This window comes from Meriones unguiculatus, chromosome 3 (assembly GCF_030254825.1).
Source record: "Meriones unguiculatus strain TT.TT164.6M chromosome 3, Bangor_MerUng_6.1, whole genome shotgun sequence".
Taxonomy (NCBI): domain Eukaryota; kingdom Metazoa; phylum Chordata; class Mammalia; order Rodentia; family Muridae; genus Meriones; species Meriones unguiculatus.
The window spans coordinates 39,184,464-39,761,179 of NC_083351.1; the positions used below are offsets into that span (position 1 = coordinate 39,184,464).

The window sequence follows — 576,716 nt, forward strand, 5'->3', positions numbered from 1 at the left end:
AAACATATACACATAAGTAACACCATGCTTATGGCACAGGTCATGTTCATGCAGTTAGGAAACAACTATATGTAGTAACAACAATTAATGAGAAAAGAGTTTATGGGTTTGAAAGAGCAAGGAGAGGTTTATGGGAGAGTTTATGGGAGGGAGGAAAGGGAAAGGGGAGAAAATGTAATTATGCTATCTCAAAAATAAAAGAAATAATAAAAAAAGGCAACCGGCCATGACTGATCTGATAAGACCACAATAGGTATTTACATCACATCGCCACATTGTGCCACACCCAATATACAGTTGTTAGCTAATAAACAACTAAAGATGTAAAGAAAAGATGAATATCATTGTAAAGGTGAGTGAGACCATACATTGTCTTAACTTCAAATACATTTTGTTGAGCTACCATATGTGGAACCACTTTTCAGGGGAAAAGTAGCAACTAATGATATTTATATAGAGAGAGAGCTCAAGATGGCTGCGCTGACCACGCAGGGTATCTGAACAGCAGCTGAGCAGTGGGAGCACGGTGACCGGCAGGTCATACTGTGGACCCCCAAACCCTGACATCTATGTTTCTCAGGGGATTGGAGAATCCATGGGGATACTTGAAGGTCCATCTTCAGGCCACCCGGCTAATGCCCAGAAAAATTCCCAGGCTCCCGCCGAGCACTGCCACAGACTTAGGCTCCCCGCCCAATCCCACCATCTGCTGGAAACTTTCCTGAGACAGGCAGCAGCTCTCTGGGCTCTGACCCTGCAGCCCTAGGCCACTCGCCCAATCCCACTGTATGTGGATATATTCCTAGGACCGGCAGCAGTGGCGCATAAGGAAGGGAGGCTTCTACCCTGCAGCCTTAGACCACCCGCTAGAACCCACCGGCACTAGTGCTGGCAGCTAGCTGGGTTCTGACCCCGCAGTACTAGGCCACCTATCGGAACCCACTAGCAGTGGGTACTTTCCTGGGACCTGGAGTGTGCACGCGGGGCTCCTCCCCTACAGCCTTAGGCCACCCACCCACCCAAACACACCATCTGCGGATAGCTTCCAGGGACAGGCAGCAGCGGGGCATGTGTAGTTCTGACCCCTCAGCCTTAGGCCACCCACTGCCCAAGCCTACTTATCGTGGTTTTCTTCCTGGAACCAGAGCCAGGCAGCCCTGACCTTGGACGCTCACTCTCACGGCCTGAGGAGTGAATACCTTCCTGTACTGTGGGTGAGACTCCAAACCTGGGCGCCCACTCTCACAGTCCCGTGGACACCTTCTGGGTACTAGAGGCTCCTGTTTCCAAATCCGGGAGACCACACTCAACATCCTGATCCCACCTCCCTGGTCCCAGTGGCTAGTGGCGCTCACTCTCACTGCCCAGTGGAGGGGATACATTCTGGTACTGTAGGGGAGGAGCGGCTCCATTCTGCATGCTCGCCTCCTGCCTGGTTCATCCAGGTCAGAATCAGCCAGCACAGACAGTGAACACAGCAGAGCTGAGCTAGGCTTGGGTCCCAGGTTTCATTCTCCACCATCTAAAGGAAACCTGTGGGACACTGGAGCAGCTCTAGGCAAAAAGATCTATCTGCCAGCGCCCCAACAGCCTGGCTCACATAGGCCAGAAACCGTGAGCCCAGCACAGACAGAGAACCCAGTGGAGCTGAGCTAAGTACCTGACCCAAGCTCCATTGTTCTCCTCCCAAGGAGGCCTGTGGGGCACTGGAGCAGCTCTAGGCTCAGAGATCTTTCTGCCTGCTCCTCAGCACCCTAGCCCACCTGGGTTGGAAACAACTCAGCCAGTGCAACCAGAGAAGCCAGCGTAGCTGAGCCAGGCCTGGGACCCAAATCCCATCCTCCACCTTCTTCTTCTTCTTCTTCTTCTTCTTCTTCTTCTTCTTCTTCTTCTTCTTCTTCTTCTTCTTCTTCTTCTTCTTCTTCTTTTTTTCCTTAAAATACTTTTTATATAATACTTTTTCTTACATAATATTTTTATAGTGAACAATTATAAGGACATTTTCCTTAGGGTATAAAAGTTAAATCATGCCAGTGTCATAGCTCAAATCTAAGCAATTTGCATAAAAATGTGTATCTTTAAAAATTTAACAATTTAATAATTTCAACTGCTGTACTTAAATATTTATATAAATGTGACAATAATTGATCATATTTACAAGATATTTTTTAAAACTTATTCATGCTACATTGCTACAGATATCATTATAAAGTTAATAAAACATTCTAAAATCATCAGAGGAAACACCTTTTAGGAGGACTAAATGGCATGACATTTTCAATACATGTACTATTAACATTTCTATTCATCATTGCAGTTCAGTATCACTTTTAAAACTAATGGTAAAAAACAAGGACATGCTAAGAGATAAAATACAAGTTATATTATAGAGCAGCAGTAATAAAAACAGCATACTACTGGCATAGAAACAGAATGATGGACCAATGGAATCAAATCAAAGACCCAGAAATAAACCCAGAATATATAAAGAACTCAAGAAATCTATGGTCATGAAGAAGCTAAACAGCAAGGAGGACCCTAGGGAAGATGCTTAATCCTCATTCAGAAGGGCAAACAGGATAGACATCAGAAGTAGAAGATGACAAGAAGCAGTACAGGAGCCTTCCACAGAGGGCCTCTGAAAGACTCTACCCCCAGAGAAGCAAAAGAGATGCTAAGACTCATACCAAACTTTGGGCAGAGTGCCGGAATCCTTATGGAAGAAGAGGGAGATAGAAAGGCTTGGAGGGGACAGGAACTCCACAAGGAGAACAATAGAGCCAAAATATCTGGGCCCAGGGGGGCCTTCACAGATCAATAGTCCAACTGAGGACCATGCATGGAGAGGACCTAGACCCCCTGTTCAAAGGAAGCCCATTGGCTGCTTAGTTTCCAAGTGGGCTCCCTAGTAAGGGGAACAGGGGCTGTCTCTGACATGAACTCAGTGGCCGGCTCTTTGATCATCTCCCCTGGGGGTGTGCAGTCTTGCCAGGCCACAGAAGAAGATGATGCAGCCAGCGTTGATGAGACCTGATAAGCTAGTGTCAGATAGAAGGGGAGGAGGCCCTCCTCTATCAGGGGACTAGGGAAAAGGCATAGGGGGAGGAGAGGGAGGGTGGGTGGGCCTGGGAGGAGATGAGCGAGGGGGCTGCAACACTGATACAAAGTGAATAAATTGTAACAAATAAATATATAAATAAATTTTTAAAAAGTATAACAAATCTTTTAAGTATTATCTCAGGGCCTCAATGTTTTAATATAGATATTTGAAATTAGCAGCAGGATCCGTGAAATGAGAAGGTGGCAAGTAGAAGCAGGTGCAGACTCGTGGAGACTCTAGTTTTTCACCCAACTATAGTATCTAGCAATATGGGAGGCTCCTAAGCAGAACATGAGATCTGTTTCTGTGTGGCTAAAGTAATGATGGTCCTTCTTATTTCCTTGAAATACGTTGTATATGGAGTCAAGCCAAAGTCTGAGAATCAGTCGGTAGGTGTGTAAGCTCTGAAATAAGACATGCCAGCCAAAGCCTATCAACCTGCTGTCCCAGTCCAGCTGGATATGAACTTTTATATAGTATAGGCTCATGTGTTTGAATGCTTGGGTGTTAGGGAGTGGCACTACTTGAGGAGGATGAGGAGGTGTGGCCTTGTTGAAGGAAGTGTTTTACTGGGGGTGGGCTTGGAGGTTTCAAAAAGCCCATTCCAAGCCTAGAGTCTCTCTCCTCCTGATGCCGGAAGAGCTGGATGTAGAACTCTCTGCTCTTTCTCCAGCAGCATGTCAGCCTGCATGCCACCATGCTTCCTGCCATGCGGATAATGGACTAAATCTCTGAAACTGTAGGCTAGCCCCAGTTAAATGCTTTTCTTTATATGAGTTGCTGTGGTCATGGTGTTTCTTCACAGAAATTGAACATTGACTAAGATAACTCTCCATTCCCTAGCATGAGCATTTGAAGATAAGCCCACTTTTTTGAATGGCATAAAAGGTCTTCCTAGCTTCTTCTGTGGCTTCTTATTTTATTTGAGACAGAAAGGATGGTTTTCATTTTGTCATAATTTCATCTTTATTCTTCAAATATTTTATTAGCATGTATTTATTAAATAATAGGTATATTTTAAAAGACATTTTCATTCAAGTATATTGGGTGTTTTAATTAGGGGAGAGAATTTATCTGTAAATATCAGGACTTGAATGAATTTAGAAAATTGCTTTAACATACTGCTGGCCTTGGCTGTAGCTTTTAAAAATACATATATCATATGTTACAAAACTATATTAGAGACCTCAAGTGATTTTTAAGCTGTGATATAAAAGATAATAGCACAAATAAGTATAATATTGAAACACACACAGGTAAAAGTAAAAATACCATGCTTCATTGCAGCTTTTCCAACGTATTGAAAAATACACTGGATACCAGAAAAAGATTATGTCCTACAAACTCTGCTTTATGATACTGAATTATATTTTTTGCCTTAAGTATATTTTGGTATCTAGAGTTTTTGCTTTTTTGGCCCAAATCCCACATGAGTAATTTGACAACACTCATGGCTCTTTTCCTGTCCATTCATTTATTTTCTTTAGAAATATATATACAGTATTTTAGATCCATGTCCAACTACCTCTAAACGTCATGCCCCTGCTTTTTTTCTAATAATAATCTACTGAATTAAATTTCTGCTGCCCATATGCTATTGCTGAAGAGCCGTCCACTACAGCATAGTCTACTTACCAGAGACCACCCTGATAAGAAAACTGACTCTCTCTCCTCTTACTGTTATCCATTGTCTATAGCTCCTCAACTAGGGTGAGGACTTATGAGACCCCTATCCCAAACATGTACGGGAAAGTCTACTGGTTATGTCTTGTGCAGACAAGCACAGCTCCTGTTAGTTCATGCACATGGAAGTCCTATGACTCCTGAAGATATAGTCTTCCTGGATCTCTGGCACATCTTCCTAGAGGTACCCTGAACCTTGGGGAGGGGGGATGTAATATAGACGTTCTCCTCATGGCCGGGCATCCCACAGACACTTGTTCTTTTCACTGTGTCCAGTTGTGGCTTTCTGCTTTAATTGCCACCTACTGCACAAAGAAACTTTTGAATAAGTTATCATAAATGTTTTTTCTCAGCTTTGGCATTTGGGATGGGTGGTTGTTTGTAGTTGGGTTATGCCTTTTTTTTTTTAATCTTTTTACCTTTCCAACACCTCCCTAATCTAGAAAAAAAAATGACATCATATCATGGAATTCCAGTTATGAAAGTAGGCTTCTCAGTTCTATGAGGCTGAGGAAGAGCACACTGTTCAAGGACATTATGACTATCCATTGTTTTTGGTTTTGGTTTTTTTCCTCCTCTCTCATGCCCTCCCAATCCTGCCCTCCCAATCCTACCCTCCCTCATCTCTTCCCATGCCCCTCCCCTAGTTCACTGATAGGGCAGGTCCTCCTCTCCTTTCCTCTGACCCTAACCTATCTGGTCTCATTAGGACTGGCTGCATTGTCTTCTTCTGTGGCCTGTTAAGGCTGCTCTGCCATTGGGAGAGGTGATCAAAGAGTCAGCTGTTGGGTTCATGTCAGAGATAGTCCTTGTTTCCTTTACTAGGGAACCCACTTGGAGACTGAGCTGCTATGGGCTACATCTGAGAAGGGATTCTAGGTTATCCCCATGCATCATCCTTGGTTGGAGTATCAGTCTCAGAAAAGACCCCTGGGCCCAGATTTTTTGGTTCTGTTGCTCTCCTTGTGGAGGTCCTGTCCCATCCCGGTCTTTCTATCTCCCCCTTCTTTCATAAGATTCCCTGCACTCTGCCCAAAGTTTGGTTAAGAGTTTTAGCATCTGTTTTGATACACTTCTGGGTAGAGTCTTTTAGAGGCCCTCTGTGGTAGGCTCCTGTCCAGTTTCCTGTTTTCTCCCTCTTCTGATTTCTGTCCTGTTTGCCTTTCTGAATGAGGATTGTTCATATTACCCATTGTCTTCCTTCTTGCTTTGCTTCTTTAGGTACACAGATTTTAGTATGTTTATCCTATATTGTATTTCTAATATCCACTTATAAGTGAGGATATACTCTGTGTGTCTTTCTGCTTCTGAGTCTTTTTTTTCCTTTTTTTTAAATTTAATTTTATTTATTTTTATTATTAGTTACATTTTATTAACTCTGTATCCCAGCTGTATCCCGCTCCCTTATTCTCTCCCAACCCCACCCTCCTTCTCTCATCTCGTCCCTGCCCCTTTCCAAGTCCACGGATTGTGGAGGACCTCCTCCCCTTTCATCTGACCCTGTTTTATCAGGTATCTTCAGGACTGGAGTGCAGGGAATCCTATGAAAGAAGGAGAGTTGGTATGACATGGAAAGGATAGGTGCTCCACAAGGACCAAATATAGCTGGGCACAGGGTTTTTTTCTGAGACTGACACTCCACCAAGGACCATGTATGGCTATAACCTAGAACCTCTGCTCGGATGTAGCCCGTGGTAGCTCAGTAACCAATGGTAAGGGGAACAGGGACTATTTCTGACAGGAACTCAGTGGCAGGTTCTTTGACTTCCCCACCCCCCAAGGGAGGAGCAGTCCTGCTAGGCCACGGAGGAGGACTTTGTATCCATTGGTTGTTAACTTCGATTTTGCTATGACCTTGGCTGAGTGCTTAGCCTTTAGGTACTCCAGTATAGATGTCTGTCATACAGGTGATGTCTAAAATCACTTCCAGAGAGTTGAATTGTTGGCCTTTATATCTTCAGTGCCTCCTCACATGCCATCTGGAACATGATAGGCAGTAGATAAACTTTGTTGAGTACATGAATATTCTGAGTGCTCTATGAGAATAGCTTTGCTTTTCACTTAGCATCCAACATTTCATTATATACTTGTATTATTCAATACTGCATCACCTGGACCTACCACTCTGAGAGGAGCATTTTAATCAGTCCTTATCTAATAGAAGCCTGAACAAAAGCAATCACATCCTTAGACAGTATCAGTAGTAATGAATTCTAAAGCTGTATAAGGTCACTTTTACCAAAACGCTGTCTCATTTGGAGAATACTTGTTAGTGGGCTCCTTCCCATGTCATAGGATTATAACATACATTCCTCCCCAAGACAAGCAGTTCGTGTATTGAAGTAGCGCTTCTTCTGGAGACATTCCACCTACCACCCTCCTACAACAAGCTGCATTTGATCAAAAACATTTCCTTGGCTTTAAAGAGCCTTGTGGTACAGAGAGCTGTAAATGAGGCGTTTACGTATGAAAGCTAATTTAATCGATAATCTTCATATAAACTGTGCATATGTACAAGAAATGTAAAAACTTCTAACTCACTTCTGAAGTGCCTTTTAGATGTTCCACATTCTATAAAGTTGTTTTTGCATGCATAGTATATACAATTAAATGTTATTGAAATATTAAAAAAAAGAAAAGAGTGGACTTTCTTAGAAACTAGTCAAATTCTGGTTACTTTCAAGTCCAGTCAACACAGAAATCTACACCCAGGCTTTAGCATGACAATGACTTAGGGTTCAGAACAGTCCTGTTACATACTAACTATGTGTGTTTTAAGATGCTTGATACGTTGTGAGCTCCAGCGTTTTCACCTATCCCCTAGGGACCAATAACACTTGCCTCAATGACTTGTTAAGGATGAAGGAAAGATGACTGCAGATGTCCTCATGCAGTTCTCTGGACCAAGTTTTACTTTATGTACAGATAAGACTTGTCATTAATTGTTACATACAACCAATATTTTCAAACCATATTTAATCTGACATAAAGCATATCAGCTTTCCTTATAAGGAATGCTGCTAACCCATTTGAAATAGGTGCAGGATGTTTGGTCTTATTACAGATTTGAGGTTGCATTCAGCAACAATTCTGTGTTTTCCCTGATTAAAATAGTCACTTTAAATTTGAGTTCATTTTAAATGGAGGTAAGTGCGACCTCTTGGCATCTCAGTGATTTTTGTCTTCCTCAGTCTTTTATTTGCTCATGTCAAAGTCAGTAGATCATGGTGTTGAATATCACTGGAAACAAACTAAGTGGGATCTTGCCCAAGCCTTGTAATTCCTTACCATGTGGCTTCAGGATTCTCCTACTCTTCACGCATTGTACTTTATTTCTTTTTAAAAATAATTTATTTAATTTCATTTTATGTGCATTAGTGTGAAGTTGTCAGATCCCTTGGAATTGGCATTACAGACAGTTGTGAGCTACCACGTGGGTGCTGGGAATTGAACCCACATCTTTTGGAAGAGCAGACAATGATTTTAATCACTGAGTCATCTCTCCAGACCCTGTGCTTTCCTAATATTGAAAATGGAGGTAAAAGCAGTACCTACCTCATCCTGTTACAGTGATAACTGAAAGACCCAGATCTGTGCTTATCTTGCATATGATAAATAGTAAAGAAAATTCATTTATTTTTGGAATTTACTCTGGAATTTTTGCTTACATATTGCAGCAGCAGGACTGGCAGAGGGCATGCAGAATCCTGGGTTTTGGAAATTACTACCCCTTTATTTTTTCGCTTTTTCTCAGAACACTCTTCACAAAACAGTTGTTTAAATACGGCTCTCTGTGGTGTTTTGAATTCTCTGGTGTGTATTTTATTCTATTGCTCATCTTAAGTACTTGTAATGCTCTTAGATAGCGTCACAGTTGAATTTTTCTCTCATCTGTTGTGGAGTTCACTAAAGATAGTGTATAGCTATAAATAATCCTAACCGTGTAGCTGTAGCCATGGCAACCACCAGCCTTCAAAAGGGAAGAGTGGGGCTTCACAAGGCTAGTCTCAACTTTACAATAGCCCAATATGTCCGCTTTCAACTTTGACAGCTCTAAATTGTGCTTTGCACACAACCCACCCATTCATTGCTCTCCACAAAGTGCCTATCATTGATTTCAGTCTCACAGAATTCATTACTGACTTCCTCATGTCCTTTGAAGGTACTGTTCTAGATTCTGTGGAGGATTTGAAAGAGTTACTTAAACCCCATCCTTCTGTAATTAACACACACTGGGGCCTTCCTAACATCTCTATTTCTCAGGTTACTTACTCCCTGCTCAGAATCCTTCCATAGCTCCCCAGTGGATATAGATCCCGACTCTTGCTTATCTTAAGATTTGTTTCTTACCGTCCTTTCATGATATCCGAAATTCAAAGCTACTAATATTTTTCAAAGTTTCTGTTACATTCCTTCCCTCTTTCTGCAATTCTTTCCATGCTCTTTTGTCTGCCTTCTAAGCTCCCCCCTCCCCTTTGGTCTCAGGTTAAGTGCTTCTCCTGTGAGTTTTTCTGTTATGGTGTGGCTTTGAGACTAATTTAACTTACTTAGAAGCCAATCATTTCTGTCCATTGTTTCATGAATGACTACATAAAATTAAGAATTTGCCTCACCAGGTAATAGAAGATAAAGGACACAACACAAAGCAAAACATAAAATGACAGCAACCCACAAGACTTCTTATCTGAAAGAATAGATGTGACGAATGACATTTAGCTCAGCATCCCAAGGATTTAATTTTCTCCCCTGAATGAACCAGGTTCCTGAGGATAATGAGTGCAGATATTTGGCAAAGGATAACATTGTGGATGGTGACATCCCTGGGCTGGTGGTGCTGCATTCTATACAAAAACAGGCTGAGCAAAACATGAAGAGCAAGCCGGTAAGCGGCACCCCTCCATGGCCTCTGCATCAGCCCCTGTTTCCAGGTTTCTGCCCTGTTTGAGTTCCTGTGCTGATTTCCTTTGATGATGAACAGTGTTTTGGTAGTGTAATCAAAATACATTTTTTTTTTCTCCCCAACTTGTCATGGTGCTTAATTGCAGCAACAGAAACCCTAACTAAGACAGTGGGAGATAAATAGATATAGAAACCATAAGGCCCAGATGATTGGAAGAATGTGACATCATCATTCCCTACAGGAAGCAGAGAATGAATACATTTGGAAGGTGGAATTAGGCTTAATTTTCTTATGCTGTGTATTTAATGTATGGCTGTAACACACACATGCTTACAACCTGGCTGGAAACTCCCACTTAGACAACAGAAGCTGGGGAGTGGGGGGGGGTCCTTTCTAAGAATGATGTAAGGGAGAGTATTATTAGGTCAGTTCTGGACGTCATGGCTGAGCCATACATCTCAAAATGTGTCCATCCCTGCATTTAGGCATTTCCTTCAGCAGGAGTTAATATTTCAGAGCAAGGAAGAAATGAGTTTCCATTACCTTTTATGCTTCTTGCTCTATCCCAGTCACCATGTCCTCTGTCCTCCTTGAACATATCTCAAATACTAGCTCTCAAGTACATCTTGACTTGCTTCTGCAGGTGTTCTCTTCCTCCTACGTGGCTGGCTTCCCATCTTGCTCATACCTGGTGTCTGGCTTTTTCAATGCTGTTTACCTTCCCAGTCCTTTTCAGCACTATAACATCAGCCCTCTGCATTGATGATTTCTCATGTTTCATTTGTCCTGGCACTTACTTCATGATATTAAATAACTTGCTCATTTATAGTATTTATTGTTAATTTCCCTTGCCTGAGGTACAACTTCAAGGAGGATGAGGGTCTGTGTTTTATTTTCTATTTCTCTCTCTTATGAACCTAGCCTCCCTTTGAACACATGGTCCTCTTGCCTCAGAGTCCCAAGTGCTGAGATTAGAAGTCTATGCCACAGCGCTCAGATCTTTATTCTGTTATGACATGTCCTCAATTACCCTGATGGTACATGTATATAGTTCATAGTTATCGAGTAAGATCAAGGCAATTAAAGACGTGGGTAGGAGGGAAGAATGTACATGATTAGTTTTTGCCAAACCAGGAACAGAAGACCCATAGGAAAACTGCACTTTTCATAGTTACTTTTCTGATTTAATTTGAAAAAATTGGGTTTATAAATTAAAATTATCCCCTTCCTCTTCATACACCCACTTCTTCATATCTCCATAGAAAGATGTAGTTATAACCTACTCTGCTCCATCACTCACTCATGTCTAAGAATAAAATCATCTCCACGTAATTAGGTCTCATATTTAGAATTTTGGATTCCAAAATTTCATCTATCTATCTATCTATCTATCTATCTATCTATCTATCTATCTATCATCTATATAACTAATCATCTATTATCTATCATCTGTCTATCATCTTATCTATAAATGTTATTTATCGTCTAAATTTTTTTAACTATTTTCTATCTATAAATTTATCTATTTATTATCTATATATAATGTATCTCTGTTATCTAACACCTATCATCTGTCATCTATCTATTATCTATTTATCTATCTATCATCTATCTACTGTCTATCATCTATCTATCCATCTATCTATCTATCTATCTATCTATCTATCTATCTATCTATCTGTCTGTCTGTCTGTATGCCTGTCTAATGTCTGTCTGCTGGAGCTTGTTCTCCAGAAGTGTTAGTTTTTGTTGTCCAAGAGTTTTGGAAATTGGAGGCATGTATTTATTTTATTTTTGGTGTGGTGCTAGCCCAAGAGACCAGGCTATTGTATAACTAAGTCTCTCTGACTATTTACAGGTGAAATTACTGATTGCTATGTCACTTCTCCATAGAGTTCTGATACTTAACAGAGAAATGGACTCTTGTTTTTGTCCAACAAATTCTATTTACTCAGGTAGCTGGATTCATTTGTAAGAATCAGTGCCCTAGTTTAACGTTTCTGAAAGGTACTGTGCACATTTGCTGAAAGACCTTTGAGTGGTTTAGGAGCTGTTATTTGGTTCCTATTATGTTTAAATATAGTAACAGTGATAAAAATAGTTTTAAAGTAAACCATGTTTCATTATTATCATTGTGTCTATATGAGTGTGTGTGTGTGTGTGTGTGTGCCTGAGTACACACAGGCATGGACACCGTACAGCACATGCAGGGAAGTCAGAAGACAGCTTTGGGGGGCAGGCAGGCACTATCTTTTCATCTTGTTGAAGCTTGGCCTCTCCTACTGTTTCTGCCACTCTGTGGATCTGAGACTAGCGGTCCCCCAAGCTCCTGCGATTGGGATTATCTTGCATCTGCTCTTCATCTGGCTATAGGAATGCTGGGGTTACAGCTGTGCATCATTGCATCAGCTATATATTCGGTCTACGGGGACAAAGTCAGGTCTCCAGGCTCGTACAGAAAGTGATTTTCTGCACAGGGTCTTTTCTTCCTACCCATAAGGCAAAGGGAGCAATGACCTTGAGTCATATTGAGAGGCCGGGGCCTCTGCTCAAAGAAATAAAGCTGAGTTTCTGCCAGCTTCTAGGCACAGGAGACTATTCCTTCTTAAACCAGGTCTGGTGTGTGCATTCTCCTGGCCAGCTTCAGTTTTGCCCTGCTTGTCTTTGCCACCGAGACTCTCAGTTCTTTCCTGCCCGCAGCCTTCTTCACAAATACTCAGTAGAGATCACTGGAAAAGATCCTGTGAATGTGTAGAGACACCTCTTGTTTCGAGGATGCCAGGCATTCTGAACTGCCTCACAGAACAAAATATTTAGTATGTTACTTAACTCTCAGGTGTTTTCTTTTGCCTACACCTGTCATGGCTACCTCATTTCTTCTGCCCCCTGCCAAACACTGAACAGTTTGGGAGCCATTTCTCTTTGAATACATTGGGATTTCAGTTTGCTAAGTCCATTAGGTATTTTGCATCATGGTGACAGAATGCTAGGCAGAACAACTCAAAAGGAAGAAATATGTTGGCCATAGTTCCAAGAAGAGTTGAGTCCACCATTGCCTTGTCACATGCGCTTGAACAGAACATCATGGCAGCAGGAGAGGGAAGATAGGGAAACTGTTCAGACCAGGCAGAACTGTAATGGAGGTTTTGGTTTCTTTGTATGTTATGTAAATGTAAATATGCTTTTGTTTTAATCCCAACTGTTTAGGCTCTAGTTTGTCCACACCTGCTAATTGTCACATGAGGGGGACGTGATCTTTACCAGCTGGTAATGGCCTTCCATGTGTGACACAGAGAGGCACATGGCCTAGGGCTCAGCACATAAATAATGAGGCTGAGAAAGAGACTGGTGGTTGCGTTCTGTGTGACATTCGGTGTCCGCATGTGGCTGTAGCAATTTGGAGAGACCAGAAAGCACAGACGGTGTGGTGGTTTGGAGCAGATAGATGGAGAGAAATGCTTCAGGGGAGAGCAACATGGAGGAGCCTGCTAGCTGCATCTGCGGTTGATGGAGATCATTATAGAACCCTAAAAGAACCCCCCGACCCTAAATAGCCAGGAGAAGTGAAAGGGTCTGGACCCTACCTTACTAACCCTTTCTTTCTCTACTTAAGTTTGGGGAGTTTGTGGAAGGGAGATAGAGATTTAAACACCCCAAATAAAGTGGAGTTAAGAAAAGGACTGCTTCTTCCCTAGGGTCCTCCTTATTGCTTAGCTTCTTTAGGACTATAGATCTTAGTATGTTTATTCTATATTGTATGTCTAGTAGTCATTTACAAGTGAGTATATACGATATGCGTTTTTCTGCTTCTGGGATACCTCACTCAGAATGATCTTTTCTAGTTCCCACCGTTTGCCTGCAAATTTCATAATTTCCTTGTTTTTACTTGCTGAGTAGTATTCCATTGTGTAAATGTACCACACTCTCTGCATCCATTCCTTCATTGAGGGATATCTAGGTTGTTTCCAGATTTTGGCTATTATGAATAAAACTGCTATGAAAATAGTTGAGCAAATGTCCTTATTGAATGGTGGGGCATCTTTTGAATATATGCCCAGGAGTGGTATAGCTGGATCTTGAGGTAGCACTTTTCCTAATTTTCTGAGAAAGAGCCAGATTGATTTCCAAAGTGGTTGTGCAAGGTTACATTCCTGCCAGCAATGGAGGAGGGTCCCCCTTTCTTCACAGCCTCAATGAACAAACAAGAAAGACATGGGAAGTAGGAGAAGACAAGGACAGGAGCCTTCCACAGGGGGCCTCTGAAAGACTCTACCCAGCAGGGTATTGAAGGAGATGCTAAGACTCATACCCAAACTTTGGGCAGGGTGCCAGAATCCTTATGGAAGAAGAGGGAGATAGAAAGACCTGGAAGGGACAGGAACTCCACAAGGAGAACAACAGAGCCAAAATACCTGAGCCCAGGGCGGCCTGCAGAGACTGATACTCCAACTAAGGACCAAGTTTGGAGAGGACTTAGAATCCCTGTTCAAAGGAAGCCAATGCAGCTCAGTGTCCACCAAGTGGGTTCCCTAATAAGGGGCACAGTGGTTGTCTCTGACATGAACTCAGTGGTCAGCTCTTTGATCATTTCTGCCAAGCCACAGAGGAAGATAATTCAGCCAGCCCTGATGAGAACTGATAGGCTAGGGTCGGAGAGAAGGGGAGGAAGTCCTCCTCTATCAGGGGACTAGGAAAAGGGCAAGGAAAGAGAAGAGGGATGGTGGGTGGGACTGGAAGAAGATGAGGAAGGGGGCTGCAGTGGGGATACAAAGTGAATAAATTGTAACAAATAAATTAAATAAATTAAGTTAAAAAATAGAGAGACTGCTACAGGTGGCTTTCGGCTACAAAGAACCAAGAAGTAGAGGGCAGGGACATATTAGAGGTCCAGGAAGTGGCCACAAGTAATATGTTCCTGAGGGCCTATCCAGTTAGTGCCCACATTTCAAGGTTTTCAGAATTTTCCAAAAAAGCACCACCAATTCATGGAAACAAGAGCCAATGGGGGACATTCACTATCCAAATTGTAACAGTGTGTTAGTTTTGACCCTTGAGGGATTTTAAACCTTTGTATAGGCTCCCTGGAGTGTTTTTATTGTTAGAGTAGGAGTGACTTTCTGTATTACTTTCTCTATTCTTAGCGGGACATATTTTCATTATCTGTTCAATTATTTCTAGAACCCTTGGTTTTCTCCCCACATTTAAAAGCCATTCCTTTTTTTCTTTATGTAAATAAACTAGTTTTTTTAAAATCTTCTGTGTCTAGCAATGTCATTACCTAGAATTTTGCATATCCAATTCTGCTGGTTACTGCATTTAAGTTTTCCCAGTGATTGGTTTTGCTGTCTAATGTGTTAATGAGATTTGTCTATGAATTTACATTCTTCTAAACTTTATCTATGGGAAATCTTTGAACCTGAATTGAAATTGCATTCCTTTCGAGAGAATTTGTGTGCAATTATTTAACATCACTCTCATAGTCCTGTCTATTTATTTTGTTTTCTGACCCACTGAGTCAAATGACCCAGGGTTGTCTTTGTGGCTGTGGGTTTGGAGCTGTGCCCTGAAGACTAGTGAACTCAGCAGAGATTTTTTGTTTTTTGTCTTCCAGAGTATATCCCAAACCTTTTATTCTGACTAATGTCATGTAGCTTTCCCTTTGTGCTTTTTCTAATAGTTTAATAGTTTTTGATCTTTTAAAAGCACTTATTTTGTTGCTTGAGAATTTCAGACACAAGAACTATATTTACACTTCCACCCATCCTCTCTCCCTTCAACTCCTCTCATGTCCTCTTTTGGTTCCCTCTCAAATTGATGACATTTTCTCTTTAAATTATTGCTGAGTCTGTAGAGTGTTGCTCACATCTATGTATGTTTAGAGCTAAACTCTTGGGACTGGCTAACCTATGGGCAATGAACTCAACCATATAGGCAAGCAATTCTTTGCATCTGTTGATTGCCTGTAGTTTTTTTTTAACTGCAGGGTGGTAACTTGTGAAGTTTCCCCATCCACATTGGTGATTCAACTGGTGTTACCATTGTGCAGGTTTTGTTTAGGCAACTGTTTGTTGACATTTCAAGGATAAAATTTCTCATATAGAAAATACAGTCTCACAGTTGATGTCCTGATGCTCTGAGCTTACAGTCTTACAGTCCGCCCTTCACTGTTCTCTGGGCCTTATGTGTAAAGGTTGCATTGTAAATGTACCAGTTATAACAATATTAATTCTTCCAACTGGCAATTATATACTCTCTGCATTTATTTGTGTCTTCATATTTTCCATCAGTGTTGTGTGGTTTTCAGGATAGATGTCTTTCATCGTCTTAGTTACATTTATTCCTAAGTATCTTATTCCTATCATAGCTATAGTGAATAGGTGTTTTCTTGATTTATTCTTACACATGTGTTGCAAGAACACAATCATGCTATGATTTCTGTATTTTAGTTTTGTATCCTGCAACTGTATTTATTCTTATAAATTCACTTACTAGTTATAAAAATTTGGGGGTGGTTGGTAGACTTTTTATAGAATTTACAATTTGTAGAATCATTAATTTGAAAATAGGGACAGCTTATCTTATTCCTTTTAACTTGGATGCCTTACATTTCTTTTTTTTTATTAATTACACTCTATTCACTTTGTATCCCCCCATAAATCCCTCCCTCCTCCCCTCCCGATCCTGCCCTCCCTCCCCCTTCTTCACTCACGCCCCTCCCCAAGTCCACTGATAGGGGAGGTCCTCCTCTCCTTCCTTCTGATCTTAGTCTATCAGGTCTCATCAGGAGTGGCTGCATTGTCATCTTCTGTGGCCTGGTAAGGCTGCTCCCCCCTCAGGGGGAGGTGACCAAAGAGCAGGCCAATCAGATTATGTCAGAGGCAGTCCCTCTTCCCATTACTATGGAACCCACGTGGACACTAAACTGCCATGGGCTACATCTGTGCAGATGTTCTAGGTTATCTCCATGCATGGTACTTGGTTGGAGTATGAGTCTCTGGGAAGACCCCTGTGTTCAAATTTTCTGGTTCTGTTGCTCTCCTTGTGGAGTTCCTGTCCTCTCCAGATATTACTATTTCCCACTTCTTAAATAAGATTCCATGCACTCTGCCCAACAGTTGGCCATAAGTCTCAGCATCTGCTTTGATGGTCTGCAGTGCAGAGCCTTTCAGAGGCCCTCTGTGGCAGGTTCCTAGGTTGTTTCCTGTTTTCTTCTTCTTCTGAATTCTCTGTAGAGGAATATCGAATGGCAGAGAAACACTTAAAGAAATGTTCAACGTCATTAGCCAATAGGGAAATGCAAATCAAAATGACCCTGAGTTTTCACCTTACACCCATCAGAATGGTCAAGATGAAAAACTCAAGTGACAACACATGCTGAAGAGGCTGTGGAGAAAGGGGAACCCTCCTCCACTGCTGGTGGGAATGTAAACTTGTACAACCACTCTGGAAATCAATCTGGCACTTTCTCAGACAACTAGGAACTAGTGCTTCCTCAAGATCCAGCCATACCACTCCTAGGCATATATCCAAAAGAGGGTCAAGTACACAATAAGGACATTTGCTCAACCATGTTTGTAGCAGCTTTATTTGTAATAGCCAGAACCCGGAAACAGCCCAGATGCCCCTCAACTGAAGAATGGATGCAGAAATTGTGTAGAAATATTCCATCTACCAATGGAATATTACTCAGCAATGAAAAATAAGAAAATCATGAAATTTGCAGGTAAATGGTGGGACCTGGAAAGGATCATCCCGAGTGAGCTGTCCCAGAAGCAGAATGACACACACGGTATATACTCACTCATATAGACATGTAATATAGGATAAACCTACTAAAATCTGTACATCTAAAGAAACTAATCAAGAGAGAGGACCCTGACTAAAATTCCCAGTCCCCATCCTGAAAGGCAAAGAGGAAAGCCTTACATTTCTTTCTTCTACTGTACTGCCCTGGCTGAGACTTTCAATTCTCTTTTGAACAGATGTGTTGAGAGTGAGCATCCTTATTTTGTTCCAGACCAGAGTAGAAAAGTTTTGAACTTTTCACCATGGAGGATGATATCATCACCTGTTTTCCTGTTTGTATTTATTTATTTATTTATTTATTTATTTTGGTGGGGAGAGGTTTCAAGTCAGGGTTTCTCTGTATAGCCTTGGCTGTCCTGTACTTGCTTTGTAGACCAGGTTGGCCTTGAATTTACAGAGATCCACTTGCTTCTGCTTCCCTGAATGCTGGGATTACAGGTGTGCACCACTGTGCCTCGCTTGCTGTTTGTATTTTTATATGCAGTAAGTTAGCTAAAAGTCACTCTGTTAGCTTTTAATCATGAGGGGCCTTTTAGTGTTTCACATGTTCATAAACAGACTTGTTATTTTAAAAGTTCGGCTACTTCATTAATGAAGTCTCAGAAGAAAGAAGAAATAGTTTTGCATTTTTGGGTCATACTGTTTAACTTCAGAAATTAAAGAGTTCTTTTCAAGAATATAAAGAATATAAAGTCATTCAAATGACTACTTAAAGAATTATTTAGGATCAAATAATGTTATTTACAGTAACTCCTTAATTGCTTCTTCTTAAGATATCTCTCCCTTTGGACTCATGTTTTGTTTCTAATTGTAAGTATGTGACTAATTAGTGTATCCTGGGCCTTTCATCACTCAACTTGACTGTTTTCATGAAACAGAACAATTAATAAAGAGAAAGTCAACCCAATATGTGTGTTACCTAAATTCCAACCTCATGATTATACAGATCGGTAATAGTTTATCCTTAAAACAAACAAACATAAAAAGACATTAACATTCTTATTCCCTCTTCCTTGACTGACCCCTAGATTTCTCCACCCAACTAACTTGTCACTTGGATTACACCAGAGAACTTAGCTCTACAGGAAGTGGTCTGGGTGACACCTTTCTGAATATTCACCATGCTGATGTAAGTTAGTACCAGCCTAGATGCCTAAGAAGTTAATTTTGAGTGAACAGGTTGATTTTATAGCTTAATTCTCTTGTGTAATCTCTCATGAGAAGAGCTCTGTTCCACATGTCATTTCTGAGGGGACTCTTAAGCTGTCTATACTTGGAAAAGAAGGAGCAAGGCTGGCTTATTATTGCAGGATTACAACAAAGGGAAGTCCCTTTATTGTTACCTCTGCGGCATTCCAAGCCCTATGTATCCCATCTTTCGTAGGATGATTGAAAACAGGCAAAAGTTTAATGAAGAGGATGCAATTTGTGAGATAAGCTGAGGTGATAAAAATATGTCATTAGTTGCCAGGGCTCAAGTGGAATTTTCTTGATTAAAGAAAATAATTGAGCTTAATTTCAAAATATAAGTTCTCACTTCTGCCGTCACCTTTTCCATCTGTTGTTACTGACACTGAAGGGCAGTAAATAACTATGGTTCTACTCATAGATAAATGATTACTACATCTGTCCTAAATGTTTCATGTTCGCGTACGCCAGAAGAGCAACTTTGGTGTATGAGTACTTAGGAGAATCATCTCAGAATTAAATTAACAGTGAATCAAATGTTAATTTTCTGGGAGAAAATGTGAGTTCCTCAGATCACTTTAGTGGACCCTACACTATTACTACGTTTTTGTATCTATCATCCCAGAACCTTGGCTTTTCTAAAATATAAATCAGATTCCCTTTCATGTCCATACTTAAAAAGTTTAAAGACTTTCTATTATATGATGGAATAAGTGAGGGATTTTCTTTTGCATGTGTACATGGGTGTGGCTGCCAGGCATGTATATGTGTAATCACTGTGTACCTCCATCTCCGTGTGAGCGTGTGTGGAAGCCCAAAGTTGACACTGAGAGGCTTGCCCAATCTGTTGTTGAACCTATAGACCTTGCTGATTTGAGGTTTTGTAGGGGAGGGGGTGTTCTGGGATTACAGGAGGCTACTACGCTTTGCCTGGCTTTTGTGTACACGCCAAGGATCCAGATTCTGATCTCATGCTTGCTCAGCAAACACCTCATGCACAGACGTCTCTGTCTCTGCAGACCCGTTAGATTGTGAGGTAATGCAAGGCCTTGAAAAATGGCTCTAAACAGTCTCTCTTACTTTTCCCTTCCTCGTCTCACAGAGCTTTTTGTCTAAGCACTCTGCCCATCCTTTTCCTAACACATAGAGTTTTCCACTGAAGATGCCTTCTTAGTCCTGCTATGATCAACCTAAATCATCTTACTTTCAAGAATAAATAGTGGAATTGTTCTTTCATTAATTGTACCTAGATAATGTAAAGAAGAGAAACAGCAATTTCTAGGTTTTCTGCTCAGAGATTGTGATTTATTTAGTCTGACATGGGACATGGATATTTTAATAATAAGTAAATTTAACAAAGAGTTCAGTAGAATTGTTTACACTTTGGTTAAGAGCTCAAACCTAGTCAGACAGTGAGTGAATCATGAGCATCGCTGGGTTTTGCTTTTTGTTCTTGGCTTTGTTATCATAATTCTTTCATCAGTGAATTTAAGGAAGTGATCTAAGCTAAACATTAGCTTAGAATGTGTAGGTAAAGACTTAAATATAAAACATGGCAAAATAAATATAAATATAAAAAATTTTCATTCCCAAGAGAATTAGTTATTTTTTCTGAGTTCTGTCGATTATGATGATTTTCCTAATTAAAACTTATCTCACTTATAATCTACATCACATTGTACTGTGATTCTTAAAGTTTCCTAGTTCAAAGATGTCAGAATATATAGAAACAGCACGTTGTTCTTATAATGTGTACATTGTGCTTTTTCTACAGGAAATAGACACCAATTCTTGTTTGCTAGCTTTGGGTATTGGTATTTATGCTCCAAAGTGTTCTAGTGTTTGTTATTTGTGAAATTAATTCAATGTTAGATTTCTCTTTTTGTTGTTTGCTATCAACATTCTCCAGATAGTGTTACCTGCCTGTGACTTCATATACTGAAATTATTTCTATAAAAATTTTTAATCTTCATTGCTTGCTTCACATGTATCATCCTTGCATTGTCTTATCCTTAAATCTTCTACAATAGTTTTGAACAGAGGAGCTGAATATGAGAAGGAACAAATCCAACCACCGAATGAAAGGTGGGAATGTATGTGAAGAGGTCAAGGTTGTTTATCTAGGCAGAATCAGGACTGGAAAAAAGCCAATAATTTGAAACAGCCAGGCTAGAGAGGTAGAGCGTGGGCAGGTGACTGAGCCTGAGGAGTCATAACCCTTCCTCCTATCCTGTTTTATATTATGTCTTGTAGAGATCGCACACAGTCATTGTTCTGCTGGAGAGACGGTAGTGTCCACAGTACCTACATACATACAGCTGCTCCTCATCCCTACAGTATCTCATTTCTGAAGGCACTCTCCACTGTTTTGTCCCTTGGGGAAATCAGAGATTTAGATAAGCAAGGGAGAAACTCCAAGTGAATATTGGGTAGAGGTGCAGGCCCCAACAACTCACAGGCTGACTGCCGCATGTTTTATGTTTTATAAGATCTTAGTTGGCAGACTAAAACTCTCTGAGATGCTGTGAATTTTACATCCTCGAGGAAATTCAGAGAAGTTGCAACCTTCACTTCGAGCTCTTACTAAAAGTTCACTTCTATTGGCCATGAGGGATGATGCCTGCTTTTAAGAACTTTTTGATATCCTTGAAATGAACTCCAGGACATTGAAATCACAGGGACTCAATAAGCAGTAAAGGTTTGAACTAAATCCAATAACAGAGAAAAAGGGGGAAAAAAAAACAACTTCAAATAATGCTCATGGAACTCATTTCCACGAGGCTGTGTGCCATCTAAGAAGAGATATGTATTCAGGAATTAGTGTATGGAAGAACTTCTCAAGTTCTAAAGCTTTATTCTTTCTTTCTCTCACACAAAGATGTACTCATTGACAAAATAACTTTAAGGTGAAACCATAAATGTAGGCTTTAAAGATAAACAAGGTTCAAAATTTCTGTTGTCCCACGAGTTAGGTGTGGGATTGGACCCACTGTTTAGTCTTTTTGGACATACTTGAATTTTGACAACTACACAAGACGGTAATAATTCCTCTCTCCTAAAAGCGTTTTGCTGAGAAACTGAGATTAAGGATTGTGAAAAGGCTGTTTAGAAATGTTGGCTGTTGTTAGACAACTCCTATCACCCAGCGGAAAATGTCATTCTTCCAAAACACTCCAGGTGTGATTCTTGGTTGTGTTTCAAAGACCATTCAATGTATCACATCCTTCGTGTGATTGCTTTATAAGCCAGGTGTGAAAAGGAAGTACTTTCCCAGGAAATTTCAATAGTGCTGTCAGCCAGTTCACAAAATTTTATATCAACCCAAGCACCCATGAGGACCTGGCATCTACCCGCTGTTTGAGTACATCATGACTCCATTCCTCTTTGAGGTTAAAGAAAATAGGCGAGGGTACCCGCCGTTGCTGCTCACTGCCAAGCTGAGTGCTGCTTCCACAGCGAAGAGCACCTCCCTTGATTTTCTCTGCACTTAAACGTGAAGCAGCCTGGAAGGAATTTCCAAGCTTTCTATTTTATTATTTAAAAAATTAAAATAATTCGTCTTTATTTTACTCTCTCTCTCTCTCTGTCTCTCTCTGAGTGTGCGCACATGCACGTGTGAGCGTACGTGAGTGGCACAGCGTGCTTGTGAAGATCAGAGAACAGAGCACGGAAGAATTGCCCCCGCCAGTGCTCCTTCTGGGCATCTGACTCGGGCTGTGAAGCCGGCACAGCAAATGCCTTACCTGCCATGTTCCCATACTCTCCCATCTCCAAACAGCGACAACCCTCCAGTGGCTTCTCTGAATCCCTCGCTGCCCCCTTTCTTCCTGTCCTCTTATGTTAGCACCCGCTGGACGTCACTCTGCATTCTCAGATGTAGATGAACACCAGTTCTCAGGGTGAGATCTGAACCCAGGAGTGGAGCTTGACCAGTGGAAAAGCTGGCAGAGAAACTGTCGTGCTTGTGGAAGATGAGTCTTCACTAGAGCTATGTCCTAAGCAAACATACTTCTTATTGGCATGCCAGGTCTCTGCAAAGCTGTCACCATCATAATGATGATAGCACCATCGAGTCCATCTTCCCTTGCTCCTGAATCTCTCAAGCTTAAAGTGGAAACTTAAGCTTCACTCTGCTTTTTACCACGTCCACGCTGAACACCACAGTCAACTACGCTTCTCTATCCCATGCTTAAACTGACCTTCCACTCTCCATTGCTTTTCTTTTATTGTACTGTCTCAAGGACCGAACGTAGGGCCTTGTACCAACTAGTCAAGCACTCAACGACTAAGCTTTATCTACCTCCCTCCCAACTGCTTTTAATAAACAAGTTTAATTGAAGACATGTCTGCTACCACAGTAGGGTAGCATTTACTACTGTTGAAGCATGTTACTCTATTTTGCATATGTGTAACAGTGAGCCGATCTTTTTTTAAATGGACTAGAATCTACTTGAATACAGAAAAGTACTTAAGATGGTGCCTACCGCTTCCACAGTGGTCTCTGAAGTTTCTTAAGGAATAACTAGGACCAGAATTTAGTGCTTTTGTATGTTTCTGTTGACAGTAACGACCTAATGCTGGATATTTTTGAACTATTTGCTACTGTTGCAGAGTTATCTTTCTAACATAAAGACCCTGGAAGCAAGTGGAAAAACATTGTTGGAGTAATGCTTTGCCATCCAGTGTGTGTTACAGGATATTCAGGATGTGTTCGGATTAGTAACATGCATTTGTTATCTACGCAATTGTTCTTGTGTTTATTCATGTAGTATTTCCACAATCAACATTGTGTTGTTAGTACAGTATTGCCATTTTACATATAATGAAGCCAAGAAACCAGAAGGTCAAATAAATTATTGACCATCATACAACCAGGAAGAGGCTGGACAGTTACAAGTGCCATCCATATAACTTTGGCATCACCTCTCCTTGCTTTGATAAAATCTTCCATACAAAAGCAACCTTGGAGGTGAGCGAGGGTTTGTTTGGTTTACTATAGCAGGTCAGAGTCCATAAATAAGAGAAGTCAATGAGGGAACTCAAGGTAGAAAGAAACCTGAAGCAAGGCCTGCCTGATATTCCACACAGCATTATCTTTGACCAAGGCACTCATTTCACACCGAGAGGAGCACACCTGGAGTGATGGAGGATGGGGATTGTTGGCTAGAAGGCAGGCTTATGCTTAGAAAGCTTTCTGATACAGTTCAGGGCCACCTGTGTTAGGACGGTGCTGCCCACAGTGGAGGCTGGGCTCTCCCTGTGTCAACTGATCGAGACAATCCTCCACAGACATGCACTCAAGCCAATATGAATGAAGTAATTCATCATCTGAAATTGTCTTCCCAGAAAACTCTAGGGTGTAGCATGTTGACAGTTAAAGCTATACAAGTTATATCTTCCTGATATGGCTTGTGGAGGCTTCTCCAGGAAGACAATACTTTGGGTTACTTCTCACTTTTGTCTCCATCCACTCTCACTCTTGTCGAAACACTTATGAATGTAACATCATTTCTGGCACCCCGGTGCTTTTTGAAAGGGAGTCGTTTGTCAAGTGACTCTTCTGACTGTGGTGGTAAGGGTTCAGTAGGTAACAGTGGCGTAAAACATCCTGTAGTGTGAATTTAAACATGTTAGATTTGGTCAGACGGAAGATAAGTGTGCCTTCTCAAACAGGAAGGCATCTCATTTTTTTTGGACCTCAGCTGAAAAGATTAGAGGCTATCTCACACTTGCCTAGTCTGTTCACTCACAGGGATAATGCCGCATCATTTCTGGGGAGAACAGAAACATTTTTGTCATATATTTTGAATTTGGAAACTCAGGCACACACTCTTTTAATTTGAACAGTTCAGCGGAGTGTTCAGAAAAAAAGGCCATGAAAGCTTTCCTCTCCTGGTTGTCTCCTTTAGCTATTACTGCATGAAGCCACATTCCAGGGAAGACAGTTCTGTTCTCTTTTCAAGATAAAGACTCAAACCCCACGAATCTGCCAAAACAAGCTATTTCATAAAACAGCTGATTTAGAAAAGAAATACATGTGGAGATTTCCTAATCTTCCTTCCACACTGTGCCTCCCTTACACAAAGACATCATTAAAATGTAATAATAAGCACATGGTGCCAACACATTGCGGATGCTTTGAGCAACAAGTGAAAACAAGTTAGATTTCACAGCATCCTCTTGAACAATAGCTTTTCATGGTGACTCTATTCATGAGATGCCCTTTCACTCCATCGTTAGTCAGGCTGCTATGTCTTGCTTTCTTTTTTTAAATGTGATATGTGTTAAATTGGATGTGTCCATCTCCTCTGAAAGTACCGTATTATTCTTGGTCCCTGCATCTCTTTAGAGGGATCGTGTAATTCTCACCCACTGTACTCAAGGACCTAGCTTGAAACTCTCTGTTCTAGGTGTTTTGATGATCCATTCGCCGAACCACTGTGCCCTTTTAGGCTGCCCTTACTTCACTCATGAATCACTGCAGTCTCTTAATTGACTTTCTTTAATATGCTTCGAACTTCATTGCTTCGTAAGTGTAGTAGTTGGGGGGTGGGCGTGTAAAACTCCCATATTTGGTAACCATCCCTATCCCACTGCCTATGCAATTTCATGATCCTTTATTTCTGGCCAAGCAGTCCTCTTCTTAGTAAGTCTAACCCATGGTGATATTCCAAGCACAGCTTTAAGCATTTCGTAGCTCAGTCATCACGATGGTGCAATAAACTGCATGGATGCCGAATTCGGTTGGGTAATGGGATACATTGTACAGATTCAGACAGGTGAGAAAACTGAGGTCTGTCATAGTTTCCTCACAGGACTATTTTCCACATCACTGAGGTGCCGTGAAGCCTTAATGACAGCAAGCGCTAACAGTGCCTGATCCCTAGGGTACACACAGTATGTATCGACTATTAGCATCACAGCCCACAGAAAGAAACAGGTTAAACAACTGTCAAGGTTCCGGGACAGTGAGGGAATTGGAGTTTGGATTATAGGACTATAGAATTCACTTAAATATTTTGTTTCACAGCTTCTCTTCACAGCATGCACAGCTACCGTTTCTCTTTGATCTCTGTATTACAGATGCCATATATCGCAAGGACTGTTAGTAGCTGGCCTAGTTAGCTTTGTCAACTTGACACAGGGAATCTGAGCAGATTGGCCTGTGGGCATCTCTGTGGGAAACTGTTTAAGAATTAATTGATTTAGGAGGGCTCATCCCACTGTAGGTGGTGCCGTTCCCTGGTTAGGTGCATCCTGGACTTGTTAAGAAAGCTAACTATACATAAGCCAGCAAGCAGCATCCCCCGCGGGCGGTTTCTGCTTCAGGCTCTTGCTTGAGCTCCTGTCCTGACTTCCCTCAGTGATGTGGGCTGTGACCTGGAAGTGGAAGCCAAGTAAATCCCTTCTTTTCTTAGATGGTTTGGACCAGAGTGTTTCATCACAGCAGTAGAATGAAACAGAACAGCAACGGCCCTCACTTCTTGCTTTTGGGATGCCAGACAAGCCACATAGAGGTAACAGAAGTCCCTGCTTTGCACCTCTGGATGGTTCATTTGCTTCTCAGCCAGGAGGCTCTGCTCATCCGATGCTGAGCACCAGAATTCCTGGTGTGGTATCTCCTGCTCAAACACTGGGCACATTAGCACAGTTACTTTGGAACAACAGCCTCTTCAAAGGTATATTATTTTTATTTAAAAAAAAAACTATTTCCACTTTTAATCCTTCTCCACTAGGGCTCAGAGAGAAGAGCCCATTGAAATTTCCAGAGTTATAAAAGTGGATATGAACTTCATACACTGGAAACTAGAAAAGGAAGGATGTTCCTGAGAGCAGGCCTGTTTGAGCTTCACAGACCAATAACTGCATGTCTTAGGCTGTCACCACAGAGCTGTGCTCCGAAAGCCTTTCTCATTCTGGCTGGAATTGTGCCTTTCTTCTGAGATTTCACAGGCAAGCTTGCCTTCTTCCATTAATGCTACAGCTATCTTTTCCTGTTTTCCCCCATAGCTCTCACCTGACTTCTGAACTATTTTTATTATTATTTTTTATTGTCAGCCTCCTTGAGTGTAACCTTTCTGAAGGAAAATAGTTTTTCTTTCATTTTGTGTGATTGTGTTTGTGTATGTCTGTGTGTGTATATGTGTGTATGTGTTTGTGTGTATGCGTGTGTCTGTGTATTTGTGTGTATGTATGTATGCACACACATGTATGCTTTTGTGCTTGTGAGACCATAGGTCAAGTTGGATGCCTTCTTTCATCACTTTTACCAAATTTTTTGAGGTGGAGTTCCTCACTGAACTTGGAGCTCAGGGATCGGCTATGCTGGGTAAACAGCAAGCCTCAGCGATGCTCCCTTTAGCTCCCCAGCTCTGTGGTTATAGGAGTGTTTGGTCATAGCTGATGTTTTACGTGGGCTCTGGGCTCTGAATTCAGGTCCTCATGTTTGTGCAACGAAAGCATCCCTACCAGCCATCTACCCAGAGGACTCACTCTCAGCTTTCAGTGTTCTATCCGTATTTATCCTGAAAATAGGTCTTGGTGCAGAGCTGCCACTCTGTTGAGATCTCTTGAAGTGGGAAGTTCTTGTGTGATTGATGAGGAAACTGAGGTTGAAGGGTCTTGAGTGTGCTGTTTTGCCTTTATCATAGTTACCTTTTAGCCTGTTAAGTTTCTAAGATATCTCCACGTTATTATACACAGATCTAAATGATTCCTCTTGGAATTAAAATTTTAATAATCTTAATATTATATCTATATATTTTTGTTAGCATTAATTAATATTATTGGTACTTTATAATGTTATTAATAATCATTACACTATTAATAATTTGAGTATGTCAATTTTGTTTTCTAGTTTCCTATAGTTTGGCATTTAGGCTGTTTTCTATAGCCACGTAAGAGATTGGTGCTGGCTATGAGTGAGGTGCTTTCAGTCGCATCTGAAATGCAAAGGTCCTTAAAGCCTGAAGGTTAAGAACAAAAGGCGCTGAGACCCTCATTTTCTCTGTTCATGGACCATAACTCTGGGGTGTTACTGGTCACTCTTGGGGTGACCAGTTGTCCTCTCTCAACTGGATGTAAGGACAGGCCTGAGAGAGGACAAGGAAGGGCTTCTTAGGAAATGCTGTGCTGATAAAGGGAGGTTCTATTTTTCCTAAAGTCTCTCTCTGTCTCTCTCTGTGTGTATCTCTTTCTCTCTTTCTCTCTCTCTCTCTCTCTGTGTGTGTGTGTGTGTGTGTGTATGCATGCATGTACATACATGTGAAAAGGTGGAGTGGCAAGAGTCCTTGTCCTATATCTAGGAAAGGAACCCGAAAGTAGCTCCTTTATAAAGTCCCATGGAACCCTGACCTCCCACCCATAGTACATTTTAAGCTATAGAGCCTCTATTGTGAAAGTTGGGGGTCCTCTGGGATGCTAAAGGGAGAGAGGGAGGGGGCCAGGTTTGAAGGAGGACAAAGGAATTCTTATGCTCAGTGTGGAGAAGCTGCACTCTCCTGCTTTGAGATGAAGTATGGTTTAGATACAGTCTATTTAAAAATTCAGGTGAGATTTTGTGTACTCCCTGCTGGCCTTTCATCATTGACTTGAAGGCTGTTTTCTTCTTATTATTTTAACAATTTTTTTTAAAGTCCAAAAGTTTCAAATAAAATGGCTGACTGACTACCAGGGCAACAATGCTTTTAAAAATGTAAGATGATGAAAATTATGCTGTATTCAGGAGTTCTAGCAGGATGAAAACAGTTTTGATCACTTTTTAAACAAAATAGTTCTACTTGAGGGTTTGAATAAGGCACTCAGAATAAATTTTAGATACATTAAGAAGCCTCCAAGCTGCTTTTATGAAGTCTTGCATGAGATTAAAAAAAATTCATTTAAAAATCAAACTACAAATAAGTTTGAAGATTAAAAACACCCAAGTCGTCAGGCAGTATTAAGGCCTCACTTGTCTGCTCAGTTGATAAACTGTTTCCTGCTGGACTGTATTACTCGCCTCCTCTGATACTGCCACATCACATTTGATCATCTGGTCTACCCCAGAGTGTCTCCATCTAAAATGCCGGGTGCACTACTACACTTTCTTCTAGGGACCGCTGGAACAAGTAACGCTAGTGAGTATTGTCAGAAGACACAGCATGTCAATCATGGCTATAAGGACTTTTAAGCCAGACATTTAGGTTTCTGAGTACTCTCCCACTCTTTCCCAAATCTGCTCCTTGAATACAGTGTTTGAATTAGCTCTCATTGCCAAAGTTTTGATTAAGTAAATGTCACAGCTAAAAATTTAATTAGACGCACTTATCAAATTGCAGCCAAGGGATATTGATCTCTAAGTGCAACCTATATATTCACTGCAGCAGGCAGGGTGTGTGGGCTTGCTATCTCCGAAATGAAATGTAGTAATAAATTGAGCATGCTGCATTTCTCAGCACGCTTTTAACTTCCATTAAACGGATTACTGAGGTGGGGGCAGGTTGGTAGAGAACAGCCGGGGATGCTGCAGACTTTTAAATGTAGAATATTATCAATGAGCAGAGCATGTCACACTCATGTTTTCGGAAGGGGTTTCTCTACTGCCCACCATCAGGCTTTATATACGGCATGGCAGGCTGGTTCTTCTCCAGGGAAATGCAGGGTAGGCAGAATGTCTTCTGTATCACAGAGCCATGCGACTTTCATTCAATCACAAGACATGTCCACTGCCCTTGGCCATCACCTTCAATTAGAGAGAACAGGTGTCCCACCAGACAGTTATAACAGCTCAGGAGGAGTGTGCAGCTGCCAGATTAGTGCCAAGACACACAAATGAGTGGCCATATCACTGCCCCAGGGCACAGAGGCTCAGAATTCCCCATACAGGGGCAATTACCTCTAGCGCGGAACTGTTAAGGCTTTCTCCCATGGCTGTCCTTGCCAGGGAATTAATTGGATGCCAGTCTTGACTTTCCAGTTAAGAGGACTATGGTAACTGGGTCATTCTTATTTTAATCCCAGAAAAGGAAATTTGGAGGATTAAAATAAGTGCCTGGGTATTTCAGGGCAAACTACGGTGGATACTGAGGGATAGAAGAGATCTGTTAGTTACATCTTGAATTTTTCTCCCTTTGTCATGTTTCTCTCTCTCTCCCCTGCTCCTGTTCTTACTGAAAACATGGCATAGGATTGAAATGAGTTCCGGAATGATGGAGATCAATTTGCCTCCAGTTTCTACCTACTCTCTGGCAGGATGGGGTAAATCGCTTTGTTGTATCTCTGTCTTCTCAGCTAACAAATGGGTTGTTAGGGTTGATGAGTTAAGAAATGAAAGTAGTCCTGTGCGCAGGGCAGCACCGGCACATCACTAAGGACCAACACCTTTATCTTTTCCAGTATCAGTTATCCATCTGATTCGTACCGCTGGTCTGGTCAAGCTTAATCTGATGTTCTTTGACGGTCATAAATTGTTAAAGTAATGACCATTAAACACTGTTCAACCTTGAGTTGAGCTCTGTAACTGTTTTTTTTTCTTTTTTATTTTTTTTATCAGTTACATTTTATTAACTCTGTATCCCAGCCGTGTCCCGATCCCTCATTCCCTCCCAGTCCCTCCCTCCCTCCCTCATCTCCACCGTGCCCCTTTCCAAGTCCACTGATAGGGGGGACCTCCTCCCCATTCATCTGATCCTGTTTTATCAGGTATCTTCAGGACTGGCTGCAAAGCCCTCCTCTGTGGCCTAACAGGACTGCTCCTCCCTTCGGGGGTGGGGAGACCAAAGAGCCAGTCATTGAGTTCCTGTTAGAAATAGTCCCTGTTCCCCTCACTTTGGGAGACCAATTGGTTACTGAGCTACCACAGGCTACATCTGAGTGGAGGTTCTAGGTTATATCCATACATGGTCCTTGGTTGAATGTCAGTTTCAGAAAAGACCCTGTGCCCAGATATATTTGGTCCTTGTGGAGCTCCTATCCTTTCCCCATCAGACTAACTCCCCTTTTTTCTTATGATTCCCTGTACTCTGCCAAAGGTTTGGTCATGAGTCTTTGCTTTGAAAACACTGCTAGTTAGAGTCTTTCAGATGCGCTCAGTAGACTCCTGTCATACGTTCAATGCACATCCCATCTGTCTTTCTAAACGAGGATTGATCATCTTACCCCATGTCCGCTCAATTGATTATCTTTTTTAGGTGTATAGATTCATCAAAACAAAACGACTGCCTACAGTTTGGGAAAGAATCTTCACTAACCCTTTATCTGACAGAGGACTAATATCCAGTATATACAAAGAGCTAAAGAAGCTGAAAAGCAGCAATCCAAGTAATCCAATTAAAAAATGGGGAACAGAGCTAAACAGAGAATTCTCGACAGAGGAATATCGAATGGCAGAAAAACACTTAAAGAAATGCTCATCCTCATTAGCCATCAGGGAAATGCAAATCAAAATGACCCTGAGATATCACCTTACACCCATCAGAATGGCCAAGATGAAAAACTCAAGCGATAACACATGCTGGAGAGGTTGTAGAGAAAGGGGAACCCTCCTCCACTGCTGGTGGGAATGTAAACTGGTACAACCACTCTGGAAAGCTATCTGGCGCTTTCTAAGACAAATAGGAATAGTGCTTCCTCCAGACCCAGCTATACCACTGCTAGGTATATACCCAAAGTTTGTTCAAGTACACAAAAAGGACACTTGCTCAACCATGTTTATAGCAGCTCTATTTGTAATAGCCAGAACCTGGAAACAACCCAGATGTCCATCAATGGTGGAATGGGTACAGAAATTGTGGTATTTTTATACAATGGAATACTACTCAGCAATCAAAAAGGAGGAAATCATGAAATTTGCAGGCAAATGGTGGGATCTAGAAAAGATCATTCTGAGTGAAATATCCCAGAAGGAGAAAGACAAACATGGGATATACTCACTTATATAGACCTATAAGATATGATAAACATAATGAAATCTATACACCTAAAAAAGAGCTCTGTAACTGTTACGTCGTTTAATGTCGAGCTACATGACTGGTGAATTCGCTCATCTAAAATTATTCCATAACCCACACAGTATTCTCTGCATTGATGCTTTTAAGAGGTAGAGTAGAGAAAGTCTTTTCCAAGAGAAAAATAAGAATCCCGAGAAGGCACAAATATTTCTTAAAGAAAAAGAAATGCGATGCATTTATATGGTGTTTTGTGTACTTGGCCTTCTGTGAAATACTAGTGATGTTTTCAAAAGCAGTTTTTCCTTTTGCTTTCTCTGCAGGCAGACGTCTGTTCATGTGTGCAGGTGCATGTGGTGTACGCATACGTGTGGAAGCCAGAGGACAATGTCTGGTATTGATACTTTCTAATACAGTCACAAACTGACAGGCTGGCTGGCCAGTGAGCGCTAGCAATCCGCCCCTTTCCCCTCCCCCAGCAGTGGGCTCACAAGCGCACACACCTAGGCTTCAGGTGTCAAACTCAGATCCTCATCCTTTCAAGGCAGATGTTTTACATACGGTGTTATCTCTCCATACTCACCGCAGGTATCTGGATATTCCTGGCAGTGGGTAAATAAGTTACATGGACAGGCACAGAGACTCTGGTTTACACTTAGACCCAATCACTCAGCTACTCAGCCTCAGTCTTCTCGTGTGAATGGGGTCTATTCTCTTGACAGTGTGATGAGATTCAATGCACATACTAATCTGGGAAGCACTCATAACAGCGTTGAACAGCATCAGTAGCTTCCGGATATTACCAGACAGTGCTTTAAAGCTGTATCTTCAACCTTCCCCGGCATTGTGTAGTCTCTGTATTTAGTGTTCACCAAGATTTCATTCAGGTTTCTTTTAATTTGCGTCATTATAAAAGGGTGGTATGCATATGCCACTGTGCATATGACCATAAGATTCCCACATGCCATTTCCATCCTTCTCTCTGGATCTTATTCACTGAAGAGTATCAGATGGAAACTCACCAGTAGAAACTAAAACGTTGGCTATTCGGAAGGTTACGAAGGTTCTCAATGATGTATCTGAAAGCTGAAATGATGAGATAAAATTGGCTGCCTGATTCCTGTAAAGCTTCCCTCACACTAATGAAATTCAGTGGACCCATTTCTCCCTCACAGATCACATCTGGTGCAATTTCCCTTTTGGCCATAAATTTATGCAGCCATTGACAACTGAGCAATAAATTCTTTGTCTAATTTCACATAGTTCTCCACTGGGAAAAAGGTTCACGTGTTATACCTGATGCGAAAAAAATGACACAGCTTCTATTCAGTTATGATCAGTTTGTTTCTCTGTGTTATATATAATCCTTGGGTTGTTTTCATGCAAACAATAAGAATTAAATCGGGTTCTAATCGTTTCAGTTTTCCCTCTCTTTATGAAAATATTTTTATTTTGATTTGATGTATATGTGTGTATGTCTGAATGTATGTATGTACTTCTGAACAGGTGCCTTCAGAGGCCAGAAGAAGGAGTCAGATCCTCCTGGAACTGGGGTTAAGGAGCTGCCCAATGCGGGTGCTAGGAACCACACTTGTTCCTTTGCAAGAACAGCAAGAGCTGCTCACCTTTCCTCCTTCCCCCCAAATGTGGTTCTTTTACTAGAACTCACACTGAGGAGACAAAGGCATATGGTTGGCATGTTTGTTTTTTTATGAATTGTGCTCTGGGATTAAGCACAACTGACCACAATACATGCTGAAATGATGAGATAAAACATGAAGACTTCCCCTACCAGTGGACTTGAGGAAGGGCATGCTTGGAGAAGGAGGAGGAAGGGAGGAATTGGGAGAGGAGGAGGGAGGGAACTACGGGGGGGGGATATAAAGTAAATAAAGTGAAATTAATAAAAAATTAAAAAATTAATTTTTTAAAAAATTAAAAAAGTGAAATTAATTAAAAAATAATTAAGAAAAATAAACAACTTAATTAATTTTAAAAAGTGGCTTCCTGATTCCTGTAAAGCTTTAACACTAATGTGAGGAAAATACAGGCCCACGCTTACTGACTGCATTTTCAGGGTAAAGGTAAGCTACCTCATGCCGTCCGTCCTAGAGAGTGGTCCCACCTCATTTGTCACTGATGGAGTTAAACATCATGCTCCCACTTTCTCTCTTCTGTTGTGTGGAGTGAAAACTCCTAACATTCTTATTCATCTTTGTTTTAATAGTTAAGCTGATAATTACTTAATGTTCATAATTTCTCAGTTTTGAAAACTCCTGACAGAGCTGGAGCAATGACTCAGTTAAAAAAGTTTGAACCTCAAGAATCCCCAGGTGCAGTAGTGAACACCTGTAATCCCAAGGCTTCTTTCCTGAGATGTGAAACAGAGACTTAGGTGGTCATGGCATAACAAGGTGGTAGGTGTGGACCAACACTTGAATTTGTGCTCTCACCTCCACATATGCAGTACTGTGTGTGTGCACATCTCTTTATAGTAAGTGCTATAGTGAAGTATGCTGCATTTAGGTCTCAAAGGAAAGCTTGAAATGGCTCACAGCATGTATCCTACATGTCATTGCCATTGCTTTCAGGTGTGATTTCAAGGCACTGACATGACATCACTGACTGGGAAGACATGGAAACATGGACATTCTGATCCTGATAGCCTGTGAGTCAGATTCAGTGTGCCACTGTTCTTTTTGCTAACTGCATATTTTAACAGCAAAAAAATGTTGACTATTCCAAAATTGCTTTACAGAGATATTAATTGTCTGCATTATATATGTATGTATGTATGCATGCATGTATGTATGTATGTATGTATATGTGTGTGTATATATGTATGTATGTGCACACAACAGAGACTTGCACAATTCTGTAGCTAGAATTTTAGGCACATCGATATTTTTGGCAACCGAGTATCACATGGTTGTTAGTTGAATCCAGTATTTCCTCCTTCAGATAAAATCTAAATGAACACAGAGATTAGGTATTAAGAACTCTCCACAAAAGAAGAGATGCCTTCCTCTCCGGTTGCTTTTCTAGCAACTCTATATTCTTGTTCTAAAAAGGTGAAAAGAAAAACAAGCCCAGAGCATTATTCTGGTAACCTGTCTTTCCATTTCATTTTGCTTAAGTGAATAAATGTCTAACAAAAATGGCATCTCTCTTTACACTTCCTGAAAACAGACTCCGATCGCCACAAGTTGTGATTTGTTTTTTTTTTTTCTTTCTTTCTTTCTTTTCTTTATTATAAAACCACTCTCTCTCTGGAGCTTCCCTGGCCTGTTCTACCCTGAGACTAGGCATGGCTGTGAGGAAAGCTCAAAGCTTTAGCAACTGCTTTTATATCCCTAATGATGCAGACTTTGGCAAGGAACTTGACCACAAGGTGTTTCTGGTATTTGGGTGTTGGGTGCAATTGTGCTCCTGGCTGTGTTTCCCTAGTTTCTCTGGATTTTGAAATCCATTCTAGCAGCCCTGCAGCTGTAAGATCAGTGTCAAGAGTATAGCTTTTCCTGCCACGAGCAAACCAAGGTGACCTTTCAGTGTCAAGAGGTTCTCTACCTAATTTAGAGGCCTCGGGGAAAAGTGAATATGTAGGGCTCCTTGTTAAAAATTAATGATTTCGTGCCAGAGCAGTAAGCCAAGTGTGGTTGATGTGCAGATCCCAAGTGACTTCTGTCATATACCTATGAAGGATTTCATGTTCGACCTGATGAAAGCACTGAGCAGCTTCAGTATACACAAGATGTATCTGAGAACCTCTCACCATCACAGATGGAAGAGTTTAGTCCACAGATGAAAGATGAGAGTTAATATTTCCTTCTAGAAAATGCCTTGGGTGAAGATGTGGGCTATGTGGCTGATCAGGAGTCCAGTGGAAAAGAAATTGCTGGCAAAAGCCATAGCAGCAAAGTTGGGATTTCCTTGGCCAAAGGAATACCAAATTTAAGTTGAAAATGTTTGCTGAGAAAAATTGATGGAATGTTCCCTAAGTAAGGACAGCTAAACAGAAAGAAACCACAGGGTCATTTCCCACTGGGCTTTCTATAAAGGCAGTGTGGAAACAAGAGGCTATAAAGTCTATGATATTGCCACCAAGTCTGTTCCTGACGTGGTGGCAAATGTTAAAGTATAAATATGCTGGACTTGCAATACAGTTTAAAGTCTGTTTTTAAACATTAGTATAGTGTTGTATTAGAGAGGCTTACTAAGGATGCATATTCCATCTCTAGAAGGATTCTCCGGGGTAGAACTGGGTCTAAAGTCATGCTGCCAACTCAAAAGCACAAAGCAGTGACACTGTCATATGAATAAAACTTGGGTATGGCGTTAGGGCATGTTGAAATGGAGATGGTATCTGAGTGACAGAGGGAGACATTAGCGAGAATCAAGGGAGATAGTGAAGTTTGTTGTTTACATGTGAACAGAGAGTGAGGAAGGAATCAGATTATGGAAGGTTGTGGTTCCTCATCCTCATTTCTCACTCTGTACTCTATAGGGAATCTGATCCATTTCCATGTCTTCTGCAAGCTCTTAAGGATGAAGACTTGCAAGGCTCTAGCCTGATTTTGTATTGTGTCCTCAGAAATCATCTTCCTCCACATTCCTAATCATCCATCCTGAGCTACGTGTGAGAGCTAGGCCACACTGTGCCTCTCTTGGTGTTCCCTCTGCCTAACGTGCCGTCTCTGGTGTTGATAACACGTACTTCCACCTCACTCACTGCTTTATTTATTTATTTTTTTTAGCTTGTTAGCTCCTCCAGCTTCTCCTAGACTCAGCTCTGACAGAGTCCTCTGTGGAAGCCTTCCTGGTTCCTCTTCCAGATTTTTATGTCTTTTTTAGATGTCCTTTGCTGTGCCCCCTTTCCTTCATTAATTATCAAAGTGTGTTATAAATGTGGCTTATCTTGTTTTATCTATTACAAGAGTTTTTTCTTGAGTGACAGGACAGAGTTAGGTCATGTCCTCACTATAATTCTACCTCTCAGCTGAGACATAGTGTATCCTCAGTCACAACATGTTGAATGGATCTAAAACATAAACTGTTATCTGGAGGGATAGGTGGGGAAGTGGTTGCCCATGGGCCTACTTCATAACCAAGAAATGTTATTTGAAGTGGCAAATGGAGTGGTGGGGAAAGTAACTGTTACTTTTTATTTTTAATTTAAACTTATATATTTTTAAATTTATTCATGTTACATCCTGACCATAGCCCGCTCCTTTGTCTCTTCACAATACCACCTTCTCTCCCTCGTTCTTCAACCCTTTTTTCTAGTCCTCAAAAAGGAGGAGCCCTCCTCCCCTCCCAGCTGACCCCAGGCTATCAAGTATCATCAGGACTACTTGTATCCTCTTCCCCTGTTTCATGACAAGACCACCCACCAGAGGGAAGTGATTGAAGAAAAGGCAACAGAGTTCATATCAGAGATAGCCCCTGGTCCCCTTACTAGGTGACTCCCAAAGAGACTGAACTGCCTATTGGCTACATTTGAGCAGGGGGCCTAGGTTCTCTCTCCATGTGTGGTCCTTTGCTGGTGCATCAGTCTCTCATAGAGCTCCTTTCCCCTCTGGGTCCTTCTAGCCCCACACTCTTTTGTAAGACTTACTGCACTCTGCCCAAGGTTTGGTTGTGAGTCTTGGCATCTGCTTCCATCCCCTGCCAGATGGAGTCTTCAGAGGACATGTATGGCAGGCTTCCTTTCTATTCCCTCTCTTCAACCGCTTCCAGTGTCTACTCTGTTTGCCCTTCTGAATGAGAACTAAGCATCCTCCCTGAAGTCTGCCTTGGTACTTAACACAATTTAAAAATGAGGCACTGAGCTAAAGGGAATTCTCAACATAGGAATATCAAATGACAAAGAAATACTTAAAAATTTATCAATGTCCTTAGTCTTTTGTATCAGGGACATGCAAATCAAAATGACTCTGAGATTCCATCTTACACCTATCAAAATGCCTAAGATCAAAAACTCAAGTGACAATATATGCTGGCAAGGGTGTGGAGAAAGGGAAACCCTCCTCCATTGTTGGTGAGAGTCCAAACTTGTACAATCAAGTTGTACAATCAAACTTTGGAAATCAATCTTTCTCAGACATCCCTTAACCAAAGAATAGATAAAGAAACTGTGGTACATCTACACAATGGAATTCTATTCCGCTATTGAAAACAAGGACATCAAGAAATTTGCTGGCAAATAAATGGATCTAGAAAAGATCATCCCGAGTGAGGTAACCCACACCCAGAAAGACACTCATGGTATATACTCACTTATAAGCAGATATTACCCATATGATACAGGAAAACTATAATATAATCCACAGACATAAAGAAGCTAAGTGACCATTATTTATGTATAGCTTAAGTAGCTCAGTGTATTCAGTTATTTATATTCAGATGGAGTAAACTTGCAGCTTGTTTCTTCATTTACATTCTACAAGGTCATGGCACAATTGTTTGTGTTCCTATGCTGGCAGTATATCATAATTTCTTTTAACCAGCGACTTTATTTTGGCCAAGAATTCACAGTATCTATATTGTGACCTTTTCATTCATTTATTCCCTTATTTCTCTAGTATTTTGGTTGAAGTGGGGAAATTAGCATCCCCTGGCTGTGTATATGCTTGCTTTTCCCACATCCATAGCTGGGGTTCTAGGAAGCAATGTGGCTGGTGCTGGGTAAGTGCCTTACTCCTCTCCTCTGACTGTCACTGGCTTTGGCCTCATGTTTCCTTGTGATAGCCAGATGCTAGATGCTGAGCTTCCTCTGCCAAAATGGTTTCAGACAATGGAATTACCATCTGCAGCTCTCTGCCAGGTAAGTCCACAAGACCAGGTGGTTAATCTGAATTATTCATGAAGTCCATAGAATGAGGGTCACCCCTTGCGGTAACTCCTGACTCTGAACTTTAGCTACTCATGGGACTTGGACAGCCAGCATGCACAACTGACAGCTAAGAATTTCTAATTTTCTGACATTTCAGCTGCAATGTGCCAGGCAGATATTAACTTAAGAGGAACTAACATTTGGAAATCCCATCAGTTCTGAAGAAGATAAATGACAAAAGTCCTATATTATAGAACCACTCTATATAAACACTATTACAATAAGAATAATATTAAGAAAAAACCACCCTTTGACTTCTTGGATGAATATAATAATTATGATTCATATGAGTTTCACAAAAGCAATTATTTATGCCTAAATTACTGATTTCCTGGTCCAAGAATGCCATCAATCTCAAACTTGGTCCTCAATAAATATACACCAAATAAACATTGCCCCTGATCATGGCTGAGGATGCTCACTGTGTATATAGGACCCTGAGCAGGCTCTTAGAAGTCAGTCATGAGGATCTCATTTGCTGCGTTCCAGAGCATACTCTTGCCTATTTGTTCTCATCTGTAGGCTCATCTGTTGTAGGTAAGTGATCTACTGTTCCATAAGAAGTCTAGATGGAGCTATCAGAAAAAGAAGTAGAAGAAGAAAGAGCAGGAGGAGGAAGAAAAGGGGAAGGGGAAGAAGAAGAAGAAGAAGAAGAAGAAGAAGAAGAAGAAGAAGAAGAAGAAGAAGAAGAAGAAGAACAACAACAACAACAACAACAACAACAACAACAACAACCATCATTCTACATCCACAGGGATTCCCACACTGTCCATCATTTGTAAAATCTTTGTCATTAGGAGCCAGTAATGTGTCAAAGGGTAGGCAGTCGGGCTGTCAGCCTCAGTGGAGAGGTGTTGCCTAGCATTATTTAGAATTTGCTAGTGCACTGTGTGACTAGTGAATGAAAATTAGAGTTTATTTATGTTTTTTAAGTGCTGTTCAGAAAATGTGCTCCTTTATCAAAGCTCTTACAGGAAGTAAAAGCCCTGTGCTTCCAATACTATAACAATACAATAGTCACTGAGGCCCTCAAGATAACCTCTGAACAATATGATCATAAAGAGTGTAACCTTATTGTGCTGCAATTCCACCAGTGAGACCACTGTTGGTTTATAAGGAAGTATGTGAGCACTTGCTATAGAACTTGGATTTGGTCGTTGGGTCTACTGAGCTCTTTATAAGTGTTTGGGGTATTAGTGAGGGGAATAAAGAGACATCAGGGTTCCTACCAAGATACCCCACATTCTCAATAGCGTAACTTCCCTCTACTAGGCCTCACCTCTTACAGGTTCCAGTACTCCTCAAAAGTCTTATAAACTGGCAACCAGCCTTCAATACATAGTTCCTAAGTGACCTTTCTGAGGTCTTGTTTACATATAGAACCTGCCATTTCATTTATCGTGGAAGAGTTTAATAAATATAAGTTTTGAGAGATTATTTTCTCCTTACAATATGACTGACACTAATTCACTGGCTTCTCTCATTCCTGTGGTTAAGCTGGCAGCAGCAGCAGCAGCAGCAGCAGCAGCAGGTGTGGCTGTCTTTGTTGAAGGGAAGCTACAAGTTAAATACATCACTGTCAGTAGATGCCCTTAGTGCCCTCCTGCATGCCTTAGTCATTCACTGCTGTAGCCTACGTCCATGGACTACTGCCAAGATCATCTGTGGCTGTCTGTCTGAGGACTACTCTCAGCACATGGCTGATGGCTTGAGCTACAGAGTTCATATCACTTTGCCCTATTTTAGCCAGAGATAAACAATTCAGGATAATTTCTGTTTGCTCATTTTCTGGGTGGGATAAGGCTGAACTGTGTGCTTTGTTTTCCTACATTTATCTAAAGTAACTGAGGCTCAGTTGCTCATACTATGACCAGCTTGGCAAAGATGGCTTTAATGATCACCTACTCTTCTTGTTTCATGTTACTATTTTCTGTCTTGTGCTCCCTGAGACCAGTAAACATTTACCACAGAATCTTCTTTCAGAGAAACACACCTGGAGGTCATTCTTTATAAAATGTGATTGGTCCTCAGCTCTTAACACTCTTTTAAGAAGTGGTGGGGACTTCCAGCGGTGGATCTTAATAGGAGGCAGGTCACTGGAGGTGTTCCTTTGAAGAGTATATTTTCTCTGGTCCCCTAGCCTTTTTCTGTCTCTTTTCTCATGCACCAAAAGGTCTCCATTGCACACTCTATGATCACAAGCTCTCTTGCTTCAGACCTAAAGAGATAGGGCCATATGAGCTGAAGGCACTGAAATACTGAAACAGAAGAAATGATTCTTCTTTGAAATAGTTTCTTTCAACCACTAGCTAGTAATGAAAAGCTAACTGGCACAATCATTTAATTTAGGTAGTGATCAACTTACTCAGAAGTTTGTAAGACTTGATTTCCATTTATCCTAATTACTCAAGGCTTCATTGAGGTTTTTTGAGGAGAAAAGGTAATATACTTATCTTTTCTCAACTCAAGAACTTTACTAAAATTGTCGCTTTGATATTTTTCTTTTGAAATTTTATTCTGTTTTCTTCCCCATGATTTTTTGTTTTAGGTTCTCCTTTAATGTCACATGTTCTACTTTCTTGTTGCTGTTATGAAATGGCCATGCAGAAAACACAGCTTAGGGAAAATAGGGTTTATTTGACTCACACTTACCGGTTGTTTTCCATCAATGTGCACAAGTCAAGGTGGACAGGGGTTACATTCACAGTCAAGAGCAGAGGGAATGAATGCATGAAACGATAATGCTCACCTCAGGTTCTCCACCGTTACACAGGCCCAGACCCGAATCCAGAAAACAGTGTGGTCCTCAGTGGATACGGTCTTCCCACCTAACCCAGTTGAATTAAACTCCCTCCATCCAGAATGCCCGTGGGCCAATCTGAACTAGACAGCCTCTCTAGTTGTCACTCCAGGTGGTTCTATCAAGTTGACAGTAAAAGCTAAGCACAGAGTCTCTAAACATCACTGGCAGTCTAAATATCCCTTGTCTGTTCCCTTCCTTTCTTAGCTACAGTCATATTTTTATTGCCTAAATCTGTGTAGCCTCCTCCAATCAAAGATGGCATTTTATCTTTTCGAGTCACTGTCCTCATTGCTCCTTGAATTTGCTGCAGTGCCAGTCTGTTCTTTATTCCTTTAATGTGGTTTAAGTTCTGTTATTGTATTTCTCCAAATCTCCATTATCTCATCAATTTCCCCCTTTTAGTGCATCTAAGATTTTACGATGACTGCTGGCTTTGTTTTTATTTGTCTGCATCTTTCACGTTTTATTGGTAGTTTCTTTTTGACCTTGTGATCAATATTAAGCCTGTTGGTATAAAATTTTATAGTTTGCTTTTTCATATTTACATTTCTTCTTTGTGATTAAAGAAGAAATGTTAAATGGTTAAATCAAACATTTATATAAACTGTATCAGTCAAGATTGCTCTAGAGAAGCAGAAACAAATGGGTAGTGATAGGACTTCTTGTATGTTGTTCATGTGACTTTGGACTCTGAGAAGTTCCATGATCTACCATCAGCAAGTTGATTTTCCTGGGAAATCTAGTTCTAGAGATGGTAAATGTCTCATCTAAGCCTAAAGACATGAAACAATGGCATAAGCCTGAGACGAAAGGGCCATAGAATAAGGAGTATTGATGTCTAAGAGTAGGAAAGGTCCTATCTCAAGCAAAGAAAACAAACCAAGTGTTCAGTGGGTTGAATGATGCCCACTCAAAATGCCTAGGAGCAGGGCTTCATTCTACTGATTCAAAACACCCTCTTCCACACCTAGAAATGTTTTACCAACTCTAAATACTCCAAAGTCCAGTTACTTTGACACATAAAATTATCTGGGGTGTAAACTTGATTTTTAGTGCTGATTAAGGTGGCTTATGGACTTCATTATATTTGGATCAAATCTCTGCCTAAAATCTCTTGTTGAAACAGAGAAATTAAAAAAAAAATGAAATTCTACATAAATTCTCATTTTTAGTAGCTAAGAACCTGAGAGTACCTCCCCGTCATTACTTACTTTAGAGGACATGGAAATCTATGATTAAATTTACTAAGAATCTTTGCTTTTTTCACTTTCCTGTTGTGATGAAATATGATGACCAAAAGCAACCTAGAGAAGAAATGGCTCATTTTACTTTCTGATTATAGAAGGATAGAGTCTATAATGGTGTGGACAGCATGGTGACAGACAGGCATGGTCTAAGGAACCAGAAGCTGGCTAATCACATTTTCTTCTACACATGAGGAGTTGGGGGAGGGGTGGGGCAATGCTCTAAACTTTCAAGGTCAACCCCAGTCATGTTCCTTTTCTAGAAGGCTCCACCTCCCAAACAGAGCCACCAACGGAGAACCAGGTATGAAAGTACCTAAGTCTATAGGGGGTGTTTCTCATTCAGACCACAGCGGATACAGTATGATAGGTCTAATTATTCCTGCCATTAACTACATTCTTGTACTTCCTACCCAGTTTGGTGGTTGATGTTGTTGAGATTTACTTACCATGAAAGGACATAGAAAGATGCTAGTAAACATAAGAGGGAGAGATTTGAGCTCAGAGGTCTCCACCTTCCAGAAAGGTTCCAAACATTAGAGTAGAGATAATAGCATATGTGTCTAAGAGATATTCATGTTTCAAAAATAGTTCTTTTTTTTTTCTACCTTACTGTTCTTGGCTAGCATGAAGAACTGATACCAAAGTCCATGTTCTTAAGTCATGTCCAACATCTTTCTAGCTGTCTTCATAGTATCTTTATATCAGTACTCTCTCTCAGTCCTTGGCCTTAGGTTTTATGGAAGCCTTGACTGCCTGTGATATTGTCTTACTTTATTGTGTTATTACTAATATATCTTTGAAGTCTTAGGAGATGCCATGTAAGTAAATGTTAATGAGATGCTGCTTTAAATGAGAAACCTAACTTTCATGTCTGTTGTACTAACTGCATGGTATATTTTGTTATGAGACTTGAACACAATGTGTGGTTCTCGGGATTTAAGATTTCTGGCACTTTAAACTTTACTCATAAGTAACAGTAGTTTCTATGAGGGGATTAAAATGATAAATAAGTTTAAAACTTGCTTTGTGTATGGTATAAATGTCAGTTTAAAATTATTTTTGAGGAAACCACTTCAACTTTAATCTATATGCCAATCTCAAGGAGCATTGCTGCCAAGATCATGACGAAGTGCCTCAAATGCACATATCCATGGCCAGTGCTGCATTTCTCTCCTCAGAATTCATGACTGCATCAACTCTGCTGACAAAAACTTGGGTGGAAGATATACAAGAAAGCAAAACATATGTAGAGTATTCTCTATCTTTAACAGGCAATAAAAGCCTAAGCAGAAGATTGATAGTTAAGAGTATATCATAAATATAGGATATTGAAGGGTCTTGTGATATGCTAAAAATGAAAAAAAAGGAAGCTAGACTTCAAAATTCTTGTACTTACTCATCCAAAGCTTGAACTTTTCCCTGCCCATCTTTGATGATGAATAATAGTAAAACCACTAGACTCTTTATGTTATAAATAAAGTTGTTGTTAAGTTTGTTGGTAGGTAGAAAGGTCTATACAGGCACTCTTTTGCAAGGCTGTCCTGGAATGGCTTTTATACTTTTATAGTCTCCGTAGAACCAACTTCACATATTTTTTTCAAGCTATGTTTAATTGATATCAGGATGGTAGCTTAAAAGTCTACCACATTTTGATCACTTATTGCATGCCAGTTGCCAATCTTACAAGTGCTGCCCTCCCCCACAAAAACAAGTTGTTAAACACTTATCACCATACCATATTTTTAGAGTCCTTCTAAGTGTTTTCCTGATGTTTACATGATTATATATATTAAGTTATCCACACCTCATCATAGATCGTCAGACAGTGACATTGGATTGGAATTTCAATGTATCTATTAGAAGATAAAGGCTTCCAGTTTTATTAATAATAGACTTAGTCTCAATTGCCCTACAAAACGTTTCTAAGTATATCTCTAGTCCAGGTCCCTTCTTCTATCCCTGCCAAATCACAGGGAGCCTAGCTGCAGACTACTCATTAGCATTGCCCGAGAGCTAAGTGTGAAAACCGAATTCCAAACAACTATAGCCTATGATGCCCATCCAGCTTATGTTCTTGGAGTCTGTGCATTGTAGTAAGTCTATCCTGTACTGAATGACTAAAATCTACTTATAAGTGACTAATTACTATGTGTGTCTTTCTGGGTTTGTATTACCTCACTCAGGATGATCTTTTCTAGTTCCATGTCTTTGCTTTCAAATTTCATGATTTCCTTTTAATGGCTGAGTAATATTCCATTGTGTACATGTACCACAGCTTCTTTTTTCATTCTTCCATTGAGGGACATCTAGGTTGTTTCCAGATTCTGATTATTATGAATAATGCTGCTATGAACATTGTTGAGCAAATGTCCTTGTTCTATGACAGAGCATTTTTCAGGTGTATGCCCAAGAGTAGTATAGCTGGGTCTTGAGATATGGCAATTGGCATTTTTCTGAGAAAGCACCAGATTGATTTTCAAAGTAGTTGTACAAGGTTACATTCCCACCAGCAATGGAAAAGTGTTTCTCTTTCTCTACATTTTTTCCAGCATGTATTGTCACTTGAGTTTTTTATCTTGGCCATTCTGACTGACGTAAGATGGAATTTCAGAGTCGTTTTGATTTGTATTTCCCTGATGACTAAAGAAGTTGAGCATTTCTTTAAGTGCTTCTCCACCATTTGCGATTCCTCTATTGAGAATTCTCTGTTTAGCTCTGTTCCCCATTTTTAAATTGGATTATTTGGTTCTTCGGTGCTTAAATTCTTGGGTTCTTTATATATTCTGGATATTTTTCAGATGTAGGATTGGTGAAGATCTTTTCCCAATCTGGAGACTGCCCTTTCATTCTATTGATAGTGTCCTTTGCTTCACAGAAGATTTTCAGTTTCAGGAAATCCCACTTATTTATTGTAGATCTTAGAGCCTGACCTGTTGGTGTTCTGTTCAGAAAGTTGTCTCCTATGCCAATGAGCTCAAGAGTTTTGCCTGCTTTCTGCTCTAGGATATTTAGTGTATCTGCTTTTATGTTGAGGTCTTTGATCCACTTGGACTTGAGTTTTGTGCAAGGTGATAAATATGGATCTATTTGCATTTTCCTACATGTAGACATCCAGTCAGACCAGCACCATTTGTTGAAGATAGTAGATTTTTCCCCCCATTGTATGGTTTTAGCTCCTTTAGAAAAAATCAGGTGTACATAGGTGTGTGGGATTATTTCTGGACCTTGGATTCAATTCCATTAATCAACCAGCATATTTCTATGCCAGTACTATGCAGTTTTTATTACTATTGCTCTGAGGTCAGGTATGGAGATACCTCCAGAAGTTCTGTTATTGTATCGGATTGTTTTAGCTATTCTGGTTTATTTGTTTTTTCATTTTGAAGTTTAAAATTATTCTTTCAAAATCTGTGAAAAATTGTCTTGGTATTTTGATTGGGATTGCATTGAATCTGATTTGGTAAGATGGCCATTTTTAATATGTTAATCCTACTGATCCATGAGCATGGGAGATCTTTTCATCTTCTGGAATCTTCTTCATTTTATTTCTTCAGAGTTTTGAAGTTCTTATCATACAGGTCTTTGACTTCCTTGGTTAGAGTTACCCCTAGGTACTTTATATTATTTGTGACTATTTTGAAGTGTATAGATGCTCCAATTTCTTTCTCAGCCTGTTTGCCATTTGTATACAGGATGGCTACTGATTTTTTTAATTAATCTTGTATCTAGGCACTTTGCTGATGAAGTTTATCAGCTGTAGAAGTTCTCTGGTGGAATTTTTGAGGTTGCTTTTGTATACTATCATATCATCTGTGAATAGCAACACTTTAACTTCTTTCTTCCCAATTTGTATCCCTCTGATCTCCTTTAGTTGTCTTATTGCTCTAGCTAGAACTTCTAGTACTATATTGAAGAGATATGGATAGAGTGGGCAACCTTGTCTTATTCTTGATTTTACTGTGATTGCTTTGAGTTTCTCTCCATTTAGTTTGATGTTGGCTATCAGCTTGCTGTATATAGCCTTTATTATGTTTAGGTATGGGTTTTGTATCCTTGATCTCTCCAAGAATTTTATCATGAAGGGAATGTTGTATTTTGTCAAAGGTTTTTTTTCTGCATCTAATGAGATGATCATGTGGTTTATTTCCAGTTTGTTTATATGTTGGATTACATTTTCATATGTTGAATTTTCATATGTTGAATCATTCATGCATCCCTGGAATGAAGAAAGCCTACTTGATCACGGAAGAGGATGTGTTTGATATGTTCTTGAATTTGGGTTTCAAGCATCATATTGAACATTTTTATATCAATATTCATAAAGAAGATTGGTTTGAAATTTTCTTTCTTCGTTGAGTATTTGTGTGGTTTAGGTACCACGATGACTGGGCTTCATAGAGTGAGTTGGTAGTTTTCCTTTGTTTTTATTTTGTGGAATAATTTGAGGAGTATTGCTGTTACCTCTTCTTTGAAAGTCTGATAGAATTTCATGCTAAAACCCTTAGGCCCTGTGTTTTTGTTGTTGTTGTTTTTGTTTTGTTTTTGTTTTTATTTTTAATTTAGCTGGGAGACTTTTGATGGCTGTTTCTGTTTCCTTAGGGTTTATAGGGATGTTTAAAATGTTTACCTGCTCTTGACTTAGGTTTGGTAAGTGAAATTTATAAAGAAAATCTACCATTTCCTTTAGATTTTCCAATTTTGTGTAATACAAGCCTTTGGATTTCCTCACTGTCTGTTGTTAGGTGTCCCTTTTCATTTCTTACTTTGTTAATCTGGGTACTGTCTCTCTGTCTTTTAGTTAGTTTGGTTAGGAGTTTCTGTATCTTGTTGATTTTCTCAAAGAACCAACTTTTGGTTTTGTTGATTCTTTATATTGCTCTTTGTTTCTAGTTTATTTATTTCAGCCCTGAGTTTGATTATTTCCTTCCCTCTACACCTCCACCTCTTGTGTGTATTTTCTTGTTTTTTTTTTTTTTTTTTTTTACTAAAGCTTTCAGTAGCCATCTGTTAAGCTGCTAATATGGGATCTCTCCAACTTTTTACAAAGGCACATAGTACTATGGACTTTCTTCTTAGCACTGCTTTTATGGTGTCCCATAAGTTTGGATAAGTTGTACCCTCATTGTCATTGAATTCCAGGAAGTCTTTAATTTGTTTCTTTATTTCTTCCCTCACCAGTGATCACTGAGCAGGGAGTTGTTCAGTTTCCATGATTGTGGAGGCTTTTGGTTGTTTCTGTTGTTGAAGTCTAGCTTTAATCCATGGTGATCTCATTTAAAAAACAATGGATTAATTTAATTTTTGTGTATTGGTTGATGTTTGTTTGCTTTGTGACCAACTATATGGTCAGTTTTGGAGAAGGTTCAATGTGGTGCTGAGAAGAAGGTAAATTTTTTGGTGTTTTGGTGAAAGGTTCTGTAGATGTCTGTTAGGTCTATTTGATTCATGACATCTGTTAGCTTCATTATTTCTCTATTTAGCTTCTGACTCAATGATCTATCCATTGGTGAGAGTAGTGTGTTGAAGTCTCCCACTTTTAATGTGTTGGAATCAATGTGTGATTTAAGCTTTAGTAATGTTTGTTTTATGAATGCAAGGGCCCTTGTTTAGAATTGTATGTCCTCTTGGTGGAGTTTTCCTTTGATGGGAATAAAGTGTTCTTCTTCATCTCTTTTGATTAATTTTGGTTGAAAGTCTATTTTATTATATATTAGGATGGCTACTACAGATTGCTTCTTGGGTCTGTTTGTTTGGAAAACTTTTTTCCAACCCTTTTCTCTGAGGTAGTGTCTATCTTTGTTGCTGAGGCATGTTTCTTGAATGTAGCAAAATGGATTTTGTTTCCACAACCAACCTGTTAGCCTGTGTCTTTTTATTGGGGAGTTGAGTGCATTAATATTAATAGATATAAGTGACCAATGATCATTAGTTCCTTTTATTGTGGTGTTGGTGGTTTGTGTGCTTGTTTTCATTTGGTTTTGCTATTGTGACGTTATCTATATCCTGTGTTGTCTTGGTTTAGTTGACTGTGTTGAGTTGGAGTTTTCTTTCTAGTATCTTCTATAGGGCTGGGTTGGTGCATAGATATTGTTTAAATCTGGTTTTGTCATGAAAGACCTTGTTTTTTCTGTCTATGGTGATTTAAATTTTACTGTGTATAGTAGTCTGGGCTGTCATCTGTGGTATTTTAGTGTCTGTGTGAGATCTGTCCCGGCCCTTCTGGCTTTCACATTCTCTGTTGAAAAGTCAGGTGTGATTCTAATAGGTCTACCTTTTTATGTTACTTGGCCTTTTCCCCTTGCTGCTTTTACTATTTTTTTTCTTTGTTCTGTAGATTTAGTGTTTTGATTATTATGTGGCAGGAAGAATTTCTTTTCTGGTCTAGTCTATTTGGTGTTCTGTAAGCCTTTTGTATGTTTATATATATATTTAATTAATTACACTTTATTCACTTTGTATCCCCCCATAAGCCCCTCCCTCCTCTCCTTGTGATTCTACCCTCCCACCCCCTTCTTCACTCATGCCCCTCCCCAAGTCCACTGATAGGGGAGGTCCTCCTCTCCTTCCTTCTGATCTTAGTCTATCAAATCTCATCAGGAGTGGCTGCATTGTCATCTTCTGTGGTCTGGTAAGGCTGCTCCCCCCTCAGGGGGAGGTGATCAAAGAGCAGGCCAATCAAATTATGTCAGAGGTAGTCCCTCTTCCCATTACTATGTAACCCACTTGGACACTAAACTGCCATGGGCTACATCTGTGCAGGTGTTCTAGGTTATCTCCATGAATAGTCCTTGGTTGGAGTATGAGTCTCTGGGAAGACCCCTGTGTTCAAATATCTGGTTTTGTTGCTCTCCTTGTGGAGTTCCTGTCCTCTCCAGATATTACTATTTCTCTTTCTTTAGGTTGGGGAAATTTTTTTTTTTCCATGATTTTCTTGAAAATATGTTCTGGATCTTCTTCTTCTTCTTCTTCTTCTTCTTCTTCTTCTTCTTCTTCTTCTTCTTCTTCTTCTTGGATCTTCTTCTTCTTCTTCTTCTTCTTCTTCTTCTTCTTCTTCTTCTTCTTCTTCTTCTTTTTGTCTATTCATATTATTATTAGGCTTTGTCTTTTCATGGTGTCCTTGATTTCTTGGATGTTTTGTGTCAGGAAATTTTCTGTCTTAATGTTTTCTTTGAGAGATGTATCAATTTCTTCAATTGTATTTTCAATGCCTGAGCTTCTCAGCTCCATCTCTTGTATTCTGTTGATGATGCTAACCTCTATGGGTTCCTGATGTCTTCTCTAAGTTTTCCATCTCCAGGGTTGTCTTTTCTTTATTGATTCTAATTCCACTTTCAAGTCTTGAACAGTTTATTAATTTCCTCCAAACCATCTGTTTGATGATGTTTTCCCATGTATCCTTGATGAACTCTATTTGTTTGGTTGTGTTTTACTGTATTTCTTTGAGAGATTTATTTGTTTCTTTTTTTATATGCCTCTACTAACTGCATAAGCATAGATTTAAGGTCATTTACCTGTGTTTCAGATGCATTAGAGTATCCACTGTTTTGGGGGGCTTCTGGGGGAACCATGATGTCCTGGTTTTTGTTGACTGTGTTTTTATGTTGGCCTTTAGCCATCTGGTTGTCTGTAGCCTTGGCTGTTTGTTCCTGGAACCTGCACTGAGAACTAGATCCTCCCATCTCTGGAGTTTGAAGTCTGGAGTAGTCTTCAGGATGAGGAAAGAGGTTCAGGGGAATGCAAGTGGGTGTTGGCCTTTGGGATGCAGCCGCATTGGGGTGGTGTGTTTTGGAAGGCAAAGTGCAGGCGCTGGTGCCTTGAAGGGAAGGGGCATGGGTATGTGTGCCTTGAAGGGTAGGAGTGCTGGTGCGATGCCTTGAGGTGCAGGGGCACCAGCATGGATACCTTCGATGGAAAGTGGTGGCAGTGCCTTGAAGGGCAGGGTACAGGCACCTCAGGTGGCAGGTGTGGGTGATGAGGTGGTAGGCATCTGCCTCAGGTAGCAGGCACAGGGGATCAGGTGCTTCAGAAGGCAGATGAGTTGTGGCTTATAGGCCTACTAGACACTGTGCTCCAGGGACTCAGATTCATCTGGGATCCGCTATCTTGGATCCAGGATTCCACATGATTTTATTCTCTTCCCGGACTCCACAGGGAAACCTGTACAACTGTGGTTTGGAGGTTGGGATGCTGTCCCAGGAATCTAGACACTTCCCTGATTCCTGGTCTCTGATCTGCCCCTTAGATACAACACACATTGGTTAGAACCTCGTGAAATTCTTAAAAACGAGGACAATTCCACATTGTGTTTTTGTATTCTACAATAATTAGCACAGAACTAGATTCAGAAACTATTTAAATAAGCCTTATAAAATGATTTGATCCTTTGACAAGTGGTTGTTGACTGGGCTTTATACAAGTTAAAACCTCTCCTTACTAGTGTTTTTCATCCATATTCTATGCCTTCTTATTCCCATAGCATTTCTTATCTTAGTTGAACGTAAACTCCTAGGCTATATACAATTACAAAAAGGCCCTAACATTGTAGACCTCTGTAAATTTCTTTAACTTTAGTATATGCAATAGAATTGTTTGCCAAAAAACCCTTACAGATACCCCACAACCTTTACTTCAGTATTTATTATTGCTGCAACTTAACACTAGCATTCACTCTTTGAATTCCCATAGCAATATCTCCATCCCCTAATTAATCTAAACTTAGGTATTGTATTTATTTTAGCCCTATCAAGTCTCTCTGACTAGTCAGTTCTATGATCAGGTTGAACATCAAATTCAAAATTCTCTCTTTTTTTCTGTTATTTTACTTACTTACTTACTTAATTTTAGACAAGATTTCTCTGTGTATCCTGGCTGTTCTGGAACTTCTTCTATAGAACAGGCTGCCCTCAAACTCAGAGATCACATGAATCTGCCTGGAATTAAAGGCATGAGCCATTATTTCGTGGCTCAAAATAACCTCTAATAAGGCCTTCTGAGAACTTGCCCAAACAATCTCCTATGAAGTTGTCCAGTCTATTATTTGCCTGTTATCTTCTTTTTTTCTTTATTAATTACACTTCATTCACTTTGTATCCCCCCTGTGGTCCCCTCTTTCCTCCTGTCCCAATCCCTCCCTTCCTCTACCCTCTGCATGCATGCATGCATGCCCCTCCCCAAGTCCACTGATGGGGGAGGACTTCTTTTCCTTCCGTCAGATCCTACTCAATTAGGTCTCATCAGGAGTGGCTGCATTGTCTTCTTCTATGGCCTGGTAATGCTGCTTCCCCCTCAGGGGGAGGTAATTAAAGAGGAGGCCAATCAGTTCATGTCAGAGACAGTCCTTGTTCCTACTACAATGGAACCCACTTGGACACTGAACAGACATGGGCTACATCTGTGCAGGGGTTTTAGGTTATCTCCATGCATAGTCCTTGGTTGGAATATCAGTCTCAGGAAAGACCCCTGTGCTCAGATTTTTTGGTTCTGTTGATCTCCTTGTGGAGTCTTCTTAAATTGTTTCTTTTCCCTTTTATCCTTAATTTTTACCAAAAAAAAAAAAAAAAAAAAAAGACTTCTTATTCCAACCTGGTCCCTAGCCAAAATATGGTTTATTTACACCTTGGCAGAAGCTAACTGAGCTCCTTTGCTTTAACATATACATACATATTTGTAGTCATTTCTACAATGTCATAAGGACAAAGAAAATGTAAAGCTATGAATAAGACAAACTTCATGTGCCTCAAAGTTATGCTGTTTAAATAGCCACATGAGACTATTTAAATTGATTCCAGTTAAGTAAAATTAAAGTCTGGGCTCTCAGCCACACCTACTTCAAATACTCAATAGCCACACGTGGCCTATGGCCACCTTACGAGACAGCACGATGCATATGTCCACATCCCATCTCTACTTGACAGTCCTGCATTAGCAGCTGTGCCCAAGGGAGACCTACTGGGTGGCTTCTTTTCTTTTGAATGATTTCCTATGATAGGTTTGGAAGTTATTGAGGGAAAATTTTGAGCAAAGTAAATGAGCACTGAAGAGCTAGATTAGAAAGGAAGATTCCCATGTCCTAGGCCAACTGGAGCTAGGATGAGGATTTTATTACACATCATTGGGCTATGCTGTAGAACAACTGTGATGAGGAAGAAGCCCTGCGTCTTATTTTTAGGGGGTAGAACATATCAGTCATCTTATGGTTAAGGACTAAATCGAGAAAGGGGGAAGAGCCAAGGTCTCCACACCTCCTTCAGGGGCAGACCCCCCAGTCACTTCACTTTTTTGTCACAAGACTTCATCTCTTACTTGTTTCACTAGCTCCCACAGAACCATCATATGGGACCAAGTATTTAGCACATGGGTCTTGGGGGATCATTTGAGATGCCAACTGTGGCAGAAGCCACTAATTTTAATGCTAAGTGGTTGTATTAGTCAGGGTTCACTAGAGGAAAAGAACTGCCAGAATTAATACATCATTAGATTGGCTTACAGAACATGGGATCGGGTAGTCCAAAACAGCTGTCTGCATGATGGAGAAGCTGGGAAACCACTATATGCTCTGTCCACCCTTCTGGATCCCTAAGCAGTCCCAACCTGGCGCTGAAGGCCTGAAGGATTCTTGGAGAGCCACTCACAGTCTACATTTGAAGGCCAAAGATGCTGGGTTCTGACACTATCTGAAGGATGATATCAGCTGTAAGAAAAATGGTGTAGACACCATTCAACAGCAAGAAGGGAAGCCAGGCAGGCAAGCAACATAGCGTTTTCCTCAAACTGTCCAGGCAACAATGGAAAGGTGTCTCCCACTCTAGGGAAATGAGCTCCTCTCATTGGCTGACTCTTCCAAGAAATAGCATCATAGACCCATCCAGAGGTATGCCTCTTACATGTTTTCTGATTTGGTAGCTTTCTGATGATTTGATATATACTGGCTGACCTCTTGGTGCAGACTGACCATCTCAGATATCCAGGCCAACCCAGATATAATAGAAATGAATCAACAACAACAACCATGGCTCACATGTAATACACCCTAGAGACTATATCCAAGAGATAAACATAAATATAGTCATTATTTATATATTATGTATAGGACTAAATGTTCACAATCTTATGATGTAGATGTTATTATTATTATCATTTCATGTTACACATGGGAAAACTTAGGCCTAGTGACTGATCATGAAGCTGTGGACCACAGGGTGGGACAGAGCCCAGGCAGTGCAGGCCCTTTATCCACATTCTTAACCACAACAGCGAGCTGCTTTGCTTTCCCAGCTTGATGCCACTTCAACTTGCAGTTTTCTCTGCTTTCTTTCTCTATAAACACTCACTGGGTGTTCATGCTGGCATGGTTTTGCATGATTACTTTAGCCTGGGCAAGTATTCACTGAGCTTCTAGAGAATGCTTATCTTGATTGACAGATACCTCCATGGTGACAAACTTGTAGCTAGCTAGCAATTGGGATAAACTTCATCTTTTCTTTTTTGCATATAGAATTTTTAATCTGCCCTATGATAAATATTTGTTTCATTTTTTTTTAAATGAAGTAAGCAAGTTTACCCTTGTGAAGTTGAGGGGCAGACACTTGATTTCAGTTGCTTATCGTTTACGATAATCTGTTGTCTGTCACAAACGAGATTCTATTCTCTTAAGAGTACGGTCATTAAGTTAGAAATCACCGTCTGGGAATAATAAAAGTAGTGATTAAACACATATATACATACAAGCAACAGTTTATACTCTACTAATTGTCACTAGTGTATGCCCTGTTAGACTGCTAGAAGAGAACATGGAAATTTGAGTTAGCTAAATTGCATAAACTGGAAAAACATTCCCAGAGAGGCTGTTACCTGCACTCTGTAGAGAGGTCCTAACAGCAGAAATCTGCTGGACAGTTCTGCTACATTAGAACACTCTTGCCAGAAACTTGTGGAGAACCAAAGAATTTGATTCTAAAGTGATAAAAGTCTTCTGAGACTTTTGAAGGTGTGACATCAGATTCAACACTAAACACAAGTATGTTATGTAATGGCAATATCTTCTACAGAATTAAGAGCCGAGATCAGCCATTCTCAACCTGTGGGTTGTGACCTCTTTAGGAGTTGAATGACCCTTTCACAGGGGTTTCCTAAGACCATCAGAAAACACAGATATTTACATTATGATTCATAACAGTAGCAAAATTACAGTTACGAAGTAGCATCAAAATAATTTTATGGTTGGGTCATCACATCAGGAGGAGCTGTATAAAAGTATCATGGCATTGAGAAGATTGACAACCACTGCCCTAGATCTATTTCAAGATGTTACATTGGATGCTGGGAGAGTTACCATCAACTTACATGTTAAGCCACCACTAAACTCTGGTCAGTTATTAGGGTTTTAGGGATAGGGCATAATTGTTCAAGCCATATGTGCAGGATAAATCCAAAGAGGACAAACCATCTTGTCTTAGAGGAGCTAAAATATGGGTCTAACTCAAGAATGAGGAAGAGAAATGATCATTCAATAAGACCACTGTGGGTAAACATGACTAGAGTAATGCAAAAAGACAGAAAGAAGGCTCAGATACATATATGAGCCACAAAATAAACTGATTCCACAGTGCCACTAACTCATAACTAGTACACACCCACTTGTACCCTTGGTCTCATTTCTCCAAGAGAAGAAATTATATAAAGATATATAATATTCCACTTCAGTCTTACATATCACTCCTAAAGAGACCAACGGGGCTCCTGGTTTCAGAACATGGCCTTCTACATGCCTTTTATGCTGTAAGAAAAATAAATATTTTTCAGGTTAGGTTTGTTGGGTATGTGATTATTAAGACTATGAAGAACCTCAAGACAAGAATAAATAAATAATGGCGGAATTTAAATAAAGAATTTTTATAGGCTGTCATGAAGAGGCAGGAGCGGGATTTTCTGTAGGTGAAATTTTGTTTGTAGTGTCTGTAATCCTCTCCTGTATCAGTAAAGTGTTTGATAAGTGACAAAGGGTGGCTAGGATGAACAGTTGGTATGCAGGCAGCAGCTGGTTTGAAAGAACTTTAGAGAAGGCTGTCACGCCTCCCAGGAGCCAAACACTGGGCTACCATGCTTACTTCTCTATTTATTAAGTGTATTTACTACACAGTACAGGAAAGCAGTGTGCCTCATTTTGTGTATGGGGGAAGAAGTATCCTCTGAGCCAGAATTTAATATCTATGTATTATAAAGGTTTGAACAAAATAACAATAATTAAAAATAAAACCAGTTACCTTTTTATTGACTCAATCTTGAGGCCAACTCCTTTTTTCCATTCAAAGGCAATCAAAAATCTCATAAACAGTAATTCCATAAATCCAAGTTAAGCCAATTATTTTTCAAGTGAAGACTTTTAAATCCAATAAAAGTTTTCATGAATAAAGTCAAGATGGAAACTATCTTCCTATTAAATTATAAGAGCATCTATTCTACATTCACTACTAGGCTGTAAGGAAACATAGGAAGACTTTGTCTATGTACTTTCTTGGCATTTCTTAGGGCATTCCCACCTGAATTTCCTACCAGCAATGAAACTAGCTGAAGACTTTTTCACAGACTACAGCTGGGCAGATAATGGTTCTCAAAGCAGAAGGCTAGTGGAGGACTTCCAGAAGTTGACAGATGAAATTCCACTAAAAACAACAACAACAACAACAACAACACTCAGTTTGAGTTCTGTAAATACTCCAGCTCATTGAATTAAGTTTATTTACTTAATTACTTAGCTTTTAAGAAATGAAGGATTTTCTTTTTTCATTCCCACATTTTAGCTGTAGAAATCAAGGACTGGATACATTTAGCTTTTTGGAAAGTGGTGGACAGTATCACCTATGCTGTTTTTAAAACTGAGTTTCTTTTTCTTTCATTTCTTTTATCTCCTATTCTTATTTTTCTTCATTCTTTTGTATGAAGGTAGATTTTTTTCCTATTTTTCATCAATTGGTGAATTCATTTTTATCATATACAACCTGATATCTTGAAATAAATTTGTATCTATATATGTCTAATATCTTCACAGAGATACTTATGCATCATCATAAAGAGTTGTTATTTTGTAATGGGAACCTCTAGAATATACTTTATTGGTATTTTTCAGACATACATTCTTATTAATTATAGTTAACCTGCCACATAAAGGATCTTTTGAACATACGTGTTTAATCTTATTAAAGCTTTTGTTTTAATCAGCATGCTGCCAGACACTGAACTCACCCTTTTACTCTGTCCTTTACAGGGTCAGTTCTGTACCTTCCACACGCTTGAGGCCATGTGGCCTTGTTCTTTCCATGCCTGGTTTATTTCTAGACACAGTGACCTCCAAGTTCATCTACCTGACTGCGCTTGAAAATGTTCTCTCTACTGAGTGAGTTCCTTGTAAATTGTGTTGATTAACTCCTTATCAGATTAGATCACAGTTGGTAGAATACTCTTTGCATCTACAGGATGCATTCTGATATGATATTTATTTTCTTGGTGTGCAGAAGCTTTTGATTTGGCTTAAATGTATTAGTTTAACTTCCTTTTCTTATCTGTGCTTTTGCAATTATACCTAAGAATGCTTTGCTCTGGTAAATGCTTTTTTTCCTGTATATTTTGTTTTAGTTATTTTATAGTTTCAGATTTTTATGTTGAGCACTTTATTATGTCTCCAATAGATGTTTGTATAGAGTGTGAGAGGGGAGTCTAATTTCAGTCTTTGAAAGTTTTATTAATTCTTTGATCATACGCAACCTATTCATCCACTATAACAGGTCCACTCCACCTGCCACCTTTGTGTTCTTTTTCTGTAGACATTCAAGTCCAGCTTGTGCTGCTCAAATATTCATGTATTGAAAACCAGTTTCAGCATCAACTGGTGGAAACTGAAGTGGGTCTTACAATTGGCTGATGACCCAACAGACTTTCTCTGAGGGGAGCTTTCCAGGCTGGAACGGATAGTTGCCAACCGCGGCTTCCACTGACAGTGGCAAACTGAGGGGTGGAGTTAAATGGCAGGTGGTGTGCCATTGCTGGTAACTTCCTGGCATGGGCTCCCACCTACGACAGGAAGCAGAGGCGAGGCTGTTAGTTCCAGCAGGGGCTTTCCACTCTAAGTAGCATAGCGTCTGAAAAAGAAAGAAATTAGGGAGAGAAAAGACCAAACACACACACACACACACACACACACACACACACACACACACTTACATTTTTGATGAAGTAAAACAGACTCCAGCAGGTAGGCTCCAACATGCTTCTTCTTTCAAGGTTCTCTTGAGTTACACATACATACATACATACATACATATATATATACATACATAAATACATAGTCACATATTGGGTGGATGGAACAAACTCCAAAGAGCAAGTTCCAACAACCTCCTATTGCACATATATATATCTATATGTGTGTATACATATATACTATATACAATGTATTATATAATATGATATATACTATATAATATTATTATGTAATATATATGCACATATATAACCATATACATTGATGGATGGAACAAACTCCGAAGAGCGATTTCCAGCTCATATTTTTATTCTTTTTTCCGCAGCTTGAAGGTCCCAGCAAGATCTTTCAAGCATTACAAAAACACAATGTGGTTATATTCTATTTTTCCTTAGGTAAACAACTGCAATGAGTATACATAAGAAAAACATGTCCCCAAAACCTTCTTTACATAATTAAATGTTTTAGGTATAATGAGTGAAAAACAAATATGAAAAACAAGTTATTCCTAAGAACCCATACACACTTGTAGCTAAGCAATTTGTTATATTTAACAGTATGAGCCAACAAGGTAACTTCTCAGTCATTTTTTCTTGGACTGGCACTTTGTGGCTGCAAAGAATCAATTATCTTACAAGGCAATCTTATAAACATCTTAAAAGAATCACAGATCTAAACTTTTATATAAAAAGAATCAGCCATTCTCACTTTAAATTTTCAAGGTGTGCATCTACTCAGTAATAATTTTTATGAAATCATATTAGGAGTCTGAAGGCAAAAAGCAGGTATAAGGAAATTGTCATCTCAGTCACTGCCCAACTTGCGAGTGGCATGTCAGCCAGTGCTACTCTAGGCTACTGTTTCTGTTCAGCAACCTTCCAAAGTCCCTGGCTTCATTATTAAGAGTATACTTTTCTTAACTTCAAATTGTTCTCTAAGATTTTCTGCATCAGAGCCAATATCTTTACCTAACCTCACCAAACAATCTATATTTTCAAATTCTTTCTAAGTAGAGTGGTCATTGCTAACAATCAACACCTATAGATTCTTTTCAAGGTGGCGGTTGAATCATCAATCTGCTCAAGCAGCAACGCCTGAAAGAGATCAACATTATTATTGTGAGCATCAGTGAGACTGCTCAGGGGGCTGAAAGGCCCCCTAGAGTTCTCATACAACTAGCATGTCATGAGGGATGTGGTGACCACAAGGGCAATGAGCAGGCCATGCTCCATCACAGCGTCAAGTCCTTGGAAATGCAGTCTTTGGAGTTATGCCTCCTCAAGATAAACTCACTATGCTGACCAGTGAACCAAACTCCATGAGTTCTAGACCTTCCTGGGTGGGCTGTCTTCAACTGGAGCACAGTAAACTCACCAGGGCTCATAACAAACAAACAAAAACAAATGACTCTAACTTTCTCCTCCCTTAAAAGACTCTACCCATGTCCTCTCAATAATTTCCTGACTTTTTTAGGTATTCCGAATGAAACATTCTGACGATTCAAAGGCAGCATCCACAACTGAGAGAAAACACTGGTATTTGTCTTTCTCAGCTGGGTTACCTCGCTCAGCACAATTACCTACAAGTTTAATAACTTCATTTTTATTAGTAGCTAAAATTCCACTGTATAAATAAAGCATATTTTTATTGTCCATTCTTCAGTTGATGGACACCTATGCTGTTTCCATTTCCTGGTTATTATGAATAAAGCAATGATGAGCAGGATGAGCAGGTATCTATCTCTACAGGAGGATAAGGCATCCAGGAGTAAGATGGCAGATCGTGTGCTCAAGATTACACTAGCTACATGAAGATATTTTGCAGTTTCGTATAAATTTTTCTTCCTCCCGTCTCACTTTCCTCTTTCTTCCTCTCTTTTTTCTCTATTGTAGTTCTAGAGATTGATCTTAGCCTCTTATATGACAGGCAAGCACGTTACCATTAAGCAGCACACACCCTAGCTCGTGGATTTCTTTTGCTGTGAAGGACATCATTGTTGTTTTGATGGAGTTGCATTGAATCGTAGATGACTTTGTGTAGCATTTTAACATCACTAATTCCTCCAATTCATGAGCACAAAGTTTCTTTTTACTCATTTATAACTCATCAAGCTCACTGTAGAATATTACACTTAGTTAAATTTAATCCTGAACATTTTATGCTATTATAAGTGGAATGGATTTCTTGATTTCATTTTCAGAGGGTTTGCTATTAGTACATAGGAACACTGCTGATTTTTGTATGTTGATATTGTATTCTGCAGCTTTTCTGAAATTATTAGTTCTCTCTGTGTGTATTTGTATGTGTGTGATTGCAGAATATCTAGCATTTTTCTATACATAAGATCATATAATTAGCAAATAGGACCAATTCATCGTTTTTATTTTTAATGTATACATTTATTTTTCTCAGATGCTTAATTGCTCTGACTAAGACTTCTCATATATGTGTTGACTAGAGATTGAGAGGGTGGACATTCTTGTATTGTTTTGCATCTTAGAAGGAAAGCTTTGACTTTTCTCTAATGAGCATGGTATATGCTGTGTGTTTGTCGTATGTGAGCTTTACTGTTGAGGTACATTTGCTCCACACCAAGATTATTGAAAATTTTTATCACGAGGTTATTGAATTTTGTCAAATGCTTTTTCTGCAGCTTGCTGGAGTGACAATAGGATTTTCACCATTCATTCTGTTAATGTGATGCTCCATACTTACAGCTTTATGTATGTGGAATTATTATTGGATCTGTAGGATGACTTCCATTTGATCCTAGTACATTATCCTTTTAATGTGCTTCTGAATTCAGTCTGCGAGTATTTTGCTGGAGATTTTTGCCTCTCTGTTCATCAGAGATAGTGGCCATGCAAGGTTAGTGTTTCTCCCCTACTACTTTTTTCTCACTTCTTCCTTCATCTCTCCTTCCCTTCCTCCTGCCTGCATTCTATACATTTTTTGGCCTTGATATTAAGGCTTAAAATAAGCTCAGAAGTATTTCCTCTTCCTCTTCTTTTTCTTCTTTCTTCATTTTTTCTTGAAATATAATTTTGTTGTCCTTTTGAACAATTCCTCTTCTCCGTTCTCCTTTTATGCCAGGCTTTTGCATATTAGGGAAGGATGCTAACACTTAACAATGTCTTTGGCTCTTTGGTTTTCTCTGTGAGGCTCACGTCTATTCCCTCTTAGAGATCCCTCTTCTGCATCTCATACATTTTTGTGTGTTGTGTTTCCTGTTTACTCTTTGTTGTTGTTGTTTGTCTTAAGATATTTTTTTCAGTATCCTTTTCAATTTCTTGATTATTACTTTTAAAGCATGTGGATTATTTTCCGTATGAAATTTTGAACTTCTTCCTATTAAATTCCTTTTAAAATTTTATAACTATAAAAAATCTAAGGTGAAATAAGCTATTGGCTTAGTATTCTCCTTTCTGTCTGGGGTCACACAGTAGCACAAAGCTGCAGTGATAGATTAATAGAGAACTTCATTCTCCTCTTATTTTGCTTGAAATAAATGTTTCTTGCCTGCTCTTTTTTATTCTTAAATTTACCTCTTGTTGATTGAATAGTGTAATGAAAATATGTGGAAAGATGTATATATTACATGTTTTCTCACCATAATTAAATGCCTATTTGCTGTTTCCAACACAAGTCTGGCGATTTGAGCCTGATAACTGGATGGAGTTGTTGTCAGCAGCAAGTCTTTGTGTTTTGTCTTTTTTTAGATTGATAAGAGAAAACTTTTGCCTGTTTAGCACTGGCTCTCAGGATCATTGTGTATCCACAAATGAAAGAAGGTTGATGGAGTGACAAAAATCAGTGATTAATTAAATACACAGACATTCACAAGTATATATGAAAACGCATGCATGAGTGCACACACATGCACAGGCACACAAGCATTTTATTCTACTCATTGTCACAGAAGCTATGTACTGAAAGAAGCCTGCTTAAATAGGTCCATGTTCTGTACATGATTGAAGAACAACCTTAGGAATTGATGCTTTAGTGTGCATCTTTCCAGGGATTTTCACTTGTCTGCTTTGACCTCTGTGTGCTCTCTTGGATGTGGTTCAATGTGTCAGTGATGTATGTGGGACACGTTTTAGAACTACCAAATTGTGTCCTTGCTATTTAGGTTTTCATACATGTCCCTTTGACTCTGTTGTCAATTATGCTTCTTAAACATGGAGCTTTCAGACAAGCATCCCTACCTTAGGGCAGCAGGAGCATCCACACAGCACCACATCAGCAGTGTGCAGCGTACAGCAGTGTTTTAAAAGTCTAACCTGCCCAGATCTACTTGCAGCTGTACTGAAGTACAGTACAGCTTCAGTTTTGATCCAGGACTCAACCACAAACCCTCTTCACCACCCATTGGGGCTGTCTCTGGAAACAGAGCTGAAGGTCCACAACAAGAGTCAAGGAAGCTTTCTCCCCAGGTCACAGAACCAAAGGAAGCTGCTATTTACTGAGTAATATGCCGTGCGTAACTTTTATGCATTCAGTCCTCAACTCAGCTTTCTTTAGTTTGGAGAGTAAAAGAGAGCCATCCCACAGCAAGGCTGGCTGGCTGAGCTTACACTTGCTTAATGCCTGCACTTATCCTTTTGAACAAATGTTGTATTCAGACAAGATCCAACATGTCTCAAGACCAAAAACCAAATGTAGTTACGATTCTTTTGGCCTGGAATTAAAAAGGCTGCATTTCCTTGTTCTCAGCCACTTTCTAACTAAAATAATAATAATAATAATAATAATAATAATAATAATAATCCCAAATAAAGATGATCAGGTTTAGCATCCAACCTTAAACAGCTGATGAAAATTAGAAATCCTGGATTCAACCATATTGGCTAATAGGAATCCAAATGATAAGCGAGCAGGTCTCGGTGAGGGCTCCTCAGGGAGTGTAGTGAGATCTCGTACATGCTCAAGTCCTTGAGTCTGCAGTCTCAGGATTAGAAATGCTATTCTTCATCTGCTCAGTAGCTTCAGCTAGACAGTTCATGGCTAATTCCAAGACTTCCACTCACACACAAAAATATGTGTCAAGAGAAGATTCTGAGGATTACTGAAGTGTTGCGTTTTAGGTAGCTTTCCTTCTCTGGCAAATAGAAGTGTTTGACGTTCTTAATTGCAAGGCTTTCTAACCCCTTCAAGGGAGAGACAAGTGAGGGAGCAGGTGTTCTTTGCCCAGAGAAGTGATAGGCTGGGGTAAAACATAGAAACAAAGGAGTTCCTGTCTTAGGTTTCTAAACTTTTAAAGTGAGTTTATTCCTTCTCCCAAGTCTGGAGTCTCCTCCTGAGCATTGAAGACTGCTCAGCTAAGCGTTAATTTCCATACCATCACGGGAACATCGTTGTCTCCACTTGACAAATTAGAAAGCCAAGGCTCACAATTGTTGCCCAGAGTGGTGGAAAAGGATTTGGATATGGTTCATCAAATTTAAGCTGTGGGCTGGCTTTCCCCGGGGTCCGAGGATTGTTCAATGTTCCTGAATAAACTGCATTGAAAAAAAAAAAGTTAAAAAACTATCTGTCTTATCATAAAACAACCATAGATTATCTTACCTCAAAGCTAATTTCATGTAACTTTAGATTGCCAGCCAGCTTTGAGATTAATCATCTTCTTATGTATACTCTTTTATTGTCTAAGGTATACATTTTAGTTGTATGAAGTGTCTTTATATTTATCAGTGTTATGCAGATATGTATTCACACTAGTTTCTGAGGATTAAGACAGCATGTGGTTGAATGTAATAATTTTCTTCAAATTGTCTTTTTTTAGTCTTAAACTCTAAATCAAACTTAGGGTTGTTAGTACTTTTATTTCACTGCTATTGGCTGAAAAAAAAAAGGTAAAATTTGGTGGCTATTAGCTATTTTCAATGTACTTTGCATTGTTTTGATCCTGTCAATCCTTGACACAAAAATGCAGGGCCCTACTCATGTTAGAATGTTTCTGGGTTCATGTGATGCTCAAAGCAATGCTGTTCCAACAAGCTGAATTTTGATTGTACAATAAAGATTGATTAACACACACACACAAAAAAACCCAAAGCCTACAATTTTCTCTTTTTTATATCTTTTTAGATCCCCGTGGTGAGGCCCTAGGTCACTTGCAGATATTTCACTAAACCTTGTGTTCAGCATTTCTCATGTGTCTGCTGACTTACCCCGGGACGCATGTTCACCCGCTGACATTATTTGGCATACAGGCCTCTCAGTGGATAATGCTCACTTTTTCTCTACTGAATCTGTTGGTGGATTTGGGGGTACACAAATCAAAGCTCTAATATAGGAGTGGAATGCATCTGGAAATGGATCCAGGTATTTAAGAGGCAGAACCGAATAGACTGCATTTCAGGCCTGCATTAAAATGGAAGCAGAAAATAGCACAAAGCTGCAGATTTTGGAGTTTGGTGGATGGGGGAAAATCCTGACTGTAGGACACTGGGATTGTTACCATGCCAAATAGATAAATCCTGAAAATCCAACAGGAACAGGAAAGCTTAAGGTAACCACGGCAGTGGCAATGAAAGAGGGGAGTGTAGTTTAGAGTCTGTCCTGACGTTTCATTGAATGACTGGGAGGCATTTTTATAGACAATGTGTGTTCCACCTAACAGGGTCCCTCTAGGGCTGAACAAAAACTCTAGCCAAGTCCCTCTACCCCCTGTTTAACTTAGGATGATGAAAGTCACACAGTCAGAAGATCCCAGAACTGTTTTGCGTTGTGGGTGAAGTGCTCTTAAAGTCACATTCAGAGAAAGAATTTCCTTTTCCTCCTTTTTGACAGTGACACATATGGCCGCTCAACAATGAATCTTCTATCCATGAAGTAAATAAAGTGTTAAGGAACAAACTCCACAGGAGGGAAAGGTTCTTGAGAACAAGTGCAGTGCGCGATACCACGAGAGACATGCTTGTGCTAAGGGATATTCAGTCAGCCAAAGAAATGAAACGTGGGGTGGAGACAGGTGAGACATTGATATTGAAGACAGAGAGAAATGACTAGACAGAAGAAAGGATGATCTATCTTTATGCTGTTGGTTCCTCACTGGATAAATGTTCGCTGGGAATCACAATGAGGCTGTGCCCTCCCTTCTCTTGAACAACGAAAGGAAAAATGATGGTATTGAGAAAGAGTTCTGAGGAGGGACACATGTTGGACTTGGCTGAAATGATGAAAAGGTAAGAACTAAACCCCAACAAATCGAAAAAAAACCAAACCACAGGAAGCAATTTGAAAGAAGGATTCACGAGGGGAGAATGCTCGGCAGATGGGTTGAGCCTGGTGAAACACTTACCACGTTTTTCCCCCTGTGCTTCTCTGTTCTCTAAACTCCCCACACCTACCCATCCACATTGCCAGGAGGCTTTGTTGTCTCCCATCAGGGCAGGAATGGGGCAGAATAAAGTCGGAAACATGAAGGAGTTTATTAACTCTGTTTCCAAAAGCCTAGGTCCTTAGGGGATGGGAGCTAAAAGCTGTGGCTTTTTAGGGTGAAGGAGAACGAGGTCTGACTAGAAAGAAAACTGGAGGATGAGGCATGGATTTGTTCCAGGAAACTCAGCCCTGAGTTCTGCCTTCTAGAGAAAGCGTGGAGCCCAGAGAGAATAACTCTTATTTTGGTAAAGGCACTCCCAGAACAAAGGGAAGGTAATATGGCATAATGAGTATCTATGTGCACACATAACATAAACCTTGTAACATAAACTGTCCAATCACAATAGATGAGCCATTCAAGGAAGACTGAAACAAAGGAGATAAAGTGTAAAGGGGAACTAAAGAAGGGTGGATTAGGCTGTGCCCTCCAGCATTCAGGGTTCAGCCTTTGGATGTGAATCTCCTGAATCCACATCAGCATGAATAAACACTGCTTTCCGGCAGACAACCTTAGTGTTCTGCTTCTCTGCACAAGAATCTCACAGCATAGCAGAGACTCTGTTGTCCCGTTACAGCCTGGAAGGATTAGAGTGTATTTTATGCCCATAAAATGGGAGGATGGGTGCTGAGATGGCTCAGTTGGCAAAGCTAGTTGCTGCCAAACCTGATGACCTGAGTTTCAGCCCTGGGGGTCCACACTGGAGAAGAGAGAGTCCTGCAGATTGTTTTCTGACCTCCTTCTATGCACCATGACAACCACTACTAAAACTAAATAAATGTAATAAAAAATATTTTTTTTAATGAAAGAAGAGAGAGCTCTCAGACTCAATGGTAAGCAGGTGGAAGCTGGTGATAGGTCTTTTGGTAGTGATCCTCAAGAGCTGTGAACATCACTGAAAGGACATAGCGTTCTCCGAGGAGTGTCATGCAGAGCACCAGATGCCCTGGAACCCTATGAGTCACTCCAAGCTTGGGCAAGTTGAGGGATCCCCAATTTTTTAAAGATTAAGTGTATGCCATATTGACAGAATGGAAACTCAAGGTACGACAATTGCTAAAAGATTATATTTATTTGCACATCAGGGATATAGTCTGAGATTAATAATTTTGGCTTTGAATAACATTATAAAGTTACACAAACATGTACAATCAGAAACTAGGCGTTAAATCCACTGCTTACACGTATAGATCATATGAAGAGCTATAAAGTCAAATCTATTAACAATTAAATAGAAGCAAAACAAAACCATCAACCATGTTAAGCTAATCTGGGCATGCAATGTGTATTTCTTTCTTAGAATTTATTATTAATCATAAACTTAACTTTGTACTTCAGCTAGATGCCAAATAGTCTTTGGGAAGGTGAGAGATGGACGCTTGGAAGACATAAAGAACTTTGGGGCTGAGGATGGCAAGACCAGCACCATCACTGTGGTGAGCATAAACTACTCAATACATGTGACTTTACCTTTGCATCTCCGCTTGTACTGTCCTGCAGACGTGGTGTCCTTGTACATCTTTGGGTTTCAAATTTTCTTATTTCTCTTTAAGCCAAGTGAGATTAGCATTAACTGCATTGACTATAATGATGATCACTTTCTTGAAACAGCCCTCATTTACATTTTCTCTTTGCTCACTCAGGGGCAGACTTTAAAAAGGAGTGAAAGTAAATTTTGTTCATAACTTTACAACACATTCTGAGGTAACTAGAGAGTCCATCAAAAACGGAAATCTGCTACCTTAAGGAATTTAAACTTACTCCAGAGATTTAATTCAGGTCCTTCAATAGGTTGGTTATATAGTCCCAAGAGTCAGTTACCCTCTACAACTTGATGGTAAGACCCTATTATTGAAGACGGGCGTACTTATGGCAGAGAACATGGAGAAATCTAGCTGGTACTCAACTGAAAGCTTTACCCCTAATAGTTAGCATTCATAGTACTAGAAAGTACACTACATGCTACTGAAGGAGAAAGGCAATAATTAATCTTACCCAACCAAGAACCCTGCAAGCTATAATAGTGACTTGCCTGTAATATGTGCACATAGGTGCAGTAAAGTAATAACCAATTACTTTTTAAAAATTGGATTTAATGTCTACTCCATGAAATGAAACCCATACTTGATTTTGTTAATAAGGCCAAGAGCCTGAGACTAGATATAGGTCATGAGTTCTAGAGGAAAACCTACTATTATTCTGCTAAATGAACACAGCAATAAAACAATTACTAGTGATGTATTGCTGTGCTCATGGAGAAGTTCAGCCTCATCAGGGAAAGTGTCTTCTTGCAGTGGATGGAAATTAACACAGAGACTCCCAACTGGACAATGTCGAGACTTTGGAGTCCTCAGTACCACAGTCGTTCAGAGATTTTCACAGAAGAAAAGGTGGAAATATTGTAAAAGCCAAGGGTAGTGGATGATTTAACGAAACAGCATTTTCCAGACACAACAGGGCAGTTACACATATGAACTCAGAGAGCCTGTGACAACATGCACAAGACCTCTGCAAGCTCAAGCAAGACAAAATCTCAGCATGAAGGAGGGAAGTGAGCACAAAGTCCCACCCTCGTCAAGGTGCTCTTCACAAATAATAGCTCTGTGAGAGGGGAAATTAATTTTTGCCAACAAAATGACAATAAGTTTATCAACCACATATTGGCACAGTCCGAATACTCAGGAGTAGTTGGCCAACATAAATTAGACTCCATGTTTCTCAGTGTACCTTTTTATTTTTGTCAATGTTTTTCTTTTCTTTCTTTTTTTTTTTTTGAGAGAGAGAGAGAAAGGACAAATGTGAAGGTAAGTGGGTAGTAAGAGGGAAGGATCTGTTTTCTTTTTCTTCTGATGTCCAGAAGAAAAAAAAGAAAACAGGAAGCAACCTAGGAACCTGCTACAGAGGGCCTCTGAAAGCCAGAAGAAGAAAACAGGAAACAACCTCGGAACCTGCCACAGAGGGCCTCTGAAAGCCTCTACCATGCAGACTGTGAAAGCAGACACTGAGCCTGGTGGCCAACTGACGGGCAGAGTGAATGGCATTTTATGTAAGAAGTGCTGCAAATCTGTCTAAACAATTGTCTAGCTATATTTTAGGTAATTGGACTGGAGAATTCGATACTACGATGGAGCAGCTGAGAGTGGCCATTGTCACAGTAAATTCTACCAGAGTGGACTCAGGACTAGCCACAGGATTATCATCATGGATTGCTGCAGCCATGAATCATCTGAAGGAATGGGCGGGCATGGGAGTGTTAGCAGGCCTTCTGGTGTTGGTCTCCTTGGTTTGCCTGTGGTATATATGCAAGATTAGAGTCTCACAACAGCATAATACAGCCATGACCACTCAGGCCTTTACAGCCATTGAAGCAGGACAGTCTCCCCAAGCATGGTTGACTACCATAAAAAGCTAAAATGTTATGCTCGGGATGCGAGGCTAAGCACTGCACTCAGGGTCAGCCATTTTCGACCCAGAGAAGAGCATGTCTGATTGCATGTGGGTTGATGCCCCAGGTCCCGCCTCTGAGAAAAAGGTATCAGACGGGTCTGATGCTCTTTGGGTGGATGACACCTAAATGAACATCAGTACAAAGTCCCAATTTATTTCTAATATCAGAGATCAGACCTCTACTCTTGCCTGATGCGTCTAAAACAAAAAGGGGGAACTGCAGAGAGCTGCGTAATGCCGCGCCTTAAAGATGGAGCTGGTTTCTGCCTTCCACCTTCCCAATGGTGAGTGCTCTCTGTCACAAACAACTCCACATTTGGCTAAGGCCAAGGATCTGGCTTGCTTCCATGTATGTGGACCTATCTGCATTGTCCACATGGCACGCTGGGGTTGGCTACCCAGAGGCTATTTAAGCTGTGGGTTGGCTTTCCCCAGGGTCAGATGATTGTTCAAGGTTCCTGAATAAACTGCATTGAAAAAAAAAAAAAAGAAGTGGGAAATAGTAAGAGCTTGAGAGGACAGGAACTCCACAAGGAGAGCAACAGAACAAGAAAATTTGAACACAGGGAACTTCCCAGAGACTCATACTCCAACCAAGGACTATTCATGGAGATAACCTAGAAGCCTGACAATGCAGCCACTTCTGATGAGAACTGATAGATTAAGATCAGAAAGAAGGAGAGGAGGACCTCCCCAATCAGTGGACATGGGGAGGGGCATGCATGTAGAAAGGGGGGATGAGGCCGGGAGGGGAGGAGGGAGGGGCTTATGGGGGGATACAAAATGAATAAAGTGTAATTAATAAAAGTGAAATAAAAAAATTAAAAAAAGAGGGAAGGATCTGGAAAGAGTTGGGGGACAGAAAAGAATGATAAAATACACTGCATGAAATTCTAAAAAGAAAATAAAGAAAACTTAATATTATACAAATATCTAGATGCAAACCTGCTTCACCCTTTTCTCATCCCTGTGAGAGAGGCATACCCAGTGACGGAAAGCTTGTGTTCCTTTTAATGAAGTGTACTTGTAAGCTCATTCTGTTCCCTGACCTTGGGACTGGCTAGGCCAATAGGAAAATTAGTTTTGAAAGTGAAAGCCATCTCTAAAAGCAAACAGCTTTTACACTGACTTTAGATCAAAGAGGGAGGGGGTTGGAAAGAAGCTGCTTAAGGGCCCATAGAACACTTTGATGGGCACTGTTTTCTCCTTGAGATCAGCAAGCCTGCACATAGCATCCCTTCTGTTTAACTTGCAGGTCAGGTCTACAATAACCTTGTGAGACAAATAATTCAAACAACTATGTGTGACATTTTATTACTCCTTTCCAAAAATAAATGACATAGGAGATCATTTCCTGCCATAATTTCCAGATGACATTAAAAAGCATCTATCACTGATTTCTATTCCATTGTGTTAGAGTCTTCAGAAGATGTGCCTTTGCTTTTTCCACTTGTATAAAATATCACCTTGTAAGTTATAGATACATTTTCATTCCGTTTTTATTTATAAATCCCCACAGGTATTTGCCTTGGAAATCTTTTATTCGCATAGTTTGCTTGTGTAATGCTTAATGCGTCCAGTGTACAGAGTACTGTGGCGCCTGCTGTCCTTATGGAAGCAATGAAAACAGCATCAGCTCCTCCAGGGAGCTTCAAAACCCTCTTCAGAAAAACAATGAGATTGCCAACAATTACAGTGCCATGGTGCTACAGGATTACACATCATGAATAAGGCTTGGAGTCTCAGTCTGCACACACTGTGGAATGGTTCTCTGGGAAAACCTTGAGCTCCCAACGGTGAGAAGTCAGCTGACATTACCTGGCTTCTGTTTGAAGCTCTGATGTCACATCAGCATTACTCTGTTCTCCAAAGAGGAGTGCTTTTCTGATTCCCCCGCCCCAATGTTGCTGGTCTCAATGTGGGAAATATTCCTAAGGGCAGAATTCAGGACCCAGAAACCTCAACTTAGGGGAAAAAAAGGTGGAGTCTTAGAAGGGCAGGAGTCCTTGAATGAGAGGGAATAATTGTAATTTTAAACCAATGGGGGAGGAGCAGAGGGACATCGGGGAAATTACTCTGTGTTTTGTTTTTGTTGCTGTGGACTCCATAAGAATTCAAAAGTATGTGGATTCCCCACTGAAGGATTCAATGAATGCATAGTAGTCATCAGGCCTTGAATTTTTTTCCCCCTCCAGAAAAGGAATAACAACAACAACAAAAAGGAAAAAAAAATCCTCCTGGTTAGTTTTAGACTCCGGAATGTCTAAAGAAAATCAGGAGCTATTGTGGGAAAATGGGAGGAATTTCTGGAATTTTAGATCAATGGTTCCATGTGGTCACAAAGAACAAAGTCAGGTGTCCATACATGGACAGTTGAGTTTGCTACCCCACATAAACATCACAGGGGTCTCTTTATAGCCTTGCAGACCCCAGAGGAGAAGAGAGAGAAGGAAACATGTGCAAGAGAGTGCTCAGGTCGCTGATGAATATAGGATTTCTCATATGTTTTGACTGCTCTCTGGGTTGGTTCTAAGCCATGCTTTCTCAGCCTTAGCAGCACTGATGTGTGGGTAATAAATTACCCATAAGGACTCTGTGTATGGCTGGTTGCTCACCACCATCTCCTACTGCGTGTGTGCAACATCCAGCTTCTGAGATATGATGACCAAATTTTCTGCAGATATTGCCTGGTTTTCCCTGGAGTTCTCCTGTTGAAAATCAGTGTTCCAAGTAATAACAAAAATGATGCTAAAGCAATAGAAAAAGACATTAATTGAACGTGGGCTTCATGGAACAGCTCAGGCTTTTAATCCCAGGTAAAATGCACTTCCCTGAAGGCATTTTGTGGACTTAAATAGCTTGAAAGAACTTCTTAAGTAATGAGAGAAGACAGGTAGAGAGAAGACAGAGAGAAGAGGCCCAGTAAAAAAAGAAACATTCCTCTGTAGCCTGGTAAGGCTACCCCCCCTTTAGGGTGAGGTGATCAAAGAGCTGGCCACTGAATTCATGTTAGAGGTAGCCCCTGTCCCCCTCACTATGGAACCCACTTGGACACTGAGCTGCCGTGGGCTACATCTGTGCAGGGTTTCTAGGTTATCTCCATGCATGGTCCTTGGTTGGAGGATCAGTCTCAGAAAAGACACCTGGGCCCAGATTTTTTTGTTCTGTTGTTCCTGTGGAGCTCCTGTCCTCTCCAGGTCGTTCTATCTCCCCCTTCTTTCATAAGATTCCCTGCACTCTGCCCAATGTTTGGCTGTGAGTCTGAGCACCTGCTTTGATACCCTGCTGGGTAGAGTCTTTCAGAGGCTCTCTGTGGTAGGCTCCTATCCTGTTCCCCATTTTCTCCCTCTTCAGAAGTCAATCCCGTTTGCCTTTCTATGAGGATTGAGCATTTTACTGATGAGACCTGAAAGGCTAGGGTCAGATGGAAGGGAAGGAGGACCTCTCCTATCAGTGGAGTGGGGAAGGGGCATGGGAGGAGAAGAGGGAGGGAGGGCAGAATTGGGAGAGGATGAGGGAGGGGGGCTATAGCTGGGATACAAAATGAATAAATTGTGATAAATAAAAAAGAGACATTCCAGCAAGAGCACGTGAGCCCTAGGGAATGGGGACCCATGTGTCTTGTCTAGGGTTTGAAGAACCAACTGAGAGCTGAAGCAACAAGCACCAGGCCCCCCACACAGTGAGCTGCCTCCCAGAGTGCGGCTTTTACCAGGATCCTCCTGAATTCAGTAAGGAAAGGAATCGACACACCAACGCCCTCATCCAGCACCTCATGCATTGGTAGCTTGCTTCCCTCTTGCAAGGCACCTTGGGTACTTATTAGAGAATCTCACTGGAGGCGTGGTGTCTGAAAGGATGACTCGGGGATAAGAGCATCTGCTACAGAAAGCCAAGTTCTGAGTTGGATCCCGAGCGCCTAGGTGAAGTCTGGGTGGGGCTGCATGTGTTGTAACCCCTACGTTGAAGAGGGCAGATATAGGTGGAGGCCTGGTGCTTGCTGACCATACGGCCTAGCTCAAAATGGCAAGCTCTGAGTTTAGCGAGAGACCCTGTCTCAAAAGTTTATGGCAGAGAGTGAACAGGGCCCCAAGGCACATGGAATGAAGAAAAAAAGTAAAACAAAACAAAAACAAACAAATAACCCCCCCCAAAAACAAACAAACTCACTTCACTAAAATACTGAATTCTAGGCATTTAGAACCAGAATACAAAATCTCTACTTGTTTCTAACTCAGATGGTAGCTCCTCCAAATTCAGGTTGTGAAGTGTGACAATTTGCACGATGTTTCTGATGTTTCTTATACTGCTAAGTGGCAAGCGTCAGTTAGAGTGTCATCTCCGATGTTCTTGTGGGACAGAGTTCTTATCCATTACAAGTAACCTGAGCTCTGTAGTTCCTGGCCTGAGAGAATGGGGTCACTTACTTCCGTCTCCACGTCTGTCTCTTTAATTTATTCTACCTTCAAGTGAGCCTCATTTTGCCCATTCATGTTTCCTATATAGATTATTTTTCTCATTGGAAGGCCTTCAGCGAGAGTGGGAACTCCATAAAGTGGGGAGGGGGGGCGGGTAGCAATGGGCCTGGAAGACTTTGATAGCTCGGCAGGGTCTAAACTCGTCACAAACTTCAAAGCTTAGTAGCCATCTCAGCTTTTCACGTTATCTTGCACATTCCGAATTGAATTTCATGTAGCTAAAAACCATGTACTTTTAACCCCAGATACTTTTTTTATTTTCTCTGCTATGTATTTATCCCCTAGGACATAACTGGCAGATGCTTGGCATTCATTAAATAGTCTGTGAACACAAAAATGGAGGATAGTTTTACAACCCCAAAGAAATACATATATTCAAAGATTCATACCTCTGTGGTTCTAGTCTATGTAACTGATTTGTCACTTTTGCACACATTTCTTTTTTTATTTTACTTTTTAATTTTTTTATTTTTACCATTTATTCACTTTATATCCCAACTGTAGCCCCCTTCCTCATCTCCCTGGTCCCACCCTGCCTCCCTCTTCCCCCCATCTCCTTTCCCTAGTCCACTGAAAGGGGGAGTAGCCCTCCCCTACTATCTGACTCTAGCCTATCAGGTCTCATCAGGACTGCTGGAACCTCTTCCTTTGTGGTCTGGCAAGGCTGCCTCACCAGAGGGAAGTGACCACAGAGCAGGCAACAGAGTTCATGTCAGAGACAGTCCTTGCTCCCTTTACTAGGGAACCCACCTGGAGACTGAGCTGTCAAGGGCTACATCTGAACAGGGGGTCTATGTACTCTCCCTACATGGTCCTTGGTTTACGCATTAGTCTCTGCAGGAACCCCTGGGCCCAGATATTTTGGCTTTGTTGGTCTCCTTGTGGAGCTCCTGTCCCCTCTGGGTCCTTCTACCTCCCCTTCTTCCATAAAACTTTCTGTACTCTACCCAAAGTTTGCGTGTGAGTCTCTGCATTTGCTTCAATCCCATGCTGGGTAGAGTCATTCAGAGGACATCTATGGTAGGCTCCCATCCTGTTCCTTCTCTTCAGGTATATATCCTGTTTGCCTTCTGAATGAGAACTAAGTGTCCTCTCTAGGGTCCTCCTTGTTTAGCTTCTTTAGGTCTGTAGATTTTAGGATGTTTATCCTATATTATATGGCTAATATCCACTTATAAGTGAGCACATACCATGAGTGTTTTTCTGCTTCTGGATTACCTCTCAGGATGATCTTTTCTAGTTCTATCCATTTGCCTGCAAATTTCATGATTTTCTTTTTTTTTAATTGCTGAGTAATATTCCATTATATAAATGTACCACAATTTCTGTATCCATTCTTAGGTTGAGGAGCATCTATGCTGTTTCCAGATTCTGGCTATTATGAATAAAGCTGCTGTGATCATAGTTGAGCAAATGTCCTTGCTGTATGATGGAGCATCTTTCGTGTATATGCCCAGGAGTGGTATAGCTGGGTCTTGAGGTTGCACTATTCCCAATTTCCTGAGAAAGTTTTGCACACATTTCAAAACCAAAAATTCCATTAATCTTAATTTGGTGAGATAAATATGGGAACAATACATGAATGATAGAAGCTCAAAGATAAGAGTATGGATGTGGGTACAGGTTGGTGCCAATCTTCTTATTGCCGAGCAGTATTGTCAAGTGATGCCTAGAATACCAGATGCCAAAGACAATCAACTGACTTTTTCTAAGAGTTTCAGGGTCTTGTGTTATCACACACCAGGTTTCAGCTGGACAAAGCAAAGGATGCCTCCCTGGCAGGTCTATTACATGTTCAAGCAGATGGCATCCGTAGTGACAACCAAGCGATTTTTATTTAAAATTTCTTCTGACCTAAATATAACATGATACAGATATTGACCGTAGTATTTATCCTTCTACAACTCTTCCAAGACTCTCTCCACTTCTCTACCTACGCAAATTCACCCCCTTTCAAAACACACACGCTTCAACATCAAAGCAAAGATATAAAGCATGACAAAAAGTAGCCAAACAAAACAAAAATTACATAAAAAATATGAAGCCCATTTTGGGTTGGTCAAGTACTCCTGAGCGTGAGGTCTTCCCTGAGCATGGCAGACATACTACCCGGTGCCATTCCACTTATTAAAGCTGATTATCCCTTTTCCAGCAGGTGTGGGTTGACCATATCTTCTTAGTTATGGATAAGAAGTTGTGTCTATTTTCATTCTCTGTGCTGGGATTTAGTCTGGTTTTAACTTGTATAGGTCTTGTGGATGCTGTCACCATCTCTGTGCGTTCATCTTATCTGTTCTGTTTTTTCTAGAAGACAGTTTCCTTGGAGTCATCAACCCTTGACCCCATTTCAATTTCTAAACCTCAGTTACTGTCTTTTCTTTTGTAATAGAGAACTAAGGGAAAATTATACATATATATTTATATAAATATATATATTAATAGAACACTAAGGGAAAGTTAAATATATATATATTCATACATATATATAAAACTTTTTTTGCTTAGGCTAAAACTACAGCATAGACTACACAGCAACAGATATTCATTCTCATAAGTCTGACAAGGTATGAGTCTCTGCAGTAAATACTGCTCAATGTTAAAGAACTTTCCTTTGGCTCCTACTCAGAGTGGTTCTATGGTAATATTAGAGGCACATATCACCATTAGAACCAGCCTTCCAAATCACCTCTTGTGAAGAGCCAATGATGTAACATTCTCGGAACAATGGGACAGGTAATCAGAAGACTAAATCTTAGTGGATATATTTTGGTTTCATATCACAGTAGACAAATAATACCAAGAACATTGTTTCCCCGAGTTATCAATGGACGCGATGCCTGAGTTGTCAGTGAGCATTCAATATAACCTTGCAATCGATAGGCAGCATGCTGTGATGTGAAGATGCCGCTTTGTACTATCTAAAAATTTCAGTTTAAATTCTGACTCAAGAACTAAGTCAAACGTCTAGAAGGGGGCTGTGCTACTGGCTGTACCGGGCAGATTTGGTACTACTGCACTGTGCAGAGCTACTGTGGAGACGCAGTCACCTAAGGAGGTCTGTGTGTAGAGCTCAGCTCAGTGGCAGATCTGATTTTCATGTTCTGGCAGCCTCTTGTTAGCCATAAGGGAAGGTCAGTAGTGGAACTGAGGCAGTAGAGTAGATTGCATTGCATCGGAGCCTCTTGGGCCACAGTGGGCAGCCTGAGGCAGGTGTCCTCTGCCTGGTTTATTCACGATCTTACCCCAACTCTTACACACCAATGCGTTTAGAGTTGTTACATATATGTGCACTATGCAATTATTGGATTAATAAAGTTAGAGGAAAAATTGATATCGGGGAAAATGTAGAAAGGAAGACAGAAGATAATTTTCCTAAATAAGCCAATTTTTTAAAACATCAGAGTCATCAAATCTTTTGATCTTGAAATTCTCTTTTAAAATTTTTTATTTTTTTATTGATTCATGGTGAATTTCATATCATACACTCCAATCCCACTCATATCTCCCTCCCCTCATACCCACCCTCTACTCGTGCAAACCTCCCCAACAGAAAAAAAGAATCTCACTGTGGAAGCTGTCATGTGTCACAGTATGTTCCGCACTAGTCCCTTTTGTCTACACTTCTTTGCTTACAAATGTTCATTGCAGAGTCGCTGATCTGGTACGAGGCCTCTGGCTTCTGCTACACCGTCAATAAACACTAGAACCTCACTGGGACTCCTCTTGGTTATTCTGTTACTGCTCTGTGTCATGGAGATCTTGTAGTTTTGGAACTGTAGACCCGCCCTTTCAACACACTCTAGCAGTTCATCAATGGGGTAGCTGCAACAAATCAAAGCAAGGTGCATGATTGTGGGGTACTGGCCTTGTCTCTCACAAGCTGCAACACTCGGGAGAGCAGGCCATGCACCTCACCTGGACAGCACAGTAGGGCAGTGACGAGACAGCACTGAAGGCATGAGGGCAGGAGACCTGGCTCTGCCCCTGTCTGGCTGCAGCATTGAATGGGCCAGTCAGGGCAGGGCAGGAGGGCTAGCCCCAGAGATGTGGGTCCAGGAGAGCTGGTGGGCTGCCCAGCTCAGACACCTCTCAGACCCAGATTGAGGGCTTTGAAGCTCACAGAGAACCAGTAAAAGGTTAAAAAATTAATATGATGTAATACATAAATAGTACGCTTAAATTAATATTTGTTTGTTACTTTAAGGGTTGAACTCTGTGGGTGAGGCTGTCATTATAATAAAACTCCGACAATTTCTACTGCATCTCGATTACCCATAATCTATTCTGACAATGATGGCAATAATAAATTATCCTGTCAGTCTTGGAAGAACACATAGCTCAGTCCTTCATCTGTCAAATAGTTACAAAAACAAATTATGTCATGCTGAAGAACATATGGGCATGAAAGACTGGAGTTTAGGTGTGGACTATAGCTAACAATGGGGAGGGTGCTTTTTTGGTCATTAAATATATATGATCAAGCCCCATGCTCCCTCCAGAGTTTCTAGAGAAAGACCAAGAAAGCTCGGGAGTCTGACCCAAAAGCATCCACAGTGAAGAGGAAGTCGATGGAATGCAGTATGTATAACAGACAATATCACAACGAATCATCACTCTGGTCAAGTGCATCGACTTCCAAATCCAGGACTTCCATTTATTGTTAACACATGAGTTTTAAGTACCTATTTGTGCTGTGGCTTCGGAACAGGTCATAGAGCCCTCAGATTAGTAGGCAGAGATTTGTGCCCTTATTGGACACTAGCAGCTGCTCATCGGAAAGCATGGGGAAGGTAGAATTCGGATGTTGCTTTGGGGCTCATTTTTATTGGTTGTAATCTTTCTGCATCAGCAAAAGACTGATTTTTTTTCGGACTGACTTGGAAGCTGCAGGAAGAATGAGCAGGGAACAGAATACATCTATACAAGGAGGTGGGATGTCTCTCTTCAGATAGGGCTATCTCACATCTGTCAAACTGACAAATAGGAAGAATATGTGGTATGATAAATAAACATGACTGGTAATGTGGACTCTGGACCCAAGGTATTTTGACTCTACTTATTGATAGCTATGAATTTTTTAGCAAGCCGTTTAAATCCTCTGAGCTACAATTTTTTTCTTTTCTTTTCTTTTCTCAAATAAGAGTATATAGACTAGATAGGGTTTTTTTGAGGTCTAAATGAAATTATTTAAAACTTTGTAGTCCTATAGCCAGTATAGGTGAAGCACATAAATATGAGAAATTGTATTCAATGGCAGTAGCTTCTAGTTTCTACAAGATCGTATTTGCTACATTGACTCACTTAAGTGACTATTAGTACTACAAGTTAAACTCATGTAATTTTGCATGGAGGAGAGCTCTGGAAATTAACAAGCTTGGAATTGAACATGAGTCTTATCCTTTAGTTTCAAAAGCCGCGTTAACTTTGGTAAGTAGAACCGTATGAATCTGTTCCTCACCTGTAAATATAAGATAAAATACCAAAGGATGAATTGTGTTTATCGTCACAGTCATCAATTTTGAGATGCAGAAGCATTTGGTCCTTACTGGGCTTGAGGGAATATTTCCTGCATCATCCTAAAGACCAAGTCATTGAGCTGAGTTACTGATAAGACCTCTTTCTTTGCAGTAGGAGTGAGGTTTCTGACTCAGAACCCTCTGGAGTTCCAGAACACATCTGGACCAGGGGATGAGTAGGAAGAGCAGACAGGCATGATTTGAAGGTGGGGCATCCTAGTCCTAGGTGGTGAATTCAGACATTAAGAGGAACAGCATATTGTCAAGACCTAGTGAGGGAAATAAATGTCCCCTTTGGGTCCTTTTATCCCCTGACTCTTCCATAAGACTCTCTGCACTCTGCCCAAACTTTAACTTGGAGTCTCAGCATCTGCTTCAATCCCCTGCTGTGTGGAGTCTTTCTGAGGACATCTATGGTAGGCACCAGTCCTGTTCCCTCTTTAACTGCTTCTGGTGTCTATTCTGTTTGCCCTTCTGAATGAGAATTAAGCATCTTTCCTAGAATCCTCCTTGTTATTTGGCTTCTTTAGGTCTATGGATTTTAGTATGGTTGTCCTGTATTATATGGTTAATATCTGCCTATAAGTGAGTATGTATTATGTGTGTCTTCCTGGGTCTGAGTTACCCCATTCAAGATGATGTTTTTTAGTTCCATCCATTTGCCTGCAAGTTTCGTGATGTCCTTGTTTTTAATAGCTGAGTAGTATTCCGTTGGGTAAATGTACCTCAATTTCTTTATGTATTCTTTGGTTGAGGGACATCTAGGTTGTTTCCAGATTATGGGTATTTTGATGTCTAGGAGCATTTTGAAACTTTAATATTTTCTGTGTCTATTTTGTTTTATAAAAAAATGATAAAGATCTTTAAGAATAAAACAGGAAAGAATATCCCGTGCTTTTCTAAATTTACCTCTAGTTTGAGGTAAATTGTGTTAAAACTTAGTTCCTGTATGAAAACAGTTTTGGATCCCAGTGAACTTGGGTGAGCATTTGCTGTATAAAGTCTGACTGTTGTGTTGCTGTGGGGTACTATGATAGTGAGAAGATTTGTGTTACAAGCAAGAAACCTAAATGAGAAGGCATTGCTACAAATCTCATCATTGTTCCTTAGTTTTCAGGGGGAGAAATCACAGAGCAGTTTAGGAATAAATTCAGTGTGGTTAGAGGACCGTATCATATTACAGCATCTTTTGCAAACATCAACATATTTCAAAACCTGCAATTTCCTTACGCAGAGATTTCTTTTCTCTTAATTGACATGAGCAGTTGGCTGCAGAAGTTTAACCCTTGACAAACCGGACCCTTGAAGGCAGAGTATGATGAGCGGCATTTGCTGCTTGGGGTGCACTGGGATGGAAAGTGAGGACTGAGGCTGTGGTGTGCAGTCAGAATGGGCGGACATCTTACTGCAACACGTGAGGACTCAGAAGTGACTAACAAGCCATCGTGTTACACTCAGAGTTATCATCTCGGTTTCCTTTTTTAGGCCTGCAGTTTTTAGCTTTTCTACATCTCAGAATGACATCACTCCAGCCTCCTATTTGCTGAAAGCATAATCTGCTTGGTCTTCAGCTGTTTGTTTCTCCTTTCCATAGGGATGGGTGCTGTCATTCGCTGAATCTGTTCTGCAGTCAGACTCTGCTACCTCATCTTTTGTTCTGCTCTCCTTTGCTGTTGACTGCAATAATCAATTTGAAAAAAATAATCAAAGTGCTCATCTATGGCACATTTATTCTATTCTAGACATGACAGCCTAAAAACGTTAAAGTCTCTTGTTATTATTTTTTTTTAATTTTGAGGGGCAAGCCCACACAAATTTGATTTAAGAACTAGAAACATATTTTCTGCTTCTACTATAAAATATCTCAATAACAAGTAAAACAATTGGGAAAGTCCACATAAGAGTTTTATCTATGGCTAGCATGGACATAAGTCAACTAGAAATTAGCTGTAAGAATTCTGTGTGTGTGTGTGTGTGTGTGTGTGTGTTCATGTGTACATGTGTGTGCAGATCCAGGAACAGACATTAGGTACATTGCCATCACTTGTTCTTGACCTTATCTTTTGAGACAATTTCTCACTGAACCTATAAGAAACTCACCAAGTAGGCTAAACTAGCTGGCCAGCAAGCTCTAGGGATCCTCCTGGGTCTGCTTCTTCCTGTAATGGGATTGCAAAAGCAGGCTTGTGTGCCTGACTTTTCACATGAGTGGTGGGGATCTGAACTCAAATTTGATTTGAACTGAAGTTCAAATGCTTGCACGAAAATCACTTTACAAACTATGCCGTCTCCAAACCCCTCTACTTTATTATTATTATTTTTTTGAAATGGGATATCTCATTGAACCTGGAGCTTGCTGATAGCCTAGATTGTCTGGCTTTCAGGCCCCAGCATCCTTCTGTTTGTACCTTTTTTGCACATGCATGCACTTCTGTGCAAAGCTTTTATGTGTGTGCTAGAGATGGGATTAGGCTCCTCATGCTTGCACAGTAAGAACTTTAGAGATGGAACACATGCACACGCACACGCACACACACACCTTCCTAAATTTCTAGTGAGCTCCTAATTCTATAACTTTCCTATGAGTTAAAGCATCCTGCTGTGGAAAGAGGCATCCCTTCTATATTCTAGGAAGGTCACTTTGACACCAAAACCTGATGGAGAAAGGAAAAAAGAAATCTTGCTGATTTTTGTCTTTTCCTTAATCAACAGAATATTTTCATTAACTCCATTTTTGTAATGTGATTGTCCATTGCTGGGAATGGAACTCAGAAGAGTCCACTACAGAGCGGATGTCCCTGTCTAAATGTGATAGCTGTACCCTTAGGTACACATGGCAAAGAAGAACAAAAAGGAGAGAAAAATAGATTGCCATCTCTAGCCAGAGGTTGGGTTTACTTTTTATTTACTGATGTAAAGTAGAACCCCAGGTTCTCAGAGGCTAGCTCTGGGGTAAGAGTGCTTGCTCTGCAAGAATGAAGACCTGAGTTCAAATCCCCAGCATTCGTGCAAAATGCCAGGCACGATACACATCCCTGTAACTCCTACATTGGGGAAAAGAAACAGATGCACGGTTAAAGCTTGCTTCACTGCCAGCCTAGCAAAAATGATGAGTTTAGTGAGTTTGTCTTAGGGCAGTAAGATAAGATTGTCATAGGAAGACACCTGATGACCTTCTCTGGCCTATGTATTCACATGCACAGGAGTGCACACCTTCATACTCCTGTGCATGCACACACACCACAACATTCAACACACTCAAATAAATAAATAATAAACACAGCCCCAAGGGAGACATTTTTTCAGCACATACATACACACCCAGTACACCAATCAACCGCATGCCCACAGCACACCTAAAACCTAATTTTCTATTTGCTTTACGTGGTTCTTTCTGGTACAATTCTTTGTATTGGTCCTCAGGGTCTGGCTCATCACTATCACAAAGAGCCTTTCAGGGATGTATTTTTTCATTAGCTATTCAGATATGCTTTCACTCTAAGCCTTTCCAAGCTTTTGCATCTCCCATTTGTTTTCCACGGATGCTGTTCTTTCTCAGAAACTTATTTTAATCTTCCATGGGCTCCGGTCGTTTGGATCATTTAACACATTTTTCTCAGGGGCCCATGCCTGATTTCTGATGTGGGTGTCTTATCTGTACATCTTGCTGGCAATTTGGTGTCAGAGTAACTCTTGCCCTCAACTCATCTGAAATTACCTCTAAAGCATTAACTTGATGTTCCTGGACCTTTTAGTAAAATTGATTCTAAATTGTTAGGAGAAACCCTCTTACCATGAAAATGAGGACATATGTTTTGTGCTTTTGTGGTAAAAGCAATTTGTTGGCTTTAGTTAGAATTTCCTTCTTACAGAATAGAAAATAAAGGAAAATATATTTCCGATGTTTCCCGCACATATGCCTGATGCTGCCATTGTCTATTTTTCTCTCATTTTACACCCATGTGGAGCACAGTTGTCTCTGCGCAGTTTTTCTGTCTCCTGTATAAAGAATCAACAACAGCTCCCATGCACTGTTAAAATGTATTTCTTATCTCTTCTACCACATTACCCTTTCATAAGCAAGTCTAACTGCAAATCTATAATGAATTATTTCATGGGAAATTTCTTCTTCCCCCAAAGTCTCTGTATAATTTTTTTTCTATTGCCCCTATGTGACAAGTGCTCTAACTTATAATTGTCCCAGGGATTCCTTTAATGTCCAACGTGTCTGATAAAATACACATGGGATCCCAAGCTTCCATTTGCTCCAGTACATTTTCAATTATAGATAGTGAAGTACTCGGGCCCTGGGAGCTCCCATGACATATATAACTCCCCCCCCAACTATGGTGGCTCCAGCTGCTTCTATCATCACTCAAACTCAGGGTGTCAGGTGAATCTGTGTGCAAGATATTCCATATGGGAGCTTTAAACGGTGTTTGTTTAGAATTACAGATTGATGCTTGCTACTACTGGCTCTTGAATACCTTTAAAAAATAGCTCTTACAGCCTGGCTTATTTCCCTTTGAACCCAACATGACTATTAGGGAAGAAAATATGGTGAAGTGGGAATATGATAGACTGATGTTGAATAGATCTGGATGTGAATATAATTGAATCACTCATTACTTGGTAACATGAAGTTGGGATTAGAAGCCACTTCAGAGCCAAGGCTATTCTGAGATTGATAGGAAAGATGGGAGGTTTCAAAAACAGGGAAATTTTAAGATGGAGTGAAGTGTCACAGTGCTCTGACTGGCACCAACATTTATCAGCCAGGATATTAAATGATAGGGACGAGGTTGCCTTCTCTGCCAACCTCTCCCTCTCTGAAGTCCCTGTTGCTTTCCCTTGCCTGCAGTTTTCTAGCCTGTGCTCGGGGAATACCCTTTCTTATTTTTTATTAATTGTAATTTATTGACTTTGTATCCCAGATGTAGCCCCCTCCCATATCCTCTCCCAATCCCAGTTGCCCTCCTTCTTTCCTCCCATGCTCCTTCCCCAGTCCACTGATAGGTGAGGTCCTCCTACCCTTCCATCTGACCCTAGCCTATCAGGTCTCATCATGACTGGCTGCATTGTCTTCCTCTGTGGCTTGGTAACTACCTTCCCCCTCTGGGGAGGGGTGTCAAAAAGCCAGCCACTGAGTTCAGAGACAAGCCCTGTTCCCCTTACTAGGGTACCCAATTGGACACAGAGCTGCCATGGGCTACATCTGAGCAGGTGTTCTAGGTTATATCCGTGAATGGTGCTTGGTTGGAGTATCAGTCTCAGAAAAGACTGGGCCCAGATTTTTTTGTTCTGTTGCTCTCCTTGTGAAGCTCCTGTCTCCTCCATGTCTTTCTATCTCCCCCTTCTTTAACAAGATTCCCTTCTCAGCATCTACATTGATAGTCTGCAGGGCAGAGCTTTTCAGAGGTCCTCTGCCCAAAGTTTGGTTATGAGTCTCAGCATCTGCTTTTATACACTGCTGGGTAGTCTTTCAGAGGCCTTCTGTGGTAGGCTCCTGTCAAAACCATAGTTCTGAGAAAACAATCAAATAAAGAATAAACCTTTGTACAGTGATATATAATATTCTATACAAATATTTTTGGGTGTTTCTCTCAACATTCTTTGTTTTTCTTTTTTAATTATACTTTATTCACTTTGTATCCCCCTGTGGTTCTCTCCCTCCTCCAGTCCCAATTCCTCCCTTCCTCCACCCTCTGCATGCATGCCCCTCCCCAAGTCCACTGATAGGGGAGGTCTTCTTTTCCTTTCTTCTGATCCTAGTCAATTAGGTCTCATCAGGAGTGGCTGCATTGTCTTCTTCTGTGGCCTGGTAATGCTGCTTTCCCCCTCAGGGGGAGGTAATTAAAGAGCAGGCCAATCAGTTCATGTCAGAGACAGTCCCTGTTCCTATTACAATGGAACCCACTTGGATACTGAACTGCCATGGGCTACATCTGTGCAGGGGTCTTAGGTTATCTCCATCCGTAGTCCTTGGTTGGAATATCGGTCTCAGGAAAGACCCCTGTGCTCAGATTTTTTGGTTCTGTTGCTCTCCTTGTGGAGTTCCTGTCCTCTCTCAGATCTTACTGTTTCTCACTTCTTTCCTAAGATTCTCTGCACTCTGCCCAAAGGTTGCCCATAAGTCTCAGCATCTACATTGATAGTCTGCAGGGCAGAGCTTTTCAGAGGTCCTCTGTGTCAGGCTCCTGACTTGTTCCCTCTTTTCTCCTTCTTCTGATATCTAACATCATTGCCTTTCTGGATAGGAATTGAACATTTTAGCAAGAGTCCTCCTTCTTGATTAGTTTCTTTAGGTGTACAGATTTTAGTAGGTTTATCCTATATTATATGTCTATATGAGTGAGTATATACCATGTGCATCTTTCTGCTTCTGGGACAGCTCACTCAGGATGATCTTTTACAGATCCCACCATTTACCTGCAAATTTCATGATTTCCTTGTTTTTTATTGCTGAGTAATATTCCATTGTGTAGATATACCACAATTTGTGCATCCATTCCTCCACTGAGGGGCATCTGGGCTGTTTCCAGCTTCTGGTTATTACAAATAAGGCTGCTACAAACATGGTTGAGCAAATGTCCTTATTGTGTACTTGAGAATCTTTTGGATATATGCCTAGGAGTGGTATGGCTGGATCTTGAGCAAGCGCTATTCCTAGTTGCCTGAGAAAGTGCCAGATTGCTTTCCAGAGTGGCTGTACAAGTTTACATTCCCACCAGCAGTGGAGGATGGTTCCCCTTTCTCCACAACCTCTCCAGCATGTGTTGTCACTTGAGTTTTTGATCTTAGCCATTCTGATGGGTGTAAGGTGAAATCTCAGGGTCGTTTTGATTTGTATTTCCCTGATGGCTAATGAGGTTGAGCATTTCTTTAAGTGTTTCTCTGCTATCCGATATTCCTCTGCAGAGAGTTATCTGTTTACCTCTGTACCCCATTTTTTAATTGTATTACTTGATTTTTTGCTGTTTAACTTCTTTAGTTGTTTATATATACTGGATATTATCCCTCTGTCAGATATAGGGTTGGTGAAGATCCTTTCCCAATCTGTAGGCTGTCGTTTTGTTCTGAGGACAGTGTCCTTTGCTTTACAGAAGCTTTTCAGTTCCATGAGGTCCCATTTATTGATTGTTGCTCTTAGAACATCTCCAAGTATTCATCAATAAGAGAATTAGAAATTCATTTGATGGGGATTTTCAAAATTTTAATAGTTATATTTACAGATAATTTATGGGAATCCAGAACAGGTTTAGGTTTTAAATTATATTTTACCTATTGTGTGTATGTGTATACAGTGGGGACACATGTGCATCACAGCACACATGTGGAGGTCAGAAGACAACTTATGCGAGTCCGTTCCCTCCTTCCACCATGTAGGTATCAAGGATTAAAAACACAGGTCATCAAGCTTAGCAGCAGATGTCTTTACATGCTGAGTCATCCTGATAGCCCAATATTTAGGTTTTCCTTTTAGCTGTATTTTTTCAAAGGATGTATTTTTAATTATGTGTATATGTATGTGTGTACACCTGGGTATATGCACTGACGTGCAGGTCGGAAGCTTCAGACCCCTCTGGAGCTGGGGGGTTATGGTTATGAGCCATGGTTATGAGCCACCTATTGTGGGCACTGGAAACCAAACCTGGGCCTTGTGTTAAAGTATGCACTGGTTTAACTGCTGAGCCATCTTTCATGTCCAATGTTCAGGTTCTTAATATTTAATAAAAGATAAGAGTTGAATGTATAAAACAGGAAAAATAACAATCAGCCTTTTGGAAAATCTGACATTGTTTCAGTTGAGAAATACTTTGTAGAATTTTGATCAATGTTGTAAGTTTTTTATATTACCTTGATTTATTGAGACAATATTAAAAATTATTTCAGTCTTCTGAGAGCTATGTTAATGCTTACACATAAAACAAATGTTACTTACATCTTCGTATTTTTTTCTGACGTATACGTGTGTGTGTGTGTGTGTGTGTGTGTAACAACAATGAAAAGAAAAGAAACTATGCATCTCCCTGGGGTTTTATGAAGAGCTTTGTAAGGTGGCATTCTCTTGAACACAGGGTCAGCCCTCAGCTTGTCACCTTTCAGTGTTCTCAGAAAGTCATCTACCTTACCTGTAGTCAAAGTGGGTGAGTGTGGCTAGTGTGGAGAGATATTGTATCACAGCTAAGGGTGAATCATGGCTGCACAGCAGGAATCACCTTTGTGAGGACAGGAGGCTGTGTCATTGGCCTGAACAGCACTGAACAAAATGTGGCCCACTTCTGGTCCTTTATTCCTCCCTCTTCCTCACCTGCAATTAATTACCCTTGCTCTTCCCACAAAATCACCACCACTCAGCTCTATGTCTCCAAGCTTATTCAAATCACATCTCATAGGCATTCATTCTTCTGCTTCACTTTGAGCCATCGGGTGAGAGTCATATTGTCTAAGTTCTTGGAAACACTCTTGGAAACAGAATCCTAATGCACTGACAAGGGCATGCATTTATTTTCATGATTTGAAAAAGCGCAAAGACCTCTTTGTTGGTTTGTAAACATATTTGTGGAGGTACATACACTGTCTTACTTAGGGTTTTAATGTTGCTGTGAAGACATGCCATGATCATGGCAACACTTAAAAAAGAAAGCAATTAATTCAGGCTTGCTTACATGTAGAGTCATTTAGAGCTTACATTAGTCCATTATCATGACAGGAAACACAGTGGCATGGAGGCAGACATGGTGATGAAGAAGTCGCTAAGACATCGACATCTGGATCCATAGGCAGCAGGGAAAAGACAGAGAGAGAGAGAGAGAGAGAGAGGGAGGGTCTGGCTTGACCTTAGGATACCTCAAAGCCTACCCCCAGGCACACTTCCTCCAAAAATGCCACACCAAGTCCAAGAAGGCCACATGTCCCAATCCTTGTAAATACTACCACTCCCTGTGAGTCTATGGGGGCCATTTTTATGCAAACTATCGCATGCACACCTGGAATGCAATCCTATTCAATTTCCCAAAAACATGCCTTGAATTTGTTACTCTGATTTAATATTATCACCTGCCTTTTTGATAAGATTTGAAATGATTAAGGGCTATAATATGACTTGAATCCCAGAGGGCCATTCTGAAACCAGCCTCAGAAATTCACAATAGGCAAGATCCCTAGAGAGGACTCAGAAATCATGTATACTGGGTAGCTGTAGTTTGGAAAAACTATGGAATACACAAACCTTAAATGTCAGCAAAAACATCAGTTGGTGACATAGAGACATAGCTCCACACGACACCGACCTTGAGGTAACCCCAGTTTTAAAACTGAAAGTCAGCGAATCCTGGTTCTTTTCCTATTATACATCAAATAAAACCTAGCAACCTGTAAATTCAACATTGTCTTCAGCCCTGGAGTGTCAAGATATTTAAATAAGAGGAAAAATATTTTATAAACGCCTTTAATAGATACCTGCCACATACCAACAAGATACAAGAAGATAAATTTATTAAATGTATGGCACTATAGTTAATTTTTACAAAACTATAAATGTATTAATGCTCTAACTTTACAGAAGGGAAGACTAAATACCAAAGAGATTAACTTGGCCAAAGGTTGCTTGCTTTCTTACTGGGGCGTCACCCAACAAGACCATGATGTTCTTGGGTCGGAAAAGGGTGCAGAGATGAGCCACTAGGAGACATCTTCAGGCAACAGCATCTGTTTACTGCATGTGAGCAAACACATAGAGTGAAAGCCTATTGACCGTGACTGGCTAGCACATTACTTTGCATTGGATAGTGAGCATTCACACTACCGGGGTCCTATGCAGAAGAAGCGCACTGAAGGAGATGTGGAGAGAGCAGACTCCTCCACTGGCCAGCTACTGGCTACCTACACTACTTAGCATTCAGTGTTCTGACCCCAGGACCCCAGGACCCCAGGACCCCAGAACACCAGGACCCCAGGACTCCAGAACACCAGGACCCCAGGACCTCAGGACCCCAGGACCGTGCTTCTTATTAAGAAAGCTAGCCCCCACGTCTTGTTTGCATCTTCTCCTCCTGTTGCTCCCATTTCCCTCCATCCAAGCCTGTTTGGCTACTAAAGCGCAATTCTCTCAAGATTCACTCTTGCTCTGGGAGAGACGGCTTTATGTTTTCTATGTAAGGAGTCTGTGAATCACACAAAAGGAAATTTGTCAGAGTGAAATTGGTCCTTTCCTCCCACGGGGAGTTATAGTCCTGCAACACCCAAGAGATAATCTGGTGTTAATCGGTGACCTTTATGACACAGCTGGGACTGCAAGGACATGGGTCCTCCCAAGTGTCATTTTTTATTCATACTTTCATAAATGTACAGTCTCACATCCAAAACAACAACAGGTTACGCTGACGGAAGATGTGTGCTTTGCCAGGACCAGAGCTCAGAACTTTCCGCGCAGTCAATGGAGGCTAAATATAGGCTTAATCTGAATAGTTTAACAGAAATATGCTTTCCCAGGGGACAAATTAGTAAATGTTTTTTTAGAGGGGTGAGCTAAAGAGTACATTAATTATGAAAAATGGCACCACATTATAAATATTCCATATATTTTACACAGAGGCATGTATAGAGACCAGAGGGCATCGCCATCTTTCAAACAGCTTCTCTAAGCGCCTTCGGCTGCTCTTTTAGTGAGTACAGTCCAAGAAATGAATGACAGAAGCTGCAGTGTTCGAATCATATCACTTCAGCCCTCTTGCAGCAATGAGCATAATGGATCTGGCAATACAATGTGAAAATCGCATGGTAATAATTTACATGATAGGAATTTGAAAATAATGAAGGGCCTTGAAGCCTCCTCACCCCACTCCCTCTGTTGTGCATGTAATATTTTTCCTTTTTGAGATAAGGATAGAGTTTCCCAAAGTATGCCGGCTCTCAAATGTTCCCTTTCCATGTCTGAAACATACAGCGTTAGCGCCAGCTGCATGCACACGTGGGCTGCATAAACACGAGATGGCCCCTTCTCCGCTAAGAGCTGCCAGCCACTCACTGTGCTGTCATTCCGGATTTATTGGTGAAGCTCTCCTGGAATTTGAAGAGAGGAGTCTCTTCCCAGAGTGCCCTGTGTTTTCTGAGTGCGGATCCTTTGAACGAAAGCAGCAATTTCTATTCTGTCTGCGGAAGATTGCGACACATCTTTTCCCCTGGGCAAATGGTTTCTCGACCCTCCTCAGGGACTACTCTATTGGGAAGGCCAGACTAGACACACAGAGTCTCATGTGCTCACACCGTGCAGGTTATCGTGATCCCGTCACGTCATCGCTTTAGAGTCTGTCTGTCTGTCTGTCTGTAAAGCATACTGGTTAGAAAACAGTTGCTATATATACAAAGAAATCGGGGCATATTTACTTAGTATTAATGTTAAATGTAATTATCTTTATATATCTATAACTTAAATAGCAGCAGCACTTCATAATTCCACAGATTTTACAAAGTTTTTCTTTTTGTACAGAGTCTTATTTAATTTTTTCATCCACATGAGCTAGGTATTGAGGTATTGTGATGCCCAATTTGCCAGCCAAAAAAGGTTACAAGGTTGAAATATTTATTTATTTATTTATTTATTCATTTATTTATTTATTTATTGTAGAGCCACTAAAACCTGCAGTAAAACCTGGTCTTGTTCTCCTAAACGCTATGTTCTCCCTCTAAAAGAACTCCAACTGCTTGCAAAAGACTCTGAAGGAGAACTGCAGCAATAATACAGTTTATCGGGAGTAAGATAATCAAACAAATTTAGAATCTGTAATACAGACTGCCAAAAAGAAAGGAAAAGCTACTGTGATACATTCAGTGAAGTTTACCAACTGTGACTCATAGGTCCCCAAGAGATCAGCTCTTAACAGGCCTGCGGAACAGAAACACTGAATGTCTTAAGAAAATATGGCAAAGCTTTAACCTTGTGCATTGTTTATTATAAAGAGGTGCTTCCTTTGAATGTCACTGAGTGAGTGGCCTGTACAGGCAACAAATAAGGGCTGCCTTGACCCTCATCCACTCAGTGTTGACATAACTGAACATTTCCTCTTCACTGGCCTTCTGGCTGGTATCAAGATTACCCACCGCAGGACACTGCTTTCTGCATTTTGCCTTCTCCTCACTTTTCTCTAACCCAGTCTTTGATTTTGACAGACTCCACAGAGAGTCAGAACAATCTTTCTAAAATGAGGTTTTAAGCATGTCTAATCACTACAACTGGCTGTAGGTTTCAGAGGCTGGAGATTGGGTCTGATTTCCCATTTTATCTCTGTGGACAGTAAAGCCCAAACCTCATAGGAAATGCAAGGAAATGCAAGTCTCCCTGGCATGACACTGTTTGCTTCACCCCTGCTAAATTCCTCCATGTACATTTAGGTGTCATCCACCCAAAGAGCATCAGACCCGTCCAATACCTTTTTCTCAGAGGCGGGACCTGGGGCATCAACCCGCATGCAATCAGACATGCTCTTCTCTGGGTCCAAAGCAGCTGACCCTGAGTGCAGTGCTTAGCCTCGCATCCTGAGCGTATCATTTTAGCTTTTTATGGTATCCAACCATGCTTGGGGAGAATGTCCTGCTTCAATGGCTGTAAAGGCCTGAATGATCATGGCTGCATCACACTGTTGTGAGACTCTAATCTTGCATATATACCACAGGCAAACCAAGGAGACCAACACCAGAAGGCCTGCTAACACTCCCATGCCCGCCCATTCCTTCAGATGATTCATGGCTGCAGCAATCCATGTTGATAATCCTGTGGCTAGTCCTGCGTCCACTCCGGTAGAATTTACTGTGACAATGGCCACTCTCAGCTGCTCCATCGTAGTATCGAATTCTCCAGTCCACTTACCTAAAATATAGCTCGACAATTGTTTAGACAGATTTGCAGCACAGGAAAAATTCTCATGTTGTATGCTAGTGACACAAAGTCCAGCATACTTTCATTAACAGCCAGGTTGAGCGATTTGCCATAGGGTATCTATTTGCTCCTGCAAGAGGTCAATCCTCTGATTGAACACCATCAAGCTTCCTTTTAGTTGAGCATTAATTCCTTTATGTACAACTAAGGCATGAGCTACATTGGCTAAATGATTATTCAGGGTCTGAGCAGTCTGCCCAGTATGACTCATGGCTAATGCCCTGGTGGTAGCTCCAACAGCCGTCAATGAGATGGTAGTAACAATGGTGGCTGTAGTTCCAAGATCCATTTTCTGTCTGAAGAGAGTCATAGCGTGAGGGGCATCAATGGGCACAGGCACCCAGTGAGGCATGCGAGTAACCAAGGCATACCTAAATTTACAATTTATTTCTAATATCAGAGATCAGACCTCTACTCTTGCCTGATGCGTCTAAAACAAAAAGGGGGAACTGTAGAGAGCTGCGGAATGCTATGCCTTAAAGATGGAGCTGGTTTCCGCCTTCCACCTTCCCGATGGTGAGTGCTCTCTGTCACGAACAACTCCACATTTGGCTAAGGCCGAGGATCTGGCTTGCTTCCATGTATGTGGACCTATCTGCATTGCCCCCGTGGCACGCCTGGGTTGGCTACCCAGAGGCTATTTAAGCTGTGGGCTGGCTTTCCCCGGGGTCCGAGGATTGTTCAATGTTCCTGAATAAACAGCATAGAAAAAAAAAAATTCCTCCATGTAGACCAAAGGATACATCAAACTCACTCCCTTCTCAAATATAAAACAGCACTAGTCCCACACCAATTAAATAACAATTGAATTTCAACATGAATTTTCTGAGAGGATGGACATTCAAGACATAAAGGAATTTTTGAGTAAATAAATTATACAATGTTGAGTAGTATCCCATTAGTGATTTTGTTTATTTTCCCTTCTGCCCCTAGAATCTATTATAGTATATAGTTCATAGTGACTTTACGTTGAAAAATTTTCAATTAGTACATTAACTCAAATGTGAGACCTAGGCAGATCTTTCACACACATGCGTGCACACCTAAGTATCTGTAGTAGGGTAATTGGACGTGATAGTAGGACAATTTGACCAAGAGCCACTTTCACTTGGTTAATTGGCAGTGTTGTGTGTTCACCGAGGAAGCATTCTGCGTGGTTTCCAGTGCTAGGGAATTATAGCGATCATATATTCTCATCCGGGAGTGGCGGCCACAGTAATAAGCTTAAAGCAAATCTGTCGCTTTCCTGCTCAATACTCTTAGCTGACTCTCAAGACCCGCCCCCTCGATGACATGCAACCCACCCAACCCGATTCGTAAGGACAAGCCCATGTAATCTCTTCTTTCTTCCAACCACTATTCCTTCTATACCAGCGGTTCTCTGCCTTTCTAATGGTGGGGATTAATACAGTTCCTCATGCTGTGCTGACCCCAACTGTAAAATTATTTTGTTGTTGCTTTTTTAAACTAATGACTTAATTAATTTTACATCCTGGTGGCAGTTTATCCTCCCTCCTCCACTCCCAGTTGCCCCCTCTCTCCTCATCGTCCAGTCATCCTCCCTTGATACTGGTAATGAATTATAATGTAAATCTCTATATGCAGGGTATCTGATAAGAAACCCCTACACGGGGTTGAGACCCGCAGGTTGGGGAGCACTGCTTTATTCCCTCTACAGCCACTATGACAAGCTTGGGGACCCTCTGCAGTGCTGCTTTACCGTCTCTCTTTTCAGCCATGCTTCTGATTTCCATCTTTCTGAAGTACTCCTCCATCTTGTGCTTTGTAGTCATTCTTCAAACCCATGTCTAAAATGTCACCTCTTGTAGGATGCTATTCCTAGGAGCTCACCTTGCATTTTCCTCATACCCACAGTAGCTTATAACAGACATATAGTAATATTTACATGTATAACTTGGTGACTGGATGGTGAGAATTTTAATGTTTATAAATTTCCTTCCTACTCACCTTTTTTTTTTTTTTTTTTGGAAACACCCATTCATTTGCAGGCTCATAGACAACCCAATAAATATTGATGTACAAAAATCAGTTTTGTTATCATACATATGTTCTTCTATAATAACTACATTTGTAATGTTTCATTGGCTTTGATCTGATGTTTTTCAATTCATGTTTCAAATATTATAGCTGCATATTATAATAATGTTTGCAATACTGTATCAATATTTTTATGATGTTGTTCTAGTTAGCATTAACAGTCGATTTGAAACAGTACAGAATCACCTGAATGGAAAAAAAAAGAGCTTTGGTGAGTAATTGTTTTTATCTAGTTGGTCTGTGACATGTCCATGAAGGACTGTCTTCATTCTTAATTAATGGTCCTACTGTGGGCAGTGCAATACCCTAGACAGGTGGTCCTGAGCTGTACAAAAAAGCTAGCTGTGAGCGAGCCAGCAAACTGTATTTCTTCCTGGTTTGTGTTTTGAGTTCTTCTCCTGACGTAACTCAGTGATGGACCTGTCAGGTATAGTAAGTTCTGAGTTGCTTTTGGTCAGAGCATTTGATCACAGCAACAGGATGAGGTTAGAACAGCATAAAGTACCTTTGGCCAAGCCCCCTCTTGCTGTTTTGGAGTGTGTGCAATTTATGTTACCTGGCACATAAGCTATAAAAATCAAATATCAAAAATGAAACACAAATTTTAACATGTGATGCAGGAATGAGAGGAATGTTTCCTAAATGTGGAGGATTTGTTTGTTTCCATGTTGTTTACTGAGTTCTAAGACCGTCAGTTGATAAAAACTATCTTGGACCAGGAATGTTAACTGGGAATTGTTGGCAAGCACAGTATTTTCCATCATGATTTCCATTTTTACATTTCCTTTCCCTTATCTGGATGCTTTATTTCTTACCAGATGATGACTATGGTACATTAGAGACATAAAATGGAGACTTTGAAAAGCACCGGGATTTATTTGTAGCTATAATATTATCACTGAATCAAGACCTGAATGATTGAACTAAAAACAGAACACAAACATAATTAGTACCAGAGTGGTTATTTTTACCTAATAAAAATAAAATTATTTATTTTAAAATATTTGGTATAGAAATATTAATTCTAATTAATTTATACAGGTTGTGACTGTATAAATGCACTCAACACGAAAAGCTGAAAAGTTCAAATGAAGTTTAAATGTCTCATATGTGAATCTAAAAAGAAAACAGCTCAGTTATAGCATATTAAATTATCAGAGCTATACGTTATTATTTTAGAAATACGCTAATTTTATGGGGTTATAAAATTGAGTTGAGAGGACAGAGAGATGGCTCTGCAGGCGAAGATGCTGCTTCCCAAGCCTGACAAGGTAAATTCATTCATTGGAAGCCTCATCATAAGGAAGCAAGGATCAAGTTTCACAAATTGTCTGCTGACCTCCACCAATATGCCATGCGTGGTATGTGTTCCCTACTACCAAATAAATAAATCTAAAAAAAATTTTTTTAATAGCGAAATGTAGCAACAGTTGGTGCTTTTGTGATTTGCCTGATCTTGGCATTTTGCAGAGTGTTGCTGTCAATTTTGTTCCATAAGGATTGGATGAGACAAACACTGTAAGTCATTTAAGAGTTTTAGTCAGTATCTCTGACATGACCTTCAATAAAAAGAGCTTCAGACAAAACTAACTAGGAGGGTTTTTTTCCACATATGATTTTTTTTCTAAATCACAACTGAACACCTTTTACTGACACTAAGCTATGTTTGTGTGCCTGGGCTGCTCTTCACGGGAGACCATTTTGACTGCCTGGATGTATCAATGTTTCCTCATATAACCAGTAACCTGCTCCTGAATTTATAATTTGAAAAAAAAAATAGTGGCTGCCTGCTGGAAACGTGCATAAGACTTAAAGTTGAGCATGTCTGATGTAATAAATAGTTAAACAACTGTTTTATTTCTTCCATTTGACTGGAAAAGTTGTTCATCCACAAGCTGCTACTCCACCACACAGCATGACATGTATTCCTCGGCCTCCAAAGGCTACTTCAAGCGATTATTTTTATATCAAATTTGAGGCTTACCAAAAGCAAAAAAAATGCTGTGCAATTTGTAAACGTGATTAGGCGCTTATTCCCATAAACTAAAGTCCCAGCACCGAAATGGTACCTTGCAGAAATAATCTTCCTGGTTTGACCTCCTGGAAAAACGGAGGATCTGATCAGGGGAGCATGCGGTCAGTGTACCCAGTCAAGACGTCCTTCTACGTGGCTTGTACTGACTCAGTTCTCAGAACAACCATCTTAGGAAGACACTGTTAAAACCCTTCCCAGCTCTACTTAAAAACAGAAAACCGAGTGGGAGTGTGTAAGCACAAAAGGGTTATGAACCGGAGTAGCCCCGCACCTGGGAGCTGAGCCCACTGTAGGCTGCTCCTAGAACCCCCGTTACCAGGGGCCGCTGGAGGGGAACACTTGGCTCCGACGCACCGTTTTGAGTAACATCAATTATAGAGGTTGAGCGCTGGCTGCCATATTTATTACGTGACGGTGGGAAAATGATTCAACCTAACATTTAATTTCTTCTTTGATAAAATGTGAAAATATTTATCACGTTAGAGTTGTCATTTATATGTACACTCACACCGAAGCACTGGTCCAGAGGTTATATTCAGAAAGGAGGTATTTATTGCTATTGTCATTGTGGAGACTAAAATTACTGTATGCTTAAATAACTATTCAAGAAGCAGTGTGCGTGTGTGTGTGTGTGTGTGTGTGTGTGTGTGTGGTGTGTGGCATTTTGATTCTGGACTCATTTGGAATTGTGCCTTCTCATTAATTCTAGAAGAAACACTTATATGGTGCATGTTTTATGACAACTTCCAATAGTACATTGACTTTATTTCAGAAAACCTCTTACAACAGTTCTTCACAGCAATATATTATTCAAGCTGACATTATGTAATGGAGGAAGTGGCCCTCTGCCAGTGGCGGTCCTTTATGACTAGGCAGAGGCAGCTTAGTGGTTGAGCAAGTTTCAGAAGAGAAGAGATGGAAAGCAGAGTATCAGTTCATCTGGGTCTCTGCCTGCTAGAAGGCTCTGAGCACCCTGGCCAGTGCAGAGGGACAGTATGTGGAGTATGGCCGTGTACTCAAATCCGTTAACTGCTCTCTCCATCTCAGCCAGTTACTATGAGCCTGGTGGGATTGATACAAGAGATCGCTTGTTTAATTTTTGATTTCTAAATTTGGTTCTTATGATCCAATAGCAAAAACAAACAAACAAACAAAAAGACTGTTAAAGACAAAGCTTCTGTTATATATTTTATTATCATGGCCTAGGCTACTTGAAAACAAAAACAAAACAATCCTTTTGGAAATCCAAAGAGTGCATGGAGTTAACCCAAATGCACAGAAATTCAAGAGGATGGGTGATCAGCATGATGACTCCAACCTGGCAGGTAGAGGATGGGAAGATGATGGAAAGTCTAGTGTGTTCTGTGTTCTGGGGTCTTCACAAGGGAGATGCCGGGAGCCAAGGCCAGCTAGTGGAAAGTTACAGACAGCTGCAACAAGGTCATAGGGGAGAGATTTACGTTTCTGGAACCTATGAGACATCTGTATGCCAGGCTAGACATTTTGAGATACCTTAGCTGACGTTCTTGTAGTATCTTTTTAGTAAACATTCTTGCGGTGTTCTGCATCATCATTAATCACCCTGTTACGTTTTGTAAACTATATTGCCGACTCATTTTCCCTTCCTGCCTTCTCCCTATAAAGTTGTGTGAAAATTTTCAAATAAACAAGAGCGAGATCAGACTATAGACTTGCTCTCATTCTTTGTGTCTCTTGTCGCCCCCATTCTTTTTGCCCCTCCTTAGAAACCCGTTGAACTCCCACTGGACGAGACAGGGAGACACCAACAAGTCTCTGCAAGAATAGGTTTTCTCCAACCAAGATTCTGATGGGCAAAGGCCTTATCAGCGACTATCTGCCACAGTGCGGTGATGGGAACTACTGGGGTAGAATGTCATCTTCGCCCTGTCTGTAAGACTTTCTACATCAAAGCTATTGACTCACCCCCAGGAGTGACAAAGCCTTTGCCTTAATGTGTGACTAGGCCTATATCACGTAATTTGTGAAGACATTCTGCCACCTCACCCCAAACACAGGAAACTCAGAATTCTTTTGAACAAAAGGAATGGCACCCCAAATTTAGCTCTGGGAATGATGTTCAGTCTGGACCCAGCTGCTGAGCAGAAGCAGCTTGATTATCCCAGGTGGGAGAACAGCCAACCACACTGGCCATTGTTGACAGTTCAGCTTACAGCTGAGAGCAAATTAAAACACTTTGTAATGACATACGTCCTGTTTCTCCACACTGAAGTTGCTCACCTTATTAGTTTATGAGTCATTAATGTGAAAACTGTTTAACAGGGGCCATGATTCAGAAGCTACAGACTCTTAGCTGCAAGAAAAAGCAATGACAATTTAAAAGGGGATCTATTTAATTTCCTTTACATTAATCATTTCAGAAAAAAATGTTACTTGCAGGGAATCTTTTCTATTTAATTTATAAGAGGTAATTTTTAATGGTTTGTTCGAAGACTGGAGGTATAGCTCAGCAGCAGTACACTTGCCTAGTAAACACAGGGCAGGGTTTGAACCCCAGCATTGAAAAACTAAGTTTGCACCCCTGCACAGATGTAGCCCATGGCAGTTCAGTGTCCAAGTGGGCTACATAGTAATGGGAATAGGGACTGCCTCTGACATAATCTGATTGGCCTGCTCTTTGATCACCTCCCCTGAGGGGGGAGCAACCTTACCAGGCCACAGTAGAGGACAATGCAGCCACTTTTGATGTGAACTGATAGACTAAGATCAGAAAGGAGAGGAGGACCTCCCCTATCAGTGGACTTGGGGAGTGGCATGCATGCAGAAAGAGGAGGGAGGGTGGGATGGGGAGGGGAGGAGGGAGAGGCCTATGGAGGGATACAAAATGAATAAACTGTAATTAATAAAAAATTAAAAAAAAAAGAAAGAAAAACTGAGTTTGCTGTACCTGACTGTGGCTCCTTGAACTTCAAAGCATTATGTAAGTCTTGTTTCATTTGTTTGTTTCTTTTTGACACATTATGCAAAGAAGTAAGGATATTTGTAAATCTTTCCAAAAGTAGGATATGTAGAATAGGGAAAGTAGAAGAAAGACCTTATGTGACCTTGGTGGAAGCTACAGCCATGGGTCCTCATGACAGAAAAAAAATTGTATGTGCCATTGTTGTGGATGTTTTGGTTTATAATATGTTTTTGTTATAACCCCAAGTGGGGGAACTTTAGTTTGTCCACACCAGTTAATTGTCTTGTAAAGAGTGTGGTCTTTGCCAGCTGGAATTTGTTGAATTCCAAGGATTTTGAGGCGTTTAAATATGATAGCATAGAGTAAGAAGGAACAGTGGCTTGGAGGAGACAGAAGAGGACTGTTTGCTGTGCTTGCTGGTTTGCTGGTTTGCTGATTACATGGACTTCTGGATTTCCTGACAACAGATATTTGGTATTTCCCCCAAAAGTATCCTATATCCCTACCCAGCAGGTAGAAGTAAAAAGGGCTACGCCCCCCTTCCCTTACAACCTTCTTTTTCCCCTACCTGTGACTAGGGGTTGGATGGGAGGTATAAGCTTTAAGGAACACCCAAAAAAGTAACATTTGAAAAACTAGCACCTACATGCCATCATCTCATAAATGCACATAGATGAAAATATAAAGCATTCTGAAATGGATGTTTTAAAAATTCTTTGGGAATAGTACCAAGTCTGAATTTGTCTAAGAAATAAATATAATCTCATCCAATTCAGGAACTTCAAAACCAGAACAATAGCTTTGATTTTCTCATAACACTATGGGTTACTAAATTTTCTTAAAAAAAAAAAAAAGACCAATTGAAAAAAAAAACCAATTGGAATGCCAAGAGTGCTTCTGCCCATGTCAAAGCCATTATGATAACTAATTCTTACCAACAGCTTCCCAGAAATAGTCACAAATTCAGTTCTGCATGTCTTAGAATAATTTATAGTCACCTATCTTGGCATAGACACACAGGGTTTAAGTAACTTTACATTTATCTGATTTGCTGATGTTAGATACTTGGAAAGGTCCTTGAGGGGAAAAAAAGCAATGAAATCTAGAATTCATCTGTAAATTTTCTTTTACATGTTGTCACAAAAGACAGAAGACTAAGAACCAGGACACTCCTTAGCACAAATGAATGATTTGGGAGTGAACGCTGCATTAGAACACTTATGTCTCTAGTATAAACTGCAAGATTTTTCAGGATGTGATTACAGTGACATGGGAAGGGTTACTTACTAGCAATGATAAAAGGAGGGTGAAAAGAATTTTAATGGATAATGTGCTTTTGTGACACATATAAATCTTTGTAAAAAAAAGAGGGGAAAGAAAAGTAAATGGTCTCCATTGAGTCTTATATCACCGTATGGAGTCAGTAGGTAGATAAGAAAATAAGGCTTAGAAGAAAAATGATTTTCCTGATATCACATACTCTACTGTCCATATTTGTCCATATTTAAGGAAGCACTGACGGCAATTTGAGGGTTCTCCTGCAGAGAGTAGAACATTCCAGTATTGCTTGCCTGTAACCTACTGTGTGGTAGATACTGAGACAGCATTCTAGGGTTACTCTCAGAGTCACCAAATACCTTTGGATGATAATAAGCATTAAAAATGGAAGCATTGAAAAACTTAAGTTAAGAGCGAGTAAGCTGGCTCAGCCTAAAAGAGCAACGGCAGTATGAGTGTGAGGATCCAGGCTCAATCTTAGGATCCAACAGTGGAAGTTGAGAACAAACACCTGAAATTTGTACTCTGACCTCCAGCATGCCACAGTATGCTCACATCCATACTCTCTCTCACACATCAATCAGTAAATACAACTTTAAAGACAGAAGACTTCCTTTGAAAAATCACCAATCCCATCTACTGGCCTGCCACAGCTGGCAACAATAGTGAGGTCTGCTCCGGGGACCTCTGAGCCTCACCTCCCCCTGTGCATCCCATAACCCAGTTCCAGGGCCTGCACCATTTCCAAGGACCCACCCTGATCTGCAGCCCAGGAGACCATCGTGGATCAAAGAGCACCAAGAGAGAGCCCTTTCCCATCTACTGGCCTGCCACTGCCTGCCAGCAACACTGGCAAGGTCTGCCCAGGGCCCTCAAATCTCTACTTCCCCTTCTCACCCTATACCCCAGTTCCTGGGCCTGAGCCATTTCCCAGGACCCACCCCTATCTACATCCTGGAGATGTGCATGGATCAGGGAGCAACAGTTCCAGAGCCTGTGTCATTTCCTGGTATATTCCCAGATCTGCAACCCCAGAGACCAGCACCAGTCAAGGAGCAGCAGTTCCTGGGCCTACACTATTTCATAGTACCCAACACAATCTGAGGCCCCAGAGACCAGCACAGATCAGGGAACAGCAGAAAACCAGAGGACTCCTGCCATCTGGAACCACAAGGTCTACCCACAATCCCAGAGACCTACTACCATCAGAGAACACCAAACCTGATAATAACAGAGTCAACCCAATGGCTAGAGGTCAGCACAATAACACCAGCAACAAAACCCAGGGCCATATGACACCACCAAACCCCAACTATCATACCACAGAAAGCCCTGAGGATACTATCACACCAGAAGCACAAGAAAATGAACTTAAATCTGAGATTATGAAAATGATAGCAGCCTTAAAAGAAGAAAATAAGTCCCTCAAAGAAATGCAAGAAAATACAATCAAACAGGTGAAGAAATTGAATCAATCCCTTAAAGAAATACAGGAAAATACAACCAAATGGGATAAGGAAATGAATAAAACTGTCCAGGACCTTAAAATGGAAATAGAAGCAATAAAGAAAACATAATCTGAGGCAATCCTGGAGATAGAAAACCTAGGGAAGAGAACAGGAACTACAGGCACAAGCATCACAAACAGAATACAAGAGATGGAAGAGAGAATCTCAGGTGTAGAAGATATGATTGAAGAAATCAATGCATCACTCAAAGAAAATGTTAATTCTAAAATGTTTCTGACACAAAACATCCAAGAAATATGGGGCAATATGAAAAAAAAACATACCAAATAATAATAGAAATAGAAGAAAGAGAAGACTCCAAGCTCCAAGTTCTAGAAAATATTTTCAACAAAATCATAGAATAAAAATTCCCCTCCCTAAAGAAATGCCTATAAACATACAAGAAGCTTACAGAACTCCAAACAGATTGGACCAGAAAAGAAAATCCTCCTATCACATAATCAAAACACTAAATGTACAGAACAAAGAAAGAAAGAATATTAAAAGCTGCAAGGGGAAAAGGCCAACTCACATATAAAGACAGACCTATCAGAATTAGAGTTGACTTCTCACCAGAAAATCTAAAATCAGAAAGAACTGGGGCAAAGACCAGAGATGTCAGTCGTGTTTTCTGTACCCAGCAAACTTTTAGTCACCATAGAAGGAGGAAACGAGATTTTCTCATGACAAAAACAAATTTAAACAACACCTCACTACAAACCCAGCCCTACAAGAACATACTAGAGGAAAAATTCCAACCCCAGGAGGCTAATCATACCCAGGAAAACATAGGAAATAACTCCACAACAGCAGAACCAACCGAAAGAGGGGAGACACCACACACACACACACACACACACACACACACACACACCATCACCATCACCATCACCATCACCATCAAAATAACAGGAATTAACAACCACTGGTTATTAATATCTCTCAACACCAATGGCCTCAACTCCCCAACAAAAAGACACAGGCAAAGAGAATGGACTTTTCATTCTGTTGTATACAAGAAACACACCTCAGCAATGATGACAGACATGACCTCAGAATAAAGGGATGGAAAAAGGTTTTCCAAGAAACTGTTTTCTTGCTTCACAAGAAGCAAGCTGGAGTAGCTATTCTAATATCTAATAAAATTTTAACTGAAATTATTCAAAAGAGATGAGAAAAGGCACTTCATACTCATCAAATGAAAAATCAACCAAGATGACATCTCAGTTTTGAACATAAATGCCTTGAATGCAAGGTCACCCATATCTGTAAAAGAAACATCACTAAAGCTTAAATCACATATTGAACCCCACATGTTAATAGTAGAAGACTTCAACACACCTCTCTCACCAATGGACAGGTCATTGAGATGGAAACTAAACAGATAAATAACTAACTGATGTTTTGAGTCAATCAGACCTAAATGATATCTACAGAACATTCCATCCCAACACAAAAGAAAATACCTTCCACTCAGCACCTCATGGAACCTTCTCCAAAACTGACCACATACTCAGACAAAAAGCAAGCCTCAACAAATACAAGAAAATTGAAATAACACCTTGTATTCAACAACAACAGAAACAATATAATGCCAAAAACTCATGGAAACTGAAAACTCTCTGTTTAATGACAGCTGGGTCAGGGAAGAAATAAAGAAATTAAGGACTTTTTAGAATTGAATGAAAATGAAGGCACAATATACACAAACTTATGGGACACAATGAAAATCGTGCTAAGAGTAAAGTTTATAGGGCTAAGTGCCTTCATAAAGGAAGTGAAGAGAGATCATACTAGCAACTTAACAGCTCCCCTGAAAGCTCTAGAAAAAAGGAAACAAATACACCAAGAGGAGTCAATAGCAATAAATAATCAAACTCAGGGCTAAAATCAATAACCTAGAAACAAAGAGAACAATACAAAGACTCAACAAAACCAAGAGCTGTTTTTTTTTTTTTTTCCTTTTTGGTGAAATCAACAAGATAGACAAACCCTTAGCCAAACTAACTAAAAGACAGAGGGAGAGTATCCTAATTAATAAAATCAGAAATGAAAAAGGAGCTATAATGACAGAAACCGAGGAAATCTAAAGAATCATTAGATAGTACTTCAAAAACCTGTATGCCACAAAATTGGATGATTTTCTTGTTAGATACCACTTACAAAACTTAAATCAAGATCAGGTTAACATTTAAATAAACCTATAACCACTAAGGAAATAGAAGCAGTCATCAAAGTCCTCTCAACCAAAAAGATTCCTGGGCCATATGGTTTTAACACAGAATTCTACCAGACTTTCAAAAAAGAACTAATACCAATATACCTTAATCTATTTCACAAAGCAGAAACAGGAGGAACATTGCCAAACTCATTCTATGAGGCCACAGTCACCCTAATACCTAAATCACACAAAGACCCAACAAAGAAAGAATTTCAGACCAATCTCTATTATAAACATTGATGCAAAAATACTCAATAAAATGCTTGCAAACCAAATCTAGGAACACATAAAAAATATCATCCACCATGATCAAGTAAGCTTCATTCCAGGAATGCAGGGATGGTTCAACATACGAAAATCCATCAATGTGGATCTTGCCAAAAGCCATCTACAGATTCGATGCAATTCCCATCAAAAGTCCAACACAATTCTTTACAGACCTGGAAAGAGCAACCATTAACTTCATATGGAAAAATAAAAGACCCAGGATAGCCAAAAAAAAAAATCTGTACAATAAAAGAACTTCTGGAAGTATCAGTTTCCCTGATTTCAAGCTATAAAACAGAGCAATAGTCATAATAATAAAAAAAAAACCTGCATGTTATTGGCATAGAAACACACAGATCGATCAATGAAACCAAGTTGAAGACCCAGAAATAAACCCACATTCCTTCAGGCACTTGATTTTTGACAAAGAAACCAAAACCATACAATGGAAAAAAGAAAGCATCTTCAACAAATGGTGCTGGTCTAACTGGTTGTTTGCATGTAGAAAATGCAAATAGACACGTATTTATCACCTTGCATAAAACTCAAATCCAAGTGGATCAAAGACCTTGACATAAAACCAGAGACTCTAAATCTATTAGAAAACAAAGTGGGGAACTCATTGGCACAGGGGACAACTTTCTGAACAGAACATGAACAGCACAGGCTCTGAGATCAACAATTAATAAATGGGGTCTCATAAAACTGAGAAGCTTCTGTAAGTCAAATAACACTGTCAATAGAACAAAACAGCAGACTACAGATTGGGAAAAGATCTTCACCAGCCCTACATCAGACATAGAGCTAATAACCAAAATATCCAAAGAACTCAAGAAATTAAACATCAACAAATCAAATAATCCAATTAAAAAATGGGATACACAGCTAAACAGAGAATTCTCAGCAGAGGAATCTCGAATGGCTGAGAAGCGCTTAAAGAAATGTTCAATGACCTTAGTCATCAGAGAAATGCAAATCAAAATGACTCTAAGATTCCATCTTATACCAGTCAGAATGGCTAAGATAAAAAACTAAAATGACAGCACATGCTGGTGAGGATGTGGAGAAAGGGGAACAATCCTCCATTGCTGGTGGGAATGTAAACATACAACCTTTCTGGAAATCCACTTAGAAATCCATATTTGTGCTTTCTTAGAAAATTGGGAATAGTTCTACCTGAAGACCAAGTTATACTACTCCTGGGCATATACTCAAAAGATGCTCCACCATATAACAAAGACATTTGCTCAACTATGTTCATAGCATCTTTATTCATAATAGCCAGAAACTGAAAACAACTTAGATGTCCCTCAAATGAAGACTAGATAAAGAAAATATGGTACATTTACACAATGAAATATTACTCAACTATTAAAAATAAGGAAATCATGAAATTTGCAGCCAAATGGATGGAACTAGAAAAGATCATCCTGAGTGAAATAACTCAGATCCAGAAAGACCCACTTGGTATGTACTCACTTATAAGGAGCGGTAGGACAGGATAGCCATATTACAATCCACAGACCCAAAGACGCTAAGTAATAAGGAGAGCCCAAGGGACAGTGCTGGAATGTCACTCAGAAGGGGAAATAAAAAGAGATAGCAGAAGCAGAGGGAACTGGGCAGAAGATGGAATGGGGAGAACAATGGTAACAATCAATGTAGGGGAATGGAGGTGGGAGGTGAGCAGGTGGGAATAAGAAGGGAAACTGACAGGGGCATCTTTTTGTCAAGATGGAGGCTTGTAATCAGGTAGGCTCCTGGGAAGATATGGGTGTGACTATAGCTGAGACTCTTATCAAGGGTGGGAGGGCATTAAGACCGATGTGACCACCTCCTAGGCAGGAAGGACTAGTAGAAGGAGGAAAACAACAACTCATGGATAAAACCTTTGACTCAAAATTAACCCTGCATACAAGAAGTACAGGGATAAAGCGGGAACAGAGATTGAGGGAAGGGCCAACCAATGATTGACCTAACTTGAGACCCACATCAGGGTAGAGAGCCAGCCCATGACACTATTAATGATGCTCAGCTATGCTTGCAGACAGGAGCCTAACATGACTGTCCTCTGGGAGGCTCCACCTAACAGTGGATTGAGACAGAGACTGGGACTTGCAGCCAAGCATGGGGCAGAGCTCTTGGAGAAAGGTAGAAAGACCTGGAGGGGGCAGGAACCTCACAAGAAGACCAACAGAAACAACTAACCCAGACCCATGGGGGCTTACAGAGACTAAAACATCAACTAAGGAGCATGCATGGTCTGGATCTAGGCCCCCTCCACAAATGTATCTGATGGCCTGGTTGGTCTTCATGTGGGTTACCTGGCGAGTGGAAGGGGGCTGTGCTGTTTCCAACATGGATTCTACTGTCTGTTTTTGGATCACTTCTTCCTGGCAGGGGTGCCTGGCCTGGTCTCAGTGGTTGAGGATTTGCTCAGTCCTGATGTGACGTGATGGGCTGGGGAGAGTTGATATAGTGGAGGTGAAGGTGACTCCCCTTTTCTGGGGGGAAAGGGCGAGGGGAAGAAGGAAGGAGGTGGAGGGGTGACTGGAAGGAGAGGAGGAATGGGCCACCCTTGGGATGTAAAGTAAATAATGTGGAACAAAATAAAAGTTAAAAAGAAATAAATAATAAATAAATAAAAACATCAAATACTTCAAGTCTAAAGTCAGTACTGCAGTTATAAATCTCATGTAATTTAGCTCTTGCTGAGTCTCCACAGGAGCCATGCCGTGGAAGGTGAGCAACGCCAGAGATGACTGCTTTATCGGCAGAGCGTGCACACCTGACCTTCAGAGGCCAGAAGAGGGTATACGATCTTCTGCAATGGGAGGTACAAAGAGTTGTGAGCCGCTCTGTGGGTGCTGGGATCTAAACACAGGTCTTCTGCAAGAGCAACCAATGATCTTCACAGCCAAGACATCTCTCCAAACTCAACTTTTCTTCTATAGCCTTCTGTCGATCACCCAGTGATCAATCGCACAATTATTACATACACTCATTTCTTACCTCTTTCTAGCTCAACGTTCATCATAAGGCAATGAACACCTTTCAAACAGAAAAAAATATTTTAGCAACTTGATCTCTCAAGGGAAATAACCAGAAGTAGGCATAGTTTGTTTTATTAATGGGAAATTCACACACACACACACACACACACACACACACACACACACGTCGAGTTGTGAAATATTCCAGATGCCCTGCTTTGCTCAGAAAAGTGCACAGATTTGGTTAATGGGGCAGGAGTCATCTCTTCATAACCTAGTAGGTAAAGTACAAGAACTTTCTTTCAGTTTCTCAGGTGACATCACCTTGATGCTGGATTCTCAGCATCAGGACTTGGTTGATCTCTGTGTGAGATTTATTTATCTCTTTAGGAAAAACATCAAAGATCAACGTTCTATTTGCTGGGTGCAGTTTCACATGCCCATAATCCCAATGCTCCAGAGACTGAGGCAAAAAGATGCTAGGTTCTGGACCAGCCTGGGCTACTCAATGGGTTCCATACCAGTAGCTCTTTGGGGGTCAGGGAGAGACTTTGTGAGTTTTCCCCGTTTATATTGGCCTGCTAACTGGTGCTGTCATGGAGCAGGTCTTGTTTAGGTAACCATGTTGTTAAGATTTTATGGCTGCTGTTGAGCAATAATAGGCTGTGCATACAGATGAGGAAATTCAAACATCATCATTGTTTTTATGTCATTAGAGTCTATCACTCCAACAAACATGAAAGGACCAGAGTATGAAGCAATTTCCATTTTATATGCACACAATTTTCATGTAAGGACAGCTTGAGAATCTCTAATCTGAAAGCACCAAATGCTTCAAAACACGTCTTTCCTAAGCACAGATAAATAGAAAATTGCAAACCTGACCTCATTTAAAACCCAGATGCTCTAAAGACATTGTATTAAACTGTCTTCAGGTTACATGAATAGTGCATATATGCAACAAAAACAAATCTGAGGTATGGAGTTTGTGTTTAGATCTGGGACTCATCTCCAAGGTGTCTCATGCATATGAAATTATTTATGTAAACACCCTCAAATTCAAAAAGTGTCAAAATCTGAAATGCTTCTGGCCTCAAGCACTTTTGAGTAAAAGGTATTTAGCCTATATTGTGAAGGACATACAACGACCAGGAGGTTGGGTGGCTGTGCTGTAGACTGTTGGTGAGAAAGCACTCACTAAAGGGGTGATGTTTAAATGACAATCAGAAGCGTAGAGAACAAGGATGGTAGCTACCTCCCCATTCTGTGGTGGTCACACTAGCCCTTGAGTTCAGAGATTTGGTCTGCTATTGTCCCACAGTGCCTCCTGTAACAGACTTTGAATCTATAGCAATGCAATGTAAGAAGAAATAGTTATACTTGGAAGGAGATACAGTATTATTATGTGAAGATGGTAAGTCTACATATGTACGTACATAGAAGGAAACTTTGGGTATTAGAAATAACCAATGCAATCCAGTCAAAGGATAGGCCATAAAATGATTAAAATATCAGTGACTTGAAAACACATCTAAAATAAGCAATTCAAATATGGATAAAAAACTACACTATCAATAGTAGCAGTGATCATAAAACATTTCATGAGTTTTATGAGCTAACTTGAAAAGAACTTCAATTTTTTATTTGATAATATAAAGTAATGGCATTACATCAGAATAAGAGAACAAAAAATTGTGTCTTACACTCATCAGCCCTTCCTCAATTCGTTTGTAGATTTGTAGCATTCTAACATCGCCACAACTTGAAAAAATAATTTAACAATCTAATAAAAAATGTGTGCTAGGAAAACCACTTACTTTAATCAATGCTAGATCATGTTATAAAATTACAGAGGTTGTAGAAATAGGGTTTGTGTAAGAAATGATTAGCTCTTTAAAGAAATCAGAGTGTGTCTTGAAATAAATTTTAATAATTATATATTTTATATATTTAAGAATAATATGTGTGTCTATGTGTAGGAATGAGCACGTGACTTCATGGGTCCACAAAGGCAAAAAGAAGGCATCAGACTTCCTGGAACTGGAGTTAAAGGTGGTTGCAAGCCACCTAATGTAGATGCTGGGATCTAAACTCAAGCCCTCTGCCAGGGCATCAAGCATTCTTAACTGCTCAGCCCAGAAATTTTATTATACTCATAAATATAATGCATTACCTAATACTGTAAGTGAAGAAAAATAAAGATCGGACAAAGGATACTGAAAATTTTGATTTTAATTTTATACTATACAGATTTAAGCAATTAAAAGTACAATTGTAGGGCTGGGGGATATCTAAGTGGTAGAAAATTTTTACTTTAGATTCATATTATAGATTGAAGCAATTAAAAAAATGCAACGTCAGGATTGGGAGAATCTGAGCTGTTATCACCAGCACCAGCATCAAAGCTGGGTAGAGTGCACGCCTCTGTAATCCCACAGCTGTGAGGGCAGAGGCAGGCAGGCTTCGGGGTTCTCCAGCCAGCCAGTCTACATAAAATACGCAGCCCTGGCTAGGAAACCTTGCCTGAAAAAACAAGGTGAACATCAGAAGCCAGCTTCTTTCATCCCCAAAGTGCACATGCATGCACACAAACATAACCAAATCGATTAACAAACTTGAAACAACGGGTCTGTTTTATAGAAAAGTCAGTAACTGCTGTTAAATTAGGAATTTATCTTCTAAATACAGAAGTGTAGAAAATATTTTAAATTATTTCTGAGATTATAATTTAATATCAATATTTCTCTTTTTCTCTTCCTCCCTACAAGCCCTCCCATATAGCCCTCTTCACTCTCCTTCAAATTTATGGCCTATCTTTTCACTAATTGTTACTGCATTCATATGTATATACATGTATATTCCTAAATATAACCTGTTTAGTCCATATAATGCAACCCGTATATATGTTTCCAGGGATAACCATTTGTCCCTGAACATCCAATTAATGTATTCTGCCATAGGAAATGACACATTTCCTGTGTGTGTGTGTGTGTGTGTGTGTGTGTAGGGTTGTAGACCTCATGGGGTTTTCACAAAACAGTAGAAACTTCTTTTTTTACTGTTCTTTTTATATTTTTTTAATTAATTACACTTTATTTACTTTGTATCCCCCCCTGTAGTTCCCTCCCTCCTCCCCTCCCAACCCCTTTCTTCCTCTTCCTTCTCCACACATGGCCCTCCCCAAGTCCACTGGTAGGGAAGGTCTTCTTTTCCTTCCTTCTGATCCTAGTCTGTTAGGTTTCATCAGGAGTGGCTGCATTGTCTTCCTCTTTGGCCTGGTAAGGCTGCTCCCCGCAAAGAGGGAGGTGATCAAAGAGCAGGCCAATCAGTTCATGTCAGAGACAGTCCCTGTTCCCATTACTATGGAACCCCTTAGGAGACTGAACTGTCATGGGCTACATCTGTGCAGGGGTTCTGGGTTATCTCCATGCATGCTACTTGGTTGGACTATCAGTCTCAGGGAAGACCCCTGTGCTCAGATTTTTTGGATCTTTTGCTCTCCTGTGGAGTTCCTGTCCTCTCCAGGTCTTACTAACTCCCACTTCTTTCATAAGATTCCCTGCAATCTCCTCAAAGGTTGGCCATAAATCTCAGCATCTGCTTTGATAGTCTGCAGGGCAGAGCCTTTCAGAGGTCCTCTGTGGCAGGCTCCTAACTTGTTCCCTGTTTTCTTCTTCTTCTGATGTCCATCCTCTTTGCCTTTCTGGATGGGGATTGAGCATTTTAGCTGGAGTTTTCCCTCTTGATTAGTTTCTTTAGGTGTATAGATTTTAGTAGGTTTATCCTATATAATATGTCTATATGAGTGAGTATATCCCGTGTGTGTCTTTCTGCTTCTGGGATAGCTCACTCAGGACTCACTCAGGATGATCTTTTCCAGTTCCCACCATTTACCTGCAAATTTCATGATTTCCTTGTTTTTTATTGCTGTGTAGTATTCCATTGTGTAGATGTACCATACTTTCTGTATCCATTTCTCAGTTGAGGGGCATCTTGGTTGTTTCCAGCTTCTGGCTATTACAAATAAAGCTGCTACAAACATGGTTGAGCAACTATCCTTATTATGTACTTGATCCTCTTTTGGATATATGCCTAGAAGTGGTATGGCTGGATCTTGAGGAAGAGCTATTCCTAATCGTCTGAGAAAGTGCCAGATTGATTTCCAGAGTGGTTGTACAAGTTTACATTCCCACCAGCAATGGAGAAGGGTTCCCCTTTCTCCACAACCTCTCCAGCATGTGTTGTCACTTGAGTTTTTGATCTTGGCCATTCTCATGGGTGTAAGGTGAAATCTCAGGGTTGTTTTGATTTGCATTTTCCTGATGACTAATGACGTTGAGTATTTAAGTGTTTCTCTGCCATTCGATATTCCTCTAATGAGAATTCTCTGTTTATCTCTGTACCCCATTTTTTATTGGATTACTTAATTTGTTGCTTTTTAACTTCTTTAGATATTATCCCTCTGTCAGATATAGGGTTGGTGAAGATCCTTTCCCAATCTGTAGGTAGTCATTTTGTTCTGATGACAGTGTCCTTTGCTTTACAGAAGCTTTTCAGTTTCATCGGGTCCCATTTATTGATTCTTAGAGCCTGTGCTGTTGGTGTTCTGTTCAGGAAGTTGTCTCCTGTGCCAATGAGTTCCAGGCTGTTCCCCACTTTTTCTTCTAACAGGTTTAGAGTCTCTGGTTTTATGTCAAGGTCTTTGATCCACTTGGACTTTAGTTTTGTGCAGGATAGTCATCTTACTAAAAACAATCTATAGATTCAATGCAATTCTCATCAAATCACCAGCACAATTCTTTACAGACCTTGAAAGAAAAATTCTCGACTTCATATGGAATAACAAGAAACCCAGAATTTCTAAAAACAATCCTGTACAATAACAGATCATCTGGAGATCATCTGGAGGCATCTCCATCCCTGATATAAAGCTGTACAATAGAGCAACAATAATAAAAACTGCATGGTACTGGCATAGAAACAGAATTGTGTATCAATGGAACCGAATAGAAGAGCCAGAAATAAACCCACACACTTATGGACACCTGATTTTTGACAAAGATGCCAAAACCATGCAATGGAAAAAAAGATAGCATCTTCAACAAATGGTGCTAGTCTAACTGGATGGCTACATGTAGAAAAATGAAAATATATCCATACTTATTAGTAGAAACTCTTAATTATTTAAAAAAATATATGGGCTTAGCCAAGAGAGGTGTAAGACATTTTAAGGGCGATATGACAGAGGAATGAAAGAGAAGGCAATGGAAAACATGATATACAAACAGAGGAGAACTGTTTAGGTAGATGGAGGGGGCTGGACGGTGGAGGCATAGGGGTTGAGGAAGATGGTGGGGGAGAGGATTGAATTAGAACAAACTATAAAAGAACATGTTATAACAAAGGCATTATTTATGTGCTAACTTAAAAATATCAATAAAAACTTAAAGGCTGAAAGTCAATTAAAATAAAATATAAAACAAATTTGGAGATGATATTTGGGGAACTATACCAACATGCTTAAGGTTTACATCTCTGTGGTGTCCAAAAAAAGAACATGAAACCAATCATGGGATGGGCAAGAAACCTGTACAGAGATCTTGAAGAAAGTACTTACCCATATTAATAATTCAGGGAAAAATAACATGTCATTTTCATCTGTCAATTATATGTTAAAAATTCTGGACTGACTATAATGGTGAAACCAGCTTGAAAGATGCAGTAATGTGCAGCTTCTGTAGATGTGCTCGTATATGGGCCTGCAGCAGGGGAAGGCAGCTCTACCTACATGCAGAAGAGCTTATTCATGTGGGTCATGGTTTTTATAAAGTGTTCATGTTTGTCTCTGACGATTATAGTTCAAAGAAACAACAGGATAATCCATTTAAAGGGCTAACCAAGATTTAGGTGCAAATCTGTTACTCATACATTTATTTGCAATCAGAACAAAAAAAAAGATTGAGAGAAAACAGCTAAACGTGAAACAATAGAGGGTTGATTAGGTACTATATTTATGTGATAATGTTCTTCCTCATGAGTAAATATTTTTGAAGAATATTTAACTATGTGGATAATGTTCACAAATTTTAAGTTAAAAGCACTGAGTCTCTAAGTAAGATTACATGCACAATACAAAACTTGGACAGTGTAGTGAATCTTTTAGGGTATGTGTCACATATATGTGACTGCATGAATGCATTCCCTGCGTGCACGTATAAGGCTGGAGGAAGGGGGAAAGCATTTTCCTTTATTGCTTTCTTTTTTATTACCTTGAGACTGGCTCTCTTACTGAACAGCAAGCTTGCTGTTTCAACAGGGCTGATGAGCCAGAGAGCTCCAGCTGCTTGCCTGGATCAGCCACAAACTCAGCTCTAGAATTACAGGCAATGCCTACACAGCCATGCTACACTTTAATGTAGGTGCTGGGGTTTTATTGATGTCCTCATGCTTGTGTTCCTTTCACTGAGCCATTTCTGCAGTCTCCATGTTACATACTGTATAGTTGAGTATATGTATAGGAAAAATTAAAAGTAGCAATTAATACTTACTTCTGAATATTATGACCAGGAATGTTATATTAGACTCTGCTTTCTACTTATTTAAATGTACATGTCCAAAAAAGCCTTCTAATTAAAATTTAAAATTATGCCTGGAAAGCGTCAAGGACTTTGTAATAATATTCGTTTTATCCGAATACTTTAGGTGCACATGATCAACTTCAACGTGAAATATAAGAATAATTTTTATTTCTCATTTTTATAATAGGAAGACTCCAGTTGAATGAGTTTACAGCCACCTCTACAAGTAAAAACTCAGAAAAGGGTTATAAATCATTTCTAATTGAAGAGTGTATCTCACAGTTTTGACATAATGGTATTACATCATGTAACGTAAAAGTATATGATATTTATAGTTCTGAGTCTAGCCTTTAAAGTTAGGTTGAGCCATAAACTGGGAATGAAAACCTTAGGACCTTGAACAAGAAACTCAGAGATAATTCTCATCAATGGAATACAAGTGATGGAAGAGGGACTCAAACATTGAACACAAGATAGAGAAATGGACACCTCAGTTAAAAAAAAATGTTTCATCTAAAATCTCCAGGCACAAAACATCCAGAAAAGATGGCACACTATGAAAATACCAACTCTATGAATAACCAGACTAGAGAAAAGAGAAGAAATCCAGAGCAAGTGCACAGAAAAATATTTTCAGCAAAGTCAAAGAAGAAAAATTTCCTAACCTAAATAAGGAAATGCCCTGTCTAGCAAGGTAGAAAAAACATACAGAACACCAGATAGACTAAAAGAAATTCTCCAGACACATAGTAATCAAAACATTAAGTATGCAGAACATAGAAAGAATATTAAAAGCTACAAGGAAAAAAGATCAATTAATATGTGAAGGCAGAGCTATTAGAATAATAACCGACTTCTCAATCAAGACTCTAAAAGCCAGAAGGGCCTGGATAGATGTTCTACAAACTCTAAGCGATGACAGATGCCAGCCCAGACTTCTGTACCCAGCAAAACTTTCAATCACAAAAGATGGAGAAAGCTATTACACAATAAAACCAAATTTAAGCAGTATCTATTTAAAATCCATCTCTACAGAAGACAAGAGAAGGAAAACTTCAACCTGAAGAGGTTAACTACACACAAGAAAAACACAAGAAATAAATAATGTTAGACCAGCAAATCAAAAGAGAGAGGGAAAAACCAACACCACCACAACAAAGGAATTCACAAACACTGCTCATTGATAAATCAATAACTCTCAACATCTGTGATCTCAAGTCTCTAATGAAAAAAATATAAACTAATAAATTAGGTATGAAAATAGGATTTATCCTTCTGCTGCATCCAAGAACACAAATACAACTCCAAATGACTCAATTATCTCAACATAAGGTCAGATACAACGAATCAGACAGAAGAGAAGATTATAAATTGTTTATATCATTGGCCCAAGAAAAGACTTGGAAAAGAACCTGAAAGCACAGGTACTAAAAACATAGAATATATAAAGAACTGAAGAAATTAAATCTCAACAAACCGAGTAATCCAATTAAAAAATGGGGTACAGAGCTAAACAGAAAATTCTCAACAGAGGAATATCAAAAGGGAGAGTAACACTTAATGAAATACTCAACATTCTTAGTCATTTGGGAAATGTAAATCAAAATGACCCTGAGATTCTACCTCACACCCTTCAAAACGGCTGAGATAAAAAACTCAAGGGATGAAGTATGCTGGAGAGGTTGTGGAGAAGGGAGAAGCCTCCTACATTGCTAGTGGAAATGTAAACTTGTACAACCACTTTGGAAATCAATTTGGCACTTTCTCAGAAAATTAGGAATAGTGCTACTTCAAGATCCAGTTATACCACTCCTAGGCATATACCCAAAAGATGCCTCACCATTCAATAAGGACATTTGCTCAACTATGTTCATAGCAGCTTTATTTGTAATAGCCAGAATCTGGAACAATGTAGATGTCCCTCAATGGAAGAATGGATGCAGTAAGTATGGTACATTTACACGATGGAATATTACTCATCAATTAAAAACAAAGAAATAATGAAATTTGTTGGCAAATGGTAGGAACTAGAAAAGATCATCCTGAGTGAGGTAACCCAGAAACAAAAAAAGACACGTATGGTATACCCTCACTTATAAGTGGATATTAGCCATAAAATATAGGATAAACATACTAAAATCTATAGCCTTAAAGAAGCTAAACAACAAGGAGGATACTAGGGAAGAGACTGAAACCTCATTCAGAAAGGCAACAGGATAGACATTGGAAGTAGAAGACAAGGAACAGGACAGGAGCCTTCCACAGGGGACCTCTGAAATAATCTACCCACCAGGGTATCAAAGGAGATACTGAGACTCATAGCCAAACTTTGGGCAGAGTGCAGTAAACCTTATAGAAGAAGAGGAAGATAGAAAGACCCAGAGGGGACAGGGACTCCACAAGGAGAACAATAGAGCCAAAATACCTGGGCCCAGGGGGCCCTGCAGAAACCAAAACTCTAACCAAGGACCATGCATGGAAAAGACCTAGACTCCCTGCTCAGAGGAGGCCCATAGGCTGTTCAGTTTTCAAATGGGTTCTCTAGTAAGGGGTACAGGGGCTGTCTCTGACATGAACTCAGTGGCTGGCTCTGAGGGAGGGGGGTGCAGCCTTGCCAGGCCACAGAAGAAGATGATGCAGCCAGTGTTGATGAGACCTGATAAACTAGGGTCAGATAGAAGGGGAGGAGGTCCTCGCCTATGAGGGGACTAGGGAAAGGGTATAGGGGGAGAAGATGGACGGTGAGTGGGTCTAGGAAGAGACAAGAGAGAAGGCTACAGTGGGGGTACAAAGTGAATAAATTGTAATAAATAAATAAATAAATAAACAATTAATAAATGTGACGTCATGAAACTGAAGACCTTCTATATGGCAAAGACACCACTATTTGGACAAAGTGGCAAGCTACAGAATGGCAAAGCATTTCTTTTACCAACTACACAACCACAACAGTGTAGCTGTTCCTCACAAAATTAGGAATAGATCTCTCTCCAGATTGAGCTACACTACTTTTGAGCACATTCCCAAAAGATGCTTCATCCTACTTCAGAGACACTTGCTCGGCCATGTTTATTGCTGTTTTGTTTATGATAGCTGTGAGTTGAAACAGCTTAAATGGGTGTCCATGCAAGACTGGATAAAGAAAACGTGTTCACAGCAGAATATTATCCTACTGTTAAAAAGTGAAATCATCAAATTTGTAGGTAAATGGATGGAGCTAGAAAAAAAACATCCTGAGAGAAATAATCCAGACCCAGAAACATAAGCATGGTATGTATTTGCATATATTTGGATGCATATATAGCTGTCGAATCTTCAATAGCAGGGATAAGTACAGAAGTTAGGTTACAGAGTAAGGGACCAGGTGCAGGGATGGGCCTCCCTAGGAAGAACTAATAGAAAATATAGATATGATTGGACAAGGAGAGGGGGACTGCAAAGGGAGGATCAAATGGGTAGGGAGGGGTAAAAAGAGGTGATGGGAGGATACGGGAAGGAACAGATAAAAGGGTCATTTGAGAGATAATATAGAAAGCTAATACAGTAGATGCTTCTTAAAATGTATACATATGAAGGTGAGCTAAATGAAATAGCAAAATAAAGGGTAGACAGAGCCTCAATGGACATCTCTCTCACCAAATAAAGCTTTTAGTACCAGAAATGGGTTATATATAATTGAGCTGTTGGGCAAAGGTGTCCCATAGGAACCCCGAGAAACTCAGTCTGTTGTCAAGGCCTTGATTAATGTCCAGAAACTGACAGTAAGACCCCATTGCCGAAGACAACACCTACATTATTCATCAAACATAGAGAAGTTCAGCTGGTGCCTACATAGAGCTTTCACCTCTACTAACTAGTGTTCATGATGCTGGTAGATGCTCTACACACTGACAAAGGAGAAAAGTAAACATCAACCCAGCTACAAGCACTTTGATCTACCATGATGACCTGCCTGATGGATTCACTGGTGAAATAGTGGCACAAATTCTGTGGGAATAACCAGCTATGATATGATTCGATTTAAATCCCACCCCATGAGATGGAACCTATCTGCAGCACTGGTTGAGTGGCCAAGAACCCAAGACTAAGCTACTGACCTACGGGAAAACCGAAAACTACTGTTCTGCTAAAGAGACACGGCAATTAAATGACTCTTAACAACATTCTGCTCATTGATGGATGAGTTCCTTGCCTAACTATCATCAGAGATGTTTCATCCTGCAGTAGACTGGAGCAAATTCAGAGATCCATGGCCAAACAATATTCAGAGAATAAGAGAGCTTAGAATACTCAGCCCTTAATGGTCTGTCTCTCTTTTCCCCAGGGGTAGGGGACTTCGCAGAAGAGGAAGTAGAAAGACTCTAAGAGCCAAAGTGAATGAAAATACAAAGGAAACAAAGTTTTTTGAACACTGTGCTACAGATGTACATATCAACTTACAGAGACTGTGGCAGCATGCACAGGGCCTGCACAGATCTGTGCCAGATGGGGCCCCAGAGCTGAAAGAAGTGAACACAAGACTCCATCTCCAACACAGGAACTATCTTCAATGGATAGTCACTTGCAAATGAAAAGTTAGTTTTCTGCAATGGAATTTCACTGGGGATACAAGCCGCTCCTAAGGGCAGGCGCCACCCCTAGCAGTAGACGGCAACACAAAATGAACTCAATAGCATCCTTGAAAGTTTTTGTCTCGTAACGTTTAGTCAGGACATTTATTTATTTTAAATTTTATTTTATATTTTAAAATTTTTGTTCTTTTATTTATTTATTATTCCTTACAGGTCTTTTGTTTATATATTATGGCTTTCAGGATTGATCTTTAAAGAGATTTCTGTGTGTGTGAATGTGTGTATCTTTGGTCTATACTTATTTCTTATGCTTTTTCTTCTGTTGTTTTGTCCTATTCTTATTTGTTTGGTTGGTTTTTATTTTACTTTGCTATTATTCTTTAGATGCTTATTTGTATTCTAAAGACAGAAAGGGTGGATTTGAATGGGAGGGAAGGTGGAAAATGTCAGGAGAGTTGAGGGAGGGGAACCATCATCAGAATATAGTGTATAAAAAAAATCTGTTTTCAACTTAAGTGACAACACATGCTGGAGAGGATATAAAGAAAGGGAAACACTCCTCTCTTGCTAGTGAGAGTGCAAACTTCTAAAACTTCTTTAGAAATCAATCTGGTGCTTTTTCAGAAAACTGGGAATAGCACTATCTTAAGATCCAGCTATACCAAAAAAGATGCTTCACCATTCAACAAGGACATTTGCTCAACTGTGTTCATAGCAGCTTTGTTTGTAATAGCCAGAGTCTGGAAACAATCCAGATGTCCCTCAACACCTCAATGGAAGAATGGATACAGAAATTGTGGCATATTTACACAGTGGAATATTACTCAGCTATTAAAAACAAGAGAACAATGAAATTTGCATGCAAATGGATGGACCTAGAAAAGATCATCCATAGTGAGGTAATCCAGAAGCAGAAAGACATTCATGGTATATATTCACTCATAAGCATGTATTAGCCATATAATAGAACTATATTTCAATCTACAGACCTAAAGAGGCTAAATACCAAGGAGGACCCTAAGGAGGATGCTTAATTCTCATTCAGAATGGCAAACAAGATAGACACCAGAAGTGGTAGAAGAGAAGGAACAGGATGGGAGCCTACCATAGATGTCCTCTGAAAGGCTCTACCCAACAGGGTAGTGAAGCAGATGCAGAGACTCACAGCCAAACTTTGAGCAGAGTGCAGGAAGTCTTATGGAAGAGTAGGGAGATAGAAAGACCTGAAGGAACAGGAGCTCCACAAGAAGAACAACAAAGCCAAAAAATCTGGGCTTAGTGGGGCCTACAGAGACTGATGCACTAGCCAAAAACCATGCATGGAGAGGACTTAGACCCCCTGCTTTGATGTAGTCCTAGGCAGCTCAGTTTCCATGTGGGTACCTGAGTAAGAGGAGCAGGGGCAGTCTCTGACATGAACTCTGTTGCCTGCTCTTCTATCACTTCTCCCTGGCAGTTTGGCCTTGACAGGACACAGAGGAAGGGGATCCAGGAAGTCCTGATAAGACTTGTTAAGCTAGAGTCAGATGGCAGGGAAGAGGACTCCACCTCTCAGTGGACTAGGGGAAGAGGATCAGGGGGAGAGGAGGGACGGGGCTACAATTGGGATAAAAAATGAATGAATTGTAAAAAAAAATGTTTCAAAAACTCTAGGTATTAAAAAATATTTAAATTCTATCCACTTAAAAATCTGTTTTCAATAAAAGAAAAATTTCTTTTTTTTTTTTTTTTTTTTTTTTTTCAATGCAGTTTATTCAGGAACATTGAACAATCCTCGGACCCCGGGGAAAGCCAGCCCACAGCTTAAATAGCCTCTGGGTAGCCAACCCAGGCGTGCCACGGGGGCAATGCAGATAGGTCCACATACATGGAAGCAAGCCAGATCCTCGGCCTTAGCCAAATGTGGAGTTGTTCGTGACAGAGAGCACTCACCATCGGGAAGGTGGAAGGCGGAAACCAGCTCCATCTTTAAGGCATAGCATTCCGCAGCTCTCTACAGTTCCCCCTTTTTGTTTTAGATGCATCAGGCAAGAGTAGAGGTCTGATCTCTGATATTAGAAATAAATTGGGACTTTGTACAGATGTTCATTTAGGTGTCATCCACCCAAAGAGCATCAGATCCGTCCGATACCTTTTTCTCAGAGGCGGGACCTGGGGCATCAACCCACATGCAATCAGACATGCTCTTCTCTGGGTCCAAAGCGGCTGACCCTGAGTGCAGTGCTTAGCCTCGCATCCTGAGCGTATCATTTTAGCTTTTTATGGTATCCAACCATGCTTGGGGAGAATGTCCTGCTTCAATGGCTGTAAAGGCCTGAATGATCATGGCTGCATCACACTGTTGTGAGACTCTAATCTTGCATATATACCACAGGCAAACCAAGGAGACCATCACCAGAAGGCCTGCTAACACTCCCATGCCCGCCCATTCCTTCAGATGATTCATGGCTGCAGCAATCCATGTTGATAATCCTGTGGCTAGTCCTGCGTCCACTCCGGTAGAATTTACTGTGACAATGGCCACTCTCAGCTGCTCCATCGTAGTATCGAATTCTCCAGTCCAATTACCTAACCTTAAATGACTTTCAAAATTGGAGGAAAACATGGAGTTAGTCAATTGGCATGGAGCACGTCTCGCCCCTGGGGGCAATGGTCTCCTGAACCTACTCAGACCTCGGACACCACCACTGCTAGTTCTAGAACTGACGCAAGATGTTCCAACGAGGGTTTAAGGCTTCTCATAATATTTCCTATAAGCCCACACCTGTTTGTCTATATCCCCCATTTTTATTCATTATTAGCCAGATAGAGCCAAGTAATTGTGGTAATGATACTTGCTTTTTTGCCCAATGCTGGAATGCTAGTAAAGTTAGGTATGCCCTAGTTACTCGCATGCCTCACTGGGTGCCTATGCCCATTGATGCCCCTCATGCTATGACTCTCTTCAGACAGAAAAGGGATCTTGGAACTACAGCCACCATTGTTACTACCATCTCATTGACGGCTGTTGGAGCTACCACCAGGGCATTAGCCATGAGTCATACTGGGCAGACTGCTCAGACCCTGAATAACCATTTAGCCAATGTAGCTCATGCCTTAGTTGTACATAAAGGAATTAATGCTCAACTAAAAGAAAACTTGATGGTGTTCAATCAGAGGATTGACCTCTTGCAGGAGCAAATTGATACCCTATGGCAAATCGCTCAACCTGGCTGTCAATGAAAGTATGCTGGACTTTGTGTCACTAGCATACAACATGAGAATTTTTCCTGTGCTGCAAATCTGTCTAAACAAGAAAAATTTCTAGTTAAAAAAAAAGCATTTTATAAATGAATCCTTGTTGATAAATGAGAATCCACATGCTACATCTTTCACAGTGCTGCTGGCAGGAATCAGCAGACAATCTCCCTAACCTTTGATTCCCTCAGGGCAAGAGCAACTCTTTCTCTTCTTTTCTCTCTATGCAAACTACTCTAATCTTTTACCCCAGACACTGAGATTTCCTTCTGGAAGACACAGAGAACATGTGAGGTTTCCGCTCTCCTTGAATTCTATTCTCAGTATTGACTCCTTTGGCTTGTAGGATGTCCACGTTTCTAGCTCTCTCTTAAGGAAAAACAACCCATAATATTACAAGCCTAGCAGGGACTCCTTTAACCATAACCTAAAATGTAAATTGGAAGTTGATTTCAGATTCATTCTACTCTATTTTTGTTCTTTGCTTTTGACCTTTGTCTGAGCTTCCTCAGACTTATCTGTTTGGGGACTGGAGAGATGCAGTATGGAGAAGGCCGAGATGGGTACCAGTGGTTCTTGTCTGACAAGTTCTTAGGGAATGACAAGATGCATGTACCTGCCTGAAAAAAATACCTTCAGGACATAACTAGCTTCATCCTTCACAAGCCGTTCCTCTTTGAACAGACACTGTAGTCATCATTTAGAGAATAAGTAGTTTTGTTTTTCTGTGTTGACTCTGAAATGAATGAATGTTTGGAGAGTGACAGGAGAACAGTCACTCTCCAAATTAAATGGCAATCATCTCTGGCAATCATCTGTTCTCTTTAAATAATATTTTCTTTTTTTTTTTAATAAGCATAACTTACTGGGCTTACAACTTACTGGGCTTGTCCATCTTCTTTATCAATAATCTCAGTCAATGAAGAAGTGTAGGGTGCTGTTTGATCATTATTGTCATCTACATTTTAAAGAAGACAGGCAAGTTCAGAGATAAGTGTTTTGATCAGAGCCATGGACTAACAGATCAAAAAGTCTCCAAACTAAGGTCTTGTGATTTTTTTTTTCTGCTCTACAGAATAATGACAGCGTATCTACATGACAGCTAAACAGTCAAGGTTGGTTGCTTAAAATTGCAATGCCCTATGTGCAATGTCCTCTGCTGCTTGTTTTGTGACTCATTATCACTTCTTATAAAACAGGCAAACTTCTGCAGCACCAAATCCCTGGATAGTAAATCACCAATCAATAATTCTTAAGAAAATTGAGTTTAATGGGTACCAACTGCCTCTTTTCATATCAATTTGCATTGTTTTTGTGACTCAGTGCACAAGCCCTGTCATCCCTTTGCATCTGGAAAGCCTGCCTGCATATTTATGAATAGCATTTAGCTTTGAGGAATCAACACAATGACCTGACTCCTAGATAATTGCAGGTTCAAATCTATAGGACTGTGGCCTCCAGTTGATGCTGACCTTTAATTCATAGTTCCCAGATAGATTTCTAAGCGGGAGTATAATTACATGAAATAAGTCTCAAGGCAGTATGAAAAACTAAGATGGTTGGGAAATATCTTTGGCAATTTATATTTTTTTCTAGGAATAGAGAGTGGAGTTGCCAAAGGCAGAGTCAGGCTTCTGGTCTTAGAACAGGCACAATTAAAGAAAAAACTATACCTGTGATTCCATCCCGCTTAAACCAGAGAGCTGAAACCGGATCAGTGAACAACAACAAAAACCTTGATTACCAGTGTTTTTTTCTCCCTGAGACGCCCCAAACACTCTACTGTATTTTTGTACAATTTGTTTATAAATGACAATTGGGAAAAAAAAGTGACAGTAATGAAAGTTGCGGGAGGTTTTTTGTTTTTCCTTTTTTTTTTTTTTCCTGTGATTGTTACTGTAAAGGGGAATCTTAGAGGATCTCTTCTAGTTCAGAATCAGACAGAACATACATTGGGACTACTTCAAAGAAAAAGAATTAGGGAGATGAAAGAAAGTGCTGGGAATCTTGAGATTTTAGTGTAAAGAGCACATCCATATGTGCGATAGTTGAGGTCAAGTCTGGTAAGTCTACTTGTATATCTAGGAATGGGGACTAAGAGCGATCAATTTATTGTTAAATCTGGTCCAATTTAATTTAGTGGAGGACAGATAAAGAGATAAAAACAAACATAAATGAGGACAGGGCAACCCCAAAGAATCAAAGATAAAATTGAAAAAAAAATCTGTAAATTTTAGAAAAAATATTAAGCTACAAAATCTGGCTTCTTCATTATAGTGCACAGAGCCTAAGAGATAGCATAAAAACTACAATGAGATCATAGGCTGAACACAAAAGACAACAGAATGAGACAAAGAGGAAGATGAATCATATAATAAGGAACTGGATGCAACAAGGATACTTAAAAAATCCTCTGGTGACAGTGGACCATGCCGCATGGACCAATTAAAAAGCCCCGTAAAATATCAATATGTGTTTGAAGGCACTTACTAATACATAAGAGCAACAATGTCTAGGACAGAAGGAAATCTTGCTTTTGGCACTGCTTCTCTGATTCTGAGTGTCAGCATGGAGACTGAAAAACAGATCACAAGCCTGTGACGAGTTAGCAGGGTATGAAAAATAGAGTTCAGAATCCAAAGCGGTTTGCCTTAAACTGGATTTCAGGCAGGATCAGAAATAGCATTTTGCAATAGCTTAACTCAGAAAGATAGAATCTAGGTGGTAGCAAAATCCCACAGATAACATGAATGCAGAGGACTATGGATGAGTGTACCAACATTAAATCAAAAAACAGGCCTGGAATTCTTTTCTTCATTAGAACCAGGAATTTTTCAGTAGAGGTTGGACACCATGACAAGGTCCAGACAAGGCACTAGATTAATGGGCACCTGTTCCCTGAGTAGCAGTAGAGGTGAGAATAAGAAGATTTGGTGAAAATCTGGTACATCACAGAATTATTACTCTCTGTGTGGTAGGCAGAATAAAGGACATCTTTGGGGTCACAGATGTCCAACTTCTCTTTCCTGGAACCTGTGAAAATGCTGTTATATGGCAAAGGGAAAATAATATTTCTAATTAGCTGGCCTGAAAATAAGATAAGCATGAATTATCTGGGTGAATTCAATGAATCACAGGAGTGTTTGAACATTGAACAAAGGGGAAAGAAGTCCAGAAGGAGCTGTTACTATGAGATTCTGACTAGAACAACATTATGCCATGTGAGAAAAAGTTTTCTTGGATGTTGCTGATCAAATGAGATAAAGAAAGCCCCATGAGAAAGCACGCAAGAATCTTTTCCAAATTGAAACGTGAGAATGATTAGCTCCCAAAATCTCCAAAGAAGAACACAGCCTAGATCCACTCCATGGGAGCCATTTTGGACTCTGGCCTTCAGATTTGTAAGAATAAATCTTGTCATTGAAAGTCATAAATTTATGACAATTTGTTTTAGCAGCTGTAGTAAACTAATATTTCTCTCATACTTGGGGGTGAGGGCATTGAACGTGAAGAGAATGCAAGGAGGCCTCTGGTATGTGGGGGAGGAGGAATGTCAAGCTGGAGAATGAAGCTGAGACCTATACTAGGTTCTGGCTTATCACCCTAATTATACAAACTGTCATAGTATCAGTGTTCAAAGTTCCATATTCTAGGAACTAGGAGCAGATACTCTGACCCTCATAGCCCTTTGTGAGTGAATGTTTCTACATAATTAGCACGTTGATAATTAATTCATTTATCTACCCAACCCCAATTATTTCCATCCTGCTGTTCCCATGGAATCATAAAATTTACAAATGAATATTGTTCCTTAAGCCAGAAGTTTATCTGTATGACCTGAAGCTGATTAAGGCTCATTACTTATGTGTTCCTAAAGTAGCAACTGTGACAGAATCTTACCTTTGAGGGCACAGTGGGCTACATGAAGGGCAGGAGAAAGAAACAAGTTATTGACTGTAGCAAAGAACCATTTCTGGCTCACAAGGGGGCCTTGAAGGCTACCACTTAATTCAAGGGGCAGTTGGCCTAGAAAAGCAGTGTATTAAAATGGGATGCATTCTCGGACCTTTGAATGACTGTGTAAAGACCATATACACATGCATATGCACGGAACGATAATAACTAAAGAAGAGAACATGTATTGGAAGAGCAGACAAGGGAGGAGTTAGAGGATGGAAAAGAAGTGATGCAGATGTAGTATTCGTGTACGAAGTTCTAAAAGAGAAAAAGGTTAAAAACAAACAAACAAAGAGAAAAAAGACAGTGTGCTCAAAATTAAACAACTCAGACAAATAAAGGCTGAATGTGGGTATACTTATTGGACTCTAGGAAGGACTTTGTGAAAATGTCTTTGTAGACCCATGATTTCTAATCCTCCTGGGAGAGTAAGGAGAATGGGAAAAATGTATTTTTGTAACATACAGCTTAGGGAGGAGCCAAGATTCTTCCCGGTGTTTGGTGAACACTGTGCACTTGTCTTTGACCAGCATCAGAGAATACCAAACCTCTTTGATAGTCTAAAACTGTTAGTAGAACAGAGAAGAGGATGAACCTAGAAAGCAACGTGTTCCTCTCTAAAAGTTAGAAAAGGTCCAGAGACCCCAGGGGACCGGCAGAGGATCTATGTCCAGTATTTGGCCTGGCATCACTTAAAGACTTCTACCCAAATGGCCACCAGCATGCTAGAATCCATTGCATCTACATAGACAGAAGCAAAGGGTGGTCTACTGGGTCCAGAACCTGAAGGCTATTTGTGCAGGTCAGGAGAATACCTGCACTCTCAAGAGAATTTTAGTCAGGGCAACCCAGCAGATCATAGCACACTCTAGGAATAAGAACCATTTGAAGATGCCCTCCAGGCCCAAGGGCAGTGTGTGCTCATGTCCAAGTGAAAGCACTGCCACTTTTACCCTGCTCTAAACCCATAGGGTCAGAAAAAGGAGGAGTGGCTGCTACTTACCTCTGATGGGAGCCTCCAAAACACCTCCAGAGAGCCTGAGTGGCTCTTTGCTACAGTTACTGAAAGGCTATGGGTTATGTCTACTCACTAAAGTCCAAAAGAGAAAGAGAAGAGGATGAAAGGCTGAGGTGGTGGGAGTTATATATTTGAAGTTCAAAGAACATGGCTGAAGGCATGGGCCTGTGCAATCTTTCCTATGAAACTTCCCATTCTGCCCTTTCAGGAGGCATTACAGAGAACAAATCTGAGAGAAACACCACCAGCTAAGTGTTGGAAATTAGAGTCCAGGTTTGTCTTAAACACCATAACAACTTCTCCTCAAGCCTTCCTTCTAGTTAAAGGCTACCATCAATGATGCCAGGTACCGGACTTGTGGGTTTCAGCTTGTGTTCCTGGTATGGGCTGTTTGGGAAAGGCTACATAATAATTTGATCCATTACCTGGTTATTACCAGCAAGCAGAGCTAAAGAATGGAGTCATTTAGGCAGAGACCTAAAAGACAGTGGAAATACTGTAGAATAAACTTAAGGTTATTGATGAGTCCTTTGAACCTTATCCTCACTTACGCTTATATATGAATAGTAATTCTGCCAGCAATGTCTTCTAGAATGCAAGTAGATGATAAAGATCTTAGTAGCAATAACTACAATTTACCAGTCTACTTTCCCAGACCCTGACATTTTTCTTTTTCAGCACAGTGTTTTTAATCATCCCTACAATGAACGTGGAAGCATGTATTGACCAAGGACGTGAATTAGGTCACAACTGAGAATTCTTGTTTCCCATGCATAGGATCCATGGACTTTTCCAGTCTATTAATTATTTAAATAGTTATTATCTCTGTTTGTCCTTCTTGCTTGAAATGAAAACTGCTGATCGAAGCTTATCTGAACAGAATCTTGTATGAGGCTGGGAGTGCGTAGAAAAATATTTTGTAAAGCGGGAACAAAGAGAAGGACAGCGTGCCAATATTATCAGAGTTATCTCATTTAATGATGAAACAAATTGTAAGCTAAGGATCCTACCTTTGCTTGATGATGAAAAGACCAAGGTCAAGAAAAGCCTTGACTATCATTCTTTGATTCATTCCAGAGCTTAGGCTGATCACCATAAACTCAGTATTCTTTCCATAATGCCATTTGGAAGGTGCTCTACATAGCATAACTCATTTTATTTCTCCATATGCCCATGAAATCAGTAATAACTCACTGTTGCGGTGCTGTTCTTACTGACTAAGCATTTGTAGATCTGAACATAAGAACTAGCCTAGATAATTCAGTGAGCCAATGAATTTTTAACCCCAATTAAAACAAGTCTGTGGTCTCCTGTGGATGCCATTTTCAGCTATGAGAGCCTAGTTTTGTCAGGATGAAACTTTAGAATCTATGAATAATAACTTATTAGGCAGCATTTTTAATTATACCCAATGTGGTAAAGGATGTGGTTAAGTTTAGGACCTTTAGAGGCAGAGTTCATCTTGGAGTACCTATCTGGACCCTAAAGACAGCTCTGTGTGTGTGTTTGTGTGTGTGTGTGTGTGTGTGTGTTGTAATTCATGTATACATGTGTATTCACACAAGTAGGAACACATGTTTGTATGAGTGTGTATGTGTTTGCATGTGTGTGTATGTGTTCATGCATGTATGTGGGCCAGAGGTTTAAATCAGGTACCTTCATCCGTTGTTCTCCCCTTTACATACTGAGACAGATTCTCTCATTTTAACCCAGGGCTTATTGATTTGGCTAGTGGTAACCTGTCTGTTCTGGGCCTCCACCTCCTGAGCACTGGGATTGTAGGCAGGCTGCCACAGCTGTCTGGTATTGGTGCTGTGGACTTGAACTCTGCTCTTTTTTATCCTTGAGCAGGAAATACCTTATCTCCTGAGCCTTCTCTCCACGTCCAGGTCTGTTCCTAGAAAAAAAGAAGCAGAAGGAAGTTTTGAACAGATGGTGGCAAAAGAACATTATAGTAAGAACAATATCAGAATGAGACAACAGGGAAAATGGGGCACGGCAGTTAGTAAAAGAAAAAAAGCATTTGTGTGTTTGAAGACAATGTATTAACTTTAAATAGCTGTCATTAAGAAACAGGCATGATTAATAAGAATTACTATATAAAGCTTATACAATCTCACACAAAGTCTAGACAAATAGAAACAAATGCAAATTATTTCCTAAACTATTACAATAACTAATAAACGTTTACCAGGAAACAAATATTAAAACAAGAATTTATTAAATGGTTTAGTCTGAGCAGTGATGGATTTGTCAAGCATTAGTTTCTGTTAGTACGTGTCACTACATCCAAAGGTTTTATAAAGGAGAATATCTATTTCCATCTTAAGAGATTCCCATGAAATATTTAGTATGATCAAAAAATTTGTAGAAAACTAGAATGGGAGAAATTTTTGGAACTACATGAGTATCTTTGTGAGAAAACAAAAGAAAGTGAAAAAATCACATCAATCTATGTTTTAGAAAATTTTACAATAAAGCAATAAAATATTTAATATCTAATAAAAAGGAATATACTTTTACCTATACTGTGAAATTACATGATATTTCCTAATGACACGTTATTCTTTCCATGGGGGACCTGGATCTTGGCTGGAGGCTGGAGCTCGGTTTCTGGATAGAGAATGGGGTTCCATTTCTCTCAGGGGCAGCTAGAGCGCATTAGGGTGAGGCCTAAGTGTGTTAAGGTCGGCTGTGGAAAAGGTTTTCCTAGAGTGTTAAGAGATTAGCTTTTTTAGCATGAGATTGCTGGAGGCAGTGGAAGCTCCAGGCGTTCCAAAGGCTATGGCGATACCAAAGTGTTACAACTCTTGGTCAAGCTGCCCTGTACGGCAGAAGTGCTGGCCAAAGCACATGCCTGATCAGCTTACAGCCAAGACACAGGCCTGGTAAGGCTTAGATACCTGGGCAAAGAGAGGGATTTTAAGGATAAATGTGTTTGATTCGCTAGGGTCAGAGATATTTAATGGCCCGATCACAAGAAGGAAAATGCAGTACTTTATTATCTTATAAAGGGGAGAAGGCTCACCAAGTAAAATTGAAGGTCACTGCTGGACTAAGATCCTTAGTAGGGTGGGATGTTTGGTAGGAATTCCTAGTTGGTTGATAGAGCAGTTTCCTTATCAGGGACGGGGTCTGGCCTGTAAAATGCCCTGAGGGCTATGTGAACCTCTTTAGCTCCTTACAAGACATGGGGTCACCCAGATCATGGGAAACTTTTAGAACCCCACTGAGAAAAGGGAGCCTATCGTCATAGACCAAATGGAAATAATTGGCTATCTGGAGACTTTAACCTTATTCAACAGTGCCCCACAATGACATAAGAACTATAGTAATTATCTGGCTTGTTGGTTGTATCCACTGGTACAATAGTGGCATGACTGTTATGGTGGTAACCAACTTCCCAACTTCTTTCGACCCTACTTTATAAGAGGGAATGCAAGCTTTGTTTGACAAACACACTCAAAATTCTTAGGCCTTACTGTGGGGGAACAGTTGTTTGACATTTTGCCAAACTGCCTTCTAAATATATATTTCTGTTTCCACAGACAAATGCTGTTCTTGACTTTAAGCAAAGAAACTACTCTTTGCCTTGAACACAGTAGTGAATCCAGATTCATCTCTGCTTATGATGCTAAGAGCATTTGCACGTTGAGCACTTATCCTTACAGAAGACATTTGTATCACCCACTCCAAGGTTCAGGAGATATCAGGGAAGAGAACACAGAAAGCCAAAAGATGAAGAATATGGCTATGAAATGCTATCTTCTGGAAATGGCATAGTAAGTGCCATCATAATCTCAGCAGCTACAGCTTCCTCCAACAGGCCTACTTGTTGGGGCTTGGCATCAGTCAGTCATGGAGTGGAGAGGGGCTCATGGATTCATGCTTCATCCTGTGGAACTATTAACTACTGATGGATCCTGGGCAAGAGGTTCTCATTGTCTTTACTTGTGTAACCACAGATAATTTAGTCAGAGCCCGATAGGTAGTAGTTTTGCTTGTGTTCAGTTTTTGGCCCTCGTAAAAAGCTAGTGAATCCAAAGAAAAACAGTGAACACTTGAAAGTCAGAAAAGTAGTCAATAAGAAGAGGGGGCTCACAGGAGTGAAAAGGAATGTTGGGAGGGTGAATGTAACCTAAATTTATTATATACATACATGTAATTGTCAAAGAAGATAACTTGAGATACACGCACATTTATCCATGTACAGGAGGAGGCATATGAAATGATGTTCATTGTAACACTATCTAAAATAGAGGAAAAAGTACATTTTGATCTTAAATATTTATTAATTCAGTAAGAGATAAATAAATGATAGCATATTCATTTTATAGCATTCTTTGGAGGAATGAAAAAGAATGGGTTGATCCAGATGGATTGACAGACACAAAATTCAATGTAATTGGGTAGGTTTGCTGCCATTTGTTGAAAACAGATCACAAAATATATGTGCCTACATAATTATAAAGAAAGTAGAATATGCAGAATTGTCTCCTCTGGGAAGATGAGTGGAAGAGTGAGGGAGAGAAATGGAGCCACTTACTTTCCATATAGATACATCACTTTATCCTAAAGTTTTCATAACAATCATTTTAGAGTGAGAAAACCACGAAAGCCATTTATGCAATACTCTTTATAAATAAAGGGATGCATGCTCATGCCTACAGCTATCTTTCCCAGTAGATAATACAAAAGAGGAAATGTGCCAATTTCCTTTCCGAGGACAACTAGAAAATCTGCACAAAATCCGTATTCTTTAATCTATTCAACAGTAACAGAAAGTCCATCTATTATTGAAATTTTACTAGTCTATTGTTCAAGGAAGAAAGAATTAAATTTATCTTTTTCTCTTGGAGAATTTATGTTTTGCAGAATGCTGGAAGTTTACAGATCTGACAAACAGTTTGAAAATTTTATGAGAGTAAGGGGATATGGAGTTGGAGTACAGAGGCTATCCAAATAGTAGTGATGCTAGTGAGGTTCTGGAGGTTGTCTTGGGGCCTCTAAGTGCTATAGCACTGAAATAAGGGTGATAAAGAAGTAAAAAACATCCAGACCAGATGCTAGAGTACCTGAGAGGCATCTTAGTCATTCCTTGTTGTGGCCTGATTTGTGTTCCTTGAAATTCATATACTGAAGTTCTGAACTGTAATACTATAGGATGTAACAATATTTAGAGATGAAAAGTTGGTGTATTTATCTCATAAAAATAGGCGGAAAGTCCGCTAAATTAAAGTCTAGCAACACAGCAATCAGGATGCTTTAGTGATAAAAAACAAAGAGAATTCAAAAAGGAAAATGGTTTCTTTTTTTAAAAATGAAGCTAATAGAATGAAAAAGTCCTTGATAAATTTCTTTTCAAGGGAGGGAAATACAAATCAAAATGTCAAAAAACAAACAAACAAACAAACAAAAAACAACAAACAAACAGGGACCTCACTATATATCCTATAGATATTAAAGTTCAGTTAAGATGGCATTATGGATAACTTTATGTGAATAAAAATTGAAATAGTATAATAAACATACAAGTAAAAACGAATTCATCCCAAGTGACACAACATGCAATATGCAACATGATCTGTCCTTTGATTGCTTTATTTAGTAGTCTGTGTGTGTGTTAAATACGGGATCTTTGCGGTTATCCCTTTGTCTTTGCACACAGCAACTCCATGGAAGGACAGTCTTTTTTGAATTAATTTATTAAATTAATCACTTTACAGCCTGGTCACAGCCCCCACCCTCCCGGGCCCACCCCTCCATTTCCCAGGAAGACTAAGGTTATCCTCTCCCTCTCCCACTGAGGCCAGACAAGGCAGCTTAACTAGGGGAAAGGGATCCAATGGCAAGCAACAGAGTCAGAGCAGCCCCTACTCCCATTGTTAGGGGACCCACATGTTTACTAGTCTGCACATCTGCTACATATGTGTATGGGGCCAATGTCCAGCACATGCATGCTTTTTGGTTGGTCAGTCAATCTATGTGAGCCCCCATGGACCCCATTCTCAAGTTGGGCTAGTCATCTCTGCTCCATCTTCATCCCTACACTTCTCATATGCAGGACAAATTTTGGGTCCAAAGTTTTGTGGGTGGATTGGTGGTCCCGCCCTCCACTGGAAGTTACATTTGGCTATAGAAGGTGGCAACTTCAGACTCCATATCCCCTGCTGCTAGGAGTCTCAGCTAGGGTCACCCCCATAGACTCTGGGGAGGGGATTAAATGTAAGGAGGGGGGAGGACTGGGAGAAAGAATAGAAATTGGGGAAGGACAGTCTTGTGTGGTAAAGAAAGAAAGATATTTTCCCTTCCAGGCTAACTTAAGAAGTAAGACATGTGCCCACAATTCCTGCATAGATGCATGCTGTGTGTAAGCAGAGTTCAGGCAAAGACAAGTATTAGGTGGAACAAAGGAGCAGAAATATTCATTCAAATAAATTCTTGGATATATGTCATATTCTTGCAATTTTCCATCAAGCTTAGCTAAGCAAAGGAAATACTTTTCAAACACTACCACAGAAGGAAATTGTGATGACACTCTTTACACAGTTGTAAACTAAATTTTGCCTACATTTTCATTCTTTTATAAAATATTTTATTAAATTAACCATAACTTAATACTGCCAAAGCAAAAATTTACATACCAAATAAAAGTGTGATTTTATAAATGTCCACTGACAAATAACTAAATTGTAAAAAAAAAAAAAAAAAAAAAAAAAAAGGATTCCAGGGTGTCTAGAACTCTGGGTTATTCTCATGAGTTATGGTGGAGATTGCCCTTAGGAAAGGGTAGGCATCCTATCTCTGCTATGCAATGCTCTCTGTGTTTTGCTTTATGTTCAGGCAAACAGCATGGAGGGAAATTTGACACTTGGTTTCAGAAATTTCATTAATCCTTGCAGCTAGAACAATCCTTCTTTCTACCATCTGTGACATCAGTAATCTTTTACCATTTGCATATGATTGACTATATTATATAAACAAACAAAGCCTAGAAAAGCTATGCTTTGCTGGAAGGCCCTCCAGTCTGAAGATATCAGGTATATATACATTGTGGCGCTATGACGGAGACTTTGCAGCATACCTTTTGCTTATTTACAATCCCTATTGTATTTACTTTGACAAGATTTAATTCACTGGTTTGTAGGTATACGTCTATTACCCCAGAGAAACCCTCTAGCAAAAGATAAATTGTAAAGTCTAGTCTCTTATATATAAAGTAAGACATTCAATAGTTATCAAAATGTGAAAAGAAAGAAATCTGTCTTTTCTCTCCACATAGTAGCTGTGTCTTATCATTAGCAATTTGCAGAGACATCCAAACGTTCAAGGGAGACACTGCAAAACATGAGCCTTTATAACATGTTGCCTATTAGGCTGGATAAGGAGATGCCATAAGACATAAGCCTTTATCATGAGTTACCTATCGGGCTGATTGCCTCACCTGGCTGCCAGCCAGAAAGGAACATTAAGAAACTCTACAGCATTTTATTTTTTAATTTGCAGGCGTTTGTATTAGTTGCTTACTTGCCAGTCATGCGAGTAGCATCCACTTTAGACTGACAAGAGCATGACTATGTGCAAATGGAAATGGACAGATGGGAATGGACAAATCCAAAGTTGTAGCCATTGTAACCTTCAGCTCTACAGTTGGAGTTGGAGACCAGACCCCAGATATATCCTGCACACCTCCGAAAACGTCATCAGGCATTTGTTTCTCCTTTCTTAAGTGATCTCCCTTAGATAGGGGTAAAGTGAAATATGTCAGCTATAATAAAAATAGTAATAGGCTATTTTCTTCTGCGGAATTTCTCATTGTGAAAAAAAAAAAAAACTTTCTTAGTGCCAGGACTCTGCAATTTTCTGACATCCAAGGTGACGTTATTGGCCTTCCACTCCCACACCAGTAGATCATGGGAATGATTGGAGCCACAGATGGCAACGGAGCAATTGATTCTGTAAACTATTCTCTCAAGAGAATCCCCATAGCCTTTCCTCACCTTTCCCAATATCCTTTCCAACACTGTGTAAAACCCTGGAACCAATCCTGCCATAAATGATATTTATTAGGCTCTAACACTATGAATGTTTTAGTACATGGAAGTCTATGCTTGCATGGAGCTCTGTTCTTTGGATCATGGTGACAGAAATAGCTTGCTAGATACCATGGCAAATACACAATTTTAATGATTCCAGTAATGTATCTTACAAGGAGAACAGTTATTTGTCAGTATCACTTAGAAAGAAAACAAGCTATGTGATGAAGTTCTTAAGGAGTCTGTTTTCTACTATTTCCTAGCACAGTTCCTTTGCTGTTCATTTCTAGTACTCCTTCCTTTTAGAATTTGCTGCATGTATTTCTATACATATGATACCATTGATAAGGTTCAGTTTCTCTCTCTCTCTCTCTCTCTCTCTCTCTCTCTCTCTCTCTACCTTTCTGTGAGAGAGAGAAAGAAAGAGAAAAGGAGGAGAATAAAAGGAGAAAGAGACAGAGAGAGAAGGACAGTATGTTCAGTCAGCTGCATATAAAAATCTTTGTCCTTATTCACTTCACCAGACTGCCTCTGCATCACAAGAAATTGTGCTCTACAACATCAGTTGTTTGTTTGTTGTGGTTTTATTGTGGCCCTTGTGTACATCCTAGTGACATCACAGTGACTACAGCAGTGCTGGAAACATAGCGCAGTCATCTACATGCATTAGGAGCTGACTGTGTGGCCTGTGCCCTGGATCAAAGCAACAGCTCTCTTAGGAGTGACAAAGCTCTGAGTCAGAAGATGTACACTGGACACAACTTTGATCCTGCTTAGTAATGTGTGTTCTTGTTCAGTAAAAGCTACCTTTGTTTCTCTTTCTAAAACTTTTCAGTTTTTATAAAGACTGAAGATTTAATGTTCAATCTGACTTACAGCTTCTCTTGAAGGAAAAAATAATTGATAACACAATCCATCTTTTTTTTATGCCAAATGTTAACATTCTCCTTTGAGGACATGTCCTTTCTCTGGAGCCTTATATATACTCATACATCTGTATCAACATTTACCTTTCCTTATGAATCTCACTGCTCAGTCATTGTGCTGATTATGACTCTGCTGGAATCATGCTAATCCTCACTTGAGCACTGTTAGCAACGCAGCTGTTGAGAGCCAGTTAGCTGGGACCCAGAATTGTTTACTTTGTTCTGATTGGTTGGTGGAGTTGTGTGTAGCTTTATGGTTTACATCCAATACCCACCACCACTTGAACTCTATCCTACTAAGTAGTCAGGAAAGAACACGCTTAATATGCCAGTAGTTTGGTCACCCTCAAACTCTCTTGGAATCCATGGAGCAGTGCTTTGTGGGACTGTGTAATGCTGTTAGCATTCTTCTACTCTAATACACAAGAAAGATAACAACATGAGACAGAGAAGAATCTCTAATGATGTGCAGGGAATGTAATTTTTTGCTGTGGAAACCAGGAGGCATCTTTTCACTGAAATAAAGACTAGGTGTATGTATGTATCTATGTATATGTGTGTGTGTGTGTGTGTGTGTGTGTGTATGTATATAATTTTTGTCGATCTGGAGAATGTCAGTTCTTTCCCTTGACTGAGGAGAATGATGTGAAGCATAGAGAATAAGGATCTATTGATTTATCCTGGCAGCACTTTAGCAGTGTTGAGTGATGGCTTACTTGTGTTTAAACTTAACATAATTCTGAAGACTTTCTATGTCCTGCAAGTGCTTGCTGATCACACTCAGCAAAGCACCATCAGAGACATTACCTTTTAGTGATGTATGTTTTATAGATGATGGACCTAAAGCTGCAAAGGCTCTTAACCACCATCAATATGGGAAATAAATACAGTGCTCAAACTAAATGATTTGTGTCTGTATTTCAGTGTTGTGCTTTTAGAGTTTATATATCATCTTAGGTCATATTAGAGAAAATGTCACCATCATTAAGAAAAAAATACAATCCTCTAATATTTTCCAGTTTGTTGTGGTATATCAAATTGAGATCAGAGCCTCTCTCTATTTTACTACTTTATTTTTTGATGCTGAAAGGAAAAAAAAAACAGTTAATTGAGAAAGGAAACCTGTATATTGCAAGGGATGGTGATCTCCGCCATTATCAACATAGAGGCTTAGCTGTGTGACAAACCCAATGTACTGAACCAGCATTGCAGGTGCCACTGAAGTCCCAGGGCCCTCAGTACTGCTGACAATCATTATCATAGACATGAGGGGTCACAGTTGCTTATGAGTATCTGTGCCAGAGACTTGGACTGTGTGGGGCCCTGGTGCCACTGATGTGCCAAAGCAGGCCTTTGATCCCTGGAGCTCTAATGGTACCAGAATGGGCTGACTTAGAGGATGAGCACAGAGGTAAAGTGATTTAGCTGAACGAAAATCATAATAGGATGCTCAAGAGACAAGATTTCTCTTGCATTAGATGCTGTAAATGGAGAGAAACAATGGTGAAAGACCTCTTGCTTCTCAATGTTTAATCTGGCAACCTTCATTTTTTTTCCTTCTCTTCCTTTTGTTCCCTCTCTATTATTATTATTATTGTTGTTGTGGTGCTGTTACTATTGTTATTATTATTATTGTGTGTATGTATGTGAATGTGCACACTGGGGATAGAATCCAGGACCTCATATATTCTAAGCATGTAATTTGCAGATGAGCGGCACCTCCAGATCCTCCATGTTCACTTTGAGTCAGACACACCTGTGGGTAAGCACAAGCTAACACTAACATTTTTCTAGAAGTGAAATACTTTGAGTTATTCTCTTAATTCTAGTATGAAAACATGACTACGAATTTATTTAATAAGCATAAGCTAAGACTCTATTAGACATGAGAGAGAAGATAGCCCGCATCTTCAATTTGTTCAAAGTCTGTAAGTAGAGTTACATACTGTCTTAGTGCTGCCGGGACACAATAGCCATGGCTGGGTCATGTGAGAGAACAGAAAGGTATCTTCTCGCTTTTCTCGAGGTCTGGAAGCCCAACATCAAGGTACCAGCATCAAGTGTAGGTCTTCCTGCTGCGTCCTCCATTGGAAGAGGGGAAGAAAATGAACTCACTCCTAATGCCACCTGTAAGTACTCCACCCTCAAGACTTAAATCACTTCTTAAAGGCCTCAACACTTAATAGTATCACAGGGGCCATTGAGCTGTGGCAGGGGAGAAGGATTGAAACATTTCAAGTACAACACATATAAATGTGTAACTTACATACAGTTGTTATACATATATCAGTAGGCTAGAGGTAAAATCAGGAGAGCCTTGGTAACACAGAAACACAGAGGCAGGCAGGGTTCTTTCTTTCTTCTCCCTACCTTAGGGCATTCAGGGAAGTCTTCCTGGATGAAGTGGTATCTGAACTGACAATTGAAGGAAAAATAAGATTTAGGCAGACATGTTGAGGGGAACAAAACCAGCCTCCAGGGTTAAAGGGAACTTGGCATGCTTGGCATAGCAGGGCGGAGACAAGAAGATGGATTGTAAATAGTGAGGTCTGGGGCCAACATAGTCCTAACCAAGCCCATAGAGAACTTTGTTCAGCAGGCTGGGAAAATCCATTGGTTGGTAAAGGCAGTGAGTGACATGGTCAGATTATACTTTAGATCTACAATTGGTATGTATAAAAAGATGGACCTCATAATGGAGATGAACCAAGACAATTAGTTACTCTTCCTCAAAGTACTGCTTGTGAAGTGAAAACCTTGAAGAGCTGCAGGGAAGGAAGGAGTGCCCAGCAAGCCAATCACAGCGGCCTGGCAATGGGAGGCTGACAGCTGTTCCAGGCACTCTCCTGACACCTGCTGTGGACATGGGACGGGGCAGCTGGCTGCCTCTTGCCTAGGGACACCTTACCAACCACATAAAGCTGAAACTGACAGGTATCTGAATGCCAGGAAGGAGGAAGGAGTTCCCTGTCTGCTGTCATCTTCAAGAGCCTAGAGAATCTGACAGTAAAGAACATTGAAACCAGCCCTCACTGGATAATGACGGTGTCAGTGATTGTGCAGTTAGGCTGGGCCTTTGGCCAAATTAGTTGGCAGAATAAGCCTGGGCTTGGCCTTGGCCCTCTCACTTCCATCTGTCTAGCAGTAGGTGTCAGCCTTGAAGGGCACCAGCTTTCCTATGCTGGCAATCGGAAAAAGGGGAAAGGGCCACACATGAAGTGTGCCTATGGGTGAGACAGTCTAAAATATTCAAATCTAGAAAACAGGCACAAAGAGACCAGAGGAATGGGTCCTTTAGGCACTGTGGAGGTCCTTGGCTTGTTTTTATTTTTTCTTTGCCTCTATTACTCTTAAAGAGATGTCAAAACAGCACTATCTGTGAAGACAATTCCAATAGGGTATAGGGAAGAAAACCAAATCAAAATGCCCTTAATCCAGAATACAAGTAACTTCTTAGGTAACTGAATATCTAGTAGTTTTTTAAGGCATGTTAAATTCAGAATCATTGTTACGATATAATCCCATGGCATTCCTAGTCTCACAGTGTGTCAATGGCTTAGTATTCTAGTAAGGAAAAAAAAAATTTTTCTTTTCATGGCAGGCAGAGTTCTGGATTTTGACCTAATTTTCTAGGTTTGGATCATTTACCATCTGTTAGAAAGCACAATAGCTACCAGGGCAGTGGAAAGCCTCATCCACTATGTTTCTAGGCTCACGCTTAGATGTGAAAGAACAGTGGGTTTTGTTTCTTGTTTTATTTTGTTGTTGTTTTGGAGGATGTTGACTGCTTAGTTGGATGCCATTCTCTGTTGGAGGGTGGAAAGAACAAGCCAGAAGAGCAGATGCACCCAGCCTCACTGACCAGCTTACTGAGCTGCGCAGACTAATGGTGATGATCTTCAGGGAAACCTTCCCACCATGGTAATAGCGAGGAGGCAAACTGCCGACGGTGTTTGCATCATTTGGCATAGGGGGTCCCTGAAGGTTTTCCTCAGTTACCGGATCTTTTGTTAGACGTGATGGACATGGAGTCATCAAGGAACTAGAAGTCATACTCTTTAAAGATTTCAGCCAGTTCCTGTAATTTACAGCTCACATCTCTGTTGAAGGTAGAGAGAACAAAACTTTCAAGGCTGAGGAGATGGCTCAGTAGGTAAGAACACCTGCTGTGTAAGCCTGAAGGTCTGAGTTCACATCCCCAGCACCTGTGTAGAAGATCTTCGCTTGACTCAGCATAACTGCAACCTCAGCAGTGGGGGTGGGAGGAGGCAGATACAGGGAAAGCAACGGGGCTAGCTCACCAGCCAACTGAGCTGAAAAGAGCTGTAAGCTCCAAGTTCTGTGAGAGACCCCGTCTTAAGGGAGAAAGGGCGACTGACAGCTGGATACCAGGCGTCCTCATTTGGCCTCCTTTAATATACACACCTACACACACACACACACACACACACACACACACACACACACCATATGACTGTGCTGTGTTCCAATAACACTGCTGTTATTTTAAAAACTCTTTCCTCAAGGTTTTTCTCATACGTGTCTTGAAACTGTTATTTCAGCAAATGCAGCTGTAAATTAAAAGAACATAAACACACAAAGTCACACTCTCAGGGAGATTTCCTCAGAGTTCTTGGGCTCAGGTGCTGTGATTATGTTGGCCCCAGCCATCTGCTACACATTTGTTAAGTAAAAGAGGAGCAGATACAAGGCTATCTCAGTCTAATCCTCTGTGGGAAAGTAAAATGATGCAGCTATCAAACTCCGACAGAACCAACTGAGGTTGGGTCATGAGGGTCTTACCTGAAATGCTAGCCTTGAGAATCAGAAGAAAATGTCATGGAAAAGCTGAGAAATAAATATGGTGATTAGCTATGAAAGGGGTCAGGGATTCCTTCACCTTTTCAAGATGACTTTTACGTGGGAACAGAGATGATAGTTGCTGTTTGTTTACTTTTATGTTAAACAAATGAATAAATGAAATTGTAATAAAATATATACCATCAATTTACCATTTTAACCCTTTAAAAGTGCAATCACCATTACCCACCTTTGGGATTTTTTTTTTCCATCTTCCTTAACTAGAAATTTGCACCCTCCACCCTGTTCCTGAAGCCGCCATTCTGTTATCCTTGTTTTTATGGACTTGTCTGCTCTAGGCATGTCATGTAGCTGAACTTTTGTGACTAGTTTATTTTACTTAATCTGAACAGTTGAAATATCTTATATTATCTGTAAAAAAAAAAAATCCCTCCTTTGTATAACATTCTCCCCGCTTTTTACTCACCCATTCATCCATGAATGGAAAGTTGAGCTGCTTGCACTTTTGATTCTTGTGAATGAATGCTGTTAAATACACAAGTGTACAGGTATGTATCCATGCTCGTTCTTTTAAGCCTTGAGGGTGTATACCAAGAAACGGCATTGCTACATCATGTAGCAGGTCTACGCTTCATTTTTAAAAGAACTGGCATATGCATTCAAATTCCCATCAGAATCCCAGATCCTTCATGTCCTTTCCAATGCTTGATGTTTCCTTTTTCTTCCTAGTTTCCGTGTGGATGGATACACATTGATATCAGATTTCATGACTGGTTGTCCTCTGTTCATTTCCCTTTTGAGAAATGTCTCCCCAACTGCGATGGTTTGAATAAGAGGCATCCACGGGCTCGTATATTTGAATGCTTAGTCATCAGGGAGTGACACTACTTAGAAAGATTAGGAGGTGTGGCCTTGTCAGGGTAAGTGTGGCCTTGTCTGAGGAAGGGCTCCCCACTGAGGAGGGCTTTGAGGTTTCGGAAGCCTAAGTGAGGCCTAGCACCTTTTTTTTTTTCCTGATGCCTGTAGAACTGTGTGTAGAACTCTCAGTTACTTCTCTAGCACCATGTACCTGCATGTCACCATGCTTCCAGCCATGATGACCATGGATTAAATGTCTGAAACTGTAAGCCCGAATCAAATTTCCTTTATAAGAGTTGCCATGGTCATGGTGTCTCCTTAGAGCATAGGATACTGACTAAAAGTCAGTTCACTTTTGTTCTTGTTAGAGTATAGATATTCTTTTTAAAAAGTATCATTTATTTTTAGTTTATGTATGAAAGGTTTGCTTGCATGTACGTCTGTGTACCATGCATATGTCTGGTACAGAGGTCAGAATAGAGCATCAGAGTCCCCCAAACTGGAGTTACAGGCAGCAGTGACTCCATATGGATGACTGGGAAATTTGAAGAGAGAACAGAACTGGGTCCTCTGGAAGAACAGAAATTGCTCTCCATCACTGAGCCAATGATCCATCTCCAGTGTTCTGTATGCTTTCTGGAGTGTAACATCTTTTCTTCCTAACTTTTATTTTATGTGTATGGGTATTTTGATTGCATGTGCATTTAAGGATCACATGCATTTCTGGTGCCCATGGAGGTAGAAGAAAGCATTGGATCCCCTAAAACTCCAGTTATAGGCAATTTTGAATTATAATGTAGGTGCTAGGCATCAAACTCAGGTTCTTAGGATGAGCATCCAATTCTCTTCATTGAGGAGCTATTTCTCCAGACCTGATATTAACATCTTACCACTTACATGATGCCTGTCATTTATGAAAAATACTTTTTTTTCAGTTTAATAGTAATAAGCATGTATCTAGAAGAAGAAATTCATCCTAAGAAAACAATGTATTCTGTTATTATCTTTGGTTCATGCTTCTCTTTCTTGCTTTGCTTCCATCATTAGGAAAGTGAGTTTATACAGTATAAAGTTATGATAATCCAATATCCAAATACACAGTTTAAGGACTTACTTGCAGGAATGCAAGAAAAAAGCAGAATTCTATTTTAAATGGCACAGCACTAACACACTTTAAATGTATGTTATAACAGCCAGACATGATCAAAAGCTGCACCCTTCCCTAATGCTTTGAAGAAATGCAGTCTCCCCTACAGTAACTGAAGGTGGTGATGCCTGACTTCTGTGTAGGAATCTTGCTCATATTGTTGTGTTTGCTCAGAGATGAGAAGAGAAGTGTCTTAAATGAATAAATGCTGAAATTTTCAAAAAAAAAAATAGTGACTTTTGATACACAAAATAGTGTCTTTTAGTTTTGATGCAAACAAATCTATCATTTTTTTCTTCTGTCACTTGTGGTTTTTTATCACATGAGCTAAGGAAATGATTATCAAAAATTATCAATAAATTTCTCACTTTTGTTTTCTCCTAAGAGTTTTAAAGCTTTCATTCTCATGTATGGTATGTGGTCAATTTGTTAATGTTCGTGCTGTAAAGTAGAAGATCCTTGTCATTATTTGGCATATGGGCAAGCAGTTCTCCCCTGACTGTCTGTTGAAAAGTCTCTTTCCTCCATGGAACCATTTTGGCATACTTGTCAAAAATCATCTTGACCATATATGAGGTTCATTTCTGGGCTCTCCATTCTATTTCAGTAGCTATATGCCTGTCTTTGTCCCAGTACCACATTATTTTGATAAGATTTGGTTTGATTGAAATCAAGGAAAGTAAGACCTCCAATTTTGTTCTTAAAAAAAAAAAAACTGTTTTGTTTTGTTTTTTTGGTTATATGGAGTACCACGTAGAGTCCATATGAATTTTAGAATTGCAGAAATGTTGTATTTTACCAGGGCATTATTGAATCTGTAGATCATTTTGGGTTAGAGATATTTCTCAGATGGGGTGAATTTCATAAGTTGGGTTAAGGGTGAAGAAGTGCTTAGCCAGCAGCTGAAACCATATGAGTTCGACTCAGCAGAGGGGTTGCCACTGCATGAGGACTTACATACGGGTAGATTTTTATTGGTTGAGTTTATTTGGGGAGGTAATTTTTGAAGGTGCTGGTCAGAATAAGATATATTTACTTGCTCTATTTTGGAAGGAAAGAATGTCATGCTTGCGTTTTTTCATTCTTTAAAATAATTTCTCTCTTCAAATTTCTAAGACTGCATAATTTGCTTTTAGGCTAAAAATACTAGATTTGCTATTGCTTACACTGTTAAATGCACAAAGCAGGCAGATGAACTAGTAGAAAAAAATTGTCTTGACTGTGTTTTTAAGATAGTGAGAAGGCCATGCTTGCTGACAAAAAGCTGCTAAACTGACATGACCTGGTGTCATGATTTTTATTATATTCCTACAAGCAGGACAAAAAGCAAGTTTAAAGTCTCTTATACCCAACACATTGCTTATGATAGATGTGAAGGTTAGAAAGGCAAAGGTTGAAAGGTTGAGACTTGGCAAACTATACCTTGTGGGACAAACCCATTGCACCCCTGTTTTTATAAAAAGGAAATTATGAAACACAGCCATTCCTATTCTTTTATGCATTGTCAGTGGCTACAGAGCTGAGTACTTCTGACAGATGCCATATGGCCTACAGGGCATAAAATGTATACTTATCGGCCTGTTATAGAGTAAGTCTGTTAACCTTTGGACTAGACTACTATAAAGTGATGCTTGAGCAATTTAGTTCAGCCCTTTAAATTTAAAAATGATAAAAACCAAAGACAGCAAGGCCATTGAGAATAAACCAATCCAGGCTGGCCGCATGGGCCAAAGAAAAAAAGATAGATGGACTTTCTATCTGGCCATTCTGCAACACCGAGCAAGTGCTAGCAGCGGGCAGACCTGGAGACCTTGGTGGGAGCTTTGGGTCATGAAACACAGAATATGGAGAAACCAAGAAATCAGAGCACAGACATGAGAAGACATGTCTTGGCTTATTTTTTTTAATTGCCATGACCAAGGAGGCTTATAGAAGGAAGAGTTTATTTGGAGCTTATGGTTTCTGAGGGCTAGAGTCAATATCATCATATCACGGAGCATGGCAGCAGACAAACAAGCATAGCTCTAGAGCAGCAGCTGAGGCATCTCCAGCCAGAAACAGGAAGAAAGGGGAGATGTGCACTGTAGGTAGCAAGAGGCTTTAGGAACCTCAAATACTGCCCCATGACACACCTTCTCTAACAAACGTCACACCTCCATATCATTCCCAGCAGTTCCACCAACTGGGGACCAAGTATTCAAACATATGAATCTATGAGGGTCATTGTCATTCAGACCACCACGAGGACCAAGATGGGAGAGAAAAATCTACAGATCATAGAAAGGTTCTGGAGATTTAGGTCAGTCAGTGTCTTAGTAACAAACACGGTCGTTCTAAGACTAAATTAAGAACCGAGTGAGGTGGCACACACCTGTAGTCCCAGCAGTCAGGGAGACAGAGGACAGCCTGGTATAGAAAGCGAGTCCATGACAGGCTACCTTTGTCTCTGAAAAAAAAAAAAGACTAAATTAAGATAATAATCTGAGGAGAGACCAGGCTTGTTGTGTGAATGATAGAATGTGAATTTATGTGAGAGAATTTATGGTCTGCTCCTTCTGATAGTAGGATACAAAGGACCTAAGCTGCTGTCTTTGGATCTCTTTAATTTTTTCAGACCAGTCTCAATAAATTCTTACTAGATGTGTGGGAGGGAGGAGACAAACATAGCATCACTCACCTTATTCTCTCATTGACTTTTCCATGACTTATATAGTGACCAGAGCTGAGACCTCTCCCATGGTTTCAAATCCCCATCACCCCAACACTTATCCATGAAAATAAAAGCAATTTCTTACTTTCATGCACATCAGAAAGCCATGGGTGAGATCCCGGGAACCATCCTTCTCTTTGGTTATTTATTTTTTAAGACAAAAAATTCTAACACAACCTCATTCTTCCTAGTGGAGACATTTTGGTGCGCTGGGAAAGTAATTCTGGTGGACTCGTTGTCTAGCATCTATCTGTCTCTTGAACTGTTAGACACTTTGAGCCCACATTTATTCTCTTTCTGAACTAGAAAAAGAAACTTAGCATGGGCTTGATTTATCTGTTTCCAAGGGAATAGAAAGTATCTTCCGAAGCCTGATTTGCCTTTCTCATTTCAACTTCCATTTTTAGACAATTGCATACAATATCTATAAAAAGTGCCAAGTATTAACGTTCTCAGAAGTCTGTTTCAAAGTCAACATTTACCAGCGTAAGTTAATTTGTGGGCATATATTTATCACTCACCCTTTAAACATTTTCTAAACATATACCACTTGCTTACTTCTTGAGGTACCAGAAGCACAAAACTCCTTGTTCGAGGAGCTCATAACTGACCTGCGTGAAGGAGAGATAAACAAAAGCAGATGTGGTGTGCTAAGTTGCTTATAGCATCTTCCAAGAGCCATGGGGATAGTTATGTCATCATCTGACAGCAAAACTGCTATCATTAATACAGATCTAATAGTCAGGAGTAACACTTATGGTAGGTAAACTTAGAAGGGAGGGAAAATATGTTGCCTAGGAACAGGCGAATGGATAATGGAAATGTACACATACACAACATGCTTTTCTGCAACTGTAAAGGAAAGGGAATTCATGAAATTTTCAGGAAAATGGATGCGACTGGAAAACGTTATTTGAGGTAACACAGGCTCAGAAAGACCAATACCATATGTTCTCTCCCATGCGAATCCTAGCCTCAGGCTACTGAGTATGTGTTTCCAGGTGGGAGGAAATATAGGAAAAGGCCAGGAAACTAGACAGGGACCCAATGGACTGGGTGAAGGACACTTTAAAGGAGGTAGGGTGGGGAGGGCAACAGAAAAAGGTGAAGGGGGAAACGCTGGGGGTGAGAGGGTACAGTGGGAAAAGAGAAGGGTGAGAGGAGGGGTGAGTAAGTGTTTGGGAGTAATCATCCAAAATTAAAATGTGTGTGACGACCTTATAAGAAACCTTACTTTACCAAGCAAAAGTAAATATTTTTCCAAGTTGATTGCCAATGAGAGAGTGGACTCTCATGGGTGACCCTGCTGACAGAGGGGGTCTTTATTCATACTATGACAAATAAGGGATGAACATATGGCTGTGTAAGGACAAGGCTGTCTCGTGGTTATATCTATACACGAGTAGAGAAAGGTGAGCGTCAGAATTCGTTACTACTTACACTGCCAAATGTCTTTATAGTACTCTTGTTACTACATGGATTTAAACACATTAGTGTGCTGGGTGAGTAGGCGATGGAAGGAACCAGAAGGGAAGTTGAGAGGCTGGTGGTTTTCAACTGTTTTGCTTGCCTACTCTTAGGAAAGAAAAATCTCCTCAGCTTAAAACAAAATTCACAGCAATGAAAATGTTAACGCAAACACCAATAGCTACAACTTGGAGAGTAGGCATACTAGGAGCTGTTGCATGCTTTTTGTTCACTCTCACATCTAATGCTCCTGAATTTTCCACAGTCCCAAGATAGGAAAAGCTTATTCTAGAACTCCGCATTCAGAGCCCTCGAGTAGAAGCAGTCCAGAAAGATCCCATTTGATTTGCAATTTCAAACAGAAAAGATTTGACCCTGAAGCTACTTGATATTCGTAGATAGTGAAGTGGGGCCAGAGAGATGGCTCAGCAATTGGCATCCACGCCAAACCACGTGACCTTAGTTTGGTCCTCAGGATCTATATATCCTGAAGGGAAAGAACTGACGCCCAAAAGTTGTTCTCTGACTTCCACATAGGATGTGGCAGGTGTGCCCACACACACGAACACCCCCCCCCACGCTAAATAAATAAAATAGAAAAAAAAAAAGCTGGTGAACAGGCTATCCCTAACAGCAGGTTTAAACATCATCCGTTCCTTCCCAGACAAAGCTGGGAACACAGGACTCACTTTCTTCCGATATTTACTGCTACAACTGGCCCATTTTGCCGTTACAGATAGAGCTGAACAGTTGAAGCCGTTCCTTCCCTACCCCAGTCTCTCCTCTCTTGTGGGTCTCACCCAGCTCGTGTACTCATTCAGAAGTCCCACTTACCTCTTACACAGCACACATGTGGTACCTGTGCTACCCCGCCCCATGGAAGCTCAGTGGTGCCCTGCTTACGAGCACCTTGAATTCCTGTTCATATTGTTCACTGTTTTAAGGAGAACTTTGGGGCAGGGGAGGCAGATCTGCCTTAGACGTTTCTGAATAGTGCAATAGCAAAAAATGAAGAGTTAATAAGAGCAGACACAGGCGGGAGCCCCAGATACATCACAGAGGTTTTGTTGGAGACCCTGACGCCCCTCCCGGGTGGACGGAAACTCAGAGGAGCCGTCCTTTAAGCAAAGAGCTCAGCTGTATTCTGTGGGAAGGCACCTGCCACCCGCGACACTTCGTGGACACGTTGTCTTTCTAAGAACCTTCTATCCTGGTGTCCTTCCTCTAGCTTTTTCCTCCTGAACTTTGCTTTTGTTTGTGGTACTTAGACATGCTGTTTTCTCTCCTCTGTGTGTGTCCTAGGACTTGATCTAATTGTCCTGCTGTTCAAGTGTCACTTGGCATTATTACTGGAAAGATGAATGGGATATGGGTCAGAGTTCAGCAAGAAGGCATCTGCTTGCTTGCCGTGCAGAGTGGAAGCACTCCGAAGTGGTCTTTAATGAAAGCTTGGAGAGCGTTCGCCAGAGGAGGCTGTCCCTTGCGCTTCTTCCTCAGAGGGGTAGAAAATGAGCAAGCAAATGGAGGAGTAGCTTTCCAGAAAGCTCCCTGTTAGCGGTGTCTTTTTCTAAAGTAGGGGAGAAAATGGAGGTGGGGGGTGGGGGTGGCTGTGTGACTAAACAGTGAGAAGAAAAATGGAAGCTTTTGAATGGATACTAACCATTTGCCTATTTGGTACACAGAACATCACTGAAAAAGTTTCCACTCCGCTTGCAACGCCTCTCACCCTCTGGTGTCCTGTGGCCTCATGTTACTGTGCTTTCTCAAGCTCAAATTCTCTTACTGGAGTCTCTTAAGCTGACAGTTCTTCCACTTAGCATAGGGCCAGAAGCCCCAACAGATGAGAACCTACAGTTGCTTTAGCCCTTTAGTAGGATAATGGCTGCATTGTTCTTGCAAGTGTCTTCTCCATCGAATTTTGACACCAAAGGAGGCGATCCAGGGCCCTTGGCGAGTCATCTTCCTACCTTTCCTACCTGCTAGTCACAGAGTGGAAGTTGGTAGGAGGAAATCCAACTGAGGAAGCTCATTTTAGTCCAGGTGCCACCTGCAGCCCGGGTTTCCTTGTGGACCTCTGGGCAGATGTCATGCGCTGGCCCCTGGGATTGCTTGAGCAAGCACTAAAAATACCCAAGGCAAGAAGAACCCAAGACTGGCTGCAGAAGCGGCTCCGAGGTGGGTGGGGATCCCTCCACTGCCTTCCAGGCGCGGGAGTCCGGGAGTCCCCGCTCAGGCAGCACCTAGGCAGCGGGATTCCCCAGCCGCCTTCCAGGAACCCCGCGGAGCCCAGGCTGCTCCCCAGGGCACAACCTGCAAGCTTCACGCCCCAGCCCTTGAGAGGGAGCGCGGTGCCCCTCTCTGAGCATGCGCGGTTCTCTCCCCGCCTCTCCGCACCCCCTCACGCCCCCTGCCCGCCGGCCTTTTGCTCCTTCCCTTTCATTAAACAAACGGGAGGTCCCAAAACCCGGACCCAACGGCGAGAGGTGGCAGCAGAGTAGGCTGAGCTCGGGGTAGTCGCCGAGAGGGATCTGCGATCCCTCGCATCCCCGCCTCTCACCCCCACCCCCGCCCTCGCGCGCACCACACACATACACACACACACACACACACACACACACACACACACACCGCACAAACACACACTCGCACACGCCCGCGCCGCGCGCTGAACTGCTCTCTCTCCCACGCAGGCGGAATGCAGCAGCGCCCGGGGAGCTCGTCTGCAGCCGCTGCCTGAATGCACCTCGCTGCCCGGAGCCAGGCCGCCCAATAGGGCGCAAGGCAGGAAGCTTGGCCGCCAAAGGTGAGTGTGGCGCCCGCCCGCAGCTCGGGGGACAGCTAAGCCTGCACAGACGGGGGGCGCGGGGAGGCCAGGTTCCCGACCCAACTGCTGGACGCAGGTGGCCCGCGCCTGGTTTGCGGCTGCAAGGTGCAGATGAAGGTAGTGCCTTGGTTGCTCCGGGGAGGAGAGGGCGATCCCAGGGAGAATCTGCACCTTCGAGGTGCCAGATGGACCCACAAGAAAGCTATCCCTTCCAGGCTCGTAAACTTTCCTCTTCTGTCATTTGGCAAACGTGGAGACAAAGGGGGCGTGGAGGCGCTCTCTCTGTCCGGTTCCGCCCTTCAGACTGCATTCTGGGCTGGAACGCCCAGAGGAATTGCAGGGGTGGGAGCGGTGGTTCCGAGACCTGCAGGTAGCTGATGCCAAACCCGCCCACCTAACCCGGGTTGGGATTTCTCAGCCCCTAGCCGAAAGCGGTGCCATGGATTTCGCCTCAGGCGTGGGCACCTGAGGTTCTCTTTCCTGAGCTCCAGAACTGGCATAGCCAAGGGCTTTCTCGTCGACACCAGGGACTGAGTTTCTAGGGTGAGGCTCGGGTCAGTGCCGGATGAATGATGAGTTACTGAAAGGGTTGGCATAATCACATCCTAGAAACGCAGGGCCCCGGGGTCCCTGCTCCCAGGGGAAGGCGCTGTCTTCACACACACCACTGCGGAGGCTCTGGGAGCTGAACTGAGACAGCTGTGGTGGCAGCGGTGTCGAGTGAATCTGGGGATTTATTTTGGCCCTGGGTTTTGTGGCACACACGTGTAGAAAATGTGTGGGATTCTGGGCCGTGATTTGTCTTTGTGGAGCTATCCTTTTTTGCTTTCAACCTTTTCGGTGGAGGTGCTTTGCCACCTGGTTATCTAGTTGGTGGGCTGGCACGGCTGTATTTCTCTTCTGCACCAGGGTAAGGGTCCTGAGAACAGAATTTCCTTTCGAAAAGCCAGTCCTGCTTGGGCGAACTCTCAGAGAGCAAAGGGCAGGCCTGCGCGGAGGGTGGGGTGGGGGTAGGAAGGGGAGCCTGGAACCTCATGGTCCTTTGAGGTAGCCAACACTGGGTCAGCAGGTGAGGCTAGGACAAAGAGGAGTAAAAGCGGGACAAGCCACAGACATTTAAGAGAGGTGTGAACAGAAGCCAATTAAGGCAGGATGAGGGCCAGTGCCAGGCACTGTAAAGCCTTCGCTGAATTCATTCTCATTTCTGGGGCTGTGGTTGGCAGTTCCTGCTCATGGAACGGGATCCCGTTTGGAGGCGCCTGGGTTGTCATATCTGGAACACGGAAGACTTGGTGGTTTCTAGGCTTGCCTTTACCACTAATAACAAGTTTGATGTTTTAGGTATAGGAAGCGTATGTGTTGAGGTTTCTCTGTCCTGCCGTGTTTGAACTGAAGGTGGGACAGATGCGTGTGGGTACAGTTTTGTTTCTTCTGTCCGGTGTTTGTAAGGGAAGCCAAGCTAGAGCTGACAGGGGAAATGCTGGGAGCCGGCATCCATTATCAGTGACTGGGTGATAGTCAAGGGGTTTTTCCTCACTTCTAGGTGGCAGGTGGAGACCATCTCTCTCTGCTGCTGCAAACAGGGAAAGGTTTTGCTTTGAGAACTTGGCAACTTTGAAATTCGAGAAACTCTGACATATATGAGCTTTAACTGAGAAAGTTCACACATAAGAGCTTGCTTCATAAGCATAGCCAGAGGAGGTGAGGTTTGGAAGAAGAAAGGAAAAATGAAAGGAGAGGGGATCGAGCAAGGGGAACAGGATTAAAACAGGCTTCATGAGTCTATTAAAGTGTTCAGCAAGAGAGAAATCTGAAAGTGTTTTTGTTTTGTCTTTTTCAAATAACTAGGGAAAGAAAGATCTTCCCCCAAATACTTTCCAGTTTGAAAATAATTGTCAAATTATTTTGTTTTGTTTTCTTTTTTACTTCAGGGTGACAGTGTTATCATTATTCTCACAAATTGTGGCAAGAAAAGATGGAGGGCTTTTTTTTTTTTTTTTCATCTGCTCTGCTTTGGAGCATTTTCTTTCTTCATTTGCAAGATCACTCCTTTTTATAGCACACAGATTCTGATGCTCATTGACCACGTGCCCTGTATTTAGTACCAGAAGCCGTATAAAAACATATAACAGAGCTCTGCCCCTCAGAGTGCTTGTGGTGCTGTGGCAAGTCTGAGGTTAACACATGAAGCTGTGGGAGTGCAGAGTGTCTGCACTGTACTGAGTTCCTGATGTATCACCTGTACACACCACTCCCTCCCTCTGGCTTTTCTCAACATTAGAAAACACGCCAAAGTACTTGTTACTGAAGGAACAAATAAAACAAAAGGCAAAATGCAGGAAAGCAAAAGATTCTTTGAACCTTCAAGAAGGAGGAATCTGACTTATGATCGTAGAGTAAGCAACAGGCTAGCATGCAGGTCGTGGGCTGCTTTTCTTCCCCTGGAGCATCTATGCAATCCTTGGAATACTTTTAAAAACAAAACAAAACAAACAAACAAAAAACCACTAGTCATTGCAGGAAGTGGAGGACTGAAAGGTCATTCCAGGCTGAGGAAATGTGTGATGCTTGATATAAGTTGGGTAACTGTAAGTCATCCCATATGCCTACAGCCATACAGGGAGGAGTAGCACCTGGGTGGCACCAATTAACAGCCAAGGCTGTGGAGTGAGTGCTTGTACAGAGAGATGGCCAGGATGCAATGAAAGCACAAAGGGAGAGCTTCCAGCAAAAGAAGAGTGGGAAGATCAAAAGGTTATTTAGAGAGTTTGACGTGAGGGGAGTCTTGAGCAGTGACAACGAGAGACTTTCCAGACAGAAAGAGTATTTGAGTCCCAGAAGGAGTCTTGTGCAGCCACAGCAAGGGATGCAGGCTCTTATCTCCTTGGAGTGGAATAACAACATGTCAGAGAAATAAGCAGGAATCCCCACCCCACCCTGGCAAAAGAGCTTCAGTTTTATGTAAAGGCTAGGAGCCTTTGAAGGTGGAGAATGTCTGAGAGGCTGATGACCATGACCACAGCGTGGAGGATGAATTGGAGATGGTGAGGCTGCGGGCCTGGAGCTTACTGTGGGAAAATATAAACGTGAAATGACAGGGATGGTGGGGAGGGTGGGGTAGCGGTGGGGAAGAGGAGGAGATATATCTGGGAAACAAGAGATAGCAGTAAAACCTGCTCTGCTCTTTCTTAGGCCCTACATCACCCTCCCCTCCCTCAGCATGCATTTCTGGGTTTGGTTTTCTGCTTCTTGAAAACCAAGAAGGGCTCTCACTACTATGTCTTCAACATTTAGCCCAGGGATGATAGAGTCAACACATGTTCATTGGACTGATAGCTAAATCAGTGAATGAGAAGTTCAGCCACAAGGTAAGGACTCTACATTAGGATAAAAGAGTCATGTTCTCTGCTTCTCTAAGGGACCCACTTTTGGAGGCCAGTCACAACAAAAATTTTGAGCTAGAGACTCCAGATTAAAGCAAGAACACGTTTTCTCAGCCTTATCCGTGAAGAAATGCTGCTTCTTCACAGAGCCACTGTGAACAGCACTGAGCCATCATTTAAAAACATATGCTGAAGAAACCAGGTTTAGGAGCAAATCTTGGACATAGAGGCAGGAACACACAATTATTTCCTGACATGTAGTAGATTACAGTGAATGTGACTCTTTCCCCATTCTTCATCCTTGTCAAAATATCCTTATTTACTGAACTGAGTGAAAAGTTTTTAAATAAGTTGAGATCCAAGGTTCGTAAGCTCTAGGGTCTCATTTGAAGCGCTCATGGCATCTTGGCATCCCTGTATCTTGGTCAGGTACCCGTGATTGAGACACCCATAATAGAACTTGTGGATCTGTACATATACCACATGACCAAGTTCACATATCTGGAGTTACAATATGAAAATCCCAATATGAGACATCAGCATGGAGCAAAGCAGAATTTGTTTTCAGACTCCCCACAGTGGTGAGGAAAAGGAGCATTCCAGAAAGCATGGTGTGTTTGGTAATTTGGTGGCTGGTGATTGCAAAGGAAAGAAAAAGAGGTTAGCCCAGGAAAGTGAATGGCATTTTGTTTTGCAGAAGTGGATTTGGGGATATCTCTGGAACATCTTTGAAAGTATTGGGACATATCTCAGTGTACTGTGTTGTCACAGTAAATATCACCTCTTGTTTGCATTAAGATAGAGGATGGGAAGGAGATCATCAACCCAGAGATAAAATCTCAGCACTTAGCTACAGGTATGGATTAAAAAGCGAATCAAATAAGGAATGTAGGAATGGGCCTTTCAGACAAGTAGGGGAGAATTGACATGAAAGCAGAAAGCCTAGGGGATCTGTGAGAGGGCTAGTCAAACTCCAGAGAGGCACCCTGAGTTAGACATTGCATCAGGACCCAGACATGGAATCTGATTTACAGCATGCAGAATCCTTTTGCCTCAGCACGGAGATGGGCCTTAACAGCTTTCCTGTGAGGTACCAAGCTCTTGAGTACTAGGACCAAAGCTACCGTGCTTATCCTGTAGTCTGTGACCCCTCATTGAATGTGTCAATGGCTTTGAGTGACGATGGATGGAAGGATCAAAAGTAGAGAACTGCAAATAGACAATGAACAGACTTCCCTGGTGACAGTCAGAAAAGCGGCTTCGCACAACTGTGTGTGCAGAAGCCGTATTTCAGATTCCGGGGGGCGGGGGGTGAAGGGAAGAGTGCCCAGTCTGTGCATCCATCCATCATTCATGAAGCCAGGCGGGGGAAGAGTTATGGGACCATCGGGACAAGGTGTAGTGAGCTTGTAGCAAGTTCTTATCAAGGAGGAGCAGATGGAAAGAGGTAGTGCTTAAGAACAAAAGGTGCAGGGGATGAGAGCAGGAACGCTGAAGAAAGAAAGGATGTCTGTTCCCAAGAGCGAGAGAAGAACTGGGGGCACACCCAGGAGCCTCCCCACTACTAAATCATAGGTGTTTCCTGAAGCCCGGAGAGTTATAGTCTTGAGTGTCCAACCGAATCTGTCGCTAGACCTGCAAGCTAATGATGAACCCTGTTGATGCAGCAACATGGCTGAAAGCACAGAAGCCAGCCTGTGACAGGCTGCTGCCTGTCCTCATTCAGAATTCACTCAAAAACCGAATTAACTGAATTATTTGTTTTTGTTTTTAAGAAATAAGGGGAGGCCAGTTTCTTAAAAATTTAAAAATTTTGAATTATTATTATTGTTGCTGTTTTCATTATCATTGTTAGAGAGTGCTTGTGTTAGAGAGAGTGGAAGAGAGGCAGAATAAAGCGAGGAAGAGAGGGAGGGAGAGAGCTGACTTGCCAGTGCCCATATAAAGGGATCAGAGGGCAGCTTTCAGGGGTCAGTTCTCTTCTTCCACTGTTGTAAGGATCAAAGTCAGGCTGTCGGGACAGGTGGCAGCACTTTTCCCTGCTGAGACACATCACCAGCCCTCAGCTGAATCCTGAATTCTGGCTCTGCCATTTTTAAGCTGTGTGGGTTTGGGCACATAATCTCTGTGCTCTTAGTTCCTGCTGTACTTAAGAATCACAGTTGAACCTATCGTGAAAGACTTTGGGGATAAGTTATTTGTTCATCTTACATGGAGGGGAATGGAAGGTCTTATGTGTAGCCCATGTATGCATTGATGTTCATCACAAATCCTTATGTCAGTTATAAGTAGCTGATTGTAATCCCAACTTTCTGCGTGCAGGAATGAAATCAATAGACCAAAACAGGACAGGAGCAGGCCAGCAAGGAGGCCTGCCAGTCACTTTTACTAGGTGCCTGCTGCCCACACCTAGGAGAAGATGGAAGTTTGCTTGTCTAGTCTGGTCATTGCTTGCTTCAACCTTGCAAGCATTTCACAATGAGAACTTAGCTGTTCAACAAAATACTCTCAGAGACATAATTGCATGTCTTAATTACAGCCCTGCCTGGCTACTGAGAAACACAGACTTCAGACAGCTCACATGTGAGGTTTACAACATTCTCTAGCAAATTGTCTGCTCTCTTCATGGGGAAGTTTGTGTTGTGCCCTATGGCAGAATCCCAGTGGATAAGGTGGCCCCATGATTTATCCAGTTAGTAGCAGGGCAGTGAGTGGAACTCTGGTTAGATGGATAATCCCCCTCCATATAATGAATATGTAGATACATGCAAATATGTGTATGTATCCACCCATCGTATTTACATTTTACATACACTAAATTCCTCCCAGTCCTCCCCATGAGAGCTTTCTGTTTCACCTTCAAGTTTCTGCCTCTGATGCTCCTTCTTTCTAAAATTCCATTCTTAGGTTGTCCTGACCTCTTCTATTTCTGTGCTGTTTCATTGCCTAGGTTAGCTCTTGGGTCATAGATATTGCTCAATAAATATTTTGCATTGCAGACATAAATGAACAAATCTTATTCTTTGAGTCATCGATGATGTCTTAAACAATGCAGCTTTTTTTCTTTGTTTTGGTTTTTGTTGTTTTTATTTTTTTAAATAGCCATAGAATTTTCCAGTGTAGTGAGTCTTACAGTGAGTTATCTCACCAAGCTTCCACTTGAAATGTGATTAGGAACAAGGAACGAAATAAGGGCGACAGTTTTCCTAAGGGCGACAGTTTTACTGTAGCTGAAAGATGTCCAAGTGTAGGCTGAGGTCCTCCCTTGATTTCTGACTCAGCCCTACCCAATGTGGAAATTAGATGAGGTGAGGAAAGCACCATTGTGCAAGCACCGTGTTGGCTTCTGTTCTTTCTTCAGTTTTAAATTTCTTGATCATTATGGGGTTTTTGTATTAAATATTAATTTTAAAATATTTTACCAAGATACTATTTACATTGGTTGTTGAATGGTTTGAGGAAACAGATTTTTTTTTTGGCCTGATACCAATGCTTCATCACTTTTATTCATGAACTTTTTGTATGCTTTTATAATTCTGAGGTTTTTAAACACTCAATCTAGGAAATGCGAGAAAATTACCACACCTGTCAACTTGGCTGGCGATGGATTGTAGCGCCGTGGCTTGTATGTGAATTGAGGTCAGCAAGTACAATGATAGAAACTGACCATTTCTGAAATTAGAAGAGGGAGAAAGAGCATGAATGGAAAAAAACAAAAGACAAAGGAGGGGAAGGTGGAGTGAGTTCCTTGCAATACCTTACAGATGCCCCTACAGCTACCTGAAGGACTTTCTCTGTATTATCACCAGAGCTTTATAGCACACTGGTGGGTAGTTACCAGCATCTCCGCTTGACAGCTGAGCAAATCAAGCTGCAGAAAGTTGAGCTGGCTTACTCAGCTGCCTGAGACGGAGTTAGATTCATAGTCAAGAGCACATCCAAAGTCAGTGCACATGCCATCGTTCCTTCTGATGCCAGAGACTTGGGATTCCAGGTCATCGGTAACCTTTTGCTCTCTGAAACACCTTAGGGGACAAGCGTCTGTGGCTTGTCCGTGTTAACTGAGTGTCTGCATCCTTGCAGGTGCGCAATCATTTATGGCAAATTTATCTTTTTCATCCATCAGTAACAACCTGGAGCAGAGTCACATGCACATAGGAAATATCGTCTTTGAGTGATTATCATAAATACCTGAACATTAGATTTCCCCAGTTACATTAGAAATAGCCATTTGATAGCGGCATCAGTGTTCTGAACATGCTCACAGACTGTGAAAAGGTGACTGTGGTGATGGTAGCAACCCTGCTGTAAAGAGATGTACTCTCTTTGCAAGGCTGACGGGTGAGGGTTTCTGGGGTGCCCTTTTATTGAGATTTCTGATAAGAGGCGTGGAGCAATGGCCTCCCATCAACGTATGAATTTAATAAAATAAGACACAATTAACAAGAACAGTCTGGTGGAGAGAGCTGACACTCAGGTCAGCATCTCTACAAGCCACATTGTCATCGTATCCATCTCCTACCCTTGCTGGCTATTTCTTCCAGGCAAGCCCATACATTCCCTTGCTTTGACAACCAGCCCATAGCATACTGTCCTGGGGTCCCAGGAAATAAATAAGTAAAAGACTTTATTGATATAAATAAATAACAAATAAATAAATAAATAAATAAATAAATAAAAGACTTTCTATTGATGGGAAGTCATCATATCTGCAAATATCTCTAGATTTGTTTTTTCCTGAACTTTAAAAGCAAGGCAGTGAGTGCCTCTAAATCTTGAGAAAAATCTTTTAGGTTTAGTTTAGTAGTTTTCTTTCTTTCTTTCCTTCCTTCCTTCCTTCCTTCCTTCCTTCCTTCCTTCTTTCCTTCTTTCCTTTCTTTCTTTCTTTTGTAGAATGACATATGACATATAACATATGATACAGTTTTTTGCAAGGCTAGTTTGAAACAGTAGTACTGCACCTCATCAATTTAAAAATTAATTAAGTCAGTTTTGTGTGTATCTGTGTGCTACACAAACTGCATGTATAATATATGAAGAAAGTAAACATATTTAAAATTCCAGTCCCAGTCCCCCAGAAAACCCATGTAAACTCATTGTTGCATGTCCTGCCAACACTTTGTCTATTATCATTTAGGTATTTTATCTTTTTCTTTTTTCTTAAATCATGGGACTTTACTTTGTATATTATTTCATCCTTTGGTTTTAGCTGACATTTCTTGTCTAGTAAACATTTACTGAATGTTAGCAATTGTTTGAGCAGGCTAAAGGCTGCTTTCTATTTCGGGAGAGATGAAGACTAGCTAATGCATGTCTCCTGTGCATCCTGTAAAAGCCACCCATTAAACCATGTGCTTCCCAAGAGTTTACATGCTAACAACAGATACAATAATGTGGGCACTAAATTTGAATTTAATCCATGGCAATAGCCGTCAGCATTCCTTGATTCACAGAATTAAGGGATGGTCCATTTCAATTATTGTAGCTTCCCAAATAAAAAAGCTGAGGTCCTTTGAGGTTAAGTGATTTGTCCAGGGTCCCACAACTGGTGATTGGCAAGGCAAAGATGACGAACTGTTTTCTAGTCTGCTAAGCCAGTGCTGATTCCACTACATTAGACTGCAAAATAACTCCCCTCGCCAAGAAGGGGAGCTAGGATCTCAAATCACAAAAACTAGCTTGTGCAATGAATTGCTACCAAACTGAAACTCATGCTTCATGTAAATGTCACCCAGGAGCCTTTGCAAAGATCACTCCTCATTTTCAGTCCCAACCTGCCCATCTAGTCCCTGATCCCCACTCTCCTCCTCAAAGGCCCCAGGGTCCCACATTTGCATAATACTTTGAAGCCAGGCAACATTCTTGATGTGAAATGAGATGTTACCCAAGTTTCCTAGGGAAGGTATTCATCTGTGAATGTATTACTAGGGATTTAGCTTTCAATTTGGCATCTTGCCAACTTGAACCTTAAGAAATGAATCCCAAAATGAATGTATTTGACATGTCATCTTTAATCACACAATTACTCTTCCTTATGCTTATCCAGAAAGGTTTGCTCATGATATGGTATAAATAAAACTATGATTTCTAAACATGCTAATTCTATTTCCCTGCTCTGCTAGGTTAAGGGCCTCAGCTGCGCCGTTCATTAGCTTTGTGGTGCTGGGCCAATCTCCCTGCCTTTCTAAATCTCAGATCTCTCACATGTAGAATTCAGAAGCCTTGAAAGGGATGGGAAGATGGAGGGAATGACTAATACATGAAGGCTGTGCTTTAAATATTAAAGTCTAGTTCTCCGTCTGTATTATTCTACTTTCGTGGAAATTGATGTAAATACATGGCTTTCTTAAACATAAGGTTGACACTGTTCATCTCTACTAGTTAAATACATGTAGTCTGTCTCAATTTCCTTGGTTGTATTGGTGCATTGCTCGGAGATGCGCAAATGCATGTGCTTGCAGGGACTCATAGAATCAGAAGGCTGGGTGAGAAGAACCAGGAGACCACCCAGTTCCATCTTCTTTCACAGCACGTAAGTAGGGTAGCCTCTTCTTCCCCCGCCATAGCTCTACTCTTCCCCATATTAGTGTCCATACGTATGTATGTAAGACAGGAGCCATTTGAGTCTAGACCATGGTTGTCTAGGATCTCGGTAGTTATAGCAGAGAAGGTTCATCAAATATGCCAACCATATTTACATGCAGGGCCTTGGCACCCATGGTTAGATCCATCTGTAATGTCTGCTTTAAAAAAAAAAAAAAAACCAAAACATCTGCATGTCTTTTAATTCCCACATCACACATTTGTGTACTCACAGGCCATCAAGTAGGCCTTCTCTGTAAGGTCAAAATATGCAGTCCACTACTCTTTAATTTACATTGTTATATATTTCCTCATCAGCACTGAGGACTACATTAACTTTCCACTCACCAATTTACTCATTCATCTATTTGTGACCTGTCTCTTTTTCTACAATATAAACATTATTAAATGAGGGATTCCTCTACACATACTCCAAAACCCAATGACTGCCTGGATAAATGAATTAGAAAAAAAAAAAATTCAGGAGTATTTTGAAAGTCGATGTAAGATGCCAATAGCAATGGCCACATCCAGAAGACAGAACGCAGGAACATATCTCAAAATGTGCGGAAACTCCAGAGAGCCTCAGTGGGAGAGTCAGTGCTGGGCAGTGGTTCTGCACGACTAATCTGAATGATGCTGGTGGGCTTTGCTTTTCTTTGTCTACTCTTGCCATGTTAGGCATCCTTTCCTGCTGACCCCTAATGCATGTCAGCTCCCATACAAAGAGCCAATGGGGAAGCCTATATCTTCCCACTTCCAGGGGAACAGAATTTTCCAGTTTGCTTTGCTTTGGGTCTCTTTTATCTCTCTTATTCTTACAAAATCCATTAAAACCTTTTCCTCCTCTAACGTATTTGTGAACCCTAGGTCATTCTTGCTGTTAGCAACCTAATGAGTTATAGTACTTATTTTGATACATTTCCCTTAATTATTTGTCTCTTTTAGAATACCGTCTTAAAAATGGGACTTATTGGAAGCTCTCTCCCATTAACACTGTGATCTCTAGCTAAGGCATCCCTCCAACAGAATCACTTACTGTCTTCTCATCAGAACGCTTTTCTGAGAAAACCCTCCTCCCCCATACATATACTTAACCCTTCAAATTATTTCAGCACTCTTAGATTCAGGCATTTTGGCCCTCTCTTCCTATGAAGTCCTTGAAGAATTCCTCCCTGGCTACCGTCAGCTCTCGTGGTCCTACCGTGAAGTATCCCCCTGAATGTCCACATCACTTTTGTTCAGAATTAGTCACAGGTGAAAAGTCCACCTGAGCCTTCACCTCCCCGCTGAGACATGAGAGTGCATAAGGGATGGCAATGGTGTCTATAAGCATCTTGTTAAGTAGCTCGACCAGTCACCACTGTTGTGAGTATCTGCCTTCCCTATTCTGCCTCACTGTGGTGACCCTTCTATGCTTAGTCCCAGGAATGCATCATCTTCCCATTGGTGTCATTTCAGTTTTTCTTCTCTCCATAGTAGTTCCCAGAATCTACCCTCAGGTTTTAATCATGTGAGTCCTCAGTACTTGTGCTTCTAAATAGCACGTCCTCTTTGGAGCTGTAGCAATACGTCAGTGGCTACGATCGATCATGGTTGCTCATTCAGAGGACTCGAGTTTGATTCCCAGCACCCTGTCAGCTGGCTCACAGCACTCTGTAACTCCAGCACCAGATCATCAGAGAACCTGTTTAGACTAGGCTGATATCCGCATATATGTGCATACGTGTAGACATAGACACATACAAATAAATAAAAATAAACTTAATCTTTAAAATGGTTTTAAAGCACTTTTTATAATGTTCATGCTGTAGATGAATATTGTCCGCAAATATGTCTGTGGGTGGAGTTTGTCTTGCATATCCCTCCTTATCCTGAAGAGAGGTTCAATTCCTCCTTCTTTATCTGAGTGTCCCAGTCATGAATATTAGTAGAATCTTCAGGAATTGAACATTTGTTATTGAAGGGAGAGCATCAGCATAGGTGAGCCTTCGTACTTGTCCTCAAATTTCACTATAATGGTAGGTGGAACCATTTTAACATGCATAATTGGCTTGAACAAGTAATGGAGCATGGAGAAAATGCATTGAAATCTCATGCTGTATTCTAGACATCTATACAACTATTGGCAATTAAAAACAAGACTTTTTTTTTTTGACTAAGAGCATCATCTACTTCTTCAGCCCGTTTGCAATGCTCGGATGCCATGTGACCTAACTTTGCTTATTTTTTTCCCCTGTGCCTGGAGAACTATGTCAGCAGAAATATGCCAGAGAAACAGGTCCATAAATAGATCATTACTCACAGGGAGAGATGCCAAATGGCCTTGTTTTGTGTCCAAGAAAACACTGGAACTTCCTGAAAAGCAAAATAGAAGATGACAAGTGAACTTATCATTTCATTGGGAAAACAAAAGGCACAGAAATCAGACGACAAGATATTTGATGCAGGGAACATTTGATGGATGAAGTAGCAGGGTTAGCCTAAGCTAATTCAAAGCTGCCAGAATCCTGGAACCCTTGACTTTCGAAAAACCTCTTACTGAATCTCTTCTGCCTTGCTTCACGGTTTTCAATATTTCATCACTTTGCTGTCTGAGGCTGATCTGTAAACATGGGGCTCACAACAAGATAGAAAATCAAAAGAACCAGAGATTTCTGTTAAGGAAAATGTTTCTTTTTGTTTTCTGTAAAACATAAAGGGAAATGTGGTGCTGTAACATTGCGAGGAGAGTCACAGAAGCATTGATTTTTATAATAGAGCGCACGCACATCTCCTAATGTATTGGCATTGAATGCTCAGACTTTAATTGCCACTAACCCTAAGGGGCCAGGAGAAAGCTTCGTTCAGAGCCACTATCCAGGAAATGACCATTCAAAAGTGCAGCCTTAAATGATAGGAATAGTGTAGCTGTGAATACCTAAAAAGGGCTTAATATAGTGCTACCAGAGAGCACTAACCAGAAGAAATACACGCTAGTGAGAGTCAAGTATGCAAATGCATACACTATATAATGTATATGGTCAATAACTTGAAATTTGGGGCAATTTCACAGTGGATAGATGAGCTAAAAACTCAAGATATCATTTTGCAGTTACTTGGTTAGTACAATGTGAAAAAAAAAATCCTCATTGGCTACAGATACAAGCATGTACCCAAGAGCTTATGAAAAAGACAGACTGACCAGATAATCTCATAAGTTACTCTAACTGGAAAATATTCTCAGAATTGGAAATGCATACACCTTTTCGTTCAGCAATCTGACTGTGGAGAGAGAAAAAAACAACATGAGTATGTGGGTGCATAAAGGTTTACTATGCTTTGACTTAGCCACTATTTGACTTTACGTTGCCTTTAATATTTTCAACTCATAGCACGTTTGTTAGATGAGGATGGTGCACCTAATTGTATGGAATTTAGCAGATAAAATCTGGAAAAAAATATTCCAATTCTTTAGAGTAATATGCTCAGTAAATTTCAGGGTATTAAATTGGAATAATGTGTAACTTTGAACAATGTGATTCTCCATCTACTTAGCAGGATGTTTGTTATATTATGATGACTATAGAAAGAAATATAATGACAGCTGAATGGAATATTTTCCATGCCATGTGTTGGTACCATTCTCAGTCCTTTACATATATTACTTTGTTTATTTCTCACATTATTATCTAACAGCTGAGAAAAAAAATAGATGTAAGTCAATGACTTGTCTTAAGAGTTAAACTGCCTTCAGAATGAACTAAGGTATGAACTCTGATGAGATGGTTCCAATATTGACAATGATGGTGGGGGACTTTTTACTTAAGGGATGAGATAATGGCTAATGGCAAATTCTAATTTTTGTATAAAAATAACACACACATGAATATATATGTATATTTGTAGAGACAGATGCTAAAAACAAGATTATTATTGCTTTTATAAAAATGGTACATGAAAGGATTTCTTCTATGAGTTGATTCAAATCACATCATCAGAACAGCAGTTTTCTTAGAGTCCAAGAAATAGTAGGATTCATGATTCCATCATCTCTAAATTGGCTTGGATCATCATGGTCTTTTCATCAATAATGTGGACCGAGAGCATTTCCTGTCAACACTGAAAGGTGGAAGGGAATCCTGAAGCAGGTTGTGTGTTAACATGAATTCTCTGGGGCTTGACTGATGGCTCAAAAGTATAGTACTTACATCTCTTGTGGAGGACTCAAGTTGGGTTCTCAGTCCCCAGGCCCAGGAGCTCATAACCATTTGTAACTTCAGCTCCAGAGGAATCCAGGACCTGCCTGTGCACATTCCACTTCCCCATAATAAAAAAAAATCATTTAAATATTGACATGAAACATCTCTGAAGGTTCCCCCAAATGTATAGATACTGTGGTCTCACTATCTGCTTGTAATTGGCAAAGCAAAGTGTGAAAGGGTAATATGTAGGAAGCGGTGGTTGGAAAAGTGTACTTGAGAATTGTAGAGTAGAAGGAAGGATGTGGAAGAGAGAGGGGCTTGAGAAGGAGGTACTCAGTAGAGTCAGTCTCTTTATTGCTCTCTTTAGTGATGACAAGTGTCTAAAAACAATTATGTGCAAATTTGGCCCTCACTGATACCTATTAATAGCAGTATTAATTGACCCTAACAAGCTAGAACAGTTTTTTTTCCTAAAACTAGAAATTCAGAAACCCCATGTGTCACAACTTCTCAGTCTTCACCTCCCTTTTCTGTACTTCTCCTCCCATCCCCTCTCTCCTGGCCTCTGTATCCTTCTCTTTGTCACCGGAGTGTTTCATCAACACTTCTGTCACACAGGTTCACTTTGTCTCTTCCCATGACATCTTTGTACTATCCTTTCATGGTTTCCTTTTATCTCCATGGCTTCTCATCTTCAATCTACTTTTCCTTTTCTGTTAGTCTTAGACCATCTTCTCTTAAATGTGGGCGCAGAAAAGCCCATGTTCTGTGGTGCCCACATTGTATCTATCTGAATCATTTTAGTTTTGGCTGGTGTCATAATTTTGCTTGTTCCCCTCATGTCCTAGTCTTTTATGTTCATTCCCTTCAATTCTTTGTAACTACTGAATGTCTGCCTAAAACACATCTTCAGTCATTATCCCTTCTTTCCTTGGAGATGCTCAGGAATTGCTGTGAAGTCTAATGTTCTCTTCTAACACTCTTTCTCCTCCCATAGGAAGCGCCAGACTCTCTTCCTCATCTCATCTCTTCTCTGTTCCAGCTGTTCTTGCCTTTCCTCAAGCATTCCCTGGACATCTCTGATCCCTTTTCTTGGAGCTTCTTCTCTCACCCTCAGGCCTCCTAACTTCCTATCATTCTAGTTAGAAGTAACTATTCTCCATTTTTGTGTCATAGTCTGGACTTGTACAGAGCACCTTTTGTTTTAGTTCATGGTTTGTAGCTATTTTATGTGTGTCAATCTCTCCTACTTTGTACCACCCACCTCGAAGGAATGTAAATATTTGTTTTTAAATTTAGAGATGTAGAGGTAATGCAAGAAATTCCAACATCAATAGATTATAACCACTCTTACTATTTTAATGTGTATCCTTGGAGGACTGTTTTGGCTACAATAAGTCTCCTTATTTAAAGAAGAAGAAGGAGAAGGAGGAAGAGAGGGAGGAGGGGAGAGGAGGAGGAGGAGGAGGAGGAGGAGGAGGAGGAGGAGGAGAAGAAGAAGAAGAAGAAGAAGAAGAAGAAGAAGAAGAAGAAGAAGAAGAAGAAGAAGAAGAAGAAGCCTCCATCAAATCCTTCTCTGCCAACTGTCGGGCAGAGTGAATGGAATTTTATGTAAGAAGTGGGAAATAGTAAGAGCTGGAGAAGACAGGAACTCCACAAGGAGAGTAACAGAACAAGAAAATTTGAACACAGGGAACTTCCCAGAGACTCATACTCCAACCAAGGACTATTCATGGAGATAACCTAGAACCCTGACAATGCAGCCACTTCTGATGAGAACTGATAGACTAACATCAGAAAGAAGGAGAGGAGGACCTCCCCTCTCAGTGGACTTGGGGATGGGAATGCATGCAGAAAGGGGGGGGGGGAGGTGGGACTGGGAGGGGAGGAGGGAGGGGCTTATGGGGGATACAAAATGAATAAAGTGCAATTAATAAAAGTTAAATAAAAAAATTAAAAAAAAATCCCTCTCCTCAGAGCTCAGGAAGCTCTGTGGAAAAGGTAGAAAGAGGGTAAAAGCCAGAGGGCAAGGATACCAAGAAAACAAGACCCTTTAAATCAACATGAGCAAAGCTCATATGAACTCACCAACACTGAAATAGCATACACAGGGCCTGCACAGGTCTGCACTGGATCCTCTGCATATATATTATGGCTTCAGATTTAGTGTTTTTATGGGATTCCTGTGTGAGCCAATGAGTGGGTCTCTGAATCTTGTGCATTTTCTTGGGTTCTTTCCCTTCTGTTGTCTTACAGTTTTTAGTTTATCTTGCTAGTTTTTATTTTGGTATATTTTTTTAAATGAATGAATGAATAAAAACTTAGCTACTTGGGTAAAGGTTAACAACTGATCTGTCACTTATACCTACTGGAGGAGTGAAAAATCAGTTTCTCCAATAGAGTGACACTGGGTGTATCAACTACTCCAGGACAGGCCTCATGTTCAGGAGTGATTGAAAGGAAAGAGAGATGCCATGTGGCAGACTAAGCCTATTTTCTACAAAAGGCTAAAACTACCAAGAAGATTATGCTGAGGCCTGAATGTTGAGCCTAACTTCAGACTTAGCTGCTATTAAGGATGCAAGCATTTCTGAACTGTTGGGTGAGAAGACAATGGCCAGGTTGATCCAATAAAGAGAACAAAGTCATGAGGTTATGCTAAAAATAAATTAAAAAATGAAAACCTGCTATACTGAAAGACATATTTTAAGCTAAGACTCCTTCTGTTGAACTACCCTCCATGAAGGATGTACCAATTTACTCAATTCCCTCCACACTTTTCTGTATTTATTATCTCACAGTTCCTTCCAAATTGGTGCTGAAAAGCTATTAGCACTTTACATCCTTTGATGAGACAGGTGAATGTGAAAGGGCAGGATGGAAATGGAATAAATAGAAACTTTATATTAATTCATTTTTTGATGTTTCCACACCATTTGCTCAGATTCGGATGCTGAGTGCCTGGCAGCATCCCACCCCAATGGCATACAACACCTAAGACAAAACACACATAGCTGCTTCCTTCCCCCACACACCTGCCCCTCCCAGAGTTCCCATTTCAGCTAATTGCACCACTGTTACTATCAGGAGAACTAGAAAGCCTGATCCCCTCTCGGAGCCTTCTTCTCCCTTTCTAAATTAGTCCCTAAACCCTCCATTCCTTCACCTTCACAAAGCCTGCCAAATTGATTTCATAGTCCCCAGCCCCACAGTCCCATCACCACAGGATTCATTTAGATTCTTACAGTTCCTTCTTGGATCGTTACCATGTCCTCGGTGTCTTTCATCATTTCCCTCCTGAACCTTCCCTCCCGTAATGCCTACAGAGCCATCCTTCTAAACTGAAACCAAGAACACATCAACTCCAATACGAAAGCCTTTTGGATTTTCATATCTTCTGTGGAGTCTCCATTCTTTGTAAGAGTCTGATTCGAATGCCTTAGTGGAACACTGTGCCCCTCTTCTGGGAATCAGATGCTCAAGCTAGGTAGGTTACAAGGTCATTTAGGTAAATAAATGATATTCTGCCCTCTGTTGAATAAATGAGTGTGAATAAGTAATTACTTCTTTAGAAGTGCTTCTGTGTGGCCGAAGGAAAGGGTTGAAAGTCATAAAGAACTGGTGCAGCATCAACAGTGTGCTATGCATGGTTGGAAATGACTGTGTGTCACAGGGAGAAGCAAAGCTTCCGTTCTGCCGAGCACCAGGAGCTAGTCATGGACTCCCCCGCTTCCACTGACCCCTAGAAAGGGAAGTAACAAACTCCATATACCCTTCAATGTCAAAAATCACAAGCATGAATGTTTTTGTCTATGGTGAAAATCATTTCTTGGTGAAGCTAAATCTACATAATTAATTGCCTGCATCCTGTTACCTAAACGTTTCCCATTCACAAGATAATCCTCCCAAGCCTCTTTCATGCATTTATTTCTTTAGCCATAACCTTTGATCCATATCAGAATACAATTCCATCATATCTGAAAGGCATAGATGACAACATGGATTGGACAACATGGATGGATACCAGGGTGCTAGAGCCAAGGTGTGTTACTTCTCTTAGGCCATCCTACCCATCTGGTGCTGAGCTTTATATAATTCCACTAGCTCACTCTCAGGATCTGTCCTTCACGAAGACTTATTAGCGATTATCCACAGTCCCAGAGGATGCTGTAAATGGATTTGTTTCAGTGGCCATCCCAGGTCCTGGTCACTGAAATCCTTGACCACCGGAGGGAGAGAATTGGAAATAAATAAATAATCAACGACCCTCCTTTGTTTCAAGGCTGTGACTCCCACTCTGCTGTATGGCTCTTCCGAGTGCATTTGCTGTGTCAGCCAAAAGTGGAGCAGACAGAATGGGAATTGGGGAAGGCTGTTAGGAGCTGAACAAGCAGGAATCAGAGGAGGAGAGCCCCCGGCCCTGCTGTGAGCAGAAAGGTTGTGGGGATGGCCTGGGAAGGAGTGGAGCAAATGCAGTTTTTGTTCATAACAACATGGCAATTTCATAAACAAAGACAGTCTGTGGGCTCCCAAGAGCCTTAGTTCAGTTTCTAGGATTCTGAACCCTTGAGCTAAACTGCTGCTGCTTGGGTAAAGAGGTTGTCACTGGTAGGGGATTTTCCCACTTTGAATGGGATGAAATTCTATTATCCTTGTAGGTCTTTTGTATCCTGTGTAGTCATCTGTAACAATGACTTGTGTTTGAGTTTATAATTTAACAGTGAAAAATTCTAAATGTATAGTTTTTGTAGCCTTTTTTTGCTACCTGCCTAACAAAGACAATCTTTAAAAGCAAATTGCAGGCTGTGAGAGGTGTTGTGTATTCTTATTTCTTTAGAGCCACAGCTTACCTGTAAGTCTTCAGTAGAGACAGTTATATTTATTTTTCTAAGAGCCGTTTGGCTAACTGTTTCAAGTAAATCAAAAGATTAGCCAACCCATTCCGTATAGAATTGGATTGGATGCACTCATTGTAATGACAGCTTTATACTTCATCATTGTCTTGAGTAATCTTAAATACTATGTGCTGTCTTCCTGCTCCATTATTTATGTAATCACTGGCTCTTGGTACTCTGCTTTAGGTCATATAAAATCACTTACAGATATTTTCAACACTCACACAGAGGCCCTTCATGTCATAATCCAATTTGATGGGCTTTTCTTCCCCTACATCATATCCTTTGGGAATTCTTGTTTTAACTTTATTGATCTGTCTGTTTATTGTGTTGGGCAATGTGGCTCCACATCACAGAAGTAGGATGAAGTGGCACGATGAACGATAGGCATGTTTTGAGATTCTCTAGCCCATAGACACCATTAACCTCATCTTTTTGCAGCTGTCAGGTTTAAAGCCATTGACTGCTTAGAATACATTTGGATTTTACATCGTGTTTCAAAGGTTATCTTTTCTAAATGTAATTGACAGCCTCTGCTTTAATGTTAATAATATCAAAGTCACACTAAAAACACCTTCTGTTTATCAGTGCTTTGCAAGGGGGTACTCTGTAAATACTTGAGATGCATTATCTTGTTAATCCTTCAGGATTCTGGAGAAATGCACTCTCTCAGTGCCCATGCGGGATGAAGTCTATGATTCCTGTTGCCATGATTAGTCACATCTGCATATGCTTGAGCCCCATGTAAAATGACTTAGAATTAGCATATAGCCAGCACACACTGGTGCACTTTGTATCATCTTTAGACTACTTATAAAGCACCTAGTAAGACATAAATACTATTTAAATAATAGCCATACTACCTTGTGAAGGAATGTTGACAGAAAGTCTGTATGTGTTCAGAACAGTTTCTTCCCTGGATCCTTTTGATGGGTGTTTGGTTGAATCCCTGAATGTGGACTCTGTAAATGCAGTGGGGTGTACAATTGTCCAGTTTTCTTATGTGATGGGAGAGGCTGAGAAGTTGAGTAATGCAGTTGAAGTTCAGCACTGAACTTATAGGTTTGACTCACATGGTGGTGCCTTTCAACTTGTCGTTACCTATGCTGTCAGGGCGGCCCATTTCATCTGTCAGCTGTTAACGGATTTTATCTAAGGTGCCGCTGACATCTCTTTTCCTGAAACTTATACTTATTGGTTCTGTTTTGACTATTCAGGTTTTTAGCTACCCCTGTGGATTATTATCTGTAATGTTTTGTTTGTTTGTTTGTTTTTTCTGATTTCTAGATGAGACACACCTAATTCCTTCTAGGAATATGTACTAAGCATTTGACTCGTAGGATTATATAGTCCCATAGAAGTGCTTTTTAGTCCTCAAATTTACACGTAAATTAAACATTATGTGCATGGATGTTTTGCGCTGTATGTATGTTCGTGTGCCATATGTATACCATCCACTGGCCCGTGAAGGCCAGAAAAGGGCACCAGATCACCTGAGACAGTGACTACAGATGTAAGCCACCATGAGGGTGTTGGAAATTGAATGAGGTCCTCTGGAAGAGTAACTAATATGCTTAACTGCCGAGCCACCTCTCTAGCTCCCATACGTAACTTTTATAGAGCTTGTTTTTCACTCTTTCTGACATTCTAATGTTTCATTAGCACTTGGGTCTTATCTGTCCCCTAGTTCTTTTTTTCTGGTCCTCTGAATCCACTCTACTCTGGGACGGGCCAGACTAAGAAAATCTTCCACTTATTGTAGGAGCCAGAGTGATTGAGGACACCATGAGAAGGGAGCTCACAGAGTCAACTAAGCAGGAGTCATAGGGGCTCACAGAAAATGAAGAGGCAATTGGCAATCATGGAACCTGCATGGGTCTGTATTAAGTCCTCTACATACATGCTGGTTGTTTAGCTTGGGATGTTTGCCTGCTCTTGAGACCATCTTCCTCCTTCTAGGTTGCCTTGTCCAGCTGTGCTATATGGTTTTGTGCCAGTCTTATTTGTAACTTATTCCAATGTTTGGTGATATCCCTGGGAGACCTGCTCTTTTCTGAAGGGAAATGGAGGAGGAGTGGATCTGGGGAGAGAGGGAAGAGAGAAACTGAAAGGAGAGGAGGGAAGAAAAACTCCTGTTGGGATGTGATGTATGAGAGAAGAATGAATAAAAAGAAAAAGAAAGGGAAAAAAAACCTACTTTCCACTTCCAGCCATTGTCAGGCCTTTTGAAGGACTAAGTCACTGTTCCTAAGCACACAGGGACTTAGTAGAGGGACAGGGGCTCCCTTGTGAAGGGGGAAGTGAAGTCTTTCCTCCTCCTGCTGCTTGGCCAGTGGAGCCAAGATGCCTCAGCTGGCAAAATGTTTGCTCTGCACGCACAATGGCCCATGTGAAAAAGCTGGGCATGATAGTGTGTCCCTGTAATCCCAGCACTGGAAAGGTGAAAGGAGGACCCCTGATCTTGTTGGACAGTCAGGAAAGCTGAGTTGATGAATTCCAGGATCAGTGAGAGACCTGGTCTCAAAAAATATAAGTAATATACAGAGTATGATAGAAGACATTTGACCTATGAGTTTTAAATGCATGCACACACACATGCATCTGCATATACATGTGTGTGAGTACATACCGTATACATATATGTGCATACACACATGCGTGCTTGTGGGCATGTGTATGAAGCATAATTTGATAGTTGTTATTTGTTCTGAGTTTTTAAACTTTGAATATTTGAAAGGCTGAGGTAAGGTTTACTTGGCCTTGTGCTTGTGTCACTCAAAATGCTTTAGGCTTGTCATTGAGTATTTGTTCAGCTCCTGGCTGTGTGACTCAGTGCTCAGCTGCAGAAGATGCTGACACTGGTAGTGACCCCTATTACTGTCTGAGCTCAGTTACCTCCAGTGCCTGGTCATCAGTTAAGAGCAAGCAGATTCTGGTAAATGTCATTGGATCACAGGTCTTTTCTATTCAGTCTCTTATGTCACATTTCCTTCAAAAGAAATGTTCAGTTTAATCCATTTCTCCTTTTTTCTCTCTCTCTCTCTCTCTGATAGCTTGTGAGGGGTATTTAGAAAGTAATAGCCTAGATTTTCAAGTTCATTCTTTTTCTCCTTTGTGCCCCACACTCCTCAGAATCTATCTGGGGTAAAACACAATGAAAAGAGGAATTTCTGCAATGGCAAGAATAAAAAAGAAAGATTTCTGATAAATTAAAATTTTTCTGCAAAGCATTCTCTGCAAAGTATGTAATGGTTGATCCCACCATTATGTACAAAGCCTCTCTAACATGTGTCTCTTTTCCTTTGTCTAGCTAGAGTCTAGTCTCTGGTGGGAGAAAAGAAAGCCATATTTTTTAATGAACATTGCTTTTGCTTTACATTTTGCAGATGTCTTATGATGGGCAGTTCTGAAGGGAATAGAATAAAGACAGCTTAGTTGAGGATTGGATCTGATGAAAGGCTTTATGTCTTCTTTCATTCAGTAGGCAAGGATGACAAAGCAAAGATGAATCTGGACATATTAGAGCAGAGGGACCCACTCTGTTATGGTTTCTTCAGTAGATATAACAAAGTGTTTACTCACCCTAGAGAGGGAACTAATGACAGACCACTGAAAGGATACTATCAAAGCCCAAAGCTTGGTTAGACAATGAGTTCTACTCCTATTACTAACCTCTCACTCATACTCTTGAGTCACAAACCCAGTGACTCCAAGAGCTTACTGTATGACTTTCAGGCAGCTCAACAGATTGGAGAGTGTCTCTTGCAGGCAGTTCAGTTGGTGTAAACCTCTTCCAGGCAGCTGTACTTGTATGAGTATATCTCTCAGTATTCCTAACTTTTGTACAAGCTTGGGGAGAGAAGGATCTAGTGCTTTTGGTCAGTTTCAGGGATTTTCTGAACCTTCTGAATTGCTTTCTTCCTGAATAGTAAAGAGACTTCCTTCAGAATATCCTGAGTCTTAAAGAGCTTCTCTGCAGGATGCAATGTTTCACCTACCTTTAGAACATTTAAAGTCTTGCTGAGCTTTCTAGAAGGGCTTCCCTTAGCAAGGGTGGGTTGATTTTTATATTCAGCACAGTGGAGATCCTGGCCCCCTTCAAAACCATCAATCCTAGTAATTCTTATGCCTATCCACCTACTGCACCATCAAGCCATCAAACTGCCTGTCAGGGAAAGGAAGAGAGGAGACAGAGGGGGCTGAGCAGCATCCTGTATTTTCTTCACTATGAGAAGGAAAGAAGTTGTTTCCAAAGCAACAAATATGCTACAGATATGATACAGAGAGCCAAAGAGTTCTGTGGCTGGAAATACAGGCCAGTTATCAATAAGGCAAGTGGGCCAATATGGAGAGCAAAGCTGAAATGAACATCTGTCATCTATTATTGCCTGTCTATCTATAAGCATCTCTACACCATGATCTTCCCCAACTGCACTGGCACCGTAGAAACCCATGGGAACTTGCAAAGCCCCATGGGAAAGGAGGACTCTGAATTGAGAAAGTTAAGTTTTTCCCCTTTCAGAATAGGGTGTGGTGACAGAAATTAAATTCAGTTTTAGAAATACAAAGCAAATTATAATTTTTTTCTCTTAAAAGCCTTTTATTTTCAAGTATTTTTAGATTTAAAGAAGAGTTTCAGAAATAACACTGAGAATTTTTAGTCTTCACCCAGCCTCTCCTAAAGTCATCTTGTTATGTAACATCAGTACAATTATTAAAGCTGAGAAATGAACCTTGGTGGCAGCTTACTGACTAAACTACAGACCTTATCCAGAAATTTTTTTTAGCTTTTCCACCTACTCTAGAATCAGATAGAGGATAACCACTGTGATGTCAAGTCTCATTGGCCTCATGGCTTTTATTCTTTGTGATCTTGACACTTCTGAAGTATGTCAGTTGTCTCTTTTGTAGAGTGATCTGTAATTTGGCTCTGCTTGATATTTTTATCATGTGTAGATTAGCTGTGTTTTGGAAAGAATACACAGAAGTAATATATCTCTTTGAGCACATCATCCAGGAATTATGTGACATGCTTTGACCTGATGTTGTGAACCTGGACTGCATTGTTAAAGTTACTATTTTCCCTTTTTAATTAAGGAAGTATAAGAGTTCCACATGGTTTCAAAATATCACCTCTTTTTATTTTTCTCAAAATGTATAATTCTAAAAATGAATATTTACTTTTATGTATTGATGGACATTATAGTAAATGTATAGTAAAGAAAGATAAGGCATTCCAATAAAGTTACCACATTTTATATTTAATGACATTTTTAGTGCTTACTGTGAGCCAAGAACTATAGTTATTGAGTATTTTATATGCTATCACTCACTTTCTGAGGAGTCTTTCAATAGCCCACTGTGGAACATAAAATGATATTGAATTTTATTTTACTTATCTGTGTGTGTGTATGTGCATGCACACACACATTTGTGCACACACACATGTGTGAGTCAGTTCTCTCCTTTGATTTTTTTGTCAAGTGCCTTTACTTGTGGATCCATTTAGCTGGCCCAAGGCATTGAAATTTAGAGATTACTTGTCAATAAACAAGAAAAGTAGATGTTGACTTTTTTACTTAGCTCTGCAGAACATTGAGTAGACAATTCTTTCTCATTGGAAGGAGTCACTGAGTCTGTGTTGCATCTTGTGTAAGCCTGAGACATTGCTTTTTTGTCACGAGTCAACTTGGAGGGAGGAAGAAGAGAAAATGGATTATAGAGGCACAACATGATAGCTTTTGTGAAACATTTGACTTCACAGTCTGCCCATCTGAACCCAATGAAGGGCAAAATCTCTGTGCATTGCTGTGGCAGGTGAGTGGAAAGGACAGAACCACAGTTCTTATTCCTGGAGACAGAGAAATGTTTGTGGCTTGATGAATAGAAGCACACTATATTTAGAGGAATATACTAGCAATAGCATTGATAGCAGTGATTCTCCTCAAATGGCTGGGTTTTTTTAATTTTCTTTCTTTCTTTTTTAGCATATCATGGTAGTTTGATTGAGACTGGCCCCCATAACCTCTCTATATTTCAATTCTTGATCCCCAGCAGAACTGTTTTGGAAGGATTAGAAGTTGTGGAAAAAGTGTGCCACTAATGATGAGCTATATGGTTTCAAAAGCCTATACTGGGCCCATTCTGGCTCTTTCTCTCTTTGCCTCCTGCCTGTGGGTCAAGATGTGAGCTCTCAGCAATGCTCCAATACCATGCCTGCCTGCTACTATGCTTCACAGCATAATGATCATAAACTAGCTGTTGGTATAATGTTCTTTTGGAATGTATATACTTTACCCTTGTTCATTCAAATGCTGATTTCTCTCCCCCACTCTCTGGTTTCAATCTGGACATTGCATTGTGATACTTATTCTAAGCATCACCTGTCTCATCTTTGTGTAAACACGCCAAAATAAAACAACCAGACACAATGTTGAGCAATGGAGAGAAAGGAGTAGGAGGGAGAGGAGAGGAGCCAGAGAACAGGAAGGAGTGGGAGGCAGAGGAGGAGAAGGGCAGGAGAGAGCTGGGAGAGCAGAGCTGGGAGAGAGGTCTTGGAACAACGTGGAGAATGAACCCAACCAAATATTTCAGAAAAAGCAAGTATAATGTGGGAAATCTGAATGGTAGAAACTATGAGGGCCTGGAGGTTTAAGATGGAGTAACTACTGCCCATCATTGTGGGCTAGGTTAACTAAATAAATCCCAGTCTCTGTGTGGTGATTTGGTTATACAGCTGTTTAGGATTAACAGCAGCTTTAATAAAAGATAAACCAATAGTAAATATTAATCGACACCTACAACAACTAGTCCTCTGAAATTGTAAGCAAACCCTCTCAATTAAATGCTTTGTTTTCTAAGTTGCCTTAGTCATGGTGTCTCTTCATAGGAATAGAACAGTAATCAAGAGTCACACTGACAAAGAGAAAAACCTGGCAGCTGCTATATGATGAACAGAACTGAGAGATGCTGGTGAACACACACACACACACACACACACACACACACACACACACACCGCTTGACCAGGCATCACACTGAGACTCCTAGAAAGTGGTGTTGCCTTCAGGTTTGCCTAAACAGATGGGATAGGAAACACTGTGTCTGGACTTGTTGCAGAAACTACGATACCATTTGTTTGGGGAAGGGGACAGGAGCTTAACCACTTCAGGCTATAGTTGTTCACCTTGTATTGATACAGATGACCCAAAAACTGAAGAACGTTTCTTCAGTCTGAAGTAATTAGATGATACTCATCCTGGAGGATGTATGGCCAGTAGGAAGCAGCATGGGAGAAAAGGCATTTGATTATTCTATGTGATACAGGAAAAAAGAACATTTCCGTTTTGTGGCAATACTCAGCATCACATAGCATTTAAAAAGCTCTTCCATCTCGCTCATTTATCATTGATCAATTAGGTAGCTGCTCCTTTCGATAAGAGGGAAAACTGCTGGACAGAAAAAAAGACAGAGCTGGTTAACTTCATATTAGTGTTAATGACAATAAAACAATTAATTAAATCCCAAGGCACTATGTTAAGTATATGCTATTAATCAGTTCTTAAAATTAAACTGTGAAATGAGTGTTACTATTACTTTCATGTTACTGATGAATAAATTAAGCCTCAAAAATGAATCAACTAGTCCAGGGCCACAGCTAACCTGGTTTTGTGGTTACTGTGAAATAATTTGTCTATTTTAGCTTTCAGGGGAGTTTTTCATTGCTTCTGAGGTTGTATTTTCTCAAATAACGAATGTGTGAGAGAGATTTTTCATTAATAGGTATTCAGGAGAAGCATATGATTTTCAGATGGATTCAGCTCTCATTTCCACTGCCTTCATTAATTTGAATATCAAAGCATTGGGTTGTTTATACTGAAGAATGAGCACTCCAAATGAAACAAAAGCAATTCCGTGAAAAGGTTTTGCCATGTTTTTGTGAGTGAAAAAAAAAATGTTTGTATGAATCATCCAGGGCTTATGCATACTCCACACAATAAACCAAATGAGTGCAACAAGCTAAATTTATGAATTAAAGATCTGGTAATTCATCAGCCACCTGCCTGTAAAAGACTTTTGAATTCTGTTTATATTAAATGCTTCCAATAATCACACGGAAGGACAGGCAGTCTGGCTCTATAATAATGAAGTTTTAAATACAAGAATTTAAATATTTGTAAACTGTTCATCTGATAAGGGCTTAATACCCCAAATATATGGAACCTCACCTCAGTCATCAGTCAACTGGTAACTGTATGAAAATTAGACAAAGGACATAAAAGACATTTCTCAGCAGAGATCTACAAATGGCCAACAAGTGTGCAAAAAACATGTTCAGCACCACTAATCATTAGTGAATGTGAATTAAAATCATAAAAAGTATTAGTTTATAATGATTAGTGTCATCCAAAATATGGATGCACTTTATATAGAACTTCTGTATATCTACTACTGGGATGTACCTATGTGTGTGTCTGTGTGTATTTGTGTGTATATACGTACATATATCTGCATATATGTATGCACATATATAAAGGAAATAAATATATACTCATGTGTATATGTACACATATATGTATACATAAAGGAAACAAAATTTTGTGCTCATTGTAGCACTGTTCACAATAGCCAAGGAACAGAAAGATCTCAAGTACTGTCAGCTAATAAAAAAATGTTAGACATACATTCATATATGTATATATGACACAATGTTTTTCAGCACCCAGAATGAACACATGCCCATCATTTGTGGCAACATGGATGAATCTGAAAGACATTACGTTAAGTGAAATAAGCCAGGAACAGAAAGTGAATTGTTGCATAATGCCACTTACAAATAAGAGGATGAAGTGTTGAACTCAGAATAAAGTAGTGTTTACAGAGGATTGGAGGGACATTGCTCAAATAACCTTAGCAAAACAGAGGGAATTAATTGGAGAGAGCTATTATACAGCACAGAGAAAATAGATAATATATACATTTTTTAAAAGAACTGTGTGTTTTATTTTATGTGTGTGTCTTTTGCCCACATGTAAGTATGTACACTATGTGCATTCCTGGTAGAAGGGGGCATCAGATCTCTTGGAACTGGAGTTACAGATGATTATGAAAGGCCATGTGGATGTTGAGAAAGGAAATCAAGTCCTCTGTGAGAGAACTAGTGCTCTTCACTTTTGAGCGATCTCTCCAGCCTCATTTATATATTTTTTAAAATTGCCACAAGACTGAGTGGCTTTAAGAGTTTCATCACCAAAGAATGGATGTTGCTTAAGGTTATGCTAATCAACTTTGTCTTTCTACAATGTGAAAAAAAAAATGTCATACACCTTTCATAGAGATGTAAGGCAAACTTCCAAGCCCATTGATGGAAACATGTATATTAAATTAAAATATGTAAGAATTTAGGTAATGCTTACGAATGTAAGTTTCTTTGTGCATTAAAACACTATATGGAGTATGCACTTTCCACTGTATAGAAAGCTGCGGGGATTTCATTCTTCTTTGGGTATCTCTCTGTGTAGTACAGTCACGTTCACATCTGTGTTCTTTTGTTCCAATAATACTGACATATTCTAAAGCATTTTCAAAGTTTCCCTGTGTGAAATTTTTTTTTTCTCAGAGACAATTTATACGCTATAGAAGATTGGTTTTGTGGATTTATCATCACTCCTTTATGAAAGAAAATGTAGTGATTCTTCATCTAATAATGTACCTTATTTACCAAACCCAGTTGTGAATTGGCTTTCCTGGCTACCTAAAGCCAAACTCACCGTCTCAGCATGAAGACTCGTCATCACAGACAGATCTAGGAGCCTGTGGCAGCAGTACCCACGGTGCTTTGAATCATTAACTTCCCAATGTGGATAACACCCCAACAGGGATGAGTGCCTCTGAGCGGAGAGAATTTGGTCAGTCTTAAAACAGCAGCTGTCCTCTGTGGTCATGTTCTCCAGGAGCTCATTTTACATCTCTAGTGTCTTTATTCATTTGTGAGACCAAAAGCAAATTTCCAGATAATGCAAGGTGATCTTGTGAGCATTTCATCTCACTAGGTCTCAGTAGTGACAACTTAAAAAAAGAAAAGAAAAGAAAAAAGAATATTCTAATTGAAATACAGTTTGTGATGGGGGGCAGCTCAGTTGGTAAAGCATTCACTGTGTAAGAGCAAGGTGATATGTAAATAGAATGTGTTTTGCATGACAGGAAGTGTTTCATGCTAGAGTTCCAGGGCCAGCAAGATGGCTTAGCAGCTAAAGATGCTTGCCATCAGGCCTGAGGACCTGAACACAATCCCTTAGGCCCTAGAGTGGAAGGAAAATTCACTTTTGCAATTTGCAATTTGTCCTCTGACCTCCACATGTGTGCATGACACACAGTTCCCATCCACCACAAATAAATAAATATTGAGAAACTTTTGTAAGAAGTTATGGCAGGTATAAAAGCTGCTAGACAATGTAAAAGCCATTGCATGCTACAAAGTGTTGCTTTGTATTACTGTTATAATTATTTGTTATTATTATTATTGTTATTATTATTATTTTCAAGACAGGGTTTCTCTGTGTAGCCTTAGCTGTCCTAGAACTCACTCTGTAGACCAGGCTGGCCTCAAACTCAGAGATCCATCTGCCTTTGCCTCCCTAGTGTTGCAAATAAAGGCGTGTGCCACCACTTCCCGGCTGGCTTCATATTATTTTTAAAAATACGATTTTTGCTGTCTTCGACAAGGCTGAGAATTCCCAGACAGTGGGGAGGTTTCTTGAAGCTCACAGTTTCTGAGGTAAAGGAGGTATGGCGGAGGGGTGCTTCAGCTGCAGGAAGCACCCTCACAGCTTAGCAGGTGAGCACACATAGAGCTGGCCCGGAACCCAGGCAGAGCCATAACCTAAGTCCTGCTACATATTCTATTCACAACAGCCAGGCCTCATCCTGGGCGGTTAGCTGTCCAAACACCTGAGGCTAGGGGGTACATTCTAGATTCAAATGTTAACACCTTCTACACCAATTGCCAGAGAGAGGAGTGATTGTCAGCCAGATCACACTACCTTCATGTATATAGTAATGGGTTTTCAGTGCTTTTAAATTAAATGTCAAGTTCCTTGGCATTCTGGAGGGCTTCTTATGGTTTCTGGTAAATATCGTATCCCTGTCTTTTGTTTCAGTTAAAGCACTAGTAACCATTCTACTAGGCAATGCCTGAGATCTTGTAGCTGAACAACAGTGGGTTATTTCTTACACTAGTGGGTCTCAGTGCTAGGGAGAGGGTTAGGATGGGCCTCTCTGCTCCACAAAGTTATTGAAGACTCATTGAGAGATGACATCTTCACATCTAGCATTTAAGAAATCCCTGGGTGTTAAAGTCTAGCTGTCACTTGAGCGTAGGGAGTTGAGGCAATGCGTGCCCTCTCCAGGGTTAGTGCTCCCACCTGTGCCACACTTGCCAAAACTTAATCACGTGATGTGATGCTTCCTTCCTTGCTGGGCAGGTTAGGCTGGGGAGTGGAAAGCCACATTCCCAAGTCAACTCCATGATGCAGAACAGGGAGGCCTTTGCTGGTGGAACACTAGCTGTCTCTTCCGTATTCCTCTTCCACATTAAGCCACAGCCACACAGACACTTATCCCCATCCTGGAATCTTTCTACCTCTGAACTTTGCCTGGTCTGTCCCTCCTCCAGGAAACTTTTTTCCTAACACAACTCATTGTTTTCTTTCTTCAAGGTTTAACTTAAATGCCTTTTCCTAAGGCTTTAAAGACCATTTTCAGTCACCTGTTGAAAGTAAGACTTTTTCCTTGATGGTCTCCTTTAGAACACTTATTGCAACTGGTAAAATCATTTGATTTGAGGAAAACAGATTAAAAATAAAAAGTAAATTAATCCCACTAAGTTCCTTATGCCAATCATAGTGCCCATATATAGGAGATGTCTAACAAATGAAATAATTGCAGTATTAAACTAAAACAGCACTACTTGCCATTAATATAAATCGATGTGTTTCTGTGTCAATAACCAGGTTAGACGCAGCACAGACTGGATCATTATATGTCACACTGACACTTTGTATTTGCCTCTCTCTGGGAGAATTATAAAATTAATAGTCCAATTAGTGATTGCTGGGTTGTGCACCACCTCAGAACTTGGGGCTGAAAGCAGGCACAGCTATTTCAGGAACTGTTTAGCTAATGTGCCCCACTTCAGAGACACTCCAATGATGGCTGCTTGGGGCTGGCGCTGCAGAAATATTGAGTCCAGAGCAGACAGCATTGGCGCATTTCAAGAGCAGGTGTCCCTGAGAGCCAGACATCAGGAGTGATTTTCCTGACTGGTTTCCATGGCACTGTGCCACACTGCTCTGTCCTATTGGTCAAAACACACATGAAGGACCTCCAGGTTTCAGTCATAGGGGTGTCGACCCCAACTTTGGGCAGAAGGCATGGCACAGAGTTTATGGTTCCATATGGAGACCAACAGCAACCAAGAGAGAAATTGGTAGATTTTGTAAAGTGTTTAAAAGAATTGTTATTATCAGCCTTTCCATCTCAGCCTACTGATTTTTTTAGGCCAACAAGAAATTCCATAGCACCTAACATCCTCCAGGTTTAGATTTTAAAAGAAGCCCAAATATGGATATATTGTGGACTTTCTCACAAATACCTCTCCATGTTACAAGTGACACCGACATTTTTAACCTTTATTATCTGGCTGCAGTGATTCTTCTTGTTTCGATGCATTTTTGGGGAAGGAACATCCTCAGAATAATTGCTCTTGGATTATCAGTCCTAATATCCTACATAACAAATTCTATGTTTCCAGTAAAACATGTTTTCAGTGATGGTGCATATGTCCTTTTCTCCTGGCTAGAATCTCAAAGGAAATAATTAACATGAGTTCTAGGATGTGACTTTATCATCCTACCAAACTAATGAGATGCTGTAAAAAGCAATTTTCAATACAAAAATTCACAAACATCCTTAATTACATCTGTGATACAATCCTTACCTTCCTCCCCCCCCCTTTTTTTTTGCTTACTTTAGTTTTAGCTCAAGAACATCATACTGTTTCAAGTATGACCTTTGAGAGGATTCATTGTCTTTTCAAACAATAATTTTATTTTAGATAAGTTTTTTATATTGAAAGAAAAATTACAAAATACTGAAGTATGTACCCTAGTCTTTCCCAACTTAAGCTGCTGTAATGCCACGAGAATACATTAGTTTCTCATAGTTGAGGAATCTTTACCCTTTCTTTATTTCCACCTGGTCTGTGGTTTATGCAGATTCATACATTTTTACCTAATGCTGTTTTTCAGTCCCAGCATACCTCTCACTTGTCATGTGTCCTTAAACTTAACTCTAGACTTAGATTTCTTTAGACTGTTCATAATTTTGTTGAGTGTTTGACAGTTTTGATGAGTACTGATCTGATAACGAGGGTTCCTCGCTGGACACTTTTAAATTAGACTTTGATGTTTTTCTCATGAGTGGAGGTTGGGTACGAGTGCTGGGGCATCTGTTGAGACAGGAAGGCCTCTTAAAAGACAAGACACTTAACAATAAAAAGCAGGAGAGATGAGTCTCTTTTTATTCCCCTGAAAGGTCACATCCTACCTGCCAAAACTGCCTACGGTGGAGATGAAGACTTCCGCCCCTGGCTTTTGCAGAAACACTTTGGTACTATTAAAGTCCTCAGCTTCTTGGGCAGACTCTGAGAGTGGCAAAGATGAACAGGGTAGACCCCACCGCTGTTCTATTAGAAGGCTGTGTGTCATGGCTCAGAACAGGCTTTAGGACAGAACAGTCATGTGCTTAACTCCTAGATCTCATGCTTCCTAAGTGTTTAACCTTCCTGGGTCTCAGTGTTCTCACTATGTAAGTGAGAACTAGCAACATTTCCTTGTAGGGTAGTTGTGACAATCATCTAAGGGAAAGACTGTGCTTCACCTAATGCTTAGAAAGTATATAATTTTCTGAGAAAGCGCCAGATTGATTTCCAAAGTGGCTGTACAAGTTTGCCCTTACTTCACATCCTTTCCAGCATGTGATGTCACTTGGGGTTTGATCTTAGCCATTCTGATGAGTGTAAGATGGAATCTCGAAGTTCTTTTGATTTGCAAAAGGATATTTTTTAAGTGTTAAGTGTTTCTCAGCCATTTGAGATTCCTTTTTTGAGAATCCTCTTTTGAGAATTAGTTAGTTCTGCACCCTATTTTTAATTAGATTATTTGGTTTGTTGGAATTTAATTTCTTGATTTCTTTATATGTCTTGGGTATTAGCCCTCTTTTAGATGTAGGATTGGTGAAGATCTTTTTCCAGTCTGTAGGATCCAGAGGACACAGGCGCTCCATAAGAAGACCAGCAGAGCTAACAAAACTGGGCCCAGGGGAGCCTACAGAAACTGATGCACCAGACAAGGACCATGCATTGAAAGAACCTAGACCCCCTGCCCAGATGTAGCCCATAGACAGCTCAGTTTCCATGTGGGTTCCCTAGTAAGGAGAACTGGGGTTGTCTCTGATATGGACTCTGTTACTAGCTTTTTGATCCCTTCCCTCTGGTTGGGGTTAGGGAAGGCGCTTGCCAGGCCACAGAGGAAGAGGATGCAGGGAGTCCTAAGGAGTCTTGATAGGCTAGGGTCAGATGGTAGGAGAGGAGGGCTTCCCTTTCTGAGGGCTAGGGAGGAGGGAGGGGAAACAGAGAGGAAGGGTGGGACCGGGAAGAAGAAGGGGGAGGGGACTACAATAATTATGCAAAGTAAATAAATTTAAAATTTTTTTAAATTCAAGAAGTATGTAATTAGAAGCCAAAACTGTAAGTTGGCTTGTATAGCCAGCCCGTTGAGAGGACAGTGTTGCTAGTTTTTAGTAACTAATGGCGGCAATAATGGTTATGTTAACCATGAAAATTTATTTAGTGCCTCCTACATACAAGTTAAGTGATCCCTGATTTAATGATTGTTTGACTTAGATATTACTGATGTTATACGAAAGTGAAATGTATCCAGTATAATCTGTACATCAAACTTTAAATTTTGATCTTTTCCTGAGCCAGCAATGTGCCTATAATATTCTCTTGCCATTCTGATCAGTGATCATGAGCTATAGTTCTGTAAGCCCCATGATTGTGAGACAAGCAGCCCCACGCTGTAACATTCGGCGGCACTAAATTAAATTCACGTTTGATGTGTTGTGTTTTCAGCTGATGGCGGGCTTGTCAGGCTAACGCTGTGCTCAGTTCAGGAGCATCTGAATCCTAAGCAGTTTTATTAATTAGCTTGCTAATATTTCTGAAGCCAGCAGATCTTTCTCATACTGTTTGCAGGGAGAGCACCACTCAGATTCTTCTGATTCAAATGTGAGGGGAACAAAATGAACTTCCAGTATGTGAAGCTATAGGAGCAAAATGAATAGGGAGGTCAGCTGAGAGAGCTCTGACGAGAGAACTCTGAGCGTTGGTTTGAACAGAGCAATATAGGACTTTACGTATCTTTGAAAGTTTTGACAGATCTGAGTTGGTTCAAAGTTCTCTATGTGTGGGTCAAGTCTTACTAGCCAGGCCTTGTGGGTAGGAAGGGGTGAAAACTAAAGCCTACACTAATAAATGAATTCAGCCTGACTGAAGAGTCATAAGAAAAAGGAGTGTGTGTGTGTGTGTGTGTGTGTGTGTGTGTGTGTGTGTGTGTGTTGGGGGGGTGCTGTTCCTTCTGTAGCCCAGGGCTTAGCAGAAGTGGAAACCTGAGCTCCTCCCTGGCTCCCTGATTCCTTCCCCAAGTGCCAAGAGACAAACATGCTTACAGCTCACTAACTAGCTGGAATCATGTAATGATTTCACTGCTGTGGCAGCTTCCACCAGGAGAGTATGGGGTTCACGTAAGACAGTCTTAACTGTAGTCCAGTGCAAGCAAATGAAGACAGGCAGGAGTGTTACCCCTACTGAACCTATCAATGTTGCCCGTTATGCACAGGATGATGAAGCAGTAAAGGGGCTCTGTCTCCTGAAACACCACTTAGAACTACTATTTGTTATCTTGAGCAAACATTTCATAAAGGAACGAAGTAGCTTCCACCAGAGTAGCTCCGGGAGCAGAGGGCAGAGAAGGAAATTAAGTATTGGAAATAGTTCCCCTGGTGGCGCTTAAGTTGATGCAGGCTTCCCTGGTGGCTGTTGTTATTTTCCATGTGAATGCTGTTGAGAGGAAGGCAAGAGAAAAGTACGTTTTTTTATGTGATGCTGCAAATTATCGTATTTAATATCCACAATGCCCTCAAACTATTGGCTGCTGCTACTAGTGAGATGCAGGGTAAAGTCACCTTTCAAAAATCTTTCATTAAATAACACCCAAAATGTCAAGTTGATGGCTCTTGTTTTAGAGGTGAAGAAATTTAGGCATGGATAGGTAAAATGACTCACCCAAGATGAGGCATCGGAGCTGGGTCTGACCTGTTGTGTCTGGAGCTGTGCTAGAACTCCTGTGCTGCCTGCCTGTATCATGTCCAGGTCGCTTTACTTATGCTCTCTCTTGAAAGGTTCAGCTGCCTCAATGGTAGCTTTCCATGCTAAGAAGGATCAGAGAAGGAGGAGCTCTCCTCTCAGTGGACTAGAGGAGGGACATGGGGGGAAAAGGGAAAGAGAGTGGGACCCTGAGGAGATTATGAAGGAGATTATATCCAATATACAACATGAATAAATTATAATTAATAATGATGATGATAATGAAAAATTTAAAAAGTAATAAATAAAAAAAGAGGGATCATAGAGGTTCTCAACATGTCTGTCCATTGTGATTACCTGGAGAGCATGAAAGCTTGTTCTCAGAGCTTTGAATTTGACTGGGCTGTGTGCCATTGACATTGAAAGAAAGAGGTAGATATGTTTTCCTGGAGCTCTTATAATCCATTTCAGGACCACACACCAGCCCTTTCTGATTGGATGTTTATCTCTGTGGTCCAGTGGCTGTTGGCATTAGCATCAGTGTGACCTGGGAGTTTATGGGGAAGGAGCAGCCAGATTCTACTCAGGTGGTTTACATGTGCACCATTTGGAGAGGATGCTTTTCTCAGCTGACAGAAGATGAGAGGATAGGGAAGTGAGCAGCACTGTACCCAGCAAGTAATAATGCAGTGTCCCAGAAAGGAAAGAGAGACACTTACTAGAAATACAGGCCATGAGAGCAATCATGTTATGTAGGCTGGATGGATCTGCCTAGAGCTTAGCACTGGCTCTTTCTCCTGTCCATACCCGCCTCAAGCAGTACCTTCGAGGAAGCATGCTCAGATCTCCTCATGTGAATTGTTACCTTCCCCCATTCCCAATGCCGTCATTAGCTCTGCTGTTTCCCTAACACTTGTAACCTTCTAACAAGCTGGGCAATGCAGTTATTCTTGTGCTTTTTACAGACCAGCACACCACACTGGAAACATGTTGCGTACACGGACCTTGTACGTCTTGTTCATCAGTGTATCCTTCATGACTGAGAATAATACCCACCATTTAGAAGCAGGAACTTCCACATATGGGGGTTTGTTTTGTTTTGTTTTGTTTTTAAGACAAAGTATCACTGTGTGCCTTAGGATAGCCTCAGGCTTGTGATCTTTCTGCCTCAGCCTGCTGACAGCTGGAGTTAAACACATGTCTCCTGCCACCAGACTCCTGGATGTTTGTTGAGTTAAAAGTAAGAGATGAAAAGATTAGCTGAAGTAATAGAGAACAAACACATTTACGATGTAGAGAACAACTTAAAGGAAGTAGTACTTACTTTGACTTAATTTTCAGGAGTTTTCATAATAACTCAGATGCAACGTTTCTGGGCAATGTGAGGCAAGGCAGAATGTCACGATGGGAGAGGGTGGTGGAGAAAGGCAGTTCATCTCTTAGTGGTCAGGAGACTGGGAGAACAGAGAAGAGAGATGGAGCAGTCCCCCAGTCATCTGCTTCGTCCAAATCAGCTCTGCCTCCCTGCAGAGCTTTCACCACCTCCCTGCAGTTCCATTAACTGGCAACCAAACCTTTGCACGTGGCCTCTGGGAAGCACTGATATCTAAATTATGACACAATAGATATTCAGCAAGTTGGATTGACAGTAAAATTGTTATTGATTGGGCCTGAGATAGAGCTAGGGAAACATTATTTCCAACTGTAATTGCCACCAGCAAAAAGCTATTTCCAGCACATGTCATTGAAATCATACATTAATAATTCCCAGATCTTCGGTTGTCATAATAGGTTTGCATAATATCTGCAGAGGACACAAGAGGCAATGTTGAAGTAATTTGTTGAGAAACACAGAGTTTCAGAAGCTCTTACACTAACAGGAGAGTGTTTGATTCTCCCATATTGTATTAAAAATAATATCACAGGACTGGAGAGATGGCTCAGCCGTTAAGAGCACTTGTTGCTCTTGCAGGGGACCCATGTTCAGTTCCCAGCACCCATACAGAAACTCTCAAACATCTACAACTCTAGTTCCAGGGAATCTGATTCTCTCTTCTGACCTCCGTGGACACCAAGCACACACATTATACACGTATTTGCATGTAGACAAAACCACCCATACACACAAAATAAAAGTATCACCATTCATGAAACAAGGCAATTTCATCTGTGTTATTAATAAAACCTTTAAAGAAGCAAGTGTTTGGCTGAGGTTTAGACAGTTCTTGTTGGTATTAGTTTACTAAGGTCGATAATGCATGTACGCAATGGGAAAGGTCTTGTCTTTTGCTTTTATGTATCTTCCTTGAAGAGTCGGGAAAATAGAGCAAGCTACTACGATTATATAGCGATGACAACAACAGCTACGGAGGAAAGGGCCTAGGTCAGGTGAGCTGAGCACAGAGTAATAAATCATGACATGTTTGCATAGCTTGGCAATACGTTAAAACCCCCCTTTTCTGTTGGGTTATTTCTCAGAGGGTCTTCCAATTCAATTGTCGCCTACCAATACGGGATTTGTGGTTGGATTTTCTTTTGCAGCCTGTTCTATTGCACAAATTGAAGCAGCTGTGCACAGCATGCATTTCATTTTGGTGACTACATAGTGAGGGGGTGAGGCATAGGGCCACTAATCAGGGAAAAGGTTCTCTTCAATTGACAACTTCTCAGGGCCACATGTAAAGGAAAATTTGCATCTTTCATTAAGAAAGAATGAACTAATTGGTTTGTGAACAACCTGAATCATTTATATTTTCTAGTTTTTTTTAAAAAAAAAAAAAACTCATATGTTATTTCTAGTCCCTTATCTTCCCATAGTGCATTAGGCTGAATAAACTAAGTTCCCCCACTGAAAAATTGATTGAAGAATGGTAGGTTTCTTGGAGCTGGCTGTTGCTGCCTATCCTGATAATCGTAATAAGATTAGCCTTGTATTTTCCTCTGGGCTTTGATGATGACAATCTACCACTGCCTCCAATTAAAATCCCCATCACACTTGATTTTTGTTTTGCTTAATTTTTTACAGTGTGTTAGCTTGAAGCCTAAAAATGGATTGATCTGTTTCACCCATTCTGAATTGTGTTGTTTCTTACATGGGTTTCCATGCCTGCCCTGGCTCCTTTTTTTGTAGCTGTACTACAGCAGCTGGTGCTAATCTATAAGAATCTATTTTACCGGGAGAGAAGAAAGAAAATGAATCCATGAATATTAATATCTGATTATCATGTGATGATATTCCAAACACATACACCATAAAAGCCACAAGATAAGAAAGGAAAGGACTATGGGGTCAGCTGTCCCATAGAACTAGCACCAGGGCAGAACATAAAACAAATGACATTCCCAAGCTTGGCCGCTGAAATAAACTGTGTGGCCCTAGGGTCTCAATTCTGAGTTCATCTGTTAGGCACAAGAGCTGCGGTCATAGATCAGGAAAAGCGTGCATGGCACCCAGTTTCTGTGGATCAATAAAATGCAAGACATTAATAGAGTGGTGTGTGAGTGCTCACACACATTTGGGCCAAAGAGGTCAGCCATTTCAATAATCAAGTATGGGTTGCCTCACGGCCCGTTTCCTGGAAGGAATTATTAGAAATGGATATAATTGTTGCCATGGAATTGCATATGTCTTCATTGAACTCCTTAACTTTTCCCTCAAAGGAAGATGTCTCCATTGAGAGAGAACAGCTTTTCCAAATGAACTTCATTAATTAATAACTGGGTTTTTGCCACATTGTACGGTGGCCCATTTGTAACAACGGGTCCATAAATGTTCCTCTCTTTGAATAAGCACCAGAGATAGTCTTTTTCTTACATCTGTTTGTTTGTTTATGTACTGTGTGTTTGTCTATACCTGGGGACCTACTCATGACATAATGTATAGGTGGAGGTCAGAGGGCAAATTTTGAGAATGAGTTCTTTCATTTTACCATATGGATTCCAGGGATAGAATTCACGTCAGGCTTGGTAGCAAGTGCCTCTGCCCACTGAGCCATCTTGCTAACCTGTGATCTGGCTGTTCTCAAAGAAAATATGTTCCCTGAGAAATGGGGCAGTGTGGGCTATGCTAGAAACATGTTTCCTGTCCACAACTGTGCCTCTGTGTTCCTGTTCTCTTTGCCGTATTAGTTATTTGGTACCCTTTGACTATCCTTCCATGTTAGGTTTTCTGTGAACGTTAGCAGGGTCGGGAGAGAAGGTGTACGTAGATGCTTGTATACTGATTAGGCGGGGATTACACTAATTACCCAGAAGAAAGTTCACAATGCTCATGCAGAGAGAACACAGTTTCAAGTTTGTGAAGAGCCTTTAAAGCCCCTCAGCAGGATCCGGTTATAAAATGCAAGTGTTTCCCTTCTCTTTTCAAGCAAAGAAAAATTAAGAGCGCTTACTTGGTGTGAGCCACAGAATTTGAAACAAGCATTAGAAGTCTCATGGAGAGAAATTCTCATAGCCTGCAGTTGTGAGAAACAATTCAAATGAGAGTTATAAAAACTGACTTTTTATCCTAAGGGCTGGAGAACAGGCAGCCATTAAATAATGTAGTGTCTGGAAGATGGGGTGTTTTATGTTTTACCAGAGAACTGGCTAAAGTGGAAAATCTATGTTTTAGCCAATTCTCTGGTAAAAGATCCATATCCAGGTCCTAACTGCTGGTCTAGAGCTTTGCTTGCCTCAATAAGGATTCTGCATTTTACCTCCAATTGGAGGGTTTCTAAGCAAGAGAATGAAATAAGGTAACTTAGACTTTGAGAAGATAACTTTGGCCTTTGTAAGAATGGACAGATTGGTACTTACTCTTTTATGGTTCTCCTCTGATTAAAAATTGTAGCCCAGCAGGAAAGAACAATTAGAAGATTCATGCCGAGCTCTGTTTGCTTTTATTGTGAGGGATAATTGTGTTCAGTCTCATGCCTGAGTTCCAGATGCTGGGTACCTGAAAATGCAAATAGCAGTTCCCTGCTGTGGCATGCCAGATAACTGAAACCCAAACCAGCTTGTGGAAATGCAAACCCATCATCTGTTGTCTTCAGGTACTCTTGTCTTAAGTGGGAGCAGATTTTCCCTTTGAAAGTAACAATTGCTGTTGGGAATGGAATGTAATTAGGACAGTTATAAGTTAATATTCACTGTCTCTTCTGGATATCAGATCAGATTCTGGAGGATGTTCCCATGTGCATAAAAATCAGCTTTATCCTGGGAACTTACTCTCACCAACTATAAACTTACTTAGTTCTTGTAGAGTCTCCAAGGAATGAACGAGAAATGTTCTAGTCCAGAACAAGCTTTCTCAGATACCACTAACATCTGCCATTTTTTTCTTGTCTTCTTGTCCATTTTCCTTTCCTATATGATATGTTGGGTAAAGTTCTACAAGGCTGTATTGTCTGTGCTACAACTGCCTTGGGTGATATCAGAAGGCACACTGTCCCTACTGCTGACTTGTAATTCTGACACCTCAAGTTTAGCAAGTGAGTCCCCCCACCCCGTGCACACTCCCCCCCATCCATTCACTCTCTGGCCATCTACATTTGAGCTTATTTTGTCTCCTCCTAATTTCTGTAAGTTAATACATTATAAAAAGACTTTATTTGGGAGTTAATGGGGCGTGGGAGGGAGCAAAACTCAAGGCATGCATTTAATTCGCCATTTCAAATCGCCTTTAATGACCAGGTTTGTATTATGCTCCTGCTGCTTTGTGTCAGAATCATCCAGAAGCGCTGAGGTTGCTTTCCTGGAAGGGCTAACTCCTTACATGCTGTGGGTGCCATGCAATGATCAGATAGGCTGCATCTCAAAACAAAAATGTGTTATCTTTAGCTCTACTTGTCACAGACATTGTGAGAGAAAGCCATTTCTGTGCTAGACTCCATGAGGTGCGCTGAGAGAGGAATTCTCTAAGACTGGCCTCCTCGTCCCTTCTTTCTATGTGTTTTCTTTCATTATCAGCAGTATCATCTCCCCCACTCACTCAAGGCTTCAGGTTGGTTGGGTAGACAGGGCTACCACTGAGGCTGAAAGCTGGAAGATGACTACAGAGAAAGTGATTGCATAGAGATTACACTGAACTTTCTAAAAATTAATTAATTTACTCACTTAACATCCTGATCATTGCCCCCTCCCAGTCCCACTCTCCCTCCTCCTCCTTCCTCTCTTCTCCCCTATTTCTCAGAAAAGGGAGCTCTACCCACACACCCACACACCACAGCTCATCAAGTCGAATCGGGACTGAGCACATCCTCTTTCCCTGTGGACCTTCAAGGCAGCCCCACGGCGGGTGGGGGAGTGATCAAAAAGCAGACAGTTGAGGCCATGATAGAGACAGACCTGCTCACCTTACTAGGAAACCCACATGAAGTCTGAGCTGCCCATCTGCTACATCTGTGTCTTGAAAGCAAGGTTTTCAGAATTTTTTTTCTTGAGTGGTTCTGTCACTTAGAGTAGTCCTGTGTACTCATGGCTGCCAACACACATCTGGGAAGTGTATGTGTGTGTGTGTGTGTGTGTGTGTGTGTCTGTGTGTGTCTGTGTGTGTTCATCCAATGCTGGGGTCACAGGTACTCACAGCCATGCCATCTTTTTTACTTGGTAGCTGAGGAATCAAACTCATGCTTTCAGAGTATCCTTAGTCACGGAACCAATGTCAAGGCTCAGTTCTCATCAGTACCAGGCCCAATCCAGAGGTCCTTTCTCCTCTTTCCTAAGAACAATGCTCCAGACTTGGCTGAGATGGAGGAAGAGAGATAGGAGAAAAGACAAGAGCCACTTGTTTTCTAAACCTTTCTGGAAGATAGCTTCCTCTTAGGGGACGTGATTTAGTTCTTCTGTCAGAAGTATCTGGTACTGTGGGCACAGAGCCTCCTTCAAGTCCTGCATCCTGAAGCAGGTTGCTCCTTTTTTTTTTTTTTTCCTGCTGCAGATTGACAGCTCTGCCTTCTTAAGTCTAGAGACTCAGGTACCACCCACCCATCCATCCGCTCTTCAGCTGCCAAAATCGTAGTTTATTCTCCCCCTTTTCATTTCCCTTTGTAAGTTAATGGATTAAAATACTTTCCTTGGGAGTTAATGGGGCTTGGGAGGAAGCAGAACTCGGCACTCATGTTCAGGTCCCCATTTCGAATCAGAGGGGCCTTGGGCCTTTGAACGATTTTCCTCTCCTTTGGTCTCAAACTATTATAGCATTCTCTGTCCTTACACTTCTCCATCAGAAATCAGAGCTGGCTACAGTTAAGTTTAGACTCAATTCCTTTTTCCCCTGTGGCAGATATCGAAGGATTCCGTTCTGTTGCTGCTTACCATAAGATGAGCAGGGATGTATTTAAATCTCAGGTGGAAGAATGGAGATTAGGTGATAGAAAAAAACCTCCTGTGTGGGATGTTGAAATGTGCTACCAGGGGATTCCGCCTGTGAGTAGCTGAACTGACAAAGATTCAGGAACAGGAGCCTGGGTGTTCACGTGGCTGGCACTGCCTTGGTGAGGCACAGCAATTAGTGCAGGGAAAGGCACACTGTCCCATTTGTCTGGATTAAGAAATATCTGCCATGTTAAGCAAATACATGTTTAATCCGTGTTTAGACATTCAGTGTTGTCTCTGAGACTAAGTCACATATGTCTAATTAGTGCCTGAGCTTAATTTCTGAGAGTGGTGGGTGGGGTAACTTGGGATTGTGGAGGGGAGCAGAGCCGAACCATCCACAGTAACAAATACTTATCCCACACAACAAGTAATGAGGGCCTCCCAGGTTTTATGCTGGAAAAGTGAAAAGTGATAGTTAATCACTATTTTCAGAGTCCTTCAGGTGTCTACTCACCATTTTGCTTTCCCTCTCAGCTCTCCTTTATATTATTTATAATACAGTTGCACCTGGTTTTTTTTTTTTTTTTTGTTTGTTTGTTTGTTTTGTTTTGGTTTGTTGTTTTGTTTTTTTTTTTTTCTTTTTCTGGTGATGAAAATGGGGTATCGGGAATAAATAGGAAAGCTTCTGTGTTTTCATATAGAGGAGTGCAGTTTTCTAAAACAGCATTTTTTATTCTTTGAAATTTTCATACACTGTGTTTTGCTCATATTCCTCTTCTTGGCCCCTAGCTCCTCCAAGATCCTCCCCCACCTTCTTACCTATCCCATGTTATCACATTTCCTGTTCTCTTTTCTTAAAGGTATGCAGTCAAATTTCTCTTACCCAAAAACCCTTGGTTGTGGGGCATGCCCTGGAGTGTGACTGACTTAGCAGGGTTCACACCCTTAGAGAAAACTCTTTCTTCCTTTCCTGGAAGCTATCAAATGCCAATAGCTCTTCAGCTAGGGTAGACATCATGCCTACCAAGAGTTCATTTTGTAAGCACAGTTTTCCCATATACCTTCCCCCTAGGCATCTGTGTGTTTATGTTTCTACACTTTGTGAAGTCAGTACTGCCGGGAGGAAGCCTTCCTGCCATGCATGAAATTAGGTTGGATTTATATTTACCTGAGGAGTCAAACCCACAAACCTAAAGTTGTCATTTTCTGAATGTGGAGAGCTTGAACACTCCACTCCAGGCCTAGCCTGTGTTTTGAATGTGAAAGGAGGGCCTTAGTACAGACTACTTGTTTCGATAGGTTTTCTAACCCCCTGTTTCTGGCAGCGTTGTTGCCTAAGAGAATAAGATTTGTGAGTGAGACAGATTTGTGCCCAAGGGTGTGTGACTTTAGTCAAGCTAATTAATTTCTCTAATTCTCATCCTCTTTACTTATAAAACAAGGAAAGTGTTTGTTCCCCTTAGGGTGGCTCTGACCATTAAGAGCAAATGGAGATAAGCTGCTCAGTACATGGGACTAAGAGGCTCCCTGAATCAGCATGATTATTATGTTATCATCAGCGTTCAGACAGAGGGCTTTTCAGAAAGAAGAGGTGAAAGGACTTTAGCATAGTCCTGGACACAAGCACAGGGCCTTCATCACTTGTGGAGTCTAGTAAGAGGCCTGTATGAACTTGGTTCCACAGCTCATATGAGCTAGGGAATCCTGTGTCGTGTAATGTTCAAGAACCCACCTGGAATTTGTCTGATCACCCCACAGGCATCTTTGATGCCAGGAAACAGCTTGGTGAAGCATCACTGACGACTACAGAGCCCCCTTCATAAGAGCAGGTTAACAGGCAAGCCATGCTGCTACTCTTGAGAGAATCCCAGTAGAGCAAAGAATGTTGTGAACACATGGTTTTTAACAAGGATATTTTGAAATATCTAACATAGTCAGAAATGATTGTTGTGCAGGATGATCAGCATGTGGATAAATCGTGCGAATTGCCAACCTTCTAACTAATATTTTTTTTTCTGATTTGAAGAGAATTTGTTTCTTAACTTGAACTGGCAAAACAAGCCAGTGTCAAAGGGCCTGTGATTTAGAGCTGTATTTCCAGAATTAAAAAAAAAAAAAAAAAAAAAAAAAAAAAAAATTGGCCTGGGGGGAAAAATAGCATTTGCTCTGTGAAGACTTTCCCTTTCCTTGTTTAGCACATCAAATGCTCTTTATACAGAGGCAGGAGCCCCTTAAATACGCACAAGAGTCTCCTTTTTGCATTTACTCCTGGGACGAACAAAAATCAATTGGCTACTCAAGGTAAACCTTTAATAAAAGATTGAATCAAAACAGTATTGAAACCTCCATCCGTGCCACAGGAAGTGGGCACTTAAGAAGTGGGCTCACCACTAGGCATCCTCCGTACAGGCTCCATCATCCCTCTTAAAAGAGAATATTCAGTTGAGGCTTGCCACACGGAATACGAACGTCTAATATTTCTTTCATTTACTTCGTAATGGTCAGATTCTTTATCTTAGATAACGAAGAAATGCTAAGAGTGTTTCCAAGCGCTGTAATAACAAGAGTCAGAGTATTCATATGTAATTCTCAAGAGAACTCCACTTGGCTGATACTGACTAGTTAATCTTTACCATTCAGCTGTGAGGGAGACACGATCTTAACGTGCCCAGATGGGTAGATCTAATAACAGGCACAGAGAAGATAAATTATGTTTGCTCTAAATGGCTGGTTTTAGAAGAGATATCTATAGTTGAAATACTGGCGCCTTTTCTAGCTTTTGTGCACAGAGAACTTTGATGCCCAGCTTCTTGGATAGAATTCCTCAGAGGCTTTTGTTGTTGTTGTTGTTCTTGTTGAAAATATTTTTTTAATTTAATAGAGTTGGGTTATGATTTCCCCAACTCCTCCCACATCCTTCCCACCTTCTTCCCCATTATACTCCTACTCTCTTCCTCTTTCTCCCTCTTTCACTCTCTCCCTCTCCAACCCCCACCCCCACATACATATGAAACTGCACAAAAACATAGAATCAGGAACTAAAATATACAGGTAAAAGATCATTAAGACAGAAAAAAACCCCAAACAAAGCAACATGAGACAACAATAAAAATAGCTTCAGGTCTAAGTCTGATCCTTATGGCTCTGTCCTTATTAGAGAGAGAAAAAAAGAAAAAGAAAAAATAAAATAAAAAGTGCCCTTCTCAGATTTCTTCCTGAAAATATACATTTTATCCTCCACCAGCTTCTTGGGAGCTTGTCTTGGGAGGTGAGAGTTCTGAGCCCTTCCATGGGTACAACCGAAGTTTGCACCTCACAGCTACCCGGAGCCACCTCCACGTGGCTCACCTGTAGGAAGCAGCCCTCCACTTTTATGACCGGGTTCTAGCTCCTGGAGCCTATGCCTAGTGTTCCCTGACAATGCACACAGCTGGGATAGGGAGCTTGGCTGACGGGAAGTCTCTGAAAGGTGCTTTCTCCAAGGTCCCCCCGACTTGCTCTTAATCCCAGCTGCTTTTGTGGGGTTCATTTCCTGCTCTCTGGTGAGCATATACTGTATGAGGAAGGAGATTATCACCTCTTGCGGCCCTTGGTCCAGCACCTGTGCCCCAACCCCTTTCACACCAGGATCTTATGTAGCCCAGTCTGACCGCAAGCCCACGGGGACAGTGTCTGAGCCTCGGGCCTCCACCTCCCGAGTGCTAGGATTACAGATGCATGCCCCAGGCCTGATGTATGCCGTGCTAGGGGTCAAACACCAGGCTCTCAGGTGTGTTAGGCAAGCATTGTGTCAAACGAGCGCACCCCTCACACGGCATAGCTGATAGACTCTGCTGCTGCTCCACCAAGTCTGAAGACTCCCTCAACCACAGCCGCTGCAGAACAGCTAAGTAATACGTGTGCGAGGCCCAGGAAAAACTAAGAAATTGTAGCTTGTTCCCAGTGATTATCTCAAGCAGCAGGACTACCTTCTTTTTTAGCAAATTTAAGTATATTTTAATTGGTTTTTGTTTGTTTGGGGTGGGGTGCACTTAAATGAGTGCCCATGTGTAACTCAGAGGACAGCTTGCTGGAGTTGGTTCTCTCCTTCCATTCTGTGGGTCCTGGGAATTGAACTCAGTTATCATCTGGCTTGGCAGTGAGCTCTTTTACCTGAGGAGCTATTTCACCAGCCCTAGGCCCCGGCAGTGGTGTGGTTCTCAGTCTGAAGAGGCAACAGGCCATTGCATGGAAAAAAACAAAGCCTGCTGAAAGCAAAACCCTACAACAATGCCTACCATTGAATTCTTTTTGTGTTGGCCATCTGCTCCTGGGTATCAGACCTACCCAGAAGTGTGGTTAATATACCCAGTGAGACTTCATTTGAGAAGACTACTTTTTCCTTTAAAAATTAATATTAATTGCAAATTCCTTCTTCAATAGAGGTGCCAGCCCCTGTGTAAGTCTCTTCTCTCAGTGCTGGGCCTTGCCTTGAACCCATGCAGGCCCTGTGCATGCTGCCACAGTCTCTGAGTTCATATGTACATCAGTTCTTTGGGCCTGGAAAACATTGCTTGCTTGGAGTCACCCATCACCCCTGGCGCTTACAATCTTTCCACCTCCTCTTATGCATAGTTCCCTGAGCTCCAAGGGGAGGGGTTTGATGATTACATTCCAGTTAAGACTGCTCCAGTATCTCTCACTCTCTGCACATTGTCGAGTGTGGGTCTCTGTGTATCTACTGCAAGAAGAAGCTTCTCTGGTGGTGGCTGAGTGAGGCAATAATTTAAGTCCCAGCCGTGTATGGCCACTGGTGATCACTTGTAGAAAGTGTTTCTGGATATCTGTGGCTAACACAAAGGAATGGAGATGGGATAGAAGGGAAGAACGAGAAGGTCCAAAGCAAAGAACTAGGCTGGGTCTGCCCCCAAGAGGCTTCGGAAACAAGGCAAAGCTGTTGGAAATGTTCCAGTGATCTCAGCTCTTGAGGAAGCGATCTGCTCTTTGCGATTCCCTGGGATCTGCTAGAGTCCACTTGTCTCAGTTGCTTTTCTATTGCTGTGAGGAGACACCATGACCAAGGCAACTTGTAAGAGAAAATAATTTAATTGGGGGCTTGTTTACAGTTCCAGAGGATCATCATGGCATGGAGTGTGATGACAGGCAGGGCATGCGCTGGAGCCTCAGCAGAGAGCTTCACATCCTGATCATCATCATCATCGTGGTGGGGAGGGTGGTGACAGGCAGGACATGCACTGGAGCATCAGTGGAGAGCTTCATATCCTGATCTGCAGAGGGCAAGCAGAGAGAGATACACGGGGCCTGCCTCTGGCTTTTCAAACCTCCAAGCCCAGTGCAACTCCAGACCGCTTAATCCTTTCCAAACAGTCCCAGTAGCTGGGGACCAAGATTTGAAACATGTGAGCTTATGGGAGTCATTCTTATTCAAACTACCACACCACTCAGCCAGTGTTTGAGTAAACTGGGGATTCTGTGTCTATTAAGGTACATGGTGACAATTCTTATCAAAGGGGAAAGTAAGGAGTAAAACTCTGCTGGGTATCACTAAATATCTATGGACTGACTGGACATATTAAGGTTGAAAGCAGTGTGTGTGTGTGTGTGTGTGTGTGTGTGTGTGTGTGTGTGGTGTTTCCTAGGTCCTACATATGAGAGGAAACATAATATTTGTCTTTGGAAGATCAGACTTAAATTTTCAATTCTAAGTATTTTCCTATAAATGCCAGAATTTCTTTCTTTCTTTCTTTCTTTCTTTCTTTCTTTCTTTCTTTCTTTCTTTCTTTCTTTCTTTCTTTCTTCTTTTTTTTTTTGTGGTACTGAGCATAGAAAAGCAAAAATGCCTGGTGCTAATCAAGATCAGGCTACAAACCCACATTGTTTCCATCAAGGCCATGCAGAATAACTGATTATGAGAGAGCCTGATGTTGTGGATGTTTTGGTTTATGATATGTAAATATGTTTTTGTTAAAATTCCAAGTTGGGGATTTTAGTTTCTCCACACCTGTTAAGTGTCTTGTGCATGGTCTTTGCCAGGTGGAATTAGTTCAATTCTGAGGACTTTGAGGGTTATAAATATAACAGCCCAGAGAAAGAAGGCGCAGCTGCTTGGAGGAGGACTGCTTGCTGCTGGCTCGTCCTGCTGCTGCATTTTCTGTTTGCTGATTTGCTGCTTACCTGGACTTCTGGATTTCTGGATGACTGATATTGGTGTTGCCCCCAAAAGAATCCTACACCCCTACCCAGTGGGAAGTAACAGAGAGAACTCTGCCCCCGTCCGCACTAACCTTTTTTCCTCCTACCCAGTGTTGGGGGGTTGGAAGGGAGGTAGAAGGGTTTAAGAACCCTAAATAAAATAGGTTTGTTTAAAAATCAAGGTTAACAGCCTGTGGCTGACTGGAAGGCATGTAGAGTATCTAAAGGAAAAACAAAACAAAACAAAACAATGGGAACAGAAAATATCCCTGCCCACACAGCATATTTGCCAGGGGTAGATTAGGTAAGGCCATTACTTTGAAACTCCTGGGATAGATGTGTTCTAATTCCTTGGCCAGTAGGCTACTTTCACTGTGATTTTTTTTTTCCTTTTAAGATCTGGGCATTTAGAAACTATTGATGGTCCTAGTCTTCAGTTTTGGAGGATGCTGGTGTCATGTGGGTGAAGCAGGCTCACAGACAGATGCAGAAAGAGGCAGATGGATGAGTCGTTTGTCTTTAGGCCCAGGAACATACGTCCCACAATTTGTTTGTTTCTTTATTTTCAAAAAACATCCTTCAGAATACCTTTCCAAGATATTTCTCCTTTGGCCATTGGTGGTTAAAGTTGTATCTCTCTACTTGTATATAAGAGTGGCAATTAACTCAAAGTTCTGCCTGCAAAAACAGGGAGTAGGTGAAGGAAATGGAGGAGAACCAGGGCCAAGAGTTTGTATCCATCCACAGCATCTCTGGGGGAGGGAGGGACTAATGCGTATGCCCTAAACAGAGAGGAGGGGAGGGGGAGGCTCAGAAAAGAACAGCGGTGGTAAACATCCAAACAGAAAAGAGAATATTGGAGTAAGGGATAGAGATAACAAGATAAAATTGATGTCTATTTGGAATAGAAGCAATAATTGATAAACCTTTTCTTTTTAAACATTTTTCTTTATTATTCTTTATTACAATTTATTTGCTTTGTATCCCAGCTGTAGCCTCCTCCTTCATCTCCTCCTAGTCCCATCCTCCCTCCCTCTTCCCTTCCTATGTCCCTCCCCTAGTCCACTGATAGGGGAGGTCCTCCTCCCCTACTGTCTGACCAGAGCCTGTCAAGTCTCATCAGGACTATCTGGATCCTTTTTCTCTGTGGCCTACTAAGGTCACCTTGCCAGGGGGAGGTAATCAAACAACAGACAACAAAGTTCATGCCAGTGACTGCCCCTGCTCTCCTTACTGTGTTACTCATGTGGAGAGTGAGCTTCCCATGGGCTACATCTGAGGAGAGAGTCTAGGTCCTCTCCATGCATGGTCCTTGGTTGATTCATCAGTCTCTGCAAGACTTCCTGAGCCCCTTTTTTGTTTGTGTTTTTTTGTTTTTGTTTTTGTTTTTTCCTATGTTGGTCTCCTTGTGGAGCTCCTGTTCCCTGCAGGTCTTTCTGTCTCCCCCTTCTTTCATAAGAGTCCCTGCATTCTGCCGAAAGTTTTGCTATGAGTCTCAGCATCTGCTTCGATGCCCTGATGTGTAGTCTTTCAGAGGCTTGCTGTGGAAGACTCCTGTCCTGATAAACCTTTTCTAAAGAGTGGTTGAAAGGTTAATTGTGGTATGATCAGTAGGAATAAGCCAGGGCCTTTAAAGGAGGGCGGCTGGAATTTTCAGGATGTTTTCATCCTGTTTTCAGGATGAGGAAGAGGTCTGGAGGCCAGAGGCTCTCTGTAAAGTAGCTCTGATTTTTAGATTTCACAGTGTTTCTATGGGGAGCTCCTATTCCTTCCCTAAAAGTGGACTAAGAGTGATTCATCTTTACCTGGACCTAGCAGCTAGAAGTTTCTTCACCTTGTACTGGATCATTGTCATCATTGTAATTGCAGGAATGAACTAGCTGGTGTCATTACAAGTCCTCTGAAAGTAGATGGTGAGATAGAATTTGGGGTTTATCAATCATGCTTACCAGGTGTCAAATCCTATGAAGTAAGTGCTAAAAAGCAAGACTGGGCAAAGAACGAAGTTGAAATGCAAACCCCCAAAATTGCAGCCAGCACTAAAATAGATATTTTCATCCTTTTCTCCTATAAGGGGGTCAGCACACAAGCCTTTCCACTGTGTTTCTCGAGAAGCAAATATGCTCCAAGCTGTGATAAGTGTACTCCAACACTGGGTAGCTCTCTCCAGCCAAAGCTCCTGAAGCCTGTCTTGAGATAACTTAGGTGGTACATCCTTCCCCGAGAGATGATCAGGGCCATACATTACTGTGTCTTCAGGGATGTGCTGAGTGAGTCACAGAAATCATAGACCCTGATAACTGGAGCTCTGCTCTAGCATCGGATGTTCCAGGATGGCACAAGTCCACAGTCGGTGGCTACTCTCCTTCTCGTACCTCACAGCAGCACACAACAGTCAGCCCTTACAGTATCCTAAGACTTTCAGGATGAATTTAGTTTATTTTGTGGGTTACAATTTGTGTCAAAGCATAGCCAGGAACAGCTTCCCAGTACTATTACAGATAGTCTTTTAAGCAGCTTTTAAATTTTCAGTCATTTTATTTACTCCTGTGTATGTGTATGTATGTATGTGTATGTTTACAGGTGTGCACTTGCCTCAGTACACATGTGAAGGTCGAAAGAAAATATGCAAAAGTTGGTTCTCTCCATTATTTTATTCCCTGGGATGTAATTCGCCGGTCAGGTTTGATAGGAAGTGTTTTTACCTGTGGTGCCATCTCTCCACAAATCTTTATAAAACTGAGCAGTTAAGTGCACTGATATGATGCATCGGTCATTTGAAAAAATGAAGTTTAATTGCAAATGTGCTCTCACATGCCTGCTTTCTTTGGTTTATCCATTCTTTGGCATTTTCCTAACATATCTTCATTTTTTTCTCACTAAAAATCTCTATATGACACGCAAATTCGTGAAGCGTTCCATATTTTTTTGCGTCTCCAGGACTTCTATAGAATGTGTTGTTGAATAACAGACACCTAACAGAAAATAAAATGTAAATTTTATTTTTAATAAAATTATTTTTTTTAAAATAAAAAAAATCTCTATATGGATCATTCAGATGCCCACAGAAACCATGAGAGGCTATATCTATCAAAATAAGTTTATAAGCCTAGAGTAAATATCTGGATTTAGATTTAGTGTCTTAATTACTTTGGTCTAGTCTCTAGATCATTGTTATAGTCTCACTTTGCTGCCCCCTCCTAGGAGGAAAAATCCAGTTAGACAGGATTGAATTTACATGATTTTTGTGCTCAGAAAATGTGCTACAATGAGCAGGGAGCCACCTACAGCACTGTGAAGAGGGGCATGCGCAGGGAGCCACATGATCATGCTGTGATGAGGGGCCAGCTTTTGTGATAGTTTTCCAAGGCCATGCATTCTAGATTACCTGGGAACTGGAGTGGAAGAAGTTAACTCATTTGGTATCTTAAAAGTGAGCTGATGTTTATAACATTGGTCCAATTTGCTTTCAACAGCTAGAGTAATTATTTCATATTAATGCTCTCAGAACTGTCTCCTTGTCTTTGGAATCAAATCATTTTTTATGAGTTAAGTAACTGATCTCTCTCTCTGTCTCTGTCTTGCTGTGTCTCTTTCTGTCTCTCTGTCTGTCCTGTGTGTGTGTGTGTGTGCACGCGCGCGCGTGTGTGTTACATGCAAGTGCTTGTAGGTGTGTTTACTTATATGCATGTGCCTATGGCAGCCAAAGGTCAATGTCTGTTGCCTTCATCAATCATTCTCTAGGTTCATTTTGGCACAGGGGCTTTTTCTAGATGTTGAGTCTATTGATTCCATTTAGCTAGGGTGGCTGGACAGTGAGCTCCAGAGATCCCATGATTCCACCTCTTTAGTGCCAAGATTTCAGGCATGTGCTACCATGTCTTGCTTTTATGTGGGTACTGTGGATCTGACTTTTGGTCCTCATGCTTGCATAGGACCAATGGAGCCATCTCTTGGTCCTCGTCATTCTTTTAACATAAAATTAGACTGGTAAGTAACAAAGCCTAATCATTCCTGTCACTTATGAGTGAAAAATTAAGGGGAGAGAGAAAAGGCATATAACACAGATGTGTTTACTCCGAGTGAAGAAATATGCTTAAGCTTTTTTATTCATGTTGTAGAAGACCCTGAATGTCTACCAGATGAGCCGAAACACATAATGATGACCACTTAAATTTAGAGAAAGCAGAGCACCTCAAGATATTTATGTAAGAAAATATAGGTACATCCAGGTAAAGAAGGTAACTTAGATGAACAGTTAAAACTTGGGGTAAGAGGATCTAAAATCTGTTTTCCAGCTGCATGCGATGATGGTGTCCATTTACCTGACTGTGGCAATGATTTGCCTGTGTGGGTATATCAAACGAAGAATAAAACAATATAAATACTAACAATTGAAAAAAGGAAGGATTTTAATATCAATATATTTCCTAGTAAAATTACTGTCAGGTCCTCAGGAGTTACATAGGACAATATGGTAATCAAATGTATTAGTCACACAGGGAGAATAAATGTTGAAAGTAATTTAAGTGTCTTCATTTCCTTTCCCTTTCCAAAGAAAGAATGCTTTTTGCTCTATAATTTCTAGCAAGCACTGGTTTTTGTGATATCTGACCATCTTAAGTAACCAGCAATACTGGTTGCTGAGCTCCCTTGAGTGAAAGACTACTTCGTTTTCATTGCTCTCATTCTGTAAAATACATTGACAAAAATCACAGTAAGGGTTACACTAGGAAATGGTTAGCAATGATATTTCAGCTGTCATTTATCTTTCAGTAATCAAACATTTTTAACCTGTTTAGCCATTTATTCTTCCCTTTCTAGAAATTTTCTTTATACTAAAATTATAACTTTTCACAGGCAATCATAGCATGAACACAAAGAACTGCTCAGATTTGCTGAGGTAGATTAGTGTTCTCTGAGTGTTAGGGCTCAGCTAATGAAACAAATATTTTGACACCTGGAGCAAATCCAAATGGCGAGTGCTGAAAGCTTCTGGAGATCCATCTTTCCTATAGGAGCTACATGGATTTCTGGCTACCTTGGATTTTTGACTCCTGGTAAACTAATTGTAGGAGATAAGGTGCAATGATGGTTAACACTTACTGACTACTCACTGTCTACCAGGCACTGTGCTGATCTTCACTATATCCATCATCCTCTATGCAACCAAATAAGAAATGTCTTGACATTTTACAGATGAAGTGAAATTTTGAAAGTTAAAGGAATTGTCCAAGAACACCCAGAGTAAAGAATATGAGATAAAGTACAAAATTGGAATAATATTAGGTCAAATGTAACATCTTCACGTAAAATATAGGATGGAAAAAAATTTCATATCACTAACTTAATAGTTTTGATATATAGTATCATGTTTTAGGTTATGAACTTGAGATTTAGTGAAATAGCTTATTTTCCATTGTTTTTATTTTGCCATCATTGTGAGTTTGTAACAGTGAACCTTCCTGCTGATCTCATTATTTTATTGGTATACAAGTGAGGATAAATAGAGTCAAGTTATTCTTTCAAAAGTATCCAATACATATTAATAAGCTGGTCTGGGCAGGTGAAGTCAAGATAAATGTTTTGGATTGTACCACAAACTGGGTAGTTGAGACTAACATAGATTTATTTTTCCTTAATTCTAGAGGTTATAAATTCAGAAACAAGGTATTTTCTGGGCTGCACTCATTGTGAAATCCTTAAAGGAAACATCTTCCTGTGGATCTTCAGTGCTGGCAGCCCCATGCACTTCTGAATTGTAGCAGCATCCCTTTAACCTTCATATGGCGTTCTGTCTCTGTCTCTTTAAATTGCCTCCTCTCTGTGTCTATCTGTGTCTTTGTGTCTAAATTTCTTAACTGTCAGTTGCTGGATCTAATGGTTCCTATCCCTAAATATGTCTCAAATATCCCCAAATATGTTTCCTTTTCCTCTGTTGTCCAGATGCAGGTCTTACCAGTTCTTATGTGCATTATTCTCTCAAATGAACTCTCAGCTTTTGGCTTTTCCCTTTTGAATACATCCTGTTTCACCACTTCCCCTCAGGAGCAAGACTGTCCCTAACAAGGAGTCCTGGTCTCTGGTGAAGTATATCTATTACCCACATCCCCAACATTTTTTTTTGTAGATCTCCTTGTACGCTGTATTTTAGCTTCTTCTGAATTGTCTTCATTCAACACAGTGTGTCCCCTTCCCTTCTCTCACCTCTGCACCAGCATACCTACACTTCCACACTAGAATTCCCTTTATTTTGACCTTTACCTTGCCATGGTCTACTGTTCTGTCTGGTCTCATTTTAAATGTCATTTCCTTTAAGATGTCTCCACTGATTCCCATCTTTCAACATCTTTTAGAATATGTTAAATTTCCTCACTTCCTTAAATCATCACTTTCATACTCCTGCACTGCGATTTTGTTGTAGTCTTCCGCTCTCTGGTTTTGACTCTCTGTTCTACAAAGAATAGAAAGGAGTTATATCTATCTTGTTTACACTCCCTGGTGTAACCCCTGCTCTATTTTTAGTCCCTAGGTGGTAACGGACCAAGTAACTTCTCAATACAGATTGGTGAACAAGGATAGTTTAAAATCTGTCAGTCAGGTGAAATGACTTTGCTTGGTCCAGCCCTGCCTACTTCCTGAGCCTCATCTGTCCTTGCTGTGCTCACGTACACTGGACTCAGTGTATGGCTGTGTTTCTTCATGTCAAATCTCTCTCTTCCTGTCTCTCTTTCTCTCCTCTTTTTCTCCCTCTCTCTCCTCTCTTTCTTTTCCTCCCTCTTTCCCTTTCTTTTTCCTTTCTTCTTCTCCTCTGTCCTCCACATCTCCCACTTCTCTTTGTCCTTTCTAAAATCAGTTCCTGTGCCTATACTTATCCTACAGATCTCAGCTCAAGGCTAATTCCTCCAGGGAAATCTCATTTGACTTTGATCTTCAACCTACTATGGACGTAATCATTGTATGTCTCCCTTCTAGGCCAGTCTCCATGCCAGGCTCAAGTTTATGCTACAGTCCCAAGGCTTGGTTAATATACTGATTACTTTTCTGTTGCTGTGACTAAAAAAGATTTATTTGGGTTCCTGGTTGCAGTCCATTATCAGTGTGTCAGCACTGCCCAGTTCATGGTTGCAAAAAGGTTGGGGTGGTTTTTCACAACATGGCAGATGGGGAAAGCACGAGTGGCTATATGCAACAGGAAATAGAAACTGTAGTGGTTTGAATATGAATGGCCCCATAGACTCATGTGTTGAATGTTTGGCCCATAGGGAGTAGCATTATTAGGAAGTATGGCTTTGCTGGAGTAGTTGTGGCCTTATTGGAGGAAGTATGTCACTGTGTAGGAAGGCTTTGAGTCTCATAAGTGCTCAAGCTTGCCCTAGTGTGATAGTCTCTTCTTTGCTGCCTGCTGACCAAGATGTAGCACTCTCAGCTACCTCTCTAACACCATGTCTGCCTGAGTGACAGCATGCTTCCTTGCCATGGTGATAATGGTATAATCCTTTGAACTGTAAGTCAGCCCCAATTAAATGTTTTTTTTTATTTTTATTTTTATTAGTTTTTTTTTTTAATAAAAAGTTGCCATGGTCATGGTGTGTCTTCACAGCAATAGAAACCCTAAGACAGAGACTGAGTATAACTTTCAAAGACTTGCTATTGGTGACCTCTGCCAGCTATACCCTCCTTCTAGAGGTCCCCCAGCCTTTATACCTAAATAAAACAAAACAAAACAAAACAAAACAAAACAGGGAGCAAGCATTCAACATGTAAGCCTGTGGGGAACATTTCAGATTTAAGCTCTAACAGATGGATAACTTCCTATGAATACTTTAGTCACTGACAGTTCTTAACATGTCGATTAATTTCAGTGGTCCTGATTGTTTTGCAAATGAGAAGCTGTCCCCTTATGATTTGCTCCATTTTCCCCAGTTTGGGTCTTGTAACACTACAGGATAGAGTTTATTCTCTTTCTTCGTGCCTATTTATAATCATGAGTTTTTAGGGACTGTTCCTAAGGGAGTAAGCCCAACAGTCTTTTTGAGGTGTCTTCCCCTTTAATTGTTGCCATTCAGCTTGTATTCAGTTTGTCCCCACCTCTCTCGTTCCGGGGCTGCTACCTTTTTCTTCTTTTTCTCTTTTCCTTCTCCTCCCATTTTTCTCTCTTTTTTTCACCCTTCTTCCCCTTTTCTGTTTCCTTCACCTGCCTTACTTCCTTTTACCTTAATCTTTTCTCCTTGCCTTCTCTGTCCTTCTACTATAAATCAGCTAGATGACCTATGATTCCCACTTTCCTCATAAAGGACATATTTTTAAGACCCCTATGACCACAAAGGACAAGGCAGGAAGAAGGCAGGAAAACCACCATTTATGAATGATTTTCTAATTTGGAGAGGATCACAATTGTGCTTCCATTAACATTATAGACAGAAATGTGGAACAGAATTGCAATAAGTAAGGAAGCCTGGTGATGTCTAAAATATTGTGCGGAGTTAACAATGATCCATTAATCAACACAGCAGCTATTAATATGCCATCACCATGCCTGTGTGGAAAATGTGTACAGTCAGGTACTCACTGGGGGATCTTGGAACCTAGATTTAATATTTCAGGTAGATCTGTTCATTTATTTACCCAATTGACTGGTTACTTAATATGTAAACCTGATTTTTCTTTCACTGAATATTTTGGTTGTGGCATCTGTAATGGAGCTTTGAAATTTTAGAATGTCAGCCCTCTGCCCACTCATAAGGCAGTAATTAGCTTCCTGTCTCTTCTGATGCAACTGGCAAACATTCCATCACCACCAACCAATTTTGCACTTGACCCCAGGTCTATGTGCTTTAGCTTTAGAATTCCTATTCATCAACTTCTCTGACAGCTATGTGCATCACCATGGCAGCTGCTTCATCTTCATTGCTTGAATGAAGTGAAGCCAGTGAATCTCTCCTCACTAGATTATCCGTGTTACTTTATCATCTCAGAAGAGGCAGTAAGGCTCCAGCCCAGACAACCAACTAGGAATATGTAAGTCCTTCCTGCTGTTTCTTCTCTGCTTCCTCGAGAGAACTGTTTACTATTCCTAGGTCCACTATAAGGGCTCACATAAGATCTGAGTTTTATGTAGAGCAGGAAGGATGGGTCAGTTGATAAAACATTTGCTGTGCCTGCAGGACGGCCTGGGTTTGATCCCTGACACACATGTAAAAATCTGGGCGTGCTGGAAGGTGTTTATAACCACAGAGATATGGAGGTGGACATATGCAGATCCCCGGGGCTTGCTAGCTGGACAGAGTAGCCAAATCAGTGGGTCTCAGGCCAATGGTAGACTCCGTTTCTAAAAAGATAGTGTGAAGCATCCGAAGATGGACATCTGAGGTTGCCCTCTGGCCTCTACACACGTGTGCACATGCACCCCTCTCCTCCAACACAGACAGAAAAACCGAACCTGGAATTTTTCTGAGAGTGTATTAGGGTTCACCTCAGTCACTCTCTCCCAACTCTGTCCGTGTGACCACCAAATCCTGTCATTTTTACACACTGAATCCCATCTCCATCTTTCCTGCTCTCTTTTATCCAGATCATCTTTCATCTAAACTGTAACAGAATGACCTAGCCAACTCCTTTCTCTTGCTCAGCCTTCTGTCTAAGAATGCTCATCCTGTAGCCACAGTTTATTACATTCTACATTACAGATGAGCTCAGGCCACAGTGACCTCCACTGACTCACTATTTCCTACAGTCTTTGATTTAACCAAAACAGTTGAGGCCTTTTGTGATTTGATTCCAGCCCTCTCCTGTACTTTGTGCCCTGATTCTCTGTGGTACCTTCTGTCCCACTCATGCTCCAACTGTATGCTTTTGTATTTGCTGGTGTTCACTCATTACTCAGCTTCCTCCCAAATATTCAAAGGTTTCTTTAAATATGCCATTCTTCTGAGACACAACCCCTGCACCAAATTCACCCAGAATTGGCCAGTCTTTTTCTTATGTCTTTATGTCTTAGAAAGGTGCATTAGATTATTAAATTGTGGATCCTATGTCAAACTCTGTTCTAATTATTTCATGTATGTCATCTCATTTAAGAGCAACTATGTACAATGAGGAAATCATTTTGGTCCATACACCCTGAGTTGTGTCACAAAAATTTGAAATCTACTCTACAGGCCTCTCCTTCACTAAACCACATCCCCGTTTCTATTTTCTTCTAACTTCACCTCACTAATGACTTCCCAAGAATCTTCAGTCTTTCTTAGTTCCCAAGACAAAAGCCCACCCTCTCTCCTAGTGAGTGGTAGCAGCAAGCTTGTTGGACACCAGTCTTGCTGTGTGTGATCTTGTAGCTAACCTGACTCTATCTGACTCTGAGGTATCTCGAGAGGGATCCAATCATCAGTGTTTGTGTAGCTCTTTATCCTTTTCATAGACCTTGTAATTATCTATCCTGAGATTGTTTCCTTGTGCTCAGTTCTTCAAGATCAATATCTCCTCTTTTATCAAGTGCCTCAATCAATAGGATGGAACTTCTGACTTAATTTCTTTTCCTAGATTTTATGTTAGCAACACCTGAGCTGATTGGGATTCTCACACTGCCCCTATGCTACTTCTGGGAGCTTTTCAATACCTATAGATAGAATCACCAGAACTATTTACTTATTACTTGCTTGGATAATAGAATTCTGACCACTGTCCTGAGTACTCCCTCTGAAGCCCCTGGCTTGGATGTCCCCTAAGACTTGTTAAGTTTTCTTGTGTGTGTGTGTGTGTGTGTGTGTGTGTGTGTGACGATTTAGCTTCTCAGTCCTGACCTTCTCTGGCATTGACACAATGGTTTCATCATGAACAAGAATAATTCATGCACTTATTTGACTTATAATCTTTTTTAAAAGCTAGCTTTGCTTTAATTGCATACTGTATAGCCTTCACATAGAAACTGCAACTTCTGCAGATGAGGACTACCTCTGAAATATTAAATAAGGTTCTCAAGTTCACAAGGTCAGTAAAATGGTGGAAACAAGATGCAAGTTGGTGTCAGCATGATTCCCAATACTAAGCTCTGTCTCTGAGTGTTAGAGTAGAGAAGGGAACTCTTGAGATGAACCAAGAATTTCTGGGCCACAAAGTTTAAGTTCATAATAAGTACTTAATCGATATTTTTTGCTTTTGATGTTAACTTGGTATTAGTATGGAAGACTTTGCTATTGATTGTAGTCTAGACAATTGTAGAATTATGAGGCAGAACCAATCAAATATTTCCCTGAAATATTTGGAATACCTCACATTTTTATGCCCGTGTGTTGCCAAAGATGACAGATGCACAAAATTTATTTTTAATCTCAGAGAAAGGCTAATGCTTGTTGTAACAGCTTTTATCAAGTAGATGAGAGTACTTGAATGTAGAAAACTGGCATAGATGCTATGAGAACACTGGTATACTTGAGCTAACCTAGATGTCATAACAAGCAATCAGGCAGCAAATGGGCTATCATATTCTGTAAAGGAAATAGCATGCTTCCAGTATCAGGAGAGAGGCTGGTGTCAGAGAGGACCAAGCTGGCTTTCTGAAGAACAATATCACAGTCTCTATGGGGGAATGGCCAACACAGTAGTTATTCAATAATCTCTTCTCTGGGTTGGATAGTAATGTGTGGTGCATGTAGAAGTTGGTGGTGAACAATGATCCCATATACTCGAAGAAGTTTGGTCTGATTTGGTACATAGATAATCAGAGTGCTGTGGTAAAATATTTCTATGTACACGTGCATCCTGCAAAAACAAAACAAAACAAAACTATGTTTACCAGCTGAACAAGGACACAATTGAAGTACACATTGTTAGCAACACAGTAAATATTAGCATGTTTTCTAGTAAGGGTTTGTTATATCTGAAGTATAACATCCTAATAAGCACATGTACATTCATGCATAATGGAACCCTTTGCCATCTTAGTGAATATGACTTTTAAAAAGCTAATATATAACATTTCAATGAATATATCGGCTTTTTTTTTTCTGTTGCTTCGATTTAAAAAATCAACAAAAGCAACTCAGGGGAGAAAAGGGTTTCTTTTCGTCCATAGTTCTGTTTTTAAATTTTGTTTTCATTTTATGTGGTGTTTTGCTTGCATGTATGTCTGTGTTAAATTGTTGGAACTGGATTTACAGAAAATTATGAGCTACCATGAGGGTGCTAGGTATTGAACTTGGGTCCTTGGGAAAAGCAACCAGTGCTCCTAACCACTGAGCCATCTCTCCATTTTATTATCAATCATATCAGAGAGGCCCCTATGGCAGAGAATTGAGAGAGTTTTACATATCACATCTATACTCTGGAACAGAGAGCAGTGAATGCGCGCCTGCCTACTTTTAGGTCACTTTCTCTGCGACCCCTTGTTTACAGAATGGTGGCACGTATAGTGGGTTAGTATTCCCACTTCAAACCAACATAAAGATGTGCAATACTGATATAGATTTACAGAGACTCTCCAAGGTGACTCTAGATTGTGTTAAGTTTACAGTAAAACCCAGTAATTCCATGTATCACCTACATGAGTAAATGACATGGTGGGAGAGAGAGAGCATCCGAATGAGGGCGTATAGGCATACATGGGACAGGCTTACATTTGGGCTCCTATCGGACATACCCATAGTACTTTGACATCATAGAGTGATGGCATCACGCCCCTCCAGAGTTTCTTACTTAGTACATCAGGGATCTTAAGAAGTGACAGTTCTAACAAGCTTGCAGGTAAGGCTTCTGCTGTTGGTTCAAGGACAGCTGCTTGAAGTGACACTCCACCTACATGTGACGTCTGAATGAGCTGGTAAATATTTAAATGAATGTAAATAAGATGTAAGGGGGCTGACATGACATTTAAGGGTCGTGTGTATCCTCTCAACAAGCATCATGCCATCCACACAAGCACGTGCTACAGATACATGCATCATCTAAAGGATGTTATGCAGAATACAGATGGATTTGAATTTTATCTCAATGTGTTTATAAAACAGAAGAAATAACATACGAAGTTGTGTGGAACAAACGAGCGTTACTATCACTTGAGTACTTTCAAGAAAGGGTTATGCATTTTATACTTAACGGCACTTGCTGTCTGTGTATAAACAGGCATATGTGTATATGAATAATCCTCATACATTGTAAAAATTATAGGCATTAGAACCCCAGAACAAAGGTGTACTGGGAATTACAGCTATTTTAGGAACAAAAGCCACCCAGAGTAGGGTGTGTGTGTGTGTGTGTGTGTGTGTGTGTGTGTGTGTGTGTGTGTGTTGGGGTGACATGTGAGGCTTGTTTTAAAAGCTGATAAGGAATTCTGCAATATGACAGGAAGAGGTATGTGAGAGAGGTGTTTTTTAAAGAGAAACTAGCATAGGCAAAAGTTTAGCATATAAGCTAGCTTAGCACAATAGGGAAACTCAATATAGTTGGGAATTAAAAGAATGGAAAAATAGTAAAAGATGGAAGCTAGAATGTTCACGAAGGATCAGGTCATGGAGGTCCTGTGGGTCATGAGAGAGACAACGTGGGGATTTTTTCCCTTCCTCATTTCTTCCCCATAAATTAAAAATGTACCAAAGATTTTAAATACGGAAGGAGTGTAATTGTTTATGCTTAGAAATACCACTCTGGAGGCTAAGGAAATCCACTACCACAGCCCTGCACCTCAGGTGACAGAGCCATGGAGACTGAGACCAAAAGGAGCTTTTCAGGAGATGGGTCAAAGTCTGTGAGATTTGTGTGTTAATGCACTGGTGGGTTATGGACATCAGGCAGAACAAGGGTGAGGAGAGGAGGGAGGGATGAGTGGAAGGGATGATGCATTTAGTATTAGTTAATTAAGGATTGTGTGACTTTAAGAGGGGGATTCTTGGGCCTGAACTTGGAAGAACGCTCATGTTAAAGAAGAAAGGAGGAGCATTGTTTTCTAATTGATAGCTAATTAATTCATAGCTATTAATTGATAGCTATACTCATGGGCTGGTACTTGCTGCTGAGACAAATAAAGAGAGCAATGAGGTTGAAGCTGCTAAATCATAACGCAATTTAAAGGTTGAACAAAGGAAGAAACTCAGAAAAGGGATATGAGGTAGAGATGTGGAAAAGGTAGAAAAAGATACATAGACATGTGCCTCTCCTGAAATAGTGGGTCCCTTTAACAGTGGGAAAAGCCCATTTGGTTTAAATGACTTGAAATCACAGAGTCCTGTGACCTACCCAGCTCATGCTACTGGGTAAGTTTGTGGCCCTTTTCCACTAAATTGAGTCTCTAATTGAAAGCTAGAAAAAAATCAAAAGCAAGAAGGCAGGGAGAAGGTGAACAAACAAGAGCTTATTTGTCTGTGGCTGCCTGACAGTTGTAGCCTGTCCTTGGAATGCTTGCTGTGCTGTATTCCCAGGCTCTGCCATTGCTTGGTCCTAGGTTAAAATCCCCATGGTATCACTAACTAGTTCTTTGACCCTGGGAATAACTACCCTAAATCTTGCCTTCCTAGGAAAGAGTCTGATACTGGATGTGTAGAATTGTTTTTTTGCCATGTAGATAAGGCACAGGAAATGCTTCCAATACCCAGTGTAGAGTAGGTGGTAAAACTAACCAACCAACCCAGTTATTAACTCAAAAAATACTAGGAAAATTATAAGAAGAGACATTGAATTATTGAATTAAACTGTCTGTAAATTCTCTCCCTGCCCAGGATCCTTTCTCTCTCTCTCTCTCTCTCTCTCTCTCTCTCTCTCTCTCTCTCTCTCTCTCCCTTTCCTCATCCCTCTCCCTTCTTCCCTCTCTCCTCTCCCCTGTCTTATGATCCTGCAATGAGCTATTCATTAGGTACTTATGATCTAGATATTGACCGGGAAAGAGGTTTTGTTTTCTCATTTACAGTGTACAATCAACAGGAAATGATTCCATTGAAAATATTATGTGACATAAAATGCAAACACACTGAAAATATGCAAGGGTCCCATTTCCCCTGGCGGCAGTGAGGGAATCAAATGAAAGCATCCTCTAATGATTTGCCATTAATAGTTTCCTACATTCAGTAGCTGGAATTGAGGGTTATTTTCTTTCTCCGCATATCGCAGTAAAAATGAGGGAAAAGGTACATATTTGGGTTGATTTTTGCCTCTTACTTTTATCAGATCTGGTCAGAGAGACTTCTTGCATCCTTTTCAAGAGCCATTTGTATGAGATTTTTTTCATGTGTTCAGTATCTAAAAACATGGAATTGACCAAAAGTGGGTTATTAATATGATCCCTCATTAACTTTATAAGGCAGCTGAATGGAAAGGAGGTCTGACTCAAAGCATATGTGAGAGGTGAGAAGGTGAACGGAGCTCACCTTTGGGGATGACATGACTGTTTTGCAATGCAAAGCCATCTTTATCTCCATTGCAGGCAGTCTAATGAGACCAAGTGGATTAAAGGCCAGACAAGGGAAAGAATAAAAAATAGGTTTTACCCCTAATCATTTTTTTACTGTTTCTGAGAAAATTCTGAGTTTTATTTAAACTAGGTACCTCTCTAGAAGTCTGTAATACATGAGATAAACTTAAAGACTGTCTCAGCAAGTATTTACTTTTAGTTGTGTGCATGTGTTTGTGTGTGTGTACGTGTGAGAATTCACATTTATTGTTCACTTTTGGCAGCCATATATTTTCCCAGGCACCTTATCATTTTGTCTTCATAGTTGGGAGATCATATTTAAGACAATTACAATACAGTTAGAACACTTAATTAGGGTCATCACTTTCCCATCCTGTAGCTAATAGCAGTTAGTAGTAATGTAAAACAATTCACCCAAAGTCAGATAATTAAACAGTGACAGGACCAAATTTGAATGCGGGTTTGCCTCATCTCCAAACGCAAGCTTGGATCACTGTACATTATTTGCATGAAAAAAGGTTATGCAAGTAAAATGAACTATAAGAAATGCATATCCATTGCCTCTTGTATTCAAGCTTGCTGACGGAGCTTTGTGCATTCCTTTGTAACATGTTGCCTTGTGCTGTGATTTGCCATATTATCAATTATGGTTCTGAGTAACGCAGGCACTGAGCGAGAAGTGTATGCTTCTTAAACGGAAGGTCTGAGTGTCAAGAGTCTCTGGGAGGAAAAAAATGAAGCATGGCCTCCCGAGTTCCCTTCCCTCAGGAACACTGGGCTCTGGACGGAAAAGGGTGGTGCACAGAACAAGGTCCATGCTGCCACTTTAGTGGCAATTGGTGCCGTTCATCTGGGCCTGACCCTGTTACAGCCGAAATGCAGAGCTGAGCCAAACAGTGGATGGCAGAAGCTCAGGGCTCCCAGACTGAGTCAGGTGTCAACAGGGGCCCGACCACAACGGTCCCAATGGTCTTGAGGCAACAGTCTGGCTGGAAGTCAAGTCTGGGAGTCCAGCGATGAATTCTGGGGAGAGAACGGGGGTCCTTCTTTATCCAGTGCTGCAGCTCAGAATAAACTCCGGATTCAGATGATTTGTCAGGAAGCAGATGGTACGCTCGAGGTTGTGTGTTTTATTTCTTGTGAAATAGGGATGTATAGACCTTGGGCAATGGGAGAGGTTTTGAGGATGAATGTGTGTCTTTGGCTGGGACTAGGATGTTGGCAATGCTCTGTTTACATGGGGAAAGATAACAGGTGGCAAGCTCACATGACTGGCCACCTGTAAGCACCTTGGGGTTGTGTCACGTGCTCCTTTGGCAGGCACAGAAACAGGGAAAGAGCTTTGTCCCACGCCTTCTGTTCTCAGGATGAGATTTTAAGTCTCCGCTTTGAGATTTCTGGTGTTAGAACATGCTCCTTCTCTGCAGTTCCGTGTCAGTTTCCCCGGAGACGTGGTCCACAAGTCCCCCAATCAATGACTCTTAATTTCTGTGTGATAAGGGATTTCGGTAGCAGCCCTGGAAGCTTTTGAGGATGTGCAAAACTTAGGAAATCACTTAAGAGAAAAAGACAAAGTGAGGGCCTGGAGAGATGGCTTAGCAGTTAAGAGCCTTCAGAGGGCCAGGGTTTGAGTCTCAGCACACACATAACTGCTCAAAACTTTCCATAACTCTTTCTCTAGCTCTAAGAGATTCAACAGCCTCTTCTGGCCTCCATGGGCACTGTGCATACACACACACCACACACAGTGCACTTACATACATGGAGACAAAACATAAATAAAAATAAATACAATCTTAAAAATATTAAGAAAAATGGAGCAAGACATACTGGTGCATGCCTTTTATCCCAGCGTCTGGGACTCTGGGGCAGATGGATTGCTGTGAGTTCAAGGCCAGCTTGGTCTACATAGTATAACCCTGCCTCAGCCCCACCCCTAAAAAAATAAATAAATAATGGACAGGAAATAGCTAGTCCTGGAGACCTATATTCCTGGCACTTAGGAGGCTACATGTTTGAGGCCATCCCAGGCTATGAAAGTACCATCAGCCTAGGAGCTACCATCTGAAACACTGTAATGGGATGCAGGGAGGAATGTTTCAGAGATGGTTAAACAGATAAGAGTTCATATTTCTCTTGCAGGGGACCAAAACTTTGTTCCTACTATCACACTGGGTGGCTCACAACTGCCTGTAACTCCAGCTCCTGTGACCTCTTCTGTTTTCCATGGGCACCTCAAATCACATGCGCAGATACACACACACACACACATATATTTAAAACAAAATGAATATTATTCTGAAAAAAAAAAGAACAGACATTAAGACAAGGTACTTCTTCATCAATTATTTATTTATATAACATCATGTATTTCCCCATTGAAATATAATTTGAGTGTCCTTGGGTTTTTCTGCCTCATGAACACACTCATTATTTAGTAATTTAACACTAAGTACTTCGTGAGAAAATCACTCTGCTCCTGAAAATGTCAGTGTGTCTGCTGTAAGTGGTTCTGAGTCTTTGAGGCCATCTGTCAATTTTTGGTTTAGCTGGTTCCTGAACCAGCTCTGAACTGTGCTTGACACATGCAGTGAGATTTTAGAATAAGATTATTGAAAAGAAAAAAGGAAAAGGAAAACAAAACCATAAGGTAATACACAGAAGAACTATTTGTTGATGACATGACACAGATCTTTTAAAGGGCAACCCTACTGTCAAGATTTCATGGGTGCAGCATCCCTATCCTGTCTAGAAGACATTATCTATCAGCAGGTGTAATGGTCCTCTGGCTGTTACAGTCTTTCTGCGCTTTCTTCTGCAATGACCCTTAAGCATTGCGTATAGAGGTTGCATAGTGTATGTACTGGTTTGGATTGAACGCTGCATGTTTGAAGGTGCTATTTTTAAACTCTATTTTATTTGGGGTTCCTTATGCCTCTACCTCCCTTCCAACCTTCTGCCTTAGGGAAAAAAGAGAGAAGGGTAGTGGTGAGGGGAGACTGAGTTCTCTTTGGCTACTTCCAGCTGGTTAGGGTAGTTAGGTGCTTTAGGGCAATACCAATCTCAGTCCTCAGGATATCTAGCAGTTCAGGTACCCAGGAAACCAGCAAATAGCAAACACAGCAGCAGGATGACCCAGCAGCCTTGTTCCTCCTCCAACTATCTCCTCTAAGTGTCCTTCTCTTCCTCTCTGTGCTCTGGTATTTATATTCTCTCACAGTCCTTAGAGTTAAACTATCTGCAGCTGGCAAAGATGATGCCCCCTTTCTGAGCTGCACAAGGCAATTATCAGCTGTGGACACAGAAAAAGCAGCCCCATATCTCACACTTGGGGTTAACACAAAAACAACATAACTGGGTTTTGTTTTTTTTTTTTTTTTTCCAATGCAGTTTATTCAGGAACATTGAACAATCCTCGGACCCCGGGGAAAGCCAGCCCACAGCTTAAATAGCCTCTGGGTAGCCAACCCAGGCATGCCACGGGGGCAATGCAGATAGGTCCACATACATGGAAGCAAGCCAGATCCTCGGCCTTAGCCAAATGTGGAGTTGTTCCTGACAGAGAGCACTCACCATCGGGAAGGTGGAAGGCGGAAACCAGCTCCATCTTTAAGGCATAGCATTCTGCAGCTCTCTACAGTTCCCCCTTTTTGTTTTAGACGCCTCAGGCAAGAGTAGAGGTCTGATCTCTGATATTAGAAATAAATTGGGACTTTGTACAGATGTTCATTTAGGTGTCATCCACCCAAAGAGCATCGGACCCGTCCGATACCTTTTTCTCAGAGGCGGGACCTGGGGCATCAACCCACATGCAATCAGACATGCTCTTCTCAGAAAAGGGATCTTGGAACTACAGCCACCATTGTTACTACCATCTCATTGACGGCTGTTGGAGCTACCACCAGGGCATTAGCCATGAGTCATACTGGGCAGACTGCTCAGACCCTGAATAATCATTTAGCCAATGTAGCTCATGCCTTAGTTGTACATAAAGGAATTAATGCTCAACTAAAAGGAAGCTTGATGGTGTTCAATCAGAGGATTGACCTCTTGCAGGAGCAAATTGATACCCTATGGCAAATCGCTCAACCTGGCTGTCAATGAAAGTATGCTGGATTTTGTGTCACTAGCATACAACATGAGAATTTTTCCTGCACTGCAAATCTGTCTAAACAATTGTCGAGCTATATTTTAGGTAATTGGACTGGAGAATTCGATACTACGATGGAGCAGCTGAGAGTGGCCATTGTCACAGTAAATTCTACCGGAGTGGACGCAGGACTAGCCACAGGATTATCAACATGGATTGCTGCAGCCATGAATCATCTGAAGGAATGGGTGGGCATGGGAGTGTTAGCAGGCCTTCTGGTGTTGGTCTCCTTGGTTTGCCTGTGGTATATATGCAAGATTAGAGTCTCACAACAGTGTGATGCAGCCATGATCATTCAGGCCTTTACAGCCATTGAAGCAAGACATTCTCCCCAAGCATGGTTGGATACCATAAAAAGCTAAAATGATACGCTCAGGATGCGAGGCTAAGCACTGCACTCAGGGTCAGCCGCTTTGGACCCAGAGAAGAGCATGTCTGATAACTGGGTTTTTAAAGAAACCCAAACTTCCACAACACATGGTCATTACTCTTCGTGACTTGAATAATTAGAGATCTCTGTAATATACTTTCTGCTGTAAGAGAAAAGCTTTTTGATGAGGGATGAAATCTCATTTATCTGTGGTTATAAGGACAAGCATTTAGAATACAGCTAGAAATTATATTGTTTTAAGAAAATGGTGGTAGGTTCCTCAACAGACCAATTCGGTAGGGAAATTTTCCAAGACCCCACCCTTAGATGATAGAAATACAGTGTTTGTATTTTGAAAGAAAATCAGTCTTCTTGGGTTCAAGACCTCTGGTAAACTATCCAGTCCCAAGTGGTAAGTCCTAAACATGCGTATACTAAATTGCCTCAGTAGGTCATGGTACCTATGTGTGTGTGCATATGCCCATGCATGGTTACATGAATGCACATATATGTTTTATGTTAGAGGGGCTTTTCTTTTATGGTGATAGAATTTAATGACTCCTTTTAATAGTTAGGCCTTTTTGTGGTGTATAAAAGAAAATATCCTACCTTGGGTTCTTGAAGCATTTCTTATTTATATTCTAAAAATGGTAAAATGTGGTTGGTTTGTATTTAAGTCTTTATTTTATCTTGATTTAATTTTGGTGTATGATATATGACACAATGTAGCAGAAAGTTTTGGTATCTTTAAAAACTCAGTTATGTTATATAAACAAGTTTTTGTTTTAGTCCCAGGTGTGGGATATGGGGCTGATTTGGACTGTCCACAGCAGCAAATTATTTGCCTTGTGCAGGCTCTGAAAGGGGCTCTTTGCCAGCTGCTGAGTTTGATTCTGAGGATTAGGAGAGGGAATAAATGCCAGAGCCAGAAGGGTGGGGGGCTCTGAGAAAGAAGGCTGATGCTTCTCCACTGCTGCTCCTGGTTGCTGCTGTTGCAGTTTGATGAAACAAAGTTAAAAATATCCTTGAAATAAAGATTGGACTTGCCCCAACGAACTACATCCCTAAATATCAGAAAGTAGCTAAAAAGAATGACACCTTCTCTGCCTACTAACCTTCTTTCTCTCATACCTGGTGTTGAAAGAGAAGGGAAAAGAAGCTTATGAAATCAAAATAAAAGTTAAAAAGTAGCGCTAACACCACATCTGATTTTAATATTCCTGTGGTTGACCAGTTGTCCAAAATTGCCTTTTGGAAAAGATATTGCTGGAGAGACCAGTTTTCATTGCATTGCCAGTTCACCCATGCTCAGATGTCTTTATACCTGTGTGTCCATGTTTTCAAGAAAAATTTTAGAAAGAAAAGCTTTATTGTCATCTCTGCAGCTCTCATTTGCTGACTACTTAGCTTGAGCTAAGTGCTATGATGAAATCTTTTTATGCTTTTATTAGGCCTCAGCAGGGTTGAATTTAGTGGTTACTATTCACTCCATCGCAATTTCACTGATGGGTAAATCAAACCGCAAGTGAATCATGATTATTATTTCTATGCAGATTATTCCTCCTAAGGTATAGGGACAGTAAATGAACTTTATAGTCAAGATGTATTTATTTTGCAAGGCATAGTTTGGGTTTTAGAGACCACAATGTATCCATAGATCAGAATTTTAAAAATATTTTTTATCCTTTGACATTTATTTCAAATGTTTTTTTTTTCAGCTGAAAAAGATACTAGCATATTTTCTACTGCTCTCGGTTCTTCTGCACTGCCTAGGAAACCCTATTAGGGAGTATTTTAGTAAAAATGTACACCACTCACCAGGATTAATGAGTTCATTGACCTGTGTAAACAGAAGCAGTTCTCGGATATAAACTCATGTACTGAATAAAGCAAAAGTACTTGTGATTAATCATAGATATGTTACCTGGATATGATTCTTTATCCTATGTGAAGGCTTATGTAGTTGGTATTCTACCCTTTTCTATAGTTTCTGGTTTAAGTTGTGATAGAAATAAAGTGGGATGTGTTTTACTTTTAACTTATAGATGAAGATTCCACTGAACAACCCAGAATTCCTCTGATCACTTTATATATTAATTCATCTCTATAGAAAATAGTTTACCATTAGGCTGGTTTCCTAGTCAGAAATCTCAATTTTCAATGAGAAAAATATGCGCTCTAAATAAATCTTAACATAGTAATACTTTTGCACACAAAATCCACATCACTTAGTCACTTAGTAGGCTAATTTAAAATTTCTTCTACTTTTAACACACTCCAACATATATATGCATAATATAATGACAATATATATATACATATATATACATACAGATTAGGGATTTGTAATATATTTAAAATATAAAATAATATCGGTCTGATAAAACTAAATTAAAAGTTATCTGGGGAAGTCATGAGTCCCAAATGACTCACAGTTTAGTTATCTCTAGAATCTAATTAATGATAGAAGAGTATAATACTTTTGGCTAAAATTATTTCAGAGTGTTTAAAGTTAGGCTTAATTTTTCATTCCTTTCTGGATAGTCTGAATTGGGGAAATGGCAAATTCCCAAAGACTAAAACAGAGAAAGGTTCTTTTTTGTGGTGTTCTTGTCAGGCCTTGTTTGCTTTGTTCCCTTAAATGCCATCCTTAGTGGGAAATACCCGTATTGGCTGAGCTATCTTGTTGGCCCCTCGAATATATTTTAGAGTATTTCTTTGGGTTTTAAAGATTTTTTTTTAATCAAAATTAACCAGCCACATAGAGTATCCACCGGTAAGTAGGTTATTTGTGCCTCATTGCTTTCAAAGTTGCTTTGACTTTTTGGCGAAAACCAGTGAGCACATATACCAGATTGATTGCCTTGGGGTAGGAAAGAAGTGTTTAACAATTATCAGTTACGTTCAACAGTTCTTCCAGCAACCTGTCACAGATACGCAAACAGTCTTATTTGTTGTAACACTGCTAAAACAAAGCAGGTCTTATTCAAGTTTTAAAATATTGTATACAAGAAAAATGAAATATGAAAATTCAGTGTATAAGTCACAAAAAATTTTTAGGAAACATTACTTTCTTGGAAAATAGGAATGCCAAGATTTTCCCCTGGCTTTACCATCAGGAAGTGATTCAACTGGTTTTTAAAATTTTGATGTATAAGTTGAATAAGTCGTTTATTCATTCACAGTTAAATAAGAATGAAAACAACAAAATAATAGATTTCCTTAGCTTTTGGTGTGTCAAGGGCTAAACACTGGTATAAAATGCATTGTACTAAGAATTGTTAGAAACGTAAACAACTATTAGAAGAGAACATGGTAATAGCTAAGAAAATTAAAAGGCTTTTATCACATTACTTGGAAAATTCTTTCTCTAATTACACACTTCTAAAACTTTTCAAAACACACACTAGAGTGTTATATTGTTGCAATTCCAAAAGTTGAATATCCCTTTGCATCATGACTAGACTGTTTCATTGGCTGTGTCCTAACTAGATAATTAAATCTAAGAAGGCCGTTAAAGCAATTGACGTGAAGATGTACACACTGATACTAAACATTCTCAGGGACATGCAAATAAGTTGCAGCGTGCTTCCTGGACCTACTGTGCCTCAGTAATTTCTGAAAGATAAGCAAGAAGTTGTCACCACTGTTTACATCAGAAGTAGAGGGCTATAAGTTGGAGTGAGGGAAGAAGAGGAAACAGACTTCCTTTAGAGAAACATGATCATATGTTGCTTCTATAATTTAAAATGTTTTAACACAGGGTCAAAATATGCATAATTTTGATCTAGTGATTCAGCCTTTTGGACATAATCCTGTGAAGACAGATATGCATACAAAGCTTTGTTTTTTTTTTTACCATTATTATACATATAATATAAATTGTAAAGAGGTAGGGGTGGTATAAATGATCAATCACAGAAGACAGATCAAATGAATTATATAAAATTCAGTATTTAAAATAATGTTGTGACAGAATATTCCCAATAAATTATTACATGATGGCTCTTAAAGGCCTATGATTCAACTATCTGGAATGAAAATATGTTGAAACATGACAGGAAGAGGTTAGTAAGTGGTTGGTCCTACCCATCCCTGATGAACTACTGGCTATTGATGGATTCTGGGGGAGGAGAAGAGCACTCATCTTCTTCAGTTGTGTTCTTAGTGAGGAGTCCACCAGGACCCAGTAACTAATTCCAAAACTAAAGTCACACAGATGATCCCACTTCAACTCAGTGGCTCGCCAATCAACAATAAAATAGTGACTGTGGAAGGAGACAGCAGGGAGGAAGGGGATGGCAAAAGTAGGAGAAAGATCCCTGAGTGACTAAAACAATCAAAATGCATTTTATATGTGTATGAAATTATCAAAGAATAAACTCAACACGTGTTTTAAAATTTTTTGTTTCCTAATTGATCTCCAAATAGCAATATTTATTGATATTGAAAGAAAAAAATAGTTCAGGTTATTGAGATGGCTCAGATCTATATGGTGGAAAAAGAAAACCAAACCAATTCCAGCAAGTTCTCCTCTGACTTCTACACATGGTGGTGCCGTGTACACACACACACACACACACACACATAAACACACTCACATATACACCATAATAAATGTTACTTAAAATTAACGCCTAAGAAGCTATGTTGGGGCTGATGTAGAGCTACTATGTATTTAAATGCCAATTGCTTGCCCCCAAGATCCTCACTGTCCAATGAAAAAGTTCTCACATATCCAAAATGACGTTGTGTGAACTTTGCCTCCCAATCTACCCCTTACTGGCTAGGTAAAATCACCTAGAACCTGGACTGGGCAAAAGAGGTAGGCAGAGTCAAGGTTTGCAGGCTTGAGGGTGGCAGAGAGGACCTCGAGAAAGGAGGAAGAAGAAACAGACCACCGTGTGTTAGTGTAAACTAGAAGCACGTGGCCAGGAGAAGCTTGCTTTGAGAATTGGCGTGATGGGGAGTCGCAGCCCAGATGGCAAACATGTGCAAGTGTTTATGGGGATTTTTGGATGGGAAGTAGACACAACAGAGAGTTATTATCTCCCCAGGTCTAGAGTTTTAAGGCCTATCATAAATCTAACAAGTTTCTGTGTTTTTTTAGTTATAAAATATTAGGTTAAGGAATAATTGCCACTATATTAATAACCAGCTTTGATTAATAGTAATAAAATAATTCCTTTTATATATGCTTTAATTATATGAATAAATATTAAATGTTAATAATTCTACAATAAAGATATTCCTGCTTAAGATAATCAGTTTCCTCTTAACCTAATTACAGTATTCCTTTCTGCATGTCTTTGGTGAAATTCTGCTTCAGAATTTTATATTTTATATTTTTATATTTTATATTTTAATAAAATTTTGAAGGTATGCGATAGAACCCTATATAACTTATGCACTCAGGAGACTTGTCTATCAATCAATTTCTTTCTTAAAAAAATAGTTTAATGAAGTATTTGAAGGTATTTTTAATACTCACACTTGTCTACCTAAACAACAATAAACAATGCAACACTTTCTATTATTTACAAACATTTTCTTGGGATTATAGCCAGGTATTTTGTGTTTGTTTGGGTCAAACTCTGAAGTACTTGTGGTCTGTTGCTGTGTGAAAATGTCAGCTACCATGTGGTGAAATCATAATGGTATTGGTATCACGTAAAATACATTATTGCCTGAGTCTCTCTGGCCACAGAGCAATGACTGAATTCCTCTCTGCTTGACCTGAAAGAACAGTATCAATTTGAGTGGTAGCTCATCCCACCACTGAGAGATGATAAGGCAAAGTGCAACAAACATGAGAATGTCTTTGCAGTAGAATGACTAAAATTCATTCTCTCAAATGCCAATATTTTAAAATAAATACTTTACTTCATTCTTACCACCTCCTTCTCCAACCCCAAAATGTGCTTTATTTAAACAAATTAAAGCTCTGACAGGCAACATTTCATATATATACATATACATGTGTATATATATATATATATATATATATATATATACCTAAACATATATATACATACCCCTTCATATCAGATATGCCCAACAACTGATAAAGTTATTTAAAGACAATACAATTTGAGGCTAAGGAGATGGCTCAATAGTGAGAGATCTGGCTGTGCAGGAGGAGCCTCTGAAGTAGAACTGTAGCACCCATATAAAAGCCTGGCATGACTCTCTATATCCAACTCCAGTCTTGGAGAATAGAGACAGGCAGATCTTGGGAGCTCCCAACCAGCCAGTCTAGCATAAATAGAGAGTGTTTGTTTAGTTATAAATCCTGTCATTAAGAAATAAGGTGGGGAAGATACTCAGCATCCCCCTCTGGCTTTTACATCCACATATTCATGTGTATGCACCTCCCTACTCACACACACACACACACACACACACACACACACACAGAGAGAGAGAGAGAGAGAGAGAGAGAGAGAGAGAGAGAGGAAAAGAAAAGATGAAAGTGACAATGCAATTTGGGAATTCTAAATACCCAATCCACATATTGCTTTAGTATCTAATGCTACCACTCAAATGATTTTGTGGCACAGAGCATCTTTAACACAATTTTTTCAGATTCTGCATTATCTATATAGTTTTCTAAACCACATGCATATATACATATGCATAAGCAATAGCTACTGAATATATAGAAGTTAAACACTGAATAGAGGAGGAAATAAAAATCCACTTTCATAAATAATATTCAGTTGGTATTGTCCACATAGTCCGTCCTTATCCATTGAGTCTTGGATTTGTACTCTAATAAGCAATTTAAGGTTTTCAGAGTTTGGCTGTTATTTCTATCTAAAAATATCCTAGATTCACAGCTTCAAATGCAAACAATGCTGTTCGGCAATTTTGTGCTTCCGCACTGAAGCTTTCTCTTCTGCATTTAATCATTGTCTGGCATGGTATGCAGCACCCCTGCATGGTTCCTCAGTTACTCCAAGCCCCGAGGAGTTGAGTTTGACAGTTTCTGTATGGCGCTTCACACTTTGGAGGACACGTGGCAAGGAGCAATGCCTAGTGTGCACTTTTCCTCCTCCAAATTGAAAGAGGAAGTGGAGCTAGCAGCTGGCTAGCTATGCAACATCTGTTCAGGTGTGTTAAGACTTCATCTCTACACTGTCGAGTGTTGGGATGGTGCTTGTGTGGCCTCGTATCATTTATGTTGAAATAAACTGACAGGAAAAGGCCAGTGTTGATCCAGCTGGGATGAAGACAGCACAGGCTTCACTTTTCAGATGTCTGCCTCAATGTGTGGGTATTTGTTGTACACATCATTTGGGTTTTGAAAGATGAGTATGCTTTCTCTAAGGGTTTGTTTTGACTCTTCATTGTGGTATCTGAGAAATCCTAAGAGAAGTAGCTATTTGCTGACAATTGTAAATGCTTAGAGTCCTATTCATTGCTGTCTTGTTTTTTAATTGTAGATATTGAAGTTCATGAAGGTGATAGAGATGAGTAGCAAAGTCATAAAAGTAATTCTAGTCATATGATGGGCCATGCTGGTTAGTTTTTATGTCAAGTTGATATAAGCCAGAGTTATTTGTGAAGAGAGGATCTCAATTGATAAAATATCTCTGTTGTGTTGTTCTGTTGGCAAGCTTGTGGTGTATTTTCTTGTTTGATGCTGGGTGGGGTCGGGTGGGGAGGTAAAAGCCCACTTTGGTGGTGCCATCCTTTGGGTGGTGATCCTGGAAACTGTAAGACAGCAGGCTGAGTAAGCCGCTGAGAGCAAGCCAGAAAGAACAAGGCACCAGCTCCTGTTTCCAGGTTCCCGCCTTGCATTCCTGGCCTGGCTTCTCTGGATTGTGCAGTCAAAGCTATAAGATGAGATAAACCCTTTCCTTCCCAAGTTCCTTTTGGCCATTGTGATTTATCACAGTGATAGAAACCTGAACTAAGACATGATCCCTTCCATATTTTAACCTCTCTTTGCTATGGAAAGTACTAACACACCTTCCTGAATGAACACTGTGTACTGATTGTGACTCAAACAAACCCAAACAAAACACTAAGGAATGAATCAGTGAGGTACCTTCATGTCCTCGTAGTGTGAAATGCTCCTTATTGGAATGAAAAAGTGCTAAGAGTAAGGAATATATAACTGTAATTTATATTTTTAATTTGCTGCAGGAAATGGATCTCACACAGTATGAGCTAGAAAATGTATCATCTCAAAATCTTTACAATCGAAATTCAAATGTACCCACAAAACTGCAATTTGCCTTTGTAATGTGAATTTTTACAACTCCTTAAGTATTACATATTTAATCTGCTTGGGGGAAATGTAGTGATGGCAAGAAAATGCAGAGAATATTAGGCTTTATTTTATGCTGTGACTGAAGTTTTGTATTATTTTTTAACAACAACAACAACAAAAAACCCAGAAAATTTGTTCTCATAGTGTTGATAAATAAATCAAAAGGAAAAGTTTATTTAAAAAATACATATTTCTGCAGAAATGTATGCCCTTCTTTAATAAATTTGTTGTTTTTTGTCTTGTTTCTCTGTTCTTGTTTTGGTTAAAGGGTAAAACAAACAAAAAAACTCTATGTACAGCTGTAAAGGAAGAAAGGCTTGACAGTTTTTAGCTACAGAGACAACGAAAGAGAGGGAGGCCTGTAAGCCAGAAGCAGATCTTCCGGGAGGGGATGCAGGGAAGGCAATGACATGAAAGACAGCAGGGAAGTGTAGGTGTCCTCACGGGAGATGAGATAAGGAGCAATGGAGGTATCCTGAATAGCAGGTAGCAATCTGAGATTACACACCACTGAAAAGCTGGGAAAGAATCAAGATGGGGTTTGAGGTGTGGGGTAAGGCAAGTGTTCAGCGGATACAGTCTGTCTCCCGAGCATGAGAACCTGAGTTCAGTACCAAGAACCCACATCAAAGCTAGACATGGAGACAACATGCCTGTAACCCCAGCAACGGGGATAGCATGAGTAGACAGGAGGACCCGAGGGGTTCACTGACCAGCCAGTCTAGCCAATTTGGTGAGTTCCAGTTTCAGTGAAGGATTCTGTCTCAGAAAAAAAGGTGGAGTATAATAAAGATACCTAAATCCATTTCTGCCTTCACTCACATCAGTAACTGTACCAGTGCATTCCACCATACATAAACATGCACAAGGGCATGTGAATGTTCTCTCTCTCTCCCCCCTCCCTCCTTCTCTCTGACACACACACACACACACACACACACACACACACACACACACACACGAGTGATTTACGGGCTGTGATCTGGATAGAATGGCTGTTTCTTAGCAGAAAGACCAAGAATCCAATGGGGCCAAACCAGTGCTGGAGCCCTGAGGGATTCCTAGAGCTTCTGGCCTTCAGTCTACTTTGGAATCCTGAATAAATATGTACTAATACCAGCAGAGAAAGGCTTAGCAGCAGGATAGGTGAACCTGCTAGAGTGAGGGCAGCGGGCAAAAAACAAAAGCTGCCTTCTCCCATGTTGTTTTATGCAGGCTGCCATCAGAAGATTTAGGGTGGTTCTTCACACCTCGAATGAGGCAATCTAGACATCCCTCACTGGAATTTCCAGCTGCATGGTTTTAGTTGATTGCGGAGATGGTCAAGTTGACAACCAAGATTAGCCATCACAATACCTACATGATTAGGGAAGCAACTTTACTACTTGCAGTAGGGCACATAATCTATAACTGGATTGGGGCCTAATTATTGGATAATCATTTGGATTCAATGTGTCAGAAATCTTTAATTAAAGTATTCAGTCTCAGCATAAATTCACCAAACAAACTTGATATTCAGTGGTTAAGTGATGAGAATAGACATGACTGGTCTCAGAGGCTAAGGACGGTGGGGGGGGGGAGGACCCACATGACCTACTCTACCCTGTGGACAGAAGTATGTTAAGAACTCTGAGCTCTCAGGCAGTCCTTTTCAGCAGGACTTATCTCTCACCTCATTCTGAAGCTGAACGTGAATTCACCTCCCTCTTATCGAACTTCTGAAAACTTTTGTCCTATGTGGTATCTTTTCCCCTGCTTTGTAGTTTTTCCATACCAACACAGATGCGTTGTTTTCGGATCTCCAGTGCTTGCCAAAACACTGGTGAACAAAAGAAACAGCAATCTCTCCCATGTTTCCATCACTATTGAGTTAATAGGAGTGTCACTCTCTCCTTTGCTTTGTCTCTCTGCCGAGATTATAAACCACCAGGGGCAAAAATGGAGTAGGTCCAAAGGGCCATCATGGCTTCCATCTTGTCCTATGAAGTCCACAGAGAAGTTGTTTTATCAATATCTGCTAAATTGGGGAGGAAGGTGGAATCCAAATTTACTTCTTTGAAAAGGTAGAGTGGACCACTAAAGAAAGAATGAGGCCACTGATGTTATCACTCCAACTTATGTACACTTGGTAGACCTCAGTCATCAATCATGGCACTCCTCCTTAGTCATTATTTCTGAACCTGGTGTTCTATAGTGATGACCAATCCATCAATGCTGTCACACAAGATGGAAACGATGGTGACTTCTCTATATTAAAATTCTTGCAACCCTGATTGATTTTACACTGGGCTCTGACCCTGACCTCCCTGTGGCTTTGGGTTAGACAAGACCACTTTAGTACAATTTCTTATAGGACCCTCAAAAAATAGCTGACTTATTTTAGGTAATGTGTTAAAAGATAAATAAGAAACTGCATTACAGAGTAACTGCATAGTTATTTTCCTTTATCATAAAAGAATGGGAATGGGAGAGTAAGGTCAAATCTGAGGCTAAAAAGAGGAATCTCGACAAACGGAGCTTCTGTAATAACAGTAATTAATATTTCATTGATCCCTGTTCTAGCTGCTCTAAATGTGTTATTTTGTTCTCACATTACCCATGTGACCTGGGTACTGCTGTCATTCCCAGCATAAGTAAGCAGCCTGAGACCCAGAGAGGTTAAATATTAGCCTGCCAAATCACATACCAGAAAAATGGTGCATCAGGCAGGAGAACAGCCAAAGAGAGCAGGCCTGGATGTACCTAAACTAGGGAGGTCTGAAACTTGGTGGTGCACACACAAAGCTGCGCGGAGAGCGTTACTGACAGATCTTTGGGCAAGGACTGTGATTGGCATCAGGTGACCCTGTGGAGGGACAGACAGGGAGTGGGGATACTGGAGCCAGGCCTCACTCTGCCTTTTCCATGGTAGAGCCCACTAGGAAGCAGGAAGGTAAGGGAGTCCTCTGCTGCCATGCACATAGGTCAGCCCAAGGGTAAGAACAGGGTGAAAAAGGTTGATCTGGAGGCAAAAAGAAGTGGAACTGGAGTTGAAATTGACCTGGTTCCAGGATGGAATCTATCAGCTTCTGCCCATGTCTGACTGAGTACCTGGTATTTAACTGTGCTGGCCCCAATTTACGAAGGACAAAAATGGCCAGCTAGGGGTTACTCTCTCTCTCCTGAACTCATTGCAAAGCACAGCAGGTGGAAGATGGTTAAACACAAGTTTCTACAGGGAGAGACCTGAGGGTTGTTTTCAGTGGTCTGCCTTGATTAACTACTCAGTACTTCTGAGAAGTGGTGGAAAGGTTCTCCTTTTATGTTGCTAACTCATTATGTAGTTCATTATATTTCCCAACCAGGCTGAGCCCCGAGGCTGCTGGGGATGGCTCTCCAGGTACCTTCAGCATTGCACCCCGGGGCCAGCCTGCCTGTGCTGGACTCTGCTGCCTGGTCACATTCTGCCCAATCTGCAGCACGTTAAAATAAAAGGCTTTCATTTATAACCTCATTTCCACAGCACAGCCAAGATTCCTGCTCACTTCTGGGGGATAAAGTACAGGAAAGAGGTATCCTAATGTTTACATCTATCTGCATTCACAGGCCTAGTCACACAGCGCTTCATCAGCTTGCCTAAGTTTAGTCTAAGAGGGCAGCTGTGATCCTTGTGGAAATGGCACCTGATCTGAATCACACAATTATTTACTGAGTGTCTACCAGGGGCCAAACACTAGGGTTACAGTGATGAATGCAACAGATGTGGGCACATGATGCTTTTTAGAAATTACTTTCAGAAGTGCAAATTGCCAGCTGAGACTAAAAGAGATGTATGTGTTTTCCCCTGTCGTTGTGTATGAGAGGACAAGGAACTGAAAGTAAAAAATCCATAGATGTGAGAGACACGAAAAACCACATTGTATAATAGCCTTTTTTAGCAGCCGCTGCTTACAACCTGCTGGTGAAATGTGTGCGTAGACCATATGGCTTATGTGTGTTATGCTTTTTGCCATACAACTTGAATGTACACTTAACTACTTCCTGTCTTAATGAAAAGGACTTCGTGCTTTCTTTCTAATCATAGAATTCTCTTACATTCAGCCAGGAGTGACAATAATAGCAACAATAATAGTAAGTCACTCTAGTAAGGATGATCACTTAATGCTGAGTTCTGAATCATTCTCACTACTTAACCATGGCTCTTAGGCTCTGTTCGAGGCCCTCATAATTCTCCCAAAGAATATTAAAGGAGATCTTATAGAATCACAAATCTTTGAATATTCTCTTGAAGTCACTATAAACCCAAAAGTGACCCTTTAGGCAGAAATCAGTATTATCTAGAATCTGGATTTAGACAGGACCATACATAGTCACACCACCATTACTATCTTTAAAGAGGGTGTGCTGGCTAGTTTTTATATCAGTATGACACAAACTGTAGTCATCAGAGAGAGGAGGGATCCTCATTTGAGAAAATGCCTCCATAAGACTAGGTTGTAGACAAGCCTGGAGGGCATTTCTGACTTAGTGATTGATGTGAGAAGGTCCAGTCCATTATGATGGTGCCATCCTTGGGCAGGTGGTCCTGGGTTCTATAAGAAAGCAGGGTGAGCAAACCATGAGAATCAAGGCAGCAAGCAGTACTCTTCCAAGGCCTCTGCATCAGCTCCTGCCTCCGGTTCCTACTCCATTTCAGCTCTTGCCCTGATTGCCTCTGATAATGAACTGTGATGTGGAAATACAAGCTAAATAAACCCTCCCAACACCCCCCCCAAGTTTCTTTTGATTATAATGTTTCATCATAGCAATAGAAACCCAACAAATGCATGTTTCCAAGTGCAGGCTCTGATCTCAGATGAGTGAAAATGACAAGCATATTCTTTCATCTCCAAACTCTACTTTTTTCCAACTTTTAATGGAGACAAAACTATCAAAAAGTAGTTGTAAAGATCCAGTGACATGCAGCATATAGCAGAGAACCTGGCACACTAATCGACCAGTAGTCTCATAACCATTATAGTGTCTTCTGACTCCTCAAATTGAGTGGGACCTCCCGATTCTGAGGCTAACTCTTCTAAAGAGCTGCCTTACTAGGATTGTCAATGGAGACAAAATTTATGAGTCTAGCAATGGCCACAGCATACATAAAGGAACAATCCACATGGTAGCCCATGGGTGAAAGAAAATAAACCCAATGCTCAGAGGAGACTTCGGCTACTTCAGGGAACTTTCTTAAGATACACTATTGCTGTGATAGCTTTGATTGCTACTAGCATCTTAGAACACAGGCAGGCAGGGAGATGATAAAGGCAAGCAGTGACTGTTATGGGCCATGACACCCAGGGCTCGTAAGTAAAACTTCATAGATGGGACATAGGTGTTACCTGCTCAGGTTCTAAGGGTCAAGATTTAGAGATGCTGAGCTGGGGAAGACAGAATGAGCACAACTGCTCATGAGCAAATAAATGTCTCTGGAGGGACACACTAGACACCAAGCTTGCCTTTCTAGAAAACATGACTAAGACACAAAAATTGGATAAATGCAACAAGAGATGGAGAGAAATTAAGGAGGAAGTGAAGCACACTGTGCCTGAATGGGAAATGAGTGCCTGGGACTTTCTTCTGGGGTCCCAGGTGAACACTGTTTGAGACAGCTGCATGTCAGCTGCGCTGGCAGGCGTTAGCTAAAGAGCAATGTGAGAAGCTGGTACAGGAAGGGTGTGAAGCCGAGGGCTCAGGAGATGGCTCAGCTAATAAAGTGCTTCCCTTGCAAGTGTGAGCACCTGAGTTTGGACCTCTAGCATACAGAATTGACCTTGGCGTTCTCCGTTTGTCATCCCAGTGCTGGGGAGACAGACACAGGAGAGCTCTGGGTGCTCATTGACTAGCTAGTCCACCCAAAGTGGTGAGCTCTGGATTTAGGGAGAGGACCTGTCTCAGAAAAATAAGGTGGAGAGTGATCAAGGAAGACAACCAAAATTGACCCTCTACTTCGCAAGCTCATACATACACATGTGAACACATACATGCACATACTGCACACACATTGATCATGCTATAGTTTCTGCTAAAGGAGACCTATTTGAACATATAGAAATTGGGGATCCATTGAACTCCCTCTCTCCCTCCCTTCCTCCTTCCTTCCTTCTTTCCTTCCTTCCTTTTTAAACATATGAGTGATATGATTGTAAGTGAGATTGTTCTTACTGCTTCTGCTTAGTCTAATTAGTCCTAATTAATTGCCTTTTGTTCTTACTTCCCCACAGCGTGGCTCTTACCACATGATGACTTGACTGGTTTCCTTCAACAGCTCTTTTTTTTTTCCAGTTATGAAAGACATTGAAAACAAGTCTTGTATTTTAACTTTGCTACCTTCAAAACAAGGACATCACATATACAATAGAGATTTGCATGAAATGTTTATTTCTGGAAATTCTTGGGTTTAGACGATACGTTACTTTTCTTCTGGATTGGAGTACTTTTCTTCTTGATTGAAGTTCAATGCCTTGGTATGGGTCAGACATAGTTGGTCATGGAAGGTTTTCTTCGAAATATTTTTTTTCAAAAATCAAACTACACTTAAATCATTTTCCATTTTCTTCTTCCAAGCCTTCCCATACACTCACTTGCTCTATCTCAAATTGTGTGTGCATGTGTATAAATATATAAGCACAACCTGATTCATCCATATATATGTATGATTTCAATGCTGACCACTCGAAGTTTTTTTAGAGCGCCCCCCCCCCCTTCATACCTCTACAATGATGCCATATTTGGGACCACAGTACTGGACAAGTATTTAGGAAATGAAAGGCAAGCATCCTTTCTGTGAAGGATAATTTTGAGTAGAGTCTTCAGAATGGAACTTTGCCTGTATTACTATGTCCTTGTGTTCCAGGGAGTAAACTGCTTTTCAGGACAGAGTACAAGTACATGTAACCTCCTGAGAGATGATTAGAGTAATCCATTTTACACTGCACTTGCCCAGAGCTGAATAACAAACACTGGCCACCGTATGTAGCCGGTGGAGGGCAGCAGAGGGCTTCAGTGAGTGGTCTGGTTTTCCCCTGGAGGCCATTAACTGCCTGGAGTTGTCTGTCTCTGTAGAAAGGTACAGCATATTAGAGAAATGCCCACATGCCAATAACCAACGCCAATGGAGAGAGATTAGGCTGTGGAGAGCCTGGGGAGCTCTCACTTCGAAGATCCTAATACAGCTTAGCAAATGCCCTCTAGAAACTGACCTTGATCTTGTACAGAAAGGACCAGCTAGCTCCTAGCAACCCTTCTGCCTTCTACAGACTACCTGAGGCATTGGTGACCTGGATGAAACCCATTTTAGAGGCTATTAGTTGGTCCCTAAGATCTTTATCTTATTTAGAAAACTCAGTGGCACTGGGGTCTGTAATAATACCTTGTCAGCATTTTTTTTCTCTCCCTTTCTCCATCCAAACTAACCATTCCCATCCTATCTGTTGTTCTGTAGCATTGGAGGCTGCTCCTATATTTAGGAGAGCATGCTCCTCCTGGCTACTCAGCAGATTCTCTAGAGGACTTGTAACCTCTGCTCATCAATATGGCTTCCCTACATGGAGTGATCACACACACACACACACACACACACACACACACACACTTAGCACATTTAGCCTGTTGTTGAATTTTTGCTTATTGACTAAAAAAAAAAAAAAAAATCTCTGAGTTTCTTCTGGTAGTTAAGACTCACACCTTCACACTTAAGGTGATTTCCCAACTACTTCTTACTATGTTTGTCCAAGAAAAAAAAAGTGTCTATAAGAATGCAGTAGTAAAACTCAGCATCTGTCAAGTGAGAACAAGAATGCAAAATTTCTTACAGTTTCCCCTTCGTTTTTTTCATCTCTCTTGGTGCCTTCACTTTTTCTGTGACCATTGAAAGAACCAATTGTTGTGAGTTGCTGTTTTGATCTTGCCTATTAAAGTTACTGATATTAGGATTTATGACTTTTAAAAACAGAAACAGCATTCAAATGTTCACATTTGTCATTTCTTGTGTTCATTCGCCAATGACACCAATGGCAGAATATTTTATTATTCCTCAAGGAAATATCATAGATGTCATTGCTATCAGTCAGGCACCAACACTGGGCCACATCGCCAGCCTTAGACATACCCTTATTGCTCAGAGCCTCACTGCTGGGCAAGGAATCTTTCTAAATCGCTTGTCCTCACCCTTCTTTCCGTAGTCAGTTATCGACAGATCCTTGTGAATGAATGGAAAGATAAACACCTGTTATAATTGCTGTCTGCCATTTAACCCAACCTGTCCATTTCTTTACCCGAGTGAACAAAATTGTAGCATATTCTTCCCGCCTTTCAAAGCTGGAAGTGTGGGTTCACCCTCACTATTTATAAACACTCAATTAAGCCTTTTCCCATTTGCGTTTAAAAATCTCTTTACCCCAGAAGAGTGCTGTTTGGTATTTTTGTTTGCTTTGTCCAGATGACACAAAATAGTCTCATCTGAGGAGGGGGAACAGCAATTGGGAAAATGTCTTCATTAGCCTGGAGACAACTCTGTGGGGCATTTTGTTAAGTAGTGATTGATGAGTATGGGCCCAGCCCATTGTGGCAGTTCAATACCTGGGCAGGTGGTCCTCGGTGTTATAAGAGCAGGCTGAAAAAAAAAAAAAAAAAACACAAGGAACAAGCCAGAAAACAGCCTTCCTCCATGGCCTCTGCTTCAGTTCCTGCTTTCAGGTTCCTGCACAAATTATACCCTGAATTCCCTCAGTAATGGTTTGAGCAAAATAAACTGTCCTCAAGTTGGTTTTAGCTGCAGTGTTTTATGACCACAGTAGACACCCCAACTAAGGCAAGTGATATGGCCATTCCTCTGAGGCCCTGCCTATTCTGACATAGTCGAGATAAATGACTTTTTCATCTTTCTTCCACCTTTTGCATTGAGTATATTGGCATCATTTTTGTTGATTTAGTAGACAGAATTAGAACCCATCAGTGGGTAGTTGGCACAAAGAAACAGATTTCGGCTCAATTTTAGGAAGCATTTTCTGGAAGTTAAACTTCCCAAAGAAAAATGGGGTTGAATCACCAGTCTCTGGGGATCAGGCACAGGGGAAGGCTAAGCACTCCCTAGAAAGCGCTCTTTCTGATGACCATAGCCTTTGCATTCAGAGGCTCCTTTATCATTCAGGACACATAATAATTACAGGCTTCTAGGATAGGTTTCTAACAAATTCCTGTTGGTCCATGGGCACTTAGCCAGCAGAATAGTGCAATGCATTTGAAATGTGCTCTCTAACTTTATACAACACAAAGGATCAATTAGCATTTATTGATCTTGTATGTGCCAGGTACTCTGCCAAGCCCTTATATGCATTAATGCTCACAGTCACTTTGCTAAGGGTCTATTTCTTTCACTCCTCACATGGAAAACCTGAGACTCACTCACCCCAAAGCCAAGCTGCAGCAGAGCCCACATCTGCAGCCAGATTTGTATGGGTATGTGTCTCTTCACACACCCAAGCAATGCTCTCTAAGACAAAGAGGCTCTGCTTACCAATGCTCCAGCCATGTACTCAGACTGCCCTGCATTTTAGTCACAGGAAACAACATTTACACTGGCAATGCCTCATCAGATGCAATTCGTAATTTTTTATCCATGGCTGCAGGGTAAACCTTGCTCACTTGAAATTCACATTTGCCGTGGAGCATGTGTTGTCGGTCCATTCTCATACTAGGTGTCAGCAAATGGGGTATCTGTGCTGCTCGGAGAAGGTGAATTGGCCATCTTCGGTTTATAAGAATCACAGGGATTTTATAGCCGCCTTTGCTGAGAGACTCGAGCAAGCAGGAACAATGAGTTCTTCAGAAAGGAAGTGATTTACCCCTGAGATGCTACTGACACAGTCTCTGTCCTCTTCTTTAGGCATGGTTAGGTAAGACATTCGAGGATGTGGTTATGTGACCCCATCAATTTGTAGTTTGAAAAACTAATGGCTAAGAGGCACCCAGAGGAATATGAAAGGAGCATTGCCCACTGCTCTCTGGGAATCTGAGACCAAGCAACCTCTGGGTATGTTTCTTCTGTGTGAGACAGACATTGAAGCCTGCCTTGTAGTCACTTGTTTTTCTGGTTAGTCCTTGCAATTTTCTTTGAATGTGTATATAGAGACTCTTTGGAACAGAATCTGAGCCATAACAAGGAAGCAATCCTGGCCCTCTTCCCTGATCTGTCACTATAGGCTAATCTCACCCAGGAACACTGCCATACATCATAAAGATATATGCCTTTTCCAGGCATTAAAATACCCATTCATTTTTCTTTTCTTTTGCAGAAACTGACGTCTACAAATATTGTCTTTAATAATATCACTAGCAAACAATTAATTGCACTGCTATGCGTCTGGATTTTTATCTCACGAGACCTCTATGATGAGTCTCATTTTCCAAAGATGGAAACTACCTCAAGCTTGTTTTTTTGTTTTTTTTAATAAATGAGGAAAAATAAGTAAATAATTCTTGCAAGAATCATAGCAGATATTTAATTTAAAACAAATACACCAAAAAACAGTTTCAAAGAATTTTATTTGAGAAGCTGTTTGTAGAGTCATGTCTCTATTCACCTTAGGGTTCAATCTAGCAGGTCAGCAAAATTTTTTAAAATCCACTTAATTTATGGTTGAAAAGGAGCTCTATGAAAACTGAACACTGTTGTGATATAGATCCAGGCGCTCTGAAAATAGCCTTCCTCTCCATCAACACATACCTTTTCTACTAGCTAGTACCTAGTACCAGGTTACCCTAAACCCTGCTGCCTTTCAGTTCCACACAGAGGAGTTAGAGCTGTGATCCTTCTACATCTATTTTCAGAGTTGTGAGTTATTGTCTTATAATGCATTTTCCCCTTATCCTAAATTTAGTCTCAATATGGAAGATTCATCTGCCAAGGAATCAATAATAATCCTGAAGCTTTGGAAGGAGTTTACTGTATATGCTTCAATATCTCTAAAGGGCAATCAATATCTCTCTTCATTTTCCAAATACAAAGTAGGTTTAATGCTCTATGATTGAGACAAAACATTGTGAGTATTAAAGTCATCCCAAATTGAAAGCTTTGAAGTGCTTGCATTAGGCAGCTTTTTGCAACACTAATGAAATACCCAAAACAGGCTAATAAGGAAGAGTTTTACTTAGCTCATAGTTTGTAAGGTGCAAGTTGAAAGAACATGGCATTGTTGATGGTGAAGGTCCCTCTCTGTATCACCTTGTGATCATTGCCACAGTGGGAACCTATACAGAGGTGAGTGGTCTATCACATTGTCAGGTGGATGACAGAGAGAGTCTTAGAATCCAGTCTATTTTGAAGGCATTACCCCCATTTCCCTAAGGACCTTATACTAAGCCCTACCTGTCAAAGTTTTCTATCCCTTCCTAATACTTACTTGGAGAATATGTTTTGCAAATTGAAACCTTTGTGGGAGAGAGGCACAAAGCACATTCAAACCATAGCATGTCTCTGTCTTAGAGCTCAGTGTCAAGGCTCAAACACCAAGAAATAGAACATCTTAATGGTTGGTCTTCACAGCTTTAAAATCAAATAGGCTGGGTCTGATTTAATCTGATTTCACTTCTGGTATGGAAGGGAGCCCATGGAGAGCTCACCAGAAGAGGGCAAGATACAAGTCAGTGAAGACTCATTTCAAGGAGATGAGGAATGAGAAGTGGACAAGAAGTGGGAAAATTAGAGCACATCACATGTAGTGAAGGGGCTGTTGGGCTGGGATGCAGGTGGGAATTAAGACCAGCAGAGTTTCTAGAAAAAAAAAAATTCAGAGTTTAGTGAAATATAATAAAAGGAGCAAATACTTTTCAATGTCAGAAAGGTTTTTGTTGTTGTTGACTTAGAGGATCTTGGTTTGTATCTAGAGAGATATATCAAAGAAAAGCTGGGACCTATTGCAATAAACTCCAATATCTGTGGCTTACGTTGCAACACCAGCTGCCGCATTCTATTGTAATAAAATTCAAAGGAGGAAAGATGGCGCTGGGTTTATGATCTTTCCAAGATAACCTTGCAGTGCTTTGTTTACATATAGAGATGTTCTCCCCTTAAAAGGATGAATTCTAGGGCTGAATAGATAGCTCAGCAGTTAAGAGCATTTGTTGCCCTAGTGGACCTGGGATGTAGTTCCAGTACCTGGCACCCTCTTTGGGTCTCCTGATGCACTGAGTTCAAGTGATACACAGACGTATATGCAGACAAAGCACCCATACACATAAAACAGGAATAAAAACAATGTTAAGAAAACTGATGAAATAAATTGTTTTTCCTTTAAGAGATAATGATATTTTTATCTGCTTCTGCCATCGTAGCATTTGAATCAATCCATGGCAGACAGTATAGTATATTGAGTGCCAAACACAGTTTTTAATTGATGCTTCAAAGGTATGGTAAACCAGACTCCTTTCTAAACAGTGATTGGCTACTGCACCTTTGGGAAGAAGTGACCATACAGAACTCTTGCACTGGACACACCCTTCTACTCCTAGAAGTTTGTCTGAGAAAATGAGGCCATAAGTGCACACAGGACTTGCATTTGCATGTTCATAGTGGCTTTATTTTTCAGAGCTCCCAACTTAAAGCAATCAAAATAATGTTTATCAATTCAAGGGTAGATGGTTAAACAAATTGTCATGTAGCCTTATGGTAGAGTACCACTGAAATAACAACAAAAAGAAAAATACTAGCCATAAAATGACATGATAGATTTCAAAATAAGTATATTGATCATAGAAATTGGACAACAAGGAATATGTACTGTATGATTCCATTTTTATAGGACACCAAAACTAATGTTTATACATATGATGTTTTTGTCTGGAGATGCTAAAGCAGATAACATGCGATAATAAAAGACACTGATGAAATTTGAATGGGTGATAGATCTGCTCTTTTATGGTAATGGTTTCCGTGTGTGTGTGTGTGTGTAGATATGTCAAATGTTATCAAATTTACACTTTACATATATTCTGTTGTTCACTTTTCTATATCCAGTATTCTTCATCACTTCCATCAGCTTCCATATATCCACAATAGGATACTTCTCTGAGACCAGCCCACAGGATGACACTGAGGACCCACAGATCTCAAAGATTCAAGCATGCCTTTTATTAGCTACACAACAATATGAAACCAACTCATTGCTCTCATATCTCCATCTTTCCCTTTATAAAATGGAGTTAATAACATACCAACCCCAAATATAAAAAATGTTTTACATATCTGGGTATTTTGCATCTATGTTTATGCACCATATGCACATCTGGTACATGTGGAGGCCAAAAGTAGCTGTTTGAACTCCCGGGAGTGGAGTTACAGATGGTTGTTAGCTGCCATGTGGATGCAAGGAGTCAAATGCTAGTTCTCTAGAAGGCAAGCAAGTTCTTTTAACCTCTGATCCATTTCTCTAGCTCCTAACTTTAAATGTTTCAAAATTTGAATTAAATAAAAGTTAAATTAAATAAAAATCTGATATTTCATAAATAGTAGCTTTTATTTTACATGAGACTGAGATGCATTTGTTGAGAATTTTCTTTGCTTGATTCTAACTTTTACTGACATACAACCAATTGCTAAGGCTAAGAAAAGCGGGATCTTCGGATGTAGCTTTGTTTGTAGAGTGCTTGCCTAACATGGACAAAAGTCCGGGGTCTGATCCTTAGTGACGCATAAACTGGGCAAGATATCGCTCTTCTAAAACCCAGCTCGGGTCGTAGAGGCAGGAGGATTAGGAGGTCAACATCCATTGGACCACCTGGTGAGTGTGAGGCTGGCCTGGGCTACATGAATAATACAACATTCCTACTGGCCTGCTCAATTGCTTTGTTCTCTACCAGTTGTACTAAGCTGAGGTGACAGCACGTAAGTGTATTCAGGTGCTCAGAGGAGATTAGGATAATGCAGGGAGGGAATCAGGAGCAAAGCCGGAATTGATACATTGAGTGGGCAAGAAGTAGCTAAAAGAATATATGTTTTGAGGTTGACAGGCTTGACATTAAACATGAGCTTAACCTCTTCCTATTTGTGCTTGAATCCCTTTACTCGGACAGGTTATTAAGTTGCTGTGCACCTGACTTTACTCAGTGCTTACTATAATACACAGATTGTGAATTGGTTGTGAAAATAAATTACGCACCTTCACCAGTAGCCTCTACTGTCCTCTCGTGGTACCAAGCCTCAACTTCTCCCTATGATTCCTTCGGTCCTCCAGCTTTCATGCCACATAAGCAAGTTCCACCTGGGTGGTTCTGTGTATTAGTGTTTTGTCTGCATGTGTATCTGTGCACCTCATGCACACCTGGAGCCTGAGGAGGTCAGAAGAGGATGTCAGATCCCCTGGAACTGGAGTTATCAGTGGTTATGATACAAATTGAAGCAGTTTCCTCTGAAAAAGCCACAAGTGCTTTTAACAGCCGAGCCATCTCTTCAGCCTTTAAGAACTTACTGTAAAAGAAATATCAGAGACAGTCCCTGTTCCCATTACTATGGGACCCACTTGGATACTGAACTGCCATGGGCTACATCTGTGCAGGGGTTCTAGGTTATCTCTGTGCATGGTACCTGATTGGAGTATCAGTCTCAGGAAAGACCCCTGTGCTCAGATTTTTTGGTTCTGTTGCTCTCCTTGTGGAGTTCCTGTCCTCTCCAGATTTTACTATTTCCTTCTTCTTTCATAAGATTCCATGCACTCTGCCCAACAGTTGTCCAGAAGTCTCAGCATCTGCTTTGATAGTCTGCAGGGCAGAGCCTGTCAGAGGCCCTCTGTGGCAGGTTCCTAACTTGTTTCCTGCTTCCTTCTTCTTCTGATGTCCATTCTCTTTGCCTTCCTGGATGGGGATTGAGCATTTTAGCAAGAGTCCTTCCTTTTGATTAGTTTCTTTAGGTATATACAGATTTTAGTAGGTTTATCCTATATCGGATGTTTATATGAGTGAGTATATACCATGTGTATCTTTCTGCTTCTGGGATAGCTCACTCAGGATGATCTTTTCCTGCTCTTTGATCACCTCCCCCTGAGCGGGGAGCAGCCTTACTAGGCCACAGAAGAAGACAATGCAGCCACTCCTGATGAGACCTAATTGACTAGGATCAGAAGGAAGGAAAAGAAGACCTCCCCTATCAGGAGACTTGGAGAGGGACATGCATGGAGAAGGGGAAGGAAGGGAAGGATTGGGAGGGGGGAGGGAGGGAACTACAGGGGGAATACAAAGTGAATAAAGTATAATTAATAAAAAAATTTAAAAAAAAGAAATGTAGCAAGGGGATTTAAAAGTCAAACTGTAGTCTCAGATTACTTGGATTCAATTCTTATCTTTTGAATGTGAGATTTGTGATCTAGTACAAGTTACTTAAGCTTTCTTGTCTTGGTTTAAGATGCTAATGAGCAGTATGTGCTTCATAGGTCTCTCCGGGCGTAGCATGCATTAACCTAGAGTGCTAGGAATGGTGCAGGCTTACAGTAAGTGCTGTATTCGTGTAGGTTATTTTTTATTGTTGTTGTTTCTTTTCATTTTTATCTCCGTCTTAGGGAGTTTTACAAGAAATTTTGTGTGGCAAGATTATTCCAGCTTTCTGTAACTACATCTTTCCTAAAACATGTGGCTAGTAGACTGTAATGACATTGTGATAGACTTTGCAACACTTTGGAAACTCTGGTGGGTATTTGCAGAGAATTCCAGACAGCCTAATGAAAACATAAGATGGATTAAGGCTACTCAGCCTCTGCAAGGGAGCAGGGTGTTAGTGCCTAAGAACTCATTGGGACCAAACGCCAAGACAGTGGCCCAAGTCTCAAACCCTGACCACTCCCAGCACTGCTATGGATAAGGAACAGCTGCCCCTGACACATTCCTGGTGGGAGATACATGAGGGTACTGTAAGTGTCTGGCCACTCCTGAGGAAATAAATTAACTTTTTCTGATGATCTAGCCTTACAAACCTTGTATTTAACCAAAAGATTCATAAATTTAAGGCTGTGCACACACACACACACACACACACACACACACACACACACCACACAAAATCCCTCCAAGTAGCTTTTGAATAGCTCCTTATCAATTATTGCTGGAAATTGAAACCCACTCTCATGCTCCTCAGTAAATGAATAGTTGAATAAATCATGGTACATTCAGAAAATGAAATATTATTCAATACTTAACAAAGGAGTTTTCAAATCATGAAAATATTTGGGGAACACTTAAATGCGTATGACTATTGTGGGGAAAAAAAAGAAACAATGTGAAAAGTCTGTACACGATTCCTAAGATGCACATTCTGGAAAGACCACAATAGAGATAATTTTTAGATGTATTGTATTTTTAATTGTGTTCATATGTGCATGTCTCTGTATGTGCAGTTGCCTGTGGAGGGAGGAAGACTCTGTCAAAGTCCCTTAAGCTGGGTTTACAGGTGAGTGCTAGGAGCAGAACTCTGGCCTTCTAGAAGCGCAGTCTGTGCTCTTAATCTTTGAGTCATCTCCCCAGGGGCCCAAGGCAATTATTTAGAGAGCAAAAAAGGACAGTGGTTACGTAGTGATTTTTTTTCCCCCACTTCTAAACCATGACATAGAACAGAGGGTGTTGAGATAGTGAAACTCTGGTAAGGTCACATTATAGATGCATCATTATAGCTATATCTCAATAACCCAATGAAAACAATGGCTGTGGGTGGTTAATTCTGTTAATTCTGTGAATTAACAGAAATGTGTCAATTGTAGAAAGCACTCTATTTTGTGGAGCAATGTTAATAATGAGAAAAACTATGCATTTGGCTTACAGGAAGCCACAAGAAATCTCAGTTCCATCCTTGCAATTTTCTATGAACCTGAACCTGCTTTACAAGATAATTTTTAAGAAAAACCAAAGAGAATATGGAAGGGGATTCCAGTCCATATGTGGATCTGACACCTCTTCATTTTTTCAGTCTCTGAAACTAGGTTGATTTGTAAGCCTTTCAGAAATTTGTGCACATGCCCCCCTCAATGTCTAAACCACCTCTGTGTCTTGAATGTTGAAGCAAAGATTATAGATTGTGTTCTCATGTCTAAATTTGCCCCCCAGGTCTATTCAACCATGCTACCAAACTGCACTGGGTTAGTGTTGAGCCGTGATAGAAATCCAGGAGAAATCAGCTCCAAGCAGGAAATGGTGATACAGAAAGATAAGCTTGAGAAGCAGCCTGGGAAATTATATCTATCTGTATCTGTATCTATACCTGTATCTATATCTACATCTATATCTATATTATCTATATCTATATCTATAATCTATATGTCTATATATCCTTGTCACTACTCACTTTGTTTAACCCTGTACTCCCTTTACTATACATTACTTCTGTCTCCTTATATAAAACATGCAAATTTTTTATTCTTTGAAAGTTCCATACATTTATACAATGACTCTTGGTCACCACCACCTCCTTCTTCCTCTTGAACTCTCTGACCTCCCTAGCATACTTCCCTCCTAACTTCAGGCCCCCCTCTTTTTATAATTCATTGAAACCACTTCCTGCCCACATACAGATGGAGTAAACAGGTTTTTATTTTAGTTTATTTTTCAGTATCAATTTTTTCTTTAGCAAGCATACTACTTTACTTACGAGACAAACACAGATTTAATTCTTTCCTTCCGATTTAATGTCCATAATAAAATAAAAATTTATATAACTACAACAGCTAAGCATTATAATTTACAGTAGTAACCCGAGAAAGCAAGGAAGCAAACAGTTGAAAGAAATAGAACTAAATTTGAGCTCTGGCTTCAAGGTCTTTGTGTCCGTCCTTAGATACGTCCCAACTGCCTTACCTGTTAAACAGGAGTGATAGCTGCACCTACCATACAGGGTAATCGCAGGGCTAGCCCTAGTTTGGTGTGGTACCTGGTACAGTGTGAGCATAGCGCTCAGGAAGGAGTAGATAGCACTGCTGGTTCACATTCTTAGCTTGATGACACAGCTCCATAGGAGGATGGATGGCTTTATGGCTGCCGTTCTCCCAGCAAGAAAACGGAAATAAAAATGCATGTTAACAAGTTGTTGCTGTAGTGGGGAGTTATAAACGCCAGCTCAGAGCTGACTCACCTGATTCAAGTCGCAGCTCTACTCTTTTACCATGTGGTGAGCATAAGAAAGCTTTTTAGCTTCTTCATGCCACAGCTCCCCACCTATACGCAGGCATGGCACGGTGGCTGAGAGCACATGCTGCCTTTTCAGAAGATCCAGGTTCAGTTCCTGGCACCCTTGTCAGGTGCTAAAATGCCTACAACACCATCTCCAGATATGCAACGCCCTCTTCTGTCCTCTGTGGGCACCTGCATACAAGTGGCAGGCACTACACACGCACACACACACACACACACGCACACACACACACATACACACACACGCACACGCACACACATACACACACACACACACACACACACACACCACTTTTTTCACAGTGCTGAAAAATGTTTATTTTATCCAAATATGAAACCATTTGTTAAGAGCACAGCATAAGCATAGCTGGAGAGTCATTAGCCAGAATATTAAATAAATAAATAAATAATAAATAGGAGAATGAAACCCATTCTATCAGGAGGATTATGCCCCTTTTCTCTCACTTTCATTATAACAGAATTTTGTCATGTATTTTTTTTAATGACCTGGGAATCTTGAACAAAAAATCAAATACAAAAAAAAAAATGCAGTTTACATGTAGCTTTAAAGAGTCTGTTAGATACTCATAGGTAGATAGATATAAAATAAACTGACAATCAAAGATCTTGTGCCCAGGAGGAAAGGGCAAAACTAGAAATAAAAATTGGAGAGTTAAGCACAGTGTTTAAAATTAAGCATAGTGTTTAAAATTATTGGTAAAGAGTGAGATGTCCATGAGAATATACACAGAAGTAAGATAACTGAGGACCAAGCCCTGTAACTCTCTACCAGTAAATACATCTTCAAATAAAAATAATAATGAACTGGACCAGTAATTGTCATGTCTCAGTAGCTCTGAGAATTTGTGATCTGGTACCCAGGAGGCATCTGAGTCAGAGCTAGTTTTAGAGCCATCCCATGAGCACTGCCTCTAGTGGACTTCCAACTGTGTTACCCTATGGGGTTAGAGTACAAAGAACGCAGAGGAGGCAAGCTCTCACCACTCAATGGTCATGCTTCCAGGTGTATAGACGAATTGCCTTCCTTTCTCTCGGTCCACCAAAGTGAAAGAAGAATATACTGATTAATAAGCCACCCAAACAAAGGCCTCACTGGTGTCCACCGGGAACACCTCACTCTATGAAGGTCATCTCTTTCCCTGATTTCTGGTTTAGAAGCAGCTTCTGCCTCTCAGGGTGAAGTGCTTTCCCTGAGGCCACACCACTTGCACTCATTTGCTCTGATTTCAAGCTCTCGAGTTAAGGAGCTCTTTACTTCTATCACTGCCAAGATAAATGTCCAATTTGTTTTGTTCCTACGGACTATGCTTCTTTTCCTGTCTCACTTTTACCAAGCACTTCAAGATCAATGAAGTGTTATCTTCTGCTTCAATGCCTTCTCCACAATTGAGCTCCCCTGAGCTCCTAAGATCTGTTGATTCCTAGTTTGTATTGTTGGGCTGTGTTCCTAAACCATACAGGCCATTGGATTAGAAAGACATTAGCTTTGAAAGACTCCTACTCTGGCTTGAAGGTTTCTGGTCTCACTGCAGTAGAGATCCCTGGATAAAAGACGGGCACTGACATCCTGTGGAGGCTCTGTTTACCACTGTTTATCCTTGTGTAGTTGTTTACTTCTTCACTCCGTTCTCCTGCTTCTGTCTACTTCCCGGGATCTTGACATGAAAAGGAGCAGTGGTGAGGGGTAGGGGTGGGGGTTGGGAAAGAGGGGTAAATCCCCTGTGTTAATGCAACCCATGCTTTAATTTAGATAAGCCAGATGGCTCTGCCGGGAAGAGGAGGCAGCCAAAACTCTGCAGACAAAATGCAAAAACAGATAGTGAGCACCATGATTGAAGTGACAGAGATAAAGGCAAGCTTTCTCTACTGTACACGCTGATTTTGTTTTTGTGTTTTCTTGGACTTAACTCTTCTTCTTTGCCTGAGTGGCATGAATGATTTCTGGGTTCTTTCCTGAGCTTTCCTTTCCCCTTTCTTTCCTTTCATTTATCTTCATATCTCTTAATGGAAAGTGAATCAGAATCGGTATGGAACAATTATTCCAGTCTCTGTATCTCTTATCCTTTGTACCTAATCCCCTTGATTTTAGAAGCTTTCATGTTGCAGTTGCTCTGGAATATTCTAGGAAACACTGAATGTAGGCATACATTCACACACACACACACACACACACACACACACACACACACGGATGTCAGAATTAGAGTTGTAGATTATGTGCATGCATATCATTAATTAGCATCAGCTTCTTCAGTGGGCACGTTAGATTTTGGAGTAAAAGTGTCCTGTGAGTGTGCCTCTGTTCTGCCTGTTTGATGATATTCAACACATGGTTTGTACGATGATGTCATCTTTTCCCCTGACTTCAAGCTGTTTTCATAACCCGGCATCTGATTTCCCTGCTTTTATCACTTGGTTCCTTTGGAGTCTTCCATGCATCCCCATTATTTAATTTTTGGCTAACAACTTACATGTGTATTTCTTTGTTAATTTTAGCAATTCTGTTTTGTTGTCTTTTAAGCATTTTTGTACTTGTAGGCATGAACATGCATTTTGTGTGGTGCAGAGGAACACAAAGCCTAATGATAGGCACTGTTGGCCTATACTCTGCCTTTGAGAAAGTTTGAAAAGAGGTATGGCAGTGCTTCTGGGTGAGGGTCTGCCTCAGGATGCATACCATGGAGATCAGAGAGCGTGCTGTACTTAGGCCCTTGGTTGAATTCCCTCGTGCAGCATATAGTCTAATATCATAACTGGTAGCAGTGGTTGTACTGATGAAGAAAAATACCCTAAAGGGCAGAGCTCTATCCTTTATCATGTGCTACTTCTTGGGCTCAGATACAATGAGAGAAAGCTGTCTGCCTCTGAATAGTCTCGTGATAACATTCTTTTTTATAACATTTCATGTTTTACCAAGTATCTGAACTTTCACTCTTCATAATCTCCTTAAAGTGGCCCTGTGTATATGCACCATTTCCCCATGGTGTAAATGAAATCAAGTTACCTGTAGGCACTGATATACAGTATCAGCTAAGTGGAAAAGTCAGAAGTTGAATCCAGTTCCCTTAACTGTAATTCCTGAACCTTTCTGCTGACTAGAATACACAGTAAAGAGACAGAATGAATGAGGCTTTATGCATACATTTATCATGATTGCTCTTATGCATCTACATAACTAGGCTATGAATATACATTTGTTAGAACAACTCTGTTATTTGTCCATCTTGTTTTAACTAGTATTATAAAAAACAACCTATGCCACTGAGACAATTTTATGAAAGGGATTCCCACTCACTCTCTTCATTTGTAAACTGAGGCCAGCAATAATTATTTCATAACTCACTGGTTTGCCAAAGATTATAATCATGTCTGAATGTTACATTCTATGTGGCAGAAGTTCTTATTCACTTACTGGTTTATTACAAAAATTGTAACAATATATGATGCAAATATAGTTTTCCATTTTCCTCTGGCTCTTTTCATAGAAGGCAGATACAGGTCATAGATGATAGGAAGATTTGAAAATGTACTGCCTGGTGGGTACCTGGGAAATGGGTTAGACATATCATTTCACTTACTTCTTGCCTCAGAATTGCAAGCTAGATATGATAACCTAACATGCACTGTACAAATGAGACTAAATACAGAGAAGTAGGTCAGCAGAGGTCACATAGAAAGAGAAGGGCTTGGAGTCCAATACAAGATGTCTGGCCCAAAGCTTGTCTTCTTAGCTACTGAGGTTTGTTGTTAAGGTTCAAGTACACCTAGCATTGAAAAATCACACCAAAATACTCATTTGCTAAGAATTTTCTTCCAGTCTAAACTTTAAAAGTCATGATTGCTTTTTGAGCACCTCTACAATAAATAAATATTAAGGCTTTATATTCATAAAGACCTTTAAGTTCAGTTTTTGAAGACTCACTAGGCAGATTCTCTCTCTCCATCTTGTGCTGGGTGATAGCAGTTTTTTGGGTTTCCAAGTGATGACATTTTTTGCCTTAAGCCCACCATCCTCATTGGCTCCAGCAGTGTGTGCTCTTGCAGGTCGCACAGCACTGTAGACAGTGGAGCTGGCTTCTCTCCAGGCAAGCAGAGGAGCAGCCTAAAGTGACTCAGATCCTACATGGCAGTGGACTTAGTTCTCTCATTAGAAAGCATTTATCAAATGAGGCCTCTTGGCAAAACATTAATTTTGTAATTGGTAAGTGCTTTAAAAATTAATTTGTTGCAAAATAACCAATAGATCAGTAATCTTCACTTTTGGGAACAGAAAAAAAATGTGCTTATTAAAATATTAAGTAAACAGTATTGTAATGAATTCTAATGATTTAAAACAGAGTTGCTAGAGCCCATCCTCCTCCTAACACGGAAAGAAGGCATCTACTCCCCAGATAGATTGAATAGACACACAGAAATGGACACAGTTTAGAGACGGAGTCAGCTCTGACCCTGCTGACCCACATACACCATCTACGTACATAGTCTGGGATCGTGAACATTAGAGGAGAAATCACCGCAGGAGTTCGAGTCTCTCATGATGGGAGGTTCTCTCTGAAAGCAGGTTCCTTTCCCCTGAGAGCTGTCTGGTGAGGAGACAGCTGTAAGTGGTGACAATAGTCAGCAGGTGGCATTCGGGTTGAGAGTGCCCTTATTGTGTTAATTTTTATAAGCGTGGAAAACAATTTATGTATAATTACACTTAGCCAATCATATGACCACCTTGTAGAAAAGAGTAGGCAATTTTTAAGGAAAAAAATTGTGTCATTAGCAAAGCCAAGCTGGAAGTACGTAGAGGGAGAGCCCTGTGAGCCTCAGTTTTCACATACCCAGTCTTCCTAGAACGGTTACTTTGAAGTAGAAGATAAGAGTGAATGCCAATCAAGCCTGGGACTGAGGAGCTCAGATCTGGTTCAATAGATCTGAGGCCAGAATAGATCCAATAGGCCAGAAGGTCTCGTCTTTCCCCTCTGCCTCCACTACTCACCTGGACTTCTCCCAGTCTGCCATTTGCAGACTCCATAGGGTAAATTTCCTGAATCTGCTGCCTCAGATGGGAAAGTGTGAATCCCAAAGGAGCCACACAGGTGAGACTTCTCACTTACCGGCCTCCCCTCTCTAGCCCTTCATTTTATCAACAGAAAGACTAAGGTTTCATGCATTTTCATTAGAAATTTACTTCTGAAGGATGGATTTATTTTTTTCCCCTCAGAGAAACAAAACTAGGTTAGTGAGTACATAAAATAAGTTCCTTAAAAGAAACAGGAGCTAGGTTCAAGTTACTCAGTACTTGCTGAAATCTGCATTGGTTGTTGACAGATGTAAGAACGAGATATTTGAAAGGCCAGCACTGGAAGTCTGAGGATAGAAATTGGTGTGTAAAGGTCTTGCATGTATGCATGAATATACAAGCAGCTAGGAGACAGAGGTGGTGTTGTGTATACTTATAAGTGGCTGCTCCCCAGGTACTTTGCCTGCTTAAAGTCCTCCTTATCATCTCACCTGTTGTAAAATGGCAAATGGTAATGTGATGGTTAGTTCTGACTGGGAACTTGACTAGGTCAAATATCTAGGAGATCCGATTCCTTCCTGGGTGTCTCTGTAAGGCCATTATCCCAAAGACTTCACCTAAGAGGACTCCCAGACACATGAACGTGAGTAGAGCTTTCTATTGAGCTGGGGTCCTGGATGTGAAAAAAAAAATTAAAAGGTAAAAGAAGCCAGTAAGTACAGTCTCTTCCCCCTTTCTCTTCCCTCCACTCTCCTCTCTTGGACTACATTGTGAGTTACTCTCCTCCATACCCTCCACCATGCCAGGCTAAAACCTCTGGAACCCCCTTGCTTAGAGAAATAATTCCTCCCTTAAGCTGTTTTACTTTGGTATCTTAGAACCATGACAAGAAAGAAAGAAAGAAAGAAAGAAAGAAAGAAAGAAAGAAAGAAAGAAAGAAGTAGAACAGAGGCAGCCACTTAATAACACAGAATAAGCTAACCCAGCAGAGAAGAAGAAACTAACAAGAGTGCTAAGTGTTTAGATTTAGCGTGGGCGAGTGAGAGTAAAAGGCAGCAACCAATCATATTTCTTATAATTTAGCCAGCGTGTTGCAGGGGAACTCTTCTCGTAGACTGTATAAGACCCCCTGCCCTCAGCCATTTGACACGAGCACGTTGTGTGTAGCCAGATAGGTGCGAGTCAATGCTAGACTAAAATCAGTAGTGACAAGACAGAAGGCATGTGTGAGAAAGGGTGGACACTGAGCTCCATGAGACCATGACCCTAAGGTCTGTCGGTAGGTAACACTCACTCTGCCTAGAGACACCACGATGGTGATACCTGGCAAGAATCCCAGGAGAAGGATCCAGATACGGAAGTTTCTGTCTGAAAGAAAATGAAACGCATTTATGTGAGTTAGCCCTGACTAGGCAAAGCGTGTTCATTTAGTGGGAATTCTTTGCACAGAAAATGAGCACTAATGAATAGCTACAGAGAGCATGTCATTGTTTCAGTCATTGTGAGGAGGGATGAGCATCCTACAATAATTTATATTTAGCTCTGTCGCAGAGGGACGGTTGTAGGTGTGAAAGCATTGGTTATATTTCATGTTATTGATTCACTACCATTACAAGTTCTTGTGGAGTGCAAGGGTCAAAACAACAAAATATCCTTAATTTGTGTCTACTTCAGGCTGTTTGCTGAGGCAATCCTTTTCTATTAATTACTTGATCTCACTCTTACTCTGCATAAGCTATAAAGTCGACATGAGACACATGTCAGGTAGACTTGAACTTAGGTCAGAGCCCAAATCACTGGATGCAAAAGAAACTGTATCTCTTTTAGGAAACTCTGCTGCCCAGTCCAACTTACGAGAGCTTATTTATATGAGAATGTTTCAAAGTCACGTATCCCACATTGTCTTGAATTGCCAGGTATTTTGCAAACCAGCACAGCATCACAGCTGAATGTTCACCTGAAGACCTGGCTAAGCAAGCAAGGTTCAAGAAGAAGGAGCAGGAAAAAATGACTCCCCTTACTGCCCAACAGAGGTTGTAAAATAATTAGCAAAAAGCTCTTGTTTTCATCTTTCTCTACTGGAAACCAGAACAGAGCCTGTTGCCTGAGTCCTCAGGGATGAAAGGCTGTTATCCTGGGTTCAAAGGGAAGGATTCTGCTGTAAGAAACTTACAATGCCACTAGAGGCACATGCCACTGTCATATGCAGAATTCAGAGATGCTTTGTTTCATGATGATGATATTTTAGAACTCCATATTAAGAATCTTAAAGTATATGCTTCTGGCTTATATTGCTTAATTTAAAAAAATGACTTAGGTGCTGCTAGACCATAAAATTTGGTAAAACCATCACTTTGGCAGTTCTAACACAGCCTAGCCACTTGTTAACAGTAGAACTAAAGAAGAATTGCCTTTGTGGCCTAAGAATGACTTCAGTCCTCACCTTATAAAAGAGGCTCTGTACATATATCTGGCATGGACTATGTTGCCTGCTCTTTGATCACAGGGGAAGAAGATAAACTCAGTCCTCATGTGAATAGATGAACTGGGGTGTGTGTATAGGAGGACTCCCCTATACTGTGGAATAGGGGAGGGGGATATGGGAGGAAAGGTGGGACTGGGAAGAGAGGAGGGAGGGGCCTACAACTGAGATGTAAATTGAATTAAATAATAAAATAATAAAAATATATAATTGCTTAAAGAAACAAAAACAAAAAACCAGGAGACTCTGTGTTTATAAAAATATATATAATTGCTTAAAAAAAAAGTGCCTGTTTACAAGTGCCTGTTGGCTGCTTTGATGGTCTCCTATGAGCTTCACACACAAGCTGCTCTCTGTGGCTCCCCAGTGCCGTTCATGTTGTTTGCTTATATTCCATAGAGAAGTTAGTGGTCAACGTATGTTTATTCTCCTTGCCTTTTATGAGTAATATCTATAGTTGTTTTTAAAACCTCCCCTATCAGTGGACTTGGGGAGTGGCATGCATGCAGAAGGAGGAGGGAGGGTGGGTTCGGGAGGGGAGGAGGGAGGGGCTTATGGGGGGATGCAGAATGAATAAAGTGTAATTGATGAAAAATTAAAAAAAAAAGAAAAGATAAAAAAAAAGCCTCACCAGTACCACACCAGGCTTTCTTAGGGAAAGGATAGTTTCTCTAGCTCCCCTTTCTTATTTCCATAAAGTCACATGTAATTTTTATCCTCAGTTTTAAATCTTTACCTCAGGACTGTTTTCTTTTTCTGTATCTTTGACTTTTTATTCTGTTTTTAACTTGCTCTGTTTTGTTCACACAAACTATATGTACTTCAGGTTTCTGTTGCCTTTCCCACCTCTCTTCTTCTTTATAATCATACCAACATCTTTTTTCTTTGTTTCATGCCTTTTCCACAATACTTTCCATGACATCCCTTGACTGTTTTTGTTTTTGTATATGCTTTTAATGGGATTTTACTTGTCATATATTTATTCTTCTTTCCACTTTTTTTTCACTCTGCTAAACCATTCTTTTTGCCACCTTCTTGTAATAATCACCCATCTGAAGTACCACGTTCCTTCTTAGGACTTTTTCTACAGCTATCTGTAGCAGTGCCATGTCTAATGAGATTTGTTTGTAAAACTCTATCTTTCATGTAGGTTAATTTTTCTTAATATAATTTCCATGATGGGTGTGGAAATTCAGTTCTTCTGTTTAGTTTGTAGCTTTCGCATAGAGATGTCAGACTTGATTTCCTTTCCTGATTATTAGTGTTGGAGGATTCTGTCACAACAGAGTGTGGTAAAACAATGAAGTTGGAGTTTTCCATAAGTTTCGCTGAACCATCCTGTCGCAAATGCCTATCTTAAAACATGTTATTTTGTGGTTGTTTATTTTATTCTTAGACAGTTGGTTTTAACTTTGCCACTCAAAAATCTGATATAGTTTTCAGTATACTTCTATATGTGTAATCTAGGGACTGCTGCCTCCTCTCCATTCCTCGCTGTGTTTTCCTCTGAGAGACTCTACGAAACAGAAAGTTATATTTTGGCTATGGTTCCTCTTCAGACCCACTGCCCCAATACAGCATCAGAACACAACCTATTGCTGTTTTGATATCTCATGTACTCATGGTTCATATACATATTTTTAAAAGTACCTTTTCGCCTCAAACAAAATGACATGTCAACAGGCCCTGGAGGGTCGTGGCTGAAGCTCAGTGCGCGCTCCTTCCTGTATGAGCGCAGAGGAGCACACATTGCCCTCAGTACCCAAATGCTCTGTGTTGCTGGTCTGCCGTACTGCATGGTGGAGCAGCATTGCTCTTTCCAATGAAAGGAACCTTTTTTCCTTCAGCAGTTATTTTACAATATGGTATTTGAGGGAACAAAATGGAAATACGTTTATATCATTAATCAATGCTATGGCATTGATTAAAATCAGCTTAAAAAGCCATATGTGGCTAATAGATAAATAGTCTGTAAACTAGATAATATGAAACTACCAATATTTATTATCGTTTGACCTGGTTGTGGGATGCTTTGGAGACTTTCCAGAAGCACAAACTTTCAAAACTATGATAATATTTAAATATAAGATGGCAGTATTTGCCATGGAGCACAGTTTTTATAAATCTAGGTCATCCTAGACTGACTTGCTGTAATACCCAACAGCCTGTTTGTTTATTTAATTTCAAATATGCACTCTTGTTTTCAAAGGAAGATAAAAGAAGATGCCTTTCTCAGAAAGGAAGGCATTGGCTATTGCCGACATGAGAGATGAGGGCTTGTTGCTTTAAAATAGTGCAGAGAGTGGGAGGAAAGTGGAACAGCATCCTATTAAGAAGGAGCTAACTGCCAGAATCTTGGCATTCTGGGTGAATGCTTGAGCCACACAGGGAACCTTGTGTGAGGCAGCATTGCCTCCCCTCCTCCTTTTGCCAACCTAAAGGGTTGGCAGTTATGTATGCAGCTGCTTCCTTCTTGCTGAGCTACAGGTGAGTGCTAATTCATCAATGTTTATGTTATACTGAGATCAAACATAGCCTCAGACCTCATTCATATAAAGCTCAAAGAATTTAATACAACCCCATTCAATTAAAGAATAACAAAAGCAACCCATTTCTCATTCTTCCTAAGCTTGTTCTGATTTACCATCAGACTCCTTGATTAATCAAATCCTCAAAGTAAAAGCAAAAAGGTAGGAATTTGCAAAATTAGGCAAGGATGAAATTTCTTGCCCCTACACATTCACTTTGCTAGTTCCCCATGTTATTTGGGCATGGCAACTGCCATTCAGTTTGAACATTTACGAATGCCTTGTAGGAGCTATTAGTATTAAACCTGAGTAACTGCAAGTTGGTAACTAACCATTCAACAAACATTGACTAAAAGCATCTTTTGATAAACAAAATATGTGGCCTCTGGATTAGAGTTAAAAAAAAAAATAATGGGCATTGGCATTCCCCTCTTAGGACAGAGAGCTTACTAGGGAAAATAAGAATTCTGTATATAAAATGGTTAACTGCTAAGTACACAGAGTGCTTCAAGAAAGTTGGTACACACATTATACCAGCATTTGACAGAAGGTGTTCATTTCTGTGGGTGGAGGAGTTTGCCCTCTAATATGAGCAACATTCTCAGACATCAAAAATAGAACTTGATATGATAAACATAATAAAAGAGCAATGTACATGGATCAGAAGAGGTAAAGGCGTGATTAAGTCTGTCTAGTAGGGTCAGGGAAGAACGGAGAGGAAAGGCTCAAGGGAGATTTTAATGGAAGAATCAATGTCAATGGACAGTTAAAGATAAGAGAAAGGCTCCAGACAGACAAAGTCGCTGGAATTGAGATGCTAAGGAATGCTTTTGCTAAGCATTTGCTGGAAACTGTACATGACTCTGAATAACAAGCAGCAGGCATGTTTAAGGTACTAAATGTCCCTACATGACATACAAAGAAGCTTAAACTTTACCTATTACGTGTCAAAGAGCCTGACATTGACATTGGCCCACTTACCATTTAGTGGCCTGATTGAGACTGTATTTGTAGGCGTGAGAAAGCTTGGAGATAAACATCTCAAGTAAGAGTCTATCGTGCTGTGTGAGTATTGCAAATAGGATTCCATACAGTATTGTATACAGAAGAATTGCAAAAATCTATTACAATGGCAAACTTGAAATACCAAGTTCTAAAAAGCTACTGTAACTTATGCATTTTGTTCTGCTTCAGATGGTTTCCTTATGATAACAAAGGTGGAAAGGAGAGGGAATGTTTTGGATATATTTAGAAGGAGCAATCCACCTGTAAGATGACTAGCCTTGATCTTGAGGGAGAGAATGGTAACAAGAGAGTTGGAGTTTTTGCTAAGGTACAGAGTCTGGGAGACTTGAGCTAAATGAGTGGGTCAGGTTTGGATATATGAACTTCAGGTTCCTGTGCACATCCCGTAGTACAGCTCTTTGTGGTGGGAAGTCTACGTGTTTAACTTCAGAAAAAGTGTCAAGTCTGGGCATGTGAATTTGAGCACTGTTAATATAATCTGATGGTTAAAACAACAGGACATCCAGACACGGCACAGTAGCGCACGCACGCACACACACACACACACACACACACACACACACACACACACACACACACCTGTAATCCCAGCCCTGGAGAAGCTGAGGCAGAAGGATGGAGATGTCCATGCCAGCCTGGGATTTAAAGACAAACTATGGCAATAACAAAAACGAAAAACCAATAGGGCTAAGTGAAATTGGCTGGGAAAGAGGCAACTTTGGAGATAACCATTGGTGACATCAATATTTAGATAATTTGTAGAATACAACCAGGAAAGCATGTTACAAAAGGCAATCAGAAACATCAGAAGAAAATAAAGAGAGCAGTGTCACAAAAGTCAAATTTAGTTAGGCTTGAATTTAGTTTTTCTCGCATATTGCAGAGAACTCTGGAAAAGTAGGGTCAGGAGCGTTTGGCTGGAGTTAGCATTTACAAGATCATTGTTGACTGTTAGTCAAAAGGACTTCAATAAAGAATTGGGTAAAAAAGCCTTACTGCAACTATTAGAGATGGGGAAAGCCCTCTTTGGATTGGCTGAAAAGGAAAAGAGGAGAGGTTTGGAAGGAAGCTCTGGAAGCAGGTGCAAAGGAGCATTTCCATAGAATGAGACAAGATTGGCTTCCTGGAAAAAGAGAGCAACAGAGGAGAAAGTGAGATGAAAGATGGTAGGGTCAGGATTTCAATAATGGTTCTGGGCTTTGTCTTAGCTTGGATCTTCAGAGATACATGCCTTAAGACAATAAAGCAAGCACAAGCACTTTCTTTGAGAAAACCAGGAAGTATGGGCAGAAGGGTAGAAAAGGGAGGTGAGGAAGCAAGGAAGCCAATGAGGGATTGAATCAAGACAGCTAACTCTGAGAATTACTGCAGCTGAACCCCATAAGAAAGTTAATGGGCTGGAGAGATGGCTCAGTGATTAAGATCACTGGCTGTTCTTCCAAAGGTCCTGAGTTCAATTCCCAGCAAGAGAAAGAAAGAGAGAGAGAGAGAAAGAGAGAGAAAACAGAGAGAGAGAGAGAGAGAAAGATTTGTGGGTTAGGCATCAACAGTCTCTCCTGTAATAAATTTATGTATGTCAAGTTTAGTTTACATCTTTGTCACACAGTCAATTTTAATTAAAATAAATGTATCTAAATAGGACTGTATACCAGAGAAAAACTTTCTTCATACATACAAATGATAATAATTACACGTAACTCTTGATACCTAATTCTACTTTCAATAGAAGTGCTCTTATTTGATTTCTCATTCTTGGTGTTAGGATATCTTAAATTGGAATTTGACTCAGAAAATCAAGTTTATATGACATACAAAATATAAAACTACTCATTAAAATTATTCTCGGTATATAGGAATTCTGTTAAAGTAGGAAACAAACCTAACCCAAGACAGAATTCATATCCATAAGACATATGCACTGTTCTTGTTATTATAGATACTTAAATAGGACACTGGCTTCAATGGTGTCTGATTTTTGTTTGAAAAATAGTTTGGGCTATATAAATATAGTTTCTATAAGGATTTTTTTCTATTTCGGTGTTAACAAGATTTTTTATGTATGTTGATAATACATAGAAGAATTTTAATCCAGCAACATGGCTACTCTGGCAAGGGATCACATTTAAAGACATAGGTCTGTGTGGAATACAGACATGTCCTTGGTACACCTTTAATCCCTCTGACTGGAATACACACCCTTACTTCCTCTGGCTGGAATTTGGTGGATATATTTATCTCAAACAATGACTAATTGAGGGGCAGACAAAGTGATGAATCAAAGAAAGATTTGACAGAATGAGTCAGAGATAGGATATGCCCAACTCTCACAAGAACAGACAGGAAAGAAAAGCTACTTAAGAGCAACAGGGAGAGAAAAAGAGAGAGGGAGACAAAAATTCAACCAGAGAACTCCTTCAGCTGATAAACACCTTCAGCAAAGTGGCTGGATACAAAATCAACTCAAAAAAATCAGAAGCCCTCCTGTACACAAAAGACAAAAGGGCTGAGAAAGAAATTAGGGAAACAACACCCTTCACAATAGCCACTAATAACATAAAGTACCTTGGGGTGACATTAACCAAACAAGTGAAAGACCTTTTTTGAGAAAAACTTCAAGTCTCTGAAGAAAGAAATTGAACATCTCAGAAGATGGAAAGATCTCCCGTGCTCATGGATTGGTAGGATTAACATTGTGAAAATGGCCATCCTGCCAAAAGCAATCTACAGATTCAACGCAATTCCCATCAAAATACCAACTCAATTCTTTTCAGACTTTGAAAAAAAGATTCTCAGCTTCATATGGAGAAACAAAAACCAAGACTCTCCAAAACAACCCTGTACAACAACAGATCATCTGGAGGTATCTCCATCCCTGATCTCAAGCTGTACTACAGAGCAATAGTAATAAAAACTGCATGGTATTGGCATAGAAACAGAAAGGAGGATCAATGAAACCGAATAGAAGAGACCCAGAAATAAACCCACATACCTATGAATACTCAATTTTTGACAATGCAGCCAAAACCATTCAATGGAAAAAAGATAGCATCTTCAACAGATGGTCTAATTGGATGTCTACATGCAGAAAAATGAAAATAGATCCACATTTATCACCCTGCACAAAACTAAAGTCTAAGTGGATCAAAGACCTCAACATAAAACCAGATACGCTAAATCTGTTAGAAGAAAAAGTGGGGAACAGCCTAGAACTCATTGGCACAGGAGACAACTTCCTGAACAGTACTCCAACAGCACAGGCTTTAGGAGCAACAATCAATAAATGGGACCTCATGAAACTGAAAAGCTTCTGTAAAGCAAAACAAAATGACTGCCTACAGATTATGAAAGAATCTTCACCAACCCTTTATCTGACAGAGGGCTAATATCCAGTATATATAAAGAACTAAAGAAGCTGAAAAGCAACAAACCAAGTAATCCAATTAAAAAATGGGGAACAGAGCTAAACAGAGAATTCTCTGTAGAGGAATATAGAATGGCAGAGAAACACATAAAGAAATGCTCAGCATCATTAGCCATTAGGGAAATGCAAATCAAAACGACCCTGAGATTTCACCTTATACCCATCAGAATGGTCAAGATGAAAATCTCAAGTAACAACACATGTTGGAGAGGTTGTGGAGAAAGGGGAACCCTCCTCCATTGCTGGTGGCAATGTAAACTGTACAACCACTTTGGAAGTCAATCTGGCGCTTTCTCAGACAATTAGGAATAGTGCTTCCTCAAGACCCAGCTATACCACTGCTAGGTATATACCCAAAATTTGCTCAAGTACACAATAAGAACATTTGCTCAACCATGTTTGTAGCAGCTTTATTTGTAATAGCCAGAACCTGGAAACAACCCAGATGTCCATCAACGGAGGAATGGGTACAGTAGTTGTGGTATTTTTACACAATGGAATACTACTCAGCAATCAAAAAAGAGGAAATCATGAAATTTGCAGGAAAATGGTGGAATCTAGAAAAGATCATTCTGAGTGAAGTATCCCAGAAGGAGAAATACAAACATGGAATATACTCGCTTATATAGACCTAAAAGATATGATAAACATAATGAAATCTATACACCTAAAGAAGATAATCAAAAAATCGGACACGGGGTATGATGATCAATCCTCATTTAGAAAGACAAATGGGATATGCATTGAACGTATGACAGGAGTCTACTGCAGAAAGCATCTGAAAGACTCTACCTAGCAGTGTTCCAAAGTAGATAGTAAGACTCATAACCAAACCTTCGGCAGAGTGCAGGGAATCATATGAAAGAAGGGGAATTTGATGTGGAAAGGATAGGAGCTCCACAAGGACCAAACATATCTGGGCACAGGGTCTTTTCTGAGATGGACACTCCACCAAAGACCATGAGAGGATAAAACCTAGAACCTCTGCTCAGATGAGACCCGTGATAGCTCAGTAATCAATTGGTTTCCCATAGTAAGGGGAACAAGGACTATTTCTAACAGGAACTCAATGACTGGCTCTTTGACCTCCCCACCTCCCAAGGGAGGAGCAGTCCTGTTAGGCCACAGAGGAGGACTTTGCAGCCAGTCCTGAAAATACCTGACAAAACGGGGTCATATGAAAGGGGAGGAGGTCCTCCCCTATCAGTGGACTTGGAAAGGGGCAGGGAGGAGATGAGGGAGGGAGGGTTGGATTGGGGAGGGAATGAGGGATACAGCTGGGATACAGAATTAACAAAATGTAACTAATGAGAAAAATAAAATAAAATAAAATAAAAAATAAAATAAAATTATATGCAAAAATACTAATAAAGCAGAAAGCAAAAATGTAAAAAAAAAGAGAGAGGGAGAAAAAGAGGGAGAGGGAGAATTCATGGAGTCAGTAGAGCACAGTGGAAAAGAGTACAGTACAGGAATACAGTAGAGCTTGTACGATCAGTACAGTGCAGTTCCGTGCAGTTCGGTTGAGTTCAGTGTAGGCAGTTCAGTGCAGTTTAGTTTGTGGAATTCAGACGCAGTTTTTCCAAGCAGACCAGTTAAGTGAAAAGCAGAGAGAAGCCAATTTGATTTAGTCAGTCTGAACAGGAATTTTGAGCCAGAACAACTAAGTTGAACCAGCCAGTCAGAGGTCAGAAAGCATTTATTCAGCAGTAAATCTGACAGTTTGGAAACATTCAAGGCCTAGAGGCTGGCAGCTGAAGCCTTCAAGGTCTGAGCCTGCAGAAGACTAGATTATACAGTGGCTAGAAGTTTCCAGGCCTAGGCCCTAGGGATGTTTAGCTAGAAAAACCCTAGGTTCAGCTGTGTATTAATAAAGCTTTGGTTCAGATCTCATCTCATCCCATCATCTGAGGAAATAAATATAACACTTACAATACTAATCACAGTACATTACTTTCTCGAGTTATTCTAGTTACTGAAAAGCAGAGAAAAGAATGGAAACGTTTCAGCACAATTATCTGAAGAGTAGGGCAAGGAGCTAGGCAGAGGTAGAATAGGAGACTGTTACTGGCATTATAAACTTCATAGTTTGGCCTCTTAAACTCAGTGCATGAAATGTAAGTTTTTAAAGCTTCTTTGACGATATGGTTGTTTGTGGAGCAAAGAGAAAAGATAAATGAGAGTAGAATAGGAAGGGCTGTGATTCAGAGATGTAGTGCAAAAGAAGGGAGGCCAATAAAGCAGACAGTCGTGTAAGCAGGCATGAAGAAGCAGCGTGAGGAGGAACCATCAAGCAAGCTGACGGACCCCAAATCATCTGAAACCTTGAGTTTGATGGAAAGCAGAAAACTGGTCAAATTATCATATAAAAGCTTGTAATCTGTACATCAAGATTGCATAAATATGTATACAAAAAAAAAAACATAATGCTGGAAAAACTTCCAAGCAAATGCACATTTGGTTAAGAAAAATTATTCACTTGCTCATTCATTCCAGCCATTTGTTTGCATTCAAAATGTTGTTGAAAAAATGTTTAAATTGTAGCTGCATTAGTATGACGAGTTGTCTGTGGTCAAATGCTCAACGGGATATAAAATATTAGATTCCTTCAGCTATTAAGATTGTTCTTCAGCTGGGAGTGGTGGCACATGCCTGTAATCCCAGCACTCCAGGAGGCAGAGGCAAGTGGACCTCTGTGAGTTAGGCCAGCCTGATCTACAAAGTGAGTCCAGGACAGTCAAGACTACACAAAGAAACCCTGTCTCAAAGCAAAACAAAACAAAAGATTGTCCTTGAAAAAAAGTATTTCTTGATTTTTTTCAAGATCATTTGCACTTCAGTGAATAGCACTAAACCTCTTTGCTGCTTGCAATGTCATTTTGTCAGAGTGGTGTTCTGCCCTGCACCTACAAGAGATACAAGTGGGAGGTTTCTAAATGAATGGCCTTGTCAGATGGATACAAGTGTGAGAACATCAGAATGGATTAAAAATAGAACAAGCTGTAAGACTGCTTCCATTCCCTACAGATGTTCAAATAAATCTGAACTTATTTCATGGGGTTAGCATGTGGCCCTGGTCACTATAGAAGTAACCTCTAAGACGGCAAAGAAGAGGAATTTGTGTTTGGGTTATCTTAAGAAAGCACTGGGTTATGAGAAACCTTTTTATAGATTCACTAAAATAAAGCTGAAGAAAATGGGAACTCATTTGTTTCCTTGCTATAGTCTCACTGCATGTCTCCTTAGGAGACATGTCTTAGTTAGGGTTCTTTTACTGTGAGGAAATACCCTACTAAAACTCAAGTTGGGCAGGAAAAGGTTTATTTGCTTTATCCTCCATGTTGTAGCCCATCACTGAAAGAAGTCAGGACAGGGACTCAAACAGAGCAGGAACCTGGAGGCAGGACCTGACACAGAGTCCATGGCAGCATGCTGCTTACTGGCTTGCTCCATGGCTTTCTCAGCCTGCTTTCTTATAAAACCCAAGACCAAGAGTCAGGGGATGGCCCCACCCACAATGGGCTGAGTCCTCCCACGTCTCTAATTAAGAAAATGCTGTGCACAGTTGGCTGCAGCCTGACCTTGGAGGCATTTTCTCAATTGGAGTTGTGTGCTGTTTTGAAAATGTGGTTCATTAAGGGCTTCAGGCAGAAACCACAAGGGCTCTTTGAGTTTTTCCTGCTGGTTGGTTCTGCTCTCTCCTTATCTCATTATCTAAATTTCTCTTCCAGTCTCAGGAATGAATTCCTTTCATATGACATCCTGCGTCCCGCCACTTGCTTGACTGCCTTGTGGATTCTAAAGGAGAAAATTGTGAAATTACTTTACATTCTAACATGAGGCTTTCTTCACATTAGAAAACAGATGTTAACAAATTAGGGGCCCTGGGAATTAGACAGTGATAACTAACTGATAATCTTTTTATCTGCTTGAATAATGAGAACATTTAATAAGTCTTGCTAACGTCCTCTAAGACCAGTTCCTTCAGATTAAGCAGAATTGTATCACAGCTTTTTCTTCATGACTCCCGCACGTTCAAGGACAACAAGAAAACAACAACAACAACAACAACAACAAAGTGCTGGATGGCACTTTGATTCACCAGTGCTTGCAGAAGAGCTGGCAGAAGCAGAACACCACATGCATCTGAGTTCAACCTCCCATGACACAAAGGAATAGACAGAACCCAGCCAGTGTGTGTTCAAGAGTGTGATCTGGGTTCAGGTCTACACTCTTCAGACTATGCTAGTGCTCAAGTCCATTGTCACCTAGGTTCAGAGATCTATACACCTACCTATGTCATATGGTTTATGCTCATGCTCACCTGCCTGAAGAAATCCTGCCATTTGAGTTGTTTTTTGGTGACACTGTGCTGAGGCATAGTCTGTGAGTGAAACTGCCCATGTTTCATTTCAGGTTGCAAGCCAACAACATACAAAGACAGAGGATGGCTTGGTGGAGGAATAGTGGAAAAGGTGTTCTCTTAATCCCAAAGTTCATATCTGTGTGTGTGTGTATGCGTGTTCCATCAACTCTTTGTTTTTAGGAGTCTAATTTACACAGCTGTATAAATAAATAAATGTTTTATTCATTTTGTTATCCCTGTAATTATTCTGTCTTAACATCTTTGAAAGTTCCCTCTAAAAATCAAAACAAATTAAATTAAACCTAATTTAATTATTTATTTATTGGGTTTTTTTTTTTTTTAGTAATTTTAGCAAAAGAAAGGTGAAGTAGTTGACCCCAAACGCTAGTTTGACCTCATGCATTTTCTTTTAATATAAACGTCTTTGATTGACTGTGCATTAACCACCGTGTGCCAGCTGCCCACTTGAGGTTAATGTTGTGAGGAGAAAGGGAGTCAGTAGTTTCAACCGTCTTTTTCACAGATGTAGTTGTAACAAGCATAGATATTCATGATGTGCTATTCACTTAGCCAACATTCAAAATGGAGATACAAAGAACTTAAAAAATTAAATCAGCTTAAGCTGGACTCAGTGGCGCACGCCTGTAATTCCAGCACTCAGGGAGGCAGAGGTAGGTGGATCTCTGTAAGTTCGCAGTCAGCCTGGTCTACAAAGTGCATCCAAGACTGCTAAGACTACACAGAAAAACCCTCTCTTGAAAAAAAAATTAGTAAAAGTTAGATCTGTCTTGTAGGTTTGAATAGTGGTGAAACAGTGATATAAGTGCCTGTGGAAAATCAGGTGATATCCTTGTCTAATTTCAAGATAAACTGAGTACACACAAGGCAAATCATGGACAGGACAGAGTTTATGAGTTGCCTCTTCCCACCCTGCTGTTGGAGTTACAGTGTGGCCTGTACCTTAGCTCCAAACCGACGGCTTAAATAGCACATGCACATGGCTTGCTAGTACATTAAAGCATCACTGTTAGGAATGATGAAGTTAAACATAGTCCCCTCAGATGGCATCACGGCAGAAGTGGAAGCTGAGCTGGAATTTCTTTCAGCTAGTGTAGACTCATGCATGCTCTATGTATGCTGCCTCAGTTTCTGTGTGTTGTAGGATATTTGATCCCACTGTGAATCCTGAGACTGTGAACTGTAAAACCCTGTTTCTTGTTTGGTGTGGTTGAGCCCCCAACACACATCTTTAATTTAAGAGCTTTCTGTACACTGGATTTAATAAAGTTAACCTTAGGTCAAGAGGCAGAGCAAGAAACCAGCTGACAGAGATTAAAGGGTAGGAGGGATTTTGAGTTAAGGGGCATCGAGGACACTGTAGAGAAGTAGAAGGAGTTTTAGCTCTGGCTTTGGGGGCTTTTTGAGCTTTGAGATAGTAAGCCTTTGGCCATTAGATTTTTCGGCCTTTTCCTACTGGACTGTCAGCTGAGCTAGTGAGATTTTTGGTTTTTTTCCTCTGAGATGCAAACTGAGTAGGAAGGTCAGCTGGGTGCTTTCTCTGCCTCTCTGAGCGGGCAGGTTTTTACCCCAGCATTTGGCTCCTGAGTCTTTATTGGTAAAATAGAACAGCTGAGACTTTCATTCTTTAATAACAACATTTGGGAGTTTATTTATGATACAATACTGTTGATTTAAAATACCTTGTTTCCTTGATGTTCTCTCTCCCCTCTGACTGTAACACTCTTTCTGCTCCTCTTCCACTGAGTTTCATGAGCTCTGAAGGAAGGTATTTGATGGAGACAACCCATTTAAGGCTGAATATTCCAAGGTCTCTCACTCTCTGCATATTGTCTGGTTGTGGGTCTGTTCCCCTCTGGTTCAGGCGGAAGCACTGATCTATGATTTTGTCTTTGTACAATGAAGCTGAAAACAGTCCTTTCAAGATCTCTGAAAAAATTGTTTTGGGATTTTGATGGTTGTGTTTTCTCCATTGATTCTACTTCCACTTTCAAGTCTTAAATTGTTTTATGAGTTTCCTTCCACTGCTTGTGCTTTAAAAAATTTCTTTAAATGAGTTATTCATTTCCTCTTTAAGTGCCTCTATCATATTTTAAAAGGCTATTTTAAGGTCTTTGTCTTGTGCTTCAGCTGTGTTGCCATTCTCAGCTCCTACTGTAATAGGGTTGCCAGACTCTAGAGTAGCTGATAGCTAGGCATCTGGGTTTGGAATGATTGTAATTCTAGGTGCTGATTATAGTCTGATCTTTGTTAAGTGTCTTTTCTCCCTTGTTTCACATTGCCCTACTTGGTTTCCTACAAGAATTTCCTGGGATCCTGTAGATGTGGCTATTGGGTTTCTGGGTAAATGTGCTCCTAGGTATTAGGAACTGACACTTAGGAATGGAATGGTGATGGGCTGGTCAGGGGTTCTTGAGGGGTCCACGGGAAGGAGGAAACTCGAATGTTCCACCAGGATCTGCTCAGTCTCCTGGGAATGGGGTCAGAAGTGAGGAGAGTCCACAACAGGTAATCTGCTACAGAGCTGGGGATTCGAGAATTGGATTTGTAGGAGAGGAGAGAGAGTGTGTGAAGATCTGAAGCATGCTTACCTAATTTACTGGCCTACTTTCTTCCCTGGCAGACTTGGTTAATGGGCTCCCAGGGAATTCCTGCTGGAGTTTGAGGATGGGATAGAGTCATGAGTGTGTGGGGAGCAGAGGTTGAAAAGAAGGAAATATCTGTGTAATTCACTGGAGATTGGGCAGAGAGCAAGTGCACAGTTGCCTGTAGGAGACACGGTTTACCTAGCACTAGGATTTTTGTAGACGAACGAGAGGGAGAGGGAGAGAAACCATGCCAGTAGAGGGAAAATCTTACCCAAGGAAGAAGGAGGTCCTAGATAAAGGGTTTGGATGTAGGTTGGCAAGAGTGGTAGGAATCACTCTTCAGAAGTGAAGACTCACTGCTGATGTTGGGTGTACAGATGTAGCAATCAAGTAGCCAGGAAAGGGAAGTCCCAAAACCAGGGACAAGCAGAGGGATAGGTGTTCACAGCAAGGACAGGGTAGTTGAGAGAAAGTGTAGGTTTTTAACACATATGGTTGAGTGGTTGTTAGGAATAGGTAGAGCAGAAAAAAAAATCTGTTGCAGGCATCATGGTCTGATTTTAAAGGGGTCCTGGTATGACCAGACCAGGTGCTAGCAGGAGAGCCCTTCCCAGCTGCCAAGGACCAGCCCAGTCAGGCTCCCTGCGTCTGACGAAGAACCAGGGTATTTGGATATCAGGAAGGCACAGTTTCAGGCGAGTTGACAGACAGAGACCACACTGAGATGGTTTTGATCCTGCAGTAATTTTACTGAAGTCAGGCTAACAATTTTATAGTGATTTCATAAGGAAGTACCTTAAAGTTGGCATGCTTTCCAAAACATTCAAACTTTTACCAAGGGTACAAAGTTTATATTTTAACTGGAAAGTGTAGCCAAGCGTAAAGCAGTGCCCACAAGAAAGCTCAGCCTAGAAACTTTCTGATCAATGCAAACAAAAAACAAAAACCTCAAACTGTGGTTTTAATATCACTGACTAGTGAAGGGGAAAGTCAGGAGCTGCAATAGTCCTCTAAGCCAAGTCAAATACCTGCCAAAGTCTTTTTCTACATTAAAGTCTAAATACACCTTGGTCAACCATCCTCCCATATGTCTTGCTAAAGATTTATAACTTTCCTTAGAAACAAGATGCTAAAGGGAGGTAAGCCTGCTGTACTTGCTTATGCTATTTTTTTCCTAAGAAGAAGCCCATTATTATTTCACTATTCTTGTAATGCTTTCTAATATTAAATCTGATTCATTGCTTATTTTTCTTTTACTCTATTCTTGCTAAAACTTTTAATAATCTATCAAAAATATATTTCCTTGAATAGTTAGTTGTGCTGTGCCAGGAATCGTAGAGAAAAATCAAAAGGCTCATTCAATCCTTCATCTGAAAAAGCAGGATTTTCAGAGTACATCTTTTTGGCGTAGATGGCCAGGGGGAACATCCAAGGACTTCCAGTGAGCAGATTCCCGTAGGAAACGTGTCTCCTTGTCTTAGCAGCATAATTTTATGCTTATATAGCACATTTTTATGCTCATATAGATTCTGGAGTTAGTGTGGCACCCAGCCAATGCACCAATGATAGGACCAATGAAAAATGTGCACAACCAATTTTATATGAAAGAGGTTTATTGGATGGAGATGAAGAGAGAGAGGGAGAGAGAGAAGGAGAGAGTGAGAATGATGGGAAAGGGAGGGGTGCCCTGACAGAGAAATGGGAGAGAGCAAGAGAGTAAGAGACAAGAGGGCGAGAGACGAGAGGGCAAGAGAATGACAAAGTGTTGGGTTGGTCCTTTTAAGGAGAACTTAACCACAGGTGACACATGATGACATCATAGGTTGCTAGGCAACCCAGAAGCAGGCTGCCTAAATACTAATAGAATTTTTATTGATTTTACTTTTTAATTTAGAGAGAGAGAATGTACATGCACCCTACTGCATGAGTGGGAGTACTACTTTCCCTCTGTTGCCTGAGGTTGAACTTAGGTCATCAGGTTTGTCAGCAAGAGCCTTTACCAACTGAGCCAACTCATCGCGCACAAGCACCCTGCTTCCTTCTTTGTCTTTTTCCAAAAGTGAGTGTTATGGAGTCTAGGGAGATAGCTCAGTTGGTAAAGTGCTTCCTTAGCAAGAATAAGGAATTGAGTTTAATCCTGAAATCCTGCCCTCCATTAAAAAAGCTATGCAAGATGGCCTCCATTTGCCACTCTTGTGCTGGGGAGAAGGAGACAGGCAGGACATGCAGGCTTAGCCACCTCAGTGATTCCAGGCCACTGGGAGACCCTGCCTCAAAGACTGAAGTGGACAGTACCTGATGAACAACACCCAAGATTAACCTCTAGCCTCAACATGGAAGCACAGCCATGTACACACACTTGCACAAACATGTGTATACTCTACATATACATAAAAGGATTAGAGATTGAGAGATGGTGCAGTGATTTCTAGACAAACCTGTTTCATGCAGTGCTTAATTCTGAACCAAATGAAGGCCTCAAGGAAATGCCTGGGATTTACATGGCAGAGTGAAGTGAAGGCTACAGGTATTTTACTAGGAAGCGATGCAGAAAGCTGACCATTACTTGCCCATCACAAATGGAAACAATCCGGAAAACAGATGTATGTCTTGATATTTTCTGTGTTGAGGGATTTAAATGGACAGAGGAGAGCACCCAGTGCAATTGAACCCTTGTCAACTTGACACACAAACAAATCACTGTTAAGCTACAAACTTTCCTTTCTTGTTCATCCCCAACATTACACATTAATAAAGACACCACAATATAAAACTTATTACAAACTTGAGAAGTCCCACAGCCTTACAAATTTAAACCTCTAAAAGTTGCCTCTTTAAAAATATCCAATCTCTTTTAAAATCCAAAATCTCCGTAAGACCCCCAAACCCTTTTTTAGAAAACATTTAAAGTCTCTCAATCATGGGTTCCTATAAAATCAAAAATAAATTAAGTACTTTTTTTTAATTTCAAGACAGAAGAAAGATAATCAGTCACAATCTGAACAAAGAAAAGCCAGACTCCAAAAGTGTAAATAACTCAATGTCCGATATATGAGATTCATTCACAATCTACTGGGTTCCTCAAAAGGGGCTTGGGTCACTTCTCCAGCTCTTCTGTCTGCAACACACACACACACACACACACACACACACACACACACACACCTTGTCTTCTAGGCTCTGGCTGCTTCCATACCAAGGCTGCTGCTGTTCTTAGTGGTCATCCCATTGTACTGGCATCCCCAAAATGTTGGGCAACTGGGCTGCAATAGCTGTTCCTAGGCTCTCTTCATGATACTAGGTTTTCAACTGGTGCTGAGGCATCACCTTCAGAATGGCCTTTCCTGGCCTCTCGCAGTGCCAAACTTCAGCTGCTTTTCATGACTCCTTCATTCCTTCAAATCCAGTACCACCTGGGTGACTCTTACACTACCTTGTTCAGCTGCTCGCACAAGGTAAAACCTTGGTCATGTCTAGAATACAGCTTTTGTGTACTGAGTCTCAGGAAACACTTCCCAGAAGATTTCACCCCAATGATGCCGGTTTCTTCTTAATCACTACTTATGCCTCGGCCCCCAGCTGACCACCACTGAGTAGCCCATCAATGCAAAGATTTTACTTTAAATAGTTCTGGTATTTTGTTAATCATAGCTGATTCTTCAGCCCCAGCTTACCAGAACCAGACTCTTAATTCAAAACAACAAATAGCCTCCGAGAGAGTCCTTAAACTTCTCTCTGAAACTTCACAAGCCAAGACTCCATCATCGGCATCACCCCCAACATTCTTATCTTTCAAGCTTCTACAGAACATCTCACTGAGATCCCAACACTCATTGGTTTTTCTAGCTCAGAGTTCCAAAGTCCTTCCACAGCCCTCCCCAAAACAGCATGGCTGGGGCTGTTACAGCAGTTTCCCACTAGGCTGGTGCCAAGTTGTCTTAGAATTACCGTTGCTAGTATCATGACCAAAACAACTTGGGGAGGAAAGAGTTTATTCAGCTTATGCTTCCACATTACCAACCATCGAAGAAAGTCAGGACAGGAACTCAAACAGGACAGGAACCTAGAGGAAGGAGCTGATGCAGAGGCCATGGAAGAGTGCTGCTTACTGGCTTGTTCATCACAGCTTGGTCAGTCTGCTTTCTTATAGAACTCAGGTTCCCTGGCCTGGCCGTAGTGCCACTCCCACATTCATGACTAATTAAGAAAGTGCCCTAAAGTGCCCACAGCCTGATGTCAAGGAAGCATTTTCTCAATTGAGGTTCCTTCCTTTCTGATAACTACAGCTTGTGTCAAGTTGGCATACAACTATCTAGCACACTAAGTATTCTCTCTTTAATAAATTACTAAATCCAAACTAGTTGGCCATTTATTTTTAGAATTTATTTACATTGGTTTTGTTTTGTTTTGTTTTGTTTTGTTTTTCAATAACCCAGAACACCATCTCCTGCTGTCTAGATGATCCCAGGAAACTCCAACTGATCACACAGCACAGGCATTCGTACCTCCCTCTGTTAGAGCCACTCTCTGCCTCCTGTACAATCTTCTAAAACAGATCGGGTTGTGAGTGTTTCTTCCTTGAATTTTTTTCATAAGCTACTGCCTTTCTTAGAGATATTCTTTGGAGTATGGCGCTAACCCTGTGTCATCTGGCAATGTGTCTCTTGCTCCAACCTGCTTTTATGTCCTCTTACTGATGCGCGCTTTCTGTGTTACAGATGTTCTGTCCCATAGCATCTGATGTCAGCAGCTCCCGACAAGGAATGCATTCCATCCCCTGCCCCTAATTCCTATGCATCCAAACATCGTTTCTTCAATTGAGACTTTCTCGGCCCCTTACACAAAGTTATACCCATTGCAGATCTAGAAGAGATGGTGTTTGAATCTCATTTTAATTATGAGTTTGTGGCACCTTTCCTAGCAGTACTTGTGGTGAGTATAACTGACTGCTGAGCAAAATAGGCAGTGGAGAAAGACAATAAACATACCCGATAAACTGCACAATGTGTCAACCGATGTGTAGCACAGGTGAAAAGAAGGGAGCTGATACAGGGGCAGAAGGCCTGGAATGCTGGGGAAAGGCAGCAGGTTGCAATTTTAAAAAGAATGCTCCGCCTATTTCTGTACCAGACAAAATTAAAACAACAAATATTAAAATGTTAAATATAAAACTTAAAACTGTAAGCCTATACTCATCCCACTTCAGGTGCTCAGAATAATGAACAATGTTACCATTTATTATGCTCATTCAAAATCCTCAGGCTGGTTCACCACAGAGCACATCCAAGTATGCACCAATGTGGGGAAACCGTGACTCACCGCAGTTTTATCTGAATTCCCCCAAATCTCCTGTGATGAAAGGAATTCCTCTCACCTCCTTTTCCTGGTCCTTGTCAAATCTCAACAGGGTCCAACAGGGCTGATGAATTAGCCTGTCTGAGGGTTCAGGGACTCTGGCAGGGATTTTTCTGGGGATGGCAGTGTATCTCACAAACACAGCCGCTCTGTTCCATGGGGTAAACTGGAGAGATCCGGTGTCTCAGCTCATGGAGTGTAGCCTCAGGGTCTCACCCTCCCGAGACACACAAAGATTCCTAAACTTTTACTTCCTGTCTCCCCTTCTGAAAAACAAACAGCTTAGCTCCTGGGCAGCTTAGCTTTAAATTGGAAAGTGCAGCCTTGCTTGACAGAACAACAGAATCACAACCTCCCCACTGCTCACAGCAGTTTGTAATGTACATCCCTGTCTGCAAGACTGCAGAGGGTTGTAACAATCTGGAGCACAGCATTCAAGAGGACTCTGCACGGAATCTTTAGATCCTAGGCTTTGGGGGCAGTTCCTGTCTTTCCAGAATCTTCTGAGCCAGATCCTTTGATTCTTTTCTCTCTAAATACTTAATGGCTCCTGTGTCTTACATCTTTGGACAAAGGTGTAGCCCTAGACATTGTTAGGGGAAATTTTAGGGTTTGATCCTGGGCTCCAGCAACTTTAATAGGCCAGGCTCGGCCACTTATCTCACCACTTAAAGAGACAACTAACAATGAAACAGGTTTTTGTTGTTTTGTTTTTTAAATGTTTCTATGTTTAGAAGAACAGCAAATAAAAAAGCCCAATGATTTCCCAATGCACCTTCAGGGTCCCCATAAGGGGTTTGGTGGCCCAGAGCCTTAGTATGGCATGGACTATTTTAGAATAGACTTTAACATAATACAATTAATGTTTTTTTAATTTTTTAATCTTTATAATAATATTTTAATCTATAGTAATCTTTAAAATAATTTATTAACTATTACAACTCAAAAATCATAAATTTATACAACTGAAAACAAAGCTTCAATGTGAATGACACAAAGGCTGATGGAGAAGGAGACAAAGAAACACACACACATATACACACACATACACACACATATGCACACACAATGACTTTTCTAGACTACATTCCATAACTGCAGAATAGACTGCAAGCCATGCTCTCCTATAAAGTGTTCATAAAATAAGATTCAGTAAGTTTCAAAAATGCATAAGATTACAATATTAGAATTCACTGAGATATCTATTTCTCAGTAAATAAAAAAATCCAGAATATTTGGTACTAAGCAAAGGCAAAGTTAGAGACATTTCACAAAAAAAAGAAAAATAAATGAAAACAAAGCATATCAATATACATGTTGTGGAGTTAAAACAGATTTTGGAGGAAAATTTGTATCAATAAGTGCTTAGAAAATGAAAAGCTTCAAAATAATGATTGAAGCATACAAATTCAAAAACATAAAAAAGAGGAAATTAATTCAAAGCGAATAAGCTCTAGGTTGAGTACGTTTCCATGTGTACATTGGAAACAGAGCAAGGGTTTGTTCAAATGGCATGTGAGAATACTGTGTGATCCGGTAACAGAAGCAAGCCGACTGTGGTCTCCCCTCTTCCACCTGGCACCACTGGCTCCTTTCAGAACTGCTATCTTTTTAAATTTAATTTTGTTTATATGTTTATTTGTTACAATTTATTCACTTTGTATCACCTCTGCAGCCCCCTCCTTTGTCTCCTCCCAGTCCCCGCCCATCTTCCCTTTTCTCCCCCTATGTCCTTTCCCTAGTCCCCTGATAGAGGAGGTTCTCCTCCACTTCTATCTGACCCTAGCTTATCAGGTCTCATCAGGTCTAGCTGCATCATCTTCCTCCATGGCCTGGTAAGGCTGCACCCCTCTCCCCAAGAAGGAGGTGATCAAAGAGCCTGCCACTGAGTTCATGTCAGAGGTGGTCTCGGTACCCCTTACCAGGGAACCCACGTGGAAACTGAGCTGCCAATAGGCTTCCTTTGAACAGGGGTCTAGGTCGTCTCCATGCTTGGACTTTATCTGGAGTATCTGTCTCTGCAGGTCCCCCTGGGCCCAGATATTTTGGTTCTGTTTCTCTCCTTGTGGAGCTCCTGTCTCCTCCAGGTCTTTCTATCTCCCTCTTCTTCCATAAGGATTCTAGCACTCTACCCAAAGTTTGACCATGAGTCTCAGTATCTAATTTGATACCCTTGTGGGTAGAATCTTTCAGAGGTACTCTGTGTAAGGCTCCTGTCCTGTTCCCTGTCCTTTCCTACTTCTGATGTCCATCCTATTTGCCCTTTTGAATGAGGATTAAGGATCTTCCTAGGGTCCTCCTTGTTTTTTAGCTTCTTTAGGGCTATAGATTTTAGTATGTTTATCCTACATTATATGTCTAATATCTACTTATGAGTGAGTATATACCATGTGTGTCTTTCTGCTTCTGGGATATGTCACTCAGGATGATCTTTTCCAGTTCCCACCATTTGCCTGCAAATTTCATGATTTCCTTGTTTTTACTTGCTGAGTAGTTTTCCATTGTGTACCACAATTTCTGTATCCATTCCACCATTGAGGGACATCTGGATTGTTTCCAGATTCTGGCTATTATGAATAAAGCTGCTATGTACATGGTTGAACAAATGTCCTTATAGAATGGTGGGGCATCTTTCGGGTACATGCCTAGGAGTTTTATAGCTGGATCTACAATTCATGTTTAAGCTTACCAGTGGACAATTTTGTGGGAAGGATTCGAGAGACCACAAAATAACAGTTCTTTTCCCCTAACATAATCATTTTTACAATATAGACTGTGATGACAACACTATTTAATTATAAATTTTGTTATTGAGAACTACAGTGAGATTTTCATATTTGACTTGTTATAACCAGAGAAAGAGATAAAAGGCCACAGTAACTTTAGCATACTGTAGAGTAACATTTATTACTTTTTAGTTAAGATAAATAGTAACATTATCTGCCTCTTTTCTCCCCATACTATGCTAAGCACAATTTGTCCTGTGACTTTCCCAATGTCTAGCTCTTCTGGGAGTTTGTGAGCAAGGGATTTTGTGTGTGTGTGGTCTCCACATCCCTGGCTCAAGTGCTTCAGGGTTTCCATTTAGTAGAGCATCAAAACCTCATTTTCTCCCAGCATCTAGTTTGATTGAAGGAAATGTGCACTCTCCGCTTTATAATTAAGAAAACCTCTCTCTGCATTTCTACATTCTGCAGCTATTGTCTTCCTAATGGAAAGTTACAGATAAACAAAATCGGTAATTTGAAAAAGAAATTGGAGCAAAGACCTTCTGTGTGAGGCTTGTTTTCCTATTTAGCAGTTGTGGTGATAAAGCAGAAGGTGGGCCTGGGTTCTCTGCTTAGCCATCCAGGCATTCCTATGAGCTTTCTTCCTAGGTGCTCTGGCTCAGAGGCTGAGTCTTCTGATTGGCAACCTATTTGATGATTTGAAACACTAACAGGCATAGTCTCAGACTTTTTAGAAAATGTTTTTTTGTGACATTTAATCAAGACATACACTTTTTAAGTTATATTTTTTAAGATTTATTCATTTTATGTGTATGAATGTTCTGACTGCATGTACACCTGCATGCCAGGAGAGGACATCAGACCCCAGTATAGATGGTTGTGAGCCACCATATGGTTGTTGGGAATTGAACTCAGGACAGTGCTCTTAAACACTGAATCAGCTCTCCGATGGAGTAATCTAGGGTTTTTTGTTTGTTTCTTTGTTTTTGCGTAATGAAAAGACCCAGGTAAAGTGTCATGGAATAATCCTTCCTATCAACTTTACACTTTACAAATGTATTTTCAACTTTTTTTTTTTTTAATTTGAGGACTCCCAAACACCTTATTTCTTCATTCTCTTTGGTTCTATGGTATAATGAATCTTAACTACATGGAGCAGGCAGAAATGAATTACCCAAGACCTAGATATTAGCATCACATTCTTGAGTTCATTTGAGACTTAAAGTAGATTGACCCCAAACCTAAGACTATGTCAGGGACCCAAGGAGTGACTTGGGGTAAGTATGGAATAATGCATTAAGACTGAATAGCCAAGGCACAGCGTGTGTCAACGTTTACTGTGTGCTGTGTGCCAGGAACCGCATATGGTGCTGAGCAACATAAACACGGTCCTGGCCACATGAAGCCAAACTGACAACCATAGAAAAAGCAGATTAAACGTATGTGCAATAAATAATGATGACAGTATGATAAAAGTATGTAATAGATCTGAATAAGTCTAGCAGGCAAATAAGCCTTTCCTGCTGGCATTTAATAGTAAGTCTACAGAATGAGAAGACATATTTTTAGGCAAATATTGAGGAAGAGAAGGTGTTCTCGGCAGTCAGAACAGGTTGTGAGAGGGCCCAGAGGTGAGAAAGATGTTGACATATTGAAAACAATGAGTGGCTAAAATGCAAAGAGACTGGGTGGCCAAAGGATGAGGAGTGCTGCAAAATAGGACTGCAGAAATTGACAGTCTGAGAGAGTTAAAGCAAGCTGAGATATTAGCCAGGCAACTTTCTGGCTTGCAAGAGCCCCTCAGTTGGGAGGATCCCAGCAGTGTAAACGCAAGACGCCATTTCATGTCAATAAATACTCTGTTAGTCAAGGACAGTGGTTATCTTGCAGACTGTCTGCTATCTTTTGGGATATAGGACTAAAAAACAAACCAGATATGCTGGTAAATTCACAGGATAAAGCTAGACAAATAGAAGAGCTAGGTAGTACTCACTTTGAGGAATCTGCTTTAGAGAGACTGAGGTACTATGAAATGATTCATATTTAAGCAATTGAGGCAAGTCCCACTGAATAGACCAATGAACAATGGTACCCTGAAAAATCCTGGAACTATCCCTTGGCCTGAAAACTCATCAAAGAGCCCATGAGGACTCTGGGAACCTCACAGGACTCTGAATCTAGTTATTCTCTAAAGAGACAGCCTAATTCAGTTTCACAAAATTATGAATTTTATATTTCTTTGTTTCATTTCTGCCTTGACTTGAGCTGGATCAGGAGGTGGGCCATGGGTCTACCTGGAGAATAGAGTATCATTGCTACCTCCCATTGTACACTGTCATGCTGGACAAGCTTTGAAAAGCATCTCTAACACTCAACAGTGTTTCTCTTAAAAGCCTAAGTATTTTACATTCACCTGAAATTTTGTTCCTATCCCTTAATGGATTTGTTGCTTTAAAAAACATGACTGTATTTTTTCCAGCATTGCAGATGCGATCTGTGATCTTGGCTGGAGATCATGGACTGAATAGAGGTGATCCGGAATAGGGAGAGGCAGTTCATGCCACCCAGGCAGATAATGCACCTTTAGCATGTATTCAGGATGCGCTGCATCTGAGGATTATGCTTCACCCTGGGAACTGAAAAACAAAATGAAACATTCCTCCTACAAGTCATTTTTCATACCTTTCCATTGTCTCCTTTTCACTCGGACCACCTCCTCCTCCTTGCCAATTAGTGTTTGACATCATGTAGAAATAAGCTCTGATTTCTCCCCATTTAATGCTAGCCACGATCTCATTTTATTCTCAAACTAACCTAACTTTTGGAAGTCTAAAAGCATCAAGCTAATTGTAGAATACATCAGGAGATGCTGTTGTTAAGAGCTGGGTTCTGCTGTCACACACACATTTGTTTTCACAAGAAGGTATGACAAGGAAGAGCCATTCCTCGGCCCAAATATTATCCATGATATGATAAATCAAGGGAGTATCTATAAATATTTAGAATTGTAAGTTAGAAAAATGAAAGAATGACAACACCAAAAAAAATTAAGCGTGCTGCAAGGCTTATTATCCATTCCCATTTGTGGCTTCTGGATGAGAAATGTTTTCGTGCTGAAGTTAAATCTGAAAACCGTGCACTCTGGCAGACAGCTAGAGAGTTGGGAGGCTTTTCTACTTACTTTGAGGGAAAGACTTAGCTGTTTGTGAGCTTTAAGAGTTATTTGTACATATCCTTTCTCATGGTAAGTTCCTGTCTCGCACATCCGTGTCAGTGTTCTTTTGAAGCCTCAAGAAATCACATTCTCTCCAAAGCTCAGCTTGTAGAACCTCGGTTATTTCAGCCTACCCACAAGCTAGCCCCACCCAGATCTGGAAGAATGCCAACTACATGTCTGCATTCTCCTCGCCACACAGGGTGTCGTAACTCTTCCCAGGAACTAAGACAGACTCACCTCTGTGATCATCTCTGCTCCATCTTCTGTGATCACTGCTAGACTTGGTCTGCTGTCTAATTGTCTTTAAAGCCATCACCCCATTTATTCTGTTTTTTTTAAATATTTTTATTAATTATTTGAGAATTTCATTTAGCCTAAATGTTCGTCAACTGATAATGAAAATGTGGTACCTTTATATAATGGAATCTGACTCAGCAGTAGAGCAAATGGAATTATGAAAGGTGCAGATAAATGATTGGATCTGGAAAATATTATACTGGATGAGGTTAACTCAGACCAAGAAAGACAAATGTCAAGTGTTCTCATTCACGTGGATCTTAGCACTGAATCTTTTAGATGTATGTGCTTAACTTGTAGTTCCTGTAGAACCAGGGGAGTGTAAAAGTGCAACTGTTATGGAGAGGAAAGAGAAATCTCAGGGAAAGGACTGCCTGTATTTTTATTCTTTTATTGTTTCAAGCAAAAAATCATATTCCAGATCCTTTGACATTGATGAACACAAAATCCCCCAAGGATATTTTAAGCAGCTATATACATTGAAAACAATGTCCCCACTTGAAGGGAACATTTGGGGTTAGTTTTGATCATCACTCCTTTGGTGAGAGAATGCCTGCCTTGTTTGGCATCTTGTATGCAGAGGCTGTCCATAGGGCTAAGCACCCAGAAATGCTCGGGATAACCCACCACAACTCCCTAGACTAAAGAGTCAACAGTGATAGGTCTGAGAAACTTTTCTAAATCAGTGTGGTTTCAAAGTAGAGGCTGTTGGGCTTACTCAAAAAGTTAAGACTTTTGGTATCTTTCTTGTTAGCACCAGGGCCATCTTGGCAAAATCAGTTTAATGTACATTCTGTCTAAGAACAATTTAACTCACATCAAAGTTAGACAGAAAAGTTGCTAAGTTGTGGACCCTCACTTCCAAGGCCATATTTGTTCCCAAAAGCTTTCCCAGACTGGTCAGCTAGTTTCATTTCAAACAGCTTGTAAACGAGAGTAATAACAGCTTGTTATTCCCAAGAATGCCCTCATCCATTTTTAGCATCACTAACATGGGTATTTGATCTTGTATAGTTGTTTTTAATTTGTCTTAAGTTTAGAACAAATTGGAATACTTCTCGTGAACAAGAGGAAATGACATGAAAATTTCAGCGGAAACACATCAGAGGACACTGAAATGAGATTCTACTGGGGTATGATTTGTAATATAGTAATACTTACCTAGAGATGAAATGCTTCATCTGAGCTAATTAACAAGATAGGGTGCTACCTGTTGACATTAATTCTCCTCCTTTCCTACTGTGTTTCCATTTGATATGTAAATACCCAATCCTGAGGTTGTGGCCTTGAGGTATTCTAGCGTGGAGACTTTATGTGTCATGAACAGCAAGTACATCTGGTGACAGCATCCATGTCTCCTTCTTGAATATCCTGTATTGGGCCCGTGTTCTTCTTAAGCATTGGTAGCTCTAAAAGCTTTGCTGAAATTCTTCCCTCTGTTGCCTGACAGGAGAATGCCTGCCTTCTTTTTCGCCAATCAGAACAACCATCTCATTTAACACATCTTTCTCCACATTTATTCCAACTAGGGCTGCCTTATTATTATAAGAGCCCAAAGCCATTTTGCATCTTTAAGCTACCTTCTTCATGAAAAGAAAAAATATATATATTTTATAATTGATTTGGTATAAACGTGAACATATTATATACAAAAATATTTTCCTCTTGCTTCTCAGAGACTCTCAGATGATGCCTAATTGGAAAGTGTCCAGTTTCAGTGAAGTCTAGTTTCAGTGGGTAGGGGATGGGGGATGTGTTGGGAAGCCCGGACTTTATATTGTCCCCAGAGAACCTGCACTTCCCATTCATAAGACAGTATTGCTGGCATCCTCCACCTACTGGAGTATCAGAAAATGTATAAGACACAGGACTCAATAAAAAACCTGAACCTTATAATAACCCAGACTTTAGGGAATGCCAACATGATGTATTATTTAGAATTGCATTTTTAAATAGAAAATGGAAGATGCCTTTGAAATTTTGATAGGAATTGGACTATTTTCGGTAGCCTGGACTTTCTTTTTGAGGCAGAGTATCTCTGTATAATAGTCATGGCTATCCTGGAACTAGTTTTGTAGACCGGGCTAGCTTCAAACTCTCAGAGATCCACGTGCCTCTGCTGGGATTAAAAGTGAGTGCCACCACATCCAGCTACTCTGGACATTTTAAATATATTTATTCTTTGCATCCATTAACATTTCCCTTTGTGGGTATCTTCTTCAATTTCCTTCATGAGGGTTTTGTCATTTTTAGCATGGAGTTATTTCACTTATTCCTAAGTGTAAGGATGTTATTATGAATAGAACTGTTTTTCTCACTTGTTTTTCATATCTCTCATTGCAAGTGTAATAGAAATGCAACATGGTTTGTGATGGGAGACTCTTCTGAGGGTTGTGTTTTGTGGTGAAGCATGGAGCATATTTTACTTTAATGCCATTGATTCACTCTTCAAAGGCTATTCCTACCAGCTGTGAGAACAGCATCCGCTGCTCCGTTAGGCACTATCAAACTTGCCCCTTTATTCTGCTCTTAGAGATGTGAAGTGTTTCCATGTTATTTGCTTTCATTTTCATAACCTGAATTAGTAAGTAAGTTTGTAGATATTTTCATTTCATTGGTGATGTGAATTCCTTCTACAGCTTATTTATTTACTATACTTCAACTAAGTTGCTAGTCTTCTCTAAAAATTTCTTACACTTATTTTATCTCAGCATTGATTTATATCTCCCACATTTTAAAATTGCAGTTGAAAATCTGGATGAGTATAATAAGGTAATAAATTTCTGTATTTAATGGTCTTTGAAATTAAGTTCTCTAATTAAAATTGTTATATTAGCAAAACGTGCATATAAAATGTATCATTAGGAGCTGAAAATCAAGCAAGAGTTGGGAAGAAAATAATTATGAAACATATATTTAATAAATGACAAGTGTCCAAAATATACAAAGAGAAATTACTCCCTGAAAATAATACAGTGAACAAGCCAGCCACAAAGGTTGCAAGATTTGAACAGACATTTTACAAAAGGAGTTGTAGTATACACACAGAAAGATGATCAGAGCTATCTATTATCAGTAAAGTAAAAGTTTAAAACCACAGTGAGATATTTTTTCATACTAGAATCACTATAATTAAAAAGGTTGACCAGAAAAATGCTATATTGAGGATGTGTAGAAATGAGACTATTGATATATTCATAGTACAAATTTGGAAGGGCATAATTACAATTACAAGACAGTGTCTCAAAAAAAGAATAAAAAAAGAATACAGTGTCTCTTTTTTCATTTTGTTGCTATTTATTAATTCTATGTAAAAATTACTTAAAATACTATGTATCTCATACCTTTGCTTCCCCTGGTAACCTTTATTACTTGGACATGAACAGTTCTTAAATGTTTTATATTTATGCCATTACAGTTAGTCAATGCTATCAGAAGATCACATCTGCATTATAAAGAATTATGAGTGAATTTTAAGATATTTGAAGAAAGTAAAATTGAACAAAACAAGATGTTACTATTAATTCAATGTGTAAAAGAAGATGTGTGTTCCTTTCTTAGTAAAGACAATATTAGTTATTCCTCAATTCCAATGATGAATGAAAAAGTAATAGCTATATTATGGACATTATTTCAAAGCAAATAATGTTCATTTAAATTCTTAAAAGATGCCAGAGATTTAAAATTGTATATTTTGATGAATAAAGATTCCAAAGAACATAAATTATGTTTGATCAAAGAAAAATTTAATTAACAATTGAGAATATGGCATCTTAAAATGAGAACAAAATCTATTTTAAAACTTTACTTTGCAAACAGGTAAGGTATGGGACAACTTGAAAAAGAGAAATTAGCTAAATGAAGACAGTAGTAGATGCAGTTGGCTATTCAAGCAGTCCTGCAGTTCCCATATAACTTCATATCAAAATTTCCAAGAACTGACAGTCTTAATGACCTAGAAACAGAGTAAGTGAAGAGCAACAAGTAGCCGGCTTAGAGCATTCGTGACCTACGTGCAGCATTGTTTGGGAAAGAGAATAAAATATATCGTGGAATGCTTCTTTTTAATCTGGAAAGTCTCATAAAAGTCTAAAATCTCAATCTAAAAATCTTCTATTTCCTAATAGAAGAAAAATTTCAGTTCAGAGCAGGACAGAGATGACCTAATAAAATATTTAAGAGTGATCTGCTACTGCCTGGTTCCTCCATTCTTGTAAGTATAGAGAATGGATTATTGCTTTAATGTTTCATGTTGGGGTCGTATACACAGGTCAGGGGGCACCTGGAAAGATAAGTCAGTGCTATATTAACCCGAAGCACTGAAGACTGTGTAGTCCAGAGCAAGAGCAAATAATTACAACTCGGGAAAGAACAGAAAGATTATTGTCTGTAGAGGAAAGGGCAGAGGCAATAAACAGACCAAACAAGGTTGTAAACCAGGATTAGATACAGGTGGGAGAATTCCTGGCAGGATGACAAGAAAAGTTTGATGCCAGAAACCGTGTTTTGTGGCAAGACAGCAGTCTACTGGGTTGAGAAAGACACAGTGCAGTGCCCCAAGTGAGAATCCTGTTTGCTGCAGCTGTTTGCATGAGTTCTGTGTGTGGTCAGTTTTCCTCTAAGACTATCTGTCCACAGCTGGGCATGTATTTGGTTCTAGCTTACTTATGTTGTAGATCAACGTTTTTGCCTTGTTTGCACTGAGCCTGCACATCTAGAAAGTAGCTGGCATTTTTGTGTACCTGCTCACGGGACTTCTCGACACAGAGTTCTTACACCTTGCAATCTATTTCCGTTTCAGCCTGGACAGTCTCAGACGGAGTAGTGTCAGCACATGGTTTGAGACATGGCTGTCGGAAACAACACTCAACGCAGTTACTCCATCATTCCGTGTTTTATATTTGTTGAGGTAAGTATATTTTTAAAGCTATGAACAAGTTGTAATAACAGATGTCATGCTGGGAACATGTATTCTCTTATGAAGTTACTTATGATTGGATCAAATTTTGATGGCACAAGGAGACTTAGATAATTTTAAAAGGACATTTAGTGAATAAGAAACCAGAAGTAATAAGAAGGTTTTGAGACTGTGTCTTTGGAACAGAGTACATTTTTATTCTGTTTCTTTTGTTTTCAATGTTCTTGTGAATATATTAGTTATAAAAGTGAATGCAGCACTTTAATTAAGTTCTTCTTTAAAAATCAATATCCTTTTCCAGAAATTCAATAAGGCAGTTTACCAATGTTGCTAGTTGGTGGTCTTTTGCCTCTGGAGTTTATGGATAGATAGAACAGAATTGGCCATTTCCACTATGCATTTTTCCCTGTGGTGTTAGGAAAGTTTGGATGATATATTTCTTGTCATGCATTTCTGAATTGCTTCACTTTTCTCCTGCATCTGTTCTGCTAGCTTCCAACATCTTACCCCACAGCCCTTCTCTCTATGGAGTATTTGCTATGGAGAAGACAAAAACGTTGACATTTGAGAAAATTGGGGGTCATTTCCAAACTTATCCAAGAGTAAAATGTAGATTTTCCTTCTATATCATTGCTTTGGTATTCTTGAGATAAGTCATATGAGGGATTATTTTATCTTAAATATAAGGCTTAAAATATGAACTGGAAAGCGCTGGAAAAGTGCCTGGGTATCCATCTAGTCTCGATAACTGTGTGAATAGTTGTCTCATTTCAAGGGCCAGCTGTAGCATCTTCTATGTTGTACATTTTGGGGTCTGACTAGGGATTATTGTGTTGAAATGCGTGAAACGAGCTCTTAGGCTAAACTATGACCTACGGTAACAACATCAGACTTTCAGTAACTGTGAGGGTCCCCCACCCTTTAGTTTGCTTGCTTTTCTTTTGCTTTGGACACAGAATCTCCCTTCTCAGTATAGACTGCTTTGACGTCATGGCAATCCTCCTGCTTTAGCCTCGTGAGTACTATTATGGGCAAGTATGACCACACCTAGCTGGTAACTTTTTATGTGCAGCCTATGAATCATAGTGGCTTTTTAAGTTTAAAGCCATTCTGATCTGTGTGTTTTCTCTGGTGATCATTTTGGGGCAGTTTAGTGTTACCTGGCAGTTTGTTCCCTGGTTGATATTTGTGAATGTGCATGCTGGTGTTACAGAATCTAGTGGGGAAAAGGTCAAGTTCATATAGAATTAGTTAGGCTAAAACTCTGGACACATAGGCAAAGAATGTATCTCTCCAACATGCACACATTACCTTTAACTTACAATGTTATGGACAGCACCGGTCAGATAGTCCAACAGAGTGTATGAGTTGTGGGTTCTAGCTCTTCTTGTTGAAATTGTCATTGATGAAAGGAGCTCTTCTTTTTTCCTTGCTGCTTATGCAAAACACGTAAAGAGAATATTGTTTTCTTTTTCAATGTTTTCTTTTTTGTTGTTAAAAATAAAATTTATAGTATTCCTAGAGGATGCTGGAAAATAGGTCACAGGTCATCATGTTTATTCTCCCAGCACACTTTTATTTCAGATTCACCCTCAAATCCAACAGGAACCAAGTCTCAAAGTAAAGGATACTTTATTCCTGAAAACTTTACCTTCCAAAGGCTTTTATCTCTCTAATGTGTGAATGATGAGCTTGGCTGGTGAAGCCGAAGCTAGAGAGAGATAAATTAATCCTTCTATGGTTCCCCTTGGTGCTGTCATAAATCTGAGTTTAGAAACCTGGAAAAGAAAAAAATGGTTTATTCTTTTCTCTTTTTTCCCCCCTGTATCCATTCTTATTTTGTACAGGAGTTCACGGTGTATCAGTAGTCTCTTCTGAATAGGAAGGGTGGGTGGGGATTAGGGACAGAACTTAGTTGAAAATAAAAGTTGAAAATAAAAAAAATAAAAGTTGAAAATAAAAAGTTGAAATAAAAGTTGAAAATAAAAAAAAAAAAAGAAAGAGAACCTTAAGGTGGCTCCCCTGAGTCTCATCTATTTCATTCATTAAAAAATAGATTTTTTTAAAATTCTTCCAGGCACTGCAACAAGAGTATCAGAAAACACAGCACAAATCACTAGGTTAAAATGTCAATTACATCAATGACTATTGCTTTTTAATTAGGAAAGACATTAAGCATAAGAAAACAAATCCCCAAATTTACCTCAAGAGCAAAACTTATAATTTTGCCATATTTTCTTCAAATGTTTTTTGGGTTTTTTTTGTTTGTTTGTTTTGCTGAAAGAAAGTAAAATGTTGCAGATGTGGCCAAAGTCTTAAATCATAGAATATGATCCACGTGTACCTTTTACTTTTATACATTATTAATTAAAAATATAATTCCCTTTCCTCCATCCACCTCTTTCCTCCAACTCCTTCCATGCCCCTCATTCTCAAATTGATAGCCATTTCTTCCATGATTATTTTTGTTACTTATACACATACACTTTTACAAATATATAAATTCAACCTAAAGAGTTTATTTTTGTTTTTTGTGTATGGATGGCTTCAACTGACTACGTTGTAGTGAACAAGCAGTTGGGGGTTCACTCTGGAGAGAGACCAGCTCTCCTCTGTAGGTACACTGCCTTTCAAAGCAAAGAAAAATTACTCTGACAGAGGCTGAGGGCAGCATTTGCCTTTGTGTATAAAGTTAAATATTTAGAGGGTAGTTTGATGCCATGTCAATTTAGCTAAACAACAGTAGTAAGTTTTCTCTTTTCAGCCATAGGATTTTTGTTGGATTTACAGTGAATTCTCTCCTGTGGAATGAGCCTCTAAGCCAGACAGAGACAGTTGCTTACTCTCATAACAGGCGTGCCACTGTTGCATGTGAGGACATCTTGTCTGGCAGGTTGGTGTTGTAGATTAAAAGTTTCGCTTCTAGTTAAGTCCGTTAGTGTCTTTTCTCCACTGGCAGCCTGTAGAGCACAGTCTGGTACTACGAAAGCTAACCAGCAGAGAGGAAGCTTTCAGCTCAAGTCATCCAGGGTGTGCTGCATCTTCAGCAAAATGGTTTTACAAATTATTTCTGGCGAATAACCAAGACAAGTGACAAGAGTACTGTTTTGTAGACCCGAAGGCCTCCCTGATCAACAGTTGCTGAGGAGATATCCAACACGTAGTACTGGGGCAGCATTGCCAGATATCCGTGATTTCACCTTCTAGCACGTTTCTCTGCACCTATACTTTTTAATTGAATTGCGAATAGGTTTCCTTTTGTCTATTTCACACACCCTTCATTTCAGCTAACCCTACCTCTATGGTTACCTCCCATTCCAATTTAAACCTTTCTGTTGCAGTATTCCTCTCTCTAGTTTCATATCACATGCATTCTACTATCTACCTCTGTTGGTATAAAGTTCTTGTGGAATGTATACAATTTACCTTGTTCATTCAAATGCTGATTTCTCTCCCCTACTATCTGGTTTCAATCCGGACATTGCCTTGTGATGCTTATTCTACCTCAAGTTTGTGTAAACATGCCACCATTTGTTCTCTGTATTTCAATAAAACAACCAGCCAAAGCTGAGCGATAAGAGAATAGGGTGAGACATCGTGGTCCGGAGGGGAGGAGAAAGAAGCAGGTGGGAAGGAATCTGGGAGGAAAGATCGGCAGGAGAGGACTTGGAACCACTAAGAGAGACTAACAGGACCTTAGATATGATTAAAAGCAAGTATAATGTGGTAAATCTGAATGGTAGGAAACTATGCAGGCCTGAAGGATTAGGATGGAGTAATCATTGCCCAGCATTGTGCTCTAGGTTAGGTAAATACATCCTACTCTCTATGTGGTGATTTGGGTATACAGCTGGTTTATGAATAACCACTGTTTAACTAAAAGATAAATCAACATTAAATATTAATAATCAACAACATACTTCCATGATGGCATTCTCTATCCCAATGGACCTTTTCTGGTTTCTTGGCTTCTACAGGTACTCCAGGCTAAATACACACATATGAAGACTGAAACAAGGGTCTGGATCTGAGAAAGGACATGTGATATTTGTCTTTCTATACCTGGGTTACCTCAGCATATTTTTTTCTAGGTCTATCTATTTACCTGCAAAATCCATATTTCTGTGTTTCTGTACAGCTTGATAAAAAATCCACTGTGTATGTGTAACACATTTTAATTATCGGCTTATGGAAATCTAGACTTTTATTTTCTAGATATTATTCAGTGGTGAACATGGAGGCTACTGAGTCGTTTGGGTATATGCCCAAGAGAGGTGTAGCCTGGGCATGCAGTAGTTCCATTGCTACCTCTGTGAGAAACCTCCACACTGAATTTATACTGACACATTGAGATAGTGAACAAGAGTTCCTCTTTCCTCACTTCCGTGCTGCTATTTGTTGGTATTTGGTCCACAGATGATTCCATTCTGACTGGGGTGAACTGACGTCTCAAATAGTTTTAATCTTTAGTTTATCCTTTAGCAGGTTTTTCAGAAGTCATAAATCATAAAGATTCTTAATACTTGCCTGACGTTGGCTTTTATTGTGATAACTAAGGGACTGTCACTTTACTTGGCATTGGGTCTCCATGGCTGGGGCAATCAACACTATTCTGCTCCCTGACTTTATTAGTGCTGTTACAAACTCCTCCAGCATTACTCTTTTCAACGGGTGATCTACTTTTTCTTTTCAGTTGATTGTAATATTTGCCCCCTTTGCCTGGGTGTGCTCCAGTTTCTAAGTGTGAATTTCCACTATGATTTGTTTTGTGTTTTCACTATGAATGACATATAGCTATATCATCATGATTAAAATGTTCTCTTGTTGAAGGAGAGGAGGGCTCATAAGACTCAAAAAAAAAAAAAAAAAAGCAAAAGTTACAACAGTTAGAAAGTTCTTGGAACTTAACAAGGTTCACAAGGTCGCTCTTCAAGATTATAAAAGCAGTGAAACAATTTCTGGGGACTATCCCGCTGGCTGATATAGACGGTGAAGAAAGCTGCAAGGATACAGCTCTCATGAGTCATCACCCAGACCTGACTGGGCTTTCCAGTGATTTAGCTGCCTTTGCATCACCCATGCTCTTGTAAGTCACCCCAATAAAGTCACTGGCTCACTCAGTTAGAATAGAGAGAAACCATTTTTTTTTCCATCTGGCATTAATGCCCTCTCTGGGTGAATAGATGTTTGTTCATGCCCTCCCCCAGGAAAGGTCACGCAACAGCGAACACTTAAGCAGTGTTCCATTTTCTTTTCACTCTAACAACTTTCTGTATCCTATGTCTTTCTACTTCTTTCTACACTTCTCCTCTTTGCTCATCTTGCTTCTATTTAATTTATATAAATTCTCTGTTTGTTTTTTTTTAAACTTCCTACTTCATAGTGTTATTTCATAGCTTTGGCTTTCTTTAATTTCACATACTCTCAGAATTATGTGCTGAAATTAGTCCTGTTATTTGTTGTCTCTGCTGCCACAGCTCACGTAGATAGATTCTTTTAGGATTCATGGGGTATTATGTTTGGGTATTATGTTCATTTCAGGAGATCTCCAACTTCTCGTCTCACAACAGCAACCAGGGGCAAGGGGGAAGCAGGAGCAGCATTGTTCTTTCTCTGAGCTCCACACTGTGGGCTCTGGCATTTATTCTCTCTCCAGAGTCCTCAGATTTAAACTATCTGCAGCTGGCAAAGAACTCCTCTCAGAGCCCAAACAAAGCAAATAATCAGCTGCTGTGGACTATCTGAATCAGTTCCACATCCCACACCTGGGACCAAAACATAAACATGTTTATATCCACAACAGGGTATGTTTGGTTTATTTCCGGTAGTTGGTGAGGAGAATAGATGTGACTCGAAGTCTAGAATTCAAATTTCCTGGTGAAGGAGGAACTTGCTTGGAATTTGCTTGGGGTGCTGCCTGATGGTGTAGTAAGCAGCATTAAAGGTCTCATGGCAGTAACAGCATTGCCCTTAGCAGTTCTGAAATTGTACAAAAAAAAAAAATGAGAGGGGATAGTGTTTACAGATCACAAGGGCACATGTAGAAGGTAAGAACAGAGTGAAAGGAGAAGAAGCAAAGCATTACGCAGAAAGTAGGGTGAGTTAAGGCACATGACGAGAGTCGACAAGTCAAGGTATTCTGGAACCCAAGGCCTGGAAGGTTGGGCATCCAGAGTGAATCCTTGTGATCTCTCAGGGCCAGTGAGTTTGTCTCTGACCACAGGCTGTGACACTGAAAGCTTGGCCGGTGGATACTGACCTGAGAGTCTAGAACGTAAAGGTTTTAGCACCACTGAAAGAGAAATCCAGAATCTCTAAAATCCCAAGATGATCCATTGTGCTGTTTCTGACCAATAGACCTTAGCTCTTCACTGATTTGATTACAGTAGAATAAACAAAAAAAAGTAGAAAGTGCTGGACGGAACAAAAGCTGGAGAAATCAGATGGAGTAGGAGAAAGAAAATTCATTTTGACAGGAGACAAAGGCTTTCTCGGCTTTGTTTCTGTGCTCTATAGTCAATGATATTTTGGGGGCTCAAGACACAGGACTTAGAACACAATAGGTAAAAAATAAAAAAAGATAAAATTGTGACAAAGGAGTAGGAGTTTTTCTGTGTTCTAAATTATTATTCTTTGTGTTCTCATTGTACCTTCCCCCTTTTCTGCATCCTGCCTTATCTTGCCTTTTCTTTCTTTATCTGTTATTTCAGCCACACATTTCAGACTTGAGAATCTATAGAAAGACTCTCAACTTCCCTAATGGAAGTGCCTCAAATTGATGTCTCAAGAGTCTAAACAATAACAGTGTGTGCTGTTTTTGCTCTTCCATGCTCCCTTGCAGAAAATAGACATCCGTTTTAGACAAATTTATCCACATACAAATGGATTTCTCTAAGGACAATTTTATTGTATTCTCTGTAAAAATCATTAAACTGTACCATCAAATTCTTTTCAAATATATTTGTGCTAAGACCAAAAGTTTATATAGACCCAAGTTCTCTCAGAAGATATTACTGGGCCTACAAACCTTCACATGATGCATGCAGTCAAGGCTTGATATATATGCATGAAAAAGGGTTTGTTGTTTTTTTGTTTTTCAATTTTGATGGTTGGTTTTATGTGAAACTTTTATTGCCTGTGTCTGACAATTCATTTCTCTCAAATTGAACCTACCAGATGATAATGACAATTCACATCCTGGGGATAAATAATATGATGTTCGGCAAGAACTTGACGATTCTGAGATATTTCTGAGATATTCTGAGATATTTCTCTTCACCCACCTTTCTAGCCTAAGCTTGCAGCTTCTTAGCTTTAGCCATGTTAACTATCTGTGTTAACAGGTCACATTCTAGCTCTTAAATTTTTAAAATTTATTTATTTTTATTACATTTATTCACTTTGTATCCTGCTGTAGCACCCTCCCTCTTCTCCTCACAGTCGCACCCTCGCACCCTCCCTCCCTCTTCTCCCCCTATGCTCCTCCCCTAGTCCACTGATAGAGGAGGTCCTTCTCCCCTTCTGTCTGAGCCTAGCCTATCAGGTCTCACCAGGAGACTAGCTGCACTGTCTTCCTCTGTGGCCTGGCAAGGTTGCACCCCCCAAGCAGAGGTGATCAAAGAGCCAGCCACTGAGTTCATGTCAGAGAGAACCCCTGCTCTTCTTACTAGAGAACCCACATGGAAACTGAGCTGCCATGGGCTATAACTGTGCAGGGGTTCTAGGTTATCTCCATGCATGGTTCTTCATTGTAGTACCAATCTGTGCAGGGCCCCTTAGGCCCAGATTTTTTGGCTCTGTTGCTTTCCTTGTGGAGCTCCTGTCCCCTCCAGGTCTTTCTAGCTCCCCCTTCTTTCATAAGATTCCCTTCACTCTGCTAAAGTTTGGCTATGAGTCTCAGCAGCTGCTTTGATACCCTGCTGGGTAGAGTCTTTCAGAGAGCCTCTAAAAAGGCTCTGAATAAAGACTCTATTCCCTGTTTTTCCTGCTTCAGATGTCTATCCTATTTGTGATGACTCTTAAATTTTTAAACCTAATTTATATTGAAAATATTGTGTAAAATTTTTAATCAAATTTTACTAGTTCCTCATCTACAATGTAATGGAAAAAATGTAAGTTGTTCTGAAGCTTTCTATCTCCAAGTCCTAGCTCTATCATTTGTTGCTGATATAAACTTGAGTTTGTCCTTTAAGATTTCATTTACTTTGTTAAATAGAAAGAAATAGAACTGCATCATGGGAGCTTTTGAAAAATTAATGAGTTGAGGCACCTGAGCATTCTTGCTAAGAAATATGTGCTTGATAAGAATAATTTTAAAGTAACAGTGCTGACACAAAGATAAAAGTAATCCAACTATACAGGTGTGCCTGTGTGCACATGTACACATGCCCATGGACACACACACAAACACACACATGAACACCAAACATTGACAGAGAAGACAACCTCTGAGTAATTTCCTACCCTGATATATGAGCCTTTGGGGCTTAAACAGTTTTGGTGAGAAACTTCAAGAGTGTGCTAGAATAACGGAACAATAAAAATTGTATGACTTTTAAGCTACATTGATATTAATGATAGTAAAAATATTAATGATAACGTTTTTGGACTGTATTTTTGTGTGTAAACATCATTTGAGTAATGATTTCAGTGCAATCAATATTCAGTTGTCTGTTTTTGTAAGTATCAAGGTTTGCAGACTAGTATTAAAGATAGGATGCCATCCTTGTCTTCACATCTTCTTCCGGGCGAGTGAAGCCTCCTCTGCTACTCAGCACTTTGTTTCTAGGAGCAGGATGTTCGGGGTCTAGGACCCACTTAAAATCAGTTCTCACAAAGTAAAAGAAGTGAGGACTGGCGAGACGATCTTGTCTTGAGTGCCAAGGGACCATGAGAGAAGGAAACAGTCTTGGAGTGTGTCGATTAACTTGACCCTAAATCAAAGGTGTGGGGTTGAAAATCTGGCCACCCTCTCCTCCTGATTTCCTCAATGGTCAGTTCTCCTTCCTGCACTTGCAGGAAGAGAATAAGAACCCAGTGCAGCTCCTGGGGAAGGTAGATATTTGTACAAACTATATAAATAATGGATTCAACCTCACAAGTAATATAGAGGAGGATAGGAAAGGAGTGAGCAGTGGCAGAGCACCTGTGCTCTCATCAGCATGTTAATAAAATGCATAATTCCCTTCAGACATCTCAGCAATTTCCACTCTACAGATACTATATTCCATTACCAAATAGATCATAATGGAAAATCTGATATGACTTTAAAGCTGGATGTTTAAAATATCAGTAGGACAATATTGGTCCTTGTAACAGAAATTTGTCTTCGTATTTTAAGTTCAGATGAAAAATCTAAAGTACAAAGAAGCCAATTCACTTTCCCAAGGCAACAAAAATCACGATATTAAAGTTCAGAGTTTTGTAACATAAACTAAAATATTATTTTCCTTCACTGTATATGTATATGCATCACTATTACATGGAATAGGTGAACTTGCTCAAGTAAAGAACTAGTTAAAACAGTGGTACTCAACCTATGGGTTGAGACAACACGTGGGTTACATATCAGATATCCTGCATATCAGCAATTACATTACAATTCATAACAGTAGTGACATTATAGTTATGAAGTAGCAATGACATAATTTTTGGATGGGGCACCACAACATGAGCCATATTAAAGGGCCACAGCATTAGGAATCATTGCATTAGAGAAAGGAAGTCCTTGTTCATGTCTTCAGAGGCCGGAAATGAAGACACACAGCACTGTGGAAATGTGAACTTCTCTTCCTAGAATCTACCATCCTTGAAGAGCCTAAAGAACACTTTTATATTTTGATCCAGATAGATTTTAACTACCTAGAGACCTGTGGGAAATCATTTGTTTTGATGGCGATTTATATTGACTGATGAGACTCAGAAAACATTTTGAGCTCCGATTAGTTAAATGACATTCTTTCTAAAAAGATTTACTTTTATTTTTATGTGTCTGAGTGCTTTGCCCGCATGGATGCTTGTGCACCGTAGGCAGGCTTGCTGCCTGCAGAGGTTAGAAGAGGGCACCGTATCCTCTGAACTGGGATTACAAACAGTTGTGAGCTGCCATGCGGGTGCTAAGATCTGAGCTGGGTCCTCTGAGAGAACAGCAGCATTCTTAACCACTGAGCTGTCTCTCCAGCCCCAGTATAACATTGTTGTTGTTTCTTAAGGTATTTTGAGTGACTTCTACTAGGTTCTATATAGTAGAAAAATAATCACTAACATCTTTCAGTCATATAGAATTTCAGCATTTTGGCATTACTTGGTTTGGAGTTAAAATATAATACTAATAAGACTTATCTGATTCAGCCAAAACTCCCATGTATTCTCTTTTTTTCATTAATTATTTACTTTGCACCTCCATTGAAATTTCTCCTCCTTCCTCTCCTCTCAGGCCCTCCCTCTCGCTTCCCTTCCTCCTATGTCCACTGCCTTTCTCCTCAGAGAAGAGGAGACCCCCTGTGGATATCAACCCGCCATGGCTCATCAAGTTGTAGTAGGACTGGGCATAACTTCTTCTATTGAGGAGACGAGGCAGTTAGGGGAAAGGATCCAAAGGCACACAACAGAGCCAAAGACAGCCCCTGTTCCTGATATTAGAGGTCCCACATGAGGACCAAGCTGTACAACTGTTCCATATGTGTAGAGGGCCTAGGTCTGTCCCATGCATGCCCTCTGGTTGGTGGTTCAGTCTCTGTGAGCCCCTATGGGTTCAGATTAGTTGATTCTGTAGGTTTTCTTGTGGTGTCTTTGACTTCCTTTTAATCCTCCCCCTCCCCTTCCATAAGATTCCATGAGCTCTGCCTAATGTTTGACTGCGGATCTCTGTTATCTGTCTTCATCTGCTGCTGGGTGAAGCCACTCAGATGACAGTTATGCTAGCTCCTGTCTGCAAGTACAGCAGAACATTAGTAATAATGACTGGGGTTGGCTCTCTCTATCATGGCATGGGACTCAAGTTGGAAGAGTCACTGGTTGTCCGTTCCCTCATTTTCTGCACCCTCTCTATCCCTGAACCTTTTACAGGCAGGAAAAATTGTGGGTCAAAAGTTTTGTGGCTGGGTTAGTATCCCCATCCCTCCACTGGAAATCTTTCCTGGTTACAGGAGGTGACCATTGCATGTTCCATATCCCCTACTGGGGTCACCCTCATAGATTCCTGGGAGTTTCCATGGTCCTAGATTTCTAGCTTGTTCCTGTATTCTTTCCTACATGATCCTACATGATCTCATTTTCTCTTTTGTATCTTTAGAGATAACTACCAAGTTAATTTCGGAGCATCCAGTTCTGCAAGATGTAAATAATTTTGTAAATACACATTAGTTTGTATTGTGCCTTAATATGTCAAAATAATGGAAGCAATTATATTTGCACTGTTAAGGCACCTAACACATTTGTACACATAGTTATAACTTTATAAAAGATTAGGCGATGTATAAAAATCAGCCCAAGCTATTGGCCCTCACTGTATGGGATAGATTCTGCCCTGGAACTCACTGTGTTAGCAGCGTGACTGACACACAGGCTGCTTTCTTAAACTCCAGTCCAGGCATGCTGTTGATAGTTCTCTGTTCATCTCATTCTCTTCGGAGCCAAACCGTTGGAGCCTCCATCACAGTGTGGTTCCATGACTAATTCAGTAAAGGGAACAAGCCTGCAGACTCATAGAACTGACCTTTAAAGCTAATATTTAGTCAGGTATGTCGTTTCCACTAACATTAGCCAGAGTCACAAACTTGTAGCCATTTCCCTCTTCTAAGGGAGTGTAGATTTACATCCTACATACAAATGAATGGGGGAAAGAGAGAAGGTCTTTCACAGCCCAAGTGGCTTATCACTACGTGTCCTCGTGGGTTCTTTTCCCACTACAAATGGCACTCTGCATTATTTGGAGGATACAGGTTTACTTGGCCATGTTCTAGTTAATAAGACACCGAAAAATGTTTGCAGAGATTTGTTTTCCATTAAAATTATTTATGTAGGAGATCCCTTTGCTCAAGCAGAAACAAATTTCCATGAAGTAGTAGGTTAAAGAGGTGACTCTAAATTAGCACGCCCTTCAGACTCCAAGCACCCCTCAGCTCAGAGATGACTGTCTGCGTAAGAATCAAACATATCCAAGAAGTACCCATAATACATCTACTAGATCTCCCAGCCATAAAAATAGACAACAGAAATACTCACTTTTTAAAAGAGTTGTTAAAATATTAGTTTGCGAACAAAGAAGTTTGTTGGTGTGCTGCAAATCCCAAAGTATATAAATCTGTCTTCCTGAAATAATCATAAATGTGAACAGACTTTGCTACAAGATGACTTATTATTTTACTGTAGTCCGTAATGCTGAAAATCAAAAGTCCTATTATTAATGCACAAAGGGTGTATTTGAAGATTCTTGTCCAACATCTAGTGAAACAGTGTGAATCTATCAAAATTGTACTGTAAGAAATAGGTAATCCCATGAGGAAATAGTAGGATCACATACTTCAGGGAATGAGGAAGGGAATGAATTCAGAATAGTTGAGATTTGACTTTCCCACACTATGCCAGCCTGTGAGTATGAATGGCAGACACCACAGTATCAACATGAACCAACATTGCTACCCATTGCTGACATCTGATAGCACAGGATTCCAACAGTCCCCCGGGTGTTCCTGAGATTTCTGTCTGCATACATGAAGGATTCTTCTCAATCCCTCCCCGATTTTTGAGACATGCTCTTCCCAAGTGGCCTAAAACTCTTTATGTGGATCAGTCCTCAAACTCACAGAGATCCACCTGCCTCTGCCTCCTGAGTGCGAGGATTAAAGGCGTGCACCACCCATCCAGCCTGGGCATTGTATCTTGAACTTCTGCATATAGACCTCCTTTTCATAGGACACAGGCGTAAAACTGTGTACTTGTTGGAGAACCAAAACTGAAAATGGATGTGTCTTGTCTCTCCTTGTGTTCAATTCTCCTTGTGTTTGTCATGTACATTCACTCACAGAAACTGAGTTTTGAGGCTGATAGGCCATATTAACCTCTCAGACACCCTCTGTCTATTAGATTAGTGGCACCAAACACTACACTCTTAGCCAAATAATCATTCATGCAGATAGAGTAGCACAGATTTAAATTTTTATACCATTTTGGAAATATGCATGTGTGCTTATAAAGAAGCAATGCACAGAAGTTACTGTTTTTTTCTGGATATTGGGATTTAAAGCATATGTTTTTCTTGACTGTATATTACTTTTTGCCAGAAAAAAATGATTACTTTTTGAGATTACATTATTATTGATGTTTCCCAATGAAACTCTTTATTTAAAAAATGGTTATGTTTCCTGAAAGTTGAAAATTAATTATATTTACAAAAATCCACAAAGTCTTATATCATTTCTCCTGGAAGAGCTGACAGAAGCAATAGTGGGGATTATTCTAACACTTGATTTTTTTTTTTATAACATATTCTACATGTCCTTCATCAATGCTAATCCCTGGTGGGTATTGTTATAAATAATTATAATCCTGCTTCCTTTGTTGGTCTTGTTTTTTAAAGTCTATTTGAGTATTTTAGATTCTTCTTTGATTATAGGTTAATATGTTAAATTGTTCATTATGTAAAGTAAGCAATTGTTCTTATTTTCAGTTTTAGAACCACATTTCCTACACACATGTGTAATTATCATTTTCTACCCAACTAGCAGCTCTGGCTAAGGTACCCACTACGATCCTCAGTCTCTGCTGCATATTACAGTGTTAGAAACATCCCTTTCTACAGTTAATGATGAAAGCATTAACTTACATCTTTAACAAGTCACTGGCCCAAATATTTTTGAGATAAGGTAACGGAAATTCAGAGATTAAGTAACATCACACAACTAAGTACATGCAAGGTTGACGGCCAAATTTGTAACCCTTGACCCTGCCATAATCAATGGCACCTTACTCAAAGCACAGAGACTTCATTTTCTGCCCCAGAGTCAACTTTCCTGCAGTCTTTCAAAGCTTGCTCCTTTATCAGAACTTGTGTTGTTCAGTATAATGTGAGAGTATCTGATCATTTTTGTACTGATGTATCAGCCTTTGGATGAATAAATGATTATCTATTTAAGTGAGTTTTCAGAATTAGACCTGCAATGTTAATTCACCCACACACTCATTGTATTATCTTTAAGAAGAGCAGCTTACATTTTCAGAATAGAGCATATAAAATGATATATGTCTGTTGTCTTCTCCCTAAGACATTGATTGTCCTGTATGGGGTTAAATTGAGTCTCACTAGAACAGGATTTTCACACTTGGTCTAGAGACATCTCTACTTTGGAGTGACTGGTAAACTAGCTAAAATTTGGGTTCCTGCACCCAAACACTGTGCTTCATCAGAATGGAAAGGAGAGAAGTTATATTAACAGTTTCTAAATTGTTTCTGTAGGTCATTCTTTTGCAAAGTTTAAGAACTAAATAAAGTCATTTTGAATTAGTATAACAGTGTATGTAGTAGGTTCAGACAGTACCCCTGCCTGTTTTCCTGAACCCATCCTAAGGATGCTCACAGTGTCTACAACTATCATGCAGAATGGGTCTTCATTCTAAGGCTGCTCTGGCTGTAAAACCACATTAGGCCTATGGTTGAGTAAGTGGTTTGGGGCTGAGGCCTGAGCACTATTTTACCAAAGAAGAAAGCATGATGGTGGATCAGTTTCTTGGTAGGACAATCTGCTACAGCCTCTTACAAGGTCCCAAGCAAGATAGAATGACAATTGCTCATATACAATCTGCTCATTGATCATCTTATTAGCATTTCTTCCCTTCCCATCCTTCATGTGTTTCTGAGGATAATTTCATAAAGTACTTGTATCCATACCTCTGTTTCAAAATTCGCTTTAGAGGTCTTCCAAAATAATAAGAGAATATAGCTGGAGCTGGAAAATTTTCCAGCTGAATTAGTGATAAGGTTTGGACAATGGAAGGCTAAAAAGACGTTTAAGATACGTGATTAAGGTGACTTTGTTAAATTCAAGATCCCTGTGCTTTATAGCATCCTTAAAACTGAGTCAGTTTAGGTGGGTTTTTTTTTTATGTGTGTTATCATTTCTGTACATTCACTGACATTTATATAAAGTCTAATGTGTACAACATTCTTTCCAACCAATGTATCTCTGTGTTTTAGCATTTAATCCTGTAATTCTCCTTAAGAAGATCTTCAGACCTTCTAGGAATATATATTGTATACACTGCACAGAATTTAGATAACTCAGAAGTGGATTAATTTTCTTTGATAGACAAAAGAATGCTGGGACCAAAAAAATAAAATAAAATCCCACATTTTAATGACTTATTTTCCCCTAAACCATGTGATATTTGACCCAGTATCTTAGTCCATTTGTGCTACTGAAACGGAATATTTGATACTGAGTAACTTATAAAGGTCATAAATTTATTGCCTTACAATTATGAAAACTAGAAAGTCTGATATCAAAGCCCTGGAAAGTTCATGGTCAATGAGAAATGGTCTGACTGCTTTCAAATGATGTCCTCTAGAGGAGAAGAATATGTTGTCATAATGCAAAAACTTCCTTAATATAAGCTTTAATCTGATTGATAAGAAAAGTACTGTCCTACATACCTAAATTCCACTTATAAGTGAGTATATACCATGTCTGTCTCTCTGGGTCTGTGTTACCTCACTCAGGATGATCTTTTCTAGTTCCATCTATTTGCCTGCAAATTTCATGATTTCCTTGTTTTTAATGGCTACGTAGTATTCCATTGTGTAAATGTACCACAGTTTCTTTTTTATTGATTTATTTGTTAATCACTATTTATTTACTTTATATCCCAGCTGTAGCCTCCTCCCTCATCTCCTCCCAATCCCACCTTCCCTCCCTTTTCTCCTCCCTTACTTCTCCCCCAATCCACCAATAAGGGAGGTCCTCCTCCCCTTCCATATGACCCTAGCCTATCAGGTCTCATCAGGACTGGCTGCATTGTATTCCTCTGTGGCCTGGTAAGGCTGATCCCCCCCTCAGGGGGAGGTGATCAAAGAACCAGCCACTGAGTTTATGTCAGAGACAGTTCCTGTTCCCATTACTAGGGAAGGTACTTGAACACTGAGCTGCCATGGGCTACATCTGAGCAGGGGTTCTAGGTCATCTCCATGCATGGTCCTTGGTTGAAGTATCCATCTCAGAAATGACCCCTGTGCCCAGACTTTTTGGTTCTGTTGCTTTCCTTGTGGAGCTCCTATATCCTTCAGGTCTTTCTATCTCCCCCTTCTATCATAAGATTCCCTGCTCTCTGCCCAAAGTTTGGCTATGAGTCTCTCAGCATCTACTTTAATACTCTGCTGGGTAGAGCCTCTCAGAGGCCCTCTGTGGTGGGCTCCTGTCCTGTTCCCTGTTTTTCCCCCTTCTGATGTCTATCCTGTTTTCCTTTCTGAAGGAGGATTGAGCATCTTACCCAGAGTCCTTCTTCCTGATTAGCTTCCTTAGGTGTACAGATTTTAGTATGATTATCCTATATTATAGGTCTAATATCCACTTAAAAGTGAGGATATACCATTTGTGCCTTTCTGCTTCTGGGATACCTCACTCAGGATGATCTTTTCTAGTTGCCACCATTTTCCTGCAAATTTCATGATTTTTTTTTAATTGCTGAGTGGTATTCCATTAGTACCAGAGTTTCTGTATCCATTGTTTGGTTGAGGGACATCTGGGTTATTTCCAGTTTCTGGTTATTATGCATAAACCTGCTATGAATATGGTTAAGCAAATGTCTTTGCTGTATGTTGAAGTATTTTTCAGGTGTATGCCCAGGGGTGGTATAGCTGGGTTTTGAGATATGGCTATTCCCAGATTTCTGAGAAAGTACTGAATTGCAAAGTGGTTGTACAAGTTTGCAATGCACAGGCCTCAAGAAAATAAATACAGTGGACATCTCAGTACTGTCAGCCCACTAGTTAGGGGAGTCTGACATGGACTACATTGCCTGCCTTCTGATCACTTCCCCCTGCTAGGACTTCCATAGGGGAGGAAGATGAACTCAGTCCTCATGTGACTAGATGAGCTGGAGTGTCAGGGTAGGGAGGCTCCCCTAGTCTGAGGAATATGGGAGAGGGGATCCAGGAGGAAGGGTGGGTCTGGGAGGAGAGGACGGAGAGGCCTATGACAAAGATATAAATTGAATTAATTAATTAAGAAGAAGAAGAAGAAGAAGAAGAAGAAGAAGAAGAAGAAGAAGAAGAAGAAGAAGAAGAAGAAGAAAAAGCACTGTCATTGTCTAATTGTCCCTTGAAGGTCTCACTTCTCAGTGCTGTCAAATTGGCCGTTAAGTTTTAACTTCTGAATGGTATTGTATGACTTTACAATTGAGGAAACTTGAATAAACATCACTTCACCCAACATTGTACCATGAAACAGCCCAAATAAGTGATTTTACCCATTTACTGGAGTTACTTATAGCTTCCTTTCATCTCTCTCTCTCTCTCTCTCTCTCTCTCTCTCTCTCTCTCTCTCTCTGTGTGTGTGTGTGTGTGTGTATTTTTATTCAGTTTACATCCTGATTGTAGCCCCCTCCCTCCTCTCCTTCTGATCTCATCCTCCCTTCCTCTTCCTCCTATCCCTCCTCCCCTACTCCTTAGAAAAGGGGAAGCCCCCCATACCCACCTTCCCCAGCTCATGTAGTTGCATCAGGCCTGAGCAAGACCTTTTGGCCTGTGGCCTGGCCAGACAGCCCTACCAGGAGGAAGTGACTGAAAAACAGGCAACAGAATCCATGTCAGAGACAGCATCCCTGCTTTTCTTACTAAAGATCCCATGTGAAACCAAACTGCCCATTGACTACATATGTGTATGGGGCCTAGATCCAGCCCATGGATGGTCCTTGGTTGGTGCTTCAGTCTCTGCAAGCCACCCAGAGCCCAGCTTAGTTGACTCTATTGGTCTTCTTGTGGAGCTTCTGTTCCTTCTGGGTCCTTTTGTCCTTCCTTCCACTCTTCCACAAGACTCCCTGTGCTCTGCCCAATGTTTGGCTGTGGATCTCAGCATCTGTTTAGATCCACTTCTGGGTAGAGCCTCTCAGAGGACAGCTATGCTAGTCTCATGTCTGCAAGCATAGAAGAATATCATTAGTAGTGTCAGGGGTTGGCTCTTTCTGTGGGTGGGTCTAAGGTTGGGCCAGGCATTGGTTGGACAATCCCTCGATCTCTGCTCTGCACATCTTGTAAGCAGGGTAAACTTTGGGTTGAAGTATTTTTGGGTGGAAATTAATCATGAACAAACCAAATAATCCAATTTAAAAATGGGGTACAGAGCTAAAAAGAGAATTTTCAACAGAGGAATCTCTAATAGCTAAAAGCATTTAAAGAAATGTTCAATGTCATTAGTCATCAGGGAAATGAAAATCAAAACAACTGTGAGATTCCATATTATACCTGTCAGATTTGTAAGATCAAAAACACAAATGACAGCACATGCTGGCAAGGATGTGGAGGAAGGGGAACACTTCTCCATTACTGGTGGGAGTGCAAACTTGTACAACCACTTTGGAAATCAATCTGGTGCTATCTCAGAAAAATGTGAATAGCTCCTCCTCAAGAACCAGCTATACCACTTGTAGGAATATATCAGAAAGTGCTCTACCATACAACAAGGACATTTGCTCAATTATGTTCATAGGTGCTTCATTCATAACAGCAAGAAACTGGAAACAACCCAGATATCACTCAACCGAAGAACATATAAAGAAAAAGTAGTACATTTACACATGGAATACTACTCACCTATTAAAAACAAGGAAATGAGGGTGTGGCTCAGATTTGGGGAGACTGGGGGCAGGGGGACAAAAGGCTTGCAGAGGAGAAACCATGGGCAGGAGCATCTCTGAGACCAGCTGGAGTCAGGGTAGGCTTCTGGAATGATATGGGGATGACTCTAGCTGATACTTCTAGTAGCAGGGTCAGGGAGACTGAAGAGGCCACCATCTAACCAGCTATGACTTCTAGTGGAGGGAGGAGTTCTTAGCAGGAGATAACGTTTCAGGAGCAATAACTACAAAATAAGTGGACACATTGAAATTGCATATCTAAGAAAAATTCCAACGCTTCATTGTTAAATTGTAAGTTCTTTTCAGCAGACATTTCTTCAGTCTGCATCATTGTGTAAGACAAACCATCTTGAAACTGAAATCTTGTTATGCTCAATATTCAACCCTGAAGGAGAACAGCATGGGCCATGTTTGGTTTTAGCATCTGGCAGAATAGCTTTGCGATCTTTAGTAGGCCCTAGTTTTCTCATCTATAAAAGGGCAATAAGATGTGTTTTTCTGGATTGTTTTGAGGGTTAAAAATATTTAATCCATGGCCAGCGGAGTGTCAGAAACCACTGGTCCACAACCAGTCTAACAAGAAGCATATGGTGTGAGGACCCAGCATTTATCAGCTTGGCAAAGCCCCAGAGACATTTAATCACACAGTTCAATTCAGCTTGTTCTTTTCTTGTAATCCCCACCCCCTCCCCAGTCACCCAGTTTGGTCCAAGGAAACATTGTTTATAGGATTCTGTGTAGTAAGCCACTGACGCCTGTAGAGCTGATTTATCAGCCTGATAACACACACAGAATCTACCTACATGATTTGTTGCCATTCTACAGAAATTAGTCTATTTTGACACAACTGAATGTAAACATAGATAGTTCTAACCCACTCCTCAAGCAAAAGATGCAAAGTCGCCCATTCATCCTGTCCAATGTGTTTGGAGGTTGTATGTGGACTCTTTCTATTGGAAAACAAGTACCAGGTACATGAAATTTTTTACCTTTGGATTGATCATTAAACCTGCATTCTATAAGAAGTGACAAGTTCTATGAAATAATCCCAAGGGAAATAAGAACTTCAGTTCTTCTCTAACATAAATAATGTATAGGATGTGGTGTCTTAGCATCATCATATGCCTCCAAAATAGCAACTTAAATGTAAGGAGTTCACCTGGGTGGCGATCCCAGAAACTTAGACCAAGCAGAGGAGTGGAAAATGAATGAGGTGAACATAAAGCACATTAAAATCAGATCCTCACACTGGAGACTTCCGGATGGAGACTTCCTGAAGGCCTAAAATAAGAGGTATCCCAACAGAGTGCCAGGAATACTGATGTGTTCCTATAAGGTTCTGCATTATTTCAGCTTTACTCCTGGGACATTGACTTATAGCCACTTCAGTCCACCCTGCACGCAGCCTGTGTTACAACTTGAGCCTCTGAAAAGCCTCCTGGGACATTGACTTATAGCCACTTCAGTCCACCCTGCACGCAGCCTGTGTTACAACTTGAGCCTCTGAAAAGCCTCAGGCAGAGTCACTCTTGCAAAGAAACAGCCAGTGCCAAGTGACTACGGCCCAGAGTTAACCACCTCCCCGATGCTGTGCGATAAACTCTTACTGTACAGATTGAATGGAACTTGCCAAGAGCTAGAAGAAATGTCAAATGACCCGAAGTCTCTGTTTTTCTTACTTACCTCCTGCAGCACATACATGTTTTAAAGAGCATCAACTCTGTCAGAACTGAATAATGTGGGGGCAGCATCACTGCTGAAAGCTGCTGTGCAAGGTGTTTTTTCCCTCTAACACAGTCGGGCTGTGTCTTCCATTCCCACTGGGTGACGGAGCACGCAGAGCACATTTCCTTCCTTCTCTTTAAACTGCCTGGGATTCGGCAGAGATCCTAAGGCAGTTATTCTCATCCCGTGGGTCACAATCCATTTTGGAATCCAAATGACCCTTTCACAGGGGTCATCTAAGACCATTAGAAGACAAATACTTATATTATTATTCATAACGGTAGCAAAATTACAGTTATGAGGTAGCAACAAAAGAATTTTATGTTGGGGGTGTCACCACACGTAAGGAACCGTGTTAAAGGGTTGCAGTATTAGGAAGGTTGAGAACTTTTAAAGTTGTAAAGTAAGAGATTTTAGCCTTTGAAAGTTGTACTGTTTCAGAAATCAGGAGGCACGTGTTCTCGTCATCATTCTTGCATGATGGTAAGGCCTTGAAGAAATCACTTTGAATCTTCTAGATTTCATTTGGCTCATCTTTAAACATCAAGGAAAAAAATTTCATCAAACATAATAGCCTACAAAATAAGGCAGAGAAATTTGTATTCTATGGATCAAGGAAGACTTAGAAGAAAAACAGAGACTTGCATGTGTGGGGAGTATGCACATCTATTTCTGCAGTATGGATGTTCATATGAATCTTTTCTGCAGTCATTTCTAGTCCAAAAATAAGGGAAATCCCAGCATTGAGAATATATCTTTTTCAAATATTTTTTTTTTCTGATTACAAATGTTCTTTGCTAGTTACAAACCAAAATGCATTTCCCTTGTTAGGACGAGACTAGAGAAAGGAAATTGGGAGGGAGGGGTATATGTTTGATTTGACTTATGATTGGCATGGATAGTAGTATGTAAGTATGAATATAATTTGAAACTTGGTCCAAAAATAACCTTGAATTGATTGCCCTAGAAATGCATTTCTTTTAATATCTCTTTTGTCTTGAGAAGGGCAAGTCAAATTATACTAGAAAAATATGATTTCCTATTTCCTAGCATTAAGAAAGTTTGCAGTTTGCAAATTTAGTCTGTGTTGCTCTTATTTCCTAATAAATATGTCCTCTTTTATACTGTTTGTTCTGTGTTGAGGAAGGGTCTATTAGGGACACAACCGCTGCACTCTCATGGGATTTATACCACACTGTGAATAGAGGAAATTAAATATTTCACAGACAGGATGATACCACACTGTGGAGGCAGAGCCAAAGAGAGAGGAAGTTCACATTCTGTGCTAGGACTCCCACTATTCTTCTCCAGCACTGACCTTCCTGCCTGAGTCCTTTAAGGATTGCCTCTGCTTGGCTTATGCTCAGCTGAAGATATTGTTAACTCTGAATTTGAGTTCCAACCAGGTTGATTATCACCCTGCAGCTGTAATCATGCATCGAGAAAGCAGAGTCACAGGTAGGCCCTTCTGTTAGGCCTTCGCAACTGTGGCAACCTATAAACCTTCTTAGTGAACAACCCGCCCCCAAAGAGTCAGCGCTCTGGAGGTATTGAGTGTCTAAGCTTTTCTAGTGAACCGAGATTTTAAATATTGAGACTACAGAAGACCTTCTAGTCAGATTCACCTTTGGACTGTTCTGATACCTGGGAACGTCCTCATAGAGGAGATTGGTTCACTTCAGTCCACGCAGATGCACCAAACATAAAGTAGGCACTTAATGCCCAGGTTGAGCAGCTTCTCTGAAGATTAGGCTATGTATTTTAGAAAGTGTGTGTGTGTGTGTGTGTGTGTGTGTGTGTGTGTGTGACTGTGAGGATGTATGAGTGTGAGTGTGAGTACATGTGTGTATGTCACTGACAAGAAGTGTTCTAACCAGTTCACAGCTGATTTTGTAAGCTTTAGTTTAGAGCTCTCCACAGTGTGAGTTCCTGTTGTAAGAAAATATGAATTCTTAAAGCTTGTATGATCTATACGCTGTATGTGTGTTGAACAAGGAGGGCTCCTAATCCAGTTTGTGGTTTTGTTTCTTTTATTGACTGATATTTTAAAATGTTTCTCCCAGATATGCGTAGTAATGAAAGTGCTCACTTAACGGGCTGTTGAATGTCCTCTGGGAAGTTTAGAGACAGGAATAGAAAAGGGTGTCCAGAATGTTCTAGAACAGTGGCTTTTCTAATTCTTCAGTGGACTTGGGGAGGGGCATGCATGCAGAAAGGGGAGGGAGGGTGGGATCGGGAGGGGAGGAGGGAGGGGCTTATGGGGGGATACAAAATGAATAAAGTGTAATTAATAAAAAAATACATTTTATATCAGACTACGCATAACATATATACTATATGTATGCTATGAAACTAAGCTTATTTTAAAATATTCTAATCAAAAAAGTAAAATACCCTAATTATTTTTTGTGCTTTATTAATTTGGAGGCAAGGGAAGGTAAGACATCTTGAAGCCCAGGCTCGCCTGAAGGTCACTATTTAGCTGTGGTTTGCTTTGAACTCTTGATTTTCCTGGCTCTACCTCTCAAGCTCTGGGTTAACAAATGAGCTTTTGGGAGAGCCACTTTTTCCCATTCTGAGAGCCCAGAACGGACTTTCTTATATGTGTGAGGATCTGTAGAAGGTATCACAATGTAGATAGCAGCCTCTCTTCTGGAAGACTGCATTCAGGGAGAGTAATTCACTAGAAGTCTACATTTTAAATGCATGTCTGAAGCTAAGTGTAGTTGACAAGTGCACCTGAGTTTGAGAAAAAAATAATTTAGCGAAGCTCATGATAAAAGCTTTTGAAAAAAATCGTCAGGAGATCTTGATACAAATATTAAGCTCTTTAAAGAACAGGCCACAGATAAGTAATGTTTTGACATCTGCAGGATGAGATGAAGACACAGGAAATATGAGCTATTTATCTGAAAGTCGTTGTTATTTGGGAACAAGTATACATTAAAGTATTTTGTTTCATCTTTCTTTTAACATTTATTCTTAGTTCACATCAACGGTCTCTTTTGGACATGATAAATGTCATGACCAGGCCTGTGACCTTAAAAAATGTTTAACTAGATATTCTACTAAATCAACATATATTAAATACATATTTATTGAAAATTTTCTGGTGCTATGTCAAACATGGGTATGATGTCACATTTGATCAGTGATATATGAGTGTCCTCTATGTATAGGCTTTTATAAGATATAGACTCAGACAAAAACAACTTCCTAAATGAAGGACATACACAGACTCCTCATAGAGGATTTCAACCAATCATTTGATAAGGAAAGGCAATCATGCATGGCAGGCAGGTGTTCCTAAGATCCAGCACATTTCTCTGAAGATTCTCACATGTGTGCATTAAACACAGGATTTACAGAAATGAAACTATTCTTCGAAGGTGGTGATATTGACAATAGCTAAAACCTACGGTTCCTAATGATTTCTGAATCTCTCCGTCTCTGTTTCTCTGTCTCTGTCGCTCTCTACTAGGACATTTCCTGTCTCAGTAAATGCATGTTATTAGTTCAGATTCGTTTTACTAAATCACCAAATATAATGCCCTCAGGGTAGAATAAATTAATACATTTGCAAAGGTAATTTCACTAAGTATTATTTCCTTACTACTAAGGAAATGGGAGATTAGAAATTCTAACAGAATCCTTGGAGAGGTTTTCTAAATGCCCACACAAGTTCTAACTGGTTGTAATGTGCTCATCACATTAACAAAGACAAAGCCACCCCTTAAAGGCTCTGTCCTTGGCCAAACCAGAGGAGAAGCCTATAATGAAGGTATGCCATTTGTTCCTTTTTTACCTCATTTTCTTCTTTTACACAACTGTTTATCAAATAGTCTAGGATACGTTTTGCTTCAGAGAGGTGAGCAGATCTAGCTTTGGTAATGTGAGACCTGGCAGATTCCCAGGGCATGAGACCAGCAGCTCCAGGCACTCTTGTTCTGAGTGATGAGTTACCCAGCCTGCCAGTGCCTCTTGCACCCAGGGTGTTGGACTGAAGAGGGGGGAGACCATTTGCAGGCTACACAGAAGCTAGTAATGGCGAAGGGATTATAGGTGTGGTTCTCAAAGAAGCATCTGTAGCCAGCAGCAGCTGAGAACTTTCTGGAAAAGATTCTCAATACCCACTTCAGACGTTAGAGCATCAAGTCTGAGGATGGTACAGTGGCCAGTGTTTTAGCAAAAATCTCCAGGTGACTCAGACATACCTAAGTGTTTGAGAACTCCAATCTTCTGTATTCAGTTTACAGAAATTATGTTCCAAGTTTTTCAACAATGTTTCATTTGAAGAAAAGTAAGTAAATACACGATTCATGATTCATGGTATTCAAGGAGGCAAATTTTTTTCCTTTGTGAATGTTTCCTGACTGGTGGACAGGTGTGATATGCAGGTATTTTAAGACACTCATATTAGAGACAGGACTAACCTTTAATATAACGATGGACTAACTAATATTAAAGGACTAACCTTTAATATAACCTTTAATATAATTATTATGTAATATAATAATATAATATAATGGGTGGATGAAACATTTTACTTCTTGTTTATCTTTGTTTAGGGTCCTTTCTCAGCACTAGTCCACAGATATCCATACAGCCTAAATGGCTGGATGTCTTTGTTTTAATTTTTTTGTGTGCATGTGTAGGTCCATGTAAGCATTCGTGTGTATGGGTGCATGTGTGCATTGGGAGCTGAGTGACTCAGTATGTGCATGTGTATGTGCATATAGAAGCCAGACTGGACAATCCTGTGTATCATTCCTTAGGTTCCATCTGCCTTGTTTTTGGCGACCAAATCTTTTCTCAGGCCTGAAACTAACCAAGGGCACAAGGCTGGCTGGCCAGGCAGTTTCAGAGATCTGTCTATTTCTACCTCCCCTGTGCTGGGATTATAAATGTGTGCCATTATGCCTAGTGTTTTTCCTGTGAATCCCAAGAATTGAATTTGATCCCTCATGTGTAGCAGGTACTTTACAGACTGAGCTATTGTCCAGTCTATATTTTCTCTCTAAACAATCTCTTCTCCACTGCCTATACAACAAGAAGATAGGATCAACCCCTTTATCCAGAGCATCTATTTGGTCTATACCATGGAGATACATGTGACAAAAAGTGTTATATACTTTGAGCAATTGGCAATGCTCAATACTTAGTAGTCAGAGTATTTGACTTCACACATTAAATGAATGTATTGTGTCATTTATTTTAGATTGTTGTTGTTGTTGTTGTTGTTTGGTGGGAGAGGGACAAGCTAGTCATTCCGAAGAATTTATTGAAGCATGAGTAATTTTTCTATTGAGAAATCTTTAAAATAGCCTCTCGACTATTACCCAGGATATAGCCTTGCTCATCTAATCATTTTCTCTGATTTTAAGAGTGATATTGATTCCTGCAGACAATTTGATTGTGAAGTGATTGTTAATTGAGAACTTAGTCAGGTAGCAGTGGTGTTCTAGATGTAAATAATGAACAATATAACCAAGAAATATAGGGATTACTTTTATAACCTCTTTGATTAGTTGGAGAATCAGTCAGGTTGTTCTTTTGTAACAACCCGGTTTTGATAGATAGCCCTCATTGCCCTGGAACTCTGTATGTAGACAAGGCTGGCCTCAGACTTGTAGTGATCCTCCTACCTCTGTCCCTTGAGTGCTGGGATTATAGGCAAGCACCATCCTGCCCACCTTTAAGTTTCCTTAAGGTGTAGAATTATTCTTAGAATTATAAAACCAAACTTTTAATACATTTGTCATTAATAATTGCTTTAAATTGGTATCATCAATTAAACTTCCTGATACCACACACAATAGCAAATAATTCAGTCAAATATACAATGCTATTTCATCATGAACAAAAAATATTTTGTTTTAAAGGCAGTGATGTATAATTTGTATATACCTCACAAGAATTAACATAATCTTGGCTACTGCTTCAGAGCACTCTAAGGAACACATAGTAGAATCATGGGCATGTCCTGAAAATGTCAGAAGCAACATGGAGATTCCCAAACCCTTAATTCCAGGAGGCCCAGCAGCCACAGGGCTTAGGCAGCCCTGACCCTTGTACCTGACTTAGCACTTTCACCTAGTTCACTGGTGTCTGGGAAGTAAACAGCCACTATGCATTTATTCATTTCTTAATTTGTTTCTATGTTTGTAGTTCTAGGGATTAAACCAGGGTCTGCTGCATGTTAGCCAAACCCTCTACCACTAGGCTCTAGGCTCAGCCCATAACCATTGTGAGAAACCTAGAAAAGTAAGTCTTTATATATCCTTCCCTAGTACACTCTTCCTGAGTCCTCCTAGAGGGGTGCTTGCTTATAAAAGACTTCGTACTCTGCAATCAAAATTTTCTCCAGATGTGTTATATCATGAATATGATGAAATACATCCACTTCTGTGGGTCAGTTTTGTTCACAACGTTATCCAGCCAGGTGTGGTGGCTCATGCTCATAATCTAAGCACTCAGCAGGTTGAGGCTGGAAGATTTGAACTAGTGAGCAGCCTAGGCTACACAGTGAGTTCAAAACCAGCCTGGAGTACAATGTGAGAACCTGCCTCAAACAAAAACAAGCAAACATAAAAAAAAAAAAAAGATAGTTAAGTAGGTATTTAAAATCCAAATTGTGAATTAAGAATGCAGTCTACATTTTACCCCTGTGGAAGTTGGACATCTTTCCATTTTTATTTAAATCAAGTTTAATTGTATATTCCTGCCAGAATTATAATAACGGTTTTATGGGACTCTGGTTAGTTTTAGAATTCAAAGGATGATGTTGAAAGCAATATTCAAAAAAGGCAGGACTGGACATTTTACAGGAAATCACTTACCCAATCAAGAGGGAGAATTAACATGCAAAGGGAAGGGCAGCCATCCCTGGCCCTGATCCTGGAACTACCACAGGGCCTGTCATCCTGCTAACCACCCAGTTTTGTAAATACCATCATGCAAAAGGCCTTTTTGTGACTGTGATAGCTGCAAACAAAAGCCAAGACCATCCTGAGTGCTCATCTGAGTACACACAAAATATGAACAGTGTCCAAGCCACAAATAGCAAACGTTCTCACTTTGTACACTGCCTTACCAGCCACAGTTTCAGTCGTGCCCAGCCCTCCCTGCACATGAGATTGCTTGATCCCTGCTTCCCACTCCAGGGCGAAGCCTGCTTCTTTGGATTTCTTTCAGGTGCCTGTGTCAATGCCCAAGCCTGTAAGTTCTTTCTCACACCCTCCTTCTGCAACACTGCACAGCGGTGCTCACTATCCCCATCACAGGTTCAAACACAGAGTATTCATAGGGTCTTTGGCCAAAGAACATTCTATAAATGTGCTGGTTACTTAGTGATATCCATTCTGGACTAGAAATCTAAGTTTTATTAGTTTGCTTTACCTCCTAACGGTGGATCTGGCTTGCTGTCGTGGAAGCTCTGTTATTAGTAGGCTCATTTGTAGAAAACATTTTCTCCTTTGGAAAAAAAACTTATTTCCTATCCAAACTGGAATCCAAACTTCCATTTATAAAGAAGATACCAGCTTTACCGGTATTATACTGTTTTATATGACTTAATTTGTTTAATCCTTACTATAGTCCTATGAGATAGATACTATTATTGCCTCTATTTTATAGGTGAATGCTCTGAAGTACAAGTGATTTATGTTGCCCAAGATCATCACTAAAGGTGAAGGTCAGGTTCAAGTTGTCTTCCATCTCATCATTGCATTCTACTGTTTTGAAATGTCTCCTTTATTGGCTTAGAGCCCAATAGTAAAATCAGAATGCTAAAACATCCAAAGAGGCATTCATAATCCTGGGAAGACATAATAGTAATGTTCAATAATAGTTCAAAATGCTTGCACATATTCTTTCATTTTATGGCAAACATAACTGCCAGCCTCATTCTTCCTAGTTAATTCTTAACCAAGTTAACAGTTAGTCAATTAAAAACAGGGTCAATTAGTCGATTATAGTTAAATCACTCTTAAGAACATGTGCCATTTTAAGGATCTAACTACAAGTTTCTGGTTGTGTAAGCAGATACTGACAAAAGTGTATCCCTCTGTACTATCAAGGATCACTGTTAACTGTGTTCACTGAATGGGTCAGGCCTCTCTGCAGCAGAGAGAATGAAAGATAGATAACACGAAGATCAGGTACAGATGTGTCATGGTGTTGGCCATTTCAGCATTTTCCCATCTAGTTCTCTTCCTCATTAATAAGGGCTGTGGAAGTACTATTTGCTTTGCCAGAGAGTGACGCATTCCTTTTCCTTTTTGCAATAATTTATCTCGTTTTCACTGTTCATCATCAGTTTCTGGCACAGTGGATTTTGTGTTTGTGTTTGTTTGGTATACCTGTACCTCTGTCTCTGTCTCTGTCTCTGTCTCTCTCTCTCTCTCATGTGCACGTGTTTGTGTGTTTGTGTGTGTGTGTGTGAAGCCCCAGAAATCCTCTTGTCTCCAGCTCCCCAGCATTGGATCATAGACATAGTGGACACATCCAGCCTTTAACTTAGGTTCTCATGCTTCTGCTGCAAGTACTTTACCAACTGACCCATCTCCCAAGCCCCTGGCACCAGACATTTTGTCACTCTATTTGACCACTCCTTGAATAAATAACATTCTACTCTTCTACAAAATGCCAGGATTTTTATAATGTTTAGCCATTTCATGCATCTCTAAAACTTTTAAGGCTTTGATCAATATGAGTGAATTAAGAGATTACTTAACACATAAAAATATGTCAAATATTCTGAAAGAGGTGTGGTCTTATCAACTTTTAACAGGCATGTAGTAAATCCAATACAAGGGTGTTTGAATTATACACATATGAATACTGGAAATTCTAAGGTTGATGTGAAACTAATACATATGCAAGGACATAAGATTCATAAGCAGACACCATCTTCCAGTCATTTCAGCACCGAACTCCTCGATAGAAAGGCATGGTTTATGCATGAGTATTCGTAAGGCTTTATGCCTATTATTTAAACCAATACTTCCTGAATCTTAGTGATGTACTTAGCATTTTGCACAGGGAACACTCTGTATCCATTCATACCTAATAGTATTTAGGTTGCAATTTGTTTTCTCAATTCTTCTGTTGCTTCACCCTTCCAATCAAATTCTAAAGCCAACACTCAGTTGAACAGAAATGCACTGAAAAAAAAGAGAGAGAGAGAGAAAATGAATTGTAAGCACTTCAAATGCAAATGTGCTATTGTTTCAGGTTTACCCACAGGGTAAATGCTGAAAGAGAAAGGGATGTGATAATTTTTATTAAATAGGTTATTCCATCTGTATTATCTCAGACTGCAATCTTCCGACTCCCCATGCTCACAGAATAAAAAATGTGTCCCAGGTTGTAGAGAAGTGTTTATCTACAGTTCTGATCTCTGGAAAAAAAATGTAGTTTGTTCACTCTTGACCGTCCTGTGAGGATTCCAGGAAAGAAAAAAGTGAGTAAAGAGATGGATGGGGTGACAAAGCAGATCCTGGTGAAAAGGGGCTTAGGGATTGCTGTCACTGAAGCCAAAGGATTAGATTAGAAATATTTTTGTTCAAGTCCATTCAGAAATCAATCATGCTATTCTGTAGGGATGCTGAGGAAAATTACATTTTGACCTGTGATGGAGAAAACTTTCATCCTGGGGCGCTTGTGAATAGCTCCTTGTAGTTCAAGGGGCGTGAGCACGTCCTTAAACTGCCGGTGTGCCCTGACCCATCTAGTACATGCAGGCGTTGCCGTGTTTCAGAAATATTTTAGAGGTCTACTCTCACACCTATCTGTCTGTACCGTGTAATGAAACCAAAATACTAGTAATAGATACTTTAACACTGATCCGAAGCTCAAATTTTGATATAACGTATTTTTAATTGAAAATAATCAATAAAAAATAGTCTAGGTCAACATTTTTGCTTGGTTAGGTTTTAAGTCTAATTAGGTGGTTATTGGTCACCCCCAGGACACAAATGCAACTACTGCTGGCAGATTTCATAACTCCTTCCAAAACTATGACAGCTAGTTAGTCCTTAGTAAGGAGGCTCCGAGGCCAGACACAGAGCACTCAGATCCAGTGTCTGAGGTGGGTGCTGTCCACAGGAATAGGGCATTTCCTTCTTTTACTGGAAGGCACCAAGGGCAGCAGCCATAGCCTGTATTGTTTGGAGACTGTGTCTCTTGGACACCCCTGACTAACAATTTGAAAGGAGTATTTCCATGCCGAGCACTGAGGGGTTGTTAGTTTGTGGGGGGTGGGGGAGCAATGACACCTCAGTTGGTATCGTTTCAATTAATTATATATATAATGTAAACTTAAGCATATATATGTGTGTGTATGAACACTATACAGTATAGAAGGTAAAGTTGAATATCTATAATATAATGTGATATATATATAATATAATATGTATGTATGTGTATATACCAGCTTTTAAGGTAAAATTGCAAACAATAAATGTTTTGTTGTGTGAATGTGGATTTCTGGTTTAATGCTGAGCTAAACTATGCTAATTTTCTTTTTTATTGATTTTTGGAGAATTGTATACAATGTATTTTGAGTATCTATTTCACTCCCCCAACTCCTTCCAGATCCACCCCATTTCCCTAACCACCCAACTTCTTATTTTTTTATGTAAAATTTTTTTCCTTTCCACTTTTTTTTTAATTTTTATTAATTATACTTTATTCACTTTGTATCCCCCTGTGGCCCCCTCCCACCTCCCCTCCCAATCCCACCCTCCCTCTTCTTTCTCCACACATGTCCCTCCCAAGTCCAATGATAGGGGAGGTCTTCTTTTCCTTCCTTCTGATCCTAGTCTATCAGGTCTCATCAGGAATGGCTGCATTGTCTTCCTCTGTGGCCTAGTAAGGCTGCTCCCCCTCAGGGGGAGGTGATTAAACAGCAGGCCAATCAGTTCATGTCAGAGACAGTCCCTGTTCCCATTACTATGGAACACACTTGGACACTGAACTGCCATGGGCAACATCTGTGCAGGGGTTCTAGGTTATCTCCATCAATGGTCCTTGGAGTGTTCTTATTTTTTAAAAATCTTGATTGAGCCACATTTATGCTGCCATATACTCTTGGATATATGGCCTTCATTGGAGTGTGGTTGACTTAGCAGACTACATTCTTTTAAAATCTGACTCTCCATCTTCCAGTAGCTGCCACTTGCCAATAGATCCTCAGCGAGGTGGGGCTTCATGCCCTCCTCTTCTCCTCATGCTGAGATTTTGTCTGGCTTGAGCTTTCAAAGGTCTGGTGTGTGCTATCACAACTACTATGAATTCACATGTTCAAATACCCTGCTATGACCCAAAAATAGTTTTCTTGACGTCCTCCCAACCTCCAGCTCTTAGCATCTTTCTGCTCCTCTTTTTCAATGATCCCTGAGCCTTGGGAAGACAGGATGTGATGTAGAAGGCCAATAAGGCTGACCATCCCACCAATATCTTACTCTCTGCACCTTCACCAGTTGCGGGTCTCTTTTGACTAGCATCTAGTGCAGATAGAAGTTTCTCTGATGAGGACTGACAAATGCATTAATCTTCAGAAAAAGGCTAGAGGAAGTCTGTGCTAAAATTCTTAATAATTATTTAACAAATCGCTTTGAATATTCATTTTATTTGACTGCAAATTCTGTATTTGGTTATTCTGATTGGCCATATAATATAAATTAAGTTTATGAATTGAGTAAATATGGCTATGATAACACAAGCTTTGAGTTTAAAAGCTGTTGGTATAGAGAAATATCCCTTTGTCCTCACTAATATATATTTATTTATTTTGCTTTTTTAATGGTAACCATTCTAATAAGGTTAAGTGATAGTTATGGTGGTTTTTATATGCACTCTCTGGTGGTTAATCATTTTATTTCTTCATGTAAGACATGTGTGTTTCTTTGGGGGTTTATGTATTCAGATCTCTAGCTTATTTTCTTTTTCATATATATGTATATATATAATTTTAATATTTTGAAGGAGTAGTAATTTTTATTGAGAATAAAGTTTACTTCCCTTATCTAATCGCATATCCTCCCCATGTCTCTACACATCTAACTCCAAATAACAAAATAAAGAAAGCAAAAAAAAAGAAAGACACAAGAAGCATATATACATGCACCTACACATACATACACACAAAAATCCCACAGAACAAAGCAAAAAACCCTCAAAACAAAACAACACCTCCAACACCATAAACTCACAAAACAAGAAAATATAATATATGCACACACACACATAGTTTATTTTGTAATTGGATTATTTGATATTTTGTTATTGAGTTACTTAGGTGTTGGTTTTGGTAAAATAAGTCAGATGCAGGAAATTGCATACATTAATTACATTTTATCACCGTGGCTAAAATATCTGCATCAACAACTTAAGGGAAGGATTTATCTTTTTGACTCACACTTTCAGAGGGCTCAATTCATGGTCACCTGGCTGTGTGTGCTTCGGCAAATATGGTGATGAATACTGACAGGAACCAAAGAGGCAACAGCCGAAATGTATTCTGGGTTTCAATTCTGGACCTTTGTCACAACCTGGACACGTCACCACCTCTCTCCAAGGCTCTTACGTTTGCTGCTGCTCTGTTTGGCTCTGTGAACCTGGAAGAGAGGAGCCTAAAAATATGATCCGGGCTGAAGTCTCATGCATTAGCCAACTTTATTCAAGGCATCAGAAAACTACTCTGAGGGCCTTCTGAGGGTTAAGCAAGGTCATGAGAGCAAAGTTCACTTGAGTTCAGTTTGTGTGCAGTTACAAGGGCATATGTTTAGGTTGTATAAAGTCGCAAGGGCAACTTGTGCTGGGAAACATCATTTAAATAGCAATTATAAATGATAGATAATCTGAAGTAAAACCACCCCTATTTATTACACCTGGGAGGAGCATGAAAGCACATCCCAAGAACCACCCATGCTATGAAGAAATACATTACAAGTCTTTTGTCTTGTTTCTTTGGAGTTTTCTCACAGGTTCTCAAAAATTCTCCTCACACGGGTTTACTCGTGGACCATTTTCTGACAGACATCCTTTTGTAGAAAGAGATGTAAACAGAGCTGTGCTATCTGTCTAACAAGTACGTGAGAGTGCAATGAAAGCATATTCCGCACGGCACACCACAGTGCTTTCGGATTTTAAATGTATCTCCTGTTCGTGTGATTACTATTTTATTAGAGAGCCATGAAAAATTAAGTTTGTTTTTAGTTCAGATGTTATTTTATTTACACAGCTGAAGCTTTTCACAGCTGCCATTTAAAATGGCATGGCGAAGATGACGGCAACTTCGACAAGTAGAAAGTCAAAACTTTTAAAGCAGAGGTAACAAAAACACTGTTTCAAGGGTTTCACCAATAGATAAAAGGAATGCTGAGATGCCTTAAAATAAGTTGCTAAGCAGAGTCGCAGAGACAGTTGGAATGAACACAGCGAATGCTAATGAGCAGCAATAACTAAAACTGCCACCAGATCTACACACACCCACAGAACTCCTTGCGGGGAGTTAGTGAAGTCAGCCAGGAGCAGAAGGAAGGACAGTTACTAAGCCACTCTGTGGAAGTCCTTCTTTGTACAGTTTCTCCCCGGTGCAGGAATGACAAGTTTTGTTGTTAAAGCTCTTCCTTGATCCAGGTCTTGGCTCTCACAGTGTGGCCCATTCCCCTGCAGTGAGAGCCAAGACCTGGATCTGTGGGGCTTCCCTAAGCAGGAGCCCAGGTAGGGGACGTAGGCACATAATGCCAAATGCACTGCCCTCGTGTGTGGCCAGGAAAGCTTATGAGAAAAAAAATCATTTAACATCCAAATGTAAAAGCATTCTGAAATTTTTTGATAGTTATCACTGTCCCCAAAAGCCGGATGGTGATTGGTAGGGCCGTCCGACCTAGCCTCACTGTGCTGGGATGCGCCAACACCCTCAACACAGAGCGGTAGATGCAGCGGGTTTAAGGAGTTTAGAGCTGTGTATAACCTTCAGAAGACAGAAGCTGGGTAACGGGATCAATCTGTTCTGCTCCTTGCGACAGAAGCTCAGCTGTTGCCTCCCTTCACAGTAGTTAAAGATACAGAAAGAAAAAATAAAGATGCAGGGGGCATTTCAGACCAGGGGCACTGCCATGCTCCATCCCCTTCTAAGCAGCACTGTATGTCCAGCTGCTGTCAGTCCTGATGAGTACCCAAGTGTGTGCTTGATAGAGCTCCAAACCTTCAGGTTTCCCAGGCAGGGCCATTATCTTCATTTACTTTAAATCAACAGATGAAGTGCAAAACTCTCCTAGCTCCTGAAAAAGGCAGAAAATCCTTCCACCTTGCCTACAGTTCATTTGGCGGGCTTATCCATTGTGCCCTTTTCCCTTCTCCACTTCTTTGTGGTGTTTTGGCAGAAATAATATGGCCCCAGATCCAGTTTAAATATCCTACTGACATCAGCGGGCATGCCTCATGATCTGGACTTCTTGGCAGTTTGAACTGGGTAGTTCTTGGGGCGGTTGGAAGGGGTACACCATGCATCGCAGGACGCGTAGCAGCTTCCTCGATTTCCTCTAGATGTCATTAACAGCTCTCCTCCATGTGTGACCACCAAAAATATCTCCTGCCATTGCCAGATGGTCACTGAGTGGCAACGTTGGTCTCAGTTTCTTCATGGTATTATTGTCTAAACACTATAAATGAATCATCTGGGTGTTCATCGCCTCGGATATAAGAGGGTTGTATTATTGAGCCCCTTTGTTCACTGAGGAAATTTAAGCTATGTCAAATATTACATTCTTAATTAGTGGTAATATCAGGAAAATAGACTGATTGGTTCACATAACTAAAAAGTCCAGACATAGGCAGAGTTTACATGAAGCTGACGTCAGACGTTCTGAGCATTTGGTTAAGGGTCTTTCACTCCTTCACCACTACTCCTGACCTCTTAGCTCCCTTTCTTACTTCTCAGCTTGTCTACTGAGACAATAGATCCAGGCTCTTCCTTCACTGTAGAAGTAGCTCAGGTCTTACGGCGTCATATTTCATCACTATATAAAAGAAACACTTGCAATAGCTCCAGAAGAGAAAGTCAACTCTGTTTCTCTGATACTCCAAAAAAATATTTCATTGGCTCTCACTGCAACATATGACCATCTCTAAACTAGCCATTGCAGACAGAAGGTCAAACATGAATGGCTTAGCTGATCAAGGTTCAAGCATGGGGCTTTGGATAGAAAGAATGCCTCTTAATTATAGAGCCCAAAACAAAGAGAAGTGGTTTGTCAAAGGAAACTGAGGGAAAGATGGAAGAAGGTGCAGGGATGGGTGCTGGAGGGCGGGGCTCATATGCTTTGGTATCAGTGCACGTGCGTCCTCTGCCTACTCAGCACTAGCAGTACCCTCTCCCCACTCACCGAGAGCTTCCATAGACCAGCCTGTGTCCTTTGCTTGGATGCTGTGGAAATTCCTTAGTAGACAATTACACAGTAGACAAATGTGGTGGACCAAGATCCATAGCCTAGCCAATGTTCTCACAGAGTCCTCCCCAACTGCCCCGTGAAAAAGCCAGAGCAACTCTGGATCTCAGTGACGCCCCCTGAGGGGCAGAGTCAGCCTGAACCCATACCAGTGGCTTGGGGACTTCTTTCTTCAAGTGCGTGGTGGGGAACTTATTTGGTTTGAGCATCGTTTTTCTCCTGGGCTAGTTATAGATAGCTTATTCCATCATATCACATTGTGATGATGAAATGGGAGCTCAGAGCAGTGCAATGATGTGCCAGTGTCAAATTGCCTGTAAGAAGCAGAATATGAATTCAAACTGATGGCTCTTTTACTCTAAAGCCTATGTTTTTGGTGTTACCTAAAGTGAACACCTCGGGAGCATATGTACTTACCATAAATGTACATTTACTGAAAATCTATTATCAAGGAATGTGCTCAGTACTATTCAGATAACAAAGAGTATGAACCCTTTTCTCCAGGAGTAAGTGAATGGAAAGAGGAAGAGATAGAAAAAGATAAAACCTTTGTGTAATGTGAGGTGCCCTAGCTGTGCTGTAGCATGGAAAGCCTGTAAGAAGCCAGCTTCAACAGCACTAACAACAGCATCTATTTGCAATGTGAAAGAGTTTCTTAAGCTGCATACAGTATGTGACTTATTTAGGTAGTGACATCAAGTCCCCAGAGAAACTAACCGCAGCCTGGGCAGCCCTGCAGCAACTTGGGAAGTGATGTAACACCTGAGAAATCAGGCACTTGGCAGTGTGCGTGACAATCCCATGTAAGGTACGTCAGTTTTGCCCCAGGCTGCCGAACCCTGGGGAAATTCCTGTTGGAGAATGGTGTGTATCAATATGCAAGAGCATGGCTTTTGCTAAAATTCAAACAAAACAAAAGATGGGAACATTTCCTCATTCCTGTGTTATCTAGAGAAGATAAAATATTTCTGTGTGTTCTTCACACCATAGATACTATGATCTCTCTCTTCTTTGGCAAAATAGATGGCTTTTAGCTATGCTCACATGCAACAACAAAATACCCCAGCCAAATCAATGTCTGCATATAGTGCCATTCAAACTTATATAACCTTTAGAAGGGCTATGACAGAGGAGTCAAGTCGTTTCTTTGCCATTATCCATAGTATGTAGATAGGGTATCACATAGAAAATGGGCAGGTGTGTATAACTGTTCTGTTTGGCAGACAGCCTGTTCTCAGCTGAGTTTCTCAGGAGGGGCAGACTTCTGTGACTGAGGCTTGCTTCTTCCTCCACCAGCATACTGAGGCTCCTTCACTTGAGTCTATTTCTAACATGCGAGCTCTGAAATCGTGCTGCAGACCACATTCCATGTATTACAAGGGCTTACAATGTGGTCCTGGAGGGAAGAGTGCCTCTGCCTCTCTGGCCATTGAGCTAGCCTCAGTACAGCAGGTCCTAAAAAAAAGTCATCAGGTGGGGGAGGGGCTGTGTAGAGGTGATGAACTGGTGTGGCAGGATTCCCCTGAATTGATGTGGGAGCATATTGGTTGTTGTACAATAATAATGTGTAATAATAATAATAACAATAACAACAATGTGTTATCTGAGACCCCACCTCACAGGAGAACAAAATCTTCCACTATCATACCTACAGGTAACAGTGGTTCTCAACTTATGAGTCGTGACCCCCACAAGGGTCACATATGGGATATCCCTCATATCCAATATTTCTATTGTGATCTATTAACAGTAGACAATTACAGTTATGAAGTCCGGACAAGGTAATTTTATGGCTGGGGGTCACCGCAACATGAGGAACTCTATTAAAGGGTTACAGCACTAGGAAGGTTGAGAACCACTGCCAGATGATAAATTCCAGATAAATCACCAGTGCCTCGCGTCTTCACACGATCTAGTTTGACTCGCAGCAGGAAGAGGCATCTGAAGACTTCTGCCTGAGAGTATGAAGGCATGAATTTAAGAGGGGGATTAGGGAAAGTATTCTGTATTCTGAGATAACATGAGCCTCCTGAGAAGTGATGACATGATACTTTTGGTATCAACTGCAACAATTTTGTCATGTCAATATAAACAAAATTACGCATGGATATATTCACATGAAGTATTTATGCATGATAGTGGATTTAACCAAACCAGTGTTTGTTCAGAGACAACTACTCAGTGTTGAGATTATAATGCCCAAATTTTCGACAAAACATTTCACGAGATCAGATATCTGCCCATGCCTTTCCTGTTTCTATCAACGATGCTGTGGCTTTGTGTCCAGGGCTAAAATCGTCCTCATCTTGAAAAGCTGAAGTATCCAGCCCTTTCAGCCTCCCACTGTTGTGAGAAATAAATAAGAGAATCCCATTATGCTATAGCCTCCGGCAGTTGACCATGTAAGAAGCTGAATCCAAGAGATTTTACAAAAGGGATTTTCTTTATAAGTCAGGCAGTGAAGGTCTTTGCATTTGTTAATGGTTATATACCAACAACACTTAAAAATGATCTGGCAGCGAGAAAAAGAGGGTGTATTCCAGGCCCATATCAACAAAGATAGAATCAACAATTCCATTCTAAGCATCTGAGAAGTTCAGTGAAGAATGTAATTAAAATCTTCCCTTTTGGTGATTTTCAGTTTGTTTTCCTTCTCATTGAATCCAGAGTTGCTGTCCCTCAGGTTTCTTTCAGCCTTTGAAGGAACGTATTATTTCTTCCCTACACAGACAGCATCCTGGGAAAGACAACACAGCAGACCCTTTTGAGAGCACATAGAAGCCACTCTTGGGGTTCCGTGACAGAATGGGGAAGAATGTAGGGGGTGAGAAGTCAGAGTTAGCTTGTCTGGCCTGAACATATGCCAGGAATCTGTCATTTGGGTTTTTTTTTTTTTTTTTTTTTTTTTAAGGAATGAATTTTATGCCACTCCTAAGTGAAAAAAAAAGAAGAAAAAAGTCAATTCCTTTAGAGCACACGATATCTTTAAAGTTTCTTAAGGGCCATTTGTAGATTGGAATGTTGTCCCTGCTCACACTGCATCATGCATGCATAGAGGTCAGATTTAACAAAGTTCATACCTCACCTTGGTAGCGGGGCTATCTCAGTCTGGTCCCACACAGCTAACTCAAATGTTTTCCAGGCTACCATTGTTCAAGGATTTACCCACAAACTCCTGATTCCCAAAACTTCATATCCTGATTACTGAAATTGCCTGTGCAGCTAAATGCAGTATTGAAACATGCCGAGAAGTCATGGAGCAGGACCCACAGCAGCATGTAGGGGTCCAGTGTTCTGGATAGAGCCTGTCTGTCACTCCTAGCTTAAACACAGCATTCACTTGAAGCTCTACATCTTTACCCCTCACATGTACCTGCCTAGCCAAGCAACGTAATGCGACTATGCCAAATGACTTGGTAACTATTAAAGCGTCTTATAGATATATAGATCCTTTTGTGTTTTCTGTTAAGGTTTAAGTCTGGCATTTCTGGATAGCCTCTGAGCTCCATATATTATGAAGGATTCCATTTCCCAGCTGGGTTCCCCCTTCATCTGATCTGGGGAACCCCAGATCCTCTAAGGAGCATCACATAGCCCTTAGGGAAGATTAAAGGCCAGACCCTTCTCTGATAAGAAAGCTATTCTGTAAGCACCTGGGGGTTCCTGAAAACACCCCACCCTATGCTAATGAGATGGCTTGGCGTCATGACTTTCAACCAATGACTTTTAACCATCCCTATAGCTCTTTCCCCACCCATAGGACAGTTAAGTATTACTCTCCCCCTTTTATGATAGGACCGTGTTACTACATATAAATCAAGTATCCCTGGTACCTCTAGCCCCAGCAAATCAAACACATTCACCCTCAAAACTCCTCCCACTGCCCAAGGTTTGTAAGTCCCTGATTTCACATGAAACAAAAATGCCGTGTGCTGTGAGCTACCATCAGCTTTTCACCACTACCGTCTGAGATTTGTCATTTGCTCGGGGGAAGGAAGGGTTCTCCTCCTTCCTGAAATTTCATAGCTGAACTCACCCAGGCTTGGCTGCCAGTCAAACTGGCCATAGCTGTCTCTGTCACCACTGGAGCCTGACCAGCCACCTCAAATTCAGTGCTTACTACTGTTGAAGCTCTCCCTGGGCCTGGGCCTGCCTTCCAGCCCACTGAGCCAACAAAGCATGGGCTTTTGCCTGCACCCCTGCCATTAATGCAGGTGTTTAACCAAAGGGCTGTAACACAGCAGTATCACCAAAGACTGTTGCAAGTTTCCGTTGCTGTCTAATACTATCAATCTCATTTAAGGGAGCTAAAGGTAACACCCAGTGGAAAATTCATTTCCATTTTCCCCAGTGAGACCAGGAGCCTTTCCTAGCACACAGATCTCACCCTGAGCGCTCTAACAGTTCCTGAAAGAAACAGAACCTTTGATCTCACAGTTCCTCTGTTCCTGCCCGGAAGCCAACATTGACTGGACCGTCCTGACAAAGAAGTGAGCTTCTGCTGAGAAAGGGTGAGAATTAAAAGATGATGACCCCATGTGTCCCCCAAAGAGACAGGACTATGGTGCTGGACGATCCCAGCTTCAGTAGCTGTCTGTGTCGCTATCCTGGCATGGAAGTAGCAAAGCCTCTGGAACTTGAAGGAAATGCATACGTAACACAGCAGGGATGGGACTGCCACGGTAGCCAGCATCTGAAGGCAGCTAGTTTCCAGCAAGCTCTTATGGCCAAGTGTGACTGTAGTTCAACCACAGAGATAAATGGATTTAAATATAAAGAAGCGGGATTTTAAAAAATACTAGTTTGTAATCGAGGTTTGCACCTGCTATATTTGTATTTTTAAAGCACAGGTGTGAGGATTACATTTGCCTTAGTAAATGAAAAGCAACAACTCTTTCTGCAAGTGCAGAAAAAGACCCAGCTTCAAAATTAATCATTTGCTGGTGATGATTTGTGATGAGATGGAGTTCTGTCTGTCCTCTGAGGCCTTTCCTGACCAGACATGCCCTCGGGGCTATTTCTGTCTCTTGTAAATGCATGTCAAATTGCACTTGACTCTCTGCTGTGATACAACTGCCATCTCTATTAGACTTGGACAGATCATTACAAATGGAGCCCGTGCCTCATTCTACAGTGTATTTCAGGAGCCAGCCCAGGTACAGACATGTAAGACGTCAGTAAATGCATGAACACCACCAACTGAGCTGAAGCTTTTCTTGTAACGTTTTCTTTTGGAAGATGCTCAGAGCTGCTTGTACTTCAGCAGTTCTACACCTTCTCATTCTGAGCTTAGATCAGCCATCCTCTGAAAACCTCTTCACTCTGACCTTGACCTGATAAAAAGCACGAGCACAAAATTATTGTCTTGATTTTCCACATTGTTGCTATTTACACTTTTAACTCACATCAATTTAACAAAGTCAAGCTGATTTTCTAGTACCTTTTAAGCACTTGGCTCTGTGAGGAAACACACACACACACACACACACATACATATTGTGAGAGAAGGCAAAACAAATCAAGATAAGAGAAAAATTATTCTGTAAATGTCTTTGCCAGATCTTCGGGTCCATTTTTAGATAACTGACCACGCCTGTCACACATACAGCGGGGGAAACAGAGCCCCAACACTGAACTTTGAAATGAAGGTGATAGGTTCAATTTCTCTGTCTATTTTTTTTATTTCTCTTTATATGTGCATATGTATGCAATTCCTGTGCATGTGTGTGGCCAGAGGATAACATCATATGTCATGCTTAGTATACCAGCCACACTTCTTTTGATACGAAATTTCGCATTGATCTGGAACCCATCAGTTAAGCTAGACTAGTAGGACGTGAGCAATGAGGATGCCCTTATTCCTGCCTCCCCAGTGCTGCATACCACCATGCATGCCATCTTTATGTGGGTCCAGGGCCTTGAACTCAGGGGTTGGCATATTTAGGGGGCTACTTTATTGGGTTCTTATATCTACAACCCTCCCAACTCTTATTCCACCCTAATCCTTTCCAATGTTCCGATAGTAGATAGGAGAGAAAGAAGGCTAGAGTGAAAAGGGGGCACGGACCTCTTTAGACTACTTCCTTCTGATGAAGGGCATCAGGCTCCTAGGAGCAAGTCTAATCTTCCTCATCAGAATATCTCCAAACAGCAGCAGGAGCCAGCAGCAGCAGTCCAACAGCAGCTACAGAGGCAGCAGCTGCCACACGCCCTCTTGGGACACTCCCATTACTACCCTCTCCAAAGTCCCCAAAATTAAACTATCTGCAACTGGCAAAAAAAAAAAAAAAAAAAAAAAAAAAAAGCACACCCCTTCTAGAGCATGAGACAATCATAGTTAATTGCTGTGGACAATCTGAAGCAGCCCATATCCCATAACTGGAATTAAAACAAAAACATATTTGCATAACATAACTGGCTTTTTTTTGTTATTATTATTATCATTAATTACAATTATTCCATTTGTATCCCAGCTGTGGCTCCCTCCCTTGTCTCCTCCCAATCCCACCCTCCTTCTCTCTTCTCCCCCTATGCACCTCCCCCAGTCCACTGATAGGGGAGGTCCTCCTTCCCTTCTTTCTGACCCTAGCCTATCAGGCCTCATCAGGACTGGTTGCATTGTCTTCCTCTGTGGCCTGGCAAAACTTCACCCCCCAGGGAGGAAGTGATTAGAGAGCCTGCCACTGAGTTCAAAATCAGCTTGACTTTGTTAAATTGATGTGAGTTAAAAGTGTAAATAGCAACAATGTGGAAAATCAAGACAATAAGGGGAAGCCTGTTCCCCTTAATAGAGAACCCACTTGGAGACTGAGTCTATGGGCTACATCTGAGCTGGGGTTTTGGGTCCTCTCCATGCATGGTCCTTGGTTGGGGTATCATTCTCTTCAGGGACCCCAGGGCTCAGATTTTTTTGGCTCTGTTTGTCTCCTTCTGAAGCTCCTCTCCCTTGCAGGTCTTTCTATCTCCCTCTTCTTTCATAATAGTCAATGCATTCTGCCCAAAGTTTGGTAGGTAGCTTCTGCTTTGATACCTCAATCAGTAGAGTCTTTCAGAGGCCCTTTGTGGTAGGCTCCTGTCCTGTTCCCTGTCTTCTCCTGATTTCTGATGTCTATCATGTTTGCCTTTCTGAATGAAGATTGAACATCTTCCCTGGGGTCTTCTTTGTTCATAGCAGCTCTATTTGTAATAGTCAGAATCTGGAAACACCCCAGATGTCTCTCAATGAATGAATGGATACATATATTGTGGTACATTTACACAATGGAATTCTACTCAGCAATTAAAAACAAGGAAATCATGAAATTTGCAGACAAATGGTGAGAACTAGAAAAGATCATCCTGAGTGAGGTATCCCAGAAACAGAAAGACACACATGGTGTATACTCACTCATAAGTGGATATTAGACATATAATATAGGATAAACATATTAAAATATATACTACTAAAGAGGCTAAACAACGTAACTGGGTTTTTAAGAAACCAAAATTCTCACTGTACTCAGGACCTGTGTTTACAAGGCGAGCACTTTACTGACTATGTTCGCTATGTTACACTTCTTGATTTTTAGTTTCCTTCATTCTTTGATCTGTTATTTGCATCTGAAGACTAATAAGAATACATCATTCCTTATTTTTTTTTAATCAACCCAATTGAGCAATTTCTTTGTTAGGATCCTGTGTGGTAAGACTTACACATAGATACAGACTTGTGGTAACCCCTATGATTTTACGGTGAATAAATGTCATTGAGCAATCAATAGGTAATGTTTTTCCAGGTTTCAAACAGACCCAATTCAGCAAGAAGAAAAATGTGTCTCTTCTGAAAAGCTCTTCTGTTTTTCAATTTTTTGAGAATTTTATACATGAGTTTTGTATTTAAGGAATTTCTCCCTGTGCCCCTTGCAGCTCTTCCAATGTCCGTACCATATTCCCTCTCAAATTTATGAGCTTGTCTTAATTATTATTGTTACTTATATACATGATACATAAATATATATCTATACCACATGTGGAACCTACTGGATCTATTTAGTGCTGCTCATATGTATGTGTGTTTCAAGCTGACCACTTCATATTGGATAACCTATTAAAGAACTCATTCTGAGAGAAGCCTTATTCTCTCTCTCTCTCTCTCTCTCTCTCTCTCTCTCTCTCTGTAGCCATTGTTTGGCTCTAGCTTTTCATCTAAGGTTGGGGCCTTCTCTCATCTATGATGGCATGTCAACAAGAGTCATCATGCAAGTCTTGTTTAAGCAGCCATATTGTTCAGATTCCATCTAGAAGACACTGTTTAACTGCAGGTCCCCTCGGGCTTCTGATGCTCACAGTTGTTCTGCCTTGTCTTCCGAGATGTTCCCTGAGCCTTAGGTGTAGGGGTTGTGTATGTTGTCATAGGCTTCATTAAAATGTGATTTTTAAAAATTTGAAAAACTGCAGAATCAATAATATGAAATAAACAATATGGAGTTAAAGGCAGAGGAAATAAAAAGTAGTAGGAAGGATAACGTGTAATTACTAAATGTAAACACAAAAGAACATTTGGACAGAGATTGAAATTATCAGTGAATTCCAATGAAATTCTGGAGATGGGATAAACTGAAGAAAAGAGATTTAAGAGCAGGACCAACTGAGCTCAAAGTAAGTGCTGGGCAGAAAAGGGGCTGACACGTTATAAAAGAATAAAGTAGGAAATTTATGCGAACGTTGAAAGTTACTGGACAGGTGGCAACTAAATTCCATGGATAGTGAGTAGGCTGAGTCAGAACAACAGGAAAGTGATGCAAACCCAAAGGGGAGAATGTCAAAATCAATGAGCCAGAGTAAACCCACTAAGTGACCACCCTAAGTCATAAACAAAATAAAGTCAAAACAAAACAAGCACCTTAGCTCACTCTATCGTTTACTTCGGGGGAGTAGTTATAGCCCCCGAGGAGATTCAACTACCAAATTGGGCACTTCTCTCACCAGGCTGTCAAAACCATCCAGTGGGAAGTTCAGAATGAATAAGCTACCAGATCTGTTCTGAGAAGTCTTTTTTGTCTTTGGATCAACCCTCAGTGGCTTTGTGTTGAAATGAAAATAGAGATCGTATACAGATAATACCAGATACATTTCAAAATCAGGAGTCAAAGAGGTTCACATGCATAATCCCAACATTTGGAAAACGGATGCAGGAGGATTGAAAGTGTCAGCCTTGGTTGCCTACCAAAATTGCCCCCAGATGTTCTCTGGAAAATTTTCATGGGAGCTATGCTTGATAATTTCCCTTTCATTAAGTTTTCCAAACTCTAGGGTTTCAGAAACAGAATCAGAATGGTGCAGCCCTAAGTAGTGACAACTTCGTGACACTTATTATTTTTTCATGAAAATACACAGCATTTTGGATATTAAAACTTACTTTATTTTTTCCTGTTTATGAACTGAAGGCACATAGAATGCAGAAAAGTCATCCAATATTTTTTTAAATGATTTACAATAACCTTATACATTTCTTTCAGCATCCTCCCTGTACATTTTGTTTCATAATTGGGATCATGCTATATTTCATAGAAGTATCCCTTTACTGTTCTGTCACAAAAAGGATATTTAAATAAAACACCTTATTGTAAAATATTTGCATTTAAAAGCCTTCAACTCTGGATTTCTGCAGCAAGACCTAATGAAGGTCTTTAAAGGGAAGTAAAATTGGACATGGAAACTGCCTGCAAATTAGAAGAACCCATTTGGAGGGTCACAGTCAGCAAGCAATGTCAGCAGATTTCTACGGACTCCAATTTCTGTGACTTGCCAAGTGACCGAAGTCCAGAGACAATTTCACTGCTGCCTTCTGACTTTAATTAATGTTTAATAGTCAGTGGCAAAAATGTTCTTCCTCTCATAAGTTCTCATTAAGTCCCTCTTGAATCAGTGAACACTGTTTATGAAGATGTAGATATTCTCTCTAATTACTGAAATTTTGACGACTGCTGTAAAAAACCATTGCCCCACATCATGCTGTCAGAGATCATCACAGATGTGTTCACATTTCTCCCCTCTGTCTCCTGGAACCAATCCAGTCATGTCTGCAAATTAAATGCACTAAAAGATTTAAGGAGGAGAAGGGAAAGCCAAATCTATCATCATATCTCATTCAGTCAATTCCAGAATAAAAGCAGAAATGTATTCATCAAGATGCAGTGTTTAAACATTAAACACTATTGATACAGAATTCTGTTTCTTTTAATAAATTTAATTATTGTTAAACCCCATTCATTCTGTACAGCAAGAGTGAATTAAGACAATGGATTTCCACATTTTCTGTGCTTGCTATTTCTGAGCCTGCCGAGAAAAACCAATAAGAGGGGAAGCGTCTCTCTTGAGATGGACTAATTTATGTGACAGGCAAGAAAGAAAGAGCTGGGCACATGTGGCTCAGCTCCTTTTTCCTACTTTCATCTTGGGAAGCAGATACCACAGAAAATTTGTGTCTTAGTCTGTTCTTTCTATGTGGGAACAATTGTGGTTTCCAGTGGTTGAGAGGGTAAGGCCATCCAATTATGTGGTTCAATCCTTAGGAGGCCCATCTTAGCCACATGCTATAAACCTGTATTTAGAAGTAACAAGGGTTTTTTGTTTGTTTGTTTGTTTTGTTTTGCTTTGTTTTGTTTGGGGGGGGGCTTTTTTGAGACAGGATTTCTCTGTGTAGCCGTCACTGTCTTGGACTACTTTGTACACCAGGCTGGCCTCGAATAACAAGGAGTATTTTAATGCGCCCCCATACCATTCTAAAACCTTTAGTAGGCCAAATGTGTTCCATGTCTAGATCTCTTTGAAGTCAATGCTACCAAGCAAAAGGTGAAAATTAAAAAATAAAATGCCGCACCTTTTTTAGGAGTGTTTTAAAGGATGTTTTATTGTTTTTCTTTCGTGTCTCTGTTCTGGATTTTTACTTAGTTTCATTGTAAATGCTGCTGTACTCTCTGTCCTTTTCTGTTCTATTCTGTATCTATTGAATAAAAAAAAAAAGGTGGAAGTGTCTGTGGCTGGAGTGGTTCTTAGCAGGAGGTCTCACTGATAGCATCAGTATTTACCCTTTGATATTTTTTCCTTCCCCTGTTAGGAATTCCCCTCCTTATTTTACTGAGTTTTTATGAGGCTCGAGGACTTTCCCCCACTCACACAGCTGCCATAGAAGAGCAAGGATTTGCACTGGCCAGCTCCTACGCCAGAAACTCCACAACTGTCACAAGCATCATCCTTTTATTGCCATGACCACGGAAAAATGGAAAGGATCAGGTGGAAAAAAGTGCTCTTCATTAAAAACAAAACAAAACAACAAACAGAAAAATATTGTGCTTCAGGGGCCTAATAGCTTGACCAAACACCAGGCCACACGTGTTTAGTTTTGCTTTCTTTGCATGCCCAAAAGAAGGTTAAGCCATATATAGGAAACAGGGAGTTGACTAAATTTCTCAATTGCAAGAGTTTACTTTTCCTGGGTTCTTCAGAAACAACCTTGAAAGCAATTACACAGCGCTTTAGTAAAATTTCTTAAGTCTGTTATTGAATTGTTTTAGTCTTACCACAACTTTTTTCTGTTGTGGAACAATAGTGTTGACATTTTTCTCCCAGATCTGTCCAGTGCTTTGCAGCTTTGCAGATGTGACTACAAAAGGCAACTGAAGAATTCTTACCCCTGAGAAGGCATATTATAAAGCCAGTGTTGGCAACACACGCTGTGATTCCTGCACTCAGGAAGATGAGACAGAAGCATTTTGAGTTCAAGGTCACCCTGAGTTGTATAATGAGACCCTGTTGTAGTCAAACAAATACAAAGAAAAAAAAGTAAGGTTAATGAAGAAATAATTGGACCCCAGCACACACACACACACACACACACACACACACACACACACCGAAGCATTGATTCATTTGGGTTACCACAATAAAGCAATTACTTCAGAGAAACACGTGGGTGTCCCCTATTCTGTTTTCAGTGCTCATGACTCTGTTGATCTACTTGTGAGTGGAGCAGTGTATCTTTCCCTTCCTGTTACTCTAGGAGAGATGCCAGGTTTCTTCTGACTCATGACTCATCATCCTCTGATTTCTCTCATTCTCTTTCTTACAGTTTTACACACTTAATCTTCTGCTTCCAGGTTTCTATTTTTGATCATCAAACTGTGCCATAGTTAAAACATGCTCTTCAAAGCATTACACTTTCAAAAGTAAATAAAAAGATCATATACGATGCAGATTTCATCATCTCCCTGTTTGCAGAAGCATACTGACCTGGGGAAAGGTCTAAGTGGAGCCACAAGTTAAAAAACAAAACTTTTGTGGACAGTTAGTGATTTTTATGACACTACTTTGTTTCTTAAAGTCTTTGGAAATAAATAACTTGTTTTTCAAAGCTTCCTGTATGAGCCTATAAGTATTACCAAGAGGCAGCTTGTCTGTCCTAGGTGAACCAAAACATCCCAGAACACCAGTGTCTCGGCCTGCAGGAAGCTCAGAGAGGACTCTGATCCTAAAATTCTGTTCTTGCTGCTTTCTCTGAGATGTGTACCTTCCCACTCTTTTTCTTTACTTTTGTTTTGTTTTGTTTTCATTTTTATTTTTTATAATTTATTCACTTTATATCCCGATTTCAGCTCCCTCCCTCATCTCCTCCCAGTCCCATCACCCTCCCTCTTTCCCTTCTGTCCCCCTCCCTTAGGCCACAGAAAGGGGTAGGCTTTCTCCCCTACAATCTGACCCTAGTCTATCAGGTCTCATCAGGACTGCATGGATCCTCTTCTTCTGTGGCCTGGCCACTCTTTTTCTTTTCTGGTTTTTTTATTAATTTTAATTTTTATTTTTCATAATTTATTCATTATATATACATATTGAAGACACCTCCCTCAACTCCCTCTAGTTCCACCCTTGCCCCCTACTTTCCTCCATCCTTTTCCCCTAGTCCACTGAAAGGAGGAGTTCTCCACCATTGCCATCTGCCCCTAGCTTGTCAAGTCTTATCAGGACTGCCTGGATCCTATTCTTCCTTGGCCTGGCAAGGCCTCATCACCAGAAGCAAGTGATCAAAGAGCAGGCAATCGAGTTCATGATAGAGGCAGCCCTGCTCCCCTCACTGGCAGATCCACAAGAAGACTGAGCTGCAAGGGGTCTCGGTCCTCTCCATGCATGGTCCTCAGTTGGTGCATCAGTCTCTGCAAGTCCCCCTGGGCTCAGATTCTTTAGCTTTGCTGGTCTCATTGTGGGGCTCCTGTCCCCTCCATGTCCCTCTCATCCCACTCCTTTCTTCTTCCATTAGACTCCCTTCACTCTGCCCAAAGTTTGGTCTTGAGTCTCAGCATCTGCTTTGATGCCCTGTTAGGTGTTTCCTTTAGAGGACCCTCTATAGTAGGCCACCATTCTGTTTCCTCTCTTCTACTGCTTCTGTTGTCTATCCTGTTTGCCATTCTGAATGAAATTTAAGCATCCTCCTTAGGGTCCTCCTTAGAGTTTAGCATCATTAAGCCTGTAGATGATCAGAAGAAGTCAGATCTCCTGGGATTGGAGTTACAGAGCATTAGGAGCCAACATGTGGATTGAACCTCTTGAAGAAGAGCCAACACTTTTTTTTGAAATTTGATTTGAAATCAGATCTCCACTGATAGGGGAGGTCCTCCTCCCCTTCTATTTGACCCTAGCCTAACAGGTCTCATCAGAACTGGCTGAATTGTCTTCCTCTGTGACCTGGCAAGGCTGCACCCCCAGCAGGAGGTGATCAGAGATCCTGACACTGAGTTCATGCCAGAGACAGCCCCTGCTCCCCTTACTAGGGAACCCACTTGCAGACTGAGTCTATGGGTTACATCTGAGCTGGGGTTTTAGGTCCTCTCCATGCATTGTTCTTGGATGGGGTATCATTATCTTCAGGGTCCCCAGGACTCAGGTATTTCTTGGCTCTGTTTGTCTCCTTTTGAAGCTCCTGTCCCCTCCAGGGCTTTCTCTAACCCCCCCCCCCCCCGCTACCTTCTTTCATAAGATTCCCTGAACTCTGCCCAAAGTTTGGCTATGAATTTCAGCCTTTGCTTCAATACCTCAATCAGTAGAGTCTTTTAGAGGCCCTCTGTGTTAGGCTTCTGTCCTGTTCTCTGTCTTCTTCTGCTTCCAATGTCTATCATGTTTGTCTTTCTGAATGAGGATTAAGCATCTTCCCTGGGGTCTTCCTTGTTGTTTAGCTTTTTTAAGAGCATAGATTTTAGTATGTTTATCCTATATTATATGGCTAATATCCACTTATGACTGAGTATATACATGTGTGTCTTTCTGATTCTGGGTTATCTCACTCAAGATGTTCTTTTCTAGTTCCATTTGCCTGCAAATTTCATGATTTCCTTGTTTTTAATTGCTGAGTAGAATTCCATTGTGTAAATATACCACAATTTCTGTATCCATTCCTCAGTTGAGGGACGTCTGGGTTGTTTCTAGATTCTGGCGATTATGAAAAAAGCTGTTATGAACATGGTTGAACAAATGTCCTTGTTGTATACTTGAGCATGTCTTGGATATATGCCTAGGAGTAGAATAGCTGGATCTTGAAGTAGCACTATTCCTAATTGTCTGAGAAAGCACCAGGTTGATTTCCAAAATGGTTGTACAAGTTTATACTCCCACCATCAATAGAGGAGTGCTCCCCTTTCTCCACAACCTCTCAAGCATGTGTTGTCATTTGAGTTTTTTATTTTAGCCATTTTGATGGGTGTAAGGTGAAATCTCAGGGTCGTTGTGATTTGCATCTCTCTAATGGCTAAGGACTTTGAGAATCTCTTTAAGTATTTCTGTGCCATTTTATATTCCTCTTCAGAGAATTCTCTGTTTAGCTCTGTATCCCATTTTTTAATTGGATTACTTGGTTCATTAGTGTTTAACATCTTATGTTCTTTATATATTCTGGATATTAGCCCTCTGTCAGATATAGGGTTGGTGAAGATCCTTTCCCAATCTGTAGGCTGTTGTTTTATTCTGATGACAGTGCCCTTTGCTTTACAGAAGTTTTCAGTTTCATGAGGTCCCATTTATTGAATGTTGCTCTTAGAGTCTGTGCTGTTGGTGTTCTGTTCAGGAAGTTGTCTCATGTGTCAATGAGTTCAAGGTACTTCCCCACTTTTTCTTCTAACACGTTTAGCTGTCTGGTTTTATGTTGAGGTCTTTGATCCACTTGGACTTTAGTTTTGTGCAGGGTGATAAGTATGGATCTATTTGCAGTTTTTTACATGTAGACATCCATTTAGACCAGCACCATTTGTTGAAGATGCTGTCTTTTTTCCAGTATATTGTTTTGGCTTCTTTGTCAAATGTTAAGTATCTGTAGGTATGTGGGTTTATTTCTGGATCCTCTATTAAATTCCATTGATGCACCATTCTGTTTCTATCCCAGACCATGCAGTTTTCATTACTGTTGCTCTATAGTACAGCTTGAGATCAGGGATGGAGATACCTCCAGAAGATCTGTTATTGTACAGGATTGTTTTAGCAATTCTGGGTTTTTTTGGTTTTCTTTCTTTTTTTTTTTTTTCAACATTTATTTATTTATTTATTTATTTTAAATTTATTTATTTTTTATATTAATCACAGGTTATTTACTTTGTATCCCAGCCATAGCCCCCTCCTTCATTCCCTCTGAATCCCACCCTCCCTCCCTCACCTTCTCCCTGCCCCTTTCCAAGTCCACTAACAGGAAAGGCCCTCCTCCCCCTCCATCTGACCCTAGCTTATCAAGTCTCTTCAGGACTGGCTGCAATGTCCTCTTCTGTGGCCTAGCAAGCCTGCTCCTCCCTCGTGGGAGGAGACTGGAAGATCTCGCCATTGAGTTCATGTCAGAAATAGTTCTTGTTCCCCTTATTAGAGAACCCATTTGGACACTGAGCTACCATGGGCTATATCTGAGCAGGGGTTCCATATGAAACGGAGAATTGTTCTTTCAAGTTTATAAAGAATTGTATTGGTATTTTGATGGGAATTGCACTGAATCTGTAGATTGCTTTTAGTAGGATTGTCATTTTTACTATGTTAATCCTACTGATCCATGGGCATGGGAGATCTTTCCATCTTCTGATGTCTTCTTCAATTTCTCTCTTCAGAGACTTGAAGTTTTTTTCATACTGGTCTTTCGTTTGCTTGGGTAGAGTCAAAACAAGGTACTTTATATTATTTGTCAGCCAGCACTCTTAACTGCTGGGCCATCTCTCCAGCCCTGGAATGGTATCCGTTTTATCATTACTTTCCTAGTTCCCTGGTTACCAAATTGCATCTATGACTTTACAGAGAGGTTCAGAGTCTACTAACATTTCAATGTCACCACTACTTTTAGGAGGTAAATAGGCCTAAGTGCTCTAGAGGTGGGACTGGTGTTGTAAAGAAATAATTTGACCTTTTTAGCCTAGTGCTAGTTGAACTCCCCAGCCTCCAAGGCTGAGGGCCAATTAATCTCTGCTGACTATAAAGTACCTGATCTCAGGTTATTTTTTTGTAGCAAAATAGATTAAGGGAGGCATCAAGACCAGAATCTCAGGAACCCATTATTTGGGAATGTACCAGAACAACTTTGTTGTGGCTACAATAAGGAAGGCAAGACCATGTATTTAAAGAGGTCTTAAAAAACTATTTTTAGGACAGCATCATCTAATTACAATCTTGGTTAAGTCTGTTTGACCCCTTAAATCATTGTAATATTGACTCACCCTTCATTGCAGACCTTCAGAAGTCCAAAGTCCTGCTCAACATTTGGATTCTAGTGAGAGAAGCAGTTGGCAGAGAATAAATAGAAGGCCTTATGCTCTCGCCATTTGGTCTATTTTGATTCTCCTGGTTCTGTGTATTTAGGTTAGTTCTATGTTATCTCTCTGTGCTTCCTTGATATTGAAATTTCCATTCTTGTCCTGTAATGTCAACATGGAACTTGCTTTTCTCTTATTGTTCTGCGCACTATTTTATCCATAAATTAACCTATTCACAAAACTTCAGTTACTTTTAGAAAACATGAAGCAAAGGGAATTCCTCCTTACAATCTGTTAAATAACTTAAAGTTTTGTAATTAGATATTTCAGTTCTAAAAAGTCTTGTATCTGGAAAGTTGCCTGCCTTTTTTCACTGCAAGGAACCATCTCACTGATTTCCCTCTTTTCTTCCTCACTCGCTGTATCCAAATTCATAGTATTTAAAATACAGAGCAGACGGCCACCCTTCATTATTGTCCCCACTATTCTGTGTCCTCAGGGATTTACTTTCCATCTGTGTATCTTAAAGTGTATTTTTCTTTAAAAAATAAAATAAAATTTTACCCCTTAGATGAATTCTGTAAGAACTTATTAAGCTGGAATATGAATGTGTGTCTGAAATATGAAATATGTGAATGTGTGTCTGTTTCCATGAACTAGAAACACATATGCCAAAAGTTCAGATGATAGTACCAAAGGTCAAAACAAATTTACTTTACTTAGAAAGACTTCACCTAGTACATGCCAAATCAATGATGCATCTTATAGAGCTGAATCAGAGAAATCCATAATGGGTATATTTTAATGGATCTTTCTATTTTGTTGTTTCTTCAGCTCTCATATTTTATTGACTGAAAGTATAACTTTTTTGATATGAAGTAAAATATTCTTGAGGGAAGAGAGCAGAGAATCTGGAAAATCAAGGTTTTCTATAAAATGTAATAACCCATCCATAATTGTATCTACATGTCACACTGTCATGATGGACTCGGGAAATGGTGTGTGTGCTTTGTTTTAGTGCTGAAGTGTCTTTCTATTCATGGAGATGGCAGGAGAAAGGTGACACTCGGGTTCTGCGTATTACAAGCTGAAAATTTTTAGTTTTGCCTCATGCATTTCATACCTGTATGACTTTGCTTACCCAGGTAAAGGGGGAACTAGACAAACAGAGCAGAATTTTGTTCCACTGGGGACTTTCCTAACAGAGACAACTGCTGATTGTCCTCTTTACGTGGAAACCCTCAGCATTACAGACACTAGCTTACTGCCATGCAAACTCAGCTCTGTACTTGATTCATGGGATGAAAAATGCTGAATCTGCAGTCACTATGATATTAGTCTCACTCTCAAAAAATGTAAGCCTCTAGCATCTTTCATTTATCTTGAAAAACAAACATGCACATGCTTTGTTTTCAGTTTCTAAAATTTCACTGTAAACAGATGACATTTCTATGTGCATTTTTTCTAAGAAAAAGTTTCCCTATCTGCTTGGCATCATCGATAGTTTTAAAGTGCTCAAAATTACCAAGCACACTTAGTGCCTGAGGTGGATTCTCCTGTTGATAGTGTACCAATGCCCCCTGATGATAAATTCCCCTAAAACTTTCCTACAAAAAGAAGAGTTTAATCCCTTCATTTAGCAACTCAGCATCCACCAACTTCATCTCCGGTCATCTTGTCTGCCTTATTAGCCTCTCATTAGTGTAATTTCCCATATTAGTCTTTACTAAAATAGCCATGAACTTGTTTTAAGCTTGGCTGGTTTTATTAGAGAAGCAATAAAGGTATGAGCTCAGCTTTCTACCTGACAACCCGGAAACCAGGGCTAGTATCTGGTTGCATGTAATTCCTGTCATATTTGTATTGGAAGGGAGAAGGGCTCTTGAAATGTCTTCACATCTGTCTACATGTTTCTTTTATATTTATACTTTTTTTGTTTGTTTGTTTTTTGCACGGCTTCTTTAAAGAATTACTTGGATCCCTCTAATGCCTTCTCTAATATGTCAGGTTTGGGCTTGGCTTTCCTCGATGGCACAGGGTACACTACCCATCAAAGCAGCCCACTGCATCTTTGAACAGTTCTTCAGAAAGTTAATGTTGGTACAGGCAATCCCGCTAGCCTGCCCTTAGGGACCTAGCAATTGCTTACATCATCTCCTGCCAGGCCAGGTGTGGGCGGAGATACAAGCACCTGCCCCCACCCCATCTCTCTCCTCTTTCTCTCCAGATGGTCTCTTCCACTTCCTGTCCTTTTATTACATACTCTTGTTCTCTGCCCCCATGACTCTGCTCCAGTCTGTCTGCCTGTTTTTATGTCCACTCGTCTGCATCTACTGTTATAATAATGATTAAGATGCAACAGGTCTTGTATGAGGTGGATTTATTGTGAGAAAGGGGGAAGTGGGGAGAGAGAGAGCAGCACAGGGAGCAGAGAGATGGGAGAGTGGGAGAGCATAAAAGAGGAAGAGAAAGAGGGAGCGGTTCCTTTTGATCTGGCAGTGGTGGCGGGTGATGGTGTCAGAGGTTGCTAGGTCCCTGAAAGATTAATACCTACCCCATCTCCAGGCCCTCACTCACTCTTTTCCCTTCCCCCAATAAACCTCCTTATACCAGATCTGCTGCATGGCATAATTTCTCAGGGGCACACCTTGGCGTGGGCCTGCCATGGAACCCCCTCACCATATTAGATTTCGTAACAGTTAATGCACATATTTTAGTGTCCAGCTTCTAGTCATTGAGCTGTCTCTACCCTGTAGCTGCTATAAGAATTTTCACTGTAATGAATCTCATTCCTCTTAATTCTTCAAATATTTAAACGCAGGAGTTCTGCCCTTCTCGTGACAGTCTTCACTCCCCCAGGAGTGGTAATGTCAACTATCAGAGAAATGGCAAATAATTCTATGTGAGACCAAAGGACAGAACACAATAGGTTATTAAATTTCTATTTTAAAATGATGAACTAACTGATATTCTCTCCTGCCTTTCCCGTTTTCTTCATTTTCACCATAGCCCACTTTAAATTTTATCAACTTTTACCTATAAAGGAAACAGGAGGCAAAGTCAGTTTCTATGGTTGTATCATTTCAATGTACCCAAAAGATCCAATATCAGGACTCCCTTCATTAATGACTATAAATTCTTACTGACTGCCAGCCTAATAACTAATTATTATTATTTTATTCACAATTTTTGAGACTTTCATAGCTAAGAACACTGTCTTTACATCATTGCCATCCCTCCATTTCTACCTTTCAACTCCTATCTCCCTTTCTACCATACCCTCCTCTCAAATTTGTACCCTCTTTTTTATAATTATTGCTTATATATGTGTGTGTGTGTGTATCTGTATATCTATCCTCTATCTATCTATTCACACACACAATCTACTGAGTCCAGTCTGTGCTGTTTGTATGTACATGGGTTTAAGGCTAACCGCTTTATAGAGAATTGACTCTCTCCCTTAGCAACCATTGACTTTCCGTAGCTCTTCAACTAGAGGTGGTGTCTATGGAAGCATCACGTTGGCGTGTCTATGGAAGCATCACGTTGGCATGTCAATGGATGTGGTCCTGTGGGGTAGCCATATTGGTGAGAGTTCAGAGATATCACATTCTGTTATGTCCAGAAGACACTATCTTGCAACAATCTTCCCAGTCCTCTGCCTCTTACAACCTTTCTGGCCCACTTCAGTGATGTTCCCGGAGCCTTAGGTGTAGATATTCTGATATAGCGGTCCCATTTGTAGCTGGATGTTTGACAGTCCCTTATACTTTTCATTTTGACTAGTTGTGGATCTCTAAAATACCCTCCATCTGACAGGGAAAAAAGGCTCTTTGATTAGAGGTGGCAGCTGTACTTATCCTGGGTATAAGGATGTCTACTTGGAGGGCAATTCCAAGTATTTTATGTCAATAACGTGGTGGTTGTAGATTCTCCTCTACAATAGGTTCTTGACTATGTTTACATGACAAGAAAGGCCTCCTAATGAGCAGGCCTTAAGTCCAATTAAATAGTTCTTGGCCACCCAGGACATTACTGACATTATTGTACCACCAGCCGTATCTTCCTAGGTGTGCTCTCATTGTAATAGGCAAGATTTACAACTGGGCAGGACTGCTGCTAACTTTTCTCCCCCGAAAGTTTGCGTAGCACCTCCTGTACTGGATAGCTTGATTTCTTCACGTCTTCTGACCAAAATGTGAGGTGTCTCAGCAGTAAGGTTTTATCCTTAAGTTATGCCAGCCACCTGAAACAGTGGCAATACCAACTGTATTGTTTTGAGAATTTCTTTCCTCCTCTTCCAACAGCTAGAAAGGGTAGCCCTTGCCTGACACTTGGCTTTTAGTTAGTCTATGCTTCATGGGGGGGGGGGGCATTATTATTATGTATGGGGGAACTCTCTTCCTGTGTCTGTGTGTGTTTGTGACATGTATTTTCTCTAAAGATTATAAAATAATGGGTTTCTTTGTAGCATTTAAAAACATTATTTGTGTTTATCTCTCTTCTTTCCCTTTCTTTCTGTGTTACCCTCTTTATCTTTTCCCCCAAGAAGTTTCCCACATCTCTGTTTTTTCCATTCCTTCTGTCCTTTATAGCACCTGTGTTCTGCTCTGCTCTCTCTAAGCAATCTCAGAATTGGTCAACTTGGCCTGAGGATTTTGTAAAACAACAAATGTCTTCCAGGACCAATGTCATCTCTGTGAGATGCTTATTGTTCCACTGGGACTTCCTAGAACTATCTGTAGCCCACTCATCCCATCCTTTAATTAACAGTCCTGGATTGTGAAGTGTATATATAGCTGCTAAGGAAGCCCACTGCTGCATTTTATTTTAGCAATCATAAATCAGTCATAAATCCTTACGCCACCAGTAGCCAGGACTGTGTTAATGATAACCATATTAGTATTTATAGGCTTGTTTTACAGGTTTAAAAAATTGTAAGGTACCTTGCTATCATTTTCCTACAATAATGCAAGGCTGTGTACATGCCATGCTCCAGAGGAAGCAGACACTGAAATGAAGGAGGCATGAAGCAAATGGGTTGGGGAGTAGCACCTCTTTCGAGGTGAAAGCACTGGAAGACATCAGCCCCTACAGGCAGATGAAGTCTCTGCCTTAGAGGAGGATGTACTCATTAAAAGATTCACAGAACTGTCTACTGTATTTACTCCATCTGCTTTACCCTTTGACTGGGACACTGCAAGAATGTGATGTTAGCTGTCATGCTTTACCCATTGACTGGGACACTGCAAGAATGTGATGTTAGCTATCATGCCCTTACTTGGCCACTAAAACAAACGTAAGTAAAAAGTAAGCTCACATGTATAAATGAGAGAGACCCTGGACAGAGGGAGGCTACCAACTAATAGCTATACCCTTAGCAAATGGAAATCAGGTCCTTTTTTGAAGCATGATATGAGCATCACAGCCCACTTTTTGCTGGAACGATTTCTTCTTATCTGGTCACTTGTCTATGTATGTGTATGATTATTACTCTATTCTATATTTCTGTATAGCAAATATATCATTTAATTATTTAAAAATTATCATTTAAAAATCATTACATTCTATTTTGTGGTTCCGGAATTTAAAACCCTGTCCAGTTGGCTGTTATTTACATTTTTATTATCATACAAATGCAGGTTTATTGGGAGCAGTAAGGGAAGGGGAAGAGGAGTGTGTGCTGAGGTGGGAAAGGGAGGGCAAGGGCAGGAAGGAGGAAAGGGGGGAGAAAGGGCAGAAAAAGAGGCATTGGAACCAAGATGTCTAGTTATACAGTAAAGGGCCTCTGGGAGAGAAGCCCTGCCCCTAGGAGGAAGGCAGGTATGGCAGCCACACCCTGTTCAGGTAGGGACTTTAATATCCCAGCCTTTTGTTGATAATAAATGGATAAGGGGAAAGAATCTTTCTGGCTGCTTCCAGCTGACATTGGGGGCATTGATTTTGTGGGGTGGGGCAAAAACCTGACATGTTGGCTAAGTCACAAAAGCAGGCTGTTGTATTTGCTGTCCAGGACCTGTGAGACCATCTGCACCTAGGAATCTGCAGGTCCAGCTGATGCAGTCTGTGAGGTTTAGGCCAGAGCACCTGAGTTCTGGATGCAGCTCTTGAGGAAACAGGATGCTGGAGCATATATATATTAAGGACAGAAGATAACAGTTAAGGAGTTTAACTTTTAGGCCCATGGACTTTTAGGCCCCTGGTCTTGGTAGTTTTGGGAGGGGAGTCCCAAAACCAGAGCAGAGGAGGAATCCCACCCTCTGGAATAGGCAGGCAGGGAAACAGGTTGCTGATTGGCAGTGCTTACCTGGAGTGTGACCTGTGGATTCTAGAGGATTTCCTGAAGCTTACAAGAATCTTTGTAAGTTTACAAAAGCAGACAAATTGGCTTGGGAGACAATTTGAAATCTGATTAATGTTAAAATTCTGAACAGCCTTAATACAAAAACAATAGCATAGTGGGGGGAGAGTTTTTATATACCTGAAATTACTTTCTTATCACCAACCTTAAAACACTTTCTCAGACACTTTTTTAGAAGCTCAGACCTTACATAAACTGTACATTTTTCAGAGGGCTGCTGAAGCCTTGGTTAAACTGCTATTAAACTGATCTTCAAACCCATCAGAGACCTGAGAAGAGTAAATTACCACAGGAAGCATAATCTGGTTGGCCTATATACTGATTAATATGACAGAGGCTCACCCATTATCCAGAGAGCTTTCCCGATAGGCTCCTGTGGCGCTTGTGGGCACAAGTCCTAGGGCAGCAGCGTCATAGCATCAGTCTCTGTGTGCAGAACCCAGCAAATCTGAAAGGCCTTGATGTAGAAGAGGAGTTTGGGAGAATGGAAGACCTTACTCTGTCTAGGCAAAAGGGGACAGTTAGCTCTCTGTGTGTCACGTTTGTCCACAGTTCAGGCAGGGCTTTAGCAGCATACAAGTTAGGGCAGGCTTCCCCAGTAGCTCAATGGTTGTGGAGTCATCTGTCATTGTGACCAAATCTTCTTGGAGGCCTTGGAGACACTGCTGGAAGCTGGGATCTCTGTCACTTTAAGGTTTTCTTATTAAGCATTTAAATGTACTATTCTGCAGATTTTCTGACAGGTTTGAGGACCATGACCTATTAAGTATAGCTGAGCCAAACAAACGTTGATTGTATAGTTACCCATCCTAGGCTTAACCTTGAAAACATAAAACAAGAGACTAGGTAAAGCTTAAACAGTTTTTTTAGCATGACTATAAATATATTTCTGAATTAGAATCAAAGGAAAACTTTACATCATAGAAACAGTTCATAGACTGGTGATCCTGCTGATCCTCTCGCACTGCCTCATTTACAGACTGAACAGCAAAAGCTTAAAAGATGGCTACAAAGCCATAGCTCCACCCCCTTTACACCAAAACCAACATGGCGATCAGCCTTGTTTTAAGCTGCTCAGCTTGCAGCTGGAAATTTAAAACTGGATCAGTGTTGCCGCAGCACCGGATCCAGCCACTGCCTGTCGCCATCTTCACCTTTGCATGTGTCGTGGGATAGAGTCAGGATTTGGTGGTGGTGGTGGGGAGCTGGAGCTGTGTCTGTGTGCAGACACAGCCGAAGGAAGTGGAGGAGGGGGAGGGGTAAAAGCCCGCCTTCCAGAAAACCTGGAAATTTTGGGAAATTCCCAAAACCTGGAAAGCTTGGGAAATTCCCAAAGGCACCCAAGAGTTACCTGGGGATCAATAGACCCAGAAGCACCCATTTTCTCAGCCTTTGCCGGAATCCCAAGATTATGGAAGTGGCATCCCGAATCAATATTCTGGGATCGGTAGGTTCAGTGAGGATAATTTATGAACAGACGTCTCTGAAACATGAGATTACCTCGGAACAAAGGCCTGGCTCTGTTCCTGACAACTCCTCTCTCATGGCCACATCTTCACAGAAGAGTGGGGGGAAGAGTCGTGAACACTGGAAGAGTCACCTGGTACCTGTTGGCAGCAGCTGGGGGACAGGGCACTTACTGAATCCCAAGTTGCTTCAGGTGGAGAGGGAGGTAGGGGGAGTGAAGCAGTTGATCCCCACATTGCTGCCACTGAGTCACCAGGCTGGGTACTGAACTTCTCTCGGGTTTGAAGACAATAGGCAGAGAACTTCGTGGGAGTGGCCTCACGAAGTCCAGTTTGTGAGGCTCAGCTTCCCCCGAGTCACAGGCACCAGATGATTGATTAAATAAAACAGAATGAGCTAATGGAGAAATGAAACTATATTACATAAATGCACGTTTATTGGGTGCAGTGAGGGAGGGGGGAAGGAGAGTGCGAGCCATGGGGTGAGGGGTGGGGAAGGGAGAGAGAGGGCAGAAAGGGAGAACGGGAGAGAAAGGGCAGGAAAAGGTTGCTATTTATGTATTTGTGCGATTGCAATTAGAAGTCAGTTGTGACCACAGTTGTCTGAAAGCTCTCTGAGGCTAAGTAAATGTCCAGGAGGCTTTGCTTCTCACTGAGGTTGATGATGTCAAGAAGACATTGCTGGCACTAGTAGAGCATCTACTTGCATCTCTTTATGCCTTGGGTTTCTCATAGCTGGGTTTGGGGTGTAGGCATCCCAAGAAGAGGCGTTCCAAGAGGCCAAGGCAGAAGCTGGAAGGTATCTGCCAATTTGGTCCTGAAAGCCTGGCAGTGTGCCTTTTGCTCTATGCCATTGGACAAGCATGTGACTTTTAATCAGACTCCAGATTTCATTGGGAGAAGCAGCAAAGAACTTATTTTCTCTGACTTATCATCATTCAATATTGTTAGAGGAAGACTTACACTGTATTATTGGAATAGATACTATTGATTTTGTTTTTAACTCACCTCATGATGCCTTACATAAGCAATTTCTATTTCATCATTGTTCCTGGGCATAATGTTAGTTTCCTTCTTCTTTTTTTTTAAACTGTTATTAATTATACTTTATTCACTTTGTATCCCCCCATATACCCCTCCCTCCTCCTCTCCCAATCCCACCTTCCCTCCTCCTTCTTCACACCTGCCCTTGCCCAAGTCCACTGATAGGGGAGGTCCCTCTCTCCTTCCCTCTGATCTTAGTCTATCAGATCTCATCAGGAGTGGCTGCATTGTCATCCTCTGTGGCCTGGTAAGGCTGCTCCTTCTTCTGGGGGAGGTGATCAAAGAGCAAGCCAATCAGTTCATCTCAGAGGCAGTCCCTCTTCCCATTGCTATGGAAGCCACATGGACACTGAACTGCCATGGGCTACATCTGTGCAGGGGTTCTAGGTTATCTACATGCATGGTACTTGGTTGGAGTATGAGACTCTGGAAAGACCCCTGTGTTCAAAATTTCTGGTTCTGTTGCTCTCCTTGTGGAGTTCCTGTCCTCTCCAGATTTTACTATTTCCCTTTTCTTTCATAAGATTCCATGCACTCTGCCCAACAGTTGGCCATAAGTGTCAGCATCTGCTTTGATAGTCTGCAGGGCAGAGCCTTTCAGAGGCCCTCTGTGGTAGGTTCCTAACTTGTTTCCTGTTTTCTTCTTCTTCTGATATCCATCTTCTTTGCCTTTCAGGATGGGGATTGAGCATTTACGTCAGGGTTCTTCCTCTTAATTAGTTTCTTTAGATGTACAGATTTTAGTAGGTTTATCCTATATTATATGTCTATATGAGTGAGTATATACCATGTGTGTCTTTCTGCTTCTGGGACAATCCAATTAAAATATGGGGAACAGAGCTAAACAGAGAATTCTTGGTAGAGGAATATCGAATAGCAGAGAAACAAAGAAATGCTCAACCTCATTAGCCATCAAGGAAATGCAAATCAAAATGACCCTAAGATTTCACCTTTACACTCATCAGAATGGCCAAGATCAAAACCTCAAGTGACAACACATGCTGGAGTGGTTGGGAGAAAAAGGAACCCTACTTCACTGCTGGTGGGAATGTAAACTTGTACAACCACTTTGGAAATCAATCTGGCGCTTTCTCAGACAACTAGGAATAGCGCTTCCTCAAGATCCAGCCATACCACTTCTAGGCATATATTCAAAAGAGGCTCAAGTACAAAATAAGGACATTTGCTCAACCATGTTTATAGCAGCTTTATTTGTAATAGCCAGAAACTGGAAACAACCCAGATGCCCCTCAACTGAAGAATGGATACAGAAATGATGGTACATCTACACAATGGAATATTACTCAGCAATGAAAAATGAGGAAATCATGAAATTTTCAGGTAAATGGTGGGAACTGGAAAGGATCATCCTGAGTGAGCCGTCCCAGAAGCAGAAAGACACCCTCGGTATATATTCACTTATTATTCTTCTTTTAGGGTTTTTCCCTTTGTACCTTTAGCACTGGGCAGTATCACATTGAATACTCAATATCAGCTCAGCATCCTCGGTGCAAGCATAAAATCACTGTATAGGGTCTACAACAGTTGCTAGGGCCAGGGAAGCCCATGCTTCTCAGAAGAGACTCTCAGGCAGGCATGCACCTTGATCTACTCATAGACCTTGATTAAGTGTTCACTGTGCGTGGCGGGATTACTAAGATACATGGAACTTGCTCATATTTCTTGAGGTACTAGCAGCTCAGCAGTAATGATGACTCATATAAGCAGTGAAAAATGAGGCTCTAAAGGAATGCCGCCTAGAGAAAACAAAGGTTTCCCAGAACCTGCAAACACCTGCCTTGTGCCTTACAGACACTGAGCAACGAAAGAGGAAAAAGAAAAATTGAAGCAGAAGGAAAAATATGCAAATTTTCACAGAGCAAGACATATGTAGATAAACATTGCCTTCAATGGAAATGTGTGACTTGTCACTAGTTGGGAAGAGAACCAGCATGTGAGAAGTTGGGGTGGTATGGCTAGAGTGTGGGTTGTTCGTATCCTCTAGAGTGTGGTTCTTGGTATGCTTTGGCTTAAAAGTGCTTCAGAGGCACATGCTCTAAACACATGAGAGACTGAAAGGGAGTAATCTGAACAAAAGGCCTGATAGTGTTGTAGGGAAGTGATGACGCCTTGAAGTAAAGAGCAGCCGGTAGGAGGAGAAACAGCCTAGAGACAATGCAGAGAACCCAAGCAGTGCATGCGCCCTACGCTCAGGATGCAAAGACAAGGGCTGCCTAGAGGGGGCGGGAAGCAGAAAGATGGATTCTTCTCAGACCCTGGCTGAATGTGGAGTCAGGGGAAGAGGACAAGAAGACTCAAGGATGATGTTCCACTTTCTGGCTTAAAAAATTTGTATTTATAGTAATGTGATTTTTCAGAGGAAATGCTGCATGAGAAGCACTTTCAGTAGGTAGAAGGAAGAGACAAGTTGATTCAGAATGGAAGATCGTGAGTATACACTGCTTAAGGAACCTCTGGGACAGGTGTTGCATATGGATTCAGAAATAAAAGTCTAGACTCTAGACTTATACTTTTGCATATTCTAGTCTTTAGAGTATGGAAGAAGGCTTTGGGTTACAGTGTAGATCCTCCAATTGTCAAGATGCAGCTGGCACTTGAAACTACTGGAGAAGCTCCATATAAAGTCAGCCCCAGAGCCTAGGAAAGGTCTTCATGTACAAAATAAGGATTTCACCACCCAACAGACAATTGAATTTCTCAGAGAATGTGTGTTCCCCTTGAACAAACATCAGGAAACGAACACAAAGTTAATGGTAAACTCCTGTAAATGCCACCACTATTTGAAGTCTGCACCTGAGGACAACTGGCAGAAGAGGTTTGTCTTAGCTGGGGTTTTATTGCTGTGAAGAAACACCATGGCAACATCAGCTCTTATAAAGGAAAGCATTTAACTGGGGCTTGATTACAGGTCAGAGGTTTAGTCTAGTATCGTCATGGTGGGAGGCATGGCAGCATGTAGGCAGACATGGTACTGGAGAGGTAGCTGAGAGTTCTACAGTTCAGACAGCAGGAAGAGAGTGACACTGGGCCTGACTTGAACATCTGAAACCTCATAGCCCACCCTCAGGGATACACTGTCTCCAACAATGCCAACCTACTAATAGTGCCAGTCCCTATGATCCTATGGGGGCCATTTTTATTTAAACCATCACAAGGTTTGAGGGTGAATTCTGAGAAATGGAAAAAGGAGCACACAGGAGAGAATCAGGAGCAGAGATGAATCCTGACTAGAACTGTTGACTGTTGCAGCCATGTCAAATAAGCTTAGTATGGGAAAGTAACAAGAACTCTTCATCGAGGTCACTGATGACCTTAATGAAAGGAATCTCAGAGGACCAGAGAGCCCAACTAAAGCATCTCCTGGGTAGATCTGCAGGGAAGAAAGATCAAACTGGGTGATACCCTTAGAAACAAAAATAATGACAGCAAGGCTTTATTTCTGTATTATGTGTTGTTTGCTTTCAGTATTTGAGATATTTGCAGAAGCAGTAATGGTAAAACTGCTTACGATTCAAGAGGAGAAAAATACACTAAGTGGAAAGGCTCCCCAAGAAGGGAAAGTAGTTCACAGCTGGCACTTTCATGACTTTTTCTGTGTCTGGTGGCTTGAAGCATTCCCGTCTGTCAACTGTTCCCAGTGTTTGAGCAATGGATTATTTTATACACATGTTAGGGATTCTTTTTTTTTTTGTAGTTTTAAATTAATTAATCAATTAATTTTTTTAATTGATTAATTAATTTTTACCTTACATCCTAAACATAGCCCCATCCTCTCCTACTGGTCCCACCCTCCCTCCCTCTTCCCCCTATCTCCCCTCCTCTACCCCTCACAAAAGGGGAGATCACCACTACCCCTTCCAGCACCTCAAGATGCATCAGGACTGAGCACATCCTCTTTCACCGTGGCCTGGCAAGGGGAAGTGATCAAAAATCATACAACAGAATCCTTGTCAGAGACAATCCCAGCTCCTCTTAATAGTGTACCCACACGAAGACCAAGCTGCCCATAGGGGACATACATGTAGGCAGCATGGTCCTTAGTAGGTGCTTCAGTATCCACAAGCCCCCTGGGCCCAGGTTAGTTGGCTCTGTTGGTCTTCTTGTGGCTCTCCTGTCCAGCCTGGGTCCTTCTGTCTTTCCCCCCACTCTTCCACCCAGTGTTTGACTGTATGTCTCAGCATCTGTTTCCATCCTTTGCCGCTGGAGCCTCTCAGAGGGCAGCTCCAGTCTGCAAGCATAACAGAGCATCTTTAATAGTGTCAGGGACTGGCTCTCTCTCATGGTGTGCCCAGGGATTAACTGGACCTTCCCTCAATCTCTGCCCTGCACATCTTGTAGTCAGAGTAAATTTTGGGTCGATGTTTTTGTGGGTGGGTTAGTGTTTCCCTCCCTCCACTAGGTGTTCTGTCTGGTTAGAGGAGAGCCTCAGCTGACATGATAGAGGTTACTTATAGCATTTTATCTCTACAAATGAAAACACTAAGAAAGAAAGACTTCAACATGAACAATAAAAGATGAATAAACCTCAGTTAAATGTGAAAATGTAGGTGAATGTTAGAAAACATATTGAGTGAAAAAAAAAACTGTGATACAAAATTTTTGATATAGGTTTCCATGGGCAAACTTCTAGCTGTGCAATCATGAGGACCTAAGTTCAAATTTCCAGTACCCAGTATGGATGTGAAAGTTTGCCAGTATTCCCTTTACTCAGTACACACTAGCGTGCGGCAGCCTCTCTATAATTCCTGAGCAATTGAGGTAGAGTCAGAGAGCAAGCTGGCTAACTAGACTAGCCAGATTAGTGAGTTCTGAATTCAACTGAGAGACCCTACTTCAATATATATGCAGAAGGGTGATTGATGAAGCGTGCATGCATACACACACACACACACACACACACAAGCACAGTCATGAATACACGTATAAAAGTTTCTGTATTTTTATGTATGTGTGCATGTGTGTGTGTGTGTAATTATATGATCTTTACCCTCAGCCCCAAGCAAGCCAGGTGTACAATGCACTTGTAGTACCAGCATGTGGAAGGTAATGGCATAAGGATCAGAAGTTCAAGGTCATTTTAGACCACATATCATTTGGGGCCTGGCATGGAATATATAAAACACTGTCTTTATCCCTGTCTCTCTACCTCTGTCTTTCAATCTCTCTCTTGTGTGCTTATAGATAGATAGAGGTATGCATGTACATTAGTATATATATGTATGTATATGTATACGTATACATGCTCATACATCTATATGTCAATCTAAAGAGACATATAATGTGAAAATAAATGATGTGCATAAAATTCAGAAAAATGATGACATCTTGAGGAGATATGAAAGATGCAGTAGACAAAGATTAGTGATACATATGCATATCTGTCGTTACATATGCAAATACACATACATACACATACACATCAACATTAAATCATGCTTATATGTAATAAACACATACATCATATACATATAAAGATGCCTCTAATTCTTTGATGATGTTCTGTTCTGAAACTGGGTGTTATGTCCAGATTCATTTTATTGTGTGTCTAACATATACCACATATATATTCCTGTATGCATATCAAGTCTTAGATCCCAAGAGATCTGTCTCTAATTGGTCTGGTACCTCAAACTAGCCATTTAACGGGCTGAACTCTTGTTCCCTTCTCTGTAACAAGAGAAGAGGCTGGGTCTCTCAAGTGCCTTCCATTACTGAGGCTTTAACCGCTTATGTAAGGGACTCACAGCACAGTTAACAACTTTCCAGTTAGCTTTCTAACAAGGTTGGGAAGTTCTAATAGTTCTCTAAATATGAGGAAAGGAACTGTGAATTGTCAACTTTCATCATAATAAAAAAATGGAAAATAAAAAATAAGAACAATATTGTATTTGACCACTTGAAGCTACAAATTATTATTGGACTGTAAGCTTTGTACATGCCTTCCTTATTTAAAAATAATATACAAGTGAAAATAACTCAATGAATACTGAAATCTAGGGAGAAATAACCTTCAGATGACAGAAATTGCAATAGATGTCTGCATACAGAGAATAGATTATTCCATAGCATGAGGAAGACATTGAGGCAAACTTAAAAGCTTCTTGCCCACCCTGGCTAGCAGGAATCACAGGTAAATGAAAACAGAGTCCTCAGAAGAATGACTCAAATGCTTTACCCTCCTGTGGTTAGGAGGATAGACGTAGAAAGCATCAACCTCTGACTTTTCACTGGCGCAAACCACGAGGATGCTAAGCGCTAAGAGCATATTGACAGTGCTTACTCCATGACAGGACAGCTAAGCTTTCAAGAGGTAAACAGCTTAGTGTCCACATTAGCCCTTGATGGTATGTGCTAATGTCACCATTTTGCAGATGAAGAAAATAGGTAGAGAGAGCTTTAGGTGCTTGTTCCTGTGACAGGTAGTGAGTGGGAGAGAAGTGGGGAGAGCAAGCTGTCAGGTGTAGTCACTGGAGCTCAGACCAAGGCCCTCACTGCATTTTCTAGGACAGTTTTGATGGGAAGATGTAAGAAAATACAAAGACACTCTGAAATGGTTTGACATACTCAGTTCCTGACCCTCTGATGCCCTTAAGAAAGATCACAAGGCAGGAGCAGCAGGTTTGGGGTGAAGCTCAGCACGGAAGTGCTTGCCTGGCATGCATAAGGCTGTAACGGTGCAAAGACAGGGAGCCCTGTGAAATGAACATTATCAATTATCTGAAAATGCTCATGACTTCCTGAACTTCCTCTGCTTGGCATGCTTGGCCTATGTTGGATGCTCTAAATGTGCCTTCTAAAGTAATTTCACATTCCATCGAATACATTTCCATGGACGAGGCACGAATCCTAGCAGAATGACAGAATGTTTAGTGTGCCAAATAAAACAGATTATGCGTTGGGCCATGCTCAGAAAGTTTCAAAGTGGAACAATCATTCTTAAAAGGAACACACATCAATCCTCAAGGATAACAGAGAAGCTCAGAACACTTTTTTCATGGCCTCCAATCAAGCATAGCCATCCTTAGAGTGACAGTTTTTTTCATAAGAATAGGGAGATTATGGGCTCTGTCGCAGAGAGCTTTTCCCTATCATGTGTATTAGGATAATTGTTTGTCTAATTCAGATTGCTAAGCAGCTTAATGCCTGTTTTCATCTTATTTCAACTTAGAAAGAATATTAAGAAATTGCCATATGTGTCCAGAGAGTGCTAAACCATTCAATGATGCCAAGCTCTGTGTTTCTGTGGCAGACCCGGCATCTTTTCAAAACACGAGGAAGTGAAAAGGGCCTCTCTCTGACCAAATCTTAATCTGAAAGTGGTGTTAAGGAATCTTAGGAAGGCATAACGTCTTCCTAACCAAGGGCCTTGGGGGACAGTATAACCTAGATAAAGTTAACTGGAAAACCTTTGCTTCGTTCAGCGCTTCCAACTTGGTAAAGTCACATTGAGTGCACCAAATTTTACAATACAGCACCTGTGCTAACTCAAGAGACTTGCAGAGTTACTTGTGGCAAAAGATAGCCAAAGATGGCTTCTGCTGAAGTCATCTGGCCCTTTCAAAATTAGAGTAGCCATTGGTTCAAAATTAGAGTAGACAGTGTTCATGCTAGCTTGCCTTTTAAATGTCTCTCCATTTAAGAAGATACTGGGGAATCAGAGCTTCCTTATCTTGGGAAATTGGGTACCTTAATGAGTGCAGGAATTATTTTAAAGCCCCATGATAGTCTATCTCACATGTTTGTGAATTTTAATATGTGGGTAGTGTGTGTCTTCAGGGGTGGCCAATTCTAATCACCTGGCGATGATTGGAGTAGCAGATGTCAGATGATCAGGAAGAGTCCCAAGAAGTATCTGCATGCTCTTTGGAATAGTAGAGGGAGGGTGGTGTCATAACCTGCTTTATCATCTCTACTTCTGTTGATTCCAAACTATTGCTATTTTTCTGTGAGGAGCATCTCGAAATTTAGATTTGTAATTAAGCTTATTCTCCTCACCTAGCCTCAGATCTACTAGTACAGTGTCTCCCGCATTGCACAGACACCACTTTGTGCATTACTAAAAACCTAATAATTGCTATGTAGTAAATCCTTGAGAAAAAACTTAATGATGATTCACTTCATATTTTCACAACAGTAAAAAACATCATAAAACAGGATCTTTTGCTTACACATGTTTGTATATGAGAGACCTAAATAGGTTAATGAGAGCTTGTTCTCATGGGAAAGAACACAGATGTATGAAGACCCAAAAGCAACCTTTGCTCCACATCTGAGTTCTCTACCCCAGGACTCTGTTGCAGTTCTTTACATGTTTCTACAAGGTTTGGCCTTCGTCAGTGACACAGCTCATCTATCTATTTCCCTGATCAAAATCTTTTGGTGGTTTCCTTAGAAATATAGATTAAAATTTGACCTATGTCTTCCAAAAAAATCCTCTTTTGAATTCCCATTTGCTTCTCACCCTTTATCTTCAGTCAGGAACATAATCTATGTAACACAGTGATCCTACAGGCTTCTGTGGCCCTTAGCACACCCCCATATTAATCTGGACTCCATAGCTAGATATGGCAAAGGTAAGTTTGGGTGGACAACGCAAAGAAATGTGCATATGTGTAGCTATATAAAAAGCTCAGTGTACTGACATAAACAAATAGTCATAGGGCATTGTTAACAAAACACTCCGTAGAACTGTCTGGGTGGTAAAGAAGCTAAGCAAGAAGGAGGACCCTGGGTAAGACGCGCAATCTTCATTCAGAAAGGCAAGTGGGACAGACATCAGAAGAAGGTCAAACTAAGGAACAAGACAGGAGCTTACCACAGAGGGCCTCTGAAAGACTCTACCCAGCAGCGTATTAAAGCAGCTGCTGAGACTCATAGCCATACTTTGGGCAGAGTGCAGGGAATATTATGAAAGAAGGGGTAGATAGAAAGACCTGGAAGGGTCTGGAGCTCCACAAGGAGAGCAACAGAACCAAAAAATCTGTTCCTAGGAGTATTTTTCTGAGACTGATACTCCAACCAAGGACCATGCATGGAGATAACCTAGAATCCCTGCACAGAGGTAGCCCATGGCAGCTCAGTCTCCAAATGGCCTCCCAGTAAGGGGAACAGGGGCTGTCTCTGACATGAACTCAGTGGCTGGCTTTTTGATCACCTCCCCCTGATGGGGGAGCAGCCTAACCAGGCCACAGAGGAAGACTATGAAAGACAGTCCTGATGAGACCTGATAGGCTAGGGTCATATGAAAGGGGAGGAGGTCCTCCATTATCAGTGGACTGGGGAAGGGGCATGGAGGAGATGAGGGAAGGAGGGTGGGTGGGGACAAGGGAGGGGGCTACAGCTGGGATACAAAGTGAATAAACTGTAACTAATAAAATAAATATATTGAAAAGAACTGTCTGGTGATATAATTTCAATATATATGTACATATATGCTAAAGCTAGCATGGGTTGTGTGTATTTACATGCATGGAGAAAATAGAAAGTCTGGCAAAATAAATATGCAGCAACCGATAATGATTTGTGGTCACTGAGTAAAATTCTGATGGTTTCTTTCAATTTTATGTATTGGGATATTTTATAATTTAAAAAAATAGTCAAATATGTACTTGGTTCATAAGACAAAGCCATCATACTTTGTCTTAGCTTCCATGTACTTACGAAGATTTAAATAAATTAAGATGAAATGTGGCTAGCACAACGCTGTGGGATGAAATTTTTATTTCAAGTCTTCACTTAATTGCTTTCTGTGGATAATTGGCTTCATTTAGATGCAACCTAAAAGAAGCAGGTGCAGACTAGCACCTGAGATCTGCCAGCTAGCCCCAGAGATGTGAGAGTCTCATTTATAGAAGATCTTCTGTGTTTGGATGTGACAGTACCTAAGACACAACCTAGTGACTAATTTTAAATGGAAATAAGAAAACTCCTTCCCTATACTCATTTAAAAAAGAAAATGGGAACATCTAAGTCTCTGAAATGTGGAGATTTACCTGTTTTAATTAGAAAGAAAAGCAAACTAGTTGATCTGGAGAGAAGAATTTTTTCCTTTTCTTCTTATTTGCCTAATTTCCAAGTAAGATAGCAATGAATGCATGGGGAGAGAAGAGAATCTTGCTCCTTTCTGCAGGGAAATTAAAATGGTAGCAATGCTTCTGTTTAAAGCTGGTTTAAAGCAAGCACGGGAAGATGCAAGCCCTTAATTGTCTTCTTCGCATTGTCGTCTTTAACATTTGGCTCCACACAGCATGCCAGATATTGAGAGTTAGATTTGCTTTCTCTGCAATGTGGAAATCACTTTTCAGAGCAATGTTTTCTAAATAGCTCTCAGACTTAAAAGCTCATGATGAGAAAAGAATTCCTATTATGAATGACAAACATGAATTCGTATAAGTTTGATTAAAGGAATAAATGAGATTTTTTTTATTTTTGTTTTGTTTTGAGATAGAGTTTTCTGTGTATCATCCCATTTTCCAAACATTTCTATAAATATTCTGGAAGTTGATAATAATTGCACCTTGTGAAAGAATAAATAAATGGAAAAGTTGTATGCAAAAATACACTTCTGGGAATTTCCCAATGCCAGTAAGCCCTGAGAGTATTCCAATAGGAATACTTGTCAAATTCAATCTTTAGACTAAAGGGATTCATCCACATTTAAATCCGTAAGTAAGTTATCTTTTCTTGCAACATCACACATTAAAATTTTGTTGTATTTATTATTGCAACATGAACCAGCCATAAGAAGTAATAACGTAGTTCCCACTTGATTTGTTAGGGCAAGTGAGAGGCCAGGAAGCTACACATGAGGCCAGAATTCTACTGGTCTTCCCAAAGTCAATTAGGAACTCAGAAAGCAAAGGCTGCATGGATGATTCAGTGCTAGGCTGTAGAACCTCTGTAAAGTCAGGTTTTGCTTGTGTACTGGCTGTGCCTGCTGATTAAGCCCATAGCTCTCTTACTGAAAACCTCGTTCAATTATGAATGAGGGAAAGTTTTAAGATGGCAAGAAAATTACATGTCCTTTAGAAATTATATCTGTGGTGTCTTCAACTGGTTCTTTAAAAATTGAGAAGGCTTCATCTGCATGGATTAATGAGACTTCTTTATGCTCACTCAAACCCCCTTGAACTACTTATTCACTCAAAAACTCTGATTCAGATGTCTCAGCTATCAGAAATGGCATGGATCTTTTGTAGTTTCAATGGGGATTGATGTCTGAATAATTTAACTGTGCTAGTTTTTAAAGTTCATCATTGTTTTCAACATTTTTGGTTGGAGTTAATGATGTATCAAAGGCTCTTCTGTCTCTTCTCAAGAACAGTGTCACCTGTGGCATTACCATCAGAAGGCCAACAATAAAGCCTCCTTGTAGCTCCTCTGTTGTCCTTATAGCTTACTCACTCGTTCTCCTTCCTACAAAGTAAGAACCCAAGCATCAAAACCCAAGAATATATGTGGATTTACAGCAGGTCCCAAGCTAGATCCCTCTGCTCCTAGATCCTTCGTGCACAGAATGGTTGTTTTCTCCATAGCTCTTTGTATTGGTGTACTAGATAACCAGCCGTGCCAATATGAAGTCACCATACACTTCAGATGCAGGATGCGGAGGAATCAAGCTGAAACTCACTTCCATGAGGAGTGGCTTTCATAGTATAAGAAGATGCAATGCAAGCTGCCAAGGCAGATGAGCAATCAGTAGTCCTCCTCAGCTGTAAAGTCTGTGAACTGGACTAGGGCTACAGACTGTACCAGCAAGACAGCCATGAAAGTGCAATTACAGAACTCTTATCAGGGGTAACCAACAACTATTTAGCTGGACTTAATTGCTCAATGGGATGGAATTCATGCCTGATACCATAAACCTAGCTAAAAATGATTTTTTAAGAGCAGAAATAACTACTATGAAATCTGAAGAGTATGAACAGACCTCACCATAAACTGCAGCAAGCAAATGAACAACCATCATAATTATGCTTTCTCTCCAGGCATCATAGTCTATTCCCTTTGTGTGCATGTTTCATTCTTCCCCATGTGCGCAATCTATTAGCTTTCATCGTGTTGTTTAGGTGGCAGCCACATGGTGCAGCTCTATAATCCTGAACTTTCTATGTCCTGAATTCAAGTTGTCTGTAAGATACATGGTCTGTGAATTGTACTTCAGAGTTTGGGAAGAACTTTATGGACGTATTTTTTTTTTCTGGAATTGACCTTTAATTGAGTCAGCTATAGGCCGAGAAGTCGGTTTTGCAAGATAACATGTGACTATGAGTTTCAATATATAATTTTCAAATATGTAAGATCATGATCTTGATGAAAATCTCAAGTGATGTTAACCACTAGGCTTATGGGATTCAATTCTATCTTTCAAAAAGCTTGCAAAGTGAAATGTGCATTTATTCAAAGCAAGCCTATAAGAAATAGGGCTTGCTGAATAAGCTAGGCCTACAACAGCTAGGGATTCACCTCTCTGAGTCTTTTCAGTATCTGGCTTATAAACTGAAGCTACTATGGCAGCATTTATTTATGTATTTTTAATAGTATATGTATGACTACATATAATATTGCCTACATCTATGTATTTGCACTACATATGAGAAGTGCCTGTTAAGACTATAAGAAAGCATCAGATCTCCTGAAACTAGAGTTACAAATGGCTGAGAGCCACTATGTGAGGGCTGGGAACCAAACCCAGGTCCTATGCAAAAGCAGAAAGAGATCTTAATGGCTGCGCCATTTCTCCAACCCCATGCGAAATATCTTTCTGTGGGTCCTCAGGTTTGAACTTGGGTCCTTATGCTTCATGGCATGTTTGTTATTGATCATGCTATCCCCTGGGATCCAGGTCAAATTTCTTTCATTTTAAGTAAAAAGAGTCATTGATTAGCATTGTTATTCTGCTTATCTTATATCAGTCAAATTCTCTGCAGCTATAAGTAATTTTAAAGTCACTAATCAGAACAGAAATAAAAGTAATTATTTCACACTAAATAGATGCTGCTTGTTAAGAAAGTGATAGATATTGTGTGATAAGCCAGACAACTTCTGCAGAAGAAGACAAATATAAACCCGACTATATGGGAAAGTCAATAAAATAATAAAACCTGGCATTTTCTGCTGACCAGAGGAGCTGTGCGAGGCTATTCATCAATACCATTGAAGTTTCTCCCCTTATAGAGAATGAGAGACCAAGAGGCTGGGCCTGGTGTGAGCTTTTGAAATCTCAAATCCCACTCCTGTGGCACACCTCCTCCAAGGACACACCTCTTAATCTTTCCCAAACAATCTACCAACTGATGACTAAACATTAAAATATATGAACTTATGGAGGCCATTCTTCCAAACCACCACCCCACCTTTACCAAAAAAAATAGGCAAAATGAACATTTATCATCTAGGACTGTATTTTCCAAGACCTCTCTTTCTGCCAACTCTCATTGCTCTCACTTTCTCATGCATGTAATGCATGTTGAGCTCTGCCCTTTCTAAGTTCTGAGACTGCCCATAGGGCAACCATGGTCCCTGAGCATCTCAGACCATAGCCTGCCCAAGCCCTGAATTATTCACTGTCATGACCTTGCTGTTGGGCCTTGCTTTAATGTATGATGAGTATTCCCAAAGGTTAACAGTCTTTCCAATTTTCTTGCTGCTTGTTTTATCTCAACAGCCATGTATTAGCTTATATTGTATAAAAAATTACTATATAAAAGATGACATTAGCAGCAACTATTTCTTCATCCTGATTTGGAAGGCTGGAAAGTCTTAGACCAAAGTCCAGTTTCTCACGGTGGTTTATAAGGAATCACTACTTGTATGTTTACATGGGTGGTGGGTCAGAGAGAGAATGAATATGCTTGTCTCTTTTCATAAATATGCTGATCAACTGGAGCGTTAGAATCCTGCCAGTGGCCACATCCTCCAAAAAGATTTATTCTTCCTCCCGCAGCAGCTACCAACTACCCCTAGCTCAACATTGATGCCTTTCCTCCACCAGCAGGGAGGAAATTGCCCAGTCAGTTTGAGATTGATTCCTCTATGTCCCGGGGCCAAAGTATGAGATATCTTTGATGATAGAGCCTTAGCACGTAGTTATGGCGACCAACCAAGACCAATGGTAATATCTCATGTTGCTTTGCAGACCTGTGGTGGCTCCCTGGCCCTAGATCATATGGAAATAGCCCATGCCTTGCACTTTAGCTTTTCTTTAATAACCAATATCTTCTGAGAATGACATTGTCCACCCATGCAGGTTAATTATGTTCAAATGTATTTATTAAGACAGGTACTCACTCTGTAGCCAAGCAGTACTTCAGACTGACTATATAGCTTAAGCTGGCCTTGAACTCATGGTGAAATCCTTGCCTCAGCCTCTTAGGGTTAGGCATGATGGTTAGGCAAGATAGGATGATAACTCTTTTTTCCCCACTTGTTTGTTTATTTAATCACTTTGCAGCCTAATCCCAGGACCTTCCCTCCTCTCCTCCCAGTCCCGCTCTCATGTCCTCCTTCCTCCACTTACCATTATCCTTCTTCTCAGAGAAGGGGAGGTCCACCCTGGCACCTAAAGTTGTAATAGAACTAAGCACTGGCCTCTCCCACTGAGGCCAGACAAGGCAGCCCAGCTAGGGGAAATGGATCCAAATGCAGGTGCCAGAGACAGCCCCTACTACCATTATTAGCATACCCACTTGATGACCAAGCTGCACATCTGCTACATATGTGTAAGGGTCTAGGTCCAACCTGTTTAGACTCTTCAGTTGGTGGCTCAATCTCTGTGAGCCCCCATAGGCTCAGATTAGTTTACTCTGTAGGTCTTTGTGTGTTGTTCTTGACCCATCCACCTCCCACAATCATTCCTATGGAATACTACTCTGCTTTTAGAAACAAAGACAATGCAATTTTCAGGCAGATGGAACTAGAAAAGATCATCCTGAGTGAGGTGACCCAAACCCAGAAAGACATGCATGGTATATACTCACTTATAAGTGGATATCAGCCATAAAGTACAGCATAACCATACTACAATCTATGAACCCAAAGAAGCTACATAAAAAGGAGAGCTCAAGAGAGGATGCTTGAATCTCATTCAAAAGGGGAAATAATAGATATCTTGAGTATATGGAAGGAGGGAACCAGATGGGAGAGAGGGTAACGAGGGTAAGGCTCAGGTGTAGGGAGAGTGGAGGTGGGATGGGTGGAAGGTCCAAGAGAGAGAAACTGGCTGGGTGGTGCATCTCTGGGAGGACAGGGGAGCCTCCCAGGAGGCTATGGGGGTGACCATAGCTGAGACTCCTAGCAGCAAGGGATATGGAGATTGAAGTGCCCAACTCCTATAGCCAGGAAGGATTTCCAGTGGAGGAAAGGGGGTCACCAACTCACCCATAAAACCTTCGACCCAAAATTTGTCCTGCCTACAAGAAATGTAGGGATAAAGATAGAGCAGACATTGAGGGAATGGCCAACCAATGACTGGCCCAACTTGAGACCCACCCCATGGGAGAGAGCTAACCCCTGACCCTATTAATAATACTCTGTTATGCTTGTAGACAGTAGCCTAGCATAATTGTCTTCTGAGAGGCTTCATCCAGTGGCTGATATAAACAAATGCAGAGACCCACAGCCAAACAATAGGCTGAGGATGTTAATTCTTAACAGCAAATGGTATAGAGGGCCCGAAATCCCAAAGATTGCAAGAACAGACAGGGCAAATTTCAGTGATGATGATAAGATCACATGAGTCATGAGTAAGGCAGGGGCAAGTGATGAAAGAAAATGGGATAAATAAAAGGGGACCTGAAATCATAAAAGTTGGCTACCAGCTGGATATGGTATGAATTGAAGGAAGGAGGATCCTAAGATAATATTGATATTGCTAAGTGATTCAGGCAGTAGTGGATGGATGTAGAAAGAGAGAGAACAAAAGAGAAAAGAAAAATGTTGCTTCAACATCTTCAGTATCTCTGAACACTGTTTTTCCAGGATGGCAATCACCAAGAGGCAACAGCGGAGATGTGAGGGTATTTGGAGTTGGCGTAAGAATTGAAGTGACAGAAAGAACTGAAACCTCCAAAAGATAAAGAAGAGAAAGATAATTACAGGGTTGTGGAGGAAAGAGCTTTGGAGGGCACCATCATTTATGACTTAGGCTGAGGGAAAAGAAGAAAACAAAGCCCTTGAAAGAAGTGTCAGGAGAAGGAACTCAGTAGCTTTTAAAAGGAGAATGGAGTCAACCTCTACTCTCACACTAAAGTCACATGCAGGAAAAATAGATATTTAAAAGCAAGAAAAAGAACTGAACCTCTACCAAGTTCAGGGCATTGTGCTAAGCATTTTCTACGTGTCATCTCACTTTGCTAATTACAAGTGTTAAAGTATAAAAGGGTAGTAAAATGGCACTAGAGGTTCAGCTCCTGCAAGGCTCTACCATTCACTGGTTCTGAGAGCTCAGGAAAGAAACCCCCCTTCTCTATGTGACAATAGCTCATTATACTCATAGGGTGAGTGTGTCATAAAGATGGTGCATTTAAAGTTATGTCATCATGTTACCTGGTTGATGATTGTACATCATTGTCTTTCTTTTGGCTTATTTTTAAAAATTATTTATTTTTATTAATTATAATTTATTCACTTTGTATCCAAGCTGTAGTCCCCTCTCTCATCCTCTCCCAAACCCATCATCCCTCCCTCTTCCCTCCATGCCCCTTCCCTAGTCCACTGATAAAGGAGGTCCTCCTCCCCTTCCATCTGACCCTAGTCTATCAGGTCTCATCAGGACTGGCTACACTGTCTTCCTCTGTAGCCTGGTAAAGCTGCTCCCTGCTCAGGGGGAGGTGATCAAAGAACCAGCCACTGAGTTCATGTCAGAGACAACTCCTGTTCCCCTTATAGTATGTGAACAGTAGCAGTTTCATTCCATCATGTGTTCATACCTGAAAAGCTTTCTTGGTAATTCTGAAAGAAAAGGGGCTGAACTCACGTATGCCAGATTTCTCATTTCATGTTCCACGCTTATCTCAGGAGGTTGCCTTTCCCAACCACATCTTAATTCCCTGCTACTTCAAAGACGCAGGTCTGCATTACTTAGCCATAGGCTTGCTAAAGGACATCTTCCAACTCATCGTTGCCCAGTGTTTCTGAAAAACTAACCTGAGAGAAACTAGTTTTGGAGAAATATTGAAACACATTCATTCCATTCATGATGCTAGAAAATGGTGTTTTCTCGGGACAAGATACACACTTTTCATTAATCCTCATTATAACCTAAAGAAATAGGTATGACCATTAGGAATTCCTTTTACAAATGAAGAAACTGAGGCATAAAAACATAGGTCCTAGTAAAAGCAGGGAGCCTAAACTCTTAACCCCACGAACAATCTCCTAAGCAGACACTGTGCTGTCTTCTCCATTCTCTTTGCACCTACTTTTCCCCCACCAGCAGCTCCTTCCCTGCTCTTCTGTTAAGACCTTCCCTTCCACTTCATTGGCCACCTGCATGAATTCTACTTAGGATAAGATGACACTCTGTGACAGTTCACATGATCTGCTCCTAGTGTGGACAAGGGCTACCAGAATTGTATGGAAAGTCTTGAAGAGCTTGTCTGAGTTCAGAGGGAGAGTTGTCAGTTTTTTATCATTAGTAGTCCATGACCACATTAGAACCCCAAAACCTCATTAGAAATGGAAATGTTTATTGACTTGAGTAAGGTTACGATGGAATTCTTCTGTGCTTCAGGATCCCTAAATTTTGCTCCCCAAAATTGGGAAGGTTGGCACAGAACACTAAAGTTGTCAACTATATACACCCTTACACTTGACACCAGATAGACCAGATACTAGTCCTTTCATCCTAGCTTTACTCCTTGCTTCTTCACACACACACACACACACACACACACACACACACACACACACACCACTGTCACTACTTGCAGCCCTGATATCCCAGCTTGCGCCACATCTATAAATCAGTGATCTACAATCACTCTAAACTTTTAAACTTCTTTGTTTACTTTGTTCAGCTTTGTGACTCTCTTGTTACAATCCTTTGTGACATTTACTTTAATCAGCAGAGATCTGGGTAGAAAAATTGCACTATCAACCATTAGAGGCTGGGTTTCTGGTTTTCCTGACATCTGCCTCCCAAATCCTTGTGGTACAATTATCATGCTATGCACTTTCTTGTATGAGACTGTTATTCAGAGGGAAGAAGGACTGAAATAAAGTCTCTGGTATGTGGTCTCCCTCCTCTTATTGTCATTCTTCATCCATAATTGCCTCTGTCACAGTGACATCTTCACCTCTTCCTCCAGTGCCCAGCCTGGAACTGTCACACCATCTGCTTGTGTGACAACAACATTATGGGCTCCCTCCATGCATCCCAAAATGGGCACAGGAAGGAATCAGAGTTGGCAAGAATGCCAGCTGGCACTGGTTGCACAAACCTAGACAGTGATGAATCATGACCCAGGACAGGGAGGATGGCTAACGGCTAATTGTAGATCACATCAGTGTAGTGGGGCCAGCCTCTCTGTTCCTGGGCACAGCTTATTCTGCATGGTTTCTGCTCCTATAAAACAGCATTGGCTTCTTTTTATTATGTTGACACAGAAGAATGTTCAGTGGGGAAGAAGAGTACAGAGTTCTGAATTGTTCTACTTTTCCCTTCTCCAAAGGAACATTGAGGAACATTTTAGGGAGTTTAAGAACTGCTTGGAAATAATGGGAATGTGTTTCTAGCTGTTTCGGTGGGGAAAAAGCAAAGGCAAATGATCTCAGTCTGGTGGGTCAGTCTGTAGAAGCTGCTGGAGTTCCTCCCTACACCCATCCATCAAGTCTCAACCATTTTTTCTTCTTTGTGTCTTGTAAATGATTGATTAATTGATTCATTCATTCATTCATTCATTTATTCATTCACATCTCTCTGAGTGCTACTTCCAGGATTATATCCATCAGGCAGCTGTTCAAGATTTACCCTAGTGCTCACTTCTGCAGCACATACACTAAAATTGGAACGTTACAGAGAAGATTAGCATGGCCCCTGTGCAAGGATGACACACAAATTCATGAAACGTTCCATATTTTTTTCCAAAACAATCCTGTAAAACAACAGATCATCTGGAGGTATGTCCATCCCTGATCTCAAGCTGTACTACAGAGCAATCATAACAAAAACTGCATGGTATTGGCATAGAAACAGAATGGTGGATCATGAAACCAAATAGAAGAGCCAGAAATAAGCCCACACACCTATGAATACTTGATTTTTGACAAAGAAGCCAAACCAATACAATGAAAAAAAGACAGCATCTTCAACAAATGGTACTGGTCCAACTGGAGGTCTACATGCAGAAGAATGAAAATAGATCCATATTTATCACCCTGCACAAAACTAAAGTCCAAGTGGATCAAAGACCTCAACATAAAACCAGACACACTAAATCAGTTAGAAAAAAAAAAAGTGGGGAAGAGCCTTGAACTCATTGGTACAGGAGACAACTTTCTGAACAGAAAACCAAGAGCACAGGCTGTAAGAACAACAATCAATAAATGCGACCACATAAAACTGAAAAGCTTCTGTAAAGCAAAGGACACTGTTGTCAGAACCCTGAGATTCACCTTACACCCATCAGAATGGCTAAGATCAAAAACTCAAGTGACAACACATGCTGGAGAGGTTGTGGAAAAAGGGGAATCCTCCTCCGTTACTGGTGGGAATGTAAACTTGTACAACCACTATGGAAATCAATCTGGCACTTTCTCAGACTATTAGGAATAGTGCTTCTCCAAGATCCATCTATACCACTCCTAGGCATATATTCAAAAGATGCTCAAGTACACAACAAGGACATTTGCTCAACCATGTTCAAAGCAGCTTTATTCGTAATAGCCAGAACCTGGAAACAACCCAGATGTCTCTCAATTGAGGAATGGATACAGAAATTGTGGTACTTTCACACAATGGAATACTACTCAGCAATTAAAAACAAGGAAATCATGAAATTTGCAGGCAAATGGTGAGATCTAGAAAAGATCATCCTGAGTGAGGTATCTCAGAAGCAGAAAGAAACACACGGTATATACTCACTTATAAGTGGATAGTAGACCTATAAGATAGGATAAACATACTAAAATCTGTACACCTAAAGAAGATAAACAAGAAAGAGTACCCAAGGTAAGATGATCAATCTTCACTTAGAAGACAAATGGGATGGACATGGGAAGTAGGAGAAGACAAGTAACAGGACAAGAGCCTATCACAGAGGGCCTCTGAAAGACTCGACCTAGCAGTGTATCAAAACAGATGCTGAGACTCATACCCAAACCTTGGGCAGAGTGCAGGGGGAGTTAGTATGACCCAGAGAGAACAGGAGCTCCACGAGGACCAAATATATGTGGGCACAGGAGTCTTTTCTGAGACTGTTTCTAAAGTCCAAGTAGATCAAAGACCTCAACATTAAACCAAGAACCATGCATGGATATAACCTAGAACCCCTGCTCAGATGTAGCCCATCACAGCTCAGTATCCAAGTGGGTTCTCTAGTAAGGGGAACAGGGACTGCTCTGACATGAACTCAATGGCTGGCTCTTTAACCTCCTCCTCCCCCACTCCCCCGAGCGAGGAGCAGCCTTGCTAGGCCACAGAGGAGGACATTACAGCCAGTCCTGAAGAGACCTGATAAGCTAGGGTCAGATGGAGGGGGAAGAGGACCTCCCCTATCAGTGGACTTAGAGAGGGGCAGGGAGGATATGAGGGAGGGAGGGTGGGGTTGGGAGGGAATGAGGGAGGGGCTACAGCTGAGATACAAAATAAATAAATTGTAACTAATATAAAAAATAAAAACTTAATTTAAAAAAGGATAACAAAAGGAAGATTTATCCTATAGATTCAAATTTAGGTACATAATGTTAGAGTGTTCTGGGTAATGGTACAATTTGTTGGTTTTGACATTAAAATTAAGACACTTCTATACTGTTTTTCTTCTATGCCTTTGTACTGGTTCTTCGTGTGTGTGTCTGTGTGTGTGCTTGTGTGTGTGTGTGTCTCTGTGTGTGTGTATTTCACTTTCAGTTTTTGCCAAAGGAATTGGGGCACAAACATTCCTACTAAAATAAAATGTTCTTTCCCAGTAGAGGAACTTAGATGCCCCTTTTACTTTTGACTCTGAAATGCCTCCTGCAGATCCTATCTATTCTCCAACCGGGTGTCTCCTAAGAGCTGATAAAGATAAAAAATAGAGGACTGTGCTTCTAGCAATGTGGAAGAAATACACAAAGATAAGTCTTGTGCATAGTTGGAATTTAGACGCTAGCTGTAGGTAAGAGTTCTATCTCGCAGGGGCTGCTTTCGATTGCCTATCTCTCAGCCATATGGTAAATATGCTCATTGAAGATTTTTCCCTGCTGCTATATAATAATCCAAATAATTGAGTCAACAGAGAAGACCAGAAGAAAAGTTGGTGATTTGCAAATAGTGCCAATAAACAACTTCACGTCTAGAGAGACACAGAAGGCCTTCTGGAGATTATTGAATTGGTCATGAATTGTAATCAAAGGGCCAGTGGACAGAAAATATCAGACATTAGAAAACTAAATCCTCTAGAGTCAGAAACTAGTCATACATACAAACTAGACAATGAATGGAGTGTGATGTGGCCTTCGGAGTAAGAGGAAAAGTGGTGACTGAGGTGGCCAAAAGAAAGACATACATATTGGATGATGGGGAGTCTGTACTTGAAACACACTACAGCTGGGAGATACAAAAAGCCTCTGAGTCAAAGAGGAAAGGCACAGAGAAAGAAGTGAAATTAGAAGAACTGAGGTATTCTTAACCCAAGAACTCCTGAGAAAAATGGTCCTTCCTGCTGTGGTGAGGTAGACCCACAGAGGGATTTCCCCAGAAGGAGAAGCTGTGATGGCTCCATGAGGATGGGCAGGTGTGAGGCTGTGTCAACATTGATGTTAAAGGATCAGAAAAGGATATGACAAATAGTGCCTCTCTCTGCCAGGACTGACCTATTTTTCTCTTCCCTGTTTCCCTGCCTTTCTGGATAGGATACAGTTTTAATGCTGCATTACAGATCATTTTTGGTTTAATGGTGTTTTTTAGGGTTGTTTGTTTGTTTGTTTGTTTTTGTTTTTGTTTTGTCTGTTTAAGGAAGTGGGTATTGCTGTTGTTTATGTGGAGATAAAGTGTACGTATTCTAGTCCTGACTTTAACACTAATTGGCTGTGTGACTCTGAATTAGTCATTCTGGGGATGGAATGAGAAATTCAAGGGTAGAGCATGTGATATGGTAGAATGCTTGCTTAGTATGCACCAAGCCTCGAGTTCTTGGCTTCAGCACTCAGCGCTGCACAAGTGGATCATGGCAGCATATGACTATAATCCCAGAACCTGATAGATAGAATCAAGTGGAATAGCAGTTAAAGAGCATCTTTGGCCATATGGTGAGTTCAAAGCTAGCCTGGGCTACATGAGACTGTGGCTCAACAAAAGTTCAGTGTTCCTGAACCCTTAAAACATTATGGCTTCCCTTTCAAAGCCTTACACATACTTGTGAACAAAAACAAGTTTCAATTGAAGCTATGTAAAGACATCTGACTATACTGTTTTCCTATAATGATTGGTTTAGCTTGATACCGTTAAACCAATGAACACTTGAAAGCAGTTTTCTTCACTTTAGTTTCCCCATTTCGTCCATGAACTATCTCAGCACATGCTCAGTTACATGTAGCTAATCCAGCCATAGGCAGCTCTGTTCTCTGGACCTCAGCTCTTGTATCTCTGAGGTGGAGCATGGGAACCAAAGAGTCTACCTTCTCTCCTGACTTCTGCTTCCACAATCTCATAACCATAAAGCCCTGTTTTCTACCCTTTTTCTCTTTCTTTTTCTATTTTTAGATTGCTTTGGTTGTTGTTTGTTTTTGAATTTTGTATTTTTTAGAATTTATTCATTGTGGCTCTGTCTCCATGTGGCCTCCTAAGTAAGAGGATCAGGGACTGCCTCTGTCATGAACTTGGTTGCCTGCTCTTTGATCACTTGCCTCTGGCAATGCGGCCTTGCCAGGCCACAGAGGAAGAGGATCCAGGCAGTCCTACTCACCGTTTTCATTGCTATCTTATCTTGATATTTTGATGTCTTTCAAATACAATGGGAAAAATAATGTTGAACAACTATATCCCATCGATTCCTCATTCTTCTTACAACTACATACACCAAGGAGTATCTAAGAAATTCATAAGTCAAAAATGAAATTGTGTCCCATTATGTCTAAATCTTTTGAAGGCTCTAAGATAGGATCAGCAGCAACGTCCTTGGTTTTCTAGTGGGAAGCATTTTGTAAAAATTTAAAAGCCATTCCTGATGTCAAATACCTGCCAATAGTATAGGGCATAATTCTGAAAAAGTTTCCTAGCCCTGCTACCTTTTCTTTCTTTCTTCCTTCCTTTCTTCCTTCCTTCCTTCATTTCTTTCTTTCTTTCTTTCTTTCTTTCTTTCTTTTTCTCTTTGTTTCTTTGTTCTTTCTTCCTTCTTTCTTTATCATCCTTTCATTCATTCAGTCATTCACTCCTGACCAACATTTTGTATGGTAAGTCTACTTTTAATAATTTCTAAAACTTCTCACACCAACATCCTTCCAACTCTGAAGCCACTGCCCTTTGACCCTTCACCTCCAGCCTGAATGCACATTTCCATCTTGGTTTCCACAGATACTCAAGGACATAGTGGTAGAAGCTCAAGCCGTGCTGGGGTCTGCCCTTCAGATGGGGTCTGCACATTATTTGCTGAAAGGTTTCTACAGCAGGTGTCAGCAGGCAGACAAGCTAGCACACAAACCCAATGCCCAGAGCATGCTGCGCCAGGCTCGTTCACACTCGCCAACACCAACCCCAGAAGTGCTGCAGGGTGATGGGAGGGGGGTGTGCTCTGAGGGGCAAGCCCTGCTCTGAGGCCCTGCTAATGTCGCTGTGTGGCCATGCTCTATTTTCAGCTTGTCATCATGGCCGGGACAGTGCTGCTCGCCTACTACTTCGAATGCACTGACACTTTTCAGGTGCATATCCAAGGGTTCTTCTGTCAGGATGGAGACTTGATGAAGCCTTACCCCGGGACGGAGGAGGAGAGCTTCATCACCCCTCTGGTGCTCTATTGCGTCCTGGCTGCCACCCCAACTGCTATTGTAAGTACAGAAACAGTTCTTTGTTGTCAGGCACCTGGAAGTATTTCCCCATCTGCCTTTTCTCCTTTTTCCTGTCCTCCTGGGGTCTCCCCAGCAAGTAGCCTTATCAACAGTTTCCTGTTTCAGCTGAGACAGACTAAGTGGAAGTTTGAAAAAAAAAAAAAACAAACTTAAAAATAGATCTTGCCCTTTATAAACAGAAGGGTAATTTTTGCTTTTAAGTATCTGGGGCTTTGAAGCTATTTTTTTTAAAGCATGTGTAGATGTCAGAAATCAACAGATACAGTTAGCTTGGCATGTTAAGAATAGCTACTCTCAAAAAAAAATGCTGTGTTTATTCAGAAAGCAGCCTGACTGCTAGTGATGGCTTTGACAAAGACTCAGATCAGAGAAGGGCAGACCCCTCCAGCTGGTACCTCCTGCTGCTGCCACTGAACTGCAGAGGCCAGAGATGAGCAAAATTACTTGACCCAAAATTTGATGTCTCTGCCCCTGTCCAAGTCACATCACACTGAGCTCAGTTGCAACCATACCTTCATTTATTTTATTTTCTCTCTATTGAGGTCAAAAATCAGACAGACAGCCCTGCAGGGAGACTGCTTCAAGGGCACAAAGCCTGCAGATCCATGTTAGCCAGTCAAGTGATTTAACACTTAGACATTATTATTTTACGAGTGTGCTGAAATAAACATATCCGTGTCCAAACACATTGCTGTTACCAGGACAGATTATCCTGAGTATAATTTCTGTTCTCACTCTGTCCTTTCCTTTTCAATAGTTGCTCCACAACTCTCTACCTCACCTCTAACATGTCCTCTGCTCTCTTCAGTCAGGGCCTTAATAAAAGTGCTGGCTGGAATACTGAAGAATGCAGTGATTGCTCAGGCATTCAATTCAAATGCCATTCTGAGTGGCAATGTTTCCCTTACCGTATGATGAAAAGTGATGTTAATTTTGAGGCTCCAGAAGTAGTGAGTCATCATTTTTTATGTTTATTCAAACCATTGATCCAGCCTCAGCAGAGCTTCCTTCACTACCAGGGCTTCAGGAGGAGTGAGAGTAATGTGACGAGGTGCAACCTTATGTATGTGGTGGTTAAAAACATTAGAGCTATAGAGCAGCTTAAGAGAAAGAGAGAGAGAGAGAGAGAGGGAGAGAGAGAGAAGGAGGGAGAGAAGGAGGGAGGAAGAACGCCTCACTGATATCTTCTAGACAAGACAGGGCTGTCACTGGATTTAGAAATGACTTTCTAAAGTTCCTGGCATACCCTTCAGGTCTGGGAATACACAATCTGGTAGGCAACTACCCTCCACCCACCTCATATGTCCTCATCTAAGAATTACAATGTTCCATTGAGAATCCCTGCTATGACCTCTTCTAGAGATGTTGGAACTAGACATAGCGTCTACATCTCCCTTCCCTTATCCTTGCCCACCAGCCCTGAGAAGAGGAGAAAGCATAGATAGAGGACTCACCAATGTGCCTCAGGCAGAAGACTCTAATCCTCAGATAACACAGGAAGAAAGTTTTATCTAGCCTAGTAAGCTCAGTCTAAAATGGGCTGGTGGTGGTTCGACCACTGGACATTTTAGTCTGGTTTTGGATTGTGTTCCTTCATGCTTCATAAGCATATCATTTTCTCACGTGTTCAGACATTGCTGAATGACCCATTGAGTTACTAATACACTTTATTCTTTTCATCCTAGTTCTAAAGAATATTATCATCCTCCATATTTTCACATAACTATTTATAGAGATTTTGCCCATTAAAAAAAGCCAAGATCAATAGAAACATTAATAAAGATGAGAAGAAAGTGAGAATAAAAAAATATGTAATTACTGAATAAAATCAAAAGCAACTTCTTCAAATTATTAAGTGCACATAAAAGCAGAAGAGGAAATGGGGGAAGCTACTTAGAGGGAGGACCCGGCCCAGGGTAAGGAGAGCAGTGGAGGATCAATGTAACCAAGGCACCATAACATGTATGCATGAAAATTTCACAATGGAAAACACTATCTGCATAACTAAAAAAATAAACCATTTTGTAATTGATGTATATTCTACAGGCGTTGCCTAGGTGATCCTCACAGAGGTCCAACGAGGTGGAACAGGCATATTCCAAAGAACACAGAAAGCATGGCCTACAGCTCCCTTCACCTTTCAGTTGAGAACACTGAGGCACAGTTTGTCTACATGATGCCCTGAAGGTTCCATTTTTCTGTAAACAGATGGACAGCAATTCCTATTGGGTCCCATTTTCGTCTTCCCTCTCATATTAGGGGCGTTGCTGGGAACCAAGCATGATCACAGCCAGTGGGTTAATGGCAGAGAAAGGTATCATCCTCAGCCCTGCTAACCACCAGTGATCTTCCCTCAAGACTTCAAAATAAGTGAGCATCAGCAAGCCAGGACTCCTCTGAGCTCTGGGGTGGAGCTGTGTTCACTTTCACCCTCAGTGAGATAGACTCACCCAACAGCAGCCAGCATGGGATCTCAGGGTCTCTGAGGCCCTAGTGCCTCCTTCGGCACACACTCAGAGACCCCAGCTTTTACTGTCTCCACTATGCAGTCACACACCCCAGACTGTGCCCCCAATAACTGTATGACTTCTAGGTGCTTATGTTCTTGTGGGTTCAGTTTTCTCATCTCTACACTTTAAAGGGGGATCAGGCCCAATGATTTCTGAGACCCCTATTGTTCTCAGATGAGAATACAAAAGTGAACATTTGACGGAAATTTCCACACGTTAGAGTCTCAGCAAGTCAAAGCTTCCTTTCTGGATCCACTTCTGTATTTCCATGCATTTACATGGCTCACAGAACTGTACAACTTACTTGTTTCTCCTTGAAAGAATTTCCTGTGCTCCCTGGAGTAGAATGAGGGCAGGACCCCCTTTTGACTGTTGTGCATAGTAGCTATCAGTGAGTTTCAAAAAAAAATAGCTCTACCTGGGTTGTCCTTGGCTTTTTTGTGCACTGGCAACAGTGGCTGAACTGAGTGTCACACTCCTGTGTCTTTACAGATGGACATGAGAAACCCCACTCACAGCTGCAGAGACCCAGGGGAGGAAGGAGGGTAAAGACTGTGCAGTTTGACCTGCCATCTTCCTGTTGTCCCTTTTATGCTTTCCTGTCAGAAAATATCGACCTCATATTGAGATAAGGCCACTTGGGGTGAACTGTGCAAGGCCAAATGCCTCTGCTGTCTCAGATCTTTAGGAAAAGTTAAAGCTTGGAGAATTTATTGTATCCAGAACTGTTTGTCCCATGATGGTAACCCATACTTGAAAGAAACCTCGGGGTGTGGTCCAACTACGTGGGCCGCTTGGATAACTAAGTACTGTCTTGGGCCTTCTGAATAAACTCAAGACTCAGAGGCAAAGGAAGGAAGCCAGAGAGCCTGCTTGGATAAGAGGATTTACTGGGCAGAGAATCTGATTTACCCTTATTTTAGCTCGGTCCCAGTGGCACAAGGCATGAGAAGATAGCTATTAAACCTTTCTCTTGGCCTCACAATGAAGTGACTGGGGAGTATTTAGCATTGGAGAAACAGAACATTTGACTCCCTGCCCAAGAGAATTAAAATTGCCTGCAGCTTAAACACACACACACACACACACACAGCTCAGTAGCAATTTCATCAGAAAGGAAAAGCCAAATACAACTTGACAGCAAGCCACCACTTAGCTGGACTTGCAAATCTTCCTTTTGGCATTTGTACAGGCTCTTTGCATCAAATGTAAAACTATAGTGCAGATCAAAGTGGCCTCCTGGTACTGTGGCCTGTTGGCTGGCTGACGAGGACCACAGCTGCTGAAGTAAAGGAGACATTGTTGGCCCCGCACGTCTTTTGCCTCTTCCGGGCTCTGAACAGTCTCCTCTGTTGAAACTCTCTGACATTTCCTGAGTCACATCCTTTCCCTCTGCATCACACGTGACTTTTTTAAATAATAATAAAAAAAAATCCCTTTACCACTGTTGCTATTATACTTCATCTTTACAGTTTACACTCTGACGGACACACAATCAATTAAGTTTTATGAATTGAAAAAAAAAACTTAAATCAACTTCCACCTTGTCTGTCCATATTACAGATTAATGATCCAGATTTCCCTTGGTGGTGTTTGTTTATTTGTTTGTTGCACTATTTCCAGCTACAACTGGTGACTGGTGACATGTTGAAAAGATTGACCATTTGGTTATTTGGGGATTTTGCTTTGATTTTATTTTTCATTTTTGTCTTAGTTTTAAGAATATTGTTTGCCTAAAAATATGGGCTGGTTAAATTACCTAAAGAGTACAAACGGCTTCACTTTTTTGTTGAGAACAGGATTTTAGTGAAATTATTTTAAGTTTCCGTTTCTCTTGTTCAGCGAAACAAAGGGTGTCAGAGAACTGTGTGTTTTTCAAAAGATACGGTCCTATGTTTCTACAATGTCATATATAGTCTCAACCAGGATGGCCCTCTGAGTGGGTGGATGTGGCTGCTGGATCAAATCAGATGGCGATCTCTAGTATTCAATCGCAGACATGGAATGGTTTACAAAAAACGCTATCATACAGTGTTTCCCACTAAAGCTGAAAAAGGCACTGGAAGTGCCCAGTGATGATGTCTGTTGTTCTTATCTATGTATGATAAAGCAACAGTCAACAATTTTCTGGCAGACGAAAGTTCTGCAAGTAAAGGAAGCAGAGCCTCCTGGCAGATCTGGAGTGGTGTGTAGCACTCATTGTGAAAAAGAAAAGCCCAGGATTAAGGATACTCTCATAATGCCGGCAGGAGAATCTGTACTTTTTTTCTCATTTCCTGAGTCACCTTTAAAGTCTACAAAAATTTTGGATGCTCCTGACGATGGATGTCTCCCAGGCAATACTGAGCATTAGATACATAGTAGCTGAAGGTGCTGTGCAAGCTGCCGAGGAAGAATAGAAGTCAGTAGTTATACCCAGCTGTAAGCCCATGAACCACAACAATAACCCACATGGAAAGATGTACTGAAGGGTGAAATAGTGGCACTTATGTCTTGGAGATAACCAACAACCATCTAATTGGACTTAAGGCCTGCTCCATAGTGGAAATTATGCCTGGTGTGTAAACTTAGCCAACTTATCTTAGCTGGCAAAGCCATGGACCATCGAGGAGAATCTGTTACTGCCATTCTTCTAACCAGTATGTTCTCTAACTGCATTCTATGCCCACAGATAAGTCTAATTCTCAGACAGGAATTTACGACTGGCCAAATGCAGAAAACAACTCACTGTGGGTTGCCTGGTCCCAGCTGGTCCATCTACAATAAAGCCCATACTTCTAAAGCTCAGAAAATGGCATGCAAAAGGAAGAAGAAAGATTGTAAGAGCCAGAGTACCAGGATGCCTGCCACTTGATAGTATCTTTGATATACGACAGGGAAACTGTACCTTTGAAATCCCAACAATATGGCTGCCTAAACAAGACCTGAAAAGCAATACAAGTTTTCATGCCAGTGTGAATGGGGGAAATCTCACAAGGCCTCATTACCTATATGAAGAGCCTCAAGCAATTTGATGACTGATAAGAGAGGGAGAATCATTCTTCCCTAGAGAGGATCTCCTTAATCGATTATCTAATGCCAAATGGTCAGCCCTAAGTATTTATACATATCAGCAAAACTAAATACTCAGAAGACTCACTTCACAGGAAGTACAGCTATAGTGGGAAGTGAAAGCATAAAAAAAGATACTACATGCAAATAAAAGTTGAAATGGAACAGGTGCACTGGGAAAACATTATACCCAAAACTGAGAGCTTGGGAATATTTTTGTACAGTTTTACAATTGTAATCTGAAAAGTCTGAAATCCCCACCCCCAAATCTTGTGAAAACCGATATTCTAAAAGTTTCAAGTTTTAGAGCATTTCAAAATTTTGGATACTCAGTTTGTGACCATACTTGAACAAAATTATCTTTAAGCCACAATATGTAAGCAGGAACAAAGGAGATCATTATACAACAGCAAAAGGGGCTCGTTCAGCAAGAGGATACAACATTTGCAAACACTACACACTGGCTCACATAAATGCATGAAACAAATAAACAGCAAGAGATCTTAGTACCCCACTTCTTTCCTTGAACAGATACTGTAGAAATAAGACCAATAAGGAAACATATGGCTTTATGCTAGACCTGATAGACCTGTCAGGCTGATATAGGAGATCCTGTTTTATAGCTGATATAGGAGATCCTGTTTTATAGCCACAAAATGCAAATTTTGTAACATGCATGGAACATTGTCCAGGAGAGATCATATTAGGCCACAAAACGATTCTTCACATTTAAGACTAAATCATGTCTGTTTGTTGTTTTTTTTTCCTGAGCACAGTCATATAAATCCACATGAGAAAAATCAGAAAACTAACAAAATCAGAAAATTCACAAGTACATGTAAACTAAGCAAAATGCTTCACAACAACAAATTTGTCAAAGAAGAAATTAAAGGCTTTTTTTTTTTAAATTTCCTGAGGCCTGGGGAGACTGTTTGGTGGGTAACATGATGACCTAACTTTGGATCACCAGCACCTGTCTCAAAACTTTCTGTGCGTCTGTAAGCCCTGCTGCCATGGCAGGCAGAGACAGTTGGATCACCAGAGGTCACTGGATAGCTAATCCAGCCAATCTCTGAGCTCCAGGCTCAGTGAAAAACACCACTTAAAATAAGAGAGACAGTGATGAGGAAGACGCCTGAGGATGGGCTCTGGCTTTCACTTGCACATGTACATACAGACAAAAGACAGAAATGCTGGAAAACAACATACCATAATTCGTAGAACGAAACCATTACAATTCTAGGAGTGAATTTTACAGCTACATACCTTAGTCAACAGAGAGGAAAGATATCAAATAAAACATAATGTTATGGCTCAAAAAATTAGAAAAAATATACATAAAGGATATGTCATAGAAAAATAAATGAAAAAAACATTAGAAAAATTCAATAAAGCCTAAGAGTTAGTTTGTTTGCAGATATAAAGAAGATTTGCAGGGCTTTATCTCTTTTTGAAAGGAGAAAAGAGACAAGACCCCAAAAATCAGAAAAGGAGACACTAAAAATGATACAAAAGAAAGACAAAGAACAATTAGAAGACTATTATAAACAACTATAAATTGTATAATCTAAAAGAAATGTATATATTTGTTAATACATATAACACACCCAAATGGAATCATAAAAAAATAAAAATATAAATAGACAATAAAAAAGAAGAGTGAATCAGGAACAAAAAGTCCAACCAACAAAGAAAAAAAGATCAAAAACTGAGTGCCTTCTCTACTGAATTCCACCAAATGTTAAAAGAAGAGTGAGTATCAGTTGTTCAGACTCTCCCAAGAAATTAAAGAGAACATACATGCAATCCTATTTTATGAGGCCAGAATTACCCTAGTATTAAACCCAACAAGCACAGAAAGAGATCTTCAGGTCACTATTGCTGATGAAAAGAGATGTGAAAGTCCCCAACAAGATGTTACCAAATTGAACTCAGCAGCACTTAGCTTCAAATCTTCAGATAACCTGGAAAAACTACATATGCCAGGAGGGAGGGGTCGTGTAACACTAAATATGTTTGAAAAAGTCTTAGGGACTCATATTATTTATATTTATAAATATATTTATTTATATTTATTTATATAAACTCATATTTATTTATATACCTAAAACTACATGTAATATATAAAAGTGTGCAGTGTGCCATTTGTGCTGACAGTGATCCCATCTAACAAAATCCTAAGTACCAGGAATGAGAAAGTTTCTTTCAAGTTGTTGGTCAGGGTAGTCCAAGAATCTTCCAACAGAATATAGGCTTAATATTTCCCTTGGTTCCATCTTAGAAGTTGAAAGTAAGTCCCTGTTACTAAAGATGGCATACACTTTGGACATAAGAGTTGAAAGATTCAAGCTTGGTCTAGCCTGAAAACCTCCTTCCAGAGGTTTAGCTTTCAAAGTACCAGAAGGTCTTGTGCAAGCTGCAAAGAGAGAAAAGCAATTAATAATCCTACTAGCTGTGGCATCTATGAACCACAATAAAAGCCATCATGGCAAGATACCCCTAACGGTAAAATAGTGGCATTCGTATCCTGGTAATAACCAACGGCTGTCTAATTGGGCTTAAGTCCAACTCTACTCGAGGGAAATCATTCCTGGTACTAAAAGTTTACCTAGAGCCAGTGAGATCATGGATCTTAGGGAAGAACCTATTACTCTCATTTTAGTAGAATATCATAATCCCTAGCTGCATTTTAAAATTATCCTTTAAAAAGTATTTTATTCTTCTCTCTTACAGTACATTTCTATGCTGTGGCAGTTTCCCCTCCCTTCACTCTTTCCAGTCCCTTGCCTCACCTCCCCTCTTCTGCAGATCCACTCCTGCTCTGTTTCCCTTAAAAGAGAGAGAGAGAGAGAGAGAGAGAGAGAGAGAGAGAGAGAGAGAGAGAGAGAAGAAAAAGAGCTGGCCTCCCAGGGATATCCACTGAACTTGGCCTAACAAGATACAGTAAGACTGGGCACAAACGTTCATATCAAGGTTGGATGACATAACTCAACAGGAGGAAAAGTGTCACAAGCACAGGAAAAAGAGTCAGAGATACTCCCTCCTCCCACTGTTGGGAGTCCCACAAGAACATCAAGATACACAACCACAAGATATACACAGAGGACCTAGCTCAGACCCTATAAGATCCACGTTGCTTCAGCCTCAGTGAACCCCAATGAGCCCTGCTTAGTTGATTTTGTGGGCCTTGTTCTTGTGGTATTCTCGATCCCTCTGGCTCCTACAATCCTTCCTCCCCCTCTTCTGTGTGGTTCTCCTGGTTTCCACTTGGTGTTTGCCTGTGGATTTCTGCATCTGCTCCCATCAGTTGCTAGATGATGTCCTTCTAATGACAACTGGACTAGGCGCTGATCTATGAGTATAGCAGAATATCGTTAGGAATCATTTCTAATGATTTTTTGCCAGTTATGTTTAGTTCTATCCTGGATCTCAGGGCTTTCCTGCCTCTGACTTCTGGCTCTCCAGACAGTGTTAGACATGGGCTTCCTCTCATGACATGGGCCTCAAGTTGGACCAGTCATTGGTTGACCACTCCAACAAGTTCTGCACTGCCATTACCTGAGCAGATCTTGCAGACAGACAGACTGTAGGTCAAAGATCTTGTGGCTGTCTTGATGTTGCAGTGTCCCTGACTGGAGTCTTGCCTGGTTATAGAATATGGCAGTTGGGTTTCATATCCCCATTACTAGGAGACTGCAATAGAGTCACCTTCAGAGATACCAGGGAGTTTTCACTGTGCTAGGTTTGAACATCGTACCCCGAATGTCCCCAATTAAACTTATCCTTATACCCACAGATGAGTGTAGCTTTCAAGCCTCCATCAAACAGCTTCTCTTTGCTGCAGACAATGACCGTTGTCAGAATTGATTGATAATTGACCAGAATTGACCCAGCTTCATTGGATACGACACAACTCTTGCAGCTAATGTCCCTCAGGGCATATCATGGAAGTAAGGACAGAAAGAGTATAAGAATCAGAGGACCAGGATGTCTGCTGTGAGAATGTGTCCTCTAGAAAAGACAGGGAAGCTACACCCAGGATATCTCAACCACATGGCTGCCTAAGCAATGTCTAAACAAGAACAGTAGCAACAGACATGCTAGCACAGAGAGGGGAAATCACATCACAGAAGGCTACATCCATGAACAACTAATGAGAGGAAGAGGATCAGCCCTCTAACCAGTTATCCACTTCCAAGCAGTCAGTCCTGAAATCATTTATACACAAGTGACACCAAATAGACACAGCAAACTCTGTTTGTATATTTATACTGATATACGCAATAATAATCAAAGAAAATGGGTCATGAATTTGAGAGGTAATAACTATATAGGGATGTGAGAGGGATTGGAGGGAAGAAGGGGATGGGAGAAATGATATTATTACATTTTATTTATTTTTATTTTACTCTTTTTTGTGATATAGCAAAATCCAAGGATGTAAGGATGGTTCAACATATGCAAATCAATACACATAATAACATCACATTAATAGAATAAGAGACAAAAATACGATTGTTTTAAAAGATAAAAGTGTTTAACAATATTAATATTTAATATTCTTTCATTATAAAATGCCCAGTAAGTTGCCTGAGTACAATAAAAATTATATATATAATTATATATTATAATTTTTTTATATATATATATATATATATATATATATATACTTTAACTGAACAGGGTTCTCAGGTCTCATCACTTCTACTTAGCAAGTAATTAAGTAACAAAAAAAATAAAAGGTATCTAAACTGGAAATGAAGAAAGTATGTTGTGCCTCTTTGTAAACAACAAGGTCTTCTATTTCAAAGATTCAAATTATGCCACCCAAAATTGTGACAATAAGCCAATTCAGTAAAGCTAAGGTATGTAAATTTAGCATATAAAAGTCACTAGCATTTCTATATACCGAAAGCTCTCTGAAAAAATGAATCAAGAAAGCTATGTACAATAGATACAGAATTTAAATAATATTAAATCTAAGAAGGTCAGAACAGTGTCTTCAGGACATGACCACTGAACATTCATGAACTCAGAGCAGCTTCGGTCTCCTGTGAACAGGCAAGCATGGGTGGGAGAAGAATTGATGAGGAGAGAAGAATCGATGAGGACCCAGCCCTAGCTGAGGAGCTGTTGGCAACTGACTGCCAGGAGAGTCAGTTCAAAGTATTATAAGAAGCTGAGGAGGGTAAAATGCACTTGGAAGTGCTGGATGAGGTTGACCAGGCTCCAGTAGATGGCCACACAGCCGTGTACATGTGGGCATCACTAGCTGAATTCAGTAGGTTATTTCAGAAATAAAAGGATGACTGAGGAAGTGGCACAGAGGTTAAGGGCACTTGCATTTGCTGCTCTTCCAGAGGACCCACTTTCAATTTCCAGCCCACAATTATCTGTAACTCCAGTTCCAGGGGAGCTGATCTTCAAAGGCTCTGCATGCACCATCATGCATAGACATACACAGGAGTAAATGGTGTTGGGGAAGCTGGAAATCCACAGAGGAATTAAATTGGACTCTAAGCTCATACTTTATAGAATGATAAACTCAAAACAGATTAAGGATTTAATGCAAACTCTGTAAGTGTTAAACTGCTAGAGGAACAAAAGTAAATTTGATGGCAGAGAACTTATTGATGGTTTCTTAGGTGTGACCCCAAAATCACAACCAATGAAAGAAATAGAGAGAAATAGAATTGTAAACTAAAATCTTTCTGTCTAACCAAGCAAACAATTGCTATAAAAAAAATCATACAGAAAATGGAAGAAAATTATATACAACTATATATGTTGCAAGTGATCTATATCTAAAATACAAAAGAACTCAATAATTCTTCAATTAAAAGTTGTCAGACGACTTGAACAAAACACATGCAGAGTTTTCAACATCATTACTCACTATGGGAGTGCAAACTAAAGTAGCAATGAGATATTGACTCAATTCCTATTAGGCAGGCATTCCAAAAGACATAGATAGATAGATAGATAGATAGATAGATAGATAGATAGATAGATAGATAGATAGATAGATAGATAGATAGATAGATAGATAATGAGGTGATGGTGTGAAGATTTAGCAAACGGGGGACCTTATAACAAGGGTCTGTAAAGGTGTGAACTATGAAAGTCTATGGAAAAACAATATGGATACTCCTTGAAAACGAAAACATGAAACTGCCATGTGGTCCATCAGTTCCAAAGGAAATGAAGTCAGTATATTGACACATCTGTACTCACACACCTATTACAGCCCCATTCATAATAGCCAAAACGTCAAATCATTCCAAACATCCATCGACAGACAAATGCATAAATAAATGTGCTGTGCTCAATGGAATACAGTTAACTATAAACACTTAGGGAGTCATTTGTGACGTGGATGAGCCTGCAGGACACCATTATGTGGCACAAACTAGACACAGAAAGAATTATCGCATCATCTCACTCATATGTGGAATATAAAAGTTTACCTCACCAAAACAGAGAATAGAATGGTGATGACTCTGGACCAAGGTGGTCGGGGAGAGAGCTCAAGGAGATATTGTTCAAAAGATTCAAAGTTTCAGCTAACTAGATACATCCAATAAACCTGCAACAGTCAACAACATGACTACCAAGACACTGGGATCTTGAAAAATGCTGAGGGGATGCTAAATGCTCACACTCCAAAGTGATGACAGTGCTTGATAAGAAACATGTTAACTAGAGTCAGAGATTATAATTATAAATACATGTTAGAGCATCCTGCCGAACATGTTAAATGCATATAATTTTATCTGTTAAAAATAGTTTTGATTCTGTGAGTAAATGCAACAAGACATAGAGCACACACAAAAAGTATCACCATGTTTCAGTATGGTTTATAGATTTGCACTTGAGTTTTTGTATGTGAAAAATGACGAACCAAGTGTGGCAGTTGCCCTCATGACTTACAGTGTGCTTACCACTGTATAAAAGGTTATGTATCATTTAGTATTGTGGCTAGCATACCTGGAAAATAAAAATGCACTGATGGAATTTATCTACAGTTCGTTCTTGCCAGAGCTAGTTTGGCCTTGACCACTTCTCACTGGAGGACACTCCAATTTGCCATGATTGATACAGAGTTTGTTGGCCAACAATCAGAGAGGCCCAAATAAGTAAGGCAGCCAAAACTGAACACATGGAGACTCCCATGTGCTCCAGATGCTCTTTGTACAGATGATGGATTGAGACAGAATGGTCCAGCAGAAGTACAGATGGAGGGGCCAAGGCACTGCCAAAACCAGAGCTGTAAATCTGCCATCGTGAGCAAAATGGCATCCATTGTGGACTGCAAGCTTGGCAGAGAGCAAAGCTATCCTTTACCTTTACAGGCCTGCATCCTGAAGCAAAATCATCCCCTACAAGAACAGAAGATCCCGTGAGTGGAGAAATAAGAAAGGCATGTGTAGTTAGGAAGATCTGTCCATAAAGCCCGCATACACACCGTAATAAGGGGCTGGATTGCTCCATCAGAGTTTTACAAAAAGTCAGGCTTATGACTATAAAATGACTCTTGATCCGTTCTTTCTCCATCTCCTTCTTTTAGTATTTAGGCAGTCAGCATATTCCAGGTATTGCCAGTATCTGGATATACATATTGAATCTATGTTATCTTTTTTATTAATTTTTATTGAGCATACAAAATAATGAGGTTCATTATAAATATATAAATTAAAATATGTTCCTGGTCCACTTTTTCTCTTTTATGTTCCATACTTCCTTTGTGATTTGAATGTTGGCTGGCAAGATTATCTTTTTATTAATTTTCACATATATATGTGTAGATTTATAAGAATTAGCAGAGTCTCCCAGCTACAAGATACATTTTACACTAAGGATGAAGACTGACATGCAAATCTGGGTTTTCTAGAGTTGGGTAATCCCTTCTTCCGTCTTGGGTTTCCCATTTCTTAGTACTTTCAGAGTTGACTATGCTCATCTGCCTCTCCAGTGATTTACACAATTATCATTGGCACTGTTGTCACACTCTGTGATAATAGTATAATACAATAATGATGACTACAGTGGGAATGCTATCTATCAAGCAACAACTTCACTTACTTCTAGGGTGCATATAAAGATTCAGACGGTGTTCTAAACAATTTGTATACATGTACACACACCTATACACATATATACATATACAGTGTATATTTGTGCATAAATATATATTAGCTTAACTATATGAATTGGTGACTTAACAATATATGTATATAATTCAGCGAATAATACATACACATATATATGAATGACTATTTGGAGGGAGAAAGGGGGAAGTTATATAATTATACTATAATCTTAAAAAAATAGAGAAAAAAATTAAAGGTCAGATAGTGAGCCCAAAGGGTATCAGGACCACCTTTCAAAGTAGGAAAAGCTGGCTTCAGAGTTCACCTCTTAACTGCTACAATTTTACAAACATTTGAATTTGTAACTAATACTAAAAACACCAAGAGCCAAATAGATTAAGTACAGGATTCTTTAGCTACGGAAAAGATTCCTGTCATGTTACACTGTGAGACTTAGGGGGATAGTGAAAACAGAGTCATGTGCCATATTCTAAAACTGCTTCAGACACAATCTGGCTGTGCATGGCCAAGTCTCTCAAACAGTGACCCCCACCACTTAATAGAAGAAACGAACACATAAATGATCTTGGTTCTGAAATTTTAGATTTTTAACGCCTAGTATGGTCTTTGACGTTCTGTATTGACAGCATATAATGTACGGGGAGGGAGAGGCTGGAGAGTTTGCTTAGTGTTTCCGAGCACTTCTGCTCTGGCAGAGGTCATGGATTTTATTACCAGCGCACACGTGTTGTCTTACAATCATGTCAAACTCCAGTTCCAAGGGGGTCTGGTGCCCTCTTCTGGCCTCCACAGGGACTGGGCAAGCATGTGGTACACATATATATGCAGGCAAAACATTCATGCACATAAATACGTACAAATTTAAGAATATAAAACATGGGGATTCTTAAAATACTGATAAAACTTTTTCAATGTCACAAGTTATATGAAGGCAAAGAAAAGCACTTTTAAATTTTGATCTTCTGATGCTTATTTGGAAATAGAATTAAGTATAAGTTTGAATCTAGTTGACCCAAATTCAGTGCCCCCCTCCAAGTGCCACTTGTGTGCTTTAGAGAACCTTTGTGGGTCTCCGGGAAAGAAAGTGTATTTAAGCCTCGTATATAGATCTTCTGAGCGTATCAACATACTAGAGTGCCACACACTTCGTATTTAATGGCTGGTGGTGATCATTAACTTTTACTCCTTGTTGCTAACTTCCGTCTTCGGTTGTGGCAGTACCAGTGATTATTAAAACTTGTCCGTGCTGATTTCTTATTTTAAACATCAGTCTACTGTGCTCGGTGCTATGGGGATAATTTTTAAGTGTCAGGTAGATGCTGATATCAAAGAGTTTACACCCCATGCTAGGGTGTAATGCTGTAAAAGGATATTAGTTCAAAAAGCAAGAGATGGGTGTAGTAGTGAAGTAACAGCCAAACCGCTTCAGTGTGGGAGGAACACACCCCCAAGATGATCAAATAAGCGCTTGTAATACAAATAATAATGTAATGTGAGATATAAAAGTTTGCTTTCTTGAACCATTAGCCATCCAAATCCTTCCTCATCATTGCAACTTGTAAAGTTTTAATCCTGACACAAGCTTTATAAACTCCACTACACACTACACTATTATTTCAATTTAAGTTTTATATGGCCTTAGAGTTTGTAATATTTTGCCCTGAGTTGTATCTTTTTTTTTCTTTTTTTATATTTTATTAATTACACTTTATTCACTTTGTATCCCCCATAAGACCCTCCCTCCTCCCCTCCCAATCCCACCTTCCTTCCCCCTTCTTTTTTTTTTTTTTTTTTCAATGCAGTTTATTCAGGAACATTGAACCATCCTCGGACCCCGGGGAAAGCCAGCCCACAGCTTAAATAGCCTCTGGGTAGCCAACCCAGGCGTGCCACGGGGGCAATGCAGATAGGTCCACATACATGGAAGCAAGCCAGATCCGCGGCCTTAGCCAAATGTGGAGTTGTTCGTGACAGAGAGCACTCACCATCGGGAAGGTGGAAGGCGGAAACCAGCTCCATCTTTAAGGCATAGCATTCCGCAGCTCTCTACAGTTCCCCCTTTTTGTTTTAGACGCATCAGGCAAGAGTAGAGGTCTGATCTCTGATATTAGAAATAAATTGGGACTTTGTACCGATGTTCATTTAGGTGTCATCCACCCAAAGAGCATCAGACCGTCCGATACCTTTTTCTCAGAGGCGGGACCTGGGGCATCAACCCGCATGCAATCAGACATGCTCTTCTCTGGGTCCAAAGCGGCTGACCCTGAGCTGAGTTGTATCTTAAATGATCAAATATTGGTTTCTCCAATTCTTTCAAAGAATTTAATTACAAGGTACTAATTCACCATCTTCCCAACGGCATGCTATCTTTTAAAAGTACTGTAGTTCCTTACAAGTTATTTTATGTGCCTCTGCTCTATCTCAAATCAAACAGGAGTTTGAAATACTTCTTCAATATTCCTTCCCCAGATTTTTATTGGTGAAATATCCATGTATTTCATAAAGTCAACAAGGGAATCCCTGATTGCTGAGGAGAAAACAATCCTAACAGGAGAATGCTGCTACCTGAACCCCTTACTCCGAAGGATCATTAGATTCATAGGTAAGTATAAGAGCCTGGTGAGCCACACCCCCATGGATAGTGAGGCTTACTAAACTTGGTGGATGTTCTTGATCCAATAAACCAAGATACAGCATACTAGCATTAAAAAAGCAAGGGCTGCTTGGGAATTTTCAACTAAGGATAAAGATAGTCCTATTCCCGGTGCCGTGTCAAATATTTGATCCTTGAGGAAAGATGTGGTTTGTAAAGTGCTACACAGAGTCAAATATTTGATCCTTGAAGTAATATAGTGCTTATTAAATTGTTGTGCAGAATGATTTCAACCAATTCTCCCCCACTGGTTATTTCTCTGACATTATTCCTAGATGTGTATCTTAACATTGATTGGGTGTCAACATAAACTAAAGGGTAAAAAGCAGATAAGGGTTGGGGGACAAATGGGAACATTGCTAAAATGAAATAATCAAATTTCCTGGCAAAGTTTTCCTGGCCTGTAGCTCTATTATTTGGGAAATTTAACAAAGTATAAGACATCTAATTCATCAGATTCTTGAAAACCATGTCTTTCAAGCTTGGAAAAGAAATGTTTACTTTTGTATTCATTACATAGAATAATAAAGCCATCTTCTATGTCCTTCCTAAAAATGCCTAGAGAGATACAGATAATGATTTTAATATGGAAATGTGTATATTAGTGCAGATAGAAACAAATCTTGCAGAATTCCTACATTATAAGGACTCAACAAATGATCATTAGGTCAGTAGTGTAACAAAACTGTGTAAATGTCTGCTGACAAGATCTTCATTGGATCCCCAATAAAATTTCCAAATTATGAACATAGCTATTACTAAAACAAGTTATGGTGCTTGTTAGAAGATAGGGAACTGGCTACATCATGCTCACGTTCATTCATTAAATAATTAATACCTTTTTCCCGTTACAGTAAAGAATGCATGTTAGGAACATATGACCTTCTCAAAGTCTAATCAATAACGTCTCTGATTGGATGAGGAATGAAAAATGTACCAGAACAGGAAGCCTAAGAAATGCTACATCAGTATTGCAATTTAAAATTTAGCACTTAAATACTCTTAGGAATGAACGCATGTCTGCAGAATTAACATTTTTCTGGACTTCAGAAGACCGCAGTTGGATCACTTGGGTATAGCCTCATCAATATGATGTTACTACTGTTCAAGTTACCATGCCCAAACTCAGACAAGTTCCCACCAGAATGACTACCAAATCATGGGGAAAAAAAGAGAAAGGAAAATATATATCCCACTGACCACTGAACTAGATAGTTCATTACATAACTCCTCCATTTAATCCATCTCCATTACATGACGTGTTTTATTGTTTGAAGTGTACAGATGAAGAGTCTAACAGAACACAGAATCAAAATATAATTTGATTCAAGATTGTATGGTCTCTCATAATTAACCGTAGATATCTTTCAAAGTCGCTGTTACTGGTTCTTTGCAAAGAGAAGCCATGTCTATCTGTGATTTACCCTACCTAGGACAAGGTCCAAAGAAATTTTAACTGATGTTTGTCCCTTATGTAGAAGTCTGTAGCTTATATAAGGCTTGCAAAGAGATGTCAGGAGATCCCAATCTCCCAAGGGGAACCCTCCACACAGCATGCTGTGGCCCGTGAAATTATCACATGCGACACAGCATGGAGCCAAGGCATGGTTTCAAGATCAATCAAGGATCACCAAGTTTCCACTGTTAAGTGATGACACATTTTTCCATCTGAATTTTGTATTCAAAAAGGAAATGATAAAAAAATATATACTTCCAATATGACCACCCATGGTATGGTTGTGGGGAAGTTCTTCCATTGTATATATGAGAGAGCAAACAGTTGGAGGCAGCTGGAAGAGTCCAAGGCAGAGAGAAAAATGTAGACTGAACATGGTCAGCAGACTGGACATGGCCAGGGCTGTGTTTGAAGGAAGGGAGAATAGCAGTAGAGAATCAAGAAAGCAAAGCGAGAATAGCAGGGATATAAGGAGGGTGAGTAGTTGTGGGGAAGGAGGGAGACTGGCATGGGGCCTTTGAAATATATAACTAAATGTATATTGAGGGAGCTTGGGGGCCGCACTGGAAGGAGATCTGATATGCAGCCACCGGCATGTGACAATGGAGACCCATACAATCATCCTGCCAGAAGGAAGGGAAATGACTCCTTTCGGCAAATGGAGACCAGTTTCACACGTTCCTGAGGAATGCTGGCTTTTATCTAACCACCAGAAATCCTTCTACAGTGCAGCTCATATCTGGATATTTGAACTGCCTTTTAGAGTTTGAGGAATTAGACTTTCCTTGGACCTAACAAGTTTATCATAAGGTAATAGAAATCTGGATGCTAAGATCATATGGTGGAGATATTTAAAAAAAAAATTAGCTCAAGTTCGACATTATAATATAGCCAGTGGGTAACAGGTAAAGCTTGAGGAACATGGTCACAGTGTCCTTGTTTTTTGTTTTTTTTTTATTTTATTTTATTTATTTATTTATTTATTTCATCAATTACACTTTATTCATTCTGCATCCCCCCATAAGCCCCTCCCTCCCTCCTCCCCTCCCAGTCCCACCCTCCCTCCCCCCTCTGCTTGCATGCCACTCCCCAAGTCCACTAATAGGGGAGGTTCTAGAAGGATCTGCCCTCAAATAGAAAAGCCGGGAGACTCTCACTATTTGGGAACTCATTAGCACTGCAGATGTGTGGAATTCACCCCAAGCCTACTCAGGATTAAGCCTGATGATCAGTGTTAAAATCTGAAAACCACTGGCTTAGGCAACTAAAATTTGTATTCCCCTTGAAAGACTTCTCCACATTACATCATAATTCAGTTGTATCCACCTTCAGTACTATATTGCAGCCATTGACTGTGTGTGTGTGTGTGTGTGTGTGTGTGTGTGTGTGTGTGTGTACACATATACACATTCATGTGTGTATCCATACAGCTGTACCCATGTGGAGACTGGAGAACAGTGTAGCAAGTCCTGCTCTATGACTCTCCACCTTACTCCCTAGTCACTGTGTTGCTCTGAACCTAGAGCTAGGCTAACAGCCTGAACACCCCCCCCCCCCCGTGATCCTCCTGTCTCCACCCTCCACAGCACTGGAGTTACAGGCACATGTGGCCACACCTGGTATTGTGCATGGGTGCTGGCGAGTCAACCTCAAGTGCTCATGCTTACATTACAAGCACTCTTACTCCATGAGCCATCACTCTGAACCATTTTCTTGTGAGCCTTGCACAGCCTACAGAGCCCTTCGTGATCTGAGACCCTGTCCTGTCTGCAGTCTCATGTCTCAGGCTAACCTGCTTTACCGGCCCCCAGAAAGACTATAGTATTCCCGTATCAGTTCTTGTTCATGTTGTGTTCCTGCCATCTAGAGTGCCCTTTTACCATAGCATCTGGCACATCCTTTTGGATCCGTTTAAACATTACCTGTTTATATCTAAACAAGTAGCCACTGGACCTTGTGCTTTCATCTTTTATAGGCATATTGGTACTATTGCTTAAGTCAGTTACTCCTCATAATTTCTGATCCTTCCAGAGTGGGGAATTTATGTGACCAGAGTATTGGAGCAAATGCCTCAGACATAGACTTTGAATAAAGTAGAACTTGTCTCTTTATTTTCGTGTTTGTTTGTTTCTTTGTCCGATAAATGAAGAGCAAAGAGAAATCTTAATAAATAATATATTTTCCTAAAACCATCTTTGCAAAAGCTGATTCTCACATTTTCATTTGTCTTTTTTTTAAAGATTGCCACTCCAGCTTGGTTCTAGGACTTTAGTGTACACAAATGAGGCGATTTGGAAGAGAGAGCCTGAGAGGTCCATTATGACTCTTCATATAGCAGTGTCAGAAACAGGAGAGTAAAGAGGCGTATTTTCCAGAAAAGATTAATATAGGAGAATATAGATTATTTTGTTTATAAAAAGGTGGCAAATGTATTCATTGAAATAGAAACCTTTTAAATGGAAATATTTCCTTTGACAAAAATTAAAGTAAAATAAGGCAGTTACCAAACTCTATTAGAAACATTACTGTAAAGAGCTTAATAGTCTTTTTTTCTAAGCCAGTAGTCAGCAAGATACATACTCTGCAATTGGCATTGGAAAATGATAACTGTTTTAAATGACTGTTCTAATTAAGCATAAATGTCATGATTTCCCCTTGCAGTTTATGTAAATTGTTTTCAAAACCATTATAAATAGTATTTCCTAGTAAATACAATCAGCTTTGTGTTACAGAAAAAGCCAATGGATCAGCAAATTATTTTAGGGAAATATGCTTTTATACTAGGAGGCTCAGGAACAGCGGCATTCTGATAGCAATATATGGATATGTCCTTTCGGCAATTCTAATTTATAGTGTGTGTCCAAAGATTTAGAAATAAATATCCACTTAACACTTTTTGTTTAAGATTTATTCATTTATTATGTATACAGTGTTCTGCCTGCATGTACACCTGCACGCCAGAAGAAGGCAACAGATCTCATTCTAAATGGTTGTGGGCCACCATGTGGTTGCTGGGAATTGAACTCAGGACCTTTGGAAAAGCAGCCAGTGCTCTTAACCTCTGAGCCATCTCTCCAGTCCTTAAATGTCCTTTTAAATCCCACATTTCTTTTCATGTCAAGTCATGTATTCTAAGAAAGTAGACATGTAGATTAATTTTATGAACTAAATTAATTTTCCATAATATAAATTAAAATACCAAGGCAATAATAGTGGGGCTGGAAAAATGGCTCAGCAACTAACGACATATACTGTTCTTGCAGAGGATGAAAGTTTGGGTCCCAGCATGTCAATCAGGTGGCTCACAGCAGCCTCTAAATCCAGTTCTAAGGGCATCTAACACCCCTGACTTCCACAAGCATCTTCACACACATGCATACACCCACACACATACACATACACATAATTAAAAATATTTCTTTTTAAAAATACAATTATGCTATGATCTCCACTATAATCTCAAAAATACTATTAAAGGTGTGTAATGACGGGAAACGATTCGTGATAAAATGTTATTCAAAAATATTGAAATATTCTCTATTTCCAAATGTATAACTGGATCTATGCAATACCTGGAATTCTAGCACTGAGAAGTACAGATGAGGATGAGGTAGGAATATTAAGAATTCAAGTCCAGCCTCGGCTACATAGTAAGACTCTGTCTCAAGTTTAAAAAGATACATTACAGAAGTATACGTTATCTTTGTGTGCCCTTAAAATGAGAACAGATGGCAATTAATAAAAGAGACTGAATTTGAAAGATTGCAAGGAAGGTATATGGGAGGGTTCGGAAGGTGGGAAAAGAAGAGAGAAATGATACAATTATACAATAATCTCAAAATAAAAAAGAAAAACATGGATTAAAATGGAAGTTCACTCTTGTCATTTCTGAATATAGTGAATTGTTTTGCTGTCTACTGTTCTATAACCTCAATTCATTTAATTATAAATATGTATAATTTTGGAGTAAAAAAGAACTAAAGATTTAAGAGATTTTTTTAAAAAGGTACATGACTTCTCTTATTTTTCCCTCTCTATGCCTTTTCATTTTCATTCCAGCACATTGCATGCATAGTAATCTACAATATTAGGTTCTCAAAAAGATGAAATTGGCTTCCTTTCAGCAGCAAGAACTTAAATACAGAAAATACACATTCCCCCAAAATATAAGAGGACAAACACCCCCCTCAATTTATCGGAACCTAACATAAAGTAGGTTCTCAATAAATTATTAGTTGAAGATTCTTAATAAATTATTAGGTGAACGTTGAATGAACATGAATGGCCCCTTACGTTTAAATTATAATTAATGAAAGTAGAAATAAAATGATTACGTGAAATTTCTTTCTAGAATTATTACATTTAAATGACTTTCAAAATTGAGACCAATTTCCTAGTTCTTAAAAGGCTGATGCCAACCTTGTCTCTGCGTATCAATTTTTACAACCATAAAACACTATGACCCTTGAAAGTTCATTTAAAATATTCATGCTTCATTCAGATCACACTTAATTTATGGAAATTAATTAGTGTTACATTCATTAACTGCTTAGCATAGCATTTTCTATTCTGTCCAGTGTTCTTAATTCTTGGACTTGACTTAAATTGCAAAAGACTTGCTTAGTATTTAATTACATTTTGATTAAATGTAATAATAGAATAGTGATGTGGTCACCAATGAAAAGCCCATAATAAATAGTTTCTGAGTGGCAGGCTGTTTGAGATGCTAACAGAGCATCTACTGTTGGCATGTCTGTAGTGTTTTTCCAGCAACCCCACAGAAGGTAGCTCTTCAGGAAAAGAAAGCTAATTTAGTCTTCTTTCTACATGGTAGCCCCAAACATTGCTAAGTCCACTTTCTAGTTATAACTTCTTAGTGTTTATTCAAAAAGTAATAATTTAAGAAGTGATTTGTCACCCTCAGCAGGGTTGACTTGTCAGGCCAGTGTTCACAACTGGCGTGGTACGGTCTTACTTCTGTTACTATTATAAAATGCCTTGACTAAAAGCTCCTCAGGAAAGCTCACAATTCCTGGTTCATGACTCTGACTGTAAGAAGGAAGTACAGTAAAGACTGGAAGCAGCTACTGGCATCACATCCACAGTCAAAAGCTGAGAGAAATGAGTGAACGCATGCTTAGTGCTCAGCTGCATTCTCTACTTTTCTACAGTCAGGGTCACCAAAGCAAAAATGGTACCACCACCCACTTTCAGGATGAAGACAGTAAAGTCAGCTCCCCTCAAAGAGGTCCACAGTCCAACCTAACTGAGACAGTCCCTCCCTCAGATTCGCTTCCCTGGTCGTATCAAGATGGCGATTAAAATCAGCTGTCACAGCCAGGTATCTCTCTTCCATATGACAGTAGAGTGGAATCCTCTTGCTGTAGGATTGTTCTCATCATCCTTGGCCTCCCCTAACCAGATACCTGCCACACCAGCTGTCTTGTATTAGCATCCATCAAAACTGCCTTCCAAAACACTGTTCCCTGGGATGAAGGATCATGCTGAGTTACAAACCACTTCTGTATTGCTTAAGAAAACAATGATTTCACCTTACACCCATCAGAATGGCTAGGATCAAAAACTCAAGTGACAACACATGCTGGAGAGGATGCATGCTAGACGGGAATGCAAACTTGTACAACCACTTTGGAAATCATTCTGGCACTTTCTCAATTAGGAATAGCACTTCCTCAAGAGCCAGCTATACCACTCCTAGGTATATATCCAAAAGATGCCCAAGTATACAAAAAGGACATTTTCTCAAGCATGTTCATAAGAGCATTATTCATAATAGCCAGAATCTGGAAACATCCCAGATGTCTCTCAACGGAGGAATGGATAGAGAAATTGTGGTACATTTACACAATGGACTATTACTCAGCAATTAAAAACAAGGAAATCATGAAATTCACAGGTAAATGGTGGGATCTGGAAAAGATCATGCTGAGTGAGGTGATCCAGAAGCAGAAAGACACACATGGTATATACTCATTATAAGTGGATATTAGTAATGTAATATAGGATAAATATACTAAAATCTATACTCCTAAAGAAGAAGCTAAACAAGAAGGAGGATCCTGGAGAAGTTGCTCAGTCCTCACTCAGAAAGGCAAACAGGACAGACATTGGAAGTGGGAGAAAACAGGGAACAGGACAGGAGCCTACCACAGAGGGCTTCTGAAATACTCTACCCAGCAGGGTATTAAAAACAGATGCTGAGACTCATAGCCAAAGTTTGGGCAGACTGCAGGGAATCTTAAAAAGTGGGGGGGACATAGAAAGACCTGGAGGGAACAGGAGCTCCACAAGGAGACCAACAGAACCAAAAAATCTGGGCCCAGGGGTTTTTATAAAGACCAGTACTCCAACCAAGGACTATGCCTGGGGATAACCTAGACCGCTTGCTCAGATGTAGCCCATGGAATCTCATTCTCCGAGTGGGTTCCCTAGTAATGGGAACAGAGACTGTCTCTCACATGAACACAGTAGATGGCTCTTTGATCACCTTACCCTGGGGGGAGTGCAGCTGTACCAGGCCACAGAGGAAGACAATGCAGCCAGTCCTGATGAGACCTGATAGGCTAGGGTCAGATGGAAGGGGAGAAGGACCTCACCTATCAGTGGACTGAGGGAGGGACATGGGAGGAGAGGAAGGAAGGCACGAGGATTGGGAGGGGCTGAGGGAGGGGGTACAGCTGGGATACAAAGTAAATAAATTGTAATAATCAAACATAAATTTAAAATATATTTTTAAAAAGAAAACAAGTATATTTTCTTTATTTTGTTGTTTTTGTTTATTCACTTTACATCCCAATCATAGCCTCTTCCCTCCTCTCCTCTTGGTCCTACCCTCCTTCCCTGTTCCCTGTATTCTCCCTTCCCCTCAGAAAAGGGAAGACAGACAGACACACACACACACACACACACACACACACACACCTACCCATCCCAGCACATCAAGTATGAGGATTGAGCGTATCCTTTACCATGGTGGCTGGCAAGGCAACCCAGCCAGGGGCAAGTGATCAAAGAGCATGCAAGCTGTCAAAGACAGCCCTTCTCCCCTTACTAGGGAAATCACATGAAGACCAAGCTGTTCATCAGGTACATATATGTAGAGGGCCTAGGTCCAGTCCATACATAGTCCTTAGTTGGTGTTTCAGTCTTGAAAGACCTGCTGGTTAGTTGGCTCTGTTGGTCTTCTTGTGGAGGACCTGTTCCCTCTGGGTCCTTCTATCCTTCCTCTTACTCTTCCACAAGGTTTCCTGAGCTCCACCCACTGTTTGGCTGTATGTATCAGCATCTGCTTTAATCCATTGCTAGGTGAAACCTCTCAGAGGACAGCTATGCTAGACTCCCATCTGCAAGTACAGCAGAGTGTCATTAAGAGAGTCAGGAGTTGGCTCTCTCTCTCTTGGTGTGTGTCTCAGATTGGGCCAGGCATTGTTTGGACATTCTGTCAATCTCTGTTCTGTCTTTATCCCTGCACATCTCCTAATCAGGCTATATTTTGGTTCAGAGTTTTTGTGGTGGGTTGGTGTGCCCTTCCCTCCACTAGGTGCCCTGACTTGTTAGAAGGTGTCCTCTTCAGTCTCCATGTCCCCTGCTACTATATGTTTCTGCTAATGGAGCCTCCACTAGAGTCAGCACTATGTCCTCCAGGAGCCTACCCTGTCATAATTCTCCTGCCTCTCTCAGACATGCCCCAGGCCACAGTTTCTCTTATCTCTGCAGGCCTCTGTCCTCCTGCCCCCTCCCCATCAGACCCCCATCCTCATTTCCCCTCAGCACTCCCTCTCCTATCCTGTTCCCTGTCTTCTAGAACTTCCTCTGTCTATTCTATTTTCCCTTCTCAGTGAGATTCATAATCCTCTCTAGGGCCCTCCTTGTTACTTTGCTTCTTTGGGTCTGTGAATTGCAGTATGGTTATCCTGTACTATAGGTCTGATATCTGCTTATAAGTGAGTCCATACCTTGTATGTCTCTCTTGGTCTAGGTTACCTCACTCAGAATGATCTTTCCTAGTTCCATCCATTTGCCTGCAAAGTTCATGATTTCCTTGTTTTTAAAAGATGAGTAGTATTACATTGTATAAATGTACCATAGTTTCTTTATCCATTCTTCAGCTGAGGGACACTGGGTTGTTTCCAGTTCCTGGCTATTACAAATAAAGCTGCTATGAACACAGTTGAGCAAATGTCCTTGTTGTATAATAGAGCATCTTTTAGGTATATGCCCAGGGGTGCTATAGGTGGGTCTTGAAGTAGAACTGTTCCCAATTTTCTGAGATAGCACCATTAGATTCCCATAGTGATTGTAAAAGTTTGCACTCCCATCAGTAATGGAGGAGTGTTCCCATTTCTCCACATCCTTGGCAGCATGTGCTGTCACTTGAGTTTTTGATCTTAGCCTTTCTGACAGGTATAAGACAGAATCTCAGAATCATTTTGATTTGCACTTCTCTGATGACTAATATTGTTGAGCACTTTTTAAGTGCTTCTAGGCCATTCAAGATCCCTCTCTTGAGATTCTCCATTAAGCTCTGTAACCCATTTGTAATTGGATTATTTGTTTTGTTGGTGTTTAATTTCTTTGAGTTCTGTATATAGTTTGGATATTAGTGCTTTGTAAGATATAGAGTTGGTGAAGATCTTTTGTCAGTCTGTAGGCTGCCATTTTGATCTGTTGACGGTGTCCTTTGCTTTACAGACTTTTCAGTTTCATGAGGTCCCATTTATTGATCGTTGATCTTAAGAGTATGAAAATGTCTCACCTATTGCATCATCTCCCCAGCCCTCGTTCTTTAATTAGCTTTCCTGATGCATTAACTTTGTATGTGGTGACAAATGGACAATTCTATTTCAATTTTTTTTATAATAAATTGAGAATGAACCCATGCTGAAGGATGAGTGAGACAATTATAGGTGGCAACGGCTGCATTCTAGACCAAGGTGCTTTCCAAAACTCAACTGGTACCATCTATGACAAGAGCATCTATGTCTTTACCCCTTTTAGGAAATAGATAAATCCACAGTTTTTATTTAATTGTACATTTATGGGAATGTTGCCTGCTCATATGTCTGTGTACCACGTATGTGCCTGGTGCCCACTGAAGCCAGAAGATGATGTCAGATCTCCTAGAACTGAGTTACGGATAGTTGTGAATGGCCATACAGGGGCTAGAAATCAAGCATGGACCCTCTGAGCCATCTCTCCAGTCCTCCCTCCCCTTTGTAAACAGAGAAGCAGAAAATGATGTCACCAACTTAAAACATTTCCATCTCTTTCTCACTATCCTTTGTTTAGAAGCTGTGTGACATTTTCTCTATTAGAAAATGTGTCAGAACAATGCTTTTATGCATCTGCGTGTTAATGTTTAAAGTGACAATCATGTGACAGCATGAGAAATGACATTTCCCTCCAAAATATGTACGTATAAATAAAACTGAACCCAATTTTCAGGTTCTTCATAATTCCTAGATTCCATGTGCAGCCAAGAAGTCTCCAATAAGCTGTGTTTCCTTTGGCCCACCATACTCCAATTTAAGGATTTTCTCCCCATTTGAAGAATGCCCTGCGGGTATATTTCTCCCCATTTGAAGAATATACCTGCGGGTATATTTCCGAGGCACCGTGCTTGCCAGGTATGCAGGAGGAGACCCTGGATTTGTTCCCCTCTCACTGTAAAAAGGTGTTTGATTCCCAAGATTCAAGAGATACTGTTAAAGTCCTAGTTTTCAGGTACTCTCTTTATTTTCTAGGTGTCCAACACTAAGCTGAATTTTGTGGTACATATAAGGAGCATATATGAGTACTCTATCCTGTGCCTCAAATGCTTTGTTGTCAGCACACAATCGGAGATGAGAGGCGCCAACATAATTAGAAAATACGGGCAGTCTCTATGCTCACTCAACTTCTTCACCGGTTAGTCATTATCCGTAAAGTTTCATCAATCACATAGTTCTGCAATTACCTATTGAACCTATCTATCGATCAATTATGGTAATACTTCCTGTGTCCCCATTTTGATACAAAATTAAATGTGTTCCCTACTCTTATTAAGAGTTATGTGTTCTATGGAGGACAGAGATGTTAACAGCCTTTTCTGCTCTTGCAAAAGATCCTGGTTTGGCTCCCAGCATTCACACGGTAGCTCACAACCATTTTTAACTCCAGTTGCAAAAGATCCAGTACCTTCTTGGTAGCTCACAACCATTTTAACTCGAGTTGCAAGAGATCCAGTGCCCTCTTCTGGCCTCTTCCACAGGCACCAGGTATTCATATGGTATGCATACAAAATGCTGGCACACAGTCACACATATAAAGTAAAAAATAAATTTTTAAAAAGAAAAAAAAAGCACATATGCCATATAGTTTTAGTAGGAGATCTAGACATTACTGAATTAATGTACAGATGTTAAATTCTTACTGGGGCAAGAACGTTGAAGATAGCTTTAATGATATCAGCCTAAAGCAGAAGTATATTCCCAAGACTTCATGGTTCACTTTTCCCCATTCACTCATAGGTGGAATAACGTCTTTAAGTACACGGAGGGTTCAGCAACAGATAGAAGTGGGATTTTCTGGTGGCCCTTCTTCTGAGCCACGACTTGCAGGCAGACTATTGCACACATCTCTAAGTCCAAATCCTTGGTAGAAGGCTTCCTGTTTGGGCTCCTCAGCCACAGCAGGCTGCAGCATTTACCCGCCTCACGCCCAGTTCTCTGTGTTCTATGGATGCATGCATGCAGCTCTGCTTCTCTCTGATGCGAGTTGCCATTGCCCTAAGTCCTCACCACTCCGGCCCTGGTTGATATCACAGTGCCCCTAAATACATTTACAGAGGGCAGGAGACGGTCTACCAGTGAATTTAAAAAGCTAATTTCACCTGACGGAGTGAAAGAAGACACATTTTCTGAGCAGTTTAAACTGCTGCCCAGATCTGAGTCGAGGCAGGAAAGTAAAGAGAAAGTTTATCTAGATTTTCTGCTGCTCTCTCACTTTTGAGGTGAACCTGAGTTTTCCATAAGGTCAAACTTCATATTCATTTATAAGTAAAATTTACACACACAAACACACACACACACACACACACACACACACACACACACCATAAAGGGCCAGAACCAGAGAAAGAGGGAGAAATTTAATTTAACCTTCCTGTCTAGGTTATTAGTAGTGAAAACCCTTTATAGAATCTCTCTCCACACTCCAACATCAGTCCTGGCTCTTGGTGCTGTTAAGAATTTCTTTGTGTTTTCAGACATCATGTATATTTTAGTGAATAACTAAGAGACAATCCATCAGAGGCCGGCATTTGGCTCAGTTTTAACTGGAAAGGAGCATATTTTTAATTTAGTTCAAAACCATTTGTTCCATAGTTTGGAGGCAGCTCTTAAGGTCCTGGGCTCTTTACGGGGAAAAGAATATAGGCCCGTCCCTCCCTCACCCTGCTCAGCCCTGCTGACCACTACCCTGCTGCCTGGCTCTGGGTCTCTGGGTGGCCTGTTGTGTGAACGGAAACAGTCCTCTCGGCACTCAGGAGTCTGGCCACCCATCTTGCCTAGTTTTGCGGGCATCGTGGCATGAGCCCTGTTGTCTTCTGCAAGCAAAAAAATTCAAAAATCTTCATTTTACATCTTTTCAGGCCATGTCTCTCTCTCTCCTACATTCTTAGAATAAATGGGGCTGGGACCATTGATCCAGTAGAAAGAAGCAGGATCAGTGTTTCATTCCCTGGAGTAAAACACTGCTGATCAAAGACCCTAACTTATCCAAAGATATCTGCCTGACATGACAGGGAAGCCAGGTGAAACCCTAAGAAAAAAAAAACAGAGGGGGTTTCAATAGCTCCACTGCACTCCTTGTTTGGCCTTGTGCTTGCCCAGCGTGTGTAAGTTACGTTCTTTCAGGCCACAGACAAAAGTGTGCTCTGGTTTCTGTAGGTAACACATGCCACTATAGGGACTCCGGGCACCCTCAGGTGCCAGCCCCTTTATCCTACTCGCAAGCCCTTCCACCTCTATGACCTCCGGGAGCTCACTTAACCATGGCTCGTGCAAGCACCTTCTGATACCAACCTACAAGTGAAACTTCTACGAGAACTCTGCAGAGTCCCAGAGCCTTATCCTGAAAGGCGTGAGACATACTTCCATCTGAATCTCCAAACCAGCAGCCTGGAGATTCCTGTTGCCCAGCCCCTGAGGACATGAGCGTGAGGCAGAAGCATCAAAGCAACCCCCTCACTCCTGCGTGGAGACCCAGCTCAGCTTCTCTCCTTGTGTGGCCATATGCCTCCACCTCTGCTTTGTGGATGGGTTAGAAACTCACTTAGCTCCTTCTCTGTGCCCTGATTCTCTACACTCTGAGCTCTTTCAGCATTTGATGTGCACAGGGCAACAATCAATGCCTCCAGCATTTGACTCTTACAAATCAAAACTGTTACGTTCTGATTTTCTGTCTAATGTAAATTCACCCTTAAAGACCCACGCTCCTGAAGCAAGAAACACTGTATCTTACAGAATTCAGCCAGAAGACAAATAGAGCAGCTACGAGACTGTCACGGAATCAAGAGGGAGAATTGTGTGATCAAAATTTGGCAAAAAAGAATGAAATCTGATGTCAGTAAACCTAATTAAAAAATAAAAAAGAGATTCAACAGAGGTGCCCTGTCCATGTGGGGTGATAAAACTGTTCCCAGAAGACTTCCATTATTAAATGAAAATCACAGTGGCAGGGGTTGGCTGCACCCCTACAGGTGGTTGGTCGTCAAGGTCCCTGGGCTCCTGAAATCCATGTACGCTATTGACACTACTGTTGGTTGCCTATACAACTACATGCTAAGACTCTGTTGCTGAAGATACCACCCACTGTGGTCACAGTGAAATCAGGCCGAGACTGAGCTGGAAACTTCCTCACTGTTGGCCACCCCCACGGTACCAAAAGGTGCTGTGGGGGCTTCTGCGGGGAATCATCATCAACAGTCCAAAGCCTTACTCAACTGTAAACCCACCATGAAACACTACCAACCAACTAGACAAGATGGTCCTTCTGGTGCAATAGCGGCAAGCCTGTTACCATGGTAACCACCCACTTTCTGATTGAATGTGAGGCCTGCTACAAAGACAATATCCAGTAGAATGCTGTCAATATCAAAAGCCTGTGGCTGAGGAGGTCATAGGCTACCGCAGGAAAACTACTGCTTTTATTTTTTGCTAAATGAACTTTATGTGTCAGCCAAATTGCCTTCTAAAATACTGTGTTTATTCTTTACACTGGTGATGATGTCATCTTTGGTCAGGGAAGCTTCTTTTCTGAGGAGTCAGTGGTAACTACAGAGGTACATAAATGAGCAAAGTGCTTAGAATAACTGCCAAATGCTCAGCCAAAAATGGAACATCTGTATAGTCCCTCCAAGGCCTACAGAATATCACAGAAGAGGGGACAGAAAGCATGTAAGAGCCCTGGGCATGCGGTGCACGCCTGTAATCCCAGCACTCAGGGAGGCAGCGGCAGCCAGAGCTCTGTGAGTCCAAGGCCAGCCTGGTCTACAAAGCCAGTCCAGGAGAGCCAAGGCTACACAAAGAAACCCTGTCTTGAAACAAAACAAAACACAAAAACAAAAACAAAGAAAAGAGCTGGCTGGGGGAGGCAGAAAACAGGGTGAACGGGAAGGAGTGCCGGCTCATTGGCATGTGATGGCTGCTGCACTCTTGGATTCATGGCAGGTGTGATTACCTACACAACATGGGGCCTGTCAGCATCCTTTTATGGAGAAGAAATGGGCTCAGGAGTCCCCACCACCACTGAGGATTTGTAAGCAGATAATGGTTGATTGGTTGGTGGGAAAGGGAAGGGCATTTTCTTCAATGGCAATTACTAGTAACCATCCAAGTTCCTGTAAACAGACTTAATGATGAAGTCAAGGAATCACACACACAAAAGCCATAAAAGTAGAAGGAAAATTAGCAGATTAGAGAAGGGGAATAAATAGGAGGAGGACAGCATCAAGAGAGGGTAATGAAGAGTGAATATGATCAAAATACATTATCTACATACTGAGCCTGTTATTACATATAATTAATATGTGTTAACAGACAAGTTTAAGAAAATGTGTCTAAATTTTCAAAAATATTATCTCACTTAAATTAATTTTAGGCATTAAGCTACACTACATAGATTTTTTTTTAACATCTTCTTAATGTCATAGCTTTCAACAGAAGAGGCCATGCAGTATATGCCAGCAAACTCTATGAATAAAACCATTTTTAGGTCCTGAGAACTGGAAAATTAATCTCAAGGAGTTCAGGGCTAGGTAACAAAGGAATAGCTAAGAGTCTTTTCCAAACGCACAGTGTAGTCTGACATCACCTGTGAGTCACGACTCTGGGTTCTACAGCCTTTGAGGTCATGGCATGTGCCAGAGAAGGGTGGGTCCCCCAGGTGGGCAGTGCCCTTCAGATCTGGATCAGACACATCGGAAACAAGTAGATGCTGTTAAGCCAGCAGGAAAAGCCTACTTGAGCAGAGAAAAGATGGGGAAGCAGTGCAAAGCATGGTAGCTGGACAGCGTGTGCAGAGCACACCATCCCAGGACCCCTCTGAGCATGCTGCTGGCTCTTCAGACACTGATCCTTCCAGCCTAGGAACCCTCGTTCTCCAAAAAGCCTGCTGCTGCCCTTGCAGAAGGCATGCCTGGCAAATAAAATGCCAGAGGGAAATGCTGTCTCTTTTCTATTTTCAAATCATAAATAACCCTTGTTTCCTGGAAAAGATTGTCTAGACAGTTATTACCCCATTGAACAAGCCACAGACCTGGGCTTTAAGAACCTTACTTGAAGATGTAAAAAATTTTCAACTACTCAGACTTCTAAGGCCTGGGGGTGAATACTGCCAGGCATGATCAATGGGTGCCTGCTCTCCTGGGTCAGAGCCCCTAAGTGTGAGTCGGCTGCAGCTATTAAAAATGCCAGTTCTCATTGTGATAAAGCACGTTCTTGCAAAGCCACAGAAAGGAAAATTATAGCAATCAATACAGATCAAAATGAAACCGGAAAGAATCACAGAAAGACTAAGTACTATATAATCTCACTCATGTATGGAATCCGAGAGCGTTGCTTCCGGCAGAACCGAATGGCCATGGAGAAAAGGATGGAGAGAGGTTGTTTAATGGGTACTAAAGATAACGGTAGCTGTGGCAAAGGGTAAGTCTCACCTTTTTGAAGGTCTATTTCATTTCTTTCAGTGTGTTTTGCCTGTATGTATATTAGTGCACTGCATGCTTGCAGTTCTCTGGAGGCCAGAAGAGGGCGTCAGAACCCCTGGAACTGATGGAGCTGAGCCACCCTGTGGGGGTGCTGGGGACTGAACCCAGATCCTCTGCAAGAGCAGCAAGTGTTTCTAACCACTGCACCTTCCCTCCACCCAGTCACTGTCAGTATCGGCAATGTACTGTAACTTCTAAAATACTAGGAAAAGGAGATTTGATTATTTTCACCACAAATGGCAAATGTTTGGGGAAATATATATAAATGATGCTTTGATGACTTAAGTCACGATACAGGTGATTTAAATGCTCTACACCATATACGTGTGTCAAAAATATCACATGGTTCCCCACAAGTACACAGTTTGCTGTTTTTATGCCAGTTAAAATTTGTTTTCAACCAAAAAGAAAAAAAAAAGGAATTCTGCTTGTCTGTGGTCAGGTTTATTGAGGCTAAAGCTGTGGAATTTACCAGAGAGCAGACTGACAATTTACCAGTAGAATGCACAGGTGTTGTTGTAATCAGTCAGTGTTGGACTATATATAATAATAATATATATATTATTATATATATATAATATAATAATAATAATGTTTATTATTATTAACCCAAAGATTATCACGGCAGTGATTTTATAATTGCCTTATTACCTTAGGCCAGGCAAATAATTTCACCTATGCTAGCTCAATATCTTCACCATCCATCTCCCAGCCCCCATCCAATGCCTTTCACCTTAATCTTCCTCATCTGGTCTGCCTTCCATACATAATCCCATGGTTACTGCTTGTGTTCTTTATCTGGGCCTTTTCACACCATGATTGGAATCCTTCCACTTGTCCCCCACGTGGTTTCTTCTCCACCTAACCCATCATGGCATCCTCCTTTCTCCTCTCTTCCCGTCCATCTGTTTCCCATGATTCTCCTGTCCTGAAAGCCTGGAAACCTTAGCCACGCCTACCCCATTCTGCCCTGCCTAGGTATAGGCCAGTTAATCAGCCATTCAGTTATGTCTTAGGCAGGTTTACAAAACAAGGATAGGGCCAGTAACTCGAATTAGACCAACCTCCAAGACACAGGCTTCCCAGCTAAACAATAGTTAGAATAAACACACACACACACATGCACATACACACATACAAACAAACACATGCGTGCACATACCCAAGCACAAACACTCACACACAGGAAACCACACACTTTTGCATGCACCCCAAAAGATGACCCTGGAAGCAGTTAACTTGTGACTTTTTGTGAAAGGCAAGATCTGAGGATGAGCTTGCAATTAGTGATCTCGAAATCAGGAGGTTGCCCTGGTTTGTCCAGCTGGATTAAATGCAATCACAAGTGTTTTTGTGAGACACATGAGAAAGTCAGAGTCAGTGGAGCAGTGGAATAAGGTGAGTGCCAGAAAGGAGACTTCTCCTCAGTGCTGGAAAGGATAACAAGTTAAGTTCTACCTTGGAAGTTTCTAGAGTTCATACAGAAACACAGCCCTTTGAGAAGACAGTACTTTGAGCTTCACCTGGTAAAAACCTACTTTGGGCTTCCAACTTCCATAACCTGGTGAAGATCTAGATTGTTTTAAGCTGTGATGTTTATGGCAGTTTGTTGTAGCAGCAGTAAGAAGCTGATACTTCTAATCTCTTTTCTACTTTCTCATTTGCTGTTTCCCAATCAAATTAAACAATGCAGTGACATTTTTTGGAAAAAAACTTTTTTGTCTGTCTTTTTTGGGAATCCCTGTAATATCCTTATTTATCATCACTAACTGTGATGTTACAGAGAACTGCTCATTTGCATTTCTAAATAAAAGCAGGGTGAATACATTTTCTTCTGTTTTTGGTTGAGAGCCTATTTTAATGGCCAACCCATCTCGCTAGCCCTAATGAATATGTTTTCCAGAGAAAGAGGAATTATTTAAGATCTTTAAAGCTAGAGATATAGCTCAGCTGGTGCAGTGTAGCACACACAAAGGCTCAGGTTCTGTTCCCAGCTCTGCATAAACCAGCTAGGGTGGCATGCTCCCAAAATACCAGCTCTTAGGAGGTGGCAACAGGAAGGTCAAGAGTTGCAAGATCACCCTGGGCTACATAAGGAGTTGGAGACCACCCTGGACTACATAAGATCCTGTCTCAAGAGCAAAACAAAGCCCAGACCCCATGCTGGGTATTCTGCACATATCTCATGCCATCCTCCCTAACTACCTGCCTTTACTTCTTATCCAAGGGCACATAAGTTCAAAGGAGTTACACTACTCATTCTGTACACTGGAAGACCAGGCCGATGAGACTCCAGACTTCCAGCTCCTTCCATTCAGAATACGTTGACAGAAAAGTTCTCACACAAAGCAATCAAACGTTAACAGTAGATGCTCTGCCAAGATTTGGGGGGAAATGTCATTCAGGAGGCAGGCCTCACTCTCTGGAAGGATAAGAGTGAAGGGACAATTTGACTCTTAAAATCTTTTTGAAGGTGTCGTCATGTCCTCTCCCAACAGCTTCTTCTCTGGGCCAAAAACCAACTGACAATGTATGTCACCGCTCTGATTTCTTTCAAATCTTCTTATAGGTGTATTTGCATTTGGACTTTTTGCTACTGACATTTTTGTAAACGCCGGGCAAGTGGTCACTGGCCACCTGACACCGTACTTCCTGACAGTGTGCCAGCCAAACTACACCAGTACAGACTGCCGGGCACACCACCAGTTCATCAGCAATGGCAACATCTGCACGGGGGACCTGGAAGTGATAGAAAAGGCTCGGAGGTCCTTCCCCTCCAAACACGCTGCCCTGAGCATTTACTCGGCCTTGTACGCCACGGTAAGTGTGTGGGTGTCTGTGTGTGTCTGTGTGTGTGTGTGTGTGTGTGTGTGTGTGTGTACCCAAGCTGAGATCTTGCCAGGATGTGCCTCTCACCCCTTCCCACCACTGTCATCCTGTGGTGAGGTGATTGTTTAAAGTCACAGAAAACACATTTCTCTCACATCACGTCACACTCCTGATAAAAATAACTCCCACCCTGACCCGAACCTTCCAGAGGGCTTAATTTGAAAAGAAATTTGATAACCCCGCATTTGTACACTCTCAGTTTATAGGTGGGGAAACTGAGGCCTCATGGATACCTAAGAACACACAATCAGCCGTGGCCAAACTCCTGGCACTTCGTCCGGGAGTCTGCCACAGCTTTGGTTGGCTCCAGAAGAGCATACCCTGCTCATGCCTACCTCTATGTTTTCAAGTGTCAACTGGGGTGTGTGATTGGCCTCACAGTGTGCAGGACAGAATCAAACATATGTCCCCCTGTGCTTCTTACAGTGTGCATTCTTGCCCCCACAAAGATGTAGCAGATGGGCAGCTGAGGCCTCGTGTGGGTCCTCTAGTAAGGGAAGTGGGGAATCGCATCAGACACAGACTCACTTGCCAGCTTTTTGATGGCTTTTTCCTGGTGAGACTGTCTTGGTAGGCCACAGGGGAAGAGGATATGCTCAGTCCTGATGCAACTTGATGAGCGGGGCTGGATGGGAAAGGGAGTTTCCCTGAGGCGGAACAGGAAGGAAGGGTGGAGCTGGGAAGGGAGGAGGATGGGGCTACAACCAGGATATAAAGTGAATTTAAAAATAAATAAAAATATAAAAATAATAAAATGAAATTATATTTTAAAAAGAGTTGGATAATTCTAGAAGAATCTAAGACCCCCAAACTTCACTTCTCCTTCTCTTTAGATCACACTGTCTTTGATTGTCCTGCTAGATTATAATGCCCTGTTTGTTTGTTTGCTTGTTTTGCTCTCAGCAAAGGAAAAGTAATAGTGTGACATATGCTTCTTTTGCACCCAGAACTCAGAAGCATAACTGTCAGCTTGAACGCACACAAGCCAATACCACAAGGTCACTCACTGTGCATATTTCAGCATGCATGTTTGACCCTGTGCATTTTACCATGTCCATTTTACCACATGCACTTTACCACGCTTACTTTATCAGTGGAAGTGGCCATTGATCAGAGATATACCTTTAGTGGGTTCCAGTGAAGCATGGATAAGGAAGACAGAGCCAAGCCTCCTTTCAAACTACTCAGATATTCTAGGATACCTCACTTTGTCAGCCCCATCTGCAGGGGCCAGCATCCCAGTCTCCTCCCAGCCACTGTAGGAGGCACATGCTGTCACCTCGCTGGACTTCTTTTTTCTTTATAAAACAGAAAGAGAACACGGGTCAAGAATCCACTGGGGCACTTGGTGTGTTTTCGATTTTCAGGCTATTGATTTGTTCCTAAACTATCTAGAGCATAATTTTTATAAAGCCACTTGCTTTTGCCTCCCCTTTTGTATTTTTATGAGATTCAAGTCACTGCTGTGTGAAATTGATTTTGATAATGCCATTATACAAATAAATTGGTAACTTAAACCAGTGTGTCATCATCAAATGAGAGCTCAACGTCAGTGGCAGCAGAAAGAATGAATGGAATATAGTGGGTGCACAGCTCACAGTGCAGGCACCGTCCGAGCATTCGGATATCAACCCTCTCAAATCGGGCCTCACGCTCAATTTGATAAACCCAGATACAGCATTCCAGCTAAGCAAACGTTTTCTGTCTAGTGTTAAATTATGCTTTCAGGATTACTCAAGACTGGTGGATACGCTAATTGCCAGGGCTTGATCATTCCATGGTGCACAGAGGTATTGAAACACTATGCCACACCCATGAATATAAGCAATTATTATGTACCAAAATAAAAAGAAAACGCTAATGAAAACATTATTCAGCAGTTACTTCCTAGGTGCCATTGAACGCTGTGAAGACTACCAACTGGTCTATATTCTCAATGATTAATATTTTACAGGAAAGGTTCAGAAAAGACGTACCTAGAAAACAATATTCAAGCACAAAAAAAAATCAAATTGAATGTATGTATTTGCATTCAGCGTTTTAAGTAACAATCCCCAGTGTCAGGAGTGCCACATTCATTACCACTCCTGGGACTTTGATCCACCAGAGTTCTGTGTGGCACTGTTATGGAAGATGACGAGGCACCTGCATCCCTCTAGGATTCACGGTAGTGTTGAAACATCTTCCTAGAAATTAGTCTCCCATTATAATACTGCCAGATGCAGCTACGTGAATGTATTGGTGCTCAGGACATCAAAGATCCTAGAGGTTATAATCTTAAATGTCAGCCTTTTCTTGTGTGTATGTGTGGTTTTGTAGGGTTACTGAACTCACCATACTTAAGCAGAAATAATGAGACAAATCTGCAGACCTCACGTAGGATGTTGATGAAGGAGGATTGTAGCAAGTTCAAGGCCAGATTGGGCTATGAAGAAGTCCATCAGGAAAAGAAAAAGGAAAATGGTGGGTCGCTAGTGCCCTCTAGTGGTGCGTCATAGCAATTATCAAAGTGACTGATTTGCTGGAAGTTACATTTTCTTAACTCTGAACTGTCGTGGATACATTTGGTAACGGCCGCCTTTCAAGCATCAGCGAGTGCAACATCTTTTATTTGGTTCAGATCCTTCACCCTTTTGTACATTGTGGTGCACAGAAAAGTTTGCTGTTTTAAAACACTGCAGTAGATGAATGGATGGAGCAGCCCACAGTTGTCCCTGACATGAGAATCCACTTCCAGCACAGTAGTGACCCATAGTCTTGATTGGGTCATTCACATTAGATCCATCAGCAAGTCAGTGAACAGTCTTATATCATGACCCCAAAGGGTAAGGCACCACTTATGGGGAGACAAAAAGTCAAGTGTGAATTCTCTTACTCTACCTAATAACCTCTGCCACAAACTCATTCACAGAGAAGATATGCCTGGCACCTAAGATTTTTATATGGGTTTTGTAGTAGTAGCACCGCACGATTATCTGGTTCTTTATGTAAAAACTGTGTCTTCTGAATCCTGCCGTTATTCTTCAGTTATTCCTACTATCAGCATAGCTTGCTCACAAACTCATTACGAAGCAAAAGTGACTACCGAAAACATGTTCATTGTCATAGCTGAACTGTTTCCTGTCTAACTAGCTTAAGGAAGTTGTCCAAGCAATGGAGTTGCTATGGTTCCCTTTGTCAAAGCCCCTGTTTACGGTCTGGGATATGTGTGCACTCATGTGGCCATACCAGGACTGCCTGGAACTCACTGATCTGTCTCCCACTGCAGATGTACGTCACAAGCACAATCAAGACAAAGAGCAGTCGGCTGGCCAAGCCAGTGCTGTGCTTGGGGACCCTCTGTACAGCCTTCCTGACAGGCCTCAACCGGGTCTCAGAATACCGCAACCACTGTTCAGATGTGATTGCTGGCTTCATCCTGGGCACCGCAGTGGCCCTGTTTCTGGTAGGTCTTTCTTTCCACTTCTTCCATGTTATGTCTTCCGTGTAAAGTCACTGTGCATTGAATTTCCTAGATTCCCTCAGGCATTGTTCCTCATGTCCCTGTTTTCTTAGCAGCAATTCTCCAAAAAGTATGCATCCCTTCTCACAAGACAGAATCCGAGTATCTTTACTTTGAGAAATATGACTGGCCATGTTTCTTGAGAGAGTTGAGAATCCTAGCCCCAAGAAAGATGGCTATGCTGTCCTCTTGCATCTGATTTCAACTAAGTGGCTTCAACATGTGGCCTCCCTGAAGAATTTTGGCAAACACAGCAGCCTCCATATTGTTACATCTCTGCTGATGTTTTAATTCTTCAAAGAGCTGGAGACATGGCTATGTGCTCTTGTGGAAAATGCCTTAATCTGACTTGGACTGGAAAAGAAGAATCTGTACTCTTTTTCTGTTTTGTTTGTTGTTTTTGTTGTTTCCAGTTTCGCTCAAGTGTGGGAGGGATATGATGGCACACACTCTCCAATTTTATAAACTTGACATCTCTCTTGCTTTTTCATTCCCTTTCACCTCAAGCAACTATTGAGGTTTAGTTTTTTTTTTTTTTCTACATTTGGATTTCATGTAAATGAAATTTCATAATATGTATATTCTGACACTTTATATCTATCATAATTTATATTTGGAGACTCATTCATGTTGTAGAAGGCAACAATGAATTATTTATTTTTAATACTCCATTACCTGGACATACCGGAGAGGTACAGGTTTGTTCTTTGGCTCTTGTTTTGATAGTAGGACACCAGGCATTTAAACTCACTTATTCTGCATAAAATAAAGCCACTGTCAATAGTAAAATCCTCCAGCAAGGAGAACAGGTCGCTAGAATCTCAACGGACCTGCCACTCATTCTGTTCTGTCCTCTCTAATCCAATCCCCTTAAGGCTGGCATACACCCAGTCCACTTACTTACAGTCACATATTCCTATCACTTAACTCATTTTCCCTTTCTGTTCTGAATATGAAAAATACACACCTGACTGCCTCAACCTTTGGCCAGTTGACCACCTGTTCTTCCTGAACATGCTCGCACATTTCTGTGGAACCCTGCCTGTGAAACTATTATCACCCAACATTGCCTCCGTCAGAGCACAGCTTCCTGTTTCTCGTGGAAGAAGAGGGGAGGGTGAAGTGTGAATTCTCTGAGAGAAGTCACAGAGAGAGCCCCGAAATGATCTCATGCAGCTGCTATCACACGACACCCTGGGAAGGGTTTTTTTTTTTTGAAAGAAAACAAGAATTATTGGTGACTTTACAAAGAACAGAGCACTTTTCAAGAGAGATCACTGGCACGTGAATAAAGACAAACTGGGAGAAAAGTCGAACAGTTTTGACAGCCAACATCACTAGAGCGTACTATGCCCTGCTAAAAAGAAGTGGCGGTGTAGACTGCCCACCCCATTGCATGGGTCTGAGAGAGGAGGTCTGTGAAAGCCTGTGGGTTGCTGGGCTGCTTATGAAAGTCTGCTCTCCGGTGAGACTTGTTTTCTCTTAGTAACTTGCAGTCTTCTTTCCTAACCCTCAGTTATTGTTTGGTCCGTTATTGCTTCCAGTGTTTTGACTGTTGTCATCAATTTTGCTTTCATCCAATGTTTTTTACTCAAAAAGCCATTGAATTGCCATCCACTCACATGCATACACGTGTCCATACCTCAGAGACACACATGAAGCTGGGAACAGAAGGGAGAGTGAAGTCAGAGAGAGAATGAGAATAGCCACAACGGAAATCTGGAGAGAAGACAGAGAGAGAAGCCAAAACCAAGAATGGCAGCTTAGTCTCTGTTCACCTTCAGCACTGCTGTACACATCTGTGTTTCTCGCGAAACAGAACACAGGGAAAGAGGAAGGAAAATGTGAGTTGAGCAGTTTCTGTGTGCCCTACGCTACAAACACCTCAGTTTTTTAGTTCCTAGGGCACCCCTAGCAATATTTTAATCTGTATTTTATTGTTCAGGAAGTTGAGCTTCAAAATATGTAACGTAGTCAGTAATCATCCAGCACTGTGTGCCTCAACTCCAAGGCTCTGACGCCTTCCTCTGCTACCACCTCCCAGGCAGCCAAAAGCTTTAAGCATAGCTGTAGTATGAGGTGGAGGTGAGTGTGGTGGCGTTTGTGTGAGTGTTCTGTATGATTTGAAAAGTTACAGAAAAGACTCAACACTAGACATGGAGACAAAGATGCAGAGTAACAAGAGAAATTAGGAAAGAGGCAGATAAATTCAACATGGGCAGAGAAGATGGTGAAACACTTATGAGTCTGGCAGGAATAAGGAAAGCAGGCATTTGTAGTGAGCTGTTTAAGCCAAGTAAGTAATAAAGACATATTAACTATGGCCATTTTAGGCAGAAGTTAAACATGACCCAATATGGGCTGAGTACTTGTTGTATTTGGAACTTAAGAGACAACACAGTTTAGTAGCGGGATTTTGAGGAATATAAACTGTCCAAGCTCAAGAGACTAATAGCACCTCACCTCTACTGTTGGGAATTGTTGGCTGTAATAACCAAAATGAGACACACCCTCAGGACACTGCCACACCCCCAGCAGCCTTCAGCACATGTTTGGTGTGATTACAAGGTGGCTTACATTTGTCATAGTGTCACAGATCTACAAGGTAGGTATTCCCACTTGACAGCTGAAGATATGAGCCTGTTGCATGTCCCCAGTCACCTGGTAATTTTTCTCTCACCAGTACCTGTAGTGTACTTTGCACACACTTCAAGCCTCCCTCACTCTTAGTTTCCCATAATTCCAAGGAAATATGTCACCTTGGTGATGCTATTCTAGGACAGTGATTTGCTACTCTCAGAGATGTCCAGGCACTGCCCACTGGAGTCTGACCTGATCTCTGTTCCCCTTCATCCTGCAGGGAATGTGTGTGGTTCATAACTTTAAAGGAACGCAAGGCTCTCCTTCCAAACCCAAACCTGAGGATCCCCGCGGAGTCCCCTTGATGGCTTTCCCAAGGATAGAAAGCCCTCTGGAAACCTTAAGTGCGCAGGTATAGTACAGCAACCGTAGCAAGCAAACCCATGACTTTTGTAAGTTGTTTATTTAATCCTGAGGAAGTACTAAGTCTTGTTCAAATTAAACCTGAGCAGCTTTAGGGCACTATGGACTCTAATGTGCGATCAACATTCATGAAATTTGAACTCCTCATATGAGAAGCCAGTTTGACAAACAACCAAGTCGTTTCTTGTACAGTTCCATTTCACTTGGTGTCCTTCATGGGTGGGAATGGGAATCCAAACTTCCAGGGCATACAAAAACCCGAAGTTCACAGGTTCCTAATGTAGTATGTCGTAATGTTTGCATGGAGCTTGCACAAAAATTCATATATGTGTTCATCTCCACTTCACTTGCAATGCCTAATACTAAGAAATACTATGCAAATACTAAGAAAATAGCGCTAAACAGGATTGTTGAGGGAATCTAACAAGGAACAATATTGCACACATTTAGTCTCCTAGATACTTTTCATATGTGATTGTATAAATGCATGGCTACAAAACCCATGAAAAACAGAAGGGCAACTGTGTTCATTCTCCTAAATATTTCTCAACTCTAATTGTACAAATGCATGGTTGCAGACCCCATGGATAATGGAAAGGCAACTTTGTTTGCAAGGACAAAGATTTTGTTCCATCTAGTGACTCAAACTAGTGGTACAGATTCTATTCTGACAACAGTCACAAATTCAACACAATACTTTTTGACTATGTGTTCTACAACAAGCCTTTTATTCCTGCATGAGATCAAAACATTAGACACAGCTTTAGCTCTCCAAAACTCCAAGAATAGGGGAGAATGGAAATAAAGCTGTCACAATGCACTAAGCTAAATGAGATGCACCATATGAACAGAAGTTAAGGTAAGTGCTCACTTTGAGAAGACAAGAAAAGCCATGGAAAAAGCTGTTAAAGAAACCTAGACATGGCACTTGGGATTTTTGCCTAGAACATTTCCAGGAGCGTCAAAAGATATTCTTATTTGAATAACCACCGTATAGAAGGGATATTTACCAATGCCCATTTCCCTGATAAGAATTAAAATACTGAAGTCAACACTGTTAAACACAGCCAGAAAGTGAGAGAGTGCAGATAAGTAAATATTCTTACAGTGAGCAAGAGAATGGCCCCTTTAAGAAGCCAGGACCTTCATTCGAACAGCCCTCTTTTCAGGCCTCTGGAATCCTATTAAAAGAAATGTTTTCTGCAATATGCTGCTCATCTTGAAATGTAAGGGATAGCACTGCACTTCCTGTATGAATTACTAGATTTTTCTCACTATTTAGATATTGACTGTCACAAGCTCTTCTGTGTCTTTTAACCTTTAGTGAAATCTAGCTTCATTGGCGAACCAGGGGGAAAGCAATGAGATTCTTGCCATCTTAAGAAACTATGTAGCTTTAGCATTAAACCCAGCACCAAGCATATTCTGCTTGTTTTTCCATATCTCTCACTTTTAGTAGTTTAATTAGAAATAAAATATGGATAAAATGTACAGTACTCTCTTCAGACATCCACAGGACCAGGCATGCACTTGGTGTACATACAAACATGCAGACAAACTCTCGCACACATAAAAATACATTTAAAAATAAGTGTTTGCTTAGTTGCTCAGATGAATCCGTCTATGTGGACTTAGTTTCCCCTGAATATCCTGGTCTAAGAATAATATCACACATCTGCCCACACCAGCCAGGCCTTAGTGTCTGTCTGTGCCTTTTCTTTTTTACTCCAAGACTATGTGTAGTTGACTAGGACAGCAAATATTTATGGCGTACTCTGAAAGTTTCACACTGAAAAGTGAAGTACCAAAACCCTTCAGATATGGTTCTTCCCCATAGAGATAAAGGATGCTTGAGTATATACACCGAGAATAGCAACAAGATTATCAGTAAATGCATTGGATGCTACAAACTCTGTCTATACTTCTTCCAAGTCTGACTCTCATCTATGTGCTTAAGTGTGCGCCTCCTTGTCAATATCTGAGGCCTCATGAATATCAAGCTTGGGCAGAAGGTCCTTCTAAGTCCATCATGTGATTGCCCTTTGCAATTAGATAGTGTTCCCTCATATTTGTGTCCCTCGTGGATCTGGGCTCTGTGATCCATGTCTTATGTGCCATGTTTCCTGACATTTACTAAGTATAATTGGCTGGATGGGAGCCAGCCAGAGCCTCAACTAGATCCTTCAGTCAAACACCAGCAGCCTCAAGTCAGACCAGAGTCACTGCCTATGCTGTCGCTGTTTCTATGACAAATGCAGACTTGAGAGGAACAAGGAGCAGAACTTCTGCGGGCGAGTCAGAACACAGTCACAGGAAGCTGCGGCAAGTGCTGGCCGCGTGGCGTAGGCCACACCAATGGTGAAAAGCTGGAGCAGGCAAGCATTGCTTTTACTAGAGAATATTTCCACAGAGACTGGAAGATACTGCCCTTTAGTTGTTCAAGAAAGAGATGTTGCAATCATCGAGAGTCCTTTTCTCTCCCTCTCACGGTACCCTGCAGTTGACATTACCCCATTTTGGAAAGCAAAATATCCTTACGTAGCATTTCCAATATTACTTCATCAAAATTGAAACAGACTCATCTAGATCTGAAGGTCCTATGTAACCCCATACTTCATTCAAGCAAACTTCCTTTTTAAAATCTACCTCTCCCACGCCTGAGTGTGAAAATGTGCTGCAGGGGATATATGCTCAACCCAAGCTATTCTCCGGAAATAAGTGTCTTCCATGATCTCTCTGGTAAGAACATCTTGTGTAGCACCTGAGGCCACAGTTCACAGTTGAAGCTGCTGCTTTGTGGTTGGGAGAGTGGAACCAGCTTCCCCTCAAGGAATGGTGGACATTTTAGAGACTGGAGCTGCCCTTTGGAGCACATACTTACACACATGAAATCCACCTGTCATTTAGAATCTCAAAAGAAGTAGCTTTCTGTGGCCAGGAACCGGACATCTCCTTTTCCTCCTCCTGGAACTTTTTTTTTCCCCTTTGCCTCACAGTGCCCTTCTCCTTAAAATATTAATCCATGCTGGATATTTGTATTCTGCAATTTCTGCTGATACTGCTGATTAACACAGGGCACAGTATAAAGAAACTAAAAAGAAAAATCACAATAGAAAATTTGAAAGAAGAGATCAGGCTTTCTAACCATCATTGTATGGGCCTATCGAATAACTAAATGCTTCCCCAAAGACCAGCTTTCAGCTGCCTAAATTCTGCAACCAAATCCTCATCTTAACCCTAACAAAGGTTAAATTAGAAATGAAGAGACTGGTTAATTATCTGGATTTGGTAGTCTCCCTATCCCTTCTGCCTGTGGGGATGAAAAAATGGTTTTCTTTAACACAAAAACAAAGAAGAATCCAATTGATAACGAGACTACAGAAACCTGGACCCCCTTCTCCAAGAGATTTCATTTCAGTAGTGCACAATGGAAACAAATTGAGGAAAGCATTCGCAGGGAATTGTGATGTACCCGTGAGTCCAAATTAGTGCTAACACAATCTTCATATTATATGAAGTGGAAGAACAAAACAAAACAGAGCTAAAGAGTTAAGAGTTAAAGAACACAGGTCAAAGTCACCTATCTGATCATCTTAAGATACTTAATGACTTCATCCTTATTACTTAGTGTTACATAGTATTATATAAACACACAGATTATCCAAGCATTGACAAAAACAAGAAAATATATTATAAAAGTAAATTGCGACTGGAAAGGTAACTCCCTAGGTAAGAGCACTTCCTGTCCTCTTGCAGAGGATCTGAGCTTGGTTCTCAGCTCCCACGTAGTGGCCTATAACCACTTGTAACTCCAGTTCCACAGGATCCAACACTGTCTTCTGGTCTCTGTAGGTACTACATACATATGATGTACCAAACATACACTCGGACAAAACATAAAGAATCAAAATAAAAAGTCTCTTGAAGGAGAATTTGTGGTCTTGGAATATGGCTCAGTAACAGGGCATTTGCCTGGTTCAACTCTGAGTAAAATTAATTGATTAATTAATTAATGTGAAATTATACAAAGAATGTAGGTTTTTTTTTTCATCTTGTAGAAATAAATCCATCAAAGTTCACTTAACACAACTTGAAACACACCAAATCCTCAGCTCCTAAAATAGATAGCTGACAGGTTAGAGAGGTGACTCAACAGTTAAAAGCACTTGCTGTTCTTGCAGAGAACTAGAGTTCTGTCCTCAGAGCCCAAGTCAAACAGCTCACAATAGCCCAGGCTGATGATGGACTTGTCAGCTGGGAGTACAGAGCAGAGGCTCTGTACTTGCTCTATAATCCTCAAAACCGCAGCTTCAGGGAGTGTGATGCCCTCTTCTGGCCTCCCGGTAAATACACACACGAACACAAATGTACACACAAACACATACATAAAAATAAAATAAACCATTTTTTAAATGTGCAGCGGCTCTCCTAACTGTGTCCCCAGTGCCCCAAAATAAGCAAAGGTCCTCTAACAATCAGATGAAAAACACAGTTTTCTTAAGTATTTACCAAGTCCATGGGCCTATAGCTTAGAATTTTAAATTTAAACAAACAACAGGACTGAAGACCACATTAGCAAGTTTTCACAAACAAAATGTGACAGAATTACAAGGAAAAACACACACATCTAAAGTAGCATTTAAAACACATCTCAGTAGTAAGCAAGCAACAGAGTACAAGGTGTGGTTATCTAATATTAATTTACATGAGATATAAAATCTTTTCCAAAAAACATGTAATATTTTCATATAAACATATAAAATGATCATGTACAAGATCAGGAAGAAACTCTTAGGAAACTTTAGAGAGCTGGCTTAGGAGGTAAAAGTCCTTATCACCAACTTGCCTGGTGAGCTGAGTTCCTGGGACCCACATGGTGGAAAAAGAAAACCATCTCCTACAAGCTGTTCTTTTGACTTCCACGTGCATGTGGTCACACATTTATGTACACACATGGACACACACACAAATAAAATTAAGTTTAAAATATAGAAAATGACGTTTTGATGGATCTGCAGCCTGTAGACCACATTCTCTATAAATTAACTACAAATGAAAGCCCCTCTGCCCACTGAAAAATAAGAATTTTAGTCCCACAGAACTCATAACTCAAAGATTAGGTCAAATGGGAAAGCTTAGTTGGTATTCAATATTTAAAACATGTCAATGGTGTGGAATTCAGCTGTGACTTCAGAATCTTGACTTGAATGCTTTCGATAAAACAGCAATGAAAAGTTTGCATGAAGAAATGATTCTACTTAGTTTGCTGAAGGAAGGGGCAACAGGAGTTTAAGGGCTTTGGGGAAAGCATAGTTTGGGTGGTTTTTGTTTGTGGGGTGTCAATATTTGTTTGAGAGATGACATGAAGTGTGCTGGGTAGGGACAGGGAGGATCTGTGTAGAATTGGGGGGAATGGAAAAATATGACTAAGACACAGTATATGAGAAGTTTAAAAATATTAAAAATTAATTTTGAAAGAGAGATCACTGGGCTTTAGTGTGGAAGACATTTCGGGAATGGATGAGAGTGTGTAGATGTCAGTCAGCCCAACTCTGAGATTCTGCCTCTTGCTTGCTCTACAGAACCACCCAGCCTCCATGACCGAAGTCACCTGAGGTGAATGAAGAGATGCAGCTGTTTTGGATTTCTCTCTCTCTCTTTTTTTTTTCCAACAACCTTCCAGTTTAATACTTCAAAACACACAGTTACTCAAGTCAAACTGTGAAGACAAGTATTACATTTATCTAGTTAGAGGCTAATGTTTTGTACATTTTTTTGTATGAAGAAGTGATGTAGCTTGCCCTGATCTTTTTTTTTTGTCAGCTTTAATATATTTATGCCAGAATTTTAAAACCAACAAAATTTTCCTCTTGTTCAAGTGTGCATTGAAGAATCACATTTATTCAATGGTTGATGTTGTTTTGTGATATTTGTACACAAATCTTTTCTCAGTTTTATAGACAAATAAAGTAAAAGATCCACTTTACACCTTTGTTACCACAGTTGCTGCCTCCTCCAGAAGTTTCGAATTTTAATGAAAGTTAAACTTTTGAGTTACAGGAAGGACCATGGTGGTTAATTGTAAATCTCAAAAATCAATTGTGAAAAAAAAAAATTTGGAGAGAATATCATGTTCTGTGCCGTGAATGGTTTTTGCACTCCGAGTTAAAGTGATGACATACTAGTGAATTTTCCGAGTTACTTAACTATTGGCACAGAAGCCTCTATTTGGGGCGTGTTTTGGTTACAAGACTCTTTCTTAGATAGGCCTCACCCACCTAAGGAACTCAAGGTCAATCTGGAATTCTGTCCTTGGGCAGGTGACACTGTAGCCTTCTATCCAAGAAAGCAGCTAGCACCAGCCTTTCCTGTCAGCTCAACAGTTTTGTATATCATATTGTACGGACTTTATATGAAAAAGAATATTTTACAGTTTGCACAGTATTATTTTACAGAAAGGATATCAGAGCATCTACAACATTGCGCCCAGAGCATCAGCTTCACTTTGGGGCTTTTAACTGTTCTTGGATTTTAACTGCATCCTGTTTTTCTAGTGTGGTAATAATGTGTCCCTCCTTTGAATGAAGGTTCTCTATCTGTATCTATCAAAATGTTTTCCTAACACATTCATGTCAGCTCTTCCTAGCTTTTTTGGTACATTTTTTTTTTTTCTAAAGAGAAGAAAAAAAAATTATCACAAAATGTATTCTGGCTCATGTCCTTTGTTCACCATTTCACTCAGTGGTATTTGAAGAACTGAAGTGTTAAAAATCATGAGGCTGGTTAACCAATATTCTCTGCAAGAAGTTTAATAGGAGGGAGGGGGGAGGAGGGGAGCAGGACATGGGGAGAGAGAGAGAAAAGGGAAGGGGCACCGAGAGAGAGAGAGAGAGAGAGAGAGAGAGAGAGAGAGAGAGAGTAAGAGAGAAGGAGTAAAAGTGTAAGAGAGAGAAAGAGAGTGTAAGAGAGAGACCACGTGTCAGGGTTAGCCCTTTAAGGGGCAAGGTAACCACGCCTTCCAGGTGTGGCCATCTGGCTGGCGACACATGATGACATCATAGGTTGCTGGATAACCCAGGAGCAGGTTGTGTTCCAAAATAAATACTAACATTCCTCCCTTTTTCTGTAATTAAAAAATGGGGAGCTTGGGCTGCTTTTTATAAGGTAAGTTAAAGTATATAAATTTAGGCTCATTGGAGGCAGCTCTTGGTTGTCATGCAAGGGGTTGAGAGAGAGAAGAATTATAGCAACAAAATGGTCAGATTGCAAGGTCAAGAGTAAGGGAAGCCTCTGCCCTGGAAAATTTACGGTAGAGGGCTGTCAATAGAGAGAGTTGCCAGCCATGCAAGGCAGCAGGTAGGAGCTGGGGAATGCTGGGAGAACCTGGAGCTGCTTGTCCTGGTCCTGAAGAACACCACTTCAGCCTTTTGTTAACAACAAGTGAATAACAGGCATAGATTTTCTTCTGGCTACTTCCTGCTGACACTGGGGACACTGTAGGGAGGTCAAAAGGCTGAAATGTTGGCCAAGTCTAGGAAGAATAGGCTGTTTTGACGATTTCTAGGGTCTGTGAGAGCATCCATGGCTGGGAGGGAAGGTGCAGGTCCAGCCTGTTGGAAGTCTGTGAGGCCAGAGTTGAATACCTGCAGCTTGTTGGAAGTCCGTGAGGTCAGAGTTGAACACCTGTAGCTGCTTTGACACTGTTGTGGCTATAGGAAACATCTGTGTCTGGCAGGACACTGAAACACATATCTAGGCAGAAGATAAAGTTGAGTAGGTTATGGAGAAAATCCTATAGGTATACACTGAAAACTTTTGGGAGAGCAAACAGAAATAGAAGGTTTGGATCAATCAGACTTGAACATGGGAACCTCTGTCTACCTGGGAAGACTGTTATTTACCCAATCACTGGCAATATTTAAAGAAGGCTTTGTTTTGGATCTGTCATTGAGGTGAGGTTTGGTTACAGAAGCATGTAAACTTAGAGGCCCTGGTGCCAGCTGGCACTAGGTGTAGAAACTTAAAATTCTCCAGAGGGCATCCTTTCTGGAGGGACCGGCATCTGGGCATCTCCCATTGGGGGCAGAGAAGTCAGCAACCTTCCAGAGGTGTCCCAATGGGAAGGTGTGACTCCGAGCAAGAGGGGTCCTACCTGGTCCAATAGCTGGTCAGCTTTTGGCCAGAGACTGGGGCACAGGTGCCCAGTGGGGCACCGCCGAGGGCCTGACGATTCGCCTAGCGCTAGGTCTTCCCACGAGCGAGCGAGAGAGGGGGAGAAGGAACCGTGTGCGAGTGAGGACCTTCCCAGGAGCAAGAGAGTGAGCAAGGGGGAGAAGGAACCGTGTGGGAGAGGGGACGTACCGCCCAAGGGAGAGTGAGGCCCTAAAATGGAGGTCAGCATAGAGGGTCAAACCTAGACAGTTAAGCCTACGGCTGGGGGGGTCCCTCCATCTCAAAAGATAGTACGAAGTTGCCGGAGCTCTGTGGTCAAGCTTCCCCTACCAAGAGAGGCGTTTATGCTGAGAAAATGGAGTGAATTCACCAATCTAGTGGCTGGTCAATAAGGAGAACTCAACAATCCAGCCAGTGGTTGCATGCAGCAAATAGCAGTCTGGTAGCCAGGAAAGAAAGTCCCAAAACCAGGGAAAGGGGAGGAGTTCCCACCTTTTGAGATAGGCAGTAAGTGCAGTACTTATCTGGAGTCCAATTGACCTGAGAGGTGGATTTAGGTGGACTTTCTGCAGCTTACAAGAATTACTTTTAAGTTTTAAGAAGGAGATAAAACTTTAGACATGTTAGTATCACAATTGTACTCTGCATTGTAGAAAAAGGCAGTAGACATACATATTTGTGTTAATAGCATAAGTATTTTTTAAGGCGGGCTCTGAAAAGGCAAAAGCCTTTTATGAAGTAAAAGGAAAACTCTCTTGATCTTAACTTTTAGTATAGCATACATATAATGGAGACTTACAATCTTGAGCTTAGAACCATAATAGTAGGTGGTATAGTGGAATGTTTTTGTATCAGAGTTAGATTAATAAATTAGAGCCCTATTGATAAAGGTTAAAACTCTGGACAGTCAATACAATAGTAACATAACAACAGGAGGAAATATTAAGCCTTTTTATCTATTTAAGATACCGTAAATCACCTTAGACCTTGTAACCTTTATAACTTGCATTTACCAACCTTAAAACATTTTTTAGACCCTCAAACATTTATAAGTTGCATTACCAACCTTAAGACATATTTTAAGACTCTCAAACGTGTATAACTTGTATTTATTAACCTTAAGACATCTCTCAAATATGTTTTTTGAGAGGGACCTTTGTATTTAGTTATTTACCATGAGACATAGTTGAAACTGCTATGAACATTTATTGTCCTTTAGCTAAAGGGATGGTAAAAGGGTTCATTTAGACCTGTTTCTTGAGTCTGGACTGTGTCTAGGCCTGAAAATAGCAGCTCCGGGACTTAGGCTTAAGGCCTGGTCTCCTGCATATGAAGAGAGCTGGGAAGGCACCTGAAGTCTCCCAACACAGAACTTGGCAATATGTCCATGGGACCTCATTCTGAGGTCCAAAACAGACCTGTGCGAGAGCTGGGGAGGTTGCAAAGTCAAGGAGCCATTCGTCCTCCACCAGGCCAACGAGCTAGAAGGCTGGAAGTGTCTGTAGCTCTTGTACTAGTTGAACTTCAATGGCTGGGCACAGAGGACAAGCCTGCTTGGGAGCATTTTGACTTCCAGAGGCCAGTTTGCCTGCAGCCAGCTTTGGCATGTCAGCAGCAGGACCAGCATCCACTTGGCTGCATTTGAACACGTCACCTGGCAGAACGGACTTTTGGCCATGCAAACATCTTGCACTTTTGCGGGAACACCAGCATCTCAGCGTAGCTAGGGTCTAGAGCCAGTTGGATGGCTCTTACTATTTTTACCAACTCCTATATGGTGACTCAATGACCATCCTTGGCTGTTCATTAAAAATTGCAGTGAGACCATGTTTGCATCTGTAGGACTATAAATATGTATCTTATGAAATGACTATTAACTTGCATTTGTTAATCATTAAATATTAGGACTTTAGGTTTTGTCCTTGCTAAGTTAGAATCTTAAAAGTCTTGAATATAATTTATTAAAGTGAGAGCATAAGAGTTTTTGTATGATTTAGTATATAAAAGTTTATAGCTTATAATAATCTAAGGTTATACTACAGATTAATAACATCATTTTAAGAGAACAAGACCAAGCTTATATTAACCTTTTGATAGCAGAGATACTATAAATTGACCCAATTTTAACATAAATAAATACCTCTAAAGTTAATAGAGCTTACTTTAGAATATTGGTAAACATCTTACATAATAACCAACCCTTGAGTTATAAGTTTAAATAATAACGAACCCTTGAGTTATAAGTTTAAAACCAACAATTTAGCAGAACAGTATAAAACAAATTTTAAAATTAACCAGCATATTTTAACCTTTTGATAGTAGAGAAACAGCTAATTGATCCAGTTTTAACATAAGTAAATACCTCTAAAATTAACAGAGCTTAATTTAGAATATTGGTAAACAATTTGTATGTAATAATGAACCCCTGAGCAGAACAGTATAAAGCAATCTTAAAATTATATTTGAGCAACACATAAACCAACTTAATTTGAATAGATATTTATAACTTTGAAATTTTATTATTATATAAAATTTATTTTGAAGCAGGGTTGAATTGTAAGACAGTAAAATGTAACTTTGAATTTTTATTAAAATCCATACCAACTTGAAATGAGGCTCATTGTTGTGGCCTAGTCTAAAAGATAAGATAAACAGTTAATTATGATTAAGACTTATAAATGCAAACCCAATGAGAAAATTATAGAAAGCATTAGATAAGGAATTTAAAATATCGGAGTAAAGAGTAAAGTGTACAGAAATTAGGGAGAAAAGATTACCTAAAACAAAGTATCATTTTGACTAGCTAGACAAAGCCTTTTTTTTTTTTTTTTTAACCTTCACTTTGATTGTTCAACTGCTTAGGGACTTGCCTAAGTTATTGTTTCTGGTTTTCAGGAAGGTTATTGAGTTACTGTATGTGGTTTCCATGGACTATAGTTCCCTGTTCCGAGAAATGGAAACTCAGGCCTGTTCAGTCCAAAGCCACTTTTGAAGCCTGTCATGCAGTCAGACTGGCTTATTATAAATCATTCCCCTCAATAGTAGGCTAGAGTGCTCACTTCAAGCATCTGAAACCCAAGTTAAAATAGTTTAAACAGAGAATGTACTGCTAGAAAGATGTTGGCAGTTTTAGAGATTTCATGTGGATTGGAAACACCTAGATCAAATGAATCCTTAATTAGGGATATGAATGTGTGTGTATGTGTGTGTGTCTATCTGTGTGTCTCTGTGTGTAGTATAGTGTTTATCAGTTTGCAAGAATATCACAATTTCTGAATACTGGTGTATTCCAATATATAAACTAAAATTTAATTTATAAAATTTCAAACTACATACAAATTTGTCAGAAACGCCTCAGATTCCCGTATGTCTCATTTATTTCCAATTTGATTAGGATGAATGGGAATGTAAGAAAGCCGGGAGAATGCTGTCCATCCTTCCTGGTCATTCCCCTCCCCTGACTAATTCCCCAAATCCCTGACTAATGCTTTTATCCTCACATTAATTCCAACCTCTCTCTAACCCACTCCCTGCCCCAGCATGGTCATGACATTTGCTTAGAGTTTGCTTCCAGAGTGAGGGAGGTGTTGCCTGAAGAACTTCCGGATCTCTCTCCAGGAGTGTTCCTGGGCCGCTGCGTGAGCAGCGGGATCTCCTCCCCAAAGCAGGGCGCTACCCAATTCGGGGTTCCAGGACGCAAAGCAAAAAGGAGAATAGGGCGGCTCTATGAGGTGACCTGCCCCAGGGTATGACAGCATCCTTCCATTGCTTCTCCTATGGCTCCGGAGTTGTTCCATGGCCCTCTGTGCATGTATCTTGCTGTCCACGCATCCGTCATTCTCTCCTACAATGAAGAGGATCTTCCCCTGAGCCTTTTCAACGGGAAGTATACTCTGTGGGTTCAGCTTACTGAACCAGAAATGGTCTGTGTCATAACGGAAGCGCACAGCCCCTGAGAAATGGACTTGGGAACGCTCTAGAGCCACTTGGGCAGGTGTCACCACCAGATCCCGGTATCTTAGTGGAATGTCAAGAATGATGCTGGACCCATTTATCCAGACTGTGGCAACCACCTGCTTCAGGTAGCAGGCCATGGCCAGCGCAATCTCTGCACCTTTGCTCACGGCGATCACACCAATTCCTGGCCGTTGGATCTTAAACGCAAACACATATACAAACACAGTTTACATGCTGTCCTAAAGGAAGAAGCTCTCCCAAAGGAAGGTAAGGCAGTCAAACAGTCAAACTCTGGCACCCAGGTTTTCCAGCTTGTGAAATCCAGAGACTATTACCCATTTAATAATGCCTTCTCTGAGCTTTATCATCTTGGGGGAAACTGTATCATGCATGTTGGAACAACCAAAATAAAACCTCATTAAAAGTAGAGTTCTAGAGATAGGGGTGGTGGCACAGTCCTATTATCTCAACACCAGGGAAACTAAGACAAAGATTTTTAATTCCGGTCCAGCCTAGTCTACATAGGGAGACCTATCTTAAACAAACACTTTCAAGTAGAGTTCTGAAAATGCAGTGAGAATCCAACAACACTGAACAACACAAGAGCAGAAACAGGCTTTGTAAAGAATCACATTCTTGTCTTCACTAGAAGAAAGGTATTTTGGGCTGGGAAGATAGCTCAGTAGTAGAATGCTTGCTATGCAAGCATGAGGACCCGAGTTCAACCCCCTGGACCTATGTTTCCAAGCACTGGAGAGGCAAAGACTTCCAAATCCCAGGGCCCTCACTGGCCAGTAAACCTAGCCTACATGGTCAGTATCAAGCCACTGAGAAGCCTTGGCAAAAAAAAAAAAGGGGGGGATGTTGAAAAAAAAAAAAGGACACCAAATTTGACTTCTGGCCTCCATGGCAACCTAATTCTCTCTCCCTCTCCCTCTTCAACCCCCCCCCCCCCCCACATACACACAGATGGAGGAGGGGCACATAGTATGCTTGCTACATTTTTTCAATATTCAATAAGTAAAATTCCCATGAAAATATTAGTGTACAGCAACAGAGCTTACACATATATATTATTGACCCCATTAATCTAAGGGATAGCTCTGGAAGCATTGAAAGCAGGCTGTTCAACAGACCAAAAGGCTGTTCTCTGTTCAACAGACCAAGGCTGAGGGTCCTAGAAGGAAGGCTTTCTCTCATTCTGGTGGACTGAACATGCAGAAAGAAGCAATTTGACAGGTGAGAATAGATGGAACATTCTGGACAGGCAACTGCAATAGAAATATTCTCTCCTTGAGAAGAATTCGGGTTAGAGTGAACAGCATGATAGAGCTAGGGAGTAAAAAACTACTTGATAGTTGGAACTAAGACACTACCAGACTGCTGTCATTTTCTGGCTTCATGCTCTGGACACATTTTATCTAAGGAAGCTTTCTCACAAGAGAAAATGAAACAATTCTGTTACAGATGGAATAGCTAGCCCTCATCTGAAAGACTTGGAGACAGAGTATTTCAGATCTGTAGTTTTCAGACTTTGAAATATTTGCATAGATCCCACTTAGAAATCTGAAATCCGCACAGTAGTCCAAAATAGCTTTTTTAAGCATTGGGTTGATGCTCAAATGTTTTAAATTTTAGACTCTGGGTTTTTTGGGGTGAGGAATGCTTAACCTTCGATATCTATGCCATGAAGCTACTGTGAATGTTAGATGAGGTGGTATATATCAAATATTGCTAGTGTGCAAAGTGCTCACTAAGCAAATTCAAGGTATGAACCATCATTATTTTACCTTTGCTAGCTTGGACATAAGTTGAGTGGACATTGTTGATCAATAAAATGATAAATTAATATAATTAAATTTAGTAACATCTCAACTCTGATCTTATGGTATCTACTCTTTATGTTTTCAGCACAAATATCAATAATTTGAGACTTCTGCAAGAAAACTAAGTCACAATTCAGCTGATATTTACTGGTTAGGAAAAGCTAGGTTTTGAGATGTACTCTTCAATCACAAATTTTAATATGTATAAGTACCTGTTTTCATGTTAACATGAAAATTCTGATCAATAATTAGGGAGTGGGATTTTGCCTTTGGACCAACTCTCAGGTGGTGCTGGTCTCTTGTCCATTGACCTCATTTTCATTGCTGCAGTGATACTTATTGATGAGTTGTAGAAGGACCCGTTCATTTCAGATTTCTCTGGCTAGCATGGCTTCTGGCTAGTTGCTTCATCCACCCACCCCCAGCTCTGAAAATAACTAAAGGGCTAATTCAGGAAGTCAGATTATTGGACCAACTCAGTTTTGCCAGTAATTGTTTGCTGGTTCTCTTGTGCTTCAAATCAATTTCTGAACTTCTGCATTGGTCTTAGTGCTTTAGTGTGAACTACGCTAGCACTATATCATGCAGCGATCATCACTGATGTATAAAAATGTATTGAGTTTAGGATTCAGGATCAGTGGCTGATAGAACAATAAAGAGCCGCTTATGAATATATTTCAAGAGCTTCAAATGTAACATGTTTTGACTTTTCCCAGTGAAGAGAATCACAACGTGCACGATATATTTATTGTCTTCTGTGTGCCAGTAAACAGTAATTACTAGCCAGCTCAACAATTCTATTATTCTTAAAATGTAAGCTGTGCCCTGCCCAAGGCTGCATAAATGAGACCAGACATATGTGATTTTTCTTTCCTATGATTTTGCAAGGTGAGATGGAAAGTATTTTAAGTACCTTGGGATGAGCTAGCAGGAAATTGGCAGCTTCCTCAAAATAATCCAAGTTCTCCTCCACTAGTTTTCCAGGCAGGTCTTCATAGGCAAAATACGCTAATGCAAGCACTGCAAAGCCGTGGGAAGCCAGAAGACCAGCACGAAATTCAATTAGACCCCCAAAACTCCCAAATAAGTCAATGATTCCTGGGAAAGGACCTTCTCCTGGGAGGTAAAAGGGCACAAGAAAAATGGGATCATAAGACAGTTAAGTGTGGCAGTCAAAGCAAAGGCACACAACATAGGCACACACTGGTACACACTCATACACACACATGCATGCACACACACAAATGTCCACAAGAGTGGGCGCATTTACTTCATCCAAATTGTTACCACTATTACAGCTTTGTAAATTGTGAGTCATGAATCCATATGGACTCACACAGTGAATGTGGAAGAGAAGTTTGACAATAAGACCAAATGATGCATGTGGCCAAAATACAATTCAAAATGAAGTGAGTAGCAGTCCCAAGCTGTTTCCGCTGATGTCCCTGGACCTCACTCACCCTGATTCTGAGCACACAGCAGGAACTCTTATCTCTGCATGTGACAGTTTAGCTCTAATCACAAAAACTTGCTACCTCGAACACCTGGGCGCAGATTCAAGTTTATCTGAGCCACAGTGTTCTTAACTGCGCGTTCAGTTTTTGTTTATATGGACTCACAATGGTTTAACTACAGAAAGCGAGGACTTCTGATATGTTCCTGCCGTAATTCTTTAGCATGTATCAAATTACAAAATCTTCATATTGTATTGTGTTAGACTGTCTGATTCTGAAATTGCTCTTTGGCTTACTGACTTGAGTTTCATAAAAACTCATTAAGTGAACTTTGACTTAGGATGAGGGTAGAATTTTCAACAAGTTTTTTAATGGCCCTAAACATACTGCAATTTGGTACTGCGTATCAGTGTGAAGCAGATTTCATACCATTGGCAGTTGTGAAACTAAAATACCAACCAACCCTGAAAAACAATGAAGATGATCTAGCCATACCCTACAATCTCAAATATTTAAACAAAGTTTAATTCCTTTTGGAAAAATAGGTAAGCCTATTCATCTCATCAGTATGCGAATTTCCTTTCTTCTTTAATAAATGGTAAAATCACGTATATAACAATGAACTATTTTAAAATCGTTTTCTCTGCCTTGTTATCAGTAACTGTTTCATCTCTATACCTACTTCATATACTTACATACGCAGAATCATGCGAAAATTTCTACAGCGAAAAGAGGTCACAAGTAGAAAAAATATTTAAGAAGCTATGCTCTGTATCAACAAAGATTCTTCTCACCTGAAGGGAGAAAAAGGGCTCCGCGCACCCGACCTTCTCGGATCTGCTCCCGTTGAACCCCAGGGCCAGCAAACCAGCGCTGTACTATCTGGCTGGCCTTGGGTAGAGTTGGGACGGAATCTACCAAGCAAACAGAGTCATACAGGTCCAGCGTGATGCAAAAGGGGCTGTTCATATCTTTCTTTATCAGCCTCTGAAAAACCTTCTTGGGCTTCAGAGACCAAAAGAGGCCCATTGGATGGACCCCTACATAGTCGCCCCCCAAAGCCGATGCCTGCTCCAGGTCCACCTCGCCAGCCTCGTTGGCCTGGTAGAAGGCTTTGGATTGGAACAGATTCTCCTTCTCATCCTTCAGTGTTGCCTTGATGGTCACTATCTGCGATGGAGGCAGGCCTGTCGCTCGGATGGACACAGGCTCGTCTGCCAGAGCGTTTGAAGGGGTGGCTATCAGCTGGAACATTGGCAGGCTGGTGAGTGGATCGAGGGGCGCTTCTTCCCTGCAACGAAAGGGAAAAGTGAACTGGAGACTTGAAGTCCAGGGAAAGGCCACGACCAGGCTGAGCAAATGAAACCTCCGAGGACTTTAGAACAGAGTGGGGAGTACTGGGAGAGGAAGGGAGAGAAGAGGAGAGTGTGGGAGGAGAGGGAGAGAGGGAGAGAGTGGGAACATTGGTCATATGTTGTAGTGCTGAAATCTGTTGAATAATGGAGAGCAAACCTGAGAATTCAAACTAAATTTGACCTCCCAGATTCCTATCTCGGCCATTCCAAAACTGTAGTTTTGTAGTTTTGAACGAATTGATCATTAATGCTATGAAAAGTATCCTCCCTGTGGGGTGTCTGTGAAGTTTTAAGGGAGGTAACACATGAGCTATGGCTCCAAGACAGCACGGCTCTCCTGCCTGTTTTAGTCTGCAGTAATCAGAGACTAGGCAATCCATTATGGTGACGGAACAAGGGGCGAAGTCCCTTTTGCAGGTTCCTGGTTTCGTTGGTAAAGGGACACAGAATGAAACATGAGCAGAATTTATTGGAGTCAGAAGAGGAAGAGTCCTTGAAAGGAGAGTGGGTATGGAGAGACAGAGAGTTACACTTTTGAAATTACACGTGTTTACCATGTGTGCATATGTCTGCATGTGCATGCCTGGGTGCATGTGATCAGAAGACATACTGCTGGAGTCAGTTTCCTCCTGCCCCTATCCAAAAATGACCATGACCTTGGACATGAAAACAGTGTTTCACACTTCAGGGCCAACTAAGGGAGAAAACAGTTAACTTTTAACACGGTTTGGGTTATGGTCAAACACAGTGAAGCACACCCGCAACCCCACTATTTGAGACGTAGAGGCAGGAGGATCAATACATGTTTGAAGCTAGCCTGGGCTACACAGGAAGTTCTAGGCTAGGCTGAGTATCCACATAGTTAGACCTTGGCTAGCTCTGCTCTCTCTGTCTCTGTGTGTGTGTGTCTGTGTCTCTTTCTCACACATACATGCATGCATTCATATGTGTGCATGTATGTGCACATAATTTGGTTTAGCCCTGTACTCAGCTGAAAGTTGCCATGTGGCATAGAACTCACGGATGTGTCAGAGACAACAAGGTATATTAACCGTATTTACCGTAATCAGCATGTCCTTTAGTTTTATGGACAGGAAGGAATAACAGTACTTTTCGTCATCTGTTTTCTTTGGTTTTGTTACCTTTAGGCCAGGATGGAACAGCTAACTGTGTTACCTTTTGGCTTGGTGGCCCAACTAGAGCCACTTGGACATGTTTAAATTCACAATTACAGATGACGGTTAGATCTTTATCACTTGTTGAAAGGCCTGCACCCAGATTTCAGGGTTTTTTGTTTGTTTGTTTGTTTGTGTTGTTGTTTGGTTTGGATTTGAAACCAAGATATCATGCAGCTCCGTCAGGTCTCAAATTGACCATGTAGCCCAGACTAGTCTTGAACTCGTGATCCTCTGCCTCCCCTATCTTACACTAACTGAGTTTATTTTTAATGTAACAGTGGAAGGGCAGTCCCTGAAAATATGAAATATGTTTCACACATACATGCACACACATACATTTACTTTCCTTAAAGAAACAGATTTTGTTATATTGTTTAGTCTAGCCTCATTTCATGAGCTGAAATAATTCTTTTTTTTTTTCAGCTTCTCAAGTAGCTGAATATTACACCTGTCTCTGAAAATTATTTTTAAAATACAAGATAGCATTTTCTCCTTGACTACTTCCTACTTTCTGTTCTCTTCAGGAGAACTGAGCATGAGCTCTTTGCTTCCTATACTGACTGAGTTTTTTCTACTCATCAAAACAAACCTGACTGCCTTTGTTTTTGCTTTTCCTGCAAAATAAAATGAAGGACCTTTGGAGAGGAGTCACTTTCTGCTACACTTTTTATGACAATGCTGCTGAATGATGATGTCAAAGTGTAAAATGATAGTGTCAAAGTCATGGACACTTCCTATTGGACAAGCTCACTTGTCCTTTTCCTTATGAACTTGTGGGAATCGCTAGGATGATCATCAACCAGACAGCCCTTTCTCCTTTGATTATCCAACTCTGCTGGGAACTTGAAGAATAAGAAATTAAGCCAGCACTTCTCCCCCGCATCTTTGGAAAGAATTGTAGCAGCTGTACTGTTTCTGCCCAGCAGAGGATAGCAGATTTTCCCTTGGCTCATTGGCTGCAGAATATGCATTTGTCCTCCCTGATTCACATCTTCCCTTTTCTTTAATCATTTTTTTTTTTGAGACAGGGTTTCTATGTGTAGCCTTGACTGCCCTGGACTCACTTCGTAGACCTGGCTGGCCTCGAACTCATAGAGCTCCACCTGCCTCTGTCTCCCTGAGTGCTGGGGTTACGGGTGTTTGCCGCAGGCTGATTTAAATTTTTCTAACTAGAGAACAGGAATGTTTTGAGTGGTCATTGATTTTGATTTTTTTTAACCTTTAATTTTGACAGCCAATGAGCCACAGAACATAGATTTCTTTTTTTTTATTTTTTTTATCAGTTACATTTTATTAACTCTGTATCCCAGCCATGTCCCGATCCCTCATTCCCTCCCAGTCCCTCCCTCCCTCCCTCATCTCCACCGTGCCGCTTTCCAAGTCCACTGATAGGGGGGACCTCCTCCCCAATCATCTGATCCTGTTTTATCAGGTATCTTCAGGACTGGCTGCAAAGCCCTCCTCTGTGGCCTAACAGGACTGCTCCTCCCTTCGGGGGTGGGGAGACCAAAGAGCCAGTCATTGAGTTCCTGTTAGAAATAGTCCCTGTTCCCCTCACTTTGGGAAACCAATTGGTTACTGAGCTATACTCACTTATATAGACCTATAAGATATAAACATAATAAAATCTATACACCTAAAAAAGATAATCAATTGAGCGGACATGGGGTAAGATGATCAATCCTCGTTTAGAAAGACAGATGGGATGTGCATTGAACGTATGACAGGAGTCTACTGAGTGCATCTGAAAGACTCTAAGTAGCAGTGTTTTCAAAGCAAAGACTCATGACCAAACCTTTGGCAGAGTACAGGGAATCATAAGAAAGAAGGGGAGTTAGTCTGATGGGGAAAGGATAGGAGCTCCACAAAGACCAAATATATCTGGGCACAGGGTCTTTTCTGAAACTGACATTCAACCAAGGACCATGTATGGATATAACCTAGAACCTCCACTCAGATGTAGCCTGTGGTAGCTCAGAACATAGGTTTCTAATTCAGGTTTTTTTTTAGGATGTCCTCAGATATCCACTGGCATACTAAACATCAGATGCACAGTATAGCTCCTGAAATGTTCACATTTCAAGTTGTTCTGACTACATTCCTCAATAAATATCAAGAGAATTTACTGAAAGAAAAAGCAATATTTTCTTTATTTTACCTTTGGTCTACCCCGGAACATTGCTTGAAAGAAAAAGCAATATTTTCTTTATTTTACCTTTGGTCTACCCCGGAACATTGCTAAATGCTTAATTTTTTTTCATCTTTGTTTTGCTTACAGTGGTGACTCTTTGCCCAATCTTTCGTCTTAAAGCACCTGAAATTACCCTATGAATAATGTATTTTATTTTCTTATCTCTCAAAGAAGACGTTTTAGAAACGTCTCATAGAGCTGAGTTACTTGAGCCTTTCTTTTATACCCTCTTGTAATTGGTATTAATCTACCATTTAAGACAATATCTGCCTTTTAAAGTCCTCTAAAATTTAACAAGAGAATTCTTTTTTCTTCTTCGATGGGAGCCTTCCAGGAAGGGGCCTTCTCCAGCACAAAATAATTGTGAGGATGAAAGAGGCAACTACAGAGGGATATGAAGTAACAATTTTCCTAGCTCTCGCGGGTATGTGAATCCATTCAAGTGGCCCATTTTGGCAGGGGCGTTCAGTGGGAGTAATGAGGATTGGATATAACAACCAAATTCCAAAGTTGTTGTGTAGTCAATTTGCTCCAATTGTTGGTTTGAAATCTCTTTTTGTGCCAATTGCAGAGCTTGTTTTGGCTCTTTGGTTAATGATCGGAGCAGGCATGGATTCTCTTCAGTATGTCAAACAAAGGCTTAAGCTCAGCAGTGGCTGTAGTTTAAAAAGGACAGGTCCAACTTATATCCCCTAAAAGATTTTGAAAATCATTTAATGATTTTTCAGTGTTGTGCTTATCTTAATTCCAAAGGTGTGTGGGTCACTGTTTGTGTCCTTAATACACGACCCAAGTAATTAAATGAAGGCCGCACCTGTACCTTTCCTGGGGCCACCTTAAACCGTAAGTGAAATCAGTTGCTGCAACACTTCTCGTAAGTAGGCTCTGTGCTTGTGGAAGATGAGGACATCGTCCATACAAGGAACCAAATAAACCTGTGAGTATTTATCTCTAATTTTTTTTTTGTAAAGCCAATATCTACAAATTTTTGACAAAGGGTGGGACTATGTTTCATACCTTGTATTTATGATGTGAGTGTGTTAAATTTGTAGAGGGAAGATTAAAGGCAAATCTTTTACAGTCTTGACTTAAAGGAATGGTAAAGAAACAACCTTGTAAATCTGTAACTATATTATCATCTCTAGGAACAGCAGAAGGAAAGGGTGACCAGGTGAAGAGCCCCCATGTCTTCCCTGTTACCATTAGTTTTTCTCAAGTCTTGAAGGAGTCTCCATTCATGACAAACAGAGGAATAATCCGGGGACTACGGGAGGCTTCTATAGGCTGAAATTGTTCATTAACTAAATCTGTGGCTACTTGTATCTCTTCTGGGGCCAATTTTCCACCCAACCAGGAGCCTCAGATTTCTAAGTAGGGGGGTCAGCAGCTATTTCAATAGTGGTCCCTAGGAAAATATTCTTATCAAAGCCTAGTCCTTCCCTGTCTATTTAGATTTTGTATAGGTTGTATGGGTTTTGTAATACCCTGACTATTTTTTCCCTAGTCGTTTATTGGGATCAGATTTCACTTGTATCATTTGAGCAGCAACTTTATCATTTAAACTTATTGAAGTAATTCCCATCTGTTCCGAAATGTCTCTTCCTCATAATGTGAAAGGTAAAGATGGAATCATATAGAGACAAAAGGAGCCAGAAGACTCATCTCACCATGTTAAAATCAGCACTTTTTGCCACATTGGCAACTTGTCCTAAGCCAATTAAAGTTGATGGAACATTTTTATTTTGTCAAGAGGAAGGCCAGTCTTTTTCCAGCAATATAAGAAACTTAAGATCCTGAATTTATAAGACCCTCAATAGCATTACCCTGTGCCTTTAAGATTTTTTGGGGGTGTGAATTTTTAACTTCCTATATCCAGAATGCTGTATCAATAGAGCCAAACCCTTGATTTCTAAGAAAAGGGTTTTTGTGTCATCCCCATTATTTGAGTGGCCTGGGATTGGCCCTGCCCACAGTTTCCTGGCTGGCAGACCTGATCTCTCACTAGCAGAGTTAGGCATTTCTCCTCGAGCTCTTTTAGGAGGGAACAGTGTTCCATCCTTTGATATTTGAAATGACACTTCTTTAATGAAAGCCCTTTTGACAGTAAGAGCATATTGTTTTGGACATATTAATGAAAGTTAATTAATGAAAGTTGTTTGTGGCATTCTACTGTCACATGTGGCTGTCCCTGTAGTGGGAATTTTTTTCTCTCCTTTCTTTAGTTTCTACTAAAATGACCTAGCTGGCCACACACACACACACACACACACACACACACACACTGCTTTCTTCCTTCCTCCTTGGGTAGTTTTTCTGACTTCTAAAAAATTGAGTGGTGGTCTGTTCCTGCAGGGCTTCTGTAATACCTACCCCTTGTAAAAGGGTGACCTCAGAACATACTCTACCAAATTTATTAAGTTCTTCTCATTTTCTAATTGGCCTTAGCAGAGTCTGGCAAGCAGATTTTGCATTTTCAAAAGCCAGCTGTTTAATAGTAATTTGTGCAGCTTCATCTTGAGGAACCATTTTAGTCACTGATTCCATCAGTCAGAATATGAAAATCAAGAGGTTCATCAGCCTTTTGCCTAAAATATTATTAATTTTGCTGTCTTAACGTCAGAGTAAGGAAGACTTCTTTTTGCTGCTTCAGCAATAGCTGGGCATTAAGTGAGAACATCTTTAGTAAAATGTAGTTGATCTTTCATCAGAATCCAGTCTCCAGTTCCCATTAACACAAGAATAGTCATTCTACTCCCTCTCCTGCCAGTGTTTGTGAGGCAGTTTCCTTTTTTGCTAATTCTTCGTATTAGAGGAATATTTGCTCTCCAGATATTTGATCAAATGAAATTTGATCCCAATAAAGGACTAGGGAAAAATAGTCATTCTAGTACAAAGCCCATACAACCTAAACAAAATCTAAATAGACAGGGAAAGACTAGGCTTTGATAAGAATATTTTCCTAGGGACCACTATTGAAATAGCTGCTGAGCCCCTACTTAGAAATCTGAGACTCCTGGATGGGTGGAAAATATTTGCTCTCCAGAGCAAAAAGTTTTTCCTCGTCAAACATGACTTAGCAACCTGAAGCCAATCATAAAGGGGTCATCCATCTACTGGTCAAACTTTCCACGAAAGTAATTGCATACAAGGAGGTGGGTCCATAATTTGTAGTTGCCTGCATAAGCTCTTTTGATTTGGAGGGTGGGGGTTCTGAGACAGGCTTTCTCTGTGTAGCCTTGGCTTTCCTGAACTGGCTTTGTAGACAAGGCTGGCCTCAAACTCACAGAGATCTGACTGCCTTTGCCTTCCTGGGTTCTGGGAGTAAAAGTGCCTACCACCACACCTGGCGTGCTTACGCTCTTTTAAAAGCTTATAGGATAAAAGTTCCTATGAAGGTTCCTCATCCCCTTCATCAACAAAAATAACTGGGAAACAGCCAATCTGTCTCCTAACTGATGGGCTTGTTTAAAAACCTCTCTAAATCTCAGTGAAGAAACAGGGATATTATCCTTTTTAGACTCATTAGTCTGGGACCGGTTTTAGGTATCAAAGAAGGACAATCTGGATTATGGTATTCTGTAGCCTCTTCCTCTAAATCTGTCTCTTCCTTAGGAGATATTGGTCACTCTCATCTTTATCCTCACCGTTATCATTCTCAATCTTAAAAGCCGTATGAGAAGCAGGGATTGTGGGGGAGGGGTGTTTTTAGGCTTATGATCTAATGATGGAATAGTTTCTCCATCATCTTACCTTGCTGAAGAGCAAGGCAAAGTATCTTTCTCTTTAGGCTTGCCAGTATCTAAAGCTTTCCTAAAAACATTCCAAAAAGAAAAAGCCTCAGCAGGCATTTTCTTAGGTCCATTCTTCTAAATATCCATTCCTAGTCTGTCTCAGGTTTCTGAATCCAAAGTCCCATGGTCTGGGAACCAAGGACTACATCGCTGTGCAAATTTTAAAAAAACAGTTGGTTGTCAAGTACTAACATTGATTTCCCCTTTCTTGAAACTATATTGTATTATATCTACAAAGAATCTTTTTCCTTTAGACTCCTTATGGCCCATGACTTATTTATAGTTCTTGTCTTTTCACCTTTCACTACGTGGTGTATTTCTTCCTAGGGGGCTCGCCCTTTGATAAAATTTGGTTCTTACTTCAAGTAGATTTACCTTTACTTTTGCTGTTCAGGGTTGTCCCTTCAGGGTTGCCAGGGGACTTCTGTGGCAAGGAGAGCCAGAGAGTCTTTGATGATGGGGAGTCCACAGAGCAGACAGGAGTCCACAAGGGGAGGGAGGGAGTCAGGAGATGGTCAGGGATCTCTAACAATCAGCCACTTCTGTGGCTCTGACTTTCTAGACTTTCCAGCAGTCAGACTGTTTTTTATCTCTGGCTTTATAGCAATCAGGCCACTTCTTTGGCTCTGACGTGTACCAATCATGTGCTTGCTTATCTGTATGGGTTTCTTAGAACAAAGACAGACTAATAATTATCCAGACCAAAACCCAAAAGTTGCAGATAGAAGAACAGTGATTATAGTAATCCATCCAGCTTTGCCAGAACTGTGTCAAGCAACTGTGCTGGCTTCATGACTCTCTTTGTTTCTAATGGATATGGCTGTTTCACTTCTTCATCTGTTTTGTACGTATGTATATACCTGTATGCACACATGTGCATATGTTTGTGTGTGAGAGACTACATGTGGGTATACCAGAAGACAACCATGGTTGTTATCTTCATGATAAACCATGAGCCTTCTTTTAAGACAAGATCTCATTGGCCTGAAGCTCACCATGAGTCCTGACTGGCTGGCCAGTGAGCATCAAGGATTTTCCCTTCTCTACCTCTGCAGTACTGAGATGGCAGACGTGTGCCACTATACACTGCCATTCTTTCATGAGCTCTGGGATATGTGCTTTACAAACTGAGATGTTCCTTTGTCTCTTTGTCTACTAAAAGCTATAATTATGGTATTTACTTTGGTTCTGAGTATGGCTTTTAATTTAATTCAGTACTTCTAAGCTATTTTGGAATGTAATCATTCCTATTTTGATAAAGTCCTAAGGTGACAATCCTTATTTAGAAGAGTATACAGATAGATACATGAGGAAAGTGATATGTGGTGATGGGTCTCAAAAAGCTATAGCCTAAAAGTGTCTACTGAGTGTTGATATTTACCTTTTAATTTTTCTGGAGTCCCTGTTAAATATTTCAGTTTATTGATTCTGACTTGCCAGAAATTGTACATAATGGTCAATGCTATCATAAGGCTAAATTCCTACCTTTTACACTGGGGTAAATAAAAAGACTTAGATTATAGTGAAACTTTATATTTGGAGTTGTTCTAAGGAGGATTATGTGGTTTCACCATAAGCAAACCTATGAGGTAAACAGAGAAGGGCTTGTTGATCAGCCAACTGAATATGCAGGTGTGTGGTATCTCAGGTTTACCAAGCAAGAATACAAAGGGCCATATGACCATGTGGCTGGTAACTCAATATTCATAACCCCCGGACCATCGGCTAAACAAAGGTGCCCTTACAAGTGGGTAAAACATAGTTTGCTTCCTTCAAGCCAAAGTTCTAGGGCTTGTCTTTCTACAAATGATTATCAGTTTGGTGGATCTAAGACATGATCAGGCCCATTTATTATTTGTTCTTTACCATTTCCTTAGAGATTCAATTAGCACACAAAAATATTCAGGCTTAAAATACAAACAAACACACACACACACACACACACACACACACATACCATATGAGACTTTATACTTACACACATCAGACTCCCAACTAAGGGTCTTTCAAAAATACCACTAGAGTTTCTGCAAGGGCTTTTAATGGGGAATGGAGGAAACAACATTCAACTGTCTTGTGGTGCTTAGACAGTGTTTAAGTAGCCCTGTTAGTGATTTCTGTGTAGGTCTCCCATTCCCATACAATAGTACATAAAAGCACAGTGTTCACTTGATTGAGTCCATTCTTAGTTTTGCATGCAAGATGGAGGGTCTTGATGGTAAGTGAGTGCTACATTCACAAAGAGGACATCAGATGGAATACCTTTGCAGGACATCAGATGGAATACCTTTGCAGGACATCAGATGATGGAATACCTTTGCAGGACATCAGATGATGGAATACCTTTGCAGGACATCAGATGGAATACCTTTGCAGGACATCAGATGATGGAATACCTTTGCAGGACATCAGATGGAATACCTTTGCGTTTCCCTCTCTAGTCACCTCCGGTAAGTTTTTTTCTTTTACTTGTTTGTTTGTTTGTTTTCAAGACAGGATTTCTTTGTGTAGCTGTGGCTCACTTTGTAGACTCAGCTGTCCTTAAATTCACAGAGACCCACCGGCCTCTGCCTCCCTGAGTGCTGGGATTTAAAGGCATGTGCTAGGCTTAGAGCAGATTTTTTTTTTTAAACTCTATGGAGTAAGCTAAGGCACTGAGCCAATATTATTTGTATAATTGAAAACCAGAGAAAAAATTGCATTCTTGAAATGAATTTGTATGCACTGGCACTTAGCTGTACATTGTCACTTTTCTATTGCTATAGACATTGAAATTTTAAATCATGTGAGGGAAAAAAAAGCACCACATTAAGTTAACAAACTGTAACTAATATTAAAAAATTTTTTTAAATCTTCAAAAAAAAAGAAATTGGTAACTCAAGGTGAGGGTTTCTTTTGGTATTTTGTAATGCTTTTAAAATATCGTATCTTGTAACATTTATATATTTTTTTAAATGACCAGTAAGATAATTTTGAAAATTAATTTAAAATGGAAGAGAATGTAGAAATTGGGGACAAGCCTCTTAAGATTAGTGAGGAGGAATTACTACCATCTTAGACGTTTCTTATAAAGTCACACAATTCTGTTCACACAGAGACGTCACTTCTGGGCATTGCAGTAGCTGTAATATAATTTGTCCTATTCCATTTTGCATAGTCTAACAAAAAGTTCTAAAAATACAACAATTTTTCAAAGAAATTATTGTTTTGCAAATTAGAAAAAAAAAATTGCATCTTAGCTCATGCCATTTGACCGTAAGTATAAACTTTATTTTCCCCAAACAGGAATAGAAATTTGAGGCAGGGAGATGGCTCAGTGCCCTCAATACTGGTGATCTGAGTTCTGTCCCCAGGACCATATGGCAGAAGGAGAGAACCAAGTTCCTCAGGTTATCTCCTGATCTCTATACATGCACAATGACATGTATATATACCTGCACTATGGCACATATATGTATATATGTACACAAAACCCTGTAATTTCAAGGTTATTAAAGGAATAGAAATACGATAGTTTATTCATCCTCTTCTTTCCACTTCTGTATGCTTTCTGATATTTAATGTATTATTTTCTTTCTCTTACTATTACTGCATTTAGTTAAATATACTCCCTGGTGGCATTTGGAAGGAGATATAATGGAAAAGAATTAAATTATAGTTCACTAACTTCTACACACACAAAAAAAAATTCATGTATGCCTTTTTTTATTTTTCTAAATTAAAATAATTTCCCTTTTGAACTTTTGTTCCTTTGGGTGGCAGAATTGTAACAACAGAATTTGAACTAGTTCGATTTTTTTTTTCTTGGACCCCAAGGAAGTTTCCCACGACTTCCCCGGTGCTTGAGAAGCCTTGTCCATATGACCTGACACCTTCTGCTAAGCTTGTTTTGTAAACTGTGCAGAGTTGAGGTACCTAATAAGGAGACATGCACGTGAGCTAAGACTGTAAATCAAGTCCAGAGTTAGGTGGAACACAGGAACTGTGTGGCGAACTAAAAGCTGCCTGTCCAGTCTGAAGGCAGTAAGTACAGTGCATTCAAAAAGAAAACCCCGCTGCTGAGCAGGCTGGTGCGCACCTGTCCTCCCAACAGCTCTGGAGACTGAAGAGAAGGATCTCATGAACTCAAGCAGCTGGTGAGGACCTGCCTCCAATAACAACACAGTGCCAGCAACAATACACCCATGGGTGACTTGGTAACGCGCAGACCCCACTAGGTTCTCTGTAACTCAAAGGCTGGGGGAAAGGTTTTGCTTTCCTATTTCTGGTGTGTCATATTTCATTGAGGCACAGACATTGACTAGTCTTCCCTGGATAAAGAAAGAGCATGAAAGAAAATTGCGAACTACCGGAGGGTGGACAGAGAAGACCGATGATTAATAGTATTAGTGTTCTATGGAAGCTGACGTTACTTTCAGCGTCAAATCCTCCTTGTGATCTCTCATTGTGATTAATCTGCACTCATTTTCCCAAGTTCCTTGGCATCGCACCTAATTTATATCTGTATGGGATACAGATATATTTGTCTATATACACAGTAATATTTGTCTAGCCTCTCTGTAAGCTTCAGCTCTTTGGATAAACTAAGCCATACAAAAAAGTGCAGTATTTTATGATGGTATGTCTGGTCTCCCAAGAAAGCCCTTTTCCCAAGGTCAGGCATTTAAACAAAAACTCCCATTCCCTAGGAGGCTTGGAGAAAGTTCCTGCTTGGAGAAAAAAGAGTCATTCTCCTTATCTCTGGCAAGAAAAACTTGTGGTCCTTCCATTAACACATAACTGTGGTGCCTATGCATACATATAGTTCATATGTATGCTATATATAGCATATATGCCTATATATACATACACATATGTATACATAGTATTAATATGTAATAGGTATATATACTATTAATACTTTGGCAGTTACAGCCAACCCATTGCATTTAACAGTTTAACCAGCCATCTCATTATAGGCTTAGCATGTAGTAGAGTAAAAATATTTCTTCCCTTTATGCTGTAAGTGCAATATTAATTCATTGAAAACATACAAAATTAAAAGTTAGTCCCTGAAAAAAGTGTAATTAATAAAAGTTAAATGAAAAAATTTTAAAAAGTTAGTTCCTCACTTACAGTAATGACATTTTAATTACTCAATAGCAAATATAGCTGGTGACTACTATATTAGTGTAAAAATAAGAAGGCATTTTCGTCCAGGGACTCTTCCATTGGACAACAGTGCCACGGGTTGTTGTCCAATGGAATAAATGCCACAAGGACAGAATTATGCCTTGTTTAACACTGTGCTCAGTGCCTGGAATAAAGTAGTTAATAAACGTTTAACCTATCACATTGAAAAATAAATAAATATTTTAAAAAGAGGAAATTTTCTCAAAGAGAATATGAATTTAAAATGGAGCCAAACTGAATTTTTATAGAATGCTTCCAGTAATGGGAGACTGATATCCAATGGGATCAATTCTCTAAGTGTTCCCAATTATTTGCTCCAGGAGGAATGACTGGATATTTCATGGAATCAACAGAAAATGGGCAGAGAGGTTAAAGGATGTGCAGCAATAATCCCCCTGCCTTGTCCAGGGTTAACCCTGAGATAAAGGGGAAGGGGAGAAGAAGCCATCCCCTGCATGAAAGCAGCTTAAGGCTGAACATGATAGCCTGGGTGTAGGGCTGGTCCCAGACCTCATGGTGAAAGCTCCTAAGGTTAAGAGGATTAAGTCTCTAATTTGAGGCCACTATAACTTGATTCAGGAGGAAGGACAGCCCAGAACTGACCCAGGAAGAGGTAGCATAGAATGTCAGAGAAAAACTTAAAGAAATGCTCAATGTCCTTAGTCATCAAAGAAATGCAAATCAAAAGGACCCTGAGATTTCACCTTACACCCATCAGAATGGCTAAGATAAAAATTCAAGTGACAACACATACTGGAGAGGATGTGGAGAAAGGGGAACCCTCCTCCATTTCTGGTGGAAATGTAAACTTGTACAACCACTTTGGATATCATTGTGGTGCTTTCTCAGACAATTAGGAACAGTGCTACCTCAAGATCCAGCTATACCTCTACTAGGCATATATCCAAAATATGTTCAAGTATACAACAAGGACATTTGTTCAACCATGTTTGTAACAGCTTTATTTGTACTAGCCAGAAGCTGGAAACAACTCAGATGTCCCTCAATTGAGGAATGGATACAGAAATTGTGGTATTTTACACAATGGAACACTACTCAGCAATTAAAATCAAGGAAATCATGAAATTTGAAGGCAAATGGTGGGAACTAGAAAAGATCATCCTAAATGAGGTATCCCAGAAGCAGAAAGGCACACATACTCACTTATAAGTGGAAATTAGACATATAATATAGGATAATCATACTAAAATCTTTACACCTAAAGAAGCTAAGCAAGAAGGAGGACCCTGGGTAAGATGATCAATCCTCATTCAGAAAGGCAAACAGGATGGACATTGGAAGAGAGAGAAAACAGGGGACAGGACAGGAGTCTACCACAGAGGGCCTCTGAAAGACCCCGCAGGGTATGAAAGCAGATGCTGAGACTTATAGCCAAACTTTGGGCAGAGTGCAGGGAATATTATGAAAGAAGGAAGAGATAGAAAAACCTGGAGGGGACAAGAGCTCCTCAAGGAGAGCAACAGAACCAAGAAATCTGGGCCCCGGTGTCTTTTCTGAGACTGATACTCCAACCAATGACCATGCATGGAGATAACCTAGAACCCCTGCACAGATGTAGCCCATGACAGCTCAGTGTCCATGTGGCTTCCATAGTAATGGGAAGAGGGACTGTCTCTGACATGAACTCTGTGGCTGGGTCTTTGATCACCTCCCCCTGACGGGGGAGCAACTTTACCAGGCCACAGAGGAAGACAATGCAGACAGTCATGATGAGTCCTGATAGACTAGGGTCAGATGAAGGGGAGGGCCACCTCCCCTATCAGTGGACTTGGGAAGCGGCTTAGAGGGGATGAAGGAGGGATGGGGGGGATTGGGAGGGAATGAGGAAAGGGACTACAGCTGGGATACAAAGTGAATAAACTGCAATTAATACAAAAAAAATAAAAAAAAACAAGAAATGAAAGAAAAAAAAGCATCTTTCACTGCAGATACAGTTACTGATAAACCATAGTGTTGTTCTCAGCAGGAGCTTTTTGCTGTTTCTTATTCACTTGGAATGAAGAACATTCCATCCTTTACCCCAAGAGTATTGCCACATCAGACTATTTCCCCAGCACTTACTCACTAAATTCCAACAATGTTTCTCAATAAGTCAACAAACAATTTCTTCATTGTTTGCACTTATTACAGTCTGACTTTTGCCTTCAAGTTGTACATTTTGTCTCTAACTGTTTCAAAGAATTCTTAGCTATATTAACTCAATGTTAGGTTTCAAATCCAGGACAAGGTGCCTATTTAACATATCAAAATAGACCTGGGTACAGGTTTTCTAAGCATTTCTCCATTGCCTTTCTTTTACAGGATATAGCTGACAAATCTTGCCCTTTATCCTGAACTTTCCAGCCCAGAGGCTTGGCTCCTCTTCTGCCAAAGGCTCTTTCTTACGTAATCCAAAGTTTTTAAATACTTGTCCGCCCCGCCCCCCTTTTTATTTTTTTTTTATTTTTTTTATTTATTTATTTATTTATTTTTGTACCTTTGGCCTCCTCACTACTATACTTGGTTCCCCTCTCTTCCTTTTCTTTCAGCTCTTCCTTCATGGCTCCCCACATGGCTGCCCCTCATGCCCTCTTGGGCTTCCCACCACATGGGCATCTCTTGCATCTTTCACAGCCCTACCACTTGAGCAATTGTGTTTACTAAGACACTTGCGCCTCGCCAGCTGCTTTCTCCTCTACCTGGCCTAACCATTTGTCTCTCCTCTTCTATGGCGTGTCACTTCAGAGCTCCCTGCTTTGTCTGCTTTTATTATGAAAGCCACACTGGTATGGTATGACAAGAAGCTTTCTTTCACCCTTCTGGGCCCTCATCACAGGGAGAAGGACACTTCTTCTCTGTGGTTTGGAACATTTGACAAGTCTCTCAGTCACTTGGGGATGCCCCAGAATGAAATTCCTGTTGCCATGATACTTACCCTTCTGCTCCCTCATGGCTCCTCTCAGTTCTTGGAACTTCCTCATCTCCACCCTAGGACATGCCTGCACACTCTAGAGCCTTGGACCTTTCTTTACCATTCCCTCAGAGCTGGCTGTTCTAGCTGCCCTAGTGCCCTCCTGAATCTCTATGTTGGCAGTTTCCTTGCCTCCCCCCTCGGAATTGCCTGCACAGTCCCACAGCTTCTCTATGCCCTTATGCTTTCTACCAGGTTGGAACTCTCCCTCGGGTGAAGTGAGAGGACCAGGCCTGAGTCACCAAATCCCCAAAAGGTATTTTTTTTATTTTTTTGTACCTTTGGCCTCCTCACTACTATACTTGGTTCTCCTCTCTTCCTTTTCCTTCAGCTCCCAAGAACTAGGCCATAGGTCACCAATTCCAGAAATAAAATTCCCTACCCAAAGAATAGCCTGGAGGTAACCACAAGAATGGGAAGGTATCTTATCTCAGTTGGGCATCTGTGCTGGGCAGCCCACTGACCTTGTAGTAGAACATTTCATGGCACAGAAAATACCTACCATTCCTGAGGTCTATAGATAGCTCACCCAATGTTAGTTATGTTAGCTAGCCAATAACTTTGTAACAAGCTTGCCCTTGCTGAATTTCATCCAATCTTGTACCTCCTAAACTGGAAATTCCCAGTTCTTGCTCAAACCCCAATAAAAACCCTTCCATGCAACTGTCCTGGGCTCTCCTCTCTGATCCTTTGTGTTGGTGCCCAAGGTTAAGCCCAAATAAAGCTCTTTGCTCTTGCATACGTGGTCTAGCTCCTGGTGGTCTTTGGGGACCTTAAGATCTGGGCATAACAATGAGTTCCTGCTTGCTCCTCCTTGTCCCTTTTGACTATACTGTTCTCTGTCTCTTAGCTAGGTTCCCCCTTTTTCTGATCCCATTTAAACCTGAAAATCTTTTTCTTGTCACTTCTTGCTTTCACGGAAGACAACCTTGGCAGTTTGGAATAAACTTTTTCCCCCTTACACCCACAAAGTGGCTATTTTTGTTTATTTATTACACCCATTTTCATTCATGGTGAAGGTTGTCAGTCTTGCTATGCGCTTGCTTGTTATTTCTTGCTAAATAAGCCTGACCAACTCCAATTCAGGCCATAAGTCATCAGTCCCCGAAACTAAGCCATAAGTCACCAGTTCCCAAAACAGACCATCAAATCCCCTACCCAAGGAACAGCCTGAAGATAACTACAAAAATAGGAAAATATCTTATCTCAGGATGGGGCGTCTTTGCTGGGCAGGCCAACATCAACCACGGAGAAACCTAGTGGGACTGTCCAGGTAGCTGGTAAGTCTCTGTCATTTTTAATATATTTGCTTGATTTTACTCTGGTGAAATTTATCCTTCTCAGGTCTCTGATGGCATTGATGTAGATTTGTCAGTTTAACAGCAGCAACCAAGTCTTCAAATGACTTCTCAGTTCTCTTTCTATGTAAAAATCAGGCCTCAAGCTGAGAAAGACTCTCACTGGTCAAATGGACTCCAGATAAGTACTATCAGTCAACAGCCTGTTTTCCCACCTGCCTATTCTTGAGAGTAGACTCTCTTCTCCTTTCCCTGGTCTTGGGACTCTCCTCCCCCAACTACCAGGACCATAGGCCCAATAGTTTAAAATTTACAGCTAAGAAAAATATTCCCCAAACTCCTTAACTTTAACTTCTGCCCCTAATATATATATAATATATATATAGATATATATATATTATATATATATATTCCAGCAGATTTCCAATCTAAGACTGCAAACTGCTCCAACTGCTGCCTTCACATCCCTAGCCCCAGATGGTCCTGCAGAGCCTGGACAGCAAGTAAAACAGCCTGTTCTTCTAGAACTTGGTCAACATTTTAGCTTTTTGGGTCACAAATAACAGCACCCACTGTCAGCAGGCAGTAGTCATAAACAATTACCTTGCCCCTTATCATTCATTTCTTATCAACAAAAGGCTGTGAGGTTAAGTTTCAAACTCATGGAAAAGTGGCTGAGGTGTCTACTTAACATAATTTAACCTGGCCTATTTAACCTATTTAACCTGGCCTCCAGGTTCTCCCAGCATCCCTCAGTCCCTACTTATTAGAGGCTACTGCTGACACACCCTAAACTTTCCAGCCCAGAGTCTGGGCTGCTGTCTCCCAGAGGCTTTTTCTATATACTCCAGACATTTTGGTTACCTGCCCCTTTTTGTACTTGGGCCTCCTGGCTACTGTATATGGTTCCCCTCTCCCTTCTCCTATTCCTCTTCCCACATGGCTCAGGATCATGACCATTCTGGACAGTCCCAGATATGTCTGCCTCTGGCTATGCCCTCCTGAATATTTATAATAAAATTTCTCCTCCACCATTCCTAGAAACAGTAATGTCCTTTATTTTCCTTTTTATTTCTTTTTTTTTTTCATTCAGTGTAGCAGATATAAATCTGAATTTGTGACCAACAAAACAGCTACTATGTTGATTTCTAAGTCCTCAGAGAATGTTACCAGGTGTAATTAGAGAAACAGGCATAGCAAAATGTAAACAGGCTTTTGTAATACCCTGAATAGAGATGTTGCCTACTAGAAAACAAAACAATAAAACCAAAGAAGTAAAACAACAACAACAGACTGACCCCCCAGATGCTCCCCATGTGTTCATATACACAGTGTAGGGAAGGATGGCTTGCCCTTAAGGAACAACTGAGAAGCTCTGCAGGCTTACCTGTAGCTTGCAAATTCCTATCATTCAGAACACTGCAACTTGTTGTTAAAAGTTACAGATGTCTCCAGGGAGACCACCAGCAGCTCCAAGCTCCTGTGTGTTGGGTCCCCGGAGTGAGAGCACAGGAGGAACTCTAAAGTGAAAGCAGAGATTCTATCTTTCTTGGCTGCCTTTCAACTGAGGTATTCCAGAATGGAGCCTAATATTTACAGAGTTTTTCCTTGACTCCTCCTCTCAAGTCCTGGCTCTGACCTCTTTGGTTTTGTTATTAATTTCCTCTTCTACAGCAATAATCGTCTAAATAGGTTTTTCTCTTTCCATCTTTGCAGTGGTTTGAGCTGGAGACAAAAGATTCCCATGAGGGGTGTATTTTTAAAATATTACTAGGGCCAATACCTGAAAGATGTGACTTGGTTGGTCTGAGCTGAAGCACTGGTAATTTTATGATACACTGTATCAGAGCATCAAAAATTTCTCAAAATTGACATCTTACAGTTTTAGGAAAGTAATGTACCTAGTTACCAATGCCAATTGCTTTAAAGAACATGGTGGGGATTTTTTTTCTCCTAATTTTTAAATATAATTTATTTATTCACCTTATGTCCTGATATTTATTCGCCCATGTCCTGATTGCAGCCTCCTTCCTCTCCTCCCAGTCCCCACCCCCCCACTACACACACCTCTCTCCATTCTCCCCTCTCCTTCTAGAGAAGATGGATGTCTACCATCAGTACCAACCTCCCTGGCACTTTAGGTTGATGCAGAACTAGGTGCATTCTCTCCACTGAGGCCAAACATGGCAGCCCAGTTAGGGGAACAGGACCCAAAGGGAGGCAAGGTATTCAGTAAGAGCCCCCATGTTGGTTGTTTGAGAAAATCAACAAGATAGACAAACCCTTATCCAAACTAACTAGAAGATAGAAAGACAATATCCAAATTAACAAAATCAGAAACAAAAGGGTTACATAGCAACAGACACTGAGGAAATCCAAAGAATCATTAGTCATACTTCAAAAATCTATATTCCACAAAATCTGAAAACCTACAAGAAATGGACAATTTTCTTACTAGATACCTCTTACCAAGGTTAAATCTGTTTAAGCCTGCCCTTGGAAACACAGCTGCAGCATATTCAGCATATTTAATTTTGTTTATAAGGTAAAACTAATTTCAAAATTTTTAAGCTTTTAACTTTGTCTCCTAGAAGTAGTTACTCACTGCTGACAGTAACAAACCCTGCCAGAGGGTTAAGTAAACCTGTACTAACAGACCCTGCCAGAGGGTTGTGCTGACCTTATATTTCACTATGATTCAAAAATGTATCATAACTGATACATTGCTGTCAACACTCTTGCTATGTTCTAGTTGCACTCTCCTTATCTGTACACTTGGTTGCACTCAGGTTGGACTTTGGACTTTGGACTAACTACCTATACACTTGGTTGCACTCTGGTTGGACTAAGTAATAACTCACTTATCTCACCTAGGATAAATCAGCTTAAAGGTTAGCTGATAATAACTTTGTCTAGTAAGCAAAAAACATATTTCTTTGAATGGTTAACCAAAATGTGTTACCCAACCCTCCCCCCACCCTTGTCTTCAGCACTTGGTTTTCCAATAAAAGACTGCCCTAAGAACAGGTCAATGTCACAGTTAGGGTGCCAAGTCCTTTCTGTGACCCTGAACAATCCACTTGGAAAAGGCAATAATTAAACCATCAATATCTTACTGAGATTGGTGTCCAAGTGGTTTTTGTGGCTATTCTTAGACTGCAACAAAAATCAAGATCAGATAAACAATTTAAATAAACCTCTATTCCCTAAGGAAATAGGCAGTTTTAGCTCAGAATTCTAACAGACTTTCAAAGAAGACCTAAAGCAACCAGCAAATTCCAACCAAGTCCACTAAAATCAAGAACAAGACAAGGCTGTCCACTCTCTCCATTTCTATCCAACATAGTATTTTGTTGGTGGTTGTTCTGATGCTAGCCCTCAAGATCTGGTTCTTCTCTAGATATGGATGCCCTTGTTGTGTAAACCTGCCTAAGACATATCTGATTGGTTAATTAAATGGCCTGTACCTGGGCAGAGCAGAGTTGGGTAGGCTAAGGTTTCCAGGCTTTGGAGGAAAGGAGAATCACGGGAGACAGGAAGAAAGAAGGAGGGAGGACCCCACGAAGAGTTAGTGTGGAGAAGAAACCATGTAGGCTGGAAGAAAGGACTCCAGGGATGGCATGAATGGAAAAACACCAAATATAAACAAGTATTTATAAGATTATGGCTGGAAGGTAGCCCAGATAAAGATGGTTAAGGGCGGTGGCATTGGATGGAGGCCAGAAGATGAATGGTGAAGTTATTGAGATAGCAGAGGTAGAAATATCTACCATGCCCAAGGTAAATAAGGCAGTTATAAAATCTAACAGGTGTCTGTGTATTATTATTTGTGATAATGGGTTAAATAATACTGTCACAATAATCATGGGGCAAAGAATAATAAACATTATATAGTCAAACACTTATTTTTATTTACTACAACAATACTTGAGGTTCTAGCTAGAGCAATAAGACAACTAAATGAGATCAAAGAGATACAATTTAGAAAGGAAGAAATTAAAGTATTGTTATTTGCAGATGATATGATAGTATACATAATCAATCCCAAAAAATTCTACCAGAGAATTCATAGAGCTAATAAACACCGTCAGCAAAGTGGCTGGGTACAAGAGTAACTTAAAAAAAAAATCAATCCTTCCTATATACAAACAAGAAATGTGCTGAGGAAGAAATCAAGGAAACAACACCATTCTCAATAGCCACAAATGATACAAAGTATCTTGGGTAACTCTAACGAAAAAAGTGAAAGACTTCATGACAAAAACTTCAAGTGAAGAATGAAATTGAGGAAGCTGTTAGAAGATGAAAGATCTCCTATACTCATGGACCAGTAGAAACCACATAGTAAAAAAGGCTATCTTACCAAAAGCAATCTCCAGATTCAATACAATTCTCATCAACATTCCAACACAATTATTTACAGACCTTGAAAAAAAGAATACTCCACTTTATATGAAAAACAAACAGACAAACAAAAACCCAAGATAACCAAAGCAATCCTATACAATAAAAGAACTTCTGGAAGAATCACTATCCCTGATTTCCAGCTGTATGTACTACAGAGCTATAGAAGAAAGAAAGAAAGAAAGAAAGAAAGAAAGAAAGAAAGAAAGAAAGAAAGAAAGAAAGAAAGAAAGAAGGAAGGAAGGAAGGAAGGAAGGAAGGAAGGAAGGAAGGAAAGGAGGGAGGGAGGGAGGGAAAGAGGGAGGGAGGGAGGGAAGGAAGAAGGAAGGGAAGGAAGAGAAAAAAAAGCATGGTATTGGCATAAACATAAACAAGTTGATTGATGGAATCTAATTGAAGACCAAGACATAAATCTACACACCTGTGGATACCTGATTTTTTGATAAAGAAGGCAGAAGTATACAATGGAAAAAAAGAAAGCATCTTCAGCAAATGGTCTAATTGGATGTTCACATGTAGAAGAATGCAAATAGATCCATATCTATCAGCCTGTACAAAACTCAAGTCCAAGCAGATCAAAGACCTCAACGTAAAACCAGACACACTAATAGGAAAGAAAGTGAGGATTAGCCTTAAAGGCATTGTCATGAGAGACAACTTCCTGAACAGAATACCAATAGAACAGGCACTAAGACTGAAAACTAATAAGTGGGACCTCATGAAACTGAAAAGCTTCTGTAAGGCAAAGGACACCATCAACAGGACAAAACAGCAGCCTACCAAATGGGAAAAAATTTTGATCACCTTCACATCTGATAGTGGGATAAAGCATAAAAAAACATTAAAAAACCTATTAAAAAACAAATAATTCAATTATAAAATTGGATACATATGGGGGGAGCCAAGATGGCGGCGCCGGGAGAGCACTGTGTCTGAGAAGCAGGACAGCACTCTCTGTGCAGCGACCAGGAGACTGAACTCTGGGCCCTGAAACTACAGCGATCATGTTTCCCAGGTGAGGGGAGGCTCCCATGGCGTGGGAATCGGTCAAGTCCACTCTTGGCTGCCCAGCCAGAACCCAGAAGAAATCCCGGGTGGCGTGGGCTTTGGGTCTCCGGGCTGGAGCTGCAAGCCTGCGTGTCCCGATCAATTTCCCAGGCTGATCCGTGGGCACAAGGGTGCCCGAGACTGGGAGTCCCAGTCACAAGAAAACCCCACGGGGAAGCAAAAGTTGCGAGTCTGAACACAGGTCACCCAGTCTTTCCCCGGAAGGTCGCTAGGATGGCAGGTACCCACCGCCATCACAACTGAGCTCCTGCCACGTGGGCGGAGAGCTTTGCGCTCAGCTCAGCAGTACAGACAAGCTGCTGGCCCCGGTACAACAGGGACTGAGAACCCCTGTCCAGAGAGGACCCCACAGGGAAGGAAGAAACCGTGCTGCTGGGGTCACCTAGGGAAAGTCTAGCAGACTGCAGATCGCAAACAGGTGAGTACGCCCAGCCATCACAGATCTGGGCCCAAACAGGGAGCACAGAGTGATTGGAAATTCAGCTCCTGCAGACTAGCAGGTGCGCGCATGCTCCGCCAGCCCAGAGGCCTGCTTCGTAACAACTATACCTTACAGGCAGAACTGTGTGCCCCAAGACACCATAGCAGTACTCACCCGCCACAGATTACCTCTTGGGTTCTGGGGCACAGAGCCCCAACCTCAGACCTACAAAACACCGGGAACCCTGAGATCAACCCCCAGATACTGCCCCAAGGGGCAACCAGTTATCCCTAATAAAACCGACCAAACCACGGGACACACAGGTTACAGCAGCTGATCACTAAATTTACAGCAAGAAACCCAGAAGGAGGGCAGCTGTCTCCAAGACTTCTCCCGGTGAGAGGAGAACCCTCTTGACTAATCAGGACCACAGTTACCACCCAGGTCTCTATGCCTGAGGTGAGCTGTAGCAACTCCTAAAAAACACCGGACATCCAGTGACTATACCCAAAAAGCTGGGAAGGCTTCCTTCAGAAAAAACCATCTTCCTGCCAAAGGGATTCTCTCCACTACAAGAGTCCAGGAACAACCAGAAACTAAATTCAAACAACTAAGATAGCCCAATGGTTAGAGGACAGCGTAAAAGCTCAACGAACAAAAGCCAGAGCAATATGGCATCTCCAGAACCCAGTTATCCAGGGGCAAATAGCCCTAGACACCCCAGCATAAATGAAATTCAAGGAGATGACCTAACATCTATGCTCATGAAGAAGATAACAGAGGAAACAAATAAAATACGAAAAGAAATAGAGGAAGCTGCAGCCAAACAGTCTGTGGCCTTTAGAGAGGAAATGCTTAAATCACTGAATGAAATAAAACAAACAGTGGATTGTTCAAACAAACAGCTGAAGGAATTGACGGAAAAACATGAAAATACAGTCAGACAGGGGAAGGAAACCAACAAAATAGCTCAAGACCTGAAGATAGAATTGGAAAAAAGAAAAAAAAAACACAAATGGAAATAATTGTGGAGAGAAAGAACTTAGGGAAGAAAGCAGGAACTACAGAGGTTAGCATAACCAATAGGCTACAAGAAATGGAGGAAAGAATCTCAGGTGTGGAAGATACAATGGAAGAAATAGATGTATCTGTCAAAGAAAATGTTAAATCTAAAAAATTCCTGACACAGACCATCCAAGAAATTCAAGACAACATAAAAAGACAAAACCTAAGAATAATAGGAATAGAGGAAAAAGAAGATTCCCTGCACCAAGGCCCAGAAAACATTTTCAACAAAATCATTGAAGAAAATTTCCCCAACTTAGAGGAGAGGCCAATAAGAATACAAGAGGCCTAGAGAACACTCAATAAATTAGACCAGAAAAGAAAATCCTCCCGCCACATAATAATCAAAACTGTAAGTATACAGAACAAAGAAAAAATACTAAAAGCTGCAAGAGAAAAAGGCCAAGTAACATATAATGGCAAACCCATTAGAATCACACCTGACTTTTCAACAGAGACTATGAAAGCCAGAAGGGCCTGGACAGATATCATGCAGACCCTAAGAGAACACAGATGTCAGCCCAGGCTACTATACCCTGCAAAACTCTCAGTCCTCATAGATGGAGAAAACAAGATATTCAGTGACAAAAACAAATTTCAACAATACCTACATACAAATCCAGCATTACAGAAGACACTGGAAGGGAAAATACAACCCAAGAAAGCTAGCTACATTCAAGAAAACACAGGAAATAAATAACCCACTACAGTAAAACAAAAAGCAACCAAGCACACAACCGTATGACCACAGCCAACATCAAATTCAAAGGATCTAAGAGCCACTGGTCATTAATCTCTCTCAATATCAATGGACTTAATTCTCCAATAAAAAGACACAGACTAACAGAATGGATGTGTAAACAAAACCAAGCAATCTGTTGTATACAAGAAACACATCTAAGTAACAAAGATAGACATTACCTGAGGGTAAAGGGATGGAAGATGGCTTTTCAAGCAAATGGACACAAGAAGCAAGCAGGAGTAGCCATTCTAATATCTGATAAAATAGACTTTCAACCAAAATTAATCAAAAGAGATGGGGAAGGACACTTCATACTCATCAAAGGAAAATTCCACCAAGAAGACATCACAATCCTGAACATCTATGCCCCAAATACAAGGGCACCCACATTTGTGAAAGAAACATTGATAAAACTTAAACCACACATAGATCCCCACACACTAATAGTGGGAGACTTCAACACCCCACTCTCAACAAAGGATAGGTCAACAAAACAGAAATTAAACAAAGAAACAATATCTCTAACAGAGGTGATGACTCAAATGGACCTAACAGACATTTACAGAACCTTACACCAAAACACAAAAGAATTTACCTTCTTCTCAGCACCTCAAGGAACCTTGTCCAAAATAGACCACATAGTTGGTCACAAAGCAAGCCTCAACAGATACAAGAATATTGAAATAATCCCTTGTATCCTGTCTGATCACCATGGAATAAAGCTGGACCTCAGTAACAACAGAAATAGCAAAAAGCCTACACATACATGGAAACTGAACAACTTGCTACTAAAAGACAGCTGGGTCAGGGAAGAAATAAAGAAAGAAATTAAAATCTTCCTAGAACTCAATGAAAATGAAGACACAACATACCCAAACTTGTGGGACACAATGAAGGCAGTGCTAAGAGGAAAGTTCATAGCACTAAGTGCCTTCAAGAAGAAATTTGAGACAGCGCATTCAAGCAACTTAATGGCTCACTTAAAAACCCTAGAAAAAGAAGGAGACACACCAAGAAGGAGCAGACAGCTGGAAATAATCAAACTCAGGGCTGAAATCAATCAATTAGAAACAAATAAAACAATTCAAAGAATCAATGAAACCAAGACCTGGTTCTTTGAGAAAATCAACAAGATAGACAAACCCTTAGCCAAGCTAACTAAAAGACAGCAAGATACCATCCAAATCAACAAAATCAGAAATGAAAAGGGGGACATAACTACAGACACTGAGGAAATCCAAGCAATCATTAGGACTTACTTCAAAAGTCTATACGAAACAAAATTTGAAAATTTAAATGAAATGGACAATTTTCTTGATCGATTCCACTTACCAAAGCTAAATCAGGACCAGGTAAATCAATTAAATAGTCCTATATCCCCCAAGGAAATAGAAGCAGTCATCGAAAGTCTCCCATCCAAACAAAGCCCAGGACCTGATGGTTTCAGTGCAGAATTCTACCAGACATTCAAAAAAGAGCTAACTCCAGTTCTCTTCAAACTATTCCACAAAATCGAAACAGAAGCAACATTACCAAACTCATTCTATGAAGCCAAAGTCACCTTGGTACCTAAACCTCACAAAGACCCAACAAAAAAAAAAGAGAACTTCAGGGCCAATCTCCCTTATGAACATTGATGCAAAAATACTCAACAAAATACTCACAAACCGAATACAAGAACACATCAAAGATATCATCCACCATGACCAAGTAGGCTTCATCCCAGGTATGCAGGGGTGGTTCAATATACGGAAATCCATCAATGTGATCCACCATATTAACAAACTGAAAGAAAAAAGCCACATGATAATCTCCCTAGATGCTGAAAAAGCATTTGACAAAATCCAACATCCATTCATATTTAAAGTGTTGGAGAGATCAGGGATACAAGGCACATATCTAAACATAGTAAAGGCGATATACAGCAAACCTATAGCCAACATCAAACTGAAAAGAGAGAAACTTAAAGCAATCCCCCTGAAATCAGGGACAAGACAAGGCTGCCCACTCTCTCCATATCTCTTCAACATAGTGCTGGAAGTCCTTGCTAGAGCAATAAGACAGTTGAAGGAGATCAAGGGGATACAAATTGGAAAGGAAGAAGTCAAATTATCACTATTTGCAGATGATATGATAGTATACGTGAGTGACCCCAAAAACTCTACCAGGGAACTCCTACAGCTGATAAACACCTTCAGCAAAGTGGCCGGATACAAAATTAACTCAAAAAAATCAGTAGCCCTCCTGTATACAAAAGACAAAAGGGCTGAGAAAGAAATTAGGGAAACAACACCCTTCACAATAGCCACAAATGACATAAGGTACATCGGAGTAACCCTAACCAAGGAAGTCAAAGACTTGTATGAAAAAAATTTCAAGTCTCTAAAGAAAGAATTAGAAGAAGATATGAGAAGATGGAAAGATCTCCCATGCTCATGGCTTGGTAGGATTAACATAGTAAAAATGGCCATCTTACCAAAAGCAATCTACAGATTCAATGCAATTCCCATCAAATTACCAACACAATTCTTTACAGACCTGGAAAGAAAAATTCTCAACTTCGTATGGAATAACAAGAAACCCAGAATTGCTAAAACAATCCTCTACAATAAAAGATCTTCTGGAGGTATCTCCATCCCTGATCTTAAGTTGTACTATAGAGCAACAGTTTTAAAAACTGCATGGTACTGGCATAATAACAGAATAGTGGATCAATGGAACCGAACAGAGGACCCAGAAATAAACCCACACACTTGTGGACACCTGATCTTTGACAAAGACGCCAAAACCATACAATGGAAAAAAGATAGCATCTTCAACAAATGGTGCTGGTCCAACTGGATTTCTACATGTAGAAAAATTCAAATAGATCCATACTTATCACCCTGCACAAAACTGAAGTCCAAGTGGATCAAAGACCTCAACATAAAGCCAGACACATTAAATCGGCTAGAAAAAAAAGTGGGGAATACCCTAGAACTCATTGGTACAGGAGAAAACTTCCTGAACAGAACACCAACAGCACAGGCTCTAAGAGCAACAATCAATAAATGGGACCTCATGAAACTGAAAAGCTTCTGCAAAGCAAAGGACACCGTCATCAAAACAAAGCGACTGCCTACAGATTGGGAAAGAATCTTCACCAACACTTTATCTGACAGAGAACTCATATCCAGTATATATAAAGAACTAAAGAAGCTGAAAAGCAGCAAACCAAGTAATCCACTTAAAAAATGTAGAACAGAGCTAAACAGAGAATTCTCCACAGAGGAATATCAAATGGCAGAGAAACACTTAAAGAAATGCTCAACCTCATTAGCCATTAGGGAAATGCAAATCAAAACAACTCTGAGATTTCACCTTACACCCATCAGAATGGCCAAGATCAAAAACTCAAGCGACAACACATGCTGGAGAGGTTGTGGAGAAAGGGGAACCCTTCTCCACTGCTGGTGGGAATGTAAACTTATACAACCACTCTGGAAATCAATCTGGCGCTTTCTCAGACAACTAGGAATAGCGCTTCCTCAAGATCCAGCCATACCACTCCTGGGCATATATCCAAAAGAGGCTCAAGTACACAAAAAGGACATTTGCTCAACCATGTTTGTAGCAGCTTTATTTGTAATAGCCAGAAGCTGGTAACAACCTACATGCCCCTCAACTGAAGAATGGATGCAGAAATTGTGGTACATCTATACAATGGAATATTACTCAGCAATGAAAAATAAGGAAATCATGAAATTTGCAGGTAAATGGTGGGAACTGGTAAGGATAATCCTAAGTGAGCTGTCCCAAAAGCAGAAAGATACACGAGGTATATACTCACTCATATAGACATACAACATAGGACAAACCCACTAAAATCTGTGCATCTAAAGAAACTAAGAAAGAGAGAGGACCCTAACTAAAACGGTCAATCCCCATCCTGAAAGGCAAAGAGGATGGACATCAGAAGAAGAAAACAGGAAACAACCTAGGAACCTACCACAGAGGGCCTCTGAAAGCCTCTGCCCTACAGACTATCAAAGCAGATGCTGAGCCTGATGGGCAACTGTTGGGCAGAGTGAATGGAATTTTATATAAGAACTAGGAAATAGCAAGAGCTGGTGAGGACAGGGTCTCCACAAAGAGAGCAACAGAACAAGAAAATTTGAACACAGGGAACTTCCCAGAGACTCATACTCCAACCAAGGACTATTCATGGAGATAACCCAGAGCCCCTGCACAGATGTAGCCCAGGGCAGTTCAGTGTCCAAGTGGGTTACATAGTAATGTGAAGAGGGACTGCTTCTGACATAATCTGATTGACCTGGTCTTTGATCACCTCCCCCTGGGGGGGGAGCAGCCTTACCAGGCCATAGTAGAGGACAATGCAGCCACTTTTGATGTGAACTGATGGACTAAGATCAGAAAGGAGAGGAGAACCTCCCCTATCAGTGGACTTGGGGAGTGGCATGCATGCAGAGGGAGGAGGGAGGGTGGGATTGGGAGGGGAGGAGGAAGGGGCTTATGGGGGATGCAGAATGAATAAAGTGTAATTGATGAAAAATTAAAAAAAGGGAAAAAAATAATTTAAGAACCTTAAATGACTTTTAAAAGTGGAGGAAAACATGGAGTTAGTCAATTTACATGGAGCACATCTCGCCCCTGGGGGCAATGGTCTCCTGAACCTACTCAGACCTCGGACACCACCACTGCTAGTTCTAGAACTGATGCAGGATGTTCCAACGAGGGGGTTAAGGCTTCTCATAATATTTCCTATAAGCCCACACCTGTTTGTTTATATCCCCCATTTATATTCATTATTAGACAGATAGAGCCAAGTAATTGTGGTAATGATACTTGCTTTTTTGCCCAATGCTGGAATGCCCCTCACGCTATGACTCTCTTCAGACAGAAAAGAGATCTTGGAATTACAGCTGCCATTGTTACTGCCATCTCATTGGCGGCTGTTGGAGCTACCACCGCGGCATTAGCTATGAGTCATACTGTGCAGACTGCTCAGACCCTGATTAATCTTTTAGCCAATGTAGCTCATGCCTTAGATGTACAAAAAGGAATTAATGCTCAACTAAAAGGAGGCTTGATGGTGTTCAATCAGAGGATTGACCTCGTGCAGGAGTAAATTGATACCCTATGGCAAATCGCTCAACTCAGCTGTTAATGAAAGTATGCTGGACTTTGTGTCACTAGCATACAACATGAGAATTTTTCCTGTGCTGCAAATCTGTCTAAACAATTGTCTAGCTATATTTTAGGTAATTGGACTCAAGAATCCGATACTACGATGGAGCAGCTGAGAGTGGCCATTGTCATGGTAAATTCTACCAGAGTGGACGCAGGACTAGCCACAGGATTATCACCATGGATTGCTGTAGCCATGAATCATCTGAAGGAATGGGTGGGCATGGGAGCGTTAGCAGGCCTTCTGGTGTTGGTCTCCTTGGTTTGCCTGTGGTATATATGCAAGATTAGAGTCTCACAACAGCGTAATGCAGCCATGACCATTCAGGCCTTTACAGCCATTGAAGCAGGATAGTCTCCCCAAGCATGGTTGGCTACCATAAAAAGCTAAAATGTTATGCTCAGGATGCAAGGCTAAGCTCTGCACTCAGGGTCAGCCGCTTTCGACCCAGAGAAGAGCATGTCTGATTGCATGCGGGTTGATACCCCAGGTCCTGCCTCTGAGAAAAAGGTAGCGGATGGGTCTGATGCTCTTTGGGTGGATGACACCTAAATGAACATCGGTACAAAGTCCCAATTTATTTCTAATATCAGAGATCAGACCTCTACTCTTGCCTGATGCGTCTAAAACAAAAAGGGGGAACTGTAGAGAGCTGCGTAATGCTGCGCCTTAAAGATGGAGCTGGTTTCCGCCTTCCACCTTCCCAATGGTGAGTGCTCTCTGTCACAAACAACTCCATATTTTGCTAAGGCTGGGGATCTGGCTTGCTTCCGTGTATGTGGACCTATCTGCATTGCCCACGTGGCATGCTGGGGTTGGCTACCCAGAAGCTATTTAAGCTGTGGGCTGGCTTTCCCCAGGGTCAGAAGATTGTTCAAGGTTCCTGAATACACTGCATTGAGAAAAAAAAAAAATTGGATACATATCTAAACAGAGAATTCCCAATAGAGAAATGTCCAATGTCTCAAAAACACTTTAAAAATGTTCAACAACCTTAGTCATCAGGTAAATACAAATCAAAATGACTCTGAATGTCCATCTTACACATGTCAGAATGGCTAAGATTAAAAACTGCAAGTGACAGCTTATGCTGCTGAGAGTGTGGAACATTCTCCACCATTGCTGGTGGTAGTAAAAATTTGTACAGAAACTTTAGAAATCCACATGGTGGTTTCTTAAATAATTTGAAATCTGTCTTTCTCAAGACCCAACTATACCACTCCTGGCCATATACCCAAAGGGCACTCCATCCTACCTCAAGGACACTTGCTCAAGTATGTTCCTCACAGCTGTATTTGTAATAGCCAGATGCTGGATGTCTCTCAACTGAAGAATGGATAAAGAAAATGTGCTGCATTTGCTCAATAGAGTATTAATCAGCCATTTTTTAAAATAACATAAAAAAATTTTAAAATTTTTAAAAATTAAAAAAAATAACATCATGAAATTTGCAGGAAACTGTGTGAAACTAGAAAAAAATTGTCCTGAGTGAGGTAATCCAGCCCCAGAAAGACAAACATAGTATGTACTCACTTATAAGTGGATTTTGGCTATAAAAGATAATCATACTACAGTCCACAGACCCAGAGAGGCTAAATAATAAGGAGGGCTCAAGGGAAACACATACATCTCCCTGAGAAGGGATAATAGAATAGATACTGCAGGGGATCTGGGGGCAGGTAACTCTGGATACAGGAGTGGGGGATGGAGAGAGAGACTGCTGGAATTGGGGTCCTTTGGGAGAGGCAGTAAAAACCCAGTGCAATGGAAACTCCCAGGAATCTGTGAGGGTGACCCTACTGAAAACTCCTAGTAATGGGAGACAAGAAGCCTGTGCCAGCCATCTTTTGTAACCAGGCAAGGCTGCCGGTGGAGGGGTTGGGACACCAACTTAGCTGTAAACCTTCAACCTACAATTTGTTCTGCCTGGAAGATGTGCTGGTATAATGGTGGAAAGTTGTGGGAGTGGAAAACCAATGATATAATACCAATGGGAGCTTATTCCCCCCAGCAAATTATGTTAAAGTGTGATTTAAAGGGTGTGGATACTTAGATTAGTTGGGTCCCATTTGTTGTGGGTTATTACTATTTATTAATGATGTATCTTTTAGTTAAGCAGTGGTTATTCCTAAACCAGCTGATACCCAGATCACCACACAGAAACTAGGATTTATTTAATTAACCTAGAGCACAGTGCTGGGCAATAGTTATTCCTCCCTAGACCTCCAAGCATGGCTTCCTTATACTGTGGCTGGCTCAGCTCAGCTCAGAGCAACAACAGCAGCCATGGCTGGAAAGAAATGAACTGGAGGCAGACAGACCTCTAGACAAAGCTTGGCCTAAAACTGCATCTAAAATTAAAAAATGCCATGGTAGACGGTGTTTTACCTTTTGGCTTTGTTTTGGTTGTCATAGTCATGCATCTGTTTGCAATATGTTTAATGGTGATGGCTCTTCTCCATGCCTTCTCCAAGAAAATTTATGGGGGAAAGCCAAGGAATGAAACACTAAGTTATAGACAATAGAAAGGCACTCTTCCTAATAAAAGATTAATTCAAAGCTCTCTGGCTACAAGATACTTGTCAGCTCTTTCTGGTAAGGGTTTGTAACAACAATTAAATTCCAAAAAATAACCAACTGGGATTTGCTTGTTGCAGCCTAAATTGGCACAACTGACCCAAAACTTAAAATTTTCTCGTCTCTTTGATTGATTCTCATTTAAAGGTTTGAATTACAATGATATGGATTTGAGAAAAAAATATTTGAACAAGTTGATGAAAGTACATGCCTTTAAGAAACAGGCAGATCTCTGAGTTCCAGATCAGGCTAACTTACATAATAAAAGCCAGGGTGGCAACTCCTGCTGTTTAGCCACTTGCAGAGATAGTCTAAGATTCAAAATAACAAAAAATTCCTTAAGGTTACTATGTAAGTTCTTTTTTCTTAATAGTAGATGTTATGTCCTTACTGATGTAAAGGTTGGATTCACATCAATTTGAGGTTTATGTAAGGAGAGATGATGTCACACTGCTCTAAAAAGGCCAGCCAATCTCAAAAACTGGTACTTCCACAGAACTGGTACAAAAAGGGCATTTTGACTTAAAAAAAAAAATGTGTTCTTTTAGTCAATGTAAGGACTCAAAATTATGCTGAAACAAACTTGCAAACTGCATGCCTCCCACATTGAAAACCTTTTAAATGCTGACTAGATAAAGTGTCACACTGCTCTGGAAGTCAGCTTATCCTTTCTAATGAGAGACATTTTCACAAGGGGGGCAAATATCTGTCATGCCTGATGCAAAAAAGACACAGGGGGCTTACAGGTGGCAAAGTACATGCCAGACTTAAATAGGCTAAAAACTCAAATATGGCAATTCATATGTTTAAAAGGCTGAACCATCCATGCCATATCAAAAAAGGAGCAAGCCAAAGAGTAGCCACAACCAATGTAAAAATCCAGGTACAAGATGCATAGGGTACACTTAAATGCTAAAGGTAAAAGAGAGTTTATATAAAGTTTGGCTGTAAAGGCATAATTGCCCATCCTGTATAAAAAAGGGGTTAAGACAAAAATAGCTACAACATATAGAAAAACCTAGGCCTAACATTCTAAACAGGTACAAGGTGGCTAGGGTATTCTTAAACTCTAAATTAAAAGTGAGTTTACATAAAGTTTACTTAAAAATGCCTTTTCTATTGCTCAAAGCAACCAGCTTGTCTCTCTAATGGGAGACCTTCTCTTGGGAGATGGGTAACAGCTTGGTCTAATACAACAGGTGCCCAAAAGCTGAAAAAAGATATTTTGATCTACACAACCTTGTTTTGATTGCAACATGATAATGATTGTATGTTCAATAATAATGGTAACTTATATTGCTGATGCCTTTACATGGAAACAACTCTGAAAATGACTGAGACATAAAAAATGTCTCTAGCCAAAACTCTAATACATGGCAAATAAATTTTTGGCTATAATAGCCTCAAAATTTATTATGCCATTCTGTTAATTGGCATAGATAGAATGTGGTTTACAGCTTAGTTTCATCATGAACATCTCATACATTTATAATTTTAGAACTGCATAATGCTTGTGAGAAATTATATGTTTGCAGAACAAAAGTACCAGGCACTGGAGACTCTGGATCAAAACTGACAGAAATTCTCCTTCCAGCATGCTGAGACATTGACATATCTGTTACAGCATCTTGAATGTTCCAGCATTCTGCTTGTTCCTGCCTCAACTGCTTCAATTGTCTCTCATCAAAGCCTGCTCCCAAGAGAGCTTTGAAGAAAGCTACTAATTTCAACTGGTCGAGCATTTTAGACTGTTCCAAACAGGACTTCTATTAAGCCTGAAATTTCTCAACATTCAAAGACTGGACCACAAATGTTAATGTTTGCTTAATTAACCATTTTTCCCAATTTCCTTTGGGCCCCCTAACAGGATTTCTGCATGTCCAAAATATCAGCTAGAAGAAATTCATGAGAACAACGTCTAATTTCCTTTAAGAGGGGTTGGGTGGGATTTTGGTTGTTTTCTATGGCCATGAATATTTATTGTCATGGTTATAAGTTATTAATGGTCTTATTCAGAGAGTAAACAAGGTTAGACTCAGGGATTTCTCTCTTTCCCTTTTTCTTTTCTCTCTTTCTTAGATAAGGAGAAAGGGGGTTGAAAGAAAGAAAGGGGAAGACAGGGATATCTTATAGGAATAAGACAAAAGGTAGATTATTGAATCTACTCAACTTAAGGTTTTATTTGTTATTCTCAAATAAGGTTATTTTTAACTCTGTATAGGATTTTGTATATTGATTCAAAAATAAGTCTGTTTTTAATACATTGGCAAATTTTAGTATATTGATACAAATTCAAGGTTACTTCCAATACTTTTAAACTGCTATTACCAATTGTTTATAGGTTTAGATAATAGTTAATTGTTAGTTAATCAACTCATGGTCCTATCAGCCACTAGTCTGATTTATCACAGGAGTATACCTCCTAGGTTTAACAGATAGATATGATTCTGTAGACAGATCGATTACATCAATTATATAAAAATAGGTAAGTCTTTAAAAACTTCAGAGACCTACAGACTACGGCATTTTAAAATGTCATTATTATTTTAAAGACTCTTTGACAATGAGATAGGTCATTTCCTGGCAGCACCCTGCCTACCTCAAAGAAGATGTTGAGCATCAAGAACCTCCATATGGAAATGGCTTCAAATATGGCAAATGAGCCACTCAAGTAAAGAAAATACCCTTGCATCATAACAGACAGAATCTGCCAAAAATGGACAAGCTTAAATGCAGGACAAGTTGACTGCTGAGCTCTTCCAAGACCGGATAAGCAAGTCCTAAACAGTTCCTGTTTCACATATATGTCTGTCAAATATTCTGAGCCAGAAGGCTGAAGATGATGCTCCAACATTATAGAGAGTTGGGTGACTGTTCAGGCAGAAAACTGTCTCTGTCAACTTTTTATTTTTTGGAAGCTAATAACATGCACTTCCTATTTAGTGGTTTTATTCCTTCTCAAGTCTCTGGTGGGTTTGAAGATGAAATAGTGATAGTTCCACAATTAAGCTTAAGTTGTTTAGAATTTAAGAAAATGTTTTCATATAGGTAATACCAATAAGGATAAAAGTTAAATTCGGTATAGACTCTAAATGTGTCCAGCTAGGATAGATAATCAAATACTTTCTCCTAAGTTGTCAAATGCACATGAACTGGATATTGTACATGTAAATCTTACCTAATAGTTTTCATAACTTTCATAATTATTATTGTATTGACAGAAAAGAAGCTTTTTATTGGACTTAAAGGGGGAAATGTTGGTCTATTGGTCTTGCGGAATGTATACAATTTAACCTTTTCATTCAAATGCTGATGTCTCTACCCCATTATATGGTTTTAATCCAGACATTGCATTGTGATGTTTATTCTAATCATCACCTGTCTCAAGTTTGTGTAAACAGCCACCATTAGTTCTCGTATTTCCATTAAACAACCAGTCAATGCTGTGTTCCATGCTGCCCCTTCAGCCATAACAAAGCCTGAGATCTATGTGGACATATGCAGTCTGTGCTGCTGACTAAATCCTTGGTGATGTCCTTTGGCTTTGCTGTCTCAGGTGTTCATATCGGTGGCTATACAGGCCCCTCACACCAATATGAGCACCTGAGGCAGCAAAGCCTGGGGCCATGCTGATATCACTGGTCTGTGCTGCTGCTTAGAGCCATATGTGGGTCAGTGATTCTTGATTCGAGTGTGGGGACAGGTTGATGTCTGTGGTCCATGATTCCACCTAAGTCTGTAGGATGTCTCTGGGCTATGTCACGGCCTGAAGCCATGTTGGTGCCAGTAAGTTGTGCTGCTGCTGGGTTGCAAGGCTGATGTGAGTGGCTAGTGCAGCCATCTGCAGCCATGTTGATGTTGGCAATCTGTGCTGCTGAGTGCTATGTCTGGGCCTGTGGTCCTGATGTGGCTGAGGGCCTGTGGGACCTGCTATTAAGGTCGAAGTCAGGCATTTCTCCATAGCCTCTGAGCTCAGTACAACATGACAGACTCCCTTTCTCAGCTGGGTTCCTTCTCTGCCTGATGTGGGCAACCCCAGATTCTCTAAGGAGAGTCACATAGCCCTCAGGGAAAAATCACAGGCCCAACCCTTTTCTGATAAGAAACCCATTCTGTGTACACCTGAAGATTCCTGGAAACACCCATAAGATGTCTTGGTGTCTTAGTTTCCAGTCAATGACCTTTAACTGTACCTGGAGTTCTTCCCCACCCAAAGAGTAATTAAGTACTGTGTTCCTCCTTTTACAATAGGGCTGCGCTTTGCGTGCCAATGAAGTATCCCTGGCATCCCTAGTCCCAGCCAATCAAACACAGGCATCCTCAAAACCCCTCCCACTCCCCAAGGTTTATAAGTTACTATTTTACACAAAATATATGAGCCAGCATCATCCTTTTCACCACCACTGGATGAGACTCCTTTACATTTCCACCAGCAATGAAGGAGATTTCCCCTTTCTCTACAAACTCTCCAGCATGTGTTGACACTTGAGTTTTTTATCTTAGCCATTCTGATGGGCATAAGGTGAAATCTCAGTGCTGTTTTAATTTGCATTTCCCTAAAGACTAAGGATATTAAGCATTTCTTTAAGTGTTTCTCTGCCATTCATTATTCTTCTATTGAGTATCCTATTTTTATCTCTGTACCCAATTTTTTAATTAGATTACTTGATTTGTTGCTGTTTAACTTCTTAAGTTCTTTATATATTCTGGTTATTAGCCCTCTGTCACATATAGGGTTGGTGAAGATCCTTTCCCAACAATAAAAAACCCAAAATCGTTAAAGCAGTCCTCTACAATAACAGATCTTTTGGATGTATCTTCGTTCCTGATCTCAAGCTGGACTACAGAGCAACAGTAATGAAAACTGCATGGTACTAGCATAGAAACAGGCTGGTGGATCAATGGAATCAAATAGAAGACCCAGAAATAAACCCACACACTTATGGACACCTGACTTTTCACAAAGATGCCAAAACCATACAGTGGAAAAAAGACTGCGTCTTCAACAAATGGTGCTGGTCTAACTGGATATCTACATGTAGAAAAATGCAAATATATCCATATTTATCACCCGAACAAAACTAAAGTCCAAGTGGATCAAAGACCTCAACATAAAATCAGGCACACTAAACCTGATAGGAGAAAAAGTGCGGAAGAGCCTTGAACTCATTGGCACAGAAGAAACTTCTTGAATAGAACACCAATAGCACAGGCTCTAAGATCAACAATCAATCATGAGACTGACTGACGACCACCCTAATCATTCTTGCATTTCAGAAATAGGCTCCATTCGATGCTGGTAGTTTCCACATGATTGGATTCTACTTCTTAGTGTCATAATGAGGTGGGCTTTTTTTTTTATTGAATCAATAGGCATTTTTCAGTAGTGTTAGTCTATAATTTGTTCCCCTTTCTGTAGTATCAACACTCCAGAACGTAGCAAGACATTATTAGCAGCCTCAATGCAAAAGTAAGTTTCACTTTTAATAAATTCCATTCATTGGGAAAAAATAACTGCATCTAATATCATTCAAAGAAGAAAAAAACAATACGTAAGGTTATGAAGACCAGAAGACAGAGGTCACTGGGAACCATTATAGAAACCAACTACCTCTATCAGTTACTTTTGCACTGTGACAATAAAAATAACTTACGGAAAGAAAAAAAAAAAGAAAAACATCCCTAAAATGGCTACAAGATTATGAAAATGCTAATTTAGTCTAAACCATGATATATTTTTGATTGAGGTTAATCCTCTTTAAGGAATAGTCAGAGGTTACAGCTGCATCTTAATCAAAGATTTTTGGGGGAAGGGTGATGTAGAGATGATCTTCATTCACATTGTATTAAGATGCATCTCTGTATAATCGATTGTTAATTGCAGAACTGACAGTGAATTAAATGCTAACAGATTCTGGTATTGTTCCCAGCCTTTTGTTGATAAGAAATGGACAACGAGTGAAGAAATCACTGATTTCTTGGCTGATTCCTGATGAACTTGGGGGCATTGAATTGTGGGGAGGGGAGGGCAAAGGCTGGAGTGCTGGGCAAGTCCAGGAAGAGCAGGCTGTTGTATCTGGTGTACTGGATCTGTGAGACCATCTACGGTTAGGAAACTGCAGGCACAACTGGAGCAGTCTGTGAAGTTGAGGCCGGAGCATCTGAGTTCTGGATGCAGCTCTTGAGGAAACACCTGAACCTGGCAGGATGATGAAACACACATGTTAGGGGCAGAAGGTAACTAAGGAGTTTAGGGAGAGAAATTTTTTTCTTAGATGTACATTTGAAACTTTTATGCCCATGGTCTTGGTGGGTGGGGTTGGGGAATCCCAAAACCAGGGAATGGAGGAAGAATCTCACCCTCTGAAATGGGAAAAAGGTGGGAAACTTAGGCTGTTGACGGACAGTGGTATTTATCTGTAGTGTGACATGTGGATTCGAGTGAACCTCCTGAAACTTTCAAGAATATTGTTAAGTTTCCAAAAAAAACAAAAAGACGACTTGGCTTGGGAGACAATTTAAAATCTGATTAGTATTAAAGCTCTGAACAGTCTTAATGTGACGGTAGTATAATGGGGGGAAGAGTTTTTATATACCTTAAATTGCTTTCTTACTACCAACCCTAAAACACCTTCTCAGATCCTCAAACTTTTTCCCAGACCTTACATAAACTTTACACTTTTTTGTGGAGGCAGCTAAAGCTTTGGTTTCAGCTGTTAAACTGGTCTTTAAGCCTATCAGAGACCTGAGAAGGATAAATTTTCACAGCATAATCCAAGTTTGTCCACCTGTGCGTTGGTACAACAGAGGCTCACGCATTACCCTGACAGACTTCCCCTATGACTTCTGTGGTGTCAGAGGCTTCATTCTGGCCACAAGTGCTATGGCATCAGTCTCTGGGTGCTGGGCCCAGCAAATCTGAGAGGACTTTTTGTGGAGGAGGAATTTGGGAGGATGACTGACCTTATTTTGTCCAGGCAGAATGGGGCAGTCAGCTCTGTGTCGTGTTTGTCCACAGTTCTGGCGGGGCCTTAACAGTGGGTCATTTGGGGCAGTCTTGCCATGCAGCACATTTGTGATGGAGTCATCTGTCATTGTGCCCCAATATTTTTGGAGGCCTTGGCTCACCACTAGAAGCTGGGGTCTTTGTCATGTTAAGCTTTTTTATTAAGCATTTAAATGTACTTACCATTCTGCACATTCTCTGACAGGTTTGAGGCCAAGATCTATTAAGTATAGCTGAGCCAAACAAAGTTTGATTGTTTTTAGTTACCCAACCTAGGCTTAACCTTGAAAACATAAAGCAAGATACTAGGTAATCTTGCAATTAGCTGCATCAGTTCCTTGTGTGACTGTAAATATATTTCTGAACTAATATCAAAGCAGAACTTTCAATCATAGATACAGTTCATTGGCAACCCTTCTGATCCTACCACATTGCATCATTACAGATAAGACAGTTCTAAAGACGGAAGTTGTACTTGGCGGTCAGCAAGGTACTGAACATGTTTGGCAGCCCTCAATAAAGATGGCAGTGAAGCTATGCCTCTCTCACGACCAAAATGGCTGCCAGTCGTGTGCCTGCCCTTAGTCAAGATGGAGACTAAGCCACAGCTCCACCCTACTTTATCCCAAAATCAACATATTGATCAGCCAAATGTTGCAAGTGGCTGGCAGTGGGCCACTGAGGTAGACACCCAAGCTGCTGGTGGCAACACCACTGAGAGCATGCATGAATGGGAGGGAGGTGGAATAGAGCAGGAAGGGGAAGGCACAACTGAAGGCACAACTGCAGAAAACAGTTGTAGGAAGTGAAGGAGGGAGAGGGTTGAGAGTGTGCTTTCTAAAAATCTGGACAGATGAGGTTTGGAAAAATTCTCACAGACACCCAGTGGCAACTACTTTCCTGCCTTTGTCAGAATCCCAAGATTATGTAGTGGCATCCCAATTTAATAATCTGCGATTAGACTGTTTTGGATGGGGAGTAACCTTTGGTGAGATGTCTCCGAACGGCAGCCCTTTCCCGCCCCAGACCAAAATTAATTTTTGTTCTGCTCAGACTAGCTCTTGGGTGGCCATGGCTTTACAAAGAGAGTCTGGGGGTTCTTGCGCCCCAGAAGAGGCACCTGGTACCTCTTGACAAAATGCAAAGTTGCATCAGGAAGAGAGAGAGGTGGGAGGAGAGAAGCAGTCCCCATGTAGCCCTAAGTCATCAACTTTTCCAAGGTTTAAAGATAATCAGATCAAAGCAGGTGAAGAATGATAAGGTATAGGGAGTGGCCCCAAAGTCTGGCCTGCTGGGCTGGGTAACATCAGTTTCCTTTTAACTCAAGGTTTTCTTCCATATAGAATGAGAGGATGTCCTCCCCTATCAGGGGTCTGCAGAAAGGGCATAGGGAGAGAAGGGAGAGGGTGGGTGAGATTAGGAGAAGATGGGGAAGGGGCTGCAGAGGGAATACAAAGTGAATAAATTGTAATAAATAAAGAAAGAAAGATTTTAAAAAGTGTTCTTTCTTATGGTTGGTATCTTAAAGCCTTGCAGTTACAACAATGCTAGATAGGATGACTCTATTTGAATTTGATTTTGTTTCAAGTTGGCATAGAATTAGTAGATCAAAAATCATTTCCCTTTACTTGATACATTAAGCTTACCTTCCTTCAAAAGTTCAATCTTTCTGACCCTTAGCTGATCCTTTCCTTTCTCTATGTTTGTCTTATATTTAAAATAAAACCATTACCCTTTACTTAGATTTTTAAGTTTTGTGCAGCATTTTTACTTAAAGGCAGCCTGTCCTTTTGTCATTCTTTAATATCAGAAAAGTCCTGGTCTGACAAGTTTGTTCAAAATGGCAGGCAGTTCACTAAGCCAAAAAGCTCATCTCTGTGACTTTTTCATGAACTTTTGTTTCAATACAATTTCTATCTTTATTACAATCCTGCTAAAAATAGAACATTGGGGTTTCTAAACTTACTTTGTCTTCAGGAAGGTACCAAGGTTTGTCAATAATGACATGATCAACATCTCTTCCTGTCCATCCTAGTTCCCTGTTTCTGAAGCTGAACATGAAAGCCTAGTGATTTAGTTACAAAGCTGAACATGAAAGCCTAGTGATTTAGTTACAACTTGTCTGCTTTCAAATTTTCCCTAAGTTTTTCTTTAGCAATTTTTCTCAAATCCTCTACACTATGTGTACTAAATATCATTTATTAATAATCTAACAGTAAATCTAAATGATTTTTATGGAAGACTCAATTTTCTGCATAGCTGTTTTTCCCAAGGAGCCACCGTTAGTTTTATTATTTTTATTAACACCAACTTTTGTTACATTATTCCAACTCTAGCCTTTGGAGAGAAACCTTTAACAGTAAGAAATATCCACCAAGTGGGTAGAGGGTCAAACCAATGGATCCGAGCACTGGAACTTTGTCAAGCAGTGCCTGCAGAACACTTGGCCTTGCCAGGAGAGGAGGAGGAGAAAGTGGGAAGGTAGTGGGAGGAACAAAAGTGTCTGGATTATATAGTGAAGGGCTTCTGGGAGAGGGGACACCCCACCCCTAGGTAGAGGGCAGGGCACGCCAGTCACGCCCTGCAGCAGGTTGGGACATAACAAATGCTAATAAGGAAACTCCTGTCTCAGTGTTGTATAAAAATTACTCCCCAATTATCTCTGATTGGTTAATAGAGAAGCTGAACAGCCTATGACTGGGCAAAAGAGACAGTAAGTAAGTCTTCCATTTCCAGTCTCAGGGTCCCAGGGAGAGAGGGAGAGGAGAGAAAAAGGTCACCTTGCCATGAAGAGATCACCATGGAGGAGTCACATGAGGACAAGAATAGAGCAGAGGAAGCTAGGGGGAGACTAGAGGAGAGGTAATGGGACACACAGCTGGGAGGTAGGCCAGGCTAACATAGTCAAGTTGGAAGAGATTGATATCTGCCCAGTTATGGTGTTTGAAGCTTATTAATAAAGGTAACAGGTCTTCATCTCATTATGTAAGAGCTAGAATGGGCATAGAAAAAAACATTAATTACAAAAGGGTGCAGAGTCCCCCACAACTCTCTTCTCCCTAATTCTCCCACCTGCTATCATGTCCTGTTTTGTATGTCTCATCCACTGTACCTAATTAGTTTTGCCTGCATAAGTATGGGTTAAGTTTATTTGCTTGAGTAAGGGCAATATAGCCTAAGCTATACCACTGAGAAACTTGAATGTCCCTTCCTCTGCGAGCATTAATTGCATAAATAACTCTTGGAGGAGTGGAACTTCATGAGTCTCCTTGTTATGATGGAGTAGTGATGGGCTAAGTCTTATTCATGTCTTGAGCAGTCAGCCACAGTTGCTGCAGGTTCATGTCTGCAACTTATACTCCGCTGTGTATCTCTACCATGATTTTATTTGTTTGCTTTTGTTTATTTATAAACACATTCAGAAATAAATCTTAAGTTTTTAATTAAGATAGTGAACATTTCAAAAATGGTAAACTATCATTATTGAGCAAATTGTTGAAGTTCAAAATATAAATTGCTACCAATAACTGTGGATTCTCCTTTCTCCACTTACGTAAGTATTGACATCACCATTCACCCTGTTTATCTATACACACAATGCTCAAACGTGAGACAGATAAATACATAATACATAATGTAATGTGCAATGTCCTTCAAATGCCAGGAAAAACTGTAACAAATATCTCTCTAATCCTGTAAAATTCGGTATTGCTGGTGTTGTTTGGATATGAAGTGTGCATCAAAAGGATCACGTATTGAAAGCTTGAGTCCCAACTGCTGACTCTGTTAACAAGTGGCTGGATCATGGAAGTGTGAACCTCATCAAAAAATTAATCCATTGATGAGATCATACTCAGTGAGCTACTAAGAAGGACCTCCTTGAAGAAAATAGGTCTGGGGACCATCCCTTTGAACTTGAAAGGGATGCTGTGTTCTTAGACACTTCTGTCTCTTATGTGCCACCAAGAAAGGCAGTTTGCTCCATCACATGTTCCCTGGCATCACGGAGCCACCAAGAACCAAGTGACACAGAGTCTAATGAATTAGAACCTCTAAACCTGTGACCCAAATAAATGTGTTATTTATTGCTTGTTTGTTTATTATGTAACACTGAAAAAAAAGCTAACTAAAACATTTATAAATCTGAACAAAGAGAGAAAATAATATGTAAAATCAATATTATTAGGAACTGTAGTGTGATTTATCCTTTTAAAGGATCCACAGTTGCTAGTCAACTGGCCCTTTATGAATTCTTAGCTGTGAGTCCAGTGTGGTGGCACATGCCTTAAATCCCAACACTCAGGGAGGCAGACAGGTGGATCTCTGTGAATTCGGGGCCAACCGGGTCTACAAAGCAAGTCCTGGACAACCAAGGGTGTCTCACAAAACAAAACAAAAGCCAGCTGAGGTTGAGAAATGGATAGAGCTAGCAGAGCAAGAAAAGGCAGTTGGTGCAGAAGACACTGTTAGGAAACAGGTGAGTCAGGAGAAGATGAGCTGAGCAGATAGGCTAGAATAGTTGTTAGAGTTTGGAGCTGCTAGTGTTGGGGAAACTGAGAAGCGACTATTTAAACAGATTGTTGGGGAACTGAAGGAGGAACGTTTGAAGGGGTTGGGCTGGAAAGGAGTTAAAAGAACTACTTCTAAAATAGCTGGCCATATTACACAGAACAACATCTTGCTATCCAAGGATCTAGTGTATTACATTCTAGTGATTCTGAAAAGAGAAAGGTATTTATTTTTTATTTAAGAGAAATTCTTTATAATATAATTTAAGAGTATATACCCCAGAATAAATGCCAACATTCTACATTGTAAGGAGAGACCTTCTTTCTATATCCCCAAACTGGAAGCAAGAAAATTATAGCTGCTTTGGAAAGTGCTGTATAACACGGTGCTGGAAGTGCATGTCGTTAAAATTACATAGTTGTTCTAATCAAGTTGTGAAAAATTCCCACTTCTACCAATGAGAGAGGAGGAGGCAATTTATTCCACCTGAACAGATAAGATTTATTTGTTTGTTTATTTACATAAACAGAAAAACTATCAAAAAAAGAAACAGAATTAAAAGCGTTCAGGCAGATACATGTCTTCATGTTGCCACTATGCTAATTCTTTACCATCATGCTTCAAAATTATCTGAAGTGTATTTCTACGCATTCATTTTAACTGTGTGAAGACGCATCACCCTCTACTTCTAGCCGTTTTGCTCAGTAGCTTGGGAATATCTGTGCCAGGAATTGTCTCTTAGAGAAGCCCGGGGGCCATGTGGAAGGCCCTGTGGCCCTGCAGCATATCTTCGTGCTGCTCACACAGCAGTGGGTTTACATTTACATGCTAGAGAAATTTTAAAGAAAGATAGCATTTTCAGCACAGAATTATTAAATGTAAATTGCAGTAGACATGATTAAAAGTTTAATTGGAGGGCAGACGTCATCTTCATTGCAAAATTCCCCTGTTATCCTAGCAGACTGCAGCAGACTGACAGAAGCCTTATGGATGACGAAGCTGAGGTCATTCACAGTGTAGTACTTCACAGAAACAGAACTGCTAACCCCTAGCCCAGAGGCCACAGTGCTCATCACGGTGAGTGCTTCCCTTAGCTGCACTCCTCAGCAATCTCAGATGGCTCCTTTCCTATTACAGATATTGCAGAAATGTTTAGAAGCAAAAGTGATTGGATTAACATTCGCTAAATGGTTGATAGTAAACTGGCTCAGTGCTTCTGTGTATATACAAGCATTCACAATGCCTTACAACAGCTGTCTTTAGATTTCCACTGACAATGAGAATGATCTAAGCATGTTTAATGTGAGTTTTAAGAAGTTAGTGACAAGATGTGATTATTTTTGTGTTTCTTTTATAAACCAAAGTATTCTATAGCCTATCACCGGTAATTTCCTTGATAATTATCATCGCAGAAAATTGCTCTGATGATGAAATTTTTAGGAAAGTCAGCCTAAGATTTTGTTTATACATATATAGGGCTCTCACTACATGACATTTCATTTCATGGAAAGCATTTCTTTTCCAAAGTCAAGGCTTCATTACTCTCAGCCGTCCTGCATTTTCTAGTGGTACCTTCCTTTTTCATTCAATAAGAGGTCAAAGACAGGCCTCTGTGGAAGGTGAGAAGTGTTGTTGGTCAGGAGAGGCTCAACTCTACTTCCCAGTAACAGAATCGACGCCACTCAGAGCTGACAGCTCATATCTGGAAGGAGATGCTTCTTGAGAAATGTCTGTATCTCCTTCCAACAATGCTCCTGTGCGGCCGCATGTGGGACAACTTCTCCTCCCCAGCTGAGGTATGGGGTCAAGAAGCGCATCCTGGAGCCTGAGCACAGTGGGGAGTAGGGCGGTTCAATCACGTGCCCAGCCCCAGGGTATGACAGCAGTGTCCAGTTCTTCTTCCCACTTCTTGTCAGCTGTGCAATGGCTTGATCAACACGCACTTTGCTGTTCTGATTCTTATCATCTTCTCCCACCACAAAAAGGAAATGTCCCTGAGCTTTTTCAATGGGAAGACAGTATTTGCTATCCTTACCTACAGTTTCCTCATGGATTCTATAGAACTCTGTAAGTCCCAAAGAATTCTTGGTTACAAATTCTATATTGTGGGGTACAGGCTGGTTGACCTGACCATGATATACATGCGGAACACTAGTTACAAAAGTAGGCCCATTTATAAGGACAGCGGCTGTTATTTGTTTTAGGTTAATAGCCATAGCGAGTCCAATCTCTGCTCCAATACATACAGAAACGAGGCCAACACCTGGGCCCAGGACCTAGAAACAATGGAAGTGAAATTATATTCTTTAATTAGGAAATCCACAACCTCAAACAAACAAGAAAAAGTAACAGGCAGGTAAAAATAAAAAAAAAAAAAGAACAAAGAAAGAAAGAAAATTAAAGAGCCCCCGGTGCTTCTGTGTCAGGTAGCTAGAGATGTAGAGTGCAGAATGTTCATGATTCAGCACTATGCTTGGGCCTGAGTTTAAAATACCTTTAAGAAATATCACAACAGGACTGGAATATAGGACTGTGGTGAAGCCCTTCCCTATCATGCAGTAGGACCTAGGTTCAGTCACCACAGAACAAACAAACAAAAAAAAAAAAACAGCCAAAAAAAAATCAGTGTAGTCAGGAAAATAAACAAACAGTGTTACTGTGAATAACAGAGTCAGGGACCAGGTGATGGGTAAACTTCATTGCAGCTGAAGTTTTCAACAGGAAGAGAAAGGATGAAGGGAAGTTAGGACAGTGCATGAAACTCAAATGAAAAGCTTCAATCTCATAAGGAGATTTCAGAATACAGTATCTCAACACTCTTTGTATTGTCAATCATCAAACATCTCCAGCAAAGTAGTAATATCGTGTCATTAGGTAACTATGTGCCAGATGAAAAGACAGGAGATGAAGAAGGCCAAGGAGATATCCCAGATAATTAGAGAACCACACATTCTACAACAATGTTTATAGATACGTCAGCTGAATCAAAGGGTCTCAGAAGAAGTGGGCTGTAAATTCAATTTTCACACATTAAAAATAGGAGGTAATAAAGAGAATAGGTTAAGCAATTGAGGTGTTCTAGTTATATAAGACACTTCTCCATACTTTTAAGGCTAATATGACCTTGATTTTGTATAGTAAAGCATTGTATCCACTCTCCGGGGATGCATGTTGATGAGGCTGAGTGTAATGTCTTTTGCTACCTATGTATTTAGTCTCTATTGTAAGACCAATATATTCTGCTCATGGATTTCTTTTCTTCTTGTGCAAAATAACACAGAATCAAGAGAAAGTCTGTGTTCTTGGCCGATTTTCCCTGTCTTAAGATGCTGCTGTGTTGACTTATTGCGTGACACACAGCTGTTTTGTACACTAAGGGATAGTACTGGAGAATTACTGATGTATCAATGTATTATTCTTAATCAGGAACCCTACATTTCCCAGAAAGGTGGCTGATGGTGGGACACCAACATTAGGCATGTGTTGCTGTTGTTTGGTTTGCTTTAATTTTTCTTGTGTTTTAGAATTCTGAAGAGTGATGGCTCAGACTCTGGTTCTGAGAAACGTGTTCACACATTCTTGATTTCCAGAGGTAGACACAGCCTAGAACTTCGGGGACTATGGTAAAAGCTCTGGCAGGAAGGTGTTTGCCAAGTATGAGGAGATAAGCTATATTCCCAGAACCTATGGGGAGAAAGTCAGGTTTGCTGGCTTGTTTGTAATCTCAGTCTTATGAAGATGGACACATGGGGACCCTTGGGGCTCCCTGGCCAGCCAGCTTATCCTGATGGGCCATCCACAGTCCCCAAGAAGAGACCCTGTTTCAGAAAACAAGGTGGATGTCTCATGAAGAACAACACCTAAGGTTGACCTCTGTCTTCTACAAGCACCTGCACTCATGTACACACACACACACACAAACTCACACACACACACACTCACACATACATACACACAAAAGGGTAGGGGGATGGGGACAGTCCTATTCACTAGTTACAAATGGAACATCGAAACCAGAAAGAGAAAAAGACTACTGTTTTGTTTGTTTGTTTGTTTGTTTTTTGTAGCACAATATATAGGCTTGGTAGACTCATACTTCAAAGTTAAGGCAAGCTACAGGATAAAATCATACCAATGAGCCTACAATTACCTTAGGATGTCTCAGGAAAAACTCTACAGCTTCTTCAAAATAATCTAGATCTACTCGCTCCAGTTGAGGGGGCAGGTCATCATAGCCCATGTAAGCCAGAGCAAAAGATGCAAAGCCACGACTGGCCAGGAGACTAGCCCGGAATTCAGTCAGTCCGCCAGTGGCCCCAAACAGGTCAATGACCCCTGGGAAAGGGCCTTCTCCTGGAAAAGAGCCACATGAAACAAGTCACATCACATATAAAAAGGAGGGGGGAAGACAACAAGAACATGAAGCCAACAGGAAGAACTGAATCTTGGAATTAATGCATAAATTCTCAAATAGAACATTCAAATGTTCATCCTTGTGTCTGTGGCAGAAGTGAAGTCTAATCAATGTATAATGGAACATAATTTCTGAGAATTTCATTAGAAACCATGTTCATTCATTGACATATTTAATTCCTGAAGCCCAGAATAGGGTTCATTTCCATAGGCTTTGAGTAAGAAAGATCATAAAAATTGTGCCAGGTTCCCAAATGAGCTTTAGGAAACCTAGGTCATAATTACATACAAAATATGTTGTATACGTGCTTTCCTGTGAGAAGTGCTACAGATTGATGCAGGATGTCTTCAAAGGCCAACTAGGAGAGGTGGAACCTTTGATAAGGGGACCTAGGTGGAGATCTTCGTGTCCCTGAGGGTGCACCCTCACAGGGACTAGTTAGACAATGATTCTCTCTTTATAAGTGAAGTTCATGGCTCAGGGGTCTCTTTAATGGCTAAGATGTCTTAGAAGAGATGCAGTTCTGTAGCTCAGTCTTGGAGCTCTTGCTTTGCATACCAAAGTCTCAGGACTATTCCAGGCACTAGGGGGGAATAAAAGCCAAACACCCTTCTCCGCTACATTGTGCCAATCACTAACAAAGCAGTTGATAAAATCTTTCATCTGAAGAACTTTTTCTTTCATTTCTATTGCTTGCAGCCTAGAGTACAGGGAAAGAAGAGGGTGTCAGAGGGTCAATCACACTTACTCTGGAGGCAGCATAATTCTAAAATAAACCAGAGCCCATCTACTCAGGGAATCCACAGTAGTTATCATAAATGTTCCTGTCTTGGAAATCTGATTTTAGAAAAGGAAGGTTAGCTATGTCGATTTAAAGACTGGCATCACATGAAGGGGCACTTGAGAGTTTTTTTAACTGGCTATGTTTCCTTTAGTTTGAGAAAAGAAATGAGATGGCACAATGTACCTTGGTTTGGATCTCGCCATGTAAGTACACTAATAAAGATGAGTTTGTATCTTCTGATGGGTGGCAAAGAAGGGAAGAGTGAAGGACCTGAAACATTTTGACACCTAATTCAACCTCTTTGTGACCAAATATTTCTTGGAATCATATGATACATACCCAGTGTCCCAGAAGATAGCAAATAACACAACTGGTGCCAGCACATCAGCCAGAGGCAGAAGGCTTGGACCAATAGACACATTTTTAAAAAGGGTGTGCTACTAAAGAAGCAAAACTTAGTGCTAACTCCTTAGTATATGTTTTATAATTTGTTCTATATTTTAACTCCTGAGTATAAAAATACTTAAATGATCTAAACTCATTGGTTATAGCAAAATCAAACTGGAGGTCAACATGAGAGAGCTCCTGATGACAGCTGTCTGAGACTCTCCAGTTAGCCAGGTTTTCATGAACTGACTTTAACCTACATCCAACTCTTCAGAAACCTCACAGTACAGGGATTCCACAAACTCTATGTAGCCATGGCCTTAAACAAGCTCCAGAATGATGGGGATGAAACTTGAATTGAAGCGGAACATCACCTATTTGCTATTCTAAGCCAGAATTAACCTGGAATCATAGCAGAATGGTGAGAGCTCCAAGCTGAATTTCTAGAAGCACAAGACATCCCAGAGGATGACAATGATGACAATACCCGCAGTGATTCTACTCACCTGGCGGCAGAAACAGCGCTCCCCGGAGGCGACCTTCCTTTACCTGGATCCTCGTGACATCAGGTGCCACATACCACCTTTCCAAAATCAGGCTGTCCAAAGGACTAATATCTACACCTGCTAGTAAAGAGTACTGATCTCGAAGTTTTAAGTGGACTCGATAGGGGCTATCTATCACATCTCTTTTTGCCAGTCTACTAAATGGCTTTTCAGGCTTTAAGGACCAGAAAAGACCCATGGGGTGGACGCCCACGTAGTCTCCTCCGAGTGAGGAATCACGATCCAGATCCACATCACCCACTTCACTGGCCCTGTAGGAGGCCTGAGAACTAAACAGGATCCCCCGCTCGTCTTTCAGTGATGCCTCGAGGAACACAACCTGAGAGGGGGCCAGGCCAGTGACCCGGATGTGCACAGGCTCATCCACAAGGGCACTGAGAGGAGTGGCTATCAGCTTGGCCATTTTTGCAGTGGGAACCTTGGACAATTCTTCAGGAATATCTTCACCAAAACCTCAAAATAGAAAGAAACAGAAATAAAATAAGTTGTAATAAGGTTAATGACTGATGGAAGGACCAAGACTCAGACCTCTTTAGGTTTCAGTTTTTAACTCTCCATTCATTTGTTGCAAATATTCTGTAATAATTTTGTAATGCAAGACACCTGAGAGATTTCAACAGATTTCTGGAAGCCAAAGAGCATGCTGGTAAATGTAAGACATTTAAGCAGCCTTCCAGCTTTGCATGAATGATGTCAGGACACTGAGGAGGGTATCTCAATTTGTCATTGTACACAACTCTGGAAAAACCAGGATTGAGACAGGAGGTTGAAAACACACTGACTGATCAGTTCCCTCTACAGAATATGTGACACCACTAATTAATCCTTCCACGGGGACGTACAAATGTGTTCTGTCTTAGAGAAAAACAGAATTCACTATGACTTTAGGATTTACACAGATTAAGACCTTCAAACACCAGAAGTCTTTCTGAAATATTAACATCGTTTTACCCTGAAATGTTAGCACTGCTCCTAGCAAATGAAACTACAACAGATTTTTATTTATTTATTTATCTGTTGTTATGTTGTCTTCATTTTAACCCAGATTGCTGAGACTGCCACAGATCTAAGTGAATCAAACTCCAGCATGTGACAAAACAGCTACTCTTAGGAGGCAGCAAAATTTCCCTCCTACACTGATACTCACTTACCCCACAGAGAGTTATGAGAATCAATGGAAAAGGAGGTATACGTTTGATGGGCACTGGCTGGTTTGACGGAGCTCTGAGAGACTCCCGCTTCAGAGCACATCGGCACCTGCCTATGACTGCAGGACAGCACCAGAAGCCCAAGTGCATTCAATACTCACTGCAGGGACACACTCTGAGAGGAAGCCATGGGAGGCTTTCCAGCTGCCCTTCTGAAGGACACAGGCGGAGGAGCAGAGAGAGGAAGCCAGGGGTATTACACTGACCCAAGCAAATTCCCCAGTGACCCTTGCTCTAGAACTGTCAGAAATCTTCCGTTTCTAAGGCCAGCACATGGCTGTTAAGCCAAAGTTACCCCCCAGGAGCTCACGGATGCTGAGAGTCCAGGCTCTGCTGATGACAAAGGACTTAATCCCACCAGCAGAAGGTCGGTCACGTCAGTGGTGCACTGAACTCAGTAAGTCTATCCAAGTCCCAGCCCCAACTCACACTTGGCTCAGGTCAGGCTGATTGCCCCAAATCCCGACAGAACACTAGCAAGCTCTTTCTGATTGTTACGTTTATTAATTGGGGGGGGGGAGCTTGTGTATGAATGTGTTTCTCTGTGTGTGAATGTGTGTATATGAGTGTGTGTATGTGAGTTTCTGTGTGTTTGCATATGTGTGAGTGTATGAGAGTTTCTGGGTGTGTGTCTAAATGTGTGTGCATATGTGTTTGTGTGAATGGGTGTGTATATATGTGTGTTTCTGTGTGTAAGAGTATGTGTGTGTGCTTATTGCTGTGTATGTGTGGGAGTGTATCTGTGACTGAGTGTGTGAGTATGTGCACATGTACATATGTCTGAGTGTGTGTACCTGTGAGTTTCTATGGGTGTGAGTGTGTGTGCATGTTGTGTATATGTGAGTATGTGTGTTTCTGAGTGTAGGGAGGGACTTGTGTGTGAGTGTGTATACATATGTGTGTATGTATGAATGTATGTGTATGTGTGAGCCTCTGTGGGTAAGAGTGTTTGGGTAGTGTGTGTGTCTGAGTGTGTGTGTGTGTGTGTGTTTCTGTGACAGATGATGGGAGTTCATTCTCTCCTTTCATCACGTGGACTCCAGAGGTGGAACTCAGCTTGTCAGGCTTGGCAGAAGTACACTTACCTGCCGAGCAATATTGCTGCCCCACCCTTGTCAGATACTGTTTTCATATGGCACACCCAAGGTCCACCGTTTCATTATGATACATACAAGTTATTTTTAAAAGTCCCGACTCCAAGAGGAAAGAATCATTAACAGAAAGAGGAGTAGTCCAGATGCTGGAATTTTCAGTCAGCAAATATAAATGAACAAATAGACATAAAAACAGCTCAAACTAATCTATGGGGAGAAAAATCACTATGAAAGACTAGAGAACTTGAGACATGGGAAAATATTCTAATATTTATGGTATAATATATAGTATAAATTCTCTAATAATTGGCACCTTAGAAAGACATGTTAGAGATAGACATAAGGAAAATGCTTGCAAAAACTAGAGCTGAATTTCCCCTCAAGTCACTGAACAGCACCATGCTACAGTCACAAGAAATGTAACACAGGGACACAAACAGTGAAATCCCAGCTGTCGTTACAGTCAAACTGTTAACAGAGCAAATTATACTGTAGCTAGAAAAAAGTGGACAGAGCCGAGAGGAAAAGAACAAACATAAAATAACCCTTGGCTCTACCACAAGGATAGTAAACAAAGCAGAATACAGCAAACCCTCACTCACATTCCTCAAAGGGAAAGAGAAAAAAACAAATTAAAAAAATGCTTGAAACTTCCTACCTAACAAATATATATATCAAAAATGAAGGCAAAAATTACCAGAGGGAATGGAGAAAATTCAACTGTAGTAAATTATTCAAGAAACGCACTATGCAAGGACTGTTATTTCAGGTAGACAACTTATGTGTCTGAGAAATGATGAAGAACCAAGAAAAAACATTTATTATTTGGGTTAAACTATAGTGAAAATATATAGTTTATCTATAGTTAAAACTCTATAGGCTGTTCAAAATAAAAGGAACTGTGTTGCAAAGTTTATATAAAAATATGGCAAATGTGATAAATATAAGATTCTTATACCACTGCTTATCAAGTAATATAAGATTTTCTGTAGGCAGATAATGCTAAAATAAAGTACTTATTAAGAGCTCATTGAGCTAAGAAATAATACATATGAGAACTGGCAGACATCGGAGCAAGCGTTAAAGGAGCAAGCTGGAAAGAAAAGGCTGCAGCCAGCAGTCACTTACAGCAGTGAAGCAGCAATCCTGTGAAGTGGAGAGAGACTGGGTGACTGGGCTTGTATGTCAGCACAGATCCACGAGACCTCTCAGCAACTCTCAATCCAAGGCTCTCACAAATTTATGGATAATGTAGGAGTTGTTAAAAAAAAAAAAAAAAAAGCAGACTATCCAGTCAGAGCTGAGGTAGCTAAGACCTTGGAACTTGGACTTTGAATAAATGCCTGAGATAAAGATACCTACAAATAAAAGGAGCAGGGCTGTGAATGTGGAAAAGCCCCAAAAGCTTGCATGTTTGACTGCTGCTCTCCTCTCCATTACTGGGATGTGGTGGTGGTGTACCCAGCACTAGGGAGACTGAGGCAGGAGTGACATTAAAGCCAGCCTGGACACCTCTTCTCAGGAAAACAGAAGAGCAAAACAACAAAAAGAAATTGTCTCTGTAGTGCAGTGTGTTTTCAAATGGAAGCCTCAAAAGCAAGGGAATGAAATCACCAGAGAAACTCCCTTACACATGTCTTGTTATCGATACTGGCTTATCGCTGGGGACACCACTTTCAGGATCCCTGAGCCTCCTTGTGGTCTTGCTGCAGGAGCCTGATTGGGTTTGCTTACATCATAGCTCGAAGGGCAAGAGATAGAGACAGCTGTAAGCTATAAGCTCAGCCACTCTATATTTGTCAGGAAGGTCTAAGCCCCCCCATTAGAATTCAAATGGAGAGATGAGAGCAGACTCCCCCTTTTGATAGTTAATAACAATAGATGAAAAGAAGGAGGGAATGGGACATATGTATGCACTTCTGTTTATATTTGTACTGCCACCTGCAATCTTCTGGAAATAAAATCTGCCACAGCAGGAGTAGGAGAGTAAGGGAGCAAATGATAAATCACATAAGTGGAAAACAGATACAAAGATGAGAAATTTCAACACGATTATATTTAAAATTGTATATGGAGTTGAAGACAAGGCTCTGTGGTCAGGAACACTGGCTCTTCCAGAGGAAGATTCCTAGCACTCATATGGTGAAACACAGCTGTCTATAACTCCAGTTCCAGAAGATCTGATGTCCTTTTGCAGCCTCTGCAGCATGAGGCACACAAGTGGTACATGGACATGGACATACAGCAGGCAAAATACCCATGTAGATAAAATAAAAACAAAAATGAAGGGAAAATAGAGGGATAGTTGAAGGGAGGTGTGAGATATAGATAGATAGATAGATAGATAGATAGATAGATAGATAGATAGATAGATAGATAGATAGATTCAATCACATATATATCAGCAATCATGTAAAATAATGCTCATTTCACATGGGAGAGAGATAGAGTCACTCAATAAGTTCTGTAACTCTAGAGAACCCTGACTAACACAGGAGGTGATCTTGCTTTATGCCTTATCTGGGATTCCCCAGAAAGCTCATTTCAACATAACAACACAACAGTACATAATTTATTTTGGGGGGTTAACAGATACACAGTGAATGTTTGACTGGGAGTGGTGCCTTACACAGACCTGTGCATACACATGTAGAGGGAGGGAGACAGATATGAACAAATGCAGATTGTCAGCCTCCAGAGAGATGTGCTGAGAATAAGAATCTGTTTGACTCATTAAAACTCCCAGAATGGGAATACTTAAGATCACATAGGAGTGAAGACTGCAGTCAGGAATGGAATCCACATCTCAAACTCTGTCAAACTGATCAGTAAGCATTTCCCAGTGAGTTACAGGAAGATTAGGTACAGCCCTGGACCAAGGTGTAGAATTCCTTCCCCACATGACTTCTATCCATTTGGCTTTTCTGAGTGCAGCTTAGAGTTCCAGACTAAATTGTTTTTATTTTTTGGTTTGTTTGTTTGTTTGTTTGTTTGTTTCCTACAATCTTCTAGAAAAGTGTTTAAAAAAGGGAGGGAGGAACTATTTACAGAGATAAGGACAGCAGGTATCTTGCAGGTGCAATATTCAAGCCATGATAGCACTCTTCCTACCTCCTGCAGCAGTAATTTAACCTTCCCCCTTTTCCTGCCTTCTCCCTATATAAGTTGGATAAAAATTTCTAATAAACGAGGCCTTGATCAGACAAACAGACTTGGCTTCATTCCTTGCGTCTCTCGTTCTACCTCATTCCTTCCACCTCCCTCTTTAGGAACCCATTGAACTCCCACAGGTCAGGACAACACATAATGGCAAACCCATAAGAATCACACCTGACTTCTCAACAGAGACTAAGAGACTATGAAAGCCAGAAGAGCCTGGACAGATAGCATGCAGACCCTAAGAGAACACAGATGTTAGCTCAGGCAACTCTACCCATCAAAACTCTCAGTCCTCATAGATGGAGAAAACAAGACATTCAACTCAACTACAAAAAAATTTAAACAATACTTACCCATAAATCCAACATTACAGAAGATACAGAAGAAAAAATACAACCCAAGAAAACTAACTACTTTCAGGACAACACAGGAAATAAATAACCTCACTATGGAAACACTAAAAGTAGCCATGCACACAAACACACTATCACAACCAACATCAAAATCATAGGATCTAACAGCCACTGGTCATTAATCTCTCTCAACATCAATGGACTCAACTCTCCAATAAAAAGACACAGACTAACAGAATGGATGCATAAACAAGACCCAACAATCTTAGAAACACATCTAAGTAACAAAGATAGACATTACCTGAGAGTAAAGGGCTGAAAGACAATTTTCCAAGCAAATGGACCCAAGAAGCAAGCAGGAGTAGCCATTCAAATATCTAATAAAATAGATTTTCAACCAAAATTAATCAAAAGAGATGGGGAAGGTCACTTCATACTCATCAAAGGAAACTTCCACCAAGAAGACATCACAGTCCTGAACATCTATGCCTCGAATACAAGGGCACCCACATTTGTAAAAAGAAACATTAATAAAACTTAAACCACACATAGATCCCCACACATTAATAGTGGGAGACTTCAACAGCCCACTCTCAACAAAGGACAGGTCAACCAAACAGAAATTAAACAAAGAAATAACAGAGTCATTACCTCTGACTCTAACAGAGGTAATGAATCAAATGGACCTAACAGACATCTATAGAACCTTTCACCCAAATACAAAGGAATTTGCCTTCTTCTCGGCACCTCATGGAACCTTCTCCAAAATAGACAGTATAACTGGTCACAAAGCAAGCCTCAACACATACAAGAAGACTGAAATAATTCCTTGTATCCTATCTGACCACCATTGACTAAAGCTAGACTTCAACAACAGAAATGGTAAAAAGCCTACACACACATGGAAACTGAACAACTCGCTACTCAATGACAGCTGGGTCAGGGAAGAAATAAAGAAAGAAATTAAAGTCTTCCTAGAATTCAATAAAAATGAAGGCACAACATTCCCAAACTTATGGGACACAATGAAATCCGTGATGAGAGGTAAGTTCATAGCAATGAGGGCCTCCAAGAAGAAATTTGAAACATGTCATTCAAGAAACGTAATGGCTCACCTGAAAGCTCTAGAAAAAAAAAAGAAGCAGACACACCCAAGAGGAATAGACAGCTGGAAATAATCAAACTCAGGGCTGAAATCAATAAATTAGAAACAAAGAAAACAATTCAAAGAATCAATGAAACCAAGAGCTGGTTCTTTGAAAAAAATCAACAAGATAGACAAACAAATAGCCAAAATAACCAAACCAATTAAAAGGCAGAAAGACACTATCCAAATCAACAAAATCAGAAATGAAAAGGGGGACATAACAACAGACACTGAGGAAATCCATACAATCGTCAGGTCTTACTTCAAAAGCCTATACACCACAAAATTTGAAAAATCTAAATGAAGTGGACAAATTTCTTGATTGATTCCACTTACCAAAGCTGAATCAAGACCAGGTAAATAAATTAAATAATCCTATGTCGCCTAAGGAAATAAAAATCAAAAGTCTCCCATCCAAAAAGAGCCCAGAGCCAGATGGTTTTGCAAGACCTGCACTCCCGATGCAGGAACTCCAAACCGCTCCCATCCCAATGAGACTCACAGACCGTGGTTTGATGCAAAAGCAAGAGGCACTAGTTTATTCCTATCGTGATGGGTGTCATCCCTCAAGGCAGGAGATGACCCCAAGTATGCAAAGCACACTTGGGTTTTTATACCTAAAAATCAGACCACATATGTTTCTTTATATTGACTAGTACGCAGAAAGACAACAGTTTTGCAGCTGGCAGCTTGTAGCTTCTTCCAAGGGCAGTCCTCCCTGTTCCAGGTTTCTTATCTAAAAATAGGCTCATCCTGACCTCTAGGGAGGGCCATCTGGTCTGGCCTCTTATCAAGGTTTAGTAGCCCTAGCTGTTTTTCTTTCTAAGCTGGCCTTTATTCAAGGTCCAGTTGTTTTTCTTTCTAGTCTGGGATGGTCCCATTTCTCAGTTTCAGCACAAAATTCTACCATAACCTTCAAAGAAGAGTTAACAGCAATACTCTTCAAATTATTCCCCAAAATAGAAGCAAAAAGAACATTACCAAACTCATTCCATGAAGCTACAGTCACCTTGATACCTAAACCTCACAAATACCCAACAAAGAAAGAGAATTTCAGGCCAATCTCCCTTATGAACGCTGATGCAAAAATACTCAACAAAATATTTGCAAACCAAATCCAAGAACACATCAAAGATATCATCCACTATGATCAAGTAGGCTTCATCCCAGGTATGCAGGGGTGGTTCAATATACAGAAATCCATCAATGTGATCCACCATATAAACAAACTGAAAGAAAAAAAAAAAACATGATAATCTCCTTAGATGCAGAAAAGGCATTTAATAAAATCCAACATTCATTTATGTTTAACGTCTTGGAGAGATAAGGGATACAAGTCACTTACCTAAACATAGTAAAGGCAAAAACAGCAAGCCTATAGCCAACATCAAACTAAATAAAGAGAAACATAAATCAATCCCACTGATATCAGGACAAGGCAAGGCTGCACACTTCATATCCCTTTAACATAGTTCTTGAAGTCCTTGCTATAGAAATAAGACAATTAAAGGAGATCAAGAGGATTCAGTTTGGAAAGGAAGAAATCAAAGTATCACTATTTGAAGATGATAGTATACATTTTACCAGGTAACTCCTACAGCTGATAAATACCTTCAGCAAAGTAGCTGGATACAAAATTGACTCCAAAAAATCAGTAGCCCTCCTGTATATGAAAGACAATGAGCTGAGAAAGAAATTAGGGAAACAATACCCTTCTTCACAATAGCCACTAATAACATAAAGTACCTTGGGGAGACTCTAACCAAGCAAGACAAAGACTTATATGAAAAAATCTTTAAGTCTGTGAAGAAAGAAATAGAAGAAGATATCAGAAGATGGAAAGATCACCCACGCTCATGGCTTGGCAGAATTAACTTAGTAAAAGTGGCCATCAATCTACAGATTCAATGCAATTCCCATGAAATTACCAACACAATTCTTTACAGACCTTGAAAGAAAAATTCTCAACTTCATGTGGAATAACAAGAAACGCAGAATCACTAAAACAATACTGTACAATAAAAGATCATCTGCTGGTATCTCCATGCCTGATGTCACTCTGTACTATAGAGCAACAGTAATGAAAACTGCATGGTACTGGCATAGACACAGATTGGTGGATCAATGGAATTGAATAGAAGACCCAGAAAAAAAACCCACATACTTATGGACACCTGATTTTTGACAAAATGCCAAAATCATACAATGGAAAAAAAGATATCTTCAACAAATGGTGCTGGTCTTGAAAGGGTTAGACTAACTTTGTAATCTATATGTCTTCTAAAGCCTATAGTTTTGAGTTTTAGGTCCAGGTTAAGCTAAAGCCTCTTAGTACCTTTCCAGAGAGTGAAGGAATGTGACCCTATCTGTGAGGACAAATATAAAAAAAAGGGCAAGCAAGCAATGACCTTCACTCAGCAAAAGACGGACCAGACCCTTGTCCTTGAGATAGCGTTTCTTAGCAACGAACCTAGACTTCTTCTGAGTAGCTTTTGACCTCCAGCCAAAAGTCTGTAGCCCCTAATCTTCAAGGATGAGCTAACCACCCCCACCTTAAATTGCAGCTGCATCCACACTTGGCAGGACTGGCCAAGCTTGAACACCTAAGACTAACCAATTATCTTACTTTATAACTTCCTCATCCAATCCTAAATTGCCAAAACTGCAACTTCAAATTTCCCGCAATTTTTCTTTTAAAAACCTAAAGGCCTTTGTCTCCCGGTGCCACTCTTTGCTGACCAGCAGGGGTGACCCCGTTGTACAATGGTTAATAAACCTCTTGCTTTTGCAACAAGTCTTGGTCTGGGGGAGTTTCTGGGAAGGGCGCGATCTTGAACTCCCGAGCTGTGAGACCCCAGGTCTTACAATCTAACTGGATAGCTACATGTAGAAAAATGAAAATAGATCCATATTTATCACCCTGCACAAAACTAAAGTCCAAGTGGAACAAAGACCTCAATATAAAACCGGACACACTAAACCTATTAGAAGAAAATGTGGGGAAGATCCTTGAACTCATTGGCACAGGAGACAACTTTCTGAACAGAATACCTACAGCACAGGCTTTAAGATCAACAGTCAATAAATGAGACCTCATGAAACTGAAAAGCTTCTGTAAAGCAAAGGACACTGTCGTCAGAACAAATCAACAGCCTACAGACTGGGAAGGGATCTTCACCAACCCTAAATCTGACAGAGGGTGTTGTAAGAAGTTATTAATATTTACTATTGGTTTATCTTCTGGTAATGCTGCTGTTAATCCTCAGCAGCTGTATAACCAAATCACCACACAGAGACTGGTTTTTTAGTTAACCTAGAACACAATGCTGGGCAATATTTACTCCCTCCTAAACCTCCAAGCCCTCAGTTTCCTAACATTTAGATTTCCCACATTATACTTGCTTTTTGTGAAATCTTAGGTCTGGTTCATGCTCCACGTCCTCCAAGCTCTCTCCTCCAGCTCTGCTCTCCTCGCTCTCTTTCTCCCCTTCTCCTCCCACTCATCTCCTGCCTTCTGGCTCCTCCCCTCTTTCCTGTCCTCTGACTCCTCCCATTGCACAACATTGTATCTAGTTGCTTTATTTTGTCCTGTTTACACAAGAGTTGAGACAGGATGCTTATAATGAGTATCACAATGCAATATCTGGATTGAAACCAGAGAGTTGGGGGTGGGGAAATCAGCATTTGAATTAACAAGGGAAAGGCCTATAAATTTTAAAAGAACATTATACCAACAAGAGGGCTAATATCCAGTATATATAAAGAACTCAAGAAGTTAAAAAGCAACAAATCAAGTAATCCAATTTAAAAATGGGATACAGAGCTAAACAGAGAATTCTCAATAGAGGAATATTGAATGGCAGAGAAACACTTAAAGAAATGTTCAGTGTCCTTAGTCATCAGGAAATGCAAATCAAAATGACCCTGAGATGTCACTCCACACCCATCAGAATGACTAAGATCAAAAACTCAACTGACAATACATGCTAGAGAGAACGTGGAGAAAGGAGAGCCCTCCTCCATTGCTGGTGGGAATGTAAACTTGTACAACCACTTTGGAAATCAATCTGGCACTTTCTCAGATAATTAGGAATAGTGCTTCTTCAAGATCCAGCTATACCACTCCTAGGCATATATCCAAAATATGCTCAAATACACAATAAGGACATTTGCACAACCATGTTTGTAGCAGCTTTATTCATAATAGCCAAAATCTGGAAACAACTTAGATGTTTCTCAATGGAGGAATGGATATAGGAATTGTGGCACATTTACACAGTGGAATACTATTCAGCTTTTAAAAACAAGGAAATCATGAAATTTGAAGGCAAAATGTGGGAACTAGAAAAGATCATCCTGAATGAGGTATCCCAGAAGCAGACCAGAAGCAGAAAGATACACATGGTATATATCACTTATAAGTGGATATTAGGCATAAAATACAGGATAAACATACTAAAATCTGTACACCTAAAGAAGCTAAGCAAGAAGGAGGACCCTGGATAAGATGCTCAATCCTCCTTCAGAAAGGCAAATGGGATGGACATCAGAAAAGGAAGAAAACCAGAAACAGGACAGGAGCCTACCACAGAGGGCCTCTGAAAGACTCTACCCCAGTGGGTATGAAAGCAGAGGCTGAGACTCAGAGCCAAACTTTGGGCAGAGTGCAGGGAATCTTATGAAAGAAGGGGGAGATAGAAAAACCTAGAGGGGACAGGAGCTCCACAAGGAGAAAAAAAAAATCTGGGCATAGAGGTCTTTCCTGAGACTGATACTCCAACCAAGGACCATGCATGGACATAACCTGAAACCCCTGCACAGATGTAGCCCATGGCAGTTCAGTGTCCAAGTGTGTTCTCTAGTAATGGGAACAGAGACTGTCTCTGACATTAACTCAGTGGCTGGCTCTTTGATCACATCCCCCCGAGTGGGGTGCAGCCTTAGCAAGCCCCACTCAGCCAGTCCTGATGAGACCTGATAGACTAGGATCAGATGGAAGGGGAAGAGGACCTTCCCTATCAGTGGACTGGGAGGAGAAGTGGGAGGGTGGGGGTTACAGCTGGGATACAAAATGAATAAAGTGTAATTAATAAAAAATAAATTAATTTTTAAAACAAACCAATATCCCGTTTCCACTAAAAGCTGCTTTTCTGGGCGGAAAGGAAAAGAACACAATCTCAGTTGCCCCAAGACCAAAGTCTCAAATGCTCCTGACATTAAATTTAACATTGGGCTACAGAGCAAACAGCTTAACCCCTGCTCTCTGTTCCCATTTCTGCTCTGGTTACCTATTAACTTACAATGTAGGGAACCTAGCACCTTTCTTTTCTTCCTTCCTTTCTGCTTTGTTTTAGGGTTTGGTTGTTTTGTTTTGTTTTTTTTTTTTTTTAGTTTTTAAATTTTTTTAAATATTATTACCATCATACATATAGATGTATGGTATGTGTGTTCATGCACACTCACACATGCACATGTGCTATAGAGTCCATATAAGAGTCAGAGGACAATGACCTAACGTTTTCAGGCTTGGTGACAAATGCCTTCACCTGCTGAGCCATCTCCCTGAGCTCTTGTTTGTTCAAAACTCTACTGCTGCTCTTTGGTCTTATCTGACTACTACTAAAAAGCAAAAAGTCAATAAAGCTACTTCAGGACTCGAACTGCAAAACATTTCTTTCCAAGCCTAAGTTCAACACTACAAAACTAAAATACTGAAAGCAAATTAAGTGCTGGAGCTCATAGATTCAATTAAGTAAAACCAGATGGCTTGTGCCTTTTACATTTCATGAAGTTTTTTAAATTATAAAGCTTTTGTATACATTCAGCTACCTCAGTAAAGAAACCTGTTCTGTTTGGAACTGCAAGGTCACTATTTTAGAACAGTGTCTTGGGCTGTGTGTAACCCAAGGATGCCCTCTAGAGTTACTGACAGATGTGCAGCTGATCTCCTTTTCACAGCCAGCTACTTCACTGCCTCTTAATGCTGCTTTTTCATGATCCTAGGGCCATGTCACTTCTAAGTATTGTAGAGATGCAGGTGCTTAAAATTATTCAGATATTAACACAATCCCCAAATAAGTTATTCACAACACTGCTCTGGGGTACAAAAAGAGTAGCTTCTACTTTAACAAGAATATAAATAGTGAATTTTGCAGCCACTTGTCCAGTTGTAGCCAAGAGTACTTCTTTACATACTGACTTTCCACCTCTTTTCTTCTAATCCATTTTTTTTGAACACTTTTACTTGTCAAGAGATTATGTAGAAGCAACCCAGTCTCCAGTAGAGTTTGGCAAAGCTGGTTGCTGTCAGTGTTTGTATATATTTTGTATTAATCACACTTTATTCATTTTGTATCCCATCTGTAGCTCCCTTCCTCATTTCTTCCAAATCCCACCCTCTCTTCCTCTTCTCCTACCATATCCCTCACCAAATCTATTGATAGGGGAGGTTCTCCTCCTCTTCCATCTGATCCTAGTCTATCAGGTCTCATCAGGACTGGCTGCATTGTCTTCCTCTGTGGTCTTGTAAGGCTGCACCTCCCCCTACCCTTCAGGGGGAGGTGATCAAAGAGCAAGCCATTGAGTTCATGTCAGAGACAGTCTCTGTTCCCATTACTAGGAAAACCACTGAACACTGAGTTGCCATGGGTTACATTTCTACAGGGGTTCTAGGTTATCTCCATGAATGTTCCTTGGTTGAAGTATCAGACTCAGAAAAGACACCTGTGCCCAGATTTTTTTTTTCCTCTCCTTGTGGAGTTCCTGTCTTTTCCAGGTCTTTCTATCTCCCTCTTCTTTCATAAGATTCCCTGCACTCTGCCCAGAGTTTGGCTATGAGTCTCAGCCTCTGCTTTGATACCCTGCAGGGTAGAGTGTTTCAGAGGCCCTCTGTGGTAGGTTCCTGTCCTGTTCCCTGTTTTCTACTTCTTCCGAATTCCATCCCATTTGCCTTTCTGAATAAGGATTGAACATCTTACCCAGGGTTCTTCTTGCTTAGCTTCTTTAGGTGTACAGATTTTAGTATGATTATCCTATATTTTATGCCCAATATCCACTTTTAAGTGATATATACCATGTGTATCTTTCTGCTTCTGGTCTGCTTCTGGGATAACTCATTCAGGATGTTCTTTTCTAGTTCCCACATTTTGCCTTCAAATTTCATGATTTCCTTGTCTTTAACTGTTGATTTTTTTTTTTTTTGTTAATTTTGTATCCAGTTTGCTGAAGATATTTATCAGCTGAAGGAGTTCTCTGGTTGAATGTTTGGGGTCACTCATGTATACTGTCATGTCATCTGCCAATAGTGATATTTTTTTTTCTTCACTTCCAATTCGTATCCCCTTGATCTCCTTTAGTTGTCTTATTGCTCTAGCTAGGACTTCAAGTACTATGTTGAAGAGATATGAAAAGAGTGGGCAGCCTTTCCTTGTCCCTGATTTCAGTGGGATTGATTTAAATTTCTCTCCATTGAATCTGATGTTGGCTATAGGCTTGCTGTATATTGTCTTTACTGTGTTTAGGTATGTGCCTTGTATCCCTGATCTCCTCGAGACTTTAAACATGAGAGGGTGTCAGATTTTGTCAAATGCTTTTTCGTCATCTAAGGAGATTATCATGTGGCTTTTTTTTCCCCTTCAGTTTGTTTATATGGTGGATTACATTGATGAATTTCTGTAAATTGAACCACCCCTGCATGCCTGGGATGAAGTCTACTTGGTCGTGGTGGATGATATCTGTTATGTGTTCTTGGATTCAATCTGCAAGTATTTTATTCAATATTTTTACATCAATGTTCGTAAGAGTGATAAGTCTGAAATTCTCTTTTTTGGGGTCTTTTTGTGGTTTAAGTATCAAGGTGATTGTGGCTTCATAGAATGAGTTTGATAATGTTCCTTCTGTTTCTATTTTTGTGGAATAGTTTGATGAGAACTGGAATTGGCTCTTCTTTGAAGGTCTGGTGGAATTCTGTGCTGAAACTGTCTGGCCCCAGGCTTTTTTTTGGCGGGGGGGGAAGGGGGGAAGACTTTTGATGACTGCTCCTTTTGCTTGGGGGATATAGGAGTATTTAATCTATTTATGTGATCTTTATTTAATTTTGGTAAATGGAATCTATCAAGAAAATTGTCCATTTCATTTAGATTTTCAAGTTTTGTGGCATAGAGGCTTTTGTAATAAGACCTAATGATTGCTTTGATTTCCTCAATGTCTGTTGTTACTGTTACACCCAGTTCACAAGCCCCCAAAAGATCTACAGGAATCGACTCCATTGCAAAACACATGAGGGTCTTTTTATTGTAAATTACAAGCTTCAGCTTGGGCCCACAACACCCACCGCCGAAGCGGTGGGAGCTGAGCGTGCTGCTCGCAGGTTAGTTGGGTGATATATAGATTCTGGTCCCTCCCAGCATGCCCAAGGCAGGGGCAATTCCTGCCTGGCAAGCATTTATTGGTCAAAATGCTACATTTTGAATTGATTGGCTATAGGAAGGTCCCCAGACCATAATGACCTGGTGTCCCTCCCTAGGGGGATGGGCCAGTTTCCTAGCAACTGTTATCTCTAGTTTGTGGGGAAAGAATGCAGTAAGGTGGTCCTTCCCCTCAGGGCATTACTAGACTTCTCCACCCACATAGTTCAGCCCTTAATAATAGCTGCTAATTTTTAATCTTTTTGGTCTCTCAGTTATGTCCCCCTTTTTGTTTCTGATTTTGCTGATTTGGTTAGTTTCTCTCTGAATTTGAGTTAGTTTGGCTATTGGTTTGTCTATCTTGTTGATTTTCTCAAAGAACCAGCTCTTGGTTTCATTGATTTTTTTGAATTGTTTTCTTTGTTTCTAATTCATTGATTTCAGCTCTGAGTTTGATTCTAATCGTCAATCCTTTTGGTTATGTCTGCTTCTTTCTTTCTAGGGTTTGTAGGAGTGCAATTAAGTTGCTTATATGAGATGTCTTAAACTTCTTTCTAGCGGCACTTAGTGCTATGAACTTTTGCCTTAGCTCTGCTTTCATTGTGTCCCTGAAGTTTGGGGTAAGTTGTGCCTTCATTTTCATTGAATTTTATGAAGTCTCTAATATCTTTTTGCATTTCTTCCCTGATAAAGCTGTTATTGAGTAGAGAATTGTTCAGTTTCCATGTGTGTGTTTTTGTTATTTCTGTTGTTGTTGAGGTCTAAGTTCAGGCCATGGTGGTCTGATAGGATACAAGGAATTATTTCAATCTTCTTGTATCTGTTGAGGCTTGCTTTGTGCCTGACTACATGGTCAATTTTGGAAAAGGTTCCATGAGGTACTGAAAAGAAGGTGTACTCTTTTGAGTTTGGGTGAAAGTTCTGTAGACATCTATTAGGTCCATTTGATTTAGGACCTCTATGTGTGCCATTATTTCTCTGTTTAGCATTTGTCTTGATGATCTGTCCCTTGGTGAGAGTGGAGTGTTGAAGTCTCCCACTATTAAAGTTTGGGAACAATGTGTGCTTTAAGCTTTAATAATGTTTCATTTACAAATGTAGGTGCTCTTATATTTGGAGCATAAATGTTCAGGATTGTGATACCCTCCTGGTGGATTTTTCCTTTGATGAGAATGAAGTGCCCTTCCTCATCTTTTTTGATTAATTTTGGTTGAAAGTCTATTTTATAAGGTATTAGGATAGCTACCCCAGCTTGTTTTCTGGGTCCATTTGCAGCCCTTTACTCTGCAGCAGTGTTTTTCTTTGTTACAGAGGTGTGTTTCTTGGATGCAGCAGAATGTTGGATCCTGTTTCCATACCCATTCTGTTAGTCTGTGTCTTTTTATTGGAGAGTTGAGTCTATTGATGTTGATAGATAATAGTGACCAATGAATGTTAGTTCTTTTTATTGTGGACTTGGTGTTACTGTGTTTCAATGCTTGTTTTCTTTTAATTTTTTGTTATTTATATCCTGTTTTGTTTTTTTTTTTTACCTTTCCAAGAGGCTCTAGTGAAAGCTAGACACCTTGCTTTATTCCTGACTCCTTTTAATCCAGAACAAAAGCCCCTCAGGACAGAGTAATTTACAAGGAAGTCAAGCAAAAGTTGTGTCCTAGACAAGGACGCCCCACCTGCTGTCTCAAACAAAAGGTGAAATAGACTTGAAAATTCTTCATTGACTCCAAATGAAGGCCGATCTTTCCACTGAGATCTAAATATCAAAGCAAGCTGGAAGACTAGTGGCTCCCAACACCCACAGCCCATGAAAAGACACCAAAGAGCCCTAGCCCATTGCTTCAGTTGGAGGAGATGCCATGTCTGTAGAGACAGAATCAGGAAGATGGATCAGGACAGAGTGGCTGCTTTACTCTGGTCCCTTAGTTACTACCACTCCTCGTGAACTAGATTATATTTGTCTCAAAGACAAGAGCTTGACCTCTGGTTCAAAGAGGAGATCCTGTCCTGAAAATAGAGCACTATCTCAGGAACTATGAGATAAGAATGATTGCAGATATTTCCAGAGCAGACAGGAGGCTGAAACCGTGCTCTAGGAGTTGTCCTGATATCCCCTGGACCATGATTTTCAGGGCCAATCAGCATTCAGGATCACAAGGGAGCTGAAAATACAGATCTCCTATCTATCAGGTGTCAACACAGTGCTTTTCCAGGGCTCCCTGGGGCCAACAGGCATGACAGGAGCCTAGACTAGGGCCCTGGGATCCATCACAGCTCCTCAGGAGAAAAGTGACCCCATGACCACAAGACTGCAGAGGCCTCCTCCTATGTTCTGGGCATTCACATCTAACATTATCATGAACACTTGATTATGCCAGAGGACTTAACTGAGACACCACAAAGGGCAGCAAGGTATTGATAAAAGCCAACGCCAGAACGATTTTTGAATGCTGCTGAGAGACCAAAAAGATTAAAAATTAACAGCTATTATTAAGGGCTGAACTATGTGGGTGGAGAAGTCTGTTGATGCCCTGAGGGGAAGGACCACCTTACTGCATTCTTTCCCCACCTACTAGAGATAACAGTTGCTAGGAAACTGGCCCATCCCCCTAGGGAGGAACACCAGGTCATTATGGTCTGGAGACCTTCCTATAGCCAATCAATTCAAAATGTAGCATTTTGACCAATAAATGCTTGCCAGGCAGGAATTGCCCCTGCCTTGGGCATGCTGGGAAGGACCAGAATCTATAAATCACCCAACTAACCTGGGGCGGCGTGCTCAGCTCCCACCGCTTTGGTGGTGGGGCTGTGTAGGTCCAAGCTGCAGCTTATAATTTTCAATAAAAAGACCCTCATGTGTTTTGCAACGGAGTCGATTCCTGGAGATCTTTTGGGGGCTCGTGAACTGGGTATAACACTGCTTTAATAACACAAATCAGAGATATCTAAGAATTGCATAGCACATTACACATCTTATGGGGAATACAACTTGGCCACAGGTATGGGCTCTGACACCTTTTCCTCCAGCGTTGGTGTCTTCTAGGCCCCAGAACTTAGCAGTTCCAGCTGGACCTCAGATGCGTCTTCTGATGACTTGATGGGCCTCGAAGCTTCTCTGCTCAGATGCGAAGGAAGCTGCAGTTGCTCAGGAGCCACCTTCCAGAGTCGGTCTGATAAGGTGGTGCTTCCAGGGCCGGTTTGTTAAGGTGGTCTGGGATTTTCAAACAGCTGGTCGGGAATTGGCTTGTTATTGGCGGTCTTGCAGCTTCCTCACCAAGAGACTAGCCTGCATAGGCTCAGGCTGCAGTTTTATACACTTTTTGGGGGCATGGCTTGGCTTATCGCTCTTTCACATGCACCAGCTGCTAACCAGCTGACATTACCTAATTTCATTACTTAATGCCTTAAGGGCGTTACCCAGTCACTGTCACCAAAAATGTCTCTTAATTTTGCTCCTGAAAGCTTTACTGTCTTACAGGCTCATTACAAATGTGCTCCTTTAATCCACACTGGAAGCAAGCCTCTAGTCCAGAAGCAGGATCAACAGGTTCAGGTACAGAAGAGCCAGAGCTCCTTGTGCTGTGGATCATTCAGCCTTTGTTCCTCCTGATCCTGAGAACAGAAGACTGTAAACACAGCTTTAGAAAAGCCCTCTGATGACTGAGGAGACCTGTGAAGGAAACTCTGCAATTAACAAGGCCAGAATAGCTGCAAATAACAAGAGGTTTATTCACACCAACGTGCATGGGGAGAAGGAGGGGAGAACTAACTCTGCATTCAGGCTAGAGTCCGCATTGACTCCAGGAAGCCTCCGGTTTTAAAGGGGTAGACGAGGGGGTTACAGGTCTGACAGCATAGAAGCGGATATAGGGTCTATTTTGGACACCAGGTCCAGTCAGCTTTGTCCCAGACGTCTGGGGGATATCTGATCTTTTTTTGATATGTGCAGATTCAGCTACTGTTAAAGGTGGAGAAAGGATTAGTACATCCTGTGGTCAGATTAGGCCATTGTCAAAGGTGGGAAAAGCAATTTGCTCATCCTGTAGTCTCTCTGAGAAGTGGGCTACATGCCTTTAGTCAAAAGGTCAGGGGCTATTTGGGAGGGGAATTAGGACCATCTGGATCCACCACTAGTCAATGTTATTTTCTTCTGCAACCAGGCGGAGGTTTTTGCTTGTTCATTTCCTTATCTCCATCTGTGTAGATGGCTAGTCAGGAGGGGCTATTACATTCTCCTGTTCTCTGAAAGAGTACTGAGAGACTTTAGTTTGACATGGGCTTATAATTAAAAAATATAGGTTATAAGGCTAGTTTGATTCTTTCAACACTGGTTCAAAATACACCTCATGCTTGAAAAACCACAAAAGGCTTGAAGTGCTCAGCATCCAGTGATGTAGGCCACTTGAAGCACTTGAAGGATGGAATTGCTGAACAAGCAGAAGCTGTCTGCTTGATCCACTGAAGCAGAGGCAGGCAGAGGCTAGTCTCAATTTCATAAGAGAAAAGCTGCCTGTGGCCCAAAGTGGAGACAGCCTATAGGCTGCTGTGGTTGGTCCCTTTCTTCTCTGACCTCACAATGAGCCACTGTGAGGGAAGAATGAGTGTCCTGCATATCAGGCTGTGCTGTGCTGTGCTGTGCTTTTATCTCTGCAGACCAGGGAGCTGTTTGTGGTGACCTGTGGGACTCCTTCACAGCTGTCTAATTTGGTAGCTGTTGTGTTGAGAACCTCTATTTCATTCATAGTTTTGTAGCTGTTGGGTTTTTGTTCCTAAGAAGCACAGTGACCAACTAGCCTCATGGACAAGAGTTCTAAAAACAAAATCCTGAAAAGCCAGTATCAGGTGTTCTCGCCCATTGGCCAAGGTGCCTTTGGCTGTGTGAGGCTCGGCTACCATAGGCTTACAAGTGCTTTGGTAGCCATAAAAACTGTTGAGAACACCAAGAAGAACTTGTGGTGGATCTTCACTGAGAAGGCGATACTGGAGATGCTAGAACATCCATACATCCAGGAAGTACAATATATAACTGAGATTGCCGTGGGAAGAAACTTATTCCAAATGGCAATAGAGAATGGCGGGCTGTAGGAGGAGAAGGCACAGAAAATATTCTGGCAGATATTGGCGGCCATGAAGTACAGCCACAACCTTGATATTGCCCATCATGACCTAAATTCCCAATACATCCTGCTAGATGCAGAGGGCAATTTGAAGGTGATTGATTTTGGGCTTGCAACCAAGACTAGATCTGGCACTAGATTGGGAAAACAATGTGGGACCAAGGCCTTTAAATGCCCCTGAGTTGGTCCTGAGAGAGGCCTACAATGGGAAGAAGGCAGACATATGGAGTCTCAGTGTGCTATTCTATTATATCAAAGGACAAAACATAAAAGAAACAAAGGCGAAGATCATCACGGGCACTAATTATGTCTCCAATCACGTTTCTCAGCCATTTGAAAACCTCCTTTTCCAAATGCTCACCATTCTCCCAGAGAAGAGGCCTTCCATTGAAGACCTTGAGAAACACCCATGGGTCTGGGAATGTGAAGTAAAGGTGCCAAGTGAGACCTACCCAGATCCCGAAATCGTGGACATGCTCTGTGACCTGGGGTTTAATTCTAACGCCATCTTGGAATCCCTACATTCCTCCGTGCTGAGCTGTGACTGCCCCATAAGTCTACTGCAGCGTGTTAGAAGAGGAACTGCCCCTGCCACCAGGGCGAGACTCTGAAAAGGAAAGTGTAATGCCCAGTTTGCGAGCCCCAAAAGACCAGGAATAAATAGACTCTGCTGTAAATACAGGAGGTTTTTTTAAATTGTATATGGGTTCGAACATGGGACACAAACCTCCTGTGGAAACAGGAGAGGAATGTGGCCTATATCCTGTTTTCTTGGGTGTATTTTCGTTGGAGTTTTTCTTCTAGTATCTTCTCTAGGGCTGGGTTGCTGTGTAGATACTGTTTAAATTTAGTTTTGTCATGGAACATTTTGTTTTCTCCATCTATGTTGACTGAAAGCTTTTGCTGGGTGAAAGTAGTCTGGGTTGGCATCTGTAGTCTCTTAGAGTCTGCATGACATCTGCTCAGGCCCTTCTGGCTTTCATAGTTTCTGTTCAGAAGTCTGGTGTGATTCTGATAGGTCTACCTTGATATGTTACTTGGACTTTTTCCCTTGCTGCTTTTAATATTTTTTTTCTTTGTTCTATAGGTTTAGTGCTTTGACTATTATATGATGTGAGGAGTTTCTTTTCTGCTCTAGTCTATTTGGTGTCGTGTAGACCTCGTGTATGCTTATGGACATCTCTCTAAGTTGGGAAAATTTTCTTCTATGATTTTCTTGAAAATATTTTCTGAACCCTAGAATCTTTTTTGTCTATTCCTATTATTCTTAGATTTCATCTTTTCATGGCATCCTTGATTTCTTCGATGTTTTGTGCTTGGAGCTTTTCTGATTTTACTTTTTCTTTGAGAGATGTATACATTTTTGCAATTGCACCTTCAGCACCTGAGAGTCTCTCTTCCATTCTTGTATTCTTCTGAATACAAGAGTCTCTCTTGTATTCTGTTGATGATGCTTACCTTTGTGGTTCCTGTTCTTTTCTCTAAGTTCTCCAGCTCCAGGGGTTTTCTTTTTCTTTATTGATTCTAATTCTGTTTTCATGTCTTGTACCATTTCTTTCATCTGCAAATTCTTCTTTTCATGATGGCATCTATTTTTTTGTGTTTCCTTTCTATATGCCACTAATTGTGCCCCTACTTGTTTGGCTGATTTGCCTATATTTCTTTGAGAGCTTTGTTCATTTCCTTTTTATGTGTTTGTAATATTTGGATTAGCATAGATAATTTTCCTGTGTTTCTGATGAATTAGCATAGCCATTGATTTTTGGGGTTGCTGGTTAAGCCATGGTGTCCTGATTTTTGTTGGATGTGCTCTTACACGGAACTCAAGCCGTCTGTTTATTTGTAACCTTCACTGTTTGAAGTTTGTTTCTGGAGTCTGTACTGCAGACTGGGTCCATCTTTCTCTGGTGCCTGGAGTATTCTTTGGGAAGATGAGAGAGGTCCACCAGTTTTAGAGTGGATGTTGGTGTTTCAGCTATAGCTAAGGTCACAGGCACAGGTGTGCAAGTGCAGGTTTGTGTGTGGAAGTGTGCCTTGAAGGACAGGGTGCTAGAGTGTGTAGACCCCCAGAATGTGATGCTTAAGGCAGGAGGGGGTGCGGGTTCTGGCACTCTTTGTGGGTGCAAAGTGCATGTGCAGGTGCCGTAAATAATGTTCTACAGGCCTGTCCTACTGTCCTCCTGCTATTCAGATCTGTCTGGGCTCCAGGAACTTTTGCCCAGACTTCACTGGTAGACCCATAAATCAGGGGCTTCTATGTTGAGAACGATGTCCCAAGGACCCTGATGTTGCCCACAGTGGGGGTGTTGGTGGGAAGGATCCACTGTCTGGCTAGTAGCATAGAGGGAGCCTGGATCTGGGCTCTGCACTCACTTGCTGGCCTAATCGGAAAGCACAGGTGTACTCCCTGTTCTCTACTCTCAGATCTGGGCCCACAGGGGCAAATGAGAGTGTAGGAGACCCATCAGCTCAGTGGTGTCCACTGTTTGTCAACTGGACAGAGAGGACCGTGTTTTAGGGTAGCCACCTCTACTATCTCAGTCACCAAGTGCAGAGGCTCCTGTTTGGGCTACACCACCCCACTGCCACTGCAGACCTAGGAGGCCCACCTCTGCCATCTCAGTCACCAAGCATGGAGGCTCGTGCTTGGGGCAACCACTGCAGCCTCCGCAGAGGAGGAAGGCCCATGCTTGGGGCAAGGGTAAGTGCAGGGGGATTGAATATTCGCCACTCTCTGTCCCTAGAGATGTCCACAAGTAACCTGGATCCAAACGGTCTCAGCTCACAGGTTGTCCCCTCACCCAGGAAGCCTCAATGTCAATGTCCTGGCCTCAGCTGCCCCTCCACTCATCAATTTCAGAGTTTCGGATCCTTTGCCCCTCAGATACCGTGTACACTGGTGGCTCCCATCTTGGACTCCCTCCTTCTAGTACATTCTTGTATGGGAAGCAAAATAATCAAATTCTGCATGTGAAGCCCAAATGTTCCCATGCTGAATCGCCTTCTCATAGAAACAGGAGCTGTTATGTCTTAACTCCAGGGATCCAAACACTGACACTTTAGCTCATAACATAATGAATGCTATTGATGCATATCTACCGACTACTAAATGGTGTGACCTTATTTTTTAAGACATTGTCCCATCAGGATTGAGTGTAGGCACACCTGTGTGCGCACGAGAGCAGGACATATTTTTCTCTACTGATCACCACCTAATTGCCTTGAGATGTTTCTCATGGAATGGGAACCTCACTTTTTTCACTAGTTGGCCACCCAGCTCTAGGTAGTCACTTGTCTCCACCCTGCAGTGCTGGAGGTACAGGCAGGTGCAGCCATGCTCAGCGTTTACATGAATACTGGGGATTTAAACCTAGGTCCTCAGGCTTACAGGTTAAGCATTCTTACCCACTAAGCCTTCTCATCTGCCTCAACTATTTTTTTTCCTAATGGATCTTAGAATTTATATGCATAACTGATTATTACATTTTTATGACTTTTTCAACAAAGTCATCCAAGGAAATACAATTCCCTGTGCTTAAAACCTTCCTACAGCTGGGTGGGGTGGTATTGGTGCTCGCCTTTAATCTCAGCACTCAGGGAGGCAGAGGCAGGGGGATCTCTGTGAGTTCAAGGCTGGCTGGGTCTACAGAGTGAGTTACAGGACACCAAGGCTATACAGAGAAACCCTGTCTCAAAAAACAAAAAAACCCACAGAAACAAAAATCCAAAAATCCCTTCCTACCACAATTTTGTTTACATAATCACCAATTTTGTCATTCGGATCTATCTGGTACTTTATTCGAATAAACTCTACAAACTAAGTACAGCAAATACAAAGATGTGTCAACCTCGGAACTAACTATACTAACTAAATAATAACTAAGGCCGTTTTCAAAACTACAGAAAAGACTGAAATATGCTTCATTTTAGGAATATGCAATTAAATGTAGAATCTGGCAACAACCTTATAACAATAATTGCTAGATATTCTTTTTTTTTTTTCAGTTCAAGTACTCATTTTAAGGAAATAATAAAGGGATACATAAAAGTGAATTTCATTCAAAAAGACAGATGCCAGACTTTAATAAATCTGCTTTAATCCCAAGAGATAAAGCCAGAAAACAGTGTACTTTCTTCCATCTTCACTCGTGGAGTAAAACTGAGAGTGGAACTTTCTACAATGTGTACCAGATGTTCTTATTTCTTTCCAATTTCTCCTACATTTCATTATTTGTATATGTATGTATAATCCCATATCTACAAGCCTTAATAAGAGTAGAACACTTTATAGCAACTACTATTTTATCCATATGAAGGGCAGAGAAAACATCTGAATTTGCCATGGCCTCCTATCTTAAACCCAAGTTAATTGGTGTCTCCGCATGATGGCTGATCTTTCTTGTCAACTTGACTCATTGGAGTCAACTACAAGACAAGCAGCTGGCCACTCCACTGAGGGACTGTCTTAATCATATTATCTCAGCAAGTGTACCCGAATCGTGGTGGGCAGAACCCGTGCAGAAGGTGCAGCTTCTGCCCGCTTGCCTTCACTCTACTGATAAGTACACCTATCCCGTTCCTGCCATTGCTGCCTTCACTAATTACAACCATAAGGCTACCATCATAGACTGAAGATCAGTAAGCTCTTCAAAGAATCCTCTAGGCCCTCTGCACCAGCCTGGTAATGCAGAGAGTCAGCCTTGTGGAGCGCACAACCGCAAGGTTCTCGGCCACACTGCTGTGAAATGGCCATTGATTGGCTACCGAGACCCTAATGTAAGCAAACCTAACAAACCCCCTTTCAATATCTATTCATACTATCACTTCTATTCCATTCAACAACCCTGACCATATTTCTCAGAATAAGAACATTTTCATAAACTATCAAAACTTGATTTTATTGGGGGAAATTAGCAAATGTGAAAAGGTTTTCCTTGTTGACTCTTCATGAGAAAAAAAGATGTGTTCTACAGGGAGAAAAAAAGTATAGGAAAGGGAAGTTTCGAGAGGAGTTCTGATGGGTAACATATCAAAAGGTTTGTCAGCCACCTTAGTGAGGAGAGTAAATGATCTCAGTGTGTTTGTTGATTGAAATGCTCAGTAACTCCAACTGATTTTCAAATTGGGAGGTAAATTACTGGCAGTGAGTTCATCAAATTTAGATCTGTCTTGAACAGGAACATTATAGAAATCAAGAACATCTCTGACCCTGCACATTTGGTGGAGCCTAGAGTTAGGTACTGCATGGCCCAAGTCATCAGCTAAATGTGCCAGGAGTCTGAACTTCACATGACCATCATCCAGGGAGATATCTTGCCAATTATTAGGAAGAGATGAACCAAGAACTTCTTTGATATGAGATTCTAAGCGACTCTGGAGATCGTCAGGTGGGGTGTACGCTCGGCTTCGTAAGGGTGGACACACCAAGACAGGTTCTTTCTTCACTTCCTCTACTGCTTCAGGCACCAGGGGCTCTTTCTCCTTTCTGGAATGATCAAAAGCAAACATGTAAATCTTTGGCTGAAGCTAATAAACACCTGACTGAATCTTGCCTTGCAATCAAAATCAAGTGTTTTGCACACCTAGGACTTTCTAAGCACAGTGGAAAGCAGAAAAGAGTAAGAAATGTGTAAGCAAATGTGTAACCAAATCATAAAGAAAAAAGCTTAGTACAAATTTTACATACTTGTGCAAATTCTAAAAATAAGTAAAGAACAAAAATAAGGTAAGTTCTGTCTGGGAGTCCTAGTTCTTCGTCTTTCAACAAATTAGTGGTTAGGCTATTCACACAGAACACTAATAAATGCTGAACTTTAATAACACTGTATACCAAATGGACACACAGAGCTTTCAACTTAACATTGTCCCTAACATGAAACACTCAAGATTTACTTCTCAAACATATAGTGAACATTTTTTAGGATAGATTATATTGTATCACAAAAGAAGCCTCATGAATTTAAAAGTTAAAAACTATACAAAATACTTATTGAACACACACACACACAGTTACCAATAGTACAAGAGAAAAACAATAACACATGTATGAAAGCTAAGCAATGTATGGTTGGATCAAAGAGGAAATAAAGTCTGAGCAGCGGGTCTAGGTCCTCTCCATGTATGGTCCCTGGTTGGTGCATCAGTTTCTGCCGTACTCCCTAGGCTCAGATTTTTTAGCTTTGTTGGTCTCCTTGTGGGGCTCCTGTCCCCTCCATGTCCTTCTACCACCCCCACCTCTTAAGACTCCCTGCATTCTGCCCAAAGTTTGGCTGTGAGTCTCAGCATCTGCTTCGATCCCCTGTTGGGTGGAGCCTTTCAGAGGACCCTCTATATTAGGCTCCCATCCTGTTTCCTCTCTACCACTTCTGGTGTCTATCCTGTTTGCCATTCTGAATGAGATTTTAAGCATCCTCCCTAGGGTCCCCCTGGTTGTTTAGCTTCTTCAGGTCTGTAGATTTTAGTATAGCTATCCTATATTATATGGCTAATATATGCTTGTAAGTGAGTGTATATCATGGCTGTCCTTCTGTTTCTGTTTCATACCTCACTCAGGATGATCTTTTCTAGTTCCATCCATTTGTCTGCAAATTTCATGATTTCCTTGTTTTTAATAGCTGAGTAGTATTCCATTGTGTAAATATGCCACAATTTCTGCATCCATTCTGCCAATGAGGGACATCTAGGAGAGGACCTAGACCCCCTGCTCAGATGTAGCCTATTGGCAACTCAGTCTCCATGTGGGTTCCCAAAAGCAGAGGCTGCCTCTGTCATGAACTTGATTGCCTGCTCTTTGATCACTTGCCCCTGGTGATACAGTCTTGCCAGGCCACAGAAGAAGAGGATCTAGGCAGTCCTGATGAGAACTAGTAAGGTATGGGCAGATGGCAGAGGAGAACTCCCCCTTTTAGTGTATTAGGGGATGGGGGAGGAAGGGAGGGTGGGGCTGGGAGGAGTTGAGGGATGAGGCTTCAATCGAGATGTATAATGAATAAATTGTGAAAAAAAATTAAAATTAAAAATAAAATAAAGACATAGGAAAAAAAGAGGAAATAAAAAAGGAATGTCCAGATTATCTTGCCATAAAGGGCTATAGTGATGGCTCAGTAGGTAAAATGCTTGCCAAGTGTGGTGGTTTGAATAGGAATGCCCCCCAGAGGCTCACAGATTTGAATGCTTGGTAGCCAGGGAATGCCACTATTAGGAGGTGTGGCCTTGTTGGAGGAAGTGTATCACTGGGGGAGGACTTTAAGGTTTCAGACACTCAAGGCAGCCCAGTGTCTCTTACTCTTCCTGCTGCCTGTAGACATGTAGAACTCTCAGCTACCTCAGCACCATGTCTGCCTGCGTGCTGCCATGCTTCCTGCCATGATAATTGTCAGGAGCTGTTGATCTGGCAGCTGCTTTGATATTTAAATCTCGGCGGAAAGACTGCTCTTACCAGGCCTTCACTGAAGTCAGGGAAGAATTTGCAAGTCCATCTCCTTTTGTTTGTGACAGCAGGTGGGCTAGCTTGTGAAGATCACACCTCTTACTTCACCTCCTTGTAAATTTAACCCATTTTTCTGAGCTGTTTTTACTCTGGCTTAAAAGCTCTCTGCAATAAAGTCAGGCTGCTGCGGCTGGCTGGTCAAGTCCAGAGCTTCTTAAAAAAAGTCCCATGTGTGTTGTGTGTTAGTTTATTAATTTTAATCCTCACTCCCAACTCAAGAACCGTTTGACTCTGCTGGCAGGATCCGGCAAATGATGATAATGGACCAAACTTCTGAAACATAAGCCAGCCCCAATTAAATGTTTTCCTTTATAAGATCTGCCATGGTCATGGTGCCTCTTCATAGCAACAAAAGACACCAAGAAAACCTGAGGATCTGAGTTCAATACTCTTCATCTAGGACAGAAAACTACCAGAGTATGCACATGTCTGTAATAAGAACACTGGGGAGCCAGAGACAGGAGATTTCAGGGGCTGGCTGGCTAGTCAGTCTAGTCAAGTCACTGGGCTCCAGGTTCAGTGAGAGGCCATGTTGCAAACTATATGGTGGAGCACGACTGAAGAAGTCACTCAGGATTGACTTCTGTCCTCCACATATATGCACACACAGACACACACAGTATCTTCAGATGAGTGAAAACATATAATATAATGAGTGAAAATATATATAATATAACTGTGCTGGCAACTTTTGTGTCATTTGGGAAAAAGGAATCTCACTTGAGAAAATGCCTCCACCATACTGGCCTATGGGCAAGCCTGTGCTTGGGGCATTTTCTTGATTAATAATTGATGTGAAAGTGAAAGGTTAGAGTTAATTCCTGGGGCTGGGGCAGAATCACAAGACCAATTCCTTTCAGAGCAGAGGGCTAGCCCAGAGGCTAGGGCAGAGTCCCACATTCCTTTCAGATAATGGGTCAGCAGCAGTCCCCACCCAGATAAACCTCAGGGTAAGACTGGAGTCACATGGCCCCTAAGAACTAGAGGTCAGATGTCTCACAGGTAGCAAGGCCCAACCATTAACAGTCTTGGCGCCTAGAAATAGACTAATCATTTTAAAGGTCAGCTTCCCTAGAGACCACCCCGCTTGCGTTTTGTTCCTCTTGCCCAATCCTGTAAAGCCAAGGCTTGTACTACCCCACTGGCATTTTTGTTCCTTTAAAAACCTTGATCTCCCGAAGCTGGGGGTCGCTTGCCCAAATGTCTTTGTAAAGGGCAGCCACCCGGGCTCGAGCTTGTAATAAAAAGACCCTCATGTGTTTTGCAACAAAGTCGATTCCTGTAGATCTTTTGGGGGCTCGTGAACTGGGTGTAACAAGAGGACCCGGGACACCATGGGTGGTACAACACTTAGTGTGGTGGTCCCGGGCGCTATAAGAAAGCAGCACTGCCCCATTGCCACTACATAGTTCCTGCCTCCAGGTTCCTGTTTTGAGCCTGACCCCAAGCTATAAGACCAGTTGTTGTAGGTCATGGTATTTTATCACAATAGAAATCCTAAGGTAACAAACCTTAAAAGAAAACCTATACTGAGACCAATTTATAATAAACGACTACATCACTCAAGAGTTTAAGCAACCTAACACTAATCACATGAAACTAAAAGAAAATATAAATTCAAAGTTAGCAAAACAAAAGATATATAAAGAGCACACACAAATCTTACAAATCTCATAGGAAGAACCAACAAAAGGGCTAATACAGAAAACCTTAAAACCTCATGTAATTAAAATCAGAAAATATATGGATATGAGAGATGTTTTGTAAAGTCACAAAAGAGAGCTATACAAGCTGCAAACCCTAAAAGCAATTAAGACCCTAGAGAGATGTAACCCTGAACCAAGAAAGAATAGAAAGCCCATGTCAGTCAACAACAATAAAAGAGAATGGAGAAAAATAAAACAGTAAAAAAAAAAAAAAAAAATCCCAACAAAGATAGGGACCAAACAGCTTCATGTGATAATTCTACCATACATTAAAAAAAAAAAAAAAAAACTAATATCAGCCCTTCTTAAGCTTTCCCAAAAGAGGAAAAGAAACATTTCCCAAATCACTTTATGAAACCAGGATATTAAAGCCAAACAAAGATCCCACAAGAAAGCTAGAAGCTTGGTGCATATAGATGCAATAATACTCAATAAAACAAAGCAAACCAAATTCAGGAGCACATCAAAAAGGTGACTATATTATGACTGAGTAGAACACTTGACTGAACTGCAAAACTTGTTCAATGTACACAAATCAATGATATGTCACATTAACAGAATGAAAGTAAAAATCATATAATCACCTTAATAGAAGCAAAACGAGCCTGCTAATAAACCGAACACTCACCAAGGATCAAAGCTCCACACAAGATAGGTACAGAATCTACCACAACCTGATGAATATAACTTAGAAAACCCCACAACTAAAACCATAAAAATCATAACAAATGGGGGAAAACTATTAACAAAACAACTTTCTGTTCAAGATCAGGTACAAGCAGAGATACTCTCACAACTGCCTCAACCTCTGTAAATCGTTTCACTACAACATCATACTAGAAGGCATTCACTTCAAGAAAAGAAAAATAAAACGCAACCCAATTAGAAAGAATTTCTCCTTTGTGTCATGTCTTTGCAGATGTCATGAACGTCTAAGAAAAAACTTCAAAGGTTGTGCAACATACACAAGAAACTGCCAGAATAAACTAATCTAGTAAAGCTGCAGAACATAAAAATTAACATTAACAGCCCCAGAAGCTCTGATAACCGCTTCTGGCCTCAAAGGGTATCAGCATACATATGTGCATACATACATACATGTACATAAATAAATTTTCAATAAAGTCAGTGGTGTCTTTACAGAAATAATAAATCATGCCAAAAGAAAATAAAGCAAGTCCGTTAACAATAGCAAAAAAAAAAAAAGAGAAATGTTTAGAGAAAAAGATAACCAAGTAGGATAAAGATCCCTATACTGAAAACTGTAAAACACTGCGAAACAGAAAACACACTTAAATGAGAAGATATGCCATATTCATGGATTGAAGAATCAATATTGTTAACATGTCTGTACTACTTAAATAACCTATAGAGTTAGCCCAATACCTATCTTTAAAAAGTGAATGGCATTTTTCCAAAGACATAAAGAACAATCTTTTTTTTTTTATAAAGAACAATCTTAAACCAAGAACAGCTGCAGCAATCTTGAGCAAGAACAATACAGATTTAAAATTCTAACACAGAGCTATGATGATCAACAATAAAAACTGGTAGAGATTTTGGTGTTTTCACATACACGAAGAAGGAAGAGGAGGAGGAGGAGGAAAAGGAGGAGGGGAGGAAGAGAGGGAAAGGAGGAGGATGTAAAGAGATGGCCTGCAGAAATCTCTTCTCTGTGTGCATATACGGCAATACATCCATTTACACCTTAAAGAACAGGTAATCGAGAAATGAGCATAATTCATTTTCAACTGCCCCCTACTCTGAGGACAAAGGTTTGGTCTATTAACCATTGTATATTTAATATCTACCATATAGTAGTCAAAAATATTTGTTGAGGGAATAAAGAAGCGAACTTGGGATATCTGACACTAACCAAAGAGAGAGATTAGTTAATACATGAGACAATGACTCAAAATTCTAGCTTACGACATCCGTGTTCCCAGCGGTTAAGCTTTCATTCCCTAAATAACATCCAGGTCATAGAGATGGATTCCACAGGATGCAGTGGGGAAAACTGTAGGTACGCAGTTAAGACACGGGGATTCCAGAGCCAGCAGGCGCACGCTTCTCTTCAGTGGGCCTCAGCTCCCTCTCGTGTCACAACACTAAAGTGTGAAAAAGACTACTGCTGGAGCTCTGTACACACTTGGAGAAACGGAAGGCATTCAGACACTATCTGATGTATGCATCAACGAAATCTCTCTCTCTACACGCACACACGAAAGCACGACGAGAGGAGGGGGAAACACACGCGGTTGAGCGGGAGCCTTTATTTCTGAGTTTGCTTAAATACCGGACAAGCCCCGCGAAGGAGTTTGGCCAATTGAGCACCCACGTTCACGTTTTAGGTTGGTCAGTCCAAACGAGTCGTTTGCTTGCAGACACCACACTGGGTGCCTCTGACACGTGGTTAACGCTGTTTACTAAGGAAGCAGGGCGAAAGAGAAAGGGCACCGTGTTGCCTTTAGCAGCGGCCCAGCAACCGCAGAAACAACAGCAGGGAAGCTGCTCCACGCTGGCTCCTGCAGGCTAAGGACCAGGGTCCCATTATAACCCTCTCAGCTCGTCCCCTCAGCTCCTGATCATTTTCCTGGAACGTAACCCATTGAGAAACATTCAGATTTACCTGGATCGAGACCAAAAGTCTCTACGTGTAGCCAAGGGAACTTTCCACAGCCAGTCTCTACTAGCAAAACGGCACACGCACAGGGCCGCCATCTTTGACAAGATTCGCGGAGCTCCCGACTCAGCCAATCAGATGCGAGCGTGCTGCGCGGTCCCTGTGCACGCCGGGAAATGTAGTCTTCTTGCCGTTTGCGGGAAAAGGCGGTGATTACCTCTCTAGGCATATTGGGGCTTGTAGTTGGAGAGGTTCTGTGAAGGTTCCGGGTAACGCCTTCTGGTCCGGGGATGGTAGGTTGTAGCGCTGCTTGACTGTGAAGTGGAGCAACTGACTACAAGGAGCACAGTGAGATCCGAAAGACTACGCAGCGGGACGGGAGACGGGCTTGGGTTTGGGGGACAGCCGGGCAGAACATCTAAAATGCCCCTGGCAACGTGACTGCTCCGAGCCCGAGGCAGGACCTCACCAGACCCATCCGGTGAACATTGACCGGACTTTATTTCCAGCAGCCATCTAGGCCTCATCCGAGCCCCAATGCTGTGTGGCTGCTATTCCTGAACGAGGAGATGGCGTCCCCAAGCCCACCGCTGGAGCCAAAGGTGAGTTTCCCATTCGAGACATCTCCGTTATTTTGCTACTCCGGAGACTGGTAGGCCGCACCATCACCTCTTCCCCAGTCCCCATCTCCTGAACATAGATAGCCCCAGCTCTAAGGACCCCAGCCCACCTTCGGTGTACCACTTGCTGCAGGGTTCACTTACAAACGACCCACAGGCTCCTTTTTCTATTTATTTTTTTCAATAGCAACTTAATAAATCGGCTACTAAATTGATAAAAATTAAGACTGCTCCAAGTTAGTTCTCATTTGTGAGTTCCCCAGGTGAGACACTATTTTTGATCATCTCTGTCTTCTGCAGCTGGCATGATGGTTGAACTCAAGGTGAGTGCTTAGCGAACCTAATGGAATTGAGTTGAATTGGGTCACAAGCTGGTGTGAGTGGAACATTGCTTGGGGAGGTGTTGAAGCTGTTAACAAAATTTAAATAGTAATGGTATTAGTGTATGATAACTAAATCAGAACAGGCCCTGGTAGGCACAGATCCAGATCAATCTGAGGTGCCTGGCTATAATTGTCAGTTCCAATAATTGGGCACATTTTGGTATGCTTATTTACCTTGTTTCTCTTAGTAATAACTTGGTAAGTAACAACTTCTACCACGTTCAGTCGTAGAATTGCCCTTGAGACAACTGGAACTGACTACAGAAATCACTATTTCAGCAGTTGCTAACATTTGAGGATATGGCTGTGTTTTTACCCAGGAGGAGTGGAATTATTTGGATCCAGCTCAGAGAAGCCTGTATAAAGATGTCGTGATGGACAGCTATGGAAACCTGGCCTCACTGGGTAAGAATGTGCTGTTTCTCTAACTAAACTATCAAATAAGGTGCTAACCCTCATACTCAGAATGCTTCGAGCAATATATCTGACAGCAGTATCGCTTTGTTCCACAACTCTGATTCTGATTCTTCAGCCATTATTTCCATGACTCTTACCTCTAGCTCCCTTGTAGCCAAGCACAAGCTTTCCTAGCTTCCTAACCTCATTCCCATGTTGCTCTCTGCTTTTCTTCCTGGTTCATCTTCCCACTGCTTTCCTCCCACCCCTTTCACTCTGCCTTCTGGAGCCTGGGTTTCTCTTCACACAGTGTTCCTTACCCCTCCTGGCCTGCACTGAAACCTGGCAAGGACACCACTTCTCTGGCAAACCTCCCAGCGGGGGCTGCTCATTCTCCCTGTCCTCCTTCCTCTTGCTTTGTCTCAAGGCTGAAAGTTAATTATTCTTCCAGCTCCTCAGTGCTGTTTCCAAAGCATTTATTTTCCGCCTTCCAATAAAATGTCCTTTTGTTGTGTCATGTATTCTTATCATCTCTGTCAACTTTCAACTTTTTCTTTTTTTTTTTCTTTTTTTTTTTTTCTTTTAGTCTTCAATGCTTAACCTAGTCTTAGGTGAGCCCCAGTGGATGTTGAGCTTGTAGACTTCAGCAACCCTGCTTTCCATACTTATTAACTACTCACATCGTTGATCATGGTCTTAATTTTGTTATAAGAAGCAAGTCTGAAAACACACTATTCTACTTTCTGACCACTATTGACTATAACTAAACAAAAAAGCCAAAACAGGTTTACGTCTTGCCCTGGTGGAGCTTATCTGAAGCTTACATTTCCATCTCCTTCACCTTTCTGCCTAAACCAGTTCATTCTTAATGTAGTTTCTTCCCCCTTGAAGGGTTCGTGTCTTCCCTCTGGTTTCAATTCCTTCCTAACTTGAGAAAATCTCTTCTAGTTGCTAGCCTGTTTTCTGGCCACTTTGACACTATGCTGTACTTACTCTGCAAATTTCAAATCTTGTGTTTGTTATAAGATCTTTTGTTCTTTGAGACAGGATTCTCACTGTATAGCACTGGGTGGCCTAGAACTCCCTATGTAGACAAGGCTGGCCTGGAGGTCACAGAGCTGCATCCACCTCTGCTTTCTAAGGGCTGAGATTAAAGGCATGTACCACCATACCACCGTGTGTGTGTGTGTGTGTGTGTGTGTTCTTTGTAATTATTCCATCACTCTGTGGGCTTCATTTCTATTTCACAGACAAAATCGAGGTCACTAACATGAATTCTTAACCCCTTTGCCTCTCATCCACATCCTTAAAACAGCTTTCATCATTTCACCAGAAACTGATGGTAGTCTCTGTTTTTTTCTCTCTTGCTACTTGATAAAATTGGGAGATTGCTGCTGGGGATCATGCAAGCCTAGGGCCCTTTTTATGCCAAGCAACCTTTCTACAGTGAGGCACACTCCCAGCTTTTTACCCTCAGTAACCTCTGTTCTAATGATGGGGTTAAACCATAGTCTTCCCAACTTGGGGTAAAAAGAAACTTAACTGGATCAGTGTCTCCCACATGCTGTTTTCTGTGATTCCCAGCCAGCCAAGGTTTGATAAGTTCATGTGTATTTTGTACAAATTTACTTTCTCCCATCTCTGTGATTTTTGTCTTGTGTCCTCAGTCTCCTTCAGTTGTTCCACAGAGATTTGAAACAAGCTGTTTGTCAGATATAGTAGGCACTTTCTGGACCTTATTATGACCTTTTTATTATTTTGTTTTGAGGCAGGTTTTTGTTTCATAGCCCAGGCTGGCTTCAAATTTACTATCTTCCTGCTACAACCACACAAACTACTGAGATGTCAGGCATTTCCTGCTAAACATGGTTTGCTTAAAACTCTTTATTGCTTCTTTCGCTTTGCTTCTGTTCCTTACTATATAAACCTTTGGAGGACCTTAGCCACACTCAGAGCATTAGCTGTCACCACTAGTCCCGTCTAAGAAAGTGATTGTGGCACCAAACTACTTCCTATATGTGATTCCCAGCTCTTCCATGAATAGTTATGTGACAGAGGGGATATCATTTTTATTTTTCTTCAGAAAATGGAAATAGTAACAGTTCTTAGGTTGTTGTTTCTGTAACTGGGTTAATATATGAATAAAGTACTTAAAAAGCCTATTAACAGGTGATGTTTCCTTCCCTGCCTTCCCCCTTCTTTTGATTTTCTTGTCATCTTTGTTGAGTTCCAAATTTGCAGCTTTCTTCTTTTGGAAACAATGTAGGTTCTATCTGACAAGATCTGAGGAGTCTTCTCTGCACAGCTAAATACCCCTCTTTACTACTCTGTCTTCACTGCCTTTCGGCATTCTGCAAATTATTCTTTATGTTCATTCTCAGTGATCATCATTGAGGACAGTAACAGTCTTTTTCGTTGGATGTTTTCAGCACTTACCATAAAGCCAAGCCTGTATTATATGCTTCTTGAGTAGTCATGTTCTGAGTAAGTACACAAGTTAGTTTTAAAACTTTTCTCTTAGTTGGATTTTTTCTTGGTGTTAAACTCCTTAGTGCTACACTAAGCTTTAGCCACCAAGGTGATATTGTACGAGCATATGTTTGAAAATTCTGATGCTTTCCGATACTTTAAGTGATAAAACAAAATCTTAATTTTTAATCACACCAGAACTTCATAAATTCAGCCTCTAGATGACCCCTGCCCCCGATATACCATGATGTGTATGGCTGTTGGCCAGCTTATTCATGTGGAGGGCTCCTGGTTGACAGAAGCAGAGCAGCCTATCCCTGGCTGTACCTCATTGGGAACACACTTCTGTCAAAGGTAGAGCAGTGAGTCCTGTGGGGATCTTGTGCCTAAAGGCTTTCTTCTTTGCTTGATCCTAAATAGAGCTCTCCACTGCTTATTATTTCTCTCTCCCCAGTCTTTGCATGCTCTTCAGTAGATCCCAATTCTGTTCCCTTGAAGAGTGCTCCCTTAACCAGAGGTCACTGTTACTCTACTGGTCCAATGGACTACTCTCCTCCATTTCATCTGACACTCCACAACATAGGTCTTTATAATATTGGCTCTTTACACTTTTTCATGTTGATTTTTCTTTAACATTTTAATAGTTACATTGATGGTACAGGTAATAGCTAATCACTCCGTTCTGTGGCTTTTATTTCAATGACTCATACCTCTTATTAGTTCTTTTTTTTTCTCTCAATTGTTGCTCTATTCATATCCCAATAATGTTTTCTCATCCTAAATTTCCTTAACTTACTAATTTCTTCACATGTTATCTTTTCTTTGATAGACCCAAGGCTGTACAAACTAACAACAATAAATAAATCAGATAACTAATATTAAATAATGCCAATAGTACCAAACCAAGTACATACCACACATATAGTCCTAACTAGCTTAAGAATGCTAAACAGAATCTCATGAGCTCAGATCTTGCCTCTTAAAAATTGTTCAATAAAATACATATTATGAGCTAGTTTTAAAACTCACGTGGTAAAAGAAAATACACAGTAGCTGTAGTAGGTTGATTTATCTTGATGACCTTGATTTCCTAATAATTTCTCTTTGGCTGATTTTTTTTTTTTTTTTTACAAATATTTCAGATGTCTTAAACAGAAATAAAGATGAAGAGGCAACTGTGAAAGAAGAAATTGAGGAAGACATTGAACCACAGGGTGTATTAGTCACGAGAATCAAAAGTGAAATGGATAAGGATCCTATAGGAAGAGAAGCCTTTGAACTTGTTGGTAGATTAGATAAACAAAGAGGGATCTTCTTATGGGAAATACCACGTGAATCCCTGAACCAGGAACAGAAAATGTTCAGAGGACATTCTAATGTTTGTAAGAGACCAAACTCAGAAGAGAAGTGTCATAAATGTGAAGAATGTGGCAAGAGTTTTGTCCGCAAGGCTCATTTCATTCAGCATCAAAGGGTCCATACTGGTGAGAAACCTTTTCAGTGCAATGAGTGTGGGAAAAGCTTTAGTCGAAGCTCATTTGTTATTGAACATCAGAGAATTCACACTGGGGAACGGCCCTATGAGTGTAATTACTGTGGGAAAACCTTCAGTGTGAGCTCCACCCTCATTAGGCATCAGAGAATCCACACTGGAGAAAGGCCTTACCAGTGTAGTCAGTGTAAGCAGAGCTTCAGCCAGAGAAGGAGCCTTGTTAAACATCAAAGAATTCACACAGGGGAGAAACCCCATAAATGTAGTGACTGTGGAAAAGCCTTCAGCTGGAAATCACACCTTATTGAGCACCAGAGAACACACACTGGTGAGAAACCCTATCACTGTACCAAATGCAAGAAAAGTTTTAGTCGAAACTCACTGCTTGTTGAACACCAGAGAATTCACACTGGAGAAAGACCTCATAAATGTGGTGAATGTGGAAAAGCTTTTAGATTAAGTACATATCTTATACAACACCAGAAAATACACACTGGTGAGAAGCCTTTTCTTTGTATCGAATGTGGGAAAAGTTTCAGTCGGAGCTCATTCCTTATTGAACATCAGAGGATTCATACTGGTGAACGTCCTTATCAGTGCAAAGAGTGCGGGAAAAGTTTCAGTCAGCTTTGCAACCTTACTCGTCATCAGAGAATTCACACAGGAGACAAACCCCACAAATGTGAGGAATGTGGAAAAGCCTTCAGTAGAAGCTCAGGTCTTATTCAGCATCAGAGAATACATATCAGGGAAAAGACTTCTCCATACAATGAAACTAAGGGAAGTTTTGATCCAAATTGCAGTCTTGTGATACAGCAGGAAGTCTGCCCTAAGGAAAAATCTTACAGATGTGATGACTGTGGGAAGACTTTCAGTGTTAGTGCTCATCTCGTACAACATCAAAGGATCCACACTGGTGAAAAGCCCTACCTGTGTACTGTCTGTGGGAAAAGCTTTAGTCGGAGCTCATTTCTTATTGAACATCAAAGAATCCACACTGGTGAGAGACCTTACTTGTGCAGACAATGTGGCAAAAGTTTTAGTCAACTTTGTAATCTTATTCGACATCAGGGTGTTCACACTGGTAATAAACCCCATAAATGTGAGGAATGTGGAAAAGCCTTTAGCAGGAACTCAGGTCTTATTCAGCACCAGAGAATACACACAGGAGAGAAACCTTATAGGTGTGAAAAATGTGACAAAAGTTTTAGTCAACAACGCAGCCTTGTCAACCATCAAAAGATGCATATAGAGGTGAAAACCCAAGAAATTTATGAATGTGATGCTTGTGGTGAGGCCTTTAATTGTCAGATTTCTTTAATTCAGCATCAAAAGTTGCATATTATGTGGATGCAGTAAAGTTATAGACACGTTAATGCTCAAATGTGAGACTAGCTACCGAAGTGCAGTTTTAGTATGGCCTAACATGGGTCAAATTTAGTGAGAAAGCAAATTCTCCTTGGTTTCTGAAGCTCCTATGAATAGTGGTCATTGTGGGAAACTGACTTGTGATTACTTGTTGCTTTCGTACCCACAGAGATATGTTGGTTTATCTAAGCCTCTAGCCTTTCAGTTAAGTTGACTGGGAAAAGCATATGGGAAATGTTCTGAAGGACAAAGTAAAATTAGGTAAGGGAGCTGGGAGCAACTGATACTGAAAAGCTAGGAATAATTTAAAAAGTCTATGTTATATCCTGTAGTTGCTGTTCAGCTCCTTGAGATTTAGCTGTTCATGTCAAACCCCAATGATTAAGCAAATGTAATTCTTGAAAGCCCAGATGTTTTCAAAGTCACCATACAGTGTTTTTCACTGTTTAAGAAAGTTGTGTGGAAAATTAGTTTGTGAAAGATGGGAGCTCCAGTGCTTCCCAGGTTGATAAAGTTATAAAGGTATTTTTAAGTAAGTAAACCAATAAACGTCTTACCAAGGAATCTTTGGGAGTGCCTTCTCCTGATCCCCAAAGTGGGCCCCAAAAGATTGAAAATTACTGGTTTGTTTTGTGCTGTCTCATCTGTGAAATCTGTAATACTATATCAACATAAGCTTATTATTTCTGCATAATCAGGAGCGTGAACCTGGACAAATTTTGATTAACAAGAATTGGAAGTTTAAAAAAAGACCTAAAGTATATGCTAGGAAGAGGAGATATTTTCATATTGCTTTAGGTTTTATGATAGATTTGCATGCAAATTTTAAGTCCTTATTTCTTGTTTCTAGGTCTTCCTTTAGTTAATACTTATATACCTAATGATTTCTCTATCTTAATCATTAAAACCTATTTGGGTTTTTGCTTTGCGTGTTATTTGTTGAGTTAAGGTAATATAAATTCTAATAGACTACTGTGTTTTAAAAATCACAATCATAGATTTAAAAGAAATTACTCCTGTTCTCCTTATGACTCAATAATGTTTTCCTGGAGTATTTCAGCATAAGATTAAGTTTGGTCTCTTCAGTATCTGAGTATAGCTTTCTAAGTCATCAGAACCCAATTCAGACCAATTAATTTGGGCAAATGGCCTTTTCCCTATATACCACCTATTCTAAAATTAATTTCCAAGCTCCCTTCTCACCTCCAACATTGTGTTTATAAATGTTGAAGATGGATATGTATGATACTTGCCTGTGCATTCTGTTGGTACATTGTCAGTATATACTTCAGACTGCGAACCATTGTTTTTTTTTTTAAGTAATTCTGGATGTTAGATGGCTTAGCAGATAAAGGCCTTGGCTTCCAAGACTTGACTTCCTGGTGGAAGGAGAAAAGAAGTGCAGTTTGTCCTCTGAATTACACATTTCCACTCGGCAGCCATGTAACCTCAAATACACAAAATAATATTAAAAACTACCCTACTTATTGAATTGTATCTGCCCTAGATCTTCTCATTTTATTTGATACCAGTGGTTCCTAGGTCAACGTCTCAACTAATGATGAGTCTTCCTAGAACTCTCAATTTTTAAAAAAAGCCTTAAAGCAAAGTGTGTTTTACTGAAAGCTTAGACACGCTAATCTTACTCTAAGAACAAGTCCATAATTCTTTGTCCTAAGGCCTTGAGACCATGTGTTTCCAAAAGCATATCTTTTCAGATTTTATGGAGAAAACATAATGCTAACAACATTTATTACATAACTCAACACCAGGCCTTGGCAGTGACCCAAACAAACATTAATATCTTTATCACACCGGTGATGACAGACAGCCACCAAATAATTTCCTGCAAACCTAGGTGGAAAAAAGAACCTTATGTTTTCAGGACATTTTTAATTTTTGAACTGTGAATAGTGGATTGTGAGTCTGTTGTTGAGATGTACTTTTTTGTTTATTCTCTCAACAAATGAAAAAACATAATCTATAGATGAAACAGCCACGGTGTGTAGTGTGTTCATGGTTCCATAACTAGGGGGTGGTAAAGTCAGCTTTTGAAGGTAGTTAGGGTTTCTACTGCTGAGACAAAGCAACATGACTAAACAACCTGAGGAGGAAAGGTTTATTTCATCTCACACTTACACTCCATCCTGACAGGAAGCAGGAATGAGGCAGAGGCCATGGCGGAATGTAGCGTATTTGTTCCCCTTAGCTTGTTCAGCCTGCTTTCTTGTAGTGCCCAGGATCACCTGCCCAGAAAGTGGCAACACCCACAGTGAGTTGGGCCCTCCCCTGCTTGCCCACAGGCCAAGCTGACATAAAACTAGCCTACACACTAAGTTAAAATCTGCTCACTTCAAAGAGGAGTGTTAAAACTATGGTAGCTAAGTCTCAACTAACTGAAATATTTAAGACATTGAATGACTGCTTGGGGCCCTGGGACTCATTTTGCTCCTCTTGCTGTGAGCCCTAAAAAGCTAAATCACATGTGCCTGCAGGCCAGATTTGGCTTGGCTTTTGGCCTTGCCTTCCCTGGATGTCTGTAAGCTTTTGAAAGCTTGTATTCTTATTGCCACATACAGTATGAATTAATAAAAAGTCTCAGTATCTCGTTTTTATAAAGCATAATGTAGGCCCATGTTTGAAATTCAGTTTTTCCTCACAAGACAAGTATCTTTAGATGGTTAATGATTCCCCTTGTCTCTGAAGGTCTTTCAGTTACCTCCCTATAATTACAACTTGCTCTAGATTTTTTTTTCTCACTTACCTTCCCATGTTTCTCTAACTCCAACATCCACACCCTGATTCTTTTGAGGGGGCAAAAAAAAAAAAAAATCAAATATCTAAGCTTATTTCTTTCACCATTTAGGAAAATCTTTTCTGGATCTTAGTATTTATGTTTTCAAATATATCCTCTAGAAACTGATCAAAGTATTTTTTGACACAAAGGCTGTGTGTGTATGTGTGTGTGTTTTAAGATTTATTTATTTTATGTATATGAGTACTGTATCTGCATGTATATCTGCCTGCCAAAAGAGACACCAGATCACATTATAGATAGTTGTGCGCCACCATGTCATTGCTGGGAATTTAACTCAGGACCTCTGGAAGAGCAGACTGCTCTTAACCACTGAGCCATCTCTCCAGCCAGCAGTGTGTTGTCAAAGTGTCCCTTTTGCTTGATTCATCTATCTCACTTAGATGCCACCTCCTGCTGTGTTACAAGCACCTAGTTAGTGTCTCCTCCCCACCTACCAACCCCCAGCCAGTGGCTTCTGTGTCCTTTTATGCTGTGTAAGCTTGTTTGGCATGAAGATATCGTATTTTCCTCCAGAGACAAAATATTCTCATAGTTATACTCTTAAGTTTATAGTCAGATTTTATTTCAATATCTATTAATATATTTATTTGGTGATCAGATAGTAGGAACTAAGTTTAAATCATGTAACAGTTCTCTTTATGTTACCCAGAATTCAGGAATTTTTTTTGTTTTTTTAATTATTAATTTTTAATTTTTTTATATTAATCACAAGTTATTTACTTCGTATCCCAGCCAGAATTCAGGAAATTAATGTAAGATTTCAGTACATGTAGCCCTTCAGTACAAAAAGGTATATAGACTGTAAGTAGCTAGGGAAAGTTCCTTATATAAGTCCTCTCCCTAGGGAAATGTAAATTAATCTTGACCAAAGATAAAAGCCTGATTATAGTAAGTTCATGCTTAACCATTAATGCATCTGACAGGTTCTTTTCTAACGTAGGATCAGATGATGTTTAGGCAGAAGAGGCCTGTCACAAGGTGGAGCTACCTACAATCTTATGGGACAGTGTGGCACGTGGAAGGAATAAAGTTCCCTCTTACTATGTTACTATCCAAAGTTCAAGTTCCAAGTTGTAGTCTGTGAAAATGATGGCAGAAACACTTGACAGTTCCAATGCATAGAAGGTGAATGTGAAGCACTCCTACCAAAAAATTTTTTTGTTGGAGTCATCAAGCTTCCTGGCATTTAAATCCAGATTCAAATAGACTACCAATACGAGTTCTACCTTCTCCCCTACCATTTAATCCGTCTTTGTCATACTTTGTCACAGATTTGATAACACCTCAGCTACCTATTTGAATATTCTTCCTGCTTTATTCTCTGGATTTTTATCTGGATACTACCACAGTGTCATTTTTCTTATTTCTTTTTTTTTTCTATCATCATCATCATCATCATTATTATTTACAATTTATTCGCTTTATATCCTAGTTGTAGCCCCTCTCTCCTGTCCTCCCAGTCTTACCCTCCCTCCTCCTTCCTATTCTATCCCACTTCCCTTGTCCACTTATAGGAGAAGTCCTCCTCCCCTACTGTCTGACCCTAGCCTATCAGGTCCCATCAGGACTGTTTGGATCCTCTTCCTCTGTGGGCTGGCTAGGTCTCCTCACCAGGGAGAAGTGATCAAGGCAACTGAGTTCATGTCAGAGACTGTCTCTTCTCCCCTTACTAGGGAACCCACATGGAGACTGAGCTGTCTATAGGCTACATCTGAGCAGGCCCTCTAGGTCGTCTTCATACATGGTGTTTGGTTGATGCATCAGTCTCATGGGCCCAGCATTTTTAGCTTTGTTGGTCTCCTTGTGAGGCTGCTGTCCCCTCCGGGTCCTTCCATATCCCCCTTCTTCCATAGAGTCTCTGCACTCTGCCCAAAGTTTGGCTGTGAGTCTCTGCATCTGCTTCCATCCCCTGCTGGGTGGAGTCTTTTAGAGAATGTCTGTGGGGAGCTCCCATCCTGCTACCTCTCTTCTACCACTTCAGTGTCTATCATGTTTTCCCTTCTGAATGAGAATTAAACATCTTCCCTAGGGTCCTCCTTGTTGTTTAGCTTCTTTAGGACAATAGATTCTGGTGTGTTTATCCTATATCATATGGCTAATATCCACTTAAAAGTGAGTGTACACCATGCATGTCCTTTTGCTTCTGGGTTACCTCACTCAGGATAATCTTTTCTAGTTCTATCCATTTGCTGGCAGCTTTCATAATTTCCTTGTTTTTAATAGCTGAGTAGTATTGCATTGTGTAAATGTGCTACGATTTCTGTATCCATTCTTTGGTTGAAGGACATCTAGGTTGTTTCTAGATTCTGGCTATTACAAATAAAGTGTCGTTTTTCAATGTGCCTTCTGGATATCCTCCAGTGAGGCCTGTCTTTGCACACCTAGAACTTCATTAGTAATTTCCTGTGTTTTCACAGACTGGAAAAGTCTAGAATCTAAGGTCTGCTCACATGTTCTACTGAGATTAACTGAAAGAGAAATCTATTCAAGGCCAGTGCTGAAGAAATTATAATCTTTGTCTCAAATCTTCATGATATCGAGCATCGTTTTTGCTTTTTGACCGAAATCTGTGCAATAGGTAATGCCAATGGACATCAATGGAAGAGTTGCTGAACACCGCCAGCAACTTTCCGATACCCTTCTCCCCTGGCACTGTGTCCATCATAGAGCTGAATCCTAACTTCTCAGCATGAAAGTACCTGTGTGACCCTTGGCAAGTAATACAAGTGCTCTAGACTTTATCTGTAAGACAGAAGCCCTTTGCTAAATGACCTACGCTTGTAATTAAGGTAAGCTTTGAATTACTTAGATGAATATAGCTGCTTCTAGGAAAGCAAGCACATGGAAACATATTAATATGTAGATAACATATAATAAGTAAAAATTCACTTTCCTGTGCTGCATTCCTAGGCCTTCTTAGAAGAAACCCACTTGGATGAATTCTCTTATTCCACAAAATCATCTGTTTATGCCTCTATTTCTTAATTTACTTTATGTAGTACTATTTGTCTTTATATTATTCAAGAACTTTAGTTTGTTACATCCTACATTTTAATAATTGATATGCATTTTAATCGTGTCTAGGTCCTTTGTTATTTAAAGCATTGCTTCATAACATATCTTTTATATAGTATTCATAAATCCTTTTTTTCTCTTGTCTACTCTCCATGTATCTTAGTCTCTATCAGGTAAATCATTCTTTGTCTATTGTTCAAAGTTTCAGAATTTAAATTCTCTCGTGATTATAATTTTCTTAATTTCTTTTAAAAACTAGGTCTGAACATTGACAGCCAAAACTAAAATTATATGACTATTGTTTATTGCACAGCTAGGGGACAAACTTGACTCTGAGAGGAAAATGTAGTTTTGTGTAACAAAACCTGAGTACTTGGAAAGGAGTGTGCCAAGCCGGAAGGTGCATCAAGTCGTTCTGCACACCTCATAGGTTTTGAGAGATTGTATATTGTTGTATATTGCAGGACTTTCTCAGACACACTTGTGGTTCAGATAAGGCACTGAGATTTCTATCTAGTTTAAAGCTTTCGGCCTTTGGCTGGATCAGTCTTTCAGCTAGCTTCTAACTTTTGCTTTGTTTTGTTTTCTTTTTCAAGACAGGGTTTCTCTATATTAAGCTCTGACTGTCCTGGACTTGCTTTGTAGACCAGGCTGGCCTAGAACTCACAGAGTTCCACCTGACTCAGCCTCCCAAGTACAGGGATTAAAAATGTGTGCTGCTAGCTTCTGACTTGACTTGACTTCCTGGCCTGTGTCCTAGCACATGGCTAGCTCTTTACCTCCCTGCTTCTCTTCTGTCCATTCTGTTCTTTCCTGTTTCTCCAATTTTCCCATCACTGCTTGCATTTCCTGCATCCCTCTCTCTGCCCAGAAGTCCCATCCTCATACTTCCTGCCCCAGATACTGGCCATCAGATCTTTATTATAACAAATCAGCAGTAAGATCCATCTTTTCGGTTGCCTTAAGGCATAAAGGGCTGCCTGACCTTCATGTTATGGGCAGGTGTGGAAAGACAAACATTTCCAAATAGAAAACCCAGTGATGGGCCATAAAAGTGACAGTACCAAAATCCTGCCAGCACTTAGTTCTCTGCAGTAATCAACAATTGAAAATATAGAGACACACCTCAATGAAAAGGATGGTCACTCGAACAGTTTTGTCTTAGCATTTTCAGATATTCTCAAACTAGAAGTTGAGACAGGCTCTCCTTAAGCATGGCTGCACACTGGAATAACAAAAAGAATTGCTATTTAATCTGATGGAATTTCTAATGTAATTTAGCTAAAGGGAGGCACCACCCATTTGACTTCAGTGAACATCCAAAGCTGAGGATCCTGGCTATTAATGCCAATCATGTCTAGTATAGTCAAAGACAATGAAATGCAGACCCCACCAACAAGAGTACAAAGTGAAGCACAGTACCAGCTGAAGGTTTACACACATTTTATTTCTTTTTCTGTTGTACCTCCCTTATAACAAACCCGTGGTGTGTATGTTTATTAAAATGCCCATTTCCAACCTCGGCCTCTGAGGTGCTTTCTCAGCAGTTGCTGTGTGCATGGAAGACTGACTTTTCTTTAAAGCCTGTTCTTTTCTTGAATGAGTGTTCTGGAACATGGGGAACTGGAGGTGTTCAGAGACTACTCTGTGACATGCTCAAGCTCAACAGCTGATTCTCCTGTATTTGTGATTCACATGCATTATCAGCAACTCAATCAAATGTTATCTACTTTCCAGGGTTGACTGAAGCCTTTCAGCTCTCCAAACACCTAGGAGAGCTGGAGCCTGGCAGGTGGGTGACGGGATCTAGTAGGTGTAGGAGGCGGTGAAGAGCGACTGGGTGGCAGCAGCACCTGAAGAGCCTGTGTGAACATACTGTCCTTGGGCTGCCTGGCAGTTGGCCTGAAAATCAAACATAAGAGAAGATAGTGAATTAAGGAACTACAGCCCCTGGCTTGATACTCTCTACTGCTCATTTGAAACCGCCTACACTTCCATTTGATGATTTTAACTCTTTGTAATAATGCTGCTGAAGATTGCTCTTGGTGCCAACTCTGTCTGTGTTTTCTCTCTTGATATCCCAGTTTTCTGGTCACTTCTTGTCAAGTTTGAGGTTCATGTCAGTTATTGCCCATTGCTCTCCTCCTTCTCATCTTTCTAAGACCAATAACAATCTCTTACAGTCCTGTATCCTCTAGATCCTTCTACTTTCAGTGGTCCTCAAGTTTACATTTATTCATACTATCCCCCCTCTAGTTCTTTAAACTCCAAACTCACTCAGTACAGTGCCTGTGTCTGCTTTGTTCACCTCAGTCCTTGTCTCATAGAGCTTATTTAAAACCTAATATTTACTAGTAGACTAAAACTTATTTTGGTCCTTGTTTCTCTTGAACACCTTTTCCCAACAGAACTCTTATTTTTAAGTAGAACGTCTTTTATTTATTCTTTGGCAATTTTATATGTATAAACAATACGTCTTGATAATATATATAACCCTAACTCCTCTTTCCCACTGCCACTAGGAATCATCAACACTTCACATCTGTTCTTTTTAGTTTTTAATAAGCCAGAGTCCAATTAGTGCTGCTTGTTAAAATTCCTAACACAAATTTTAAATGGGCCCCTTTCTCTTCTTTGTCTAAATGTTCATGACAAGGGTCTCTGGTATGCTCCTCAGTGCTAATCTCAAGGTCTCTGCTTTTAATTTCTCTGTATCGTGTTATGTTGATTTCTTGAAACTCTTCTATTTGTTCCTAGAACCCCTGGTTTATCCTCTAGAATTGTTGGGTTTTACCATGTCCTTTCTTGTGCATATTTCCAAATGAAGTGCATCTCAAGTTCAGGCCTTGATCTTGTTGTCTCCATCCCTCTGGAGTGCCTTGTTTGAGAATACCTTTCTGTCTTCTGTCATTAACTGTCTGACTAGGGTAGAAAATTCAAAACCCTTTCTAACCCCAAGCTTCCTACTGAGTTGTCATATTACATTTTTAATACCTAGTAGGTACTATCTTAGGAACATTCTCCAAGCAAGAATGTCAGGTTTCACATATCACCTCTATGAAGAAGATAAGAGAGAGCAGCTTCTTACCACGGCCCGCTTCATGAAAGCTTCCTGAGTTGCCTTCTTGTTTGCAGCCTTGCCACCCCAGGCAGCCAGTGCACTGGCCTGTAGGGCTCTTCCATACGAGAAACTTAGTTTCCAGGGCTTTGGCAGAGGGCAACGGTTGATAGCATTGAGGTTGAGGGTAGCATCCTCCTCACTCATACCTCCAGACAAAAAGCAGATTCCTGGAATGAAAGAAGTCATTCTACTGGATTAGTCCCAGCTTGGGAAAACAAGCAATGAGCTAAAAGAAATGCAGTGTCTTAATCTTTCTTCTACTGGATTTTCATGGGACTAGGTCACAGAAGTCAGTTTGTACTTTCTGGGATGAGAAGGGTCTTAATTAGAAGGCCAGTGAAATGCAGAGGCAATGCACATGTGTGAGCCTTCAGTAGACTGAAGAAGATACTTGGCATCACATAGTAGGAGATAAAAGTATTGGATGCCTGTGAGGTAGAAAATGACATCCTGTTACAAGGGTTCAAACAAGTTCCAAACAACTACAAATGTTTGTGCATATCTTCCAAAAGGAGAAGAACTAAAACCTTAAGTCTGAGTAGAAAGAAGGCATTACCAGGAACAGCTGCAGGAACAGTGCGGTGGAGAGCTGTGACAGTGGCCATAGCCACTTGCTCTGGTGTATACTTCTTGCTGCAGGCGTGTCCAGCAGTCACCATGTTTGGCTTTAGCAGGGTGCCTTCCAGGTAAACGTGATGATCATTGAGGGCCTTGTAGACAGCAGCTAGGACCTGAAGAATAAGGGGACCAAATAAATAAAACTTGGATTAAGTCTTAGAATCACTCTACCCTGGCACTTCTGCATTCCAAGAGTGCAGGATAAAGTAATCTCCATGTATTTCTTGGCCAAAGCTTCTGATATCTCCAGGTCTTCTCTGGCTATGTATTTGCAAACTGTATTATTGAACCTAATGACATTGGACCATGTCTGCCACTAGCCATTTATCTCAAGAACTGTTGCCATGGCTCTGTTTCCTAGACAACCCATCACTTCTTATTCCTTGGTCAATGTCATCATCTTGGGCTGCCTTAATTATCTTAATGATAATAGTAACATACATTTTAAGAACAGTTCTTCCACATCCTAGTTCAGACCGCATAACTCTCTTTACGATTGGAGAAATTCAGGTGAAGTGACATGTCTGTCATACCTTCTCATGATTTATGAAGAAAATCACCATCTTTCAGAACGGCTATGACTGTTTTAGGAAATCCCATGTGTACAACATAGTTCATAATTTTTCATGTGAACCTTTTACTTTAAGATTTCATAGTGTACACATAGAACTGAGGTCCAAAAGAGGCAATATACCTTGCCCTAGGACCCACCATAGTAGGCAAAAGGACTGACTGTAAGTTCTAAATCTTGTTTCTTACAAGACATCGCACACTGAAATGGGAAAGGTTGATAGGCAGCTCTTTCCCTTTTCCATGCCACATAACGGTTATTTCTAAATTAAAAGAACTAAAGGTTATTTCTGAAATTCATCTATTACATGGTTAAGTAAAAAATTTTTTTCTTAAAATGAAAATTTTTATTTAACTCAAGAACTTTATGTTCCAAACCTACCTTCTCAGAAACATACTGGCAGTGCTCTAGGTCATGGTCTCCGTCAGGAAGCACCTCTGGCTCAACAATAGGTACCAGCCCATTCTGAAAAAGAAAATGGGAAGAAGCACAAAAATGAAGTGATTCTCACTGTAGTCCTCTGCTGGGGAGCAGCCAACAGATGTGGCTGATAGAAAAGGAAGGTTTTAGGGAGAAACGCTACGCAATTTAGCTGAAGGTGGTTAAAAGAAAGGTGGGGTATCTAGTGAGCACCTGGTTCTTAGACACATTGACATTAAAGTGAGGCCAAAAGCTTTTCTGGAATGGGTTTAAAAATACAAACCTTTAATTTATATATTTAATACTAACTTCAGACCATTCTAGCTACCTAAGAAACTAATGGCATTCTTTTTAAAACAGCCAAGTTTAACATAAGAAATATCTTCTAGTATGAATTAACAAATTTAAGGAGAGTTTATAGTTCTTCCTAGGAATTTCCAGGTACGCACAACTCCAGTAATATTAACAAAATATCCACAGTTACAAATCAAATTTATCTCTAACCTAGAGACTTCAACACATGTTGGCTAGAAATGCTAGTATCCATTCACTGTCCTGTAAGAAGCAAATTGAATTGAGACTAGTTCCAAGATACCACCTATAGTTAGGGAGCTAAGACTATCTTCTCTGGGGCATTATGAAGTATAAACAAGCAGATTTCCTGCTTCTAAAGCAGTTGTTCTCAACCTGTGGGTCAAGACCCCTGAAGATACCCTGCATGTCAGGTGTTTACATTATGAGTCATAACAGAACAATTTATAGTTATGAAATGGCAATGAAATAATTTTATGGTTGGGCAACCACAACATGAGGAACTGTATTAAGGAGTCACAGCTTTAGGAAGTTTGAGAACCGACACTCTAGAGCCTGATTTTTATTTTTTATTTTTTGAAGCAGAGCTGGAGTTTATTCAAAGCTTTTATTCTTTTATTTTCATATTTTTTAATATTTGGCTTTTGGAACAATGGTAGAGAGCAGCAGTTGATAGATTGACTCTGAAGTCATAGTTTAATAGGACTCCTACTAGCTTGTAGAATTAGAGTTCTCCCTACATACATGACTGTAGTTAAAGTAATGTTATATACATGCATATATACACCTATAAATTAAATATATGTATATAATATATAAAATATGAATATGTGAGTATGGGTAAAATAATTATGTCCATATATATCTGATTATGTATATATTTATATATACTATGTATTTGTATATATATATTTTGTATTTATGTATTTTTTAAAAGATTTTAAACTTTATTATGTATAAAGTGTTCTGTCTACATATACACCTGCACACCAGAAGAGGGCACCAGATCTCATTATAGATGGTTGTGAGCCACCATGTGGTTGCTGGGAATTGAACTTAGGACCTCTAGAAGAGCAGCCAGTGCTCTTAACCTCTGAGCCATCTCTCGAGACACACACACACACACACACACACACACACATATGTGTATATATATATATATATATACAGTATATATATGTGTATGTGTGTGTGTCTTTGTATATATATATACATATATATATATTTATGGATCACTGAAGGAAAAAGCTTATGTCAGATTATAATGAAATTGGAAAGTAGGGCTCTGAAGAAAGGAATGGTCTATTTTTTAGTATAATGTGAAAGGTGCTTACCTGCTGACAAATGCTGGCATAGCGAGCCAGAGCATTGGCATTTTCTTGGATTGCAAGGCTGGAGGGACACTGGTCAGCAATCCTCAGCACAGCACGCCACTTCCCAAAGTCAGCACCATCTTTCTTGTACTGAGCACAGCGTTCGGAGAGGCCATCAAGCCCTGCAGGAAAAAAAAAAAAAAAAAAAAGGCTTCTTTGAACCCTGTGCCTGATTTGTGGGGCCTCTGATAAAGTAAAAGACTTTTCCAATGGCTTATCATTGAGAACTAAGAATGCCCAAGCAAATAAGTATTGATTACAGGATGGAGCCAGAAGGCCTAGGTTTAATAACCTCAGATTTGACATACATGTTTGATATACTCTATGTAAAACCTAGAGAACTTGTAGTCGAAAACAATCCTCATAAACATGGAAATCAATGCCCCTAGTGTTTAAATATCTTGACCATAATTTTGAGCATGTGAAAAGTGACAACTGAGACCAACTTCTGCCGAGCTAACCTGAGAGCAGGACCAACTTCTTGGACAGGAAATGCCTTTCCAAAAGATCTGTATAGCATGTTATAAAACAAGGATTGGAACTGACCCCAAAACCTGAGGCCTTTCCTCTCTTCTGCCCCTGGACCTTTCTGTAAAAATAGTGTCTCCAGGGGCAGTGTGTCTTTTCTAGGCAACATACTGAGACTTCAACACATAGCCTAAAATAGAGCATATAACTATTCTGCAAAATAGGTATTGTCACCCATCTTATTGTGATAGAACTAAAGATTGGCCTAGGGCCACACAGTTATTAAAAGGAAGAGGCAGGACTGATGTGTTGGAGATGCAGCTCAGTGGTAGGGTGCTTGCCCTGCATGTGTCAAGCCTTGGGTTCAACACCCAAGCTGGGTCTTCTAGATTATTCCCATAGTCCAGTACTCTGGAGACTGAGACAGAGGCAGGTTGCTATGAGTTTCCAGGCCAGTCTGGATGAAAGAGAGAGAGAGAGAGAGAGAGAGAGAGAGAGAGAGAGAGAGAGAGACTCGATTTGAGACAGAGAGACTCTATTTCAAAAACCAGACAAGGTTGACCACATGGCTCAGTAAATAAAGATGTTTGCTACCAATGGTGACCTGAGTTTGAGCCCCAGAACTTGCATACAGGAAGGAAAGAACTCATTATCCTAAGTTGTCTTCTGACAACTTAAGTGTCTCCAAACACACAATATGGTATAGGCACACACACATACACACAGACAGAGAAAAAATATTAGGGTTAGAGTTTAGTTGCAAAGTGATTGCTTAATATACTTAAGGTCCCAGGTCCAATCTGAAGTGGGTGCAGGGGAGGAGGGAAGACAGGAAGGAGAGATAAGGAAGGGAGGTGGGCACTCTGGACTGGGTATGTATCTCAGTTGGCAGGCCTTTGTCTACTGATGTTGGAATGCCCCTGGATTCCATCTCCAGCACCAAGGAGTACTGGGAGTAGAAAACCAACATGCAGGTATATTCATGCTGTTAGCACTAATAGTAACTTTTCTTCTGTCACTTGCCTTCCATTCTGGCCCACATGGCATCCTTTGTCTCCTCCATAGGCAGGGAGGGTTCTTACCTTGAATGGTGGTTTCTTTGTTTGTTCCTGCAAGGGGGGCACCTCCTTGGTCCAACTGTGGATAAATGAACAGGTTGGCAAGGGTCAAACAGGGATGAATGCTCTTGGTGCTGTTCTCATCTTTCGCAAGCATGTGAATTAGGAAGGCATCAGAGTCACTGGGGGGCATAGTTCAGCTCCAGGCAGAAGGATATTACCCTGCTCAGAACAGTCCTTACATTTACTGATCTCGTGCTCCTCCAGACACTGTGTTCAGACAGGAGGTAAGAGATTAAGGGTACAATGTCTGCTCATAGTAGCAGAGATATAAGTGGCCTTTGTGCAAGCAAGTTTCAGTACCCACAGGCTTCAGTTTTCATTTCTACTCTCTTAAAATAAGGATCAACTCTACCTCAGTATTTTGTGTGAAGGATTAAGTGGTGCTTGCAGATGTGTGCACTGAATGCATCCTAGTTTTCGCTGGAGAACTGCATGCTGCATTGAAGCCTCAGGAAGAAGACAGAACAAGTGTGTTAATAAAAACAACCATTGACTGATAAGCTACAGGACAGGGTCTCCTTTAAAACCTCACTTCATCCTTATATCATGCATGAAATAGGTACTAATCATCTCAAGAAATGAGAAAATAGGGATATAGAGAGATTAAATTCCTTGAAGGAAAACAAAACAAACAAACAAACAAAAAGTGAGCACTGCAATAGAAGTCTGGGAGAGGATCTAGGTTTCCATCGGGGAAAGAGAATGGAAAAGGGTTGAGAAATGAAGGTGTGCTGTCGGGTTCAGGCCTTGTAGTGCCCAGACTGCTCGGAGTGTGTGGAGAAGGCAGGGTCAAGTAGGAGTCAGAGTATTCACCTTGATGCCCACCACAATCCCCTTCTCCTTGAGAATGTTTCTGAACAGCTGTCCCTGGCTGTCTTTCTGATAGAGGGTCTCATGGAAAAGGATCACTCCCCCGATGCTCTGGCTGATAGAATTGTCCACAGTAAAGAGGATTTCTCGGAACTGCCTGCGGTTCTCTTCAGTGTTTTCCACTTTTATCCTTTGTAGGCGGTTTCCCATGGTGCCTAGAGAGATAGGCCAAAGGCAGCATGAGGAGAAGCAAGCCTATGGTATCCTGTTGTCTTTCCCCATACTCAATATTCCTCATCAGGGTGAAAAGCAAGGACCCCTTCATCATCCTTTTAAAGCCAGATCTTCAAAGTTCCTGTGTGGGCTTTGGTCTTCAGAGGAGACATGTGCCGCTCTAAGGCTGATGACGAGGACATATGCAGGCTGCCATGTTGTGTAGCATGGCTTTCTTACACTCACCTACAGATTCATCTGCAGCCAGGATGCCCTTTCCATTGGCAACAATGCGCTGGGCAATTTCAGAGAGCTCCTTCTTCTGCTCTGCAGTGAGGGCTGGAAATCGATGGGCCATGGTGACAGGTCTAGAAAAGAATACACAAAACTGAGTGCCTCCACTGCATTAGTGGCCAGGACAATCAAAATGTGCAGATAGGCTATATGGGCCCTTTTGACACTTCTTGCCCATTTCCAATGATCCATGTGGTGTTGCCATTGCCTGAGTAAAAGTAGTTATTCATGATGGATGAAGGTAAGATGTCAGATGTTCAGGATGAAGGTCAGATGTCAAATACTCATAGTGAGAATGTTTCCCAGGAGATCTTGGGGATCACTGATCCTGAGGCGAAGCTAATTGGTGACTCACTAAAACCTGGCAAATGGAACTTCAATAGTAGGCTGGCTCTCTATCCTGTGGCTTTCTGGTGCTACACGGTACTACAAATGGCCATGGCCATCCCCCATTTTCCTCTGTTAATCTCTAGTCCCATTAGATTATTCTTTAGGGAAAAATTTTAAGAGAGAAAATGTATGTTGTCCTTAAAGTTAACTTTCCTCTGACTTTGGGTTAGAGCAGGTGAAACACAGGGTTACATTTCCTTATATTTAATCATCTATGAGATTAGTTGGGTTACACTGCTGAGAAATTTTTTCAAGAGCCTCTGGACTTGAAGTTCTGGCCTTTGCTGAGTCAAATAGTCCTCATAGTGGTCCTTAATGTAAATATTCTTGGCTTTGCTGCTAAGCACACAGAGACACCTCCACACACCCAAGCAGCCTTCTTGGTAGTAGCCTGAACTCCAGGCTTGAAGAAAGCTAACTTGACACCAAGCTTTATTCTTTAGCCACCTCTTCCCGTTCTCTGTATCTCAATCTCAGTACTCTGTCCCTCAATACAAGGAACAAATGCCTGCTAAACTAATTCATGAGAAGGAACTTTAGCTTCAGACCTGGCCTCCAGATCTTCAGAGTGGCAAGGCCAATCAGAGTGCTAACCTTCAAATCAAGATACAAAATCCCTCTCTCAGATTAGGTATTGTGACAACTTATTGTCACAAATAAGTTGACAGTTAAAAAAAAATCCTTTAATAAAGCAAAAGGAAAAAACTGATCCAGTAATAATAACACACTATTGTCTCTTACCAAGAATGCTTCTAGTTGCTTGACATTTACCATGTAATGTATTCCTAACAGTGATCCCAGAAAGCAGTTCAATTCTGTCCCTCTCTGTGGTGGTTTAGATGAGAATGGCCTCTGTAGGCTCATATATTTGAATACTCAAAATCTAGTTGTTAGAACTATTTAGGAAAGATTAGGAGGTGTGGCCTTGCTGGAGATATGTCATTAGGAGCTGGTTCTGAGGTTTCAAAAGCCTATGTCCTCCCCAGTTAGTTTTCTCTCTCTCTCTTTCTCTCTCTCTGTCTGTCTTTCTGTGTCTCTGTTCCTGTCTCTGTCTCACTGTGTGTCTCTGTTCTAGTCTCTCTGTCCCTCTGTGTGTCTCTGTTCCTGTCTGTCTGTCACTCTGTCTCTCTCTCTGCTTCATGGTTGTGTCTCAAGATGTAAGCTCTCAGCTACTGATCCAGTGCCATGCTTGCCTGCCTGCTGCCATGCTCCCTGCTGTGATGGTAATGGACTCCAGAGGGTAATGGACTGTGAGCCTTAAATTAAGTGCTTTCTTTTATAATTTCCTTGGTCATGGTGTTTTGTCATGGCAATAGAAAAGTTACTTTAAAAAAACCCTCATATCATTAGATTAGGAAGGAATGTAGGATAATCTAAATTATTTGTTGTAGGACTAATAATTAATAATGTACAAGGTTAGGGGAAAGGGTGTTGCTCCCCTTTATCCCCTGTTTATTCAAAGGGAAGAGTGGGTTATGTGGAAGGAATTGGCCTGAGACAATTCCTAATGCCTAATGGCAGTCCGAGTGGACCTTGGACTGCAAGTTATTATACCAGGATACCATTAATTCACAAACCTCTTACGTTCACAAGGAAATCTGCCCCCTGTTCATCAGACAGAGCCTGGTTCAAGGACCAGCCCTGCCTCCCTAGATTGAAACTTGTGCAAGTCATAAAAGATCTCTGAGTTGGATTTTAATATTAATTAATCGCACTAATATCTCCTCTGGTTACCTGATTACAAATGACTCACATGCAGCCTCCGAGTGCTGTGCTTGCTTACAATGTAAGCTTGTTAGGCTGGATGATAAGCAGGAAGATGCTTTATAAATGATGGGAAGACACAAGCTATTAGCATTTCTGGAAGAAAAGTAATCACTCAAAGAGCACCCGTGTTTCTGTGACTACCAGGCTACTCTCTCCAGACTGGGTATGCCGACTCAGTAAAAACTACAGGGAAAAGTCAAGTCAAACTCCTCCTGTTTACAGGAAGTTAAACTTCTACAAAGGGACTAAAGGTCTGTACCACATCAGCACAAATTTTGCCCCTCAGTTAATCATAAAACAGAGTCACAGGTCAATGTTCACCACCGGGAAACAGAAGGCCAGTCTGGAATGGATAATGATGTATAATGAATTCTATACCTCTAAACCTCTGATTTCTGAGGTCCCAAGTCATTTTATTTTTAAAAGTGTGATGGGAAGTAATTTACATTAATTATCAAATTTTACATTAATTATAAAAATTCCAGAGAAATGCATGCCTATGGACCTCTTTAAAAAACAACACAACCAAAGAAATTATAGCAATATACTATTTGTCAGTCTTTCTGAACAAACAGAAGCCACTTGACTACTACTTCTGCAGAATGGAATAGAGTGGGAGACCTCACATCCTGTTGCATACATTTTTTGCAATATTTGATTGCATATGTATGGATATGTTAATAGCTAAAAATAAATCAGAGGCAAGGTTGCATATACTAACATATATGAGGAGAGAGTACATACAGTGAAGCAGAGCTCAATCAGCCTCAGAGGGATTCATACTAAACCTTCCACCTTAAAGATGAAGAACCTGAGGCCAAGGAAGACCTGAGTGGCTTCTGACTTAGAACTCTTTAAATATCTGGTCTTTCTACAAAAGGATGGATGGATGGAATTGTTCAGTGTGGTTCTTTCTGCATTTTTGGAAGAGGCTCTGTAGTCAGTCATTGTAAGATGTGGATCTGTGGCTATTTAACCCCTGGAGAAATAGAAGCACAGAGTCCAATTGCTTCTCTATGCTCAAGACAGGTGGATTTTCAAGACAAACACAGGGATGGGGTTGTCATTCATTGAAAGTCTGTGATCACCAAGCTGTGTCCACAGCACTTATGTGTATGGAGCATGAAGTTGTGCAAGGCTTTGTTCCCCTCCCTGCTGCTACAAAGGCACACATGATGAGATGGCTTAGGGCTGCTCTTTCCCCAAACTGTGTCCTAAACCAAAGGGACTGTTGGGTTTTTCAGCAGCTGTACCTCATTTCCTGTCCTACTCCCTCAGGCTCTAGCCTGGACCTGTGTGTTTCCCAAATGTTCCACAGAAGCAGAGTTCAAGCCCTGGCTGAACCAGACTGACTTATGGAGCCCTAGGCAATTAGTTGAAGAGAGGTTTACAAAAAGGACCATACATTCTCAGAGTGTGCCTGCTTTTCAGAGAAAATATAGTAGAGAAAAAATATATATAAATATAATAAAATAAACCAGCAGGATTGAATTCCTACCATCTGAAGTTGCATAGCTCTTACAGTGTCTAGTTCAAGTGGAGAGTGCTAGGGAAAACAGCAAGTGTGCTGAAAGGCTTGGGAATTCATAATTGAAGATCACTTGGAAGTATCTAATCCTGCTCCATCTCTTCTCTTCATTTGCACAATAGGAGATGGCAAAAGGCAAAGACCCCAAGGATGCATTTGTGTGAGGAAGAAATGCCAGCACTGATCCTAGGAGGTGTGGGGAAAGAACACAGAAAATGACAGGAGGCAGTAGCTATATAAACAAAAAGTCACAATAAGTAGTTGTTAGGAACAACTACAGTCTGAATGCCCAGGAACCTAACCTAACTGGAACTTTACAAATAAAGGTGTTTGCAGTATTCTTCCAGGAGACTCCGGGGCCTCACACAGGCCAACAGTAGCTGGCCGTACATGTGGAGCATTTTTGCTACTTTCAGGAACGTACGAATGAGTATTCACGGTCAGAGAGAGAAAAATTGTAACTGCAGCAGATCCATCAAGGTTTTAGACACCACCAGGCAAACACACTTTCCCCTCACCAGGTACGGTGCTATCATTAACCCAGCTTGCTGGTCCAACCCCAGGTAGTCAGAGGAAATCCTTTTACTTACACAGTGACAAAGAAGAGTCTTCCGAGATACCAGAAGCTGTGTGAGGTGGCAGCCGCCAAATACAGTGGATCTGCTCTGAGAGCACGGTTTTTATAGCCCTCTCATCAAGGTCTGCTGGATTGTTTTTAACTTTTGCCCTTCCCCTCCTACGACCCAGTAGGGAGGTGTTTGTTCAATAACTCTGATTGGCGCGTGAACAGCCAATCTTTGTAATCAAGCTCACACACTCCTCACACTCTCAGAATGTGAGAGCTACGTGGGATCGTGAAACTTAGTCTATGCAGCTCCCAATCCAGACCTGACACTCTACAGGTGAGGAAACAGAAACACTGTGAATCATGATACTCCCTCAGATCACACAATGAGGACTATTGACTGATAGCCGGGCCTGTCAAGAGACTCCTTGAGGATACTAGCTGAGCTCTGCTACTTTCTAAATACACAACCTTCTCAAGGTCATTCGTGTATTGGTTCGTTTATTTTTAGTTCTCCAAGCCTTCATTTCCTCCTCTGGACGGTGAGATCCCACCCTCACAGGAGCATTGAATTTATAGAGTCTGCATACAAAAGACATTTATAGAGTCTGCATACAAAAAATAATTCCAATAATTTGGAATTATTAATTCCAATAATTTATTAGCCCAGCAATGTTATATTGTCATTGTTCATCTTCATGGTTCTTTAGCAGCCAGTTGCTTCATGTGTTCTAAAACTTACACTTAAGTAGAAATATTTCAGTAAAAGTAAAAATCCTCACTCTTAAATGTCTATTTGTTAAGTTTATTTTGATGGAAATAATTATCTATTTATTTTTCATTTGTTTATTTATTTTGGAAGACAGCATAGTGTGAATGTGGGTGCCTGAAGACAATCTTAGGGAATAGGTTCTCTCCTTCCACCCTAGGGGACCCAGGAATGACACTTCCTAGGCTTGGCAGCAGCCGTTTCTACCCACAGAGCTACCCTCCCACCTCTCCAAATTCTATCTTAAAAGGGATTATTATTTCCCCATACACATCCTCATCTCCAAAAACTCAAGTTCATGCCCTAACATATTTCATTCTCTTGTTCACTGTGCTCATACTACCTCAATCTTTCCACCTTAAAAAAAAAACACTTTTTATTCTTTATAAGTTCTATACCTGAATACAATCAATGTTGATCAATTCCGTCTACCACTACCCCCTCCAAGTCCCCTACTATCCCCTATCTCCCTCCTAGTTTACTGTTTCTCTTTATTTACCTTTTGTTTGTATTAGTAACCCCCAAGTTGAACTAGCACTGTGTATGTGTGCATGGGTGTATAGCCTTCCACTGAGGTATGTTCACCATACCAGCAGCCATGTCCTCAGAGGAACTCTGTCCCTCAGCTGTCTCGCAGGCCTCTTTCCCATCCCTGTGGAATTTTTGACCTGCTTGATCTTGTACAGGTCTCGTTCAGGTAGCCACAGCTGCTGCGAGGTGACAAGTGCAGCAGCCATGTCATGTCCAGAAGGCAGCACTTCACAGTTCTCCTTTTCATCTATCAGCTCATTCTTTCTGACCCCCACTCTGTGAAGTTCTCTGAGACCTGAGGTATGCTCAGGGTTAAAAGTTTAAGTGAGTGTAGAGGAATTGGGGAGAGGAAAGCCTAAGGACTGGTTAACCAAAATTAAGAATATGTGAAGATAACCATATCTTCACATATTTGTAAGCTAATTAAAAGCATATAATATATTTTTAAAATGGGAATTCAAGCAGAAGTACCTTGCATGGATGGGGAATGGTGCTCCCAGAAGATGTGAGTTATGAAATGGAAGTATCAGCGCCAGGAATACTTTCTTAAAAGTTGTTGGTCAGGGCAGCCCCACAGGCACTCAAAATGACACAGGCTGCTATTATTGCTCTTGGCTGACTCCCATTAACTAGAAAAGACCGCTTACTTTCGTCATAGGAGTAGTGACATCAACCTTGAACTGACCAGAAAACTTGATACATTATGACAGTCTGTATCAAGATACTTTCTAGGATGTTTAGGAGAAAAGAGATCAGTGGATTAACCAGCACTTCACTAACCTGCAGACAAGACTTATCCCTTGGTACGAAGAGCCATCGATGTTAGAACAGTAGCCAACCAGTTTGTGATTGGATTTGAATCCACGGGAGGGATTTCATTCTGGTATGTAAACCAGGTTGGAAGCCTCCGACTGGGGAGATCAAAGTCTCTAGGGGCAGCCTGCTATTGTTTTGCTGAATGGTCTTGCCATCTGATTGCACTCGAAATGTGTGTGATTTTTTACCTGTAGATTTGTGCTGCTCTCATTTTTTCTTAGAGGACCTTCTTCCGGCAGTGGGTAGTAGCGAACGCAGAGACTCATAACTGTTAAGTGTGGGGTATAAACAGCAGCAGACAGTAGACAGGTCACCTCTGTCAACCCTGCGACTTGTGTCTTCAAAGTCAGTAGAAACTTGAATTGAACTTAATGTTGTTGACCAAATCCATCAGAACCTCTCAACTAGAGCACAAAGATTGGGTTCATTATATAGTTTTCCACCACTGAGTATTAGATCTCAACTTAATATTAAAGAAAGTAAACAAAAATATGTACTTCCTGAGGCAAATTATGAAAAAGGCATACATATAAAGTGGAATTATCATAACATAGGAAATATAAGTTCTTTGAAACGCGTTGCTTTGATATAACTCATGAAATGGAAAGCCAAAGCAAAGTGCTCAAGGTTGCTGAGCACAACACTAGAATTTGTTGGCCAAAATGAGAAGCAGTGTGCTAAGGAAGTGGCTCCTGCTAAGCACAAGGGCCTGGCTTCAGACCCCCAGCACTTATTTAAAAAGCAAGGTACAGAATGTACCTGCAATTCAGTGAAGGGAGCACATCCTGGGGGGCTTCCACAAATTCCAGGTTCAGTGAGAAAAACTGTCTCAGAAGGTAAGATGAAGAATGATGGAAGAAGATATCCAATGTTCACCTTAGGCCTCTGCATCCCGCACAGGTGCCTGGACATGCGTACGCACACACACACATGCACAAACTACACACATGTACACAAAAAAGAGAAGTTGCAATGAAATGAGGCAAAATTTCTAAATTAATTTCTAATTTGGACAGCTTTTAAATGTAGCAAATAGTAGACATCAAATGTGATTATTCAAAGAAAATGAAGTGTTTGAAACCAAATTGGGGCTCATTTAGCCAGGGATGTTTTGATCAAGGCTTGTTGTCCTAAGCACTTCAGAACTCTACATCAAATGATTCCCATCAGCCTCTGACTCCATTGGCCACCCAATGGCACATGTTCTGGACCCCACATCTCTACCAGGTACTCATCAAAACTCTTGGTTTTTGAATTCATGACACCAAGATGACCTAAACTAGAGTTCTGTGAGGTTTCATCACACATGACTCTTGTTAAATGAGAATGGAGCTCAGTGTAGCTCAGCTCTACAGCACATGCCCAGCATGCACGAGCATCCAAAGAGAGAAAATCAAGGGAGAGTTGATGAAGACAGAAAAACTGTGAGTTTTTATTATAAGTACGATGACAGTGATAACACCTATCATTTCCTCTTCAAGGCTTCTGACACACCACGCTCTTTTCATGGATGACCTTGAGCTGCTGCACCTTCTGAAGAAAGGCTTATTGTCCCTATTTTATTTACAAAGAAACTAAGAGAGAGCAAGAAACTTGTCTGGACTCACAAGACAGGAACATGGAAAGCCAGTTGCTCTCAGCCACGGTCTGGAGCAGACCCAACCACCTTTTGGTGCTCAGAGATAGCAAGAGCTGGCTCACTCTCCATTCCCTTCTAAGTAGTTTATGACTTTGGACATTAAACCTGCATTAATCAGAGGAATGACTTACGTCGGCAGGTAGGCACCCTGCTTAGACTGGCCATTGTTTCACGTGAACAGCTGCTTGGCCAGGCATGCCAGAGGAGCGGGAGTACCTGAGCCTCGGAGCAGTACCACAGAATGCTGCTTCTGTAGCATCAGCATGCCCACCCCTGGGGCTTGCAGAGTGACTGAATCTCAAAGTTCAAGAGAGCAAAGCTAACACTCGTCAAGCCTTAGAAAAAAACCAAATGCTGACTCAACACGTTGTCCGCAGGATGATTGTGTGCTGTTTGGCTGTTTGGTTTTTGTTTATCTTTTGTGTTGTCTCTGAGGGTTTTCGTTGTTTGGCTCCTCTTTGGATGGGAAAATTGTTGACCTTTATAAAAGCCTCCTAACTGTAAAATGTTCAGTAAGCTATGACCTGGAGGAAGATGAGTAGACTTGGAGGCTGTGGAACACTGGGGAATATCCCAATCTTACAGTTGCACATTTTCACTATATGTGAAATGATATAACAGTATTTCCAGAAGAACAGGATTATGAGAGCTGAGGGTGTGATTTGGTGGGAAGAGCTTGCCTGGCATGTGTAAGGCCTGACATTCAATCTCTACTACCACAGAAGAAAAACCAATCAACTGAACAACAAAACACCAGGGACTGATTATCAGCAGGAATTTAATAACATGGGAGAGGTCTAGCAGAGAGAAGGATTTTCATTAAACATCTGATTTATATGCCAAACTCTGAGAGGTGTCAAATTACAGATTATTTCAAGAGGCAACATAATCCCATTCATGTTCCTTACCGACAACGCCTTCCACAATCCTCCCTGTATTATCTGCATGCTGCCCCGCTCCTAATATGTGTGATTGAATATTCAAATGTATTTGAATACATTACAAATAAGTCAAATGCATTCATATACAGAGTGAGGTGTGAGTCACAAAGAAACTAGCACCTGTAGGCATGGACTACTGCAACATTAATGATACTCAGGGTAAAGAACTCTAAAAAGGAGGCCACATCCCCATGTGGTAACTGGAATAATCATGACTGGGCTTTTTAAAACGTCTTTTCAAAGATGTGATTAAGATATTTCCTTATTGTTTTGCTATCTGCCCTTAAGCCTAGGGTGGTTCAGAACTGCACCTGTTTTAGCAGTGGAGTTGTGGGCTACTGTTAATTGGCACAGTGTGCACAAAGCTTATTGAGAGTCTGTGCTTGGATTTTCGTTAGCTGTGTGGACAGTTTGTAGAGGATGTACTGTATCTGAGAGTACAGGAAAAGTAACGTTTGTCTAATCTTAGGGAACTCATAACATCAGAGAGGATTGAGGCCACAAATCAAAGCAGATGAAACCGAGTACAAAATGTGCTAATAAGTTGCGATGGTGGTGGTGGGGGGTGTCGCAAATGTAGTAATGGCAGTGGTGATGATGGTGGTAGTGGCGATCATGGTGGAAAGGGGGTTCTTATGGCAGTGTCTATGAATGGTTCCATGAAGTAACATGAAAGAAGAGATCTGAGAAAAATATCAATGCTGTAGTTTTGTACGTGGTCAATGAATGCTCTATGCTAGCAGTTTTAGACTGCCTTCTAGACCAGCAAGGGCTGGGACACTGATGCTTCACCACTGCCCCCAGCATCTAGTGCTGTGCCTGGAATGCATGAGGTACCTAATTCATATTTGTTGAATAAAGGTGTTCATATAAGCATGAGTTAATTCATAGAAATCTCAAAATGTCTAGATAACTGACTTATCATTTTAATTCTTGTGATCTTTGAAATAACTGACAGTAGAATATGGTCTTTATTATCCTAGGTTTTGAAAGCTCTTCTAATAGTCCTTTGCAGTTTCACAGGAATTTCCTGTCATGTTACACAAGAACCACAGTCCCCGTACTTCTAAAACACATGCTATAAAAAGCATAAGTTTGTCATCTTGATCATTTCAAGTGTACGGTTCAGTGTCATTAAGAATATATACATTGTTAGGCAACAAATTTTTCAACTTGCAAAAAACTGAAACTCTTTACCTATTAAATGAATCTCCACTTTACCCTCTCCCCAGAACCTGGCAACCACTATTCTGTTTTCTACTTTACAATTTGGACTACTCTACCTATTTCATGTAAGTGGGATCCTACAATTAGTTGCCTTATAGCTGGTGTGTTTCACTTAGCATAGTATCTTTAAGCTTCATTCATATTGTAGCACCCAGACTTCATACTACCTCATCTAGGTACTTTGCTTCTGTCACACAATGCCTTTCCACTCAAGGCTGAGTAATATCCCATTACTATTCCATATTATTGTGTCACATTTTGTCCATCCATTTACCACTAAATGAACCCTTGGGTTGTTTTGACCTTTTGTTACTATGGATAATGTTGCCATCAACCTAAGTATATAAAGATCACCATAAAAACCACGCTTGCCTGGAGTGGAGATATGACTCAGCAGGTAAGAGCATTTTCTGTTATTCCAGAAGATTCAAGTTTGGAGCTCAATATATAAGCTGGGTAGCTCACATATATTTCCATCTCCATTGGACCTGATGCCCATTCCTGGTCTCTTAAGAGCACCAATGCACAAATGGCAGATACACAAACACACAAGATACATAAAATAAGAGGAGTAAGTCTTTCAAATGTTATGCTTGGCTAGCCTGTGAAAAACCCCAGGCTTAATCTCCTGCACCTAGAGAAAAAGAGTTGCTTTCTGAAATAAGCTAGGCTTAGAAGGATACATTTGTACACTTTCTCTGAGATGTGGACTCTAGGGAGGGGAAAATACATAAAATACATAAAAAAGGCAGACTATGAATGAAGAGGAAGGGACTTAGAGAAGGGTTAAAAAGAGGCTATTATCAGGGTGGATATGATCAAAATATGTAACAAATATATAGGAAGAAAAATGTCATAGTAAAATCTATTATTTTGTGCAATTAATATTTACTGGCAGAGTTTAAAATTTTTACTATCAAGGCCTTTATGTTTCTTTTCTTAATGCTTCAGCCTTATTGGAATAAGATCGCATATCATTCAGTTCACCACATTTGAAAGGATTTATTTATTTTCATTTTATGTGTATGAGTGCTTGCCTGCATGTATGTTTGTGAACTGTATGTTACCTATTTCCCGGAAGAGAACATCCGAGTCCTTGGAACTGGAGGTTACAGCTTGTTTGTTTGTTTGTTTGTTTGTTTGATGTGTTGTTTCATTTTATGTGTATGTATGTTTTGCCTGCATATGTGTGCACCAAATGGGTGGTCAGAAGAAGTCAGAAGAAGGTGTCATATCTCCTGGTACTGAAGTTACAGAAAGTTATGAGGCACCAGATGGGTGCTGGTAACAAAATCTGGGTCTTCTACAAAACACAGATGATGCTTTTAATCACTAAGCCATCTCACCATCCCCTCTGCTAGCTGTTTTTTTTTTGTTTGTTTGTTTGTTTTGTTTTGTTTTGTTTTTTAAATCTCAGAACTGGAAAGTGTAAGAGCTTTACAGCACCATAATAAGGCTCAGGGGCCAGCATCAGAATGATAGTGTTTCACCTTCCAATTCTTCATGGCAATGTTTTAACAATCTCCATTGCTAAGCAATCAGAACTGTTCATCCTAAGAAGATCAGAATGCCTGTGTGAGCTGAACTATCTTGGGGCAAGTGAATTAAGGAGTATCTAGTCTAGCAATCAGAAATCCCACTTCCCTAGACACTGAAGACTAAAACTGGGTCCTGAAATGGACAAAGAAATTCCCCTAAAGGGGCCACATCTGCATGGTTCAACTGGTCGGATCTTGGCTGGAACTGGAATATATCTTCTCCAGTCTTCATTAGAGGGATTTCCGTATTGAAACCTGTGCTGGTGAGTATTACTTAATTAATTAATTTTTTATTAATTACAGTTTATGCACTTTGTATCCCAACTATAGCCCCCTTCCTTGTCCCCTCCGAATCCCACCCTCCCTCCCTCTTCTCCACCCATGCCCCTCTTCCAGTCCACTGATGGGGAGGTCCTCCTCCCCATCCATCTGATCCTAGTCTATCAGGTCTCATCAAGACTGGATGCATTGTCTTCCTCTGTGGCCTAGTAAGGCTGCACCCTCCTCAGAGGGAGGTGATCAAAGAGCAGGCCACTGAGTTCATGTCAGAAAGAGTCCCTGTTCCCATTACTAGGGAAGGCACTTGGACACTGAGCTGCCATGGGCTACATCTGTGCAGGGGTTCTAGGATATCTCCATGATATCCTTGGTTGGAGGATCAGTCTCAGAAAAGACACCTGCGCACAGATTTTTTTTTCTCCTTGTGGAGCTCCTGTCCCCTCCAGGTCTTTCTATCTCCCCCTTCTTTCATAAGATTCCCTGTACTCTGCCCAAAGTTTGATTATGAGTCTCAGTTTCTGCTTCAATACACTGCAGGGTAGAATCTTTCAGAGTCCCTCTGTGATAGGCTCCTGTCCTATTCCCTGTTTTCTCCCTCTTCCAATGTCCATCCTGTTTGCCTTTCTGAATGAGGATTGATCACCTTACCCAGGGTCCTCCTTCTTGCTTAGCTTCTTTAGGTGTATAGATTTTGGTATGATTATCCCATATTATACTTCTAATATCAACTTATAAGTGAATATATACCATGTGTGTCTTTCTGCTTCTGGGATACTTCGCTCAGGATGATCTTTTCTAGTTTCCACATTTTGCCTAAAATTTTCATGATTTCCTTATTTTTAATTGCTGAGTAGTATTTCATTGTATAAATGTACCACAATTTCTGTATCCATTCTTCAGTTGAGGGACATCTGGGTTGTTTCCATCTTCTGACTATTACAAATAAAGCTTCTACAAACATGGTTGAGCAAATGTCCTTGTTGTATACTTGAGCATCTTTTGGATATATGCCTAGGAGTGGTATAGCTGGATCTTGACGTAACACTACTAATTGTCTGAAAAATTGTCAGGTTGATTTCCAAAGTGGTTGTACAAATTTACATTCCCACCAGCAATGGAGGAGGATTCCCCTTTCTCTACATCCTTTCCAGCATGTGTTGTCACCTGAGTTTTTTATCTTAGCCATTCTGATGGGTATAAGGTGAAATCTCAGGGTCATTTTGATTTGCATTTCCCTGATAGCTAAGGATGTTGAGCATTTCTTTAAGTGTTTCTCTGCCACTCAATATTCCTCTATTGAGAATTCTGTTTAACTCTGTACCCCCTTTTTTGATTGGATTACTTTGATTTGTTGCTGTTTAACTTCTTGAGTTCTTTATATATTTTAGATATTAGCCTTCTGTCTTATATAGGGTTGGTGAAGATCCTCTCCCAATCCATAGACTGTCATTTTGTTCTGATGACAGTGTCCTTTGCTTTACAGAAGCTTTTCAGCTTCATGAGGTTCCATTTATTGATTGTTGATCTTAGAGCCTATGCTGTTGGTGTTTTGTTCAGGAAGTTGTCTCCTGTGCCAATGAGTTCAAGGCTCTTCCCCACTTTTTCTTCTAAGTGGTTTAATGTTTCTGGTGAGAACAACAGTAGCAAAAACTGCATGGTACTGGCTTATAAACCAGCTGGTGGATCAATGGAATTGAATAGAAGACCCAGAAATAAACACACATACTTAAGGACACATGACTTTTGACGAAGACACCAAAACCATGCAATGGAAAAAAGACAGCATCTTCAACACATGGTACTGGTCTAACTGGATATCTACATGTAGAAAAATGCAAATAGATCCATACTTATCACCCTGCACAAAACTAAAATCAAAGTGGATCAAAGACCTCAACATAAAATCAAACACTCTGGTGAGTTTTAAGACTGAAACCAGCAATAATTTTTCATTGAGAATTTGAGTTTTTTTTTTTTATCTGAGGAAACGTGCTCCTTCAGTTACTATGTGGCAGAGATAGAACAACTAGGAAAGAACTTCAGAGTTATTAAGGGACTAAATCTCTGTAACGTGAGGAGTTAGAGACTGGTCTTCAGTGGCCACCAAGTTCTGTGTTCCCATGCCCCTTCATGCTGTCCTATTTACCACTTTGACTATGTTTTCTCTTTGCCTGTTGCTCAATCATCTCAAAGTCCAGCTCTTCCCTCACTATCTAATCTGGCAGTTGGCTACTCATGCATTTATGAATCCCAGCCTAATACTTCTTTCACTGACGTTATCGCTTAACCAAACTGTTAGCCTCATGGTGGAAGGGCACTGTGTGCCAGAAGCAGAGTAGCCAGATGAGGAAGCACAAAGCCTGGGTTCTGGGGACAGCTTTCTCTGACTGAGCAGAACCACTGTCTCCCAGCTGCCATCTCCCCAGTATGTAATATGAGCCTAGAAATGATACCCTATTCACTTGACTGGGCTGTTGCCTTGCTCAAATGATGCTATCTAAGTGTGAACTCTGAAAATAACAAAGCCCTTCATAACTACAAATTGCTATTAATGCTACCTCACCAGAACAGGCATTGTGGTGCCTCTCTGGTGCTCCTGTGGTGCACACAAGCACTCATGCATATACACATGCACACACACACACACACACACACACACAAACACATTTACACACACATATAGATGCTTAAGAATCAGAAAATGTCCCTCTTTAACTCTGTCCCTAATAGCTAGACAGCATTGCTCACATTACCATTTGTTGAGCATATGCTCCTAAGGACTTCTCTAAACATAGCATAGAATACAACATTCAGCTCCATCCATCAGTTGGGATGGGTGTCTTGTCTCGTAGTAAGCAGAGCCCGAAATGCAAATTCAAGATGCTAAAGTTCCTATCCCCTTGTTCTATGGTTTTCTGTAGTATGTTTCTCCAAACTGTGCATTTTTTTAAATACACAGTTGTTCTAGAACATAAGAAATGATTTAAGACAATAGCACAGTGTTTCTCAACCTTCCTAATGCTGCTACTCTTTAATACAGTTCTTTTTGTTGTGGTGACCCCAACCATAACATTATTGTGATGCTACTTCATAACTATAATTTGCTACTGTTATGAATTATAATGTAGATATCTGATATGCAGGATGTATGATATGTGATCTCCAGTGAGATCACAACCTACAGGATGAGAAGCAATGCACAACATAAGACAGTTAGGCCATCTTAGACCATAAAGTATCTCCTTCTAAAAATATTGCTGTTATAGATTCTGCATAAATAGGCATCTTCAATGTACTGACATGGGTGGAAGAAGCAGGGTAGTTTTAATCTCCTCTCCATCTCCTCCCACTTTAGGATCACTTCACCATGTCTTACTGCTCTTAGGAATGAAGAATGTCACTCTGACCTGACCCCAGGATGCACTTCTCTAAAGGCCAAAGCTTCAGTCTGGCCAGGGGCAAGTGGCCCCCATTATTTGCTCACCACAATGCCATCTTCACACCCACAAATGAAGACTAGGGCCACCCATTTCTGGTAACTTTTTCAGTTACCTACCAATTCATCCCTCTGCCTTTTTAAAGATTCAGCCATAAATTTTCATGGTAAGCCAGTGTGAAAACGTATGTATGAGCAATACTAAATGGGCTCACAGGTTGCAATGATCTATTTCTTCATACGTATTAAACAATAGCAAAGAAAAAGAAGCTGTGAATTTGAGAGGGACCACGGGAACAAGGGAGGGAATGGAGGGAAGAAAAAACAACGAAATTAAAAGTACAAATTTTATTCTTTTAAGAATTTGAATAATGACATTAGGTAGAATTTGTTTCAAATTCCAGATCATAGCTTTCTGTGTGTAACTTTGGGAGAACATCACTAACTTGTTTTGAATTATACTAGCAAAAGAATGGTTTTAAAAAAATCTACAATGTTGGAGAATTTGGTTCAATAGAGGCTCGAAGGCTTTAACAGAATGCCTGAAAAAGTAGCCAATGCCATGGGAATGGCAGGTGTGGTCACCATACCCAGCATGGCTCCTTTGTCCTCTCCGGGGTCTCCAAATTCCCTCTCCAAAGAAGCGTGACTCCTAAAAGCTTTCCCTGGTACCCAATATCACTATATTTGGTGCCCCCTTTTCAGAATCCATCCCAAGATGTGACAAAAATTAAGCTGGATCTGATTTCAGCTCAAAATTGCATAGCCACACCCCCAAAGATGTACCTTGAAGGGTTTTGAGGAACTGTAAATAAGGACCGCCCACCCTCCTCCACACACAAGAATTAGAATTAGTGGTTCCAGACAGAAGAGGTAGAGGCAGGTGTGCGGTAAATGAAAAAAAACGACCTTTTTACTGTGGAGAGCGTAAAGGGGAACGGGGGAGAAGAGGTGACCGTGAATTAATACCGTTCACGTGTGCTCCTGAGTCATAAGATGACTGAGCAGTGGAAGGGCCACCCCGCCACCCTGGCACCCTGGCAGGAGGGCGTAGACAGGATGCCCTCCGCAGCGGCACTGCACCACGTCACCAGGAGAGCACAGCCAGATTGCGTGGACACAGCCTGGGCAGCACAGAGATTTCTAGGCCTGCTCTGCGCCGCTGCTGCCCCGCCTGATGGATGTAACACGAGGCTGGAACAGGGTGTCTCTGTGGCAGGGAGCCAGGAGCGTTTGCTTCCCACACTGCAGCCAGCTCGAGAAGCACGTGGAGCTAGCGACATGACCTGGAGGCTCCGGGAGCACCTGGTGTCGGGAAGAGGGGAGAAGGTCCTCTTTGAATCAGCCTAGTCCTGGAGTGGGGCAGTCTGACCCTTCTATTCCTGTAGAGGGCTCTTACTGGAATCACGTGCCAAGAAAGAACCTAAGTCCCTTAGATTCCAGGGAGGAAGGGTAAAGCCGTCACTTCGGACAGTGTAAGGACTTAAAGTAAATCAGGCACTGATTACAAGATCATCATGCTCTAGAGTGTCCCAGTCAGAGAAAACAAATGGCCTTCTCAGAGCTCTTGCTAACCTTGTAGGAAGGTAAACATGGCAGTCATTTCCCCAGTGCCTCAGCCTCGCCTCCAGACTACAAAAACCCTGGCTCTGAGATGTCAAGATGTGTGCTCCACCACCACCACTCCACCGGAAACTAGGAGCACAGCTGCCTGTAGTGCTTCCCCCAAAGTCTGGCTTAGACAGGTCTGGTGGGGGGGGGGGGGGGGGAGAAGGCCAGGCCACACACGCAGAGGTAGCTCAGCCCTCAGCGGGGCACTTCGCTGGTTTATATTCAGAGTCCTGATTCAGACTTCCATTCCAGAACCTCCAGAGAGTGCGCTGCATTCTGGAAGGTTTGGGGAAGTTGCCCGAGTGTGTGTGTGCGTATGCGTGTGTGTTTAAGACAGGCGAGAAATGTACAAACATACTTTGCACCTTCAAACAAGTCAACTTATTGAGCTGCAGGCCAGGGCCACCTGCTCTGCTAACAAACAAGCCACTCTCAGAAGCAGCTTTGGGATTTCCTGTGACCAGAAAGGTGGTCTTCTCCATGGGTACTTGTGGTAATACAGAGAAATATTAATTCCTGTCTCTAATTATCACTAGGTTGCAGGAGGAGGATCCCAACAGGGACAAGAGAGAACTTTGACAGTGAGTTCAGGGAAAGGTGATCAATTTCTGAGACAGTGGGAAAGAATAAGGATGAGGGAACTGTGAGCAGAGTTGGGAGTGTTGACTGGGTAGGTGTGTGTGTGCATGTGTGAGTGTGATGATGACGATGAAGAAGTTATGAAGAACAGTTTTTCCATGGTTCTATTCCCCTCTTTTCCCCTGTGACTGTGGCCATGGAACAAGTTTAGAAAACAAAAGAGAAGAATCAACAAGGGACTAGCACCCTTTTACACTAAGATGGTATAACTTCTTTCTCTTGAGCTAGACATGGCCAAGTCATGGAGCGATATTGTAATTGAAGTTGAGAAGCTACAAAACTTATAAAGCCTGATGAAGAAAAAAAAAAGAGTGGGGCGCTTGTTTAAAAAGAAGGGTTAAAGCGCCATTAAGGACGGTAAAATAATGCTGGAAAATGACTCAGCTGGTAGCATGCTTATCACCCAACCATGAGAACCTGAGCTCAGTCCCCAGAACTCAAGTGAAAAGCTTGGGGCAGAGAGAAAGAAAGGGTACGGAGCTGGGTAAGCAAATAGGGGAAGAGGATTTGGGAGTTAAGGGAAAGAAAACTGTAATAAGAATATATTATATGAAAAAAAATCAAATTTCAATTAAAACATGGGGGAAAAGGCAAAGGCAAATTTGGATACAAACAAACAAATAACAAAGAGAACTGGGTGTGGGGACCTGCTTGTTGTAACCAACTGCAGCCCTGAGAAGGTAGAGACAAATAGATCCTTGTGGCTGGCTTTCTTGACGATCTCTAGGCCATTGAGAGATCCTGTCAAAAACAAAACAGGATAGTGTCTGAAGAATGACACCCAAGGTTGAGCTCTGGCCTCCATGTGCATTCATATCTATAGGAATACTCACCCACGTGCCCATTCACAAACACAATGTAGTAAAATAAAAAGTTAACGCGTTCTGCAAAAAGTCTTTGATTTCTCACAGTGTCCTAAAATGCTAGATACTGTTATTCCAAGCAGAGCAAGCTTAAAATGTAAGTTATTAGGATGGGTTTTGCCACTCACTCTGACATTATACCACGAATGCAAGAACATTCAATCTCTGTATAAGCCCATCAAAGTTATACAAATTTATATTTCATAGTTCATAAATACAATTTTCACTCTTTCAAGAAGAGTAGAAACACTGCATGAGATGAACTCAGTGTTGCGGTTCACTTCTTGACAGCACACAGTCTGTTCATACTTGCTGAATCACTGTAGGGTAAGGAAGAACTGAGAGGAAAAGGATTATGGGTAGCTTTTTCTTCCTCCTGCCACAGAAGTGACAGGGAAAAGAAAGGCTGTGGTAGGCTCCTTGGTGTTCATTTTTCTTGATGTCATTTCTTCTCTTCTGGAAAACAGAAGTAAGTTCTAGAGTGAAATGTGGCTTGGATGAGAATGTTCCTTGTTGAGTCATGCGTTTGAACAGTTGGACACCAGATGGTGGCTGTTCAGGGAGGAAGTGAAGTAAAATAAGGTAGAAAAGACCAATTATTAGACAGTGATTTATTGATTTATTTATTGATATATTTAGAGCATTGCCTGTTCTGTCAAGCATGACTTCACTTGGTACCTGAAACAGAATGACATGGAGAAATAGCTCAAATGATGGTTAGTTGCCTTTAACAATCTGATGATTGCCATGTTTGTTTCTGTAAACTCTTGCTTGCTTGCCCACCCCGCCTTGTAGCTTCAGAGTATAAAACAAGAATTCAAACTGGAACTGGGACCGTGAGGAACTTGCTTGGATCCATTGGTCCCTTCTCTTTTCCACTCTACTGATGTCAGAGTGCTTATTTCAGAAAGATTCTCACATTTCCAGAGGCCCCAGGGACATCTCCTTCACCATGAACTCCAATTTTTCAAGAGAGACAGCTGCTCTGGAACCCTCAGCCCACCAAAAGTCTCTGGAACCAGGAATTGTCTTCCCTTCAAGGGATTTTTGGATCCCTTTCCAATGGCCAAAGGGACTGAGAGACCCAATACTGAAGACACCTTGTGGAAGAAGTCTTGGTTGGATATCCAGACCAGGAGAGGACCCCAGGGAAGTAGGCAAGATGAGCCAGGGCAGGCTTGATTAACCCACAGGGGAGCCCGGAAGGGATACGGAAGATGGCCACAGTCTCCAAGGAAAAGGTAGACTCGTTTCCAGAGAAATAGACTAGGAAATGTATAATGGATAATGCAAATGGAAAATGTATAATAACTTTTAAATGAATGGTGAAAAAATGTATGAATGCCTGTAAGGGTCCCATGGCTCTGTGGCTATGGGATCTGATTTAGTGAGGTCATTTCACCTAAACAGGCATTCACCTTGAAGTGGCCCTAAGATAAGACCTTCTTAAATCTTTGGGAGGCAGCTTGCTAGATGTATTGCAATAATTAATTTTGGGGGGTTCACTGTGTCCCCCTTGCTTCTAAATAACTATTTGAGTTCTCCACTTCAAATTGTTTAGTTTCCAATAAAAGACATAGAGACCTTATAGAATTAAATAAGATTTAAGGCACCATAACTGAGCAGGTATCAACCCTCTAAGCTATTTTGCTATTTCTCATCAACACACCCCAAGTTCCTTGCCATAATTGCTCCTGCCTGGATTTCTTCTGTTCCAACAAGCCAGACCTCATAGCTACGTGCTCATGGTCCATACTACCCCATGGACACTTCCTCCTCTCCAGCTTCCTCTTCTGCTTCCCTCTCCCACCTGAACCCAATCGAGAAACCTAAGTTCCGTCTACTCTCTTCTGCCCAGCTATAGGCTGTCTAGCCTCTTTATTGACTAATCAACGCTAAATTGGGGAGTTAAATTGGAGACCAAGGTCACACAACATTACTTGGTGTACAAAGGAATTTTTGGTCTGGACTGAAACCAGATCTTAGGAGCCAGTATTTAGCATTTGAATACATAGCACCAGATTAATCCCCAACATAGGGAGGCACTTGCTTGAGGGAGAAGCTGGTCTTTTTCACCCTACCCTATGCACCACATGAGACTAGGCACATATAAAATTCTCCAGCTCCTAGTTAGGAAACTTTTCTGGTCATGGTGTCTGCACAGTCCAGATGTGAGATCTCCACAGTCCTGCAAAGACTTTTTTTAATTTTAATTTTATTTATATATTTATTTATTACAATTTATTCACTTTGTACCCCTGCTGCAGCCCCCTCCCTTGTCTTCTCCCAGTCTCACTGGCCCTCCCTCTTCTCCCTCTATGCCTTTTCCTTAGTCCTCTGATAGGGGAGGACCTCCTCCCCTTCTATCTGTCCCTAGCTTATCAGGTCTCATCAAGGCTGGCTGCATCCTTTTCCTCTGGCCTGGCAAGGCTGCACCTCCCCAGGGGGAGGTGATCAGAGAACCTGCCACTGAGTTCATATCAGAGACAGCCCCTGTACCCCTTACTAGGGAACCTACTTGGAAACTGAGCAGCCAAAGGGCTTCCTTTGAACAGGGGGTCTAGGTTCTCTCCACACATGATCCTTAGTTGGAGTATCAGTCTCTCATAATATCTAATAAAATAGACTTTCAACCAAAATAATCAAAAGAGATGGAGAGGGACACTTCATTTTCATCAAAGGAAAAATCCACCAGGAGGACCTCACAATCCTTAACAGCTATGCACAAAACACAAGGGCTCCTGCATTTGTCAAAGAAACATTATTAAAAGCTTAAATCACACATCAATCCCAACACCTTAATAGTGGGAGACTTCAACACCCCACTCTTGCTAAGGGATAGATCATTAAGACAGAAGCTAAATAGAAATAATGACACTTAAGAGGTCTTAAATCAAATGGACCTAATAGATGTCTACAGAACCTTTCACCCAAACACAAAAGAGTTTACCTTCTTCTCAGCGCCTCATGGAACCTTCTCCAAAATTGACCATATAGTCGGGCACAAAGCAAGCTTCAACAGATACAAGAAGATTGAAATAATCCCTTGTATCATATCAGACCACCATGGTCTAAAACTAGACTTCAACAATAACAGAAATAACAAAAAGCCTACACACACATGGAAACTGAACAACGCTCTACTCAATGACACCTGGGTCATGGAGGAAATAAAGAAAGATATTAAAGACTTCCTAGAACTTGATGAAAATGAAGGTACAACTTACCCTAACTAAGCAGTGCTTAGAGGAAAGTTCATAGCACTCAGTGCTTTCATAAAGGCCTCTCCTACAAGCAGCTTAATGGAATACCTGAAAGCACTAGAAAAAAAAAAAAAGAAGAAGAAGAAGCAGACACACCCAAGTGGAGTAGACAGCTGGAAATAATCAAACTCAAGGTTGAAATCAATACATTAGAAACAAAGAGAACAATTCAAAGAATCAATGAAACCAAGACAAACCCTTAGTCAAACTAACTAAAAGGCAGAGAGACACTGTCCAAATCATCAAAATCAGAAATGAGAAGGGGGACATACAACAGACACTGAGGAAATTCAATGAATCATTAGGTCCTACTTCAAAAGCCTATATGCAACAAAATTTGAAAATGTAAATAACATGGACAATTTACTGCAAAGACTTTTAAGTCCAAAGACACCAAAGAAGCACCTCCACTAGCTTTCTCAGAAGATAAAATTGTGCCTGTGATGATCGTGGACCTCTACTGGCTCCATATGAGACCAAACCCTCCAGCTCCTAGAAGCTGTCTGAGCACCAGCTGTGTCAGTGGTGATCTGCGAAGCTCACACTGAGTCAAATTCATTTGAGCTGGGGAAGCCAATTGGCAAACCAGACAGCCAAACATGCCAGCAGTCTCCCCAAGAAGGGATATTTTAATAACTGATGAAGGGGTTACTGAAAATCAGGAAGACTTCCCAATTACTACAGACAGGAAAATAATAATTCTAGAGATGACAGATCCCAGCCTAGTCTGGCAAGCTATAAAGAAACGCACCTGGAAAAGCTGCCTTATAAGAACTGTTGCAAAGATATTTGGTTGTCCCAAGGTTGCTAACACTGATCCAACTACCTAGCAAAGCCTAATCATAGTGTGCTTGGAACAATCCCAAGCAGGGGCCCAAGGGCCTCATGCAGACACAAAACCAGGGTTCCTACCTTTGAACGACTGAATGTTTCCTTTACTGACATTGAACCCAGCAGGTGGTATGGATACTTGCTGGTTCTGTGCACTTTTTCAGGCTGGGGAGCAGCTTTTCCTACCCTCACAGAGAAGTAATTTGGAACTTAAACACAGTACCACCCACAATCTTCAGGCCAGGTCAAGAGGCCGGGTAGTAATAAATATGGCATTGACCAAACACTGCTCAGATGCTGGCCAGAAGTCCTGGCATTTATACTGTTACAGTCTGTTGTAGGCCCCATAAATGTAGTGTGATGGCTACGCTCAGTTGTCCATTTGACTGCACATGGAATTAATTAAAACCCCAAGAGGGCTGGGCACACCTGTGAGGGATTTTTGCTTAATTAAATCACTGGAGGTGGAACAATTCACTTCTAAAGTGGATCTTTGAAGTGGGAAGACTCACCTCTAATATGGGCTATACCGTCTCCTGAGAGCCTATATAAAACATGGAAGAAGAAAGCCTTGCTCTTTACTTGCTTGCTCTTGCCCTCACTAGCAAGTCTGTTCCTTCACTGGCATCAGAGCCTACTTGTTTGGGACTCCAGCATATATTGAAGACCAGCTGGGACCCCCAGCTTCATGGACTGAACAACTACAAAATTCTGAACCTTGTGTTCATGAGCAGCCATTGGTGGGTTATCAGTTCAGTCTCTGTGAGCCTCTATGACGAAGATTACTTGATTTTGTGGTTTTTCTTGTGGTATTCTTCACCCCTCTGTTTCCTTCCTCCCTCTAGGATTCTCTTCAGTATTCTCCACGCCCCATGTAATGTTTGGCTGTGGCACTCTGCATCTGTTTTCATCAGATTGGCGAAGCATCTCTGATGACAACTGGACTAGACACCGATCTATGAGTATAGCATGATATCATTAGGAATCATTTCATTGACTTTGTTTGTCTTTGTTGTGTTGTTTCATTTTGTTTTGACAGTCATGTTTGCTTCTATCCTAGGTCTCTGGGCTATCCAGTCTCTGGTTCCTGGCCGCTCAGGCAGTGTCAGGGGTAGGCTTCCTCTCATACATAGGTCTCAAGATGGACCAGTCATTGGTTGGCCACTCCTTCAATTTCTGTGCCATCTTGCAGGTAGGATAAACTGTAGGTTGAAGTTTTGTGGCTGGGTTAGTGTGGGACACGTGGACCGTCATGGAGCTAGAGCAAGGTGGAGACATGTCCAAACCCCAGAAATGTCAATCTTGAGATTGGCAGGAGTAAAGACTGCTTTTCCCGTTTCGCACCTGCAGGCCCTGGCGCCTCAACCCCCTATCTCTGCAAATAAAGAAGTCCCACCATCTCAGCCCCAGCCAATGATATGAGCGTACCCTGGAAGTTCCTTCCTACTCCCCAAGGTTCATATAACCCTTGTTCGCCTGAATAAAGCATACAGGCTGTTTCACTGAATATCATCTAAGAGTTCCTGTGTCACTGGGAGAGCTCCGAGTTAAAAGGCTGTACCACTTGAAAAGCTGTTTCAGAGAGAACTTTCTCTCTTCCGGTATGACCCGCCCGCCCGCCCGCCTGGCTAGGCTTCCTTCATTTAGGCCTGGACCTTCCAGTGCCTGGACGCTCTGGTGCCAAAGGGAAGAAGCAGACTCCAGGCTGCTATTGCCCAAAAGAGCTATAACACTGGAAACCTCAGAGAAGGACCTTCTCACCCATGCCGGCCCACTTTATCCTTCCCAGTCCGGTGTGCAGTGTTGCCTGGATGCCCTGAGGGAGGAAGCAAAGCGTGCAACCACAGGTTTGTGGACCGCAGGTTGGGGTTCCAATCTCTCCACTAGAAGTCATGACTGATTAAAGAAGATAGCCAGTTCAGGCTCCATATCCACCGCTACAAGGAGTGTTAGGTAGGGTCTCCCTCATAGGTTCCAGGGAGTTTCCACTGCACGAGGTTTCTATCTCGCCTGGAAATGCCACCCTGCCCCGCAACTCAAGACATCTCTCCCAGTACCATCTCCTTCCATCCTCCCCCACCGGAACCCTTCTGTCCCCATTCCCACCCTCCCCAAATACACCCTCAACATTTATTGTTTTTAGTAAGTGCTAGCCATGAGCTCCTTAAACTAGGTCAGGGATGTTGGAGATGCTTGCCTGCAAGCCAGGCTACTTACACTGGAGTAGAGGTGACTAACCAAACCCTGACTAACAGCACAAAGGGGCTTATTTAATAGGGGCTCCTGTTCAGTAATAGGAAAAGCTCAGTCAATGGGTGGAGATAAAGGGGGATGCATCAGACTAGATTAATAGAGCAGTTTCTAATGGTACATACGTCATCTGCCCCAAAGGTATTTACACCTGCTATCCAGAAGGCAGTTGAAGAAAGGTATTATTGGCCCCAAAATTAGATGTACTTCCAGGAAGTGAGGTACAGCAGATGGTTATATGCCTTAGATTCAAGAAATAAGAGAGTTTTCAGTAGACCTGCTAGAGATGGCCCTGTCAGGGTCCATGACGTGCAGTTCCACTGCAATAGGCATCTAACAAAATCAGCAGAGCCAGATCTCTATGATGATATGAAATAATAGTATGAGTAAGTGTCAAAAAGTTATTAAAAAGGATTAAGAGTAGAGGTACACATGAGAGCCAACAGATGATATGCCAAGAGTGCCAATCCAGTTTTCAATCTAGGTTCATTACATGTTATAAGAGTCAAAAAGAGAGAATGGAATAGAATTAGCTGAGAAGACCAGTTATTAAACACTGATTACAAGCTGGACCCTGGACCTCAAGGCCCTTAAGGAATATCCTGATTTCGTTCCAGTGGTTACATCTCTTTCCCACTCTCACTGGTGTGGGAGTACTTATTCCAAAACATTTCCCATAATGAAATGCAAGCATGTCACTGGGAGTGGGCTTTGAGAGCAAAAAGCCACACAGCACTTATAGTTTGCCGTCTCTGCTGTCTGCTGTGGTTCAAGACACGAGCTCTTAGCTTTACTGCTCCAGCCAATATGCTTGCCACCTGCTGCCATCCTGTCCCCACCATCATGGACTCTTATCCCTGTGGAGCCATAAGCCAAAATAAAAAGTTTCTTCCATAAATTGGCCACAGTGTTTTATCACAGCAACAGAAAAGTAACCGGTGCCTAGCTTGAATGACTGTCTGAAAGCTTGGTCTGCCTGAATTATTAGTAACTTTCCCCAAATCCTTACTTAAGACTCTCTCTGAACTCACATCTATTAGCAGCCACGGGAAACCTGTGCTCCTAGACATTACCAATACTGCATGCGTATATTCAGACCGGTACAACTCCAAGTCTTAGAGAAGCCTCTTTTGGGAGTGAGCAGCCATCAAGGTAGAGATGTAATTGTTCAAAGCACTGAGGATGAGGCACTGCTGAATGCTCGGCCAGAAGTGACACATCTGCACCCTCCACCTGTGACCATGGAACACTGTGGAAGAGGGGTGGAAAGATGCTAAGAGCCAGGGAATCGGGAACACTGTTGTGAAACGCTCTCTTCTGGGTGTAAGTAGAACATTGCAAGAATGAGCACCTAAGGTACGACTACCTACACACCTAAAAACTGTGGAAATAAGAGAGGGTTAGGGGACTGGTTAAAAAGACAAGGCTATCAGCAGGCATAGGAAGTAGTTAAGAAAGGACAAGGAGGGGGTGGCTCTTGTCCATTGTAAACAAGTACAAAACTGTCAAAAGTTGAAAAACAGAACAAAAATCCTACAAGGCCAGCCCTGGGCGGGAGAACCCCAGACTTCCAACCCACTGTTTATATCCTGAAGTTGAAAACATTTCAGGTTTAAGTTGTCTAATTTTACAGGTCTCTTTGTTACAATTTATTTCATGACTAATGCAAATGCTTTCAGCCACTAAAACACATTGTTAGGTTACACATACCAGGGAGAATATCTGTGTTCAGCTGACATTCCCATTGGTTAGTTCTCTTTTGCCATGCTCCATTTTAATGTTTCACTAGGATCTCTAACTGAAAATGCACCACACTGACATCATATGTCCTGACATATCAAATATAGAAACAAAGCAACTAACATTTATTCATCTTTAAACTATGCCAAGCATTTTATATAGTCACTTAATGGTTACCATCATCGTTATCATCGCCATTTTTCAGAAGAAACAAAAGTTTAAAGGTTTTATTTCTTTTGTTTAAGATCACTCCGTGCTGAGATATGAGCCCAATATTTGTTACTTATTTACTTTTTTTTTTTTTTCTGACAGGATCTTGTTACACAGTCCAAATTAGCCTCAAACTTCCAAAGCTCCTGCCTCAGCCTCCTGACTGCCTGGATTATAGGCATATACTATCATGCCCTACTATGCCCCCAATATTTATGATTATGCTATGGACTTAATCCTTCAACTTTTCAGTGAAGACAAGGTAATCCATATAACAGCGAGTGCTTTAAGGGGAGATTACCTTCCTCATTATCTTACTGCAAATCAGCAGGTACAGTAAACCCAGATCCCTGGTGTCCAATAAGATCACCATGACCTTGAGTGTCAGTGTATTCGGCTTTGTAAAGTTTTCTTAGAGCAGTGGTCTTTTATCCCTCCTGAATGGGGGCAAATAGACTACTTGCTGTTTCAGGGGCTCTATGGGTGTGCCTTTTAGGGATAAAAACAGTCACTTATTTGCAGCACTTTAACCAGCTGTGGGTCTGTGGATCTCTATTTACACCCTGAAGAAAAAAAAATTCTTTGATTAAGAATGAGAGCCCACAAAATTATAGGGATTCAACACTACCATTTAGCAAAACAAGAGTAGAATATTCTCTAGGTCCTATGACCTCTCCAGATAGGCGCTTTTGATAAGGTTTATATAGAAGGCATGAATTCCTGCCTGTGGAGCAGGCCTCAGATCTACCCAAAAAGCAGCTGGATACCTCCACACCACCCCTGAATGTCATTATTGCATCAGTGAGCACACACTCCTTAGCAGGTTGGTATTGTAGCATGCAGGGTTCAGCTCTGGCTAAGACCATTAATGCATTTTCTTCTTAATCAGCCTGTAAGTACCTTCTAGAGCTATGAAAGTTAGCCAGCAAGAAGGAAGCTTCTGGCCAGTTCCAGATTTATTTCTCTATGTCTTGTAACCAAAGTGTGTGGAATTTTCATCAGTAGCATCTTACCATCTAGTTACTGCAGGAAGCCAAGAGAAACGACAATAGTCTATATTGTTTCAGGAGCCTCTGAGCCTCCATGATAAATGCCTCACAGAGAGGTCTTCTATGCCTGGCACTGAGGCTTCTGTTTAATAAGCTACGTCTTTTGGAAGTGCTGATTGTAATATTTTTTTTTGCATGTGTATGTGGTGAGCATATGTGTGGTGGGAGTGAAGTTTATGTCAGTCATCTTCCTTGATTGCCTTTTACGTTATTAATTGAGACAAGGTCTCTCACCGAACCTGGAGATCTCCAATTCTAACTAGTATAACTAGCCATATTGCTCCTAGAGCTCCCCTGTCTAAGAAAATTTCCAAAGGAAAGATTGGGGTGGCCTAACTGCTCATGAAAATCTAAATCAGGAAAATCTGGCTTTGCTTCCATGGCCTCTTAGCTCCAGGCTGTGTGCCTTTGCAAAACTAATAGCTAATCTCACTTACTTAAATGTCAAATTTTCCTCTAAAAAATGCAGCCACAGACATCTGCCTCCATAGACTTGTGTGTACTAAGTGCATTAGGACTTTAGAAGTTGTTAGTTATAATATAGATGGAGTTAAAAATAGGAAATGAGAGCACTGAAAGATAAACCAAGGCCCTTTAAGTAGCAGATGTCATTGGAATGGACGAAGGACACCTGGAGACAGTCTTGTTGACCTCAAGGAACTCACACATAACGGAGTGATGAGCTGTAACACCTGACATCATGTGGTAAGGGCTGTAAGCCCGGTGTGACTGGACTTCCTCTGAGGGACAGACAATAGTTATCATACCGGGGAGACATTATGACATACTCTGCCCTCTAGGGGGAGCTCAAGGCTTTCTCCTCAAACATCGGGAAAGAATTTGTATTTCCAGTGAAGAGCAGGCGTCTTAGACAGAACTGACTTAACACTCTGATGTCTCCTGGTCTTGGGAAATCTCTTCTTTCAGATGTTTGCTCTTAAATTGCTCTCTACTCTGTTTCCATGGAGCTGGAACATGCCACTGGCACATGCTGCTGTTGTTACATGTAGTTGGCACATGCTGTTGTTACATGCACCTGGCACGTGCTTCTGTTAAATGCATCTGGCACCCGCTGCTGTTACATGCAGCTGGCACATGCTGCTGAGACTCTAGCCCTCCCCCTCCTTGAAAAAGTTGCTGTTCCTCTTAGACTAAGCAAGAACCAGTAGCCTTTTGGGCAGGAAAAGACTCATCTAGGAAATTATTCAAGGCAAAATAGATCATATCATAGTTTGGGGTAAGGTTGTTTTTGTTTTGTTTGTAAATTGCTTTGTGGTGTTGTTGTTGTATATTTGTTTGTTTTCCACATTCTAAATGATGGTGTTTGCCAAGGTATGGAAAGGAAGTAGCAAGATGTAGTTCAGAAGTTGGAGACCCAAACATAGCCAACAGATAGTTCCAGATCTTGCTTTCATCAATGTTTCATGACTCTCTGCTCTGGATTTGAAGTTTCAAAACTCTCATAAATCTTGGAAAACCATGTGTTAGAAGTGTTCTAAAATTTCTCTTATTTACCAAAGCAACTATATCTCATTGGAAGCTGTTTCTCTGATTTCTAAATAAAGCCTCGTTTTCTTATATATTTTCATCATATTTGTAAATTTTGTGTTTGTACAGTCTAGGATAGAAGGTGTCCTAAGGTAGTTTCTGGCTGTCTTGCTATAAAGTTAAGGAGTTTTATACAGCTTATATCTCCCCAGAAGGATACATGCCTTAAGTTTGATTTAAATGAAGTTTTTCCTTGCTAAATTATGAATCAAACTGTCTCGGGATGGTGTGAAGGAAGCCAGACCCAAAGCTAGCTAGCAGTGTCTGGGAAACTAATTTGTATAACAAAGAACTTCAGTTGGTTACTTGTATAAATTGAAGTGGCTGGGCCTATGCCTCTATGCCTTTTGTTTTTGTTTTGTTTGCTGGGGAAGCTGACCTTGTTAGATGTCAGTATTCTGAAACCATACATTCGAATTGACTTCAAGGTGCCATGAGACAAGACAAGACAAGCCCGGCCTTACTTAGAGTGCAGTTTACCAAGAAATGTGGTTTTACTATCAGAGGTGTGGTTTGGGGAAGCATAAAGCTCAGGTGAACTTCTACAATTTGGGTTGAAAGAGATATTTATTGGTTAACACAAAAGTAACTTCATTGTGTCTGTAATGTACTTTCTTTATATTAGCTAATATCAGTGGGTCAGGAACATATCTGGTTCCAATCCATATGTAATGCTAACAGTAGGGGATAGCTAGATAGATGGATTGACTGACAGATTGATAGGAAAGACAGATAAACAGATAGATGATAGGCAATAGTTAATTTGCTGGGAGACTACAGGGGCAATAACAATGTCATTATTCAAAATCGTCCCAGCCTTGTCAAGCTGAGTCCATACAACTAGCCAAGTTAGTGCCTTGGATATTTGCCAAGGGGACTGACAGAAAGTGATAAGGGAAGAACCTGCTTCGTATGGGTTGCTGTATGTGGCAGTTGTCCCGGAGTTACTGGCGGGGATACCGATATACTCCCTAGATCCTCCCTTTCTCCATTCTCATCCCAGCCTCTAAGAAAGTGGCTTGGCTATGCAGAAGTCCAGGACTCCTCTCAATTGTTTTTGTGATTAGCATTATATCTTGCAGAAATTCCCATGAGCATGTAACAAGCTATTGTCCTTCTTATTGTGATTTCTGGAACAAATGTGGTTTTCCTTCTACTTTTATATTCTATTGTTGTTACTGAGAAATCTGGGTGTTTGCATAAAAGAGGCTAGATGAGAATGTTGATATCAGCTTTTGCCCAGACACTTCCCTCACATTTCCTTCCTAGGCTTACTCAAGGCTCGGAATGTTCCCAGTGTCTTTAAACGTGTCTCTCACACTTAGAATATAACCCCAACTCCAAAAGAGCCCTCAAAGAGCTTGCTCTGCCTACCCCGTCTGATGGCTCTCCCTTTTCACTGTACTGCAGCCATCCTAACCTTACTCTCCTGAAATAGGGCAGCTAGCATCTACCTCAGAACCTCATAGCAATTGCTAGCCTCCCTGCCTGGGAACTTACACTTCATATTTTCACACAGTTCACTCATGGCCTGGCACTGTTACTCCAGAGATACCTTCTTTGTTCAGCATGAGAAATAGCTCACAGTCCATGCATCTTAGGAGATTCGCTTTAAAAGCATTCATCACTATCTGAGTACAGTCTTCCTGCCTGCCTCACAAAATGGAGCGCTTCCTGGTGAAAAAAACCAGGACCAGAACTTACTGGTCACTTCGATCCAATGCTGTCACGCCCCTTTGCCTGCCTCAGAGAGGTATGTTTGATATGAAAAGGGGCCTGACTAGCCAGATGTGGCCAGGGATGTTGCCTTCTGTTGTGGGGATAGGCCTAATTGATGGTGTTCTTGGTGAACAAACCTTAGCATTTCCCCAGCAACCTAAAACTCTTATTAAAGGTGTACATTTTTCTGCTGTTTTGAACTCCTTTTCCTTGAGTGCCCCTTTATAGTTTTACTTTGTGTACCTCAATATGATATGTCCTAAGCAACTTTAGTAGATCCTTCATAACATCAATTTACTATTCCCACTTCCTTCTCCATCAAAAAGAAATGCTGAAGGTTTAAGGGCTCCTGCAAGGACACCACTGGGATGAGAACTGGCACTCACTCAGGACCAGGTTTATATTGTTGCTTCTTGGAAAATACTTGAGAGTAGCTGAGAACATCACCTGGTAATCTTGAACCTATAAAAGATGGTCCTTCTTCCCATAATCCTAAAACTCCTTACTACATAGAGTATGCTAAAAACATACTTTTGAACATATTTTTAACTGGAATGTATCTTGTGATGGATGTACTTTTAACACACTTCTGTTTCTTCTGTCCCCATGTAAAGCTGTTAAGAAAAGCCAGGAACAGTAAGACTTTTATAATTGAAAACAACTTCAAAGCCGGGCAGTGGCACACACCTTTAATCCCACCACTTGGAAGCAGAGGCAGATGGTCTCTGAGATCAAAGGCCAGCCTGGTTACAGAGCAAGTTCTAGGACAGCCAGGGCTACACAGAGAAACCTTACCTCAAAAACCAAGAAGGAAGGAAGGAAGGAAGGAAGGAAGGAAGGAAGGAAGGAAGGAAACTCAACTAAATGATTGGACACTGACAAAATCAATCAATGAATAGTACACAAAATGGTATCGTTAGTGTGCATCACTGATCTGCTACTCAGCTAGGTTTTTAAGCCTTTCCTCCTCCTCCCTTTTTTTCTAAATCTTTCCTTTTATGAAACACAGTTGCTAGCAAAGCTATGAACCAACCAACAGATATAATCACTATATCTCCTCTTAGCTGACTGGAACTTTTAAGATGACTTGAAATTTCATGAAAAGATGAGAAACTGGGCTCTTTATTTTTGCAGATTCAAAAACCCCCACACTGAAGCCCTTGTAGAAATCAGGACAGAAAAACAGAGCTTCCTCATCAGGATGTCTGGGGGTAAGTAGTGCTGATCTGAAAATCAGGTGACAAAACGGTGCAAATGTCTGAAAGCGTTTTCACACTCCCTATAACCTAGTAGTGACTTTAAGGTGGGCATTAGTAGGAACCCAAATCTGTTTGTTCCTTTCCCTACAGAAGACCTCTTGCAACTGGCCCTCTGGCGGTCAAGCCAGGCTGGTTGTTTAGTTCTGGCCCCTCACAGTCTGAAACAAAGATCTGCTTATCTCTTTTAGCTTTAATTGATAGACCACGAGGGCTTCATGTTCCTGATAGACTGCCAGAATATAATGGAAGGAACTAAAGTGGGAACTGGTGCATGGAAGATGTCTGTGTTAGATCTCGGTGGCAGCTGGAAACAAGCTCTGCTGAGGTACCACTGAGATGTTGGCATCTGGTCACAGCACCCTGTAGAACTGGTAGCTGAGAAGGAACGGAAAGGACAGCTGCCTTGACATACACACTGAGATAAGACAACTGTAAGGAGAAGCAAGAAAGGAGCCCCACAGGATTACCTAGCGTGCAGAGTGGAGCCAGAGCAGAGAGATGGGAATGTAAGCTAGCTGCTGTGTGACGACTGTAGGTAGGAAGCTTCTTCATGGGTCCAAAGATGGTGCTTTTCTTTGCAGACTCCTAGAAATATTTGAGTAAGTTTTTGGGAAGTTTGGATTCTATCCAAATCTTCAAAACAGTAAAGTTCTTTGATAGTCCACTGTCTCAGAAAATAAACTATGTCAAGGCTTTCCTCTGTTAATGGAAGACTTCAGCAGGCCACGTTATCCTCAGCAACAGAAGAGCTGTGGCACCAGCGTGGCACAGTAACGCTATGGGTACAATAATAGAACACACACTCTGGTGGTAACCAACAGCTCTCTAATTGGACTTAAGATACGCTCAACAAGAGGGGTACTGCGCCTGGTACTGAAAAGCGAGCTCACTGCTCAGTGCTGGTTTGGGGAGGAGACTCTGCAGCCAGAGTCTGCATACGTGTACCTCCCCTCCAAGGCTCAGAGAATATCGTTAAAGCGGTGTCTGGAGGGAATGTAAAAGCCAGAAGAGGTATAGCAGTTTTTTCCAAACCGAAACATTTCCTCAGAGAGAGGTGGGGTGGAGGGTGGGAGCTGGGTCATGAGGCTCAGGAGGTAAACAAAGTTCCCTGTTTGGGAAAGCCGAGACTGCAACATTTAGGAGCACCACTCTCCGGTTAACGGAAACAGTAAACAACCCCTGGGGGAGGAGCCTGGCCTGCATCGCTGCTGAGAGATCTCTTAGACCTGCAAGCTGTGCAGAGCTCTGCGGCTGCAGCTTCATGAGCTGTCTCCCGTGTTAGGTGGGTTTCCTGTGATACAGCTGCTGTTGAGTTATTTTATGACAGTAAATCATCATCTGTGCCCGTTATACAGTGACCCTGTTACAGTGTCCCTGTAATGCAGTGACCCTGCATACTGTGACCCCGTTATGCAGTGGCCACTGCTATACAGTCACCCCAATAAAAACTCATTGTTTCACCAAGTGCAATCACATTGGTTCGCAGTGACTTCCAGTTCTAGGGCTAATGGGTTTAATGGATTTGAGAGAGAACATGTTGTATCTCTGGAAAACTCTGCACACAACAAATGTCACCCTGGTACCAGAACTGCAGAATCACTGTATAATTTTCGAATATTATTGCTTGCAGCCTACAAAAATTACATAAAATGGTTCCCAACAAAAGTATCTTTGGAGAAATACCTGAAAACCCAAAAGCAAGTGATAAACTTAACAAAAAGAGCCAAGGAACAGGTGGCATAAGAAGGTAGGAGCAGGATAGCTTTAAGCTGTCAAAAAGTAAGGACTTACAAGACAGATATTGTGTGAGAAGGTCGGTATGTACACTCTTGTGTGTCCCATACTCTCACACAATGTGTCTCTTTGTATGCCCCACTGCCATGAAATCTAGAGAATCAGATTGGACACTTGTCCATGCTCTGCAAAATGGTTCACTAACTTGCTGTAACCTGGCTTCCCGCTGTAGCTGGAATAATACTTCCCCGAGCTGATCAGGATCCTGTACACACTGGCTTCATGTCCTACAAACTCTAATGAACTGGCTTTCTTTCAGGTCCTTGGAAGTCTACACTAGTTATTTCAAGGCCATTGTATTGTCTAGAAAGCTTTTCCCTTGCCTACTATCTTGCCATGTATTTCCTGTAAGTTCAATTTAAATCCACCCCTCACTTCCTGGTCAGTCTATCATAACCCATTCCCTACACGTCTCTTGGTCACTGCCCGAAACTCTTTTATTTGATGTTTTGGTTTCTGTCTCCATCCTCTTCCACAGAGCATAAGCTGTACATCAGGGGTCTTCTGTGCTTCACTCACGGCTTTGGCTTACCTGATACCTAGGAAAGGAATGAACAAATAAATCAATAAGGGTAAAGGGACCCACAATAGAATTACCTCAGGGAGGGAGTAGATTTGACAAAGAAAAATGTGACTAAAGAAGAAAATTAGGGACAGAACAGTAGGAGGGCTAAGTGGTTCTGGTAAATACCTTTTATATACACCCTATGCAGAGGGGGGTGTCCAAGGAGGGCCTTTCTCGCAGCTACTTTTCACTTTGCAGTCATGGTTTTGTCTTTCAGAGTGTTGAAGGCACCAGTCCCCAAGACTGCTCTATTGGGCTGTAGGTGTTGGAACATCTTCCTGGGGCTTCGATGGAGTGAAGGAATGATATACCTAGTTTATATCAGTGAAAGCGGAGTTAGTTGGGTGGCCCCAATGTATCTTTATCTGAAACCAGTGTAAGCCCTGGCATTGCTCATGACTGTGGTTGCTTAGAGCCAGCAAGCTGTTATCCAGTTTGCTTTGTTGCTGCCTGATGTAAGTGTGTGCATACGGTAATGGTGGTAGAGATGCTGTTTGACACACAAGGAAAAAAAAATCCGTACATAAAAAGATAGATAGGCCTGGAGAGATGGCTCAGAGAGGACCTGAGTTTGATTCTGAACTGCTCCGGCAGTTCACAAGACCCCAGCTTCAAGGGCTCTGCTAGATCCAAAGCTTCTGGCCTCCATGGATGTGTGTGTTTGTGTGTGCATAAATGCATATACATTTGAAAAAGAGAGATATCTTTAAAAATTTTTAAAAGAATTATAAGCTATGAATATTGCATGTTGGTAATCAAAGCACAGGATTGTAAGTATAAGGCATGGGTAACAAACAGGTCAGACTCTGTATAAAATTCAAAGAATTAAAAAAGCAAAACAAAACAACAACAAAAAACAGAAGAGGACAGAATTCTCTTCAGGAAGCCCAGTACCTTCCTTTTAACTGGTGTACTGATGCAGAAACACCTGGCTTCTTCAGCCTAATGATGATAATCTAAATTCTGAAAGGTGAGTGAGAGTATTTGATTTCCACCCCAACAGCTATCCTAGGCGATGAGAACCTCAGCTCTCCTATAACCCCTTGCTCGGGACTTAAAGAAGACTTTAGCACTGGCATAAAGGCGGTTAGCTGCCTTTTCCACTTCATAGACCTGCTTAACATCTCTGGGTTCGAACCTGTTCACCCAGAGAGCGAGGGTAATCAATCCTTCCATTCTCCCTGGATGCTTGTGGGCAGATCTTAAGATAAAGATCACGATGGAAATTTAAAAGCAAACACAATGTGACATCCAAGCTGGGCAACAGCTTAAATCCTAATATAATTATTAATCCTCATGAAGAGAGTTGCTGGCTGCTTCTTTAGTATTATCCAGGGACGTTTGCTTGTAAGATTTCAGAGAAGGAAGTTTCAGGCGTTAGTCCTGGAATAAGTTCAACAAGAGTCCCAGTTCATGAACAGTTTGTTTTTATTTGATTTGAGGTGGGGCTAGATATAAGCTGAACTAACTTAGAAGCCACAATGAAAAGCCAGTCTCTATTTTTTAGCAGTGGTTGGGCTCAAACAGCTACTATACAAGTGTCAGCCACACGCCTTATGTCCCCACTAAAGAGTATCACAAGTATTTTACTCATAATACACCAGTGAGAGTTAGGTAGATGGCTCAGTTGATAAAGTACCTGCCACATAAGCATGAGGATCTGCGCTTGTTCCCAGCACCCAAGCAGAAAGCATGCCTATAGTGCCTGGGGGAGGGGGGAGGCAGAGGCAGGAAGTTGTCTGGAGCTTGCTGCCTAGCCAGTCTAGCCAAAGTGGTGAACTTGATGTTCAGTGAGACACCCTGTCTCAAAAATGACAGCAGAGAACAATTGAGGGAGACACTGGATGTCCACCTCTGCCCTCCATACATGCACACACACAAACATGTTCCCACATGCATAATACGCCACCTTCCACATACAATTTTAAAAACGTAAATGTAAAGATATTCTCTCTCACACACGTGTACCCCTCCATGAACATACAAGTGGGGGCTTTTGACTTCACAAACCATACTTGGTCTTCTATACTATAGTTTCACCAGTAGAAAATAGGCCAGATGTGGTGGCACACGCTTGTAATCCCAGGACTCAGGAAGGCAGAGGTAGACAAATCCCAGTGCGTGCGAGGTCAGCTTGGTCTACAAAATGGGTCTAGGGCAGCCCAGGCTACACAGAGACACCCGGTCTCAAGAGAGAGAGAAAGGGGCGGGGGGACAAAAAGAAAAGAAAATGAAATGGCAGTGAACCTTAGGGCAGTAAAGGTAGGGAGAAGGCTATGCTCCTCGTACGGATGTCACTCTGTCTCCTTCTGGAATGTGTACCAGGCAAAGAATCAGGCTACGACACAAATGTTCAACATTAATTTTGTATTTAACTGAAGCAACTGGACTTAGGTAATTCAGAAAGTTGTTTCACACTTTTCTGTGGCTTAAAGCTCTCATCAATAGCCTTGGCTCTGAGTACACTACTGGTATTTGGAGAAAGAAGTCACTATATCACAGAAGAACCAGATCACTGTCTCTAAGACAATGGGCACAGCACAACTTGTGACATTTTTATTGTACCAGGTCAAGGAAAACAAATAGAATATGTCTGCATGGTCCTGCCTTTTTGGCCAGGTATTCTAAGCACATATCCATTCTCATACTTGTAGGAAAGGAATCCATTCCAAAAGCATCTGACTGCTCACCACATTCTACCCCTAAAATCCTAAACACGAGTCTTACACCACTGTGCACAAGATTTCTGGCAGTCCCAAGCTCTGTCACAAGGCAGAACTTACAGACAATGGGAGAAGAGAACTGTCACTGACGTTCGTCCTTATCGTGGGGCAGACTGCAGGAGGCAGTGTGGCTGTGTGGAGGGACAGAGACCCAGACCTGTGGCTAACTGCTGCGTCCAGAGGACCAGCAGTCAAGGTTTTCCACTCAGATGCATTCCCGCTGTCCCTGTGCGTTTACACCTAGCAACATTAAACAATGAAATATTAAGCAAGCAATTATGCCTAAATAAAGGATTTAACGTATGCCTCTCCAGGATAGAGCCAATTGCAGAAAGGGCATTTCTCGGCATTCCTAGAGCAGACTGGGGTGAAAATTGTACCTCAGGCTAGAGAACAGCCCTATGTGTTTCACGAGGTTGGGCTCCACCACATACGCCCGCTCCCCCTTGGCTCTCAGCAGAGAGTACAATGCCATGTCTTTGCCAAAGCCCTTGTGGCAGTACACCTGGGACAGGTATGTGAGGGTCCTGCGGGCTGCAGGGGCAGGGAAGAGCATAGCTGGGGTACAACACTGAGAAGCAGGGACCACGCTGTACAAGGAGGGGCTCAGGCGCCGCAGTTCCAGGAAATAGTGCCGGCCCACCAGTTCCACCAGCCCCATGCTGTACAGGGAGAAGAACAGCATGACCGGCCAACTGAAGCCTGGGCGGCAGGCAAACTTCATGTATATCCAGGTCAGCGCAGGCCCCAGCAGCATGCCCACACCAACCCACTCCAGGATTCGCATGGGCTCCGGGTTGATGTAGTGCTGTAGCCGCTCCGGGTGATAGAGCTTTAGATACAGGGCATCCTGGAGGTGTGGCTCGGAGAAGCGAGCACGCAGAAGGTGCTCCAGCACAGGGAAGATCTGTTCTTCTGGAATGGCATCATCCTCCACCATCAGGACATAGTCTGGGTTGTAGGTCTGCAGCGACGACTCCAGGCAATAGACGTAGTCTTGCTTCTCTTTCTCAAATGAATTGGTTGAAGGGTCATCACCGTAATCATCTTCCGTGCCCTCATAGCGGTTGGCCACAGGGACATACTTAGAGAGCAGCTTAGCATCAAAATGGCTCACGCTCCGTTCCACATTGCACAGGAAGAGCTGGTGCCCCTCACACTGCGGACCGCACTGCTGCAGAAGCCGGTGGAACTGGGACACAACTTGTAAGACGTAGTGAAAGCCAGGTTGCCTATCCACGGTGATTATGGTGATCACCAGCCAGGGCCGGGGAGTGGCCTGCCAGACGATGGGCACAGAACCATTGGCAGAGGGCAGCTCTTCGAAGTAGTGAAGGGCAGCCTCCCCCTCCTTCAGGCTCTGCTGCAGGAACTCCTGGCTCATCTGGTTTAGATGCCAATGGCGCAGATAGAAGTATGAGTGCAGGAGCCGGTGACACGCCAGAGGGGCCAGTAAGCCAAAGGTCACCACAGTTAGAATGAAGAGCTGGACAGCAGTGCTGCCCCAGGAAAGTCGCCGAAGCCTCCGGAGAAGCATGGCAGCTGGAGAGCTTGACGTAGTCATGAGGTCAATTTTTGGTCATGTCTGGTCCCAAGAACAAACCATTCTGGATCTCAGGCCAGAATCATTAAGTCAAACCTAAAGGGAGAAAGTAGAATCAGAAAACAATACTTTAAAGAATTCCAACAATGCACACATCGAATCAGAAATTCTAGTTCACATTCATGTAACCACTAGAGACTTGAAAAGAATTGTCCGCAGTAATTGTTTTCCTGGGTTCTGTCTGCCAGTGAGCATTGCGATGCTCTCACTGTTTGTGATCAGAGGCACCCTGTGCATTCAACCAACTCTCCCTGTCCCATTAATGATATGATGTTAGCTTCAGTGCGTCATAAATCACCAGCAGTTAGTGAAACTACTATTTTGATTCACTAGCTACAGAGACATGGGTGTTAACATAGACACCCAGAAAAAAAAGGCTCGACATAGAAGAAATACACAGAGAGTAAGCTGCAGCATACATGCATAGTATTTGACTGTGTAATTTCTGAAAATCTTTCCTGCATATTCCAGCGAATAAAAAAGGAGTCCTTGGCAGTGCTTGTTATTTAATGGCATCTTTGATTTCTCTAATCTCATTTAATCAAATCATTTTAATTCTGACTGTCCTCCTAACTTACTTGTATAGGACTATCATTAGAACCAGTGGGAGAAAATATCTTCCGTATGCAAGCAAACTGTAGACTTTGAGAGGGAAGGGAAACATCCCGATGGAGACTCTGCAGTGGGGCTTTTCAGGGAGGTGGGTAAGGTAACGCAGAGGAAGAAACAGCCTGATCCAGAAAGGAATGTCTTTGGACATGATGACTCAGAGAACGGGTGTAAGGCATGAACCCCAGATCCGCTACCTAAACGGTGGGAAGTCACTTCACCTGTCTATATTCTGGATTTCTTGCCTCTAAAACAGAAACAATCTCTGTCTCAGGGGTTTACTGTGGATATTACACATTAGAGAGCAAAGTTAAACAGAATTAAAAAGTCATTAAAATATGTCTCGTGAAGCTGGAGAGACAGTGAAGTTAATAAAGTGCTTGCAAACAGAGAACCAGAATTTGAACCCTAAAACCAGCTTCTCCCCAAAACTGTATGTGAAAACACATTCTTATAACCCTACCACTGGGGAGGTGGAGACCAGCAGATCGCGGAATTCCCTGGCTAGCCAGCTTGGCCTGCTGCTCAAACTCCCTGACAGTTCACAGACCCTAGATTAAAGGCAAAGTTAGAGAATCATAAAGTGGCTTAGTGGAAAGAGTCCCTGCTGTGTACGTGTAAGGACCTGAGTTCAAATCCCTAGACCACACATAAAAGCTAGCCGAGGTAGCGCGTGCTTACAATGCCAGCGTTTCTGTGGGGAGATGGGAGCCCAGACAGAATCCCTGAGAGCTTGGAAGCAGCAAGTCTGGTGTGGGCAGCTGTGAGAACATCTCAAACAAGGGAGAAGGGAAGGACCGGTAGTAAAGGTTTGTCTTGTGACTCGTGCAACCCACCATGGCACATTTGTATACATGAACATGAAAACATAAATACACCCGTCAAAAGAAGAAAAGGAAAAAGCCTGAGACATGTGAGATTCACTCTTAACCACCGGACATGTGCGCCTGCACAAACTGCACGTGCACATATGTCCCTCCCCTGAAAAGTGCAAATGATGTTCACAGTCACGTAATATTTGAGAAGCGAGAAATTCTAACGTTTTGATGGAAAAAAAGATTCACCCAAACAACAGAATTGAGAACAATGAAGCTAGTATAAAAGTATGAGGCTAAATGCAAGACTAAGCAGGGACTGTAGCATCGAATGTATACTCTTGCCTCAGAAGTCTGACGGCTTGTGGCCTCTTGGAAGAAAATGGTTCAGCCTGTGAGTGATGCAGGTCTCTCTCCATGTCTCATGAGGTCACAGTTGTACTGTTTGCCAATGCTCCCATGTCTGCATTCTGCCTTTAGCCATCACACTGAACTTCATTTCCTAGCCTGCCTCCTTCAGAGTAGGGGGTCACAGGACGAGGACTTGCCAGGAAGATGCGAGCTGGAGAGCCTCTATGGATCTAGAAGAGGGTCTGCCCCAACTACTCACCTCTTCCCTCCTGGTGTCTGCACTGGTTGGTGTTGTGAGCTGCATGTAGAGCATTGTGTCCACCCAGTAATGATTTTTGGACTTGTTCTGCTGGAGAGTTATTCTGATCTGCCCTCTACAGGCATGTAGAACGTCAAATATATCTCTTCTGTGTTGTGATACAGTTCAAAGAAGTAGAGACAAGTCTGCAACAGAGGACCATCCGGGTACCCAGATGTGAGTCAAACTATCTGGAGAACACTGAGGAATGAAAGAAGCAAGGAAGTTTTGGAAGACGTGACCCGAGGCTTGCTGCTCTGTAAGCATCAGTATACTATAGACTGGTTCTTCCTCCTCAGATCTGCTCAAGTCCACAGAGTCAGTACATCACAGACTCGTACATCACCTGGCCCCATTAGTCCCTCATCACTACTCCTGGACACCCAGTATTGGAACTGGGGCAGTCCGATGTCTAGTTTGCTAGCTCCGGAAATAGGGACATTGGTGTGGCTTCCTGCTCGCATCATTCTTCCGGCCCTAGTTATTACCCAAGGGAGCAAGACCATCTAGGGGAAGGAATTAAATAAAAAGTCAACAAGATAAGACTATCAGCTTGGAAAATTCCAGGTGTACAATAAATGCTATAGCTTACAAAGATATGACAGGTGGGACAGAAATGGGAGTGCCCATGTGGACATAAAGAGGACCTTTAATCCCAGAATTTTCTCCACTGTAGGAATCAAGGCTTCTCCTCTAGTTACCTGCCGATATAGGTTAACTGAATTTCAGTTTCTAGCATACATTCTAGAATGGACAGGTAAAACTGCCCCTTTGCATTGACCATAGTGGTTTTATGACAGAGTAAAAAGCAAAATGAAAAGCCACTGGCTCTCAGGGCTACTTCTTTGAGCACATGGACCAAACTGCACAATTAACTCTCCTAGTTCAACAAACCATGCACAGAAAGTAAAAGAAGGCACTAAAAGCCTGAAGCAGAAAGAGGGGATGAAAAGTCTGAAGTCAACAGTCAGGGAGACTCACATCACCCCTTTAAGGAGAAGAAAATACTGTAGAACATTTGAGCACTGCAAACTAGTACACTGTGGGTGACTGGATGACAGGCGTGGCCAAAAAAAAAAAAAAAAAGAGTCATGTAGACATTCAAGAGTACGCTCCTGTTGTCTTCTGGGGCATGGCAGGGTATGTCCACTGTTCATTACACTTTCCTGATAGAGTTTAACATAATGAACCATAAGGAACTGAATCTAAACACATAGGGTTTTCTCATTCACAGTTTGAGGGATGGAATTTTTTTCCCAACCTATGAATGTAGGCAGAAGTGAGCCACATTGATATAAGTGGAGGCAGATGACAGAGGAAGGTTGTGTCTAGATCAGCGGTTCTCAACCTGTGGGGTCACCACCCCTCTGGGGTCACATATCAGATAGCCTGCATATCATGTATTTACATTATGATTCATAACAGTAGCAAAATTACAGTTGTGATGTAGCAACAAAATAATTTTACTCTTGGGGTTCACGACAACATGAGGACTACATTAAAGGGCCACAGCATGAGAAAGGTTGAGAACCACTGGTCTAGATGGTGACTGTGTCACCATCTCGAGTTGCATCAGAAGTTACAGCCACAAAATTTCACCATGACGACTTAGCCATGAGCTGAACATGGGCAACAACAACAAACATGCCAAACTGGATTGGGAAAGTCCTGAGGTCTCTCCTCTACACAAAGAACTCAAGACAACTAAGGAAGGCTGACAGCAGGAGAAAGAGTCTTCCTCAGGGAAGAACACACCAATTGGTTATCCAGGGATAGCCCTGAAAACACAGATACAAGTAACATTATACAGCCTGAGCAGACTATATATATATATATATATATATATATATATATATACATATCTCTATATACACATATTTGCCTGTAACAATTAATGAATAGGAGGGCATGCATTTGAAATAGAGCAAGAAAAAGTATATGGGAGGATTTGGAGGAAGGAGAGGAAAGGAGGAAATGCTATAATTTTATTGCAATCTCAAAAATAAAAATTTTAAATATCAATGAACCGGACAGTTCCCAAGAGAAGAAACACATATGGCATAGATATGTACACACATATATATTTTTTTTCAATGTCCTTAGCCACTAGGAAAACACAAATTAAAGCTACTTTGATAGCTATAGAGATGGCTCAGGGGTTAAAAGCACTTGCTGCTTTGCAGAGGACACAGGTTAATTTCCCAGCACCCACAGTGCAGTTTGTTAAAACCACCCAAGACTCCAGATTCAAGAGACTGGACATAACTTAAATTTTAATGAATTAAGCAAATGGAGAGCAAGATATTGGCATGTATGTCATTAGACCACTAATTTTGGCTATTAGAGGCAGTGATATTACTTCCAAGTATTGGTTCAATTCCATCTGATATGTCCTAAAAGAGCCTGGTTACATTATTAAATTTCTGATGTTTCAAGTTCATTGTGAATTATGTGGAGGTTACTTTTTGTGGTTTACTGTGGAGGTTTAATGAGCTGATACATGCAAAAAACTTAACCCATTGGATGAGAACTTTGTAGCTCTCAATAGGCATGAAATGCTGACCTTGGCATTTTAACTAAATCAACATAGATTATAAATTTGTGCTTATGAAATAGGATTGTTAAGTAGCATGTACAAAAAGAGTTAACATAGTCGGCTCTTGATTGCTGCCATTTGAAGCTCCTGCTAGCATCTGGGAATTTTTCCTACTGGGAGTCTGGAATTTTGTTAGGTAGATACTGCCTACGTGACTAGCCTTCAGGGAAACCTTGGCTGTCCTTCTGCCTACAACTGTCACTCAATGCTTGTTGACTTCATTCATAGTGTCTAAACTTGTTATAGAAAAAGTAAGTACATGCTGTCTTAGTCCCTGGAAGACGTTCTAGAAGTTCATAACTAATTTTTTCTAATCTTTGTCCCATATCACTTTTTATTTTATCTTATATTCTACCAGTCCAGTAAATTTTATTCCTGATCACAAAAAAATAAAAAATACAGTAAAATTAAAAAAAAAATAGCTAGTATCAAGAAAAAAATGACAACAATGCTGGCAAGGATGTGGAGAATAAAGAACCATTATTTACTGTCAGCAGGAGAGTGAACTAATGCAACCACAACGGAAATCAGTATGGAGGTTTTTAATATGTATATACTGCATACATTCATACTTGCATACATTCATCACTGCAGTATTCACGACAGCCAGGGAACAAAAACAGACTACACGTCCATCAGCAAAGGAAATGATAAATAAAATATGGCAAATATACACAACAGGATTTTATTCAGCTATAAATAAAAATGAAATAATGGCATTTGGCAGGAAAAAAAAGGCTTAATTGGAAATCTTTACATTAAGCAAAGTACGCCAACCTCAGAAAGACAAATACCATGTTTTCTGTTGTGTGCAAATCTTATACTTTAATATTTGTATGTGAATGTATGAGCGTGGTGTGTGTGTGTGTGTGTGTGTGTGCGCGCGCGCGTGTGTTTATATGAGGGATAAGTTATAAACTTAGAAAGAGGACCTTAAGAGGAATAGAGATCTTAAGGAGAAGGAAAAAGGAGGGTAATGAAATATATGTCACTTTAAAGGAGAAGAGGCTCCTGTGGAGAGGAAGGGGAGCAGCAGGGGGAACAGAAGGACAGGTGATGGAGTCCAGAGGACAATTAAGAGAAAGTGTTATGAAAGTTCCAAAAGTAGAGCCATGCTATGTATGCTAACTTAAAAACCAATTTAAAATACCTCACTGTGGAGACATTTAGATGAAAAGAGCCTGCCCGTGGAAGCTGTGCATCAGGTGTGGGAAGGGATGCTGCAGACGAGGGTCACAGTTTCCATTACCACTGGCCCTCTGAAGCATGGGTCAGAACAGAACTCTTCTATAAAGTTGGTGGATAACAGTTCCCCCGTGTCTGCAGAAGAAAGTCCAAACGCTTTACCAAGGTCCCTCAGAATTCAGGTCCAATAATCTTTCCAACAGCACTTTTCTTACATACACCAACTCAACCATGGAAAATGAGATTAAGAAGTACACATCTCTTCTAAAAATCAACCGAATTTCCCCAACCAGAACTAAGCATCTTTTTCTTACGCATATTAGGACCCTTTACATGAATCTCGCCCAGAGCATTTATTTGTCAGTTTCTGCTTTAGACTGCACAATTGCCCGTTGGGTTCCAAGGTGGATTGACTCTAGGTCTCCTCACACTTAAGGATACCAAAATTTGAAGCTGCTTAGATTC

General features: G+C 40.8%; 7 protein-coding genes, 2 long non-coding RNA genes and 1 other non-coding gene across 30 annotated transcripts in view; 5 read left to right on the top strand and 5 right to left on the bottom strand.

Moving 5' to 3' along the window:
* Positions 1–148,594: 148,594 nt before the first annotated feature.
* Positions 148,595–417,279, top strand: Plppr1 (phospholipid phosphatase related 1). The gene is made up of 8 exons (XM_060379893.1): positions 148,595–148,990; positions 282,208–282,315; positions 367,979–368,167; positions 384,330–384,462; positions 403,807–404,057; positions 407,395–407,571; positions 410,489–410,620; positions 416,214–417,279. Exons 2-8 carry the CDS (start codon positions 282,253–282,255, stop codon positions 416,244–416,246), a joined length of 978 nt encoding a protein of 325 aa, XP_060235876.1. The 5' UTR covers positions 148,595–148,990; positions 282,208–282,252; the 3' UTR covers positions 416,247–417,279.
* On the top strand, positions 362,962–363,068 carry LOC132653440 (U6 spliceosomal RNA). The gene has a single exon (XR_009591179.1). It is a non-coding gene; the product is annotated as a U6 spliceosomal RNA (small nuclear RNA).
* Positions 417,280–420,783: 3,504 nt separating the features above from the next.
* LOC110557337 (acyl-coenzyme A amino acid N-acyltransferase 2-like) lies at positions 420,784–445,560 on the bottom strand. Of its 2 annotated transcripts, none has more exons than XM_021651651.2 (4): positions 445,384–445,560; positions 426,835–427,331; positions 425,500–425,702; positions 420,784–422,957 (listed from the first exon to the last, which is right to left on the bottom strand). In XM_021651651.2, exons 2-4 carry the CDS (start codon positions 427,292–427,294, stop codon positions 422,361–422,363), a joined length of 1,260 nt encoding a protein of 419 aa, XP_021507326.1. In that variant the 5' UTR covers positions 427,295–427,331; positions 445,384–445,560; the 3' UTR covers positions 420,784–422,360. The 2 variants fall into 2 exon arrangements, with proteins under 2 accessions (XP_021507326.1, XP_021507327.1); XM_021651652.2 differs by lacking the exon at positions 445,384–445,560 and adding an exon at positions 434,931–435,119.
* On the top strand, positions 431,368–443,669 carry LOC132653048 (uncharacterized). Of its 6 annotated transcripts, none has more exons than XR_009590698.1 (3): positions 431,368–431,701; positions 436,801–437,005; positions 438,318–443,669. It is a non-coding gene; the product is annotated as an uncharacterized LOC132653048 (long non-coding RNA). The 6 variants fall into 6 exon arrangements; XR_009590699.1 differs by having other exon boundaries at positions 436,826–437,005; XR_009590697.1 differs by lacking the exon at positions 431,368–431,701 and adding an exon at positions 435,248–435,399.
* Positions 445,561–471,452: 25,892 nt separating the features above from the next.
* Positions 471,453–487,548, bottom strand: LOC110557338 (bile acid-CoA:amino acid N-acyltransferase). Of its 2 annotated transcripts, none has more exons than XM_060379894.1 (4): positions 487,491–487,548; positions 477,068–477,580; positions 475,127–475,329; positions 471,453–473,252 (listed from the first exon to the last, which is right to left on the bottom strand). In XM_060379894.1, the coding sequence occupies exons 2-4, from the start codon at positions 477,528–477,530 to the stop codon at positions 472,659–472,661; spliced, it is 1,260 nt and encodes a 419-aa protein (XP_060235877.1). In that variant the 5' UTR covers positions 477,531–477,580; positions 487,491–487,548; the 3' UTR covers positions 471,453–472,658. The 2 variants fall into 2 exon arrangements, with proteins under 2 accessions (XP_060235877.1, XP_021507328.1); XM_021651653.2 differs by lacking the exon at positions 487,491–487,548 and adding an exon at positions 480,558–480,710.
* A 14,927-nt stretch (positions 487,549–502,475) lies between these two features.
* Mrpl50 (mitochondrial ribosomal protein L50) lies at positions 502,476–509,582 on the bottom strand. Its single transcript, XM_021663898.2, has 2 exons — positions 509,429–509,582; positions 502,476–503,089 (listed from the first exon to the last, which is right to left on the bottom strand). The coding sequence occupies exons 1-2, from the start codon at positions 509,518–509,520 to the stop codon at positions 502,702–502,704; spliced, it is 480 nt and encodes a 159-aa protein (XP_021519573.1). The 5' UTR covers positions 509,521–509,582; the 3' UTR covers positions 502,476–502,701.
* A 32-nt stretch (positions 509,583–509,614) lies between these two features.
* On the top strand, positions 509,615–517,074 carry Znf189 (zinc finger protein 189). 6 transcript variants are annotated; one of them, XM_060379907.1, is made up of 4 exons: positions 509,687–510,024; positions 510,306–510,365; positions 510,746–510,830; positions 514,433–517,074. In XM_060379907.1, exons 2-4 carry the CDS (start codon positions 510,348–510,350, stop codon positions 516,139–516,141), a joined length of 1,812 nt encoding a protein of 603 aa, XP_060235890.1. In that variant the 5' UTR covers positions 509,687–510,024; positions 510,306–510,347; the 3' UTR covers positions 516,142–517,074. The 6 variants fall into 6 exon arrangements, with proteins under 6 accessions (XP_021519578.1, XP_060235890.1, XP_060235889.1 ...); XM_060379906.1 differs by having other exon boundaries at positions 510,343–510,365; XM_021663903.2 differs by lacking the exon at positions 510,306–510,365 and having other exon boundaries at positions 509,615–510,024.
* Positions 517,075–523,409: 6,335 nt separating this feature from the next.
* Aldob (aldolase, fructose-bisphosphate B) lies at positions 523,410–535,734 on the bottom strand. Its single transcript, XM_021663902.2, has 9 exons — positions 535,580–535,734; positions 531,257–531,378; positions 530,801–531,012; positions 529,949–530,003; positions 528,360–528,520; positions 526,675–526,758; positions 525,661–525,835; positions 525,072–525,271; positions 523,410–523,885 (listed from the first exon to the last, which is right to left on the bottom strand). Exons 2-9 carry the CDS (start codon positions 531,366–531,368, stop codon positions 523,790–523,792), a joined length of 1,095 nt encoding a protein of 364 aa, XP_021519577.1. The 5' UTR covers positions 531,369–531,378; positions 535,580–535,734; the 3' UTR covers positions 523,410–523,789.
* Positions 535,735–548,758: 13,024 nt separating this feature from the next.
* LOC132652749 (uncharacterized) lies at positions 548,759–555,550 on the top strand. Its single transcript, XR_009590323.1, has 4 exons — positions 548,759–548,922; positions 554,783–554,899; positions 554,998–555,129; positions 555,288–555,550. It is a non-coding gene; the product is annotated as an uncharacterized LOC132652749 (long non-coding RNA).
* An 11,931-nt stretch (positions 555,551–567,481) lies between these two features.
* Positions 567,482–576,716, bottom strand: part of Pgap4 (post-GPI attachment to proteins GalNAc transferase 4) — a 13,068-nt gene continuing 3,833 nt past the window's right edge. For 6 of the 9 annotated variants that reach the window (XM_060379902.1, XM_060379903.1, XM_060379895.1 and 3 more), the window contains exon 2: positions 567,482–570,433. In XM_060379902.1, the coding sequence (XP_060235885.1) occupies positions 569,147–570,358 (1,212 nt within the window). In that variant the 5' untranslated portion in view covers positions 570,359–570,433 and the 3' untranslated portion in view covers positions 567,482–569,146. Of the gene's footprint in view, positions 570,434–572,431; positions 572,617–576,216; positions 576,387–576,716 lie in introns of those variants that run through there. The other 3 variants (XM_060379899.1, XM_060379898.1, XM_060379901.1) reach the window with 2 other exon arrangements.

Bases quoted from the DNA above. Each gene is read 5' to 3' on its own strand.
- Plppr1 (XM_060379893.1), top strand. From the start codon at position 282,253: ATGGCTGTCGGAAACAACACTCAACGCAGTTACTCCATCATTCCGTGT. The intron at 282,316-367,978 runs GTAAGTATATTT...CTCTATTTTCAG, and splicing joins CGTGTTTTATATTTGTTGAG to CTTGTCATCATGGCCGGGAC. The intron at 368,168-384,329 runs GTAAGTACAGAA...TTCCTTCCCCAG, and splicing joins CTGCCACCCCAACTGCTATT to ATTTTTATTGGTGAAATATC.
- LOC110557337 (XM_021651651.2), bottom strand. From the start codon at position 427,294: ATGTTCCAGCTGATAGCCACCCCTTCAAACGCTCTGGCAGACGAGCCT. The intron at 425,703-426,834 runs GTGAGAAGAATC...TTTACCTCCCAG, and splicing joins AGCCCTTTTTCTCCCTTCAG to GAGAAGGTCCTTTCCCAGGA. The intron at 422,958-425,499 runs GTACTTAAAATA...TTTGCGTTTAAG, and splicing joins TCCTGCTAGCTCATCCCAAG to ATCCAACGGCCAGGAATTGG.
- LOC110557338 (XM_060379894.1), bottom strand. From the start codon at position 477,530: ATGGCCAAGCTGATAGCCACTCCTCTCAGTGCCCTTGTGGATGAGCCT. The intron at 475,330-477,067 runs GTGAGTAGAATC...GCTCTTTTCCAG, and splicing joins AGCGCTGTTTCTGCCGCCAG to GAGAAGGCCCTTTCCCAGGG. The intron at 473,253-475,126 runs GTAATTGTAGGC...CATTGTTTCTAG, and splicing joins TTTTCCTGAGACATCCTAAG to GTCCTGGGCCCAGGTGTTGG.
- Mrpl50 (XM_021663898.2), bottom strand. From the start codon at position 509,520: ATGGCGGCCCTGTGCGTGTGCCGTTTTGCTAGTAGAGACTGGCTGTGG. The intron at 503,090-509,428 runs GTAAATCTGAAT...TGATCATTCCAG, and splicing joins GACTTTTGGTCTCGATCCAG to AAAGGAGAAAGAGCCCCTGG.
- Znf189 (XM_021663903.2), top strand. From the start codon at position 509,992: ATGGCGTCCCCAAGCCCACCGCTGGAGCCAAAG. The intron at 510,025-510,745 runs GTGAGTTTCCCA...GTTTTTACCCAG, and splicing joins GCCCACCGCTGGAGCCAAAG to GAGGAGTGGAATTATTTGGA. The intron at 510,831-514,432 runs GTAAGAATGTGC...CAAATATTTCAG, and splicing joins TGGAAACCTGGCCTCACTGG to ATGTCTTAAACAGAAATAAA.
- Aldob (XM_021663902.2), bottom strand. From the start codon at position 531,368: ATGGCCCATCGATTTCCAGCCCTCACTGCAGAGCAGAAGAAGGAGCTC. The intron at 528,521-529,948 runs GTAAGAACCCTC...TTTTTCCTGCAG, and splicing joins CAAAGAAACCACCATTCAAG to GGCTTGATGGCCTCTCCGAA. The intron at 526,759-528,359 runs GTAAGCACCTTT...TTTCTTTTTCAG, and splicing joins ATGCCAGCATTTGTCAGCAG to AATGGGCTGGTACCTATTGT.